Source organism: Phascolarctos cinereus, unplaced genomic scaffold (genome assembly GCF_003287225.1).
Source record: "Phascolarctos cinereus isolate Bilbo 61053 unplaced genomic scaffold, phaCin_HiC Scaffold_4;HRSCAF=312, whole genome shotgun sequence".
NCBI classification, from domain to species: domain Eukaryota; kingdom Metazoa; phylum Chordata; class Mammalia; order Diprotodontia; family Phascolarctidae; genus Phascolarctos; species Phascolarctos cinereus.
Window position 1 is genome coordinate 573,626,024 of NW_027555847.1, and position 576,716 is coordinate 574,202,739.

The window sequence follows — 576,716 nt, forward strand, 5'->3', positions numbered from 1 at the left end:
TCTAAATATATCAGCTCATCATTTCCTACACCACCACAATATTCTGACGCAATTACATTCTACCTGGGAGATTGTCCATGAGAGTTTTTCCCCCAATTTTTCTGCATTCCCTTTATTACTGGTTTTATTTATACAGGAAATTTTAAATTTAAAATAATCAATATTATTTATACTTCAACACTGCTCTACCTTATAATATGGTTTCAGGTCTGATACTATCGAATCAAGTTCTTTTACATCTCTTTCCCCTAGTTTTTTTGAAGTTCCTGACCCTCCACTCTTCTAAATGAACCCTGTTATTGTTTTCTAACTCAGTAAGATAATGTTTTTTTTAGTAATTTCATTAGGGTGGTATACATAAATAGATTAGTTAGGTAAAATTATCTTTTTGATTATATTAGCTTTAGCTACCCATGCACAATAAATATTACTTCAATTATTTATATTTAACATTGTATAAAAAGTGTTTTGTGTTTATAGTCATATAGTTCCTATGTCTGTTTGGCAGGTATACACTCATTTTTTTTTAATACTGTCTCATTATTTTATATGTTCTAAAATATTGATTAATATGGCTGACACATAGTGTAGTTTCCCTTTTTTTTCCTTTTGATTAAATCTGATTTTAGTTTTAACTTTGTCTGAGATCATGATTACTATCCCTGCTTTTTTGCATAATAAATTCTATTTCTGACCTTTATTTTATGTTTGTGTGTATCTCTCATTTTTATAGCATTTCCTAAAAGCAACTTATTGTTGAATTCAAATTTTTAATTTATTATTTTCCATTTTATGGGTAAATTTATCCCATTCACATTCTAAACTATAAGTATTTGTTGCATATTTTCCTCTTTCCTATTTTCCTCACTATCCTCGTGCTATTCCTATGCTTCCTAACTCCTCTACTTTGTTTCTACCCACTACCTTGTCCTCCTATTCTTTAATCTATCTCCCTCCAAGAATCCCTCTCTTATCCTCTCCCTCCACCCTATCCCCTTACCTTCTTATTTCTTTCTGAATTTAGAAGATTTGTATACCCTTCTAAATATATATGTTGTTCCCTTTTTATCCCATTCCCATTAATCTACACACTCTTCTATACCCTCGCTTATCCTATTCCCTATCCCTCTATTATCCTTTTCTCCCTCCCTATCCCCTGGCCCTCTTATTTCTTTCTGAATTTAGAAGAGGCAATACTATTATTAAGCCTAATGAGGAAGTGATGAAAGATTTAATCCATAAAAATCCTGTTCCCACCCCCTTTTGGAACTAGATAAAGTGGGAGATTCTAGTGCCAGGATCTCTGTGAATGGTGTAGAAAAACAGGATGAGCAATGAATTTTGCACTGGGACCATGAAGACGTAAAAAATGTCTCATTGCATAAGACCCAAGTAGTTCTGCTCAGCATTCCTTCTCTGAGGTGTTTCATGGGAGGTGAGGGTCATTAAATCATTCATGCAACAAAGATTTGTTAAGTAGGGGAGAAGCAAAGATAAATAAAATGGAGATTGTGCTTTTAAGGATGTTATTCTCATACAAAGTGTAACTACCTAGTTAAATTTTTGATGCTTATAGCTACATTTATGGTTTTGCAGTATATTTTCAACATCTTGCTTAATCTGCTCAGTTCTTAGTATTTTAGTTAACTGAAACAATTATCCAGCAAGGTTCCTAGTAGGACTTATTCAGCTGATTCCCTATTCTAGCTAATTGAATCTATGCAGCGTGGACTGGAGTGGTCATGATAGACATGTAAGGTCATTGTATAATTGTTTTTACTTAAAATTTTAGATCCCTAACAGTGATATTTGATTCTTTTTGCTATTGATCACTACAGCTATGTTCTTCAAACATTCTTAGTCCCCCTCAACAGCCCATTATGGAAGAATTCACTATTTGGTAAAAATTATTGAAAAAACTGGAAAGCAGTCTGACAGAAATTGGGTATAGACCAATATCTTACACCATTTACCAAGATACAATCAAAATAGATACAAAACCTATATATAGAGATATCATGAGTAAATTAGAAGAACATGAAACATATTGCCTATCAGACTTATGGATAAGAGAAGAATTTATGAACAAACAAGAGATAGAGAGCATTGTGAGACATAAAATAGATAATTTTGATTACATTAAGTTAAAAAATCTTTGTATAAATAAAACCAATGTAGACAAGATTAAAAGGAAAGCAGAAAATTGGGGAGGGGAATTTTATAGACAGTTTCTTGGATAAAGGTCTCATATCTTGAATATATAGAGAACTTTATCAAATTTATAAGAGTGAGTATTATCTTCCAAGTAATAAATGGTCAAAGGATATGAACAGGCAGTTTTTCAATGAATAAATCAAAGCTATCTGTGTCATGTGAAAAAATGCTCCGAATAATTATTGATTAGAGAATACAAATTAAAACAACTTTGTGATATCATCTCACACCTATCAGATGGCTAAAATGATAGAAGGGGGAAATGACAAATGTCAGAGGGGGATGTGGAAAAATTGGGACACTAATACACTGTTGGTGGGACTGCGAACTGATCCCACCATTTTGGGAGAGCAATCTGGAATCATGCTCAAAGAGTTATAAGAGTGTGTATACCTGTTGGCACATCAATACTACTATTAGGTCTGTTTCCCAAGGTGATCAGGGAAAAAGGAAAAGAACCTATATGTTCTAAAATATTTATAGCAGCTATCTTTGTGGAGGGGCAAAGAACTGGAAATATAGGGGATGCCCAACAGTTGGGGAATAGCTAAATAAATTGTGGTATATGATTGTGATGGAATCCTACTGTGTTGTAAGAAATGATGAACAGGTTGATTTTAGAAAAAACATGGATTCTTGCAAGAACTGATGCTGATTGAAGTGAGGAGAACCAAGAAAATGTTGTCTTCAGTAGCAGCAATATTGTTTGAAGAATAACTGTGAATAATTAAGTTATTCTGTGTATTATAAATACTCCAATCAACTACAGAAGAACCTATGAAGGAAGATGCTATCCATCTCCAGAGAAAGAATTCATAAATAGAAGTATGCATAGTATGGTTTTACACACACACACACACACACACACACACACACACACACATACACACATGTGTGTATCTATATCTATCTGTCTGTCTGTCTGTCTGTCTATCTATGTCTGTCTGTCTGTCTGTCTATCTATCTATCTATCTATCTATCTATCTATCTATCTATCTATCATTTCTCCCTCTCTCTTTGTTAAATGGTGGTCTTCTGTAGTGCCAGATAGGGAGAGAAGGAGAGACAGAGACAATTTAGAACTTAAAATTTATTTTAAAAAATCACATACACTATCAGACTTGACCGATAGGTTGATTAATTTTCCTGAACTGCATTTCTTCTTTCTTTTTATTCTTTCTTGTAAAGGATTGTTCACTGGCTAGAAGAGTGGGGAGAGATGCATTGGGAAATTTGTAAAAACAAGAGATATCAATAAAAAGTTTTAAAACGCAAAAAAAAAACCCTACCCTGAAACAACCCATTATGAATTTGTCACACAGAAACTCATCTAAAGCTTTTTGGAACCTACTCAAATATCCATCTTGTACAACAAATGAACACCATAAGGTTATCACACACCTTTTATGTGGGGGAAGACTTCTTCACCCTCCATTTTTCTCTTTAAAGTTAATGGGTGCACCAACCCGTTTTATAAACCCCAGCCATATCCTCTCTTACTCTTCTTCTTTGGAGACTGGAGCTTTGATGTTTCTAGTCTGTCTTTAATCATGTTCCTGTCCTCATTGTCCAGAGTTTTCAGTTTCCTTCTTTTTTACCTCTTCCATTTCCTTCATCTTTTTCTAAGCACAGTAGATAGAAATGCAGAGTGTTGCTGGTGAACTTTCTTTTGGCATTTTACACAAGGGTAATTTTTTACATTTGTGATTCCCATCTATGAGAAAGGCTCCAGGGGAGATCCTAGGAATAATACACTGGCTAGACTAACTTTCCTGCTAAGACAGCTACTGGAAATTTTTTTTTGCTTTTTTTTTAATATAAATTTATTTATTTTTAGTTTTCAACATTCACTCCCACAAGTTTTTGAATTCCAAATTTTCACCCCGTCTCACCCCTCCCCCCCACCCCAAGATGGCATGCATTCTGAATATCCCTTCCCCTAGTCTGTCCTCTCTTCTATCTCTCTCCCCTTCTCTTATCCCCTTCCCCTTCTATTTTCCTGTAGGGCAGGATAGACTTCTGTACCCCATTTCCTGTATTTCTTATTTCGCAGTAGTATGTGAAAACTTTTTTTTAACATGTTTTTAAAACTTTAGGTTTCAAATTTTCTGTCTTTCTCCCTCCCCCCCCACCCTCATTGAAAAGGTAAGCAACTCAATATAGGTTGTACCTGTGCAGTTATGCAAAACACGTCCATAGTACACATGTTGTGAAAACCTAACTCTATTTCCCTTAATCCTATCCTGCCCTCCCCTTTATTCTATTCTTTCTTTTGACCCTGTCCCTCCTCAGAAGTATTTGTTTCTGATTACCCCCTTTCCCAATCTGCCCTCCTCTCTATCATCCCCCTGCTCTCTTGTCCCCTTTACCCCCTATTTTCCTGTAGGGTAAGACAGATTGGAAATTCTTTTAAAATTTATTTATTACTGGGGCAGTGAGGTGGTGCAATGAATAGAGCTCTGGCCTTGGAGTCAGGAGAACCTGAGTTCAAATCCAGCCTCAGACACTTGACACTGGCTGTGTGACCCCAGGCAAGTCACTTAACCCCAGGCAAATTACTTAATCCCAATTGCCTCACTAAAAAGCAAAAATAATTTTTTTTATTTCTTTTTAATTTATGAAATAAAACAAGCATTTCCATAACATAGTAGAATAAAAAAGATGATTGTACATGAAACTGCAACTCCATTATGTACACCTTGCCATTCCTTTTAAATATATAATAAAATTATCACGTAAACTTCTTTTTTTCCCTTTTTTTTCTTGATGGCTACCATAAGACACAAATATGTATATATATGCAAAATCATTCTATACATATTTCTATTTATCAGTTCTTTCTCTGGATCCAGATTGTGTCTTCCTTCTTATGTCCTTTGTAGTTAATTTGGGTATTTATAATAGCTACCGGAAATTCTAATAAATTAGGTTGACTATACTTTAAAGATTCAGGTAAAGATTTTCACAGCAGCATTACGTATATATGTAAAAAACCAAAAAACTGGGTATAACCTAAATGCCCAACAACAAAAGAATGACTAAATAAATTGTGGTATATTAATGTAATGGAATATTATAATGTAATTAAGATCAATAAGTAGGAGGAATATGAAAAAGTCAAGAAACACCTTTGTGTAATAATATAAAAACAAAAATAAAGAATGGATTCTATACTACAATCATATGAGGGAAGAGTGAGAGAATGAATTGGCAAAGAATCATGATGGGACTTAGAGGAAAGGATGATATTTTATGTATTGACCTTGATTGACAGGAATGTAAATAAATACTATACAAGTTTGATTGATTTTTTTTTATTGGGAAGGAGAAAAGGAACAAGTATTTATATAGTGCCTACTATGTACTAAGCATATCATTTTGCGAAGCACTTTTTACAAATATTAGCTCATCTGATCCTCATAACAATCTTGTGAGGTAGGTATTAGTATCCCCATTTTGTGATTAAATAAACTGAGGTAAACAGAGGTTTAAGTAACTTGCCTAGGGTCACACAGCTAGTAAATGTCTGAGGCCAGATTTTAAATCAGTACTTTTAAAAATTGACGTTCAATATTAGGCTTTTTATAAAGCACTTAATTAAAAAATAATTTAATAAATTATGTAGTAAAACATTTGATAAAAAAGTTAGAAGCTATCTCCTTTATGTTTGTGAGCATACCTTTAGCACTATGGTCATCAAGGGGCCCCTGCTGACTTTCTAGTTGGCTTCCTTTCTTTGATCTTCTTACCTTTTTTTTTAAATTTAATTTTTTTTAAGGCAACGGGGTTAAGTGACTTGCCCAGGGTCACATAGCTAGTAAGTGTCATGTGTCTGAGGCCAGATTTGAACTCAGGTCTTCTTGACTCCAGGGCCAGTCCTCTATCCACTGTGCTACCTAGCTAACCCTTGATCTTCTTATCTTAAGAACATCCCTTACTTCTGGCTTCAGAGTCTCTTGAATAGACCAAGGACATGGTACTGAGAGCTCAAAGAGATACTAGCATCACCTCGTGCCACCCTTTCATTCACCAGGTGAATAAGCTGAATAAACCTCATAGAGATGAAATCGCTTGCTCAAATTAGTGACACAGAGTATAAAACAGTCCTTGATCTCAAGGAACTAAAAGTCTAGTTGGGGAACACAAGGAATAAAAGGAAAAAAGAAAGCTAACAACATAAGGCACTGCATGGGATCATAGCATCATAAATTCAGACCTGTAAGGGACCTCAGAGGTCACCTAGTTGAACCCCCTGATTTTATTGATGAGGAAACCAGTAAACAGAAAGGTTAAGAGACTTGTCCAAAATCATATATTAGTAAATGACAGAATCAGATTCCAAACTCATGTTACCTGACTCCAACGACCATAGTAAGGTACTGCTAGCAATGAGGATGCAGTGGATAGAACACCAGGCCCAGAGACAGGAAGACTTACGTTCAAATCTGACCTCAGACATTTACTAGTTGTGTGACCCTGGGTAAGTCACTTAACTCTGTTTGTCTCAGTTTCCTCACTGAGCTAGAGAAAGAAACGGCAAACCCCTCTAGCATCTTTGCCAAGAAAATTCAAAATGGGTTCACAAAGAGTCACAGATGACTAAGAAATGACTGACCAGCAGCAAAGCAAGGAAGGCTACTGATAGTAAATACCTCTTTGCTTCTTCCTCATCATTGTTTGCCAAGGTTCACCTTCCATATTTCCCTATTTCTACCTTCCATCTTCCCAGTTTCCCTAAAATATAGTACACAAGGAGGCATTTTGGAATCAGAAAAATATGCCTTCAAATCCCTTTTCTAACACTTTCTAGCTGTGTGACCTTGAGTAAGTCATTAAACCTCTGTGAATCTCAGCTTTCTCATCCATAAAATGCAATGGAATGGATTACAGGTCTTCTAAAGATCCCTTCCAGCTCTACACTTATGACTTTAGGTCTTACAATCTTAATGGAAAAAAGGAATGGAAATTAAAGAATAGGGGAATTTGGGGCAGAAGGATGAACTATATGCTTCAAAGACAGTAAAATGTAAGCTCCTTGAGGGCAGGGACTTTTTCACTTTTTCACAGTAGGGTCTTAATAAAGGCTTGTTGACTAATCAACTAACGGACAGAAAAACACTTGAATCCAAGACTCATCCCTTCAGTTCCTATAGGTTGGAAGGTCCCAGAGAGTATGCACCCTGTACATTGTCTCAGCTGCTGCCACTGAGGATGAGGATGAAGAGGAGAAAAAAGGAGACTTGAAACAAAACAAAAGATTTTCAGGGTTTAGAAATAGAATTTCTATTCCACTTCAGCACCAGATCACACGGTTGGCTGGCACAGACTGAGGGGATGGAATTTATAGACAGGAAATATTCCATTTCAAATCTGTGAAGCCAAAATGGGTGGAAACGAAGGGCTGCTGTGAGGATTAAGGAGAATCCAGTGTGGTGGAAAGAACCCTGCCTCTGGAGGCAGAGGAAGGGATTTGGAATCTGGCTCTGCTCTTTATTACCAGTATGACTTTGGGCAAGTCACCTTTCTTCTCTGGCTCAGGCTTGGGGCCCCCACTTTCCTCACCTACGAAGTGAGAGGTTCAAGCCAGATGATTTTTAAAATCCTTTGTATCTCTAAATGAGCCTCTGTCCTCAAGAAACTTCTAGCCTTGTCCTCAAGAAACTTGAGTTAAGAAGACTTGCACCCAAAGCAACTGGAAAATATGTTTGCTTTTGCAGTCACCTATCAGCAAGTACAGACACCTATGTTATGACTTCCTATTTTTATTAGAATTTGTGACTGAAAAAGGAAGTGGGGTCAGGAAACTGCAAACTACTGTACAAATAACAGTCACAGAAAACTACAAAAAGGAAAAAATGGATGTGATTTCAGGTAATGGAAAAACTGGGACTTGGAGAATGGAGAAAGAATGGAAAAACCAAAAGAGGGTAGTAAACTAAATTTGTTCTTTAAAAGGAAAATTGAATACACATATATAGCACACATATACACACATGCATGCATGAATATAAATACACACTAGAAGTACAGCTAAAGAATCAAAGACAATGGCAGTAGGGGAAAGGAAAGACAGGCAGGAGGAGGCTGAGCAGGGAGACCAGGACTTTAGTGGGCTCTGCCAAAACAAGCTTTCATGACAGAAGGTAAGGGTTGGAATGAATTTGAGAACTTATAAAGTCTAACTTTTGATCGTGTGCAGGAATCCCTTCTACAATATTTTTGATAAATAGTCAACCCATTTGTTTAGTTGGATAGTGTTTGGTCACACTATCAGTGATGGAGAACTCAGTACCTCTCAAGATAGCCTGTTTTGTTCTGTGAGATAGCTCTTCCTTATATTGAATCATATTCTGCCTCTTTATTACTCCCCTATAAACTCCCTAAGTTTTCCTCTCTGGGGCAACACAGGAAATTTCTAATCTAGATAACAGATCTTAACATATTTAAAAATAGTTATCAGGTCTCCCTTAAGTCTTCTTTTCTCTAGGATAAACATTCATCCATTCATCTACCCATCCATCTATATTCATCCATCCATCCATCCATCCATCCATCCATCTACCCATCCATCCATCCATCTACCCATCCATCCATCCATCCATCCCTCCATCTATTCACCCACCCATCCATCCACCCATCCATCCATCCATGCTTGCATTCTTAAGTGACATTCTCACTAGAGAGTATTTTTGAAGGTGGCAAAGGTCAGGGAAATAGTCTTTCAACTATTCAGTTGCTGCTAGAACCTCTGTATCCCAGCAAAGAGCCTGCAAGAAGGCTTAAGAAGTTGAAAGGCCAGACAGAAAGCTTTTGTTCTCAAGCTGCAGTTATTAACTTGGAGTCCATAGACCTCTGTCGATAGATTTTGGGGTAGGATAGGATGGGGAAAAGGGGTTGGTCTGTGAACTTGGATCAGAAAAAAACACTTAGATTTTTATTTCAACATGACTATTTTATTTCTTTTGTAATTCTTAACTCTTTTATTTTGTGTATTTAAAAACATTATTCTGAGAAGTAGTCTATAGGCTTCATTAGACTGCCACTTAAAAGATCCCTTAAGGGGTTCACATCTTAAGAAAAACATTAAGAACCCCTGCTCTAGAGCAACCAGGAACCAAGAACACCTGGGACTAAAAAGCAATACTTCAGCATTTTACTTAAAAATTCTAGCAAAAATCTGGGATTAAATACCTTTGTTTAAAGAAATAATCATGTAAAGAAAAAGCCTCTGGGCTGTTATGAGAGTTAATCTCAAGGCCTAGCTCCTGTGTTTTTTTCCCTCCTTCCTAGAGGCTTTTGTGACTACATCAGCACCAACTCCTCCTCCACCCCCGCTGAATTTTTTGCCTGTAGAAACCATGGTACTAATGATCTGAAACATCCATGTACCCTTCCTGTTTTCATAGGCTGGATTCATATTTCACCTTTTAAACGTGCATGTCTTTTCTCCCAGGGATGGTTTTTAGGCATCACTGGTTTCATCCCAGCCCCCAAGCCAAAGCTTAGTCCAGCTCTGTGCAGGTACTCGATAGATATTTGCTGAGTGAATGTTGAACATATTTGAAAGTAAAGCCCAGACCACAACATCTGTAAGGAGCAAAGAAGTGAATGGGCAGAGAAAACTTGTGGGTTGTTACAAAGGGAGAACAGAGAGCCAATCAGGAGTCAGGTTTCACCTGGAAAGGGGCCAGGATTCACGAGGTTAATTCTGGGTTGGGTTATTTATTTTCTCATTTTTTTCCTCCCTGTGCAGACTATAACTGTAATTGTGGTTTGTTATTTTAATTTTCTGGAGGGCAAAACTAGACGCCTTAGAGGCAATCAAAGTCATTACATATTAAGAAAATGGAAAAAAAAAAAAAGAATGGCATGGACTGACGTAATGTGTTTTGGCTGCTTTTAACTTTGATATTACAAATCAAGTTCTAATTGAATAAAACTTGTATGAGGATTAAAGAGCAAAACTTGGGTCTCACCAGTGTGTGAAAGGAAGTGGTAACTAGGCTATGGCAGCAGTGGATGGCTCAGCATACTCACCTGGGCAGATTATCACCCCTCCCTGTCTCCTTGTCTTATCCTCCACGTTTTCCCATAAATTCTCCCTTGGAGGTCCACCTGATCTCCATTCTAGTTCTTCTACTTTTTTGGGCAGAGTTACTAGACTGGTTTGCCATTTCCTTCTCCAACTCAATTTACAGCTGAGGAAACTGAGGCAGTCAGAGGTGAAGTGACTTGTCCAGGGTCACACAGCTAGTAAGTGTCTGAGGCCAGATTTGAACATAGGTCTTTGTAACTCCAGGCCATGCCACTAGCATGGTAATAATACTTACCCTATATTGCTTACTTTCTTTTTTTTTCTTTTTTAAATCTTTTTAAAAAAAAATTTTTTTAGGCAATTGGGGTTGAGTGACTTGCCCAAGGTCACACAGCTAGTAAGTGTCAAGTGTTTGGTCTGAGGCCAAATTTGAACTCAGGTCCTCCTGACTTCAGGGCCTGTGCTCTATCCACTGTGCCACCTAGCTGCCCCCCTATATTACTTTCAATGTTGTTGTGAAGGAAACATCTTAAAAACAGCAAAAAAAAATTAAAAACATTTTAAAAACTATAAAAATGTTTGTTGATATTTAACTTCTTTTCCTCAGATTGAGCCCTTTCCTGCCTGGGCCTGTAGTACTAGACAAAATAAAAATAATTACATTGAGAAGGAGTCTTAGAGGTGAACCTGCCATGCAGGGTTGCTGTAAGGATCAAATGAGATATTTGTTTAAAAAAAAAAAAGCACTTGCTACAATGGCATGGCACATAGTAGGAGCTACATAAATGTTTATTCTCTTCCTCTTTCCATCTCCATTTTACAGATGAGGAAACTGAGACTCAGAGATGTTAAGTGGGTACTTAATATTAGAATTAGGACTCAAATTCATGTTTTCTGATCCCAGGTCCAATGCTTCTACTCCCAACAGTGTTAACTAACTGAGCCTTGGTCCTTCTCACTTCAAATCCAAGGCTCTATATCTGATTCCAACTGGTCCTCTCTCCCATCATGCTGCCTAACTCCTTCTAGACATATATAGCACATCTTTTCCTTCTTTAAACGTTTACTCATATCCTCCTGCTAATACAGAAGTAGCTGATGCCTCAGTGGACAGAGAACTGGGCCTGGATCAGGAAGACCTGAGTTCAAATCCAGACTCAGATAGTTACTAACTGTATAAACCTGGATAAGTCACTTAATCTCTGTTTCCTCAATTGTAAAAGTGAGGGTCGTAACAGCACCTATCTCACCGGGATGTTGCGAGGATCAAATGAGATAATATTTGTAAAGTGCTTAGTCTAGTGCTTGGCACAAAGTAAGCACCTAATAAATGCTTATTTCCTTTCCACGGTAATTCTCTTATCCTTCAATCCCTGACCCACTATATGAATACTTATGGAAGGGGTGGGGAACATGTGGCCCTCTAGGTCCAAGGTTTGGATGCAGTCAAAGGGCTGCAGTTGAGGACTTCGAAGGCCACGTGTGGCCTCACTTGGCCTAGAGGCCACAGGATCTCCACCCCAGGTCTATGGCATTGTCTTACCTGTCTGCACACAGTAGTTTTTTATAAATGTTTAATGAACGAATGAAAGAGAACACACAGGTGGTAGCTGATATAGGACTTTGCAGGTAAAGGTCACACATTATCCAGAAGATGATCTGGAGTGAGACAGTAGAAGTGGTAGATTGGGGGATGGCTTTTAGCTATTACATACAAGATATTATAGAGAGGAGGGAGACTGGGAGCTAGCAAGAACAAAGATAGGGAAGTCCAGGCAAAGAATGAGCAGGGCTATCATAGAAAGGAACCATTTCTGAGATGTGTTTCTGAAGAAGAAGCATGGTGGACTTGGTACCTGTCTGATGCAGGGAGCAAAAGACAGAGAGGCAGCTAAGATTACCTTGAAGCTGTGGTCCTCACTATCGAAGAGGCCATGAATGAATGAATAAATGAAAAACATTTATTAAGCACTTACTTCATACCAGGCACTGTGCTAAGTGCTAGAAATACAAACACAAATGTTATAGAATCCCTGCCCTCAAGGAGCTTAATTTTAATGGGGAAAGGGAGAAAGGGAGGAAGAAGAGGAAGGGAAGGGGAGGAGAAGAAACAGGGAAAGGAAGAAGAGAGAGCAGGAGGAGAAAAGGGAGGAAGAGTCAGAGAGGTGGAGGTGGTAAGAAGGAATATGGGCAGCAAGGAAGTCTCAAAAGCAGTCCAAGGCAGGACTAATATTTGACCTTCTTACTCATGCCTTAACCTATTTGGTGAAACATGTATCCTAAAAAAATACAATTTGCTACACGCCTAATTCAAGTGAAAAATTTTTTCAATGGAAATAATGATATGGTATGGTTTAGTCACTATGGCTCATATTTATGATGGGTATTAAGTAGTTGCTTTGCTTAGGGTAGCTGAACAAAAGTCCTGGGCTGGCTAAACTGAATGAAGGAAGCTGAGCGTCAGTAGAAAGAGGCGCTGGGTAAAGTGGGAGGAAGTGGTGTGTTTCCATTGTGACGGGCAAGTGCAGCCGAGAAACTGAGTGAAAAACAAGGTGGTTTGAGGAACAGCTTGTGTGTCATTGGCATTTCCCTATTATGTTTATGAGACAAGGTGGGAATGCAAGAGTCCCAGGTTACCTGAATCTCTGCTTTTACAAGAATCAAGAAGCCCCCAATGGAACAAGAGAGCACTATGATAAACACCCGTCATGGAGCTACCAAAGGGGCTGGATAAACATGAGCCTGGCAGCCTGAGGAATGAAAGCACAGGAAAGGAGCTCAGGAGGGCAAAAGATGGAGAAAAGAGGTGTCTAAGAAATGCAGACAGTAGAGAGAGTGCCAGAGTCATAGACCTTTATAAAGAAGATGGGTTCAGATCCTGCTCCTGTCACTTGCTGCCTGTGTGATCTTGGGAAAATTCATTAAGCTCTTTGAGCCATGGTTCTCTCATCTGTGAAATGAGAGGGTTGGACTAAATGGTCTTCTAGTCTGGAAGGTTCTAAATCTAAGATCTTATGAAGGATCCTTAGAGATCACAGGATTATAATACCACGAATGCAGAGCTAGAAAGGACCTTGGAGACCATTTACTCCAATATATGGGGAAATTCAGTCCTTGAGAAAGGAAGTGATTTGCCCAAAGCCATATAGGTAGTTAGTGGCAGAGCTGGGACACTTATGGTTTTTGTTTTGTTTTTTTAGGCTAGGCAATGGGGTTAATTGACTTGCCCAGGGTCACACAGCTAGTTAGTGTTATGTGTCTGAGGTCAGATTTGAACTCAGGACCTCCTGAGCACCAGGGCCGGTGCTCTATCCACTGCACCACCTAGCTGGCCCACTTATGTCTTTAGACTGCTATTCTAGTGTGGTTTTTCCACTGTATAATTTTACTCATTCAACAGCTGTGAATAGGCTTCTACATGAGTGAGTACCATAAGCATTGCTATGAATGTTGGTTAACAGTAAACTTTCAGAAGATTCCTTAAAGTGCCATTGATACCTGTCAAATACCGTAGAACTTCATTATAACATGACTCTGTCTTACCTGATTTTGCATATACTTCAATATTTCCCAAAGCTTATAGTTTCATCAGCGTGGGCAATGCAAATTATGTCCCTTCCCCACCTTATCAGATGAGCCTCATGTCTTCAGAGAAGCCCCACAGTGCAGTAGATGAAGCATTGGATTTGGCTTTAGGGAGACTTGGGGTCAAATCCCACTATGGACTCTTACCAGCTATGTGACCCTTACAAGGGTGATCTGCTTACCCTCTTAGTTTCCTCTTTTTAAAGACAAGGATGTAGGATTTGATAACTTCTAAGGCGCCTTTCAGCTCTAAATCTATGATTCTATGACTTGATGATCTTGAAAATCTTTTTCTTTTTTTAAATTAATTTTTCTTTTTTCAAGTAACAAGAATTTATTTTCTCTTCTGCCTTTCTCCCCTCCCCACCACTTCTTCCCCCACTAAAAAAAAATACAACAAAAACAAAACCTTTTTTTTTTAAACAAATATGCATAGTTAAGCAAAACAAATTCCCAAATTGGCAATTTCCAAAAAAAATATATCTTTCATTCTTTACCTTGAGGCCATCACCTCTGCCTCCAAGAAGCAGCCACACCTGAGTAAACCATCTCAACAGATGAGTTAACCCAGGTTGAGGGTAACTGACAGGCCTCAAACCCATTGGTGTGAAGACTTCCCCCAATGGAGTGGCTGAATGAGAAAAATTTGTTCCAATGGCCTCAAGAGAGGCTGAAGTAGGCACTGTGAAGCACTTAGAGCTTGGTCAAACATTGAAGACTCTGAGGTAATCCACTGTATCCCAGGCCATCACCAGTCGTCCTGACTTTCGTCATACCACTGGACTTCAATTACTGTGGAAGAAAGAGTGAGGCTGACAACTTTGTGCAACTCTGCCTCACTTGAATCCAATTCAAGCAAGTCTCTGAACTTGACTGAATGAGGCATTAGAGCAAAGGATAAACATTGGCTTATTGATATCATGGAGCTGTGTACCCAGCAATGAAACGCCCTGATGCTACCCAGGGCTGTAGGCCAGAATTTTGTACTGATGACATCCAAGCCGGTATGAGCAAGTCAAGACATCACTTGTAATGTTATTGGTCTTTTTCAAAAATGAAGGATAAATAACAACAACAGCAGCGGGCTTCATCATTGGTTCTCTGGAATCATGGTGTGTCATTACATTGACTAGAAGCTTTAATAGTGTTTTTGTTATGGTTATCAATTGTCCTGATTTTGCTCACTGTAAGGTCTTTTCCAACTCTGTCTTTGGTCTAGAAAAGGGTGTTAGAGATCATAGGACTATAGGGAAAAGCTGGAAGAAGTCTCAGAGGCCATTCAGTCCTATCCTTTCACTTTACAAATGAGAAAACTGAGGCTTAGAGAGGTTAGCCCAAGGTTACTCAAGTAGTAAATGGGACATCTCCTCAGATGATGGATATGTAAGCCTGTACTGAAAATCTTTCTAGCTTGGTAGGCTCTCCCTGCCCAAGTTTGTATTCCACTGACCCAGCCTTTGAGACTCTGGGGTCACCTTCAGGCCATGATGAGGCATCATAGTAGGATTTTTGTGGAAGTATTTGCATGAATCATGTTTCCACCACATAGTATAGTAATGTGATAAACACCTTTACATGGCTAGCCCTTGATGCTAATATTGTAGGTGGGTTTTCTCACTGAATGTACAAGGGATCTCCAATAATAAAAACTACCCAGAATCCAATTCAGGTGAATGAATCCCACCACAAAAACAGTTTCTACTTCAGCAAGCAAAAGGAAGGTAAAGATGAGGTTGGTGTAAGAGTCATTCCCAAAATGAATAGTCCACTGAAACAGACAACCTACACCACTGAGGAGCTGGGGCTGGCTTCTTCCTTCCTGGGCTTCAAGCCTGCCTCCATGCTCCTATTCACAGTAGCTGGGGAAAAAAAGGAGAAAAAAAAAATCTGTTCTGAAATAATCCATTTTAGGTTTATTTTTACATTGAAAAGGGAATGGGCTTGCAGTCCAGGACCAAAGGAAAGCAAATTGGAGGAAAGACTAGAAAAATTATATTGATATTTTATTATATTTTTAATTATATTTTAATTATATTTTTAAATGGGGAAAATCAGACTAGAAAGACGTACTGTCAGGGCACCCGTCTAGCCTCAATGTTCCATCTACCCAGTTAGGTCTCAATCAAATAGCAAAACAATGGGAGAAACTCTCCTTCTACTCCCCCCCACCCCAGTTCAACAAAGCAGTTTACTGGAAATTTTTAAAATAAACTGTCGGAAGTAAAAACAAAGAGCGATTTTGAAACTGTCTTCTCACCATCTAATGTGGTTTTCCGAGAACTCTGTCCTGAAGACCTCTCTCTCCAGGTTCTGCTCAGAGGGAGCCCCAGACTAGTGGACATTAGCCTCTGGACAGGATCCCTTACTGCTCTTAGTCCTTTGAAGCAGGCACTGTAGTTTTAAGTTCAGGCTTAATTCAGTTCATAAAGTCATATGGTACCATTGAGTGGGAAGGAATCTCAGGAGATATCTAGTCCAACACTAGCGAACAACGTCATACTATGGCTGGAACCCTATGCTAGAGGTGGAATGGGGGGGGGAGTGCAAAGATGGAAAATACATGATTCTGTCCTGAGTGAGCTCCTATATAATAAATTGGGGGTGGCAGAGCAGGGAGAAATAAAACTCTTAGATACATATGACAGAAAGTACAAACATTTATAAGCTCACAGGGCTTGGAGAAGCTTCAGGAGGAAGGCATTGCTTCTGGCTGGAGAGATTAGTGAGGGCCACACAGAAGGGTAACGTTCAAGCTGGGCTTTAAAGGATGGGCAGACTTTCAGCTAGTGGAGACAGGGTTGGGGGGATTCCAGGCATAGGCGATTACATAAGCAAAGGCATCAAAGTGGGAAAGAGGAAGATGAGCTTGAGGAACAGGAAGCACAGTGATTTGGCTAGATGCCATCAGTACAAAATTCTGGCTTACAGCCCTGGGTAGCATCAGGGCGTTTCGTTGCTGGGTACACGGCTCCATGATATCAATGAGCCAATGTTTACCCTTTGTTCTAATGCCTCATATCTCTCATCTCTGTTCATTTAAGCTGTGTTGTTTCATCATAGGATTATAGATTTGGAGCTGGAAGGGACCTCAGAATTCATCAAGTCCAATCTCTTTATTTTATAGAACTAAGGCTCAGAGAGGCTGTAACACACCCAGGGTCACACAGCTAGTAGGATAGGATTTAAGCCCAAGTCTTCCTGGCTTTAATTAATCAATCTATTAATCAATAAGCAATTATTAATCATATACAATATTACAAGCAACGTGCTAAGTATTGGGGATATAAGTACAAAGAATGACTCAATCCCTATTCTCCAAGTCCAGTGCCCTATTTATTATCCCATACTTCCGATTATCCCTCAGGCCCTCCATGCCCACAGACGACAGTTTCACAGGTCACTGTGGCCAAAAAAATACTAATTACCTGTCAGGCAGCTCTCTGATGAGAGGTATCTCTGAGCATAGCTCACGACAGAAGAGATTGTTTTTGATAGTGGTGTTTGGTGTTTTTTTTTTTACTTAGTAAAGACAGTAATATTATTTTTGTTTTAGAGTCACAGAATTCCCCTGTCCTATGAACTGCTAATCAGGGGGGACGATAAAGTCATTGGCTCTAGGAAAGTCAGTGCAACATAGTGGAAAAGCAGTAGACTGAGAATTAAAAGATCTGCCTTCTAGAATGGATCTACTGCTTACTGGCTCTGTGATTTGCAAGTCACCTGCTCACTCTGGACCTTGTTTTCTCTATGTGTAAAACAAAAGGCTGGAGAAGATGATTTTCGATGTCCCTTCCAGGGCTAACATCTTGTAATTCACTCTTGTGATCTTCCTGAGAAGGGCTATGGTGAAGGGTGGACAGCCAAAGAAAAGATGGACACTGGCTCAGTACTTGCAGGGTTCCATCGATCGCTGCTACCATTAGAGGCAGCAGCTAGGTGGTACAATGGTTAGAGTGCTGGGTCTGGAGTCAGGAAGACCAGAGTTCAGATTTAGCCTCAGATACTTATTAATTGTGTGACCTGGAGCAAGTCACTTCATCTCTGTCTGCCTCAGTTTCCTCAATTGTAAAATGGCAATAATAATAGCACGACCTTGCAAGGATGCTTCAAGAATATGATATGATACACATTTATTAAATGCAAAGTACTGTATTGACAGCTGGGGATACAAAGAAAAAAAAGAAAAATAGTCCTTTCCCTCAAAGAGCTTATAATCAAATGGGGGAAGACAATACACAAAAGGAAGCTGAAAAGGGGGTAGGGAGGGGAGGTACCTGAGGGTATGATGATGATGGTGAAGATGAAAACGAGGAGAACAGCTGGTGGCAAATGATGACATGAGCCCTCTATAAAGGAAAGCTGGAGTCTGCCCCACTGATTTGGAGGGCTGGAGGGCTAGAGGCTAGAGGCAACTGAGGTAACTGATGAGATGGGAGTACCAAAGCTGAAGCAACTTCATGGGAGTGGGGGGGGAAGGAGAGGGAGAATGATGGTGATGACGATAATAATGGTGGTGGTGGTGGTGATGGTGGTAATGATGATGATGTAGTTGATGACGATGATGGTAGTGGTGGTGGGAGTGAGATGAGAGACAGAGATAGAGAGACCCAGATTTCTCACAAAATGAAAATGTCCCTAAAGTCTCTAGAGTGGCAAGTTGGAAATAGGGACAAGCTTGAGGTCCCAGTTCCTCTAAATGTTGGCTTCTTCCCCAAGTCTTTCTTTCCTTCCAGGGACCTCTCTCTGAAGAGGGCCTGAAACACTCAGGGTCTTCTTTCCAAACCAGAAGCCAGAAGAAGAACATCTCCTTCCCTAACGCATGGAACATTGAATAATCATTCTGTTAATTGGTCTCCTTGCTTCTTGTCACTCTCCTCTCCAATCCATCCTAATATAGCTGCCAAAATAATCATCCTACAGCACAAGCCTGTTGTACGCCCTATTCTGGTCCCTGGTAATTGATTGATTATCCATTATATACCCGAAAGACACCACAACGTATGAACTACTAAACAAAAAGTCCTGTTCACTTAACAGCGCACTCATAGGATTGCAGATCTAGAACTCAGAGGGATCTCAGAGGTCCTCTAGTTTTTCCACATCATTTTGAAGATGACAGTTGAGGTCCAAAGATGGTAAGCAGCCCACCCAAAGTCACTTAGGTACAAAGGATCAGAAGTGGGATTTGAGCTCAGGTCCTCTGGTACTAACAATTAAGTCAGAAATTCAGGCCCTGAATAAACTTCCAGCCACCTCTATGCTTTGGTTTGTTGTGAATTCTCTTCTGAGCTAATGGTACAAGGGAGTAAGCTACTGGGCTCTGGGGAATTTGCAGATTAAGGTTTTGCAGAATCCAACCAAGTCCATGAAATCCCTATCTCTACGAGAATAGGATCCATATATTTGCAAAGTTAGCCATGAGTTGAGTCAGATTCTTTCATCCCCTCTTTTTCTCCTTCCTCTGTTTTTTCAATCATTTATAATGTCCAAAGATCCCAAGTAGGAGATCTGGGATAATAAACATGTATGTGGCATCTGCTATGTTCCAGGCACTGTGCTAAGGGCTTCACAAATATTATCTCATCTGAGACTCACGACAACCCTGGGAGGTAGGGGCTATTATGATCTTCATTTCTCTTCAACTGAGCAGCAAATACATATATACATACTCAGGGTGAGAGATTTTTGCAGCGAGTCAGTATTTAGCCTAGAAAATGGAAAGCTCAGTAGAATGGCTATCTGGATAGGAGAGGCTGACCACTTCCTTTCATTCACCTTTATGGAGCTACAATTGTGCTGTTTCAGGGTCTATGTCATTTCCCTATTCAAGAGCCTTCAGTAGCTCCCTGTTTCCTCGAAGATAAAATACAAATACCTCAGAATGATACTGAAAACCCTTCCCAGAATGGCTCCAGCCTCCCTTTCCCAAGCTTCTCTCCCTCCCCCCCCTCCCCAGTACTCTCCTTCACTTTGTGTTACAGGTAAACAATCCATTCTGTTCTTTTTACTTTTGCCTCTTTAAAAAAATCTTTGAAAGTCTAACTCAGATGATGCCTCTTACAGGAAATTTTTTTTAATCCACCTAATTGTTAATATTCTCTCTCCTTTCAAATTCCTTTGCATTTATTTTCCTCTGTGAATTTTCAATGCCCCAGTAGAGTGTAAGCCCCTTGAAGGGACTTTCATTTTGCCTTTGTATCTCCAGCGCCTTGTACATTCTGAAGTAGACACCTCACATTAGAGGCAATTAGGTGGCTAGTGGGTAGAGTGCTGGGCATGGATTTGGGAAGATCTGAGTTCAAATCCTGTCCCAGACACTTACTTGCTGTGTAACCTTGTGGGCTCTGTTTTCTCAGTTGTGAAACAGAGATAGTAATAGCAGCTTCCTCTCAGGGTTGTAAATACTTAGCACAGAGCCTGGCCCATAATAGGCACTATACTATGAATGCTATCTGTTATTAATAATTATTTATAACAATTAATAACTATCATTAAAATAGTAGGAGAAAAAGATCAAGCAGATTTAAGTTCCACATAAACCCTTTCACCTTGCAGTGAATTTAAACAGTCGAGTACACTCAGAAGCCTGAACAAGACCAGGGAAAAATTGCAGGGCTATTAAGCTCAACTTGAATGAATCTTAGCTGAATTGCAAGTGGTTCACTTTAAGAAGCAATGGGAAACAAGATTGGTGGGCCCAGCACTTGAGCAAAGGAAGTCAGCTTTCTGGCACCGTTGGCCAAAAGATCCTATCTGAGCCTAGCACTATGCTCCAAGAGTCACCGTGCATATTTTAGCAGTTTGGGTTTGGGCTGCAACTCAGAAGGTCACAGAAGGGCCAGGCAGAAGGAGGAACCTGGGGTTAGCATAGGCAGTGAACCTGAAGAGGGCTAGCACACGCTAAAGATTCACTTCAGTGAGGAAGATGGAAAGGGAACTGACCTGCGGACCTAGAGGGAAATGCTTATTTGTGGGTGACGATGGGTGCATGACAAGTAAAAGCCCCTGCTCCTCGGCTTTTCTCCCTTCACACTCTGAAGGGCTAAAGAGAGCACCAGCTCCTTTCAGTGTCAGTGGTCAGGGAGGGCAGACAGTATAGGAAAATGCTAAAGGGTGGGTAGAGGTTGAACTTATTTAATTATAGCCCAATTACATAATGATGGAGCTGAAAGGAACCTTGTTGTCAATTAGTGGACTCTTCGTGACCCCATTTGGGGTTTCCTTGGCAGAGATACTGGAGCGGTTTGCCATTTCCTTTTCCATTTCACTTTACAGATGAGGAAATTGAGACAAATAGGGTTAAGGGACTTGCCCACAGTCACACAGCTAGTAAAAGTCTGAGGCTGGATTGGAACCCTGACGCCATGGCCAGCACCCTATCCACTTCGCAACTTAACTGCTCTGGGGAAGGAATCTCAGAAGATTACCTAGTCCACGGCCTTTAGCTTACAAGCAAAGAAACAGAGACACTAAAAGTCCTGGCTCAGTTTACATAGCTTGTAAGTGGCAGACCTGAAGTTAGAGCCTGGGGTTACTGGCTTTCTGGCCAGTGCTCCTTCAATTGAAGCCAAGGCAATTCAATTGGTCTACCTGGTTTGGGATACTAACAGGAATGAAAATATAACCAACCAGACTTTGCCTTGCGGAGGGACAAGTGCTTTTCACTGAATGTAGCATCTTTCCTTATAGAAGCTCCAAAGCCTTGTGTAAAGTAGTGGGAGCCTGTTGTCCCAAATGGCCAATGAAGATCATACTTGATGCAGAATTTTCAAAGTGTAAGGAAGAGTGGGGAAGAGAATGAGGAATGGACTTGGCCATCCAATGAAGGATTTCTAACCTTTACACAGAGCATCATTTTAATAAACTCAGTCATTTAGCAACTCTGCCATTGGGAGTTTTTTTTTTTCACAACCTTGAACTTTCATAGGAAGTTTTGAGGGTCTCGAATTTCTATTTTTTGTTCTTTAAATAAATACATTTAGTCTTTCGGAACCTTAAAAACAATTTGAGTTTCATTTGTGAGATGTTTTCAAATGGAGCATGACCTATCTTAAAAAAAGAAAAGTAAGAGAAAATCTTTTTTTTTTCTCAATGAAAAGTGTTTACAGAGCCTTTTTACAAATGAAACAATGAGGTTTCTTGAAATGAAAGCGAACACATCTTTTGTTCTGAGCTGGCTTCCATGAAGTGTGTATACAAAAATCTCATCTTTGAGAGGCAGATTCAGGGTTGGGGTTGGAAGCCACAAAGCTGGCTTTGCAAAGAAGTCATTGGACTCATGGAAGCCACCAGCAGCAACACTGGAAACGTTGGGTACTTCAGTAAGAACCTCAGAATTATTAATTATTGTATCAACTGCATAATAAACAAGTCTCTTATATGCCTTTCCCTCTCCCCCTCTTCCAATACACGAGGCATGTCATCTGAGCAGGGTTTACAACAGCGAAAAGAAAAATAGAAACAATAAAGGTCGTCTCTCTTACTCTGATTCTACTGTACTTCTCCATTGATATTTGTACTTTTCCCTGGGAAGACCACAAGAACAATAATAATCATAGCTAACGTTTATATAGAGCCTATTATCTGCCAGGCACTGTGCTAAGTATTTTATAATTACAATCTCATTTTATCCTCACAACAACCTGGGAGGGAGGTGCTGTTATTACCCCCATTTTGCAGATTAGGCAACTGAGGCAGAGGTTAAGTGACTTGTTCAGGAAGTGTTTGAGGTCACATTTGAACTCAGGTTTTCATGACTTCAGGCCCAGTGCTCAATCCATTGAGCCACCTAGATGCTTGTACAAAAAATAATTAAGTCTTCAACTTCTGGGTGCCTGATCTTCAGGTTACCTCCTAGAAATTAATAGGGTTTAGCAGAAGGAAGGATATTAGACAAATGAAGTGATTATCGGAACCACGGAAGTTTCTTATGACTGGTCATAATACCTATTTAAAATCAAACTCTACATGGACTCTCCCTCTATGACCAAATGTTAGCTGTCTGAAGACAAGGGCCTTGTTTTATTTAAAGTTTGTATGTCTTCCTGTTCCTCACCCAGTATTTTGCTCACAGTAGGTGCTTAATAAATGTTTATTAATTTAGTTGCCTATGATGACCATCAGAATCTCTGAAATGCATCCCAGGTATTTAACAAAAGTTTTCAAATACAAATTTTGAAGAAATAATGCCTCTAAAATGTCAGGATAAAACAGGCAACATGATTCATTAGGGAGTCAGCCTTGGAATCAGAAAGATTTTAGGATTTTAGATTTAAGGTGGGAAAGGGACCTTGGAGGTAAATCCCTTCATCTTACAGATGGAAGAAAGATGGAACCATGGACAAGTAGTTTAACTTAGCCTCTCAGTAACCCCAGGTAACTCTCCAAGACTAAGTTCACAGGATCACAGAGACAGAGTTAGAAGGGATTAGAATTAGAGTCATCTACTCTAACCCCTACTTTTTTGTTATTGTTTGTCCTTCATTTTTTTAAGAGGACTAATGATACCATGGGGTGATATCTTGACTCTTGTGTGAATTGCATTTCAGTGAGGCAGAGTTGTGCAAAGTCATTAGCCTTACTCTCAATTCCAGAACCATCAAAGTCCAGTGGCAAGACTAACTTCAAGATGATTGGCAATGGCCTGTGAGGCAGTGAATGACTTTGGTGTCGTTGATGTCTGGCCAAGATCTAAGTGCTCCATAGCACCTGCGTCAGTCACCTTCATGGTGGCTGAAACAAGATCTCATCCTCCCATTCCACTGGGGGAAGTCTTCACATGCTTGGGGTAGACATCCCCTTAACTCACCAACAGGTTTGAGGCCTGTCAGTTATCTCATCTGCCAAGTCCATCTGCCAAGATGGTTTACTGGGGTATGGCCATTGTGCATGCTACAGCTTCTTGGAGCCACAGGTGAGAGTTAGGTGACGGATACCAAAGGTAGATGAGCAGCCCTGAAAATGGCTTGGCAAACCCTCACACCAAAGGGGATAATCCTCCCAGTACACCTCATATACATTTTACAGATGAGGAAACCAAGGCCTAGCATGTTTAGGAGACTTGTCCTACCTAGATGATGCAAGGAGTAAGTAGCAGAGTTGAGAATCTAAGGAAAGGTTTGAAAAACATAGAAGTCCAGGTCCTCTGACTCCAGATCGAGTCCTCATTCCACAGTATCATAGAAGTTGCCAACCTCTACTGACGAAGGAAATTTTCATACCAGGAGTTTCATACACTAATGAAACTAGAGGTCTAATTTCAGCCTCATCCTCATCCCCATAAAAATTCAGGATAAACCTGAATTTTTGTAAAAAGCATCAATTGAAATGGTGTTGCCGTGTATTGTCTCCTAAAAAAACGGAAAATAGGCATGTTCAGGGCAGGAGAGGGGTTGGTGATTAACCCAGTAATGCTTCCTGTTACCCATGGCTAACAGTTGTTTTAACCACTAGGTAAAAATTATTTGGTGTTCCAATGATGCCATTTGCCATTTTAAAAAACCTTTCTACTCAAAACTTTTAAATACTCAGGCTCATACCTACTTTCTTTTTACTTGACATTTCTCTAATATCACAAACACTTTTCTCCTTTGAGGACAACTCAGGTTATAAGACATACCCCTGGCATACTGCCTTGGACAATTCTATTTCCTTTTATACCAGACCACCCTGTGTTGAACAGGATTGTGTTCTCAGTGACCAATTTCCCATTTCTCGTTTCATATACTTATCTGTAGGATGGTTTAGGGGTTAGAATCAGGGCTTAGAGTAAATCCCTATAGCCCTAGAATCAAAGGATCATGGCTTTAGAACTGGAAGAGATGTTAGAAGTCACTGAATCCAACCTCTTCATTTTACAGATGTGGAAACTGAGGCCCAGGCAGGTGAAATGAATTATTCCATGAAATAAGTGGCAGAGGTCAAATTTGAATCCAGATCCTTTGGCTCTAAGGACAGTACTCTAAAATCTAGGCTGTTCTGGAAGCCTAGGGTCAGTCACATAATCTTATCAAGGCTTTGAGCCTTGCGTTCTGTTTATTGAATTTGGTAAAGCAACTTATGAGGTTGTGTGAAAATAAGTTTTCCTCTCATGATGATTTTTTTTCTCCCAGAACTTCAAATTTTATTTTTGAGAGACAGCCTCCTTCACATAAGAACTAAAAATGGCATCAGATGAAAATAGGTTACAGGAACAGAGGGTATTTAGCTTCATGGAGAGAAGATTCAGAGGGAACATGGTCCTATCATGGGGAAGAAGGATAACACTCGTCAAGTGCACAAGGCAGAAATTGGAGCAATGGACCGAACTTGTGGAAAGTCAGATTTAGGCTCTATTTATGGAAAATGCTCTTACAGAATCACATCTAGGACTCCAATCCCAGAGGACATTGACTTAGGTGAAGGGGGCTGAGTGGATAGGAACAGGAGAGAGGGATAGGGTTGGAGTAGCTAGGTGATGCCATAGTGCACAGAGCACCTGGCCTGGAATCAGGAAGACTCATCTTCTTGAGTTCAAATCCAGCCTTAGACATTAACTAGCTGTGTGACCCTGGGCAAGTCACTTAACCTTGTTTGTTTCTCATCTGTAGAATGAGCTGGATTGGTCATAAAGAGTTGTACTCTTCCTCTTCTTAAGTTCTACTGTGAGGCTCTATTGTATGAGTAAACTAGCATTCCCAAAGGCTATGTGTTTTGTTTTATTTATTTACTTAATTTTATTTATTGCATAAACCCTGGCAGTTCCTACCGAATAAGTAGAGGCTCAATGATGCTGCTATCCTCTAAGAACCAGCCTCACTAGGTTTGGAGAAGTATATCACAGTTGGCTACAGTGTGATGACATTTTTAGCTGCAGCTACAGTCTTGAAGACTGTCTACCCAGTTATAAAAAGGTCACAATCTGAGTCAGTGAAGAAGTACTCACACACCAATGGAGTCACAACTTCTTGAAGTGTTGGCACTCAATATGTGATCCTTGCCTGGTGCTCAATCAATTGATGCATTCCTAGAGAAAATGACCCAAATGCATATTCTGCCACAAATTTAAGAAGGAGATGGGAAGTTATAGTTAAATAGGAGGGCAGCTTATGGGTTCTTCTTGGAGAGGTGACTACATTAGTTGGCAGGAAGTATTTCATTAAGTATACAAAGGCAATAAGAAATATCATTTCAATGGACAGTTATGCATCTTGCACTCACAGTGGGCATACCTGTAGACAGACCATGATTACAGTTTATGTTAATGATTACAGTTTATGTCCCAATATATGTTTGAATATGTTACCCACTTGAGTATATCTTTTGGGATGCTTTGCATGGACTCCCTCTCCCCCCCACTCTTCATTGTTCCTAGTATTTTAGTTGATCCAATTATTCCATAGTATTCTTTCATTGACCTGGCATTCTGTTCATTTTAATCTGGGTTACTGTTTTTAGCTATCTTTCTTCTATTTAGTGTTTCTATTTGTTGGCTTTTGTGAGGTAGGGGAAGAGACTGGCTTCCTTGGGTCCTCTCACTCTACCATCTTTGCACAGTCTCTGTGCTATCACCTATTCTAGAGGATGAAAGAGTAAAGAAGTTCTATGGGAAACTGGATAGGAGCTTCCAAATTAAATCAATATGTATGCTAATACCCAGTGACTTTAACGAAAAAGTGTGGGAAGGGTGAAAACTATGATGGAAAATATGGTTCTAGAGTGAGAGGCCAACAGCTTGTTCACACCCTACTCACCTTCACTTTTTGGAATTTCTAGTTCCCTCAAAAGTTCAGCTCAGGTGTCACTCTACATGAGACTTTTTCTGAAGCCCCAATTGTTAGTGCTGTCCCCTGACAAATTACCTAGTATTTATCTTATATATTTACCTGTGTACATATTGTCTTTCCCAATATAATTTATGCTCCTTGGAGGCAGGGACTATGTTTATTTTTGTCTCTATGTGCCCAGTGCCTTGTACATAATAGATAATAAGCATTAATAAATGCTTGTTGAATTGAATTGAATGTGGCATAAACCTAATGATGTCACAAAAAGTGAAACTGACTATATCCTAGACAAGAAACTACTTAAACTCTAACAGTCATTTCAGAATTAGCAGCGTGTGTGCATTCAGATCATTTTTACTGATTAAGCCAAAGATAAATGAGAAGAAAGGATCAAAATGAGAACAGGGCACTGTGCATTTGTAGCAACTCCAGCCTAGCCTGTTTAATGAGCTGACTCTGGAAAATAGGCAATGAATAAAATTAAAGACATCGACTGTGATTATAAATGTTTCTTTGAGGAGTTGAGCTAATGTAAAACAGTCACCACAATGGGGAGGTCAAAAGAGCACAGAAACAGCCTTAGAGAGTAAATTATGTCTTTGACAAGCAGAGTGATATAGTAGATACAAGTTTAGAGTTCTGTTCATTTGCAAATCTTCACAGAGGAGAAGGATGGAAGACAATCATCATTCCTCACATAAAAGTGAAAATCAGTTTAGAAAATAAGTTTGAATAGAGATCAATTCTAATCTACCTCAATTAATCTGTGTCATTTTAGGAGCATTTGTACACAAAACCAAAAGGCCAATAAACAGATACAAAATTAAAACAGACAATGTTATGCAGCTGATCCCATCTTTCCAATCATATGCAATTGACTGAGAGGTATAGATGTCTTGGTTTCTCTTGATTTGTTATTTTTGCAAATTATTTGGCTCAATGGAACAAAATGAAGGCTTGAAGGCTCTCCTTCAATAAGGTGTCTGTCACACCTCTATTATAATCATGCAAACCCCCATGATTGATAGGACTATGGAGATAACTTTGTCAAATGATTGACATCAAGAAAGCTGTTCAACAGCAAAATAAACATCTGCCTAAAATGTTCAACAATATATTGAGCATGCCCTGTCCAAAGAGCAAACAAAAGAAGTATTCTCTAACGATGGTAATGTTTTCTAAATGTTCCTATTCACAGATGAAATATTATTAATTGTATCAAATCCTTGAATGCTATAATTCATCCTCAGCAAGTCCCATAACAATGGGAAGGAGATTGGTTTAATCTCCTGTAATGGAAAAACAAAGCAAATGAAAAACACGTGCAACTCATAACCCAGAACCAAAGCTCTAAGTTTACATGATTGGGTTCAAGCTTAGTATTTCACTCTCAAATAATTTCTTTTTGGGTCATGTTCCTGCCCAAGATTTCTCCTAAAAACATCAAAATTAGGCTTCAAGATTTCCACAAAAAATGGGAGGACTCTCAGCTCCCACACAAACATTCAGGCTAGCTACATATCAAATATAAGATAGATCATGTATAATTCTGTTAAAAATTGTAAAAGACCCACACCTGAGACCATTAAAAAATCAAGATAATCCTTTCCTTTCTGGGGAGCCCTGCCTCTGCTAAGTACCTATATGGTGCACACACTTATACTAAAATTGTGGGCTTGAGACCCCTCACTTTACAACAAGGGGAAAACAGTATAGAGTTAAGCAACTCTTTTCTAGTAAGGCACACGATCTTAGACAGTTCTCTTGAATTATAGTTCTGTCAAGAGTTGAAGCCCTTTCCAAAGGGGAAAACACCCAGAGTTTATCCATAGCAGTGACTTCTGTTCCCAGATTTGCGTAGTCCTCATAATTCACGGTCCTAGTGCGGAGTCAGGTGTGGATTTGTTCCTCCGTGCCAGGGCTCCCTGTTCCTAATTTATTTCTGGCTCTAGCTCTGACTTGGTTCAGGAACTTTTCTGCTTGGTCTTGTAGATCCTTCTGCTTAGTACAGCAGACTACTCCACTGTGGCTGGCTTGTGTTACTGAAGCTGACAACTTGGCACAGGAGCTCCTTGTGACTCCATGGCTGCCATCTCTGTAGCCATTTCTGGGACTTCATAGTTACTCTAGGGGCCACAAAGATACACAGACTTTCCTTCTGGGAAATGAGATTGCTTTCTGAGTTAGTACCTCTACTGTTTGCATTTCTCTGTCTTCTTCAACTTCTGGTTTGCCTTTTAAAGGCCAAAACCAGGAGTGCAGTCTTAGTATATGAATTGGCTATGAATCACCAACCTTAATGTGGTGGTGTTAAAGGAACAAGGTGAGTGAGCGCCCAGGATCAGTTGAGTTCATATTATACCCCAAGAGCTGATCTTTTCTAGGAATTAACAGCTTCTGAAGAGACCCTAGTTTCTGTGTCTTCTGTAGTCTTCTTTTGTCCTATTGAAGGCCTTTTGGCAAGTTGTTTTTTTTAAAAATCCTTAGCAGTGGCATTTCTTTATTGACAGTGGGTATAATATAAGAAGCAGTCAGAAGTTACCTGAATCTAGGCCTGGAAGACAAAATAGATGATATGATTCAGAATCAGAAACAAAGTGTGGTCTTATAAATGAATAAAACTGGTTTTCTTGCGTGGCTTGTAAAAATAAAGGTTTTTAATTGGCTCAGGGATGTATAAGAAGAGCTCCAAAATTTTGCTGAGCATGACAGCATCATTGAAATAGAGAATCACTTGAAAGAGAATATGATTTGTCTATACGTAGAAATTCTGGGATGTTTGTTTAAAAATTATTCACATGCACAGATGAATAAATCTTTTTTTCTTTTTCTTTTTTTAACAAAGCAAGGAGTAAACTGAGAAGACACTGATGTGGTGGTAAATGGTGAAACTCCCTTTTATTTTCTGTGGTTATGAAACTGATGTTCATTTTTTTTTTCATCTGCAAGGTTAAGGGTGCAACTTCTTGGCCCATTTGGGCTAACATAAAATGTAGAAGGAAGAGAGCTAGCTTCAGGGTCAGAAAGTATGAGTTCTAATGAAGGAATCTGAGTTCCTGTCCCAATTTTTCTATTTAGAATTAGCAAGGTCACTGTAGTGTATGAGAGTAAGTCACATAATCCAGATACATGCTAAGAGTGGAAATCCAGTGGCACAACTCAGCCTCTAGGGTGTCACCACCTGCATTACCCCGTCATTCCCACTCCAAGCAGTAATCAGATGAAACAAGTGAAACAAATTGAAGCAAATGAAACAAATTAAAACAAATGAAACAAATAAACAAAATCAAATCAACAATTTAACTAAATTTTTCTACCTTCTTCTTACTTTCCAGTTTATGAAACCCATGACTCTCAAATTCTGGGCTCACATGGACTAGTTGCAGTCAATATTCTTTGGACTTCTATTGCCTCACCTAGAGCTTAACCTGGGAAATCTTAGAATATAGCTTGTGCTTTAGAGTTCCAGAGAGGAAGATAAAAGAAGTTCTGAGTTCCTGTACAAGCACCCAAGGTAATAAATACAGTTATCTGGTACGGTGTACCCTTTACTTCACTAAAGAAAATCCCTAAAATGCTAGAGATTCATAAAAGGTAGAAAACACATAATGGACTCAATAGCTTGAAAGTAATCAATTCTCCTACTTCTCTGGTGCTTTCCTCATTTTTTACAAGTTTTCTACCCCCTCCTCTCTTCTGCCCTGAAGATTCATAGTGTCACATTGTGGTTTAGAAATCTCCTGGAAGGGAAACACACTTTGGGGGCTGCTAGATAAATGATTCCATCGGACCTAACTATGTGAATAGAATAGTCCAAGACTTTCTGCTCCCCCATGTCATGGCTCTAGCTCCTTGAGGATTCTCCAGCTTGATGAGGCAACATAAGTGATCCTCTTCTCTCTCCAAGAGGAATGCTGCTCAGGAAGTTCCCATTCTCTGGAAAGAAGGCTGAATGCCTAAACTCTCATGCTTGTTTTTTTGTTTGTTGTTTGTTTTCCACAAGGCAATGACCTAGGCAGGCACTACCCAACAAATCTCCTTTCAGGCCATGTGAGCAACCACATGTAGCTTGTCATGTCTTTCTTCTGAGAGTCAGCTCCTGTTGGCAGAGTGGGGAGGCGGGGGGAGGTGGAGAATCTCACCTCTTCTGCTAAAGTCTTAGGATGTCACTAGCTGAAAGGAAAAAGTAAAAAAAAAAAAGGAGAAAGCAGACTGTCAACTTATTTTTATGGGTGCAGAGAGGGAAAATTCCTTTTAGAAGCACAGTTATCCTTCCAAGAGTACCAATCAATTAGTTCATCTTGGAGGGAAGGGGTATGTGAGGAGAGGGAGAGTCACCATCAGTGAAACTCACCCCAGGAGGTGCTTAGAGACCTCTCCAAAGCAACCAAGTCATTTGAAGATTTCTCCAGTCACTGAGACTTAATCAGATGTCTTCTGTGCTCTCCCCAATAAAGGCACCAAAGAGAATAGCCTGAAAAACTCATCAAGTTGATTAAGGAGATCCCCATTCAACTCTTCATTTTTACACCTAAAGTAACTTTTTTCAGCTTTTCTCTGCTCACCACACACACACACACACACACACACACACACACACACACAGAGTCTCTTTGTAGACATCTCTGGCTGGTAACACTTGCCAGTTGAAGCTCTTTTCCTTATTTTGAGCCAGAAAATGAGGGCATTAAACTGTTGGGAAGTTTTAATGACTTGTCATCTGGGAATGTCATGATTAGGAGTATCAGGGTTGTGTGTACAGCTAAAGATGACACTGTATTAGGAGAAATTGTCAATACTGACATTGTTTACCAGAAAGTTAAGAAAGAAGAGAAAATCTACAAAATCTTGGTTTGTTGTTTGAGAGCAATACTAATTATAGTGATTTATATGAACTGATTATAACTTATTCAAAATTATCATGTAATTATTATAAACATAATAAAATATGTGACAAATTAACTTAGCTTAATTCAATTTGATTCAATAAAGACTTATTAAATACCTACTACAAATAAGGCCCTGTGCTATATACTAGGGGGAAAAAATGACAGTTCTTACCCTCAAGCAACTTTTACTGCTATAAGTTAGAATATGTTTAAGTGTTTAGGAGAGGTCAAACAGAGATGCCTAAAATTCAAGGAAGAAAAGATTGAGCATTTTTACCTTGGGGAATCAGAAGAGGTTTCATGAGGTTTTGAGCTTCTGACCTGAGGCTCAAAATAAGGAAAAGAGCTTCAACTGGCAAGTGTTACCAGCCAATATTGCTGTGGTATAGGAAAATGATGAATTGGTGGACTTAAGAAATATGGAAAGACTTGACTTAGCAAGAAAAATGTCATCCACCCTCAGAGAAACAGAGGACAAACAAGTAGAGTATCATCTTACATAGACGCATATGAATGTATATGCCTGTATTATGAGTATGGATATCTAAGTATATGCATTTTTATGTAAGTGTATGTATGTAGGTGTGTATGTATGTATATATTCATCTTTGTGTACATGTGTATATATGTATGTATGTATGTATGTATATATGTGTGTGTATATGTGTATGTATACGTGTTTGTGTATGTATCTGTGCTTAATTGTAGCTTCCTTGGGAGAGGGGAGAGCAAGGGGGAGGGGGAACAAAGTAAAAAGTGCACGGCAGAGAACAAAAGAAAACTTACAAGGAAACAAAGATGGACAGCTCTGAACACAATGTGTAGTATTTATTATGTAAGGTTTTCTTGAAATGGAAATTTATTGCTGTATATTTTGAATCCTCTCTTGCGTCCTGCTGTGCACATGACAATGTTTTTTTTCTTGTTTTGTATTTAAGTTTAAAATAAATTTAAAAAGAGATTGATTTCAGATAAATCTTTGCTATGATGTGGGGGGAGGGAGGAGAGAAGGAGTGGGCAACAGGGAGACAGTGAGAGGCACCAGATGCCTGAAAGAGTGAAAGACGGGTGAAAATAATTAAAAATTTCCAACAGCATGTTTGTATTGCCACCTGAACCCCTTAAGTGATCACTGATTCCTAACTGACATGTCTTTCACTTGTGCCCTTTCTGATTTTTTGTTTGTTTGTTTGTTTTTAGGCAATTGGGGTTAAGTGACTTGCCCAGGGTCACACAGCTAGTAAGTGTCAAGTGTTTAGTCTGAGGTCGGATTCGAACTCAGGTTCTCCTGACTTCAGGGCCGGTGCTCTATCCACCGTGCCACCTAGCTGCCCCTTTCTTGTGCCCTTTCTATCTTACCACAGACAGTCTCTCCTCATTTCTTGAGGCTGAAGCTACAAAGCTAAACTAGCTACAGATGGGAGTAGAGAGCCAGGTATCTTCCAGATCTCCTGGATCTGGATCGGGATCTGACCCGGATCCATCGGCAGAAGAACTGCCTTTCACACATGCGCAGCTAAGATGTCAGGGTGCAAAGGCAGAATGGGGTAATACGAGATTGCTCCCTCATTTTGTTTTCTAGGTTAGGAGCCCTACTCCCCAGCTTTTCCTGCTAAGGCAAGGTCATCTTGGAAGCACCTGCCATTCTCCGGGACTTTATTCTCCAAAAGCTTGGGAAGTGAAGCTTCTGCGGCCTGAATCACTCTGTGCGCTGAATTGACCCTGACCCCATCCCCCAACCCCGGGCTAGAAGGAGGAAACCTTCTGCTTGAAAAAGTGCTGTAACAAAAAGAAGGTAACTTGCTCGTTCTAGATTCTGAGCCATCTGGCCAAGGCATTCTCTCAACTTTGTCATCTGTAAAATTGGGGGGACGATGAACTAAAAGACCTCTGACCTTTCTTCTAGCTCCGAAGCTCTAACAGAAGGAATCGGTAAAACAAGAGAAATAGGAAGATATTGCAAGGATCATCTTGAAACAAAGAATCTCGTGGCAAGCATTATTTTATTTGTCCAGCGTGTGCGTAGCACGTAGTAAGAGTTTAATAAAATATTGTTGACTGACTGATCACCCAGTGAATCTCTGCTTTATTGATGGTATTTTGTAAGCTTCATGAAGACAGGGAGCATATTACCTAAACTTTCTATTTCTCCCCTTGCTTAGCATCAGTATTTGTTGCATTGAATTGAATTCAAAGTAACTAAACTAACTTTTACATTTCCTAGAACGAGAACCAAGTTTAGAGGGAAGCTCCTGAGCTACATCTTGTCTTTAAAACAAAAGCCAATATACTTGATGTGCTGAGATCAGTCAGAGAAATATGGTAGAGTATACATACTCAATTGCTCTTCTAAGAAATCTTAGTAGGAATTAAGTTTTTGAAAAAAAATAGAAGAAATGCAGAAATGGATTCATTTCTGGGAGACCTGAGATAGTAGAAAGATCATTACACTTGGGAGTTGAGGACCTATGTTTGAGTTATGATCTGAGAGTTACAAGGCATGGGATCTTGGCCATTTCTCTTAGCCAGGTTGAGTATTCTTCTCCGCTTTCCAAGCCACTCTGAACTATGTATACGTGATAGTGAGGGTTTCATTTCTTACCTTCATAACTGCATCAAGGAACCATCTGGCTTAATTTGATTACAACTGGAAAACTGTCTTTGAGAGAGAGAAAGGAGGTTTCAAATCTCTGAGCTTCAGTTGAATCATTAGTAGAAGATATTAATACTTAAATCATCTCCTTCACAGGGTTGTTGTGGGGATCATATTAGATCATGTGTTTGCTGGATGAGTTTTTGTAACTGCAAAGCATTATATAAAAAAGTGTGTGTGTGTGTGTGTGTATTTGTATAATCAAATACTCCCTTATGTTCTGGAGGGGATCAAATTACTTCTTACATAAATGTGTGCTATTATTGTTGTTATTATTATTATTTTATTTTCCCTCTGGACCCACAACAACTCTAATAAATCAAGACACTTCTCCCATCTAAAAACTAAGAAGGAAAATCTTGGTGTTTTGCTTCCACAAAAGTTTTAGCAATGAGATGCTCTGGACCTGGATTTTCAGCTTCCTATTATGTGTTGTTTTCTCCAGTTAGATTGTAATCTCCTTGAGGGCAGGGTCTGTCTTTCTATTTGCTTGTATCCCTGGCACTTAGCACAATGCCTGGTATATAATAAACACTTAATCAATATTTTCTGTAAGCAGCTTTAGGATTTAGGGTTAGGGTTAGGGTTCTGTAAGCAGCTTGATGATTGGAATACATGGACTTCAGATTTGTGAAAGCACAAGATACCATTCGTTTATTCATTCAACAAGCATTTACTAAATGCCTACTATGTGTTAAGCATTGTGATAGGTGCTGGAGATACCGAGAAAAAAATAAAGCAGTCCTTGACCACAAGAAGCTTACATTCTATTGTACTTGGTCTGTTCCATGGCTTCACTATTTAATCCCACTGGTCACTACTTTTCTCCCTCTTAAAAAGCCATTTTTACCAATTATCAGCCTTTATTCACATTATCCTGTGTGTGCTCATTTCCCTGATGTGGTGAGAGATGAACTAGTTACTAAAATCAGCCTGATAGAATGGAACAAGCATTGGCCTTGGAGTTAGGATCCCTGAGTTGAAGTCTTGGTTCTGCTACTTACTAGCTGTGTGACCTTGGGCCCTCTTTGGCTTAAGTTCCCTCATTTAAAAAGTCATGTGGTTAGATAGTATGTCATGGACTACAATTCTAAAGGAAAGTCATCCCTGGAGAGATGGGAAGTTCCCAAGCATAAATTTCTGAAGACATGAAAAGAGACAATTCTGAATGGGGGAAAGAAGGCGGTTGTTTAAAGAGACTCATTAACCAACTTAGATGTGGGGAAAACGTATACTTCTTAATTAAACCTCATCTGGACAGTTGCATTAAACTCTGAATGCCACATTTTGGGAAGGCCATTGACAAGTTGGAGAGTGTCCAGAGTAAGGTGAGTAGGATGGTAAAGGACGTGAAGTCCATGCTGTTTGAGAGGCAAATGAAGGAAATGGGGATCTTTTAGCCTGAGGAAGACAAGACTTAGTGAGGAAATAATAATTATTTTCATTTATTTGAAGGGATGTCATGTGAAAAAAAAAAGGGGAGAAGTAGACTTATTCTTCTTGGCCCTAGACATCAAGCCTAGTGTCAAAGTAGCCAAGAGGCAAACTCAGGCTCAATACCAGAAATTCCCAATAGTCATAGCTGTTCAAAGATAGAAAGCACTGTCTTGGAAAGTAATGGAATTCTTGTCCCTGGGGGTCTTTAAGCAGAACTGGATGACTACTAGGGTATGTTGCAATGGGAATTCCTTTTTGGGTATTGGCTGGACTAGGTGACTTCTGAGGTACCTTCCAACTCTGAAAATCTGTGACATTGGGAGAAGCTGATCTTTATGGTTCCTCCTACTTCTAACAATCTACGGAAAGTATATCTGGAGGAGAGGAAAGGACATCTCGAAAACAGCAATCAATGAATATGCTGTTGCAGTGAGTCAAAAGCAGTACACGCAAAGAAGGGACACACACACACACAATATATATGTATATGTAAATATAAATGCATATACATATACACACATATAGAATAGTTACAATATTTACATATACATGTATGTATAATAGAATTACATTTGGTTTACTAGAATCACTTAAATTGCGTGATGCGAATGGAAGAAATCAGTGAAGGCCATGCATTGCAGCAGAAAGTGTAATGAATCAGAACTGGGCTCTAATCCTAGGTAGTCTCCCTTAACTCTTGTTATAGCTTTAGGTAAGTCACTCCCCTTCTAGTGGCCTCATTTTTTTCACCTGCACAACAAGGGGGATTATACTGAAGGGTCTTCCTGCTCTACATTTTGTCCATCACCAACATGTACTTCTGTTCCCCCCTTTCCTTTCTTGCCCTGGAAGCATTCATATTGTCCCATCTACCATCCCAAACCCACTCATCCATGCTTCATCCAAGTCATCTTCCTAACATGCTCCTTTACTGAAACCACCACACTAAAGCATTTCTGATTGGGGAATGTCCCACTTCATCCAGCTGCCACCAGACCTACCCTGCTTCAAATTGGCCATTTTTTTGCTATGGCGTCTCTACACATGCCACCCCTACCAGGACTGGGGTCAGGGACCATGTACTTTTTGGCTTTGCATTCTTCATAGTGACATGCATATACCATCCATTTAATAATTATTGCTTTAAAAGGGACTTAAACCCCCTTTAGAGATATCAGGAAGTCCAAACTACTCAGTCTAGAATTGCAGTTCCACAGAACCATACCTAGCATGGGGTGATTGGGGTTTTGGCCTAGGCTAAAGTATCTTGAAGAAGTTTCCTCACCTTTAGTAGGCCCTATTGGAATATCACTTCCCTTCAACCATACCAAGTTCCTAATCTGATGGCCTGTCATAGACCCTTCTTGGGGTTGATTTACCCAAAATCCACCTAGCAGGTGCTATGTAAGACACCCAGGAAAAATACAGGGTATGCAGGGGAGTCAGCCAGGGCAAGGCTGCTGCTCTTTTATCCTGCAATAGTGATTTGAGGGTAGAAACTTTGTCTCTTCCTGGTCTCCCCAGCTCTGAGCACGGGGCACAATACATAAAACCCTCAAATGTCTGTCAAAGATGATGACAATCATTGATATATTTCCAGTCAAACAAATAATCCACACCCTTGGACTTCTCTTTCTTAAAGGGGCACTTTGGGAGGAAAGGAAAATGTGAAATTCAATATGAAAACCCAGGCTGCTGGTGAGCAATAAAAGGAGAGATGAATTGTTACCTGTTTCTCCTCTAACTGTTTTAATCAGGAGAGGATGCTCTGGTAACAGGTATTTCATTTTGTAGAAAGTAAAGGTAAGGGATGAAGAGAGCTGTTGCGAACATCGTCATGTGGGTGTCAAACACTGAGGCAGCAAAGTTCCACTTCTTTTCTTAAATATGGAACTTTTATGAGGGTTATGATTGGGAATGTACAGCTTTTGGAAAACCTGTTTGTCACTCAAAATGTCTTTGTGGATAATATGTTACATGCCAGCTTTTATGTGACAGGATTTAATGTTGTGATTTGATGCTGTCAAACATAAGATAATAAAACTTTAAAAAATCCTATATGCCCCTTGGCTCTCTGAAAATAATCGATTTCTCTCTTCATGGTGCTAGCTTCAATCTTTATTGAAAGCAGGGCTTTAGAATACTGAGAAGGGGGAGGCACACTTCTCTCGAAGTGGCTATCCAGTTCCACGGACACCTAACCACCCCCTTGAGTGATGAGAGAGGCAGATTCATGGTGTCTTAGACTTGGAAGGGAGCTTTGAAACCAACACAAACAAGGACATGGAAACCAAGAGACACGAAGAGACTCACCTGACGCCTCCAGCTGCTAGGGCTTCCTTACCCCCACCCCCACCCAAATTACCTTCTATTTATTCTGGACATAGTTTGTATAGAGATACATGTATGTATGTATAGGATATAGTTTGTATGGCAGAGTGGATAAGTCTCAACAGCAAGGAGATCTGGGCCCAAGTCCTGCAACTAACATGTGGTACCTGTGAGACCTTGGGTAAGTCATTTCTCAGTGTCCTAGGTAACTCTCCAAGGGGCTCATCTGTATTGCTTTTTACATGGCACTCCCTAAATTATTGAAATCACAGTTCTGATAAAAAAACAACAATAATAACAACAAAAACTCCATTGTATATACTTCTATGTACACATGTTGTCTGCCCCTCTTGAGAACAGGGTCCATTTCATTTATGTCCTTGTATGTCTAGCACCTGGCACTATACTCTCGTCGTTATTGTTCATTTTTTGTTTGTTTGTTTGTTTGGGGTTTTTTTGGCTAGGCAATGGGGTTAAGTGACTTGCCCAAGGTCACACAGCTAGTAAGTATTAAGTGTCTGAGGCCAGATTTGAACTCAGGTCCTCCTGATTCCAGGGCCTGTGCTCTATCCACTGTGTCACCTACCTGCCCCCATCTTTGTTCTTGAAGAGCAGCGATGACATCAGGGATATCTTGACTTGCGGGTGCACAGGATTTAAATGAGGCAGAGCTGTGCAAGGTCGTCAGCCTCACTGTTTTCTCCAGAGTCATTGGAGTCTGGAGGCAAGACAACCCAAGTCACGGGCAGGGAATGCACCTTTCTTTGCTAATAAAAAGTGCAACATCTTGTAAAATGCCTGTGACAGTAAGTGATCATTCCTGTAATAAAGGTGTACTCACAAATAATGTGTTTAAAGAGTGCCTGGCACACAGCAGGCACTATCTAAATGTTCGCTGTGATTATGATTATTTATGTCTCCTCTTCTTTTACTTAGAAAAAATGTGAAGAACTTAAAAGACAATGTTGGATGGAGAAGCAAGAAGAGATTCTACCTGCAAGACAGATGCAGCTTATGAGGAAACATTTGGACCTTCACTTTTTTAAGTTCTAGTTTATAGGTGGGGTTGACTTGATTTGGAGAAGAGACCAATCGAAGATCAACGGATTAGTTCCCAGGCCTTTGTGACTAGGGGTTGAAGGCTCCACAGTTGCCTGGGGTCCTTAGTATTAAGGAAGGGTCCCCAAGGCTGTACCAATGGCTATGGGAAAGGGATAGGGGTGTTAGAGCCACAGAAAGAGCTCCAGGGAAGCAGACTTCCAATTATAGTTATTATATAGATCAGTTAACAAATGTTTATTAAGGCTTTTACTTTGTGCCAAGCAGGGGAAGTAGCATGGTCTAATGAAGATAAGGATAGGGCCTTGTGGTTGGGAAGAGCGGCCTCTGATGTACACTGGCTGTGTACCCTTGGGCTAGCTCAGTGTCTGGGGGGCTCCAAAGGAAAGCGTGGCAGAGAAGAGGTATTAGACTGACTACCAACCTGAAGGTCTACAGAGCCGTTGTGCTGACCTCATTGTTGTATGCCTGTGAAACCTGGACAGCATACCAGCATCATGCCAGGAAACTGAATGGCTTCCATTGGAATTGTCTTAGGAAGATTCTGAAGATCACCTGGCAGGATAAGATACCAGACACTGAGGTCCTTTCTTGAACTAAACTGCCAAGCATTCAAACTCTGCTTCAGAGAGCACAACTCCAATGGGCTGGCCACATTGTTTGAACACAAAATGAACACTTGCCAAAAAGACTATGTTATGAAGAACTCACACGAGGCAGGCGTTCACATGGTGGTCAGAAGAAGCGACAAGGACACTTTTGATGTCTCTCTTAAGAACTTTGGGATTGACTGTGTGACATGGGAGACACTGGCACAGGACTGCCCCACATGGTGTGCCCTCATCAGAGAAGATGCTGTGCTCTAATGAGCAAAGCAGAATTGAAATAGCTCAGAAGAAGCACAAGACGTGCAGATTTAAAGGATCTCCCCCAAGTGTTCACAGGTACTATTTGTGTTCTGTGGTAGAGCATTCTGAGCTCATAGTGGTCTGATCAGCCACAGCTGGACACACTGTAGCTTGACTCTAGCGCAGTGATGTCATTTTGGTCCTCTTTCAGAAGGAAGGACAACAGTCAACCACCCTTGGGCAAGTCACACAGAACCTCGAAGAGCCCTGTCAAAGCTCTAAGAGTATAAACTGTAGAATAGGAGATTACCTGCTTGGTAGACAGAATTTCCTCATCTGGGAAGTCTCTATATCAATGAAATCTCAGGACCACTCCCTATTGCCATATGTGCTGGGCACGATGCCAGGCACTAAAGATACAGGTCTAACAATGAGACAGTATCTCCCCTAAAGAAGTCTACATTACATTCTACTTGGGGAGACAACATGCCCACGCCCACATTTAGCTTTGTACAAAATAAATACTAGGCTATTTTAGAAGAATTAAGACACTGGTAACCTCTTCTCAGTCCTCAGCCTCCTTGATCTCTCTGTAACACCTGCTACTGATAAACATTCCCTTTTTCAGATATTCACTTCTTTGCTCAATCCTGACACTCTCCTGGTTTTCCTCCTTCCTCACTGACTGCTTCTCCTCGATTACCACCTGGCCTCTAAATGTGGGCATCCACAACGGTCCTTTTTGTCTCCCCCTTGATACACTTCCAGCTTTGGTGATCTTATCCACTCCTGTGGCTTTAATTATCTCCTATAAGAAGATGACTCACAAATCTCCATCTCCAGTCCCACCCTCCTCCTAGGGCTCCATTGTGCTCCCCATTGCCTCTTGGATCTCTCCATCTAGGTGTCAGGCTGACAGCTCAAACTTAATGTGGCCTGAACTCAGCATTTTCTCTTTAACCTTGCCCCTTCCCCTCTGTGTTTCTATTAATGCCACTATCATTATTCCCCTGGTCTCTCAGTCTTGAAATCGCTTTGTTATCCCTCTCACTTTCACCCTCAGAAGTGGTGAAGCTAACCCCAGTCAAATTGGGAAGTCCTACAGATCCCACCGATGTGATATCGCTTGCATAATCTTTTTTTCTCCTCTCACTACCACCACTCTAGCTCAGGTTCTCATTTCCTCTGGGCTAAGTTGTTCTAATAGCTTCCTACCTCTGTGTCCATTTCCTCCCCTCCGCCATCTGTCCTCCACATGGCTGCTAATATAATCTTTATAGCTCACACATTTTACTTAATCCATTCCCAGTTCAAAAATCCTCTGTGTTTCCCCATTACCTATAAGACAAATCAATCAACAAATCAACAAACAAATATTTATTAAGAGCTTATTATGGGCTAGTAATTAGGTTAAGTGTTAAGGATATGAAGAAAGGCAAAAATAGTTCTTGCCCTCAAGAGGTTTACATTCTAATAATGGGGGAAATAACATGCAGATAAATAGGTACACCCAAGAAGTATATAGAGTGGGTAAAAAGTAAAGTAAAATAAAATAAAATCCTTATTCTGGTATTCGAAATCCTCCAGAATTTGGCTCCACCTTATTTTTCTTTAAGGCCCAGGTGTCATCTTTCCCATAAAGCCTTCACTTATTACCTTTTAGTTGGTGTGGTTGTTCAGTCATTTTTCAACTGTGTCCAACTCTTTGTGACCCCATTTGGGGTTTTCTTGGCAGAGATGCTGGAGTGGTTTGCCATTTCCTTCTCCAGCTCATTTTACAGATGAGGAAACTGAGGAAAACAGGGTTAAGTGACTTTCCCAGGGTCACACAGCTAGTAAGTATCTGAGGCTGGATTTGGACTCATATCTTTTTGACTTCGGCCTGGCACTCTATCCACTGTGCCACCCAGTTATTATCCTAGCTATAGTGAATTAATGAATACATTATTTTAAAAACTCTTGTGCTAGCACTCCAATATAGGAATACAAATATAAAGTTAAGACAGGCCCTGCTCTCAAGAGGCCACATTCTAATTGAAAGGAGACATTATAGGAGGGTTCAGCTTAGGGGTAAATGGTAAAACCCAATGATTCTTAGGCAGCAAGGCTGATGGCAAAGTCTGAGGTTCTAGAATGTATGGAATCAGGGAAACTAGTAAAGTCCAGTGGTTTTTAGGGCTCAGGAGCAGAGTAGATGGTAAGGCCTTCCATCTTACCATCACAGTTGGTGACTCATCATCAAAATGCTGGGAGTGGCTGTATGATCTCTTAGTTTTTCATACTTCTCTCATCTCCCTTTACTTATCCTAACTTTTTTTTTTTTGGTGTATATACCTTATTTTCTTGATCAGATCTTTGGACTGGGGAGGGCAGACCAAAAATGGCTAGTGGATTGAAACTCCAGATAATCAAGCAGATTTTAAGAAAACATCTAGAGGTCCTCACCCACCTGGTTAGTCACCAGACTCAGACAAATTACACCTCTGTTACTAAAAGAACTGGTAGATGTGATTGCTAAACCACTGTCATTACTTGAGAGATTGTATAGAATAAAAGAGATGCTACAAGCCTGGGGAAGAGCATAATATGTCTTGATTTTCAAAGAAGGGAAGAGAGTAACATCTGCAGACTATGGGCCAGTTGGTTTGATCTCAATCCCTGGCAAAAATCTAGAATGTATTATTAAAAGGGTAGCTAGTGAACAACTGGAAAAGGAAATGGTGATCACAAAATGTCAGAAAGGCTTGATCAAGGCCAGGTCATGGCAGACTAATCACATTCCTTCTTTTGACACTTATTAGACTGGTAGATTAGGAGAAAAAAGTAATCATAGTTCATCTAGATTTTAGCAAGATATGTGACAAAGTCTCTCATCCTCTTCTTTTATGTAAGGTGGAGAGATATAGGCATGTATAGTTAGGTGAATTTGGAAAGAGTTGAATGGCTAGACCCAAGGAGTATTAATTAATGGTTCAATGTCATCCCTGAAGGACAGGTGTAGTGGAATGCCTCAGGGAATCTGTATTGTGGAACTTTTTTTTTTCAATTTTTTTCACTTACTGGGAGAAAAGGAATAAATAGCAAACTTGCCAAATTTACTGATAACATAAAGCAAGGAGAGATAGCTGATATATTGGATGATAGAGTTAGTAAACCAACCAGATCTTAAAAGGCTGGTAATTTGGGTTGAATTTAATAAGCTGAATTTTAATAGGGATAAATACAAATTCTTATACTTGGGTTAAAAAAAACCAAACAAACCCAAACCCAACCTTTTCAAGATAAGATGGGCGAATTCACGGCTATACAGCAATTTATCTGAAAAAGGTCTGGGTTTTTTAGTAGGATGCAATTTCAATATGCCAGCAGAGTGATATGGCATACTTAGGGCAGTTGTTTCAATCACGTCTGATTCTTCAGGACCCCATTTGGGATTTGCTTGGCAAAAATACTGGAGTGGTCTGCCACTTCCTTTTCCAGCTCCTTTAATAGATGAGGAAACCGAGGCATAGGTAAGTGATTTTCCTAGTGTTATGCAGCTAGCAAGTATCTGAAGCTAGATTTGAACTCAGGATGATGAATCTTTCAGACTGCAGGCCCAGTGCTCTGTCCACTGTACATACCCGCTTATTTGCTGTCCTTTTTTTTTTTTTAAACTAGGGATAGTGGACCCTCATGTTTAGACCTCTAAAGACCATTCCACCCCTCTAGTTTATCCATTCCACTTTGGGATTTACCCCGGGGCTAAGCAGTCATGACTGATTGATGGAGTGAAAATTCTCTACATCTAGCCAGCCTCCGACCATGCTTCATATCTCATCTATGCATCTTGCCATCTGTCCTGATACTTTATGGATACTAACCTCTCGCATTCTTAATTCCACCACTTTATACCTCTTACTCAAGCTTTGGGAACAATAATGAAGGTGATATTGCCATATTTTCTAGAAAGTATGTGACAATCTCCTGCTTTGTAGCTCCACTCACAATCCCTATGACTACCTGGACTAAAAGCATTCTTTTCCTAGGCCTCAACTCTCCCATATGTCCTTTATCTCCCTATTAGAATGTAAGCACCTTGAAAGTAGGGACTATCTCACTTTTGTATTTGTATTTCCAGTACCAGAGTATGAAGTCTGTTACTTAGCAGGTGCTAAATAAATGCCCGATGATTGATTGACATGGCAGGATAGAAAGTTAATGCAGCCTTACTTTACATTAACAGAAGTATAGTATACAGGTCTAGGGAGGTGATAGACCCAGTATACTCTGATACGGTCAGGCCATATCTCATGTGCTGCATTCAGTTCTGGGTACCATTTTTGGGAAGGATATTTATAAGCTTGAGAGTAACCAGAGGCGGGCAGCCAATATGATTAAGGGCACACAAGGATCAGCTGAAGCTAAGGATGTTCAGTAGGTGTGTGTGGTAGGGGAATGAGGGAAGTGATGGGAGAGGCTCGGACACACTGTCTTCATGACAATGAAAAGTTGTCATGAACAAGAGTTCTTAAATTTATTCTGCTTGGTTCCAAAGGGCAAAACTGGGAGCAAGGGATGGAAGCCACAGAGAGGTAGCTTTATGCTGGATATAAGGAAAAACTGAAGCAATTAAGTTAGCCAAAAGTGAATTGGACTGCCATGAAAGAGAGAGTTCTTCAAGCAAAGGCTAAGTGACTTCCTGCTGGGTATATTGTAGAGGGGACTCTTGGATAGGTATGGGTTGGTCCAGATGGCCTGAGGTCCCTTCCAACTCTGAGATTCAGCGATCAGAAGAAGGCCTCAACTGGTTCTGCTTGATCCTAGGGAGCAGAACAAGGAAGAGGTGAAAGTTACAGGCAAAATTCAGCTCATTATAAGGAAGAACTTTTGAGACATTAGAACTGTCCCCAAATAGAAAGGGTTTTTCCTTAAGAGGTAGCAGGAAGTCTTCAACCAGAAGCAAGGTGTTTGTTAGGAGGGGATTCCTGTTCAGGCACAGGCTAATCTAGAAGGCTTCTGGGGATTCCTTGTAATTCTGAGATTCTGTGACTTTTGGTAGCTCTTCACTTGTTTGAAGTGATTAATGGCTGAGTCTCCCAGGTTTTCAGTGCTAGCAAAAAGGCAAAATTATTCCATTTGTGTATGTGCTTCTGTGCATGTGTGTGCACGCATGCATTTGTTACTGATGTGCTTTTGATGGTCCTACACAAAATGGCTGGGTGTGGTGGCACGTGCCAATCATCCCTGCTACTGGGGAGGCTGAGGATAGTGGATCACTCGAATATGGGAGTTCTCAGCCACAGTGGGCTGAATAGGAAAGGAGACAATTTGGTATTTGCTCTAAGTCTGGCATCTATTTAGTGATCCCCTGCCCTCCCCCACACCCCGGGGCGGGGGAGCCATCAGGCTGGCTTGACAGGGATGAATCATCCCAGGTCAGAAAATGGAGCAGGTTAAAGCTTCCATGCTGATCAGTAATGAGCTTTTACCCATAAGTGGCCATTGCAATTCCCGCCTGGGCAAGATAGGGAAACCCAGCTTCAATAACTAACTAAACTAAACTGAAAGTAGCCTAACTGAAGAAAAACATAACTCTTACTGTAGAGTTGAGGGGTAAATTCAGAACACTACTTAGCAGCACCCCTAAAAGAGATTGTTTTGAAAGTAGAAAATACATTTAGCTTTGCTGAGTGTAAGAAAGTGTCTTACAAATGTATGAGGAGTTTACTCAAATGAAGAAGTGGAGGAACCAAGCAAAGAAAAACATTTCCCATGGTTACAAGTTCCAAGTCAAATAGAAATAGGAATTAGGACACCTAATACATTAGTCTTAGTTTCTAACCACTAGACCACTTATGTTTTTCAATTTTGCCATTCAGTTCTTTGCATAGAATGATGACATACATCTGTGAATTAGAGGCATGGTGCAGAATTGAACCTCTCTGGATATCAGTTTTCTCATTTGTGAACTTAGACTCGGTGTGGGAGAAAAAGCACCAGACTGGGACTTGGGAAACCAGGATTCCACTCTTAGCTCAGACATCAATTCAGTGTATGATATTGGGCATGATGCTTAACTTTTGGAGACCTCGATTCCTTCATCTGTAAAATGGAAGGTGCTTGGATAGGTGCGCTCTTTGACTGTCTTCCTACCCCCAAATTCTATTCTTCCTCAAATACTAATAATGAAGCTCAATCAATCAAATATCTTATACAAGTTGTAAAAATAATAATTTCTAAGAACAGATTTTCATTGCTATTTATTAAGAGCCAGCCTGCTTGGCAAGTTGGATCTTGGAAAACATTTCATCCAATGACTTCATTTTATAGATGGAGAGATGAGGTCCAGAGAAGCTGAAATTTGTTCAAGATCACATGAGAGAAATGAGACAAAAATTCAGGTTTCCTGACTCCAAATCCAATGTTCTTATCACCACACCAGAGTGAGTCCAGGTATTAGTTGTTTTTGTTGCATGTGTTAAATTGTCATCTTTTGATACTTTTAAAGATCATGAGTCTTAACTTAAAAGTGGAAGTGTATTCTTTGCTATGCAGAAATTCTGGTTCTTTTAAGAACAGTCTTTCCTTGGAAATTTTCCACTAATATATGGCAATTAGCATGTATACGCCATGAGGTTCATAAGGACCAATGGGCCTTATTTACTGCACCTTCCAGACCCCTGGTCATTTCCGCTTTTCCTGAAGCAGAACTCTAAGGACTTGTGGAACTTGAAGGCCACTCGGAGGCTTAGTTCTTCCATCTGTATTGTCTTCCCCAATTAGAAATGGGAACTCCTTGAGAACAGGGATTGTTTTACTTTTCTATTAGCGTTCTCCACCCTCGGCACACTGCTTGGCACACAGTAAGTGCTTAATAAATACTTTTCCATTTTAGGGACTGAAAGTGTCTTCTATTGGGCAGGATAAACTTTTTCTTGGAGTCTACATGTCACTCACTTCTACTTTACTCAAGACTGTCGCTCAGCTGTTTTCAGTTGTGTCCAACTCCTCATGATCCCATTTGGGTTTTTTTCCCCCCAGGTTTTTTTTTTTTTTGACAAAGACACTAGAGTGGTTTGTCATTTCCTTCTCCAGTTCATTTTACAGATAAGTACACTAAGGCAAACAAGGTGAAGTGACTTGCCCAGGGTCACACAGCCAGTAAGTATCTGAGCCTGAATTTGAACTCAGGTCTTCCTAACTCTAGGCCTGGTGGTCTATCCACTGTGCCACCTAGCTACCCTCAAAATAAGACTAGCTACTAGTTCTTTATATTCTCACTAAGCTGTGCTTTGTCCAAGTACCCTGATGATAACTGTGACATTGTCTTTCAAATGATTTCTCTATTCCCCCTTGCTAGTCTAGCAACTTTCTATTTTCTAATTCTTCCCTCCACGAAAACAGGAAAAATTCTACCATCAGTCATTTGTACTTGTTGATCATGCTTCATGTGAATATACTTCATTCAACATATTACACATGCCTTAAATACAACGATCTTCTAAGCCTTATCTCTAATTGTAGAGGGAAAGGCTAAAAGAATTGTAGCCATCAACAAAGAGGTCCTACTAAAAATAAGGCTGATTTCATCCTTTTATGCTTTTTGCAGACAGTAGTCAGAAGAAGCAGCCTATAGACTTATATAACCAATGTACTTTTAAATTAAAAAAAAAAGGTGGGAGTTATAACTATGCCAGGAGACCAATAAAGATTGAACATATATGAACAGAAAGTACTAGTAGGATGAAGTAACACAACAAAGTTAATTTAACACATCAAATGGTATGTATGATTGCTATTTTGGGGACCACATTTAGTAATCTGCCATCTTCCATAATGTTCTTTTATTTTTTTAATAATGTTCTGCAAATGGACTTGTATTCTTTACTGCTGTTGCCATTGGTTGCCTCATCTCTCCACTTGGCAAGATCAAATGTTTGCAGACTGAGGTTGTACAGTTGTGAAACATGGAAGATCATCTCAGAAGAATCAAAATGGCAGGTCACACAAAAGGATTTAATGGAAAGAGGTAGAACAGGTGTGAGTGGGCATATTACCAACAATGACTAGTCTATGACAAGTAGCATAAAATACTAATCGAGGACATGAAAGACTGAAAATCACTGGTGGCTATGTCATATAGCAAAAGTGAGGGATAGCTACTGGACAGCTTGAGTATTGTACTATTTCATATTACATGAAACATTAAAAGAACCAGAGAAGCCCTCCAATGTTCTGGGTAGATCTAGTACCCAAGAAGACTTGGAAGGTCACTGAGTAGAGCTACACTGGATAAGAAAGTGTGGCTAGATTATAAGCTGCACTGGTGAATCACAGACCCCTCAAAGTATTAAAGAACTGTTATTGTACTGTAGTAACTGGGCACAAATGGTAGACAATTCACATAGGAATAGAGACTGGGCCTGTGATTTAATTGGCTTATGGAGCTCCCAGGTGAGAAACTACTAACGTAGGGCAGCACCATCTCCACATCTTAGACAGTAGCCTAGAGCAGAGGTGTTAAAACACATTGAAGGTCTCTGCAGCCAGCCAAACAACAGAGTGCTGCCCCAACCAGAGTAAAATGTAATTGGGAATGCTTAACAAAATAAATAAAAATACAATAAAACATAGATAATGTTAATTTATAGTTTTCTAAGTCAATATGTGCCAGGCAGGGATCTATTTCTATTTGAGTTTGATAACCACAGGCCTTATAGCACTAAGAGGTTGAGGCTTTTGCCCAATATCACACACCAATATGTGTCAAAGGCAGGACTTGAACTCTTTTCAAGACCAGCTCTTTCTATTATGCTCTGTGGTTATATGTGAAATAGTTCACAAAAAACTACGTAAGGCAACTATTTTCATAGAGTTGAGATAAGCATTTCTAGGATAACCTGGGTTGGGGTGGGCGGGATATGGCACAGCAGGAACCTACCTGACACTCCTCCAAATCCATAAATTGAGACATATTTGAGAACCCAATCTGTGAGTGCAGGGGGTGCCCATAGGCCCAGGGGATTCTGGAAACCATTTGACAAATGGTCTTATCCAAGGTGTTGGTGGACAGGACAGAGTGGGATTAGTGAAGTGATTAGGACAGGGCAGCCCCTTTCCTTCTGAATTGGAAGTTGACCTTCATTGACTACATACTGGATAGAGAAACCTCTCTCCCAACTGGAAGCTGGGGGGAGAAGTAGGGATATGAAAACAATCGGCTTTCTCTACTCAGGTAAGAAACAATAAGGCAACCCTGAGGGCAGGAAGATAGGCTAGGTGGGATCACCAACTCTCTCTTTTACAAGTACTAGGGCTTACCTTACTTAAAGAAGTAAACAGAGTTTTGAGGAAATAACACTCTAGGAAGCCTTGAAATCAGTTGCTCACACATTAGTGTGAATTAATTTTCTCAGTTTGCTTTCCTAACATTTAGCTGAGATTCTTTGAATGGGAAGGTGGCATTTAAGCAAGGAGGAACAAGACATATTTTGGAGAATGGGGTACCACTACGAGAGAGTTTCAATGTGGGGCTTTGGACAGGATGATGACACTGGAAAAGGGTAGAGGCAGTGGAGAAGTTATATGGAGACATGGGCTAGGAGATGAACTTAGAAAGAGAAACAGAAGTGAAAAAGTTGGAAGAGAGTCAAAGAAAGAAGGTGCAGAGGGAGCCCAGAAAAGGAGGTACCAGACTGTATGCCAGAAACAGGTGTACTTGGAGGTACCGCATGGTGTATACAGCTTGGCCAAAAATGTCTACATTTAGACTTCTCCTTGAATATGTGATGTCTGATGGACTTTCTGGGGTCTTCTATGGGTAGAGTACATGCTGCATTTTCATCAGGTTTTTCCGGAAACTGAAGGCCATCCTACTCCAGAACAATTGTCAGTCAGGAAGTCAATAAACATTTAATGAGCACCTACTATGTGAAAAGCACTGTAGATACAAACAGAAATAAAATATAGTCCCTGCCCTCAAGGAGCTTAGAATCTAGTAGGGGAGACAACACACAAAAAGAAGCTGAAAAGGGAAGGGGTATGTATGCCAAGGAAGGAACCAGACATGGGGACATGGTGGAAAAGTCAGAAAAGTCCTCATAGCCCGGTGAGAAATGAGATATTTTGAGCTAAGCTCCTTCCTTAAATGGAGGCTTTTGAGTGCATGACTCCACCCTCATACATTCTGGTCATAATCTTTCTGCTGATACCCTTTGCAGTGCTTCTCTTGTGAAACCTTGTTTGATAATCTGGCCACTGCATGTAGGATGGATCAAAGGGCGGGAGAAGAGAAGAGACCAATTAGTTATTACAATCGCGCTGTTAATAAGTAAGAAAAGTCTGAACTCTCTGAGGATAAGTTGCAGAATGGGTGCTAATTTGTACTGGTAGAGGGAATTTCTCATTTAGGAGTTCTCTATACCAATGACATCACAGGTCCAGTCTCCCCCCATCTGTCACTTGTGAGTTAATGGAAACTTCTGGAAGGCAGGAAATGTGGCATTTTCTATAATGATCAGCACCATGTTCTTCATGTTTTCTTTTTTTTTTTAAACAATGCTGGCATATTCTTTTTGGTATATAAATCATTCAAAAACATTGAGTTAAACACAGTCAAAAGTCCTGGTGAGGTACGCCTCATGGTGAAAACTCTGATAGTACGAGAAAAAGTCTATTTTTAGCTCTGACTAGAGAGACTTCAGGCAACTACAATCTGGCCTCCCTCAGCTGAGAATTAAGATTTCTTTACATTCTATTTGATTATGTGGTACATGTTGCAAGTAGGCAGGAAAGGAAATCTGACATGCACACATACACACACAGAATAGCATAATACCATCTACAACTTACCTACCTACCAGTAAAACATTTGATAATCTCATGATGTTTTTGTGGACAAGATAGAGAAACATTGGCCGGAGGAGGACAACAGGTGGATTTGAAACTAATTGAATGATCAGCTCCAAAGAACAGTCATTACTAAGTTGATGTCAAATTGAAGGGAGACCTCTAATAGAGTGTCACAAAGATCTGTGGCTTTTAGCACTTTTATCAGTGACATGGAAGAGGGACATGGAAAGTTTATCAAATTTGCAAATGATGTGAAACTAGAAGGTACAACACACTGGATAACTGTCTAGCAGAGAAATGATGAGAGCCTGAATTATGGTAGTAGCGGTGTGAGTGAAGAGAGGGAGACTGATGAGAGAGACACTGCAGAGCTAGATTCATAGGGACTTAACAACTGATTAGATGTGGGGGATGAGGGAGAAGGAAGAGTCAGAGATATCTGTGGTTTTGAACCTAGATGACTGGGAAGATGGTGTAATCAACAGGAATAAGGGAAGTAGGGAAGAGGAATGGGTTGAGGGGAGAAGATAAGAAGTTCCGTTTTGGACACATTGATACTTGAAAGAACAGTCAGACAGAGGTTAGCAGTTAGAGATGCCTAAATGGAGTTTAGGATATATAGATTTGGGAGTCATCTGCACATTTGTGACAGCTGAACTCATGGGAATAGATGAGATCACCCAGGATGAGAGTTAGCAGAGAAAAGTGGATACAGCATAGAGCCTTCAGGATACCTAACAAAGAAGAGACAGGGAGACTCGCTCATGGTCACATGAGCGAGTAACAGAATCAGAATTTAAACCCAGGTCTTCTGATTTCAAGTCCAAGTCCAGTGCTCTTAGTTCAAGGTTATCTGATTGCCTCTAGACCACCGCCTCTTCAATATTTCCTGTATGACAGTTTGTCAGCCCCAGGAGGGCACAGAACATATATTGCTAAGTTACACAATATCGCATCTCAACCAATACAGCACCCGACGATGAAGAGACAGGTCTGTGTCCATACCTACCTAAAAAAACCTAAATATTTATAACATGTAGGCATATTCCATAGTTTATTACATGACTGCAGGAGTAGAGCCTTCCATTCCTGAAGAGATCATTTCTAAAATATCTATGGTCAAAAAAACTTCAGCAGTTGATGACCAGGCTACTAGTGATGATCCTCTTGGAACTTCCCTTAGGCTGGTCCTTGAACGACAAAAAGAGATCACATGTTTCAAGATGTACTGAAGCTTTTTTGGGGGGTTAGCAGGATTCACTAGAGCTCTTGCTCCAACAGCATAACCTTTAAGAACCCAGATTTACTTCTATGCCATGATGAGGTACTGAAGTAGGCTTCTAGCAAAGTATACATAGGAATACAGAGTTAAAGTTATCAAAAGTTATTTGATTTACTTTACACATGCAGAAAGAAATTCAGGAGGAAAAAATTAAATGCACTTTATATTGAAGATAGTTTCTTTATAGGTTCAATGAACTGTGCCAGTCTATTAAAATACCAGAAACATCTAGGATTGCATTTTTGTAATTTAATTCATAGCCACAGTAGGTACATACAGAGAAAAGTGAAAATGTTTCCTATAATTGCTTAATATACCTTATAAGCCACATTTCTAAAGGATCAAACTTTTACTTCTAGTTATTACAGCTGTTTTCCCACAAATACTAAATGAACAAATACAATGACATTTACCTGTTTCATATAATTACCAATGTACATATGGGCAACTGGGCTTTAAATCTCTTCGTACTAGTAAAGACATGGGTAATGTTTAGCACTTAAAAAAAATTTCTGCAGTTTCTACTGGGATTACTACAAGTAGAAGATTACTGAAATATTCTGAAGTGAGTTTTCACATGAAGTGAGGAAGGCTAAAGGCCAGAGCTTACTCAGAATTAGTTTGTCACTTCTCTGGGTCACTGTGACCTTTTTCCTGTAATCTCTTAAGTCAGCACAGAATGTGGGACAACTGGAACAAATGATTATCCACAACTCTTACCATTCTGAAACTGATGCATTTGCTTTGAATCCACAGAAACCCAGAGTGCCAGGCCAGCACTCATCTGGCCACTGAGGCTGAGACAGTGCAAGGGATCAATGGTGTGGCAAAAAATGAAATGAACTGCAGAGGAAAAAGGAACAGAGAACACGAGTAGAAGACAGCCAGTAGCAGTAGTTTTTGCCCTCTGCCATGTGGGCTCTTCTGTGTTCCTTGGGAAGATGGCAATTTTAAACAACACTGAAGAGAGAGAGTAAAGGTTACCAAGGAAGTCCCTACAGGTAATAAGGTGCCAAGTACTTGGCCACTGAGATTCAATTAGCTATTAATTAATTAAGGTTTTCAGGAACTAAGTACACACATATAATTCAATTTTGGAGTAAAGTCAGAATGAGAAAGTGACACTGATGAGATGTTAGTCTTTCGTACTGTGAAAAAGAAAAACCAGACAACAAAATGTTAATTATATTCATGGGTATTTTGGACTACAGACAATGATATGAAATATATTCAAAATGTGACAGTTTTTATGCAGCCTACAATCTCTGCTAACACATACTTGAATTATGTTGTAGGGCCATCTGTATGAAATAAAGCTTACAAGTGCAGCTGGGTAGCTTAGGACGATTGAATCTTTTTAAGTGTCTAAATGTAACCTGCCCAATTTCTTTTCTTCTTATGAAAGTTCTGCTACTTAAAGTTTTGTAAAGGAGACACTGAGAAATATATAGCAAACATACAGTTCATTTCATTTAAAGAGTACGCTCACTAAAAAGAGAATTCATCCAACATTCTCTATCCAACACATGGCTAGAAAAAGTCTATTTTGAAAAGGTATTTTTACCATTTTGATGGGACCCAAACCAATAGAGATGACTAAGCAAACACTACTTGGGCATTTCAAAAGATTCCTTTTGTTTCAAAGGCTAACACATGCCAGGTTGTCACTAAGCTGCAATCAGGAAAAAGCTCAACCATCCAAATGCTTGAACACTGAGTATCTGAACAACCTTTAAAGAGAAGGGTCTTGCCCCTTGGCCTTCACCTGACTGTTCTTTGATGTGTATCTATGTTTTCAACATAGGAGAGGGAGAAGCTTGGAAACAGGTGAGCTGCAAGTGCATCCTGCTTTTAAACTTGTTCAGGAGCTCTTCCAGTAACCTAAAAGGGAGGAGAGAGGCTTCAAAATCGGACAGGAGTGAGGCTGCTTAATAGCACAAGAAAACATTTCAGTAAACCCAGCTGCACTGCTTTCATTTGTGTTATTTTTCAGAAAGGTAAATGAAAAGTTCATTACAGACTGCTTAGTAATAATGCAGATGAAAACAATTCAATAGGGGCAAATCTATCGCTCCCAGATTGCTCCCTTCTAGAACTAGTGCTTTACCATTTTGTTCATTCTGCTTTCTGAAGACACATGTGTTGGAGCAAAATGAATTAGAACAGAAAAACTATGTGCCAGGAGAGAGAGGTTTCAGTCCTACTTCTGTCAATAACTGTATAACTTTAGGCAAACCCTTTATGGTGTGATAAGGAAGCAAACATTTGTGTTTCTGTGGCTTTAGCTGTGGAAGTAACCTGGACAATCAAGAGATTCGGCTGTTCTAGGTTCTCTCCTGGGTCAGGAGAGTTCAAGTTCAGCTTGAGAGAATTAATCTTATCTTAACAACATTTGTGAAGTTTTGTGGTGATTAAAACATCACCACAAAAAGAGCAAAAGCCTGCTCTTCTTCAATACCTTATTTTCTACTTATACTTTTCTTAAGTACATATTTTTGGAGGATAAATATGACAGCATTCTGCTTCTGAAAAGAAGCAGTTATTTTAGAGGGCACAAAATATGCTATGATTTGCCACCTGTCTTTAATACTGACACTTACCTACATTTGACTATGCTGTTGACATTTGAATGAATTAAAAATAACCAATGCTCTTTTCTTTTCAATGTAAAAGATAATTTAAATTAATGATCTGCCCATAGAGTGACAAAACTCACAGAGCTTTATATTTCATTGTGATGCTCCATTTCACATTTATCTAGATGTTATATTCTTAAAAACAGAATCAGATAATATAGTCTTATGGTGTAAGCTTATAGATTTCCCAGTACTGTCACTTAAAATAAGAAAATAGCTAATTTCAAAATCCTACCCCCAAGCATAAGAGAAAAGTTCTATTGTATATTCTGTCATCTGATACATGCTTCATGTAAATTTAAGATGAAACATAATTTTTAAAAATCTCATAATCAATAAGCATGTATTAAGTGCCTACTATCTGATAGGCACTGTGCTAGCAACTACTCTAGAAATTTTTCATTTATATTTAATGACAATTGACAACTTGACATACAACACAGCAATTATTTATAGTAATATTACTTTCAACAGAAAGAATGGGTCAGTAACGTTTGGCAATTATATAATGTTCCACCATAATTCAAACCACTAATGTGGGATTTGTCTGTAATAACAACCAGTATGAGACTCAAAAGTCTTGGCTCCTGAGGACAGCTTTATTAAAAACAAGACCAAAATAGAAAACTCACTTTTTATCTGCTCCACTTGAAAGTTGAGGCAGGGCTTCCAATGCTTGTTTAAAACTAGATCTGCAGCATAAAAATTAACAATATTTAATCCAAAGCATTTTTACATTGCTTTGAACAGACTAGAATAATGTATGTATATTTTCAGGGACATCTTGATAATAAAGAATTGCAAAGCTGTTGACATGCAAATGGAACTATTACCAAAGTAAAACTGAGGCTAGATCATCCAGAATTAAAACTAAGAACTGCTGATGCCTTGGAGAAGTAAGCTCAGAAAACCTGAATCAGGAAATGAAATCCAACTAGAAAAGATATAAGGTAAAAGAGAATTAAAGAATATATAACAGTAAGAAGAGAACAAAGGAAAAAGCTTTATTAGAGAGGAGGGAAAACTCAGGACAAATGGAAGCAACAAGACAGAAATACTGAGTGCCTATCAAAACCTAGAGCTTTACAAAAAATAGTTTACAATGAAGAGAAATTGGGCGGTGGGAAACTAAAAGCTGAATTAGGGGAAAACCTTACCAGTGACAATTCAAATAGGCTAGATAAGTACCATTCAAATTTACAGGGCCTTATTTGCATTTTAGAATCTGAAAAGCTTATGTACAGGGCCACCAGCTGCCAATTCACTGATAATTTGTGGAGGACTGGGGAGTCACGGGAACACTGGGCAAAAACCAAGACAATAAGCATGTTTGAAAAAGGTCCTTTATCAAAGTCCTTACTCCAGAGCCTCATCACTGTGTGGTGGTGACCTGGGGTTATCAAAGACTATTGAGCTGGCAGAGTCAAGATGGTAGATTAGAGGCAGCAACCCAATTAAATTCTCTCAACATTCCCCTCCAAACAACTTTAAAATAATGCTTCAAATAAAAATTTGGAGCAGCAGAGCCAACAAATGGTCAGAGTGAGACATTTTTCTAGCCTAACACAACTTAGGAGGTCTTCAGAAGAAGTCTGTGACACTAGAGTGGGAGCAACAGTAGCACCAGTGGTGGGCCTTGGAGGTGGCTGCAACAGGGGCAGTAGCAACAGCAGCTTCAAGAGGTCTCAGCCAAAGAGACAGTAAGGGGGTTAGACAATTGGTCAGAAAGAGATTACAGCGGACCCTTTGCTGGCACTGGGTGTAACTGACACTGACTGGCAACTCTATTGTCCATATGCAGTTCTGGGTTACAGTTCCAAGGTAGAGAAGAGCACTAGTGCTTGAGGCTGCAAGGGAGCAGGGGCCCTTCCTGGGTGAAGACCTGAGTGCACCCAGAGAGCCAAATGGAGAGGTGGTGAGTAGCTTGAGAGTAGGACATTGGTGGCATTGGATTGAGGCTGACAGAAATGAGAAAGTGGGCAATGGGGCAAGGAGAACATGGTTTGGATGATGATAGACAGGGGACAGGGGCAGCTAGGTGATGCAGTGGACAGAGCACCGGCCCCAAAGTCAGGAGGACCTGAGTTCAAATCCAGTCTTAGAACAAATACTCAACACTTACTAGCTGTGTGACCCTGGGCAAGTCACTTAACCCCAACTGCCTTAAAAACAAAACAAAACAAAAACACTGGGATGTAGTGGCAAAGAACTGGAAATGGAGGTGATATCCATCAGTCTGGGAATGGCTGAACAAGTTGTGGTATATGAATGTGATGGAATATTATTGTGCTATAAGAAATGATGAGCAAGTGGACTTCAGAAAAACCTGGAAAGACTTGTATGGACTAATGCTGAGTGAAGTAAGCAGAACCAGAACACTGTACACAGTGACAACAACATTGTGCAATGACCAGCTTTGACAGACTTAGCTCTTCTAAGCAATACAATGATCTAAGACAGCTCCAAAAGATTCATGATGGAAACTGCTTTCTACCTCTAGAAAAAGAACTAGGAAGTCTGAATGCAGATCAAAGAATGTTATTTGCTCTCTCTTTTTTCTGTTTCTTCTTTCTCGTGGTTTCTCCCATTGGTTCTAATTACAACATGACTAATGTGAAAATAGACTTAATATGAATATGTATGTTGAGCCTATATCAATTCACATGATCTCTTGGGGTGGGGGCATGGGAGAGACAGGGATAAAATTTGGAACTCAAGATCTTATGGAAGTGAATGCTGAAAACTAAAAATAAATAAATAAATTTATTTTAAAAAAATTTAAAAAAAAAGACCTAAGTGCAGACCAGGAGAGCAATGATCATACCTCTCCCCAGATTACATCACCTTGGAAGCACTGAAAACTTGCAGACCCCAAGACAGCAGTGCACAAAAAGACTGAAGCTTGGGACAGTGCTTACCCACCCCAGGTTAAGCAGAGCACAACTTTAACATAAAGTTCAAAGCCAAGAAATAGGCTAGAAAAATAAGAAAATAACAACAACAAAAAAGAGTCTGACCATAAAAAGCTACTATAGTGGCAGGAAAGACCAAGACATAAACTCAGAAGATGACAATAATGTAAAAACAGCTATAACCAAAGTCTCAAAGAAAAATGCTATCCAGACACAGGCCCAACAAGAATTCCTGGAAGAATTAAAGAAAAAATGAGTGGTGGAATAAAAATTGGGAGAGTAAATGAGAGTGATTAAAGAAAATTATGAAAAGAGAATTAACAGTTTGGTAAAAGAGGCACATAAAATACTAAAGAAAATAATAAAGACCAGAGTTGGCCAAATGCTCAAAGAGGTACAAAAATTTACCACAAAAAGAGAACTCTTTAAAATGCAGAGTAGGCTAAGTGGAAAAGGAAGTACAACAATTAACTGAAGAAAAGAACTCCTTAAATAGCAAAACTGGCCAAACAGAATAAATGGTACAAAAGCTCACTGAGGAAAATAATTCCTTAAAATTTAGATTTGGGCAAGTGGAAGCTAACGACTCCACGAGACATCAAGAAACAATAAAACAAAGTTAAAAGAATGAAAAAAATAGAAGAGAATGGGAAATATTTCATTAGAAAAACAAATGACCCGGAAAACAGATCAAAGAGAGATAATTTAAGAATTATTAGGAAAAAAAGGAATTATTGGACTACCTGAAAGCCATAATAATAATTAAAAAAACCCTTAACACCATATTTCAAGAAATTATAAAAGAAAACTACCCTGATATCTTAGATCCAGAAGGTAAAATAGAAATTGAAAGAATCTACAAATCATTTCCTGAAAGAGAACCCAAAATGAAAACTCCCAGGAATATTACAACCACATTCCAGAGCTCCCAGGCCAAGGAGAAAATACTATAAGCTGCCAGAAAGAAACAATTAAAATATTGTGAAGCCACAGTCACAATAACACAAGATTTAGCAGCTTCCGTGTTAAAGGAGTACAGTGCTTGGAATATCACAGTCTAGATGGCAAAGAAGCTAGGATTACAACAAAGAATCACCTCCCCAGCAAAACTGAGCATAATCCTTCAGAGCAAAAAATGGAAATTTAATGAAACAGAGGACTTTCAAGGATTCCTGATGAAAAGACCAGAACCGAACAGAAAAATCTGACATTCAAACACAGGCTGCAAGAGAGGCATAAAATGCTAAACATGAAATAGAAAACTTATGGGATGTGATAAGGTTAAATTGTTTGTACTCTCATATAGGAAGATGATAGATACGTGTAACTCCTACAAACTTCATCATGATTAGAGCAGTTAGAAAGAGTCTACATAGATAGAGGGCATGAATATGAGTTGATTATGTTGGGATGAGCTAAAAAAAAAAGGATGAGAAAGAGGGATCCATTGGGAGAAGGGCAATGAGAGAGACAGAAGGGGGAAAATTTTCTTGCACGAAGGAAGCACATAAGGAAGAGCTTTTAAAGTGGAGGAGAAAATAGGGGAGTGGTGGGCAATGCTTGAACTTCACACATTTTGGAATTGGTTCAAAGAGGGAAGAATATATACATACATACATACATATACACATACACACATATGTATACATACTCATTCAGCTGGGTAGAGAAATCTCCTACCCCAAAAGAAAATAGAAGGGGAAGAGAATAAGAGATGAGAAGCGGGGTGGGGTGGGATGTAGGATGACAAAAGGGAGGGTAGATTAAAGGAGGCAGTGGTCAGAAGCAAAACAGACTTTTGAGGAGGATAAAAAGAGAGAAGAATAAACAGAAGAAAATTGAATGGAGGGAAATACACAGTAATCATAACTATGAATGTGAATGGGATGAGCTCAGCGAGCAGAATGTATTAGAAACTAGAATCCAACAGTATGTTGTTTATAAGAGACACCTGAAGTGGAAAGGCATACACAGAGTTAAAATAAGGGGCTGGAACAGAATCTACTATGCTTCAGCTTAAGTAAAAAAGGCAGGGGGTAGCTATCATGATCTCAAACAAAGCAATAGCAGAAATAAACAATTAAAAGAGAAAATCAGGGAAACTACATTTTGCTAAAAGGTACAACAGACAATGAAATAACATAAAAATTTTTATATTTCTCAAATATATAGGGAATTAAGTTAAATGTATAAAAATAAGATGCAATTGATAAATGGTTGAAGGATATGAACAGGCAGTTTTCAGAAGAAGAAATCAAAGCTCTTTACAGTCATGTGAAAAAGTGCTCTAAATCACTACTGATTAGAGAAAGACAAATGAAAACAACTCTGAGGTACCACCTCACACCTATAGGATTGGCTAATATGACAGAAAAGAAAAATGACAAATGTTGGAGGGGATGTAGAAAAATTGGGACACTAAAACACTGTTGGTAGGAGTTGGTAGGAGTGAACTGGTCCAACCATTCTGGAAACTATACATACCATTTAGCCCATTAATACCCCTACTAGATCTGTATCCCAAAGAGATCGAAGGAAAAGGATCTATGTACAAAAATATGTATCAGTACCTCTTTTTGTGGTAGCAAAGAAATGGAAATTGAGGAGATGCTCATCAATTGGGAAATGGATAAATAAGTTATGGCATATGACTGTGATGGATTGCTATCGTACTGTAAGAAATGATGAAGGAAATGGTTTCAGAAAAACATGGGAAAACCTGAAAACCTGATGAAAACCAAAAAAACATGAACTGATACAAAGCAAAGTGAGCAGAACCAGGAGATTACTGTACACAGTAAAAGCAGTACTGTAATGTTGATCAACTATGAAACATTTAGCTGCTCTGATCAACACAACGATTCAAGACAATCCCAAAATACTCATGATTAAAAAATGTTATCCACCTACAGAGAGAGAACTAATGAACTCAGAATTCCAATTGTAGTATAATTTTCTCATTTTCTATATTTTCTTTCTTTCTTTCTTTCTCTCTTTCTTTCTTTCTTTCTTTCTTTCTTTCTTTCTTTCTTTCTTTCTTTCTTTCTCTCTTTCTTTCATATGGATAATATGGAAATATGTTTTGCATGATTTTGCATATATAATTGATATATTGCTTGCTCTCAGTGGGTGGGGGAGGGGTGGAAGAGAGGGAGAAAACCTGAAAATCCCCCCAGCTGAAAACAAATAAATAATAAGTTATCTAAAGAACAAAATAAAACAAAACACCAAAGTCCACTGAGCCAACTAAGCTCTGGCAGGACCCACTGAACTTCAGCTACAGCAACTTCTAAAAACTCCCTAGTCTGGGGTAGAGGAGTTCCAGGCTCAGGTAGTGATAGGAGCACCCACTGCAGCAAAATCACAGATTCTTGAAGTATTGAAGAAATACTGGAAAACATGAAAAAGAATGAGCCAAAAAATAAGACCCTTAAATTTAACTTCTATTAGCCTCTCTCAGTTTCAGTTTCCTCATCTCTAAAATGGAAACAATAAGACATGTAGCATTTACCTCCCAAAGTTATTATGAGGAAATTAGATAATAAATGTAAAATACTTTGCGAAACATATTTTATATATTACATATATTTTATGTATTTTATATTCATATATATAAATGATATATTTTATATATCATATATATGCATATATATACATATATATCATCATCATCAACATCATCATCATCTGTTCTTATCTTTTTCAATGGAATTCAGATAGACAGTCCTGAGACAGGTCTTTATACTGCTAATATTCAATGTTCTACAGACTTTTGCACAAGTAAGTAAGAAAAATGCTTAATGTAGCTGAAGCATTAATCCCCTATTGGCTCACTACAAACATCCTCAGTATGACTCCAGAAACAGAAAAGATAAAAAGGATGATATATGGCATTTCATACTGTTCCTACATAATTCTCCTCTCTTATTTTTGATCTCTATATTTTGAAATTATTGTTATAATTATTGTTACAAGTAGCAAAACACTAGGAAAAAGGAAAGCATTTTGAGAATAAGATTACTCTGTATAGTTTCCTAGAGAACAAGTTAGAACTCATCCCCTTTTGAATGAATAAAAAAGCAGTAGTGCTTACTAAGTGCCAGGCACTTAGTAAATGAGAAGAAGGGATAAATATAATTTATGTTAACCTACCTCAGAATGGCTTATTCAGGAGCCTTATCAATAAAGCCAGGGAAATGTATTTTATACTACTGTTTCTTAAATTGAGGATGAGGATAAAGAAAACAAATCTTTTTAGAGGAATAGAACATTTCAAGGAGTCACTGGAGCTGAAGCTAGAGAAATCACTTGGTAGCAGTGGTACCATCCTTATCAGCATAGCCACCTCACTAAGGAGTATTAATTACCACTGCTCCCTTTTTTCTCTACTCTACACACTCTCTTATCCCTTTGTTCCCCTTATCACCAAGATTCTTTCTGTTTCCTGAACTCCTCTTCCTATTGGTCTTTCTTTAAACGAAACAAAAGAAAAATTGGTGACACTCCTTAGTAACACAGAAATTCTGTCACACGAACTCTTTCGCTTAAAGAGTAAGGCAGGACATGGACTTACACAGAGATGGAAGGGAACTCAGAGGACATCTAGTCCACCCTGCTCATTTTACAGATGGGGAAACTGAGCCTGGGGACACTTGTTTAGGGTCATATGACTCCAGGGAAAATGAAGGTAAAGATGTTGAAGTCTTATCTTTTCTGCAGGCTCATGAGCGGATCATGGGTCAGTAAGTCCTCCACCTAGGCTACATAACAAGTAATCTGCAGGGCTATGACATGCCTAGGGTGTCAAATTTCCATGAGTAACCTGAATGGTGAAAGATAAGCCCTGAGCTCATGACACCAGGCAGAGGTGATCGGGAGGGAGGAATTGAGGTGGGGAAATGACTGGCTCTTTCAAATATAGAACGAGAACTCAAAGTAACCGGTGAAATGGAGAAGTGGTCAGGAAGACAAATGCAAAACACCCCAGGGAGTAAAAGCGAATAACACCAATACAGAGCAGGGTTGCCTGCTTAGGTGACAAGACAGCAGGACAGAACCCGGGGGCCTGCTGGAGAACAAGCTCAGGAAGGTCTGCTGAAGGAGGCAGTGATGGAAGAGAGGCTGCATGACAAATGAGCAAGCCAATCAGGAGCAAAGTCAGAGGTACAGTTTGGCTCAGTACAAGGAAGAACTTCCTAATCAATAGAGCCATGTAAGAATAGCTAACTTTCCTTAAATGTACACAGGGTTTTATAGATATAAAGTGCTTTAACTGACATATTGTTACATTCCATGAGGTAGGTGGCCCAATCATTAGAATTCCAATTTTAGAGATGAAGAAACTTGTTCTACATCCCAAAGCTGGAAAATGGCAGGGCTGGGATGTGTCTAGAGCTTCCCAGGACGTTCAGTGGAGAAAGGACACGTCTTATCATTGTAGGTATTCAAGGACAGTATTCAAGGGTAATCACTCGTCCACAGACCCACAGAGGAGAGTTACCTTGTGGGTAATGGGTTGGAGGATTACTAAGGTCCCTTCTGACTCCAAGATGATGATTCTAGGCTGGCCATGAGTCAGCAATAAGTACTCCAGTTAAAAATAGGAGCACCATGCAGGCTGGCCTCATGCTTTATACCATATGGACCAGTCAATAATCATCCCTCTAATACTGGTCAATTTTGGGCTACAGATGGAAGCTATAAAGATGTCTTTAAAAAGGCTAAGATTCATTTCAATAAAGGTGTTCGGGATAAAATAATTCTTGTAATAACAATAGGGGTTGGACTCTTTTTCTTTGTCTCTCTCTCATTTTCTCCCACTTTCCTTCCTCCCTCAAAGCTAGGATAAAAGGAAACGGTCTCAAAATTATATCAAGGGTCCATTGTAGAGGTAAGGTAGAAGAAATTCCTGAGAGTTTTTGGACATCGGGAGAGATTATTTAGTGAGTCAGAAGAGCCATGATGTGAAAAAAGCATGATCCAAGGAGTCAGTATATCTAGGTTCTAGTCCAGGCTCTGATATTAACTAGTTATAATCTTGGGCAAATCACTTAATTGATTCTTCTAGGCCTAAGTTTCCTCTCCTGTAAAAAAAGGTTTCATTAGATTATCTTTAAGGTTCCTTCCTGCTTCATAATTTTATGAATTTCTCTTTTTTTGGAAAACTTAAAAAAGCACTGATTTGCACATATTTGGGCCTGCATAAAGGCATATTTCTTTGTGTCTATTCTGGATCAAATATGAATCAGATCATAAATCACAGGATCACAGAATTTGAGTTGGAAGGGATGTCAGAGGTCATCTTGTTTAATCTCTTCATTTTACTGACCAAGGAAACAGAGAAGTTTGATGAAGTGTTCAGGTTAGATTTATCAGAGATCAGATTTGAGCTCAGGCTTTTCTTGTCTCTAAGTCTAGCACCTTACCCATCATTCCATACTGTCTCAACATTTTATACATGAAGAAGTTAAGTAATTTGCCCAGGGTCACAGGGAGTAAGCATCTGAGGCAGGATCTGAACTCAGGTCTTCCTGACTCCAGGTCCAGTATTCAATCCGACGATATCTATGACCACTGAAAATTCTTGATGTTGAAAAGATATTAAATGAAGCCTATGGGCTATGAAGTAAACAACATTTTTTCAGGGGGAAATTATAATCAAACAAAAATAAGAAAAAAATCAATAAAGGCCATAATCCTTTTGAGAATGCTACCCAGGGCACCTAATAGTTACAGGCACAAATGATATGGGCAAACAATTGTGAAAACTAGATAGTCAAATATATGTAGTCACACCAAGTATCCATATACACATCAAGTAAATATTGGGTTTCTTTAGGCAGTATGGTATAACGGAGAGTGGTCTGAACTTGCAACTAAAAACCCTAAGTTCAAATCCTTGGCACATTAGCTACATGACAATGATTAAATCACTGGGTATCAGGTTGGTCATCTGTAAAATGAGCATACTATTTATATTACTAATCAAACAGGATGGTTGTGAATATATAAAAATCAATTTGCAATGGTAAAGCCCTATATAAACATGAATTATTATAGGTTTTGGTTGCAATATTATTGCTTTCTCTGTCATATCTTTCTTTTTATTTCTATCCCCACTGCTTAGTACAATGCCTGACACATATTAAGTGCTTAACAAATGCTTGTTGATAATTTGACTCATTTACTCATTTGAGGAGAAATATTAAAAGTCAGAAATTTAGTTCAGGCAAGAAGATAAAATACATTGTAGAAAAATAATGTGGAAGATTAAAACATGTTTTTACATGTACAACAAAATATAACTATATAACAATTTATCATGGACTTATAATACTTCTTCATATAGTGGTTGTAAATGAATTAGCATATTACCTTTGAAAAACCTTAGAAGTTAAAAAAAATTATATTAAGAGTAGTTGGAGGAAAAGTAATTAACAAATAAAAAAATCATACAGAGCATAATTCTCTCAAGAGTGACAGTCTGGGAACTTGGTAGTCATCTATAAGAAGAAAAATAGATTCTTAAGAAATTTATAACCAGGTGTGGCAGTGCAAGCCTTTAATCCCTGCTCCTGGGAGGCTGAGGCTGGAAGGAAATCTCAAATTCAGGAGTTCTGAATTGTAGCAGGGATAAAATTGATCAGGTACCTGTACTAAATCTGGCATCCAAATGGTGAACCTTTGGGAGCAGGGGGGGAGGTACCTAAAGTGTGGTGAACCAGTCCATTAGTAGTGGGATTCAGTCCCTGAGACAATACAGGGAGACCTAGTCTCAAAATTAGAACAACAACAATATACGGATAAGCTCTTAGGTTTATCAGGTACATTAACAATCAAAAGGTAGTATTTCTGCTTCAGTTGCTCTATTTTAAAAAAAAGAAGTTTCATGCAGGGTTCTGCTAAAACCAGCTCACTGTGGCTCACAAGAGCTGATCGTTAAATTTTCAGTGTGAACATTTATACTTCAGAAATTCTTACGGGCTAAAAATCAGGGCATGGCTTATTGTTTTGTTAAATGTCTAGATTTAAGAAAGTGATGGAGAAAATAATAATTCAGATGAAACTTCAAAAAAAGGTAGTATTTCACATGCAACAATGAAAAATAGGAAAATTTTAATCTATACAAAGAGGAAAATTTTATGACTGCTTAGCCCTAGGGTTTAGTTTATTTACAGACAAATTCACAGTAGAAAAGGCTGACTTCTACTTTAATAGGCTAAATATGAACATAATTTTCCACTACAAAGATTTTACAGACAAACCACAAGGCTCCTCCTTTCAGATGACAATATGTGCAACCCATGAAGAGTCTTCTTTTCTAGGGTCTCTTATGAATAGAGCTTTAGATTCATTTTCTATTTTCTCTTTTCCATGAAAGCTCTATAAAACAAAGAATGCTCTGCTACTTCAGTGGTGATCCTAGTGATCAGGTAGAGGATATTAAAAGAAAAAAAAATTAAACTTTTCACCCTCAATTTTTGCATAAATTTTTTTTTTAACAGCTCCAGACCTGTAATTGAACAAAGCACCAGCTAAGAAGACATTCCATTGCACAGGAAGGTTTGCTTTGGATGCTCAGCTATCTTTGGTGAGGATTTCAACTGAGGCAAAACACATTTTATTATAATATAACATTTTGTGTTATTGATCTGGAATAAGAAAACAGGGGATCTTACTTGCTTTCAGGTGTTAGGTAAACGGCCACAGTATCTCTCAGAGCACAGATTTCAAGCCTTGCCTAAGGACAAGATATAGACAAAAATAACATAAATGTGCTTCTGTCAAACATAAAAGACATGATGAAAAAGCGCTCTTAATCTTACAAACTAAAAGAATCAAACATCCTTTCACATAACAGGTTCAATAGTGGATTTAAAGCTCCCTGTATTCTTTAATTTGTCACTCACCTAAGTGGCAAAAGAATGACTGCAGATTTACAAAGCACTGATTCTTCTTATATACCCACCAGTATGGTAACCTACAAAGGATGAGATCTTTTGCAGAAAACCAAAGAAATGTGCTTTGGTAACCTTTCCTTTGGTTGCAAAGAAGAACCATTTAGGTGTTCTCTTGTTACCAGTTGGAAGACTAGATGAACAATCCTCTTTAAGATGCCTCTTATCTCTCTGATGCTTTCAAAATATAACTGTGGAGTGATTTTTTAGCTATATGTATTCATTGTCTGCTGGTATTAAAAAAAAAAGCACAACTGAGCTGTGAGAAGCAGGAAACTGAACCATGGCTACTGATTTCTCCCCTCCTCTACAGAGAAGGAAGTGGTTTGACTTTACTTCCTCACACCTATAACCTGTCAGGCATATCGACTTTAATCTCCAAAGATAACTCAGTTTTAAATTCTAAGTGAGCACATGGCAGTGCAATAGCTTGGAAAGCCAGTCATAAGCCAGTCTGCAATGAAGCAGGCACCCTCACTGGTTCCGAACTCTCTGTAGGAATGCATTATGTGTGCAAAGTGCTGAAAAAGAGTATTTCAAAGAAATAGTCCCTGCCCTCAAGGAGCTTATTATATATACATAGAACAGCTTCTGGGACATGGACAACTCTTAAAGTTTGAATTAAGAAGAAAATAATACAATTCTTAGAATTTCTTGTTAACCAAAAATCAGGCTGCTAATGTTGTATGATATATTTTTAATGAAACTTTTTCTTTTTGGAAAGCAATCGTTTAGTTTCAGTTTTTAGTGCTTTAGAATTCTGAATAAAGTCAGGCAACTTGAACAAATGTATGTGCCAATCCCCATTTCTATTATTTAGGTTATAGTGTATGCACAAAAAGGATATAAGGAAAAAAACTTTAAAAATAAACAGAGAATAAGGTAAAACTTTCAGCTAGATATCTGTAAAACTAAAATTGATCACAAAAGCAGACTTATTTGTATACTCTAAAAATTCTTAACAATTTCAATTTGAATTCTAACTACATATTTTAATCAACCTATAAAATATGTCAATTATATAATAAGTTGTGCTTACTGTAAATTTTTTAAAAAATCACTCCCTAACAGCAATGTTAAAACTCAAATAATCTCAACAAGCTCCAAATACTCTGTTATCAGCCATACAGTTTTGCTGGGGAGGAAGTGAGGGAATTACCAATTCAGAGAATTGATCCGAGTATCACAGATTTAAAGCTGGATGAGATGTTAGAGAACATCTACTGCAATCTTATTTTAGAGATGAGGACACTGAGGTCCAGAGAGGTTGAGTAACCTGCTCTGAAGGCCAGTGTACACAGCAACAGCTGAGATTCAAATCCAGATTCTCGGACAATGAGGAAGCAGGGTCAGCTCAGAGGAATTCTGAATGTTTCATGTCCTCTACAATTTCTTCCATGTCACCCAACATGCTTTTCTTCCCCAACTAAAACCTTGTTCTCATGAAAGGCTCTCATAAACTCATGCACATGAGATGTTAATAACTGACAAGGCTAATGAGTGTCTCTCCTATCAGGGATATTTGAATTCTAAAATGTCATAAAACACTTTGGCTCAAACCACAGGAATAAAGCTTAATAGTAGAATTTGAGGCTTCTTAATCTAACAGATCAACAAAGGTTTAATAAATTAGGGCAGAATTTGGTTTTCCCAAGCTGATGTGACTTTTTCCTAGGCAATTTTCTAAGACAGGATCTCTCTTACTAGGATAGATAGTAATATCCCAGATTGGAGGATAAGGTATATTTGCTTTCAAACTTAAACTCTATCTAGGAAAAACTAAGAAATCTTCACATTTATCTATATCAAGACTCACTGGGCATCTTGAATAAGGCATGTAATGTAGGTAAACCTATGCACATGTGCATGCATGTACACCTATACACACACACAATAGAGGACACACACAATAGAGGAGTGAATTAATACTGGCAAAATACTTGAAATGAAATGTGGAATCAAAATGTAAGTACTATTCTTTGCTCTTTTTCTTGCTTCTGCTCTACCACAAATACATTTTTGTACATCTGAATGTGGATGGCTATGTACTAGAACAGTTAGGTACCTGCAAAGCTCCATTTTTGCTGAAAGATGAAACACACTGCATCAGTCGACTTAGCTCTTCAGAAACAGCTTCCACTATCTTAGACAACACACGAGGCACTAATTCCTTAGAAATGGTGAACACCTTGTAGAATGTTTCAAACAAGAACATAATATTTAATATGCTAATTATTTGGTGTTTCACAAAGAAAATCAGACAAAAAGAAAAAAAATTAATAAAACTCCTGCACCTCAAGGGTCTACTGGGTACTTGTATTTTAATCTAAATTTTATTGTTTATCTTCAATTCCAAATTTCCCCCCTCTCTATACCTCCTTCCCCACTCATTGAGAAGGCAAGAAATATGATACCTGTTATACACATGAAGTCATGCAAAACATATTTATTAGGCATGTTTAAAAAAAAAGAAAGGGAAAAAAATGTTCTTCCATCTGCACTGTGAGACCATTAATTCTCTATCTGGAGGCGGATAGCCTTCTACGTCTAGAGTTCTTTGGAGTTGTAGTGGATCACTGTACTGATCAGAGTTATTGTTTTTCCACAACTGTTTACCCTTACAATATTGTTACTGTATAGACTATTCTCTTGGTTCTGCTCACTTTTCATCAGTTCATATAGATCTTTCCAAGTTTTTCTGAAACCATCTCCTTTATCTCTTTTTTTAAAAATTAATTTATTTTAGTTTTCAACAATCACTTCCATAAGCTTTTGAGCTTTAAATTTTTCTCCCCGTCCCTCCCCAAGACAACACGCAGTCTGATATACACTATACATATACATTCTTATTAAACATGTTTTCACATTAGTCATTTTGTAAAGAAGAATTAGAACCAATAGGAGGAACCACAAGAAAGAAGAAACAAAACAAAACAAGAAAAAAAAAAGAGCAATTAGTATGCTCTGATCTGCATTTGAACTTCACAGTTCTTTCTCTGGATGTATGTGGACAGCATTTTCCATTAAGAGACTTTTGGAGATGTCTTAGATCCTTGCATTGCTGAGAAGGGCTAAGTCTATTAAAGTCAGTCATTGCACAACCTGGGTATTAACATTCTCCTGGTTCTGCTCACTTCACTCAGCATCAATCCATACATCCATCCAAATTTTTCTGAAGTCTGCCGGCTCATCATTTCTTATAGCACGATAGTATTCCATTACATTCATATACTACAACCTATTCAGCCATTCCCCAATTGATGGGCATCCCCTCCATTTCCAATTCTTTGCCACCACAGAAAGAGCTGCTATAAATACTTTTGTACATGTGGGTCCTTTTCCCATTTTTTTATGATCTCTTTGGGATATTGCTGAGTCAAAGGGTATGTTCATTTTTATAGCCCTTTGGGCATAGTTCCAAATTGCTCTCGAAAATGGTTGGATTAGTTCACAACTCCACCAACAATGCATTGATGTTCCAATTTTCCCATACCTTCTCCAACATTTGTCATTTTTCTGTTTTGTCATGTTAGCCAATCTGATAGGTGTGATGTGATACCTCAGAGTTGTTTTGATTTGCATTTCTCTAATCAATAGTGATTTAGCATTTTTCATATGACTATAGATGCTTTAATTTCCTCATCTGAAAATGACCATTTATCAATTGGAGAATGACTTGTATTTTTTAGTTCTCCACATATTTTAGAAATGAGGTCCTTATCAGAGACACTGGTTGTAAAAATAATTTTCTACTTTCCTTCTAATCTTGGTTGCATTGGTTTTGCTTACGCAGAAACTTTTCAATTTAATATAATCAAATTATTCATTTTGCATTTCATAATGTTCTCTATCTCTTGTTTGGTCATAAATTCTTCTGTTCTCCATAAATCTGATAAGGTAAACTATTCCTTGCTCTCCCAGCTTCCTTATGGTGTCAGCCTTTATATTTAAACCATGAACCAATTCTGACTTTATTTTGGTATATGGTGTAAGATTTTAGTCTATGCCTAGGTTTCTGCCATACCCTTTTCCAGTTTTCCCAGCAGTTTTTGTCAAATAGCGAGTTCTTGTCCCAGAAGCTGGATTCTTTGGGTTTATCAAACAGTAGATTACTATAGTCATTGACTACTGTGTCTTGCATACCTAAATTATTCCACTGATCCACCACTCTATGTCTTAGCCAGTACCAAGTAGTTTTGATGATTGCTGCTTTATAATACAATTTAACATCTGGAACAGTTAGGACACCTTCCCTAGCATTTCTTTTCATTAGTTCTCTTGATATTCTGGACCTTTTGTTATTCCAAATGAATCTTGTTATTATTTTTTCTAGCTCTATAAAATAATTTTTTGTTAGTTTGATTGGTATGGCACTGAGTAAGTAAATTAGCTTAGGTAGAATCATCATTTTTATTATATTAGCTCTGTCTACCCACGAGCAACTGATGTTTTTCCAATTATTTAGATCTGACTTTATTTGTGTGAAAAGTGTTTTGTAATTGTGTTTAATAGTTCCTGGGTTTGTTTTGGTAGGTAGATTCCTAAATATTTTATAATGTCTACAGTAACTTTAAATAGAATTTCTCTTTCTATCTCTTGCTGTTAGGCTTTGTTAGTAATATATAGCAATGCCAATGATTTATGTGGGATTATTTTATAACCTGCAACTTTGCTAAAGTTGTTTATTATTTCAAGGAGTTTTTTACTTGATTCTCTAGGATTCTCTAAGTATATCATCATATCATCTGCAAAGAGTGATAGCATTGTTTCCTCTTTGCCTGTTCTAATATCTTGAATTTCTTTTTCTTCTGTTATTGCTAAAGCTAACATTTTTAGTACTGTATTGAACTACAGTGTTGATAATGGACATCCTTGTTTCACCCTTGATCTTATTGTAAATGTTGCTAGCTCATTCCCATTACATATGATGCTTCCTGAAGGTTTTAGGTAGATGCTACTTATCATTTTAAGGAAGATTCCATTTATTCCTATGCTCGCTAGTGTTTTTAATGGGAATGGGTGCTGTATTTTGTCAAAAGCTTTTTCTGCATATATTGAGATGATTATGTAGTTTCTATTAGTTTTGTTGTTAATATGATCAGTTATGCTACATTCCTGGTATAAATCCTACCTGGTCATAGCATATTATTCTTGTGATAAGTTGCTATTTGCTAATATTTTATTTGAAAATTTTGCATCTATATGCATTAGGGAAACTGGTCTATAATTTCTTTTTCTGTTTTGACTCTTCCCGGTTTAGGCATCAGCACCATATTTGTATCATAAAAAGAATTTGGTAAGACTCCTTCTTTGCCTATTTTCCCAAATAGTCTATATAGTATTGAAATTAATTGTTCTTTAAATGTTTGATAGAATTCGCTTGTAAATCTACCTGGCTCTGGAGATTTTTTCCTAGGGAGTTCATGGATGGCTTGTTCAATTTCTTTTTCCATGATCAGGTTATTTAAGTATCTTACCCCCTCTTTTATTAATCTGGGAAATTTATATTTTGTAAATATTAACCCATTTTACTAAGATTGTCAAATATATTAACATATAGGTGGGTAAAATATTTCCTAATTATTGTTTTAATTTCCTCTTCATTGGTGGTGAATTCACCCTTTTCATTTTTGATACTGGTAATTTGGTTTTCTTTTCTTTTTTTAAATTAAATTAACCAAAGGTTTATCTATTTTTTTTTTCATAAAACCAGCTCTTAGTTTTATTTTTTAGTTCAATAGTTTTCTTAATTTCAATTTTCTTAATTTCTCCTTTGGTTTTCAGTATTTCTAATTTGGTATTTAAATGGTGGTTTTTAATTTGTTCTTTTTCTAGTTTTTTTAGTTACATGCCCAATTCATTGATCTCCTCTTTCTCTATTTTATTCGTGTAAGCATTTAGAGATACAAAACTTCCCCTAAGAAATGCTTTTGCTGCATCCCATAAGTTTTGGTATGCTGTTTCATTGAACTTGAATGAAGTCACTGATTTTTTTCTATGATTTGCTGTTTGATTCATTCATTATTTAGGATTAGATTAGTTTCCAATCAATTTTTAATTTATCTTTCCATGGCCCTTTATTACATAATTTTTATTGCATCACGATCTGAAAAGGATGCATTTAATATTTCTGCCTTTCTGCATTGAACTATGAAGTTTTTATGCCTTAGTACATGGTCAATTTTTGTGTACGTGCCATGTACCGCCAAGAAAGTATATTCCTTTCTATCCCCATTCAATTTTCTCCAGCGGTCTACCATATCTAACTTTTCTAGAATTCTTTTTACCTCCTTAACTTCTTTCTTATTTATTTTGTGGTTAGATTTATTTAATTCAGAGAGGGGGAGGTTGAGGTCCCCCACTAGTATAGTTTTGCTGTCTATTTCTTCCTGTATGTCCCTGAACTTGTCCTCCAAGAATTTGGATGCTACACCACTTGATGCATATATGTTTAGTAATGATATTATTTCATTGTCTGTGGCATCTTTTAGCAGGATGTAGTTTCCTTCCTTATCTTTTTAAATAATATTTATTTTTGCTTTTGCTTTGTCTAAGATCAGGATTGCTATCCCTGCTTTTTTCACTTGAGTTGAAGCATAATATATTCTACTCCAGCCTTTTACCTTTACCTTGTGTGTATCCCTCTGCTTCAAATGTGTTCCCTGTAAACAACATATTGTAGGATTATAGTCTTTAACCCCTTTTGCTCTCCACTTCATTCACAGTAATAATTACTATCTGTGTCTTTCTCTCCATCCTATCCCCGCACCTCCCTGTTTTATTCTTTTCTTTCTCCTTTTTCTCTTTACCTCCTCACTAGTGTTTTGCTTTTGACCACCACCTCTCTGTCTGCCCTCCCTTTACTTTCTCTTTACCCTTACTACTTCTCCCCTCCATTTTCTTTCCCCTTTTCCCTCCTACTGCCTATATGGCAAGTTAGAGTTCTATACCTAACTGATTGTGTTATTCCCTCCTTGAGCCAAATCAGATGAGAGTAAGGTTCAAACAGTGCTTATCTCCCTCCCTTCTTTCTCTCTACTGCAATAGGTTTTTGTGCCTTTTCCTATAATGTAATTTACTCTTGTCTGCTTCCTTCTTCCTTTTCCTCCCAGTATAATCCCTTAATTAGATCCACTTACTTAGATCCATTTAACCCACTTAATTAGATTTCTCTGTCTACCCACTCCCTCTGTCTATGTATACCCCTTTTAAATGGTGTAATAACAATACAGTTCTCAAGTTACAAGTGTCGTCTTCCTGTGTAGGGATATAAATAGTTTGCCCTTATTAATAACATGCTTTTTTTTTCTGTCCTGTTTACCTTTTTATGTCTCTCCTGAGTCTTGTATTTGAAGACCAAATTTTCTGTTGCGCTCTGGTCTTTTCATCAGGAAGTTTTGGAAGTCCCCTATTTTGTTAAATGTCCATCTCCTCCCCTCAAAGATTATGCTCATTTTTGCTGGGTAGTTGATCCTTGGTCATAATTCAAACTCCTTTGCCTTACAGAATTTCGTATTTCACACCCTCCAATCTTTAAATGTAGAAGCTGCAAGGTCCTGTGTAATCCTGACTGCGGTCCCATGATATTTAAATTGTTTCTTTCTGGCTGCTTGAAGTATTTTCTCTTTGACCTGGTAATTTTGGAATTTGGCTACTATATTCCTTGGTGTTTTCAACTTGAGATCTCTTTCAAGAAGTGATTGGTGGATTCTTTCAAAGACTATTTTACCCTCTGTTTCTAGGACCTCAGGGCAGTTTACTTGATAATTTCCTGAAAAATGCTGTCCAGACTCTTTTTTTCATCATGGTTTTCAGGTAGACCAACAATTTTTAAATTGTCTCTCCTGGATCTATTTTCCAGGTCAGTTGTTTTACCAATTAAGTATTTTACATTTTCATCCACTTTTTCATTCTTGTTTCTGTTTGACTGATTCTGGCTTTCTTAAAGAGTCATTAGCTTCCACTTGCCCAATTCTAATTTTTAATGAACTGTTTTCTTCTATTAAATTTTGTACCTCCTTTTCCATTTGGCCCATTTTACTTTTTAAGGATTTCTTCTCCTCAGGGAGTTTTTGTGCCTTCTTTTCCATTTGGCCAATTCTGCTTTTTAAGGATTTGTTTTCTTCAGTGTACTTTTTTTCCATTTGGCCCACTGTATTTTTTAAGTGCTTGCTTTCTACACTTTTGTCCTTCTTTTTCCAAGCTATTGACTCTCTCCTGCATATCTCTCATTTCCTTCCCCAATTTTTCTTCTACCTCTCTTATTTGACTTTTAAAATCCTTCTTGAGCTTTTCCAAGGAGGCATTTTGGGTTTGAGACCAGTTCATATTCCCTTGTGAGGTTTCAGATGTGGGTATATTGACAATGTTGTCCTCTTCTGAATTTCTATCTTGATCTCCCCCAACCCCATAATAAGAATCTATGGTTATACATTTCTTTTTGCTCATGGTGTTTGCTTATTTCCTGACTTAAAAAAAAAATTGAGCTTTCACGCTGGAGAGCAGGGGGCACTGACCTAAGCTTCTTGTGCTGGGGGCCTAGGGTTTGGTCACTGACTTTTTGTGTTGGGGGTTCTGGCAGCTTACCTGGCATTGGGCTGGAATAAGCAACACCGGGCTCTAGTGATAAAGGTGTGGAATCTTGCCCTGCAGCACATCTGCTCACCCAGGCCTTGCACAGGGATGTTTTGCTGCTGCAGGTTATCTCTCACCCTAGAGCTTTCCCTCTTGGAGTTGTGCTTCCCAGAGTTTTGCTGAGGCACCAGGGTTTCTGCTGGTTCCCTTGCCCCTACTGAGGCACTCAAGAGTCTTGATGCCTGCCTGCTCCACCATCCTGGGGTTCAGGATTTCCCCCTAATATGCTGAGGTGGGGCTTTCTGTTAGCTTGCTAGGACACCTCCTGTTTTGTACTGCTCTTCCTACCCCAGAGCGAGAGGGGCCTTTCCCTTTAATCCCCTAAGCTTCCTGGGCTACAAGATGATTGCACCCTGTATTTCTGCTGGTTCAGCTGTTCCAGCATTTTTCCTGGGGTGATATTTTTTGGGCTTTCAGAGGTTAATAAGGGAGGGTGAGAGTGACTTACTTCTTACTCCACCATCTTGGCTCCCTGAAATGGAACCTTTCATTGTTTCTTACGGCAAAATAGGATTCCATCACATTCATGTGCCATAACCCATTCAGTCACTCACTTTTTATAGGCATCTCCCCTCAGTCTCCAAATCTTTGCCACCACAAAAAGAGCTGAGACCTTTTATCAGAAAAACTTGATGCAAATTCCCCGCCCCTCCCCAACCCGCCCCCCAGTTTCCTGCTTTTCTTCTAATTTTGGCTGCCTTGGTCTTTGTGCAAAAACTTTTAAATTTTATGTAATCAAAATCATCCATTTTACCTCTTGTAAATCTTTATAACTCTTGTTTGGTCATTAACTCTTCCTCTATCCATAAATGTGACAGGTAATTTCTTCCATGTTCCCCTAATTTGTTTATATTACCCTTTACGTCCAAATCACATACCCATTTTAAGTTTATCTTGGAATACTATTTGAGATGTTGATCAATGCCTAATTTCTGCCAGACTACTTTCCAATTTTCCCAGCAGTTTTTGTCACATAGTGAGTTCTTGCCCCAAATAGCTAGATTTTTGGGTTTATTAAATATTAGGTTACTGTGCTCATTTGCTTCTGTTTATTGTGTACCTAACCTATTCCATTGATCAACCACTCTATTTCTTTTGTTGCTCAGTTGTTTTCAGTTGTATACAACTCTTTCTGACCCCATTTGAGGTTTTCTTGGCAGAGATTCCAGAAAAGTTTGCCATTTCCTTCTCCAGTTCACTTTACAGATGAGGAAACGGAGGCAAGAAGGGTTAAGTGACTTGCCCAAAGGCACACAGCTAGTAGGCGTCTGAGGCCAAATTTGAACTCAGGTCTTCCTGACTCCAGGCCTGGTGCTTTATCCACTGTGCCACCTAGGCATTCTATTTCTTATTCAGTACCAAATTGTTCTGATGATTACCACTTTGTCACATAGTTTGAGATGTACTGGGTACTTTTTTAAAAAGAACCAAACTATGAACAAAATAAAGATTTGAGCTTTAAATTCTATTCTCTGAAATAGAAAATTTTTAAGTTACTTTAAAAACATATGCTAAGTGAACATAAGTTAGAAACACAATTCATTTAGGATTTAAAATCCTCTTACTTCCAAAAATGATTTGAGTGGGCTTATAAAGTTAAAAACATTTTAAAAAAACCCTATGCAATTAAAAACAGAAAAATATTAAAAGCGGCAGGAAAATAGATGTTAGCAGACACACTGGACTGCAGCTGTGTACTGAATTTAGCTTTTAGCTTCTTGGTAGCTAAGGCAAAGAGGGAAACAAATGGTGTTGTATATGTCTTATTGTTTGATAAAAAGAGAACATACAAGTTTGGCAGTAGGGACTAACTTTTTCCTGGCACTGAATGAATTCAAGGAGTTTACTATGTGGCTTCTCATATAGAGTTTACTAGTTTAGCATGGTTTTTCAAAATACAAAACAAAAATTCTTTTTCTAATCCTCTAGAAATCCTTACAGAAATCTTGACGGCAAACTTTAAGCCATATCTTTGTGAAGACATTTCTTCAGGAAGCTAAGTTAAGATCTTGATCTTTGGTGAGCTACCAATATAAGGGAGATGTTATAGAAACTAGTTAACATTCCCCAATGTTATCTTTCTCAAATATCAGGTGCTTCAACGAAACCTTTGGCAAGCACTGGATTACAGTCAATTCAGTTTTCTGAGGGCAACCCAAGGTATTGATATACAGTGATAGAGTGACAGACTTCAATCATACCCTCTTCCTGGCTTTTATCTCTGGCTTTGTAAGGAGTTAATACATCCTCTGTCTTCAGCAAAACCATAAATGAAAATACTATTATTCAATGCTACTTATTTGTGAACTTCCATTAACAAATTTTTTGAGTTTAGTTTTAGGAAAATGTTTGACATTACACATGAACTTGTGTGTTTTCTTCAGTCAAAAAAATGAAAACTAGGTAACAGAAGATATTTTTAAATTAGGCTTCCAGAAAACTTAGAACAAAATTCAGTGTTGGACTGTAATAATCAGTTCAGGAAAGTAACAAGCTACTTTTTTTATTTCCTCTAAAATCTCAGAATTTTACAATTCTAGAGTTGGAAGAGACTCCAAGGTTTATTTATCAGAAAACTCATTTCCTAGGCCTAAGAGAAATTAGATGATCACAACTAAATCTTATCCTTATTCTGTTTTGCATTATGTTAAATTAAATGACTTACAAGTCATTTTAAATTTTTTTGAAAGTAGCTGGGGGTATAAATCCAAATATATACTCTTTGGAGAATTTATGGGAGGATTTCATCCAGGATGAGAAGACAAGGCTGTGTTGTGATCAGTACCAATGGAAGGAGGATGAAGAGTAGTGAGTTCATAGAGTTACTGAAATTATTAAGTATTTGGAGTGTTTGTACTATGGAAGGCACTTATATTACTACAGAGAATGCTTACAACATCTAACTTCTTTTCTCTTCCTCATTCATCTAGTGATGTTGCCTATAAAAGCTTGTGGTATCAGTATCTTCTAAGATGATGTGTTGGCAAAACTGTGGGTCTAGATTTTGAAATCATTGAATGAAAACAGGTAGTAGTAGGTGGTAGCGGTGGCTGTGGTCTTTGCATTGACAAGTTATACTCCAAGACTATTTCTGTTTCTCTTTTGAGGCTCCTAAGAAGAGAATGTGTCCTCCTGACATATATGTTAACTTATAATTTCTGAAGGTAATGCTTTAAGTGGAGGGCATTTTTAAAAAATGAACTAAAAGCAACAATTATTGTTTATGATTCTGGGTTACCTGGGCCTGCTATTGACAGAAGATATTAAGAATTTGTCCTCAGATTTCGTCTGTTTTCTTGAACCAAAAAATGTTATTTGTCTCTATGTCTGTAAAATGCCACTACCCTTTAGGGATTCCAACTGTTAGAGAAGGGTATGTGACCACATAAGTAACTCTTATTTGCATACTGGCTAAAAGGAGGTTAGTGAATTTTCCAAAGTAAGTTATGTGGGTTTTTTATACTTAAATTTTTAAAAAAGGAAAACTTTTTTCAATCCCTTACTTCCTTTACCTCTTCAAGTACAAATAACTTCATCATTTAGAAGGGGAAATTTTATACCAAGGTCTCAGAAAGCAAGATTGATTACTTAAAAGATAGAACAAATGGAAATGGAATTGTAATTTAAGAAAAAAATCTGCACTCTAACAAGAAGTCCAAAATTAAATGTAACATACATAATATGTGACATATCTATATTACACATATGTACCCACACATCTGTATTTGAAGGGAGTGGGAAGAACAGGGTGAAAGATTTAAATGTCCATACTAATTATAAACAAACACCTAAAGACACTTACCTCTGCATGCACAGCTATTATATTAACCAACGCTTCTTTTAAATAATTTCTGACACCTAAAACCAAAATAGAGAAGGAAAGAAGGCATTCATAGAAATCTAAGTTGCATGTTTTTTCTCTTACAGTACTAATGCACAAAAAAACCCTATTTTTTTTGTTAATTTAAAGTTACCTAGGGAGAAAGAGAAAGTCACACTACCGCAATGTATTTCCTTTTTAGAACCAAATGGTGAAAGGAACATTTCCTTACAGATAAAGGTTAAATAAGCCAGGAGTTCCCATCACAATATTTTCATCTTTCTGTATGCCTAAGGCTTCTGTGTAACTTTTCCAGTTGGTTTGCTTCAAAACTGACATTACAAATGTCCCTTTCATGCTATTTGTATATATGCATCTCTCTACTATATAAAATATGTCCTCTAACAATGCTATAGCTATGTTGCTAACTAAAAAGCCAATGATAAAATAATGCAGCTATTCAATTCCACTTGATTTAATCCTATAAGCATTTATTAAATAGGTACATACTATGATCCTACATGCTTATTATTTTACCAGAGGGAAAGAACATGCACACAAATAAGTAAATGCAAAATATATAGAAGGTAAACATGAAGTAATTTAGGGCAGAGAAAATACTGACATCTGGGGGTGGGTGGGGTTGACTTTTAGGAAAGGCCTCCTATGAGAAGTGATTATTGAAGAAACTAGGGATTCTACGAGGTGGAAGTGAGGAGAGAGAGTGTTCTAGTCATATAGGCAGAAGAGGTCTAGGGAGGGGCATAGCTGTGCAAAAGAACAGAGGCTGGAAACAAAAAATTGCAAATACTGAACAGGTGAACAAGTTTGAGTGGTATTCAGAATGAACGAAGGGGAATAATGTGAAATCAATCTGGAAAGATAGGTTGGAGTCAGATTATAAAAGGCTTTAAGTTCCAAATGGAGTTTGTATTATACCATGGAGGTTATAGGGAGTCCCTGAAGCTTCTTGAGGAGGGGAGTGACATGGTGAGACCTATAGGATTACTTTATATGTCAACCTATCTTACTGTTTTTGAGTGTTGAATTTTGTCTTTGCCAAAAGACAAATGGTAATTACAATAATTTTGATATTATGACACCAGCTTTAAGAAAAACTGCTGTACATGATTATAACACAACTGATATTTTTATAGAAGAAGTCTATGGGGAGAGAGTGGAAACAATTTCTCCCTGCCCCCTAAGAGTTGCAAAATTTTTATATGAGCATGTTTAAAAATATATATATCACAACATTTATAATATTGGATTGATATTTACTATTTCTCTTATGTTAAAGAGGAAAACTGTCCTAGCAATGTGCTGATATTCCAGATGTGTAGCATACCACAGCTTTCATAATAAATAAGGTTCAGCATACCTTCAGGGCTCACAAGGATAGTAACCCAAATAAACCCATCATGGAAAACTTCTAAAGGACCAGTTCATTTAAATTTCAAGGTAACACCAAAACAAATACAGTTATTCCTTCCACATTGTGACTTTCCTCATCATGGTTTTGCTATATTGTGAGTTAGCGTAAGAAATTAAATGGGAATTTTTTTGGAGTTTTGCAGAAGCTGCAGATGACATGTGAAGGCCAGCAAAGATGACAGAGAAAAAATTCAGAAACTCAGAAATGCATAAAACATATGTATAGATAGTATTGTATAATATCAACCCACATTTTACAATAAAGTACTATAAATACCCCATAAAAGAAAAAGAAAAAATTCAGACTTCTTTGGTATGAAGGGAGGGCCAAAAAATTTTACGTGGATTTTCCTGATCACAGGGCATGACCCCTATCCTCCATAATACAGAAGGATTAATTGTATCTCCATCTGAATCATAAGACTAATTCAGAATAATTTCCACTATTAATAGTACAAATAAAGCTAGCAATATACCCTAAGTTACAGAGATCTAAGTTTTAGGAAATCAGTATTGTTTCAAAGAGATTCCCCATAATCTCCATAATCTTTGACCCAAGTTAGAAACTAGGCATAGGGGAAAGAGTGAATGGTAGGTTTGGCATCAGATGACGTGGTTTCAAATTCCAGTTCTGACAACTTCACTAAGCTTCAGATTCTACATCTGTTAAATGAGAATTATAATATTTGTACTATCTCAAATACATAAATATATATACATATCTGTAATACTTATATATATACACACACATATGTGAACCATCATTATTATTATTATTATTGTTATCCTTATTCTTATTTTCATCATCACCTCAGGATTATTGTAATGAAAAAGACTGGGTAAACTTTAAAAAGTTGCAGAAATGTGGGCTACTATATTCATGGTCATCATGAGTATCATCAGGGGCTGTTAACGTGCTGCTGAAGATGCTATAAAAATGCTGAGTTGGCAACAGCCTTAGATTCTTCTAAGAAACATTTTAAACTAGCATACTGATTTTCTTCTGAGGTGCTGTTTCACATATTGTAGCAGGTTCTTCTGTCTCTATATCTCTCTAACTCTCTACATTTCTTATCCTGTGTTATTCCTATCCATGTCTTTCAATAAAATTTCCACTGAAGATTCACCTAAAGCCCTGAGACCTTATTCTCTCATTAAACATCATAATATTTTACAAGCCAGAGTACCCAGGGGTTATTATTTCCATTTTATTTAAAGTACCATGGAGACAAAGAGGATAGCATAGCAAGTAGGACCCAAAATTTCACTGTTTCTTCCCAGCAGACAATTCTGAAATATAAATAATGAAAAAGAGGAGGTCCCATAAGTGAAATAAAAATGATGGAAAATTACTAGAAGTGCTTTCATTTCACAAATTATTGATATATGCCCCTAGACAGTTCAATAGTAATCTTCATGAAAGTCAAGTCCAGATAGAAACATTAGTTTAATTCTCTAAAAATGAAATCCTAATTATTATTAAACTAAATTCAGCATAAAGAATTTAACAATATCTTCCCCCATTGAAAAGTCTCATTGTAATATTTACATATAATTTAAAGGCACAGGGATTTTTGGGCACTCCTCTGTCAGTCCTAGTATACACAGTAAAAGTAATACATGAATATTTACTTGGTTCTGTTAAAACACAATATTAGGTATGATATTAGAGGAGGCAGTTCCAGAGGAACGGTGTTATATAAATGGGTGATGGATGGCTAGTATGATCAATGATGCTATTACAAAACAACTTTGCTCAGTGTTCAGATAGCAACCATTTACATTTATGTAGCACTTTAAGGCTTAAAAGTTCTTTCTTCAAAATAACCAGGTTAAGTAGGTACTACAGATATGAAAAATGAGTCAAAGGAAGGTAAAGTAACCTGTCCATAGCCATAAAGGTAGTTAAGTAGCAGATTATCAATGAAAGTGATAACTAGAGAAATGTAGTAACAGGCTTGTTTTAAACACTGTGCAAGAATGACAGATGCATTAATGGGTTCCTAAGGGGCTGACTAAAAAACTGAAAATTAAAACTAAAATTAGTCAACAGAATGTCACATGCTTTCAAATTGTGTGAAGTATTCTTTACTGATACTAACACAACAAAGTAAACTCCTACTCTGACCCTGAAATGAAAAACATTTACTGGCAGGAACTCATCATCAGGCACTGGTTAAAAAAAAAAAGACTGCAAGATAAAATAAATTTATATTACTCAATGAATTACATTCCAGAAACAAATCTGTGAGTAGAAAGAACAGAAGGACAGGGTACTTTCAACTAAAACAACCATAGATCAGCTGATAGAAACTTGAAAAAAAAATAGTGAGCTTCCTAATTTTAGAAAAATCACAAATTTTGCATGGATTTTATATGTTATATATGTATGTATGTATATACATACATGAATAATTAGCTTTAATCTTGGACAAGCAATAATTCTATTTTATTACTCAAAGTTTTTTGCAAACGAAAAGATAAAGTGGGGATTAATGCTACTCATTTCCTTCTCAAAACAACTTAAAGTACTGTACCTTGGAGGTACATATATGTACATTCATTGGGAAAAGAGAAGGGAAATAATTTGTGGTCCTCAGGATAGAGCCCCTTGTCAAATCATAAAACAGATCAGGAAGAGTTCGATGAAAATTTTAAAGCATTAATTTGACTTTGGAAAAGAATGGATGGTTCAGTGAAATACTGTCATTTTCTATAAATAATATATTTTTATGGTTTGCAAATAAAAACTAAAAATACAGTGGTTTACCTGTCCAAGGAGATACATGGACAATAAATACAGAATTCAGTATTCTCTCTAATTCTCTCAGTAGAAATTGTCACTTGCCCTAAGCTAATGAATTGGTCAAAGATCACTCCCTTCCCTCCCTTAGTATGTGTGGTTATATTTCATACAAAATATCTGGATATAGGCTCATAAGATACAACCGTCTTCACAGTCACACAATCTTAAAGCACTTAGTTTTAGGAGAAAGTTTGTTTCAATTTGTTGAAAATCATATAGTAAATGGGCTTGTTGTCTAAAGCATTTCTGCATGTGCAAGTTGGTGAAGATCAAAATAAAGAGTCTACAGTATGATCTAATTGCTTGGTTAAAAGCAGTCAAATTGGGACAATGCTAGAGAGTTGTTAGTAATAATGTTAGTAACCAAATTTTTACTAAAAATTCAAATCTTTAAAAATTTTTTTTTGTCTATTTTGTGAACCTTTTTCAAATGAGAAATATGATGGAGAGAAAAGTCTGAGCAGTAGTGGAAAGGTTATAAACAAGGATTTAGGTAATAGGGACCATAGGCCTGTAGGAGCTAAGAGAAGCCTGCAACAGTCAAGATCTTTATCCTCCCTCAAGAATTTAATTTCCCCTATTATATTACAAATAGCTAGCTTGAAGGATGCAAAGGGAGTTAGCAATGTGTGGTAGAGATTATCGGTAGAAGACATGAGATTTGGTTTCAGCTGTCACTATATAGCATGTCAGTTGGGTTCTCCGGGTTTTCCTTTCAAATTAAGAGGGGAGGGGATTTACCATCAAAGGTCAGTTCTAGCTCAGAAATCCTATGTGGTAATTGCCTAATACTGTGATCTCTAGCTCTTCTCTATCTCTGTCCTTTCTGCTATCAACGTACGTAAAATGGGTAATGAAACAACATATCTACATATGTGTTGCTGATTGAGGTGGTCAGGAAATGCTGGAAATCAAGAAGGATAATGATGATGTCTTTGAAAGAAACAGGTAAGTTTGGAAGAGGAAGGGTTAAAGACAGGGGTTCTTCACTTGGAGTCCCATCAACTTTTTAAAAAAAAATAATTAGATAACAGTATCTCAACATAATTGGTTTCCTTTAGAGTCCTTTGTGTTTTATGCATTTACAAACATTATTCTGAGAAGGGGTCCTTTGGCATTCTAGAACTTACTGGAATACCAAAGGGGTCTATGACACACGCTCTGACTTAAGGGGAAAGATAATAAGTCTAGTTTTGGACATGCTAAGTTTAAGATCTCTCTGGGACACTCAGCTGGAAGGAAGAAATGGAGGAAATGAGCATTTATTAAGTACCAACTACGTGTCAGGCACCGTGCTAAGCACCTTACAAATAATAATATATCTGATTTATTTTCATAACAACCCTGGGATATAGGTGCTATTATTACTTCCATTTTACAGATCAGGAAACTAAGGCAGACAGAGGTTAAGTGGCTTGCCTAGGGTCACACAGTTAGTAAGTGTTTGAGGGTTAAAGTTAGAGCCAGTTCTTTCTGACTACAGACCCAGCTTTCTCTCTATTCACTGCACCACTCAGCTGCCTCAAGTTTGAAATGTCCAACAGGCAAGTGGTAACGAGGGACTGAAGCTCAGGGGAGAGGATGAGGCAGGATGTATGGATCTGTGAGTAATTTGAGTATCAACAGTTAAACCCATGAGAGCTGATGAACTTACCAAGGGAGAAACTGTAAAGATAGAAGAGAGAAGGGTGTATGACAGAACCTTGGGGAAAAACTACCTTTGCGGGGAGGGAAGGGTGATATGGATGATGAGCCAACAAAGTAGAATGAAAAAGGGTGGTAAGACAGGTAGAAAAAGAACCAGGAGAGAGTAGGAATATAAAAATTCGTAATATTCAGATGGAGAGGATGGTCAATAATGTAAAATGAAGCATATAAATCCACAAGAATTAGGACTGGGAAAAGACCATTAGATTTGGCAATTAAGATGTCACTGGTAAGTGACCAAAAGCAGTCACACTGACATAATAAAGTTGGAAACCGGAGTGCAAAGTGTTGAGAAGTGAGGGAGAGGAGAGGAAGTAGAGGCAATGAGTATATACAGATTTTTCAAGGAGTTTGGAGGGAAAAAAAGGGAGGAGATATAGAATGATAGCTTGAGAAGATGGATGGCAGGATCTAGTCCAGGAGCGGGGAACTTGCAGCTTCAAGGCCACATGTGACCTTCTAGGTCCTTGGGTGCAACCTTTTGACTGAGTCAGTTTTACAGAACAAATCCTTTTATTAAGGGGACCATGATCTAGTCATTCAACTTTTTTTTTAAAGGATGGGGATCATCTGGACATATTTGAAGAGAAGGAAACAGTTGATTGGGAGAATCCTGACAATCAATTGGGACAATCCTGACAATCCCAGGGAAAGGGGATTATTGAAGATGCAGATGCTGGAGAAGGCAGAAGGGAATGGGTGCACATGTAAAGTGGTTGGCCTTGGCAACAAGAAGGGCCACCTCTTTGTCAGAGACTGGAAGAAAGACAGGGTAGGAGATAATGTTAAGGTATTCTGAGATGAAGAGAATGGGAGAAAAGGGAACTCAACATCGAATGGTCTCAATTTGTCAGTAAGGCGGGAAGCAAGCCCTGAAACAGAAATGATGGAAGGGAAGGATGTTGGAGGCTTGAGGAGAGATAAGAATATATTGAAGGTCTAGAAGCCAGGTGGTGTAGTGGGTAGAATGCTAGGCCTGAAGTTACAAGTTGTCGTTTAGTTGTTTCAGTCACGTCTGATTCTTCATGACCCCATTTGGGGTTTTCTTGGCAAAGATACTGGAGCTGTTTGCCATTTCCTTCTCCACCTCATTTGACAGATAAGGAACTGTGGCAAACAGGATTAAGTCATTTGCCCAGGGTCACACAGCTAGTAAGTATCTGAGAGGGGCAGGAGTAAACCAAGAAGGCAACGATTCAAGAGTAGAGAGCAGTGTTGAATTGAAGTGGCTAACTAGTAGTCTGAGGATGGAGAAAACAGAAAGTGAAGTCAGGGCAGGGATAAGGCCTGGAAAAGTACTGAGGGGTGGTCTTGATGAGGAACAAACTAAGGAACAAAAAAAAGCATTTTCCCCCTAGTAATTCTATCATGGGTTTCCCCCCCCTCTTTGGTACAATGTTTGGAATTTGTTACAAAAAATACACATTTTTTCAAAGAGCAATCTGAAAAAGTTTCAAGTTTATAGGAATAACGTTACTTACTAAATGAAGGGCTACTGTCTTTAAATTTCAAGTAATAAACTAGTCCAGGGGTTCTTAATCTTCTTTATGCCATGGAGTCCTTTTTTGGCAGTATTCTACTCCTGAGAATAATGCTTTTTAAATTCATGAAATTAATTATTTTAGGATTACAAAGGATACCAATTTTGTTGAAATACAGTTATTAAATTTTTTTCCCCATGTTCAAGGACCCCAGCTAAGAACTCCTGACCTCACAGAATAGAACTAACAGGTAGAGATTACTGTCGGGAAGTTGATTCTTCCGTTTTGATGGGGAAGGACAATTATACAGTACTTACATTTGCGAGGTGCTGTGCTAAATGATTTACAAATATCTTTATTGATCAAGTCGAATAATAGACAAGAGAGAACTCATAACCAGGCCTTTTAATGCTGTTATTTATGCTATAGATGATGATGATAATAATAACTCATTTATGCAGCACTTTACAATTCTGCCAAGTTCTTTATACACATTGTCTCATTTGAGTCTTACAAAAATTCTGTAAAATAGATAGTGGAGGGCGCAGCTAGGTGGCGCAGTAGATAGAGCACCAGCCCTGAAGTCAGGAGGAACTGAGTTCAAATTCAGCCTCAGACCAAACACTTGACACTGTGTGACCCTGGGCAAGTCACTTAACCCCAACTGCCTAGCCAAAAAAGAATAAAAAAAAAAGGAGTTGTATAGACAGTGGAAATGCAAAACAAAAAAAATCAATTAAAAAAATAGATAGTAGAGGATGTTTCCATTTTATAGATGAGAAAATTGAAGTTTTGAGAAACTAAGTGGGTTGTCTATGGTTACACAGCTAGTTAACTACCGGAAATCAGAATTAAACCTAGGTCTTTTTTAGCTTTAATTCAGCACTCTATCAATGATGTCGTTAAGAAGGGCAAAATATATTTGCTCTGACTTGGAGTAATTGGGGAAGGCTAAGCAAAATAATCAACTTTTCTGAATGAGAGATAAGGACTAGTGTTATAATGTAGCAAGAAATCCTACATTTAATCTTGCTCTCCAGGTTTTGAGAAAAACCCAATAACTTATATGAAAGTGAGAAAAAGTTTCTAAACATTTGTAGGCATGTGTCTGCTCTAGTGTAAAAATAAGAATGTTGTGCTATTTGAAAAAAAAAGTACCCCTACCCACATAGTATCTATCTACCAACCACATCATCTAGCCAATAACCTAGTACTAAATTATGAAAGGCAGCTCTGCCTTGGAAATTCCCCATGGAGAGACAACATAGCTTGTCTTTGCTCTGGGCAACAATTGCAGATTTCTCCTTTCAGGGTGAGATTCCGGTAAACCAACATTGTACAAATGTCTTTACCACTGCTATTTTCTCACACTACACTTACTACTTCTGGGGAAGCAATCAATTTTACATTATTGTCATCATTTTTCTTGATCACATACTCTACTAATAAAAGAACCACGCAGGACACTTGACTCTGTGGGGCAAGAAATGAATCCCTATCTGACTAGCCTTACCTATTAACCCCTGATGAACCCTTTTTGAATCAAAGTGACTATCTTACATCTAGAAAGACTCCTGAAGCAGTGTGCAGGATTATCCAAGGCAAACCAGAAAAGCTAAACTAGGAAAGACAGAATGATGAGCTGTTGCACATGATGAGAACTGAATGTAACTTTTTCAAACTTGATATCTTTACCTCAAAAGAAAAGGTTATATTTATTACAGTTAAGATGTACTTTCTTTCTTTCTTTTTTTTTGTTTTTGTTTGGGCAATGGAGTTAAGTAACTTGCCCAGGGTCACACAGCTAGTAAGTATTATGTGTCTGAGGCCATATTTGAACTCAGGTCCTCCTGAATCCAGGGCCGGTGCTCTATCCACTGCGCCACCTAGCTGCCCCTAAGATGTACTTTAAAAAGATATTTTTATAGAAAAATAGATACATTTGTACAAAAGTACTCTACTCATATTGAGTAAAGTCATGGAAAAGAGGAAGACATGTATGCTCCTGTCATAGAGGACATACAGTTCAGAATCAAAATAGAAAGTTTTCTTATAGATCAGGAATTTTTTTTTTTAAGATCAGGAATTCTTAACATGGGGACTGTGAACTTTAAAAAAACATTTTTGACAATTATATTTCAATATAATAATTTTCCTTTGTAATCTTAGGTATTCCACTTTCTGCACTTAAACACATTATTTCTGGTAGGGATCACAGGAGCTTTGCCAGACTATCAAGGGTGTCCTTGAGCTTTCTGGGGTCTGGACCCCTATTAGGGATGGTCTGACTTTCTAGAGATGGTATGATCCTCCAGATGCTCCTCTTTGTGGATATTATTTACATTGTGTTAATGACATCTAACCTTGGAAAACTACTGAACCTCACAAATGGGACTCATAATTGTGCAAGAGTACAGCCTATATTTTCACTTAGAACAAACCAAGTGGATGAAATGAAATATACCCATAGCCTATTATTTATAGTTGGATGGACAGTCCATAGTGTTGTCTCATCAATAAACTGGGCACAGAATTAAATGGCAGGAAGACAACAGTTTGGATTTCACATGACTTTCCTGAGGGCAGCTACAGTTTTGTATTTGTATCGCCAGGTCCTACTGCACATAGCTGATGTTTAATGATTTGGATTATTAATGCTTATTGAATTGGATTTTCAATGACCATGAGATTCTCTCTGAAAAATAAACTCATATTTCAACACCAATGTACGTTTGGTGATGCTACATGGCTATACATATGTTGAAGAAAATTGGGATGTTTAGCTTGGAGAAAAAAAGGGAGAGGAGAGACATAATAGTTGTTGTGTGAAACATAAAAAGGTATTGAAAAGGGATTAGACTTATTAGGGCAGAAGTGGAAAGAATGGATGAAAATTGAAGAAAGGAAAAGTTATAGGCCTGATGCCAGGAAAACAAAACAAAACAAAAAAAGTCCTCATAATTAGTTGTCCAAAAGTAGAAAGGCCTGTTTTAGGAGGAGCTCCTGGAAGAGCTTTCTCATTGGAGGTCTTCAAGGAAAAGATAGATAACCATTTCTAATGTGTTATAGCAGAGATTCCTTTTATGTATTGGTTGGATTGAGGTCTCTTCTAATTATAAAATTGTGTGACTCTATGATCAGGAAATACCACAATCTCTACGAAATCAAAATTTCAGGTCACCCAAAAAGCAATGAAGAAACAAATGGTATACGTAGAAGGCTACAGCATATTATAAATACTAAACCCTCCTCAAAAAAAGGTGTAAGATCTATCTTCAGAGATGCATGACCAGGAAAGAAACTCGGGTTAAGTTATATATAGCAGAAGCAAGCGATAAACAGACAGCCAAGTGCTCTATGGTACCTACATAATGTCAAAAGATACAGAGGAATATCTTTTAGAACATTCCCTAGATCTTCCATGGAACATTTATGAGGAATAATGGACAAATGATGCACGAGCTGAGAATTCATGGAGAAGTTACAATCTATGCCACTGAAAGAAGTACCTACAACTATATCATAGCTTCGGTGAAGTATTAAAAGACTAAAACTAATGTACTTGCTTTCCTAGATTCATCATATAATACTATAACAAGAGAGTACTGTGATTAGTAACTTGAGGAAAGATACAGGGCAGGATCTTGTCCAGAATTGTCACTTTAAAAGAGACATTTTTTAAATACCTGTCCTCATTTATAGTTTATGATCTATTCCTAGTTTCCATTAAAGCTCCTTCACACTTTCTTCACAAAGCCCTTAGCTGCTAGTTCTCCCACTCCACTGCTATCATCGTGTAATTATTTTGTATATAACTTACCTATGTTCATCTGTTCCCTTACTGACTCCAAGTTCCCTGAGAGACCATTTCAGTTTTGTCTTTGTATTCCTAGTGCCTAGCACTGCTCCTGGCACCTAGTAGGTGTGGCTCAATAAAGGCCTGGTTGATTGATCTAAGGAAAATCTTTTTCTTTTCATTTATAAAAAGCCATATGATAAAAACCTTTCGTGAAAATTGTAACTTTTATTTTTAAGCAATGGAAAAAGTCAAAACCCAATTTATAGATAATTTGATTGCATTTAAAAAACAACATAGTTGGGGAAAAACATTTCTCTTTGATTATAGAAAACAAGTGCTAGAAAATTTCTGGTCAATATCATTTGAACTTATATGGAGAATGCAAACCTTTTCCATGAGCAATTTCCTGCCATTATTGGAAATATTCCTCCTTTAAGGTGAGGTTGATTTCAAGGTACTCTACCCAATGTTGTTTTGAAACACAGTATTCTTCAGACAACATTAGGTGAAATCATAAACTCTGGAAACTCTCTGGAGAGACTACCCACTTTAAAAACCACATTTCCTGTTTTTAACCCCTTTGCCCTAAATCAGTTACCAGTCCCAGTCTACTGATAAAAATAGATACAAAAAAGTACTATAAATATCTCACAATGTACTTTTCTTTGGTCAAAATGAAACATTAAAGAGCTACTGAATGGTTTTTATAAAAGTAAATCAAATACCTAGTTGTATGCTGATAATCCTCTACAGAAGTTAATTGACTTAAAACAACAACTTCAAAGCTTTGGTAACCAGAAGCTGGTGGACTATCGTAAATAACATAGAGGCACCAATAGACTGGAAAGCTGAAATACATTCCTCAAACAACTTTAGCCTCCAATGTTCTTCATCCTCAAGTATGTCCTAGCTTTCCATGTCTTCACGCCACAGCTTCTCCTCCTCATTCTCAGGTGCTACACATCTTTTGTGCAAAATCTTAAGCGTAAGTGGCATAGTGGCAAAAGCACTGAACTTGGAGTTCAGAAGTACTGAGTTTGAATCCTACTTAAGATACTCCTGACCTCTCAACTCCAGCCTCCTCACCTGTAAAATGAGGATAATTACAGCAACTACTTCATAGTACTGTTGTAAGGATCAAATGAGAACACACACACAAACACACATGCAATATACACATGCACACATAAATGTACACAGTGTTTTGTTAAGCAAAGTGCTACATAGGAGCTGGGTAAGAATATTAATAAAGGAAAAATTGACTCTAATCTTTCAACTCCCCAAACACATTACTATTATATGTTATTTATAAATTAGATAATAATTAGAAAATAGGGAATTGGCTAACCTATATTATTAATTAGGAACTGATACGGATGGGTATCTATGAACACTAAGGACTTGGAATGGATGACTTTGCCTCTGGGATATTCTTTCTCTTTCCCAATATCTCCCTTTGGTTTTAATAAAATTACCTCCTGCCTTATAAATGGAAATAAAGAAAATTCAACTTTGAAAGCTGAAAGCATATCCAGCAATGAAAACAAAAGTGAATTTATTTCATCATTTATTTTTCCCATCCATAACAAAGAATGTGTAGTGATCAGACTATAACAATCAGGAAACTTCTTAAATTGACAGTTCTTAAGACTGAAGTATAGGCAATGGCAATTGCTAAAGTGAAACTGTGATTTGAAACAGTAAACTATGGAAGCTGGTAAAAAGACAAATGCATACCAACACCATAAGAATTATAAAGCACTTCAAAGTATTTAGATCTGGAAGGGACCCTCAAGATTATCTAGTCCTAGCTCCTCATTTTATAGGTGAGACAAAGGAAGTTAAAGAGGATCAAGTGACCTCCCCAAGATCATATGCAGGCAGCAAAGAGGAGACTCAGGATTTGAACCTGAGCTTTTGGCTCCAACTCTAATGCTACTCCATCTACACCATGACGCGCTCATAGGACAGATTTTTTGTTTTCTCATTATACATAAATTTAGCATAAAGAATTCTGAGACTGTAGGAATGACTGCACAGGAAGGTCCTTCATCTCAAAGAAACTACTAAGGAAAACTTAGAAATCTTAGGGTTGGGATGCACTGTTTCACACAAAGCAATCCACTTCTATTAGAGCATTGTAAATGTCCAGACAAGAGTAGATGACAGAGTACACTATACATTTTAGAGACCTATGAGAGCAGAATCGTAAGATTTTCCAAGGATGTGAGAACAAGAGAGCGGTATTTTCATTTTAAGAAGATATGTTCTTGGCCAAAAGGGGTAAGTGTCAGTATTTGTGTAAAGATCAACAGAGGCAGAAAAAAAAATGTTATCATCAAGTATATTATAGACCCCCTGGAACAGAAAGGAGAAACATTTAAGACTGGTTTGGGAAACAGGTCACAAGCCTGACCACATATCTGCCATTCCCAAAAACATATGTTTCATTCTGTACCTTGGGTCTATCACCACTCTTTCAGGAGGTGAACATGCTTTATCAGTGTTCTTCCAGAAACATTGTTGGTCATTGCTCTGATGAGAGTTCTTAAATCTTTCCAAGTTCTACCTTTCATCCTCAATTTTTCCCCTCTACCCCTAAATCCCTGTACTTTAGACTACACTCTTAGTACTCCTCTCAATTTATCTCACCAGGTTCAGGCCTTCATACTACCTCCACAGTATGCGGTCGTGGCATTCATTCCACTTGCTTCATAGCTCATCTTTTCTGGATTTTCTTTTCCCATTCTAAAGTAAACTCCTTGAGTGTGGAGACTGTCTTGTTTGCTTGTATTTGTATTCCTCATTCTTAGTACAGTGCATGGCACATCGTCAGTGCTCTAACAGATGCTTTATCTTTATTTACAATGTTGTAGCTACTATATAAATTGTTCTCTTAGTTTTATTCACTTCAACAGTTCACACAAATCTTTCCAGGTTTACCTGAAAACTCCCCTTTTGCCATTTCTTACAGCACAACGACATTCTGTTAACATTCATATGCCATAATTAGTCATTTATTCTCCAACTAGGCACTTCCTTAGTTTCCAGTTTTTTGTCAGAACACAAAGAATTGCTATAAATATTTTTATACATGTAGTCTTTTATCTTTTTCTTTGCTCTCTTTGGTTGGCTGGTTCTTGTCCTTTGTGCTCAAAGAGGACCAACATAACATCACTATGCTGGAGTCAAGGTATAGTGTGTCCGATTGTGGTTGATCAGAGCTTTGACTTAAGGCTCTCAGAAGGCTCTACCACAAGGTCAGGCACAAATAGTCCACGTGAATATTTAGAGTATAGATGTCTCTAAATTTGCATATTTCACACTTCTTTTGGGCTACTACAATTCTGCTTTGCTCACAGAGTACAGTGTCTTCTTTGATGTTGGCCTGCCATGCTGGGCAGTCTTGTGTCAGTGTCTGCCATGTTTCACATTAGATTCCTAAATTCTTCAGACAGACCTTGAGAGTGTCCATATGAGTGCTTGCCTTTTGTGACTTCTCTATAAAATTGTCTTCTAGGAAAATGTCTGGCGTTCAAACAACATGGCCAGCCCATGACAGTTGCTTTCTCTGCAGCAGAGTTTGAATGCTTCACCATTCAGCTTGAGAAAGGATATCAGTGTTCAGTGCCTTATCCTGCCAGGTGATCTTCAGAATCTTCCTAAGACAATTCAAATGGAAGTGATTCAGTTTGTTGGCATGGCACTGGTATACTGTCTGGGTTTCACAGCCATACAACAATGAGGTCAGCACACAGCTCTGTAGACCTTCTGTCTGGTAGGCAGTCCACTACCTCCTATTTCCAGGACAAAGGGTATGCACAGTTTAGTGACTTTTGGGGCATAATGTCAAATTGCTTTTTTAGAATGGCTTAGTTTACAACTCTACCATCTGCCTTTCTTCCTGCAACCCTTCATAATTGTCTTTTTTTGGTCTTCTTTGGCAATCTAATAGGTATGAGATGAAATCTCAGAGTTGTTTTAATCTGTATTTCTATAATTATTAGTGATTTGGGTCATTTTTTTTTATGGGTGCTGATCACTTGGATTTCTTCCTTTGAGAAATGCCAAGTGATATCCTTTGACCACTGATCTATTGAAGGACAGCTGTTATTTTTATATATTTGAATGAATTCCTTCTATATGCTGAGTATCACATCTTTATCAAAGACACTCGCTATAAAGATTTCCCTCCTGTTAGTTGTTTCCTTTTTAATTTTAATTTGATTTTGTTTGTGCAAAAAGTTTTCAATTTCATGTAATCAAAATTGTCTGTTTTATGCTCTGCGATCCTCTCTATCCCTGCCTGGAGGATGAACTCATCCTCTATCTGTAGTTGTAAAAAGTGTTTTCTTCCTTTCACCTCTAATTTGTTAATAATGTGATCTTTTAGATCTAGGTCAGGTATCCATTTGGAATTTGTCATAGTATATGTATCTTGTATGATCTTGGTCTGAATACAATTTCTGTCAGACTTCTTTCTAGTTACCCCAAGTAGTTTTCATTGTGAGTCCTTAACCCCAGCAGATTAATCTTCAGGCTTATCAAATACTTCTGTGTTCATTTGCTTCTGTATATAATATATCTAACTGTTCCACTGACTGACCTTACAATTTCTTAGCCTGTAACAAATAGTTTGATGACTGTAGTATACTTTAAGATCTGGTACTCCTAGGCTCTCTTCAAGATAGAAGCTTTTAAGGATGGCATTATAAAGATGCAAAAGAGAACAATTTTAATCAGGATAAAAAAGGAGTTTCCTAAAGAGACTGACATGGACAAAGGATCATAGGGACCATACATTTAGAGCTGGTAAACACTTTAGAAGCCATCAAACTCAACCTCTTATTCTACAGAGGAGGCTACTGAGGTACAAATAAGTGACTTGCCCAGGGTCACAGAGTGGATAAGTGTTTGAGGCAGGATCTGAACCATGTTCTCCTGACTCCAAATCCAGTGCCCTATGTACATAAGGTGAAAACAAAGGCAAGTAGTAGAAATTGTTTTCAATTCAATTCAATACTGATTAAGTACCTATTATGTGCAAGTTATTATTATGTACTGTTCTAGGTATCTAATGAAAAATAACCAAAGTGTGACGGAGAGCTAAAATTCAGAATCAACCAGCAATTCTTTATTAAGGGTGTGCACAGTGTGTGTCAAGCACCGTACTAAGGAACTAAGGACACAAAGGCAGAAGTAAAGCAACCGTCCCTGTCCTGAAGAAGCTTACATTCCATCCGAGGAGAGAATGTGTACTTATATAGGTAAAAAGAAATGATCTACAAAGGTAATGCAAGGTAACAAGTTGAAAGGCTTCACTAAAGGTGGTACCTGAGACTAAGCTCTGAAGGAAGGCTAGGGGTTAAGTAGGAATGACAAAAGTTTTTTTTTAAAAAAAGTTTTTTGAAGGGCAAAATTGCTCAAAGAAGAAATAGGCTGAAAGAGATAATGAAATATGAAACTATGAAGCTGCCCTTGATGAGTTAGTTGGAGTCAGTGGGCACAGATGAACTAAATTCCTGGCTACTGAAAGAACTAGTTTTTGCACCTGCTAAGATGCTATTGGTGATTTCTGAAGGACTGTGGAGGACTGAAGTAGGGCAACTGGTGTCCTGAATTTCAAAGAAGAGAAGAGAGTAGAATTTTCAAATCATAGGCCAATGAACTTAATTGTGAATGCTCGAAAAATTACTGAACATCTAGAAAAGGATGTGATCACAGAGCTTCAGTAAGAACATGTCACGTGAGACTAACCTTACTTCCTTTTTACAGAGTGTCTCTAGATGGGTAAACAGGGAAATGCTATAGCCTTAGTTTACCTAGATTTTAGCAAAGCATTTGGAAAAGTAACTTCAGCCAGTTCTTTGATAAAATATAGGTATTCTTGCGGATGAGATGATGAGATATGGGCTAAATGACAATATAAGTAGGTGGATTTGGAACTGCTTAGTGAGGCACAAGAATAATAATTAATGGTTCAATGTTAACTAGTAATGAATTCCCTAGTGAAGTTCCCCAGAAATCACACAATCCTATGCTGTTTAACGTTTATATAAAAGATCAGAATATAAAGACATATGCTTTTAAGGAAGGACAGCTAACAAACAAACAAGCTGACAAAGTTTAAATCTGTGATAACTAGAATATTGGGTCAAATATAGTAATATGAAATTTAATAGGGAGAAATGTCAAATCTTACATTTGAGTTAAAAAAAATCAACCTTGCAAGTACAAGCTGAATAATGTTTTTCATGAGAAAGATCTAGGGGTTTCATTCGATTGGAAGCTCAGGATGTTTCTTCAGTGTGATACGGCATAGTACAGTTTTATAAAGTGGCTTGCCCTTAGACATATTTAGTTAAGAGCCTGAGTCAGGACTGAAACCTAGACTACCTCACTCTAAATCCAAAATGTTGTCTTCTATACTCTACTGACTACTTGGGGAAATTCAAGAGGAAATTATGTGTATTTTGTCACTGAAAAGTTGAAAGACATATGTATAATTCAGTATTTCACATTCTAGAGAGAAAATTATTACTGGCACCAAAAGTTTAGCACTGCTATTCTTGCTGTACAGAACATTAGGATTCAGTTAAACACAATATGGGAAATAATATTATAGACAATTTCTAATAAAGAGTTTTGGGCTATTTTACAAGTATTAAGCTCTTAAAAATCATCATATTATCAGTATCTACTTTAAAGAAGTATAAATTCAATTAAATCCAAGTCAAAAAGCATTTAATGAACCTGTGATATATCTAGGCCTATACTAGGCCTTGTGGTAGATAAAAAGAACCCCACTAAATAGTACCTGTCTGCATTACAGTTTTGGTCACACAATAAGAAGTAAAATTCAGTTATCTAATATTATACAATGAAACAAAACAAAATTCAAATAAAATGTCAACTAATGAAAGCTAAAGACAGAGACAGTATTGGAAAAAAAGCACCAACCCAAATCTGTGATGTAAAATACCATTTATGTAACAATAAGATGGGTATATTTATAAGATTTAGAGTTATTATATATTTTTCATACAGCGAATCAAAGATTCTGAGCTGTAAGTGATAGTAAAGGCTATCACGTTAGTTATGTTGAACTCCACCCCCCCATTCTTTCTTTTTTTCTTTTTTGTTTCAAGGGAGGGCTCTCTGGGAAGAGGAGTGGAAAGGGATAAATTTGGAAATGAAGGCAATGAAAAAGAAAGATAACAATATTTTTTTTTTAAAGAAAAGAGTCGTGTAGGAACATGAAATTTTCTAGTGCAGGAGGAAATTCCATAGATTATTCAGTAGAATTTAAAATTCCTAACTGCTTAATACTTAATGATTAGAGTAAAACAGATACTTCAATTCTAACTCTTTTTCCTATCTAATTACTAAACAAACATTGAGGAAGCACAGATTTGGAATCATAAGATCTGGGTTCAAATCTGCTCTTTACTGCCTTAGGCAAGTCACTTAACTTTTTGGATCCTTAGCGTGCTTATCTGTAAAGTTAGGGAGCTATGGGCAGTTAGGTGGAGCAGTGGATAGAGTGCTGGCTCTGGAATCAAGAGGACCTAAGCTCAACTCCAGCCTTACACATGTACTAGCTGTGGTGGTCCTAGCCAAGTCACTTAACCCTGTTTGCCTCAGTTCCTCATTTGTAAAATAAGCTGGAGAAAGAAATGGCAAATCTTTACCAAGAAAATGCCAAATGGGGTCACGAAGAGTTGAACACAACTGAAAAGACTGAACAACAACAACAAAAAGTTAGAGGGCTAGACTAGATTACTTTTAAGGTAGCAAATAGTTTTAAATTGATGATCCTGTGATTACATTAGTTAAAATATATTAGCTAAAATACATTCTTATTCTCAAAATCAATTCTACAGCCACTGTATCTATACTTTGTATGCACTAGACATTTTTATTGATGCTTTGAAAAAGTGTCCAACGCTGTCACTTCCCAATGACCTATCCCCAAAACAGCACTCCTTTATAACAAAGAAAGATAGTAAAGCGAACCAAACAAACTCATTGGTCATGGTGTTTCTCTGTGAGCACATTAAATGTCACATGTACAGTTAAGAAGGCACATGAGATATTTTGATTAGCCTTCAGAAATACTATTATGTTACAGTGGAAACTACTACGACTGAGGATGGTGATGAATCTAAAATACTTTTCTGCTTTTAATAAACTGCAAAGAACTCAAAATAAACTGCCCTAAGCCTAATTAGCTCAATGACTTGACTAGTTAAACCAAGAAACATTTCTTTTCTGGATAATACAGAGAGCAAAATCTATTGCCATAAGATTAAGGAAAAGTATAGTGAGAGAGTACTTGGATTTAGCTGGTATAAGTTTACAATGTTACTACCAGGCAAAGTGTGTGAAGATACAAGTTTTTAGGTTTTCATGGCCACTGTATAATATAGCCTTCAATAAACTTCCCTAGGGTATATAAACTTTGTGTACGGGCTTTCAATTTTCTCCTGTTACCACAATATCATCCATTTAGAAAGCTTTGTACCTAAATCATGAGAAGAGTGCATAGGAGACTGATCACCTCTCTTGTCATCAACAAGCCTTTATTAACCTTCAGATCTAAGTCTTCTCCATACTACTTCTCCATATATAGCTAGTCTGGACCTTGAAAAGCCAACATAGTTTGTTGCTGGCACCATACATGAAACTCTTCCAGCATGGGAGAATACGCCAAACATTCTTGTTCTCCACTGCTATAGCTTTTAAGAATCCACGGTCAATTCATGCCATGATGACGTACCAGAGTAGGATTCTGTGGAGACTTTTTAATATGGAGGAAATGATTCATTCCTGATATAGGAGTCATTCCTGAAGCAGCTGTCTTTGTCCAGTTAGACCACTGACTTGTTATATCAGGATCAAAATTAATATGGAAATAGGAGAATAAAAATGAGAAGACATTGTATAATTAAAAATAATTTCAACTGACTTAAGAGAGATATTGTTGTTAGGAAATAAATTCAGAAAGAATTTCAATACAGATTAAAACTATTTTCTAACAGTTTTACTGATATAATTCAATTATCATAACAAAGAGCAAAAGAACAAGAAACATCTCCAACTAGCAAACACTAAGTCTCCTTGCCAAGTAATGAAAATGAGACATGGCAGTGAAGGACCACACTGATTTAGAAGATAAACTCTGTTGTAAAGTCTAAAGGAGAAGGATTGTGGAGCATCATGAATTCACCTTCTAAAGCAGCGAAAAGTTAGAGGGAAAAATAACTTTAAAGAAGGTTGGCAAGAGACCCAGCTAAGCAAAGTCATCCTAAGGGCATTTACGAATGAGCTAAAAGGAGGACAACAAAGAATTAAAAAAAGGGAGGATATCTATAAAGATATTTATAACAAGCTAGTCGCACCAGCAGAGGCAATAGAAGCCTGCATTTGAACTAACACCACAATATTGTATATGCTGCATGAGGAAATAGAAATGGCAGCAAATAAAACAAAGACAGGGAAAAAAACAGCTAGAATACAAGGTCCAGTCTAGAGATGAAGCAATTTTAAGGGCACTGAGAGATCCGTTTTTGGGATAATTAAAAAACGGTTAAGAGATATCAAAGACATGTTAAAAAAAAACCAAAAAAACTTGGACCTTATTACCAAAAAAAAAGTGATTGAAAGAATACCAATAACTACCAACTCCTGTGCATACTTAGCAATTTCTACAAAATATTTATGAGAATAATGTATGCATCAAAAGCATCCTTAATTAATACTTGTGAAAGCAACAATTAGGTTTTCATACATGATTCTCTACAGCATATATATCACATCCTCATAACCACAAAATTAACTAAAAGGAATAGAATAGAAAAGATTTAATTGCTTACTATTTATTGAATGTAAAAACACACTTGATTTTTGGAGAGTAAAACACTACCTTAAAGGCTCTTCAGCAAGGTATTTCTAATGCCTATGTCAAAACTCATAAGAATCCTTGAAAGATGAAACAGCAGAGATAATTTTGTTTCATAACTCCCTGATTATTATCATTAAACATAGCCTAAAATAAGGTAATATATGCTAAAAGAGAAGTTTTGTCACTGTCGTGAGAATGTTTAGCAGAGTTCATATCAAAGACAGATTTCCTTATAGGTGGTGAAGTCTTCCAGATATTCATATTTGTAGACAACATTACGTGGATTTCATCAAACTGTGGACCATTTCAAAATCCCCTAAATGACAGCCACATTCACTCAAAAAGAATTCAGCCTAAATACGTACCCATGAGAAATGAAGTAGACGTTGAACGTCTCTTGTCCAGATTATGTTATGCAGCTCTGGATGACAATCCATACAGCAGGGCTTCTTAACCTAGGATCTATTCTTATAATTTATTTTCTAATATCCTGATAACTGTATTTCAACATAATTAGTTTAAGTTGCAATCCTATGTATTCTATTTTGTGCATTTAAAAACATTCTGAGAAGAGGTCCATAGCTTCAACTGACTATCAAAAGGGTTAAGAACTCTTGCTACTGAGTTTATAAGTATATAATCTGGGACGCCATAAATTGACAATAAACTGGAATTCAGCAGGAGGAGAATAGGCTGGATTATCTTTGGAAAGTCACACATTTCACTTAACGATTCCAAGATTTTCCCTGAAACAAAGGCTCATCAACTTCTACAGTGGTTAAAGAAGACTGAGGATCACCCAAAGAGTGATTCAGAAGAGCATGGTGGCTGTGAACAGGCTGTAACATGTTACAAATGAGGATAAATGGCATAAAGGATGCCATCAGAGAAATGTGTAACCAGAAAAAAACATGGTCTGGTTAAGTAGTTAGAATGAAAGATAACCATGCACATGTTTCATTAGTATCCCATATCAAGAAATAGAGAAAGGACTTCTGTGGTGAATTCATGGAAGGATATAGACAAGAGATGCATTCAGGATGGACAGGTATGAATGTACTGGGATCTGCATCATCTGAGGGAGTACCCAGAAGAATGAGATTACAAATCTACTAGAATAATTCCTAGGGAAAATAGCTGTGGTTCTTATAAACTATCATTTCTTTCTTTCCTACTCTTGACTTGTTCTCCCCTACTCTTCCTCCTTTTCTATCAGGACTTCTGTGCCCAATTGAAAGTGTCATAGAATCTAAGTTGCAAATGACCTTAGAAATAATCCTGTCCAAATCATGTTTTTAACAATGTTCCTTTCTATGATATCCTCAATAGTCATATTGTCTCCATAAGAAGATCGCTAGTGATGAATTCTTACCAGTGAGGTAGCCCCTCTCACTTCTGGATGGCTTTCATCAGTGAAATGTTTTCCTTTATATCAAGCCAAAATCTCTTAATTTCTACCCAATGGTTCTATTTCTGCAATCGGGCCAAATTAAAAAAAAAAATCAATCTCTCTTCCACATGATACTTTCTCAAGTATTTGAAGATAGCTAGCATGTTTTCCCAAGTCTTCTCTTATCCAGGATAAACATGATCAGTTTCTTCAATTGACATACACACACACGTTCACATTTCACGCACGTATGTGTGTGTGTGTATGTGTTTGAATTCCATTAACATCTTGGCTACCCTCCTCTGAATGACCTTCTAGCCTGTCAGTGTCACTTGCTGCCCCTGCAGATGCATTTCTAATACATGGATAGTTATACCTTAGCTTTAGGCCTCAGATATACCCCAAGTAGAGATAGCAAAGATACAGCTGCCAAGGTGTGGGAATGGACTAGGGCAAGTGGACTAATCCTAGGAATAGTACAGGCATATGCTAGCAGTCTCATTAGAGAGTATGCAGAGTTACAGAGTTTGAAAACTGGAAGATACCCTAGAGACCAACTAGTATATAATCTCTTCATTTTTGCAAATGAGAAAAATGAAGAAGAATAGTGATAACAATTGTTAGAATGGAGAGGCCCACAGAAATCAGTATTAAATTGTAAAAGTAAAGAGGCTTTACCATTCTCAGTGATGGGACAAAGCAGCAGCCCTGTTCCTGGTCCTATACTGAATCATCAACCTATGATAGCTGGAGAACTTTCCTGTAAGTTTCTATTAGCTGTAGGCCAATCAGAAGACCTTTTTCTTTTCTGCTTTGCTCAGGTTTTCTGACTGCTGAAGAATATGCTAATGAGGAATATCTAATGCTAAACTAGACTTATTGCATTTGTGCTGTTTTATTAAGGAAGGTCCTAAATTTTCTCCACCATAAAAGAAGTCTTTACAGGCAATATTAGTTGCTTCTGTTTGAGATGGAAGCCCACACCTTCTCTGACTCTGATCTTCAAAAGCAGTATTTGATTTATTTTAAAAAAAGGATTTACTTTACCTCTCCCCCTTTACCAGAAACTACAAAAGCAAGTTCAAAACACACATCCAAGAATTTATAACAATTTTCCCTTTCTTTCATTAATACAAACCAACCATAGACTATAAGAATGTTAATTTCTTTCATATCCATCATCTTTAAAGCACCTGAAAGTAGCTTTTCACAATTTCATAAAACCTATTATTAAAACTCTTCAATACACAAACTTGTTAAAAGTGATATGGAATCTACATATAATTCCTGAAGCTGTTATTGTAATAATAGGCTGTCACATCATTTGTAAGAAGAAATGACAGCAATTTCACAAATGAAGGATGGCTTTCCAGATATACTATATTTATGAATTTACTTTGGTTGTCATTCAAACATTATGATTATTACTATGGGAGATTATCAGAAAATTGAAGTCAATTGATCCCAAAATGAAACCACATTTCAGAAAATGTCTGGTATAATATGAAGATTTTACTTACAGTATTTGACTCTGGATTGCTCCTAGAGCCATAAAATACTTTCTGGACATCTCTGCCCCAAGCCACTTAAAGTTTAAGACTCAACTAAGTTTTTGTTCAATTTCATCATGGTCCTGGCCTATATACTTAGTTGTAAAGTTGGGAAGTATTAGCTTCTTAAGGTATTTTCTTTTTAGAAGATGATAAATGTATTTTGTTGTTGTCATCGTTAACTTTTTGCAATGCTTGATAGGTCTGCTCCTTTAAATACAAAATGTTTTGTTCACAATTTGAGGTTATAGTTACTGGAATAATAAAAACTAATATTTATATAAAGCTATAAGGTTTACAAAATGTTTTCCTTACAACAGTCCTGTAAATGTAGGAAATGTAGGAAATTCCCATTTCTCAAATGAGGAACTGGAAGCTCAGAGAGGTTAAATGTAGTAGAAGGTATACTCTTAAAAAATCAAAACTACTTTGCAAGCCACATTCAAGGTATTACAAGTTGATTTACTTGTTGCATGCTTGGTAGTTAGGAAAACAGATTCTTTTTTCTCTCCCTCTCTCTGTCTCTATCCCTCCTTTTCTCTCTCTCTCTCTCTCTCTCTCTCTCTCTCTCTCTCTCTCTCTCTCTCTCTCTCTCTCTCCCTCTCCCCTTCTGTCTCTCTGTCTCTCTCTGTGTCTCTTTTATTAACATATCAACCAATTATCAATCAACAGGGATTTATAAAGCGCAAACTATATGCTAGGCACTAGGGATAAAAATACAAACAATTTTTAAAAACTTTTGTGAAGGAGCTTACATTCCAATGGGGTGACAAGTACAAATAATTAAGAACCTATAATATGCAACATGCAGGTATTAGGAAAGATAAAAATATGTACATAGCAGTATCTTCCTTCGAAGAGCTTATCAACAGGTAAAAAAGAAAAGACACAACAACCGTAGGATGATAATGATGATAATAATGATCCCTCATATCTGCTTTTCCTATCTCATTCTATACTGTTCTGACTTCATTAAAGGAAAGTAGATTAGCTCAGTGGATAGAATGCTAGGCTTAAAGCCAGAAAGTCCTTAGTTCAAATCTCACTCTAGACACTTACATAGCTGTCTGACCCTATGGAAGTCACTTAAACAATCTCAGCCTCAGTGTTTTTATCTGTAAAATGGAGATAACAGCAGCATCTACTAGGTGTATCAGGAAAGGCAGCCACAGAATTGCCTGTGTAATAGCAAGGTGGTGTAGTGGATACACCACTGGAGTAAGAAAGATCTAAGTTCAAATGTGACCTCAGACACTTACTGGCTGTGTGACCTCGGCTTCAGTTCCCTCAAGTGTAAAATGGGGATAGTACCTAGTTCTCAAGAGTTGTTGTGAGGACTGAATGAGATTATATTTATAAAGCACTTAGCAGAGTATCTGGCATATAGTAGGTGGTATATAAACCCTTTCTTCCTTCCCTTCTCCCTACCTATTTCACGGGGATGTCGTGGGGAACAAATGAGAGAATTTATGTAAAGCACTTTGCATAGATGCTAGCTATTATCATTACTGTTATTATTAAATAGACTGAAGACAAAAGAATTACTAGCAAAAAGCTTTTTTTTTCTTTTTGGGACTCTTCTTTTGTATTTAATTCTAATTCTATAAATTATAATGCTGAGGAGGAGGCAGTAGGTAGTACAGAAATGGTGAACTTAGACATTTCCCTATGCCCATTTTGCTGCCTAGACTTTAAGTCTCATGCAAGCTCCTCCCCAATCCCCTCATTGACAGGCAAAAATAAGCTTATTGGAAAAGTGCAAACAAATATTTTTTTCCCCCTTGAAGAAAGGAGTTGTTTCTTGGCAGATACTAACACTGAAGGAATATCAGAACAGGTTGAAGAAATGCTTGCCAGTTTTTCCTTTCTTCATTTATTCATGTATTCATTCATCAAACATGCACTATGCTAGGAGCTGGAAGAGATACAAACACTCACATTTATACAGTGCTTTACTGCTTTTCAGAGCACTTTCTTCCCAAAGAGGTGTGTCATGCAAGAATTATTATCCCCATCTTATAGATGAGAAAACTGAAGTTCAGAAACATCAGGTGATTTGTCCAAGATCAGACTAATAAGGATTGGAGCTGGGACTTAAACCAGGGTCTTTGTACTTCAAGTCTGGTGTCCTATTCACTATCTCACAGTGTCTTCCCAAGATAAATAAAATACAGGAACACATGGTCTCTAGAGTTCAGAAGTCTACAGTTTGGTAAACTTCACACACCCAGTTGTCTGAAATATTAGGTAAAGATAATGAGGCAATTAAACTCTATCTAAACACATCAAGGCTTTGAGAAGTGAGAGAAGAATGAGTAAAGCTCTTCTAGTGAATTTGAGATCAGGAAAGGTGGCCATAGGATTGCATATGTAACATGAAGGAAAAGAAAGCTGAAAGGAAAGTTCTATAAGTTAGATTTTTAACATATAATCAATGGTTGAATGTATTATTTTATGTAAACACTTGTGCTCAGGTAAGAATAATAGTCATGCACTTCCCTAACCCTCCTAAACCTCAAGCCAGATCCAAAGTCTTGCTCTAAAGGCATAAGAAGCAACAGGACACATGAAATAGGGTTTTACTCATGATAGGTAAGGAAAAATAACTAATAACTGTGATTTGGTGAACACTTCCTCATTTGGGTGGAGAAGGAAAAAAGACAAAGTCATAAGTACCTACTATGTGATCACAGCGGGAAGACAGGACTAAGAAGAATAGCCAGATACACTGTCATAGGGCATTATCGAAGGAAGAATATAGCAGTCAATATACATTTACTAAGTGCTTCCTATATGGAAGGCACTGCTAAGATCTGGGGATACAAAGAAAGGCAAAAGACAGTCCCTGCCTTTGAGGAGTTCACAATCTAATGGGACAGAAAACATGCAAACAAATATGTATACAGGATAAATAGGAAAATATCCACAGAGGGGACATACTAATATTAAGGATTGGGAAAGGTTTCCTGTAGAAGATCAGATTTTAGCTGAGTCTTAAAGGAAATCAGGGAAGTCGGGGGAAGAAATGAGAGCATTCTAGACATGCAGGATAGCCAGAGAAAATACCCAGAACTGAGAGATGGAGTGTCTTGTTCAGGGAACATGCTGCCTTTCACATTACATTAATTTGCAGGGCAGACAGGACAATGATGGAAGGAGTATTGCTGGCAGGAGTTCCCTGGAGTAGTTCAGTTGCAATTACTTTCTCTTACTGCCACCTCTCTCCTGGATGGCAATTACTAGCCAAGCAATGAAGAATGAGCAAAATATGAACTTTTTGTTCTGGTAATTATGGAATCAAATGGGTTGTTCCTACAGGAATTCCGGGGGATTTATTTCATCATGACATTAATATGATCAACATACTTGGAATGGTTGATAAAAGGTGATTTCAAAAATCAAAACTTCTACTTTGTAGACCATGCTAAAGGCATTTTGTAAGTTGATTTGTACAGTAAGGATAGAAGTTAAGAAAATGGACATTCATCAATTCATTCACTCAGTCCTTGGAGCTTTGTTTCAGTAATTATTATCTATAAATGCATATGTTCATTTCTATGACAAGACAATGTGATTACTATTTAAGCAGTCTGAATAACACTTTGTTTAAAGAAAGACACTTTCAGATTATAAGGTATTTGGCAATAAAAAAAAATTAAAATGTGAAGTTAAATATTAATTTTAAAAACAGTCCACTGGAAAGTATCTAACAGTGAAAGTTCTCCTCTGAAGAAAAAACACAAATATTAATCTAAGTTGGTTGTACTACAGAAATCATATCTCAGGTGGCATTTTTCAAGTGACAGACATCTATATTATTTATATGTATCAATTTAGCTATATTTAACATCTAGTCAGGAGGAGATCGGAGAGAAAAGGATAGACAGAAGGAAAAGGGGGGAGATGAAGTAAGAACCACATAAATGATTACCATTTGGCATAACAACTATTCATATCTTCCAAACTGTGGTTTTTTTAATTGAATTTAGAGATAAATAATAGTTTAGGGACTCTAGATCAACGGTTCTCAAGGTTTTCTTTTTAAGGATTATTTTGGCAGGGCCAAGGACCAGGATGATCACCTTCTCTTCCTGCTATAAAAAACACCCATCTTTCCATTCTGGAATTCAATAAAACGTTAATGAGATGATTTATTTTTTAAAAAAAATCAAACAGTATGCACTGTTAATTCATGGCAGGGGAAAAAAAAAGTACCAAAGCTGGCATGTTATAAACAAGGGACAATTTGGGAGATTATCTGAAGGACATCTATATTGATTTTCAGTTACTCCTATCCTATCCTCAGTGCTTAGGAACTGCAAACACGAGGAAGGTAGGAGAAGGAAATAAGGATATATACAAAGAGTTCTAGAAAGAGAAAAATGAAACTCTTATTTTCTCTTTTTAATTCTTTATATATTCTCCACACCCAGTCTCCTCCCTATTTTGTGTCCCCCTCCCCCTTATGGTTACCTCTCCTACTCCCTTGATATCATCACTAATTTCGTGCCAGAGCTGGGTGTGGGGCTCTCCAGAGAGCAGTATTTACCACAACAAAGTAATGGATATAGTTTAAGGGCCATAATGTAGCCACCTAAGCTCTAGGGAATGTTGGGATGATGTGCAGAGTACTACACTTTGATAGATGAGAAATCTATAAACACAGAAAGTTGGGGTTTTTTTGCATGAAACAAATGATAAAGGCAAATATAGTTTCTGGCCAATTAGGAATTTGCAATGGATATGTAATGAAGTTATAGTAATTTCTTTCTTGAAGGTAGATTCCCAAGTTCCTATTTTATCATGTGTCTAGTTTGAGTTTTAGCTTCAAACAATTCTTGCTATAGCACTTGTACATTCAGTTAGTTTGTTGGTGAGTAACTAGTTGGGAGTTTGAGAGTACTTTTGCTGAACTTTTAAAAATGCTTGTAAGTCCAAATTTAACATTTGGAAATGATCTGTACCTCAGTTTTCTACAGTGATGAGTGATCTAAATAACTGGGAAAGCCTAACATTTGTCACAGTTTTCTAGTTCAAAGTGAATTGTTTTAACAATTCTGAGTTGCTCTGCATCACCATGCAAGTCCAGCACTCCAAACCTATCCAAATAATAATAAAAATTTGAAGTGTTTCATTAAATTTCATTTGAAACATACAGTGTAAAGGAATTTTAAATTAATAAAATACTTTTGTTATTATAGCAGGTTTGCTGTTGCTACCAATGCAAAAATAATAAAAATGTCCAAACATGCTCCAGTTTTTCTACTGTTGTTGGATTTTTTTTTTTTCCATCAGGGGAGGGAGGAATACATGTCAAGGCTGGACAGCAGTGATATATTTCAGGATTAACAAAACAAAACAAAAACTTCTTCCTACATCTAATTTTCTTTTTTACAGATATTTAAACCTACCCAAATATGAATGATACATATTGACATTACATAAATACTAGCTTAAAGAAAATAGCAATGAGTTTTTGGCTCATTTCACTCTACAGGCACCATTTACTATTTCCAATAGCTCTCTAGTATAGGCACAGAGACAAACAGCAGACAGACCTGTTACATCCTAAAGACACAAAGGCTCTCCAGAAAATGCTGACTTAAGAACAAGATGAATACCTCTTGACTTCAAGGCAATTGTTTGAAAAAAGAATCAAAAAGACAGATGTCTAAAAGGTTATGGCCTGAGAGGAGAGAAGTGAGAGTTATCTGGGAACCAGACAGAAAGTATGAAGGTATCAAGTTGCTGCCTCTGTATACTACTGTTGTCCTCCACTTCAATGCATTACTGAAGAGGGGATATAAGCAGTGTCATGAATTAGGTATCATAACATTTCTAACTAAGAGGAGCCATCAGAGATTATCTCATCCAACCTCTTCATTTCAAAGATATGCAAACCAAGGCCCATAGGGGTTATGACTTGCTCAACATCACACAGCTAGTTAGTGGTAAAAGTAGTGTTCCAGTTCTGGTTCTGCCAGTGATAGGATAGTGGGACCTATTATTAAAAAAACAAATTAAATTTTTTTTATTGTCAAATACAATTTAGTAACTTACTTCATTATTCTTAATAAATACAAAAAAATAGAATTATTGCTTAGAATACATGAATAGTTTTCCAATTAAACCTCTGGTTTATTCTTTTTAAAAAGCTTCCTTCCTTCCTTTCATAGTTATTTTCTGGAATGTTCCCCTATCCCAATGAGAAAAACAATTAAATAAAATTTACTTACACCAAGCTGCCAAGTGTGATGTATACTATCACATTAGCACGACCTACTTGTCAGAAATATGCTTAGTGCAGCAGAGGGCAGCTCATCAGTTAGGATAAAATTAATTCTTCCCCACCATACCTCAATGTAAAATGTACCATGGCACTGGAGGAGACACCAATATGAGTTCTGCGCTCTAGCTCTGCAGCCTATTACCACCTCGCACAACTCCTTTTCCCCAAATCCAAACCAAATTGTAAAATAGGTGAAACTTGAGGACTCATGTCCTTTTCCACTTCAGGCAGTCAATGGGCATTTATTAAGTACCTACTATGTCCGGCACTGGAGATACAAGGAAAGACAAAAAAGAAAAGAAAAAGAAAAGAAGGAAGACTAGGAAAGGCTTTCTTACATAGCTCAGTACTTTTTGGTCTTCTCTCCCCATACTTCATCAAAATCTATTTCTAAAAAACCTATGATATGGGTCACTTACACTTTTGTTTTAGTTAAACCAATATTCTCTTGGGTTAGTTGCACTACAGCTTTATCTTTAATTGTAAAACAGGAGGTAAAATATTTTTTATTAAATACCAAGAAAACACGACTTCTTTTTTTTTTCTTTTTGGATAAGCTCAGTATATATATTATCAAAGTACAGAAAAGATTACTTCTTTTTTTCTCTTGGAAAGACAGCTATTATTTTTAGGCAGTTGTATAGTTCAAGAATGAGAGATATGAAGTGACATTTCAGTTTGCTCTTTTTCACTCAGGCTAAGCCTGATGTTAGAAGTTCCTAATAGTACCATGAAATTCATTTATGATGATTGTTTTAAAGTTATTATCTAAAGCACACTTGGGAAAGGCAAGTATATCTAGGTGACAGTAACTTCAAAGGAGAGACTGTATCTGGGAGCAGCAATGGAGAAAAATAAGGGTGTGAGTCTTCCTTGAAACCAGGTAAAACAGGAGGGATGGGAAAAAGGAATGGTCTAATCATATTAGAGAAAGTTGCCAAGGATATGAAATTTTCATGGAATAGCCTGGTTTAGTTAACATGAGGAAGTTGTAAGAATATAGAAGAAAGATGCTGAGGATGAAAGGGAATTTGTTAAATGAAAGGGGAATCCAAAGGGCATAGCAGGAGAAACAGGTGAGCCAGGAATTGGGCCAGGAGGTTTAGAGCTGTGAGGAAGAGGGAAGAGATACAAGGAAGGAAGGTATTTGTAGTTAGGTGGTACAGTAGATAGTGTTAAGACCCAAAAGTCAGGAAGACTGGAGTTCAAATTTTGTCTCTTATTATATTTATTACCATGAGTCACAACCTGCTTCAGTTACCTCATAATAATAGCACCTATCTCCTACAGTTGTTTTGAAGATCAAATGACATAAATGTAGTGCTTTGCAAATCTTAAGAGTACTGTAAAAATGTTAGCAATTATTATCTTCCAGGAAGGTGTGGATGTTATCTAGGGTTTAGAAGACAGATACTGGGGTTATGAGTAAAAAGAAGGGATCTTAGCTTAGATGGGGCATTTTAGTTAGAGGGTCAGGGGAGTACTTAGGCAAAGTTTTTGTAGAAGTTTGTAGAATTGTGCAAGCCAAGGTTCAGATTAGAATGTTGGCATGGCAGCGACTCTTCAGCCTATCCCTTGAGAAAATGTGGGCTCGTCTGCCTATAGGTTTGCCATGTTAGAAAGAAAAGACAGACTTGGCCAAAACTTCCAGTCTAGTCCTCCACAGGTGAAGAGGTCTTAAAATTCTAAAATGGCTTTAAGATACTCTACGTTAAAAATATATATAAATAATTGCTATCAATTTAATAAATAATAAAGTGGATACTGTAATAGATAAGACATGCAATGATCAAAATATGTAGGCCACAGGTCATCTTAAAGTTAACAAATATCACATTTAAAAATACAAGTGCCAAAAGTTAGCTTTTCTGAAATAAAATATGCTTGGCAAACAAAGAAATTACAACCAAATGTCAAAAAAATCATATGAATGCAAACCATATTGATTCTAAGACATTAAAAAACTCAAAAAAATATGAATTACAATCATAATCTACTTAATAATCCAAACTAACTAGCTGCACATTAACAGAATTGCTGAGGATTAATGAGAATTATCTTCTTCTATAAATACATTGGTTTCTGTTTGAAGATGAATCAAATTAACAAGACTACTAAAACCTACTACATATTGGTTAAGTTAATACGTACCTCCTAAATTCAATATACAACCAAGGTCCATAGAAAGGAGGGTAAATAAAATCCAACTGGAAAATTCTAAAACTACAGCTTTAAAGTCCACATTTCACATTTTGTTTCCCAGAAAACAACACCTGTTCTGTTCTACACAACACTTGAGGAAGGCAAATTCAAATTAACAAGAGTAAACTAGATATACTAAAGATGAATCAAAGCATCTAGCTGATATGATAAGGGAATTTGGTCACAATTTGCAAACTGTGGCAAAAGAAAGTTAAAAAACCTGGTCTCCTGGGAGTCCAAGAGGAGTTAATGATAACGAACTTTATTTCTTTTCAAAGATTAAGTTCACCCAGTGAACATCTGCTTTGATTATATATAGTGCTAATACAGTGCCAAACAACTAATTGACTAGGCTAAATTCCAATCCTGCCCCATATCAAGAACTATTTTTATCTGGCATGGCAAAACCTAGACCCACATTTTATTCAGAATATATAGAAAAGAAATTTGAATTATTGCAAATGAATTTTGTTTGGCCGAAACAAAAAGTCAGGAAATGGGATGAAAAGAGTAGGAATATGTGTACAATTTCCTTTCTAAAATAAGTAGACTAAATCAGCCGTCTTGGGTGACAGCATATGATTTGAGACCATTTTGTTATGCACATTTTAGAATGTTTAAGGGTATATTCATTTTGTTTACTGAATTCCTTCTTCATTGTTCCAGCTGAAATATAGCAAAATGAGAAACTGATTACTCATTGACTTCAATTTTAGGATGGCTCTGTGTGAGTATTCTATCCAATGGATGAATGTCATTGAAAGCAGTGACATTTACCAAATACATTTCAGTCTTCTCTCCTCCTCCTATTCAATTCTGAACCTAGTTCATTATGTATCAGTAGTGTCTGAAGAACAAGATGTATGTAAAGATGGACCAATGTTGTCAGCCTCATTAAATATATGTATATCTGTATATGTATATTTAATGAGGTTGGAACAACAAGCATTTTTATCCTCTTGTATTTTCCTGTAGATAGCTGGGTTGAACTCATTTAAGAATCTGCAGTGTTCCAGGCCTTAATGGAAATTGTCATCTACAACCAGGAACATGTGGACCACTGAACCATATTTATAAACTGCTTCTTCCACTTAGACTCTGCACTAGACATCTTCCATGACGGCAGCAATTTGACAAGTATATGTTTCCCTATTTTATACTTCACTTTATATAAAAATCTTGTATAATACCAAAATACGAAGGGGCAAAACCTTGTTGGAAGAGAGCTTTCAGGGTAGCAATCTTAAAATACTTGCTAAACAATTGTAGTGAGATCTTATATTCTTTATATCTTTCAGACTAAGATGAGGTCTGCTGCAGAATATTTTTGGCGAAAGCCTATTTCCTTCTCACAACTCCCTCAATACACGTGTAGATTATGAGAAAATAGGTACATGTGTTAATAACTACTGGTATTTTATCTTGTTTGCATATATATCTCCACTGCCTAATATGGAGCCTGACATCACAGGCACTTAAAAAATATTTGTTGTTTGACAAGAATAATACTTTTATTCCTCTCCCCCGCCCCCACGTGTTTGGTATCCTTTCTTTCATAAATCTTGAAAATCAATTCCTCAGCAATTTCATAATCACGATGGATGCCTCTAGCTATGGGCTGAGATGGCTTTTACGCTCTTTCTGCCCTGAACTTTTTGACTACCAACGCCAGGAAAGCAGGGGTGAGAAGTCTTCCTCTCTCCTCCCATTCTCACCTTTGCAACAAGGCTCTGAGTAGTCCTCCAGGACACAGACACCTAGAGCTTTGTTTGCAGACAGACCCATAAAGAGGAATGTGTATGGAAATACTGATGTCCTCTTCTCACGTGCAAAACATAGCCAGCATGGCTTGCCTCTTTAGTATGTTCCTGAAAGAAATCTTTCAGATGACCCAGGTTTCATGGGAATACCCTAACATATATGAAGCTATGTTTCATGTTTGAGCTAAATTTTCTTATGACAATTCCCTACATAGTTCAAGGAGTTTCTTCAAAGAAAGTATTCTAAACCTACTTAATTTAATGTCATTTCCTTATCCCTTTTGCATGTAATTTTACATTACATTATCATGTAAAATATAAGCTGTCTGAGGACAGGGACTATTTTATTTTTGTTATACATCCAGAACCTTGCATAGAGTAGGTACTTAATAAACATTTAGTGAATTGAACTGGTTAACCCACACGTACTTGTAATCTGTTTTGTAACTGTATGTATATTTCTTTTCCCAAGGAGGGGAGAAATTATCTTGTACCCCTTTGGAACATTGGCAATTTTGTAGTACAAAACTATAAACAATGCATAGTCAAAAAAATGCTTGTCAAATGAAATACTGCCCACAACCAAATAAATGGCCTCTGCAATGCTGGCCAAGTTAAATGGACAATCCAATAATGCAAGAATAGCAGATCCTCTGACTTGTCCCAACAGTCATAGTCTAGGGAAGCAACTCCTACACAGACCAGACTGGCCAACTACTTCTGCAGATGTTGCAACATAAGCCTCTTCAGCTGTCATAGCTACTAAATATCTGAGCATGAAAACTTTCACCACTAAACTCCTTAGCCTTATTAAATGCTTCAACATCAGATACAAAAATGGTTTAATCAAGGAAAAATACTGAACGAGGCAAATTAGATCTGCCTTGCCTCTGTACCTGAAGGACCACTGGGTCTTCCTAATTGTCTTGCTTTAACCTCTGATATGTCGTCTCCCCCAAATAGATTGTGAGCTTCTTGAGAGCAGGGATTATCTTAATTTTCTATTTATATGTTGCGTGCTCAGCACCATGCTTGGCATATAGAAAGCATTTGATAAGTGCTTTCTCATTCATTCAATGAAAAAATTTCCAAGTTACTTATTCAGCTGATTCCTCTCTCCCCCCACCTCCCCGGTTAAATTATTTTATATACATTTAGCGAATTCTTTAAAAATATGTTAAATTAGCAGGTGAGAAAAAGCAATTTCATGTAAAAATTTGCAGATACAACATTCCTAGCATCATGTTCTATACTACTGGGATGCTTAATAAATACTGTTGACTGAGGATTAAGAGATTTACTCCAGATCATACATTCAGAAAAAGGGTAAAAACAAAACAAAATAAAAAACCGAAACAACTCGCACATAGAGCTCACATGTAGAAATGGAAATCTATGTTTGATATGTAAAGTCTGCAAAATTCTCTTGCCAAACCCCAAGAAATTATGAGTGCTTGAATAACTAAATTACAACTGACTACAGGTGGAGGGTTCTAGGAAGCTGACATGTAAGATGGGGGAAAACCCACCAACTGTGCTTCAATAATACACTGAAATCACTAAGTATACACTTTTTTTTTAAACATGAGTCACTGGACTAATAACATTTTAGGAAAACACCTCAAACATTCCACTGAGATATGATTTACTAAGAACTAGATTTGATAATCATAATACAAATGGCAACAAATTTATTATTGTTGACATTTATCATTTTTCCTGCTATTCCCTGCTAAGGTCCTTTTTTAAAAAAATTAGACATAGTAGTTTAAAAAAAAGAGAGAGAGAGAGAAGACCAGCTACAGACACAAATGAATGGGGTCAACACTCAAAGATTTTGTGTATTAAAAAAAAGTTAAAAAAGTATTTTGCAGATGGTCCTGGGAAGAAGGGTTATCTTATGTATATCTCAGGAAACAATGGGCATTGACAATGCTGCAATTTCAAGGTGATCATACTGACTTTGGATTCCCTTCAATTAGGAGCATACAGCACTGAAAAATAATGAGACTGGTCATTAATTTCTCATCTAAGAATCATAATTAGCTCATTCATCTTTTATTCTTAAAAGACTGCATATTCTTCCATTATACTGTGCCCTTCTTGGAAGTCAGGACATATGCTGTATAACTAACTGTATGTGCACTGGGAGAGCCCCTTATACACAGCAGGTGTTCAGTAAAGATTTTCTTGTGAAAAGGCAAATAAATACTTTCTCTTCATCTTCATGCAATATAAACATGTCCTCTTGTGAATATATGTATTAACTTAATTTTTTATTCTATTGCCTTATTTCCTATATTTGTATGCCTACATTAGTCTTGTCTATTTTAGACTGTAATCTTCTTGAAAGCAGTGACTATAATTCTTTTTGTATAGGTCTTTTCAGCACAATGTATCACGCAATAAAGTACTCTCTATAGTTTTTGAGGATAATGACGAGCCCTATATTTTAATTACACTTTTCAAAGCTGAGTTACAAAATGGTATATAGAATGGAAAAATACAATTTTGACTGTATTTACCACTCTTCTAATGCACTATTTTGAAGAAGGTATAAACGTACAGGATATAAAACAGGTTAGAAAGATTACAATGTTGATAAAAGTACGTCTCAATATATTAACCAGACCCAAAAGTCAATTTAAGAAACAAATATTTGGAATTTAAGTTTATCATTGTGGGCTATTACAGTACATGAACTTAATTTTTTGATTGGTAGGGAAGCAAAAGCAATACATGCTTGGCAGACAGTAACACTTCTCACAATATGCGTTCTCAAGCTTATCAGGAAGTTTAAAGCATTAAGGAAAAGCTGTCAAACTCAATAATGACTATAATTATGTAGGGGTGTCATCTTGTGTAATGTGCAATTTCAATCTCATATGCATGCAATTTCTTCATATTTCTACCAAAGACAAAAACTTAAATAAGAAAAATGAGGTGAGACTTTTAAAAAATGAAGTGAAAGAAAAGAAAAGCAAAAGAAGAGAAGAAAATAGGAAAGCAGAGTCAAAGGTGGCAGAATTTTGGAGGTCTACAAGGAGACGTGCTTAATTTGTTAATTTGTTGTTGTTCTTTTTTTTTTTTTGCCTTGTCAAAATTTAAGAGTTTTGGGTGAGATTTTTGTCCTTCATTTATATGATTGTTTCTGCTGATAGCTATCAAATTTATCTTAAAAATTAAATGAAGGAAATTTTCTTTGCTTTCTGAGTGTAAAGCCTAGGCAATTTCTCTGATATATATACAGATGTACACAATCAAACTCTCATCTATATAGGGAAGCAAATCAATTCCAATAATTGATGATTTTAATTTCTAAGCAGATATAAAAGATTCAATCCGTCTTGTGGAAAATAAAGTTTTTTACAAGTTTAAATTTTATTCAAGTAACCTCAATTATAGTTCTTGGCAAAATTATGGTTATGATAAAAAAAAAAAAGAAAAATTTTCTAAAGTAAGGTTGGCCGAAGTATGAAAATATGTATGTTTGACAGCTGTTCCAACTTCTTAAGTGAATTAATAGTGACAGCTCACAGAATAATATGGTAAAATCTCAACATGTACTTATTAAATATAAGTAACATGCTAATTCAGTTTAAAAGTACATACTCCATCTCTTCTTTCCCATACCCACAGCTACCAATTTACTTTAGCTTATTACTTCATACATGAACTACAATAGGAGGCTATAATAGCCTCTAATGCCACCAGATTCCCTCTAAGCAAAACCACTGGCTGACAAACTTACTTAAAACATCACTTCTTACTCTTTTTCAAAAACCTTCAATGGCTCCCTGTTGCCAACTTAAAAGTCTATACTCCTTAATTTAGCATGGATTACTGTAATTTGGGCCCAACCTATTATTTTGGCCTTATTTCCCATTGTTACTGTTGTTCAGTCACATCAGTCGTGCCTGATTATTTGTGACCCCATTTGGGGTTTTCTTGGCAGATACTGGAGTTGTCTGCTATTTCTTTCTCCAGCTTATTTTACAGATGAGGAAACTGAGGCAAACAAGATTGAGTGACTTGCCACTGGCCACAGAGTTAGTGTCTGAGGTCAGATTTGAACTCAGAAAGATGAGTCTTCTGGTCTCCAGGATTGGCACGCTATCCACCATGGCACCTACCTGCCCCACTACTCAACATATATTTGATTCTCTAGCTAATATGGACGACTAACTAATACTACAAACCCACAGGAGAATATATGTTCCTTGAGGGCATGGTCTGTTTTGATTTTGTATTAGTATCCCTAGAGGAGTATCTAGCACAAAGTAGGCACTAAACAAATTGTCTGATCACAATTTTCTATTCTACAACTTTCTGCCTAGAATGATCTTCCTTTCCCATGTTTACATATCAAAACTGTGAAACACCAATACCACCTCCTCTATGATGTCTTCCTTCTCTGGCTTATCTAGAGTGAAAATCACTGATTCACAGAATCCTAATGAGATAGTCTGCAATGTAAAAGTCAGTTACCCAGCCTGACCTCAATTCCTGGCAAATTCTAGAATGTATTTGAAAAGGGAACAATAGAAAATGAAACAGTGACCACAAATAGCCAACATGATTTCATCAAGAATAAGTCATGCCAGATTAACCTAATTTCCTTTTTTCGACAGGTTTACTAAACCGATAGACAAGGAGAATACTATAGACATAGGTTACCTAGATTTTAGCAAAGCACTTGATAGACAAAGACTTGACAGTTATTCTTATGGAAAAGATGGAGAGATATGGATTAAGCAGTACAGTTAGGTGCATTTTAGAACTGGCTGAATAGATATATTAGATGACAGGATTTGAAAAGATCTTGACAGCCTACAACACTGAACAGAATCTCAGTAAGATGAAATTTAACAGGGATAATGAAGAGTCTCATATTTATACTTAAACTATTAAGTTCATAACTACAAGATGGGGATTGGTGTGGGTAGACAACAAACTGTTTGAAAAAGACCTCGTTGTTTTAGTAGACTGCATGCTCAATGAGTCAACAATGTGAGATGGTGGCCAAAAACTATAATTTATTCTTAAGCTGCATCGATGATAGTCTTACTATATTCTAGGCAGACTGCATCTGGAATATTACATTCAATTCTCACAGAAGTCACCTACGCATTTTAGGAAGACCAATCATAACTCAAAATAAGTCAGAAGAATGGGAGCCAACACGTTGAAGGGTCTCAAGATTATTCCATATGAAGATCTTTTAAAACAATGGAAGTATTTGGCCTGGTGAGGAGAAAACTTGGGGGGACATAATGTCTACCTTCAAGTATTGGAAGGGTTGTCATGTGGAAGAGGTAATAGATTTCCTCTGTTTGGCCCCAGGGGGCAGGACTAGAAATAATGGGTCAATGTTGGAAAGTGACTAATTTAGTATTAATTTAAGAAAACACTTCTTAACCATTAGAGCTATCCAAAAGTGTAACAGGTTACCTCAGAAGGCAGTGAATCTCCACTCACTGGAAGACTTCAGGTTGGCTGTATACTTTTTTGTGCCTGTTGTAGAAAAGATTTTTGTTCACAGACAATTTAGACCAGCTGGTTTCTGAGATTCCTTTCAATTTGGAGAATCTAAGATTCTGAGTCCCCCTTCTTCCGCCAGAACTGAAGGCACTACTCCATATGTGGTCTGACCAGCACAAAGTATAGTAGCACTATCATTTCCTTTGTCAATTTTCTGGCAGGCAGACCACACTTTTGATCTTATCCTGCTTGTAATGGACAAATCCAAAAAAGGTTTTTTTGTTGTCTCATGGCATGCTGAGATCAAATCTCTGACTCTATTTTTACAGGTTACTCGTATTCCCTCTTCTTTATTCCTACAAAAGTACTCTATACTTTTAGACTACTGAATTTGGGGACTTTCTACTGTAGATATCTGTAAAGAACCATCTTATCTCCTATACTAGACTGCACAGCTTTGAATTCCACACTGTGTCTAGGTCAGTGCTTTCCACATAGGAAATGTTCAATAATTGTTGATTGAAGGGCTTCCTGAATAAAATCAATTTTTTAAAAACTCAGTTGCTGAATTCAGCTATTTCTATCAAATGGCCCAAAGGATGTAGCTACATGAAATTCCTAAAATGGTAATTTAAAAAAATTTCCTACAGGTCTAAATCATTGCCAGTCCCTAAAAGGTAGACTCTGAAAAGTAACTGTGAACATTAAAATATTTAGTGATGATTTTCTAACAAATCAGTAATTTAGAAATATTATTATTAAATTATGTTCCCCATATCATTAAAATTTCAGTTCCTGTAGTTGTTAAAATATGCTACCATTTTGACACCAAAATTGGGTACTATGTAACACATACCTAAGGTTAAAACTAAATTCTCAAAATCTGTGCCATGCAATGGAATTCATGTATTTTTAAAAAATACTTTCATTTTTAAAAATAAGTGAAATTATTTGAATAGATAAATCTCATTTCTAGCAGACTTGTAGGAAATAGAACTGACAAAATATCTGGACTGATACAACTATGGTTATTAAATTAAAATTATGATTATTAAAATAAAAATAGAAGTTTTTATATTGACATTGAAGAGGTACATACTTATGTATATCCTTTTGGAGACCAATAGAATTCTTAAATAAGCTGCAAAGTACTATGCAAGAGTATTAATACCTAGAGCTTTTAAATAAAATGAAATTTCAGCAACTATGGGTAAAATTAAAATCAAAAGTAAGAATAGTCAGTTATATGACTCAAATCTACCAGAATAATCTTTACTGATACAAACACAAATAAAGGGCTGACAGTAGCTTAACATCTGTCAGGTTTTAAAAATATATAGTTATGGCTTTAACGGATACTTTTTCATGAATCATGAAATTAATCAACTGGATTTTTTATGAATTGGTATAAACAAGTCAGTACACTAAGTTCACTGCCAGCCACTGTTCTCTTTAATCAGTTACCTAAATAATTTGCATTTAAAATACGTATATTTTAGAAACTAATCTCTAAAGACAAAATCAAAATTGGCTGAAAATATTTTCAAAATTTCTCCTCTTCTCCTATCTTCCCTATTACTGTAGAGTGCAACACTATCCTCCCCAGTCCCTCAGGCCTACAACATAGGAGTCATCCTGGAATTTTCACTTTCTCTAACTCTTCATAGCCAATCTGTTGCTAAAGTCTGTCAATTTCACCTCTGCAACATTTCCCCAATATGCCCCCTTTTCTCCTTTGACACTGCTACCACACTGGTAGGTGACCCCCATCACCTTACACTTGGATTACTGCAACTGGAGGCTGGAGGATCTGCCTGCCTCAAGTTTATCCCCTTGCTAATCCATCCTCCAGTTAGTCACTAATCCATCCTCCAGTCAGTCGCTAATCCATCCTCCAGTCAGTCACCAGGGGGATTTTCCTAAAGTGCAGGTATGATCATGTAAACCCCTATCTCCACCCCCTGCCCCAATAAACTCCAGTGGCTTCCTACTGCCCCCAGGATCAAATACAAAATGTTCAGGTTGGCATACAAAGCCCTTCATAACCTAGCTCCCCTCCTACCTTTCCAGTCTTCCTTTTCCTTACTCCCTGTTATATACTCTTAGATCCGGTGACGCTGGCCTCTTGCCTGTTACACAAACAAGACACCTCCATCTCTTGGCTCTGGGCATTTTCTCCAGCTGTCCCCCAAGCCTGCAACATCCTCCCTTTTCCACACCACCATCTGGATTCCTTCTAGTCTCAAATAAATTCCATTTTCATAGGAAGCCTATCCCAACCCCTCTTAATTCTAGTGCTTCCCTTCTGTTAATTATTTCCTATTTATCTTTCTATATATCTTGCCTTACTTTGTATATATTTGTTTGCATATTGTTTTCCCCATTAGACTGTAAGCTCCTTGCAGGGACTATCATTTCCCTCTTTTTGTATCCCTGGTGTTTAGCACAGTGCCTGGCACATAGCAGGTACCTGATAAATACTTATTAAATCTACCCTTATGTCTGAAATTAAGCCTTAATCTTAACCGTTAAAAAAATTATGCGACTACACAAGGTTACTCAAGGTTTAATATGGAATAGCAAAGGTACAGCCACAAAAAAACTGAATTAAGTCAGCTCATAAGGGTGGAAAAAACTTAGAAAGTCAGCAAATGTTCTTGCTATCACTGAAAAAAAATAATATAAAAGTTTCTAATGTACCAACATTAAGCACAATTTCAACCCAACCTTTAAGAGTAAGTTAATAATAAAAAAAAGAGTAAAGTAAATTTGAAGAGAATTAAAAAAAATTCTATTCAACTTAAGGGTCAACCTACCTAAACAGTAACCACAAGGAAAATAATACCTGCCCTGTCTACCTCTAAACTTTAGCAATACCCAGGATAATGCCTGGCATTTTTTTTTTTGCCAGAGGTAGCAAGAAAATTTATTGGAGGGATAGTGGAAGCATAGTAGCTCCAGGCCACTGATAATTTTCATCAGTGTGAAGAAAATTTCAGTGTGTAAACTCCTTTCATTAGTGCAGATCACCAATTCCTACATAATTTAGTCTCAGGGAGTTGTGGAGGGTGCCAAGAGGTTTGAGTTACCCTTTGTTAATCATCTCCAATTTATCTTGTATCTATCTTGTTCGTACATAGTCATGCTCATGTTGTCTCCCCCATTAGACTGTGAACTCCTTGAGATCAGGGTTTCTTTTTTGACTTCCTTTGAATTCCCAGAGCATAGTACAATGCCTGGTACATAAAGCTGCTTATTGATTTGGACGATCATCTATAGCCAGACCTGAACCCAAGTCTATCTGACCTAAAGGCTAGTACTCTATTTCACCATGTTACTTCTTGCTTGGCACACAGAAGAGGACTGTTTGTTAAAATAAATTTGGCACACATAGAATCATTCAAAGACAACAGTGGTATTTAGTTTGCTTGAAGTCTAATAATGAAAAGAACAGATTATTGGAATCTAGCTATACCTCATCTTTACCATTTGTACTAATTTATCTTTTATGAGGGAATTGCTGTTCTGTGGGTAGCTACATGGTATAGAAGCAGGTAGGAAGCCCAATGGATAGAGCACTGGTGGACTACATCATGAAGACTTGAGTTCAAATCTGGCCTCAGACACTTATTAGCCATGTAACTATGGGCAAGTCATGTGTATCTATTTGCCTCAGTTTCCTCAACAGTAAAAAGGTAAGGATCAAATGAGGTATCTGTAAAGCATTTAGCACAGTGTCGGTCACAAAGTACATACTTCTTAACAGGTGCTAATTTCCTTCCTTAAAATAGGAAGCTGTGAAATCTCATCTAGAGGTCTTTAAAGTTAAACAAACTCATTTGTTAGAAAATACTAGCATGGCCCTATCTAAATGGCAGAGAGATAGCCTGTCCAAAAATCTATTCATTCACTCACTCATGAATAAAGATGCATGAATATTCATCAAACATATGCAGAGCACTTCTTACATGTAAGGGGCAGTGGAGAAAAAGATGCAGTCTTTGCCCTCAGGAGCTAACAATCTATGAGAGGCAATGATATACATACACGCATATGTGTATGTGGACACACACACACACACACACACACACAGCCAGGAAGATGTTTTGGTGTGAATATTTTATTATTGATTAGAATTTTGTAGCCACTTGCCTTTTACATTAAAATAATTAACAGTACTTTGACATTTGATGAATCAAAAAGTTCACTTAAAGAAACAGATACTTCTACCATGCAAGAGAAATTCATTATTTTAAAACATGCTGAAGGATAATTGAAGTAACTATTTGATATTATGAAGAGAATCCTGTTAGTGTATAATTCATTCTTCTGTGGTTTAATTTTGTTAGATTACTGTAGTAATTTTACTCCCACACATTTTTCTAACTTTCACCTTTTCAACAATGAGGTCTTAGGTAGAAGTGACCCGATTTAAGAAATAATTGGTGGCTGTCATGTAATTTTCTTAGAAAGAGCCATAATTTGTAAAGTTCACTAAGAGCATGTTTACCTCAAGCAGCTTAAAGAATTATAAATACTTTAGTTTTAACTATGACTTACATTAAGAACATCTTACTAGTTGTATAGATAACAAAATGAAGCTGTCACTTACATCTATCGATTATACATAAACAATGAATGAGAATTACAAAAAGTATAATTCAGATAATAAATTATTTAATGATACACTAATCATTTTAGGGTACTTAAGGACGACTTATAAGCCATTAAAAATACCAAAAGAATTCACCAAATCCCACGATACCTTCTGTTTGTGCTTCTAAACATCTAAAACCAAATAGTAAACCTGAGAAAGGTTTGAAATGAAAAGGAGAGTGATTTAACCATACTGTGCTTTTTCAAACTTTGTCTAGTATCAAGTAATGCTATTTGAGTTCTATTTCCCTTAAACTATTTATAATTTAAAAGTGTTTACCTGTTGGAGTCAAGCAGTCTTTCCAATCAAAATAGCCTGCATAAATTCCAGGTTCTAAGGAGCCAACAATAGGATCTGCTTTCAACTCAATGTAATTTTCAAATAGCCTTTGGTCTAACTCTTTCAATGAAGCCATGCTAACCTATAAATACATAAATTGGGAGAAAATACTTAGGATTTGTCTTCTATTTGGGAAAACAGGAGAGAGCAATGATATTAAATTACATGCTTTAATGTACTTCACAATCAACTTATGTTATTAAAGTAGCATTTTTCTAAGAAAGAGCCATAATTTATAAAGTTCACTAAGAGCATGTTTACCTCAAGCAGCTTAAAGAATTATAATCACTTTAGTTTTAACTATGACTTACATTAAGAACATCCTACTAGTTGTATAGATAAGGAAAGGAAGTATAAATACTAAAGATGGAGGCTACAGTCAAAAAGTCCGGTATTTAGTCAACTTTATCAGTTTCAGTTACATATTTTGTTTTAAAATTAAGACACTTTTAAAAGCACAATAATATAAATATCCTTCTGATGCTTTTACAGTTGCCAATAATATTTCTTGAATATAACAAAGCCATATTAAAAGAAATGAAACTGAAGGAATGAAATTAGATCTCCTCTAGCAGACTGTCTTTTACCTTTCTTTGTAATACCAGCATTTAGTACCATGTCTATCATATGGTAGATGCTTAATAAATTTTTATTGATTAATATGTCAATTAAATATTCTCAATGATTGAATAATTCAACTAAGCTGAATAAGGTACCTTATAATACGATGGTCTCTCAAAAGTGAAATAATATGAGTTACTTTTTAAATAGTCTCAGGATACAATAAATTTCTATTTAGTCACAAAATCCAGGGAATCTCCTGATCTGGTTGAATATTCTATGGCTGACAATAAATATATCATATAATTGTTTTGTCAAGGCTAAATGAACTATAATATAGATAATATAGCACCACACACTAAATGCTAAAGCTATTCTGGAACACAGCTATTTTGTTTTTGAAAACTCAGAAGACATTTTGGGATCTTGCTCTGCCTCATGGTATTCGCTATAAATATTAATTAACAGTATGTAAGATGCAAAAAGTACAGAGGATAGTGTTGACTCTGTCCTGCCCTTCTCAGAAACTCTGCAATTAAAAAAATCTCTAATATCAATTTAAAAAATTTGGTCAAGTTAGTTTGTTCATAAAAACACTTAAAATTTATAATTGCTAAATGGCTACATAGGAAAGGTACACAAAACAATTTTGTTATTTGTGCAAAACGAAAACCTATGTACACAGTAGGGAAAAAGGATTGGCAAATTAATGAATCTGGATCCTGTCTACATTTTTATAATCATCTGATAGCTTAAGTGATATCATGATTATAAATACCATTATATATAATAAGTATTGATGGAGATGAAGTATCTACTTGAATAAAAATGTGGAACATCAGTGTAAAATGTGTAGTTGAATGAGTTAACATATGTACTTTGCAAACCTTGAAGGGCTACATAAATGCTACTTATTGTAATAATAATAATAGTTAATAGTAGTAATATTATAAATAATAGCATTTCACATTACAAGGTACTTTATAATCTGCAAAGTGCTTCCCTCAAAATAACCTGTAAGGTAGGTGGTATATACGAATTCCTATTTTAGAGAAGAAGAAATCAAAGGTTTGAGAAAATTCCAAGATCACAGAATTAAACCGTTAAATGCCTTGCTGAAGGTCCTGCCGATAATTAAAGATAGGATTTTAAATTTGGATATTCTGACTCCAACTCCAGCGTTCTTTCCACCGTATCAGGCAGGTTCACACAATATTAATGACTGGCAGAATCAAGAACATCTTATATGTTATTAGTGCTGATAAAACACTAGTTGTTAAATGCAGAAACAGAGGTGGTTCATTAAATTCTAGTACATCAAAATCAGGGAACACCCTTCTGAAGCTTGAGAAAGGGAAGTCCATACATTTTGAACTGGAAGGGAACTCATGGATTAATTAATCCAATTATCACCCCTTCCTCCATCTCATTTTTCAGATGAGGAGACTGACACCCAAAAAGGTTAAGTGATATGCCCAAAGTCATGGAGGTGGCTCAGCCAGAATCTGAATTCAGATCCTGTGACATTAAGTTCAGAGCTTTTGTGCCATGTTCTTTTTCCAGCAGGTGATGAAAGTTATGGAAAACCATTATCCCAAAAGAAAGCTCAAGAAAATATTAATAGTTTCAAAAAGTTTTAAGCATGTTAACAAACTAAGAGAACTTATTTAATGCTTTATTAGGCAGAGGTGGTGATATGTAGGGTACATTTTACATCATGGAGGATCACATCCTTGTATTATTCTACAACAACTATCAACTACCTGCCTTCCTTTACTCTTTTCACTCCCCTATCCTCCCTAAGTGAGGAATGATAGCTCATATCTATATAGTATTGTTTGGTTTACAAGGCGTTTTAATCACAGTTAAGCCTTGAGGTAGATTGGACAAGCATATCCATTTTATGAATGAAGAAACTACCATATCAAGCTAGTCAGTTTCAAGACCTACCATAAACTGGTCCCACAATATCTATTTAACATTATTTCCAGATAATGGTATTCCAATATACCCAGCATACCCAATATACATCATCTGTTTCCTTCCTGTCTGCTATCTATGTATACCATGGTCCCTCTTGCTGAGGCCTTTATGTATTTTTTACTTCCTAGAATGTTCTTTCTTTCTGGCACAATGCACAAACCAGGTACTGGGGAAGAGAAAAATATAACTAGAACATGCATCTTTGCGTTGGCTAAAAATTTAATAGGGATAAGGAAAAAAAAATATGTATACACACACACACATACACTGATAAACAGAATTTAATTCAATTCAATAAACCTTTATTAAGTGCCTATTATTTACGAGGCATATACAAAATGGAATGTGATAAGGGTACAAGAAGTCACATTAGCTGTGAGACCCTGGACAAGACACCTAATACCTCCAAAACCCATTTTTGCTGTAAATGATACTATATACTATGTGTGTGCACACACACACAATCTATAAATATACCGTGTATATATAGTAAGTATATATATATATATATGTGTGTGCACATACATGTGTATGCATATGTGTGTACACATATATATGCATATATAAATGGTACTATATACTATACTGCAGATTATACCATATACATCATGGGGTTGCTCTGATATAAGGGTTTTGTAAAACACAAAGTGTTCTATATAGAGTGAACTATTACTATGTATATATGTATGTTTTTTCTTTTTCTAAAAGAACCTATGATTTCAATGGTGTAGGTTACAGATCTGTACCTACTCTACAACTCATAGACTTAGAGAGTAGTTCTGAGCACAGGGAGATAAAAGGACATGCTTAAGTCTGAACCATTACCTGCCAAAAGCAGGTCTTAAAACCAGGATTTTCTGGCTCTGAGAACAGCTTTCTACCCACTACACTGAGTGCAGTATCAAACTCAATTCAAAATGGATTCCTGGGGATACATCCTCAGAAAAACACAAATTAATATTATTTATGTTTTATTATATTTTTATTTATTTTGTTAAACATTTCCCAATTACATTTTAATTTGGTTCTGGCTCCATTGGGGGTTCAGGCTTCCTGGTCACAAGTTTGACACCTCTGCACTGCCTCAGGTTGTTCTTTATTATTATGTAGGAATATGAACTGGACTTATGATTTAATCGGTAGGGGGACTCCCAGAAGAGGAAACTCATGAGAGGTGGGGCAGAGTTGCTCAGAGCAGGAGAGAGGAGAGCCCTTCAGTCTTCTTCTAGCACTCTTTGACACAGAAGACAGAAGATGCCAACCAGCGTGTGAAAGCTGGAAGCCAGAAGTGTCAGACTGAAGAGCACTTGAAGAACACTATAAGAGCTCTCCTCTTTCCAGGTTCTTGAAAACTCTGCTCTGCCCCTCACAGAAATCAACATTGATCTCTACCAATATTGAGAGAGTCCCATACCTTGGCTCTGGGATTGGGGTTACACTTATATTGCTGGGAAGGCAACAAGATGTAGTAAGAGCCATGGACAAAAAATCACCCATTTTCATGGCATGGTTGCAATGCATATCTATTCTGACTATGGGTAAGTCAACTGACCTCTTGGGGCCTCAGTTTCTTCATTTATAAAATGGATATGCTTGTCCAATCTACTTCAAGGTTTAGTGTGATTAAAATGCCTTGTAAACAAAACAATACTATGTAGATGTAAGCTATCACTCCTGACTTAAGAGGATGGGGAAGTGAAAAGAGTGAAGGAAACTGATAAAACAAGGAGCTACAAGAACAGAACAAGTAAGAGAAGAAAGGGAACAACAAAGGGTTGAGTCATGCATTTTATGTGCTAGGCAACAAAGTCAATTCCAAAGAAGAGGAATCCTAGTGACTAATAATGTGGGAGATACTAGAAAAATGTACACTTCCATTTTATTATTTTTGCCCACTTGATACAACTTGGCGTAACGGAGAGAGTTCTGGACTTGTAGTCAAGGAAGACTTGAGTTTGAATCCCACCTCAGATACTTGAGTAGTGCTGTAAGCCCGGGTAAATCATCTAACCTTCCAGTCACAGGCTCCTTATCTAAAAATGGGGATAATGACAGCACTAACATTGCAAAGTCATCATGAGAATCAAATGAGATGTGTCAACTGTTTTGCAAGCCTTAAACACCTGTAGCTAATAATACACACATACTGCTGTCTCATTTCACCAAAACAGGTTGCCAATCAATTCAACAGGTATGTAGTAAGAAGCTACAATGTGCAAGACATTATGCGAAGTGCAAGGAATATATAGAGAGAAATGAACAGTTCCTGCCTTCAAGGAAATTCCCTTATAATTTACTTTTCTGTGCCCCAAGACTCAGCTTAAGTCTCATCTCTTCCATGAAGGTATGTCTGACAGTTCCAACCCTCAAAATTCAGGATAACATGGATAGCTCTATTTTTAGGTTAGTTAGCAAAAGACTTCTAACTAGTTTCATTGAGCTTTAGGTTTTATTGATCAGCCTGGAGTTTAATACAGTGGAATGAGCAATGGATTTGGAATCAAAAGGCCTACACTTGAATACTGGTTCTGCTACTTAATTCCTAAGTGACTGGGAATACAACTTAAGTTCTTTTAGTCTTAATTTCTTCATTTGTAAAAAGAAAGGATTGGAATAAATGACCTTTAAGGCCTTTTCCAGTTCCAAATCTATGATCTACATTAAAAAAAAAAGCTTCTGTGTATTTAAGTATATTTCTACTACTGAGACAAAAACTGAAGTAGAATTTTTTGGGCAAAATGTATTTAAAATTTTTATAGTTTTGAGAAAATCTATTCATTTCATATTTAGCTCCAATATTATCTGCAATAACTAGTGATAATTTTTTAAAATAGCAATTTGAAGATAAAATACATGTTAAAAGATATTCTGATTTTATCTATCATGAACTGTTATTACTATGTTAGAGAAGAAAAAGAAAAGTAGAATTTGATGAACTCAATTATATCATCTCCATCATATTTCATCTTCAATCATAAATGGTGATAGTTAAAAAGTAAAAATGCTTTTGACATGTTAGTTTGTGATTTCAGAAAATTTTTAGTAAAAATTCCTCTTCATTTTGAAGAAACATATTAGTTTCTGAATGAAATAGACATGAAGATAGTACAAATATGTTTTTTATTTCAAAGATGGTAAAAAGAATAATTTCAACTTGACAATCTCTATAGAAATACTTTAATTAAGATATGTTAAAAATCTACACTGGAATTATTAAATACAAATTAGGTAATTGGGTTCAGGCATTTTAATATTTATTCTGAATGCTTTACGGATAAATTCCAAGACAGATGGAAGGATGACATTATAAAAATATTATTAAACAACAATCTGTCAAAAGAAAACAAAATCAATGCCAAGTAAACAATTAATTTTTAAACTCTGTATATCCTAGTAAAGATGGCACTGGTTTATCTTACTAAGGCTCTTAAGAAACAATACCAGAATGTAATTTGGAAACTTTGACACCCACCCACCCACACCCACACCATCTTTGTCTCTCACAAAAATTGTGCTTTAAGTGCTAATTTGAGTGTAATTTGAGTGTGCTCTTGTCACTGCATCACTATTCTATAAATTATAGTTAAGCATATGTTAGGTTACTCTTTCGTATGTAAGCTAAATTCTGATATTTATTTTAAAACATAACATTAGTGGATGGCAAGTTTTATTTCACTTAGCACACCTTTAGGGGTAATACATATTGAGGTTAATTACTGCTTCTTTTCTATTGTTCTCAATGCAGCCTTATTCTTGTCAGAACAGCAGGGAGAAGGAGGTTCTGTTGCTGGAAAAGTAGCAGGCCCAGAAAATACCATGACATTAGCACATGATTCCTTTGAGATGTTTTTAACTCACTAGGGGGTATAAAAAATAATGAAGTAATGGCATCTAAATGCATAAGCACTTTCCCCATGTCACTGAAGGGGGTTCTTCATTGTGTGAGCCCATATTATATGTTGAAGGTAAGGGGTTAGATATAAAGATGGAGACTTGAGGAGAGTAGAAGAGATTTAGAACAGCTGCTGTAGGGAATGTGATAAGAAGTCAATAATAAGTGGTGGTGGGAAAGCCCCCAGGTTTTCCCACAGGTTTACAATGATGCATATACTGTTGCCTCTTCCTCATATGCACTTGTTACAGCTGTGCTTCATAGTAAAGCAAACACACATATGACTTATGGCCTCCTTTGACATTATTAACAAGTAGTATGAAAGACTGATTTATGTTAATTCTGTCAGATGGGGTCCTGTCTTCCCTAGGGCACCCCAAGTTCTATCTCTTTCATGAATGTCTGCTTGGCAATTACAATCATCACTAAAATTCCATGAACTTCCATACAGCTTCAATCTTTATCACATATTTGTACCCTTGCAATTTTCTATTGTGGCCTATTCTTTCAGACTGCTTAGTCTTTTTTCCTAACTAAACTATTAATGAAGGCAGGGAGGAACCATGTTTTACACACACACACACACACACACACACACACACACACACACACACTCACACACACACAGCACAAAAAAGACCTAGCTGTCTCAGATGATCCTAGGAGTGGGAAGAGGCATCATTTAAAATATTTTAAGCTACATACCATTTATACTCATTCAAAGCGGGTCAGATTTATTATCTTTAAAATTACTCGGTATTCTAAGCTAGAAACCAATGTGATCAATACAATGACCATTCCAGAAGAGTGATGATGAAATATGCTATCCATTGCAGAGACAGATTTAGGGTGGAGAATGAGACATACATATTTTTGGACTCAACCACTGAGAGAATTTGTTTGTTGACTATACCTATTTGTTACAAGAAATTAGTTTTTCTTTCTTTTTTTTTTTCCCTAATGGAATGGGGGTGAGGAGAGAAAATAGATTTCTGTCACTTTTTAAAAAGAGAGGTGGGGAGGAGTGTTATAAATGTGGAATGCTACATGTATTTTCAGATGAGGTCACTGTATCATTTGTTTTACTTAGCTGTTTTACTTTGGTTACAAGAGTCCCCTCAAGAAGTACAAGTAATCTATAAATGTAATCTAAAAACAAAACATGTTAATAAAACTAAAAAAATTACCTGCAGTTAGACTAAAATAATACCCAATCACTACTGGATGTGAAATACATTTCACAACAGAGAGGTTTTTAGAATAAATTGTTCTGTAAAGGTATTTCCCGCTGACATATCAAAAAGAAATATCTAGTTCATATCTAGGTTAAAATGTAGAGGTAAAAGAGGCCATGGGGGGGCGCAAAATGATATTTCTAAGGAGGTTTGGAATGAAGATGACACATTCACAATCAGCAGGCTGTTGGCTATTCTTTGAAATCTCAGAAGGTTATCTTTACCACTTACAATGATGGAATATGGAATACTATTGTTAGAGAGATGAAACAATTCCCTGGAATCACACAATTACATTTATCAAAACAAAACTACACGCTAAGACTTACTGATGTTATCAGCAGTATAGCCACAGGTTCCTTCCTCTTCAACTCCCCTCCCTTAAGTGAGATTTTAAAGTGGGGAGTAGAGGTAGAGTGAAATCCTACTTGTAGTAAATTTTGCTAGCATATTAAAAATGAGTTAGAACAGCTTCCTATTTACTTTTATCAATGTTAAATGAAGACCTCCAGGGATTTTTAAAGACAATCCTTCCAGAAAAGAACAGACCAAGGAAGTGCCACTAAGAATGACTTTGAACTCAAATGGAAGGAAACTGATTTTTGGTATTTGTAAAAAAAAAAAAATTTACTCGTGACCAAAGTGAAACAAGTTTGGTTTAAGGTTTGTAATGGGAAATGTTTCAAATGAGCCCCCCTGAGGGATCAGCTGGTGTGGCCATCTGATTCTAGAAACAACAACTACTCACAAAGTCCAAAACACAGGTCTGTCAAGCTGGCAGTGTACCAATTTTTATTTTCTTGATGTGGTTTTATTTAAAAACACATTCTTTTATATTAAGAGATTATGACTGTTCTATAACTACCAAATAACTTTTTGTAATCTAAAGAGAATTTCAGCTCTAATTTTGAATGTACACAACTATCAGAACTGGGAAACATACTCAAAAGGATATGCATACGTGTATTTTATTTTAGTTTTTTATCCACAATTGCTTCCTTCACCTATACCAACTTGAATTCAATTCACACACTGAATGCAGAGAAAGGAAGAAATGAGATTCAAATAAAAACTCTCCCTCAAAAACTAATCATATTTTATAGTCTTGTCACATGTCATATAAAAGAGTGTTATCAGTAATAGAAGGAATACTAGCTGAAAAATAGCCCTGTCAATCAGTCTGATGATGACCAAGAACAAATGCGAGCAGATCTAAGAATGCAATGCTTGATTTTAGGAGCCCCATATTAAGTAACAATCTCTTAGGAAGCAACAGCTTCAACACAATTAGAAACAAGAATAATAATTAACTTCCAATAGCACTTCCGTTTGCAGAGACTACTGGTTTTTGAAAAGGAAGGAGATAGGATTTGGTTAGCAGTATCTTCCTGTCAACATAAAAAACCCTATACCTTTGTGGTGGTTTCCTGTCATCAATGAATTCACCTGAAATAAGGAATGACAACAAAGATTTTACGCACAAAGTCAGGGGACCTTAACCAAGGTCCATGAACTTTTTGAATATGTATTTTGATAACTGTATCTTAATATAAAACTATATTTTAACACATTTAGTTTCTTTGCAATCTTGTCTATTTATTTTATATGTTTAAAAACATATTCAGAGAAAGGATGGGTTTCATTAGACTGCCAAGGGGTCTCTAGCACCAAAAAAAAGTTAAGAATCCCTGCTTTAAGTATTGTTAATTTTGCTGCCAAATTCTGACATGGTTGATCAATTTAAAATTTAAGGTGTGAATTATTTTTCATGTTACCAACTTTTGAGGAGGAGAATGGGAAGAAAAGCACCCTTTAGCTTCAGTTGTTGACTATATTCTCTATGTAATCTTGGTCCCTAAGGGAGTATGGATGAAAAACAGGAAAGATATCAACAAGTTGATTTTGTTGTAACAATCTGGTGTCCTCCTAAGTACGTTCCTATTTATTACTCTGTAGTAGGTAGTTCCTTCTTGTTACTCTGTAAAACCATTGAGGATACAGGCTTATACCAGGAACTGGATAAAAACCAAAGTTTTTACTTCTGCTATAATCAGCTCCTAATCAACTCATACAATATTCAGATGGCATTCAAAATGATCTCCAGCAAATATGCTGGTACCATTATTAGATAGTTATAAAAATGAAGTATCATTCTGAGAGAAAAATATTCATGTGTATTGGAAAAGATAACCTTTTACTTGTAAACAACAAAAAATTTTTGGAAATAAACTAGACACTTGGCCCTAAATGCCCTAAGTCACAACATTTCTCATCAGGATGATTAATCTTTACAAAAAGGCAGGAAAACGAGACACACATAAAGCCGCCCACCTTGACATTTTCATTCTTTGAAAAAAAAAATTCCAATCTAGAGTTCATGAATAAGAGCCATCATCTTAAAAACGTTGCAATTCATCAAGAATGCACTTAGGGTATAAGATTAGCAAGATTATGATCTCTCATTCTTTGCATTGACAAAAATGTACTGACATTAAAAATTCTAGAATAGTTTTACTTAGAAATCTGATAAACCTTTGCCCAGGAAGAAACAAACCTTTAATAACAAGGCTGTTTCATTTTCACAACTCTCCATAATCAAGAAAACTAATATAAACAATAAAATATAACTTGTTTTTAAAACTTCAGTTACTTAAACAGGGGGCTTGATTTCAGCCCAAACCATGATTTTAATGGAGGAAAATAAATGGTTTTGTGTGGGGCAAAAAAAATCTTTGACATCTTTTATGTGACAGGCTAATTATTAGCACTACAGCTGAGGTAGAATGGGACCAATGAGCAAGAAAGGAGTAAACCCTTAGTTGGAAGAAACAGGCAGAAGGAAGATGTGCATTTCTTTTGATTAGCTGGGGGAGCTGCTTTGCATTCTGCCTTGCTGCTGACCGTAGGCTTGTTCATGCAGACTTCAAAACTTTTCTTTATGGGTCAAATCCAATGGCTCCTAAAGAACTGGGTTTGGTGGGTTTTTCCTTTCATGCTCTTTTCTTTCATTTTTGAGAGGTACTTTTAGATAGGAGGTAAATAATTCTCAGAGAGGACTAACTAGTAAGCTATATTGAGGGTAAAAAGCTCTCAAAAGAAATAAAAATAAAGAGTATCATGTTTGTATTATAAAGATGTTATATTTGTATTATAAAAATGTTTTTAAGGTGAATAGGGAGAGGGAAAGGAACCATTCAAGTAGCTGGAAGTGATAGAGAGATGACTGGAAAATAACCTGAAAAATAAGTTTCATTAAAATAATTATCTTGCCAATTTTACATGAACACTTATGCTTACCTGCGTTATTTTTTCTATTCCTTGAAAGTTGTGTTTTTCAAAATGTTCAGCTATATTTAAGAAAGTGTGACGTTCTAGGTAACAGCAATTACTTAGCACTATCAAAAGCCGCTGTTCCTAAAGCAAATAGATTTTGGGAGAATTAAATTTAAAACGGTAAACAAACAGCATAACAGTACAGAAAATATATATTCATTCTTAAATTTGCTTTGAACATGCTCTTTTGTAAATATCACTGGATAGTTTTTGTTTCTTAGTTGTTTCTTTTCTAATATTCACAGAGAACTATAGGAGAATCCTTTATAATGATTCATTATTACATGGATTCAAATAAACCAAAAATCAAATCATACTCCTCACAAAATTTAACAGCTACATGTAACAGAAGTCTGATATAACCCATAAACCATATATATGTGTACACACTGCCTCCCCCAAAGAGTTCTATCATATTAGTGATTTCTTTTTATGTTTGCCTAATCTAACGCTTAATCTTAAAAAAGCTTTTTAAACAGACATTTGTATAATTAGTCAGAAATGAAAATATGAAAACTGCCACCTATAATTTAAAAATATTGAGACTTTGGAAAATAATTATGCCCTAATACGTAATGGTTACCTACAAGGAATTTTAAAGATTTTTCTCAATGTCCGAATGAGGTGGCCTTTTCTCAATCCTTATTATTTGACCCCTCTGCAGCTTCTGACACTGTGATCACCGTCTCTTCCTTGATCCTTTCTTCTCTCTAGGTTTTCATGATACCATTCTCTTCTGGTTCTCCTTCTACCTATGACTGCTCTTTCTCCGTCTCCTTTGCTGGATACTCATCTGGTTCATGCCCTCTAATCATATGTGTCCTGGGCTTGCTTTTCTTCTCCCTCTATACTAGTGATCTCTTCAATCCCCATGGACTTAATTACCATGTCTATGCTGATGATTTTGAAATCTACTTATCCTACCCCAACCACTCTACTGACTTCCAATCTCAAATGTCCAACTACCGTTTAACTATCTCGACCTGGAGGTCTAGAAGACATCTTAAACTAAACATGTCCAAAATGGAACTCATTATCATTCCCCAAAGCCCTCCCTGTCTCCTACCTTCCCTATTAGGGAAGGGTGTAGGGTGCAACACTATTCTCCCCAGTCCCTCATGCCTAAGACATAAGAGTCATCCCGGAATCTTCACTTTCTCTAACCCCCCATAGCCAATCTGTTGCTAAGGTCTGTCAATTTCACCTCTGCAATATTTCTCCAATATGCTCCCTTCTCTTCTTTGACACTGAGACCACTCTGTTAGGGGGCTCCCATTCCCTCAAACCTGGATTACTGCAATTGCCTGCTGTCAGGTCTGCCTGCCTCAAGTTTATCCCCTCACCAATCCATCTTCCAGTCAGTCACCAAAGTGATTTTCCTAAAATGAAGGTCTGATCATGTCATACACAACCCCACCCCCCATGCAATAAACTCCAGTGGCTCCCTATTGCCTCTAGGAGCAAATACAAAATGATCTGCTTGGCATTCAAAGCCCTTCATAACCTACCCTCTTACCTTTCCAGTCTTTCTCTACTTTACTCCCTGCCATGTACTCTTAGATCCAGTGACACTGGCCTCCTGGCTGTTCCACAAACAGGACATCATCTCTGGGCTCTAGGCATTTTCTCTGGATGTTCCCTATGCCTGAAATGTTCTCCCTCTCCAATACTACCTCCCGACCTTCCTGGCTTCCTTCAAGTCCCAGATAAAATCCTATTTTTATAGGAAGCCTTCTTCAACCCCTCTTAATTTTAGAGTCTTCCTTCTGTTAATTATTTCCTATTTATCTTATATACAGCACAGTGCCTGGCACATAGTAGGCATGTGATGTAACTATTGATCATATAAATGACTACTGACTGATTCAATAACCTCATTTTGTCAGGGATAGAACAGAGGTCAAATGATTTTCCTCATTTTGGCAATTTATCCTTAGTGATTGAATACAGTTAGAATCCAGCTCTCCAAACTCCTAATCTAATCTTCTACCTATTGAAACACTTTCTCCTTTATCACAATTACTGGATCCAAATGCTGAAAAATAAAATATCACATTATACTTCAGAAGAATTATTTTTGTAAACAAAATTCTAAGAACTGAGTTCATATTGCTACCATGATTCACTCTAGAGTACTTTTTCCTATGGCCACTAATGTGTGAATGTATTCTCTGGAATAACTATGACTAATACAGTGCCTCGATTTAAGATCCTCTTACTAAAAACAAGGCAAAAAGCACTTTCCAGGAAAATGTTTCTACTCTGCACTGGTCAAAATTTTCTTCATTTAGCCAACGTAGAGAGCTTAAATTAATTCAAATTCAGTGCAACGGATGTGAAGATAAATATAGTTCTTTCCTCTAAGGTAAACAAAAAATATGTAACTACAGTCCTTGAAGTCATAACTGCTAAGCCATTCTTATAGTTTCTAATATTTCAATTTAGATCATGCCAAAAAAGCACCTTCAAAAAGTAAATTCCCCAAGCCTTCCATGGGTACTACTTTTCACTCCTCTTAAGCACTAAATTTTTTGGGTGGGAGCCGCCTATATGCTAACCAATTTTTCTCAGTTATAAACGTGACGATAAGGTAAGCAAATAGCCACTTATGAAGAAAGCCACAAAGAAGGCTTAGGTATGACTTAAAAATCTTCAAATAAATAAGAACTATGTAGAGCCACTAGAATTAATGCAGCAGTGTGGAACAAGGGGAAAAAAAGGAAGTGACTAAGGACAGTTATATTCATTTGTGAACCTCATATAGCTCCTTTTCACAGTTCTTTTCATACAGTAAGCATGTACTAATTGTTTGTCAAAATGAAATGAATGGTGGGAATAGTAACTGAGAACAAGAGACAAGTTAGCATTGACAAAAGACGCAGGGAAGCCTGGGAAAGACCATCATTACAGTTACTCCCCGATCTCTTGTCTGATCCTTAAGCCTAGGTGTTATTATGACCTTGTAGTGTTTGCAAAGCACCCAGAATAACAGGTGTAATATATCACTAGTCATTTAAAATATGCCATCCTTCACAAATCCTAAATTGTTTTTCTAAGATAATGTTAAAGTACCCATAATCAGTTTAATCAACTGGTTATTTTGAATACTATTTCACTGACTCCTGTTCCTTAGAAATTCTCTTTTTTCTTTACTTTATAATTTTATTTATATTTTTTATATCTTACACTTTCATTTCTTTTTTCAGCTCCAACCCCACAGTTCCTCCACAAAATGAGAACAGTCACTTTATTTCCTTCCATTACTGAATAAAATCTAAACTCCTTAGCCTGGCATTCAAGGGTCTATGTGATGAGGCCACAATTTACTTTTTCAGCCTAGTTTCATTTTAGTCCTCTAAACATATTCCGTGTCTCAGCCAAACTGTACTATTTGTGCCACAAACGTCCCTTCCAGGCTCTTGTTACCTAGCTTCTGATTTTGTTATTGACTCCTCTGCTTAACTCTATTTGCTGAAATCCTCACCATCTATCAAGGTCTAGCTAAAATATCACCTCCTCCATGAAGTCTTCTATGATCCTCACACCAGAAAATTACCTCTCTTTCTCTGAACTCCAAAGCACCTTGTGTACATTTCTGTCTACCTCACAAGGAAGTTAGTGTTGAGTCACATTAGTTATTATATAACTTGAACTGCAACTTTAGCTATAAGATCATTGCCAAATAAGTTTTATGCACGGCACAGATGAAAAAAATTAATCTTTTCATGAAAACTTAGAAGAAATTTTATTTAGTGGGTCCAAAGTGTCATATAGGCATGCCAGAAGAATTATGACAATACTCGATAATTTAATATAATTAACTACTATCATAGTTTAACATCTTAGTATTAGTAGTATATTATCAGTACAGAACCAGTGAATAAAAAATTGGCCAAGGCCTTAGATATTATCCAATCCAGCCTTCTCATTTTGAAGGTAACGATAATGAGCAGTAGTGAGGTAAAGTGACTTATCTGTGATCACAAGGTCAGACAGTGGAAGAATGGCCTGACTTATCTAGTGCTCTATGATATGACACTGTCTCTAGAAATGAGTATTTATTTAGGAAATTTTGCACAGTTAATTAAAAAAAAATTTTTTTTTAGGCAATTGGGGTTAAGTGACTTGCCTAGGGTCACACAGCTAGTAAGTGTCAAGTATTTGGTCGGAGGCTGGATTTGAACTCAGGTCCTCCTGACTTCAGGGCCAGTGCTCTATCCACTGCGCCACCTAGCTGCCCCACAGTTAATTTTTAAAGGCAATTATTGCCTCTACAAACACACACACACACACACACACACACACACACACACACACACACACACACACACCCCCCCTCTTTTATTTTCCACTTACTGAAGACAAACTGAAGTCTTCATGGATACTTCCAAATAAATCAGGAGAGGAAACATCAACTGAAAGGCTAAAAGTAAAAAGGAAGGAAGTAGTTGTAATAACACCTTTATATAACCTGAGATTATAATCCCAACCCTAAACCCTAATCCTAAATTATAGCTCTAGAGCCAGAAGGACCTTAGAGGTCATCTAGTCCAACGAGCTCATTTTAGAGATCAGGAAACTGACACTAAAGTTGGTATTTGAACTCTAATCTTACAACTCTTAAGTTGAGATTTCTTTTAACTAATTTATTAATTTAACTGTTTAGGAAAGATTATATAACATGCTGCAAATTTTCTTCCATCTAACTGCCAATTACTCAAAGGAAGCAACGTTTTCTGACTGTTATGGTAACAATATGGACCCTCTCAGTTTTTGTTTTAGGACTCTTCTGTAAGCTGCCTTAACAAAGTAAATTTTGAAAAATTCATTAGGAAATAAGTGTTATTTTATTTAAATTCAATTAGTTATACACATAAATGTGTAGTGACATGTTTCTGATTGCCATGGTAGAGTTCCAAGGATTCAGATACTAGAAACTCTTCAAAATCTTAGAACACAGGCCTTAGTCTTAATAATTTAGGACAAATTTCAAAATTATACCTATTATATTTTTAATTATCACTTAAGAGAGCATTAACACCTCTGGATCTCTAGTACAACTGAATAGTGTCTTCTAAAGTGTTAAATCATCATTTAGTCACCGATTCTTTATGTCTCCTGAATCATTTTCAGGGCTACATTGCTTTCCAATTCCTCATAAGCATTATCCATAGTCAACAAGCATAGTTTATAAGACTAGTACAAGCAAGCTTAAGAAAGATTTTTTTTCTGTGCTGTGTTTTAAAATTTTTAGGAATAATTTTTTTTTTAATATGAGCCAATTGTCATGTGACAAACTAAATTTTTTTAGGTTAGAAATGTATTAGAATAGCACTGGTAACATAGCCTTGCATATTGTGTACTTCCAAATAACTAACCATAATACAATTACATGGTCTCTGAGTTTCCTCAGAAATCCTAGATGAATTATAAAAAACAGTTAATCTGTAACATAAGTTCAAACCTCTAGAAACAGCATTAATGTTAAATGTAATGAGTTACGTATAAGAAAAAACTTTGAAGAATAAATCCAAAGAACTGGGTTTGAGTCCTAGCCCTGCTAGTAAATTATATTAACAGAGTAACCCTGGGGCAGGTTCCTTTGCCTCTTGGAGCCTCACTTTAATCATCTGTAGAATAAGGATTATACTGTTTCAAAAACCTACCACACAAGACTATTGCAGGGAATCATAGGATCACAGATTTAAAGTTGAAAGGGAACTTAAATGTCATTGAGGAGAATGTATATAAAGGTGCTTTGTAACCGTAAATGATATATAACTATATTGGTGAGGATTATTATAAACACTATTAATGACTTTATTAACAAAAACAGAATGACATTAATTCTTACTGGCAAAATCAATATTTACTATAATAATTACATAATAGATTAAATAAATAATATTAAGTATTTAATGGCATTGTGCTATTAATAAAGCATCATATTTACAGTAACAGCAATAACAGATACTTATATAGAAATTTATAATTATAAACTAATTTACATAATTAGCCCATTCAATGTCACATTTTTAAATGTTATTTTTTGCCACATTCTATAAAGAGTTTTGTTCACAATAGGGGTGGAAAAAGTGTGATCAACTTTATTTTTCAGGTCCATTAGCTTACACTTAAGTCAAAGTATAAATTTGATGAAGGCAGATGCTGTGTTCCAGTCAAAAATAATTTATGAAATTAACTTACAGATTTAATGCTATCTCAATTAAACTACCATGGAGGCATTTAGAGTGAAGCAAAATAACAATACTATTTGGAGGATGAATAATACTATTTGGAGGAACAAAACATTCTAGAATTTAAAGAGAATAATGAAAAGAAAAAGAAAGAGGAAATGGCACTTCTAGACTTCAAATTATAAGGCAATAATCATGAATATTATTTAGTATTGGTTAAAAAGTTGAAAATTAGATCAGTAGAATAGATGAGATAAGTAAGAATTAGAAATTTAAACTCAATAAGCTGGTGTTAAATAAATCAGAGATTGCATATTACTTCAAGAGAAACACCTTATTTGATAGGAACTACTGGGGAAAATGGAAGCATTTTGACAGAAATTAGGTTTATATCAATATAACTATTATAATTAAACTAACTCTAATAACAAAATAGAATCAAGTACCTTTCAATGCTATGGTTAACAGGATAATACTAAACAAAAAAAAGGATAGAAAACAACAGCAAAAGATAAAATAGAAAATTTTGACTTTGTGAAGTTGAAAAGCCTTTGCATGAACAAAAGCAAAGAAATTACAATAAGAAAGGAAGCTGCTGATTAGGAAGAATCTTTGCATTAGATCAGATAGTGGTCTGATATCCAATAAGAAACTAACACATATATTTGACCAAGAGCTATTCCCTAATGTAAGAGTAGTCAAGAGATATGAACAAAAAGTTCTCAAAAGAATATGAAAAAGTGTTATAAATCATTACCAATAAGAGGAATGGCAAATCAAAACAACTGTAAGATTTTACCTTATACTCAGGGAATTAGCAAAGAGGAGAAACAGTGCTGGCAGGGTTATGAAAAGACAGGCACACCAATATATTTTTTTAAATTAAATTTTTTCCCAAACAACACAAATCTGCCTTCCTTTCTACCCACCCCCACCTTCTCAGCTGAGAATGAAAATAACAAATGAACCCCCTGTGCACTTATGTGTAAGTCAAACAACGCAAATTTCTGCATTGGCTACCTTTGAAGAAATAAAGTAAAAAGTGTGAGTATGAGTGTGAGTGTGTGTGTGTGTGTGTGTGTGTGTGTGTGTGTGTGTGTCTGTCTGTCTGTCTAATTCTACACTCTGGGTCCTTCACCTCTCTATCAGGAAGTGGGTACCACATTTCATCATTAATCCTCTAGAATCATTATTCATTATACAAATGTGTTCCTAAGTATTTCAAAGTGGTTTGTCTTTACAATATTGTTGTATAAATTGTCCTGGTTCTATTCATTTCACTCTACATCAATTCATACAAGTCTTCTCAGGTTTCTTGGAAACCACCCTTCATCACTTTTTATAGAACAATAGTATTCTATCACATTTATACAGTATAACTTGTTTGGCTATTCCTTAATGGGTAAACCCCTCAGCTTCCTATTCTTTAATACCTTAAAAAAAAGCTATAAATATTTTTCTTTTTTTTTTTTTTTGGCTAGGCAGTGGGGTTAAGTGACTTGCCCAGGGTCACACAGCTAGTAAGTGTTATGTGTCTGAGGCCAAATTTGAACTCAGGTCCTCCTGAATCCAGGGCCGGTGCTCTATCCACTGCGCCACCTACCTGACTCCAAGCTATAAATATTGTTGAACATCATAAATTAGAGTCTGTTTTCCTTAGGACTAACCTCTCCCTTAATGTATCCTTCCTCTAATTTCTAATTTTCCTCCTCCCCTTTCCCTTCTATTTCACCGTTGAGTGAAGTATATCTGTGCAGTCAGCTCTTTGTTTTCATATTTTTCTTTTCTTTGACCAGTCTGAATGAAAGTGAGATTTTGGTTGCTCTCCTGACCCCCTCCTCCTTGTTTGTATAGATATCTGCATACCCTGATTATGTGAGATATTTTCTCCTAACTTTTCATTCCCTTCTCTCCTTCCCAGAGTATTCTTCCCCTCTCTTTCCACTCTTCTTTTAAGATCAAGATATAACAGAATCCCTCAGAGGTGTTCAGCCTAATTAGACTCCTCCTGTGACCCTTGAGGATGGTAGGGTTGAGAGAGGACACAAGTATCATCTTCCATATTAGAGTTTAAGTAGTTTATCCTTGTTTAGTCCCTTCCTGTGTTTACAATCAGTTTTACCTTTCAGTATTTATCTTTATCCCAGTGTTTGAACTTCAAAGTTTCTATGTAGTTCTGATCTTTTCATCAGGAATGCTTGTGGGAACTATTTATTTCATTAAAGGTCTATTCCCACCTCACCCCAACCCACTCCTGCAGCTATACTCAGTTTTGCTGGGTAAGTTACTCTCAGCTGTAAGTCTTTGCATTCTTGAATACTAAATTCCAAGCAATCTACTCCTTTAAAGGAGCAGCTGCTAAATTGTGTATGATCCTGACTGTGTTTCCTCAGTACCTGAGTTCTTTCTGGCTGTTTGTAGTATTTTTTTTCTTTTCCCTGAAATCTCTGGATTTTCACTATCATACTCCCGAGAGTTTTCATTCAAGGGTTTCTTTCAGGAGGTGACCAGTGGATCCTTTCTACTTCTACTTGCCCTCTAGCTCTTAGAGAATTGGGCAGCATTCCTTTAAAATTTCCTGAAATATGATGTCTAGGTTCTTTTTGTTCATTCTTCCAGCCTAGTTTCTGACTCTGGACTTGATGTTAGGACCATGCTCTGTATACTTCTGGAGGGAAGAGGTCAGTCCTGTTTTTGCTTTTTTGGGGGTACTGAATGTTATGTTATTATAAAATCTCAGGGACAGCTTAGGCTAAGGCTCTGCAAGATTTCCGTGCTCTCAAAAGTAGCATGATCCAAGGAAAAGTCTGACTGCTGCTCTCCTGGTCTGAGCTCTCAAAGCTCCTGACTGGGGTTTGGGTCTGAATAATAACAGACTGTTGGACTCAGCCACTATCACTATGGCTTTGGTGATTCAGTGACAGAACAAAAAGCTTCCTTTTGGTCTGAGATTCCTGCTGTGGTTATTCTTCTGCAGGCTTGAGACTGTGTCACAAGAGGGAACAGATACCCCATTCTACTCCTGAGGGTCCAACTACACTTGATTCTGAACTTGTTCCTGAGACCACTCCCTACCCCAGAATGTCACCCTTTGGTGCGGGTCCCTTCTTTTGTCTTCCTTGGATCTGTAAAACTGAACTGGGTGTTAAGCATCAGAGTTGCCAATCTATTCTCAAATCCTATAAAGGATCTCTGTGCTAAAGCTAAGACTACTTTCCTAGTACTCAGCCTCTCTCTGTGCTAGAATGCTCCTTGAGGCTTTGCGCTCCTGCCAGCCCTACTGTCCTCAGATCTCTCTGCCTCCCTATGTTGATCTGGGCTGGAAAAATGACTCACTGTGATTTTTTTCTAGATTCTACATCAAAATTTGTATGGGTGCATTTTCTAGACCTATTTGGAGGAGTTTGGGTTTTTGTTTTTTTTTTTTGGTGGGAAATGCTACTCTGCCATCTTGGCTCTACATATTCTAATACATTGTTGATGGAACTGTAAGTTGGTCTAACCATTTTAGGAACCAATTTAGAATTATACTTAAAAAATGATTAAAAATTCCATTGCTAGGTATATATCTCAAAGAGACCAAGAATGTAAAGTCCCATATATACCATAACAAATATATATATATATGTTCACATATATATGATAACAAATTTTTTTAGTGGAAGGAACTGATGGAATGAAAACAAAGCAGATATCTACAAACAGAGAATGGCTAAACAAACTGTGGTACATGAATGTAATGTAGTATTATAGCACCATTAGAAACAATAAATGTGAAGAATTAAGAGAAACATGAGAAGTCTTATATGAACTGATGCAGAGTGAGGTAAGCCTAACTAGTAAAGCAATATATACAGTAACTACAACAACCTAAATCTAAAAAAATAAAGAAAATCAAACATATATAACTATAATGATCAAACATGGCCCTAGACAAGAGTAGAGAAAATCTATTTCCCTTGATTCTTTGCAGAACTGGGGGACTAAAGCCAAAGGATATTACATATACTGTCTAACTTGGCTCATATGCTATAATTAATTTTGCTGAAATTTCCCCTCCTCTTTCTTATTTATTCTTTGTTACAAAGTACAGCTTGTTGAGTAAGAGAGGGAAGAAAGATATATTTGGAAAACAAAGGTGATACAAAAACAAAAGTTACCAATAATGTTTTTTAAATTATGAAACTACCTGCACAACACTGTACAATAAAACAATATAAAGATAAAGAAGATATGGTCCTGCCCTAAAGAAGTCTAAAATTTATCAATTTTTGTGCTCCCAAAGGTGTTTATAAAGTGCCTTCCACAGAATATGTACTTCCTAAGTATTTTCTGAATGACTTGAATGAATAAATTTGATGAAGACATTTTAAAAACACTATACCTGTTCATAACTGGGAAAACTCAGTAATTCAATTCAGCAGTTTAAGATTTCTATTTTATGTGCTCATAGTTTTGGAGTTGAAAGGGATCTTAGTGGTCTTATAGTTTAACTGGATCACTTTGCAAATAAGAAGCAGGAGTTTCAGAAGGGTATAGTGATTTATTTGAGGTAGTAAGTGGTGAAGCCAGGATTCCAACCCAGGAACCTCAACTCCTCATCCAGCATTCTTTCCACTGCACCAGGTCCACTTCCAGTTTTATCCTACCAGATTTCCCAACCTGACCCATTTTTGTGGCACTTACTGTGTAGTATCTATGTCTCCATCAGGCTTGGTACTCAATTGTTCCAGACAACATATAAAAACCTAAGGCAGGAATAGCAATATTTAGAGATCAACCTTTTTGTGATTTTTAAAAAGTTTTACATAAAACTGCAAACATTGTGTTTTTGTTCACATAGGTGCTTGAAATAAGTTACTATTTCTTTTAAATAAATGTTCTTTAACTGGCTCTGATGTAGTTAAAATCATTCCTTCCCCTTGTCCTACTCCCTATCCCCCAAGAAATATACAGAGACTTTTAGCTGTTCTACCTCCAAACCCTATGATATTTCATCAGGAAGTACAACATAAAAATAATACTAGTATATGTCTGAAATACCCAAACAAAATGACAAAAGATAACATATATAACATTATTTCATTAGACTATTAGGATTAGAAGGAACCTTAAAAGTATGTAATACAATCTTCTCATTTTTCAGATGAGGTGAGGTAGTCTCTTCTTTGAACCAGACTATAAATGATCAGGGTAGGGATCCTGCCTTAACTAGGAAAACTTTGTACCTTCCCTATCACAGTAGATGTTGAATAGACATTGGATGCATTTGAAGTGACTTATTCAACATCATACAGTTTCCTCTTTTCTTTCTTCTTTCCTTTTTCCTCTCCTCTCCTTCCCCTTTCCTTCAATGTTTGAGAGGTGTACTGCCCATTCTTTGTTTTGTACCTTCTGAATCATTATGAACAGGAAAAGAAATTGAGAGAGATTACATCACTCTTGAGCTTACTATACATTACTGCTTTTTGAATGTTACCTGCATGATACTGATGCTTAGCTGGCATACCTCTTCCTGTGTTTTGGGCTGCTGAAAAACCTAGAAGAACATTTATAATTAACACTTTGGGTCTTTACTAAGGAAAAGGACAGATTTATTAGTATATCTAAATCTATTAACTCACTGTGAGGCACATGAAAAAAGTAAATAAAAATACAGGAATAATTGGTATAGGTGACTAACAATGTCATATTTTTAGTGTATGAAAAATATAACTAGTTAAAAAGTATATAAAGAGTTAATATTATAATTTATCTAAAACATTATAGTACCATTCTACTACTTATGATGCCATCTCAGAACTAGAAGTAAGCAACAGTGCAATTAATTACATAAAACACGTGCATATTGGGAGGAAAAACTAATAGGATTAGATTTGTACTATACTGTCTTAAAGATCTGTTGCTATGGTTTCTAGGTGCTTTAGATTATGTATGCATTTAAAAAATGGGAAGAGTGAAATTAAAAGAAACTTACACTGGCTTCCCCAGGTTTACATTCCAGAACCCCTCTGAGTGATTGCAAGGAATGTACAATGCATTGTTCAAATTGAGATGGCTAAAGGAAAAAAAAAATAATTCCTAAATTAACATTTCAAAGAATCACAGAATTTCACTTGGAAGGGACTCAATAAGCCCGCCAGTTCAACTCCTGGTTGAAAAAGAATACCTATTATAATATAGTAGACAATGGTCATCTAGCCTCTAAGCCCACTATTTTTTCAGACAAACTGCTTTGATCCTGACTCCCCCATCTCATACTTGTAAGTCAATTTTTGACCCAAGGATATTTAATACTTCACAATTATCCCAGCTCAATTTCATATCATTAAATTCAGTCCAATGTCAAGATCTTTTTGTGCCTCAACTGTCATCTGAGATGTTAATTGGCCTCCCTCCACCTCCTCCCCCAATTTTTATCACTGACAAATTTGATAACCATGTCATCTATATCTTTATCTAAATCACTACAAAAATGTTAAAAAGCACAGGGCTAAGCACAGATCCTTGGGGCACTCTACTGGAACCTTCTTTCAAGCTGATGCTGAAACAATAATGACTATACTTTGGGCCCAACTAATGACCACATAAATATCATCTTGGCCCATACTGCTATCTTTTCCACAGGAACAACATGAGATACTTTATCAAATGCATTGTTAACACATAGGCAAATCATATCCATCTATAAACATCATTTCACATGTATAATAACATACTTTAATAATGAAAATTAATATTCATAATGATAACTAAAGAAATACAAAATCTCACCTTATAAAAAAGTTTTTAACCTACTATATTCAAATTAAGGCAGAAGTATTTTTAGACAGATTAGGAAAAGGGCAGATTAAAATTGTATTTAACAAAAATATCAATTAATCAGAACACACCAATACCTGTTTAACTGGTCTAACAGTGCCACAATGTGAACACTTTACTTAGGTTATCCATACTTGCCCTGGATCAATCTATCCCTGCATCCAAGAATGTAATGATCAACATGATTTATCAGATGAATCAAAATATCAGTTAAATAGATAGCCTCTTTTCTAAATCATCAATGATCATTTAACAAATGCCTACTATGTTCCAGAAACTGTATTAAGCACTATGGACACAAAGAAAAAATAACAACAAAAAAATAGTCCCTGCTCTTAAGGAGCTCACAGTCCAATGGTGGAGACGATATCCAAACAACTATGTGCAAACAAGATATACACAGGATAAACTGGGGAATAATCTCAGAGGGAAGGCATTAGGATTAAGGAGGACTGGGAAAGGCTTTCTGCAGAAGGTGGTATTCTCTCTGAGACTTGAAGGAAGCCAGGGAAACAAGAAAGCAGAAATGAGGAAGACAGTTCCAAGCATGGGAGTCACTCAGTGAAAATGCCCAGAATTAGAATATAGTGTCTTGTGTGAGGAACAGCAAGGGGGCTAATGTCTCTAGACTTCAGGGTAAGTAGAAAAGAGTAAAAGGTAAGAAGACTGGAAAAGTAGAAAGGATCAGGTTATAAAGGGCTTTGAAAACTAAACAGAGGATTTTATATTTAAGCCTGAGGGTAGCAGGGAGCCTTGCAGTTGATTGAATTGGAAAATGACATAGTCATACTTGAGCTTTAGGAAGTTCAATCTGACAGCTGAGTGGAGGCCAAATTGAAATAGGGAGAGATCTGAGTCAGGGAGACCAGAGGGGGGTCGTGCCAGAGGGGAAAATGGGGCACACACAAGAGGTGTTACAAAAGTAGAAAAGGCAGAATTTGGCGACTGCCTGCACATGGGGTTTATGTAAAGGAGAGTGAGAAATTGAGGATGACGGGGTGACGAGGAAGATGGTGGTTCCCTCAACAATTTATGGCAGAGTTCAGTTTCAGACATGTTGAGTTAAAGATGTCTATGAGGCATCCAGTTTGAAATATCCAGTTCTAACTTTTTTGGCTTATGCTTTCCCTAGGGGAGAGAAGGGAATTAAATGTTTTGTTTACAGAAGCACCTACTGGACTAAATGAAGAACAAAAGTTAACAATGATGTTTGTATCAAAGAAGGAGGGTTGAGAGTAACTGAAAGAAGGATTTACTATGGATGTCACAGAGTTAAACCCTCTTTGGATAATTTAAAATTGTCTGTGTATAAAGAGTCATAATTAGCCTATATGTAAAAAAAGCTTTTGCTCTACGATGTAGAAAAAAATTTCTATAAAAAAACTAGCCAAAAGTTTGAATTTTATCTATTTCATTAACTTGACATTAAAATAAAGTTTGCTGCTATACTTTATGATACACAACTGAGAGCTAGAAGGACTTCAGAGATCATCCAGTGAAGAGATTCTTTTTTTTCTTTTTTCTTTTAGGCAATTGGGGTTAAGTGACTTTGCCCAGGGTCACACAGCTAGTAAGTGTCAAGAGATTGGGCTAAGGCCAGATTTGAACTCAGCTCCTCCTGACTTCAGGGCCAGTGCTCTATCCACTGTGCCACCTAGCTGCCCCTTAGTGCAGAGATTCTTAACATAGGTGCTTATATGTAGATTTTTGAGGATATGGGAACTTGGATGGGAAAAGATAACATTTTTCTTTTCACAACCATCCAACTAAAATTCATCATTTCCTTTAAATATGGATTTTTTAAAAATACACTATTTTGAGGAGGGGTCCCTAATTTCACTAGACTGCCAAAGCAGTCCATGACACCTAAAATCCCATGTGTAACTCTCAAATTTTACAGATAAACAAACTGAGGCTCTAAGAGAGAAGATGACCTGCTCAAGCTTACCCAGTTAGTAGTAAGGTTAGTGTATAGACTAGAACTTGAGTTCTCTGACTCCAAATCCAGGAGTCATTCTACTATAGCATGCTGCCTTTTCTGTGAATAACTATCTAGTAAAGAATTTGAATTTAAAGCTTAACAAGCTTGAGGGATGGATTGTTGGCCTAAAGAAGAAATAAAATCAAAGGTACTGGAGTGTAGAACTATTCTCTCTTAACTCTGGTTATTTTGCCACACTATTTTAAAACCACCAGATGGCACTCTAAAGAATAATATCAAAGTAAGAGTATAGAATTAAAGATAGTAGTAACTATAAAGTATTACAGATTGGCTTATCATTTTTTTTTGAAAAAATTACATGAAGGATCAGAATTTCCTTTAATTAGGAGATGATGATTACCGGTTTTCCAGTTAATTTTTTAATAGACTTTGAATTCGAATTCTATGATTGTACTCAATTAGTGCTTCCTACTTTTGCTTCTTTATTTGGACTGATTTCCTTTATATAAATAATTTTAAGTGAAACCTGGAATCAATTTTTCTTTTCCTCTTGCTTCTTTATATCTGTTTTTATCCATAATAAAAGAATGCAGAAAATTGGAAAGACAGAATTAGAAGGTTATTTCAAAACCAAGAAGTATGAACACACAATTTTCAGCAGACAGAAGGAAAATTTTAAATGAACTATAAAATGGATAGTTGCATGATTTTTTAAAAGTCAGGTCAGGCTAAAATTAAACAGGAAACATAAAAGCGAAATATAAATAAAATTGTAAATCAATAAAAATCTGATTTTTTTTTCTTCCCCAAAGAAAAAGACTTAGCTGTAATAAGCATCATGAATCATCGGATTTTGCTGATTAAGGAATCATTGTAGACTATTCCAGTTCTGATGAAAAATAAAATTCTCAGAACTGATCCAAACTGAGTAAAGGTAGATAAAGGCCACTTTTCAAAATGAGAAGAAAACAGGATGCTCTCAAATGAACTGTTTCAGAATGTTGCAAGGCAACACTTTAGTTGGTTGCCTCAGCCTGAAAGAACAGTTATTCTGGGGTTGCATTTACTGTTCACTTCTAAACCTGACCTGATGAAGATTAGAAATTATTCCCATCTACCCAGCAAGGAAAGACAGTAAAATTAATATCATTTTAAATACATGGTGATAGTTCTACTGGAATGGTATCAAGAAAAATAAAATGTTTTTATAATAGGATCTGAGACAGAAATAAAAAGGTAGTTATGTTAAAGAAAAGTATAATTAACATGATATCTGAGGTATGATTCTGTACAGAGATAAAATGGGCCATGTTTCACTCAAGAATGTCTTAGATCTTTACAGGTCTGAGATACCTTGTTAAGTCATATGAGCAAAGATTTAGAGCTAGAAAGAAACCTAGAAGTTCTCTAGTCTATAGGTGTCAAATACACAGCCCACAACACTCCTGAGTGCAGCCGGAACCAGACTAAGTAATTGGAACATATTTAATGAAATGAATGAATATACAATAAAATATAAATATTACATTTTTAAAATGGGTCAATATGCAGCTCACAGAGATCTTTATGTGCTCATTAGTAGCCTCTGTTTCTATTTGATTTTGATACTATGAATCTAGTACATTTACATCCACTACCCCAAGTACATTTTACAGAGGAGAAAACTACATCAGAGAAATTAAGTGATTTTCCCAATATTGCTGGGATAGTAAATGGCATAGCTGAAAAATGAACATAAGTTCTGACTCCAAATCCAGAGCTTGTTCTACTGTTGTCTACTGCAGACTATGCAAAGTTTGTGACTTGTCCAAGGTACAATGGCAAGTTTTATTCAAATCATTTTCATAACAGATCACTGGATCTAGAGCTGGAAGAGATGCCAGAGATGATCTAGTCTACTCCTCTAATTTTACAGATTCAGTACTTCTTATACATAGTGTACTATGGATGACGTGAAAAATAAAATGCTTAGGTTATATATGGCCTATGGCCTCATGGAACTTCCATCTAGTGAGAAGATACATGCTAACTATAATACTTAGTATTATAGACACATATTAACTATAATATTAAGTATTATAGATATATACTATGATATTAAATATTAGAGGAGAGACATTAGAGAAGTAAAAACAAAATGCTGTGTGAGGTCCAAAGAGGGAAGTTATCATTGCTGGAGGAGGGAGGAAAGGAGAAGTAAAATTTCATGAAGAAGTTGGCATTTAATTTGAGCTTTAAAGGGTTTATAAGAATTTAACGAAGCAAGGAAATTTTCAGGCAAGGAGAAGCACATGAGCAAAAGCATGGAGGCAGGAAGGCCCAGGACACATTTGGAAGGACAAAAAGAATCTAGTTTGTCTTTAGTAGAGTATGGGGAGGGACGTGATATACATTTAAGGATGAAAAAAAAAAGTGGCCCAAAGAGTGAGGAACCTTAAATGATGAAGGAGGTAAATCTGAGGAAGATAACTCTGGGTAGATTCTGACATGATTGCAGGCTTAGAAGTGATAAAGAAATCAAATTCCAATTCATCACCTTGAAAACTATGTCAGATAAGCCCAATAAAATAAACAGGTGATTACAAGAGTTCAGTTGAATAGGGCCTCCATAAGCATAATATAAGTGAAACTAGACAGAAGAGAAAAGATGTGAAGGTACTGTAGAGGAAGAATTGGCAGCTTTTGGCAGTTTACAGAGTATGAAAGGTAAGAGACAGGAAAAAAAACCATCAAGGGACCATGGTTGACTAGGTGCCATTGATAGAAAGAGGGAAAAGAGAACAAGGAGTGGATTTAGAGAGTTAGAGAGCAAAGACTGGAATGTCCTCCAACATTCCCACTAAGTAAGGTCTATGCTGTCTGGCTAACGAACTTTCACACAAACATAGTTAGTGACTATAGTCAGCTATCTTACTTTCTAGGATCAGTCATTCACACAATGAACTAGTGCTTTGGTCATTAGTCATTTGTTTCTTTTCCCCAAACACTTACTTTCTCTAAACCCAGTTTTAGGTTATTTATTATTAATGTGAATCTACATGACTAGTAAATCAATTGCTTTATGGTTAAGATTTCACACTTATAATGGATAAGAAATTTATTTAATTAACTACAAATAAGTTTCTGTGGTAATCATTTCACTAAGCTACAAAACATTTTCACATGGACTTTTCTACACTAAACAGTTAAAAAATTGTCCTAACTGTGTTCATATGGCCAGATTCAATGGATAACATTGTACAGACTGATACAAACACAAACTATTTAAAAAATAGTTCAGGTCCTTCTTATATGTGTAAGTATGTACACATAACATTTTTTTTTCAAGATCTGCTTTTAATATCAAAACCTTGTCTTTGAGTGGCAGTTTTGCTTTTTCAAATAATCATAATGACTTCAAAGTTCTTTCAATTCTTTTGTGCTATTTTAACTTCACCAGGACTAAGTAGGGATGGAAGACAGACACAAGACCTGTGACTTAACTGGTATAGAAAACTCCCAGAGAAGAAAATTCTCTCTATTAATGCAGGTTTGTGCCTTCTTTTCAACTTACAGTTTTAGAGAGTTACTGAGAGGTTAGATGACTTGCCCAGTGTCATATAGCCCTTGTGTGTTAGAGGGGTGACACTAGGTATTCCTGGTTTCAAGGCCAGCTCCCTATTCACTAGGCAACATTGCATCAAGGACTACATCAGGTAAAGCAAATGTATCCATCTGACAGATGAGGAAACGCAAATCAAGAGAAGTTAAAAAGTTTAAAGATAATGTGTAGCTGTATATATATTCTATGATCCTATCCTGGCTCTGCCACTTACTACCTCTATGTGATATGGGGCAAGTCTCTTTACCTTTCTTAGTTTCAGCTGAGTTGGACTGGATGGTGTGATTAAGAAGGCCTGGGCTCTAGTTGTGCTACTCACTGATAATGTGACATTGAGAAAGTCACTTATCTTCTGCGCGCCTCAACTTCTATAACACAGACACACACCCATACAACAAAGCTAGAAGTGTTCCTCAAGGTTGGTCTCCTCCAGGCTTACATCATAATGACATTTAACTTTTCTGAAAAATCCAGGATACTAAATAATCTAGTCAATTATAATTTTACAAAACAAAACAAATACAGTACGTTCTTTTAAAAATTATCATACACTAAAAAAAAAGTATAATAGGAAATGCAGGAGAAGGATCTTTTTTTTTTTGAGAGAAGGATCATTTTAAAGGAAGGTTCATTCACAGAACAATTAATAACCATTCATTAGGCACCATGCCATGGACGATGCTAAGCAATGGGGATACAGAAACAAAACTGAAACAGTCCTTGCCCTCAAGAAGTTTACATTCTAATGGGGACATAATATGAACATATAGGTATTTACAAGATACATACACAGTAAATACAAGACAATCTTAGTGAGAAAAGTACCAGCAGCTGGTGGCACGGTAGATATAGCACTGGGCCTAGGGTCAGGAAGACTTGAGTTAAAAATATAGCCTCAGCTACTAACTAGCTGTCTGACCTTGAGCAAGTCATTTAACCTGTCTGCATCAGCTTCCTCAACTGTAAAATGTGGCTAATAATGGCACTTACCTTGCAGGGTTGTTGTGAGGATCAAGTGAGACAATATTTGTAAAACATTTAGCACAGCGCCTGAAATACAGTGAGTGCTACATAAATACTGGCTACCATTATTAGCAATTGAGGAGATCGAGAAAGGTGTCTTAAGAAAATGGTGTCTGAACTCAATCTAGAAAGGAATAGTGATTCTAGGAGGCAAAGATAAAGAGGGACAGCATTCCAGGCACGGGGGATATCAAGCACAAAAGCATAGGGATAGAAGATAGAGCATGATGTATAAAGAACAAGTTGGCCAATATGGCTGGACCAAGAAAGGTACAGAGGAGACTAGAAAGGTGAGAAAGGGTCAGGCTGTCAAACATATTGAATATAAAACAGAACAGTTTATATTGGATGCTACCAGTAAAAGAGAACTACTGGAGTTTACTGAAAAGAGATGGGCCACGGCCAGACTTGAAATTTAGGAAAATCACTTTGGTAGTTGTGTGGAGAATGGATAGGGAAAGACTTGAAAGAAAGAGACCAATTAGGAGGCTATTGAATTAGTCCAGATGAGAGATGATGACAATCTGTACTAATGGGTTGGCTGGGTGAGTGGAGAGAAAGAGGTTTATCCAAGAGATATTGTGGAAATAGAAATGAAAAGATTTGGAATCGAGAGATACCCAGAGTGAATAATAAAGAGGAGCTGAGTATGACACTGAGGCAGAGAGGTGTGGAAGAGGGATACATTTGGAGAAAAATATGAGTCCTGTTTCAGTCATACACAGGATCGTAGATCCTAAGCTAGAAGAAACCTCGGAAACCATCTAAATAACTATTATTATTATTATTATACAAAACTACTCTTATTTTACACATCAGAAAACTGATGCCCAGGGAGAAACTTGACCAAGGTAGGTCAATTAAGGTAGTGATGGGCAGAAGTGGGATTTAAATTCAAGTCCTCTGAATCTAGAGTCAGTGATCTTTCTATTCTTCCATGTGCCTCCCTAAATGCAGTAAGTGTGAGATGCCTAAAGGAAATCAAGGTTGAAATGGCCAATAGGCAGTTGGTGATGAGGGCCTGGAATTCAGACGAGTGATAGGGCTGGATAGATAGACGGGAAGTCATATGCACAGTGATGATAACTGAACTGAGGGGAGATGGAGATTATCAAGTGGGAGAATGAAGAAAGGAAAATAAAGAGGGCTCAGGTTCCCAGAGTTAGTGGGCATGACATAGATGAGGTTCCATCAAAGGAGACTGAGAAGGAATTAGACAGGAAAACTAACAGAGTGTAGTATCTCAACAATCCAGGGAAGAAAGAATAGCCAAAGTTGCTTCAGGGAAGTCAAGAAAGAAAGATGCAGAATAAGAAAAGGACGTTGGCCTTGTTAAGCCGTCAGTAGTAACTTTATAGAGAGGAATTTCAGTTGAATGATTAGGTTATGAGCCAAATTACAGAGAGTTTTAGAAGAGAATAAAAGGAAAGAAAGTGAAGACACTGAATGTAGTTGGCTTTTTCAAAGATTTTAGCTGAGAAGGGGAAGAAAGATACATGATGATAGAATCTAATGAGGGTTTTTTTTTTAAAGAATGGGGGAGGTTGGGGCAGCTGGGTGGCACAGTGGATAGAGCACCGGCCCTGGATTCAGGAGGACCTTAGTTCAAATCCAGCCTCAGACAGGTAACACTTACTAGCTGTGTGACCCTGGGCAAGTCACTTAATTCCACTGCCTAGCCAAAAAAACAAACAAACAAACAAGAATGCGGGAGGTTTGGGCATATCTATAGGCAGCAGAAAAGGGGCCAAGTGATAGGGACAGATTGATGATGAGAAAGAGATGAGGGATGACAGTGTAAGCAATTTCCTGGAGAACACAGGAGGAGATAGAATCAAAAGTACAGGTAGAGGGATTGGCCTCAGGTAAGGAAAAGGGTCATCTCTTCAATTGTAATAAGGTAAGAGGTAGTGGGAGATGATGTCAGGGTGACTAGAGAAGAAGACAGAAAAGAAGAGAGAGCCTGCAGTGAATGGTCATATTTTGGGGGGGTAAAGTATGAAGTGAGGTTGTTGGCTCTGTGTGTGTGTGTGTGTGTGTGTGTGTGTGTGTATGGGCAGGGAGACAGAAGAATTGCTCTGGGTGGCTTGAGGAGAGAAGAGAAGGCTTACAATAGCAGCTATAGTCAATGGGATAGGAAATCACTTATAGAAGACTGTCTCACTAAAGTGAAGGCACAGTAGAAATCAGATAAACAAAATTTGCAGGGGACCTAGTTAATAAAGTTGAACAACCTCTTTTCACTTTTTTTTTTTAACAGCATGTGAATAAGATAAAGGAGGAACATGGTGAGAGTAACATAGGGGTTTTGCAAGGAGTAAATGGAAATAAGGCTAAGGAACCAGGGACTATAGCACGGGAGTTAGTCTAGAGTTCACTTAGTTCACTAGGATCATAAGTTTGGAGCTAGAAGAGACTGGAGGCCATTTAATCCAATCTCTTCATTTTACAGATGAGAACTGAAGCCAAGGTAGATTAAACTCAAGGGAACACAGTTAAGTGTCAGCGATGGGATTTGAAAGCCAAGTCTTTTGATTCCAGAACTGGTGCTCTTTGCATGGTTAACACAGACTGTCTTTATTGGTTTGCTTTACAGCTGAGGTAATATTATAATATCTGAGGAACAATAGCTTTTGGGAAGAGAAACTTCCTTAAGGATATAGTCTTCCATTACTAGATAATGTTCAATGCTGCAAATACAATGAGTAACTTTTTTTCCCACTAAAAACCAAACAAAAATTCAACGTATTGCTCTGAATGGGGAAAAATACGTATAACAAAATAGCAATGTTAAGTAGTAACTGTACTAAAAAGTAGCTAAAGAATTCATTAAACTTACTAAAGATGTTAGGCCTTCATTATCAACAATCCAGTCTTCCTTTTCAGCCAGTCTTTTTACATCTGCATTAAGAACCACAACATAATTAATTTTTATTTCAAATAACCCATGGAACTTCCAGAAACACAGATGACATGTCAGTTTTTGATTTTGTTTGGTTTAACTAAATGTGTCAGTAACAAGTGGCATCACTCATCACCGAAGTCTTCTGCCTCTTTTGGTAGATTCAGACAATAGAATGTACTTTGTTCACTAAATTTCCCCAATGAAGTAGAAAGCTAGTGTGAAGACATATTTCTTTATTTTTTCAGGTTTAAAATATTTTTGTTCAGAACTTGACAAACATCAACAAACATGAATGTTTCCATGTACAAAGAAGAGCCAAAAGTATATGAAATCTTGAGTCTGTTTTGTACATATATGTAAATATAACAAATTTGACATTTGTTCCAAAGCTGTCTTAATTGTCTGTCTCTGAATTTCCTTTTGTTTTCTCTGGGCACGTTTTACATTATTTACTTTCTTTTCTACATTTTTGGGGGTATCACTATTACTAGTGCTCTCTCTCTCACCTCTCCCACACCAAACAAAAAGGTCTTCCCTTTTAACAAATGAACACAATCAGTGTTTGAATGGTCAAGCTCTAACCATGTCTGTAAATTTATCTCTCCTCTTGAACTTCTAGCTCCTCACTTTTCTGTCAAGTGTTGGGAAGCAGGTTTCATTACTGGTGTTCTAGAGTAGTAACTGATTATTGCACCCATCCCCATCATCCAGTCTCCCAACCTTAGTATCATCCTTGACTCCTCACTCATGATCTGGTATTAAATCTTGTTGTTTCTACCTTCACAGTCTCTCTGCTATATGGGCTCTTCTCCATACTCACTTAGCCCCCACCACCATGGGCCCATATCATCTCACACCTGAACTGCTGCAACAGCTTCCTAACTGGCTTTCTCGCATCTTTCTCCCCATTCTAATTGTTACTCTACTCAACTGCCAAAGTGACTTTGCTAGAGTGCAGGTCTGACCATGTTACTCCTCACAACTCAATATGTTGTGCCCCCTAAAGCAAATATAAAATCTTATTTTGCATTTAAAGCCCTTTTTAACTTGGCCCCTTCCTATAATTCCAGTTTTTTTATGCTTTACTCCCCCCTGCAATCATGATCCAGAGTACTTGGTTTTTCTCACACATGACACTCCCTCACCTGATTACATGCATTTGGACTGGTTATCCCCCATGCCTGGAATGCCCTTCCTCCTCACCTTTCCCTTTTACATTCTCTAGCTTCCTCTTGAGACTCAATTCAAACCCCACCTTCTGCAGGAAGCCTTTCTCTCTTTCCCCCATTGCAAGGGCCATCCTTTTGAAATTACCTTACATTTACAGTTGAAGTCTCTTGTATATATGCAGTTACTTTCACCATGCCCACACCATTAGCTCTTTGAGCTCTATGAGGGCAGGGGCTTTTTGTTGCCTTCCTTTCTATTCAAGCATTTAGCACAGTTTCTGGTATGTGGTAAACAATGAATGCCTGTTGATAGACTGACCAAACTGATATTTTCCCATTTGTTTTTCTTTACAATGTTGTAGTCACTGCGTAAATCATCCTCCTAGTTCTGCTCATTTCAGTCTGCATCAGTTATAAAAGAGTTCTCTGGCTTCTCTTAATCTGCCCCTTTGGTCATTTCTTATGGCATAATAATTTTCTATCGCATTCAAATACCATCATATTTTAGCTATTCCTCAATTAATATTATTATCCATTTTTCTTGCATTACCTTCAGCAGTGTGTTGCAAGGTGATCATTATACAACGTACTCGTAGATCCAGAATAAGATCCTGGATGTTTTGTAACAAATCGTTAGGTATTTCAAGGGCAGTCAAGGATTCATAAGTAAGCCTGTCAAACATATAACATGAAAACATGTTTAAGATCATTATTAAGACAATGTTTTTGCCAAAATCATAAACAAATACTGAGTATACATGCATGACAGCAACTGTAAGGCACTTAGAAAACTAAGAGATGCACTAATGCAGGCACAGAAAATGCAAAGTAGTAACAGAGGTTAGAATGACACAAAATGAACAATAAGACATATCATAAGATGATGTTTCCATTAGACAGAAAAAGCAGATCTTGCCTAAAATGCCTATTAAAATGTTCACGTTATTTAAATGACTAGAAAGCCTTTTTCCTGAGTAGTACTTTTGAGGGTTAGATGAGGTAAGAAAAGACTGATAAAGATTTTAAGGGTTCGTTAAATGATAGCTCAAATGGAGAGCAGGCAATAATGAAAGATAAAAGAGAGGATGCCACAGAAAAAATTTCTTCCTTGATTAAAATGTAATAAAAAATCACATGAGAATTGCATGTGTTTTCAGCTACCTAAAAATTAATATTTCATTCTTCTTAGGCAGATATATGCTAACATTTTGAGTTACCTTACAGTCTGGATGACATGAGTCAGCCACTGACCAGATAGTTCAGACTTCATCTCCCAGCCACCATACTGTCTTAGCTCTCCTTCCTTGAGGCTGAATGGAAGTAATGATCCACGGATCAGTTTAACTAATGAGTACATCACTTCCTGAATCATTTTCTTTAAAAAAAAAAAAAAGAAAAGAAATAAACAATCTTCTTATAATCAATATGGCTAAAGTTATACATAAATCATACATACATACATAAAATACTACATACATGAATCCTAACTCAAAAAATGAGTAAATTAATATTAAAAATATAATCTTCTATTCAAGACTTAATAAGCAACACTCTTACAAAAAATGTCATGCTTAACTTACCTTGAAGTCATGCTGCCTTTGCCTTGCATTTTTTGATCTTTCCATTTGTCCTGATTTCTCAGCAGTCTTAAAGTTTTGAAAGAGAGTATCAGTATATCTTTATATAAGTAATTCATAAAGTGCAATATTGGTTTTTGCTTTAAATTTGAAGAAAACAAGCCATACTAAAACATCATTAAATTGGAAGGCTTAGAAATGGGGTATATATTCTGGAGGGATTTATTTTTTTTTTAACACTGTTAAACACTATACATATTAAGTTATCATTAAGAAGAATGACAACTGAGAAAGGTCACTAGATTTCTCTATTGGATCACTAGTAACTTGAGAATAAAATTGTAGTAGTGATAAGAGTAGAGCCAGATTGTAGTAGGAATAAAAGACTTTATGGTAAAGAAATGAAGAAAGTACAAATAAAACACATATTAAGGAAATATAGCAGTGAAAAGAAAGACGTAGGATAGCAGTTGAAGGGCAGATGACAGAAAGTTTTACAGGAAAGAAGGGTCAATCAGAGTCAGAACAAGACATCTTATATACCCCCCAAAAAGTCTGAGACTGTTTCCTCCCTAATGTTTTTGAGTATCATTCCATAGAAAAGAAAATTCTCCATAAAGCTAATTTTCATTCCTGGCATAGTATACTTGCAAAAATGCACTTTTGTAATGGCAATGGAAAGAATAAAAAACCTCAAAGCGAATGCTGTATATCATTATACCGACCAAGCCTGGTCCCAAAGAAAGATGAGAAAAGGTACCTCCTCCCTTTCTTCATTGCATAAGTGAGGAACTAGAGGTGTGGAACATTGCATATACTGTCAAGATTTGGTTGATAAACTGGTTATTTGACTGGATTTTTTTCCCCTTTCTTTTTTCCTCTTTTGTTACAAGGTATGGCTCATTGAGCAAGTCAGGAGAAAGGAACATATAAAATTGAAAGTAAAAGCAAAACAAAAGACATCAACAAAATTAATTTAAAATTTTTAAAGTGCATCGTCCAATTAAAGGAGTTCCAGTGTAACAGATATTATATGACTTTATTATAAAATAAGAACTTGCATTCTGTGAAGAAAGCATTTTCATAACATTAAAAATATGTGCACTTACAAAAATCTATTAAAGTGTTCCTCAGGATACCTCCCTCCTTCCCCTACTCCCAACATAGACACAACATTCTATTCCACCCCACCATGTGTTCTATCTTAAATGGCTTCCTCCCTTGTTTACCACTAATCCTGGTTTAAGAGTCAAGGGATAATTTTTTCCAGGGCAGATAAAGTGTACACATTAATAGGCAGATGGAGAAGAAGCCAACAGATGGAGAAATTGAAGATGCTAGAAAGAGAGGAAATAACTGAGGGAGCCAAGTTGTAGAGGAGATGGGAAGCAATGAGACTGGAAGCACAGGTAAAAAGACTGATGTTCAAAACTGAAAGGGATGTTTCCTAGAGGGTGCGAGAAAGGCTCAGAGAAGGAGGAAAGAAAAATGTTTTGAGTTGGAGAAGAGGGTAAGAATAAGAGATAGTGATGTGGGAATAGGGGTTTGAGAAGCCTGAAGTTCAGCAACACTGTGAAAGTGGAAAGGGTACTGGTTCCGGAGTTAACATGCTTACTGCCTGTGTGACCCTGGGCAATACATTAACCTCTCTGTGTATCAATTTCCTTATTTCTGAAAGGAAAGGGTTGACCTATGGGATCCCTTCCAATTTTAGATCTATGAGTTACTAAGGGACTATGTCAGGGAATCAAGAAGATGAACAGTGTTAAACAGGACATAGATGAAGTTAGAGAACTTAAATTTGTGGTACACTCATTTGTGGTCAAATCAACAGGCATTTATTAAGCACTTACTACGTGTAAGATGGAAAATTCCTCCAGGCTTTTCATTTGAGATTTAAATTTGGCTTCAATACAAAGTAGTCCTAATGAGGTAACCTATATATTTAAGGTTAGTTTTCAAATCAACACATTTCTGGAATGGTTTATTTAATTTATAAATTTAAGTGAATAAACTCAAATGCCTTATTTATAAAAATGAGAGTAATTTCTAAAAGAAGGGAGCTGGAGCAGACCATAGCTTAAGGTCCCTTCCAGTTCTAAGATTTTGGATTCCACAGAAACACTTATTCTGGCAGGGATAATGATTTTTTACTAGGTTCATCAATACTAAATAATAGAAGCGATGGATATGGAAAAGGGGATATCACATGAGTACTTTTGCTTATAACTTTCAAATAAGACAAACACAAAAATCAATTGGCATAGGAACATGCAATGAAAGCTGTCGAGGCCACATCAAATAAGCATGCACTCTGGCAACTAAACAGTATTAACATGCGTATGGTGACATCTACTGGCCAATATAATTTTGCAACTAAATTTCTAGATTTATGAAATTATTTGGATTGCACAATTTTAAAAAAATGTTAATGGCAAGAAAGATCATAAAAAATAGTTCCTCGAGTCTCTAAAATTGTACATTTTCCTGCACTTACTGGAGTCAAACATTTCCAACGTATTGAGTCATAAAATCTAATCGTGTTCTATTTTTAAGACATAATCTGATTTTGGAACAGAAAAGTACATCGTGCTAATTTAAATCTTATGACTCATTGCCTTTAAGAATGCTGGTTCTTAATGTTTGAAAATTATTTTGACATTTTCAGTCTTCTCACACCTGAAATAAGCTATATCTAAACTATATCTCAAGGTAAGATCTTAACCTACTATTAACCATTTCGTTAATTTAAAAAAATTAATTCTTTCCTGTATATACAGACCAAAACTACTTTGTGGTAAGACCAACGGCTAGATTTCACTGTTTTGATTCATGTATGTTACCTCACATAGGTCTGGCTTGTTCAAAGAGCTATAACTCTTTAAACTGCTGGAAAAACCATCTAGGACCTCAACTGTCATAATATCTAAAGAACACGTTAGTTTCTAGAACAAGAAAAGCAATATGCAACTACAACATTAACACTACTGACTAAAATATTTAGGTTTCTTGGTGTGTGATTTTGATTTTTAAAATATCTTAACTGTTATTAATTACTTTTAAATTCTGAATTTTCTTCATAAATGATTCTTCATTGTTTGGGAACATTTTTAAAAAAAATAATCTTTGTATTTCTTTTTACTTCTGTTAGGCATATTTTCAGATTTTTTACTAAAGAGAAAAAACATTCTTCAACTAGAACTAAACACAAATATTTGGAATTAAACACGAGCTATATATATCTAAGAAAAATTTTAAAAAGCAGTAAGTTGCATTTTTCAAAAGTTTATTTTTTAAATAATTGAAAACTAGAGATGTTAACTCAGCGAAAATGACTACTGTGATTTTTACAACTGCAAATGTGGTTCTTCACTTCTGAAATAGCTCATTTATGTCTTATGTAGAATATGCACGATATTATTTAAATGCCATTTTGACCACAGATGGGTACCTACCCGTTAAAAAAGAAAACACTGTTTGACTACATTACACTAACCACTATGAGATCACAACTGTCAGAGATTCTACCTCTTCTTGATGAGTTCAAAATGTACCTTTGAATTGCAATATGTTAGTGGTCATGGTAAGAAAATAAAAAGGCCTTCCCCAAAACCATGAACTTCTCTAGTTGGTCCAAAGACAGATCTCAATATTGTCCAAACATTAACCGGCATGTAAAGCATGTCAGATGAACTATATTAATAAGGTGGAACTAAGCTGAAAAAAGCTGAGGTAAAAACGTATACGTTAGGAGTTATTTTTTCCCCTAAGAAGACAATTCTTCAAATGAATTAGCAGATCTCAAGATTACTCAATGCCACGTTGAAACCCCCCACTCTTAAGATCAGTTGTTACATGGTATCTCCAGGGCTTCAATCATTCTTGATAGCTAAAAGGTCATCAGAATTTTAGAATGATTTTAGAGAAAGATCCCTTAAAACCAGCTATTCTGTAATACTACCAATGTTCTTCTAGGAAGTTGTGATCATTTATCCCTGAAAATTGCTAGGAAGGCTTCTAAATGTTCCCATCCTGAAAAACAACCTTAGTTTACATATTAAGGAGATAAGGAAAGGAAACTATAATACCAATGTTATAATGATCATCTCCTGTGGTGAAGGACAAGAAACCTAAAAGTCTGTGTGTAGTACTGAACCACAAAACTTTTTAAGAGACTGAGATTTTTCTTTTGCTCTAAAAAAATCTAATCATTAAATATTAAGTTTAAAAGAAACTAATAGTAGAATTCTTTAACAAAGGATTATCATTAAATTATTCCATTTTCTGAGTGTGGACATGTTGTCAGTTCAGTAATTTTCTGTTTATATATATTATATATACATATATATATATTAAATTAAATTAAAAAATTTTGGGGTAACATTTTAAATTCCACACTGTCTCCCTCCCTCCCTCCCCACCCTACACTAGAGAAGGCCGTCATTGGAAAGACATGTAGAAATATCTGTAAAACCATACTATGCATACTTCTATTTATCAGTTTTTTTTTCTCTGGAGGTCAACAGCATCTTCCTTCATAGGCTCTTTATAGTTGATTTGAGTATTTATAGTAGTCAGAATAACTTGGCTGCTCACAATTATTCTTTGAATAGTACTGCTGTAACAACATTCTCTTGGTTCTGCTCACTTCATTTTTCATTACTTCACGCAGGTCTTCCCATGTTTTTCTAAAATTAAGCAGCTCATCATTTCTCACAGCTAGTAGTATTCCATAACAATTATATACCACAACTTGTTCAGCCATTCCCCAACTTATGGGCATCACCTCAATTTCTAGTTTTTTGTAACCAGAAAGACAGCTGCTATAAATATTTTAGAATATAAAGGTTCTTTTCCTTTTTGCCTGATCACCTTAGGAAATGGACTTAATAGTGGTACTGCTGGGTCAAAGGGTATATACACAGCTTTATAACTTCTTGGAATTTTCTGTTTATAGAGATTAGTTGCATCTGAAGCCTGTCTTTGTGGAAGAAAAACTTGCTGAAATGCAATGTTTTTATTACTCTAGTGAATGTCAAGGAAAATGAATGAGTTTAGATATGTATGTAGTTATTCTCTTATTTAATATTAATTAGAAGTACATCAATCACTGTGCTTTCCCAATGATATTGACCCAGAAGAACTATTATGCTTTTTCTATGGGGGAGAGTAAAAGCTCTCTAGTATCTATGATGCATTATGACTTTAGGATCCAGGGACTCTTTTACCCTTATCTATGGAGGACTAGACATAAGTATTAACAGAAATTATTATTACATTATTAAAATTAATAACCAATTATTAAATTGGGATCCAGGCTTTTTTGCTTCTATTTCCTCTTTAAGGCCCAGCTCTTGTTAAAGTCAGTCCCTGAAGGACATGACTAATTGATGAGATTACTCCTAACCTTCAAGGAACATGTTCTTCAATCTTGGGTGGGATCCCATCCAACAAGGAGAGTTAACTTCAGTTTAGAGCATAAACAGAATCCAGTCCTTTCCCTGGGAAAGGAGCCCCTGTTCCTGTGCCCCTCCATTAAAGTTTAGGGTAACCTAGCTTATGAAGGAGAAAAACCACCCAGAGAGGTCTGGATGGATGTGGATTCCCCTAAACAGAATGCTGGAGGCTGCTGAGTTTCATGATCAAGCTAGGTTCTCAGCAGGAATGTCCACTAATCAGGATTGATTTTTACTTGTCTTGGGCATTACATTTCAGAAAGGTATTTAAAGATCTCAGGGTCTTCACTGAGAGTTTTTGGTTACTGAGAGAAACCACTGACCATCAATTTACTGACTGCTGGCTAGCCTAATTAACAAATTGATTATTAATTACCCAGAATCTTTGAGGTCTTTCATTTGTCTCAGTATTGAGCTATATTTAATTTCTCAGAGTAAACTCTGGGTGTTAATAAAATGGTTTGAGAGGATTTTGGGGGGTTGGGGGGAACACCCTCAAAGACTGAATCTGGTTTGTGTAAGCCTAGAGATTGTGGATCTGTGTTATAAGTTATATTTATGTGCATATGTGTAACAATATTCCCCTAGTAGAATATAAGTTGGGGACTGTTTCAATTTTGTCTTTTCATTTCCAGTGCTTTGCACAGAGTAGGTATTTAATAAATGTTTTATTAAATGAACTGAAATGAATCATGTCATTCACAACCTTGCCAGCTTGGAATTATACAAAGATTTGAAGGCTATGAAAATATTTCTACCAATTTTGTTTTTAAGTAATTATTATTATTTAACTGATTATTATTATTAAGTGATTATATGAGCCTATGCTATAAAAATCTTTATAATGTAACATATAAAAAAAGTCAAAATTTGAAAAGAATCATAGTGGTCATTACTTCTACTCCATTAGCCTTTTATGGCTTTAATTAATTTTAACCACTTTCAAACACTAAATAAAACTCTATATAAATTCACAGTATCAAAATTATATTTACATATATGAACCTATTCATACCTCACTGAAAAGGCTTCCATTGACATAGGAAATCCAGAGCTTCCAGAAATTAGGGAGTTGACTTAAAACAAGTTTGGTCAACTTTTCAACAAAGGCCACCCGGTGGGGAGCTTTATAACGCCATGCTAAGGAAAGAAGATAGAAGTAGCATAAAATAAAAAGAATGTAGCTTTGAATCAGCCAAAAAATGATTTTAATGTTAATGGGTTTTTTTAACTGGTAAACTACACGAAGTATGCTAAAATTAGCAAGGAATGAAGTGATCTACATAGATTTCAATTCACATTGATATAAATTTTATTTTGTTTTAGCATAATATTACAGAAGGCAAGAGGAACTACCTACCAACTTTTTTTTTAATACATGCCCCTGCATTAAAAATGTTGAGCATGTACCCCAACATAGGAAATAAATAATATTTCAAATGTAAGATAAAACAATATTTTAAAATATTTTTATTTGTTTACTAGCAGTATAAAACATTTTGGCCACTATTAATAATGATATTTTTAGTGAGAGCAATGTTATTGAATGTTTTATTATTTTTTGACAAAACTCTGTTTATGTCCTAGGGATAGGATGCAAATAAAAGCGTTAATTTATATTTGTGATGCTATATAGGGAATCTTGATCAGATACAGGTTGATAGCCTCTCTGTTCCCTTTCAACCCTGAAATTCCATGAAATGGAGGCAAGGAATGTTCACTTTCAAGACACTTGATTATATTCTTGCCGTGAAGAATCTCTCAGATCCCTTCTCTACATTTTCACCTTCAATTATCCACTCATATGCAAATTTTAGTAACTCCTAAGTTGTTTCATAAAAACCAGAGGTGGGATACAGATAACAAAATTATTGGCATTCAAAACTAGAAGTTATATAGTATCACAGCATGAAAACATAAGTAGTTTAAAGACTAATAAATTTTTAAAAAAAAAGAGGAAAAATACTTACTATCATCTCGACCAGACTGAAAACTGCTGGCCCTTTTTAGTGAAGCTGTCTGACTAAGATGCGCCAATGCAGAAGGGCGCATATCATTATCCAGCTCCAACATTGGACTATGTAATGCCGTATTGCCTGAGGGAAAAAAGTGATTAAGTGATTCATTAACCACCATCTTGGAAGTTTTTTTTTGTTCTAATGGAACCTTTCCTATTGAGTACAAGTCCCTAATTCAAATACCTGAGGACAGCTTGATTTGTTATTATTTTTCCATATCCATATGAAAGAAAAGAGAATAGTAACACCAAATTAGAAGAAAGGTTAAAGATGAGACTTGACTGTGCGTAATTTTATTTTATTTTTTTTCTTTTTTGGTGAGGCAATTGGGGTTAAGTGACTTGTCCAGAGTCACACAGCTAGTAAGTGTTACATTTCTGAGGCCAAATTTGAGCTCAGGTCCTCCTGACTCCAGGGCTGGTACTCTATCCACTGTGCCACCCAGCTTTCCCGTGTGTGTAATTTTAACAATTCCAACCTAACCTATTCAAATTAGCTATTGACTCTGAAAAATGGGAAATACACAAGTAAGGATACTGATTATTACCATTTCTTAGAGAAGTATAATCACCATAAAATAGCTCACAAGGCAGCCAAAAATGCTCAGAAACCACCAAAGCCAACTAATACTTTATATCTCCTGTGGTATATAAGGGAAAAACTGGTTTAGAAGACAAGCTTATTTGCAAAATATTAAGAAGGAAGACATTCTCATTCCTTATTCCTGGATTATACTTTCCAACACACATTTCACTTCCTCACCTATATCCCCTTTTGCATTAAAGTTATCAAGTATCAAAATTTAAATTAAATTAAATTTTAAAAGGATATTGTAAGATTCTTTATAGACAATCTCTATTTCTTCATCTTCTATGCCAAATGTTGGTGCAACCTGTGGACCGTCTTTCTACTGAGATGTATCTTTCTTTTGTCTCTTGGTTTCATTTACAGTAGGATTGTCAAGAATGATATGATCCAGTTCATCAAGCTGTATGCCCAGTCACTGGTCATCAGACAAAGATGCTGGACTCATTTACCCACTTTCTCATTTTTATCAGAATGTTCTATTTATGTATTAAGGATATCCTTGATGAAAACATAAGAAAACAGCAGTAATAAGAGAAGGCAGGCTTTTGCATACGATTTTCTGCTCTGGAGAAATAGTACTTCTGTATTGGGTGGAGGCAAAAAGAACCAGCAAAAATTGTTCCTGGAATAGATGCATAATTAATCAAGGCAGGAATGTCAGCAAAGGGGTTGGGTAGAAGGTGGTAGCTTTGACTTCTTCAACCAGTTCTTTTTCCCTAACTTCATTTGCATGCCTCTGTGCCCCGATATGCACAGGCAACTAGAAGATTTTTTTGAAGAGTTCCAGAAATAGGTTCTGAGGCCCAGAGGCTAACAATCAGAGATGCAAAAGCAGTTAAAATGAATTTACAAACATAAACTTGAAATAGTTGTCGGGGACCATAGACCTGGAATAAACACCAAAAAGAATAATCTTTTGACTTTTGTTAGCTGTCTGCTGGGTGTGGAGACTCCCAGACCTGGCTATGTATTTTTTATTTTTATTTTTATATTTAGTTCCAAATTCTTTCCCTCCTTCCTGCTCCTCCCCCACCCATTGAGAAGGCAAGAAATATGATACCCATCTACATATGAAGTCATGCAAAATGTATTTCTACATTTGGCTATGTATTAAAAGAACAGTAACTCTCCTTGTCAGGGAGACTTCTTACTGCAACTATACTAACTATACTATCAAATGAGATAACTGTAAAACACAGCACAGTGCTTGGCACATAATAAACACATATTAGCTGCTATAGTAATAATAATAATAATTGTTATTATTATTATTATTGTAATTCTCAAGCATATAGCAGTTAGAATAGTAGCTGGCCCTGAAGAAGCTAGATATTTGAAGCCCTACAGATGGCAGCAGAGAATAGGCTTGCAATTACACAATCCCCAAAGAGACTACCCAGCAGAGATGGAGCAACCAAAGATAAGTTGATATGCAACACCCAAGAGAAATTAGTAGAAAATAATATAATGAAATTGGAAGAAAATAATAGCTTCTAGCCAGCATCAGAAGTATGAGCTGCTATGGCTTTGCATGTACCCTACATCCATGCTTCTTGGTTACACGTGTTCTCTGTGGGTATACTGGGGAAAATGTTCCTCTTATATGCACGGCTGGGGGGGCAGAGAATTTTCTTGTACTATACTTTATTTGCTACACTGTTTGATTACATATCTTTCATTCTGAACTAAGTGTCTTTTGGCTAATAAAAGTAAATATATAGTTGGGACTCATGAGCTTTTGTTTTGAGTGGGTATCTCAGTCTGTGGGTAGCATTGCTGGGGGCCCAGATGTAAGGAGACAGATGCTCCAGATCCTACCCTACAGTAAATCACATCATTATAGTCATACAATTGAAAAAAACAGATTATGATCTCTTATTGTTTGCTGTTTGCACCCTCCCCCCACATAAAAATGACTTGATCAATAAAAAGCTATGAAGTACTTTTCCAAAGGTATCCATATGTTATAAAGCTGCTTGATGCATACAATCTAAGATATAACTTTAATGATCTAATTGTAAGGTCAACAATTCAGAGCTCTTTAGAGAGCACCAATCTCATGCTTTATGCTTCCAACAAGGTCAAATGGAAGCATAAAGCTTGAGATTGGTGCTCTCTAAAGGCATTTAGCAGTGCCATGGAGAATGTCCTGTGCAAAGTCCAAAGAAAGGACAGATTCACTCTAGGTGAGAGTCTCTGTATCTAAAAAGCTTAACACAGTGGCCTGACATGTAGAAGGTATTTCACAAATGCTCACTGATTGATCAATATTGCATTGATTATATGATGTTCCAGATGCATGGCTACTCCTAAGAAATACGACACTAAAGGTGATTTAAAGGGCAAAATAAACATGTAAGGAGGGTTGAAATATCTCATAAGTGGCTTGCACCTAGATAATAACATCAAAGACATGCAAGAGGAGGTAGGTCAGTCATGTGGCAACAATGGCAGCTGACATTTACATAAAACCTAGAGGTTGGTGATGTGCCTTACATACACTGATCCTACAACAACCCTATGAGGTATTATTACTGCTATTTCATAAATCAGCACCCTGATGCTAAAAGCAGTAAAGTGGCTTTCTTATAGTCACTTAACTATTAAATGTCAAGCTGGAATTTGAATCCATGTCTTTCCTCAATCTAAATCAGGTGTTCTCTTCATTATACAATGCTGTGGATAATAATATCCAAATGGCCTGACTACTGCATTGGCATACCTGCAACACTTATTTATTCATTCATTTATTTATTTATTTATTTATTCATTCATTCATTAATTCATTCATTCATAGGCAATTGGGTTAATTGACTTGCCCAGGGTCACAAAGCTAGTAAGTGTCAAGTGTTTGGTCTGAGGCTGGATTTGAACTCAGGTCCTTCTGACTTCAGGGTTGGCACTCTATCCACTGCGCCATCTAGCTGCCCCTACCTGAAATATTTAAAAAAGAAACAAAGGAAGGTTTTCATTGAAAACCCAGGAAAGGGAACAAGCAGTTATTAAGCCCCTACTGTGCCAAGTACTGAACTAAGCCCTCTGAAAATATGATTTCATTCAATACTCGTAACAACCCATGAGGTAGGTGCTTTACTGAACAGATTCTTTATGATGGATTTAAGGAAGGAGGTGGAAAAGAATCACAAAGGGTTGAGAAGGCAAAGTTACAATGTGCTTTGATAGCATACTAGGGATAGCACTTATGAGGTAGTACATTGGTAGAGGAAGTTTTCTCATCTGGAAGTTCCCTATACCAATGAAATAATAGGACCAATCTCTTCCATCCTTATCAGGTAGAAGAAGTCTTTTTTGTTTGGTCCCAGAGGTCATAAATATAACTAGGGGATAGAAATCACACTAAAATAGTCTGTCTTCACATATGGAACATCTTAACAATTATAGTCGTTCAACACTAGAATAGCCTGGTTTGGGCACTGTGAGCTTCCCATCACAGGAGATATCCAACCCGCGGCAGAATGGTCGATTCAAAAGTCAACAAGCATTAAGCATCCCCAGGGAATACAGTGAGTGAGAAGGGATGGGGATATGGAAGAACATATACACATACACAAAATAAATAAAAGGCAGTTTTTGTGGGGAGTCCCTAAGGGGGAAAGCAGGAAAGGCTCCAGGTAGAGGGTGTACACTTGAGATGAGCCCTGAAGGAAACTAGGGATTCTAAGAGGCAGATAAAAAAATTGCAATTCAGGCATGGTGGGAAGCCTGTACAAAGACACGGCAGGATCATTTTGGCAGAAGCCCAGAGTATGTGAAGGGGAGCACTAAGACTGGAAAGGTAGGTTAAGGTCAGGTTGTAGAGGACTTTAGATGTCAAAAAGAGAAAACTGTATTGAATCAGAGGCAACAATGAGTGACCGGAGTTTACTGAGCAAGAAAGTAACATAGTCATGCCTGTGCTTTAGGAATATTGCTTTAATAACTATGTGGAAGATGGTTTGGAGAGGAGAGAGACTTAAGGTGAGAAGCCCAAATGGACAATTATAATAATCCAGGTGAAAGATGATAAGGGCCTGAATTTGAGTAACTGCATGAGTGAACAGAAAAGGCCTCTTAGGAATATTGCACACAAGATTCAAGTTCACAACAAGGATGGAGAGTAAAGGGGACTGGATGGTCTCTGAACTCCCTTGTAATGATGAAATTCCCAAATTAGACTTAAAAGTTGTACCTCATGATACTAGATAACTACAGGTAATAAAGAGGGTTCCTCCCAAAAATAATAAGATATGATATGCAAAATGTACTTTCTTCATTATTTATCTATTTGGTCTGCTGAAATTGTCTTAGAGAACCAAATCATTCATTCCCTAGTTCACCATCTTTTACGACTTTAGGGAATCCTACTGCTGATCAGAGGTAATCCTCTTCACTTCAGCTGTCACCAGTTCCATTTGCAGCTTCCTTAATGAGCGCTTCATCTTAAAATGTGTGCTGAAAACAATTCTGATGATAACTCAGAGATCTGAAGGGACATGATCTTGATAATTATTATTCTACTTTGCCAATAGAGCTTCTAATTTATGTCTCCTAAAATTTGGATTACAAACCAGCTATATTTAAAATAAATGCATTTTGTGAGAAAAAAAAAAGGACTACTTTTTACCTGAACTGGGAAAACAAAAGAAAACAAGGACTGAAATCAACATTTACACTGATAAATTATATAAACTGTACAAATATGACTGCTGACCGATCAGATCTCTTATCATAATTAGCTTGTAGAAATCACTGCTACAAAGGAACAGAGATTTAAATGTGGCATAGTATAATTTCAAAACTTATAATTAAACAACTTCAGGGATAAACTATAGAGAACCATAAGACTTTACATAATTATCTACTAGGCCAGCAAGGGATATTTTCCATACTGTAGCATTTTGCAATTTGTCAAGTTCATAAATGTGTATTAACCATTAGTTTTATACATTCCACTAAGAATAAGTGTTCATTTCACTGCTCCTTTTTGCTTCTGGAAATATGCCACTAATTCCCCCTACCTCCCTTGCCAAAAAAATACTTCATTTTTGTCTTTGTATCTCCAGCCTTCAGCAAGGTTTTATGTACATAGCAGCCATTTGGGAAATTCTTATAGAACTGAACACAAAATGTCCCTTGTACATAGCTCCTTTCTAAAAATAAGATTAATGAAATAATATTGAGATTTATCATGTACATTATTAGGACTTAACTAAATGACCTGACATTAAGCTGAAACGGTATTCTTGAAAATTTGATATTGTTAAAAGAACAAAATTTCCCCTCCTAATAACAAAGATTGTGTGAAGAATACTCTCTTGTTCCATTAGAAAACACATCATCAATTTTCTGATCAGGAAAAGAAAGTTTAACATGAACTAATTTCTTAATTGGTTGTCTAGCATTACAAGCAAGTATAACACAGCAGCAGGGAACTAGAACAGCACATATACCCTCAGGACTAATAAACATCTGGAATACATTAGCAAGACATATTTTGTTCTGACTGACCAGAAGATAGCGCTTCAACACTACACATAAATTCATAAACCCTAAAAACTAAATAGTGAGAATCAACTTAGAAATATGTTTTCCTCCTTGATATTTCTTCTCTCTTACTGGGACAAAGTCTAGCAATTAATGATTTTAAAGAAGAACAACAGGTTGAATTTTCCAACAGTAAGTGAATGAAATCATTAGAATAGTTTCTGTCACTAACACTTACTGTTAAGCTCACAAAGTGTCCTTTAAAAAAAAAATCTAATGGTTCCAACACTGCTTTAATACTTGAATTCCTTGATGTAATAAAACTAAGATGTGTAAATTTATCCTATTTTTAACTCTTTTGAATATACTATCTTTCTCACCTCCCGGGCCAAACATTCATTCAAAATACAGTATGATAGAAGGCATACCAAATGTCAATTTTTTTAAAAGACAGAAAAACCCATCAATAGTACTTCATCAACAATAAAATGCAACTGGCAAAAATCAGAAAATGATTAAAAATTTCACATTATAGATTCTTCCCTCTTGATTTCAATATACAATAATTCAAGAAATAAAATAACTTGATATTAAGGATGCTTCTATCATAAAACCTAGTGTTCTGAATTTAATAATATGATTTTTAAAGAAAACCTTGAAATAAAAAGGTTATCTATATTATGGAATAATGTACACAGCATCTCATGTACTGTTGTATACAACAACGTACAGGGTATCTTTCTTGGGAAACCTGCACACTTTTCTACTTACATTTTAACACAGCATAATAGCAGCATTCAATTAGATCTTCAAAACTTACATTTCTCAAAGGAATATTAACTTAGCCATCTGAGACATACTATGCAGCAGGGCATTTTATGGGTAACATGGGTCAATTTAAAATTGCTATGAGAAACTTATGTTTAGTTTTTAACGTCTCAGTACCAATACTGGGAGTATTTGAGGGGTTTTGTAATCAAATTTACAGATAAATTTGTTGCTTTGAGAGTTATTACTAAAATGGATAAAGGGACCCATTTTAACATAGAAAGTGGTTATATATTGTAATCCTAATAAAATACTTTAATTTTTCATTCTTGCTACTAAAAGTACCTGTGTTAACTGCCTCAACTCTATGCTTGAAATCTGTTCTTGGGGAAGGTGAGAAAGGAAAATTACTTAATTTTATTATATAGAAGGATTTTCATAGAGCAAAGTTTAAACTTTAAAACTTAAGCCTTTGAAGGTTAAACATGTTTAGAAACATTTAAGTATAAAAAGGAAAAACTACTTATTTTGCCTCAATTCTTTAACTAAAAATATTGTTAGTAGGTATTACCTGAGAATATTAAAAACTCTACCCTGAAGCAAAAATTGAGGTGAAAAATATTTCAGAAGTAAGGACTAAATGAGAAGAGATCACAGATGCCATTAGTGATAATATTAGATCATAATTCTTTAATTTTATGATTAACTTTATAGACTGACTACTATAAAAGATATTAAGTATGATAAGCAACTAAATAGAATTAGGTAGCAAGTGCTACTAGGACAAAATCTGAAAGCTTTATTATCTGAAAAGATGCAGGATTAAGATTGGGACGAATATCTAACTTTAAATATAACTTTTAATAAGAAATCTAACTTTCAAAACTGAGATATTTGGACTAAAGAGTTTCCTAATTATTTGCAGCTCTAAAATTCTACTGTCCTTGTAGAAAAATAATGCAAATTAAATTGTAAGAAATATTAATTTTTGCCTATCAAATATATATACACGAAACCAACATTTGTGTTACAATTTTATCAATGTCTCAAACTAAAGATAATCTTACCCATGAGTCTATTTCATTAAGAAGGGATAAAAAATTTTCAAAGTAATTTTTTAAATAAGTAAGATAGGTTTTCTTATGAACAGCGGTCAATGGTTTATTTTTTTCACTTTGGTAAAATGCATTTTTTGATACTATATGGTGATATCTTAAACATAAGCACACATCTCTGCGTTTCTGTACACATACACCCCACAAGAAGGTTTAGAAAGTCATATACACAGAACCAAAAAAATAATCCTTTTTAGGAAACAGCAAACAATCAGCTAATAAAAATTGTTCTTTAGTAAGAGGAGATAACTGCATTTTACTCAGAACATTAATGAAATTATCTTTAGCAATTACTTCATTAAAGAAAAAAGTAGGGAAATTCTAAAAACAACTCATTTATTTAGATTTCGTGTTATTTCTTTTGAAAGAAAATAAATTTCATTAGTACTTCTACATGTTAATTATGTAACCTGGACCCATTTGCACGCAAAACATATTCGTGGTTCTTTCTTACAATGATGAATTTCTAGTTAAATAGATTAATGGCCCTTTAACACTTAAGATTAAATGTAAAGTGTCAAGTCTTATATTCCATGGAAGTTAACAGGGACTTTAGTGAGGGCTTAGAAAGAAAGACAGTTAGTTGAACCTAGAATTGCAAAAGGACACATTATTGACTAGTCAGGATTCAACTAAAATTGCAAGAGTCTTATCCACTCAAAAACTCAAACACTAGACAATATTTGTATAACAATTTATATACAACGTAAAGGGTAAAATAGATATTTGCTAAGAGAAGTCTGCAGATGTGAAACCAGGTGAATAAGTTTACTGTATTTTCTCATCCTTCATGTCTCTTACAGCAAGTTTTCTCACAGTCTACAATAGTGAGAGGGAACACTGATCCATAGCCTCCGGACTCTCTGAAAGGCAGCAGACTTCCTTACCACCCTTAAACACCTTTGAACATTTTTTCCTGTGCACAGCGGGCCCTTGTCCTGTGCTAGAGTCCGACCACCCACTGTTGCTTGTTGACCAAACACACTGTGCCTGGAGCCTACACTGACACAGGCAGGATAAGATTCCTTTCAAGAGCACCACATATAAGAATCTGAATGCCAAAGACGGAAAAAAAAAATCAGGACAGTTTTACAAATTCCCCTCCAAATTAAACCTGTGTCAACAGATAAAAATGTTGCTGTTTGATCTTATGACTCTCTATATATTTAAAAACTGTGACAGGGTGTAGCAGCTGGGACATTTCCTTAATTTAAAGGAAATCATTCTATCTAAATGGAACGAAGTGAGACATATTTGATGTACTGGTGTTAATGAACCTTCACCTTTGGGAGAATGAAAAGGGCCGTCCCTTACTAGGCTCCAGGCATATACACACACACACACACACACACACACACACACACACACACACACAAATATATATATAAATACATATACACACACACATATATATATGTATGTGTATATGTATATTATATATATGTTATAATAATATAATAAAAGATATCTTAAATAATTTTATTTTTTACAAAATGCAACTGTTTTTCCTGAGACTATACTGAGTCCCTAATCCTGAAAATGTCACCTATCATCCTAAATAATTTGTTATCAGAATCAGAATCAATGTTTTTTAACATTAACTTATTGTCACAGTATTTACAAATTTAAATTCAGAATAATTTTATAAAGATCAGTACAAATAGGGGAAAATAACTATGGCAAAGTATGAAATTCAGAATTATGTGTAGTGGTTAACACTTTAAATTTACCAATTAATAACTACAATTAAGTGTATGCTTGACATGTCAAAAAATACTTCTACTAAGAATAGGGGATATGGTTTAGACATGATATGGCTCCCAGCTGCAAGAAGTCTTCTTCCAGATGTACAGTAAGTCAAAGCAGTAGAAAAGAACCAGCTGCTAGCATAACAAATTGGAAAGGCCCTTTATTTGGACACAAGTCCTCCTTGTCTGTCTGATCTAGCAGAGATAGATCTTTCATTTCAAGGTGAATAGAATCTGAGCATGCTATAAACGAGGTAAGTAAAGAGATCTCGATCCAATTCCCTGTAACACACAGCAGCTGTCAGCAGGAAAAAAAACCCCCACTAGCCTGAAGGTAGAAGCCTAGAGTTCTGGTCCTCGTGCTGCTGCTGACCGAGCTGTGTGGATTTGGGCAAGTCATTTAACTTCTGAGTTGCAGTTTGTTCATCTGTCAGTGCAGTATTTGCACCACCAGCTTCCAAAGATTTTTGTAGGTGTCAAATGAGCTAACAGGTGAAGGCTTTATAACCTATCAACTGCTATATCAATTAGCCTTATATTATAGAGCATCTAAAAATGGATGTCACAGTCAAATGGACAACATTTAGGTTATTGGTCTTTTACCAATACAACTGATAAAAGCATGCTGGTGGAGATGAATGACCTTTTTTATTAAAAAAAAAAAGTTAAATGAGAGGTTTTTTTGTCATTTTCTGCATCTGAAAATTGTCAGTTAGCGACACGGTAATTAAAACTGTTAAAACTCACTTTAAATACTTGGCCTAGATAAGTGACTAGTGGTGGTGAAGTAGTTACAATTTTATTTCTCTATTAAGGCAAACATTTATTTTTATAGTACAGATTTAAAATTAAAATTTTGCAATATGAATGTCACCTGTTGCTTATAACCTTTTACAAAAAAGGAAAAGGCAAAAAATGAAAATCTGGGCAGTACTATACTTGGAAGGGAGACTTCTGTAAATTACCAAAAACTAGAACAAAGTACCTAATTTCCTCAGTAAAAAAAAAGGAAGAGACCATTTGGGACACACTGCAAGTGGATAGGAAACACTCTTCTAGAAATCCAAGTGGCCACATTGACACAGGAGTAGAGAGGAGCACCATCTCAGGGTCCCCACTTCCTAAGGCCTACTAAATCTGAAATTATTGGAAGAATATCTAAGTGAAATGTGATGAAATCCCTGGATGAAACCAGGATGAAATCCCTGGTTAAAAAAAAAAAAAGCTGACATTTATATAGCACTTTTAGGTTTACAAAGTACCTTACAAACATTATTAAATTTGATCCTTACAAGAGCCCTATGAGGTAGGTACTGTATTATTATCCCCATTTTACATAAAAGGAAACTGAGATTCATACAGCTAGTGTCAGATGAGAAATGAATCCAGGGTTCTTGACTAGTTTTTCCCAGTACACCAGGATGCTTTTGCTGCTTTCTGTTTCATCTTCCAAACGGGATCACTCACTATCAGTAACACTGCTCCAGTACACATGGCTCATTTAATGACACAGTCAGTGCATCACAGTATAAAAAAAAAAATCGACAACCCTACCCTATCAAATAGAATATATAAAACCTCAAACACTAGGCAATGGAATGGAGTCAATAAACTGCCAGAGTGGGAAGGCTTTCTACAGCCAGTATACCTTTTGAGTATTGCAAAGTGATAAGAATGACACAGGATAACTGTGAATAAAGAGTCTTAAATACAAAAGTCAATGGTACACAAAAATGCAACAGGAAGTATTATATGAAAAAAAATTAAAATTCCCCTTGTAACTACCATATCCCTATCTTACTCTCCTCTTAAAATTTAACAGAATTTTCTAAGTTTTTACACATCAGCACAAACAATTCTGAAGCATTGATTTCCCATCTTTCATATAATTTTAAAGTAGGCCAACGGAATCTTTTGAAATGTTCCCATTCCAGCTACTACAGATAATTTAAAAATACTTTGTAGGAACATAACACTATGTCACAAACCAAGAAAGGAAAAGGTACAAAGTAATGTTGCTTAAACAGGACTTATTTGGACTACAACCAAAGGAATTAGCTCCCTGGCCACAGCATTCTGCTGAAGCTGTACTGCATTGAAAAATGCTTTAAAAATTAAATGAACACTATTTATATTTCTATATAGCTGTGTTATCATTATTATTATTATTTTAACCAATCATTATACTGGCTTACATATGGCAATGATAAAAATTCATTTGGGAATGAAAAAAAAAAACTAAAAAGAAAAATCTTCAAAAAGTAAGCTTCCTATAAGTATTTTAGTGGCTTATAGCCACATTGTAGCAGCTTATTAGGAAATTATAGATACATATGTATGTATATAAATGTCAAAAGGGAAGCAATTTTAAAAATGTGGGTATTTCTTTACTGTCCTTCTGACTATAGCAATATTTTCCATGCTGCTATTGAAAACTGCACGAATCTGCTAGTACTTATTCTATTACAGCAGTCAAATCTAAGTCATTTCTCTAATACTGCTTTATAGTGACATCAGAATTCTAAAGCATTTTCTCTATTATCCCTACCTACCAAAAAAAAAAAAGGGACCCAAAAGGGACCCAAAAGGAAAAATCTCTAATTCATGCACATGCGCACATGAAAACCTGTTAACAGTTTCTCTAAACAGCAAGAAGCAGATAAGGTTAAACAAATTACACGATGGGGAATTAACATTATCTTAAGATCCTGATACAAGAGAAATCTACTTTTAATCTCATCTTAAAATACAGACTATTTCTATTTTCAGGTCCTTTTCACAGCTGTCAGAGTTATTTGCTTTTCAGTAATCAATTATCCTTTAAGCTTTATAATTTTAAATAAAATTATGTTGTAAGACTTTACTGTCAATGTGCTTATTTCTTTAAAATTTATTCTTGGTTTCTCTTCACTGCGATGCTTAAAAGAAATTATCCAGATGTGACGTAGCTACAAATAATTTTTTCTATGAACTTCAGTCACTTTTTTTTTAACTCTTAAAAAAACCTGCTTGACAATTTCAAAGAACTGATTGCTTTTTTAAAAGATACTATTCCTAGCTTAAAAACAGATTTTTTTTTCTGGCTGGAAATGGCAATTAAATACATAATTAATTACAAGTAGACTTGGGAGATTAAGAGGAAAAATGTTACACAATTCTTTTATAATACTCATATCCTTTCCTTTAGGTTATTAGGTATATCCAGCATACATTCTAAGTGTTAAACTCATTTTCAGAACAAAGTAAAAAACACCTTTGAAGGTCACCCTTAAAAATCCTGTTTGGGAATGTCAGTAGGGGGTTAACCAAAGGCTTTTCCTGGCAGGAAAAGCTGAGGCTTTAGTCTAATTTTGGACTTGTTTCACAGGAATTTTAAGAGACAAATCACTTCTTATAAGGTGGTAAAACTTTTCTGTGAGCAACAATACAGGACAGGTCTGCTCTGAAAGTAGTATAACTTAAACAGAAGAACAGTTAACAGTTCAAGAGAGGAAAAAGTATAAAAGCCAAAATTTGATTCCCTTTATATTCTGTAATTTTTCTTTTTAAAGTTACCCTGCATGCAATGCTGCCTCCCCTTCTCAAAATCAGAGTATCAAATTTGGGCTACATACGGTGATTCATCTGAAGAGTGGGTAAGGAATATTCAGTGATTAATGTCAATGTGTGTTTAAGGTGCAATACTAATCGTCAGTGCTTTGCCCCACTGTTTACAATATGAAGAGCACCATCTGCTAGGATCAGTGTATATTATTACTGTAAAAATTGAAACCTAGGCACAGATCTAATGCAGTGTTCATGAGAATATCAACCTTATGACCCAACCCTCTACTGCCAGACCCTCATATACAAAAGAATCTTTCTTGGAGAAAGGCAGTTTTTAATGGAGTACTGCTGTCTGTGAAAATCTATCACTTTCTCTGCTTAAAAAATTCTCTCTGGACACCAGAAAACTAAATAAAATTAACATTTCCCTCTAGAAAAAAAACAAACAAACAAAAACAAAATAACTCACCACCTAAAGACATTTTTGGTTTCCGTAGGTTAATTAGATTTCATAATGACCAACTTCCTTAGACACCAAAAAACACTTTCCTGCTTCAAGTATTTCATCCATGCAAATATTTAATCCATGAGGATGTCTTATTTCTTAAACATTGTTCTGTCTGGCAGTTTACTTAAAATAATTTTGTCCATGTCTCTTCTTCAGGTTAAAGCATTCACAATTCAACTTTTCATTTCTAAAATTTGACCACTGTTCAGTTGGGAAACAGATTTTAGGAAGTCCTGAGTTAAAAACCAATGAAGCCCACTTTCTAACAGAGTACAATAAGGTAAAACGCTGGCCATTATCATTTCGGGGAAGCCCTTGTGTGAGCTGAGTGAACAAGTAGTTGCCTTTTTACACATTTATTATCACTCTTAAACACTTGTGGGTAGAACATAACAAAAAGGAAGTTCTAAGTCAATTTAAAGAAATATAGTTAAGTACGCATCAAAGTGTATCATGCCATCCCTGTATGTGGACAGGACCAATTAAAAACCAGACAGCATACCTGCATTATATAAAACAGTAGTAAAGCCTATTAGAGAATTGCTTAAATAGTTTTGTTCCCCAAACATTTCAATCCTAGTGAGTGGAGGAGGAGAGGTTCCACAGTATGTCCTTTACTATCCTGCATACCTTCTAAATTCCTCTCATTTGATGAATACAACATTTTTATTTTACTCTTCCAAAATTGCCATGAAACTACTTTTTATCCATCTTTCTAGGTAAGTGTAAAGTGCCTTATCCTTCAAAGCCTTAACACCTTCACTGTTATATCTTAACACACGGTAGTGTGGTATAGTGGAAAAAGCATTACACTTGGAATCAAAAGACCTGAGTTTGAGTCTTGCTATGTAGATATGGCTGTAGCCATATAAAATGAGGATAGGGACTCACATTTGGCCTCAGCTTCCTCATCCGTAAAATGAGGCACATTTACACATCTGTAAATGAGAGCAGATCTCTAGGATCCTTCCAGCAATAATATTTTATGATTCCGAAATAAGCATTTTATAAATCCCAAAAGTCTATATAAATGTACACTGTTGCTATCTTCTACAGAAATTAAATCTACAGGGAGTTTCTCCAATATCATTCATCACACTGTATTAAAGTACCTAGTATCTATAAGTGAAAATAGAAGCAGATGTCTCTAGTTTGGATAATTTCAGGGGCTTCCATTTAGGAAATCATTAGCCCCTGTGTATTCATATATATGTTTTATTAATCTATTTAAATGTTATTTTTCATTGATTTTATGAGCAGAAGTTCTAATTGTTACTTTTCCCTTGACTGATACTCCTGACACAGGTCACAGGGATGAGTTGATAAAATGCCCTGAAGGACCAGGAGTCTCAATTCTAAGTCTATACAACAACTAAAAGACACTGTGTAGAAGAAGCAGTACAGTGCAACAGAAGAAAATTAGACCAGGTTCAAGCCCTTATTATTCTACTTATAAACTATTCAACCTTAGGCAAGTTACTTAATGACTGGATGCGCTTATTCAAAAATTAAGGGGTTAGAACTTTACGATGCTTTAGGCATGTTCTAGCATTCTACCAGTGTCTAGCACCAATGCTCAAAAGGTATATTCTTTGAGAGCTAGTTAGCTCAAATGCCACTTCCTGCACTGAAGCCTTATCGGTTACTGTCTTTCCTCCCTCTAATCAATGCAGAAGTGATTTCTATCTTGAAACTCTCATGCCATTCTTTTTAAAAATTTTTCTTTTATGCATATATCTATCATAATTATTTGTGTGCATATCTTCTGGGTATACATCCCTCACTGATTAGATAACATTTTGTTTTACATAGTTATTCATTATAGCCTGTATTATGTTTATCTATGCATACAATATATTTCTACCTACTAAATTATAAGCCCCTTGAGGGAAAGGACCGTGTTTTATTTATCTCTGCATTTTCTCTAGAGCCTAGCACATTTAACTCTGTGTTTAACACTTGTTTGTTGAATAAAGGAATGATTAAATCAATGAACAAATATCTTACCATCCTATTATTCTTTTGGCTGCTTGAAGACAAAGACCATATTTTATTTATCTTGCTTTCATCTTAAATCTTTTCCTTTCCCACTTCTTCCTTCTTCTGGTTATCACTGAGACCTGGCTCCCTCCTGATGACACAGCCTCCCTCTGGATGATGCAGAATCCCTGGCCACCCTTTCCAGCACTGGCCGCACTTTCATTCTCCTCCACAGCACTGGTAGAGGCCTGGAAATTGGAATACTCTTTGCTCCCCATTGCCACCTCCAGATTTGCACACTACTACCATCATTCAATAACCTTTCCTCCTTTAAGGTCTACATAATTCACATCTACCATCCAATCAAAATCCAGATAGCTGTTGTCTACAGACCTCCAGGGCACTCCCCTTCCTTCCTCAATGAATTCAGTACCTGGCTCACAATCGTATTCTCCTCTCCAATTCCTGCCCTCATACAAGGGGACTTCAACATACATATTGATACCCCCTCAAACACCCTAATCTCCACCTACTAGCTTCTCTACCTACTCATTTCTTGTGACCTACTCCTCCATTTCATCTTAGTCACACACAAAGATGGTCATACCCTTGATCCTGCCATCACCCACAAATGCACCACCTCCGTGTTCATGAATTCTGAAATCCCTCTCTCTGATCACAATCTATTGGATTTCTACCTCTGTCTGTAATACTACACCTGACTCTTCATCCATACCATGACCTCGAATCCCTTGACCCCTCAGTTTTCTCCAAAACCATCAATCAACTTTGTATTACCCATATTCTCCTCCTTTCCCCATCTTGAACCGTTGGTGAGCCAGTTCAACTCTACACTGTCCTCTTCTCTCCCTCCATTCCAATCCATCCTCCATTTAGTCTCCAAAGTGATTTTCCTAAAGCATACTTCCAAATATGTCATCTGCCCTACTCAATAAATTCCAGTAGATCACTATCACCTCCAAGATCAAAACCAAAATCCTCTATTTGTTGTTCAAAGCTTTTCATAATCAGCCTCTCTTTCTAGTCTTCTTACACTTTACATCCCAAAATGTCCTCCTCAATCCAATGATACTGGCTTCCTTTCTGTCCCTCAAACAAACAATCCATCTCCTGCTATGGGCATCTTCACTGGCTCTCCCAGATGCCTGGAATGTTCTCCCTCCTCCTCTCTGTCTCCTGCTTTGCTTAGCTTCCTTTAAATACCATCTCAAATCTTACCTTCTACAGGAGCCTTTCCCAATGCCTCTTTGTTCTAGTGCCTTCCCTCTGTTTATTATTTCCTAGTTACCCTGTATATAACTTGTTTGCACATAGTTGTTCGCATGTTGTCTCCCTCATTAGATTTTGAGCTCCTCAAAATGCAAATTGAAACAACTCTGAGGTACCACCTTACACCCATCAAATTGGACAATATGACAGAAAAGGAAAATGATAAATGTTGAAGAAGATGTGGGAAAATTGGAACATTAATACACTTTTGATGGAGTTGTGAACTGATCCAACCATTCTGGAGAGTAATTTGGAACTATGCCCAAAGGGCTATAAAACTGTGCATACTCTTTGGTCCAGAAATACCACTACTAGGTCTATATTCCAAAGAGATCATACAAATAGAAAAAGGACCCACATGTACAAAAATATTTATGGCAGCTCTTTTTGGAATTGGAAACTGAGGGGATGCCCATCAGTTTGGGAATGGATGAACAAGCTGTGATACATGAATGTAACAGAACACTACTGTTTATAAAAAATGATGAGCAGGTGCATTTCAGAAAAACCTGGAAAGACTTGTATGGTCTGATGCTGAGTGAAGTGAGCAGAAACAGGAGAATATTATACATAGTAACAGCAACATTGTGCAGTGATCCTCTATGACAGACTTAGCTCTTCTCAGCAATACAATGATCCAAGAAAACTCCAAAAGACTCGTGATGTAAAATGCTATCTACATCCAGAGAAAGAACCATGGAGTCTGAATGCAGATCGAAGCATACTATTTTCACTTTTTTTGGTTTTTTTCTTTCTCATGATTTTTCCCTTTTGTTCTGATTCTTCTTTCACAACATGACTAATGTGGAAATATGTTTAACATCATTGTACATGTATAACCTGTATCAGCTTGCTTGCTGCCTTGGGGAAGAGGGGAGGGAGGGAGAAAAATTTGGAACTCAAAATCTTACAAAAATGAATATTAAAAACTATCTTTACATGTAATTAGGAAAAAAGTAAATACTAGTAAATGCAAAAAAAAAATTGAGCTCTTCAAGGGTAATGACTATCTTTTGCTTCTCTCTGCCTTAGTATAGTGCCTGGCACAAAGTAGGCACTTAATAAATGATGACTGCCTGACTTAGCTTTGAAGCTCCCTAAACAATGAACACAGTGCCTATACCATATTTGAATACTTCAAGGGTATGTGATTTCATTATTGCAGGTTCTCCGTTCCACCAATATAGATCACAATTTTACTTAGTATTAGTAGATAATTTCCCATGAGTTGTTGTGGACAAAATAATTTCCTTCCCTGGTGGCCACCCTTCACATAATAACATGGAACACAGCCAAGCTGGTCTTTAAATGTCAGATTTATGGCCTGTCTTCAGGCTTCTCCTTGAAGCCCTTCTAGCCTGGTAAGACATGCTATATAACTTGTACTATGCTAGAATACCCTTCAAGAATCCAGGGTAACTTCGATGCAATCATGAGGCATAAGACTTTGGTGGGGAGCTTTGAACATAGACATGTTTCCTTTTATTTCCTATTACAAAATACTAATTTATAAATACGTAAAATTTATAAACCAATTTATAAGGACGCAAAAATTATGATTATGTTAGAAAGATATCTGTAGGCCCAATAAACCAGAAGTTTCTTTCTGCTGGCATCAGAAGTGCTAGTGTTTGGCCCTGGAGTCAGGAGGAAGTGGGTTCAAATTTGGTCTCAGACACATAACACTCACCAGCTGTGTGATTCTGGGCAAGTCACTTAATCCCAATTGCCTCACAAAAAAAAAAAGTGCTAGTGTTGAAGGGATAATAAGAGAATGTAAATAAATGTCATATATCCATATTAACTAATATCTAACCTTTTGGGATAAATATATGAGATTAGTATTAAAGTTGAAGGAAAAAATTTGTCTTATAAAGAATTAGTCTCCACTAATTAGCATGAAAGTTTTTATCCTGTCAACTTTAACTGGCCTATAGAAATAATTAAAGTAGAATAATTTTCAAGTAATTGTGGTCTATGGATCACTGTGGTTGGGCCTGCCTTTCTCTCCTTCTCCACCCCTCCCAACCCCAACTGGTAAAAAAGGCCTGCAAAAACATTAATGGAAGGAATAAGGATGGCAGGGATTTTGATGAGTTAACAAGTAAAATAATGTTTGAGTCTTAACTATCAAAAGTAAATTCATAACAGTTTTACATTATGATTAAATGCCACAGTACCACTCATGTGCAACTTTATCACAAATTTCCTGAATTGTCTTCTTATGCTATCAATTTTCACATTTGTCTATCTCATCTCCTCAAATAGTCTAAAAACTTTTTGAAAAAAGATGCCATATATTGTATGTTTATTTACAACGCTCACAATGATCATGATGGCATTAGGCTCCATAGTAGATGCTGAAGAATGTTTGCTAAGTCTAATATGCTAAAGCATAATGCAATAAATCAATAAACATAAAATCAAAAAACAACAAACAAACATAAATTATGATTCTGTTTTTCTAAGAGGTAATGTCTACATCAATAACAGTGTAAACTGCATACATATCCCTAGGATCTAACAACTAGATTAAAAACTTGACATGTTTTAAAGATGTTCAGCAGTAAGAGACTTGCAATTATTATGAGAAATGTCAACAGTAATACATATTTCGTTATTAAGCAAGTTGTAATACGTATTTTGTTAATAAGTAAATTTATTTTTTTATCCTTTTGAGTATAAATTCTATAAGATATTGTCATTCTTAATCAGAGATTTATCTTACTTCAAAGAAACAAAATGAAGTAGAGACAAAAATGAATGCTTCCTCTTTCAATAACACATGACTTAAGTCTTACTGGGAAGAGTATTACACTGAGGATCATGTGACTTGTAATCTAGTCACTAGCTGATTACCTTGGGCCAGCCACTTAATTTCACTAAGCTTCAGTTTCCTCACCTATAAAACAGGGGATTTGTCATGAACATTAAATTTTCCATTACAACAAGCACATGTGATTTGTCTCTGGTGTGGGAAATTCTTTAACAAACACAGACTGCAATTTATCTATGACTTCAGAGTTGCCTAAAGCACAATGAGGTTAAGTTACTAGTAGGTGTCTTAGAGGTTTCAATCCCGTCACTCTATTCTACCACAAAACATGGCCTCTAACTTTCCATTATCTATAATAAAAGGCAATGATATCAGCTTCGTGAACTTATTTTAAATTTTGAACCCTAAGTTTCAGTTTTCTATCATACCTTTATCAGTTATTAATAAGTCATAATATTTAACAGATTAAGATTTCACTTTTTTATCTTCCATTTGCTTGTTTATCCTGTAGTATAAGGGCTAATCAGGATAAAATAGCTTGGGCAGGAGAAGAAAACTGGATAACAACCCCCTGAATAATTAAGCACTCTAAAGACTCAATGGACACCACTGAATTAGCTTACTCATTAAAGAAACAATATACTTGCCTTTTAAGTCTTTTACATAGTTCTCTTTGCAACTATGCATAAGCTGAAGGATCCACTTATGTTGTGCTCCAATACACTGCCAAGAAGGATCTCCATCAGCATGGAGGTCAGAAAGGTATCTGAAAAAAAAAAACCCAACAACAAAAAAACAAGATACACATAGGTTAGAATGCTGATATCAATAAAAACCAGGATAGATGGGACAATAAAACAAAATTATTTTTTCAGGTTTATAAAGAAAAATGAAGTCTGGATAAAATAATGAATCGTGGATACAAAGATATTTCATAATTTTTAAAACTTTAATGAAATAATTTAAATACTTTTTAATATCTCTCACAGAATTATAAAGAAGAACTCTAGCCAAAAAGGGCTCATGATATTTTAGAAAGGAGACTCCAGGGGCAATTTAGTTCAGTACTTTTTTCCATTATAGGAATGAAAACATCTTCATATTTAATTTCAGATAAAACAGTATTTCTTCATTATTAAAAGTCATTAAACTTTAAGTTGTCTTCCAGAAAAGTGGGAATCATTGGAGAAGACAAGGGGAATCATTTTAAACTGAAGCCTTTTGTTTGGCCTATCTTGGAAAGGCATAAATATAGCTGCCATTAGATGGCACTGTCTCATTGGTTTTTTTTATGACTAAACTCTCAAGAGCTAGGGGCAACTCAGAATTTATAAGTGTCCTTTGAACATGGAGTGATTCTGAGGCCACAGTTCTCTACCTTTAAAATTCTGAATGCCAAGAAACTGCCTCTGAGTTGTGGCTGGAAGAAGAAGAATCATAGGTCACAATGAATAACAGGTCTAGATTAGAACTGGAAGGAACCTTGGAGGACTTTGATTTTACAAGTCAGAAAACAGACTAAGACAGTGAAGTAACTTGTCCCAAGGAGTGTTTGAAGCTGGATTTAAACTCAGGTCTTCTTGATTCCTAGTCCGCTGCTCTCCATTTAATCTTCTAGCTGCCTCCTCTTGCCAGCAGTACCACATCTAGAGCTATGGAAAAGAATGTACCTGGAGATTTTTAAAAACTAAACTGTTAACTCAGAAAATAATAAAATATTAAGAATCCTCTTTGGAGTGAAAATCAAGCAGTACAATAAAAATATTTTAGACTAATCTGAAATTTTTAGAGACAAATGTTGTGAAAGCTAAAGCCTCAGGCAACAAAGAAAAATCTAATACGGAGACCAAATCTTGTCATAAATAATATGTTTCAGAATTTTTTTTATTAAATATTATTTTATATAACTAGATTATCACCTGTAACATACAAGCTCATTGCAATAATAATCTTATAGTGAATGGTAACAGAATTTAATCTGTTTATCAGTCCCTAAATCAAGTTGAGGAAACAAAAAACTGGTGTATGGGGAAAATGGGTTCCCTAAGATTCTCAAGGGCTGTCATTTCATTACTCAGTCATAGCTCTCCATATCCACACAGGTAGAATGAAAGAAGTCCATTTTGCTATTAGAAGCTATAATATAGAACTTATGGAGAAACAGGTTATAGCTAGTCAAAAAAGTTGGGAATGACCTCTATAACTTTCAATCTGTATATAACACCCATAATAGATTTTATTTTTAAGATCTCTATAATTGGTTACGTAAGGTAAGTGTCAGGGTGGGTATGGTCATCTTCCACAGTGGATTTGTGAAATATTTTTTACATAGTATATGTCTGCTTTCATAAGCTGCAATAAATTCTAGGCTCTAGAATTGGCCTGCCCTTCTTTCTCTTTTCTCTAACTACCTACATGCAGATTATTCTCATGTTGGCAGACATATAGGTTGAGCTAAAAGGTTGTGTGTGTTTTTACCCAAACAATCAAAAAAAGACATTTCCCACTACTTCACACATGAAAAAAAAATCAGCCTGTAATGCATCTAAAAAAAAAGAAAGAAAATTCAGCTTAGAGAATGTGCCCTTGACTTTCAAAATCCAATCCAATTTCTGTCTCTCAGCCAGGTTTTACCATCCCTCCCCCAATATTAAAAGGCTTGAATAGAGTTATGGCATTAACTTTTTGGTTTTCCCTGCCTCCCCTCAAGGTTGTTTTATTTCCCATTTGGAAATAATATTGTAACTTCATAATTCTCCTCAAGAATGCTGTGTTTTGCCCCCTAAGACTTTTTATCAAATCTAGACCTAGGAAAGGACAGCTAGGTGGTGCAGTAGAGGAAAACTCATCTTTCTGACAATGTGGCCTCAGACACTTACTAGCTGTGTGACCCTGGATAATATTTACTTAACCCTATTTGCCTCAGTTCCTCATCTGTAAAATGAGCTGGAAAAGGAAATGGCAAACTGTTCCAGTATCTTTGCCAAGAAAACCCCAAATGGGGTAATGAAGAGTCAGACACCACTGAACAACAACAGACTTAGGAAAACAACATTATTTTTGCAGTCTAGTAACAGTTCTTTATTTTTCCTGTTCTCTTTGAATAAGTTGTAACAGCTCCACCCCCCAACTTAATTGTTTGAGTTTTGTAATTAAAAAAAAAAAAAGAGGGGCAGTTAGATGGCGCAGTAGATAGAGCACCCTCCCTGAAGTCTGGAGGCCCTGAGTTCAAATCCAACCTCAGACCAAACACTTGATATGTACTAGCTTTGTGACCCTGGGCAAGGCACTTAACCCCAACCGCCTTAAAAAAAAAAGGCAATTTACATATAAAACAATTGACTTTTATTTTTAAAACTAAAGAAATGGAAAAAAAGGAACTACTGTAGAAATCTATATGATTTCTTTTCTCTGGTAGTTAATAAAATATAATGTTGTTTCATGTTGAATACCTTCATTTTTCATTCTAAAAAAGTAATAACTATATATTAGTATTAATGATAATAATATTCAACTGAGAAGCAGCTATTTTATAACCTCTTGTGAGATTAAGTTTATAGAACATTCAATATACAATAATAATAACAGGATATTGATTTGTGCCTGACATTTCTATCTATGCCCCCACTGAAATCTAGAAACCAATGACTTTTTATATCCAGAAACCATAAAATGCTCTTTAAAAAATCTAAAATAAATTTGTACATGAAGAGAACTTAGATTTACTATTTAGGACCTCATCAGTGTTTGGGGGGTGGGGGAGGTTGACTATCTTTTGTCTGAACCTCCCAATAAAATTTCCTTTTATTGTATGTTTTTAAATAAGTTTGATTTCTAAGATATTTATGTGTGTATATGTCTGTGTGTGTATGTGTATATATATATATATATATATGATTTACTTTAAAATTATAAATCCAAATAAAATATTGCTTTAAAAAGACATTTTTAAAGAATAAATGGGAGAGGGGCAGCTAGGTGGCACAGTGGATAGAGCACTGGCCCTGGATTCAGGAGCACCTGAGTTCAAATCCGGCCTCAGACACAAAACACTTACTAGCTGTGTGACCCTGGGCAAGCCACTTAACCCCACTGCCTAGCCAAAAAAGAAAAAAAAAAAGATAAATGGGAGAAAAAATGGGTAGCCTTTCCAATACTCTTTCCTTTACCTGCTTTTGTTTTAAACAGATTTAACTTTATTTCCAGATACAATTTTTAATAACTGCTTTGGGGTAGGTCTGTATTGGCATGGAAAACACAGGAAACTTGGCTTCTTATACAAAACTTTCTAGTAAGCTAATTACTAGTGTACATTTACCTATGTACAACGTGGGCAATTTAAATAAGGAGTAAGTTTATTATTAGATATTCTGGTGAACAAGTGTAAGAAAACTCTAGCTGTTCAATCTAAGTTTGAATCATGCCAAACACTGCTCAGTTGCACAAAGAAAAAGAAAACAAAAGCATTTTAAACATTAATCCCATGAATCACTCTTAATGCTATGACTGCTAGTGAAACCACCTGGTACTAATCCAATAACTATTCCCAAGGATCTCAAGGTTCAACACATAACAATAATTGGTTTTTGAACTATATTTTAAGATTTATAAAGCACTTCATATCCATTATTTCATTTGATCTTCATACCAATCCTATGAGCTAGGTACCACATCCATTTACAGGGGAGGAAACTGAGGTTCAGAGGTGAAGCAATTCGCCCCTGGTTCCACAGCCAAGTAAGTGTTAGAAGTAGGATTTGAACCTATGTCTTCCAGACTCCTACTCTAGCACTCTTTCTACTACATCTTCCCAGGTTTGAAATCCTTCATTTTTTCCTCTCTTTCATCCTCTACATGCTATCATTTACCAAAGCTAGCCAAATCTACCTCCACAATTTCACTCACACCCATCCACAGACCTCTACCTACCTGCTACCAGCACAGTTTGCTCCCTCTTTATCTCTTACTTTGAATTTTTAGCAACCTACTAACCTGTTGCCCTGCCTCAGGTCTTTCTTGTCTACAACCTATCCTTAATATAACTGCCCAAGTAAACTTCCTAATACACAGATACCTAGACACAGAAGATTCTTTTTGATTGACTGCTCCAACCATGTCACTTCCTTACTGAAAAACCTTTGATGGCTCCATATTGCTCAAAGGAGAAAATACAAACTTCTCAGTCTTCCATAATCTGGTCTAGGCTACCTTATTAGCATTATTTTACATCATTCCCCTTAATGTACTCTTTGTTGTTATTCAAACATTTCAGTTGTGTTTGACTTTGTGACTCCATTTGGGGTATTCTTGACAAAGATACTGGTTTGCCATTTCCTATTCCAGCTCATTTTACATATGAGGAAACTGAGGCAAACAGGATTAAATGATTTCCTGTCCCACCCCCTTCCTCCAGGGTGACACAGCTAGAAAATGTCTGAGGCCAGATTTGAACTCAGGAATATAAGTCTGCCTAATTCCAGATCTCTATCTGCTGCACCCTCTAGCTATTCTACCTTCCAATCAAATGGGAACTCCTAGGTATTCCCTGAACTTCTGTTGTCTGATCTAGCCAGGACATTCATTGGAGTTTCATCCTCATGAGAAATTCTTGCTGTGGAAGATCCCTCCACTGTTCCACAGATGACATGGAACAGCCAAACTGGCTTTCTTGTTACTCCTTACAAGTAACACTTCAACATCGATCTCTGTTCCTTTACACAGAGCATCTCCCCTTTCTGAAAGTATTCTCTCTTCACTTATGCTTAGAATCCCTAGAGTTTTGTTTTTTAAAGATGAACTCAGATGGCGTCTAATACATGAGACATTTCCTGCTCTACCATGAGCTACTAGTGCCTTCAGCTCAAATGACCTTAGATTCATTTGGTATATATTTTGTATAGATTTGTATGTATATAAGCTGGTGACCTTTTCCTGCCCAGTCACAGACTAGCATCACCTACTATCACTTGAGGGAACCACAGACTGCTCCAACGCAACTTCCATTGTCCTACTGCTCAGTTCCCAACAAACACAGGTCTCTTCTTCCCTCAGTGGAAGGATCCCTCACCCCATGCTACTCCAACCCTTGGGCCTACTCTCCTCTAAGTAGAGGACCATCTGCCCCTGCCATCTTTCCTCGAGGTCCTAAGGACCCTATCTCTTGCCCTGTCACTTTCCTTTCAGAACCTAGGTATTACCTGGCCTTTCCATCCAACATGAACTGAAAATTAACATAAGCCTCTTTTGATTAGAATGTGAGCTGCCTGGGAGCAAGGACTATCTTGATAACATCTGTAAAGCACTCAGCATAGGGTCTGGGTCTGGCACACAGTAAGTACTTGATAAATGCTTTCCATCCTATATAGGGTATAACCCCTGAAATAGCTAACATTTATATAGTGCTTACTATGTTCCAGGCCCTGTGCTAAACACTTCACAGTTGTTATCTCATTTGATTCTCACAACAACCCTGAGAGGTAGGTGCTGTTATTATTATCTCTATTTTACAGTCTGAGGCAAACAGAGGTTAAGTAACTTGCCCAAGGTTATACAGCTATTAAGTGTCTGAGGCTGGATTTGATCTAGGGTCTCCAGGCCCAGTGGTCTATCCAGCGTACCATCTAGCTGCCTTAACTTCTTAACTTAATCTCACTGGGCCTCAGTCCTCCTCATCCATAACTTGAGGAGAACAGATTAGGTGACCATTATGGTCTCTTCTAGTCCTGAGCCTAGAATTCTATGATTAATCATTTTTTATTAAAACTACTTGAATAGATGAAAAAAAAGGAAAATAAACTGTACAAGTCAAATGTGCTATAATCTAAGACTTGTCACTGCTACCTACAGTTTTTATATAACTTATGCATACTTTGTAGAATATATTATGTCAATCTAAATAGGGAGGCTTTTGCATTGCAAAAGTCATTAGAAAAGGTAAATATATTGATAAACTGCTTCTAGCATCTCTACTATTTAAAGATGCTGGGGAGGCATGCAGCTGTGCCAGCCAGATATTTGATTTGAGATTTTCATAGCAGAATCAAATTAAAAAGGACAGAATTATATGTCAGAGTTGTAAGGAGACCTTGGAAATCATCTAGCTCAATCTCTTTGTTAATATATGAAGCCCAGAAAGGGAAAATGACTGTGCGAGTCAGAGGGATAGTATCACAGCTAGAGAGTCAGTCAAGTGCATTTATTAAATGCCTGCTGTGTGCCAGGCCATGTACTTAACACTGGGGACAAGAAAGGCAAGAGACACTCCCTGCTTGCAAGGAGCTCCTGGCCTAATGACTACATATGAACAAGATCTATCAAGGAATAAGGCAGAGGTGAGGTCGTCTCAAAGGGAGGGCACTAAGACCAAGGAACACTGAGAAAAGCTACAGCCTGAAGGAAGGCAGGGAAGTCATGGGATAAGATGGGAAAGAGAATGTTCCAGGTCTGGGGGATCATCAGCATGTAGTAAGAAACTGGAGTACTTAAATCTGGGTCTTCTGCAAACAATTTCAGTATTCCTTCCACTTCTTTATTTCAGTTGATCTGTGATCTCTTCAATGTGGGGGCTCTTTTCACCTGAGCAGATCACAGCCCAGCCACAAGAAGAGAAGGCACCAATGAGCTGTGATCTTTGTTATACCATACCTTAATACATTATATATACTGGTTCAAGCCTAACTTAAGATAAAACTATATCAAAAGGCCCAAAAAAGGTAAGCTTCTCCCTCACTTGTAAAGGCTTCTAGAGAAAAACAAAACTACAACCTTGTTCGGTAATTTTTTTCTACTTAATGATAACTGTAAAAAAAATTGTTCCCTATATCCTTTATTCTTCAGTTTAAGCAAGGCATTTCACTAGATTATTCATATCTAGGTTATACTTTATTTTTCTCTTGTAAAGAGATAATATTTATTTTTCCATCTTTTTGTAAAGCGTGTAAGACATGAAGCTACACCCTTATGACTATGAATTCTGTTGCCACCAGGATTAGCCTGAGTAGATAATGAAATCTATGTTATGACACGAGGAGTTTTAGCATTTAAAACATTTATCACTTACTCAGATTCCACAGCATACAGAAATCTATCATTAGATAGGTATTTCCATTATAGCCTCAGCTTTATACCTTTAAAATAATTTTGTGAAAGGTAACTTCATAATTTAATGGGAAAATATTAGTGAAGAGCCACAATGACAACAACAAGAATAAAGTCATATTTCACCAACTTTTCAATTTGGCCTAAGGCTGATCTTCCTTTACTATAAATTCTCAACCAAAATACCGATATACTTTTCTTAGAGCTTTTGTTCTGCAATATACGAAAGTTATAACAGTCCTCCTATACTCGTAAATTTTAGAGCAAATTATCCCCAAAACTATAGATGTTTATTCACATATCTATATGAAAAGTGAGGGAGCTATGATGTCTATGGTTCTTGCTAGATCAAAAATTCTATAAATTCTATGAATTTAAACTGAGCAACAACTCGATTCTGTAAGGGAGTCACAATTCTAAGTAACCTTTAATTCTGGAAGTTGGAGGAGGGGTAGGGAAAGAAGGATGAGATTTATTTTATATTTTTATTGTTTCACTAAATGTTAAACACAGGATGACAACCCTTACACATAAAGAGACAAGATGATAAGTTTATACACATTACTTTCATAATGTCCCACAAGAAAATACGTACAAAAAAGCTTATGACAAATAAAACAAATATATTTTGTGCCTTTCTAATAGTTTCTATATGTGGTCACAAATTACAATCACACAAGTGGTTGCCTTTGAAGTCCTTTACTTCTCTTAATCTTACTCATGTTAGAGATCCTGTGGCCCATGTCCTTGTTTTATATTGTTCACCTCCCCATGCAGAAGCCCCTTATTTCTCTTTGAGCTGACTACCCACATATGTTTTCTTTTCTGAGGTTAGCCTTTTGCTAGCATTAAATTGTCTGTTCTGTGTTGAGAAAAGCTTTTCAACCAATGATCAATGGCATACCACTATGGCATGAAGAACTGCCTGGCATGCTGAGTTATATGCCAGAAGCCTTTATGGTGCCCATAAAGTAGAACACTGCCATCAATCTTCCGGACTGAGCGACATGAAGGAATCGTAGTGGGGTAGAAACCCAAGTGGCCTATATATGGGGTATATATAGGCCATCTTTCCTTTCTTTCCATGCCAGCAGATATCTACCACCTTCAAAAGTGAGGGACATGTTCATGACCTCCTAAAATGTAGAAATATGCTAAAGATGCAAAATCTGGAAAAAGCATACTAACAATATAAAATAAAAGCGGAGAACTATGGTAGCATCCCACAATCTTTCTACTTTTATTAGCTAGGCACCGCTTCCCTGCCAATATTTCCTATTTCAAGAATACATGTGTCTCCTAATTCTTCCAAACTTAGCTTCAGGATAAAGACACTATGCTTACTACTACAGATGTATTTATGTTAATCACTATTTACGAACACACAGAGTTAGGTAGGTACGTTAGAAAAAGTCACCTTATATAACGTTTCTGATCATGTAGGGTAGATGGAGTTTCAAGCAATTTGTCCAGCAGCAGTTCTCTTAAGTCTTCAATCCGTGTTTCTACTTCAGCATAATCTATTAAAAAAGGAAAAGGTAAATGTTAATGTCAGGAAAAATGCATTTGGAAACACATTTTCCTATGTCTTTATAGACATACTAATCAACTTAATAAAGAAACTTTAATATAGACAGCATATGAACTATATTGAACTTTCTTGATTAAATTTTTGAAAAGTTTAATTTGCTTTTAAGGTTAGAATCCTTAGAAGCACATGGTTTTCTGAAGAGGGGAATAAGAAATGTGGTTTTACTTTTGTCATAAAGTATCTAAGATTGAGGCCAGCCAGTAAAAGGGTTTTCTTTGAGAGTAATCATAATTGAAAATCTTTCTCATTTTTCCCAGAAAAATGGGAAAAATAATATAACACTTTCCCTGCACACTTCACAGGGCTATGGTAAAGATCAGATGACATATGTGGTAGCATTTTGTAAATTGTAAAGTATTATAAATATATAGGTTATTATTATTATTATTATCATTATTATTTAGTGACAAAGCTCTGTGAAAGTTTAACCAATTATTTTGATTTTGCATTCTTACCTCTAAGTACGGGTGGATTTAAATGATTACAACTTAAATTCATTCTGACAATCAAGTGCAACTACTAAATGATCAAGATTAAATTACTTATTATTAAATTATTTCCATAGTGGCAGAACCAATTATAGAACTTCACTTCCCTATACTATAGATATTACACCCTCTGGTCCTCAAATTCAAAAAAACAATTTATTTCTTTAAGATGATGCATCTGACACTTTTCACACTTAAAGCTAGTTCACAGAGAATTGTAGCCTAAGGCACACATGACATATTTCTTTAATGCTTATTTAATGAAAAAGATTATTAATTAATTAAAGATCATCATTTAAACAATGTCTATCCAGACATATGAAGGAATATGTTCATGATTTCTATATTTATTGCTATTTAAGTAATTTTGAAATCACTAGAAAAATACAGCTGATCTTGGAATTAAAGAATCATGGCATAGAAGATACCAGGTTAGCTATAAGTAAGAATAATTATAAACCTACACCCCTTCCCCCCGCAAAAAAAAACCCTGCCTGAAGATTCCCATAATGCTGCAGCTTAGTAAAATGCCCTAGTTAGAAACTCTGCTCAAGTTATTGTTTAAAATAGTTGTTCCAAATTCTAAAGAGAGCACCAAATAAACACATATAACATTCTTTGCACAAGCTAAAACACATGTAACATTCTTCGCAGAATTATAAGTTCCCCATTCTTCCTATAAAAGGAAAGCTGAAAACCTAAAAGTAATAAACAAATTCTTACATTTCTTGAAAACTTGCACCTCCGTTTTCCCGAAGAGCGACTTGGCTTTTTCATAGTCATTAATGACTACATCATAATCACCCTTTAAAATAATGTTTTAGAGACTGTCAGTATAGCTCAATAAAAATAGATCTAATTAAACTTTTGAAAAATGATAAATAGCATGCTTTTAAAATATATAAATAGGTCTGTATATGATGTGTATACACACTACCTTTTGAATATTCCTTTCAATATTTAGAGGAAGGTTGAAGAGAAACTTAAAACGCTGAAGAACATTTAGCGCATTTCTGGTGGAATCTGCTTTGTCCTTTCGGCCTAAGACTTCTTGAAACAATGTATCAGCAGTGTTACTGGCTCCTATTTCAAAATAACAATAAAAAAAACTCTAAGAGAAAAATCTTTTAATCAACAGAAAATTTATTCAGTCTTTGGAATCAAAATGTTGTACATTACCACTGTTTTGCATTTTTAAAAGAGATTTTTTCAAAATCAGGTACAATGAGAATATGTTACAGTATACTGAAAAACAATTTCAATCTTGACTGCTTAAGCCTTAATGTGGTGAGAGCTGTATACCATTAAAAACCACATTTTCTAAAACTAAGTGTTTAATTTCACTGTGGTGAACTTATAGTTTATTTTAGCCAGTACCCTAAATTTCATAGAAAATCTCAGGTAATTAGGTTAGTTGATTAACATAGAATGTATCCTTTTTAACACACAGCAAAACCATAACAATTAAATTCCATGAGTTTGATATTTAGATGTGTGGTGATAAGTGCAACAGAAAAAAAAGAAATTTTTGAGGAAAGGATTAAATACACACATTGCTTAAAATATTTCATGCCAGGAAAAAGGTACAAATTACAAAAATTACTTAGCTTAATACAATTTAATATATAACTTTAAAGAAAAAGTACTATTTAAAAAAATTGATAGCCCTGCATTTTTTTTTCATTTCAATAAATAGCTGGTCATTACACAATTCTCATGCTGAATAAATCTCATAAGTATGTGAATCACAATAATGAAAGGACTGCTTCTTCAGAAATCTAAGTAAAATTTATTTTATGCAGAAATAGTTCAAATTTTTCACCTTATGAATTATTTTTAATTAGTCACAAGAAAAAAGGGGGAAAAGGTTAAACTGTTTTTGCTTGTTTGATCACTGCCTATCAAAACTTTGTACATTATCTGGTCTAGTGGCGATACTTTAAGCAAAGATGGAAAAAATTACATCAGTCTCACTGGGTGGCTTGCATGCCATATTCTCTAGTCAACACTGTGGGTGGCCTGATCATGTTAAAAGTCGTCTTTGTAAAATAATTATTTTATCTAAATAATGTTGAAACTCTGTTGAAAATTTAAAGGCCTGATGTAAAAACTTTGTTTTGTCAAGATAGCTACTTTCACCACACACTACTTCACGTAAAATATTCTGATTTTAATATACATGCATATGTGTGTATGTATACATGCCATTCTGTCCCACTCTCCAAATCTTATAAAAATGGCTAGACGAATATTTGAAATATGCCTCGGGCTAAAGTTTTTTCCCTTAAAAGAAAATTATGAAGTGCTTGTTTATTGATATTTTTTCCAATATAAAAACTTCTTGAATAGTAGACATATAAATGAGCAGATGTGAAGAATGGGTTTTCATTTTTTTTTAAGTACTTTCTTTTGAGGATAAAACTAAACATCACTAAAGATTTTTTTTTTGGCATAATGCAGGAATTCTGTTCAAACAGTACAAGAGATCAAAAATACTTTTCCGTCATTATATAAAGTTACTTTTTAAGAGATTAAGCAATCAGTTAGTTCATTAGCTACATTTTAATGCAGTAAAAGTAAAAATAAGAAAAATATAAATTCTAAATTAAATTCCCAATTAACTTGGAAGTAAGTTAAAAGATTAAAATGTACTGACATAGAAATCAGTTTGTGACTACAAGGAAACTAAAAAAAAGTTAGGGGATAATTTCTGGCCAGAAAACTTAAAACCTACATGAAATTTTTTTTGAAATGTCCAATTGGCAGTTCAATGAATGTGTATAATGAAAAATGAGGATAACTTATTAAAAGGGCAAAAAGAAATTTGTAACACTAAAATTTTGAAAAATTAATGCCACCAATTATAATTGGGTTCTAATCTTTTAAAAACTGGTAGCAACCACTGCCTGAGAAAATGAACATGACTTAGGTTTTGTACACTTTTGTTTTTCTATATCTCAATACATATGATACACCACCTGACATGTGTGAGAATTTTAAGGATGCTGCTAGAAGATTAAATATTATCTTCAAAAGAATTTTCAATTTTAACTTTAAAGTATCAAAAAGTAAATAGGTTAGTAGTGTTTTTTAAAATACAATACACTATATAAAGGCAAAGATGTGTTAGGTATCAAAAATGTGCATGTAAAATGAAAATATGTGTATGTCACCTTATTATCCTATTAAATTCCAGGGAGTTCAGAAATACATTCTTTTGTGATAAAATTTTTGGCACCAACCTAAGCATTCACAAATTTAATTTTAGAGTCATTTCATCTATGTGAGCATACATGAAGTGTGTGTTTAATTCTCTCAAACAAGCACTGTAAGAGCTTAGTCAAGTGGACATTTTCTATTAAAAGCGATCACAGGCTAAAACAAAATTATAACTTATATTTGCATGTCTTTTGTAACTTTCAATAACATTTTCCACACATTATTATTTTATGTGACACATGATTACTCCTATTTCAATGTAAAGAAGACAAATATTTAAGCAGTACACCACTGCTTCAAAAATTCTGTACAATTAACTTCCTTGCTGGAAGACTCTTACGGAGTATGACCATATGCAGTTGGGGTTCTCAGGGTAAGGAGTACAGTTAGTATGAAGGGAGCAATGAACCTTTCTTTTTTCACTCAGAATTTCAAACAAATGGGTGTATCAGTGTTATATATGATGTACAAAAATTAGATATATACTTACTTATACAAATTTCAGTATAGAACATAAACAGTTTATTATCTTTATTAAAAAGAGCTGCAGGTACAGAGCCCTAAAAGCAGTTCTCACTGAGCAACAGATAAATACAAGTACCAACTGCAGTAGTCTTTGGATGTGTTTTTTTTTCTTTCCAGACTTTAGAAGTTGCCAACAGGAAAAGATTCTGTAACAGCAATGTATAAGATATTATGAGGGCTGATAGAGATTCAAAGGTTAGTTATAAAGTTATAACTAACTGACCTTCCTTTCAAGGAGTTTAAATTGTATGGGGAGGGGGGAGAGAAAGGGAGAGAGAGAAAGATGGAGGGAGAGAGGAAGGGAAGAGAAACAGGGAGAGGGAGAGAGGAAGAAAAAGGGAGAGGGAGAAGGAGAAAGAGAGGGAGAACGAGAGAGAAAGAAAAAAGGTAGAGGGAAAGAGAGAGAAGAAGAGAGTGGGGGAGCAGGAAGTAGATTACATGTCTATAATTATGACACAATGCATATGCAATATATGTTTGAAATGTGTACAAAGAAGAGGTCCAAGCAAAGTATCATGAAACATCTGAGGATGAAGAAATCTTTCAGAGATGTGATATTTGGGTTAGGCCTTAAAGGGATGAACATCAACAGACAGAGAAGGAGAAGGAGATAAAAGCAGGGGAACCCAACTCTAACTGTGGAGACTGGCATGGAAAAAAAGAAAAAAAATATATATATATACACACATATACATACATACACACATATATATGAGAGATTTGAAATGCATAGCATGAAAATGGGAAGCAAAGAACAGGTTATTTTGTTTAGAATATAGGTTACATGACAAAGAACAATATTAGATAAGACATGAAAGACATTTAGATGTCAACTGAACCACATTCTTAATTGTGAAAAAATAAAACTGTATTTAAATGAACATGCGCCAAACGAGTGTTGGCTTTAATCAGAAGTAATATCTAAATGATTTGTTTTTTAAAAAATCTCCTAAAAGGAGATTTCCTAAAGGATTTTTTTTTTTAGATTTCCTAAAGGAATTTTAAAACCTCTGCCTTTTAAAAAAAATTAAATTCTAATGGTAATTCATACTTTGGTGTGAAATTCACATCTAGCTTAATAAAAAGCATGTTCTTTTAGTCAAATGATATTAGTTATGATAGTACAAATGGGTATTATGTGTATAAGGTAACATGCAATTGATAAATTTGTATATATAGAGCACAATCATTTTGACAACTGAAAATTTCTGCAAATCCATGAATTCTAAGTAACCCACAGCTTTCCATAACAGTGTACCTCTCACCTATGAAAATGATGCTACTGATATATTATCTGTAGGGCACACAGGTTTTTTTTCCTATTAGGGATAATAGGTTTACACTTGTCTAATGTGCACTCTCACTTGGTCTTCACTGTACGAACAGCATTGTGAAGCTGTAGTCAAGAGTAGAGTCTAGAGCTGTGGAATAGTAAACAGCTGTGAATGGGTTATATGATACTCATAATCATGCCCTCACTTTCCAAAGTTAAACAACACAACTAACAAAATTACAATGCTAATTGGAAGTGTATTGATAATAAAGCAGGCACAGTCTCAGAAACACTCAGTTTAGATAGAAAACTCTTTCAATTTGGGAAGAAGAGAGCTGGAATTAATGGAAGAGATGATCAATATAGTGGAAGGCTTAGAAAGATTTTAGGATGAAGATGCAGGAGTATTTTCACTTGCAGATTTTCAGGGTGAGAAAGGCAAGGCTGGGATATAGGGATCACCGATAGAACTGGAAAAGGTGTTGACTGAGTGAGGAAAATAAGGCTGCCTGTACAAAGCTAGGAAGTATTTCTCAAGGCCTTTTAATATCTACTTATGATATGAGTGTACCAGGCAACTGTTCCATACTCACTGCTCTGGTGAGTGTCTGAGACTAAACTAGCCTTGCAACTTGATCCTAAATCCCAAAAGTCCTCTGTTAGTCAACAAGATCCTTTATCTTCACCCTGTAATTCTCACAACTCCTGTTAACTCTGACAGTAACTATGAGACTACCAGGTGCAAAATGATCTCAAGTACTGTTAACTGCAATAGAGTAATTCCAGCACTGCAGCTGTCATAATCCATGGTAGGAGTGACAGCCTCCTAGATGGTTTAATCTGGAAGACAGACCTTAATAGCACTGGTGCATTAAGGATCTGAAGTGGTCAGCTACATTTGCTGAAAAACATTAAGGTAAAAGGTGCAGATAAAACACTCTCATGTCCAGAAATCCTAACTTTCAGGAAAATCTAGTCATGTGACATTAATGCTTTTTTAGGGGGGAGTTAAACTATAGTAGGTTCATTGAAAGCAAGAACTGTGCTATTCTGAAATCATATTTTTATATCTCCTACACTGTGCTCCAACTGTAACCATTTAGCATATGCAGAGTATTTTACCTAAAAGAAAATGAATTCGAAAGCAAGTCAAACTAAACTTCATTTCTTAAACTACATTTTAGTAGATAGTTTTCAAGAGGTTCTATGGTTAAGAAAAAATCATTACCTGCTGGCTTACCTTCTGGTAAGGAGTCTTTTCATACTTAACTAAGCTTGACGCGAGGCCACAGATATACAGTCAGTTGCCAGGGCCATACCTGAAGCCTATTAAGCTGAGGGTCACATCTATGCCATGAATCATGGGAGCAGCTAAAGCTAATAAGGTAACTGAAGCAATCTACTTATATTCTAGGTCCCTTACCCCAGAGAGAGCTGAGGATTGGGCGGCTAATACGATCAATGTCATTGCTCAATGCAACCCCTGATGTCAATGGAAATTTTTGTAATCCAAAGTGTCTACTGTCTGCTTATTTTAAATGGCTACCCTTTTAAAGTGTTCTGGCTCCTTTTGTTCTCACCACAAAACTATAAGCCAGCATTCAAGAATCATGCAGATCAATATACAGTGGTGGCAAAGACAGATAGGTGTTTCAGGGGGTAGACAGAGCATTGGACTTGGAGTCAGGAAATTCTGAGTTCACATCAGGTCTCAAGATACTTAGCAGTTGTGTGACCCTGGGCAAGTCACTTAACTTTGCTTGGCCTCAGTTTTCTTACCTGTAAATGGATATAATAATAGCACCTAACTCCCAGGGTTATTGTGCGTATAAAATGAGATATTTATAAAGTGATTTGCAAACTTTAAGTACTATATAAATGTTATTACTATAATAATAATTATTATTATCTGACCAGCTCCTTACTGAGCTTCAAGTGCCTTATGGCATTTCCTAGGACAGGACAAAAGGAACTGTGGCTACATCACAGGCTGGCACATTACCTGTCTATTAGCAGCCAGATGGCACAGCGGATAGAGTGTTGGGCCTGGAGTAAGAAAGATATGAGTTCATATCCAGCCTCAGACACTTAGTAGATGTGTGACCCTGGGCAAATTACTTAACCTATGTCTACCTCAATTTTCTCATCTGTAAAATGAGGATAATAACGGTACCTATCACCCAGGATTGTTGTGAGAATCAAATGAAATAATAATTGTAAAGCACTTAGCATAGTAATTGGCACAGAGTGTTATAAAATTTTAGCTATCATTTATTATTTTATTCTAACATCAATAAATTACTTTAAGGTTGCTAATAAACATAAGCATTGTATCTCTTCCTCAGATCTAAACTGCCCATTATATGCCAATTATAAACTTTAAATGCTGACTATAAACTTAAAAAACTGAAACAGCTATTTTAAAAAAGATTTTATCTAAGAGGAGAAGAAACTCTAGAGTTTCATCTTACTATGGAATAACAAAGACATAAGAAAGAGGAAATTACTAATATGCTTCTCTGATTTAGACAAAGTAGCTGATAAAGGTGGTAAAGACAATAAAAACAATAATGACACAGACAACAAAAATACAGTAATATTAATTATCCAGACCAAATAGTTGCCTAAAAGTTATCTATTTACTTCAGTTTCTTTTAACAACCTTTATAAAAATCAGTATATACTCAGCCAAGGTGAGAGCATAAAGGGAAAAAACCTCCAATTTAAAAAAAAAATAAATAAATGTTTCATCCTTGGCATAAAAGCAAGATATAATGATTTAGCCTTTAAATGGAGTTGAAAAATGTACATGTCAGTAAAAATTTTCTAGAAGAATTTTATTGTAATATATACAAAACCCTGAATACTTAATTGATAAATTATGGATGCACGGGACAGCTAGGTGGCACAGTGGATAGAGCTCCAGCCTTGGAATCAGGAGGACCTGAGTTCAAATTTGGGCTCAGACACTTGACACTTAACTAGCTGTGTGACCCTGGGCAAGTCATTTAACCCCGACTGCCTCACCAAAAAAGAAAAAAAGAAAAAAAAAGAAAAAAATCATGGATCCAATAGACTGGGGTTTCCCCATCATTATTTTAGTAAATAAAAACATAAAGAAAAGTTACTCATGTTAAAAGAAATTTTTTTTAGTAATTTAGACAGAACTTGTATCACAATTCACATGGTCACAAAATAAAGACATTTGTCTGAGCAAGCTGAACTACATTCTTAAGATTGTTGTTGTTTTTTATCAGCTATCATATAATGACTAACAGAAAGAATGAAGCATTTTTGTAAATGCTGATTTCCTCTGAGTTCTGTATGCTTGGTCTCCATTTCTCTACTTTAAAAAAAAATCATGATCTACCTAATCCTGCCCAAAAGTAAAATAAAGTCGATTCTTAACCAAAGTAAATATCAACATAAATTGTCCATAGGTATTTCCAAAGAAATTTCTTTTATTATAACAGAATATAAGTCAAAAAGGTCTGACTTCAGATTTCAAAATGAAAAATGCTGAGCAACAGAAATATTTTAATACTTAATGATTCTATACTTTCTTCAATGGAGATCATTCCTCCACTAGGAAGAACCCAATACTCTTTATGACTTTTGTACTCTGCAACCAAGCTGATGATAAGCTTTTCTGAACTTTAATAATAAGTTAGACCTTGGATAATCGACAGCTAACTACTGGCACACACAAAAGCCTTTATGGTTTGGTAATTCCTAACAAAGTTTTCATGCTACTACTGGTGGAGTCTTCACAAACTCAGGGATACTGTTTTATTGATTGAAATAAGCCTTATTTATACATTATAGTATCTTTTAGATATTACCTCTACTAATCAAGCCACATTTAGCATTTCCTGTACTGATCATGGGCAAGTGTGACAGGTGGATCCTGAAGAGGGGAAATATTTTATTTTGGGTTTTTTGATGTTGCTTTTAAAAACAAGTTTCCTATTGCCTTGCCTCAATTCTTAAGAAACCATGCTGGTTCTATAATGGCAAGTTTTTCTCTTGTTATTGCTGCTCTTTTAAATCCATTTTTTTAAAACAAATAACATGAACCAGTGGCAAACATTTCAGAGAAAATAATGTAGCTATAGGGACAAATACTATATCTTTCAGAGACTTTACCTGAGCAAATTTGCAAAGATGACAAAAAAAATAGAACACTCATGTTGGAGAGACTGTGAGAAGACAGATACTCTAATACATTGGTGGAGGTATTATGAAGCAATTCAACCACTCTAGAGTTTGAAATTAAGCAAGAGAAGTGACTAAACTATCTATATCTATTCACTCAGTGACTCTACTGTTGGTTATATACTCCAAGAAAGCAAAAACTCTAAAATAAAAAAAAAACACTAAAGTCACACATGCATACACACATATAGAGAGATGAGGAATAGTTGAAAAAACGGATATATGTATATGAATGTATCAGAATATTACTATACAGTAAGAATGATATATACAAGGAATTGTGAAAAATTTGGAAAGATGTAGAGCAAAATAAGAAAGACCAAGAGAACAAGGTATAGAGTGAACACAATGAAAAGATCATTAAAAGTTAAACTTTGAGTAACTAAAAAACAAATGCAAGTACCATTCTAGAAAACAGATAACAAAACACGCCTTCCTAATCCCCATCTATATACCCACAGCAGAAAGGTAAAGGACCACTTAGACAGAATATTGTACACGATGAATTTCTTTACTTAATTGTGTTTGTGTATCATAAACAGGGGCTGAATCTGGAGAGAGAGGTTAAGTAAAATTACTGTAATGTAAATGAAAAATGATGTCAATAAAACATATTTTCAAAAAAACCCAAATGCTACTGTAGAAATAGCTTTGATAAATTTTCATGGAGAACCTTTTTATTTAACCACATAATATATAAGATAAGTGAATTCTTACAGCTGAAATCATTGAAAAAAACAGAAAAATAAGTTTATAAATATTAGTTAAGTCCAAAAATTAAAAATTTAAACTCAAAGTGTTCTAATTAATAAGTATCTCCTGGGGTCTGTCAACAAGCATCCAATATGCCCTTACTACATGACATTTACTGTCCTAGGCACAAAGGAAGACAGACAAAAACACTGTCCCTGCCCTCAAGAAGCTCATATTCTAATTTGTATATAACTATGTACATAGAAAATATATATAGAAAAGATGGAAGGTATTCTTAGAAGGAAGGCAGTAGAGCAGGCAGATTTTGAAATATTCAGTAATATAATCAATTATATTAATGTAGCATCCACTCTAGAATCACTCCTCCCATCCATGTATATCTGAAACAAAAAATGTCCTATGGTTGTCAGGAACGGATAATGAAAGAACTGAAGATCCAGGGCTCAAACAAAAGGGAAAAAAAAGGGAAATAATTCCCAAGGTATATACCTCAATAAGCATGAAGTCAAGTCTTCAAATTCAAGAGCCAAGAACCTGGGGGCAGAGCCAAGATGGCGGAGTGAAAGCAGTGACTTGCTTGAGCTCTCCCCCAAACCTCTCCAAACACCTATAAAAAATGGCTCTAAACAAATTCTAAAGCAGCAGAACCCCACAAAAAGACAGAGTAAAGCAAATTTCCAGGCTAAGACAACCTGGATGGTTGATCAGAAAGGTATATTGTGCAGGGCTAGTAGAAGAGCGCAGTGCAGCGTGGGTGCGCAGGCCTCAAAGAACCTGGAGCAGGCCTCGGAGGATTGAATTGTGGGCAGCTATGGCGGTTTCCAGACTTCTCACCCACAAATGCCAAAGGCGTGAAGGTCAGTGGGAAAAGTCTGTTTCTGTGGTACTGAGAAAGAACGACGTTGTCTCAGCTCCATTCCCCAGGCACAGCCCAGGGCAGTGGATGCCTCCTGAGCTTCTGGCCCACAGACTGAGGAGGAATCCAGAGGCTGATCAGAGGGAGATTGCAAGGATCTCTTTGCAGTGCTGAGGCAGGAAACTCTTGCTTTGCCCACGCCTGGATCTGGGTCACAGTTCTGGGCAGAGTTCCTGGGGAGAGGAGGAGTGCTGGCGTGGTAGACCTTGTAGTGGCAGTGAAGAGAAAACCCTCCTCACAGTTCCAGGACAGAAAGGAGTGCTTGTGGTCACTAATAGACCAGAGCACAGGCCAGGAAAGGAGTAAACACCTCACCCCTTATCATACCACCTTGCAAGAACTGAAAATGTACAGGTCCCTACAAGCATCTCTGAAAACAGCTGAATAAACCCCCGAAGCTTGGGACGGTACCTTCTCCACACTGGAAGCTGACTCTTACCTTAACAAAGAGTTTAAAACTCAAGTAACTGGCTGGGATCATGAGCAAGCAGCGCAAAAAGAGTCATATTATATTTTCTTACTTTGGTGACAAAGAAGATCAAATATATACCAAGAAGAAGACAACAAAGTCAAAGCTCCTACATCCAAAGCCTCTAAGAAAAATATGAATCAGTGCCAGGCCTTGGAAGAGCTCAAAAGGGATTTTGAGAAGCAAGTAAGAGAAGCAGAGGAAAAACTGGGAAGAGAAATGAAAGTGATGCAAGAAAACCATGAAAAACAAGTCAACAGCTTACTAAAGGAGACCCAAAAAAATACTGAAGAAAATAACACCTTAAAAAATAGCCTAACCCAAATGGCAAAAGAGGTCCAAAAAGCCAATGAGAAGAATGCCCTAAAAAGAAAAATTGGCCAAATGGAAAAGGAAGTCCAAAAGATTACTGAAGAAAATACTTCCTTAAAAATTAGAATAGAGCAATTGGAAGCTAGTGACTTTATGAGAAATCAAGACACTGTAAAACAAATCCAAAAGAATGAAAAATAGAAGACAATGTGAAATATCTCATTGGAAAAACAACTGACCTGGAAAATAGATCCAGGAGAGAGAATTTAAAAATTATTGGACTATCTGAAAGCCATGATCAAAAAAAGAGCCTAGACATCATCTTTCAAGAAATTATCAAGGAAAACTGCCCTGATTTTAGAACCAGAGGGCAAAATAGAAATTGAAAGAATCCCAGATCTCCTCCTGAAAGAGATCCCCAAAGGAAAACTCCTAGGAATATTGTAGCCAAATTCCAGAGTTCCCAGGTCAAGGAGAAAATATTACAAGCAGCCAGAAAGAAACAATTCAAGTGTGGAAACACAATCAGGATAACACAAGATTTAGCAGCTTCTACATTAAAGGACAGGGCATGGAATATAATATTCCGGAAGGCAAAGGAGATAGGATTACAACCAAGAACCAGCAAAACTGAGTGAAATAGAGGACTTTCAAGCATTCTTGATGAAAAGAACAGAGATGAATAGAAAATCTGAGTTTCAAATACAAGACTCAGGTGGAACATGAAGAGGTAAACAGGAAAGAGAAATCATAAGAGACTTATTAAGTTGAACTGTTTACATTCCTGCATGGAAAGATGATATTTATAACTCATGAGACCTTTGTCAGTATTAGGGTAGTTGGAGGAAAAAATTATATGTATGTATATAGATAGATAGATAGATAGATAGATAGAGATAGATAGACAGATAGACAGAGGGCACAGGGTGAGTTGAAGATTAAGGGGTCATATCTGGAGAATAAAATTAAGGGATGAGAGAGGATTATGCTAGGAGAAGAAGAAAGGGAGAGGTAGAATGGGGTAAATTATCTCACAAAAAAACAGAAAAGAAAAGGCTCTTACAGTGGAGGGGAAACAGGGGAAGGTGAGAGGGAATGAGTGAATCTTATTCTCATAGGATTTGGCTTAAGGAGGGAATAACATACACATTCAATTGGGTACGGAAATCTGTCTTACCCTACAGGAAAATAGGGGGAGAAGGGACAAGAGAGCAGGGGGATGAAGAGAGAGGGCAGATTGGGAAAGGGGGTAATCAGAAGCAAATACTTCTGAGGAGGGACAGGGTCAAAAGAAAGAATAGAATAAATGGGAGGGCAGGATAGGATTAAGGGAAATAGAGTTAGTTTTTCACAACATGTCTACTATGGAAGTGTTTTGCATAACTGCACATGTATAACCTATATTGAGTTGCTTGCCTTTTCAATGAGGGTGGGTGGGAGGGAGAAGGGAGAAAATCTGGAACCCAAAGTTTTAAAAACACATGTTTAAAAAAAAATGCTTTCATATGCAACTGGGAAATAAGAAATACAGGAAATGGGGTACAGAAGTCTATCCTGCCCTACAGGAAAATAGAAGGGAGGGGATAAGAGAAGGGGGGAAGAGGTAGAAGAGAGGGCAGACTAGGGGAAGGGGTATTCAGAATGCATGCCATCTTGGGGTTGGGGGAGGGGCAAGATGGGGTGAAAATTTGGAACTCAAAATCTTGTGGGAGTAAATGTTGAAAACTAAAAATAAATAAATTTATATTAAAAAAATTAAAAAAAAAAGAGAGACAAGAACCTGTAAGTCAATACAGAAATTTCATTTTGGGAAATTTTAAAACATTGTGAAAAAAAAAGATATCTAAAACCCTAAATGAATAGGTGAAATAAATGCCAATTAGTAAAAAAAAAAATAGTATTAGGTAGCTAATACCTGAAATTCATTCATTCACTGGTCTATCCATATCTAGATACCTGACACTGAATGAAAGTGGGGAGACGGAAGGACTAAAAATTTCACCTAACTTATAAAGATACCTAAGGGTTGTCTCTGTATTTACCTAGGTTGTTCAGAAGTCTAGTCAAAGTCCAGTCTTAGAGCAGGAGAGAATAAAAAACTGGGTGGAAAGTATCAAGACCCAGAATGAAAATTTGGAGTATCTTATTTCAGCCAGGAACTGAACTTGGGATTGTTTATCTAAATCTTTCAGCTACTTGATATACGTAGAAACTACTGTATTGAATGCAGTGATATAAAAGATGAAACTTTTAAGAAAAACAGAAACATGAATATCTTTTCATTAGATCAAAAACAAGAAGGCTATTTATATCAACTTCTTTCATGACATCACTTTTACTTTTTTGAACTTTTTTTTAAAATTATGCTTTCACCAATGAAATCATAGGTCCAGACCTATCACAAAATGATGTCAGAATGTAAATACCCACTTTAAAAGTATTTTAATTCCTTTTTCTTCATTACATCAATACTATGCTGAAATAAACCCTAAAATGCAACTTAGTGCTTACTACTATGAAGCAAAGTCAAAGAAATATATTAAAGTTTTTTACAAAGTCCATAGATAGCTTCTGGTAGGAGAATAACACTTACTGTTCAGAACATTCTCCAGTTTTTGCGTCATAGATCCTTCTACTTTTTCTGTTCCATCCGCTTCCAGTTTTTGATGGATAGCTAGAATAAATGTCAAGTTAAAATGCAAGCCATTTTAATGGTTGAGAACACATTACATCAAAATGACATCTTTAAACAGTTTTTTTAAAAACGATCCTATTATTTTTACTGCTAGACAGGAATAACACAAACATGCAACAGTTTTCAAAGTAACCAGCCAGATACAGACAAAGTTATTCACAGTTTAGCTCTATTAAAATAACATATGATATACACATTTTAATCATCTACTCTCTAAGGTTGAGCAATAAAAACAATTGACTTTAAAAAAGGAAAGATGTAGAAATTATAACAGACAGTTTGGTATCCTGGACTCTGTTACTATAACTGCATGTTGGCAAGTGACTATTTGAAAGTCACCTTGTAACTCTTCAGTTTGCCCATGTGCAAAACAGAAATATTAACAACCTCAATGAAACTGAGAAATTCACCTTCGGGATAGGATAGGGATAAGAACTAGACTTATGATTTTCTAGCTTTAGGGAATTCTCAGATGAGGAAACTTCCTTTACTAAGGCAGGTGGGTACCTTCCCTAAAACTTGGAGTCTTAGAAATAGCACAAAGGGGTTAAGTGACTTATGTAGGGTCACACAGGCCATTCTAGTTCCAAGGCCCGCCCTATACCCACTAAGGATAGGATCAAATATGACACAACATACACTCTGCCATAATACAAAGGAGAAAGAACAGGCCTGGGAGTCAGGCAGATCTGGATCTAAATACTCACCTCCGATGGATAATGGTTATGTGAATCTGGGTAAGTCATTTAACCTCAAGGCCCAAGTTAACTTTCTAAGACTATTAGTTATAGACAAGGGTTCTATTTTGGCACAAAGTGTAGCCTTATTAGAAGCTGCTTTCACCAATGAAATCATAGGTCCAGATCCATCTCCTGCCCCCAAATACTATTAGCTTTACTTTGAAAAATCTTCTCAGTAAGTGTAGGAATGGTTTCTACTCAATCAATAAACATTTATTAAGTGTCTGTGTTTAAGCAAATATTGTCAGAATCCTCAGGAAACATATAATGTATATATGCATACACACATAGATACACATATACATACATCAACATGCTCCAATACAGATCTGTGAAGGCAATACAAAGTATTTTAAGAAGATTTAAAAAAAAATAATAATTTATACATGCCCTAGAGCCCTTAAAATATTTATTAAATACTACTCATGTAATCTAAAAATGTTCAGTATCTCCCAACACTGTCTAACTTATCAAGTCTAACTTATCAATTTTAGAACAACGTATCCAAAATCAGACACAACTTGAAATTCAAGATAAAGTAACAAAGATAAGGGAAGTATTCCCTTTCTCTTTTTATTTTTTTAATCCCTTTTTCTTACTTAAATTAATCCCTATTCTCATCATCAATCATAATACAGTTTGATTTCATGACTGGATTGTGCAATTTATGACTATATCACATCATGCAGGATACACGGCCCAGTAATAAAACGTTCTGGACTAGGAGGCAGACGAAAAAGTAGGCTCAAATTCTTACTCTGATACTACCAAAGTCATGGGGGGCAAGTCACTGACCTTTCTGAAAGTGGCTTTAGGTTACATAGACAGAGATAAGGACAATATAGAATCTAAGTGTTTTTACTCCCAAATTCCAGTGTTCTTAGATATTTATTTCTTTAAAAAAAAAGCACAGAAAGGGATTTGCAGAAGCTCAATAATCTCAAAGATGAAAGAAGTAAATATTAGCAATAACATTTCCACATCAAGATTGAAAGGAAATTTTTTTTTAATTTTGAAAATGGAATTAATTTTGCTTTTTTAAATAAAAAATTTAAAGCTGTATGGAAGAAAAGTTTGAACCCATATTCTTTATCTGTGAGAATAACAAATTATATTAACAGACTAGCAAAGTATTGTTCACTTGCTCCATGTGTCCAAAATTACTCCCTATGGTTGCTGCTCTTTTAAATCCTAGGGCTGATTAAATAAAAAGTCTTTCACTACTTAAGTTCCTATTTAAGCCAACAAATAGTTAAAAAAAATATGAAATGATTTTAGCAGGCTTTAGCAGCATATAGTTTTAATCTCCTATTCAGAATGTTAAACCAGGTTTCTTGTCCAAGGACTAGCTTCACTAATTTTGGACAGGCTCAACAACACCAGGTTAGCCAAGAAGGTAATGGATTCTTTTGATCTCAGCACTCCAAGCCACAGACTACTAAGTATTAAAATAGATGTGATCTGCATCTGTGTAGTAAATACCTAGGTAAAGAATTCATAAATCATTTAAATTACTGTGCAATTACAGCTTTGTCTAGAGAGTGCTGGATTTAGAGTCAGAAAACCTATGTAGAAATCCCAATGACTAAATCTATGACCACAGGCAAGTCACTTAATCTCTCAGATCTCATAAGAAAAATGGATTAGCTAAATTTCCCAGAAGCTGTAAGGTATCTGCAAAGAAGTAAAAGTACTTTCAAGGGTAGTTTTCAATCTTTTTAAGGAGTCCTTTGGGATAAAATTAATAGCAAACAAAGGGTGTAGGAAGAGCGTTTTCTCTGGGTCCACTATAATTTGTTCTCTCATTTCAGTATTTAAACAGTAGTTATATTCAGTGATGATCTCTAATATCTTGACTAGGTTCAAAGGGTAACAAATCATCCATTCTGGGCAGGTAGGTGGCATGGATAGAATGCCGGGCCTGCAGTCAGGAAGACTCCTCTTCTTGAGTTCAAATCTGGCCTCAGACACTTACTAGCTGTGTGACCCTGGGCAAGTCACAACCCTGTTTGCCTCAGTTACCTCATCTGTAAAATGAATTGGAGAAGTAAATGGCAAACCACTCCAGTATCTTTATCAAGAAAACTCCAAATGGAGTCAAAGAGTCAGACGCAACTCAACAACAACAACAACAATAATCATCCCTTTAATATTCCAAGGTAACTCTGGGGAGCTACTTGAAGAATTTAAAGGGAACAATTGTCTTTATATGATCTAGATGGAAAGATAATAGATAATATATGTATACATATATATTGTATAGATTATATAATCTATATATTTGTATAGATTATATAATCTACAAATAGATTTTAGATTTATATGTATTCACTCTTCAGTGATCAAAGCTATAACTGTAGCAATAGAATATAGATTACTTGGGAGCAAGGACTGTTTTACGTCTTTGTATCTCAAATGCCTGGCACAGTATCTGACACACAGCTGATATTTGTTGAATGAATAATATGCCTATTGGTACAAAATCATATCATGTTGAATGTTACAAAAATGTTAGTGTATTCATGGAGATTTTTAAAAATTTTAATTTTTATTAATTTAATTTAATTAATTTTAATATGGTCCTAGTAAAGCTAACAATGTACTCCATTAAATTACCTTAATAAGAAAATATATTGTAGGCAAAGATGGATTAAACTTGTAATGAGTATACTTTGAACAAGACAACCTGCACTGTGCCAAAGGAAGATTATTATTATACAAGTTGTAGCTGTAGTGGCTAGAACCACATTAAATGAAGACTATAAGGACAAAAGGTTTTCAAGCATGTCTTGCCTTTTCCCCTCATCACCCAATCATAACGTAGCCCAGAACTCCGGACTATTATCAGATTTCTCTCTAAGATCATTTCGCACCTTCAGGGAAAGAATTACTCTGAACTTATACAAAAGCAATCTAAATGCATGCTATGAATTTAAAATGGAATCTTGATAGGATGATACCAATATGAAGACAGAGAAAAGAAAATAACACAGAACAAGCAAATATTCAATAGCTGATTAAAGACTGAAAGTGGCTTTTAGAAAATTGGATAATACAATAATAGTAACATCACAGAAAATATGTCTATTAATTTCTGATTACTTCAATAATATATCTTGTTTATTAATGAAAACATCAAACACAGGATGTGAATAGCTATAAAAGAGCATGCTATTTATCCTTCTTATCATTTGTATAAATGCCATAAAAGTGCCATTTTTAATTTCTGATTCTTACTTAGAAAAACAGCACTCGGTTTCTGCAAAAATCTTCTTTTGAGGATGCTGTATGGATGCTGTAATTATCAACAGTAATAATACATAATATCTCTAATACAAGCAGTAGTCCTGCTTGGGATGCTATTTTCTAAGCAGACTTCGGTAGCATGAGAAGTAACATAGCCAAATTTACTGACACTGACAAGACCCATCGCTGATCAGGAGGTCATGCTGAGGTGAACCTAGGTCCCTCTCAGCTCAGTTTACAGTCTACTCCTGCTGACAAAGCAAACTTCCCCTCAACCATCTCTACATTAACTGTGACACTCAAATTGTCAGTCAAGCATAAGAGGAGAAGAGACACTGGGATCTGATAAAGCAATCCTATTTTCCAATAAATTAAACCAAATAACTAAACATCTGCTCAGCTGGCCTTCTATTGTATGGGTAAACACATTCTAAATTGCATAATGCAAAAAACCAAATCAATAAACAAACAGTTCGATAAGCATGATTCTTCTCTTTTTTTTAACTATGTGAAAAAATATTTTTTAAAAATGCAAAGTTTGGACAATATCTTCATTTGGTAGTATAATTAATTAAGAAGGAAATTCATAAAAATGCTTTTTAAAAGGTGAGGCTATTGAAAGTTGCAACCCAGGGCAGCTAGCGCAGTGGATAAAGTACCGGCCCTGGATTCAGGAGGACCTGAGTTCAAATCCAGCCTCAGATATATAACACTTACTAGCTATGTGACCCTGGGCAAGTCACTTAACCCCATTGCCTAGTCAAAAATAAAAAGAAAGAAAGGAATTGGAACCCCCATCTGGCAAATATAGTTGACAGCCAATGTATTTTAAGCTTTGAAATGGAGAGTTAATAACAAGTCAGTCCATTAACAAGCATTTATTAAGCACTAATTACATGCCAAGCACTTTGTAATTTACAGGGGCAAATAAAGGCTTGATAAAAACCTATGGAAATGTTTCTAGTAGATTGATACACAGATATATACTCTGGGCTCTGTTCTGTTTAAGAAATTTACCAACAGACACACCAGTACAAAAGCACAGATGAAATACATATATCAAATGTATGATTACAAAGCAGGAAGGACAAATAAGCCAATCAAAAACTTATTAAGTTTTTACTATACGCAAGGCACTGTGCCAAACAAAGGCGAGACAAAGATGAAAAGCAAAACAGCTCCTGCTTAAGGAGTGCAGAGTATGTTGACGGAAATGTGGCACATTCACACTGGGAAACAAAAGAGGGATCTAAAACACCTGATTGGATAAAATAAAATAATCTATTAAGATAGGGATGAATGTAAAAGTCGTATGTGTGGATTCAAAAATAATCACTGGCAGATGTACAGCATTTAATGTACGTGGTTAGACAAACAGTTCAGTGAAAAAGACCACGTGGTATTAGCACTACACAGTGGGCCATGATGAGGCATTTATAATTTCATTGCAGTTATCTGTGTATCTGACTTATAACCACTACTAGACTTTGAGTCCCTTGAGGGCAAGGACTGTTTTGTTTCATCTTTGGATCTTTAACAGTTCATTGAATATAACAGACACTTAATATTTGTTGAATTGAATATATAAGCAAGTAATTCTTCTCTACTGACTGCCCTTAACTAGCTCTGTGGTTTTGGTCAGTCATTTTATTTTTCTGGGCCTCACTTTCCTCCTAAGATCCTATGATTCTATAATTTTTCCTTTATTTAGAATTGGTAGTTCTGCCCTGAAAATAGGAGATAAGGCCAAAGAAACCTGTGAATTCTTAAAGCATCAATAAAAGTTATTTTCTTTTTCTTTTTTTTTTTTTAGGCAACTGGGGTTAAGTGACTTGCCCAGGGTCACACAGCTAGTAAGTGTCAAGTGTTTGGTCTGAGGCCGAATTTGAACTCAGGTCCTCCTGACTTCAGGGCCGATGCTCTATCCACTGCACGACCTAGCTGCCCCCTAAAAGTTATTTTTCTGGGGCAGCAAGGGGGCGCAGTGGATAGAGCACCGGCCCTGGATTCAGGAGGCCCTGAGTTCAAATCCGACCTCAGACACATAACACTTACTAGCTGTGTGACCCTGGGCAAGTCACTTAACCCCACTGCCTAGCAAAAATAAAATAAAATAAAATAAAAGTTATTTTCTGATAAAAAGAATTCAATACAAAGTTAGAAAATAATTCAGTGGAAGCACTCTGGGAATTGAGGTCTTTATTTCTAGTCATAAATGCATGTAACCTCCACCATTAATGAAATGAAAGGTTTATCCTAGCTCTATGTGCTTTCCCCCCCAGTCATTTGATGTTGGCTAAAAGAAACTAAAAAACTTTTGTTCTGGCCCAAAGAGATTAAATTCTGTTCACCTTACTGTAGATGAATAAGGCATATCCTTGAAAAGATTCAAAAAAGTATTAGGCTACATCTCAATGCTCTTGGGATTCATTGTGCTTCTCTAACATAATAATTTTAAACTGAGCTTTAAAACTAACTTTTTTTCTGTTAAAAGAAAAATGTGTCAATTCTTATAAAGGGCAAAGAAATATACCATTGCTTTTTTTCCTCCATGCCAGCCACAAAACAAGATATATTTTGGATGTTATGGATGCGACAATAAAATGTAATTTTTACTTTTGTCAGGTGGTATTAATTGAGTCATTCCTTTCATTACTGTTTGAAAAATTACAAAGAAAAGATAAGAGCAAATTGAAAAGGCATTAAATGTTCTGTATGGCAAGGATTCATGGTATAAAAACACCTTTGCCCACAGTGTGGTTCTTTTTTTGCTTATAGTTAAAAGGCAAATGTAACCACCTACACAAAATTTCTGAAGTAGGTGAAGTTTGCATTTGTATCCTTTACTTTCTCTATTTGTGATATTTAACACTCCACCTGCCAAATCCATTATGAATGTTTCCCAGCATAAGTGACAGTAAACTTGTATGGGCAGTACAACGTAACAATTTTTTGAAAAGGTCCTGAAGACACAGTCACATATCTTTGTCACCAAGAAACAGTTTATCCCAGGGAGAGATAAGAATGCTTTGTTATTGTAGCTGTTTCCCATTTACCTACTTGCCCTCAAATTTTTAATATCTCCTCTTTTTTGCTTATTTTAGGTTTATTTGTTCATTTTCTAATTTAAAAAAGCATATTCAGTTCATGAATCCTCTCTTTTTCTAATTTGTTAACATATGATCGTAAGGATATGATTTTCCCCGAGGACTAAGTTAGCTGCATCCCAGAAATACTGGCATATGTTTCATCATTAAAATTTTCTTTTACACAGTTATTGTTTCTATGATTTATTCTTTGACTCATTATTTAAGATTTCATTGTTAAGTCTCCATTTGGATCTCTATTTTTTGTTTGTGAGTCCTGAAGCAATTTCTATTTTTATTGCATTATGTTTTATAAAAAATGCACTAAATATTTCTGCCTTTTTATATTTGTTTGCAATACCAATGGATCCTAGTAAATGGTCGCTTTTTATAAAAATTCCATGTGAAATAAAGAAATAGGTATAATCTTTTCCCCTCCCATTTAGAGGACACAGTCTTTTAACTCTACTTTCTTTGAAACTGTGTTCAGTTCCATATTTTCCCTTTTATCTTTTTGTTAGACTTATCCAAAACTGAGAAAGGTGTATTGAAGTCTCCTGTCTCTACTTCTTGAATTAAATATTTCCTTTATGTATTTGGATGCTGAGGCATTTGGAGTGTGTAAGTTCATTACTGATATTGGTTTGTTGTTTGTTGTTCCTTTCAGTACATTTAGTTTCCTTGTGTGTTCCTTTATATATATATTTTTTAATGTTTTTGCTTCATCACATGATGGCAATTCCTGCTAGGGATTTACCTAATATATAGTAAAAAAAAAAGTTTTCCATCTTCCTAGTTTTATTTTGTGTATGTCTTTGTTTTTTAAATATTTTTCTTGTAAGCAAGAGATTGTAAAATTGTTTTTTTATCCAATCTGTCACTGTTTTATTGGATTATTTAATCCATTCCCATTTAAAGTTATAAGAGTTAGGTTTATATTGTCTTCATCTAACGCTAAAATTTTTTTTCAATTTATGATGTCCCCCCTTCTTCTGCTGTTTCCTCCATTTACTTTATCTTTTCTTAAGGTGGCCCTGTTCCCACTGACTCTCTTCCTTTCACCCCTGATTCCCTCTCTCTTGTTACCCCATTCCCTTTAGGGTTTTATTAGCTCCTTCTCTCCTGCTTTTTATCTATTTATATATTTCTTCCCCCTCTTTTTTCCTCTCAGTTAGGTAAGTAGATTTCTTCTTCCCCTTCTCTTCTTTTTAGTCCTATTCATTCTTTTTAAATTTCACTCTCCTTTCCAAAAAAGGATTTCTCTTACTCTCTTCATTATTCATCTCCTCTTTCTGTTTATCCAGACCCTCATTCTCTGATTCATGACTCTTAAAATTATCTTGTATCTCATTTTTCTCTATTCTTCATGCAATTGAAGCTTCCAAGGTATCCATTCTAGGCTCCCTTTTAAGTAATTTCTGCCAACTTTTTAGAGTTTGCTCTGTGGATACCCCTTTTCCATCATGTTTCACTCTCAGAACAATACCAATTACGGCAGGTGTCAGAGTGGACAATGCCCTAAGGTGGAACCCCTCCCTTGCCACATTTCTAATTATACAACCCACCAATAATCTATGCCCTTGATAATCTTTTTCTTTCCTACATATGCCTGGTGTCCATACACTCCCATCCCTCTAAGCATCAGGCTCCCCACCTCCCTGAAGAAGTAGACTTTTCAAACAACATATTCCCCTGGCCTCTTCCAGTGTAAGGCTATTTTCTCTATTGATTGATCAATCTCTCTTCAACTACAGGGGCATTGATTAGTGTAGCCCCCTTAGTGGAGGAAAGTAAGGCCTCCTTCCTTTCCCTCTTCCCTTTTCAATCTTTCTTTCTTCCTCCCTTACCTACCTCCCTGTAGGCTCTTCTCTTTCTGAGACCAGAGAGGTCACATTTCCCTTGTTGCTAGCCCTTGATTTGACCCCAGCACATCATATCCTCCTCTCTATTCCTCTGCTTTCTTCTACGTCCTTTTATGTACCTTCCCCATGTTGTAATGTAGTCCCATAAAAAACTGATTGACGTCTAGGCAGGAGGTTGCCAGATTCTATCTATAACACCTGCTATCTGCCTCTTCACTCCCACCAGATTTCTACTTTCACCCTGTCTCCTTGTGTATATTTAGAAAGAAGTCTTTTTTTGGTTTTCCTGTTGTCACTCTGTCACTGCTGCTGACTTTGCCTGCTGCATTTAATCACTCCTGTATTTCTGTTGTTTAGGAGTCAAATAATCTCTTCAATTTTTTTTTCTAAAAAAATTTCAAACTCTTCTTTAGTATTGTATGTCCATCTTTTGTCCTGTATAGATTTGCTGAATAGGTCACCCTGGGCTGCATCCTGTGCTCCACTGTTCTTCAGAAAACATTGTTCCATTCTCTCCTTTTTTCTAACGGGTATGGAATAGTCTTGTGTTATTTGAATGTCCTTTCCTTTGTATTTGTATTTCTTCTGAGGGCTTGCAAAAACTTGTTGTTTCTTAACTGAATTGTTAAATTAAACCACTACGTGTCTTGGAGTTTGCAGTCTTGGTTTTGTTTTTTTTTCTGGAGGCAATATGAATTCTTTCAGTTGGAATTTTATTTTCTATGTTCAGAAGTTCTGGGTAATTCTCTATATTTTTTCCTGCATTATGGTGGTGAGGTTTTTTGTTCTGTCATATTCTTTCGGGAGACTTATGACCCTTAGGTTGTCTCTACACATCCTATACTTGAAATCACCATGTTTTGTTTGCATAGGTAGCCTATTTTCTTTTAATGCTTTTGTGTTTTGCTTTTCCTCTCAGCTGTCCACTTCTGTGTATTTGCATTCCCAATCTATTCTCTTTTGTTTCTTAGGTGGGGTTAACCATAGTAGATTAGTTTTTCTATTCTGCTTGTTATTTTTGCTGTCTGGGATATAAATTATGCTCTTATAATTCACATTTCTCTTTTAAACAACTAAAACACCATGTCATGGTTCCATGTTCTAAATTGTACAGGGTCCTGTGTCTCATCAAATTTTGGATCACTTTCCTTCATTCTACAGTATTTATTACTAGATCTGGAGACCATGTTTCCTTGTGTTGTTACTCTATTTATGATCAACGTCTTTGAGTTTTCTTCTTCCTGAAATCTTTGGGAATTTGTCCCCCTCACCCTCCTCATTTTCCTTATCACTCACTTTCTGACCTCCCTTCCCTCTGATTATGTCTCCCTTGGGGGCTGGACCTCAAAGCATTTCAGCCTACTTCCACACTACACAACTCATGGTTCACCAGCCTAGGTCTCTGCCTCAACTGACTTATGGGTACTCTGAACTGGTCTCAGCTAGGTGCTGTGCTCTTTCCCTCAGACTTGGTGGAGTGCTGCAAAGTCTCCCATAGACAGTTTCCTGTCCTAATGACCTGTCCCATCACCTCTGCTCCTCATTTCTCTAGCCCAGCATAGGCAGTTCAGAGCCTATTTTGCCTGGCACCAGTACTTCAGAGCTTTGTAGTGCTGGTGCTTTTGGACTGCAACCCCTGGTAGGCTTTTGCTCCTGAAGTGCTATGGCTAAGCTGGTTGTTTAGGTGAAGCAAAATTCTAGAGCCTTGTGCCAGGGTCTCCATGGCTCTGGAAAAAGAGAGGGGAGACCAAAGTGCAGGAATGGGTTTTGTGGTAAACCTCTGGTCTGGCAGTGCAGTCTCAATGTCACTAGTATAGGAAGTGGGGGAGTAATGGTACATAAGCTCAGGGTCAGTAAGCATCAATTCACAGGTTTCTGTTTCTTTACCTTCTTTTGGATTCGGGTTTGGTAGACCACGGAGACATGTGAAGTAACTTTAACTTTGGTGTGTAATTTCTGTTTTAGAGAGGGTTGAGAGGTCACAGGGATCAGAGAAAATGTCTAGTATTCCATCTTGTTGCTCATATGACCCAGAAGTTTCTCACCAGATGAGAATCATGGAAGAAAATCAAGAATATAAAAACTTTGGAGGCCCAGAATAAAAGCAACTCTGGTGACAAAGAGAGAGAGAGAGAGAGAGAGAGAGAAAGAGAGAGAGAGAGAGAGAGAGAGAGAGAGAGAGAGAGAGAGTGTGTGTGTGTGTGTGTGTGTGTGTGTGTGTGTGTGTGTATGTGTGTGTGTGTGTGTGTGTAAAACTGTATACAGTGAAGAAACTAAGAAGGAAAAGATCTTCCCATCCTAAAACACAACATAACAAAATAAACAAACACACAAACAAAAGCAACCTTTCACTACTCCTCCAAAGTCCTAACCTGGGAGTTCCCTATATCAATAAAATTACAGGTCCAGTCCCTATTCCTAACATGTAGTCAGTAACCATCATGAATATTATTCTGGCATATTTAATTTTGGTGACAACAGATATTCTTATATCTCCTTTCCTTCTGTCCTATGATTTCACTATTTTCTGAGGACCACAGACAAATCTGGCAACTGACCTAGGGCAGAGGAAATGCTGACTCTGGACTTTGAAAAATACTCAAAGTTAAAAAAAAAAACAGGAACATGAGTTTTAAAAGCAATTAAGTTAGTGGTAAAATAACTTTTGTTAACTTCAGGCAGTGTTTTAAAAAATAAAACAATGAAACAAAAATAATCTGAATTAAAATAATTTAACTATTTTATTGGTTTAATTCAGTACTTGGTCTATTTGTCCCTTTTTGCATTTGAAGACCACATTACAGATTTTGCAACATGTGGGAAGGAATTAGGAAAGGGAAGTGTGAAAAACAATATTGAAGCAACATTCCTTCTCATATTCTACGCACACTGGGTTATACTTTTAAAGCTATCCATCTGTATACTATACTATATACTACTATAACTCCAAAAGAATACAATGATAAAAAATATTCTGGGGTTTTACCTACTAGAATTCAGTTTTCTTATGAGCCCAAAAGATTTGAGAATCACCAATCGACAAAATAATCTCTTGTCTCACACATGTTGGAAGGGTCAAAACAAAAGCCTCAGAGGCAAAGAATTAAAGTACCAAACCTTCAAAGAGGTTTTAGCTTAATCTGCACCAAATATTTATGGTACTTATTAGATCTCCACTTTTATAAATACAGAATGAATGTAGCACACTGTAAATATTCTGCAAGCACAGTGTCATGTTTCTATTACTGAAGCTCCTAGCAGATGATTCTGAGTATCAATTTACCTGAGAGGGCATCTTGTGCCTCAAAAAAAGTGCTAAGCCCTCCTTTCACATATGCTAGACTCCCTTCATTTTTCTTGTTCGCTTGTTTCTTCAGGTTGCTGACTGCCATTTTGAGCTGCTCAAAGCTGAAATTACACAAATGGAAACAAATGTTCAGTAATCATACCATGAACAAACATGCATTCAGATAATTAAGCACAAGATTCACATTATTTTATAATCTGTTTTAAGAAGCATCCAGAATACAATACCTATCAGATTAAAAACAAAAAGCTTTCAAATTCTCATGAATGTTCAAATTTTTCAGTTTATAAGACCTTAGATTCCAACAGTTATAAAAGGTCAGCTATGTAAAACTCAAGTGGCATTTTCAAATATATTTGGCCACTTGGTAATAAATATAAAAATGTATCTGCATGCAAATGCTGTTTACCATTTTTTATCAAGGATCTGTATAAGGCCAGAGGTGGCATTCTTATTAAATGTGCAGATAGCACACAAAGCTGGATTGGATGATGCTGGATGACAGAGTCAGGATTCAAAAAGACTCTGAAAGACTAGAGTACTGGGCTAAATCTAGTAATGAAATTCAATACAGATAAAAGTTTAAGTCTTATACTTGGGTTCAAAAATATCAATTTCATCAAAATAAGATGGGGAGGGCTGCATAGACATGAATTTGTCTGAAAAAGATTTAGGGTCAATTTCAGTAAGTTGGCTTGTGTGATATAGCAGCCAAAAAAGATAATGTACTCCAAGGCTGCACCGAACATAGTTTCTAGGTAATGGTCTCTCTGTACAAAGTCTTCATTATATCTCCTCTGGAGTTTAAGATGAACATTGTTAAGCTAGAGAATTTTCATAGAAGCGCAACTCTGATAGAGCAAAGGACTTTTATTCACTGACATATCATGATCAGCTGAAGGAACTGAGGATGGAGATGAAACAACAACTCCTTAGGCCTTCTCCACCATTGGTAAGTTTCAACTGGGGCCTCCATTTTGTGGAGGGGACCAACCCAGCCTTTATTCTTCTGCCAGCTCCTGTTCCTGACTTCTAGATTTCAAAACCATGCCCCCTCCTGACTTCTAGACTTCAAAACCATTCCCCCACACAATGGTTATCTTTTTCTCCTCACCCTTCCCTTTTGTGTCATGTCATCCCTCATTAGAATGTAAGCCTCAGGGGCAAGGACTTTCTTTTTTTCCTTCTTTCTATTTGTAGAACAGTTCTAGGCACAAAACAAGTACTCAATAAATGTTTCCTTTATTCTCTTCCTTTCCTCCTATGTTCAAGTACATGGAAAAAGGATTAGACTTGTTCTGCTTAACCCCAGCAATGGGTAGAAGTAACAAATTTAGGCTTGATGTCAGGAAAACCATAGGAACTATTAGATTGTCCATAAGTGGAATGGCCTATCTCAAGAGGTATGGTGTTCTCCTTCCTTAGAGGTCTTTAAGCAGAGGCTGTATAACTATTTGTTTGGTGAGTGTGGATGAGTACACATATACCTGTACCCACCCATATGTTAACCCAACTAACAAGCATGGTCTGTTATATAAAGTATCCCGGAAAACAGTCAAACTGATAGTTTCTTCAAAAGGAGAGAAAGTAATGTTATGTTCATGTACAACAACTTAAAAGGATGAATTCCACTGTGCATTTAATTGCCTACTTTGTATTATGGTCTAAACACAATATCATCTACACCAGCTCTCTATTTACCACTCTCTCAAAGCCAGTTCCCTAAAATGGACCTATAATGAACAAAACCAAAGATCATAATAGTGATACCTTGTGGATCTGTCATTTGACTGGTAGAGTAACTCACCAGTTAAATAACCAAGGATGAGGTATCCAAACTTTAATTTACAAAGAAAACAATGGGAATCCCAAGGTTCCCTTTTCAATTAGGCTAGAAAAATAAGACTTTTAAGTAGAAACCAAAACACCCAGCACAGAATATATTCTCATGTACAATGAAACACATGAGTGTAAAACTGAGATCATTTCAAATGATTTTTAGCAAAAACAGCCCATAAATATAATGTGGTAATAATTTTCTTCCCACATATAAGGCAGCATTTTGTTATAAAAGCTAATTAAAGCTTAGTTTTATCACAAGTGCAAAAAAAGTTTTTTCTACCTAATGTACATTTGTTTTCATATATTAAATATATAGTACAAAATATTATAAAATGATCTTTAAAAATAATTTCAATAAATTTGAGAGTGAAAAATATTTTAGCTGTTTAAAATTACAATCCTATCTTGCAAGTAAGTGTTTGCTGATGTGAGTATCTTAACATTACGAATGGATAGGTTAAATTTAAGCGGCAAGCAAATAATCTGAACATCTGAAATTAAAGAGTCAAGTGTATTTTCCTGCTATTTCAAGGTAGATCTTAAGGAATGAGAAACTAACTTTCTTTTTCTTCTCTGGTCAGAGAAAAAAATACCTCAGATCACTCTTGTGACTCGGTCATGCTAAGCACATTAGTCTCTGTTAAATTATTTTCAGAGAAATGCTGGAAAGTGAACTAAATTTTAATGGCTTACAACATTTTAGGCATTTACTTCCTGGGATGTCATATCAGGACGTATGTCTATGGCACACAAAAGTCTTATTCCAATGTGTCATACAGGTGTGGCTACAGTCATGAGTTCTCAATTGTTATGATTGTAAATTGAAAGTTTAAGCAAAGCTAGAAAAGTTTTAAATACAGGACAAATGGCAAACTGTATGTCTGCTGTCAAATGACCAATTAAGGTCCATTACTAAGTGATAGTTTTTTTCAGCCAAAGAAGAACATAAAAGCTATCTGCTATGGTATAAAGAGGTCACAATCTGGATAGGCAGGAGATAGTACTCAGGACAATGAAATCAGAGATGCATGCAATATTACATTATACTCTCATCTCATATTACCTCATACATGAAGGAACAAAAGAAATGCTGATTTTTGAAAACCTTAAGGATTGCTACCAACTTTGATGTAAATCTTAGCTGTCACATGACACAAAATAACAGGCTTACTTTGAATACATACAAACCTGGTAGTTGAGTGGTTCTCTATCAAATACCAGGCAGCTGAGAAGTTCTCACTAGTAAAGTCAGCACTCATTCCATGGAACAGTGTTTCCAAGTCTTTCTGGGGAAATTTGCTTCTAAAAGAGAAATGTTAAGAATGTTATATCTGAAAAATGAATTAAAAAAGAATGTTATATCTATATAACAATGAATGTTAAAATACATCATATAATATTACATGATAGTATGCAATAAAATCACACAGCATTTGAAACATAAACCTATATATACAAACACTATACCTAAGTTTCATTTTCTTGCATATATATATGTTACTTGAATATTTCTAGAAATTAGTAAGTACTCCTCCATCTACTGACAGAAGCTATAATGCACCTTGAACTTAGTGGATGGTCTTCAAGAATTATAGCTAAAAAAAAAACCTGTACTGACACCAGCCTGATGCTAAGATTCTCCAAGTATAGATGAGTTAATTCTGCCATTAGACTTGTAATTGATCAACACCTCTTCAGCTTGGGAGAACCTGCCACAACTTGTGCTAATGGAGCCTTGGAGAATCCACTGACACTACAAAACCACAATGAAGGACTAGAGTGCAATTTTAACAGAAACAGAACAATGCATTAAATGAAAATACTCAGGAGTCTTGAAATGTTCAAACACTCCCTATTTTCTCAAGGCTGGTACAAATTTATCAGGAGATACAAGGTATGAGGCACAAAAATCATTAATTCAAATAATCAAACTGGACGAGTATGAAAAGCAGCATAGCATAGTGGATAGAGAGCTAATTCAGACGAAGAAATGGTTTCAGTTCCTGCCTTGAGACATCCTAGCTGTGTGACCTTAGGTAAGTCTCTTCACCTCTTAGTGCTTTAGGCAACAAGACTTTAAGTTACAAAGAAGGTGACAACATACACTGGTTGAAAGTTTTACTATTTAAGAGAAATCACTAAAATGATATGCATGCTAAAGAGTCCTGATGAGAGAGACTAGTAAGGGAGAAGAGTAAATTCCCAGTTCAGACATACTCTTACTTATATACTTTTGGGATAAAGAAAATAAAGAAATTCAATCTGACTGAATTTAGCTTTGACTTTTAACTATCAAAAGCAGAAATAATTTTCCATTAGTACAGATAAATTTATTTGACAATTATCTTAAAGAAAGGAATGGACCTGTCACTTCACAGGTAAATAGAAATCCCAGATGAAGAAACTCCCTCTAACAATGCAGGTTAGTATTTTCTCTGAAACTGATCATCTCAGTGAGCTCAATGGATTTACTGACTTTCCCAAAGTCACAAAGCCAGTATGCGTCAGGGCTTGAATTCAGGCTTTCTCAGCTCCAAGGCCAGCTCTAGCCACTACACTACTCTGTCTCTCAGAAGATCAAAGGGGATTATAAGGATCTCTATTTAAAGTATCTAATTATAGAATAATTGAAAAAATATATATTTATGTAAAATAATTTTAAGAAAGCTATCAAAGTCATAACAGGCCATGCATGCACCATCTTTTACCAATATTCTCAGAATCTAGTAACATGATCAATTCTTAACTGCTAAAGTGGAAAACTGTTGTACATGCTAGAGATACAAAGACAAAAAAGGAACAGTACTTGCTATCAAGAAGCTTATCTTCTATCAGGATTAGAAAACACAGTGAAAAATAAATATTTATACAGTTAAGTAGATACAAAGTTTGTTATTTTGGGGTTTTGTGCAGACCTACATAATTTCATTGGCATAAGGAACTCCAATAAAGGAAACTCCTTCTACCAATGTAGATTAACTGTTCTACAGTTTGTGGTCTTAAGAGAGGTGCCTTGGGGCAATAAGAGGAAGATCACTTGTCCAGGTTCACATAACCACTGGGACTTGAATCCAGGTCTTTCTGGCTCTGAGGTAAGTGCTCTACCCACTATGCAACGCTACAAAATAACACAAAGGAATTTCACAAAGGACAGAATAGTAACAAATGAGAAGATTTTGAAAAGTCCTCAAATAAGAGGCAATTAGGAAGTCATTGAAGATTTCTGAGTAAGAAGGTATCAGAGTCAGATGAATATTTCAAGAACATCAACTTGGCAACCGTAAGAGAGATGGGAGACCAATTGAGGGCTACTACAATAGTCCTGGCAAGAGGAGATAAGAGCTTAAATGCTGAGAGAAGGGAAAGAAACATGAGAGATACTAAGGTAGAACTGAAGACCCTTGACAAATGACCAGATACAGGGCTGAGGAAGAAAAGAGTTATGGATGACCAAGTTTGTAAATAGAAAGGATGACAGAGTCAAGAGAAATGGGGTTGTTTGGAAGAAGGATGAATTTTTGGTGGAAATATGATGAGTTTTAGTTTGGATATGATAAATTTGAGGTGCCTTTGAGACAACCAGGTGGAGATGTCTAAGAAGCAGTTGGTAACATGAGCCTGGTGTTCAAGAGATAAATATTAGGGCTCAGCATACAGATCTGAGAGATCAAAGAGAGAAGAGTATCTAGGGTGGATGGCTACTTGTCACACATACTGTAGAGGGGATTCTTATTCTGATACGGTTTTGATAATAGATGACTTTTGAAGTCACTCCTCTAAGATTTTGTGATTCTATGATTTTTAAGAGCACAGAACAATAAAATGAGAGTGTCAAGGATGGAAACCTGAGGGATACTCACATTTAGGAGTTGAGAGGAAAATGAACCACTTGAGACAGAATGAATGAATGAAAAAGTATTTACTAAGCTCTATATGCCAAGAATTGTGCTAAGCAATGGGGATACAAATAGAAAAGCAATAAAGTCCCCACCCTTGAGGAGTTTACAAAGAGAAAACAGTCAAAGTTAGTCCTTCATTTTACAGATGAGGGCAGGACCTGAGTGTTCTGTGTGCTAGGGTCCCAGAACCACTAATGCCCTAAACCTCAACATTTTGGTGGCCCATACAGGGAAAACTGACTAACCCCAAGTTCTTCTCCAGCCAAGACTGGAAGGTATACAAGACCCCCCTCTTCTTTCTTGCCCTGCACTTGGGGCTGCTCTCCAAGCACCTAGGAAGGCTTGGAGGTGCTTTTCGGGCAGACAGTTACGACGCTGTCTCGCACTTAGCCTGATGCACTCAGGCTCTCAGTCCACTGGTTTGGTTTGAGGCCACAGATCTGGGGACACCTTCCACAGCATAAGAGGACAAGGATGGATGCCCTATCTGGAAGCATGCCGTATCCAGAAGAGTATGCCCAATTCTGTCGATTCTCTCGGAGCTAGAGAATTGGGAAAACTGTAAGTGCTTTTTGGTTTCCTGAGGCTTACTTACTCCCTTCCCACTAAACTCCTAGATCCTCCTTCATGGAGGCTACAGGGAAAAGTCAGAACAGCGAAAAGCATTTTAGTAGATTCCGGAGGTTTTATTACCAATCATAAATCCTGGTCACTCCTTTCTCCCACTCCCTTCCCTTGAGTTAAGAGAGTATCTACTAACCCTTCTCATAGGAGAAGAGAGTTTCACCCTCACCCCCCCTCACCTTTGAATTTGCCCACCCCCACCTGATGAAAGGAGGGAGGGGGAAGTGGCAGAAGCTAGAGCATGGGCCCCACTGGCAATGGCCGTGGGTCCTGAGGCAACCTTTGCCTGTAAGCATCACCCAGGTTCAGCATGTCCTGCTCAAGGTAAAGAAGCTAGCCTCCGAACTTGGGTAAGCACATGCTTTTAAAGCTGTAGTTTTAACTTTTAATGATGAGACATTGATTCTCTGTGTAAAGTAATTGGGAAATGCATGTAACAAAACTGAAGTTACATGATTGGTAACGAGTTTGTTTTTAGTTTCAAATTGGTGAACTTTTTCTATCAGTTATGTCAAGCAACTTTTCATAATTTGGTTACTGCTAAAATAATTTGGCTATTGTTTTAATGTGTAAACATGCCAAAAAGCTTGTTTGGGTTTTGATTTGCTAAGAATTTGAAAGTATAAGAAATAATCTCTAATGATTAGCTTTTTACACCAGGACAAATTTAAATTTGGGATATAAATCCTGGAAAAGTTTTTCCTAAGCTGTGATTAGTGAAACTTATTGTTTGAAGCAAAGGCTCACAGGATTTTATTTTGAGTTGTCTAATGGATCATAATAATCCATTGATAATCAATAATCCACCATCTGAGAGAAATGCCACAAGCTACTCAGAGAATGTGATACTGGTGGGAAGTCAGCACCAGGAAAAGCCAAGAGGACAATTTTAGCCTCAGTCTAAGATGGGATCCTCCTGGCTCAGTTTCCCCCTTATGTTCCTTTGAAAAGGAATGTTACCCACCTGGCTATTTCTGAGGCTGGCTATGAGGTGAATTTGATACTGCATGGTTGTAAAACTGAATTATCTGAATTCAAACAGAGCTAAGGATGTTTTATCCTGCCATTTCAGCCCTACAGTCTTTTTTCTGTCAGATTTGTGTCTTCCAGACTATAGGCCATTCACCTACAGTTGGTAGCAAACAGTGGGTACCAGCCAATGTCCCCCTCACTGTTCCCTGGATGAAACCTGTGCTCAGTTCTAGTCAACCTCCTCTTTGGGACCCCCCTGAGGCAGGGACAGCTCTATGTCCCTTGCCAACAGGAAGCAGTTTCAGAAGCCAAGACCTTCACCCCTTACCCCAAAAGTATTTGGGTACCATTTGTTTGAAGGGGGAATGATGAGGATGGGATCTAGACCTCAAAAAGGAAAAACCCTGGACTTTCCCACAAGCCAAATCTCTGGCTTTTGCCAGAGGCTATAATCCCATCAACAGACCTTTCATTGTGGCTACACCCAATCTCCCAATTCTCTATTACCCTTAACCTAGCCTAGCCCTCCACTATCTTACATCCCTAAAGCCACTTTCCACCCTTAATCCTATCTAGGCTCCATTCTCCCTTGGCTCTGTGGTCCAGGTCCCTGGTTCTGATACATATTATGAAAACCTGAGCCAAACCTCACAGTCCCCACAGACAACTTGAACACTCCTAGATCCCTCCCACAGTCTTTATGTATATAAGGTCCATCTTGTGTCCATTAAGGTGCTCAGATTCTTATAATCCAGGTAAAAGCTCACTAACATTCAGACTCCTTAGGAGTCCGCCCAATATGATGAATGTTCTAATAAATCTTGTCTTTGGCTGAAAAAAAAATATCCTGGACCTAACTCCTTTATGACTGTCACCAGATGTTACCAATCCACCTATTATAACACCTCATCAAAACAGAATTTTGTTATCAAACAATTTCACTTAAATGGAACACAAATCTAAAGCCACGAAATAAACAAATATACACAAAGGTCACTGAACAGTCAAAATGTATTTTTTACAAAGTCCATGCTCATATAATTCACTTATAGGAGAGAACCTCAGATGTCCACTCAGAATCTATTTTCTCTTATCTTCCTCACAATTCTAACAAAGTTGTCTGGTTTCCAGGATCACAATAGATTAGAAACAGCAAACGAAAGAAAATGGGCTACTAAAGGCAGGCACACTAATAGCAGTGAGAAGTAACAGCTAGCAGCAAGGCAGAAGACAGACACATACAAACACACATGCACACACATACACTGACACACAACACTATAACAAGAGAGTTCAAAAAGCATCACGACAGCAAACCATTTAGTATAAAGGTGATAGCACCATTAGACTTCAATAGACACTGGAAGCATCATGGTATCATAGTTTATTACAACAACTGATACATACTATGAAAACCTGAGCCAAACCAAAATTAAATTACGCTACATATGCTTTTTTAAGAAGTCAAGGAACTATACAATAAAAGTTTAGAATGATTTTATGCGAACATGGCTATTTTTATAAGTCTTGGTTATTAAAGAGGAGACAAACACTATTTGGAAAAATTAATTATCTAGAATGACAAATTCTCTTTTAAGATTACGGAAAGCCAAAAGTTTAGTGTACTATATAACTATAATTCACTTTGTAATATATTCCACTTAAAAAAACCATATATGCTTCTTAAAAATAAATATGTAAACATTTATTAAACATCTACTATATCCCAGAAACTCTGCTAGATACTAGTGATGAAAAGACAAAAAAACCCCAAAAGGAGTCCTTGCCCTTAAGGAGCTTACATTCTGTTAGGAGAGACAACATGTACATATAGAAACATATACAAAATAAATACAAGGTAAATTTTAAAATAGGAGGCACTAGTAGTCAAGAGGTAGCATTTGTGTTCAATCTGAAGGAAACCGGGAATTCTAAGAGGCTGAGGTAAGGAAAGAATGCATTCTAAGCATGGGAGAACTGTTTGTTAGATATTCAGTTGGGGTAGAAATAATTTATATAAAACAAATTATTTAATCAAACAAAAATATACTTAAGTCCTTATCTTCTAAAATTGAATCCTAAGTTGATTCCACAGTATTTTTCTACCAAAAATTCTAATTTTCTTTTCTATAAATGTTGCCTTAGCCTCACAATGTTCCTTTCAGGCAGGAAAAGGCAGACACTATCAACATTATTTTAAAAGACAATGAAATAAAAGTGTCCTAAGTGAGTTACCCATAATCACACAATAAATCAAAAGGCAACCTTAAACAGAAATCAGATGTGCTTCCAGAAAAAAATGTAACAATGTATACTTAGTAGTAATGGTCCCTCCCCTCCTTTTCTGTTTCCATTGTCTCATTAGTTCAGGTTTCCATAACTTGTTGCCTTGGGTAACAGCCCTCAAACAAGCTTCCTTGGTATTTAGTGTTTCCCTTCACCAATTCGTCCTTTACATGGCCACTGATCTAATCTATGTAATATACAATTCTGTTGTACTTCCCAGCTTAGTAAACATTCACTGGCTCCCACTTGAAGAAAAAAATAGATACTGCTTTCTCTGGCATTCATGGCTAGAGAAAATCATACTACTTTTCTTCACAGAATATACATTTTAACTAAAACAGACTACTAACTTTTGCAACATCTTGCCTGTCTTCTTCCTGTCCCCCTGATCCAGAGGACAGGAAAGAAATACGATGATGCTAGTTTGATAAAGTATAAAAGACAAAGAAGTTAGATGGGCCTTTTCTCTCTCTCTCTCTCTCTCTCTCTCTCTCTCTCTCTCTCTCTCTCTCTCTCTCTCTCTCTCTCTCTCTCTCTCTGTCTTTCTCTCCCCCCCTCTCCTTTTCTCCTTCCCTCCTTCCTTTTCTTCCTTTTTCTTTCTTGTCTTATTGATAAGAAACACCTGAGCATATCTTTGGGCAAAGGTGAAGGAACAAATAGAGACAGATAAATGGGATGAGATGATTGATAAAATAATGAAGTTGAAGGGACAGGATCAAGGGTACAAGAAAAGGGATTAACATTGGCAATGACAGCTACTTTATTTAAAAAAAAAAGTGAAGACCTAAGAAGGCTATAGAACTAAATAAAATGAATTAAAAATCACTTAATAATGCTTAAAATGTACCAAGTACTATGCTCGCGATACAAATAAAATATCAAAGATACTCTCTATCCTCAAGAAGTTTACATCCTAACAGAAGAGGCAACAGGCATGGAGGAGTGGTGACCACAGAGACCTACTTTGGTCCAGGATTAACCTTCAGGGATGATGGATATGGTGACAGGAAAGCAGAATAACACACTTCATCCAGGAATAATGGTGAAGTGATCTGAATACCTAAGATAATAAAATAGAATGACTACAAGACGTCTTCACTAGTGGGCAGAAAAAGATGTGCTTTGACAATGTTCCTAATTTGATTCGGTATATGATAAATCAATGAATCCTGTACTGGAGACTGCAGACTACTGGAAAGCCGTGGAGTTACTATAAAGAATTTGTCAAGCACTGTCATTATATATATTTTTTAAACAACTGTTACTTGGAGTACAAGTGCTATTTTGTGGGATCCACGGAACTTCCTGATGCTAATAAGGAGTCCTCATCTCCAAAAATAATGGAAACCATGGGGACAAATCTCAAAATAACTTGAGTCAGAATATCTAGATTTCTGAATTTGAACCCTCTGAATAAGGGTTTTAAAGTTTGGTAAAAATAGATGCATAGATTTCACAAGCAATGTTACAGTATTTGATAATTTACTGTGATTTAGCTTGTCTATTTTTCCAGAACTGCTGCTATAATTCTGAGTCAGTGTCAAATTTAGACAAATATATCTATTAAATTTCCACAAAAATATCTTTGTTAATGATAAAAAAATAATAATTTCTTGCCTTCAACTTGTTCTTCCCTCCTTTCCTGTCTATCACCTTCACATCCTTCTACCTGTCCTCCCCCCGCCCCCGCCCCTGCCCCCAATATAATATTTATTCCATCAGGTGGCAGTATAACCTCAGTCTTAAGTCTTAAATGCTTTTAGAATCTGGTCATGAGAAGATCCAAGCGTTTGTGCTAAGTAGAGGGATATAGAACTATTTGGAATGTATTTAGTATGTCAGCATTTACTTCTAGTCGGAGACTGACCTATAGTAATTGCCTATGTAGTGTGCAAAACAACAAACAGCACTATGAGCACAGTTCTAACCCCAAAGCATAAAGTAAGGTCTGGCTGCAGTTGCTTTGCTTTGGGTTTGAGCTGTGAAGACCGTTTTCATAATTTGGCAGATGCTGAAATAAAACACACAGCAAACACTCACTTATGCTGACTCTGTTTTGCATGTGTGTATATGTGCGTGTACATATGCATCTGAGTGTATATTTTAAAACATTAAGTCATTCTCAAGCTTTGACAAAAAATTTTTCACTGTTTTATGAATTCAAAATTTTTAATCTCATTCCTTACATAGACCGGTTTAAAGATCTGGGCATTATAGCGCAACTAGTCATATGAATCACAATTCCTGTAAAAATTCTAAAAAGTGTCTTTAGCCATGGCATTTGACTTCTCCACATCACATTAATAATGTTTATATGGCTACCTTTCCTCCTCTAAATTCCAGTTTGCCTCCTGTTTGAAGGACAAGAAGCCTGACTGAATTTCTACGACACAACAAATATACCATTTTTCTAGAGGAAAAAAACAAAAACAACTCTGGCTCAGCAAGCACTTGAAAAAATGCAATAGTAGAGATTAGCACTCCCAGATGATAAATTCACAAAGGTTATCAGAAATCATAAGAAAAATAATAGGAAATAGTACTGTTTTGATTCTCTAATGATCAATGTTACTAAAACTTAATTTAGCTAAGAAACACTAGACGAATTTCACTACATAATTGATATAAGGCAATTCTACAGTATCTCCCAAGACTGAAGCCAATTATAAAATTTAATGTAATTTGAACCTTTTATCTTCTTCAGCTTAAGACATCTGTCACCATCACAATGTAAGCAAATACACACACACAATCAACACACAACGCATGCACATGTGCACATGCACACACACATACAGACACACATATATCTTTGTGACAATCAGCATAATAAATCAGAAATATAGACTTTTTACAAGCAAAATTGTAGTCTCTGTTCAAAGTTAAGGGTTTTTTTTTTAACAATTAGTAACATTTTTATAAGTATCAAGGCACCATGTGTGCAAAAACAGCAGTTAAAGCTTTAGGAATATGAAGGACTTAACAGTGAAAGGAGGCCAATAAATACCAGTTGTTAAACTTGTGGGTTGAAAGACGACAGCATGCATGCTGGGTACACCAATAAAATATTTATTAAACTCTGACTCATACTAAAAGGCAACAAGGAAACTGTAGTCTGCAACTCTCACTTTCTTTTTCATTTTCAGATGGGTTGGCCACAAAACTGTGTGACACCTCATTGTTCCACATTGTACTTCTGACTGTCCTCTGTAGAAAATTTCCACAAACATTCACATTGCAGTTATTGGAGTCTGATTCATATACTTTCCAGAGGCGGTCCCAACACTTTAATCTTGTAATTTATCATAAGCCTATTAAGCACTTTATTATAAGTACCCACTTTGCTTAAACCATAATTCTCCAAACCTTTTCAATTAATATGTTTCACCAAGAAAATATGATTAAAACCCAGCAATTCCTCCACTGATGATTTATGGAAAAATAAAGATAGATTATCTCCATGCTTTCAACTAGTTAAAAGCAATTACAAATGACATTTTACTAAGAAAACTTCAAGGTCTCTGAAAGAATAAAACAAAAGTGGTCTCTGGGAATAAAATCTGAATATATCCATCAATTCTCTAACAAGCCTAAAACTTTCACTTTATTAAGTAACCTCAGTGAAATAAAACCATAGGTCATTATTTTAACACTGCCTTAACCATTTTCTATTTCTTCAAAATAAAATTCTCCTCTTTTAGACCAAAGCTTAGACAATCAAAATTCTGAGTAGATTTCTTAGATGTAGCATTTTTAATATAGGAAATTGAAAAGAAATTGCTTTTGGCAAGACAGTTTTAGACCTCTTCAGTTTCTGTACTCACTTCCTGTCCTCATTTTTACTTTCTGACCTCTTTTTCATCATTCCCTCACCCAGTTTTCTCCCTTAAATAGCTCCTGAGAAGAGATCCTTGGCCTTCTTCCAATGATGACTACTACCCACATTTGTGACAACTTTAAAGAGATACCATTTGTTAATTCTCTCCCCATTAAATCTCGCTTTCAATAAATTTACATTTCCCTAGATTTTAATATGTTATGTACTAATATATGATTTTAATATTTATTTAGATAATCAAATTTTCCTAGAAGGAAGAGCAAGGAATGGTACATACTTAAGAGTGGCAAAAAGGAGAGTAAGAGGATAAAGAAAAAAGTAGAAGACTTTATTTGCCACCAATCACTGACTGTCCCCAACCAAGAGGTGATTACCCCAGAGTGACAGTAGGAACAAATGGAGTCCCCTGGAAACAACAATACAAACTGAAGGAGCAAGAAGCTGTAAGTGAAGCAGACATGAGTCTAGTCAGGAGTAAGATAGAGGGAAAGCCATAAATCTAAAGAGACCTGTACTCCAGGTTTATGAAGAATGGCAATCCTGAAAAATTCATTCAATGTGCCTAAAAGAGTCATTGTTCCTTAACCTAAACTTACTCCTTTACTACAAGAGTTACCATCAGAAGATATCTAATGGGGCTTTATTGGTCTGTAAGCTATACTCCCTAGGAAAGCTTGGAAAGAATCATGTCATTTTACATAGCATATGTAACAGTCAACTGATGCAGGATGAGTAATCCAAGTCCCTATCAATCAGCATTTGCTGAGCATCCAGATGGTACGGGGCACTATGATCACACTTTTACTTGGGGCCTTCTTTTTCTAAATTTCTAATTATGATTATTGCTTTCTTCAAGACTCTTTCTAGCTTTAAGCTCTCAAATTCACTCCTAAAAGGTTATTCTTCAAAGAGATCACTTAGGACAATGGTATAGAGTAAAGAAGAGTAAGCTGGGAGTTAGGAGACCTGAGTTCTGGCTGTTGTTCCACCACTTACTATGTGACTTTAGGGAAGTTACAAGTTTCTTGCTTTTGGAATATGGAAGTTAGATTAGAGGAGATAAGATTCCTTCCAGCTCTAAGATTCAATTTCTTTATCTGTAACTAAAATAACTCTCTTAAAACTTCTCTGAAGAATAGTGAAACCCAGGTCAATCCATGATGAAATGGCTGACACGTTAAAATAAGAATAACTATAATGAAGCACAGAGCACGATGGATAGATACCCTATGGAGGATTTACTGGATGACATGAACAAGTAGGCATGACTGGATTGTAATTTGTATGCTAGAGGGGGTCATCACATTGAAGAGCACACTGAAGATCTAACAAAGTACTGATGAGTCAAGTATGTATTAAGCACTCACCTAGTATGTAACACTTTATTAGAATGGGGGAAAGGATGTTGGGTTCTAGAGTAAAAATCAGATTCAGTCTCTACATTGGAGGAACTGCTTTTAAGTTAGAAAGATGACTATAGTGACAATATGAGCCGTTACACTCTGAAATGGAAGCTATAAGTAGGAGAAATTGTCTTCCAAAAATGGAATTGTCTAGAATAGAAGTTAAAGGTTAGGAGGGGTTCTTAGAGTTCAGGTTCTCTTTGCTTAGAGACAGAAATCAGTGATAAGATTACCTTTAAAGACTCATTCTGACCATATGGTTTTATAATATTTCTGTTAGAAAATCAAATGAGCAAGAAGCAAATTGATTTTGTATTACAAATCTTTCACCAAATATTTAAGCTTGACCTAAGTAGTGAATAAAATTAAACCAGTTTTACATCTAAAATGGTAGGGCTTAAACTTTCAGGTCACTTATTGGTTCTCAAAAATAGGTAATTAGTCTTTGCCTGAAATTTTACCTCATCAGGATGTTTACGTGAAAAAAAAATTATTAGGTTTTATGAACAGTGCTTAGCTTTTACTAGAAAGAAATGAAATATAACAAACTGTTTTGGGGGGCATTTTTTGTTTGTTTCTCCTTCTTCACATTAAGTACATCCACTTTAAAAGTAACAAATAAACAAGTGAATGCATTTGGTACTCACTTTTCAATCTCAATGCCAAGGGGATTAGCAGGACGTAAGGACAAGGGAGGAATTCCTTTATTCCTGTCAGTGCGCATATCATAATAATTCATTTCATCAACCCAGACAGCAGACTGATCCAAGATACCTAGAGAAAACAAAGCATATATATCCTTAATAAAATAAAGACTATCAAAAGACTTTTTAGTTCTTGCTATTCTAATTTTTTTTAAAACCCACATGTAAAATGTATAGTGAAGTAATATTGAGGAAGTTAAAAAACAAAATACAATTATGATTAATTATCTAATCAAGGCAGCCTAAAAGCTATCAATAGCAAACTTAACACCTGACAATTCATTTCTTCACTTAACACTTTTCAACAGACAAATTAAAATTCCCGTGGAAAAGTTATCTTAAAAGCAATATACTTAATGAAAAAAATACTCTTACTCACTAGGTTTTAAACTAAAAAAACTCCTGTGCCAAAATGTAAATAGTTGTGCAGTACCAATTATCATAGCTCTGATAGGTAACATGAAATACAGTGACGTGAGACAGTCCTATTGTGCTAATTAAATATTCTAGATTTTTTCTAGCTTTGGAAAAAATTGCTGAGAAATATTTAGGTATGTGCAGTTGACTCCAATAAGAAGTTTTGAGTTTATGGTGCTAGTTAGTGATCCATAATATAAACAGTTTTTAAGTTTTAATTTTCTGAATTTGCAAACCATGTTACAAACAGACAAGTATGTTTTTCCCAAGAATGAAAAATAAAGTTGCATAAACATATTTTTTGAGAAAGTGAACTACATTTCTTTTACTCTTTTTTCATGTAAACTTATGTTTTCCCATGAATAGTGTGGCAAATTGACATAGAACTAAGGGTAAATCAATTTACTTCTACCTCTAATTTATAAATGAGAAAACTAAGATTCATAGATGTTAAACGACTTGCCAAATATCACACAAGTAGTAAGGAGTAGAATCGGGCTTTAATGTGCTTTATAAAGCCTAAAGTTAGCAATGTCAGCTACTATTATTTTTATTATTATTATTAAAAGCTTACAACATAAAAATGGTAAACAAGACACCAAAACAACATGACTTGCTGTTTATTTGTAGATTATTGTCATCAGTGCTGCCAACACAGCTGTAGTAGTAAAGTATTCTACTTTTTTAAAGGACAGATTTAGATGACGCCAGAAAAATCTTTCTCTTCTTTGATGAGGTGCAATGTCCCTTTAGATCACATGAAGGAAGAGAAAGTAAAGGGCCTCAAAGTTCAGTTTGTTACCAGAGTCAGTTTTGAGACTCCTCTGAAACTGAATGAGAAAAGAATCTAATATAGAGCACTGTAACTATTTCAGTGGCACTCAAGATGGGTTTTATTTTTATTCTGGGGGGGGGAGATGAAAAGTAGAGATGAAAGTAACATTCATAATATTGAATTCAATAAAGAAGCAAAGGAATTTAATTTGAAAGAGGTTTAAAAATGAGTAAGCCAGTTTGAGGGCACATGTGAGTTGTTCCCTTAAAAAATGTCAAAATTAAACCCCTAATCACTTTGGTTAACTTGGCTAACCAAGTGAGTTTAAATTTTGAGCCAGTAAATTCTTTGATTAAGTCATAAATCCACTGCAAAATGTCTTCCTCTATATATTTGGGTTACTTTGTTGATTCATTCAAGGCGCTTTGAAATGAAAGATGATAATACTGTTACTTACAAATATATGAACATAAAATAAGATGGCTCTGGATTATGTCATATTTCTTTAAATTACTTCATGTACTACCAAAACTCATCTCTAAGAGTAAAGAGAATGAATCTAGGGATCTGAAATGTCTCTGGAGACACCACAATAAGTTTCTGCTTTTCTTTTGTAATTTTTTAGTTAAAAAAGAAAGAAATGAAGGAAGGAAAGAAGGAAGGAAGAAAGAGAAGAGAAAATAGAAAGTCACATATAATTTGCATATATTTGTATTACATGTGAAATTTTCCTTTATATTTTTTGGGAGGGAGGGATAAAAACAAATTTATGTAATTCATTTTACCAAGTTAGAAGCTAGACATGTTGGGGGAGAGCATCTAAATGAACCATTTTGCAAAATGGATATGGATTCTAAAAACATCACAAGTATAAAACCAACTCTTAAACTGCCTGCCAGTTAGGACTGAGGTTCAAATCTCAGCCCTGCCACCGGTCTGACCCTGGGTCAGTCACTTTATACCCTTGGGCCTTAATTTCCTCCTCTGTAAAATGAGAGGTTGAACTAGATGAGGTCTAAGTCCTCAGCTCTAAATCCATTACCCTATGATCCTTTTCTTGAGAGAGGAACAAAGAACTGTTATCCAGGTTTGTTAATATAGGTGTGTCTTTTTTACAACACTATCTTACTTTGTTCAAACACTTTTCTTATAGAAAACTTAGATTTGAACCCCAGTGTTGTACAAATAAACATAAAATATTAATTACAAGAATCTGAATTAAATTTGAAAGAAAATGAAATTCAAACTAATGAGTATTTTAAAAAACTTTTTAAAATTTTACTTGTTTCCCCTATTAGATGGAAGGATAAAAATCATACCAATCTTTTCTGGCTTGAGAAGCTTGAAAGATACCGTAGAGGTTCCTTTACCTCCCGATTTTGTTGTGACAATGATGTCACCCTTGTCATTTTTGGCTTGTCCCACTCGACATACTATTTTACTGGCAGACATCCATTCTGCAGTCAGGAGGCAATTATGTCCACAAATTGTCAAACCTGAAAAATCAAAGGAACCAATGAAGTGAAAACAAATAACAAGTTCTGCATTATGTCAGCTGTTTTCTGCTGTCAATACCCAGCCATCAATCAATCAATCAACAAGACACTGTTATGTGCCAAGTACTAGGAATGTAAAGACAGAAGTGAAACATTCTTGCCCATACAAGGAAAAAAAACATGCACATATAGAGATATACACAAATAGAAATTATCTATTGGAGGGGAGACATAAGCATTGCATGACAGAAAGTCTTCATGTGGCATCTGAGCTGAGCTTTGAAGGAAACTGAGGAATCTAAGAGGCAGAGGTGAGGATAGAACACATTCCAGGCAAGGGACATGGCCAACAGTAAGGCACAGAAATGAGGTTGAAGAATCCTGTATGAGTTTCAATAAGGACAGTTTGCCTGGACTCTTAAGTGCACATGAAAGAGAGTAATGACTAACCATGATCGCAAGGGACTAATGATGAAACATGAGCAATCTCTCTCTCTGTATGTGTGCACACACACACACACACACACACACACACACACACACAGAGTTGTCTGTCCTTCATTTTCAAAGAAGACTAATGACATCATGGAGTGATGACTTGACTCGTGTGTGAATTGGATTTAAGTGAGGAAGAGTTGCACAAAGCTGTCAGCCTCATTCTCTCTTCCAGAGTCATCAAAGTCCAGTGCCAAGACAATGGTCAAATGACTGGCGATGGCCCGGGATGCAGTGGAAGACCTTAGAGTCTTCACTATCTGACCAAGTTCTAAGTGCTTACTGCAGCTGCCTTCATGGTTGCTGGAGCAAATTGTTGTCATCTACCCATTCCACTGGGGGAAATCTTTATGTGCTTGGGGTAGACATTCTCCTAACTTACCAATAGGTTTGTGGTCAATCTGTTACCCTCTGGTTTAGCCCATCTGCCAACATGGTTTACCCGAGTGTGGCCACTGTGCATGCTACAGCTTCATGGAGCCACAGGAGAAAGCCAAAGATGGATGAATAGCCCTGAAAAGGGATTGGCAAGCTCTCACATCAGAAGTGCTAGTCCTCCTTCACCCCCCCCCAATATATATATGATATGTAAAGAAATACATATATATATATATATATATATATATACTTACTTATCTGTGTACACACTTTCCCCTGCTTCCTTCTGGAATAATTCCTCCAAGAGTGAATTCCTTGAACACAAGCTCTGGTTTGGGTATTGTTTTTTGTCTTTCTATGCCTAATGTAGTGCCTGTCATATACAACTTAATGAATACTAATTAGATTAAATGTTTCTTTCTGTATGTCACACACACACACACACACACACACACACACACACACACACACACACACGTCTCATTCTGTACCCCAGAGTATTTCATTTCTCTATCAGGAAGTGGGTAACATGTTTTACCATTAGTGCTCTGAAACTGTGGTTAGTTACTATGCTTCTCAGAATTCATAATTCTTTCAAGTTGTTTGCTTTATAATATTGTTGTCACTATATAAATTGTTCTCCTGGTTCTGTTTATTTCATTCAGTATCAGTTCATACAAGTCTTCCCAGGTTTCTCTGAAACTAAATCCTTCATCATTTATTTTTCTTTTCCTTTAAATTTTTAGGCAGTTGGGGTTAAGTGACTTGCCCAGAGTCACACAGCTAGTAAGTGTTAAGTGTTTGGTTTGAGGCCGGATTTGAACTCAGGGCTGGCGCTCTGTCCACTGCGCCACCTAGCTGCCCCCATAGTTTCTTATAACACAATAGTATTCTATCACATTTATATGCCATAACTGCTTCAGTCATTCCTCAATCGAGAAGCATCTCCTCAGATTACCCTTCTTTGTCACCTCAAAAAAAGCTACAAATATTTTTGTATATCCTTAGTTTGTTTTACTCAAGATTAAGTCTTCCCTTAATCTACCTTCCTTCTAATTCCACTTTCTACATTCTTTCCCTTCCCACCTATTTCCTTATGGAGTGAAATGTATTTCTCTACCCAACTGTGTGTATGTCAAAGAGTGAGATTCTAGTATCAGTTATACTTAACCTTTCCTTCTTGTTTACAGACTTCTACTTGTACATACTGATTATGTAAGATAATTTCCCTTTATCTTTCTTTCCCTTCTCCTCTCCTAGTATGTTTGTCTTCTCTCTTTCTACTGTTATTTTAAAGTCATCAAGTCATAAGAAATCAACCCCTAGCCATCTACCTAATTAGATTTCCTCTATAACCCCTGAGGTTAATAGGAGACAGAGGGGACATATGCATCCTCTACCCATATTAGAATGTAAGCAGTTTATCCTTGTTTAGACTCTTATGCTTGCTCATTCATGTTTACCTTTTTATCCTAACTCCTATGTCTGAACTTCAAAAATCCTATATAGCTTTGGTCTTTTTTTTATCAGGAACGCTTTCTCATCTACAGCATTATACTCAGTTCCGCAAGATATTCTTGGCTTCTAAGCCTATATATTTTTTGCCTCCTGGAATATCATATTCCAAGTTCTTCGCTCCTTTACAGTGGTGGCTACTAAATTATGTGTGATCCTGACTGTGAATTCCTTAGTACAAGAATTCTTTCTTTCTGGCTGCTTGAAGTATTTTTTCTTTGACATGGAAGCTCATTTTGGTTATCATGTACCTTAATTTAGAGTTTCTTTCAGGAGGTGATCAGTAGATCCTTTCTATTTTCACCTTGCCTTCTGGTTCTAAGGTATCTGGGCAGTTTTCTTTTATATCTTCTTGAAATATGATGTCTATGAAATGTCTTTCATTCATAATATTCAAGTAGTATACGGATTACTAAATTTTTCCTCCTTGATCTTTTTCCAGACCAGTTCTTTTTATTATGAGATGCCTTAAACTTTTATACTCCCTTTTATTTTTTCAGTCTTTTGACTTTGTTTTATTATTTCTTATTATCTCATGAGGTCACTGGTTTCTATTCAGTCCATTTAAATTTTCAGGGAGTTTTTTGCTTGGGGAAGGTTTCATACCATGTGTGCTAAGCTATTAATTCTCTTTCCAATTCTTTCTTCCATCTCTCATTTCTTTTCCTTTTTTTCCTCTTATTTCATTGATTAAAAAACATTTTTTAAGTCTTTTAACTTTTGCTTCATCTCTCCCAGAAATTCTAATTGAATTTGTACTAAGCTGTGTTTCACTTTGAGGCTATGTTGTAGATGTTTTAGTGTCATTCTCTTCTGGGTTTATGTCTTGAACCTGCCTGTTATCATAATAGTTTTTTAGTGTGATTTTTTTATTTTGTTTGCTCATTCTTCCAGCCTACTTCTTGAGTGAAGAAAGATCAAGAAGGATGTGGACAGAAAAAAGGCCCTTTGATTTCACAATTAATAGAAAGCAGTTTCTAGTAAGTGGTGGGATAGGAACCAGACTACAAAGAGTTGAGAAGTGAATAAAATTAAAGTGATAAATTAAAGCAAGTAGTATTGACAATTTTTTTCTAAGAATTTAGCTTTAAAATAAATGGATGATAAAGTATAATACTTAAAGCAGGTGTTCTTAACCTTTTTTGTCATAGTCCTCTTTGGTAATGTGAAGCCTATGGATCTCCTTATCAGAATAATGTTTTTAAATGATTTAAGGAAATGAAGTTAAATTTTAGTTAAAGGTTACTGAAAATAAGCATGTAATTTTTTTCCTATTCAAGTTCCCATACTCCCTGAAATCTAAGTACAGATTGTGAAACTCTTGTTAAGAACTCTTGACTTAAAGTGATACCAGGGGCCGGAAATCTGAACATGTTTATAAGCAATAAAGAAGAAGTCAGTACAATGATGACCAGACAGAGAGAAAGAGAAGCATGGAACCAAAGGTACAGGTAGGAGGGCAGGACTTAGCAAGGGCTATCTGTTCCAAAACAAAGGAGGAGAGAATTAGAAATTATGTTGAGGAGATTTAAGGTGGAGAATTGTAAAGAAGATGGTAATCACAAAAGGACCTTACTTTTCTCAGTAAAGTATGAGTTAAGGTCCTTTCTTGAGAGCAAGGGGGAAAAGACAGTGGTAATATAAAGAAGACAAAAGCCTGGTAGTTTTTACAATAAGTATTTCTTCATAGCTATTATAACATATAAAAATCACAGAATCTAAGAGTTGGAAGAGACCTCAGAGGTCATCTAGCATAATTGTGACCTGAACAAAAATCCTCCCAACATACCTGACAAGTGGCTGTCTAACATCTACCTAAAAACATCCAGTAAGGAGAAAGCACTACCTCCTAAGGCGGCCCTCTTTATTCACTTTTAGAAACCTCTAACTGTTTGGAAAATTTTCCCTTATATCAAACAGAAATCTGGCTCTCAGCAATTCTACCCATTACTCTAAGTGCTAGAACCCACAGCCCAAGCAAAACACATCCATAACTTTCATATAGTATCAAAGTAAACACTTAAATATGGCTAGCATGACTCTTGCTCCCTTAAAAGTCTTCTCTTCCCTAATCTATATACTGATCCTCATATGGTGTTATCTCGAAGCCCATTATAATTATTCTGGTTTCCAGCTTATCGATATCCAGCCTTATCATAACACCTAGAACAGCACACAATATCCTAGATGTAGAATACAAGGCTTCTGTATAGAAGAGTTTTCATTTCTAATGCTAAAGATGATGACTCTCATAATGAAGTTTATGAGTGAATTAGTTATTTTCGGTTACTAATTCTATTGAGGAACTGTTTTCTATGTCTAGCTAAGATGAAATACTTAGTTTCTTATAATCAAGAGAGAGCTCTCAGCTCTTCTTCCAAGCTTGGTGCCAGAATCAGCTGCTGTAGTCGCATCCCTGAGACAAGACAGTGAAGGTTGGAGTCAATGGATTTGGCAATACTGGGTACCTGGTAACCAGGGATGCGTTCAACTCAGGCACAGTAGACATTACTAATCCCTTAATTGACTTCAACTACATGGTTTATGTATTTCAATATGATTCCACCCACGGCAAGCTCAAGGGCACTGTCAAAGCTGAAAATGGAAAGCTAGTGACCAATGGAAATGTCATCACCATCTTCCAGGAGTGGGATCACACCAACATTAAGTGGAGAAATGCTGGAGCTGAGCATGTTGTAGTGTCCACTAGTGTCTTTAATACCTTGGCAAAGGCCAGGGCTCATCTGAAGGATGGAACCAAACAGGTCATTATCTCAGCCCATTCTGTTGATACCCCAATGTTCATGACGGGAGTGAACCATGAGAAGTATGATAATTCCCTTAAGACTGTCAGTAGTCAGGGGCAGCTGGGTAGCACAGTAGATAGAGCGCCAACCCTGGAGTCAGGAGGACCTTAGTTCAAATCCAGTCTCAGACCAGACACTTGATGCTTACTAGCTGTGTGACCCTGTGCAAGTCACTAAAAAGTCACTTAACCCCAACTGCCTCGACAAAAAAAAAAAATATCGTCAGTAATGCCTCCTATACTACCAATTGCTTGGTCCCTCTGGCAAGCTGTAATGTGATGGGTGTGGTGCTGCCTAGAACATCATCCCTGCTTCCACTGGTACTGCTAAGGCTGTGGGCAAGGTCACATTTGAGCTGAATGGGAAGCTCATAGACATGGCCTTCTCTGTTCCTACTCCCAATGGATCTGACCTGCCATCTAGAGAAACCAACCAAATATGATGATGTTTAGAAAGTGGTGAAGCAAGCACCAGAGGGATCTTTGAAGGACATCTAGGGCCACACAAAGGACCAGGTTGTATTCTATGGCTTTAACAGTGACACCCACTCTTCTACTTTTGATGCTGGTGCTGGTATTGCCTTCAAAGGCCATTCTGTCAAACTCATTTCCTGGTATGACGATGAGTAGGGTTATAGCAACAGTGTAGTAGACCTCACAGTCCACATGTACTCAAAGGAGTAAGCCCAAGCCAGAAAAGGAGTTCCACCATTGAGGAGCCCACATCCCTAACCCATGTCCCTATGCTGGCAATCCCATACCCCATTCATATTCTTGACCTAATGCACGCCTATAGTAGGGGGGAGAAATACAGAACCTATATCGTGTACTATCAATAAAGTCACCATATTCAATGCAAAGAAATAACAAATAAAGGAAGAAATCCTCCTAAGGGTTCCTTAGAATATGTTAACTGGAATTCTTATATTTTTAAACTTGCATATTGATTTCTAAAGATAAAGAAGCTTTCTAAAGATATTCTACCAGACAGAAGCAGCAGAGTATAGTAAAGAGTGAGTTTGTAATCAGAAAGCTCATAGTTCAAATCCCACCTCTGACTAGCCATGTAACCCTAAGCAAGTCATGTGAACTGTACCTGTGGAAATTCCCTACACCAAGTAAATCAGAGACTCTCCCTATATTTGCAGTCTGAAATGATATTGAGTTCTGATGTGCATCAAAGTAGAGCTACATATAGTACTATTAAGTTTACTTATAAAAACAATTTACTCAAAAACCACAGAAATTGACATTTTTGAAATAATCTAATACAGCAGAGTGGCAATGAAGGATACTAATGAGTAACATATTCCAGCAGGTTCAGAAGTAGCATATGATCTGCAAATTCAGTGTCAGCTATTTTTCTAACTTTGCATTTTCCATTTGTATTTTCCATTTCTTAAGAGTAGTGACCAATTTAATAAATATTTATGAGGGAAAACAGGCCAGAATGTGTGTAGCTAGAAACCAAACACTTCACACTTTTTCTCTTATTATTTAACTTTCTTGTGTTGCTCAAAAGTCAAGCTTAGGGATGCCAATAATTTTGTCAGATATCAAGAACCCATCAAGTAATGCCATATTTGGTTTAAAATACTGAAGAGAGGAACTCAAGTCATCTTTTGTTACAACTAAAAGCACTAAGCACTGGTTAGAAAGAACATGATATTAAATACAAAGGGATATAACTAGGTTTCTTTAGGCCTAGCCAATAAGCTTTGTACTATATTGCTGGAATCATGACATTTAGGGAATTCTCTAAAACCAAACTTTATTCACACATGAAGGGAATTTTATTATTTTAAAAGAACTTCTAAGTATTTCTTTGGTAATGAGTATCCTTTTTTTTTTAATTTAGTACTCAAATGAGTTTTTTATGGTAAAAAAAAGAATCCAGTAGATTTAAAAATCTGCTTGGAGCAAAAATAAAAAAAATAAATAAATCTGTTTCAATAATAGATGTCATGGCAGATTCTCAAAATAAAAGGGCTTCTTACTTGGGTCCCATATTAGTAAAGTGTTTTGCTAGTAGGCTTTAGACTGAACATAAATAGTTTCTAAGATATATAAGAGATAATTCTAAAAATTATCTTAAATTTTTTAGGATATTATCCTAAAAAAAATTATTCCTAAAAAAAAATCCTAAAAAATCTTAACCCTAAAAGTCTGATCACCTTAGAAACATCACAAATATTACCATTCATGAAGATGGAAGTAGAAAAGAAACTACTTTAAAATAATATTTTATTCATATAGCAGTGGTTATTGTCAAGTTTTGATTTACAATCTCATCTAAGAATTATGCATGATAAAGTCATAGCCTTAAATTCCCTAGCCACTGGTGAACTGATAGGTCAGCACTATTTAAGTCACACCACTACAGTGAACAAATACCCCTATAGCAGAAAGGATATCTGCATTTTCATTCAGGAGTGAGCTTAAATTAGAGAACTGTTAATTTAACGAAAAGCCATGCACATATAAAGCAGAACGTCAAATAATCAAGTACGTATCTGTAGTTCTATTTCTTGATTTCTTAAGTCTAGCATTCTTATTATGGCTTAGAAAGTAGAAAAACCCATGCTACAAATAAAATGATTTTTAAGGATCTTGTGGACAGTCAAATAAAGTACTTTTTTTGTACAGTTTTATTTGGGCATTGCCGTTACTGTGTAAAAAATACTACAGTCAGTCAGACAACAGGTATTTATTTGGGGCCTACTATGTGATAAGCACTGCACTAAGTGTCATAGATAAAAAGAAAGGCAAAAGACAGTCCCTGTCCTTAAGAAGTTCACAAACTAAGGAGGGTCTTACCTTGCTCTGCCTAATAATAAGCATATCAAAAAATGTATTTCAGCAAGGCTAAAAAAAGTATTACATATGAAAAGCATATCTACAGTTATGGATAAAAAATTACACAGGATATCACTGTTCATGTTTCAGGGCACAAGTTAACATGGTAATTAGCAACCAGTTTTAAACTAAACCTCCATCCTAAAGAATCTCAGGATTTTTTCTACTTACAGCAACAACAGTTAGAATAGCTGTCCACAGCTTAAAAAAACATAAGATTAGGCAAGTCTACCTCAATAAAAACAGTAATGCATTTTTAAGTATTTTTTGAAATTTTTCCTAAAGAATTCAGAATGAATGAATGGAAAAAATTATTAGGCATAGTACCACAGGATAAAACAATAGTAAATGGAATATAATGTATTCAAAATACATATGGTAACAGACTGAGAACTGGAAGCAATCTCAGGGGTCATCTAGTACAAACCTCTCATTTTATAGATGATGAAACTGAAGCTCAGGAAAGTTTAATGATTCATTCAATGTCACTGAACAGTAAGCATTAGAGGCAGAACTGGAAACAAGGTCTTCTAGCTCCATAGCTTCAGATCTTTCCAAAGTACTATGCTGCCTCTATCATGAATTATAACTTAGCATCACTTTTCAATATTCTTTCTTCTTAGTTTACTTGATGGCCTTGACCAAATCATTTAATTTTTCCTCTCAATTGTAATGGAAGGTAAATAAATTATAATCTATATGATAATGTCCAGTATGTTATCTGTTGGGAAATTTCTTAAGCAGGAAGAAGTTGGCCCTCCTGGAGCTATTTTGCCTTCTAGAGGGTCTTCAAAACTAGAAGTCAAAGAAGGCAAGTAGCCAAACTCAACTGAAAAAGATTTATTAGTAGCACAGCAAGGAAGACAGTTAGTAGCAGCTTCCACATACAAGACTTCAGCCTTGGTTTAAATAACTTTTCAGAACTGCTAAGAGTACACAGGCAATCAGCAATTGAGGATAGCGGAAATTTAGGATAGATAAAAAATACTTTTCAAAAAAGAAAAAGAAGTACTGGAAGCGGGGGGATTGGGAAAAACAAGAAAAAACAGTCCCTATTCAAGAGCAGTAAAGAAGAGGTGACCAATACTTTTACAATAGCTAAAAAGAAGTCTGTTTGATCAAAGGCATGAGGGTTAAGGTAATTTTTATAGTGAAAGCTACAGGTATCCTCCTATCCAAGAATGATAAATTGCTTTTGTAATAAATGAAACCATTGTGCAATACTACGTCCCTGTATAGTTTATTTCTTCTTCTAACTCATAGGTCCAGTGCAAGCTTTGAAATAATCCTTTAGACTATTTGTATCTGGGGTGAGAGATGTACAAGTATACCTTAAATGCCACAAATTGGAACCTCTGTCTTATATTTAGCCTCTATATTTGTAGTCAATCTGAATGCCATGTATATACTCTTTCTGTACAGAGAACACGAGCAAATAAATAGTAATAGTTCCTATTTATGTAACACTATATAATTTACTGTCAAAAGACCATTGAGCCTATTTAGTAATTCTCCTACTTTTTGTCTTTCCTGTCTAACCATAATAACCATTCTTCTTTTTTTTAATTTTTTTATTAATTTATTTTATCAACAATCACTTCCATAAGCTTTTGAGTTTTAAATTTTTTCCCCTTCTTTCCCCCCTCCCTTCCCAAGATGGCTCACAATCTGATATAGGCTATACCTATATATTTCTATTAAACATATTTTCACATTAGTGATGTTGTAAGGAAGAATTAGAACCAATAAGAGAAAACAAAGCAAAACAGAAGAAAAAAAATAGCACATAGTATGCTTCAATCTGCATTCAAACTCCATAGTTCTTTCTTTGGATGTGGATGGTATTTTCTATCATGAGACCTTTGGAGGTGTCTTAGATCCTTGCATTGCTGAGAAGGGTTAAGTCTATCAAAGTTAGTCACTGCACAACGTGGCTGTTAGTGTGTACAACTTTCTCCTGGTTCTGCTCACTTCACTCAGCATCAGACCATACAAGTCTTTCCAGGTTTTTCTGAAGTCTGCCTGCTCATCATTTCTTATAGCACAATAATATTCCATTACATTCATATACCAAACTTGTTTAGCCATTCCCCAATTGATGGGCATCCCCTCAAAAATGACAGAGGATGGATGTGAATTCAGGTATTCCTGATCTGAATATGCACACAAACATACACATACCTACCTACTTGCCATGTCTATTGCAAGGGTCAACTGAGATAAAGTTTTCAAAAAACTGCTTACACTGCCTGGCACGTAGGTGACACCAAATCAGTGTTTATTCTCTTCCCTATTATTATCCCTATTTTAGGAAACTGAGGTCTTGCCAACTCCAGGCCCAGTGATTTACCCACTCATTGTACCACCAAGCTGTCTAGGTTGATTACAGGACTGGCATTCTGGCAGATCAGACTCCAGGAATTTTCACTGGCTTGTCCCCCATGCATGGAATGCTCTCCTTCCTCATTTCCACTTCCCACCTTTCCTGCCTTCCATCAAATCCCAGTTAAAATCTCATCTTTTATAAGAAGCCCTTCCTGATCCCCCATAATTGTAGGACCTTTTTTATTATCTCCAGTGTGTCCTACACCCATGATTACATTGTGAACTCCTTGAGAGCAGAGATTGTTTTTTGCCCTTCCTTGTATTCCCAATGCTTAGCACAGAGCTTGGCACATAACAGGCACTTAATAATTGTTTGTTGACTTTGTCGAGAAAACCCCAAATGGAGTCACAAAGAGTTGACAGGACTGAAACGACTGAACACAATAACGTGCCAGGCACTCTTCTAAACACTATATCTCAATTGATCCTTACAACAATCCTGTGATATATGTGCTGTTATTATCCCCATCTGAAAGCTAAGGAAATTGAGGCAGATAGAGGTTAAGTGATTTACCTGGAGTCATACAACTAGTAAGTAATCTGAGGCTGGGGTTTTGGGGGAGGGGAGACAGAGAGACAGAATCGAGAATATTAGGAAGCGAATGTACAGAAATGATAACTGAATCCTTGGGAATGTATGAGAATAACAAAGGAGAAAGTGTAGAAATGGGAGAGAAGTAAGCTGATGAGAGAGCTTGGGAATAATTGCACTTAGTAAATACATGACAATAAAATGGCAAAGGATACAAAGAAGAATGGTAATTAAGTCAAATTTATGTCATTTCCAGTAGATAAATGGTCAAAGGATATAAACAGGCAATTCTCAGATGAAGAAATTAAAGCCATCCATAGTCATATGAAAAAATGCTCTAAATCACTATTGATTAGAGAAATGCAAATCAAAACAGCTCTTAGATACCACATCATACCTATCAGATTGGCCAACATGACAAAACAGGAAAATGATAAGATGTTGGAGAAAATATGGGAAAATTGGAACACTAATGCATTGTTGGTGGAGTGTCGAAATGATCCAACCATTGTGGACAGCAATTTGGAACTATGCCCAAAGGGCTATAAAAATGTGCTTACCCTTTGATCCAGCAATAGCAGTTCTAGGGCTATATCCCAAAGAGATGATACAAATGGGAAAAGGACTCACATATACAAAAATATTTATAGCAGCTCTTTTTGTGGTGGCAAAGAATTGAAAATTGAGGGAACGTTCATCAATTGGGGGAATGGCTGAACAAGTTGTGGCATATAAGAAATGATGAGCAGGCAGACTTCAGAAAAACCTGAAAAGACTTGCATAGTCTGATGCTGAGTGAAGTGAGTAGAACCAGGAGAAAATTGTACACAATAACAGCCATGTTGTGCAATGACTAACTTTGATAGACTTAACCCTTCTCAGCAATGCAAGGATCTAAGACACCTCCAAAGGTCTCATGATAGAAAATACCATCCACATCCAAAGAAAGAACTATGGAGTTTGAATGCAGATTGAAGCATACTATGTGCTATTTTTTTTCTTCTGTTTTGCTTTGTTTTCTCTTATTGGTTCTAATTCTTCCTTACAACATCACTAATGTGAAAATATGTTTAATAGAAATATATAGGTATAGCCTATATCAGATTGTGAGCCATCTTGGGGAGGGAGGGGGGAAAGAAGGGGAAGAAAAATTAAAAACTCAAAAGCCTATGGAAGTGATTGTTGATAAATCAAAATAAATTAATAAAAAAAATTTTAAAAAAAGAAAAATAGTTATTATGGTTAGACAGAAAAGACAAAAACCAGGAGAATTACCGAATAGGCTTAATGGTCTTTTGATTGAATCCAATGTTCTTTCCACCACAGAAATGACTATTCAGGGATAATATCCATGCTAAACAATATTATAGTAGATAGAGAGTTAGATTTATAATCAGGAAACCCTGGGTTTAAATTTAGACTCTTGTCATTTACTAGCTACATGACATGTTGTGCCAAGTCATTTAATCTCTTAGATCCTCAGTTTCCTTATGTGTAAAACAGGGATTAATAAAACCTGTATCTGAATAGGGTTGTTGAAGTCCAAATGAGATATGGGTATGCAATACTACTTTGTAATAATAACAATGATATAATAGATAGCTAATTTTCATATAATACCTACTACATGCCAGGCACTGTGCTAAGCACTTTATAAATATATCTCATTATTGCTGTTGTTGTTCAGTCATTTTTCAGTCATGTCCAACTCTTCAGGATCCCATTTGGGGCTTTTGTGGCAAAGATACTGAAGTGGTTTGCCATTTCTTTCTCCAGTTCATTTTACAGAAAAGGAAATCGAGGCAAACAGGGTTGAGTGACTTGCCCAAGGTCACACAGCTAGTATCTGAGGCCAGATTTGAACTCAGGAAGATGAGTCATACTTACTTGAGGCCCAGCACTCTATCCACTATACCACCTAAGCTAAGATCATTAGATTTCATTAGATCCTTACAACAACCAAGGGAGGTTGGTGATATTATTATCCTCATCTTTACAAGCTGAGGATAACTGAGGCAAACAGAGGTTAAGTGGCTTGCCCAGGATCATACAGCTAATAAATGTCTGAGGCAAATGAATTCAGGGAAATCAAAGATTTTGCTTTGATGATAAAGTAATGATAGCATGAATTAGGACATGGACTCTGGAAATAGAGAGGCAATACTAAATTTTGGAGACACTAAGAAGGAAGAATAAACAGAAATGGATGACTGATGGCATGTAAGGTTTAAGATTTGATAAACTTATGACTATAATAATGAATTAGGTAACCAATAATTCTACATTTTCACTCCAGATCATCCTCTATATGTAACTCTGATGTGATTTCAAATAAAATCTCTCTCTTCATCTATTCAACATAACACAAACAAGTTTACTCCCCACAAAGTTAAAAGAACATTTTGGTAAAAGCTCTTTTCAGCCTACCTATGAGATCAGTTGGCCCAGTTCCTAAGTTTTCTCCTCTGATTGTAACCTTTGTCCATGAGATACCTTCATTTGGAGAGATGCCTGTTACAAGTGGGGGTTGTCGTGATCGAGACATGCTATAAGGGAACTTGTAATGAAGTTGTAGGTAGTAACCTGTTAAACAGAAACAAAATTAAGAGCAATTCAATGTACCGCGAAAGGGAAAAAATATTCAAAATATGTACATTCAACATGCAGAAGATAATTAAAGAAAGTGTTCTTGGTTGTCTAATGATCAAACAGTTAAGATTTGTTGCATAGCAATCTTATTCAAAGCACTTCATTAGACACTGACTATTACACATTGAATTTAAAACAAGTGCCCTATACTCAAGGAGTTTTCATTCCAATGGTACATGGGATATAAACAACATATATCACTACAGCAAAAACTGTCACAGATAATTTATGAATTGTGCTGTTTTTCTCAACCACTTTCAATTCGGCTTCCAACTGCATCATTCAACTGAAACCTCTTTCTCCAAAGTTTCCAGTGATCTCATAATTGTCAAATATTTGTCTTATTTCTCATCCTTCTTAATCTTTCTGCAGCATATGACACTTTTCACAACAATCCTGGGTATTTTCTCCTGTGTGGGTTTTTGTGACACTGTTCTAGAATAGTTGGTTCTCTTATTTACTTGTCTGAGGGTTTCATTTCAGGTTCCTTTGATAAATCAATCAATCAATCAATCAACAAGTATTTATTAAGCACTTAAGATGTGCCAGTCCCTGTACTAAAAGCTGGGGTTACAGAATCAAGGGCAGAGCCAAGATGGTGGAGTAAAAGCAGTGACTTGCTTGAGCTCTCCCCGAAACCCCTCCAAATACCTATAAAAAACAGCTCCAAATAAATTCTAAAACAGCAAAACCCGCAAAAAGACAGAGTGAAGCAAATTTCCAGCCCAACACAATCTGGATGATTGATCAAAAAGGTATATCGCACAAGTCAGGTAGTAGATCGCAGTTCGGCGTGGGCACACAAGCCACAGGGAATCTGGAGCAGGCCTCAGAGGACTGAATCTCGGGCAGCTGTGTGGTGGCTTCCAGACCTCTCAACTCACAAAAACTAAACTCAGAAGGTCAGTGAAAAGTCTGTTTCTGTGGTGAGAAAGCAGCTAGATCTCAGAGCCAGTTCCAGAGCGCAGAGCACTGAGCCCAGGCGCTGGGGTGGTGGCTGCATCCTGAGCTTCCAGGAAACGAGGGGCTGATCAGAGGGGGATTGCAGGGATCTCTTTGCCAGTGCTGAGGCAGGAATCTCTTGCTTTACCCACGCCTGGATCTGGGTCACAGTTCTGGGCAGAGTTCCTGGGGAGAGGAGGAGTGCTGGCGTGGTAGACCTTGTAGTGGCAGTGAAGAGAAAACCCTCCTCACAGTTCCAGGACAGAAAGGAGTGCTTGTGGTCACTAATAGACCAGAGCACAGGCCAGGAAAGGAGTAAACACCTCACCCCTTATCATACCACTTTGCAAGAACTGAAAATGTACAGGTTCCCACAAGTATCTCTGAAAACAGCTGAATAAACCCCCGAAGCTTGGGACGGTACCTTCTCCACACTGGAAGCTGACTCTTACCTTAACAAAGAGTTTAAAACTCAAGTAACTGGCTGGGATCATGAGCAAGCAGCGCAAAAAGAGTCATATTATATTTTCTTACTTTGGTGACAAAGAAGATCGAAATATATGACCAGAAGAAGACAACAAAGTCAAAGCTCCTACATCCAAAGCCTCTAAGAAAAATACGAATCAGTGCCAGGCCTTGGAAGAGCTCAAAAGGGATTTTGAGAAGCAAGTAAGAGAAGCAGAGGAAAAACTGGGAAGAGAAATGAGAGTGATGCAAGAAAATCATGAAAAACAAGTCAACAGCTTACTAAAGGAGACCCAAAAAAATACTGAAGAAAATAACACCTTAAAAAATAGCCTAACCCAAATGGCAAAAGAGGTCCAAAAAGCCAATGAGAAGAAAACCCTAAAAAGAAAAACTGGCCAAATGGAAAAGGAAGTCCAAAAGATTACTGAAGAAAATACTTCCTTAAAAATTACAATAGAGCAATTGGAAGACAGTGACTTTATGAGAAATCAAGACACTGTAAAACTAATCCAAAAGAATGAAAAAATAGAAGACAATGTGAAATATCTCACTGGAAAAACAACTGACCTGGAAAACAGATCCAGGAGAGAGAATTTAAAAATTATTGGACTATCTGAAAGTCATGATCAAAAAAAGAGCCTAGACATCATCTTTCAAGAAATTATCAAGGAAAACTGCCCTGACATTTTAGAACCAGAGGGCAAAATAGAAATTGAAAGAATCCACAGATATCCTCCTGAAAGAGATCCCCAAAGGAAAACTCCTAGGAATATTGTAGCCAAATTCCAGAGTTCCCAGGTCAAGGAGAAAATATTACAAGCAGCCAGAAAGAAACAATTCAAATAGTGTGCAAACACAGTCAGGATAACACAAGATTTAGCAGCTTCTACATTAAAGGACAGAAAGGCATGGAATACAATATTCCGGAAGGCAAAGGAGATAGGATTACAACCAAGAACCAGCAAAACTGAGTGAAATAGAGGACTTTCAAGCATTCTTGATGAAAAGACCAGAGCTGAATAGAAAATCTGACTTTCAAATACAGGACTCCAGTGGAACACGAAGAGGTAAACAGGAAAGAGAAATCATAAGAGACTTATTAAGGTTGAACTGTTTACATTCCTGCATGGAAAGATATTTGTAACTCATGAGAACTTTGTCAGTATTAGGGTAGTTGGAGGAAAAAAATTATACGTATGTATATATAGATAGATAGATAGATAGAGGGCACAGGGTGAATTGAAGATTAAGGGTCATATCTGGAGAATAAAATTAAGGGATGAGAGAGGATGATACTCTCAGAAGAAAGGGAGAGGTAGAAGGGGGTAAATTATCTCACAAAAAAAAACCAGATAAGAAAAGGCTCTTACAGTGGAGGGGAAATGGGGGAAGGTGAGAGGGAATGAGTGAATCTTATTCTCATAGGATTTGGCTTAAGGAGAGAATAACATACACATTCAATTGGGTATGGAAATCTGTCTTATCCTACAGGAAAATAGGGGGGGAAGGCGACAAGAGAGCAGGGGATGATAGAGGGGAGGGCAGATTGGGAAAGGGGGAAATCAGAAGCAAATACTTCTGAGCAGGGACAAGGTCAAAAGAAAGAATAGATTAAATGGGGGAGGCAGGACAGGATTAAGGGAAATAAGAGTTAGTTTTTCACAACATGTCTACTATGAAAGCGTTTTGCATAACTGCACATGTATAACCTTGTATGAGACTAGTGAAAGTTTCTCATGTAAGATGTGCTATGCTCCACAAATGTAGTAAGGCTTCAGAATGAGCTGAGCCTAAGTTTCACTTTCGTTTCTGGGGAAGGAGGTTATGCACCAGCTGCCCACCCCCCTCCCTTGTTTTGTAACCGCCCCTCTGTTGTTTTGTGCCTTAACTTTACCAAATAAGGCAATCCTCTAGCTCCCAAGCTAGTTTTGAGTAAAATGTATCTCTTGGGTTCTGAATATAGACTGTGAGGTCTCTTGCCTTAGCCAATGAGGATAAAGATATTGAGACAAACAGGTGGGGAGGGGGGCTTTTTGGAGTGGTTTGTCTAAGAGTATATATACTGCTTGCTGCTGTTTGTGCGCCGACTCTCTACACCAGTCTGCCCTGGGAATGAGACACCCAACTCTCCAACGAGACTTGCTAGAATAAAACCTTCTGTTTTCTACCTGGAGATACCTCTGAGTTTGTATATGCGTATGTGGTCACTATTCCACTCGGCCTATACTGAGTTGCTTGCCTTTTCAGTGAGGGTGTGTGGGGAGGGAGGAAGGGAGAAAATTTGGAACCCAAAGCTTTAAAAACACATGTTTAAAAAAAATGTTTTCACATGCAACTGGGAAATAAGAAATACAGGAAATGGGCTACAGCAGTCTATCCTGCCCTACAGGAAAATGGAAGGGGGTAAGAGAAGGTAGGGGAGAGACAGAAGAGAGGGCAGACTAGGGGAAGGGGTATTCAGAATGCATGCCATCCTGGGATGTGAGGAGGGGCAAGATGGGGTGAAAATTTGGAACTCAAAATCTTGTGGAAGTAAATGTTGAAAACTAAAAATAAATAAATTTATATTAAAAAAATAAGAATAAAGTTGGGGGTACAAAGAAAAAAAACAGTCCTGGGACTGAAGGAGTTTACCTTTTAATAAAGATACTATGCAAATAAATAGTACATATTCAAATCAATTCAATAAACATATATTAAGTACTATGTGCAAGGCATGGTGTTAAACACTGGGAATACAAGTAAGAAAGTCTGAAAGTTCCTGCCCCTCAAGGAGCTTACAATCTAAAGGAGGGAGGGGGAGACAACACACAAAAGGCAGGGGTTGGAAGGATGGAGCGCAGAAAGGGTTCCACGTTATATGGAGGGAAAACCAAGCAGAGGAGCTGATGGAAAATGGAGTTACCTAGAAAGTTTTGAAAATTCTGAGCCTCTACAGAGGAAGGCTTTGGGGGGAGTTTATTGCTCTGCTCTCCAGCCCTCCAATTAGATAAGTAACATATACATGGAAGATAAGCTAAGGGGGGAGGTTGTACCTGCTAGAGGGACCTGGAAAGGACAGCCACAGTTAATAAGCAAAACATGGATAAAGAATGATCAATGGAGGTTAAGGAGTAGTAGGGAGAGAGGTAGAAAGAGAGCTAAGAAAGAGCAATGTCACAGAAATACAAAGACAGTCGAGTAGGAGGAAGCAGTACAGACCAGATTGTGTATTCAATTATTCCAAGTAAGCTCAAGAAAGAACAATAGACCAAGTAGAAATGTAGAAATTCAAGGAGAAAACACAGCTGATCATTTCTGAAAAACTTAAGAATTCTGATCAATTCTATGATCATTCTCAATTCTAGAGAACAATGATGAAGGATGCCATCAACCTCCTAACAAACAGTTAATAAATTCAAAGTACAGAATGAGATGCATATATTTTCGAAAATATCCAAAGTAGAAATGTTTTTCTTGACTAGCATATTTGCTAGGAATGTTTTGGTTTTGTTTTTGTTTTTCCAACTGGGGTTGAGGAGAGAAGAGAGGGAGGGGTAGGTAATGGGTTGCCAAAACAAAAAAAAAGAAAAGAGGGTCACTGAAGCATTTAAAAAAAAATAACAGAGAAGAAAACAGAAGAAAAGTCAACAGGAAACAAACATACAGGACAGCTTTGAAAGTTATATGTTGAATTTAGCATATGCTTAAAAAGAAATATAAGGCATAGAAAACAGATTATTTGCAGTTTCAGGAACAATGCTTTTTATGTTCTATTTTACATACTGAAATGCTCATTTTACTTGTTAAGTTCAGAATTTTTTAAAAAGATAAAAATACATTTTAAAGATAAGAATGAAACGATTTGGTTGTATTTAAAGATATGATAGAAATCTGTCAATTTAAACACTAACTATGCTATGAAAGTTTACATGAGAAGAGAGTTTGAGTCAAAGTCAAAAGACAGACTTGACTTTAATGTTTTAAATGAAGTATACAAGGAATGGAACAAAGAGAAAAGTTCATGGAAAGGAAGGAATGAATAATGAAGATGATATATTAGTTATGAATACAGAATCTTACATTTTGAGTTAGAATAGACTTGGGACAAATCAAATAATTTTTAAAATGGGACTTTTTGTTAACTGTCTCTTCAGATATGTTTTATAGGTTGTCAGATGAGTGAATCCGTTATAAGTATTTCCTAGAAAGAATGTTATTAATTTATAAACAAGAAATAATTCAGTAAAGCTAAAATAGATAAATATAAAAAGCTTGTGAACATGGCCAAGATGTACTAAAGACAGAATTTCTACCATAACTTTAGCAGATATTAGAAATTTATGTTGCATTAAAGATGTAGTAACACTGCAGGAAAGATAACTATTAATGGGAGATTAGAAAATTAACCCGCCACTTTGATTAATGCATACAGACCAATTCTTGACAAAGGAAAATACAAAATTCAACTGAGATGGAGAATTCCGTCCTATTTGTATATATGATCACACTGAGTGGTGATTTAATTATCTTTCTGACACTATTAAGCAATGTCCTATGCTGTACATCATAAATCAGTTAATCATCTATCTTTTACAGAATTATTTTCAGAACTTCAACTAGCTAAAACAAATAACACCTAAATAAAAAGCCTGTTTTTTAAAAAAATAGGATATTAAAAAAAACCCACCTTCAAGTACAAGACATTACCACTGAATTCTTTTAAATATCCACATTATTTATTGAATAGTCTACAAAAGCATAACGATGCACATACATGGTCCCAAGTAATTTTAATATATACTAGGGGTCACCAAAAAAGACTCACCAAAACATTTCATGGTGAAATTGGAGCCATCTACAACAGATGCCTCCAATTTCTCTCCTCTCACTCTCTTCTTAACCTCTTACTATCTGGCTTCTGACCTTATCATTTAACTGAGACAGCTCTCTCCAAATGACCAGTGATCTCCTAATTGCTGCCCTTTGTGAGAGCTATTAACAAGAACTATTAACCCTCTGAGGAGGCTTCACTTCTGAGAGATCATTTCTCACAAGCCCAATGTTTTACCATGTCAAGACTTTTTTCTCGGTCCTTTAGTTTGTTAATTAGTTCTCCCAGCTTTATGTCAGCTGCAAATTTGATGAGCACAATAACTTTGGCCTTATCCAAGCCACTGATAAAACTATTAAATAGCATAAGATCAAACACAGATCCTTGCAGGGGTCTACTGAAGCCCTCCGGACAAGCTGACATAAAACTATTAATGACTACTCTTTGAGTCCAGCACTTAACCAGTTTTAAACCCAACTACCTGTATCATCGTATAGTCCACATCTCTTCATCTTCTCTACAAGAACAGGAAGAGAGGATGGTGAAATATAGCCACATTATTGCGTTAGTCTACTATTTTAGAAAACCCCAAACTTGCTTCCCTTCACTCCTTACTTTACAACCAACTACCTTGCTGCTCTGGGGCCCTGAAGTCCTGACTGATGACTGCCTCTGCATGATTACTATTGCAGGAAAATTTGGCCACCATGCTTCACTCCCCACTCTCTCAACATCTCTTCCACAGCCTCTTTGTCACCCTGAAGGACCTTCTAACCTATGGTTCTACTGTCCTGAATGGTGAATGTCATTCCAGAATCACTATTTTGGGAAAACTCAACCTCCCACCTGCCTCACTCTTCACTTTGTAGACATTGCTTTCATAATCTTCCCTACCCTTTTGTAACCACTCACGTACACTTCTAGAAACATGAAATAGATGAATACTACTCTGCTATAGTTCCTGGATAGTGTATGGTCCTACTCACTACTCCCATAATTTTCTCATCCAACATGTTCCAACCAGGTGGTGGTTAATATTCTTCTAGCATAGTGCCGTCAGCTCCTAGAGCACAGGGGACTGTCTTAGTTTTTGTATTTCTAACCCCAGAGCTTAGCATATAGTAAGCAGTTTTAAAAAATGCATTCATTCATTAATTCATTCATTCTAAAGTTAGTAATCCTATCAACAAAAACAAATAACATCTTTAGAATCAATCCCCTTCTTTCCATTCACATGGGCACACCCTAGTTCAGGCCCTCATTTCCTCTAGTCTGAACTACTGCCACAGCCTTCTAATCATACTGCCTGCCTCAAGTCTCTTTCTGCTCCAACTCTGCTCTCCACACATCTGAGAAAGTTATATTTCTAAAGCATTGGTCTAACCATATCATTCCCCTACTTTAAAAGTTGCATGGCTCTCCTACTGCCTCTAAGATAAAACATAAACTCCCCTGTTCATAAATTCTTTCATAATAGGCTCCAGCCTAGCTGTCCGGGTTTCTAATTTATTATTCCCCTTCTTGTACTTTCATTTCAGCCAAGCCAGCCTATGAATTTTTCTCATATACAACATTCCATCTCCCATCTCCAATCCTTTACCCAAGTTTCCCCTGTCTTACCCTCCTCCCCACTTGGAATGCCCTTAGTCCTTATGGCTGCCTCTTTGATTCCCTAGGCTCCCTTCAAAGCCCAACTCAAGTGCCACATCCTATAGAGGGCTTATTCTGGTTCCACCAGCCCCCTATACTAAAATTATTTTAATTTATCTTTTATATGCTTTCTAATTACTTAGGAATGTGCATGTTATTTCAATTGAGCTTCTTGAAGGCAGGGACTCTCATTTTTGTCTTCTTATCCTGAGGCCTTAGTATAGTTTCTGGAACGTAGCAGGTGCTTAATGATTGATTGCTATGTGATTGATTTTTATCCTTGTATCTCCCAACATCTAGCATAATACCTAGCACACAGTAGACTTTTAAAAAATGCTTGTTGATTTGAATTGAAAGAGTGATGGATTTAGAGTTGGAATATCTGAATTTGAATCACAGCTCTGCCACTTGCTACCTACCTGTGTGGCCTTGGCTAGTTTCTCAAGTGCCCTGTCTCAGTTTTCTCATGTCTCAAAGGAGGATGCTGAAGTTCGATGACCTCTAAAATCCTGTCCAGCTCCAAATCTGGGATCCTATGAACTAAAATGACTTGCCTATGGTCTCAAATACATAAGGGAGCTCATGCAAATCATACCACTTTCATGGCCAGAGTTTCTTCGAATATAAAATAAAGAGACTGAACTTACATGGTCTTTTCCAGTTTTATGATTCTACGAGATTCTTACATGGAGTCAAAGGGTGACTCATTTTTTAATTCAACTTTAACTCAAAAAGTAATAAGTGTTGTAGGATTTCGGGAACTGGCACTCTCTAGCTCTTTCCACGATAAGATGAATGAAAATAATAAAAACTATGAGCCTCCCAACATGCTTGTATTCTTTTAACAGATTTCTATACTTATTACAAAATATTTTTAATACCTCACTAGAGAAGGATCTAAAAGCTTTAAGGCATTGTATTTATATTTAAAATTTTAGGTGGTCTGTTACTCATTTTTCATTAACAACTGGCTTCTGAGTCCAACTGAATGACTTATGCAGACTACTAAATTATCCCTACAATTCTAGAAATCAAGCAATATTCCAAATAATTCTATTTTAAAATCGGTATGTTTGGAAAATGTACAACATAAGTTTAATGCTATTCAAGAACAAAGGTTTCAAACAAAAGTATAACACCATATGACAGGGTTGAAGAATTCCACAATGGCCTACTTAGCTTCGTGAAGTATAACAAAATATAAGAAAGAAATCTATCAAGATACACTGGGAGAAGTACTTTCTGATGATGCATTGTAATCATAAAAAACACTCAATTATCATAGCATCATAGTTTAAACTGCTAGTTATTAATTTTTCCAGTAAAACCAAGAAACTTTTCATTTCCTCTGGCTATAACTCTCTCTCCTCTCTCTTTCTCTCTTTCTTTCTCTCTCTCTCACTCTCTCTCTCTCTCGGCTTAAAATCTTCACTAGTCTATTTGCAATCTTCACTAGTCTATTTGCAGACCAAAGGAAAAATTGGAAGAGATGGTTAAAACAGACATATGATGTTATTTCTGTGTTTGAACATTGAGAAAATTTAGGAAATTTTGGATTTCTATAAATTTCTGTTGATCGTTCAAAAGATATGTTAGTGCAGTTGACATTTAATGTTTGCAAAACATAATAAATGCATAGAATTTAAAAATTAATTTGTCTTCAGAGTAGTTTTAAACGGGCATATTTTTCAAAAATCTATACGTTATTTAGAACATAGAAAAATTCTTCCTTGAAGCCACAAATCCCATCCTTAATTTTATGAAAATGTAGGGTAGTCCCAATTATCTTGATGGTATCTTAAAATGAAGAATTTAAATTCAATTCATGTTTGTACCAGAGACAGAACCATTCATCACTTTTAGAAGAGATGGAAGATATCAAAGTAATAAAGACAGGGATAGGAATTTTAAAAGACTCAAAAACAACATTTTATAGCTAATTGATCTAATGAATATTCAGCAAAGTATAATTTACCAGTCAGATAGTAATTTTTTTCTGTCCAGACTTTCAGTTTTATTTGTATAGAGAATTTCAGGTGAGGTAATTCCTTCAATCAAAGGAGATCATCAACTGTTCTACAACTTAAAGCCTTTGAAAGATAACTGGGGCACCAAGAGGTTAAGTGACTTGCCCAGGCTCACAAACAGTTTATATCAGAAGAACTTCAACCTGAGTCTTCCTGACTCCCAAACTATCTCTTTATCCATTATGTCATGCTACCTTCCAAATAAATATAATATTACTACAAGTATGTTTGTATCAATGAATACAGTACTACGAACTTCAACTCACTAATGTAGTCCAACTCTCATTTTATACACGAGGAAATTGAGATCCAGAATGGCCAAATGATTTATCAAAGGTCACATGGCAAGTTCAACTCAATTCAACAAACATTTATTAAGAGGCTGCCATGTGCCAGGTACCTTGCTTGAGAACATAAAGACAAAAATGACAACAGTTTCTACCCTTAAGGAGCCTACAATTCATTGGTAATTTCGTGAAAAATTTTGTCAAAGTTTATAAGTTTTCATGACAAATGATAATTTATCCATGATAGCATGATAGAAGATAAACTACTAGTACCAGAACTTCCACTATATCAAAATGTAATATACAATGAAATATGAAAAATACTGAAATTGAACTTACTAATATCATTAAATCAAATTGGAATTTATTACTGATAAAAATACTATTATGAAAATTCACTACAGAGTAAATTTGCAAAGTTAAGAACTTCAACATGAAAATTATAAAAGAATATAAATATTTGATTTTCTTTACAGGATGGTAGAAATTAGGAAAGCCTATAATTAGAGTAATCTGATTTTTATTAATGATTATTTGCAGGACTTTTTATAATATGATAATAGAAAACTATGGAGAAAATGACTGGTTTATAAAAGCACTATAAACAATATCAATGAATATAAACTTGAATATTTCCCTTGTATGTTTAAAAGAATGAACATATTCAACTGAATCTCAAATATAGCCATGGACTATTTTGAACTTTGATGGTGCACAGGTTCCCTAAGATGCTAAGATACCAACACATGTTTCAAACACATATATACATATGTACACATATATGTGTGAAAATATATACATATACATGTGTATACATACACATACATAAATTTCTTTCAACAACAATTTATAATTTTTTCTTCATTTAGAATAAGTTAGTGCAAGCAAAAACCTACAATGCATAGAAATTTATGGAGGTAAGAGAATAGGGGTGTCTTTGATTAATTAGAGATCCCATCAGAAAGTGTGTAGGTGCATATGTGCACACGCACACATATAAGCTTTCATAGGAATTTCTACAGAACTGAAGAATGGAAACACATACTTTTTGTGTGTGTGTGAGGCAATTAGGGTTACGTGACTTGCCCAGACTCACACAGCTAGTAAGTGTTATGTGTCTGAGGCCATTTTTGAACTCGGGTCCTCCTGACTCCAGGGCCAGTGCTCTATCCACTGCACCACCTAGCTGCCCCAGGAAACATATACTTTTAAAGGTAAACTTATATGTTCTATTGGAAACATTGTTATATATTCACATTTTCTGCTATTATAATATTTGTAATAAAGCATTAATACTTTTAAAGGTAAACTTATATGTTCTATTGGAAACATTGTTATATATTCACATTTTCTGCTATTATAATATTTGTAATAAAGCATTAATGCTGCATAATAGAACATATGATATTTCATAAGACTACTGCCCTTTACAGAGTAGATACTTAAAAATGTTTTAATTGAATATCACATGCACCTGCTATACTAATTTTAACAATGACTATAGCTCACTTAAGAACATCAAAGACTTACCTCAGCTTTAATATCACAAAGGAAATGACAGTTCTAAATATTCATTTCTATTATTAAAGCACTTTACTGTAAAATTAAAAAGAACACTCACAACCAACTAAAAAGGGCTAATTCTATGCTATACAATACGGGGTGGTAGTTGTCTGGACTAAAAGATAAAATAATTTAGTGACCTAATGTAAAAGATTTGTTCCTATTAATTGTGGTAATCAATTAAAGGCTAACAAATATATATATTATGAATGCCCATCATTCAACAGTTTGCTAAATACTGTTATAAGGGCTGGGTTTTCACAAGCCCTGCCCAAGCAGTGATGCTTTACTAAATAGAATATTAACTCAGTGCTGAAATTAAATCACTTTACCAGAAAAGTAAATTTTAATTTTTAAAGTAATCACTAATGAAAATGAAAGGCTCATATTTCTTAGATACATATAGCTCTATGTTGTTGTTGCTGAATTGTTCAAATTGTGTCCAACTCTCTATTTGGGATTTTCTTGGCAAAGGTACTGGGGTGGTTTGCCATTTCCTTCTCCAGCTCATTTTACAGATGAGGAAACTGAGGGAAACAGAGTTAAATGACTTGCTTAGGGTCACACAACTAGTAAGTGTCTGAGGTCCTCCCGACTCCAGGGTTTGCACTTTATCCACCACACCACCTAGCTGCCCCATACAGTACTATACTAGTAGAGAAAATAGCAACATTCCTAACAGTCTAGTTTTTATAGGTTTCATTTTAGAAGAGAGGCTACAATATCTTATTTACCCAGCACATTTTAGGAATGTGGCATAGATGAATTTTCCAGACAAACTAACCCCTTTGAATTTCACTTTTATTTTTTGTCAAATATTATTTTTTTAAGGAAATCCTTCTAATGTATCCCCTTTCCATCATCATGAACATAATTATTCTATAGTACTGCCCTCTACCTATCTGGACTCCTAGACTGGACCCCTTGCCACCGAAATTACTCAAAACAAGAATCTTTCTCTTCATCTCTAAATCTTTGTAATATAAATTTAAAGGATGCATAGGAGAAAACCTCCTTTCCCTGCTACAACTTCCTATTCCCTTATCCTCATCCACCTTAGAGTTATCCCCCCACCACATTCCTTTCCTACTCTGAGCTTTTTTTCCATTGTGCCTTCTGAACCCCACATTTTATTATCAATAAATGATCTTCCAGACCTCTTCCTCTCTCACACATTTTCTATCTCCTTGAAACCACAGAAACCTGGTTCCCACAAGAAAATCACAACAGCAATAACAAAAACCACATATACATACACAGACACATACCACCACCACCTGTACTACCAAGCAACAAAAACTTTACATCCCGGGCCACACAACACTGTCTACAACGCACTGGACTTAGGAGTCAGAAAGACATTGATTCAAATCCCAACTTAGACACTAGTTGTGTGAACCTGTGCCTCACATTCCTGATCAGTAAAATGGGGGTAGGAGAGACTGGACTCAGTCGTCTCTAAGGTCTCTTCCATCTCTAAATCTACGACACAATGATGATTTTCTCCAGCACTAAAAGAACTTTCTCTCAATGTCTCCCTACTCCTCAGTGATCTACAAAGTATATGCACGGAGCCAGGGTGAGTTGGTATTGACTCCCTGTTCTTCACCACCACTTCCAGAGCCTCCTCATACCATTGTCACTTAGAAACTTCTTAAGTGAACTTTTCTCCATTTAGATATATCACACTATCCAGATCCTGGTGGAAGTTATCTGCTAGCCCTCAGGACATTCCTCCTCTTTTCTCAAGGAATTCAGTTCCTAACTCATTGCCTTCTTCAACTCCACCTCCGATACTTATTATACTTGGGAACCTCAATATATATGTTGGTATCTATCCCCTCAAACAACCTGGCAATCCAGTTTAGTTTCAGCTTCAGCTTCCATAACCTGACAACAATCCAGTGAAGTGACCATCATATTAGCTCAGCCCCCACTCACGGATGGTTATACCCTAATCTCATCATCAACCATAACTGTTCCACCTCCACAACATAGAACTCAAAAATTCTTCTATGTGATCCTAACCTTCTTGCTTTCCCAGGTCATCTCCCCTGCTCTGGCCTCACTATGCTCCCTTGTTAACTTGTGCTTTCTCCTGGTTTTGTTTTTCTCCTCAGTTCTATTCTCACATCATTACCTGTCTTTTGAAATCAGGAAGACCTGATGTTAAATCCTGCTTTGTGATCCTAAACAAGTAACTTAACCTCTCTAGGTCAGTTTCCTAATCTGTAAAATAGAGATAACAGCCTCTACCTCAAAGGGTTGTTGTGAGAATCAAAGGAGATACCAAATGTAAAACACTTTGCAAACCTTAGGGTGATATATAAATGCTACTTACTATTACTATTCTGCAAGTTGATGCCCAAGGAAGTATTTTAAACTTATTATCTTTCTTCTAAGACCCACCAATCTGATTTCCCTATTTCTATTGGGGGCACTACCATACTTCTAATCACCCAGATTCATACCCTTGGAGTTATCCTCAACTCTTCCGTCTCCTTCAATCCACATATCCAATCAAGTGCCAAATCTTTTCAGTTTTACCTCCACAATATATCTTAAATCTTTCTCCTTTTTTGTACTCATGGAGCCACTATCCTAATTCAGGCTTTAACTGCCACTCACTTGGGCGATTTCAATAATTGATTAGATCTCTCTACTTTTGCCAAAATACAACAGAGGAATAAATGGAGCTTTTCTAAAAATGATTAAGAGTATCTACCTAAAATCAGGAGCAAGCATTATTTGTAATGGAGATAAACTAGAAATGCTAATAACAGCAGTAAGACAAGAAAAAGAAATTGAAGGAGCACGCATGAGCAAAGAAGAAACACAACTATCATTTTTTGCAGATGATATGATGGTTTACTTAGAGAATCCTTGAGAATCCACTAAAAACTAGTCTAAATAACAACTTTCACAAAGTTGAAGGATATAAAATAAACCCACACAAATCACCAGCATTTCTATATGTTAGCAGCAGGAAGAGACAGAAAGTGGAATTCATTTAAAATAACTGCAGACAATATAAAATACTTGGGAATCTACCTGCTAAGAGACACATAGGAACCATATGAACACAATTACTAAACATTCCATACAAATAAAGATAGCTCTAAATAACTGGAGAAATATTAATTGCTCATGGGTAGGACAAGTCACTATAATAAAAATGACAATACTACCTAAATTAATTTACTTATCTAGTGCTATACCAATCAAACTATCAAAGAATTACTTAATATTGCTAGAAGAAATAATAAAATTCATCTGGAGAAACAAAAGGTCAAGAATATCAAGGTAATCAATGAAAAAAATGTGAAAGAAGTGGGCCTAGCAGTACCAGATATTTGATTACATTAGAAAGTGATAATCATCAAAACAATTTGGTACTGGATGAGAAATAAGAGTGGTTGATCAATGGAATTGATTAGGTACATAATATATAGAAGCAAATGAGCACAGTAACCTAGTACTTGATTAAACTAAAGATTCCAACTGCTACAGCAAATATTCACTATTTGACAAAACTGCTAGGAAAACTGGAAATATGGCAGAAACTAGGCACAGATTAAAGATAAGCTCAAACTGGGTACATGACTTAACATATAAAGGGCGCTAACATAAGCACATTAGACGTGTATGGAAGGAATTACCAGTGAGATCCACGGATTGGTGAAAAGTTCAAAACCAAACAAGAGATACATTGGTTCACAGGAGAAAAAATGTAATAATTTTGATTACATAAAATTAAAAAGTTTTTCTACAAACAAAACCAATGCAGGCAATAGTAGAAGAAAAACAGGAAACTGGGAGGAAAATTTACAATGAGTTTTTCTGATAAAAGTCTCATTTTCCAAATATTCAGAGAACTGAGCCACATTTACAAAAATAAGAGCAATTTCTCAACTGACAAATGGTCAAAAAAAATCAAAGCGATCAATAGTTACATTAAAAAAAAACTGCTCTAAATCACTAATAAAGAGAAATGCAAATTAAAACAACTCTGAGGTATTCCTTCACACCCATCAGATTGGCTATCATAAGAGAAAAGAAAAATTACAAATGCTGGAGGGGATATGGGAAAATAGGTATACCAAGGCACTAATGGTAGAGCTGTGAACTGGTCCAACCATTCTGGAGAACAATTTGGCATTACATCTAGAGGGCTATAAAACTGTGCATACCCTTTGATCCAGCAATACCAGTATTAGGTCTATACCCTAAGAAGATCAAAAAGGAAAAGGACTCCTATGTACAAACATATATACAGTATCTCTTTTTTATGGTGGCTAAAAAAAAATGATATATGAATATGATGGAATTGTATCACAAGAAATGATGCCAGATGTCACTGGCCAGCATATACTTCATTTATGTCTCTGACCATGACAGTACTCACTTCTTGTAATTTTGCCATATGGCAATATTTTATCTAGTCATTCTCAATTCTGTGACCTCTGCCCTGCCAACATGTATGTAATCTTAGCAAAATAATAAATCTTGGTGTCAATGTTCACTGTTCTGAACTACTATAAAATGTGGCTAATACTCCTAATTTCCATAAATTCATTCAATCAATTTTTGATGTCTATCCAAAAATGGTGCTAACAATAATGACAGTTTATTTGTTCACATCCTTAATTAGCCACAAAGGCTTGACCTAAACCAACTCCATTTGTAGGGGGTCACCTGGATGGCAATAGGTCAAAGTTCAAATATGGCTTTTCTCTGCAATGACAAAGAGATGAAAGGCATGAAATTATGTTACCATTACCATAGTTACCTATAAATCTCTAAAGTTCTAATTTTTTAACATTGTGCATTACACTTCTGAAAGCTACTATAGGGATAATTCTTAAGAAACCTCACAAAATTCACAGGTGATTTTCATTTCCTTAAAAACAAAACAAAAATTTTAAATCCTATATATAAAAGCCAGGTGGCTGTAAATAGTGTATTCTGGCTATAATAAGTTCCCTAGCTACTGTCTGAAATGCAAAGACAAACTTGTTTTCTTGTATTCATTAGAAATGCTTTGGATGATACTCAAAAGCCAAGTTCACCAAGACGCCATTGCTGCATTTCAAAACGTTATGATGGATCTCTGCAATAGAACAGAGTACCATTAGAAGCACTCAACTCCTTTGCATAAAAGGATTAGTAAACCAATGCCCTAGAAAACAAAACATTCCTTTTCCCCAGTTCAACCCAAATTCCTGTGGTATTTAGGTTAATAAAAGCCCTTTTTAATGGAAATTACATTTAATTTAGCAAATATTTATCAATTTTAAAAATCATTCAATTTAGACAAATCTTAAGAGCTGTCACCTTCAAGCAACAACTCCAAACAGATACTCTATGACTAATCACCACAAAAAAATTTGAGGGTAATAATAAAATACCTAATTAAATATCAATTCAAGGTGGCATAAAAGCAGAATCCTTGCGTTACAATAATGAGATCCAAGTTCAAATCCAACTCTGACACTTATTAGCAAGTCCCTAAGAGTCTCTGAACCTGTTTCCTTTCAGAAATGGGGGACTTCACTCTTTTCCTTGTCACTATGTCCCAAAAGTCTTTCTGTATTTTAAGCTATTAAAGCTTAAGTAAGTATAAAGCTTTAGTAAGCATTTTAAATCACTTTAAAATGCATTAGAATTTTGGGGACATCCTATATATCCTAGAGTATCTTTGTCTGCACCTTTTTATTTCTCCTTATCATATTCTATCTTATAGTTATTTTTACATTTCTTATTCCCTAAATCTTGCCTCTGTCTCTTACCAGCTGTGGGGCCTAGGACAAGTTATTAAACATCTATCAGTCTCAGTTTCTTCATATATAAAATAGGGTTAATAGTATCTTTCCTACTTTGCCTCTCAGGGATGTTATAGGCATCAAGGGATATGACACACATATAGAGCATTCTGTAAACCTGAGGTGTCAAACACTGCCTGCAAAAAGTGAAAATCAGATTAAAATGTTTAACAAAATAAATAAAAACACAATACAAGAAAGATAATGTTAATTTGTGGTTTTCTGCTGTAGTCTACTACTATTTGAGATTGACACTACTGCTGTAAACCAAGGAGTATTACATAATTATGAGCTCTTATTTTATCTTCTCATTATATTACAAGCTCATATATAGCAAAGGGGAAAGAGTATTGGACTTGGATTCAGAAAACCAGAATTCAAATCTGTGCTCTGCCCTTTGCCATCTCCAGAACCCTAGGTGGGTCACTTGGCATCTCTCCAGACATGTTTCTTGATCTGTTGGAATGAAATGGGGGGGAGGGGGAGGGAATGGCAGGATGGTGAACTAGACCGGATAATGTCTGTGGTTCCTTATAAGTCTAAAACTACAATTCTCTGAAAATGGAGACAATATTTGCATTACATATAGTTTGCTTTCAAATTAGCCAGCATTTCAGTAGTATTGAACAGATATTTGTCTATTGTTATTTTCTCAAATACCATCTCTAATATAGCAGTGTGATCAAGGACATCCCTTAACATGAACCTCAGTTTCCTCAACTGTGAAAAGGCAATAAAAATATCTCTAGTTCAATACTTTCCCAGGAATTATTATGAAGAGCAAATGACATAAAGTATGAGAAGTACTTTGCAAACCTTAAAGTACTATGTGTTGGTTCCTTTGTGATGGATTCAGTTGCCAAGGCCGAAGAATTCCTCACCTGGTGACTAACTTGCTGATAATGAACCTCTCTTTACTTAGCAAGATAGTTCCTCAAGCAGCAAGCACAATCTTTGCAACAGATGGTGCTCTGAATCTTTCTAGTTTGACAGATCTCTCCAGAATATGTGCTTTCCTGGCATGGCCTTTAAAAATCTATGGCCATTTCCACACTACAACGAGGCACAAGAGGAGGATTCTGACAAATTTAAAAAGAAAAGTCATGGGATAAAGACTAACAAATATATCCTACAGTATGGCTTACATCCAGGCGCTGAAATGAGGCACATCAAATTTGGCTCCACTGCCTTGCTGTTGTTATTTTGTTGCTTTTTATCCTCAACAAATAAGTATCCGAAGAAGTATCTGAGCAAGAATAATTATCAACTACCCATACCTCAGGAAAATGGGATCCTAACAAGCTGCCCTTATGAGATGGAAAGGTTTATAAAAGTAGCCTATGAGACAAATAAACAGAAAACACATCTTAAATCACATAAAAGTGTGAATCTACCTTCAAGGAGAAAAGAGTTAAAAGACAAAAGTTGGATAACAAGAAAATGTGAACAATAATATAAAAATAAAAGTGAGTACGTGTATTTAAATAAATTATTTTGAAGTTGAACAAGGAACCATTCCGTTCCCCACTGCACCCCACTTAAAATTCACTACTTGCTGACTCTAAACAAAGATAAAAATAACCTATAGTTAAAAATCAGTTTCAAAAATCTTTTTAGACATCACTGCAACAAAGCCATCACCAAACATCAAATATGAAGCCTTCTGTAATTACAGACTCTAATTAATACTTGACATTAATTGGTTCCTGAATTTTTTAGATGCAAAGCCAAATGAAAATCACTATTAAATTTATTTGGAGAGAACTTAAAATACACAAACCAAAATTTAAAAGTAGCCAAGGAACAGAATAAGAAAAATAGCCTATATTTATTAACTCCTCTGGAGATTCTTGGTAGCCTAGAATTTCCAAATAATATATCAATTCCATTCTTGTCTGCCTGCCAGAAGACAAGAAATAAATCAAGCTAAACAATACTGAAATTCCAAATGATATTAAGAATACTTAGATGTTTATTTAAATGATAAAAGATTTGATCAATTTCAACAGAAATGTTATATTTTATGGGGAGAAAAATCAAGAAAACATTAGTAAGCTACTTATAATGAAGAATTGGAAAAATATAATATCTGAGTATCCATACTGTTACATGAAAATAAAATTTCATTTATCTTATCATATTGGCATGTTAAATCAAGCCAGTATCAACAATGACAACTGAAATCACTTTTATCATAAATGACTACACCAAAATCAATGTAGTTCTCTGGGAGAACAGAGGTCAACAAAACAATAGTTAACTTTAAAATGGTTAACTTTATTAAAATTTCTAAAATATATCCTACATAACACCTAGATTATTTTCTGAGGGCAAGGATGTTTTGGCATTTCTTTTTATCTCCCATGCTTACTTAGCACTGGGGTCAGGAACATGTAAGTGTTTAATATATGCCTTTTGACTGTCTGAATGGACTTATTTCATCCAAGTTTTTACTTGTTTTGTCTGATCAATAAGGAACAGCAGCCTGTTAATATTCTAAAATGCTTGTTTTATTTTCTTTTTTCCCATCTCAAAAGATACTTCACCAAGGCCATATATCTTAACATGAAAAAAGCAAAAAATTGTAGCACTCAGCAACACCATTAACATTTCTGAGTCACAAAGGATTAACAGGCTGGACCCGAAGCAGATGCTGAGAAAAGCATCAGTAGAGGAGGAGACTACATATTTCAGACTATACTGCAGCTGTGAGGGATTGAAGCTGCTAACTGTAGAATCAAGCTCAGGAGAAACTCTGGGCACAGTTCCGGCATCCGAAATAAATTAAAGTAAACAGTGTTGCTCTCTCATCCACCCTGTTAGCAGCCTCTCAGCTAAGTCAGAGACCACACACTCAGACCACACAGGACCAGCTGAACTCTCTTGCACGCAACATCTAGAAGCTGTCACTCTGTGGAGGCACAACAGGGGTAGGGGGCATGGAAGTATGTGTGCACCTCATCCTATCTACAGCTGGCTAGGATATTGTGTGGTTTAGAGAAAAGGAAAGGGGGAAAAATCCATAAACCTTGCTGAGAAAACATACTGGTCGTGGCCTTTGGTAGTAATGACTTGTACTTCCCTTATACCAATTTAGTAGCTGATGAAGGATTAGCAAAGCATCTATTTAACATCAATTAACCTTCTATCTATCATATGTCAAAAGAAAGGTTTACTATTATAAAGAATTCTATTAAAAGAAATAATGAATGGCTACATTTTAAATATGTACGTTGTTATAAAATTAACAATCATTGCCATTATTGGTGAATTTTCTTAACTAACCTTTGCATCTTTTCAAGGATCAAAGCAAACTGTAGTCAATTGTAAAATTCAGTTTACTTAAACAACAAATTAAAATGTAAAATTTTTTAAAATAAGTATTGCAACCTTAGTTTTCCAAAATGTTTACTGGTAAGACAAAAAAAGGTAATTATTTCATCCAGACTTCATCCAGACTTTTTACAACTATTCATTTTAAAAGGCAGACTTTAAGTACGAAAAAACTTATCAATAAAAATAAGAACTTGAAAATAGGGTTTAAGTCAATAAAACAAATTTCTTACCACCACACACCATTCCTTGGGCTGGTTTCATTCTATCCAAAATAACTCCTGTACCAAAGGACTCTAGGGTGAGGCCAAGGATGGCACCCCTAAGGGGATTTATGAAGTGAAAAAGCTTGGAAAAGAACTGAGAAAGTGAATAAGGACATTATATATTGTCCTTGAGTCCTCAAAAACTCAGCTATAAGGACCAAAGTCCACTCTCTTGACTCCAAACATCTATTTATCCTCAGGGTACCTGGGTGGTGCAATAGATTCCTGGGCCTGAAGTCAGGAAAACTCATCTTTCTGAGTTCAAATCTGGCCTCAGATGCCTACCAGCTGTGTCACACTGCGCAAGTCTCTTAACCCTATTTACCTTAATTCCTCATCTGTAAAATGAGCTGGAGAAGGAAATGGCAAACCACTCCAGTATCTTTGCCAAGAAAACCCCAAATGGGATCATGAAGAGTTGGACACAACTGAAAAATGACAAAAAAACACCACCACCATCCCTAACCAGTCCAGGGTTACAACCTCCTATAGGTCACTTTTATTTCCATTAATTAGTTTCTGAGATGGTAGGTCAACAAGTCCTCCTACCCTAAATCCCAAGAAAAAATCCAAAGGGTAAAGGATGCCCAGAATAGTCCTTGGACAGGAGCACCCCAGGAAGTTTTCAGGGGGTGAAATTTGATGGAAACAGACTACTAGGTCCATCTCATCAAATAACCAAATCTGCAGGATAAAGAAAGAGTACAGACCTAACCTACTCAAAGTCAGGTTCAACTTCTCCAGAAACACTATGGACTAAAATAAGTGTTCTGAGGTACTCCTTAAAACAGTGATATACACTGGGGGCGACCTATAATCAAACTGAGCTCCTACGGATGGGATAAAGAACATCTGGTTTGTGAGAAGAGTCAATTCTCATAAAGTAATTTTTAAACAGGCTTCAATTTAATTGAAGTCTGGTGCCAAGGAGTTACCCCTCCCTTAGTTGATACCATCAATACTTTAAGGGAGGGAGTGGAAAATATCCATACCAACAGGACATCAGATCTTAGACAGAAATAATTTCCTGGAAAGTGGCTTTGCTATAACATAATAGGGAATAGGGGTGGGGGAAAGGACTCATGGCATTACCAGCACAGAATAAATAGGGCCAAGAGAGTCAAACACTGGTACAAGTTAAAAGCTGAAGAACTTAGTAAGGATTCTTGACATTCCACACTTAAAATCAAATAATGCAGTAGAAACTAGATGGGATATTAGAGATCATTTTAAGGAAACCCCCTCATTTTATAAATGAGGAAACTGAGGCCAAGAAATGTTAAGTGACTTCCTCAAAGTCACATAGTCTGCCAGGAAATGTTAAGCAAAAGAGAGAAAGGAAAAAGAACAAGAAGATTAATTTGAGAAATAAGAGAGGGAGGTGGGGCAGGGAGAGGAGGACAAGATTCTGATCTCTGTAGTCTATGGGGACCAGAGATTCTGGTTCATCTTATCTCAGGCCCTCTTCCTCTACCTACCTCCCTCTGTCCTTTCTTATTTTGCCTACCTCAGTTATTTACTTGGCTTTCCTTCTTCTTCCACTCTCTTTCATTTTCTATTGTCTTCTCCCTCCTCTCTTATGTTTCTAATTATTAAATTTTCAAAAGTAACTAAACTGACCACTTCACATTTCTCTCAAAAAAAAAATCAACTTCAAGTTGTTCTTTTTTTAATTTGTTATAAATCCTCAATAGATTTTTATGATATTCAGCAATTCTCAATAAGAAACAGACCTGTGATAGGGGATAGGTGTAGTAAGTTAAGAGGGAACAAAAGAATAATCACAAAAACATGACCCAGAAGCACAATGATATGGAAGGAGAAACACTAGAGCTATAATTAGAAATTTTTGTAACTGGAACAAGAGACAAGAAGGGTATCATTTAGTAGATGGTGGAAGACAGATAGCCAAGCTTCATTCTGGCTTTGAATTCCCAGCATCCAGCACAGTACCTTACACAACGAAGGAGCTTAATAAATGCTTGTTGTATTGGCTTGAGCATTGGCTTGGGGATGTGGGGAGTTAAAGGCAGGTAGGAAAAACAACTCACTCCAGTGGATCCTATAGTAGCTTCTAATCCAATCCAAAAAGCAAAACTGTTGGTGGGTTGTAGCAGGAAGAGACATGGAGAGTATTAGACAAAAATCTGAAGTAGAAAATAGGTAAAGTTTGAGGAACAACAACTAGTCTAGTCTGGCTATAAGACAAACTACATATGTGGGGATGGTGGGAAGAAGGGTGGGAGGCAGCAGTCACTGAAGGTTTCTGGGATGGGAAAAGTACCTGTGTTGGGGTGCTTGGGTGCTTATGCTTGGGTGCTTGTACTTGGGCCCCAATTTCTCCCTAGCCTCAGAAACACTGTCCCTTGATAATCATTTAAGATCAATTGAGCCCCAATAAGGGCCAAAAACCTAAATTAATCTTTTTCTCTCTGAGTGAACTAAAGACACCCCTTCCTGTGTCAGCAAATTCCAGGACCAGATAGAGCTGATCAGTATTCTTCCTGTTTGTTATCACTGGGCCCAGGATGTCTGGGACCAGATACTCTCTGGAATAATGGGACTTTTCTTATCTTGAGTTTCAATTGAGAACTGACCACTCCCTAACCACTCCCTAATCCCACCCTGAATCCCCTAGTTAGCATATTTGACATATGTTTTATTGTACTCTATCCTATATAAACTTTAACTGTACCTCTCTAAGGTTGCAGGATCCTTAAGAATCCTTGCCTGCTGAAAAGCGTTAACAATAAATCTTTGCCACCTTGGGTCAAAGAATGCTTGAGTCTGTGAATTCATTCCAGACGGCCCGTCCTGTGCTCTGGTCTTTGAGGGGTCACAACCTCTCAACCTCTCAGCCCGCAACATTTATGGCACCCAACATGGGGCTAGTCTGAAGTCTCAAGCCTTCTTCGACTCCCCGCGCTCCTCTCACCCTGTAGTTGGGTCATCCCTCAAGCACCTACTAAGGCTTGCTGGGGCTGGGTCGAGCCTGCAACAGGCTCTAGCGGATTTCCCTGTTGACAACGGACGCCTTGGTGGGAACTTCTGCGGGGTTTTTCTCCCTCACCAGGACACTGGTCCAGGTGAGTCCTTCTCTTTTTGTTTCTGTTTTTTAAGGCTTATAGGCAAAGAGGATGGGCCCAATCTCCCTCTACACCTTGAGATTTGCCCCTAGGTTGTCTTTTACACAATTGGAGAAAGCTCATTCTCCAAAACCTTAAGAAAAATTTTTTGCCTGGTCTCCATAAGATCTGGAGAATCACGAAAAATTGTTTTGTATAGGGGAAGTCTCTCTGAGTTTCTGGAGTATCCCTGTCATTATCATGTTATCTGTTCTGTGTTTGTGTTTGTCTGTGTGGTGTGTGTCCGTGTGTAATCTGAAACCCTTTGCAGCCAGGGCTGTAGCTGGACTCTGGAATGCTGGCGTTTTTTTCTTCTTTCTCTCCCTCCCTGATAACAGCAGCTTCAGAGGAGTGGGTGGATGAGAAAGAGAGGAAAAATACTTTATTATTTAGGTTACATGATTGGTAAAAAGTAAGTTAAGAAGGATCCTCGAAGTGTCAGGTCAGAAATAGAAAGAAATTAGATATGTGCAGTTTTAAAGGGACTTTAATCAGAGTCCATCAGAGGGATAATTAGATAGAAGGCAAGAAGGTTTAAGCATGTAGGAGAGAGGAGTATGTGTAGAAAGCTTAAGGAAGGTATAATTTATTTACACAGTGTGAATAGAGGTTTGAGAGTAAAAAGGTTTTGAAACTTTTGGAGAATTGTTAAAAAAAATTCTTTCTCCCTTCTCTCTTCACATTCCAACCTTGGCCAAGTTGTTAAATGTGGAAGAGAGAAAGGTGAGGAAAGAAGAGGTGAATCTTTTCCCAATTTTTTCTGCCTCTCATAAAAAAGTTTTTGTGTACCAGAACACAACCAAAAGGTAATTTAATTCATTCTGGTAATATTTCAAATGAAATGTGATGCTCTTAATTTAATGCTTAAGACAGAATTTATTATACTGTTTGGAAGTAAAGTAAATTGGGAAAATGTATGGATCTGAAATTTGCTAACTGGGTGATATTAAGCAAGTTACCTCAGTTTATCTCACATGATTGGAAGGTACCTAAGACAATGCCTGGTAGAGGGCAGACACTATAAATGTTAACTACTGTTATTAGTTCCTTAATTAGATGTGACCAGTATGCAATGTCAATGGTGAAGAGATGCCTGATTTTCTTTGTAAGGAAATTTGGAAATGCATTCAACAGAATTGGAGTCATCAGATTGGTAAACTTTTGTATTGTTTTGTCAAGCAGTTTTTCACAACTTGGATGTTATTAAAGTGTGAACTTAGAGAAACTACAGTGGGAAAACTGCAAAACCAGTTATATTATTTTGTCAGCCCTGCTAACCCTGTCCTGTAATGTTTTATAACTGTCATTTAGTAAACTAGGTACTTCCACCTTTACCTGTAATTAAAGAAGGGCTTATAGCTAAAACAATCTACCACTTATGAAAGTTACAAGATTGTTAACTAAGTTATTTGAAGTTACTGTTTTAATGTTAAAACCTAGAATTGTTAATTGATTACTGTGTGAAAAGGTGGGGATTTGGTAAAAGCCTTATCCAGATCAGTTCTGCCTATTCAAAACAGTCCTCTTTGGGATAAAGAAGTCGGCAGGCAGGGGCACCAGGATTAGCCCCTCCCTGGGGTATATGGCAATTCCCCTTATTTTGTAAACCTGCCAAGGTCCCTGGAAAAAATCTGTGTGGGCAAGATCATCTGCTCTGAGAAGAGAACTTGTTTGGAGTTCCTAAGCAATGAACTTGACTTGCTGAGAAGTTGCAAGTTTATGTACAGTAGATAGAAATGATTTCTAGTGATTGGCTTTAACACCAGGACAAGTTTAAGTTTGAGAAAGAAAGATGTTAAGTGAAATCTCTTATGTATGTGAGTCCTGGTAAATCTTTATTGCTTATTGCAACTCCATGGGAGAAAAATTAACTGTTATCTGGCTTTAAGCTGTGATTAGTGAAACTTGCTGTTTGAGTTAAAAGGCTCTTGGGACTATAACTAATTTTGTTTTCAGTTTGAATTTGGGGTATAATTGTCTGCGTTAAATCAGTATCAGAAATGCCACAAGCTACTCAGAACAGGTGGATGTCTGCATCTGGGAAAAAGCTGTGAGGACAATCTTAGCCTCAATCTAGGATGGGATCCTCCTGGCTCAGTTTCCCCATTGTGTTCCTTTGAGAAGGAATGTTTCCCACCTGACTATTCCTGAGTCTGGCTATGATGTGGAATTGATACTGCATGACTGGAGAACTGTAACTGTTATCTGAATTCAAACAGAGCTAAGGATTTTCTATCCTGTCATATTTGGATGTCACATGTCCCTCTGCCTTTTCCTTTTATGGTAGATTTCTCTGATCAGAGCAAGTGGTCAGTAAAAGACATCAGCACAATATAAGTATGTGAGATCTTGCTGTTTTGATCTGAATTTGTAAGTCATCCCATGGCCTAAGTATAAAATTAGTGTTTGAATTTATCATATGTAGAAGATTCAATTTCTGGTGTGTAATTGGAGAAGGATAAACAAGCTTGCGGAACAAGATTGTGTATCTATTCAGTTGTGAGGTTAAAGTTAGGAACCTCTTTTGTTTAAGGCAGTTTTTGCAAGAGCCCCCCTCCCCAATGTAACCACCTCAGAGGTCTTTGCCACCCCTTTTGTACTGGCCACTCCTTTTTAGGAAAATTTTTCTATCTCAACATCCTGTTTCTCAACAGGGAATTATTCCCTTGCTTGGGAGACAAGTTCTATGGCCACCATACAGGTAAAGGCCCTTGCCAGGGGAGGGACTGTAAATGTCTCTTGCTGGTCTCTTGACTTGCACCACCTGTAATGATGCCTCCAGTGATGTGTCCCCAGAACTTTACCTCTGCCAGCCGTACCACCTGTTCTGAGGGAACACTCCCTACTTGCACCTATGACCAAATTCTCCAGCCACTCTCCTAGCAGGTATTTCTTATTTAACCTTCCTAGTTGACACACAATGTTACTGCCCCTTCTAGCTGTAACACTCTTATTGATCTTTTGAAAGTTTCTCTCTTACCTGTAATATTGGCATGTAATCATAGTGATCCATAGGGGCATCCATGCTGAGTATCTTTTATAAACAGGTCCCATCTGTACCCCTAAGGGATACTTCTTCCTTTGTGGGATGGGTGGTGAGGAATAAGTAAAGCAAAATGCCACTACTTGGCAGGACCCCAGGACTGTTGTTCTGGCCACCCAGTGTTTAATACCTTGTAAGGATTTTGGTGTGTGCTCCCTTGGATTTTTGGCACCACCTCTGACCATTTTCAATATTACTAACCCAGCACCTCCACCCTAAAAAGAGGGAAGCATGGGTTCTAGGACAATGTTCTCTGGTACCTTAAAAAGGGAACAGAGTATCTCATGCCTTGGTATGGACATTTACAACATGAGTTCATTCTTTCAAATGTGACAGGGACCATTCACCAACTGGCAAATGACACAGCTTATGGTCTCTGGGACATTCAGCAGCATCTGGATTCCCTGGCAAATGTGGTCCTGGATAATCAGATAGGTTTGGATTATCTACTTGCCCTGTGCCCTGGCCAACACCTCCTGCTGTATGTATATTAACAACTCTCAATAGGTGGAGCTCAATAGGACTAGAGAAAGTCACCTGGATGTGAGACATCCATAACAACCCTTAGTATACCAGTACATCCTCTTCTTGGGGATCCTGGCTTCTTTCTATGTTAACTACTATTCTTGTCCCACTCCTGATTATATTCCTTTTACTTCTTTTTGGCCATTGTCTGCTTAATCTCCTTGCCAGATTTGTCCCGTCTAGGCTCAGTGCCCTCCACTTCCAGATGACTGCTCAGACTGGGTACCAATATCTGTCAGAGACCTCAACCCATCACCCCTTGGACCTGGCATCGGCAAAGTTCCACACACTGGCTAGAGAACCGACTCCTTGACCAGAGGGACCCCAGGAGGCAGGAACAGCTCTACGCCCAAACCCAGCAGGAAGCAGTTTCAGAAGCTGAGACCATTGTCCCTAACCCCAAAAGATTCTGGGTCTCATCTGTTTAAGGGGGAATGTTGGGGTGCTTGAGTGCTTATGCTTGGGTGCTTATGTTTGGGTGCTAGTACTTGGGCCCCAATTTCTCCCTAGCCTCAGAAACACTGTCCCTTGATAATCATTTAAGATCAATTGAGCCCCAATAAGGGCCAAAAACCTAAATTAATCTTTTTCTCTCTGAGTGAACTAAAGACACCCCTTCCTGTGTCAGCAAATTCCAGGACCAGATAGAGCTGATCAGTATTCTTCCTGTTTGTTATCACTGGGCCCAGGATGTCTGGGACCAGATACTCTCTGGAATAATGGGACTTTTCTTATCTTGAGTTTCAATTGAGAACTGACCACTCCCTAACCACTCCCTAATCCCACCCTGAATCCCCTAGTTAGCATATTTGACATATGTTTTATTGTACTCTATCCTATATAAACTTTAACTGTACCTCTCTAAGGTTGCAGGATCCTTAAGAATCCTTGCCCGCTGAAAAGCGTAACAATAAATCTTTGCCACCTTGGGTTAAAGAATGCTTGAGTCTGTGAATTCATTCCAGACGACCCATCTTTGTACTCTGGTGTTTGAGGGGTCACAACCTCTCAACCTCTCATCCCGCAACACCTGTGCATCAAAGAAGACTTAGGCAGCACTGTGAAAGATGGACTAGAAAGGGGTAAGACTGTTGTCAGGGAAGCTATTACACTTCCTTGGGTAAGAAATAATGAAGTCCTGAACTAGGACAGGTAACTGTGGGAGAGGAAAGGAGGGGACCAATAGGATAAATTTATAGGACCTGATCAATTGATGGGGGAGGCCTCAGGGTTAAAGGTAAATTAAAAAATGATAACATAGGTATCCCTCATTTTAAGTAAATGAGAAGTACAAAATTTAAAATATGGATTAAATGAAATTGATAACTAAATTATTTTATGGAACAGAAGATCTGAACCTTAGGCATTTTCAGCCTAGAAAACACGTCTTCAATATTAACAAAATGTAAGAGTTGGGTTCTTCTGGCATTGCAAGGTTTGGGTTGAGGGAAGAATTCAGAGAATTCCTCATTTAAAATGAGGAGATCTCTAAGAATGGGCAAAATTCCCATGAAATAGAAGAGGTGGCCAATATGAGAAACAGAAGTCACTGAGTCAGGAAGATGTTGCAAAGTTCTCGAAATACTTCTGGAAGAAAGAACATTACTGCTACAACAGTAACATTATAAGAAAAATAGCAGGAGAAGGCTAGTAATTCATATGAAATTATATCCAAGAAGGAAGCCAGCAATAAAACCCATCGCCTCATATGTCTATAGGAAAAATGCACATATAAAAACTCTTTAACAATTATCGCTATTCAAAAATGGAACTGGCTATCTCTGAAGATAGCATGCTATGGATATTTTCACATGGAAGTTGAATGACTGCTTGTTAAGAATATTATGAAGGTAATTCCTGTTTAGGTATGTTCTAGATTAAATTATCATCATGGTCCCTTCCAGTTCTGAAGCGCTGACATTTGTTCTGTGTTTTTCAGGTCAAAATCTAAAAGATAAGAATATCAATAACCATCAAGTGAAAGATGATCACTGATTCTTTTATACATAGGGAAGTGATCAATAAGTTTCAGCATTTCAAGCAATGTTGTTGTCTCTGAGGTTTTAAGTCTAGATGACTGGAAGAACAATGGTACCATCAATAAAAATAATTACAAAGAAGGAAGATTTTGAAGATTTCTAGAAAAAGACTCATTTGGATATGTTTAGTTTAAGATGGTGGCACAATATCTTTATCTATCTGGCATTAAGATGTGATACATACAGAGGTGATAACAGTTCACCGGAGTAAATATGATCACCGTATTTCATCAAATATAATCACAGAGTGAGGCTTAGGACAGAGAATTGGAAATATAATTACAATCAGCAGACTAGAGAAAGAGGGCTCAAAAAGATAAAGAGAATGAGAATACATTATCAAAAAAATCCAAGAAAAGATATAGTGAAGGGTAGTCAACAGTATCAAATGTTGCTAAGGAATCAAGGAGAATGTAAGATAAAAAAAAGTCAATGGATTTGGCCATAAGCAAATCAATAACGACCTGGGGGTGGAAGGTAGGGGGTAAGGAAAAGAGTTGGAAGGGGAGGAGGGGAACAGTGTCTTAGTACAGCAATGGTGTCAACAAAAATTGATCCCTGCTGGCCACATACCAACTTAGAAAACCACAAATTAATATTTTCTATGTTATACTCTATTTTTATTTGCTTTGTTAAACATGTTTCAATTACATTTTGATACCTCTGCAGTACAGCCTAAGGACAGAAGTCAGACAGCAATGGGTTCAAGGATACCTAGGTGGTGAGACAAAGTATAGACTATTCTTTCTGGAAGTTTATCCACATACATAGCAAAATGCCTTCTTTTAATTATAAAGGATAGAAATCTTTGTAAAACCGATGCATTACTCTCTGATTCAGTGATATCTCTAGACCCCAAGGAAGTCAAAGATAAAAAGGAAAGCCTCCCATATGCCAAAATACTCAGAGTAATATTTTTCTAGTAACAAAACAAAACAAAAAAAAAAACCTGAACAAAGTAGGTGCCCACCAAATGGGGGAAATTAATGAACAAACAGTGGCATATGAATGCAATAGATTACTACTGAATTTCAAGAAACTATGAACATAAGGAATTCAGAGAAACTTGAGAATTTTTTAAGGACCCTGGCAGTCAAATTCAAATTAACTGTAATGACCAATCGTTTTCCTGGAGAATGGATAATGAAATATGTTTCCGTTTTCTCAAGAAAAAGGTGGAAGCCCACAGAAAGGGTGCATACAATCTGTCTAACTGTTTTTGTTATAAGGGAGAGTTACACTAAGGGGAAAGTGGTGCCTAACAGCAAACTACTGGTTTAAAAAACAAAAGGCATCACTAACATTTTAAAAATAAAATGTATAATGTTTCTCTTTCTTAAGTAAAGTATATTAAACCTCTTCTCTGCTAATGATTATGTTTACAAAAATCAAGTATTATACCACGTTGCAAGATGGTGTGATTCTTTCAGAAACTACTGAGGCATTTGAAAGCATAAAGTGTTGTCCCTATACTAAATTGTCCCTGTGAGTTTTTGTCTGTTTTCATTTTCTGTCTTCTTTAAATTGTCACTTCTCCATGCAACTGTCATTTTTGTCTGTCCTCTGTGCCCATTTCTAATTTGTTAGTTCTAAACGGATAACTAGGCACATTAAAACTTCATGTAAAGTAAGAATTAAGAAATAACAAGGACTACCAGTAGCTCTCTAGGAATACATTTTAGTAAAGGGAATTTTAGTGCAGACTATGTAGCATTAATTTTGAGGTTTAGAGGCCTTTTCTCCCCCTTCTTGATTCTCAGCTGTGTTCTGTATCAGTGAAATACTATTGTAGCAAAATATTACCTCGGCCACATAGAGCTATCATTGCATATCTGATTTAAAACCAGGACAAAGTAATCCAGGGTCCTTAGTTTTCAAGAAAAACAGAATTCCTAGAAAGTTATTTAACACACTGTTAATGTTATGAAATTCAGCTACCTAACAGTATAAAGAAATATCACACAATAGAAGACAGTCAATCATAGAGCTCAAAAACAAAATACATTTAAAAAAACAATCTGAACTATAGAAATCCATAATCTGTAACCTCTTTTAATCTTGAGAAGTAAACAACAGGCATTGCTGGAAGGCTTAACACATCCAGAACACTTCCAATCTACAAGAATTCTTTACTGTCTATCAAATTAAGTTCTAACTCCTTTGACTGACTTTTGCCATATTTTCTGACCCTATTCTACCTAATCAACCTTAAAAGGTACATCATACTATCTCCCAATGAGTTTATGCTTATTCCTCTTTCCAGGCCTTTGCTCATGTTATCTGTCCCTGCAAAGTCCTCACTTTCTACCCATCCAATTATCCAAATACTACCCATTCTTTAAGATACAGATCAAGTCTCTGTCATAGAGATCTCTGATTTTTTTAATTCACTGCATTTGTAGGCAGCACCACCACTGAGGAATTTTTAATTATTATCTAACCAATAAACAGGAACCTTCCTTCAAAGTTATTTCAAATACACCACCATTGCCACTATTTCACCTGGCAGCTATAAGTAAAATACTTGGTAAATTTTAAAGTGCTATAAAATCAGTCTTAAAGCAATTATTAAGCACATACTGTGTGCCTTTTACTATGCTAAGCTATGGAGATACAAAGAAAGGCAAAGACCTGAGCCACTTTAATAAGGGAGACAATATACATATATGTAAACGCATACAAAATATATACACAGCAGAAAGATAATCTAGGAGGAAGGTACTGACAACTGCAGGGATCAGGAAAAGCCTCCTGCAAAAATGTGAGATATATTTTATATATATATATATATATATATATGTATATATATAAAACCTGTATTAAAACAATATTTTTGATTGACTCAAAGAGAGAAAGAGGGAAAAGATAGGAGAGGAAGAATAAATAGGTGAGGAAAAGAGCAGGGAATAGAAGAATAAAGGAAGGATAAATGGAAGAGAAAGGGATATGGTGTTAAGTAGTTGAGTATTCCCAACAATTCCTCTAGTGTTAATTAATGGCAATAGAACATTCATTCCATGTAGTTATATCCTACTCCCTCCTCTCTCAAACCCTCCCTGGATCCCAACATATAAATTAATGATGTTTTCATTTAGAAAATCAATTCTGGATACTCTGGTTGGATCTGGTTACCTTTATCTTCTCTCTCTGACTCTGAAGTAAAAGGAACAGCATTTCTCTCAAGGGCAACACACTTCTACTGAATGAAATTATTTAATTTAATACCTATACTGAAACCTCCTTCAGTGATTACCTTCACTTGACAACTATATGCCTTTCCAACTCAATTTACTGAATATCAATTACATTCCCCATTGCCTCCTGCATCCTAAACTTGTTTCATGTACTCAAATGCAATTCAAAAAGTATTATGAAATCAACTTCTAAGACAATAGTTCTAAATGCATTTCATTTAGGAAAGAAAATCCTTAATATTAAAATTCTATTGCAGAAATGTTTAGGAGTTAACGGGAGTGGCAGAGCATCTTCTGCTTCCTTTCAGTCATTTGATTAAAATTCTACTTATTCAAATTTGAAACTTCTCACCCAAGAAGGTACACAGAGAGTTTTGGATTCACCTATTACTATCTCTGAGAGCTAGAAGGCTTCTAGTTCTTTTGCCATAAAAAGTCACTTATCACAAATCTATCCCCATAATTTCCGGTGCAGTGGAAAAAACACTGCACTAAAGAACCCAAGTTCCTACCAGATCCACCATTTACTAACTATATGATTGTGAACAAGTCTCTGAGTCTCAATTTACTCTGCTGTAAAACTGGGATTAATAATACTTGTACTACCTATCTCACAGGATTATTATGAGAAAAGTTCTGTGTAAACTAACAATACACATAACCAATACACATCTTTGCAGAGGTTGATCTTTAATCACTGAATGGATGTTGCCTCAGTCAAAGTGAGAATTCAGAAAGGCCTTAGCTTGAAAAGGCCAAGGTCCCTCACTACATCCTGGGCCATCTCCAGCTGTCCTGATCTGTATCTGGCCACTGGACCCAGGTGGCTCTGGAAGAGAAAGTGAGGCTTGGTGACTTTGCACAGCCCTCCCTCACTCAAATCCAACTCACTTACAAGTCATGGATGGCATCATCTTCCTTAAGTCATGGCCCTTTTTGAGAAGGACAAACCACACGCAACTATCAGTACTGAACTTTCAGTGTGGTGCAACATATAGTGTTAAGGTGCTCATCATCATCACTGCGAAAAAAAAATTAAATTCTTTGTAAGTTTACTCATGTACTAAAAGGTCTTTCACATAATGTAAAATTTCCAAAATATCAGGTTGATTTCTGCAAAAATATGTAAATTACTTGTTGGCCATTTAAAGAGTAAGTCTTCAAGAATAAACTCTAGATATCAGGAAAGCACATCTCACAGAGAACACTGTAAGAGCTGAGGTAGAACAGGTTAAGAATTTTCTGTCTTTGAGGGGTTAGATCAAGAAACTAAGTGATTTGCTTTTATATTAGATGCCAATCAAAGCAAACAAAGGTTTTGTTTTTTGTTTTTTTTCAGATGTTATTTCTCAAAGGGCTTGAGCCTACGAAGGCGCCAGTCACTACTCAGGTTCAGCTTCTTGCACAGTTAGAGAAATCAAAGTCAGCCCTTCAAGGAAACAGCCACCGTGATGACAATCTCACACTAGGGGCGAGGGCAGGGGGAGGAACTGCCAGCAGAAGGGGGTGTGTTTGTGGTCACAAACCAACCACAACCAAGCTCCGGAGCGGCCAGGACACCCACCCCAGCTCAGGTAAGAAGGAGGCGTGTCTAGAGGGTGCAGGAAGAGACAGCTGCGGATACCTCCAATCCCCCGCCCCCCAAGTGAATGGGGGGGGGAGATCACAGACTTAGCTCAAGAAGGGACCTCAAAGGGAGACCTCCACCCCCGCCATTTTATAGAAGAGGAAACTGGGGCCCCTACAGGCGAAGTGACAAGTCTAAAATCACACAAGGAAAGACATGCCAGTCAAAATTTGAACCCAGGACTTTGCGGTCCATATCCAGCGATCCCTCCGCCGCTTCCTGAGAGGGCTCAGACGCCGGCCAGTCTCCTCACAGTCTAGCAGGGCAGGGAAGACCAAGCCTCGGACGCCTTTTCCTTTCCCTTCGTCGCCTCCAGCGCTCCTTCGGGCCTAGGACCAGACCGGCCACCCGCTGCGGCCTCCCTCCATCCCGCAGCTGCCCTACGGTGCCCCCCGCCCAGACCGAGGCGCAGGTCCCATCCCAGGTCCCGATCTGACCCCGTTCTGGTTGATACCTGCGCCGCCGCCGCCGCCGCCACAGCCACAGCAGCCGCCTCCCCTTCTGTGGCTTCCGCGAAGCTCTTCACTTCCGCCCACAGCGAAGCCAGAGGACATCGATCAGCCCTGTAGTCGAGCGTCGAATGTTCGATCGGTCTGCCTTCAGTCTCTCTTTTCTGTTAAAGGCTCCCAACTGCGCATCCTCCGTCCTCCGTCAGCAGTTTCACTCAGTCGCGGTGCTCCGCGGCGGTCTGTTCCGGACCTTGGAGCTAGGAGCGTCGTCTCCAAGCTAGCTCGACCCCACTGCTGATCAGCCGAGCCCCGGATGGCGAACCTGCCCCGTAGTGGGAATGGGTTTGCACGGTCGCGGTGTTGAAAGGAGTGAAACAGGGAGGAAGAGAGAACTGACAGCTTTCCAGGAAGACTGCCTGGAGCTGCAAAAATTCCGATTTTACAGACAAGGGAAACAGCCTGGAACCTATGGTCAAGACTTAAAGCTGAAAGCAGGAGCATATTGATAAATGTTCAACACCCGGCTGGGGGGGGGGCGTAGATGTACACCGGACGCACTCTTAAGTTTAATTTTATTTAAGTTTAATATTATTGACATTTTCTCCTTCATTTTAAGTCTAGACAATCAAGAAAGCAAGATCTGTGTTTTCAGATTTACAAGGTGTAAATGTTTACACTGAAAATGTAGCAATGGGCTGAGAGGATCCCTGGCTGGAAAGCACTTTAGTGATCATTCATCTAGTTCAAGGATTCTTAACCTGGAATCTAGGGTCCCCTTGGGATGGATTCAGGAGGTCTTTGAACTTGAATAGGGAAAAAAATACATCATTATTTTCACTAACTTCTGATATTTAGCATTTCCTTCAATTATTTAAAAACAATATTCTGAGTATGGGGTGTATAGGTTTCAACAGACTGTCAGAGGGGTTCATAACATACAAAAAAAGGTTAAGAACCCCTATCTAGTCCAACTGTTCAAGTTCCAAATGAGGTATGGGGGAAGGGGCGGTGTAGTATGGTACAATGGAAAGAACTCTGGCTTTGGAGTCAGAGGACTTGGACTGAGATCTTTCCTCTGATGCTTACTACGTATATGACCTTGGGCAAGTCGCTTAAATTTCCTGGTCCCCAGTTTCCTTATCTGAAAAATGGCCACTGAGTTCCCTTCTAGCCCTACACTTACAGTCCTAGGAAACTGAGGAGAGCTGTACTTTAGAAGCAGAAATAACACCTGGTTTGGAGTCAGAGGGCTAAGGTTCCTGTTTCTGTCTCTGTGAAGTAGTTTCTCTGGGCATCAGTTTCTGCCTTTGTAAAATGGATTGAAGGGGAGAATGAAATGACCTACAAGCCTTCTTCCAGGTATTTACTATGAGTGAGACACTATGCTAAGGTCTTGGAGAATACAGATAAAGGTAAAAATTGTCTCTGGCATCAAGGAGTTTCATTTCTAATGAGGGAAACAACATTCCAAGATAGAAGATAATTGCAGAATAGATGGACAGTAACCTTAGGAGGGAATCTCTAACAGCTGGGAAGGGAATGAGCATTTATTAAGCACTCCCTATATGTTAGGCACTTTACAGATACTATCCTCATTTGATCCTCCTAACAACCGTGTGGGGTAGGTGCCATTATGGTCATTTTACAGTTGAGAAAACTGAGACAGGCTGAGGTGAAGTGACTTGCTCAAGGTCACCCAGTTAGTATTTGAGGTCAAATTTGAACTCAGGTCTTCCTGACTCCAGGCCCAGTTCTCTATCCATGCTGCCACTAGTCTGCCTGGGGATACCAGGGGTGTCTTCCTGCGGAGTATGGTGTTTAAATTATGCCTTGGGGGAAGCCAGGGATTCTGAGTTGCTGAGTTGAGGAGGGTAAACATTCCAGGGATGGAAACAGCCAGTGCAAAGGTAAAAAAAATGGGAGAAGAGGTATTGAGTGTAAAAGTAACAGCAAGTAGAACCATGCAGTTTTATGGACAGGAATAAAATGTAAAAAGACTGGGAAGGTGAGAAAGGGCTGGTTGTAAAGAGCTTTAGGTGCCAAGCAAAGGACTTCATGAGGTGATAGGAAGCCACTGGATTTAATTAAGTATGGAGGTAGCATGAACAGACCCACCCTTTAGGAAGATCACTTTGACAGCTGGGTGGAAGCTAGACTGATTTATCCAAGCATATTTCTTATCCAAGCACTGTTGGAATTTGAACACATGTCTTATGGCTACGATTCTTTCCACTATTTTAAGTGATGTGACTTGCCTAAAGTCAGTTAAGTGGCAAAACCAGGATTTGAACTTAAAATATTCTGGCTCTGAGCCCAGAACTGTTATTAATCTTCTTAGTACATGCCATAGATCATAAACCTATAGAGAAAACCTGCCCATCAGAAGGTAAAGGTGAAGACCTGTTGATTTCCCCAGTGTTTCCCTAGTTATTTCTGCTTTGTCTCTTTTCACATTACCTCATAATTTATTTATTTATGTCCATGACAGAGTTTATTTCACAGGGGAGAGCAGTATGGTGAATAGCCTCAAGATGATGCCATTTAAGGATTGATTGTAAGAACCTGAAGAATAGGAGTCTTAGTGGGGACTCTATGACTGTTAAATTATCTGTCATGAGGAAGAGGGATTTACTTTTTTCTGCTTGGCCTCAAAGGGAAAAATTTAGAACTGAGAATAAATTCTGCCCATCAACAAAGCTAACAACCAGAGCTATTCAAAAGTGGAATAGGCTGTCCCAGAAGGAATTGGGGTCCCTATGGCTGGAGGTTTTCTAACACAGGCGTAGGCTGCAGTAGATTGTAGAAGGTGATCCTTGTTTCAATATGAGTTAAGACAGATGGCATCTGAGATCCATTCCAACACTGAGATTCTGTGCTTTCATTCACAATTAGATGGTCTCTAATTTCCTTTTCAGCTTTCAATCCTATGATCTTAAATCAGCCTTTAGATAGTGCACCCATTCTCCAAACCCATTTTCTATTTTGGGAGGCTTGATGCATTAATAATTGATCCTATTAATACAATAATAGTTGAGATTCCAATAGTACTACATTTGGAAGCATGTTAGGGTAGCACCTAAATTGATTTTGGTTATCTATACAGATCAAATAGTAATGAGTCAATGAACTACAATTAGCATGTGCTTAAGAAATGATGAAAGGAGTGGGTTTAGAGAAATATGGGAAGACTTGTATGAAACAATGAAGAGTGAAATGAGAATAATTTCTACAATACCAATATTGTAGAGAAAAATAATTTTGAAAGACTTGAGAACTCTGATCAATGCAATGACCAGTGATGTTTCCAGAGTGATAAATGATGAATTATGCCACTCGTCTCCTGAGAAAAAGGTGATGAATTCATGATACAGAATGAGACATATTTTTGGATGTGGTCAATGTTAGAATTTGTTTTGTTGTAACAAATTTATTCATATTATATAGGCTTTGTTTTTCTTGTTTGTTTTAAATGGGGTGGGGTAGAAGGGAGAAAAAATGCTTGTTAATTGAAATACAAAATAAAATGGGGGGGGGGAGGTAGGACAATTACTGTTAGTGCTATTGTAACAAACATTTCCAGGCCCTAGGCAATGAATTGTCCACTGATAGAAGCAATACCCAGGTCAGCAAATGATATGGGACTCTGGGCAGTATTTAATACGGACCTCTTTTTCTCTCCCTTGTCCTAAGACCATTCAGAAGATTTACTCCAATACTAAAATAACTAAATTCCCCAAGAGCCACTCATTTAATCAAGCAAAGGAAACACCAGGAAATAAGGGTCATAGACCTGCCAAAAGTAGGGCAGAGGAAGCAGAGATTCATATACATACACATTCTCCCTTCAGTTACCTAGCAGTGGTGCAATCTCACTGAAATTGAGTTTTCCTTCAGTCTTAGTGACAGGGTACTTTTTCTGCTCCAGGTTAGGTCACCCTGCCATGGAAGGACTTCCAGACCTTACGGATGTTTTTCCTGGCTCCAATTTAGAAAACTAATATTATGTCGTGTTAATGTAGATGAAGGAAAAGCAATAACACAAAAAAGAACTACCTTTTTATATAACTAATATAAAAAATATTGACAATTTTCTTCTCTTGTTTCCTCTACTCCCTCTAAATCACTAATCTGTTTGCAGCTTATTTATAAAGCTACCTACCTCTGTGCTGGTGTAATCTGAAAGAGGGCAGTGGCAAATTAATACCTTGAAACAAAATTGCAGAAACTCTTCATATTCTTGCTTTCCTTTCTAGCATGCCAATTTCATTATCTGGTATTGTCCTTTTCCATTCTCCACTCTCCGTGTAGATAAAAACAGCTCATCAGCCTTACTAATAAAAGTCCTCATAGTCAGAGTTTACATTTTTATTCTTATTAGAAGGCTGTGAAATCTTGGGACAATTTCGCTTAGTAAAACTTCAATAAACACTTCAGTATACACTCTGCAGCACTAACTAGTGAGCCAATTACAAACCATTTATAGCTTGGATGGTTTTAATACTGGACTGGCATGGGGTCATGGAAAAAATACTGAATTTGCAGTCTGAGAAGAGAGTTTCAAATCCTGATTCTGCTGATTACTACCTATCTGACCTTGGAAGTCACTTCACATTCTGGGCTTTAGTCTTTTTCATCCTGTAAAATGAGGGAATGGGACTTGACCTCTAAAATCCCTCTTGGCTCTAAAGCCTGTGATCCTAATTTGCCAGAATCAGTTTGACAGAAGTAGGGGAGAAAATACCTTTGGACTAATGATAATTGCCCCTACCCAAATCCTTATTTCTAAGTCCTAAACTAACATAAATTACAGATATTTGATTTTCAATTTTCTATCACTTTCAGCATGCAAATGATAAATTACCACATGCAAAAAATTTTTACATTTTCTAAATTTAAAAGTGTAAAAACATTCTTCAAATGGAAACAAAACTTTGGAAAATTCTCATTATAGGCTAGAAATAAAAAGGACGAGAAAAGAAATAAAAAATGGAATAGAACCTTACAAAAATATTTATTTAGTAAAGTGCCACAAACAAAAGGAGCGCAAGCAAAGATTGGACATGCTAAAAGCAAATTATTATTCACTTAAAAAGAGAAAATTACAAACTTGCTCAGCACTCTTTAATCTGAAAAAAAAAATTCCTTGATCCTTTTACTTCATTTAGTTACCAATGAAAATTCTCTTTCCTGTACTACTAAACTTAGGGAGAAATTTGTCTATACCTTATGCTCTCACCTCCTTCCTATCCCAGCCCTTACTCTCTCCTTAACTCCTTTCAATCTGACTTCTAGCCGGATTAAAGTCCTTCAAAATCTAACCCTTTCCTGCCCTTCCAGTCTCCATATGCTTTTACATTCCTCTGTACACTGTACCATTCAGCAACACTGGATTCTCACACAGAATCCTTCACCTCCCTCTTACCTTTTCACTGTTATCCTCTATGCACTGGGGGCTCTTCAACCTCACCTCCAAGCTTCCTTGCTTCTTTCCAGATTTAGGTCAAATTCCATCTTCTGCAGGAGGCCTTCACCTCCCTTTTCTTCCTCAGTCCCCTAAACAACCCCCAGGCCTTCCTCGTGAGATGACCTTCCATTTGTACTCAATATTTCTTGTATGTACAGTTATTTCCATGTTAGTTCCCCTATTAGAATGTAAGCTTCATGAAGGCAGGAACCATGTTGAATGCTTTCCATGTATCCCCAGAGATTAGCACATTGCCTATCAATGTTTATTTAATAAATGCTTATTCAGACTCACTGACCATTCCTTGTAACTCTACTGAAATGATCCCCTGAAAGTTCAAGAATAACCACCTAATAACCAGTTGGCTTTTTTCAGTCCTCACTTGTCTCTGCAGCACTTGTCACTGATGAAAACTCCCACCTACTGCCTTTCTCTAATCCTTTGACTTCATAGGTAACATAATTCCTAGCTCTTTCTCCTTTGCTAACTCCTTTTCTATATCCTTAATTGGCTCCTTGTCATTCCATTCTTTATGCTGCTACCAGACTAATTTTGTTTTTTTGCTTGGGTCTATTAATGTTACTCTTTCACTCAAAAATCTTTAGCGGCTCCTTATTGCCTACTTGAGACAGTCCCAACATACTCTATCAATAAAAAAAAAGTATTAATTACCTACTACGTGCCAAGCATTTTGCTAGGCCCTTTATAAATATTATCTCATTTTATTCTCAGAACAACCCTAGGAGGTAAGTACTCTGATTATCCCCATTTTACAGATAAGGAAACTGAGGCAGACAGTTTAAGTGACTTGCTCAGGGTCAAGCATCTGAGGTCACATTTGAACTCAGGTCATCCTAATTCTAGAACTAGCCATCTATTCACTGCATCACCTGTCTGCCTCTGCTTGGGGAGTCAGGACCTAATAACTCCTTTTTTAGAGCCTGTTGAAGTCATCTGTTCCAGCCAGAAAGGGATTCCAGGCTCTCCCCAACACTCCTAGCTGGAAAAACTTCTAGCAAACTTAATTGTATCTTACCCCACTGTATAGCATGCTCCCCTCATCCAAATTTTTAGATACATCTTATAGTGAAAAGAGATCTGGACTTGGAGTTAGGAATAGCTTCAGTTGAATTCCACCTGTTACTTAATGATGTGACCATGGGAAAATTGTTTAACCTCTCTGACTCTCAGTTTCCACATCTGTAAAATAGGGACAAAAAGGGTAATTAGAAAGATTAAATGCAATGGTATATGTAAAATATCTACATAAATGTCAAATATTACTCCTTTCTACTTGGGATCCCACTAAAGTGGTAGATCTCAAATTTTCCAGTAATAAAAACTCTATATACTATTTTTCTTCTTGTTACTAAAAAAATGCAAAAGACACTTGTCCTAAGTAAGAATTGTACTACTTTCAATTGGGAAATAATAATAATAAATAACAGATAGTATTTGTGTAGTGCTTTAAGATTTGCAAAGTGTCTTACAATATTACATCACTTGATCCTCACAACAACCTTATAAGATGGGAACTACTATTATCCTCAATTTGTAAGTGAGTAAACAGAGCTTAAGAAAGATGTGAGTTGGGGTAGAGGGAATATGGGGAAGGGATGTCACACAGCTAGTAAGTATTTGAATCAGGATTTGAATTTAGTACTTCCTGACTCCAGGTCTAACATTCTATCTATGCACTTCAAAACTTTGCTGCTGAATTAGGAATCTCCAATGTCAGCATTAATTCATTTCAGAAACAACAATATAGCCCTTGTTGAGTGCTAACCACTCATGCGACTGCTCGACATCTTCATCCCCTTAGGTCTTTTAATTGAAAAATTGTCCAGCAGCGTCACATACTCCTCCCAATCATAGCAGAAGCAAAAGGGTAAGACAAAGTTCTTTTACTACCTGCCAAATCTATGCATAGATACTTATATTCTTATCCACTTGATTTTTCACATTTAGCTGGCTTCCACATTTTCATTTGAGTCTTGGTAGGACTTCAGACAGAGACCACATACCAATGATATCCCTTCCCAAGGTTTCAGAATCATGCTGTTAACCAGCGTTGGCAAATTGATGTCAGCTTTCCACTGACCCCAGTCATCACCTCAACCCAAATTAGTGCAAATTTTAGCCCAGTTTTTAAAAATTCTTCATTTTAGCACTTTGTTTTTGTATGAAACCAGTAAAGGACTAGAAGTTCCCAGAGGGCAGGCCCCTCACCACCTCTGTCTTCTGTGTTCCACTGAATTCCTCTAAGGAGAAAACGCAGAGACATGCATCTAATAAGTATCTGATACGATGACAGATAAGATGATTGAGGGAACTCCACCCCCATGTCAGATGGAAGCCTGGCAGCTTGTCCTCTGGGCTCCAGTTGCATCCCAGCTGTTCACAGTGTTATGACATCGCTTCAGGCTATGCTTTCTTGAAGTACTTCATCTGCCCACTCTATTCACAAGAGCTTTCCTTCAGTTCACTTCCAACCAGATGTTCAGGTTTTCTGCTGCCTCCATTCTCGTGTGATCCGGCCAGGACGGCTTACAGCAGACCTCAGATTAGTCATGGCAACTGGGGAATGAGGAATGCATGAATAATTAAAATCCACAGATCATTTCCAAAACCTCATTTTAGCCAAAGCAGCAAACATGGCACAACAGATTGCCTTGGAGAGCAGCCTTTTTGCCTCCTGCCTACCCTTAGGTGAAGTTTGAGCTAAGGAATAGCCAAACAGCCACAGAAAGGGGAATAAGGAGTACAAAGCCTGGAGATCCAGTCCATCAGTACAAAAATAACTGTGCTGTAAATGGAAATAGCACTGAGCAGAAATTCAGGAGACCTGACCAAGAGCTAGGTGGTTTTAAGTAAGCCACTTTATCTTCTCTGGGCTTTAGCATTCTTATCTGCAAAGTGTGGAGAGTGAACTTTAGATTCTGAGATCCTATTAATGTATATTTTAGCAAGCTGCTCTTCTTTACCAAGTTTTGACTGAGTGGATAATTTTATCCAGTCATCTGATATGGCCCATAATATATGGGTAGCATTGATCCCACCCATAGCTCCTTTTACCTCTTAATACTCAGTGGTGGCAGGTCACACAAATTTTCCAGCCCCAAGTTAAAAGGCTTTTATTATTGAAGAATTTTATTTCTAGAAGTCAACTTAGAAGTCATCTAATCCAACCCATTATGTTTTAGAGCTAGATAAACTGAGGTCCAGAGAGGTTAAAAGATTTGTCCAAGGTCACACATGTAGCAAGCATCTTGGTGTGTAGGAGATTTTAATGCTTGATTTCACAAGAGTATTTAATACAGAGCAATCCATTAGAAAATTCTTTAATATCTATCCCAATCCAAAAGTCGGATTTTGGCTGCCTGTGTCTCCATGGTTTCTCACTTTTTCTCCTCAAGTATATCTCCATCAATCCTTTCTCTGCACTCCCACTGTGCCTGCTCCTAGTCATACCACTATTCTCTGATTTGAAATCACAGGAATGAGGAAGGGGCAGGGAAAAAGCATTTATATAGCATCTGCTGTGTGCCAGAATTTAACAGGTACTGTGTTAAATCCTTTTTGCAATTATTTCATCTGATCCTTATAACAACAACCCTGCAAGATAGGTGCTGTTATTGTGTCATTATTAATATAAAAGACGCTCGTCCTAAGAACTGTACTACTTTCAGTTGGAAAACAGTAATAATAAATAATAGATAGTATTTGAATAGTGCTGTTATCCACATTTTACAATGGAGGAAACTGAGGCAAACTGTTATTTTGCTGGCTTACCCAGGGTCACACAGTTAATATGTTTCTGAGGCCAGATTTGAACCCAGATCTTCCTGATTCCAAGCCTATGCCCAGACTCAATCCACTGTGCCATGTCATCCCCACCTTCACTCTCTCTCCCCAGCCTCATGCCAGAAAACATGAAAGAGAGAAAAACGAAAATCACATGGTAGTCTTATTGTGAAGTGAAATAACTATACTGGGGGAAAGGTGCCCTGCTAAGTATGTGGGCTGGATTTTCAATTTTTCGTTGCATTCCTACTTGTCCACAGGGTAATTTCATTTGTGCTAGGACTGATTTCTTTCAGATCCTGAATGTGTGGGGCCATGCTAATTTGCATAGTTGTTGCATTTTAAATATATTTAATGTGATGCATATTCAATCTGCAAACAAACCCAAATGAATATGCTGACAAGAACAATATATTTAAGAGCCAATGTATTACTAAATTGACTTTCTTTCCTGAAAACATTTTTAAAAGTTCTTCTTTCTAAGCAATACTTTTCCAATAATCTCTAGCACTGTGAGGATTTCTCCTAGAGTTTCAGTTTAGAACAAATTGAAAATTCCTTTCTAATTGTGTCATTATGATCCCATCCTAGAAATTTGTAACTTTTAATTCATGCTTCCATTGCTTAATAAAGGGTCCTCAAATTGCTTTCATATTTATATTTTGTGTATCTTAAAATACCTCTTGCAGTGTCTTCAGCAGTGATACTAGGTTTGGGGTTGGTTGTTTTTATTTTTCTAGAAAAACAAATTTAGAGGACTTTTTTTAATTTAGAAGATTTTTATTTGAATTAGAATTTGTAGTCTTTTTTTCCTGTTATTTTGCTGGCTTATTTGTAAGGATAAGCCCTATGCCACTGATTAATGAAAAATGACCAGTGATGGTGTAACATAACATAAAACTGACTAATAGCCAGCGAAAAAAGTTAAAAGACTTTCCAGCTTTTTAAACTTTTGCTTTAAACAAACATGGACCAGTAACTATTGACTGAATTTGGCAGCAATTTGCTCAGTAAATATAACCATGGGACGGAAACGGCATATTGTAAAGTAAAATACATTTATCATTGAAAGCAAAAAAAAGAGAGTGAAACGCATTGCTGTACTGGTGCCTGCCCCCAAATGATTTTTGGCATGCTTTAAGAGAAATAAGACATAAATTAATGCACAAAGCATTTTGAATGTTCTTCCTGAACAAGTCCAGTCAACTTCTCCACATCAAACAGAATGGAGAGCCTTTTGCATTTTTAAACAATCTTCAATAGCATACAGAATTCTCACATTGCTTTCCTTTCTTGGCTTACAGCAAAATACTTCTTTCCTTTAAAGACCTGTCCAAGGAATCTGTGTACAGCTGACCCAGAGGCAGTATTTTTCTGAACACACACACACACACACAAAAGTTAATTTACTTTATACAACTGAAAATATTTAACTACATTTTCATGAGCTCAGTCAAAAATATGACCCATACATGTACTGATTGCGGCAGCTTAAATGCAACATTTTCAAACAAAATAAAAATATTTAATATTTAGTAAGCTCCTACTGTGTGCAAGTCCTACTGGGTGCACCTACTACTGTTATTATGTGCAAGTAAGACACTCATTCTGCCTTCATATATAATCTTTCAGTCAAAATCAAATTAATCTGTTTGAAGTAATGATAGGATACCAGACTTATACTTACCCTTCATCTGGTATTCTTTTTCAACTAAGAAACTAACTCCAAAAAGTACATTTAATTTGCTTTGTAAATAAACAACCCCTTTTTTACCCCTAAAATAAATATTTGTAATTAGGACTCTCATGTACTAGTATCATAAGGGGGAAAAAATGAAATAATTCAGAAGCGAGAGAACCGCGTTGGAATCACTGAAGACTGTTTATCATGCCTGTTTTCAAACATACTGTGGCATCTTTAAAATAGTACATGTTTGAGCTAAACCAAAAACAGTACAATGCGCTAGGTTATTTTTATGGTTAAACGCAATTACGTAAGTATTATTTACATGAGGAAAAAACATGCTAAGCCAGAAAGGGTGGTTGCTGTGGCTCAAGTGTTTTCTAATATAGGTCACTTCCATGGAAGTGTGCATTTTAGTCACCTTTTAAATATTAATCAGTTTTGATGTTTTTAGTGTGGACAAATTAATGTTGGAAGAAATATATGTGCATACATCCAGAATATCTAATATTTATACTTTTGATATGCATTGTTGTCATTTCTTCAGGAAACCTAAAAACATGGTCCTTTATAAGACTTAAGTGAGGTTTGTACTATTCAAAATCTTTCCTTGATACTTAAAGAATGGCAGCAGATATTCTATCAAGTAATTCAATTGTTTTGTTAAATCTACCATCCATATTCTGAAGAACAATTTGATAAACTATGAATTGAAACAGTTGCAGTTCATCAGAACATTATTTCTTCAAGATATTTTATGAGCAGAAATAAGAATAAAAAAACTATGTAGTTTTTATATGATATCAAAACCTTATGCCTTTCTCTTGTGAGACTTATACACTTTCGTAATAATTAGTAACAGGACATTGTGGTTTCTTACTGTTTTGTGATCCTTGAGCACTAATTTTTCTCAATGGAAATTCTAATGTTTCTCAATCAGAAATGTTCTATAGGAAAATACTTATTCTTTCTCAATAACATGCATTTGCCTTATTTACCTACAAAACGATGATTTTAAAAATGAAGTGCTCTTCATTAATCTTACTCAAAAATACATGTAAATATTAATTAATTACATTTCTAACTTCTCTCTAAAGTCAATAAGCTTAGCTCAGCAAAGATGGCTTTTAAAAAAAATGTAAAACTGTGTTAGTCTGGGTTGTGATGGTCTTCTACTGTTTTTTATTGCTGCCACTATTTAAAAAAAAATTAAATTAGTCTTCAGGTCATTTGAAAATTTTTCTAAAAGTAATAGTCACATATGTTCTAGGGGCAAGTATGATCACTTCCATCATATTGCTATAGAATAACAGAATTCCCCAATCTTAGTTGAAAGAAACATTAGAGTTTGGGAAGCAGCACAGTATGAATGCTAGGTCTGGTATCAGAGAAGGAGGGTTCAAATCTCAGTCCTGCCATTAAACCTGTTTGATGTTGGGCAAGTCCCTTTATCCCTCTGGACCTTAGTTTCTTCCTCTGAAAAATGAGAAGGATGAACTAGATGATTTTAAGGTCCCTTCTAGCTTTGAGTCTATGTTCTTATGAATTTAACCTCATTATGACTGAAATACTAAGAGAAAGATCATGTGGTTTAACTGGTCCCTGAGTAAGAATCCCCATTCCACCATCCAGATGAATGGTCACCTCTTCACCATTGGAAGAACTCCGGTAAAGAAGAACTCATTCATTTCTCAAAGAATCTATTCCTGAGGCACAGAGAAGGTAAATTACATACTTCAATTTATGGAGAAATGTTTGCAATGCTCCTTATTCTTTTATATTAAATGTCATCTTAGATTCTTAAATAGTAAACCATCCTGTTCCTTTTTCCATCCTGGAATTTACATTCTTTGACATTAATTTTAACTTTTGACTACTAGTGAGGTAAATGGGGTCATAGTACAAGGACTGGCTGACAGCAGGTAACTCAGGATCATATTTAACAGCTAGCTAACTACCGAGAAACAGTCTGAGAAATCATGGAAAGGAGGAGAAGAGGAAATGAAGACAGCATGAAGAATATAACTGTATTGTTTCTGAACAGAACATGGGAAAACCCTACTGTTATTTCTTTTAAATCTCAACTTCAATAATTTAATATTTTGAATGTCTGTGTTGCTCATCTGCCTTAGAGTTAGTGACAGATTAAGGTATACCCCCAGCTAAATGTCCCTTCTCTTTAAAAGTTCCTCTCATGGTGCTTATTTTGAATTTTGACACATAGCCAGTGGATATTTTCCCCCCAAGTATCAAGCGGAGACTAAAAATTGGAGCTGAATTTGCATGTTAAGATTTCAAAGAAGAGTCTGAATGGAAGTAAAGCTCACAGGGAGGTTACAATAGGAATTAGAATTCACTGATAGTGGATAGAGAAGATGAAGATGAAAGATACATTTGAAATTTTGGGTTCCTTTTTATGTTTTATCACCTTCCCAACCTCCATAACCCATCTTACAGCATTCCATCTCATCAGTCATATTTCAAAGATTTATTTTTCTACTTATTCTCTTATTTCTTCCATATATTGATGTCTATAGTCAATTGTATATAAAGAAAAATGCTGACTAGGGCATGCTAATTTTTTAAAAACTCTTAACACATTTTTCTTTTGTGGGCCAACCACTTCATTGTAAAAGATTGTTAACTGATTTTGCTTTTGACAACTCTTCAGATCATTACTGGAGTCTGTAACTGGAGAACCATGTTTGAAAGTGCTTGGGCTCACCAACCACAGGGATTGAAATGTTTCTCTCCTGAGTTTGAAGGGAGCAGACAGTTTGCTATAGATACTTCTCCTGCATAGGCAGATAATCAGGTCTGATGCTCTAAGAGAGCTTTTTAATTTCTTAGTTACAGTGTCCATGAGACATGTGTTTTCACACTTTATTTCAAGATGTATTTTTATTGAGGACAAAATTTTTCTTCATGGGGGGTGGGGCAGGAAATTTGAAGAATCTCATTTATCTTGCATTATTTGTTTTATATATTTTAAATAACCAGTTCACATAAGATGAGTTGTCAGATGTTTATACCTTGTTGATAGCTGTACAAAACTGATACATGAACTGATGTTTCTACTCTTTGGTATTTAACATCCAGTTCAATTTTGTGTTTTAAGTCAGGATGTCTCAGAGAGACACATTTGGAAAGATTTCATATTTGTGTTTTGCTTCGTGCCATTGCCCATTTTCCATTTCACTTTTATAGATAACAACAGTCCATAATCCTTAGTAATACAACTTTTGTTGTCAACATTTAAATTTTTAGTTTTATTGAAAGGCTATGAAATTTTAGGACAATTTTTTTGCTATAACTTAAAATTTTAAAATTAGGTATAAATTAATTCCTTGTACACATTTAAAATTGTGTTCTGATTCTCTATTAAAGCAGAGAAGGCAAAGGACAATCTTTTTTTTGTTTTTTCGGTTTTTTACTAAGGATGGGGTGGGGGTGGGGGTGAGGGTGGGGGAGGAGTAACTCCACAAGGATCAATTTTATCCACATCTATTTGCAAGCAAGTTATATTTTTCTTATTTTTTAATACTGCATTTAACCATTAGGAACCTAGTGGAGGAAATAACAATCTTGCTAAAAGTAGTTTAAACTATGAAACTAGCAAAATATAGTTTTATGGAAAAGATTAAAAATCGAAATAATGCTGTTTTGCAATGTGAATTAGACCCACAATTTCATTAATATAGGGAACATCCAGGTATGGAAATTCTTTAAAATAATTCAAGTCTGTACTGTCTTTGCACTTTATAGTTTTTAAAGAGTTGCCCAGAGTCTTAGAAGATGTTAAGTAAGAACGGGAAGGAAACAAGAATGTATTAAGTGCCTACTATGTGCCAGGTATTGTGCCTTACAAATATTATCTCATTTGATCCTCACCCAAACTTGGGAGGTAGATTTTTGTTATTATTCTCATTTTACAGTTGAGGAAACTGAGGCAGAGAGTGATGAAGTAACTTGTCCAAAGTCACAAAACTAGTATGTGTCTAAGGTTTAATTTGAACCCAGATCGTCCTGTCTTTAGACCCTGTGCTTTATCCATTGTGCGATCTAGCTGCCTTACATTAAATGATCTGCCCAAAGTCACACAGCCATTATGAATTAAAAGTGAAATTTGAAACCAAGTCTAACTGTCTTTAAGGCTAGCTATAACATGTTCTATAGCCCCATAATGCTTCTCTTCCAGCTTGAGACATCACAAACATCAAGCCTTCCCATACGTCTATGTATGTCCCAACTAATATAATACATTTCCTGTAATCAAAGAGACCCATGTGTTCAATCTCAAATGGCATGTCTTTTCTGAAGACTTAGTTTGATGTAACCTCAAGACCGACATAGGAGGTCTGTCAAGCTATTATTCTATGCCTAGTGCAATGAATATAATCTTCCCTATCCATCACTTAATGAGGAAATACCCATTGGAGATGAAATACCATTAAATGTTTTCACTGCCAAGGCAAAGTATAATTCTTGTTTATTTTTAAATCCCTGAGATATGAGAATAGATATTGTAATCTTTAAGCACAAGAGAAAATAATTCCAGAAGAAAACCAATTTCTGATGTAATTAATAATTTAAACTAACTTCCAAAGTCATAGGATTGTGTGATTTAGAGTGGGAAGGGATCTTGGAGGTCATCTAAATTCACTCCCCTTGTTTCACAGCTACAGGAAAATTAAATAACTTAACCAAGGTCATATAGGAAGTAAACAAGAGAAATGGTATTGGAGCCAATGTCAGGAGCTAACAAAGAAGATAGAGTACTAGACTGGCATAGCAGCCAGGCATATCAGAGTTCAAATCCTGCCTTGGACCATCACTGTGTGACCCAGTGTAAGTCACCTCCTATGCTTCTTAGCCTCAGTTTCTTCACCTGTAAGGTGAGGAAATTGGAGTAGATGACCCCTAAAGGTTCTAATTCTGTTCTAATTCCAGTTCTAATTCTGTGATACAATTATTTCTTTTAATTGATAATATTTTAATAATTAGCTGCAAATACTGCATTTTAATGTAGTTTTAAAATAATCAGTGACATGAATAAAAAACCGTATATACACACACATACATGTATGTATATCATGTACATATATCTTACACAACATATATGTATAGATGTAATTTTTATGTCACAAATATGAGAGTCAGTGTAATATGAATACATAGTGAGCCAACTTTGGAGTCAGAAAGACCTAGGTTCAAGTATTTCCTCTGACACAAACTGACTGTGTAACCCTGGATCAATCACATAATCTCTCAGTGCCCTAGAAAACTCTCTAAAATTAAGTTGCAGAGAAGGTGCCAATCTGCACTGATAAAGGGAATCCTCTCACTTGGAAGTTCCCCATACCATTGAAATCACAGATCCTATCCCGATCATAATTTACATAGATATTATTGGAGTAATTCAAGTTTGCCTTTGTTGGCAGAGATGAAACTGATTCTCTTTCTTATTAATACCTTTGAAGCCTTTTATATGCATAGGGAAGAAACCGAATATGAAAAGAAACAATTTGCATACCAGAGTGAGGCAATGAAGTCTTTGATTATCTAACTTTTTTTTAATTGATTATCTAACTTTTAAGAAAGTTGGCAGTACCAGTACCCACGTTTAAAGTACTTTGTCTGACAAAGGAAGCCGAAAGAGTAAACCCCTCGAACACGTTGATTGCAATACGTCTATTAAGTGTCACTGATTCCCAACACTTCTCTTTTCACAAGTTAATGCCGTTTCCAAATTAAACAAAATACTCTGGTACCATCGAGAAATTTTATGAGAATTAAGCGACACTTTGATTGAGCAGATAATTTTCTCTGACTGAAAAACAAATCCATGAACTATGATGCCAGAATTTGTTTTTTTTTCTCTCTTCAATGAGTCCCTGGAATAAGAGAAGGATTTTCTTATTTCTCAGCTCCAGGCAAATGTTTGTACAATTACCGTGCATATTCAGCTGCCCTGAGCACAATGGCACTCATGCTTGTAATCTCAAGAAGATTCAGAGAGCCTTGTTATTGAGAAAAAAAACTATGAAAGTCGGGCAAAATGATGGTTCTACTTATAGACAGCTGTAAATTAATCAGCATTTGTGTTGCTACCTTTTGCGTGTGTGTGTGTGTGTGTGTGTGTGTGTGTGTGTGTGTGTGTGTGTGTGTGAATGTGAGAGAGAGAGAGAGAGAGAGGGAGGGAGGGATTTGGATCTTTGGCATTCTTATAAACACTAGGACTTTCAATAGTATATTCAGAAAGCTGAATTAAAGAAGGCTTGACCTCTTGTGTGGAATGAAAGGCTGGCTTTTGTGGACACCTACTCCAAACTTTTATTAGGTGCTGTGTGCAAAATGAACAAATTAAAATGTAACCAAAATCAATAAGTAAGTAAACATATAATCTATAAGTAAAAATGTATTATCTCTCACAGGAAAAAAAGAAACTCACCATGCCCAAGAATAGCTGGAAGCCCATTTTACATTCTGTAAGTAGTTTTTACTGAAATCATGTTTTTACCGGAACCCTTAGTACTTAGAATGTTCGTCTCACTTTGACAGCAATCCTACTTGAAAGCCATGGTACAGGGCCACTTCTTTTGGTAAAATACTTCCTTGCTAGTCTTTTTTATTTCCAAAGAAAAATCTCTGTCACAACTGAGTTTTTGTCCATAACGTCTATTAAAATTGTGCTGCAACATGATGAAACGGTTCAGTGGTTTCCTTAGCATACAGGTAGGTATTAGTACATACAGATTGGAGATACTAAAGGCCTAGGATTTCCCTAGGTATTTCCAATTATTTAATCTATTTAGATAATTTTTTAATGGTACTTCTAAATCTTTTATTTTTCATGACACCTGTGCCCAGGAAGCACATGCTGCTTTCCAAATATGATGTTAATTGTCTTATTTCTTCACCGTGATTGAAAGACAGACCTAGAAAAATTGTTAAAAGAAAGTTAAAAAGGTATGCCGTCTTTGTGTGTGTGTGTGTGTGTGTGTGTGTGTGTGTGTGTGTGTGTGTGTGAGCATCCTTGCTTTCCCTCACATCGCCCTGGTTTAGAAATTGAAACATTGCACTGCTGAGAAAGTGCCATGAAAATATAACCCACTGCATTCCATGAAAATAAATAAGCAAGGCCACCCAAATTTTCAATTAGTGCTAGTGCCGAACTCAGGAAATGGCTAGGGATTCGTCAAAGGCAGCCTTAGGCTGGGTCGTGGATACGGAACGGTGACAGGAAGGTTTGAAGCGGGAATGCAAGCCCAGTGTGAAGATGGCTTGTCTCCAAGGAAAACTGCACACTAATATGTTAATACTGACTTCCTGAAACATACAGGCTGAGTATTACAAGTTGGAATTTACATTCTGACAAAGGCAATTGCTAAGCTGCGAGACTTTGCTTTTTGGTGATGAAATAACACCAGGGAGTTCAAATGGCTTTAGATATTTTGCGCTTTAAGCTTATTAAACATTCAGAGTACAAACCATGCACATATTTTTAGCCACCTGAAATAGCAACGTTCTTTCTGGGTAACTGTTGAAAAAATAGGGAATGCCCTTGAATTTAAAGTGTCAGGCCTAAGAATAGATCTCCCTTCCCACCCCTATTGGTATTGATGTGCCCTTGTCACTTAAAATCCTGCCAAGAATTGCCTTTGAGAAACTGCTCTTTTTTTTTTTCCTTGAGGCAGTCAGATAAGTTATTTTTCATCTTACCCTAATTCTCCTGAGTCAGCAGGGGACCTTTGAATATTTTTGCATCATGATTAAAAATTTTGTTTTGATTCGTTTTTGTGGTACTAAAATTGTCAAATGATTAGTTGCAAAGGAATATTTGAAGGAACAGAAAGAAATGAACAAAGCACTAGCTAGGGGCTGGGAGGTCCTGCCCTTTTGTGCTGACTCTTCACATTAAGACTTCGAGTTTCTTGAGAACAGGGTTTGTCTTTTACCTTTCTTTGTGGTTAGCTCGTGGTAGGCACTTAAATGATTAGTGACTGACTGACTGACTGACTTGGTCAGTACTATACTATACACCAATTGTGAACCTTCTTAGACCTCCCCAGCGTATTTGGAATATCTTGGTTCTGAATGCTGAAGTCAGTTAAGGGAAGAAAAGATGGACTCTAATACAACCACAGGTCTGCATAAACATTCTGTTGTGAAAGTTAAAGCTTTTATTACAGAATATAAAATAGAAAGAGCCCAGTTTAAAAAAAATCTTTTTCTGGTAATCTGCTTTAATTTTATAAAACAATTAAAAACCCCTGAAATTGCATTAAATGAGGTCTTAGACCACCTTTTAAAATGAGTATAGCCATTTTTATACAGAATTAATACTCTGAAGTCAAAGACTATTTAAGTCTGTCATCTATCCAAATTCCAAATTCTCCCAACAAGATAATGGTATAAAACCTATTAGAGAAAAAAATTGTGAAAATAAAGATGCTACAAATAATAACAATACAGTACAAATAATAATAATAAACAGGCTGTAGTTATGGAGGAGAACATCTTTTAAGGGCAATGAAAGAATATATTATCAATATTGTGTTTAACTAGAGATTTCTGATTATGGCTAAGATTTACAAAAACAATTCTTTTGTAGATAGTAGTGGCAATTCATATCAGAGTTTTGAGAAGAAAAAAAAAAGTTCATGGATTTCCTTAAAACAAACTGGATGGTTAAGAACAAAAGCCTGACTGTGTATTAGAACTTAGCTGGCTCCTATGAGTGACATAAATTTGCTTGGCAAATCAACTAAATAGAACAGTTGTAGTGAAAGGCCTGCTTTTCCTACTTTCATAAAGTAGGAAGGCCACCATTTCCTATTTGCAGGAAAATCAAGCATTTCATTTTTACATGATAGCACAGAATTTCCTAAAGCTGAATCCTAACTGATTTGGAATGGTGTTAGAGCCCTAGTATTTATGTTAAAAATAAAGTAGAAAGAAGATAAAAATCTTTCTTCCTATTCTCCATACTATTCCAAACTATGTCACCTTAAATGGCCTCCAACCAGAGCCACCTCATATCTGATTTTAGCTTTGCTAGGGTAAGCAAATTGAAGCAAAAGGAAAATAAGAAATGTCTATCAGCGAAATCAAGTTTATCCATAAACAAATGGTTACTCTATTCATAGGGGAAATGGCAAAGCAGACAGCCTTCTGAATACCCAATATTCCCTTTATGTGTCCTTTTCCAATTTTGGCAGTACCCTCTTTATCCTGTTTCCTCTCCGCCCCTCTCCCCCATCTCCAGCAGTAATTCAATGCCTATACATTCTTTCTACTTTTATTTTACCCAAATCTACTCTCAGGAAAGGGTCTGATGAACTCATTTAGGTGTAGAGTAAAGGTTAATAAATTACTTTCCTCAGGGGTGAAGTCTTAAGCCAAAGAGATTTATCTATAATTATGAACTTGAAGGTATAAGGTGGTGGGGGGGTATTGGATATTTTGATGGTAGAGGGCCCTTTCTGAAAACACAATTTGCTAGGCTACCTACTTCACCTGAACATAAGAAAATAGATCTGTGTTATGACCTGGTACGGCTACGCACCTGTTTTTCCTACAATGGGTAAAATTCTTTCTTATTCCTAGTGTTACACAGCTCTTTGTAATTATCCTTCCCTGAATAACGTCACATACATCATCAGGATATCAAATAGCTCCTCTTGTGGGTCCCAATTAATAGTTGTTCTACACACGTTCCAATTTCCAAAATAACCACATGTGCTTCATAAAAAGGGGCATTTACAATTAGAACAAAAAGCTGGAGAAAGCAATGTAATGGCAATATAATTGTCCTTCTTTGAAAAATGATTTATGATGTATTACATTATTTCAACTCATTGTTTTAAACAATTTACACAATAGTCTGAAGCCCTCATCCTGTCCCAATCCACCCCGGAGCCTCACACGTATTGCTTAGTCACATATAACTTAAGTGGGAGCATTAGCGGTTAGTGAAAGAGATCTGTTGGAAAGAGGTTTGTTCTTAGGCCGTTACATTGTTGATCGAGATAGTTTGGGCCACAGCAGAGAAGCAGATAGTAGTGGGGCTTCACTGAGGCACTGTCAATATGCAGAAATAATTCAGGTGAACTTGACTCTAACCCTTCGAAAATGATTAGTATAAAAATAGCCAAAGCGGTTTGCATGCTGTCACTCGCTATCTTCAAAAAACTTTTGAGAACCTACTCTATGACACTTTCGTACATATTTGTTTGCTTGTTGTCTTCCATATTAGATTGTAAACTTCTTGGGGGCAGGTGCTATCTTTTGCCTCATTTTGTATCCTCAGAGTTTTTTTAAATTTATTTTTTTAAATTTATTTTGATTTATCAACAATCACTTCCATCTACTTTTGAGTTAAAAATTTTTCTCCCCCTTCCTCCCCACCACCCTCCCCAAGATGGCACACAATCTGATATAAGCTATACATATACATTCCTAATAAACATGTTTTCACATCAGTGATGTTGTAAGTAAAAATTAGAACCAATAGGAGAAACTACCAGTATCCTCAGAGTTTAGCACACAGTTCCAGGAACACAGTAGAAGCTTAATAAATACTTATTGCCTGCCTGCCTGACTCTTGGACGTTGAATGCTCCCTATCCTCAGAGGCTGCTTTTCTTCCTTTCCCTAGCTTCCTGTTCTTCCCTTATCCCTGCCTCACCTCTCCTGCTGAAACAGAAATCAAAATGATAAAATACCAGAAACAAAAATGGCAGAATATTATAGCGGTCATCACACATGGCCACCCTGAATATAGCTGTCTGCTCAGAACTTCAATTTATCATCATTTCCTATAGAGAGAATAAAATAGAAAATGAATTTAATTTAGCATAGAAAATAAACATTTCTGGGCAGTGGAAATGTCTGTGGTGTTTTAGGAGCTGTTATCATTAATCAGTCAAGCTTGTTTACCCCTACCCATGATTGCTAGTGAAACTTAACCTCACATTCGGAGACATTCAATGAGAAATGGCCATCAGCGTCCATAGCAGGGGATATGTGTTCACAGTCACCGTTATATGCCTTGATTGGCTCTTGAATGAGCTCTCTTTCATATGTCTAAAAAAAGGTGACATAAAACAGTGGTTCAGAGAACACTGCAAAGCATTACTTCTAGTATGGCTTGTTTTCTCCAGCAATGCTATGTTTTGGGCCAAAGGTTTTAGTTTAGTTGTCAGTGATTATTTATTCATTTGTTTTTGCATTTGGAGTTTCGACATTTCATTCTATTAAAGAAATATCTTCTAGGTGATTGATATTTAGACTAGTCATTCTTATTCTCCCCACCTTAGGGGAGAAGACAAAAATCCCATGAGTTCTGGGCTCTCATTGGCCCTTTATACCAAGCATACTCTATCCACAGAGTTTCCAAAGGAATTATTTTTGAAGAGGAGTAGTCAAGTTAAGTCAGCAAGCACTTAGACTTACTATGTGCTAGACAATGAGCTAAGCACTGGGGAAAAAATACAAGCAGAAAGTAACGCAGTCCCTGCCCTCAAGGACCTGACATTCTAGAGGGAGAAGACAACACTTAAAAGGTAGCTGAAAATGGGGATCAGGGGAAGTGTAGAAAGTCCAGAGAGTCAGCAGTGCAGCTTAGAGAAAAATGAAGACATAGTTATTCTGGGCATTCTCCTTAAAAGAGAGGTTCCAGGAGGAGCCAGCCAATCAGAGGGAGAGGTCACGGGATGTAGGGTATTTCCAATTGAGAAGTAGTCCAAGGGTGGAGTGAGCTTCCAGGGTGAAGAGGTTTCTATGTCATGGTGGAGAGATAGCCTTGTGGAAGGTCAGGAACACTTCCTGGAGTGGAATATAGGGAGATAAAAATTGGTGAGCGTGCCTTTCTGGTGCTCTTGGCTACTTTTTCTTTTAGTATTCCTAAAACTAGCACCCTGCCTGTCTCCTCTTCCATGCTTCACAGAATAGCAGCATTTCCAGGTTGAAAGCAAGATCAGAGGCTATCTAGAACTCCACATCCCTGCGTTAGAATGTCTTCTTGAACCTGCCCAACAAAGGGTTATCCTGCCTTAACTACAAGGCTTCCAGTGAAGGGAAATTTACTTCTGAGGCAGATTCCACTTTTGGATAGTTCTAATTGTTAGGAAGTTTTTTGTTGCATAGAAATGAAATCTGTTTCTTTGAAACTTTCAGCCATGGCTTCTGATTTGGCCCCCTGAAAACCAAGTGGAGCAAATTGCATTCTTTCTTCAGATATTGGAAGAAAGTATTGTCTCCTTACCATTCCTCCCTTCTCCTAAGTCTTCTCTTCCCCAGAGTAAACATTCCTGGTTCTTTTAAATGGATCCTCATATCTAGAGGTCTTTGCCATCCTGGTGTTTCCCTTCTAAAACTCCAGGAAGTCAATGCACTTCCTAAAATGTGGCAGCCAGAAATGAACGCAATACTCCAGATATATTCTGACTAGGTCAGAATACAGTGGGACGGTACTTGACATGGTCCTGGATATTAGTTCCATCTTATTTCAGCCTTAGGTTATATTATCTATTTTTTTTGTGCCATATCACCCTTTTGACTTAATTATATTCGGTTTGTTGTTGTTGAGTTGTTTTCAGTCGTATTCAACTCTTCATGACCCCATTTGGGGTTTTCTTGGCAAAGATACTGGAGTGGTTTGCCATTTCCTTCTCCAGCTCATTTTACAGATGAGAAACTAAGGCAGATGGGGTTAAGTGATTTGCCTAGGGTCACACAGCTAGTAAGTATCTGAGGCCATATTTGAAATCAGGAAGATGAGTATTCCTGACTTCAGGCCTGGCACTCTATTCACTGCGCCACCTGGCTGCCAGATTTATATGCCATATTCAGTTTGCAATTCACTAAAACCTTAACATCTTTTTCAGCCAAATTGTTTAACCATATTTTCCCCATCTTGTACTTGAGAAAGTGATTTTTTTTTTACCCCAGGTATAAATTTTTATATTTAATCCTTTCGTTTTATTAGATTCAACCTAGTATCGAAATCATTCCCTTGCGGATGAATTCACAATGCCTGTTTTGATTTAGTTCAGTGTTAACTTTCTTCTAATGACTACATAATTCAATTTGACAAACATTTATTAAGCATGTACTGTGAACAAGAGGTGAAAGGGACAGCAAAGGATGAGATATAGTGTCATAGAAGCAACAAACATGAGCTTGTACAGACTTCGGGAGATAGTGGAGGACAGAAGGACCTGGCGTGCTGTGGTGCATGGAGTCACAAAGAGTCAGACGACTGAATGAATGAACAAATGAGCAAAGCACACCGACCTGGGGAGGAGGGTCAGCAAAGTACAGTGACAAAGAAGACATGTTCCTTACCTTCAAGGAACTAATACAAGGTAGAATTTGATAAATGCATAGGAAGGATACAAAGCACTATGAAATCTCAGAAGATGAAGCAATTCCTTCCATGTAGTAGTAGTTAGGAATAGCTGGTGAACCATTTCCCATTTCAATAAGAGGTTTCAAGACAGACTTTACAATCAGCAGAGAAAAAAGGTGTGTTTTACAAAATTCTTTTTAACTACTGAGGAAAACTATGTTATAAGAAAGCTCAGCATGATCCCAAAGCAAATTTTTAGAAAATCCAAAAATTGAACCCAGGTGTTTAAATATATACTAATTATATTCTGCATGTATATAATATATTTTAAATTAAATTAAATCATATAATATATTTAAAATTAGTATTATATTATATATTTAAAATACATACTATAATATTATAAGTAACATGATATTATAATATAATACTTATATATTTTAAATATATGATATAATACTATTAACATCATCAATATTTCTATTTTTAGAAGGTTTGTTCATGAGGTTTATACTTGCTAATGACTCCCTTGATCAACAGTGTCTCCCCCCACTTTGCCCGGTTATAGTTGCTATTGACAGAAAATTCCTAACATTAGTTACTTTCTAAAGAGCTTCTTACTCTATGATAACTGGGGTAGTGTTTCTCTAATTTGGGAAAGGTAATAAATAATTGGGTAACCAACACAAAGATAAGGACTGATTTATCCTTTTATGTCTTTCACATTATCTAGCAGAGAATTCCACTTACTTAGCCAATGAAAAACTCAGCTGCTAGAGAATTGGACCTTAATGGGTGGGAAAGGGAAGAAGAGGTTAAGATGAAATCCTGTATGGGTCAAACTGGGGTGTAGTGATAGGGAACTCTGGATTGTAGGGGGACACAATAATAGGATAGGTGTTTGGGGACAAATAAAGAGGTGGGCTAGAGTAATACAATCACTTCCTCACACAATTTTGCTTAGAGCTATCCTTATTTATAAAATGATGTTAACAAGCCCTACTGTAACACTCTCCCCAAACATATGTAACACACACACACACACACACACGCCAAGAATCTCTTCTGTAGAAGGAAAAAGGAACATCTAAAGAATAGACCTCTCATTCTATATTACCATCCATAACTCCAAAACTACTTAATGTGCCACATACTTGTGCCACATACTGATGATACAAAGATGAAGAGTGAAACAATTTATATTTTCAATTTGAAACTATGCCCCCAAAGTTATTAAACTATGAATACCCATTTAAGTCAGCAAAACCACTAGTAGGTCTATACTCCAATGAGATCAAAGAAAAAATAAAAGGACCTGCATCCACTCTTTTTGTGGTGGCAAAAAACTGCAAACTGAGGAGGTATAGCTAAAAAAGTTATATCTACATATACATATATGCATATGTATTATACCTATATGCATATACATACATACGTATACATGCATATATGCATATAGGTGTATATATATGTATGTGTGTGTCTGCCCATATGTATGTGTGTGTGTGTATATATATATATATATATATACACATATATAACTGAATACTATTGTGCTGTGAAAAATGAAGAGCTAGACGGTTTCTTAAATTGAGCAGAACCAGAAGAACGATTTATTCAATAAAAACAATATTGTAAGGACAAACGGCAGCTAGGTGTTGCAGTGGATAGAGTACTGGGCCTGGATTCAGGAAGACTCATCTTCATCTTCCTGAGTTCAGACAGATGTGTGACCCTGGGCAAGTCACCTAACTGTGTTTCCCTCAGTTCCTTATCCGTAAAATGAGCTGGAGAAGGAAATGGCAAACCACTCCAGTATCTTTTCCAAGAAAAGCCCAAATAAGGGGCAGCTAGGTGGCACAATGGATAGAGCACCAGCCCTTGAGTCAGGAGGACCTGAGTTCAAATTGGCCTCAGACACCTAACACTAGCTGTGTGACCCTGGGCAAGTCACTTAGCCCCAGTTGCCAAAAAACAAAGCCCAAATGGGGTCACAAAGAGTTGGATACAACTGTATAACAACAACAAAAAAGACAAACAACTGGAAGACTTAAGAACTCTGATTAATGCAATAACCAGCCATAATTCCAGAAGACTCATGATGAAGCATGCTACCCACACCCTTATAAGACATTATGGACTCAGAGAGCTGATTGAGACCCAGTTTTTTTGGACATGGCCAATGTCGGAATTTATTTTGCTGGATTATACATCTTTTTACAAAAGTTTTATTTTTCTTAATTTTTTAATAAAATGGGAAAAAACGTAGACTTTCATTCATTTAAAAATTATAAAAAACCAATAAGCTCCTTCTACGTCCTCCATCCCTATTCTCAATTCTAACATTCAAAGCTGTTCATAACCTACCACTCACCTATTTTTCCTGTCTTTTTAGACATTACTCCACACCATGTACTCCCTGCCATATACTTTTCCATCCAGCGACCCTGGTCTCCTTGCTGTCTCATGAACAAGATGTTCCATCTCTCAGCTCTGGGCATTTTGTCTGGCTGTCTGTCCCCCATGCTTGGAATGCTCTTCCTCCTCATCTCTTCCTACTGGCTTCTCTGGCTTCCTTTAAGTCTCATTTAAAATCTCATGTTCTATAGAAAGCCTTTCCCAACCCCTTTCAATTTGGTGCCTTCTCTCTCTTCACTTTCGTGTATGTGTGTGTGTGTGTGTGTGTGTGTGTGTGTGTGTGTGTGCACATGCATGCGCACATGTGTTTAGCTTGTTTGTATAAATTTGTTTGCTTGTTATCTCCCCCATTAGCACATTGAGGTATTAAGGTCAGGGACTTTCTTTGAACTCTATCTCCCCAGTGCCTAACACACTACCTTGGCTAATTTGGTATTCTTTGGGTAATTTTTCTATGTTTAGTTGTGATGTGTATAAATTCAGTTGTGTTGTACTATGGATTTACCAATTTTGAAAATCAGTAAATAGTAGATATCACCAGAAATACATTACATAGAGGAATAAATAGAATGTAAGTCTTTTGTACTATTTCTAAGAGATTAAAAAAAAAGAATATTTTGTAGTGGAAAAATTAATGAGGACAATATGCCATGTGACTTTTTTCAAAAATCCCATTTTCATTTTGGCAGAGCAATATTAATCAAGTTCAAAGTTTATTTTACTCACAGGTCAAAATTAGCTATTTAGGGGTAGCTAGGTAGTACAGTGAATAGAGCACTGGCCCCGGAGTCAGGAGGACCTGAGTTCAAATGCGGCCTCAGATACATGATTCTTACTAGCTGTGTGACCCTGTGCAAGTCACTTAACCCTGATTGCCTCGCTCCCCCCCCAAAAAAAAATTAGCCGTCTAGTCTTACACACTACCAAATGCCACTCTCCAGTATTAAAACAACCACTCCTGGAAGGATTTCATGAAATCCTATAAATGTGTAATAACAGACTTATTGAAGTTAACAAAAAATAAAATTAAACACTCAGTCTGAAGGCTTTGGGTATACAACAAAGTGCATTTCATATGTAAATATATATATATATACATACATGTATATGTATATATAGATTTGGCTTCAAGTTTTTAGGTAGTAGGTGTTAACAACAAACACCAAAAAAATGGAGAGTTTGAAGTTTCCCCTCAATTAAAAATTTGTCATGAAGACTATTAAAAATTTCCCTTGATTGTGTTTTCTTTGTGCTCAAACGTAAAAGTGCTTAAGCTTATGGAGAAACATCAAGCAATAAAAAGTAAAAATAATATAAAATGAAATTGAAGGAAACTGAAATAAAATAACCCCGACACACATTGCTCACCTCCAAACTTAATAGGAAATCAAAGTATAGTCTGTATTGTAAATTATGTTTGGGATTAAAGCCAGAGAAATTTCCCCCTTCCAAATAGTCTGTTCCCTGATTCTAAACATTCAATAATTTTCCAGCCAAAGAATGCAATTTTCCTCCTCTCAATACTTTGCTGCAGCTCACGTGATCATTTGGTGAATACCTGATGAACTCTGTTTACCTCTGGCCTTCGCCACAGGACCTCTGTGGTTAACCCCCACAGCTCCAGACATTTCACAGGTGAAACCACAAATCAGTCCTGAACCATAGAGGCTGACCCAAGATTTGGAAATGTGGCCATGCACTCAGGGGACTGTCAGAATTTTAATTGGCTCAGTACTTTAAATTCAGGCCCTTAAATTAACACCACCTGATGCCTGAAATATACATGATGTTAACAGAGACCCTGATCTTTCCCAACTAAATTGAAAGTTGGTTATGTCATATGTCCTTCTGTATGCATTTCGATTCCTCTCCTTGCCCCCAGGGGCTCCCTCCCAGCCCCCAAATATCTCTTATTATCTAAGGCAGCTAGATTGATGCAGTGGATAAATTGCTGGGACTGGAGTCAAAAAGATGAGAGTTCAAATTCAGTCTCATAGACTAACTGGATGACCCTGGGCAAGTCATTTAACTACTGTCTGCCTCAGTTTCCTCATCTGTAAAGAACAGATAATAAAAACTCCTGCTTCCCAGGATTTTTGCGAAGCTAAGAACAGATAATAAAAACTCCTGCTTCCCAGGATTTTTGCGAAGATCAAACAAGATATTATTTGTCAAGTTCTTGAAGAAAGAAGGAACAAACATTTATGTATTGTGTAGGATGTACCAGGCACCATGCTAAGTCCTTTACAAATATTACCTCATTTGATCCTTCCAACAACCCTAGGAAATGGGTATTATTATTATTTTTATATTATTGATTTTATTATTATATATTATCATACACTTGAGGAAACTATGATGGAGTGAGATTAAATGACTTGCTAATTAGTGTCTGAGATCAGATTTTTAACTCAGACCTTCCTGACTCTAGGCTCAGTGCTCTATCCAATGTACCATTTAGCTATCTGGCATATAGTAGGTGCTTAATAAATGCTTGTTTCTTCCTTCCTTATTGTTGTGCTTGGTTTAGTTTTTTTAAAATATTAAGTCCAATGAATTTAGTGTTTTAAGTTAAAATTTAAAATTTTTTTGTGTTAAATTTTAATGTTGAATTTAAAATATTTGTTTAAGTTAAACTCAGCCTGGTGACTTTTTAAAAAAAATTTAGTTATATAGAAGCAAAAAGATTATCTCTTGGCATCTTATTGCTTTTCTCTCCTGTGAAGTAGTTGTAGCATACTCAAGTATGATACCTAATTCAGGTTCCCTGAACTCTTTCTTTTTGGCTATTGGAAGTATTTTTCTTTGACTTGGAAGCACTGGATTTTCTTCTACAACATTACAGGATATTTTTAGTTGGAGGTTTCTTTCAGGAAGTGATTAGTGGATTTCTTCTATTTTTACTTTGTCCTCTGGTTCTAATACATCTGAGCAGTTTTCTTTTTTTATTTCTTAAAATACAATATCCAGTACTATTGGCTTTTTGTCTTGATTTTCAGAGAATCTAATGATTCTTATATGATCTCTCCACTGTTTTCTAGGTTAGTTCTCTTTTGATATTTTATATATTTTATTCTATTTTTTGACTTTTTTCTGATATTTCTTCTTGTCTCCTGGCATCATTGAGTTCTATTTCTTCCATTCTGTTTTTAAGAGAGGCCACTACTCAGCTAAGATTTCCTATAATATCTTCTCTAAGCTATTTACTTTCCTTTCTTTTTTTTTCTCCTAAACTCTCATTTCATTTTTTTAATCTCTTGCTTCATTTTTTTCCCCAGTTACCCTAATATTTTTTTATGGTCAAGATCTTTTTTTTTCTTTAATGCTCTGCTTGTAGTTGTCATGGGGTTACTCTCTTCTAGGTTACCTTCTTGAGTTTCTCTTAATCTGTAGTATTTATTCATTGTGTTTAGTGTTTTCTTCTGTTTACTCATATTTGTTAGCCTCAATTCTTGGGGTCCTGTCCCCTTGCACTTTTGATAGTTAACTTTGGTAGTTGCTATGCCAATCTGGCTGGGGTAGCTGTTATGAGGCCTCATCCTTTGTTTCAATCCATGGTATTAGTTTCCTGGTGCTCCCCTACAATTTCTGCTCTTAACCTATCTCTGTTTTCTTTTCCTTTCATGATCTCCATTTCATATCCTTCAACATGGCCCTGATAGACCCCAGTGGGATACTGGAGATCAAATTGGCCTTAGCACCCTGTGTAGTGCTCACACACAGAGCTGAGTTGGTCTAACCTTTAACTATGGCTCGTTATTTTTCTTCTGCTTCTCTTACTTGCTTCTCAAAATCCTTTTTGAGCTCTTCAATGGCCTGGGACCAAGTCATATTTTTCTTTGAGGCTCTGGATGTAGGAGCTTTGACTTTGTTGTCTTCTTCTGGTTGTATGTTTTGATTTTCTTTGTCACCAAAGTAAGATTCTATGGTCTGACTTTTTTGCACGGTTTGCTCATGATCCCAGTCAATTAGTTGAGTTATAAACTCTTTGTTAAGGTAGGGGTCTGCTTCCAGTGTGGAGAATGTACTGTCCCAAGCTTTGGGGATTTTGTGTAGCTGTTTTCAGAGATACTTCTAGGGACCTATAAATTTTCAGTTCTTCCAAGGTGGTATGATAAGGGGTGAGGTGTTTACTCCTTTCCTGGCCTGTGCTGTGGTCTATGAGTGACCACAAGCACTCTTTTCTGTCCTGTAACTGTGAGGAGGATTCTCTCTTCTTCACCACTAGAAACTTCACCATGCCAGTGCTCCTCCTTGCCCCAGGACCACTACCCAGAACTACAACCTAGATCCAAGCATGGGCAAAGCAAGAGAATCCTGCCTCAGCACCAGCAAAGAGATTCCTGCAACCCACCTCTGATCAGCCACTAGATTCCTCCTCAATCTGTGGGCTGAGCTCCAGAAGCAGCCACCCTGGGCACCCCACAATGGGGCTGCAATGGGACAGGGGCTGGGACTAAGCTTCTCTCTCACATTGGTGACAGACTTTTCCTACTGACCTTCTGAGTTGTCTTTGGCATTGGCGGGTTGAGAAGTCTGGAAACTGCCACAGCTGCCTGTGATTCAGTCCTCTGGGGCCTGCTCTAGCTTTGCTAAGGCCTGGTTTGCCTATACACTCATGCTAAACTGTGTTCCTTTCCCAGTCTGGCATGATACACCTTTCTAATCAACCATCCAGGTTGTCTTGGGCTGGAAATTTGTTTCACCCTGTCTTTTTGTGGGTTCTGCTGCTTTAGAATTTGTTTAGAGCCAGTTTTACAGGTATTTGGAGGTGTTTGGGGGAGAGCTCAAGCAAGTCACTGCTTTTACTCCATCATCTTGGCTCCACCCCTGGCTCCCCATTTTTCAAAGAGTGCATAACTAGATCCTATTTCCCTGCTCATTAACTTCTGGTGAGCTGATTCTGCCCCTTACTACTTTTTATAGGCCAGGAATGGGCTCTAGCTTCAAGTCTCTGATTGCAAGAGCTTATACTAGCTTTCAAATCTCCTATTCAGAGCACTAACTGGCATTAGGTCTATATATGAGATCTCACTCTGCCTTCTATAGCTGTTTCAGCTAACTTCTGTCTCTACCTGTATTTGGGTACTTCCCTGATGCAACCCTTCTATGAGCTTCCTCAGGCTTGTGGCTGTATTTTGTGCAGTTTTGGACTAAAGCAAACTGTGTGACTAAAGGCAAGTCACTTAACCTTGTGGGGCTTCCATTTCCTCATTTATAAAATCATGAGTTTAGACTGGATGACCTCTGTGGTATTTTTTACTTCTAGATTTATGATGTTATGGGTCAATGCGCAATACTTTAATGACCTCACAACTGTATATATCAGTGATTTGGTTATTTATACTCCTTCATTTGTGAATATCCTTTGACTTTTTGTCAACTAGAAATAAGAAGACCCATTTAAAATAAATTAACTTATTGCTTTTTTTTTGTAGGAGAAGATACTCATTTTTTAAAAGACTCCGAAGATGTAGCAAATCCATACTGGACCAAAGAGTGATGGAGCAAATGCTCTTTAAGGAATGATTAATGTGACTGCTTAATGGAGTTTGTTAATTTTGAATCATGTATAATCAATGATCAGTTTGACATCTAGTGGAACACAAGGAAGATAATTATTTGCTTCATGTACCTCCTCCCCTATGTGAGAATATTTTAATGAAGTACACTTAATTATGGGAATACTGATGGAGAAACATCCAAAGAACAAGATTTAGATGCCGTATCAAAATTATAATATAAGCCCTTTGAAATTTGTCAAATATTGTAGGCTAATACATATTAAAAATGTTATTTCATATGAGAAGTTTGAAAAACATATCTTGACTACATAAGCACCCCTGTGGCACCCAGCCATTCTTACATTGGAACTGCATGGGATACACCAGGAAATTTTTAAAAAATCAAGTGAAAGGAGGGAAATATTTACCAAAAGTGCTTGTTATATATTAGGAGATTATTATAACAGTGCTTATTACATATTAGGAGGTTAATAGATATTCATTTCATTGAAGTTTCTTATTTGGATGTTGGTATCATTAACAAAAATATCAAAATCAGGGAGATTAAAAAAAACAAGTTTGGGGGGAAAGATGAAGAATTTGGTTTCAGTCATGTTAATTTCAGATGCCATAGGGACAAGCAGGTCAATATATTTAGTAGATGGTTAAAGCTGGTGTCTTGAGTTAGACTAGGGATCAGGTCAGGAGAAAGCAAGCTCAATATGAACTACTAATGTGATTTGGCAGTTATAAAAACTAATATAACTTTAGGCTCTGTTAAAATAGAGTACATAAGAATGGAGAGGTTAATAGTCTTGTTGTACTGTTTAACCAATATCTGATATATTGTGTTCAGGATTAGGCATTGTATTTTGGGAAGGACACTGGTAATCTGGAGAAATATCAAAAGAGGGAAACCATGATGGTAAAGAACTTTGAGGTTTTGCCAAATTGTTTGAAAGAATTGGATATATTTAGCCTGGAAAAGAAGACTTACAGAGGATATGATAGTTATCAGATATTTGAGGATTTGTTATGTGTTATGTTGCAAAAGATTAGACTTGTTCTACTTGTCCCATAAGTGCAGAATTAGGAGTGATAAATGACGGCAACATGGTGCCACAGAAAAGCATTGGATTTAGAGTCAAAATATCTAGGTACAAATCAACATACTATCTGTTTAACCTTGGGCAAGTAACTTTACCTCTATATCTCAGTTTCTTCATCTATAAAATGAGAGATTTGGACTACATGACCTCTAAGGCACTTTTCAGGTCCAAATCAATGATTTTGTGAAGTTGCAGAAGGCAATTTAAGGCTTGATATAAGTAAAAACAAACAACTTCCTAACAATTTAGAGCTATCAAAAAGTGAAATTGTAATATAGAGAGACCCAAGAGACATAAAGCTGCTATATATTCCTAAAGGAAAGAGGGATAAAGGTAAATAACTTTTTGTCTTTCTGTAGATAGCACAGCTATTTGCATAAGAAAAGAAGACCATAATGGGAAGAAGCTAGAACAATTTCATTGCCAAAGTATCATTTAACAACTTTTCTGTTTGAGGAGGTAGTCATGAGAATGTTTACCTCAGACAAGAAAGAAAAAACAACAAAAAAAGAAAAAATAGTATGCTTTGATTTGCATTCGGCTTCATAGTTCTTTCTCTGGATGTGGATGGCATTTTCCATCATGAGTCTTTTGGAATTGTCTGAGATCACTATATTGCTGAGACGAGCTAAGTCTCTTAAAATTGGTCATTGCACAATGCTGCTGTTACTGTGTACGATGTTGTCCTGGTTCTGCTCATTTCACTCAGCCTCAGTTCATGTAAGTCTCTCCAGGTTTTTCTGAAATCTGCCTGCTTGTCATTTCTTATAGAACAATAGTATTCATTACATTCATATACCATAACTTGTTCAGCCATTCCACAATTGATGGGCATCCCCTCAATTTCCAATTCTTGGCCACCCCAAAAAGAAGGGAGAGTTGTTTAAAAATTCTTTTTAAAAAAATGCAAACTGGCTAAGAAAAATGTTGCAATTTTTTCTGGTCAGGGATAAGAGATCTGGAAGTGGGTTATTAAAAAAAAAGTGGTAGAGCTATTAAAAAAAATTATACTAAATCAAACTAAAGATTTTCAATTTTTTTTTCTATCTAAAATTACACCTATATTAGGCAAGGCCTCCTTCTCTTTGGTGAATCAGGTAATCAATATACTCATTCTCCAGGTGCATGGTTGTACTAAATATAACACAATTTAGAGTCAGATGGTTTGTATTCAAATTCTGGCTGGGTCCTTATTGTTTGTTACAATGTGCAAGTCATTTCATTTCTCCAGGTCTCAGCTTCCCTATATTTAAAAGGTGTTGAATACAGTGTTGAATTAGATATACTTAATATATTTTCCAACTAATTACTAAGATTAGCCTGTTCACTTCCTATATCACCTCTTGGATTACCTTGGTCTCTCAACATCATCATGATCATCATGATTATATTATTTTCTTTTTTCCTGAAGCAAAGTTCATTACAGAATGTCAAAACTTTGGAGATAATTTAGTCTAACCTTATTTTATAGTTGATGAAACAGGTCCAAATCTATGAAGTCAGCAAAATGTACATGATGAATTAAAAGCAAAGCCAAGATTAGAACTCAAGACTCTTGCCTTCCTGTCCAATACTTTTTTTACTACACCATAAGGTATGACCTCTGACCTATCCTTGTATGAATATTGGTTCTCTCTTTACCACATGAATGACTCTTTTGGCAAGATGCTTTATGTAAGCGTAGGGAATATAGCTGTCACATAAAAACAAAATGAACTTTAAAAACAGGCACCTTGCGTCTCCCCTAAGAGGAACATATCTCCTATATACCTACATGAAAGCTAAGAGCATATTCATATTTTATAATACTGTCGCCAAGCTATCGAGTCAAATATAACTTTATGGCCTTCTTAAAAATGAATTGCATTTGAGGAAAGTTTTACTTCTCAAGTTGTTTTAAAATTATTTTTTTAAAATACTAGATCTATAATGCCAATCCATTTCTATTCATTTTTCCAGGGTCCTGGATTCTAAAATTTATACCACAGACCTTATGTGAAACTTTGGTATGATGAAATGAATATTCTATTCCTCTTTTCATAAAGTTCAGTTTTCACATTGGATGCTACTGTCATCTTTCTTTTCAAAGATGGCATTGTTAGAGAAAAGGGATATGAACTTTCCTTCGTGCTGAGAAGGCCACGTGGGGAAACTCTCATTTTATTTTTTTTTATAAGAGTGAAATTGCAATCTTTCAACAGAGCATGCTGATCATACCATCTGGCACATTATTTCTGGGCTTAAATTAGGCACAGAAATCAATTCAGTGTTGAAAGATATTATCCGTTTAACATTTTTTCACTTTTAAATAATACAAGACAGTGGAGTAGAAAATAAGGTGTTTTCCATTTCCAACTATGTGAGTTATAAGGATATTGAATATTTCTTTAAAAAAAAAAAAGAGAACAATGTAATTTTTGAAAGGTCAGCCTATGGCTTATCCTGGGCTAGCTTCACAGGGTTGTTGAGAGAAAAGTGCTTTGTGAATGATAAAGTACTATATACATACAAACTATTCTTCTTCTATTTCTAATGCTGCAAATTTACAGTGCTGTACCAGAGAGCTCATCTTAGTACATTAAGCCACCTAACAGAGATACAGTGTTATCTAAAAAATAGAATAACAGAAATATTTGAAAGCTTTGCTCGAAAAAAGCCTAATTTAAATCTTATTCAAAATATTCCATGCAAGGGATACAGAGCCTCCTAGAAAAATGTTTCTGAGAAATTGAGGCAAAAGGGAGATCAAGCTATTGCAGTAGCAGCAGGCTTTATAGAGATAAATAGTATCTGGAAATCAAATTATATCAGCTAAAGAAGCAAGTAAATAGCTGGTTAGAGAGACACAGACAGACAGAGAGACACAGAGAGAGAGAGAGAGAGAGAGAGAGAGAGAGAGAGAGAGAGAGAGAGAGAGAGAGAGAGAGAGACAGCGAGTGAGAGAGAGCACATTGCTTTTTGATTGGTAGGAGAAAAATAAACTATTTTTTACATGGTTTTATACTCCTGGAAGCAAGAACCCTATGAGATTTTTTTCTCTCTCTCTCTTCTACCATTTGTAAATAAAGGAAGCAGTAAATAAAGGAAGAGAGATATGAAAAGGAAGCCCACACTCCCCTAGGATTGTCTTGAATAGATTGGGCAGGATGTGGAGACTATTTGTGCCTTAGATGAGAATCTGAAGTGCAGAAAAGAGAAACAGAAAGATGGAAGACACACTGGTGGGAGAAGAACTGTCCTCCAGAATTCCTGGCTGACCCACTTTGAAGGGATTGGCAATAGTAATAATTGCTGTACTAGCAGCAGTCATGGTAGTAATAATAATCATTATCACAATAGCTCAGATGTCTATAGAACTTTAAGGTTTGAAAAGCACTTTACAAATAAAATCTCAACAACCTTGGGAAGTAGGTTCTATTATTACCTCTATACAGATGAAGAAATCAAGGCAGACAGAGTTTAAGTGAGTTACCATGGGACGCACAGCTAGTAAAGATCTGAAGCTGTGCTCCCATGCAGGTCTTCACAACTCCAGGTTCAACACTCTATCTACTTCCCCAACTAGCTGTCTTTAATATGTAAGTAGACCTCAGAAACAACTCCTTCAGTTGATGCTTTATGATTATGCTAAGGATAAATCAACAACAATAACAAAAAATATATTTGCGTGTGCGGAAAAAAAGAATGATTCATGAGATTACAACCCTGAAGAAAATCAACCTCATTATTTCTTTGACCCACCATTCCTTGTGCTACCTAATCCTTTGTCTTCAGTTGTCAGTTTTACTGTGACCACCAGAGGGCTTTCCAATTTTTCCATTCACTTAACAGAAACATATGGAGAATTATAAGGGAAAGAAATTAATGAAAAAATGAATTAAAAGTCTGTTAAATTCAAACAGAACTCATTCCCTCATCTGCACAGAGTTCTATATGCACACAAAACCAAAGCAAAGCAAAACAAAAAACAGGCATGGAAATAAGGTTTGACTTATCGGGCTGGTTGGTTTCCTATGCACAAATAGCCTACCTGTCTTTGTCAAACAAATCAATAGTTAACCACCCAAATATCAGGCTGGACAGATCATCCTCCATGTTATTTTTAAAGCCAGGAAAACCCGAATTTTTCATAAAGTCCTGGCTCCCACACCATTTGAACTTCCTACCTTTGCAGCGTAAAGCATACGTTTTATACACTATTTCCATGGCAAATTGCAGGTGTTAAATTAAGAACAGGACTAGAGCACACATGGGGGAGGGGCAGGATCCAATATAAGAGCTACAGAGTTCAAACAGAGTATTTTCCCTTGTTCATGTCATGATCTGTGTCTGCAAACTTTTGTGCAAATCAATCTTAATTTATTGTGTGTTTATGGCGTTTTTACATAAAAAAGGAGGACCAGGATTTTTTTTTCTACGTTCTAGCTGTAAAATTCTTCATGAGCAAAGCACTTATTAAATTCTTTTCTTTGTGAAGTTAAAGTGATTTCATTAGCACAAAAATCCAAAGGGAGAAGTGTTTCTCTTTATGCTTACAAGTTCCATGGTTTCAACTTGAAATGAATGGCATTTAAGAGATGAATGTTATTGTGATCCCCTTGTTGCCCAAACAGTGGAAAGATTAGTCATCTGTTAGGAAAGACACAGTCACTGCTGTGTTCCTGATGGAACTGCTGTCCCCACCCCCAGCCACCTGCCAATTTTCCTAAGGTTTCTTGGAAAATGTGCGTTCCTGACAGATTTTAGTTGATGAAGGCAGCTCTCCACAGCTCACACACCTCTCTTGGAATCTCCAAATTCCATCAAGACAATTCAGGTGAAGCTACTTCTTACGTGAGGCCTTTCGAGATTCACCCTTTTGCCCTTTCACCTGCCACATACTGTCTTTAATGCTCTCCCTTTCTTACCATTACATTGTAGTATTTTGTGAATAATTTTCATTTGTTTCTCTTTGTAGGCATTGTGTTATCCAGTCTTTCATTGTGTCTATCCATAAATGGCTTGAAGGCAAGGATTGTTTTGTTTTGGCCTAGCACCTAACATAGAACTTTGCACATAAGCTTGATAACTTTTTTTTAGTTCAAAATGGAGAGTTGGTAAATATTATCCAGTGGATTTGGATAATACATCCAAATAATCTGATAAATTAATGATAATAATAATAATGATAATAAGAGCTGGTATTTACATAGTATCTTATGATTTGCAAAATGCTTTAGAAATATTAACTAATTTGAGCCTCACAACAACTCTGAGAGGTAGGTGCTATTATTATCCCCTTTTACAGATGAGAAAACTGAGGCAGATAGTGGTTAAGTGATTTATCCAGGGTTATACAGCTGGTAAGTATCTAAGATTTGATTGGAACCCAGGTCTTTCTGACTCTAGGTCCAGCATACAAATGAGCAAATATGCTTTTCCGTTTGTACCTTCTGCCCTCATTTTTAAGACTAAATTTTTGGATTGGCAAGCTCAGCACAGTGAAAATCACTACAACACTTTGCTTTGGTACTGCCTGAAACAATTCAGTTTAATCCCTGTTCTCTCTGAGAGTGCACTTGAAGGATCATATGATTTAGAGTTGAAAGGGGCTCCTTAGATCACGTTGTTTAAGCTCCTTATTTTTCAGATAAATAAACTGAGGCTTGAAGAATTATCTAACTTGGGGGGCAGCTGGATGGTGTAGTCAGGAGGACCTGAGTTCAAATCTGGCCTCAGACCAAATGCTTGACACTTATTAGCCGTGTGACCCTGGGCAAGTCACTTAACCCCAATTGCCAAAAAAAAAGAGTTATCTAACTTTCATGAAGTCATAAGACTATTAAGTAGTGGAGTGAAGATTGCAATCTAGGTCCTTTGGATTCAAACCCAATGTTCCTTCCTCTATACCCTGTTGACTATTCCAAGATTGTAAGAAATAGTCAATCAGTGTTTTGTATTACTTCTCCCTGCCATCCCATTCCCCAGCACTCCTCCCAACCCCCCACAAAAAATTCATTGTGCAGAAAGAAAGTATAAATTGGGAATAGGCTTTCTTAGAGATCTAATCTGTAAAGATAATTTTTAAGAAGCAAAAACAGGATGTCATAGTTTGGGGAAATCTAGTAATAATGCATGGACAAACAGTACGGGAAGTCAGGGCAAATTTCACTTACTAATTCAACAAGCATTCATTTCATACTATGTCCTGAATAGTATGCTAGCTGCTGAAGGAGATAGAGAGATAAATAATACCTTTTTCCCCTTCAGCTTTGAACACAGGAAGGATTAGGTAAGGCATATACAGAAGTAATTGACATAAGATAGGCATAGTTAGTCAATAAAAACTTATTAAGCACCTACTATGTACCAGGTGGGTAGCTAAGTGGTGCAGTGGATAAAATGCTGGGCCTGGAGTCAGGAAGGCTCATCTACATGAGTTCAAATCCAGCCTTAAATACTATTAGCTTTGTGACCCTGGGCAAATCACTTAACTGTGTTTGCCTCAGTTCATCTGTAAAATGAGTTGGAGAAGGAAATGGCAAACTACTTCAGTATCTTTGCCAAGAAAATCCCCAAATGGGGTCATGAAGAGTTGGACATGACAGAAATTCCCGAACAACAACAACAAATTTGCCAGGCATTGTGCTAAGCGCTGGGGATACAAAGGAAAAGGACGATTCCTGCTCTTAAGAAGCTTACAACGTAATGGGGGCAGAGTAGATAGAGTTAGGTCTAGAGTCAGGAAGAAGAGTTCAAATCTGGCCTTAGAAACTTACTAGCTATGTGAGGAGTCATGTAACCTGTTTCCCTCAGTTTCTTCAACTGTAAAATGAGGATAATAATAGCACCTACCTCCCAGAGTCATCGTGAGGGTAGAATTCTTAGCCCAGTGACTAGCACATAGTAGACATTTAATAAATTATTGCTTCCTTGCTTCCTTGCTTCCTTGCTTCCTTCCTTCCTTCCTTCTTTCCTTCCTTCTTTCCTTCCTTCCTTCCTTCCTTCCTTCCTTCCTTCCTTCCTTCCTTCCTTCCTTCCTTCCTTCCTCACAAAAGGAAGCTGAAAAACAGGAGGTATGGGGGAGCATAATGGAGAATTCCAAAGGAATGCATCCACTTGTGAAATGAAGAGATGGATAGTTTAGTAGCCTCTGGCAGGGGTGGGGTTTCAGGTCAGAGGGTATTGATGAGGTGTAAATTTCAAGGCTGAAGTGTTTGATGAGGGTAGTAGAACTCTGATTTCATTCGTGGGGAACTCTCAGATGAGGAAACTCTGTTTACCAATGCAGGTCCTTCCCTTCTCTGCAACTTATAGTCTAAGAGGGTTGTCTAGAGCACTGAGATCAAATGACTTGCTTAGAGTCATGTAGCCAATATGCATCTGAAGTGGGTCTTGAACTGAGGACTTCCTGAGGACTCTGAGGCCAGACCTCTAATACACTAGGTCATTCTAAATGCACAAAAGAAGTTTAAGCAAGTTATGTGATTTTCAAGGATGTAGAGAGAATTTCTAATTTGGGTGGCAGCGAGGGAAGTAGAATTCGATAATACCATTAATTTACATTACACAATGTTTCAGGGTTTTTGAAGCCTTTCCCTCATAACATCCCAGTGGAATAGGGATTATAAGTAGTAGTATCCCCATTTTATAGATGTAACATCACAGAAGTGGCTCATTGTTCTTTTGTGAACCAGAAGACCACTACCGAAAAACCATTATTCATGTGTGTATACATACATACACACATATATGTATGTATGTATGTATGTACGTATCTGTGCCTTTTATTAAAGAATAAGATCCCTTAGACCACTCTTTCTCTCCTTCATCCAGGAGATGTGTTGAGTTCTTGGCTTTCTCACCAATTTGACAATATTATGGTATTGTACTGTCAGGATCAGTAATTGTGTTAGCATTTCAATATTTGGTTTTGCACACTCATTTCCTTCCCCAGTCACCTGCCCATTGTGAAGACACCTTACCCCAAGAGTAATGATGAGAAATCAAATATAATATACACATGTATGTATATAAGGTATATTATGTATAGGGTAAAGGTCATTTAATAACTCCTTGGGCATAATTCCAGACTGCTTTCCAAAACGGCCCCTCTAGTTTACAATTTAACCAATAATAAATTAGTGCCTCAATTTTTCCACATCCCCTTCAACATTTGTCATTTTCCTATCCTATCATTTTAGCCTATCTGGTAGGTGTAAAATGATATTTCAAAGTTGTTTTAATTTGCGTTTCTCTAATCAATAATGATTTAGAGCATTTTTTTCATGTGACTATAAATTGCTTTTCTTCATTGGAAAACTGCCTGTCTATTTCCTTTGATCATCCATAAATTGGGGTGTGATTCGTACCCTCACACACTTGATAAAGCTCTTCACACACTTTAGACATGAGACCTCCATCTGACAAACCAACCACAAAAATTTCCTCCCAATTATCTGCCTCACCTCTGATCCCAGCTGCATTTTCTCTATCTGTATAAAAACTTTTTAATTTAATGTAACCAAAATTATCCATTTTATACCTAACTTTGCTCTCTATCTCTTGTTTATACGTAGGTATCTATTTGTAAACATATAGTGTATCTATGTACATATATATGTATATATGTGTGTGTAGGTGTGTGTATACATACACACATATAAAAAAAAACTAAATATGTATGTTGAATGTAATTCCTAACAACCTCCCTAACTGCCACCCCTGGGGATAGTAGCACTTTTTGAAAGGAAAATATCAGTCTGGATGTCATATATCACAGAATCCGAGGGCAGGAAAGGCCTTCAAAAAGCCATCTAGTCTGTTGGCAGGACCACACTCAAATCACAGATTGCTATCTACCCTTTCCTTTAAAACCTCAAATGTGTTCTTGAAACAGTGAATAATAAAGACAAATAAACTAGATAAAGAAATCCGGGTGGCATTACTGGGGCGGGGTATGGTGTTGCCCCATGTGAGGTGTCAGCTCATTTGCAGAACAAAGTTGGCCAAACTTTATAAGCCATTTTTCAAGAGAGGTATTAAATACATTTTAGAACATGTGCTTCTGTTTATTCTTGGTTGGAGATCTAGGACACCTGTGTTAACTTTTAAGTCACTCCATGCACATTACGTGACTAATAGAGTTCTGGTAAGTACCAGCTATCATTTCAGCTGTATGAACTAAGACAAAATTAAATGAAAATGCTTACTAGGATGAAACTGATTTACAGGGGTAAATGCACAACAAATGCATACTGTTCCTTAAGGGAATTAATTACAGTACACTAAAGTAAGGGTATGGGTTGATAGAGTTGATCAATCATTCAATCCCACTTAAAGTAACTGACAACATATTTTAGAAGTGATACCTTCTCAGGAGAGAATATATCTATTGAATCACTTGATCTGAGGCATTAAACTAAATTATGCTTAGTTGTATTCTCTGAGTGTTTTATAAACTAGCAAGCTAACTTAGAACCTGGACATTTGAGGGTCAGGCAGCTGAGAAGAGAGAACAGTTCCACTAAGCCCCTGAAATGGAATCTCTTGGAGGGAGAGGGGGAAGAGGTGAGCCTCTATTCCCTCTCCCCACCACTCAAGCAAACAACAGCCTTGTGGACTTTGGAGGAATTTGACTTCTCCTTGGCATCCTATCAGTGTCCCAGAAACAGCAATGACTGGCAGCAGTATCTGTACTGGGAAGAGATCACTAATTAAACACATCAAGGAAAGGGAACTTCAGGATTCTGTAAGGAACCCAGCAGAATGCTACACAATGCCTAAGGGGTCATATGAAGGATCCAGGAAGGGAAGAAAATGATTTTTGGGAGTTGTCTTACCCTTTACAACACTCTAAATTTGCAAATAAAATTTCAGCTCACTGTAATTTTCAGCCCACTTTCTCTAAGGCTCTGTATATACTTCTCAGAGAGTATGTCCCTAATTTAGGAGTATGTCTTATACCTTCTTTAGTCTAAAAACTAATTAATTTTAGCTGGCTCATTGATGTTAACTGATAATCAATGTGGGAAGCACAGAGATAGGGGCTTGTGAGCTCTGCCATTAGAAACTTTTCCTAAACTCTTAAGGTGACCTTGAGAATACTGAGGGAAGACTCAGCAGCTGCTGGGAACGTGAATTGGGATTACACTACGCTAGAAATGCAAGTTGTACATAGTAGACTTGCAGTTTTATGTGTCATCTTTTTTTTTATTATACCACATTATGGAAATGCTTGTTTTATTCCATAAATTAAAAAAAATAAAAAAAATTTACAGTAAAAAAAAAAAAGAAATGATACTAGAAAAAATATTTACCCTCACTTCCCTCCCCAGTCATCTCTGGACAGCAGCCTAATCCCTTAGACCAAAGGCCTTATCCTGAAATACTTAATTCTTTCACCTTTCTGATCTCTTGCCCTCTCTACTATCTTGATTGGTGATTGTTTCAAGTTGTCCACTGTATCCAGGCCCAACCTCTCATGTACATGTTACCCACCACATATGATTAATGATATACATCAGTAAAGAGTTTCCTCACTAGGAACCCCCCTACATTTATGAAAGCACAGTTTCAGGTCAAACCCCACTAACAGGGCTCTATAAGAATAATAGTCAAATGAGTTGAAAGGGAGGTGGGGCCTTGAAAAGTTTGGTGGTTTAGTTGCTTTTCTTTTAAGCTATATGATAAATTGTATAAACCCAAAAGAATGGAAGAAAAAAAATCTGTTAAAAAAAGTTGAAAATTCTGTCTGTCATATATAGAGAGATTAATAGGTTTGAATAAAAGCTGAGGAATCAAGGTAATGGGGCAACTAGGTGGTGAAGTGGATAGAATGCTGGCCTGAAGGGAGACTCATCTTATTGAGTTCAAATCTGGCCTCAGACACTTACTAGCTGTCTGACTTTGGGCAAGTCACTTAACCCTGTTTGCCTTAGTTCCTCATCTGTAAAATGAGCTGGAGAAGGAAATGGCAAACCTCTTCAATATTTTTGCTAAGAAAACCCCAAATGGCGTCAATGAAGAGTCAGACATGACAACATCAAGGTAAAATAAAAGATTTATAAGTCAAAGAAAATTAATACAATTTATAATAGAGCTCATGAAAAATAAGTGACCTTACCCCAAAGAGCTCTATGTGCATAGTTGCTTACGGTGTCTCCGCTAGGTAAGGTTCCTAGATGATTGTGCTTCTCACAGTTCTCTAATACAGTGGTCTCCAAACGTTTTATTACTCTATTAGCAAAAGAATGTTGAACATTCACTCCCAATATGTGTATGTTATTTATAAATCATATACATGTACCTGGATGAATTATTCCAACTCCTGGAGTGTGGAGTCTACCCTTCATAGCCACAAGTTGATCCGGTAGGGGCAGGCTTACTGATTTTCTTCATGGTACCTGTAGGTGCCTGTAGCAGTTACATTATAATTGCTGTGAAAGGCTGCAGCAGTGGAAGGAGGCAGGATAGAGAAACATTGAGGGGGTAATGGTGTTGAGTAGGTGTGGTTGTGTTGGAGACAAACCCAACATTTGGCTCAGGGGTGGGAAACCTGTGGCCTCGAGGCCACATGTGGCTTTCTATGTCTTCAAGTGTGGCCTTTTGAATCCAAACTTCACAGAACAAATCCCTTTATTAAGAAAGGGTTCTGTAAAACTTGGACTCAGTCAAAAGGCCATACTCAAGGACCTAGAAGGCCACATGTGGCCTCGAGGCTGCAGGTTCCCCATCCCTGATTTGGGTTTTCAGGGAGGGAAGGAAATTGGTTGATTGAGGCCTCCTGGGGTCATGCCATGGCTGGAGGAGGCCCTAGCCAGAACTTTGGAGGCTGCTGCATTAGGGCATGGCACATAGTATAGCACTCTGCAATTCCCAGAAGGTATTGGCAAGTATACCCTGCAACCTTGCCTTGCCACCCTTCCTACACCTTACAGAAGGTGGAACCACTAGTCTTTTTTTCACATGCAAGTCCCCTCTTCTGTGGCTTGGCCCATTCCCACATGCAGAAAATAGAGGCCAGTATCTCAAATGTTTTCCAATTGTATCAGGAGACAGCTTCCCCCTATGCAGAGCTCAAAGACTGGTAGACCTAACACTATGGCTAAATCTACCAAGTACCTTTAAACCAAAGTCAGGGAAACAATTTTCAATTTCAAAACTTCACACATCTTTTATTCTTGGGATGTGGTATGTGAAGAAAAAAAAACATGTGATATAACAGCTTAGACTTCAAAACTGTTTGCACAAGAGATCTTTAGAAGGAGAGAAAATGTAATATAGAGAACTGAAAATACGTAGAACTAAATCATGTGGCATGTCCAGAGCCTTCTTAGTTGATGGGAAAATTCTCAGAGTATCAATACAAGGTTTGTCCTAAACTACCATTAGGGATGTTGAATTGAGCCATTCTGTCTTTGTAATTACAGACGTTTCAAACCTAATAAGGCTTTGTTTACATCAGTCAGTAATCATTCACTGCCCACTTTCATCATCACCCTAACTTGCTTCAGCCCCACTCAATTGTAATTCTAGTCGCCTTTCATCATTCCTGTGGTGAACATGTACTACCATAAATACCAATAATTAAATCTCTCATCAGAAGACATCAACAGAACTTGAAGCTTTAAGATTTTTTTAATGGGGAGAAAGGAGGGAGTATAGCCTGTATAAGAGTGGCAGCTGCTAACTAATTACTTGAATCATTTCCAGCATTGGGTTTCTTTTTTGGGGAATTGATGATGAAACATTGTTTGAGTAGACTCAGTAATATCCATTTTAAATCCTGGGATGTTTCCATGAGATTCATTTGGTTCACAAAATGGGAAAAGCCAGGAAGCCTTTGAATTAATGAGCTCAGCTTTGCAATACTGATTCAGCGAGTCTTAAACTACTAGGAACACTAATGAATGACTAAATGGATTGCTATTTAGTGACTGTGCTGGACAGTGAGAAAATACATAGAAGACAATGAGGTGAAGAGGAAAGAGTATGGGATTTGGAGTAAGGGACTTAGGTTCTAATCCTTTTTTTTTTGCCATGCATTCTTTGTATAACCTAGGACAAGTCATTTACCTCTCTGGGCTTCAGTTTCCTTATCTGCAAATAAAGGGCTAGGAGACTTCTCATGTCTATTCAAAATGTAATATTCTCTGAGTCTACGGTTATTCGTGAGTGTGTGTATGTGTGTGCATGTGTGTGTGTAACTTGTCCATGGCAGAGAAAACAGTATTCGATGGGCCAAAGAATAATTATTCCCTATACTTTTGGATAATACTTGAATAAAGCAGGTAAGAGATTGGTCTTTGATTAATCTGGTGACATGTTTGATCTTCAGTTAATTGTACAAATCAGGTATCAATAAGACTTCTCTTTTTTTTTAAGGTCACTGTTGAGATATATACATATATGTATGTGTGTGTGTATATGTGTGTGTGTGTGTGTGTATGTATGTGACACTGATCAGTAAGGAAATAGGACCTTTTGTGGTTGACTTGGGGCTCTTTAAAATATTAGTTGTGTTAAAATATTAGTTGCCTCTTCCCCTGGCAATGACAGTCATTTACCAGATAAGCCTTGCTTTGGAAAATTCTACAAGGGCTTTGGCCTAGGTGAGTAGACTTAAATCAAATCTGCACACCATTTAAGGATAATAACTAATTCTGAGAAGAGAAGCTTATAACATTTTTGGCTCCCTCCACTTACCATGTAATTTTTTGGGATATTGTGACTGTATAATTTTGTGTTAAAAAGAACTTCAAGGCCTTAACTAAGTATCTCTGTTTAGTAAAAATAAGAAAGTAATTATGAAAAGTTGTTAAAATTTAGTGAGGGAAATGAGAGCAAGGATTACTTAAATTCCATTAAAATCCAATATTTCTGACTTAAATAGCATGCATTCAGGAGACTGCGCTCTCTCTTTAATCCCAACTGAATAACAGCTTTAAAGAAAAAAATGTTAAAATTATGTGGTCTCACCAATGCAACAAATTGACAGCGTCTAAAAAATTTGAAGGTGGAAACAATAGCTACACCTTTCACCTAAGTTTAAAAATGTGGCAATAGCATTTTAGAAACAGTCATTTCTATTAAGAAACATAAAAATATATCAAGGAAGACCTCACAACTTGTTAGATTCTCTGAGGAGGATCTGTGGGACAGCCTAGACAATGATTGTACAGTATGAGAAGGCATGGATTGGATGAGAATTACACTTATGGAAGAAGTATCTATATCCATGGGATCACAGGTCCATCGAATATTATCCAATATGCTGAAGTAAGAAGTCTACAACAAATTAGACTTGATGAAGATATTCTTCTCTTCATTTTACATTTAAATAAACTGATTCCCTGATGGGTGAACTGATTTGTACAGTTCTTTTAATATATTTGAAACTTGGGCAGAGACGTAGTTGCTATATTTAGTGGCCATTCGTTTTATAATCCATCTTACAATCCACAAACTCTGGGGTAAAACCGCTAAGCATTTGACAGGGGTCACTTTATTAGTAGCCAGTGAATCATTAACTATATGTGTCAGCTCCTTTCAACCAGTTCCAAACTCACTTAACTTTACTATTGTTTATCCCTCACCTCTGTATTTTCCACAGGAATATTATGAGATGTCATCAAATGCTGTGTTGAAATTTATGTAAAATATATCTACATTATGCCTGTGATCTTATAGTCTAGTGAGCCTGAAAAATAGAAATGAAGTTAATTCTATTAGTCTTTCACTTATTTTAAAGATAGCTGTCATGTCTTTTCTGTATATTCCTCTCCAGGCAAAACATCTCAAATTACTTCAGCTGATCTGTACATGGCAAGGTTTTCATCCTGATCACCTTTTTCCTCCATGTATTTCGGCTTATACTTCAAATGTCCTTTATAAAATGTGATATCCAGAACTGGTCCGACAAGGGCAGTTATCACCACTCTAATGCATAGATTTAGATCTGGAAGAGACTTTAGAGGGCATCTAGTCACCCTCTTCATTTTACAGATTAGTAAACTGAGGTTCAGAATCGTTCAATGATACCATCTACATAGTAAATGGTAGGTCTGGGATTAGAACCAAAGTCCATCCGGCTATAAATCCAGTCCTCTTTCTAATGTCTCCTGACTGTTAACATTATTGAATTTGTAGTCCAATCATACCTTTAGATATTTTTCACAAGAATATGTGTCTAGCCAAATCTATTTCAGGCTGTATTTTCTCAGTTGCTTTTCTTTAACCCAAGAGGAACTTTACTTTCTTTGTTATTAAAATTAATCTTAAAATTGGCTTACTGTTCTACCCTGTCAATATATTTTTGGATATTGATTCTCTCACCTAATATACGAGCTATCTTTCTGAACTTCATAAACTCCACAATTTGGTAAGTAAACAATCTATCCTTTGTCTTCAAGCTCACTGGTTTGAACACTACAGGTTCAAGGATAGAATCTTGTGGCACTCCATAAGAAACTTCCATCCAATGTTGGCATGGAATTATTTATGACCATTCTTTGGATTTTGTAATTTAAAATATCATTAGATATTTTGCCACAAGTCCTGTTAAAAGAGACTTCTGAAAGTTCGTAAGACCAACAAGATGGCAAACTAGGCCCTTTCCTCATTCTCTACTAAGCCTCTAAAAGATCTCAAAGAGGGATTAGAATCAGACATAGAGTACTTATGCGCAAAGAAGGGAGAATTCCAACAAGCTAAAAATACTTATGAATTTACACCAGAGAATGCAAATCCTTAATGATTTCTCTCAGCATCCTTTCCTCCACCAGCCTCTATGGTTCCTGAAGGGATCCATAAGCCTACACATGAATTTGCATTTGGGGATCCCTATTTGGATGCCTTACTGTAGCAAAGAATGACAGTACATTTCACAGTATACCTTTACCATACTCTACAATAAACATCAGATATGAGTTCTGGGTAGCCATATAAGAAAGGATGCACATATGGAGGGAAGGCTGTGCTGCCTTCTTTTCAGGGTAGTCCCTGGGGTAATTCTCCAAGTCTTCAAATCTAGAGATTTTTTTTCTAGAACACCCTCCTACAGCTCTGCAAAAAGTGGCAGATTCTAATTCAACCTAGCCAGGGTAGGAAAGAAGGATTGATTGGTGTGAAGGGCTGGTCTGAGCCTGAAGAAGCTGAAACACAACTGGGTCTATTTCCGTTTCTGCAGAAGTTAAACAGAATAAAGGCCATTGAAATCATAATCCCCCAACATGGGAGGAACTAGTCCTGAGGGGATATCCACCGTCAAAGAGGGAGAAGTCAGAATATGGGTGATGAGAGAATAAGGGGGAAAAAAGTTGATAAAACCAAGATTTCAAAAGGAAGAGAACTCAGTGGAAACCTAGAGAACAAGCACATAAAAATGGAGCATCTTAAAACTAGAAGGAAAAATGAGTACCAAACCCTCTAAACCATTACAAAGCTCACGACAAAGACAAAGAAAAACAAACCGATGTTTGACAAACATGTAATTCCATGGATTCCTAAGAGAGCATGGAACAAGATGAAGAAATTCCAGAATGAGTCAAAAGAGAAATGAAATCATAGGAAAAGAAATCAGGAATGAATATATGTTAGAATTATAGTTCTCAAAGCAGAAATTAAAAACTCAATTAGTAGATCAGAAAAAATTGAATCCATGATGCAGTTTCTCCAATGAAATGAAAAAGAGACAAAAGTATTTGGTATACAAAAATACTGATGACCTTATGGAAGGCAGATAGGTTATCTCTTGCCATCTCTGAATTAGTTATCTCACCTAATTTTGTATCAACTACATATTTAATAAGAATATTGCTATAATTTTATATAGAAAATTAATAAAAAATGTTAAAATCACAGGATCAAGAAAATTCTATTAGGGAAGTTCTGCCAAACTGACATCAAACCATTAACAGCTATTTTCTGAGCCAAACCATTCAACTAGTTCCAAATCCATCTAATTGTTTTATTATCTATGTATTGATATATCTGTCACACACACACACACACACACACACACATACACACGCACACAGATCTATCTATCACATTTCTCCATTTTTCCCATGTGAATTTTATGAAAGACCTTATGAAATGCTTACATACCCTCTGACATTAACTGGCAGCATGTCCTTGGACAAGTCATTTAAACTCCTTGTGCCTCACTTTCCATACCTGTAAAATGAGGGGGATGGACTTGATGACTTCCAAGGAGGCCTCTAATTTAATAAATGTCTATCTAAAATTAAAAGCAAAAACATTCATTATAAATCTATGATCTTTGGATCTCTGAGACACTCAGTTTAGCTATCTGTAAAGTGAAATTAATGTCTATCTGGCCTACTAGGGTGGTTGTAAGGAAATAATGTGATAATGTGCATCAAGGAAAGGGAGAGGGACTGTGATTTCCTTGACATAGAGAGCTTCTGGATGAGAAAACTCCCTCTACCAATGAAGGTGGGCAATTTTTCTGCAGCTTATATTGTTAAAGAGTTGCCTAAAGTACTGAGATGTTGTGAAGTGGGAGGATTACACAGCAACTATATGTTAGAGGGAGGACTTGAGCCCAGGTCTTCCTAACTTTGAGGTAAGTTGTCTACACATTATACTATGCTGCCCTGGTGTATGGAGTGTTCAGGGAGACCTCGCATCTCTAGAGTGAAAACTTGCTGAGCCCTTTTCAGGGCTACTCATCCACCTTTGATGTCCCCATGATTCACCCAACTCTCACCTGTAGTTACATGAAGCTGTAGCATGCACAGCAGCCACACCCCAGTAAAACTGTCTTGGCAGATTGGCTAAACCAGGTTGATGGTGATTGATGAGCCTCAAACCCATTGGTGAATTATGTGAATTAGGTGCCTACAACAAGTATATGAAGACTTTCCTCAGCACAATGGGCAGATGAGAACAATTTGTTCCAACATCCATGAAGATGACTGAAGCAGGTACTGTGGAGTACTCAGAGCTTGGTCAGACTTCAAAGATGTTACTGCATCCCTGACCCCCCACTAGTTGTCCTGACTTTTGTCTTGCAACTGGACTTTGATGACTCTGGAAGAGAGAGTGAGGCTGATGACTTTGTGTAACCCTGCCTCATTTAAATCCAATTCACATACAAGTCAAGACATCATTCTGTGATATCACTGGTCCTCCTCAAAAACAAAAGATAGACACCAACAATACTATGAAGCATCTCATGTATATAAAAGGACTATTTAAAAAAATATTTTATTTTTTACCCAAGTACATGTAAAAATAATTTGTAACATTCAGTTTCTTTTTAAGTTTTGAGTTCCAAATTCTATCCCTCCCTTCCTCCCCTCCCTGAGACAGTAAGCAATCTAAGTTACACACATGCAATCATGTAAAACATTTGTGAAAGGACTTTAAAAATTGTAAAGGATTATACAAACATAAATATTATTATTATTATCATAACAAAAACATTCATTACAGTAAACTCTGTTGTTTAGCATGTAATTGCATATCATTTTCTATTAAGAAATGTTTCTAACAAGATTTGTGTGATGCAGCTAAAGCAGTTGTAAGGGAGTGGTGGTGGAAATGTGTCCCTAAAAACATATATTAACAAATATAAAAGATGACTAATGAACTGAATATTTACTTAAAAATTAGAAAGCTAACTAACAAAAAACCCAAAGTAAGCATAAATGAGATGTTGAAATTAAAGAAGAAACAGATAAATTAGAAACCAAAAAGACTATAAAAATGAACAAAACCCCTAAAAGATGGATCTTTGAAATGGCTAACAGAGTTGATAAACCTTTAGTCAACCTGATTAAAAAGAAAAGGGCAGAAAAAACAAAATAGCAAATGGACAAGTTGAAACCACAATAAAACCAGAAGAAATATAAAGAACTGTCGGAACCTACAATGAACAGTTATATGATAAGAAAATTGAGTACACAACAGAAATGGAATACTTAAAAAATATAAAATAGTCAAACTAACAGAAAACAAAATGGAGATCTCAAATTATCCAATCTCAGAACAGAAAATAGAATTAACTATTAAAGAACCACCAAAGGAGGGGGGAAATAAAACTTATTTGTGCTGATAGAGTCATAAGAAACTTGTATCAGTTCTTTAAAGAACTGCTAGCACCTATACTATATAAATTATTCTCAAAAATTGAGAAAGAAAGCATTCTACCAGACTTCTTCTTGTGAGACAAATATACTAAAACCTAAACCAGATAAGAAGGAGAGAGAAAGAAGAATGGAAACTATAAATCAGTGTCATTAATGAATATTGATTCAAATATTTTTTAAAAATCCTGTTACAGCAATTTATCTAAGAAATCTTTCATTATGAACAAGCTAAATTTATGCCAAAGAATCAAAGATGGTTTAACATTAGGAAAACATAATCACATTAAAAACAAGAAATCCAAAGCCTCAATGATATCTCACGTAGAAAAAGCCTGTGACAAAGCACAATACTAATTTATTATAAAACCCTATAAGTTATAAAGAAACCTTTTTAATATCATAAAAATATCTGAGACTAAAAGCAAGCATCATGAAATAATGCTCTAGATTACTGATAATAAGAGAAATGTAAATTTAAACAACACAATATTTTATCTCATACCAGAAAATTGAAAAAGATGACAAAAGATACAAAATAAATGTTGGGGAGATTATAGGAAGATAGGCAAACTAGTGCATTATTGGTGGAGCTGTGAATCAATGCAACTGTTTTGGAAGAAGTTTGGAATTATGTAAATAAAGCAATGAAGATGTCCATACCCTTTGATCCAAAGATTCAATTAGTAGGCAATACCTCCATCATTGATAAGAAGAAAACTCTCATACACACCAAGATTCTTATAGCAACAATTTTTGTAATAGCAATGAAGTAGAAACAAACAAATGTCCATCATTTGGGGAATGAATAAAAAAATGGTAATACATGAATATAATGAAATATTATTATGTTGTAAGAAACAAGGAGTATGATGAATACAAACATAGAAAGACTTAGATGAATGGATTCAAAATTAAGTAAGCAGAGCCAAGAAAACAATATGCATAGTGACTACAAGAAAGTAAATTGGGAGAACAACCACAAAACAGCCAAAGATGAATGCTGCAAAATTGCATAGAACAAGTATGGCCACAAAGAAAAGATATGAGAAGATATTCCCATCACACACCTTTGCAGAGGTGGTAGGTATATGGATATGAGATACTGCATATATTTTCACACTTTTTGATGTATTGTTTAGTTTTGTTAATTTTTTCCTGTTCCTCTATCTTTTAAAAATATTATTTGTGATATGGGATGACTCTGTGAGGGGGCTGGAAAGGAATATTGGCAGAAATTTTGCTAATATAAAAACAAAAGATACCAATAAAATTATTTAAAATAGTTTTGTATAAGAACTAGTATACTATGTAAGTGAAAGATTCTTAGGGAATATAAAAAAGAATTATTACATTATGTTCAATATACTTATTGAGTGAGGGTTAGTGGGGCATGGTGGACAGAGAGCTGACCTCAGGGTCCAGAAGTCCAGGTTCAAGTTCCACTTCTGGCTGTGTGACTGCCTGCAGATCATTTAACCTCTTACTGTCCCAGGAAACTATGTAAAACTAGAAGTTGCTGAGAAGGTACTGCATTTTTAGAGGAAATTTTTCACCAGGAGTTCCCTATACTAATAAAATTATAGGTGTCATTTTGGGTGCAAACACACATATGTACATGTGTATTCACATATGCATATGTGTACATGCATACATATACATATATACAGTTAGGATCCAATGAGGGTTAATATACACAAAGTGGTCACATTATTTGAATTTGCACTGCATATTTCCATTAGGCTGAACAACTATTATATTTTATATAATTATAACTTTGATTAGTGAGAATATGCATATGTATACACACATACATAATTATACACATGCTGTTGTTGTTTTTTGTACTTCATTCTCAGACAGGACCATGACACCAGGGAGGTGATGCCATGACATGCAAGTAAGTTGGATTTAAGTGAGGGAGGGCTTTGTAAAAGTCACCAGCCTCACTTTCTCCTTCGAGCCATCTGGGTCCAGTGGCAAGATGTAGATCAGGATGACTGAGATGGCCCTGGATGCAGTGGAAGACCTTAGCCTATTTAAGCTACGATCTTTAACAGGTCTCAGTTTGACTGAGGCAACACCCTTTCAGTGATTAAGGCTAGGTAAGAAATGAGGCGGAGAATGTCCTTTTTTACCTAGTTAAAAAAAAGAAAATAAGAGAAAAAATCTGTCTGGGAAGGGAAGACTCCCAGGGTTTCTGGCCAAAACAGAAATAATGGTTATTTACATTCATTCTGAGCAATCGGGGCCCAAACAATGATCAAGTAGGGCTTGATGTGGGACCTATTGTTGGCCAATCAATGAAAGCCAGGGTGATTTTGGTTTAAGGTATGGTCCTTAAGAAAGAAATCTAGCAGGTAAACCTCAAGATATATTATAAGGTTTCGATGATCAAAATTTATATTCCTTTGGGCAGAGCACCTGCAGGTAAGGATATGATACCCTAAGTGGACAGAGGAAATGGAGAAGGGAAAGAAAGAAAGAAAGAAAGAAAGAAAGAAAGAAAGAAAGAAAGAAAGAAAGAAAGAAAGAAAGAAAGAAAGAACAAAAGAAAGAAAGAAAGGAAGAGAGGAAGAAAGGAAGAAAGGAAGAAAGAACAAAGAAAGGAAGGAAGGAAGAGAACTGTACCACCCAGCTGGCCAGTTCTAGTTGGGTCCCCAGCTCTTTATATACATATGTGTGCAATGCATGTATATATCATGTTTGTATATATAAACATATAATATATGCATATATATATATATTCATTATATTTGATGGTATTCCAGTGCTTTGTGAACTGATAATACATACTACATATGTTGCCTATTAGAGTAAAATATTTCATCCTAAAAATATATAATTTTAGTAAAATCTGAGACTTCCACATACTGAGAATAGGGATGAGAGATGGACAACTTGAGTGTTGCAATGGTATCCACATAATGACAAAATACTGGAGGAAGGATCCCAGCATGTCAAGTGTGTTTCCTCCTGAAGAATTTATGGAAGGGAATGGATAAGAACCCCATAGGATGTGCAGGTATGAATGTGTTGTAAACTGTATCACTGGAGGGAATACCTCCACCGATGAAATTGAAGAGCTAGCAAATTATCGAAGTATCTGATTATCAAGAACACTCCATTTTCTGATCAGGCCAGAAAAAACCCCAACAACTGGAGTTTCTGGCACCATTCAAAATGCCAGTTGGCTAAAAACTTTTAAAAAATTAGTTATCATCTTATAAATTGAAAATACTATATTATAATCTTTTTTGTACTTACTGCTGGTTAATGATAGGCCATTCTTTAATGCCTTTTGTCATTTAGCAAGTGGGAATGTGTCTTCATTTCTGTTTTGTATAGCCATTATTCTCATTGTGAATAAAGCAAGAATAGGTGTAAACTGTTGAAGGATATTAGATGACAGATGAAGAAGGATACCTTGTGAGTGCCTTTTTCAATTTGTATCATAATTCACTTCCAAGGTACTCCAAATTATATTTTCTCCTCATATTGTATTTCAATGCTTCTTCTAGGTCTAGGCAATCTTTGACATAGGTATAGTAGAGAATGGGAAAGAGCTTACTAAAGGTCACCAATGATGCAGTTGTTGCAGCCCCTCTAATCCAGTTATCCCTGTCCCACTCTTTTCTGTACTATTTATCTCAGACCACAAGAAAATTTACAGTACAAGTCAACCCAGAGGTTGTTCCTCAGGGGCCTGTAAAACACAAGGGAACAAACATAGACTTACAACTCCCAAGTTCTGGTGCAGTTTTAAGTTACTACACTAACAATTTTTGGATACTCTGTAGAAGAAAAAGCCGCATTTGTACTTCTCTGCCACAAACAGGCTTTACCTGGCTTTCTTACTTTACTTGTCAATACACTCATCTCCACAGTACCAGTAGAAGGATCATTTTAATAAATAACAGCTGAGATGCCTGATCTAGATCTGTTTTAATAAGCTGCCCACGGTCAGTGTCAGAAAGGGAAAGTAGCTAATGCCTTCAGTAGATCTACTGGCAGCAACTGATACCTTACTGCTCCCAAAACACAATTTTGCCCTATTTTTCTGATTGTGGTAACAATTTCAAAAACTCCATGCTTTTATTGGTGCAGGAATCCCTTCTATTGCTATAGATTGCCACCCCTCCATGCACTTATAGAGAGTCTTTTTGAATTACAAAAAGTTTATCACCTGGTAGTCAACCTTCTGGTGATAATACTAATGATATGCTCTGTATTAAGCTAGGCTCGTCCATGGTGTCAGCACCATGGCCAGTGGTAACACAGAAGCCTGAAGCTTGAGTTGAGTCAGCACCACAGCTATGGAGAGTGCAGACCCTGCAGGCTCAACTAACTTGTTTTGGTTCTGTCATCATGGGCATATTGGACGTGGAGTGTAATGAGAAATTTAAAGATAAGAAACAGCAAAATTTATTGCTGATGTTACCAAAGTGATTTTCCCAAAGTTCAGGTCCATATTTTGTCTACTCGATAAATTCTGATGGCTCCTTATTGCCTCTAGGACAAAATCTTCTGTTAACTTTTAAAGCCCTTCACAATATAGCCCCAACCTATTTTCTAAAGTTGTTATAAATTATCTCTTCTCCTGCAATATATAATCAAGCTAAATGCCTTGCTGTTCCTCAAAAATGATATTCTTATTTACCATCTCTACATCTTTGCAGTGGCTGTCCCTAGGCCTATGCTTGGAATGAAGTTGGAATGCTCCCACTTCACAATTACTCAAGTCACACCTTCTACATGAAGCCTTTTCTGATGTCCTTCCCTAAGTAATAGTGCCCTGCCCCCAAAATTTATCTAAGATCCATTTTGTATATCTTTTGTATGTATTTACATGAGCATCTGTTGTCTCCTGAAATAGAATGTTGTCTCATTTAAGGATAGGTACCATTTCATTCTTGTCTTCATATCCCCAGCAACTAGCTTTATGTCTAGGACCTTATAGGAGTTTAATAAATGCTTGTCAATTGAAAGCCTTACTCTTCATCCACAGAGTCACCTCCAATCCCTTGATCTCTCATTTCTTTCCCAGGCCATCTCCCCTAAAGTAGCCCCTTTCTCCTATTCTCCCCATCTTGACTCCCTGGTGAACCAATCCAACTCTGCACTGTTCTCTTCTCTTGAGTCCCTCACTCCCTTATCATATCATCAATTAAGTCCAGCCAAACTTTAGCCTTGGATCACTCCTACCTTTCACTGCCTTCTCTCCTATAATGTGCTGCTGAACAAAGTGGGGAAAATCACACAATTCTCACTACAGATTTGTGTTATACAACCTCAACTGGGCCCTCACAGCTGCTAGGCAATCCTACTGTACCTCCTTTATTAACTCACTATCCCACTCGCCATAGCAGCTCTTACAAACCTTTTCATCTCTCCTCAAAACTTCCATGGCTCTCCCCTCCCACTTTCTCAGCCAAAAACCTTGCCTCATATTTTACAGAAAATATTAAGGCCATTTACCATGAACTCCTTCTCCCTTCTTTCTCATTTCCTATCACTCCGGCACTTTCAGCCCTTTCTCCTCCTTCACACCTGTTTAACATGATAAAGTGCCATCACTCCTTACCAAAGCTATCCTCTCTGCTTGTTCAAGTGATCCCATCCCATCTCATCTCCTTCAAAAGGCTGCCATTTCTGTCATCCTTGCCTTTTCCACTTATTTTTAATTTCTCCCTCTTTACTGGCCCATTTCCTACCACCTACAAACATGCCCACATTTTCCCCTTCCTGAAAAAAATCCTCATTTGATTCTTCCATCCTTACTAATTGTTGTCCTATATCTCTTCTGTCTTTTGTAGCTAAACTACCTGGAAAGGGTGTCTGCAGTAAGTATCTGTACTTTCTCTCCTCTCACTCTCTTCTTAATCTCTTATAATCCAGCTTCTGACCTTCTAATTCCACTGAAACTGCTCTCCAAAGTTACTAATGTTATCTTCACTACCAAATTCATTGGCCTTTTTTCAATCCTCATTCTTGACTTCCAAGATATCACCCTTCTGATGTCATTGGTCCTCTTTGAGAATGAAGGACAAACAACAATCTGTGAGTTGTAGTAACTGCCCTAACTGGCAACCTAATTGGCCATTTCCAGTTGAGCAGTGCTGCCATCTCCTCCTTGTCTCTCTTCTATAGGTTTTCAGGACACCACTCTTTCCTGGTTCTTTTCTTACCTGACTACTTCTTTTTTGTCTTCTTTGATGGATTCTATGCCAGATCATGCCCTCTAACTGTAGTGCTCCCTGAGGATTCTGACCGGGGGCCTCTTCTCTTTTCCCTCTAAATTACTTTACTTGGTGATCTCACCAGCTCCCATGGATTTAATTACTCTCTGTATGCTGATAATTCTCAAATCTACCTATCCTGCCCCAAACTCTCTGCTGACTTCCAATCTCACATCTCCAACTACCTTTCAAACATCTTGAATTAGTTGTTCAGTAGACATCTTAAACTCAATAAATCCACAATGGAACTCATTATCTTTCCACCTAAACTCTCCACTTGGGGCAAATAGGTGACACAGTGGATAGAGTGTGGGGCCTGGAGTCAGGAAGAGTCATCTTCCCGAGTTGAAATCTGACCTCAGACACTTTCTATCTGTGTGACTCTGGGCAAGTCACTTATCCTTGTTTGCCTCAGTTTCCTCATCTGTAAAATGAGCTGGAGAAAGAAATGGCAAACCACGCCAGTATCTTAGCCAAGAAACCTCAAATAGTCATGAAGAGTTTGACATAACTGAAAAGACTGAACAACTACAAAAAGCTCCCTACTTGCCCCTACTTTCCTTATTTCTGTAGAGGGAAACACCATCCTCCCAGTTTTGCAGGCTTGCAATGTAAGTCATTCTGGATTCCTCACTATCTTTTGTCCCTGATATCCAATCTGTTGTCAAGGCCTGTCAATTTCACATTTGCAAAATCTCTCAAATACATCTTTATCCTCTCCTCTGACCTACCACCACTGTATCAGAGGACCTCATCACCTCATGCCTGGATTATTACAAGAGCCTGTTGGTGGGTTTGCTTGCCTCATGTCTTTCCCCACTCTACCATTTTCCATTCAGTCATTAAAGTGATTTTCCTAAAGCACTGATTAGATCAACTCAATAAAGGCCAGTGGTTTCCCATTGCCTCCAGGATCAAATACAAAATGCTCTGTTGGGCATTGCAAACCCTTCATAATCTAGGCCCCTCTTACTTTTCCAGTATTTTTATACTTTTTTCCCCAACATGTACTCTTTTGTCCAGTGACACTGGCCTCCTGGATGTTCCACAAAGAAGACACTCCATCTTTCAGTTTCAGGCATTTTCTTTGGCTGTCCTCCATTCCTGAAATGCTCTTCCTCCTCTACTTTGCCTACTGATCCTCTAAGCTTCCTTTAAGTACAACTTAAAATCCCACCTTCTACAGGAAGTCTTTCCCAACCGTCTTAACTCGAGTACCTTCTAGTTCTTTCCTATTTATCCTGTACATGTAGCTTCTTTGAATATATTTCTTTGCATGTTGTCTCCCCAACTAGATTGTAAGTTGCTTGAGGGCAGGGACTTAATTTTCCTCTTTTTGTATCCTCATTGCTTACACAGAGATTGGCACATAGAAGGTGCTTAATAAATGTTTATTGATTGATTGAGATCAGAGATTGGTTGCATTTAAGAGAAAGGGTAGACTCAGATTCAGGATCACAAGGAAGAAATAGTTGGCTTCAAAAAAAGACTGAATGGGTGCAATTGTGGACAGGTAGGGAGTCCATGGGCTCCAAAGCATTACTGGGGCAGGATTGGTCTTTGTGGTTTTCCTGGTAATTGGTTTTGACAGAGTAAACTGTCAAACAAGAACTTTCTAACTGATTGCTTTTAATTTATGTCTTGAGAAATGAACCTGATTAGAATAAGGAGAATTTCTGGTCCAGAGAAGACCATCAACATGGCCTGGGATGAGATGGAATTACTCTTGAGGTTGAGATGGCTTGGAAGTGCATTGAAGGTTGAAAGTGGGAGAACTGTTGTTCTGGGGACTCAGGTAGTTGTCCTTCCTGGATATAGGTCAGGAAATATATCTTACCCCTTCAATATAAAAGTGTACTTTAGGGGTAAGTCTAGTGAAAAAAATCTAGCCCCCAAAAGGGGGGCTAATGAAAAGAAACCTTTTTCCTGACATAGCAGAGACAGACTCACAATGGTTCTCAAAGTAGTAGATACGACTATACTCAAAGTGATTTTTGGCCCCAGCATCTCACATAATACAATCCTAGTATTGAATGGAGCTCAAGTTACCATGGGTCCCCAAAACAAGATCTGTCTCAACCCAGTAGGTATCTAAAATTTCCTTCTTAGCTATAGTCATCTACCTTAATAGGAAGATAAAAGAGATACCCTTGGAGTACCTCCAACAGAACTTGCTGGAGATCAGGCTGAATAGGCCCTCCACATTGTAATTATGATTGCTTCTTCAACTTCTTGTCTGGCATTTACACTTCGAATTGTTTGATTTAAGTGAATAAGAGACACATTCTTTATGAGCATACATTTTAGTGAATGTTAAAAAGGGATTAATTTTGGTCCTCTTTGAGAACAGACAACAACCAACCAACCAATATTTATCTATATATATGTATACATACATACATACATACATACATATAGATAGATTTTTTTCTTACCCCAAAAGGAGGTAAATTGCACCTAGCCTTTCCCTGACTACTGAGGCCTGGATGAGATAAGAATGTAATCACTAGTACATTAATTGATTTCAGATATTTTGACTAGGGATCAGAGATTATAGATGGATTTTGAACTGAACTTCTTTGAGTCCTGAAATGTCCTTAGGTTTAGGGCAAGGGGTGAACAGAAGGCAGCCTTCAGGGCATGGTTCAGACATTAGGCATACTAGATTATGCCCTTTTGGTTGGTAATGCACTGATGACTTCCCAAGATTTGATTACTGAAATGTTGATGGATTTTAGGATTGTTGTTCAGAGTTGTAAGGAATCCTCAGAGATCATTTGGTCCAATGCTTTCATTTTGCAAATGAGGAAATTCAAAAGCAAGAAGCTGAAGTGATTTGCTCGAGTAACACATGTAATTGAGCTGGGATTCAAAGAAAATAGCTTTGAAGAACTTAAGAACTATGCTTAATGTAAAGACAAATCATGACTTATGAAGACTTATGACAAAACATGTATCCCCACTTTAGACAGTGAGATGACGAGTTAGGGGAGCAGAACAAGACACACATTTCCAGACATGGCCAATGACCTGATTGACTCCAAATGGACAGTCTTGTCACTATGCTAGACTCTCTCTTCTCCAAATGAATAATTTGAATCCTTTCTCTCCTTAACCAATGCCTGATCCTCTACTTGGATTACATTCAATTTTTTTTCCTGGCATCAACAAGAACACATCATGCAGATTTGTGAAGTTTTCACTATTCACCAAGGTTTGTATTGTAAGTCCAAGAAGTGTGTCTTTACTAGAGCCACCAGACCTTGGAATTTATGCTGGAAAATACATGCCCCTAGTCTTTTTATATGACAGGGCTCCATTGGCATGATTTAAGACTCTGTAACACTTTCTGAAGAAGGTGAACTGTTTTTTAAAAAAATCATATATTTTATTGATGTCTTTTGTCTTCTCACCCCAGTTATTAACTTCATTTTAATAATTTTTTAATTTACATTATATAGCAGAAATTGGGTATGCTATTCTGTTGGTTCTGCTTATTTTGTTTTCTATCAGTTAATCCAGATCTCTTGTTTCTCTCAATTTATCACTCTCATCATTAGGGTGGTAATCTTATACCAGCTAATCATCCCAGAATAACTAAAGTTGATGGGACTACTTGCATGCTTGTTGTGAATTGTGATATTGTAAAACTGGCATGTTGATCAAGAAGGGGCCTTCTTCTCATTGGAAAAAAGCCTTCATGTGGATGCCATTGCTATAACATTCAAACCCGGGTTATCCAGTGTGTGTGAATGACTCTGTGTGACTATTGAGGTGGTTTTAACCAGTCAGTCAATAAGAATTTATTAATTATTATTATGTGTCAGGCACTGTGCTAAGAACTAGGGATACAAAGAGAAGCAAAAGAAAGTTCCTGCCCTCATGGAATACACAGTCTAATGCAGGGAGACAACAAGCAAACAAATAGTACAACAAGCTATATACATGATAGACAGGAAATAGTTAATGGAGGAAAAGTACTAAAGTTATGGATTATGAAAGACTTCATGTAGAAAGTGGGACTTTAGTTGGGACTTAAAGAAAGTCAAGGAAGCTAAGAAGCAGAGATGAGGAAGGAGAGCATTCTAGGCATGGGGGACCGCCAGACAAAATGCCCAGAATGGAGTGATGGAATGTCTTGTTTGTGGCAAGGAAACAGGTGTCACTGGATAGAAAAGTATGTGGAGAGGTGTAAGGAGCTAAATTATAGCTCTTAAGTCACCTGAGAGTCAATTATAGTAACTCAGGTCTGCCAAGAATTTCTATTATATATGTGATATAAATCCAAGAAGCTCCAGCAAAAACAAAAGTAAGAGTTATTGAGTATTTTTGGTACTTTTTTTCTTGCTTATTATATTCCTGAATTTAATAAATGTTCTCACTAGACAATACAAAGATACTTTGTACCCTCAAAACTCTCTTTCTGTCTCTCTGTTTCTGTCTCTGTCTCTCCTTTCTGTCTCTCTGTCTCTGTCTCTGTGTGTGTGAGAGAGAGAGAATGACCCTTGTGAAGTCAGGAAGGCTTACATCCTTGGATCTGAACTTCATGAAAGGCCCATTCTCCAAAGTATCCAAAAGAGATGTAGTATCCAAAGGGATAAAACTGCTGTATCCAAAACGATGAAGACAAACTCTCAAAGAAAGAAGCTTCTCGAGTTTGAAGTCTCAGAGACTAAACCAGTCTTGGTGTTGCCACTTTTCCTGTGGAGAGGGTGCCTTTCATTAATGACTACAAAGACCTATAAGACAGGTCCTGGGGATTAGTGAATTGAAACATACTACCAGGGGACCAAAAGCAGCGCCGTCTCACCCTTACTAGGACTGATTGACTGTGGATATGTACCCTCATGTGAAGTCATGAATAAACAATAAAGATATACATTCCCTCACTGAGGGGACTATGGGAGATAGAAGCCATTGATTTCCCACCTCCTTCCTTCACTTTGGTGCAAGCTGAACAGAATGCTTACTCACAGCCAGGAAGAAGGCTTTCACCATCCTCAAACAGATGCCTGTGGGAAACCCTAAAAGGAAAATTCTTCCTAGAAGCTTCCATGTGAAAAAGACAGAAGTATATGTGATTTTCTTCTTTCATTTAAATCAGAATTCTTGCTCTGAATAAATGAATGCTCAAGACCCAAGCAGCCAAGTTTCTGTCATCCTCCATAACATAATGGGAGGTGGGGAATGGAAGAAAGAAATGTGCCTGGGATGGAGTGAGTCAATATTCTCCACTGTCCCCCTTCCTATGGCCATTTATATGTAGAAACTTAGCAGAAGGCTATGGGAAAAATACAGAAAAATCAAAGTATGTAACAGAAATGATGTGACAGTTCTTTGATGATGAAACATTTTATAGTCCTTTGCAAAAAAAAGGAAGGAACAAGAAAGAAAAAGAGGAAGGAAGGAAAGGAAAGAGGAAGGGAGAAAAGAATGGCAGGAAAGAAAAAGGGAAAGAAAAAAGGAAGAAAGGAAACAATGAAGGAAAGAATGAAAGAAGAGGGAAAGAAAGAAAAAAGAAAATGTGAAAGAGGAAAAGAGGAAGAAAGAAAATGAGGAGTCATTTTAGTACATTGACAACCTCACTTATCCCTAAGTTCCTTGAAGACAACACCTTTTAAATGGTAGGTCACTCAATAGGTATTTGTTGCATTGAATTAATCTTGACACTTAAAAAAATTAGATTCCTGACCATTATATTTTTTGTTCTGTTTGAATATTCTAAAATGATTTTCCTTTTTTTTAATATCATGATTAATAATTTGAACAGGCTGCCACCAAGCCGAGCAGCTGGAGTCGTTGCTTCAGGAACAGCTGTTTCGTAGCTAAATTTATCCTAACTTCAACAGCCACCCCCAGCTTGCTTAGGATTTGCTAGTGACTTATCTTTAAACATTTCAGTGGTAAGTGAGAAGGTCCTTGTGCTAAATCATACTCTGATAGAAAGCCTGTGTGCCTGGGAAGAAAAGAGGATAGAAAACACTGGCCAAATTTTTGTTTGTTTGTTTCATTGCCACACATAAGGTTACAGCCAGATGTTCCCATTTCATCCTGACTGAATAAAAACCTCTCTTATTCAAAAATGTCAATATCATTTAACAGCAAAAAGCAATATAATTATAGTATTCAATAAACATTTAACAAGGCACAGACATTTTCTGCTAAAAGAAAACTTACCAGCATGTACCTTTTGGCCATTTAGTAGTTAAATTAGTAACTTTTTTTTTAACATCTGGTGAACAGTCTCTAATTTCTAAAGTTTTGGAATGAAAAGCCATTGGGCAAATTCAGAGTTATGAATGATTTGCCAGTTGTTTACCTTTATGCCAATCTTCCCCCTGTCCCACATGGCTGCAGACAAATTCATTTCAAATGTGTTTTTCATAAAAAATCTCAAGTTATCTGGGTAAAAAGTTAATACTATTCAAGTACTCAGTGATCATCTGTGCTTTAAGATGTCATTATTCTTTCTGCATAGTAGTTGTCCTGGTTAAGACCTATTAGGAAAAGCTTCAAGTTTGTGCCTACATATAAAAAATTAAGTAGAATATGAGCAGTTATCCATCCAGATGATTCAATAGAAAAGAATCTCATTTTAACCTCTGTGATTTTGGCAATTGAAACAATGGAATAGGGTTGGTTTTAGGCAGAGGACAGAAGGTTTAATTTTTCTAGTTGGTTGCACTAAATTTCACTTCTATATACAAATATAGATAAAGTTTGAGAGACCATCATGGATTATCTTGAAAATAGGTTAAAAAGTGCTCAAACCACTAGTTCTTTTCATAGTTATCCATAGCTTGACAAGGATGTAGATGATGGCAGTGAGCAGTAGCAGGCTGAAGTACTTATGGTGTGTTGTATTTCATCTCTTACTTGAAAAAGCCAAGTTTCTGGTTTTTGTTTTTTTAGGTTTTGCGGATCAGTTAGTTTACATGCCTGGCTTATCCACTCAACATTGGGCTACATTCTGCTTTGAAATGTATGACTTCAGTCATTGACACATATCAGAGGGTTGGACCTAGCTCTCTAGTAGTAAAATAACTTGTATTTATTTGTTTTATGTCTTTCTCCGTAGAAGTTTAAAGCACTTCACAAACATTCACAGTTTCATTTATCCTAATACTACACCTGATGCTGACAAAGGTATAAGGTGCATCTCCAGTTCTGGATCCCACAATTCGGGGGGGGGGGAATGACAATTTTCTACTATATCCAGAGAAGGATGACCAGGTTTCTGAGAGGGTGTACATGCCATGTCAAAGATCATTTGAGGGAACCTGGGATGTCTAACTTGGAAAAGAAAAGACTTAGAAAAAGGACCTGGGATTATTTCCCAGTATATGAAAGGTAGTCAGGTGGAAGAAATGGAGCCCCAAATGGGAAAACTGAGGCTCAAGAAGTATAAGTGCCTGATTGAGAACTAGGGCAGAGCAGACTGAGGTTTTGCTCCAATACTAATACCTCCAAAACTAATACAAAACTAATATACTTATGTTCCTCGAGGTCTTCCACTGGCCAGTGTCTCCATGGTGGACATAAAGGGTATGAGTGAGAGAAAGTGAAGGAACAGGGCCATAGGCCAGCAGGGGATAGAGTTGAGAAAAAGTGAACAGACTTCTTGCTTAGACCAGTTGCCCTTGGAACATAAGTGGCTGCTAAGGAATGTGGTCCCCTTTAACCTCAGTCTGCCTGGGCAGCACCTGGTTAATTGAAACCCCACCCCCATATTTGAACCAGTATGTCCTTCATTCCCAGAAGTCCCATAGGACTGAAGTGCCTTATCTTCTCTGGCAAAACTTCTGTTTATCTATTTTCTTCCCTGCAGAAGAATGGTACCAGTACCAGGGAATAACTTCCCTGGAAGGTCTGGAACCCTGAATACCTAACCCCCAACTTTGTCTTCTGCTTTGGCTCTTCCTCTTCATACACAAACTTTTCTTCCTACTTCATGTTGCAGGGATGGTGGGACTCAACCGTTTCTCCCCAGGTGAAAAAATTCATGGCTATACAGTGAGTCTTTACATACATTAGTTCTTTGGGAATTGCAGCTGTCCAAGGTAGGGTCCTTTGTAGAAGACTGCTGAGCTTGGAATCATTAGGACCCTAAGCTCTAAGAGTTTCAAGGAACATTAGAAGTCATCTAGTTCAACCTATGGCTAATCAGGAATTCCTCTCCAACTTCCTAAACAAACATCACATGCTTTGAAGATGTCCACTGCTGAATAGGCTCCCCATTGATGGCAGATTGAGCTCATTTATGAAAGATCAGGGGGCAGCTAGGTGGCACAGTGGATAAAGCACCGGTCCTGAAGTCAGGAGGACCTGAGTTCAAATCCGGCCTCAGACCAAACACTTGACACTAACTGTGTGACTCTGGGCAAGTCACTTAACCCCAATTGCCTAAACCCCCCCCCAAAAAAAAAGGAAGAAAGAAAGATCAGAAGCCAACTCTAGGGCCTGTCATTGCTCAGATCTCTTCTTATATGAATTCTGTGTCCTGGCCCTCAAGCAGTAGGAAACCCAAACATGGACTAAATCCAAGGAACCACAGATACTCCTGTGAGCTCCTGACTGACTGCCTTTCCTGAAAAGATAGCAGCAAAGACTGCACATAACACCAGAGAAAACCACAGAGCACTAGAGCTGGATGCAAGTCTCTAAGAGTCTCCTTCATCAGCCACTTCCCAGATCTCATACACTACATCACAGTTTGCATAAGAGTTATGTTAATCTGATTAAGCTACATCAGCAATACAGGCATTAGAAAGCTAACTTACATACCTACTTCTTCATTCCCTAAGTGGCTTCACCCTTATGCTTATTGATAACAACAACAGCAGTCATTTAACTTCAGCTTGCAGACATCCAGAGATGAGGAACTCACTAATTTATAAGGCATTCCATTGAGCTTGCAGACAGCTTTATTGAGATTTTTTTCCCCTTCATAACAAGCTGAAACCTTCCTCTTTGCAGCTGTAACACATAGGTCCTAGTTTTGCCTTTGGGGGCCAAACAAAGAGGTCTAATTTTTCTTCCTCCTGACCACCTTTCCAATAATGGGAGACAATCATCAGGTCCTTTTCTAAGTCTTTTCTTTTCCAAGTTAGACACCCCAAGTTCCCTCAGATGATCTTTGTACATAGCATGGTTACCAATCCTCTCAGAATACTGAGTGAGGCGGTGCAGTGGATAGAGTGCCGGCCCTGAAGTCAGGAGGACCTGAATTCAAATCTGACCTCAGACCAAACACTTGTCACTTACTAGCTGCGTGACCCTGGGCAACTCACTTAACCCCAATTGCCTAAAAATTTTTTTTTAAAAATTAAATAAAATGTAGCATCCAGAACCAATGTTGGGACTCCAGGTAGAGTGAGACTGTTACCTTGTTTGTCCCGGGTGTTTGTTCTTGTTAGTCTCTTTGGCTGCCATGTTGAGCTGTGGACTCAAAATAAGCTTGTGGAACCCCCAAATCCTTTTTATGTGTCTAGCCACCTTTCTTTTATCATACACTTGGCTGATTTTTTTAAACCCAAGAGTAGAACTTAACAGGTACTCCTATTATATTTGTTCTTATGCTATTTTGTTCCATTGTTTTAGCCTCTGGAAATCTCTTGAATCCCAATTCTGTCGTTTAGCAGATTAGTTATTTTTCCAACGTTGTGTCATCTATAAATTTGCAAAATGTGCCATCTACATTTAGTATATGAGTCTTGTGGTATTTTATTAAACACTACCTTCAAGTTAACATTGATGCATTAATCATTCCACTTTGAACTTGATTATTCCACCACTTTTAGATCTGCCTGACTATTCTACTGATCAATCTATACCATCGTTTCAAGCTGCATTGTTAATTCTGACTCACAAGCTAGAAAAGGCAATTCTTGAGAAGTCTAAATTATTAGTATATTCATTACATATATTATATCAAAAAAAGAAATAGTTATTTTGATTTGGCTTTTCCTTGATTAGCTCTTGTTGGTTGATGGTGGTCACCATTTCCCTCTTCACAAACCATTCATTTAATAATATTTTCTAGTTTCATGAGAAATAAAATTTGTGTGTCTTTGAAGACTATGCCTTTCACTTTTTGAAAATTAGAATATTTGCTAGCTTTAGTCCCTCAGAATCTTTGGAATTCTCCACATTTATTCAAAGATGACTAGCTGTGCTTCCCCCATTACATCTGCAAATTCTTTCAATAGCCTGGGGCATAGTTCATCTATGCTGGCTAACTTGAACTCATTGACAGCAGCTAGATCTGTTGACATCTCACTTTTTTGATATTTCAGTTTCCTGTTAACCACTTTTGATCTATTTTCCCCAGTATGATGATCCTCTGTGTTGGTGTTTTGATAGAGATGGGCCCATCACAAGAAGACAGAGTTGTTTAGTTGGAATGGAGTCAAGGAGAAGAAGACAGACAGACAGACAGACAGACAGAGAGATAGAGAGAGTCACATAGAGACAAAGGCATAGGGATAATAAGACAGACCAGACAGAAAACATGGTAATTTCATACCCTAGGTGAGACCTCACCACCAAGGAGCAGTGTGGCTCTGGAAGGATGGTTTTCCTGGATGGTTTCTCTTGTGTTGTGTGTGTCACTGAAGAAGTTAGTGTTCTTTATGCTCAAGATTTTGGACAGTTTATAGTATTATGTTGTTCATTTGTTTCAGTCTGACTCTTCAAGACACAAAGCTAGTAAGTATCTGAGGGCAGATTTGAACTCAGGAAGATGAGTCTCCCTGACTTCAGGCCCCACATTCTACAGACTGTGCCACCTAGTTGCCTTCATTTACGGCATAGGCCAGTACATGAAACTTCTATGGTTCTATGGTTAACTGGATAGAAATCTTATAGCACTACCTCATTCTTCAACAATGAAAGACTTTTCCTTCTATGGTTTTTCACAAAGAACTTTTTATCTTTCATAAACACCTATTTTATGCTCCTTTACAATTACTACATACTTAATGGGTAAGAAGGGTAGGACCCTGGGTGTATCTATAGAAATGCAGGGCAAAGATCATCAACTCCAGTGTTGCTAAATCATTCATTAGAGCACGTTGAAATTCCAGGGTGATTTGCATTGCTCTGGTTACCAGGGAATAATGGGAGTGGAAAAGAATTTATTCACCACAATCTAAACAGTTTTTTTTGTTGTTGTTTTTTAAAACTCAGGTCCACAACTGCATCCAGCCAGCATAGCAACCCCTCAGATCAAGAACTTTCTTTTCTAATATCATCATTTCCCTTGAGCAACTATTCCCCCAGGCTGCTTATATATTTAGGATAGTGTGATTAAATTCTTCTTAACTCTTATGTGCTCCTGTAAGCTAGGGAAAGGGTCAGGTGAACTACTTTAAAACTTTACTCTATATTCTTACCTTCCCCTAGGTACTAGTATTCTCACCTACATGTGAATTTTACTAGATAAGGAGGAGCTCCTTGACAGTTGTTATCTTGTGTTAATGACCTTTGTTACCATCACCTAGGATTATGCCTTATACTTGTTGTCGTTGTTCTTCCTTCCTGGAAGGGGACCATGGCATCAGGGAGGTGATGCTATGACATGCAAGTGAATTGGATTTAAGTGAGGGCGGGCTGTGCAAAACCATCAGCCTCCCTCTCTCCTCTGGAGCCATCTGGGTCCAGTGGCAGGATATAAATCAGGACGACTAGAGACGGTCCAGGCCGCAGCAGAAGACCTTGGCCTTTTTAAACTAAGGTCTTTAACAGGTCTCAGTTTGAATGAGACAATGCTGTTTTAGTGATTAACACTTAATAGATGATACAGAGTAAATGGTAATGCTTGGCCTGAGTTTATGATAATCATACAGAAAGAGTTTGGTCTAGTTGCTGAAGTTACCAGAACACTTTGCAACAATTTGAAAGTTTGGGAATGATTCTGTTATGGACATAAAAAACTTAAATCTCAGATTGAGGTTTGAGATTCCCCTACCGGCCAAAGTTCTTTTGGGGCTACTTTGAACCTGTCACTTGCTGCATGCAGAATATAACAAATGTATTGCATTTCTATTTCACCTGATTCACCTAAATCATTATTCATTAGGGAGGTAAATCTTTTGTATGACAAATTTAAACTAAGTCTGTAGATAATAGAAAGTTAACATTCAATACTATGGAAAATTCTTAAATAAGTTCTGTAAATAATACTAATCATTGATAGTTACTGTGTCCTTTTAAAAAATCATTCTTTACAAAGAAAAATGGAAAACTATGGAATAAGTCAATTTAATCAAGGCTGAAACTAGACATTTAGAGCATCTCAATAGAATTGCCAATGACTCTCCATCCCACTTCTCTTTCTTCCTTACATGGGGACTGTAATGCAGACAACCTTAGGGAAGAAAAAAAAATGAATCCATGAATGAGCAGAAAAGCGTTTGTTAAACATTTATTATGATGTGCCAAATGCTGTGAAGTGCTGTGGTTATAAATATGAAAGTAGACACAGTTCCTGCTTTCAAGCAGCCCACACTCTGAGGGAGACAATACAATAGAGTGGTTCGCTGCAAGTCAAATGGAAAGGTCCCATGTCCTGAAGGTTCTGTTATGGGATTTAAAAAATTTCCTTTTATTATTTGGGACTCAAGGCCATTCTTCCTGAAAATTTTGATTAATATTAACCTTGCTTGATTGAATCCTGCACCATAGAGAAAGTTTACTTAGAGCCTTAAATATTTCTTAGATAAGAAGCCAATATCAGCTGTCCCTGATTCCTTGATGATATTGAAATCCTCCTACCTAATCAGCATATTTGTGAATCCTCTAAGTGTTGTTTAATCTGTAACCTGACTTAGTTGACCTGTAGAATTTGTTTGATGAAGTTTATTTCCATTGGGGATATGTGAGATTTGACTCTGTATAAGTTTGTTCAACTTTTATGACATTGAAGGAAGCATGAGATTATGATTCTATCTTTTCTTTAACTTTTGTGGACTAAGAGGAATGTACAAAATTGGAACATGGGATGAATTATTTCTTTGTCACTCTGACATAAATTTGCCTATAAGAAACCTTGTTAGAATCCGAATGACAGTTCAAGTTTTCTCTGAGGCCTGAACCTGTACTTGGACATAATAATAAATTAGGTTTTTAACTCCATAATTTCTGCATTATGTTAGATCTATATCTGGCAACAGTTACCTAACACATGAACTCAGAGAAGAGATATTTCTTCCATAATAGTTCAATAATAAAACATGTTTAATTCCATTTTCACTAATGAAACTTTATCTATTTATGATATTGAACTATCTGATATTGGTAAGGCCTTTGATGGTAATCATTTTCTTTTTGAGGGGTTCAGGCAGCTAAGGAGTTAGGGGCTGCAGTACCTATAAGAGGCAGTTTCCAGGTTGCACAGGAGACAGCTGCCTCCCTAAATGATAGCTATGGGAGTTGGGCTGGAAGAAGGGCCAGTGGGGATAGTGGTGCTGCCATTTCTGGGGCTCTTGGGCTTACCTGACCATCAATGGCAGTTGGTCCATGGTTCATGATAGAGGTGGATGCAATGATGAGCCTCTTTTCCATATGGGTTGCTTTCCTTAAGGATGGTTGTGGAGGCTAAGCTGGAAACATGACTGGCAGATGGGAGGGTACTGCTATTCTTAGGGCTCTTGTACTCAAGTTCCAGGACTGTTTTCACTGGGGTATGAACAGTTGGTGGTGGTTGAGGCAATGGTAGTAATTTGACCTTCCAGGTTCATCCTGCCACATGTCTCTACCTCAGAGTACCTTAGCTGCTTTAGCTAGATTCGCTTGCCTGTCCTGTAGGTAAGTGTGAATGACCAGCTCCTCCACAGTAGTTGCTTCACCAGATAATGGTTGCAGGGGATTGGCCCAGAAAATACATAGCAGAACACAGAGGTGTCAAACATGAACTAGATTAAAATGTAACTGGGAAATTTTAACAAAATAAATGAAGATACAATAGATAGATATGTGGTTTTCTAAGTCAATATGCAGTCTGCAGGGTTAGCGGCCTCTGTTTTTATTTGAGTTTGACACCAGTGGAATGATGGATAATTAAAGAGTATCTTAAGATAAACACATCATCATCGTAAACACTTTCCAAATATCTTATGATGCATTTTGTTTTTCTGTACAAGTCACTTCCCAATACTGCTCCCCAATTCCTTCCTTGGGAGTGGGAAACAGTTAAGCAAAACTATGCAATATAGGCACCCCCAGCAATAACAGTATATAACATTCTACATCCACGGTTAATCACTTCTTAACAGAGAGGAGAAAAGTGTGTTACTACATCTGTCATCTGGAACCAACATTGGTTGGTCAAGCAATTTAAAATTGCTGTTAAGGCAAGCAAGATACTAGGATGTGTATCAATTATATACATCTGATCATCTTGCTATGGTTTATTCCAACTCACCCAGGTAAGTTGTTTTCTACTGTTTGGGGCTTTTTGACTAAATAGGAATGGAAATAACTTTTATAGGTGGAGAGGAAAACAACAAAAGTAATCAAAACTAGAAAGTAACTTCTGTGAGGAAAAGTGGTTGTTTTAATAATTGTACAGTTTACCTCAGTTTCCTCATCTGTAAAATGAGTTGGAGAAAGAAATGGCAAACCACTCCAGCATCTTTGCCGAGAAAATCCCCCCAAACAACAACTCAGCTTCCTTCCTTAGCCTCTGAAGTAGGGAAAATTCCAGCTCTGGAACTGTCATATATGAAAATCCTATTCGATCCAGGCAATTCTAGAGAACAAAGTCACAAAACATGATTTGCTTGTGTCCTCTGTTTGTAAAATGTTTCCCCTCTTTCGGTGTTTGGTGCTTGGGATTCACTGGAAAATCTCCCAGCAGTACATGTGTGATCTTCAAAATACTATAATTAAAGGGGTGGGTTTTTTTGAGTGTTGAAGCTTTTCCCATTTTAGGATTCATGTAATTCTTTCCCTTTTAGTTCATTCTTTTTCTCTTTATCTTGTCAAAGTTTTGATTAGATTACTTATCTGGACAAGAAACTGAGTTTGAACCTATGTGGGCTATTCTTCCCCTGACAAAAACTGAAAATGTCCATTTCTTTATGGCCAACTATTTTGAAATTCCTGACAAAATCATGTGGTTTGAAATGTCCCCTGAAAAGACACAACTACTTTGGTTCTATGGTTAACTGTATAGAAATCTTATAACACTACCTCCACTGTTTAGATTTCATCTTTGGGCAACAGCCTCTGGCAAAGGCTTGGCTGGCCACAAACCCCCTGGGATTTGTAACTCTTTCTATTTTGGAAAGAGAGCAAACTATCAGTGCTTAGGCAGGAGAGTAGAGGTTTTTAACGTACAGTTTTGGAGGAAAGCAGAGGAGAGATCCAGTGAGGAGAGGAATAGAGGCAAAAGGAGAGAAAGACCAGATAGACGATAGACAGACAAAGAGATTGAAGTTGCAATTTGCTTAAGAAGATGGGAGGTTATGGGATCAATCACAAGTATACTGGGTTGACAAAGGCAAGGGAAACCTCTTTGTTGGAAACTGGGAAAGAGTGAGAGGTAAATGCAAAGGGTTTTGAAATGAACAGAAAGGGAGAAGTCATTGGTGTTTGTCTTTCATTCTTAAAGAGGATTGATGACATCAAGAGAATAATGTCTTGACTTGCAAATGAATTGGATTTAAGTGAGGCAAAGCTTTGCCAAGTCATTAGCCTTACTCTCTTCTCTAGAGTCATTCAGAGTTCAGTGGCAAGACATAGGTTAGGATAATTATCAATGGCCCTGGATACAGTGGGAGACCCTGGCCTTTCTAAGCTAAGGTCTTTCCCAAGTCTCGGTTTGTCTGAGGCAACACCCATTCAGTAATTTAAGGCTAGGTAAGAATTGAAGCAAAAGATGGCCTAGAGTGCCTTCACAAAAGAATCTGTCTGGAAGGGAAGGGGAAAGGGAGAAGAGAGAGCTCATGAATGGCCTCAGCGTTAAGTTCATCCGGTCTTTCCTGAGAGCAACTTTTGATTGAAGGGAGGCTAGAGGGAATAGGAAGGAAGACATTATATTCTTGAGATATGAGGGACAGGAGGGACACCAAAAACAAAGAAAAGTTTGATCTACTTTATAATTTTTCTGAGAGCTATTCAGGAGGATAGGTCTGAATTTACCTGTTGTGAGGATCTTGTGCTGTGGAGTGAGGTCAGAGTAAGCTTTGGTTCTAGTCCATTCTCGTTCAGTGCTTATTATCCCTCACTTACATAAACACTATGTTGTAGGTCAACCAAGAGATCAATGACATCTCTAGGACCTGACACAGTTGGATACCAGGATGGACATTAGAAACTGGGTAAGAAGTGAAACTCTCAAAGAGAAAGGAGTGTCTTTGGTTGAAATTACCATAAGCCCTAAGGCCAGCTGGGAGGTAATTAGGTAGTGAAGCTGGAAGTTAACATAAATACTGCGCTCAGCATGGAACCTTGAAAAAGAAGAAATATAGAAAAGGAACTTTGTTAGTGTGTCTAACACTGTTCAAGGGACACCACCACCTCTTCTTGGAGTTATAAGTATCATTGTTGCCAGGATGGGATAGTATTTTTAGTGGAGGATGATGATTCATTAGGTTTCAGAGAAATAGCTCAATTTCTTTTTTTTTTTTAATAATTTCATATATTTTCCCCCCCTCCAAGCAATGCTCTAATCCTTATTGTTACTTCCCAAGTATATTGGTATTGAGATAGGGGTGTGTTGGGATATAGTGGTGGTACTGGACAAACATATTCAATAAATAAATAGGATCTCTTGTCATCTTTGAGTAGAGTTAATGGGAACTAGCATCCCATGGCCTTAGAATAATAAGAAATTTTTAAAAGATCATTTACTCTAAGCTCTTAATTTTACAGATGAAGAAAATGAGGCTCTTAGAGAAGTGAAATTACTTCCTCAAGGTCACACAACTTAATCACTTTGAGTGAGTCACAATTAATTTTCCAAATGACTCATTTATGTGACCAGATACTGCCCTCCTTTCTTTTCCTTCCTCTATCCCTGTCTTCTTCTGGCCTGTTATGTATGTGGACACTAATCTGATTTAGTCCTTATTTATAAGTGTTTCCAAATCTGGCAGTTTTCTCTAACTAGCTCATACTATACACAGTATATCAGTTAAAAATATTTTTACTCTGAAGTGAACAGAACCAGGAGAACATTGTACACAGTAACAGCAACATTGTGTGATGATCAACTTTAACAGCAATCAGCAATGCAATGATCTAAGACAATTCCAAAAGACTCATGATGGAAAATGCTCTCCACATCCAGAGAAAGAACTATGGAGTCTAAATGCAGATTTTAGCATTCTATTTGCTTCTTTTCCCCCCTTTCTTGTGTTTTTTTTTCCCATTTGTTCCGATTCTTCTTTTACAACATGACTAGTATGGAAAAATGTTTAATATAATTGTACATGTATAGCCTATATCAGATTGCATGCTGTCTTGGGGAGGGAGAAAAACTTAGAACTCAAAATCTTATAAAAGTGAAAGCTGAAAGCTAAAAATAAATTAATTAATTAAAAAGAAAACGTAATGGGGGAAAATAAAATATTATTAACAATATAAAATATATTTTTCCTCTTTTAGGTAAAAGAACTCCATGAAACATTATTTCTATTTTAGCATTTCCATTTTTTCCCCCTGGATTCCTCTCTCTGTTTCTAATTGCTTCCCTCTGCCCTTTCCAAAAACTCCATTTTCCTGAAGTCCATACCAATGATTTTTTTCTTTTTTCCCCTCTCTGTATGTAGAAGCAGGTTGCTTGGCTTTTCAGAAATAGACTTTCCCCTGCCAATGGTAATTTAAATTCATAATGAATTTTGGTACGTCCTTTAAAGAGTTCTGTGTTGTTGATTAAAAGAAAAATATCCCTACCAGTCTTGAGATCTACTTCCCAGTTAAATCCTTGATAACTTTTTATACCATTAAATTTCTCTCTATTTTAGTTATGCCATATGTAAAAATAACATCTGTAAGTGCAAAGAGACATATAAAATAGATTTGAAGAGCCAAAGAACATAATAACACGTGTCCAGATAAGGGCAAACACAAATGTAGGAGGAATAACCTCCTAATCTAGTTGATATGTATAATTGGAGAGGTGGCAAATGGCCCAACTGCTCTTAAACATCTTCCTTCCTGAGCTGCTCTATTGCTGACATTATCACTATTCGAGTTAATCCTTTAGGCTAAGATATTATTTCCAGAAAGTCCATGCTAAAAAACAAATGTCTATTATGCCCTTAGTATTAATTAACACGTGAGCACAAATTAATTTATCAGATTAATTCACCACTAAAGACAAAGGAAAGGGAAATGGGTAAACTTTAATGGTGCTTTGTATGAAGGAATGAATGAATGAAAGGCATTTCTTAAAAATTTATTATATGCCAGGTATTGTGCAAAAGCCTGGGGATAGATATTTAAAGCAAGACAATTTGTGTATCAATGAGAACAGATTCTAAAAAAGGGAAGGTATTTTTATACATACATATACACATACATATGTGTATATGTATATGTGTATTGACACATGCATACATCTATACATATGTATGTATATGTGTACACACACACACACACACACACACACACACACACACACACCCCACAAGCTCTGCTTCAGTCTCCTGGCCTTACCTGGAGCTAAGACCATGGCAGCCACCACCTTCTCCTTTATCCCCAGCTAGAAAAATCTGTGACTGAGTCCCAGAGGAGCACAGATCAGCCCTGCTCTCTCCCATTTGGTTGCGCCAGTGGGCTATAGTAATGATGGATCCCTGGGTAACAGCAGGTATTCTACCTGCCTCCCCAGCTATTCCTGGACTGAGATCCTCTGCCTATAGTCAACTCCTGTCCCCTAATTAAATCTTGCATTTGTGGGGTCCAAGGAAAGATTCTTTCATTTCTCCTCATTCCCAGTGTTCTGGGTTCCTCATCTCATACCTTCAGGCCTCAAGTGTGCCTGGGTGCTGAAGCTATGGGAGTTAAAAAAGCATGCCATAATAAAGAGAGCATCAGGGGCTGGAGGCAAATATGTATATATGTGTATATATGTATGTATGTATGTATGTATGTATGTATGTATGTATGTATGTATATATATATATACACACACAAAGTAAGTGCGTGCGTGTGTGTGTGTGTGTGTGTGTGTGTATGTATGTTAGCCAAAGACAGAAAGTATAAGAGGTTATGTGTGGTGATAGGTCAAGAAGATGTCTAGGGTTGACCATTGGATAGGATGTGAAGTATGATTTCGGGTTAGTTAGATGTATTGGATGAGCTACATCAGTCTGCTGCTCATATATTCAATAATTGGGGTAGTTTGGCCCAGGGAGAAAGTTCCAAAGTGAGTAGATTAAAATCTCCTAAAGCATGTTCTCTGGAGGTTCAGTGCTATCTGAGCACAGTGTTGCAGTGAGATCTTGATACTCCAAGGAGAAGCATCTTAAGAGTAATATTCAATCTTGAATTTCATGTATCAATTTCATCTGTTGATTTTCTATGTAGGCTAAATACTATTCAGTATTAACGGCTTAAAAATGGTGAAAATGTAGCATCTGATTGAAGAATAAAATGAATAATAATTATTGGATCACTGAAGAGGGCTGGTCATGTAAGAAATGAGAGAAAAAGAAGGTGACAGTGGCAGCCACAGAAGACAAATCACCTATCTTTGTTAGGGGCAGCCCAGGGTTTGGGTTTTCCCCTTTGTCTCACACATTGAGTTTTTGACCTGGAAAATTCTGTTTTTATTTTAGAAATTCCAAAGAGGAAAAGTTGTCAGAACTATATTTCAGGGTTATTAAAAAGATTTTCAGAAAACAAACCAAAAACCATTTAAAGCTCTAATTTTGGGACTTAACTGATTTAAGAATTGTCCTGAAATTATAACCCCAAAATTCTTTGTCTAATTTTTCTAATGAATGTATGAAATCTTAATGTTTAGCTGTACTGAGGAATTGGTCACTAAGCCCAGTCTTTATTAACTAACATGTACAGAATGCTATTGGTGCCATTCTCCATATGGAAGAGGCTATAGAGCCTGCTTCCTGGAGAGTTGTGATAACATGTGATAGAAGGTAGGGATTATGTGCAAATGCTCAGTAACTAGTTCTGATCTGCTAGTTATGTGGTGGATAGGATTTGAGAGCTTTCAAAGGATTTTCTTGTATATATTATTACAATCTAAGAACCGAAAGAACACAGCACATGGGCTTGAATCCTGGCTCTTCCAATTTACCTCTATGACCTTCAGCAAGACCCTTCACTTCTCTGGTCCTCAGTTTCTTCATTTATAAAATCATGGGATTGGATTACATGGTCTATGTTATTAATGTTCTTTATCTTTTTTGGAAAAAAACCCCAGAGCATACCACACATTTCCACCTCCTGGATTTTAAATCCAGGCATTTAATCTCTCCATCTTAGATGCAAAATACATGCCCATATATCTCCTGCCAAATCTTCATTTCTATTCCTTCCTTCTTCCATTGTCAACAAGCTTCCCTATATTGAAGAATTTTTTTTTTGGTGGGGCAATTGGGGTTAAATGACTTGCCCAGAGTCACAGAGATAGTAAGTGTTATGTGTCTAAGGTCACATTTGAACTCAGGTCTTCCTGACTCCAGGGCCAGTACTCTATCCACTGAGCCTCCTAGCTGCCCCTGAAGAATTCTTATAATGACATTCCTTCTACCTCCTTACTTTAAGGGAAATCTTGCTTTTCCTTGAGCACAACACATTCTTCACAAAAAAACTTTTAGAGGTCACTCCTTTTTCCATTTCCCTACCTCTCCTCAGTTCACAGGGCCAGGAGTAACACCTTGTTCTCACTGTTATTTCAGAAAATTCCTTCTACAAAAATATTTCATTGTTCTTTCTTATTTTGAGTCTATTTTGCAATAGACTATTCTCCTTGTTACTGTTATCTGTAGACATACAAATCATTCTCCCATCTTTAGAGGATTCTAGCATCTCTGGCTGCATGTCCTTCTTTCTACTTAATTCCCTGTCATCACCCTTGGGAGCTTTACTATTCATATTGACAATCTCTATGGCAACCTGGTCTTTCAGTTCTTTGAACTTTTGAATTTTAACTTCTTTCTTCTTTACCCAGCTTGTGTCACACATTGGCATGGCCATACCTTATACTTCACCATCTTGGAATTGTTCCACCCCTAGAATCCAGAACAGTGAAATTATACTTTGGGACCAGTACTTTGAGACTTAGACACCTCTTATTCTTCCATCCCTATCATTCTCTAACTCATATTAAATCTACTCTTTACCTTAATCATAAACTTGGGTCCTTGTAATTCTCCTTATTCTTCCATTACATCTCCCTTGCTTGGACATCATTTTGCTCCATATGCAGTCTTGATTCCATGTTTGGCCACTTCCCATTCTCCTAGCTTATGAATCATCATTCTTAGCTAGCTTGTACCCTTCCCCCCCTTCTTTTAATAAATTTTTAAAATTTCAAACTTAAATACAAAATGAGAAAAAAAAAACATTGGCATATACACAGCAGATCCTAAGAAAGGATTCAATGTAAAAACAATGTTTGCTTTTCATGATAACCCTAACCTGCTTCATTGTTGGTTTTCTTTTGTTCTCTGCTGTGTACTCCTTTATTTTTTACCTTCCTTTCCTACTCCACCCCAAAGAAGGCTACAATTAAGCATGGATACACACACACACACACACACACACACACACACACACACACACACACACACACACACACACAGATATCTATTAAACATAGATATATGCATACACATTCATACGCACACACACATATTGTTGTTGTGTTTGTCCTTTGTTCTTGAAGTAGACCATGACATCAGGGAAATGATGATGTGACTTGCGATTGACTTTGTTTTGAGTGACAGAGGGCTGTTCAAGGTCACTAGTCTTACTTTCTCCTCTAGAGCCATCTGGGTCCAGTGGCCAAATATTCATCAGGATGACTGGAGATAGCTCTGGATGCAATGGGAGATCCTGGCCCTTTTAAGCTAAGGCCTTTTCAGGTTCTCATTTTGAGTGAGTCAATGCCCATTCAGTAAATAGGCCTTTTTAAGAAACCATTCAAGGGATGGTCCTTTTAATAAAAATAAAAAAATCAAGCTTGGAGGGCAAGACCCTCAGGGTTGCTGGCCAAAAGAGAAATAGCTACTATTTACATTCACTCTGAGCTAGGAAGGTCCAAAAACTAACCATCAAGTGGTGCTTGGGCAGGGACCTATTGTCTAATCCATGAGCTCCAGAGTGAATTGGGTTTAAGGTTTTCTCTGAATGTGGATAGCATCTTCCTTCATAAGTCCAAGTCTTTCCATGATTTTCCAAATCAACCATCTCATCATTTCCTATACCACAGCAGTATTCCAACCCAATCACATCCTATCTAGGACTCTTTGATTTTTGTATTTCTGCTCCAGTGCCAGCTGAGTATTTCTGGGGAAATCATGAAATTGAACTTTCCTGACATACCCCTCCCACCACCCTCCATCCATCCACCCTCAGTACATTTATGTTTTATAACCTCAGTGGGGTCCTTGTTCTACTCTTCTCTGTATTTCATTTTCCAAGGTATCTATCTTAAACCTTCTCTTCTTTTTTCTCTTATTCAGTCCTCCTCCCACCATGCCCCTCTACCCTTCACGTGCCCAGAATAACAGTGATAACATCAAGCAATGGAATCAGGTGACTGTCTTGAGCTTCACTGAGAAAACTATGGTCATTTGGTGTGGGAACTCAGCATCATAATTCACTTTTCGTTTCCATCTTTTATTCGTTAACATTAATCACCTCTCTCTGTTCCCTTGATGTCTTCCATCCCCCCCCTCTTTCAGGGCTTCCTTTTTTCATACATCTTTAATCTGTCCCTTTCCATTTTCTTACACACATGCTCAAACATTTCTCAGTCCTAAAAAAAAGCCTTCCCTTGACCTTTCTACCTTTCTATCCAGAAACTGCCCCATCATTTGGTTTCCTTTTAATATCAAATCTTTTGAAAAACTCACTATACCCACTTTCCGCTTCTTCACCTTCACACTCTCTCATCAATACTTTGCAGTTTGTTTTTTATTCCCCTCATTCTATTGAAACTTTTCTCTCAGAGGTCATTAGTGACTTCCTAATAATAAGATCCTATGATGTTCTTTTTATAGCCCTCAAACTCCTTGATTTCTCAATAGGCTTTTGACATTGATAACTACTACCTTTTACCACCTCTTCCCTTAAATTCAAAGATAGCCTTTTGTCTTGGTTCTCCTCCTATATCTATAACTGTTTTTTCTTTGTCTACTGTACAATCTTTTCAACCTCTACCTGACTCCTCAGTCTATGTTTCTCAAACATAAATTAACACTCTTCTTTTCTCTCTCTACTCTCTAAGCAATCTCAGCCATTCAATTACCATCTCTATGGATGTCAAAGGAGTTTCCAGGTCTTGTCAACCTGCAAAATATCTCTTGCATCTGTTCCCTTCTTTCCACTCACTACACTCCTACCCCATGACATGCCATCACGACCTCTTGCATGAACTATTGCAGCAGACCATCTAATTGGTCTCTCTGGCCCTGGCTTCTCCTTCACCAATCCATATTTCTCATAGTCATCAAAGTAATTGTCCTAAAACACAGGTCTGACCATATCAGTCACCCGAGCAAAAACCTCTATTGGGTCCCTATTGCCATTAGAATAAAAATCCTTCCACCCTTCAAAATCTGGCTCCAATGTATATGTCAAGACAAATTTTATATTACCTTTCCTCACGTACTCTATGTTTCATCTAAACAGACCCACCTGACATTCCCCACACAAGTGAGATTTAATCTATCTCCTGTTATCCAGCCCCTGGAAAGCTATCCTTCCACACCTCTACCTCGTAGAATCCCCAACTACATTCAAGGCTCAATTAAAGCACCATTTCCCACATGCGACCCTTTGTTAACCTCCTGGCTATTAGTGCTTTCCTCCTCTCCCAGATTAATTGGGTTTTAATTTGTATGCATTTTCTGTTATTTGTGTACATGTAGGAATGTAGGTTCTTTGAGGACGTGGGTTAATTTACTTTTGTCTTTTTATCTCCAGTGCTTAGGAAAGCACCTAGCACTTTGTTCAGTTGTTTCAGTCGTGTCCAACTCTTTGTGACTCCATTTGGGGTTTTCTTGGCAAAGATACAGGAGTGGTTTGTCATTTCCTTCTCCAGCTCATTTTATAGATGAGGAAACTGAGGCAAAAAGGATTAAATGACTTTCTGGGGTCTCATAGCTAGCAAGAGTCTGAGGCCAGATTTGAATTCAAGTCTTTCTGACTCCAGGCCTGACCCTGTATATACTGTGCCACCTAGCTGCCCCATCTTAGCACATGGTAGGTGTTTAATAAATGCCCTATTGAAGTTGAAGATGATTTGTATCTATCTGTAGTTGACCTCTCATGAAAACTAGATCTCATTTCCAGCTGCCTACAGAACATCTCCACCTAGAAGTTCTAACAGCACCTCAAATTCAACATGTCCAAAGCTAATTTTATTATTATTCCCCCTAAACCTGTTCTTGCTTCTGATTTTACTATTAACACCACCATTCACAACTCCTGTGTTTGTACTCCTGAGTTTGTCTCTGATTCTTCCTTCTCCTCTCATTTTTAGTCATTTTCCAAATCTCTCATTTCCACTACCAGAACATTACAGTCTCCTACAATTATTCCCTCTGGAAGAGTCTTATTACCACCTGAAAAAGAATCTCATTGACATCGTCCTGAACTCTTATAATAGCCTCTTTAGAGATCATCATACCTCTCCTCTTTCCCTTCCAATCTGTCCTTCACATCAATGCCAGAATAATATTTTGTGTACAAAGATCTGGCCATGTTTCTGCTCACATCTGTTCTATAGCTCCCTAATGCTTGCCAGCTAAGGTTTGAACTCTTTGATTGTCATTCAAGGCCTTCCACAACCCTGCATCAGGCTAACTTTTCAGCCCTATCACTCCCTTCCACATATTCTATGAGCCAGTAAAACTAGACTATTTGCTTTCTGTTTCCCTCCTACTCCCACCTAAAAAAAATGTATTTAGCTCTTGACAGTCTGTACCTTTGCTCCCATTTCCTATTCTTGGAAACATCTTTATCTGTTGAATCTCTCCCTTTAAAGCTCATTTCAAATGCTATCTCCTTCATGAAGCCTCTTCTTACTCCTAGTCAATAACGACCATCCACTGTTTGCCCCATATGGTATTTTCTTCCCTTTTCTTGCAATTCTCTTATGGACTAATAATGTATTACAGTTATTTAATATATATAGTAATTTCTTATCTCCTTCTGAGACCATAAGCTTTATCAGGATGGGAACTATATCTGTTCTAAATTCTATATCTTTTTCCAGTGTCTAGGTCAATTCTCTCTATGAAGGGGGTACTTCTTTTAAAAATGTAAATTTTATGTTTCACATGATTGCACATGTACAACCTATATCAGATTGCTTACCGCCTGTGGTAGTGGGACGGATAGAATTTGGAAATCAAAACTTTAAAAAACATGAACAAATGTTAAAAATTGTCTTTAACGTGTAGTTGGGGAAATATTTTTTTTAACTTAGTTTTATTGATATGTTTTTTGCTGTTGTTCAATTGTGTCCAACTTTTTGTGACCTCATTTTGAGGTTTACTTAACAAAGATATTGGAATGGTTTGCCATTTCCTTCTCCAGCTCATTTTACAGATGAGGAAACTGAGACAAATGGTTAAGTGACTTGTCCAGGGTCACACAGCTGGTAAGTGTCTGAGGCCTGGTTTGAACTCAGGAAGATGAATTTTCCTGACTGCAGACTCAGCACTCTATCCACTGTGCCATCTAGCTGCTCTGTTTTGCTTTTATATTACACATATTTGCAGATTATTACTACTTCAAGAGAGGTCTCTTGTAACAAAGTAAAACAGGTAAGCAACACTAATAATACAGTGACCTAATCTGAAAGTGCATGTGACATTTTATAGCAACCCCCAACTTCTCTATTTAAAAAAAAAATTAATAAAAATCCATTTCTTCTCCCTCCTGTTTCCTATTCCATTGAGGAGAAAAAAGAAAAACAAATTTCTTATGAAAGTATGCATAATTAAAAAAAACAAATGCCTTCAATGAATGTCTATATACATACACATACATCCATATCCATATTCATATCTATACATATGGGTGGAAAGATAGATAAAGAGATAAATAGATAGATAGATAGGTAGGTAGATAATGTCTCAATCTACTCCTTAGATTCATCGCCTCTCTCTCAGGAGGTGGATAATATGTTTCTTTGCTGGTCCTCTGGAATCATGAATGATTATTGTATTGAGCACAGTTTTTATGGCTCTCAGAATTGTTTGTTTTTACAGTGCTGTTGCTGTATAAATTGTTCTCCTGATCCTGCTCATTTCATTCTTCATCAGTTCATAAAACGCCTTAATGTTATTCATTTTTGTAATATTGATCTTATGGTAGAAATTATTCTCTTGGTTCCACGGAGGTCAGCCTGCATCAATAGAGAACTGGACCTAGATTCAGGAAGACCTGAATTCATATCTAGTGTCAGACGCTTATTAGCTTTGTGACCCTGCATAAGTCTTTTAACTGCCTCAGTTTCCTCATCTGTGAAATTGGATAACAATAGTACCTACCTCTTAGGTATTATTGTGAAGATAAAATGAGATAATGGTTTTAAAGCACTTTGCAAATCTTAAAGACTCATGTAAATACTACTATCATTATTTTTATTATTATTAAAATAAGTTATTTTCTCATGTCTTACAGCATAACAGTATTCCATCACATTCATCTACTACAATTTATTCAGTCATTCTTCAATTGATGGAGCATTGTTGTTTTTCTAGAATTTTGCAACCAAAAAAGAGCTACTACAAATCTTTTTGTAAATAAAGGACCTTTTCCTTTTAATTGATCTCATTTGGGTATAGGCCTAGCAGTAATATATTTGGGACAAAGGGCATATACTGTTTGGTAACTTTCTGTGTAATTCCCAATTGCTTTCCAGAATGGTTGTACCTATTCACAGGTCCGCCAAAATTATTAAGTATTAATTATTAATGGGCCTGTTTTCCCAAAGACCTTCTAATATTCATTGTTTAACTTTATTTTTCTCTTTTGCTCATCTTTGCCATTCTGATGGGTATGGGGAGTAATTTTGGAATTGTTTTTAATTTGCATTTCTCTTATTAGTAGTGATTTAGTACATTTTCCCCATATGACTATTGAAGGCTTGGTTTCTTCCCTTGAGCACTGCCTGTTTCTATCCTTAGACTACTTATCATTTGGGGAATGGCTCTTTTTCTTATGAATTTGATTCAGTTCCTTATATACTGGAAATGGGATCTTTATCAGAGAAACTGACTACAAATATTTTCCCCAGTTAGTTATTTCCCTTTTAATCTTAGATTTAGGTTAGATTTAATTTTATGTCATCAAACATCCATTTCATCTTTTAGGACCTTCTTGATTCCTTTTTTTGGAGGTAAATAATAAAAGTTTTTAAGTGACTGAGTAAATAAGTGACCCTAAGTTTGAATTATTATCCCTGTTTCCCAGGTGAGTGGAAACTGATGCTTCAATGACTTGATCAAAGTCATGCAATGGGTAAGTAGCACAATCAGGGGCAGAAATCCGTTTTTTTGACTCCTGGTTCAAGTTACTTTCCAGTACATCTTGATATCTCTGATGACGAATGTATTTTTGCTTTTATGTGTTTTTAAATCAATCAATCAATCAGAACTTATCAAACATCTACTATGTGCCAGGCAGTATGCAACACAACCAAAGCCAAAGACCCCCAAAAGCTTCAATTCTATTGGGGAGATGATATTGACATAAATAAGTAAAAACAAAATGTATAATAAATAAATGTAAAATGAGTCCAGATTGTATGGGGGGCACTAGCACCTGAAGGATCAGGAAAGATCTCATATAAGAGGCAGAGTTCGAGGTGAGCTTTACAGCAAAATATACTTTCTTTTTTTTTTCCCTTTGGCTAGGCAATTAGGGTTAAGTGACTTGCCCAGGTTCACACAGCCAGTGAGTGTCAAGTGTTTTGTCTGAGACCGTATTTGAACTCAGGTCCTCCTGACTTGAGAGCTAGTACTCTATCCATTGCGCCACCTAGCTGCTCCCAAAATATGCTTTCTAAGAAGGGAAGGGAAGGAAGAGATGTATATCAAACATGGCAGGGGATGGCGGGGGGCGCCTGTGTGAAGACAAAGAGATGGAGATGCAGTGTTGTATGTAAGAAATAGAAATTAAGCCAGTCTGGCTAGAATGTGGGATGTGTAGAGTAATATGTAATGAGCATGGAAAAGCAGACTACAGCCCCATTTTGAAGGGCTTTACAATGCCAAATCAGAGGGGTTTGTATTTTATCCTAAAGGCAATAAGGGAACCAAGTGAACTTTTTGAGTGCATTGGCACATCTGTGTTTTAGAAATATGACTTTGGCAGCTGTATAGAAGGCAGACGGGAGAGAGGAGAGATTTAGGGAGCCCACCTGCAATACTCTAGGTGAGAGGTGATAAGGGCTTCAATTTAGGGAAGTAGCCGTGCCAGTAGAAAGCAGGGAACAGAGGTTAGAGATGTTACTGAGATAGAGACACATAATATACAAATATTTTATATATTTTAATATAATATATGGATATTTTATATATAATATATGGTTGTTTTATATATTCTAATATATAATAGCAAATTTTTATGTATTTTAATATAATGTGCAGATATTTTATTTCTTATATGTAGTGTATGAATATTTTATATTTAAAATATATAATATACAAATATTGTACATATTTTAATATATAATCCCCTCCTCCAATAAACCATAAACTCTTTATGGGCAGGGACCATTTCATTTAATCTTTGTATCACTGATGCATAGTGCAGTGCCTGTCAAAAAGAAGAACTTAATAAATACTTGTTTGTTGATTTCCTGGGTTGGAGCTCAGGAGAAAGACTGAGACTATACACACATATGTATATGTACTATTATTTTATATATATATATATATATATATATATATACACACATATTATATATATATAATCCATATATTTATATCTTATATTTAATGGGAACATTTCTCGCATTAATATTTATATTTCTCCATCATATAACACATCTAAATCTATAACAATATCGATCAACATAGACATTTATATCTATCTATAATCTGTCTGTTCACAGAGATAATTTAACCCTTGGAAGCTGTTGAGATCACCAAGAAAGAGAGAAGATGTAGAAAAAGAAAAGGACTCAGGACAGAGCCTTGGGTACACATACAGTAGGAGGTGAAAAGAGGAAGAGAGGGAAGAAGGGAGAAAGAATGATGAGGAGTAGTGATGTATTTAAAAGGAGAACCAAGAGAAAACAGTGTCATGAAAATCTGGAGAGGAGAGAGTATCCAGGAGGGGTGGCCAATAGTGTCAAACACTTCAGAGAGATCAATTATGATTAGGACTTAGAAAAGGTTATCTGATTTTGTAATTAAGAGATCATTGATAATTTTGGAGAGAGTAATTTTAGTTGAATGATCAGGTTGCTGGCCAGATTTCAAGAGTGAATGAGTGGAGAGAAAGTAGAGGTGAAGAGTACAGATAATTTCACCTAGGAGTTTGGCTGTGAAAGGAAAGAGAGATTTTGACAATAGTTCAAGGAAATGTTAGGATCCAGTGAAGGACTTTTTGGGGTGAGGAAGACCTGAATATATTTTTGGGGAGCAATAAATAAGGAGAGATTGAATGTGAGAGGGGGCCAATATGATTATGGAAGCAGAAGGAAGAAGAAAGGAAGGCAACAAGCATTTATGAGCATCTGTTATGTGCTAGGCACCGTACTGAGCACCTTTACAAATATTATCTTATATGATCCTTGCAACAACCTGGGAGGTAAGTGCAATTATTACCCCCATTTTACAGCTGAGAAAACTGAAGCAGATAATACTTCAGTGAGTTGCCCAAGATCACACAGCTAGAAAGTATCTGAGGTTGAATTTGAACTGAGATTTTCTTGATTCCAGGAAGAAAGGAAGGAAGGAAGAAAACAAGCATTTATTAAGCACCATGTGCTAGGTACTGTGCTAAATGCGTTACAAATATTATCTTATTTAACTCAGGCCCAATACTTTATCCACTGAGCCATCTAGCTTTCTAGTGAGACAGGAGGGAATCTGATCTAGGATGGAGGTAGATCAGGAATTCTTAACCTGAGATCCTTGGACCTCCAAGGAGTCAGTGGATGGATTTTAGGGGATCCATAAACTTGGTTGGGAAAACAATTACATCTTTCTTTCAGCCTAATTGGTTTCCTTGGTAATCTTAGGCATTTTATTTTATTGCATTTAAAAACATTATCCTGAGAAGGGGTTCATAGGCTTCAACAGGCTGCTAAAGGAAGGAGTCCAGGACACACAAAAAGGCTAAGAATTCCTGAAACAGAGCTGTTGGTCTTGCTGGGGAGAAGAGTCAATTGATCATCAGAGACTGGAGTAAGAAGATGAATAGATGAGGCAGTCGGGGTTAAGTGACTTGCCCAGGGTCACACAGTTAGTAAGTGTCAAGTGTCTGAAGTCAGATTTGAACTTAGGTCCTCCTGACTCCAAGGCTGGAGCTTTACCCACTGCACCATCTAGCTGCCCCCAAGAATAGGGAGATTTTATAATGGAGAGCTCTTCTGTAGTTTTTCCATTCTAATAGTCCACACCAAAAATATAATTTGTGTGTGTGTGTGTGTGTGTGTGTGTGTGTGTGTGAAAAAGTCTAATTTCTACAAAAATGAAGAGGGAAGATAAATATTGGTTGAGTGGGTGGGTAATTTGAAGGCCAGCAGAAAAAAATTCAGCAAAGCTTCTAGTTACTTCATAATCTTAAAAAATTAACCAAAAAACAAAACAAAACACACACACACAAAAGAAAAAGAGACTTGGAAAAGACAAGCAAATAATTTTAATATCTGATGTCTCATTACATTGGCCATTCCCCCCACTTCTATTTCATTTCACACCTAAGCAAACAGACAGGCAGGCCCAGCAAAAAGAAAAGGAAGGGAACAGCAAACAGCTTTTCCCTAGCTCAGACTGCATATTTTTTCCACATGTGAAGCCTTTATATGTTGGATAATTCCTTCTACAGTTTTCAAACTCCAGTGCCAATTAAAAGTGAAGATGAAATATGAAGAGTGAGGAAGTCCAGATGGGATTGGTGGTTATAGGCTGCATGAATCATTTTCCTACTTTGTCAAGTTCAAGAAACTTGGAAAGGTATGATTCTACGCCCTGAATCTGAGATCACTTGGGCCTTTGAGTGAGGAGATGCCTCTGGGCCCAGGATCCAGAAGGAAATCGAGTTCCATGCCAGTGCTAAAAACTTCTAATCTTTAATTCATTGCTTTCTAGTGCTATTTTTTTTTAATCAAGTTTTCATCCTCATGTGGTTCTTAGATATGAGGAATGAGAGGACATGGTTTGCCAGGTTTAGAACCCACTCATACCTCATTCCAGTCAGTGTGTTTACTTTTGGCAAAATGCAACTTCCTGTTTCAAAGAAAGCGGATTGTAAAATAGGGTCCCAAGGCTTCTTGAATAGCAAATAGCTTTTAAAAGACAAGACTTTAATGAACCATGGGTAACTGAGTCAGAAACATTAGGATCGAATGTCCCTTTAAATATATATGAGTTTAAAAAGCAAGAAGGGAAAAGGGTTAGCAAAATACTCTCTGGATTTTCACAGAAACTTCCTTCCCCACCCCTCTACCCCCCAATCCTCTAAGCTTGAAAATTGAAATGTCAAGAGGCAACCTCACTTACCATCTTTATACATCCAGGGCACATTCTTCGGTCCTAAGTACGACCTGGATATTTTATTTTTGTACATAGAGAGAAAAACATATTCTTCACAAGCCAGATTCAAAAAGTATGGTTTATCTCTTCCTCCAAACACTAGAGCAGGGGTGGGGAACCTGCACCCTCGAGGCCACGTGTGACCTTCTAGGTCCTTGAGTGTGGCCTTTTGACTCAGTCCAAGTTTTATAGAACAAATCCTTTTATTAAGGGGATTTGTTTTATGAAGTTTGGATTCAGTCAAAGGGCCACATTTGAGGCCCTAGAGGGCCACATGTGGACTTGAGGTCACAGGTTCTCTACCGCTGGAGAGATACTGACCTTTCTCAGAGGACTGCTCTCTAAGAATAGTAAATAGGGAAGCACAAGAGGGATGAAACATGAGAAAAGGGGGTTTTCTTCTAAAAATCATTGTTTGGTGCCCATACGGACACAAAAGAAGGAAAGAGAGGTTTTGATTTCAAACACCTTTTTCTGGCATAAGGATTTTCTCCATTGCCAGAAAGTGAAGTCTGTTGGACTGGGATAGCCCATCTAAACCCTCACCACTGAAACTCTATAAACACAGCCATTTGCTCTCCAGGCCCAAGCTAACATTTGGGAGAATAATGGGAGATAGGGCTTCAAGTAAACCTTGGGTTTTATTATAGAGACTTCACATGTTCATTTAGGCAAAGTAAACAGAACTCAGTGCAAAATTGATTCAGTGTACAACCTAGCTCTTCTACTGCTTAATGAGGTGATGCTGATGAAATCAAAACAAATAGCCTTATGCTTTATAAATGAAAGAGGGAAAGAGTTCTGGGTTTAATCATGGGGTGCTGAGTCACTGACAAGGCTGGCACCCCCAGGACAGCAGCTTTCACAGCTCATAGCCATCACTTCTGAGTAGTTTTGGTGTTGAACCTATAGATCTCTAGGCTTCCCTGGAGAAGGGTGGGGAGAGCCTTAGCAAAGAAAGAAACTGGTCTGTCAGCTGTGCACATTTTGCTCTATCTGCTGGTTGTGTTGCTGTCCCTCCCTTAAATGGAGAAGGAATTCAACTGGTCCCTCTTAGTCCCCAAACTCCAGGCTTATGGGGTGGTACAGGAAAGAAGGGACTTATATAGGTATGAAGTTAGGTGTCCGAAATTCAAGAATCCAATTTAATTCAACAAGTATTTATTGAGTGCCTACCAATCAATCAATAGCCATTTATTAAATACCTACTGTATGCTGAACACTGTATTGGGTGTTAAAAATATGAATGAAACCCTCAAGGAACTTTTATTTTTATTGGCATTGAGTTCTGTAGCTGACTAAGCACTGGTGGGAATACAAAAGGAGAGTAAAATGTGATCTCTGTCACAGACGGACTTTTGTGGAGAATTAACAAAATAGTAGCTCACATTTACAAAGCTCTTTACAATTTTTAATCCACTTTGTTCACAACGCCATTGAATAGAGAGTGCTGGCATTATCAGCATCATTTTTATAGGTGAGGAAACAAACTCAGAGAAAGTATCAGATGTCACACAGCAAGTATCAGAGTCAGTACCTGTTCCCAGGTCTTCTGATTCTCTCAAGTATTGCGTGTTCTTTCTGCCAAACTAAGGAGGTTTATAGTCTCACTGAAAGATTATCAGTCAGACCACATTTGAAGTATTGTGGGTAGTTCTGGGTGCCGTGTTTTAGGAAAGGCATTGATAAGATGGAAAGGGTCCAGAAGTGATGACCAAGATGGTAAACCACCTCCAGAAATACCAACCAGAGGACTGGTTGAAAGAACTAAGGAAATGGACTGGAGAAGAGAAGACATAGTGGGGATATAACAGGCATCTTCAAATATTTGAAATACACTCAAGAGGAACTTGTTCTGTTTGGCTCCAGAGAGCAAAAGTAGTAGTAGCACTTAGGTAAAAGATGCAAATAGGTAAATTTAGGCTTGATGGAAGGTAAAAATTCCTAAGAATTTGTGCTACAGCAAGTATAATGCATGACAGGTGGGTCTATGGCCAACCCTCCCTCCCACACCTTAAGCAAAGACTACATGATCCCAAATGCCTAATCTATCTATTACAGGATTGTTGTTTAGATATGGATTGAACTAGATGGCCTTTGAGGTCCCTTCCAAGCCAGAGTTTCTGAGAAATATACATAAAAAGAAATCAGAGTACAATATAAAACAGGACCTGATTGAGAGCTAAATGGCATATACAGAGCTAAACAGCTTATACAGGCAATTAGAGCTATAAGAATGTAGACAAGAAAGAGGTAGAGATGGGCTAGATAGCTCAGGCTGGCAGATCACCCCTTCCCCACCCTCTTAAATAATAAACTCCAGGATCAAATATGAGTTTCTCTGTTTATCATTTAAAGTTCTTTACAACTTAACCCTTCCCTACCTTTCCAGATTTATTATACCTTATTCCCCTTCGTATACTCTGTAGTCCAGTCAAACTGACCTTCCCGTGTTTCACATATGATGTACATCTCTCATCTTTGAGGCTTCAAACTGGCTGTCCCCCATGCCTTGGAATGCACTCCCTTCTCATCTCTGCCTGTTGGAATTCATGCTTTCTTTCAAAACTCAGCTCACCTAACATTTTGTGTGACACCTTTCTTGCTGCACTTAGCTCAGAAGTTCCCAAAATATTTCCATTCCTATACCCATACCCATGTCCCCCAGCCTTCAGTAAACTACTTCCTGTACCCTCTATTCAATACGAAATGAAATGAATTCTAACATTTAGTGTTCATGTGGATATAGGAAATAAAAGATTAATTTTTTATGAAGAAAAGTTTATTATGTGCATAACTTTCTTTTAGTTTCATAAAATTGTTCAATGTCTGTCTGAACACATTCAGATAAATTAGTGAGACCCTTTATTCTGTTTCTCATCAACCAACAATTTTATTATTGGTATAGTTTGTGAAAGAGAACCCTGCATAATGTGGGCAGCCTCCAGTTTGTTTCTTGCTTTGGATTTGATTGAGAACAGGACTAAGAATCCTGATTCACAAAGATAAGTTGTTACAAGCGCAATTAAAGCCTTATGAGGATTTTGCTAAGTTCAGAGTAGGCTTCTCCAATGGTTCACTAAAAAAATTGGTAACTTCCTTGATTGGAAATCAATTTAAAATTTCTGGTTATTGCAGAAAACTTTCAATATAATTAATTTCCTTTATAATCCTATTTTATTTAATGCATTTAAATATATATTTTTTCTGGTAAGGGGTCTATAGGCTTCTCTCAACTGCCAAAGCAGTCTGTGACATACACACACAAAAAAATGATTAAAAATCCTTGAATTAGTTTGTCTTTTACAGGTCATTGTCATTACTTTTTTTTTTATCCAGACTTCATTCACTTAGTTTGGATTAGTTAAGAATTATTCCTTCAACTATTCCTTTCAAAACTTTCAGATTCATATAATATTCCCTTCTTTCACCATTTCATTCTATCCCTCCTCTGACCAAAAATTTTTTTTTTTCTACTAAAACTACTTTTGGAAAATTTCAACAGAAGAACATAGTTTTTAGCAAATAGTCTTCATGCCTCCTTGGCAAGCTTTTTGTACTCACTAGGGTTATGTGGGGTGAGAGGATCACTGCTCTAGATAATAATGCTTTCCTCTGTAAGGGTACCTTGTATCTATTTTGTATATACATATACACATGTGTGCGTGTGTGTGTCCATGTTATCTCCCCATGCCAAGAGGTATGGGAATGGAAAGACTTTGGGAACCCCTGAGTTAGGGGCAGCAAGAAAAGATGTTACACAGAATGTGATGTAAGCTGAATCTTGAAAGAAAGCATGAATTCCAAGAGGCAGAGGGTAGAAGAGAATGCATTCCAGGCATGAGTGACAACCAATGCAAAGACTCAAAGAGGGGAAATGTACATTATATGTGAAGAACAGCAAGGAAGGCCAATTTGACTGGATCATAAAGTGGGGGTGTCTCCTCCACCCTCACCCCACTTCTTAGAATATAAATTCCCTAACAGCAGGGATGATTTGGTTTTGAGCCCTCAGCATTTAGCACCTGAAATCTAATAGGTCCTTAATAAATGCTAGATGGTACAGTGGACATCAGGGAGACTTGAGTTCAAATTCTGCCTTAGATGCTTGGTGATGTGATCCTGGGCAAATCATTTCACCTCTCAGCCCCAGTCTCCTCATTTATAAAATAAGGATAATAATATTTATCCCAAATGGTGGTTGTGAAGATCACATGTGTGAAGTGCTTAGCAAATGTTAAAGTTGTTGTTGATCTTGGAGATTGGATTTGAGCTAAGTCCTGAAGGAAAGGTAAGAGCAATATTACAGGACTACAAGATGCATATAGTGAGTGTGTGTGTGTATGTGTGTGTGTGTGTGTGTGTGTAGGTGTGTGTGTGTGTGTGTGGGTGTGTAATGAAATGAACTCAGCTGCAACAGAAAATGAATGTGAGGGACTAAGGAGATGTGGAGATGTTAGGGACATTTGGACCAGATCGTGGAATATCTTGAATATCAATTTGAGGGATTTTGGACTTGCTACTATTGTCATCAAGAGCCACTAAAGACTTTAAAGGAGGGCACTGGCACCTTAAAAGAGATATTTGAGGAAGATTAATCAAGAACATGGGGTACAAGATGGATTGAAGGGGTTATAAAATAGTCGTGTGCATTTATAAAATTGCTGCAGAATATGGATTCATGCATAATCTGTGGACAAAAGGGTGACTGGCGAAAGGATCAGAAGAAATTCAGAAGAAATAGGATTAAATTTAACTTGAGGGACTACTCAAAACTCATCATAGAATCAAAGGCCTGGAACTGGAAGGGGCCTTATAGTGATTTAATCCAATTCCCTTATTTAATAGGTGAGAGAATGGAGATCCAGAGAGCTTGTGCCTCTACAAGGTCTCATAGGTAGTAAGTGGCAGAACTAGCATTCAAACTCAGGTTTCATAACTTAGAATTCTACTGTCTTTCTACTATAGCCACTCTAAAAATTTATGAACGTATGAACTTGGCAATCTTATGCATGTCTGTATTTTATGGAAAAGTATGTTTTATGTTCAAAGGATACAAACATTTCTGATGAAGAAACGGAAACAATTTATAGTCATATGAAAAAATGCTCTAAGTCAATTATTCATTAGAGAAATGCAAATTAAAACAACCTTGAGATATCATTTTATACCTATCAGATTGGCTAAAGTGGTTGAAAGAGAAAGTGACAAATGTTGGAGAGAATGTGGAAAAATTGGGACCTTAATTCTTTGTTGGTGGAACTGTGAACTGATCCAACTATTTTGTAGAGAGATTTGGAATTAAGCCCAAAGAGTTATTAAACTGCCTATACCTTTTGACGCAGCAATACCACTATTATGTCTGTTTCCCAAGATAATTAGGGGAAATGGAAAAGAACTTACATGTTCTAAAATATTTATAGCAGCTCTCTTTCTGGTAGCAAAGAACTGGAAATTATGGGATTGTCTATCAGCTGGGGAACAGCTAAACAAATTGTGTTATATGTTCATGATGGAATATTACTCTGCTATAAAAAATGATGAGCTCAATGATTTTAGAAAAGCATGGAGAGACCTCCATGAAATAATGAAGAGTGAAATGAGCAGAATCAAGAGAATACTGTATATAGTAACAGCAGTATTGTTTTAAGAACAACTTTGAGCAACCAAATCATTCTATTATAAATACCCAAATTAACCACAAAGATCCTATGAAGGAAAATTCTGTTTGAATCCAGACAAGAATATTGTTGTGGTATAGGAAATGATGAGCTGATTGGTTTAGAAAAACATGGAAAGGGGGCAGCTAAGTGGCACAGTAAATAGAGCTTCAGCCTTGGAGTCAGGAGGACCTGAGTTCAAATCCGGCCTCAGACACATAACGCTCACTAGCTGTGTGACCCTGGACAAGTCACTTAACCTTATTGCCTCATCAAAAACAAGCAAACAAACAAACAAACAAACATGTGGAAAGACTTAGACTTATGAAGGAAGATGCTATCCACCTTCAGAGAAACAGATGATAGGAGGAAATAAGCATAGTCCGTCTTACATACATGTGTATGATGATACATATACATATGTGTGTGTGTGTGTATTTTTATAGATATCTATGTATATTTATATATATCCATGCTTAATTGTAGCTTTCTTTAGGTTGGGGGGAAAAGAGGGGAAAAAGTGCACAGAAGAGAACAAAAGAAAACCAGCAAGGAAGCAAAGCTGAGTAGCTTTGAAAATAATTTGTAGTATATATTATATAGGTGTTTTTTTTATTGGTAGATTCTTTCAATTTCTATCTTACCCTCTGGTTTGAGAATATCAGGGCAGTTTTCCTTGATAATTTCTTGAAAGATGATTTCTAGGCTCTTTTTTTGATCATGGCTTGCATATAGTACAATTCTCTCTCCTGGATCTATTTTCCAGGTCAGTTGTTTTTCCAATGAGATATTTCACATTGTTTTCTATTTTTTTATTCTTTTGATTTTGTTTTACAGTGTCTCGATTTCTCATAAAGTCACTAGCTTTCAGTTGCTCTATCCTAATTTTTAAGGAAGTATTTTCTTCAATAAGATTTTGGACTTCCTTTTCCATTTGGCCAATTTTTCTTTTTAGGGCACTCTCCTCCTCATTGGCTTTTTGGACCTCTTTTGCCATTTGGGTTAGGCTATTTTTTAAGGTGTTGTTTTCCTCAGTATTTTTTTGGGTCTCCTTTAGCAAGCTATTGGCTTGTTTTTCACAATTTTCTTGCATCACTCTTATTTCTCTTCCCAGTTTTTCTCTACTTCTCTTACTTGCTTCTCAAAATCCCTCTTGAGCTTTTCCAAGGCCTGGGGCTGATTCACATTTTTCTGGGAGGCTTTGGATGTAGGAGCTTTGATTTTGTTGTCTTCTTCTGGTTGTATATTTTGATCTTCTTTGTCACCAAAGAAAGATTCTATGGTGTGACTTTTTTTGCGCAGTTTGCTCATGATCTCAACCAATTACTTGATTTTTTTATTTTATTTTTTTAATATAAATTTATTTATTTTTAGTTTTTAATATTCACTTCCACAAGTTTTTGAGTTCCAAATTTCTCCCCCCTCCCCCCACCCCAAGATGGCATGCATTCTGAATACCTCTTCCCCTGGTCTGCCTTCTCTTCTATCTCTCCCCCCTCCCTTCTCTTATCCCCTTCCCCTTCTATTTTCCTGTGGAGCAGGATAGACTTCTGTATTTCTTGTATTTCTTATTTCCCAGTTGCATGTGAAAACATTTTTTTTAAAACATGTGTTTTTAAAACTTTGAGTTCCAAATTTTCCCTTTCCCTCCCCACCCACCCTCATTGAAAAGGCAAGCAACTCAATATAGGTTGTACATGTGCAGTTATGCAAAACACTTCCTTAGTAGACATGTTGTGAAAAACTAACTCTATTTCCCTTAATCCTATCCTGCCCTCCCATTTATTCTATTCTTTCTTTTGACCCTGTCCCTCCTCAGAAGTATTTGCTTCTGATTACCCTCTTTCCCAATCTGCCCTCCTCTCTATCACCCCCTGCTCTCTTGTCCCCTTCTCCCCCTATTTTCCTGTAGGGTAAGACAGATTTCCATACCCAATTGAATGTGTATGTTATTCTCTCCTTAAGCCAAATCCTATGAGAATAAGATTCCTCATTCCCTCTCACCTTCCCCTGTTTCCCCTCTACTGTGAGAGACTTTTCTGTTTTCTTTTTTTGTGAGATAATTTACCCCATTTTACCTCTCCCTTTCTTCTAGAGTATCATCCTCTCTCATCCCTTAATTTTATTCTCCAGATATGACCCCTTAATCTTCAATTTACTCTGTGCCCTCTATCTATCTATCTATATATACATATGTATAATTTTTTTCCTCCAACTACCCTAATACTGACAAAGTTCTCATGAGTTACAAATATCATCTTTCCATGCAGGAATGTAAACAGTTCAATCTTAACAAGTCTCTTATGATTTCTCTTTCCTGTTTACCTCTTCATGTTCCACTGAGTCCTGTATTTGAAAGTCAAATTTTCTGTTTAGCTCTGGTCTTTTCATCAGGAATGCTTGAAAGTCCTCTATTTCACTGAATGACCATTTTTCCCCCAGAAGGATTATACTCATTTTTGCTGGGTAGGTGATTCTTGGTTGTAATCCTATCTCCTTTGCCCTCCGGAATATTATATTCCATGCCCTGTGGTCCTTTAATGTAGAAGCTGCTAAATCTTGTGTTATCCTGATTGTGTTTCCACAGTACTTGAACTGTTTCCTTCTGGCAGCTTGTAATATTTTCTCCTTGACCTGGGAACTCTGGAATTTGGCTACAATATTCCTAGGAGTTTTCCTTTGGGGATCTCTTTCAGGAGGAGATCTGTGGATTCTTTCAATTTCTATTTTGCCCTCTGGTTCTATATATCAGGGCAGTTTTCCTTGATAATTTCTTGAAAGATGATGTCTAGGCTTTTTTTTGATCATGGCTTTCAGATAGTCCAATAATTTTTAAATTCTCTCTCCTGGATCTATTTTCCAGGTCAGTTGTTTTTCCAATGAGATATTTCACATTGTTTTCTAATTTTTCATTCTTTTGGATTTGTTTTACAGTGTCTTGATTTCTCATAAAGTCACTGTCTTCCAATTGCTCTATTCTAATTTTTAAGGAAGTATTTTCTTCAGTAATCTTTTGGACTTCCTTTTCCATTTGGCCAATTTTCTTTTTAGGGCATTTTTCTCCTCATTGGCTTTTTGGACCTCTTTTGCCATTTGGGTTAGGCTTTTTTAAGGTGTTATTTTCTTCAGTATTTTTTTGGGTCTCCTTTAGCAAGCTGTTGACTTTTTTTCATGATTTTCTTGCATCACTCTCATTTCTCTTCCCAGTTTTTCCTCTACTTCCCTTACTTGCTTCTCAAAATCCCTTTTGAGCTCTTCCAAGGCCTGGGACTGATTCATATTTTTCTTGGAGGCTTTGGATGTAGGAGCTTTGATGCTGTTGTCTTCTTCTGGTTGTATATTTTGATCTTCTTTTCACCAAAGTAAGATAATATAGTCTGACTCTTTTTGCGCTGCTTGCTCATGATCCCAGCCAATTACTTGAGTTTTAAACTCTTTGTTAAGGTAAGAGTCTGCTTCCAATGTGGAGAGTGTACTGTCCCAAGCTTCAGGGGTTTGTGTAGCTGTTTTCAGAGATACTTGTAGGGACCTGTAAATTTTCAGCTCTTCCAAGGTGGTATGATAAGGGGGAGGTGTTTACTCCTTTCCTGGCCTGTGACCACAAGTATTCCTTTCTGTCCTGTAACTGTGAGGAGGGGTTCCTCTTCGTAGCCACTACAAGGTCCACCACGCCAGTGTTCCTCCTCACCCCAGCACCGCCTCCAGAACTGTGACCCAGATCCACACACGGGCAAAGCAAGAGATTCCTGCCTCAGCACTGGCAAAGAGATCCCTGCAGTCCCTCTCTGATCAGCCACTGGATTCCCCCTCAGTCTGTGGGCCAGAAGCTCGGGAAGCAGCTGCCCCCCCAGGGCCACGCTCTTGGGAATGGAGCTGAACCCGCCTTCCTCTCTGACCACCGACAGAAACAGACTTTTCCCATTGACCTTCTAAGTTGTCTTTGGCATTGTGGATTGAGGAGTCTGGAAACCTCCACAGCTGCCGGATTCAGTACTCTGAGGCCTACTCCAGGTTTGCTGCATCCTGCATGCCCACGCTGCGCTCCCAGCCCAGTGTGATATACCTTTCTGATCAATCATCCAGGTTGTCTTGGGCTGGAAATTTGTTTCACTCTGTCTTTTTGTGGGTTCTGCTGCTTCAGAATTTGTTTAGAGCCATTTTTTATGAGTACTTAGAGGGGTTTGGGGGAGAGCTCAAGCAAGTCACTGCTTTCACTCCGCCATCTTGGCTCCACCCCCCAATTACTTGATTTTTAAACTCTTTGTTAAGGTGTAGGGGTCTGCTTCCAGTGTGGAGAATGTACTGTCCCAAGCTTTGGAGGTTTTGTGCAGCTGTTTTCAGAGATACTTGTAGGGACCTGTAAATTTTCAGTTCTTCCAATGTGGTACAATCAAGGGCAAAGTGTTTGCTCCTTTCCTGGACTGTGCTCTGGTCTACGAGTGACCACAAGCACTCTTTTCTGTCTTGGAACTGTGGAGAGGATTTTCTCTTCACAGCCACTACAAGCTCCACCACTAGTGCTCCTCCTCCCTCCAGGATTGCCACCCAGAACTGTGACCCAGATCCAAGCACAGACAAAGCAAGAGAATCCTGCCTCAGCACCAGCGAAGAGATCCCTGCAGTTCCCCTCTGATCAGCCACTCAATTCCCCCTCAGTCTGTGGGCTGAGAGCTCAGCAAACCACCGTGCCTGCCCCCCCACCCCACCCCGGGGCTGTGCAGGGACTGGGGCTGGGACCAAACTTCTTTCTCACCTTGGTCACAGACTTTTCCTATTGACCTTCTAAGTTGTCTTTAGCATTCACGGGTTGAGAAGTCTGGAACCTGCCACAGCTGCCTGTGATTCAGTCCTCTGAGGCCTGTTCCAGGTTTGCTGAGGCCTGGTCTTTGTCCACACACCCACATTGAACTGCGTTCTTCTCCCAGCCTGGCCCTATAGACCTTTCCAATTAACCATCCAGGTCGTCTTAGGCTGGAAATTTGTTTCACTCTGTCTTTTTGTGGGTTCTGCTGCTTTAGAATTTGTTTAGAGTCATTTTTTACAGGTATTTGGAGGGGTTTGGGGGAGAACTCAAGCAAATCACTCATTTCACTCCACCCTATGGGTTTTCTTGAAATGGAAATTTATTGTTTTATATTGAATCCTCTCTTATGGTCTGCTGTGTACATGGCAATTTTTTTTTTCTCATTTTGTATTTAAGTGTAAAAAATAAAAAAAAATTACCAAAATAAAGATACCTGTGTAACATTGGCCAAATCATTTCATTGCTGAGTCACATTTTCCTCATCTATAAAATGAAGAAATTGGACTAGATGATCTTTATATTCTTTTTGATCTCTGGGTCTATGGTTCTATCAACTATTTATCACATGCCTCCTAATTGTCTTCCTTTCTTTGAACTAAAAATCAGGAGTTAGTAAGACACACTGGAAAAGATGCTACATTTGTAGTCAGAAGACCTTGGTTCAATTCCTAGACCTATCCCTTGTCATCCATATGACCTTGGTCAACTCGGTTAACCTTTATGGACCTCAGTTTCCTCATCTGTAAAATAAGGAGGTTTCACTAGGAGACCTCTAAAGTCCCTTATAGCTCAAAATCTATGGGCTCGAGTTCCTTCAACTATCTGATCCCTATTATCTAGAAGATTATTGTTTAGATATGACTTGGATTAGATGACTTCTGAGAGCCCTTTCAACTTCTAAAATTCTCTGATTCTATGTGTGTTCCAACAAAATTGGCTGCAATGTGAGTTTGTGTAAAATGAGTATTTTCCATTAACTACCTTCCCCACTCTAAAATTAGTGTCATATTTCTATAGAAAATAAAAACCTTCCCATGGAATACATTAAAAATCTTTAGGGAGAAAGGAATTACATGCTAGTCACCCATCTGGGGTGTGGCATTACCTCCTGGGTGTCTATTGGAAGTTTCAGTCCTTCCCTCCCACCTCCCTTTGCCATTCTTTCAGTACTTTCCCAATTCTGTCTCTTCACAACCGTTAGCCACTCCTTTATCTCACTAGACCCTGGACCACAAGATTATCTCATCTCTACATCTCTCTGAATTCTGCATAGATAACTACCAGAACTTTAGTCCTCTTTTCCTATCAGAGATGAGTACTGTAATAGGACGTTTCTCAATAGGTACCAATATCTAACACATACTGTTGTTTCCCCTAACAGCTACTTGAAGGCAAGGATTGTTCCATTTTTTGCCTCTGTATTCCCAGCGTCTGCTCCAGGGCCTGGAACACAGTAGACACTTAATAAGTGCTTGCTAAATGAATGAAAGCACTTCAGCTAGAAAATTCCTCTCACTTTGAAGCTTCAGGTTATGTAGGAAGAACTAACTTCTATGTCTGACCAGTTGGTTGCCTGGCTACATAGGCTCGGTAAGGAGGCAGCCCAGACAGGCATAGGGTAGCAAGGTTCTAATTAAATACTTCCTGTTACCTGTGTGAGTTCTGTTACACACTCCATCCTCCGGAATTATGGATACTTGTTCATGCTCTTTGCACCTCTTTATTGTCAACCATTCACTACCAATGTACAAACCTGGATGGTTATCGACCCGACCTCAAGCTTTTGTGTTTGCTCCAGAAAACTAACCATGACATTTTCCTACTTTGTTAAATTTGTAATTTCCAACTGATTGAATGACTGAACATAAAGTTCACTAGTCACTAAGAGGATGATGCTTATTGAGAGGGAGGTCTCTCTCCTGGAATGCCTCAGAGATGTATCCTTAGCCTTGTGTAGCTAGGTGATTCAGTGGGTAGAGTGATAGGTCTGAGTTCAAATCTGGCCTTAGATACTAGCTGTGTGACCCTGGGCAAGTCATTTGACCACTGCCTGCCTCAATTTCCTCAACTGTAGAAAGGGGATAATAATAATAGCACCTACTTCTCAGGGGCTATTGTAAGGATCAAAGGAGATATGTACAGTATGTAATATAGTGCCTGGCACATAATAGATGCTTAATAAATGCTTTTTCCTTCCCTTTCTTTCCCTCATCTTGTGCTGTTCAATGTTTTTATCGGTGATTTGAACGAAGGCCAGATTGGCATGCTGTTCGGTGTTGAAGATGGTAGGAAGCTGGGAAGATGCTGGGTGGCAGAATCAGGATGCTAAAAGAGTGTACTAAGTTAGAATGATGAGCTGAATCAAATAAGTTAGAATCCCATAGAACTAAATACAAAATTCTACAAATTTCACAAATATTGCATTGGAGAAGCATAGTTACCTAGTAATTCCTAAGAAAAAAGACTTGGAGGGGCAGCTATGTGGCGCGTTGGATAGAGCACTGGCCCTGAAGTCAGGAGGACCTGAGTTCAAATCTGACCTCAGACCAAACACTTGATACTTACTAGCTGTGTGACCCTGGGCAAGTCCCTTAACCCTAATTGCCTAAAAAAAAAAAGACTTGGAGTTTTCAGAAACTGTATTGTCATCAGTTATGCAGTGATTGGTTAGGTAATTGTGGGCTACCTGAAGAGAGACAGTATTCTGAGTGAGGGACCTCATAGTTGTACTGTAACCTGCCTTGCTCAGGTCACATCTGAAGTACTGTGTTCAGTTCTGGGCACCACATTTTAGGAAAAGCATTGACAACTCAGGTGGGACCAGAACAAGGCAACCAGAATGGTGAGAAGACTAGAGAAATAAATGCCATATGAAGCTTAGGTAAAGGGATGGGCAATGTTTAGTTGGGAAAAGAGAAGATTTAAAGTAAACATGATGGTGTCTTCAAGTACTTGAAAATATGTGAAAGAAAGATTATACTTATTTTACTTGAGTCCAGAACGCACAAAATAGGAGCAATGAATAGAAGAAATTTTAGGTTTTATGAATAAGTGGCACAGCAGATAGAACGCTGGGCTGGAAACCCAGGAAGACTCATCTTCGTGAGTTCAAATCTGGCCTCAGACAAGCCACTTAACCCTGTTTGCCTCAGTTTCCTCATCTATAAAATGAACTGGAGAAGGAGACAGCAAACCACTGCAGTATCTTTGCCAAGAAAACCCCAAATGGGGTCATGGAGAGTTAGATACTACTGAACAATAAAAAAGAAAATCTTCCTAACAATGAAAGCTATCTAAAAATGGAATGGATTGCCTTGGACAGGAGAGGAAGATTCATCATGGGAGCTTTTGGAGGAGAGGATGAATGACGGCTTGCTGGACGTGTTGCAAAAGGGCTTCTTGGCCAAATATAGGTTGGACTAGGTGGCCTATGGGGTCCCCTCCCAACTTGTAATTTTTGTGCTCATATGACAATTCTCTACATTGCATTCATAGAGTATCTCGGTGACATAGGGTATAGAGTACAGGCCTAGAGACTGGAAGATCAGAGTTCAGGGCCTAAGACCTTTACTAGCTGTGCCTGGGCAAGTCACTTAACTTCTGTCTGCCTCAGTTTCCTCAGCTGTAAAATAATAATAGCATAATAGGATAATAATAGCACCTACATCCCAGGGCTTTCGTGAGGATCAAAAGACATAATAATTGTAAAGCACTTACCACAGTACCTGGTACATAGAAGGCATAAAAAATGTGCTTTTTTTTTTTTAAAGCTTAGACTATATGTGCATACAAAACAGATAATTGAGTAACAGATGGATACTGTGATTAAAGAGTCTTGAGTTCCTTTGTGGTTCTGCCCATTAAGTCTTAGTATTTGGTATAATTTTTTTTTATGCCCGAATTTTTTCCATCTCTAAGAAATAATGACATAGTCTTCAGTTTTGAATCATAGAATGTTAGAGTTGGACAAACTTTTAGAGACCATCGAGTCTACCCCACTCATTTTTTACAGATGTGGAAACTGAGAACCAGGAAGATGGTTGTATAGTTATTTCATCAATGCATAATTCATTAGTACTTAAAACGCTTTGCTATCTGTGAGATTAATCAAGCATTCATCTATTTGACATGTTTTTGACATTTTATTATGGTTGAGTTAAAAACAACAAGCTCTGCAAAATTTACCTCCAGGTCTCTACTAAAAATGAATTCTGAAAGAAAATATGTAGATGGGCTTTAGGTAAATCTAAGTCTTAGTGTCTGCCAAAAAAAGAAAGAAAAAAGAAAGAGAAAGAGAAAAAAGAAATAGAATGGTTTGAAAAGAGAAAATTAAGGTCTGAAGTGGGAAATAAGGCAAAACGGACCACATCCTGCAATGACTAATGTCTCTGTACTACACTAGGAAGACAGCATGTTCACATATGCACTATAAATTCATCTTAACAGGAAACTTAATGGGCTGGATTTGTAACAAGTTAAATGAGCCTTTTTTTTTAATTTGATCCCGTTTTCCTTGGCTGACGCCCTTTTATGTTTGAGCTAAACCATCTTGGTTTTGAATGCTCCGACATATTTCACCCTCAGCCACATTTCACCATCAGCCTAGTGCCGAATGATTTGGAGTTTTGAAAGGAAAGCTCCCTTCAGATCTTAGGTTTGGGGTGGTGTCATAAACAAATGTGAGCTTCGTTCTCATGGTTCACTATGATCTCTTCCAATCCTTTGATGTATTTATATCTATGTTCATAGATTATATGAGTAAGCCACGCACAATTATTTATCCTCTTAGGAATTGGGGACTAAAGTTCTCTGTTCATTGCTACCATACTGGATGCTCAAGGGCAGATAGAACTGAAAAGCAAGGGGGCTGTCTGTGACTTTGATGGATTTTTCTCTGAAAAGTAAAGATTCTCACAATTAAATACACTGGCCTTCTTGGCAGAAGAATTCTCTGTCCACACCCTTGCCACCTATCTGCATGTACCTGATTATTTACATATTCTTTACTCCACTAGGATGCATGTATCTTAAAGGGAAGTATTATTTTTGTCTTTTGTCTTTCTTTATAGCACAGTGCCCAGCAAACAATAAGAACCTAATAAATGCTCTTGATATTGATTGCTTGATTCCTCATTTGCCTAAGTCCATATATATGCAAATCTATACACTAGTAGTTTTTTTTTGTTTTTTTGTTTTTTGCTTTTTTGGTGGGGCAATCAGGGTTAAGTCACTTGCCCAGGGTCACACAGCTAGCAAGTGTCATGTGTCTGAGACTAGATTTGAACTGGTGTCCTCCTGAATCCAAGGTCAGAATTCTATCTACTGCATCCCCTAGCTGCCCTTGCACTAGTAGTTCTAAAGGATAGCAGTTCATCACTATAAATTGTAGGCTTTAGAAGCATGAACCCCTTTGGCTCCCAATACTAGATAAAAGGGAGTGGTCTTTAAGTCCCTGGTGCCACCAGAAGGCTGAAGAGATAGGTAGAATTAAGAATACTAGAGCTAGAAGGGACTTTAGCAGTCATCTAGCTCATCCTCCTCACATTACAAATAAAGAAACTGAGGCTCAGAGAGGGTAAGCGATTTGTCCAAAGCCATAGACCTAGCTGGGGTAGCTAGGTGGCACAGCAGATAGAGCTCCTGGGCTGGAATCAGGAAGACCTAAGTTCAAATACCACCTGAGACACTTACTGACTATGAGACCCTGCATAAGTCACTTCACCCTGTTTGCCTCAACTTCCTCATCTGTAAAATGAGCTGGAGAAGGAAATGGCAGACCAGTCTAGTATCTTTGACAAGAAAAGCCCAGATGGAGTCATGAACAGTTGGACATGGAATGACTGAACAACAACAACAAAGAGCATTGACCTGGTTAGTGATAGGGGAGAAGAAAATCAAGAGAAGGAGATATATATGGATAACTGAAGAGTAGAGTAATTAGGCACATTATCTTATTGCTGATAAGAGGAGAAGACAGAGAGGATTTGGTGTCATAATTTGCACTTAATCTGGAGGGAGGGATTATTTGATACTATTTACTGTATGTTTAATTTTCTTCTGTGAAATCTGGAATCTAGAAACCCATTCCCCAGAGAAATGATGAGAGGATCCAGGGGCAAATTATTGAAGATATTGTGGGTAGAGGAGGCAGCTAGGCCAGAAAAAGGTATATATTGGACCATAAGCTCAAGGGTACATCTATTCATTTAATTCTGTTAATGAATGGAGAGTAAAAAGGCTCAGAGACAAGAATTTGATGGGAGGCAGATCTGAATAAGGAAAAAAAGCTTATTCTAGAGAAGGATCTGTGTTGGTAGGCAATGTAGGGTTTTGGTTTTCAGGACAGGTGATTATGATGTCTTAGATTAAAAAATGGGGCTACATGGTTTTCAGAGAAGATAGGGCCCAAATGTCAATCTAGAGCTCTGGAGCAGAGAATATAATTGCACCAAAAAGAGCTGAGTTAGCCGTTCCATTTATTTAGCGAATTTTCTCCAAACAAACCAATTAGGACAGAGTGGTTTGGACAAAGGCAAGAAATAACATCCAAAGGCTAGAGCCATAAACTTCCCCAGGACTGCACAATAGGCAAATACCATGGTTAATTCAGGAAAGCAAAAACCCGGAAGGCAGAGTCTTTCAGAGGTCAGATAGAGAAGGATCAACTTCATCCAGTAAGCCGTGGACAAGTACAGAACTTCTGTTGGTCCATGGCCAGTGAATCTCTAGGGAGCGGGAGGTAACCGTGAAGAAAATAGGTGAAAGTTCAGGAGAAGAACTTGCCTGAGTGAGAGGAGGATACAGGAAGTGTGTCCTCATAGGCCCAAAGTTTAGAGGAAGCTGATTCTGGAAGTTCTTACCTAATCGATTTCTTAATATCTTAGAGCTTGACCTAATGTCTAGTACAAATAGGATTAGGCTATCTGATCTGCAGGACAAGATTGAGAAGAAGAGGCTCAGTCAGGCAAGAGAAAGGGGGACCTACAGGAAATTAAGGTCTAATTCCTGGTATGATTATGCCATGCTACTAGCCCCAACCAGAGCATTTGAAAAGAGTGACCAGTAGGGGTACAGGCACATAGGACTTCAATGGAGAGAACATACATGTATTGTAGCTTCCCACAACCTTGGCAAGAAAGCAGGTGAAAAATCCCCAACCTGGAATGGTCCCATGGTTTCATGGAATTGGAACTCTTCCCATGTTCTTGTCTTATATGGCACTTAGGTGGTGCAGTATACAGAGCTTGCAGTCGAGAAGTTGTCTTTATTCATTCATTCAGTCATGTTGACTCTTTGTGACCCCATGGACTACAGCATAGCAGGCTCTTCTATCCTCCATTATCTCTCAAAGTCTGTCCATGTTCATATTTGTTGTTTCCATGACACTATCCATCCACTTCATCCTCTGCCATCCCCTTCTTCTTTTGCCTTCAGTCTTTCCCATCATCAAGGTCTTTTTTCCAATGAGTCCTGTTTTCTCTTATATGGCCAAAGTATTTAAGCTTCAGCTTCAGTATTTGACCTTCAAGTGAATAGCCTGAATTAATTTAAGAATTGACTGTTTTGAGCTCCTTGCTATCCAACGGACTCTCAAAAGACTTCTCCAGCACCACAGTTTGAAAGTATCGATCCTGTGGCGCTCAGCTTTCCTTATGGTCCAACTCTCACAGTCATACATTGCTACTGGAAAAACCATAGCTTTGACTATCCAGACCTTTGTTAGCAAGACAATATCCCTGCTTTTAGATATGTTGTCCAAATTTGCTATAGCTTTCCTTCCAAGCAGCAAGTGTCTTTTAGTTTCATGCAGACCTGAGTTCAAATCCAGCCTCAGATACTTAATAGCACTTCATGATACTGGACAGGTCAATAAACTTCTGTTTGCCTCAGTTTCCTCAACTGTAAAATGGGGATAATAATAGGACCTACCTCACAGGGTTGTTTTGAGGATCAAATGACCTAGTATTTGTTAAGTGCTTAGCACCCAGTGCCTGGCATATAGTAGATGTCATATAAATGCTCATCCCCTTCTCTCCCCCTTCATTTCCAAGCAGTTGCTCATATTGTGATAGGCAGCTGAATTATGGAACTAGTCTTGTGTGTCTATATTCACGCTGGCCAAAGAAGTTCGGAGTCTGGGATGTGGGCAGCACTTGAAGAGAATCAATTACGATAAATTTGAGCTTCAAGGTCTTTGTGCAGATTTGATAGGACTCCTGAGTCACCTACCCCAAAGCACCCCACTCTTTTCAAATGCTCTTGTAGGGTTTTGGCAATAGAAGGAAAAAAAATTAAGTCATGGGCAGGGGAAGGGCAGATGGAGAAGGAAGTGTCTGGCATCATAGAGGGACAAAGAGAAAAGGAAGAGGTACATTGTGTACCACCAGCAATTGCCTGACAATTATTGTCACTGGTTGCCTGTATCTCAAATTAATAATTAGTTATAGCCTTGGATTTTCTATCTATCTATCTATCTATCTATCTATCTATCTATCTATCTATCTGTCTGTCTGTCTGTCTGTCTGTCTGTCTGTCTGTCTGTCTGTCTATCCACTTATCTTTCTATCCATCTAGATATCTTTATAGATACCCATATATAGACACATAGAAAAAATACTACATGTATGGCTTCCCTTTTTTTGTTTTTGGCTTTTTTGGGGTACATGCCTTGAGTAAAATTTTGAGGCAGTTGATAGTTGAAATCAGAAAAGTGAAATCAGAAAGACCTAGGTTCAGATGCTACCTCTGACACCTTCATATATACTCTGATACCTCTGATACCTCTGTGACCATGGGCAGCTCACTCTCATTTCTGTAGACAACAACTCTTTAAGACTATAAGTCATTTATTTGGATTGGTAAGAGCAAGTTTATTCACTGGGAATTTCTTACACCAAGGAAATAATAGGTTTAGCACAAATAACCACCACATTTTGAAGGGGATAACATTTTCCTTTGGAGTCCTTAGATTCATTTTTTCTCTTTCAATCCTCCCATGGGCCTTCATTTTCTCCTTTCCCCTGTCACTTTCTGGGACTCAATGCTTTTATAATCTTCCCGTACATCCTTCATTTCCCATTTTCAGGAAGGAAAATGATATGTGATGCGTTATTAATTTAAGACATTGTATTCCTCCCATTCATTCTAATTCTTTACAATATGACTAATGTGAAAATATGTTTAATAAGAATGTATATGGAGAGCCTATATCAGATCGCATGCCGTCTTGGGGAGGGAAAGGAGGGGTAGAAAATTTAAAATTCAAAAGCTTATGGAAGTGAATGTTGAAAACTAAAAATAAATAAATTAATTTTTTAAAAAAAAGATGTGTTTGGGGTCAGTTAGGTGGAACAGTAGATACGGCTCTGGAGCAGTAGATAGAGCTCTTCCTAATGAAGACCTTAGCTCGAATCTGGCCTAAGCTACTCACTACCTGTGTGACCCTGGGCAAGTCACTTAATCTCTATTTGCTTGTTTCCTCAACTGTAAAATGGGGGTGATAACAGCACCTACCTCACAAATTAGCACATGCTAGATGCCATATAAATGCTTATTCCCTTCCTCTTACCCAATGGCCATTATTTTCACTTTCCAAGTGAAAATTTCCACTTTCACAAACCATCTGTTTAAATTATTTTTTCTATAATTTTGTCAGTTTTTAACATCAAGCTTCCCATGCTATCATTGTTAGAATCTTATATCTTTACCCCTCCCTTTTTTTTTCCATTTTTTGGCAATTGGGGTTAAGTGACTTGCCCAGGGTCACACAGCTAGTAAGTGTCAAGTGTTTGGTCTGAGGCCAGATCTGAACTCAGGTCCTCCTGACTTCAGGGCCGGTGCTCTATCCACTGCTCCACCTAGCTGCCCCCCTTTTTCCTTTAAGCATTTATTGAACACTGGCTATGTTTGGGGCAGCTAGGTGGAGCAGTGCCATCCCTGGAGTCAGGAGGACCTGAGTTCAAATCCAACCTCAAATACTTACTAGCTGGGTGACCATGGGCAAGTCACTGAACCCTGTTTGCCTCAGTTCCTCATCTGTGAAATGGCAAACCACTCCAATATCGTTGCCAAAAAAAACCCCAAACGGGGTCACAAAGAGTCTGATGGGACTGAAACGACTCAACGACAAATGAAATGTTTAAAATGCTATTGCTGGGCCCTGGTGGGTGCAAGGACAAAAATGAATGAGTTGCCACCCGTGGAAGGAGCAAGTCTGCCTAGATGAAGTAGTCAGATACCCTGAGGGAGAGACAGGTTAAAGGAAGTCTGTTCTAAGTAAGTCAAACAACCACCACCACCACCACCACCACCGCAACCACCACTTCCCCTTAGAACCTAATAGAGACAGTCCAGGACCTTGAACCCAAGAGTCCTCAGAATTACAAAGCCAGCCTTACTTCTAGCCTGGCCCCTGCAGCCATCGGCCAGGGAACAACAGCCACGGAGATAAGGCCTAGTCACTCTTCTGCAGGGGCTAGAGCTCTAATCTCTTCAGGAGCTGTGACTGCTGAAGACCCATAGAAGAAGGTTCTCGTCACCAAAGTCCTTAGCACTGTTGAAAGGTTCAACATCAAAAGCAACATTAGAGAAAATATGTTGCCATCTGCTTAGGCAGTGCACCCTAAGGACCTTGACACTTTTCCCTCAGACTTTCGGTTGTAACCTTTTACCTATGTTGTATTCCCATTAGAATATGAGCTCCTTGAGGGCAGGGACTGTCTCTGCTTTTCTTTTTGTATCAGCAGCACTTAGGATAGTATTTTAAATACTCTTTCCTTCCTTCCTTCCTTCCTTCCTTCCTTCCTTCCTTCCTTCCTTCCTTCCTTCCTTCCTTCCTTCCTTCCTTCCTTCCTTCCTTCCTTCCTTCCTTCCTTCCTCCCTTCCATTCTATTGGGGGTATACCATATAAACTGATAAATAAATGCAAGATGATTTGAGGAGAGAGAGAATGATAAAAATTGGGAGGTTCAACAATGATTGCTTATTGGAGATGGTGTCCAAAATGTCCTTTAAAGGAAGCTAAGAATCGCAAGAGGTAAAAGGGAAAATGGAGTGTATAAAAGGATGGGGTGGCACATTATCTGTGTAATGACAAATGTCAGGAGATAGAGTGCTGAGTTCAGAGAACAGCAGTAGTCCAGATTGGCTGGAATGTTACAGTGTGTGAAGGGAAATAATGTGAAAAAAGTCTGGAAAAGTGGGCTGAAGCCAGCTTACAAAGGGCTTAAAATGCCAGGGTGAGCAGTTAAGCCAGAAAAATGTCTTAATGTGTGCCTTCAGCCCTACCTGAAAGTGTTTTTCCTTTCCTAAAATTTTCCTAGAGCAAACTCTCCTCTGTCCCTATCATAATTTAGCTCATATTATAATTATGCTGACCACTGTGCTCACTATATCTGTTTTCCCCAGTAGAAAACAAGTGTCTTGAAGACAGGGAATATTATTTTTTAAACTTTGTAATGCTGCCACTTAACAGAGTTCTTTCCACATAGTAGGTTGAATGTTGGGCAGCTAGGTGGTGCAGTGCTGGGATTGGAGTCAAGAGGAGTTCAAATCCGACCTCAGACACTTACTAGCTGTGTGACCTTGGGAAAGGTTTGCCTGTTTGCCTCAGTATCCTCATCTATAAAAATGAGCTGGAGAAGGAAATGGCAAACTGCACCAGTATCTCTGCCAAGAAAACCCCAAATGGAGCCAGAGTCAGAAACTACTGAAAAATGATTGAACAGGTTGAATAATGAATATTTTGTTGAATGAATATTTTCTTGCCTCCAATCTTTAATCATCTCTCCTATTTGATATGGTTTTTCAAAAATTACATGCAATGATAATTTTTTATGTGCATTATACAGTGCATTTGGAATGATTACTAATAACTTTATTTCCTATTTTCTGTATTCTGTGCAACATGTCTGCAAATATCCTGTTGTTTCTAACAGAATTTGTTGGGGCTACAAATTCTTCACTGGGGAGAGTATAGGGTAGATCAAAGCTTAGGGGTTTATTTCCAACCATACATATAGATGATAATGTCAGGAGTAAAAAGAATATTCACCTTTCTCTCTTAGCCTAGATTTTAGCTCTAGCTTTTAGAAGCATCTTGGGAAAAAAGTACATTTCCACACAGCTCCTTTGGGTTTTCTTAGTCCACTAAAATGGACTTTAGGGGCATGTGATTGCCAAAAGGGATTAAACTATGGGAGTGTCAAGGAAATTCTCACCCTAGATGAGATAGTTGTTAGGGGCTAGGCTATCTCCAGTCGTTTTGATGAATATCTGGTCACTGGACCCAGATGGCTCTGGAAGAGAAAGTGAGGATGGTGACCTTGCACAGCCCTCCTTCACTCAAATCAAAGTCAATTGCAAGTCATGTCATTATCTCCCTGATGTCATGGTCCTCTTCAAGAACAAAGGACAAACACAAGTTATTTGGGACAATATAATTTGATTCAGAAGCAGACAAGGAAGTATCTCAGGACAAATTTGGCAAAAATATATGTGGTATTTATCTGGCTGCCCATTAGCCATACATGACTGCCTTTATTAGGGAGAAGCCTTCTTTTCAATGCATCATGATTGACAGGAGCTGCAATAACCATCAGGTGACCAGCAGGAAAAAAAGGTAATACCTCAGGGGAAGATTAGATCTGCAGCAAAGTAGAGTAACGAGAACAGGCAGCAAAGAGAAGAACCCAGACGTGGGCAGTGGAGACATGATGCCCATCATGGAGCAAGCTCAGTAGAGAACAATGCTCAGTTACTTCAGCAGAAGACATCAACAGCACTGCAGCATCAGATGCTGGTTTGTTCCTCCCTACAGATGCCAAATGTGCCCTCATATGTGTTCATAGGAGCCCCTACACATGTTCAGTCTTTCACTAATGTTGCATATACTTGCAGGAAAATGTATTCCCATTTTAGGGGAATATTCTATTGCTGTTTTTGTAACTATGCTATGTATGTCTTTGCTTTCAACCATCGGCATCCTTTAGACCAGAAGTTCCCAAACTTATTTGGCTTACTGCCTCCTTGGAAATCTACTTTCTTTAACCCTTTAACAGGGTTTTTTTTTTGAAATTTGGGTCATTTCAAAAAAATATAAAATATTTTTTAAAAAATGATGCGTCTTAAATTTAATAATTTGTTGTATGTTTGTGTTTTTTTCCTGCATTAAATTTTGATGATGTAATCTTGTATCATGTAATGGTATAGTATTATATTGGAAACAAGTCATTATACACGCATATTCCTGAAGATGCATGCTGTATTTCCCAACAATGCATAACATGCTTGCCTGCCAACACTTGCTTGTTAAGACCTGTTAGCTGATTTGACCACTGACTGGTTATAACTTGCATTTTGTGTGTTTATTTGGAAAATAAAATTACTACGACTTTAACTCTGTTACACAACAGATGAAACACACATATGAACAGTTTTTCAAAATTTTCTTATTTTCTCTTCTTTCCTCATGCTTCCACCTCCTGCTTATTTTTATTCACCCCCAGAGGGTGATATCACCCATTTTGGGAATATATGCTTTAGATAAATAATGAAGTAAACACAATGATCAGGGTTTGGGAGGTATAATTCAGAGGGGATATAGACTCATATGGTACTTGAACCTGGGATAACATTACTGGAGAGGGGTTCCATAGATGATATGTTACGTTACCAGGAATTTTTATACTTCAAGACTTATCTCTTTTTTGGATTAAATTTTAAATTTGGATTAAATATTAAAATTATCTCAAATTTTAATTCTCTTATTTGGAATTAAAAATGTCATTCCTAATATATAGGATTTCAAGGATTTTTTAAGGTGGAAAAAGTATCTTTTTGGGTAGTGATCCTTTTATAAGGGGGCAGATAGGTAGCATGGTGCATAGAGTGCTGGTCCTTAAGTCAGGAAGACTCATCTTCTGGAATTCAAATCTGGCCTCAGACATTTGCTGGTTGTGTAACCCTAGGCAAGTCACTTAGCTCTGTTTGCCTCAATTTCCTCACCTGTAAAATGAGCTGGAGACAGAAATGGCAAATCACTCCAGTATCTTTGCCAAGAAACCTCCAAATGGGTTCATAAAGAGTCCAACATTACTCAAATGACTGAACAACAACAACTCTTTATAAAGCTCCTGAAGTCATACTACTAAAGAATTGTCCCCTTCTCCCTCAGTCCTAAAATTTGAGAGGGAGTATGATGTAGTAGAAAGAGTAAAGACCTTAGGTTAGGGTCAAAGGTTTTGGGTGCCAATGTTAGCTCTACTGTTTGCTCAACCTCAGTTTCCTCAGCTATAAAAACAAGTGTGTTTGATTAGAATATTTCTCAGGTTCTTTCCAGCTCTAAAAAAATCAATGAATAAATTATATCATCTACCGACCTGGAAAGGTTTCAGGCACATGGTAGTTGTGTTTCATTAACACTTTTACTCAAGTTCCAGTTGAAACTTTTGATTGCTTTTTCATATGGGAGTTTGAACCCCTCAAAATTATCCTTTCTCTGGTAGAGGTCCAAGGAATGCAAGCAAGCACACATACACTTGACCGCCCTCCTCTATCTGGGCAGTGTGATCATTTCATTTTTATTGATTAAACCCGTTCTTGTTTGCCTGCCTTCATAGCCAACTCTTCTGCCCTCATTAACGCAGGCTTCTTTGTGTCCTCTTTTGTTTAACCACCAGGAAATTGAAGAGCTTCAGGCCTCGTTACATTCTTGCATAAAACTTTGGCTGCTTTTTCTTTCCAATATTAGTGGAAAAGCCAAGGTATCCTATTAGTTGCCAAGCAGCAGTGGATGGAGGGGCTGGGGGTGGGGGGGAAACGACTGGAAAACTGCCAAGACCAAATCACTTCTACCCATTTTTTTTTTCCATCTTAAGGCAAGCTTACTTTTTTGCTCCCATCACCTAAGATTTTGCCAGGGGCCTTTTAAGAGAATTTACATTTGTCCCCATCCAGCTTTCAGAGAGGCTAAATTCATAATCACCTACTGATATCTGGATCCAGATGAACAACAAATGTAAAAACTGAAAGCTAGGGTGATTTGTGAATAAGACTCGGTTTCTCTGCCAGGGGCATTGGACACAGGGGATGCTGCCCAGGTTGCAGCATTATTCTGATTGGCTATTAGATGAATGGCTGCGCCTCAGTTCCCCCTTCTGATTTAGTGGGAACAGGTCAAGGGTTCTCCTGAAAAATACACAACACTTCCAGTTTAAAATAGATCTTGGAATACCCTGAAAGGGGGAGGAAGAATGTGAGAATGCAATAGGACAGGGTTCTTTGATCCTGAACCCAGTTAGAATGTTAATTATCTGTGCATGTCAGACCAAACAGTGGGACCTCCCTTAGAGCAGGCCTCCCCAAGCGAATTAGAGGACCACAGAAATGATTGTGTTGCACCATTCCCAAATGATTCAACCATGACTTTCAGGCAGATTCTGGATGAGGAAGTTGCCTTCTCTGTATATACACTACATAGTTTGGCAATAAGCAATGTGATCTAAAATTCAGAAAAATAAAAAAAAGATACTACAATGAAACTTGTAACCATCAGTGTGCAGTATTTGTGAACAGCTACTTACTACATGCTCGGTTCTGTGTCAGGTTCCCCTTCTGCCTTAGTGGTTAATAGGTAAAAGTCCACTCTGAGAAATATGTACCCCTTTAGTTAAAATAGACCTCAGAGTACAAAACACAGTTTGTCTTCTTCTCCACTATTACTCTGGGAACAGTTATCAAAACAATACCACCATTGCTTCTCAAAAGCCTTGTTAATTGTCTTCGCTATGACTCTACTAAAGGCAGCTGAGTGGTACAGTGGATAGAGCACTAGGCCTAGAGTCAGGAAGACCTGAGTTCAAATCTGGCCTCAGATACTTACTAGCTGTGTGACCCTGGCCAAGTCATGCAACCCTGTTTGCTTCAGTTTCCTCATCTGTAAAATGAGCTGGAGAAGGAAATGACAAACCACTCCAGTATCTTTGTTCCAAATGGGGTCATGAAGAGTTGGACATAAATGAACAACAGAAATGACTGCTCACTCTCCCTGTGACTTCTGAGACTGACACACTCATCTCTAGCCACTAATACTTTTATATGTTGTCTCTTGTAAAAGAATATAAGCCCCTTCAGGGCAGGAACTATCTCACTCTTGAGTTTTTATCTCCAGCATTTAGAACAATGCTTGGGACACACAGTGAGTGCTTAATAAATGCATTCATTCATTCACTCACTCATTCATTCATTCATTCATTCATTCACAGAGAGCATGAGAAGTATTAGACATGATCCCTGTCCTCAAAGAGCTTGCAATTTAGCTAGCAAGAAGGAGACAACTAAAAAAAAAAAGAAGAGACAACCACAGAACAATAGATAGCAGCATCAACATGTGGTACAAATCACAAACTCTATAGGAGCTCAGAGGATAAAGGAATTCCCTGGGTGCCGAAGCAATCAGGGAACATTTCCTAGAGCTGAGTGGAAGGATGAGGAGGATTTGAACAGGTGGAGAGGGGAGGACTGCACGAACAGCCTCTTCATAGACTCCTTGTGTTGAATCAGGCCTTTGCTGATTATAGTTCCTATGCTCCAAATAGTGGGGTTTGAGTAATGCTATAGCTAAATACATATGTCTTGATTTGTATCATCATGTAATTCCACCAGAGAATATTACTAACATTTGATGGTTAAGAAACAAGTTTTTTTTTAATTTAAAAAAAATTTGTCTTGATGAACTTTAAGATTTCTAAATTCCTGGTAAGATCTAGCATTTACTAATATAAAAGAAATAAAGAAGAAATAAAAATAGAACATCCCTGAGAAATGTAATATACCTGTCAAGAGGGTCATTTTGTTACCTTGGCAGTATGTTGTTGCATTAATATAGCTTTGTCTTCCCTTTAATCCACAGGTGCTAAGCCCTGCCAGGAACTTGGAATCAATAGATGGGCCAATAGAAGGAAGGACTTTCAAGAAGTATCCTGACAGAAGATGGAAAAACAGGGTTGGAGGTAGGGTGAGACATTAGCATGACTTCCCATTTTATGTCTTGCCAGGGGTTTGTGAGACTTTGAAGATTGTCCTTCCTTCCTGCTGGTGTCAGACATTGGATACTGTTGTAGACATATTACTGTAGCCAGTAGGTCCCATCTTTCCTGCTGATGCCTGTCCTGCAGGCTTGAGGTAGTCCGTGTTCTCCTACATCTGGAGTCAGCCTCACTTCTATATCAAACCAAGACCCTGGTTTAGCAGCCATGGTTTCTGAACACTGTTCCTGAGTTGATGTTACTATTGTCCCAGTATACTCAGTTTCTCTAGGTTGACTTCAGGGCCAGAGCTGGGTTGGTATGAAAGGAATAGACCTTTCTTTACCTGGTGAACTGGGATGAGGTGAGATTGCTTGCTTACAGCAAGAATGTTGGGAGTATTTGCTGCTATTGTTTTCTCTTGCTGTTATTACTATTAACTATTCCTAATATTACTACTACTATTAACATTAAAAAAAAACTAATTTAACTGTTTTGTTTTTACTACTCTCAGAGGACAAGGTAATTTGTAGACAATACTGGCTTTAAAAGGATAAAGATTTGCTAGGAGTAGGAAACAGTCATGTTTCCACATCACTTACCAATCATTTCCAAACCATACAGCTGTCTTGTGTATATCTCCTCTGTCCTTTCTAAGTCCTCTTTTTGTATTGTCTTTTCTTATTAGAATACAAGGTTCTTAAGGGCAGGGACTATCTTGCTTTCTTATATTTACATTCCCATTGCTTAGCACAGTGCCTGGTGCACACTAGGCACTTAATCAATGCTTCATCATTCATTCATCTGTTCAATTATTCATTCATTTTGTAGAGCATCTTGCATTGGGGCACGGAAAGGGGGGGAGGAGGGAGGAGTTGCCACATTGGGTGTTCCCTATGCTGACTGAATCACAGTTTCTTCATTCATATTCTACACTGGCAACATTAAGAGATCTAGATGTCCTCTCCCTTCCCTAACTTCCTTCACCTCTACTCCTACCCCTGAACACAAGACTATTCATATGCCATTGCATTTTTCTTTTTCAAGATTTATAGTAGCTTATGGTGGTGGGATTCATATAAGTAGATAATGCCTACAACAACAACAACAATGACAATAAAAACCTTAGGTCCTGAGCATTAGAGAATTATAAGAAATGTTCCCCGACTTCAAAAATCTCACATTCTCATTTGGGGGACAAGACGAATACCTAGGAATTAAATGCTAGAATGTGTCGCAAAGATTATTAGTTTATATGTCTGGGGAGAGACAGAGAGAAAGAGAGAGAGACAGAGAGACAGAGGCAGAGAGAGAGACAGAGAGAGACAGAGACCCAGAGACAGAGGCACACACATACACACAGATTAATGTGGGTTGAAGATGAAGGGACAGGCTTCATGGAGAACATTAGGCTTTAGTTAGGCACTGTAGTAAGGGATGGTCAGGAACAACAACCACAACCACAACCGCAACAACCAGGAGGGTGTTTTAGGCATGGAGAACATCATAAATGGAGTTAGGAGTGAACACAGTGTGTAGGGAGGGATGTGAGGAGACCAGCCTGACTGGAGCAGACAGCTCATGTCGATAAGCCTAAAATGGTGGAAGGAGCTGAAGAGAATAACTCACTTGATTGAATGGCCTCTTTGAATTGAATTTCATATAAATGATTCGCTAATGAAGACACTTGCAATTGAGAGCTAAAGGAAATTATGGCAATTCTTGTTCTTAATTTTTTTAAGGCAATTGGGGTTAAGTGACTTGCCCAGGGTCACACAGCTAGTAAGTGTCAAGTGTTTGGTCTGAGGCCAGATTTGAACTCAAGTCCTCCTGACTTCAGGGTAGGTATGCTAACCACTGTGCCACCTAGCTGCCCCAACAATTCTTGTTCAATGTAGGAAACCATAGTAGGATTTCTGTAACAAATATAATTGTGAGATTTTTGTGACTACTTCATTTTGTTGGTGCAGGAACATGTAGGGTTAACATTTATAAATAAAATCAGGAGAGGGGAAAAAAAGGACACCATCAATTCTGTTCTCTAGGATTATTATTTCACCCATTTCATGAAATCTTCAATTTCCAGGCTTAATATTTCATATTTTATTTCTCTTGTTGTCTGTCTTTGGAAAGGAAAAGAAATAAAAGAACTTTGGCTCTCCAGGGCAGACATTGTCATACAAAACAGAAATTTGCTCAGTTTAGAATCCATCTCTCATTACTCAGCTCTACTTATGCATTGTTGAAAATAGGGGTGGTGTCAACGGAGGCCATGGAGGGTGTTTCCAATGTGAGAAGTTGTCCAGGGGTGGAGTGAGCTTCCAGGGTGAAGAGTTTGCATTGGCATGGTAAAATCCTGTGGAGATGTGTCATCAGTGCAAACTGCATAGGAAATTATTATATTATATTCTTAATACTACTGCTACTACTACTAGTATTACTAGTTGGCACAGTTGATAGAGTGCTGGGATCTGGCCTTAGACACTTACTAGATGTGTGACCTTGAGCAAGTCACTTAACCCTGTTTGCCTCAGTTTCTTCATCTCTAAAATGAGCTAGAGAAGGAAATGGCAAACTGTTCCAGTATCTTTGCAAAGAAAACTCCAAATAGGGTCACAAAGAATTGGACACAACTAAAATGACCGAATAACAACTGCTACTGTTGCTGTTGCTGCTGCTATTGCTGCTACTATTATTATTACTAATCATCCTATGTCTGAGTCCACTGCTATATCTACTATTACCAGTACTACTAGCTCACATTATTTAGTGCTTTACAAAGGGCCTTCATAAAATTTATCTCATTACCTCATTTGACCCTTATAAAAACCCTGTAGGTTTCTGTAATAGTACAAGAGCAAGGTCCTATCTCTGCCCTGGCAGAACTTCCCTCAGTCCTTAACTAATAATCTTGCAGCTGTGGGTGTCACAAGCTCCTGTTCAATATGTAGAACATTGGAATGAGAAATGGAATTGGGCAAAATATATTTTTTCCACCCAGAGTCTAACATGGTTTCTCTTTTAAGATAAAGATATCTTATAAAATGACAGTAAAGAAAACTTACATTTGAAACATCTTTTTCCAAACAATTAACAAAAGCAAACCCTGTGGCTCATACTTCCTTTAAAATGCTGTGGGGGACAAAAAAAAGTTTTGTTGTTTGGGATTTAGTTGAATATTTAATGATAGAAAAACAACTGAAGACTTTTGCTGATTTTAGAACATCTCCGTTCCTATGGAGGAGTTATTTCAAGTTACCATCCTTAAAAAGGAGCCTCTGTTTCTCTTTATGCATCTTCATGGCACCTTTCACTATCCTTTCTTGGCATCCCTTAGGCATATATACCAAGCTACTACAGATAGAAAAAGGAAGACTCTCTTTGTCCGTGACAAAGGACTTTTACTGAACGATCCATTAGCAAATAGAGCATGCTGCCCCTAATGTATATTTTATGGTCTGTAAAATTTTGATCTTTTTATAAAGAGCTATGTAATTGATGGTGCACTGGCCACCCCTCCCATGCTCCACCATAAAATGGGTTGGAATAAACTCCGTTTTCTGATTAGAAAAAAGAGGTAGAGAGAAATTATATGTTGGGTGCATGTGGTGTCAAAACCTGGATTTAACTATGTCTTCCCAGAGTCATAAAGTTCTTGCTTAGCTCACTGAGTGGTAATGCTTGTTCTAATTCCCAGTCCCTCCTTTTCTGTTCAAGATTCCAATTGAGTTGGGCCTGTTGAAAGTATCTGTTTTCCTTCAGGTCTGGCTCTAGTTTTCTTTCTTGAAAATTACAGAAAAAAGAAAAAAAGAAAAAAAAGATCATAGTACTATTTTTGACCTGTGCTCTTAACTGGTTTGTTTTTTTCTTTTTAATCACTCTCCAAGGATGGATTGATCTGGTTCAAACTGAAGGCTGACATGGAAAGTTTTAGTCTATTGAGATTTCTCTAAGTAAATTATCTGAGACCAAAGAGTGAAGTATGATGAAAATCCCATAGCCTTCCTTGGAACTGCCATTAATGTGGTAGCATTTGCAATAGTACTGAAGTTTCATATGCTGTTATTTCTCTGGCAGCACAGTATAAGATCAGATCATCTCCATAGTGGCATGGTGAAACTCCTAATGAGATTCTTAACTGAATCTTAGTCAGCCTTGACATTTGTGGGCAATATAGCCTGCAAATAACATTTTCTTTTCTTGGACTTGAAAAATTATTAAAGGAAATTTCTCAATTTTTATTAATTACCGAAAAGTCACTTTTTCATCACTAGCTAAAGGAGGAAAAACATATGTATAATCAAAAATAGAGAACAGACTTTGTATATGTGAATAGATGCATGATGTGGAAGTTCACGTCCAATACAGCAAAGAAGTGAATGAGAGGCAGCATCCATAGTGGAGTGGATAGAGTACTGGGCTTGGAAACAGAAGACCTGGGGTGAAATCCCACTGCATACCAGCTGTCTGATCATGAGCCGAACTATTTCACCCGTTAGTGTCCCAGGCAAATGTCAAAGACTATAAGTTACTGGTAAAATGTTAATCTGAAGCAGTAGAGGAAGTTTCCATTCTATAAGTAATCTATGCTGATGAAATCACAGGCCTCAAACCAAAAAAAAAATGTTATATTATTATTAGCATCTTACACGTAAGAACTTTAGGTTGTTGCTAGTATAAGTATATAAGTATTTGTTGTTGTTTAGTTGTTTTTCAGGCATGTCTGACTGGTTTTCTTGTCGAAGACACTGGAGTGGTTTGCCATGTCCTTCTCCAGTTCATTTTACAGAAAAGGAAACTGAGGCAAACAGGGTTAAGTGACTTGCCTAGGGTCACACAGCTAGTACATGACCTGGGCTAGATTGTAACTCAGGAAGATAAGTCTTCCTTACTCTGGATGAAGACACTGAGTCTCTGAGGAGGTTATGGTTTGCCCATGATTACACAGCAAATGTTTAAAGTGGGATCCAAACTGAGGTTTCTTGTTCCAAGCTCTGTATTCTAGCCATGACACAACACTGCCTTTTATGGCTTTTTTTTTTTTGGCTTTTTGGTGAGTCAATCAGGGTTAAGTGACTTACCCAGGGTCACACAGCTAGTGTCAAGTATCTGAGGCTGGATTTGAACTCAGATCCCCCAGCTACAAGGCTGGAGGTCTATCCACTGCGACACCTAGGTGCCTCTCAAGCCATTGGTAATAAAGAGGCTGTGTCATGAAGCTCTAACTCTGTTAGAAAGAAGTCAATTTCCTCCATCTTGATCCCCATCCAAATTCTTTTGCACCCCTCATCCCATGATAAAATAGATAGAATCACCTTTCAGACTCATACTGTGACACCTGATTGGCCTGATCTCTTTTATTTCAAGTCTTTCCACTTCTGCTGGAGAGAAGGTAGAATAGAATAGAATACACAGAATAGAAATAGAATAGAATGGAAAGTGTGAGGTGCAAATAAGAAACTTAAAATTGAGAATGTTCTTTCAGTAATTTAAAAGCATGATTTCCCCCCCTTGAAGATAATTCATTATATATAGCCAATATTATAATAGATCATGGAGCATCATTAATAATTACATTATCACTGATATGTTCTATTTGTACAAACTATTCATTCAATCCTCTTAAATTTGGCATCTTTTCATAAGTCTGAGGATTAAAGCTCATGATACTGCTAAGATGCTAACTGTCCACGGTCAGTTAGGTAGAACATGGTATAAATAAGGCCACAAACAGTCAGTTAACTTTCATTCTGTTTCTCCTTACCAACGTCCTTCTTCCTCAAGTGTACATCATTTGTTGAGAGTAAACAATAATGTACAGAACGCAGGAGACGTCACTCCCACTATACTCTGTCTCAGTCAGAACACATTTGCCATATTGTGTTCAATTTTATGTACCACATTTTAAGAAGATTATTGCTAAGCAGGACAGGATCTAGAGGAAGGATGCCAGGATGGTCAAGAGACTGGAGACCATCTATAGGAATACTAATTGAAGGATATATACTCTAGATAAAAGATGATTTAGTGGAGACATGATGGGACACAATAGCTGTCTGAAAGTATTTGAAGAGCCATTATGTGGAATAAAGATTAGATTTCTTCTGCTTGGTTCGAGAGGGCAGACAGGGGCAATAGGTAGATGTCACAGATACTCACAAGTGTAACTTAGTAAGAGAATGTGTGGGAAAAAGTATACAAGGCACATTTCCTTTGGGTGATATGAAATCAGAAAAGCAGCACAGAAAATTACCCAAGATGTCTCTACCACTTATGTGCAGAGATTGTCATTCTCTCATAAGCAACTTCAACACACACACACACACACACACACACACACACACACACACACACAGAGTGTGGGCAGTGGATGTTAACAGGGAAAGGATATCTCATGCTGACGCAGTAGACATTTGGCAGATATTAAAAAAGTACACATATATTGGACCAAAGTCACACCCACCATGAAAGCATTAGCAATAGAACTGATTATCAAAGCTGCTGTAATAAAGAAAGTACAAAGGACCAAGTCCTTGGCAGAAATGTAGGAGTTGAGGCAATATGGCTGGCATTGGTTCTCATCAGCTAATTATTTCCCTGCTATTCCAACTTGGAGCAGTTAACCTAGCCTATGAAAGATACTATGAAAAGAAGAGCAGCTAAATGGCGCAGTGGATAGAAGGCAGGGCCAGGAGTCAGGAAGACTCATCTTTCAATTCAATTCTGGCCTCAGACATTTACTGACTATGTGACCCTAAACAAGTCACTGAACCCTGTTTGCCTCAGTTTCCTTGTCTATAAAATGAGCTGGAAAAGGAGATGGCAAGCTACTTCAGTATATTCACCAGTAAAACCCCAGATGGGGTCACAAAGAGCCAGAAACAACTGAAACAACTGAACAACAACAACGAAAGATACTATGATATCAAGAGGTCTCTGATGCTGATGATCTGATTTCTAGACACTTGATTAAATGAGTGACTGAGAAATCAGTTTTGCAGTTGTGGAAGTATGAGCAGGATCCTGTGATCTTGGGGTTTCTTCCATGGAGGTACCAAGAGATACTGCCCTAATATTGACTTTGTAAATGAATTTATGTACTTCCACTAACACTTTTCGGCCTTTGTCCGTTGACAAAGTGTTTCTAGGAAAGAAGGAGTCTGCTATACTATGTTTGTCTTTGAGTAGCAGAAAGGAATTGAACAGTAGGACTGAACAGGCTAGAGTGTTAGGCGTGATGGTGTCTAATAAGAACTGGGCCTAGAGAAGGTGATTTTGCTTGTGTCTCAGAGCCAGGCTTTGAGACTCCTTCCATCTTTACTCACAATGAGTGATGGACTCTCAAGGAAGAAGGAAGTACCCTTGCTCTTTCCCCATTAGTTACTTTATTTTGTTTTTGTTTTCTTTCAGTTACTCTGTACCTTTTCTTCACTTCCTTGCTACAGTCTTAAAACACATGTAATATAAGGTGGTAAGAATTAGAGAAAGATAAAGCTTATAAATGTGCTGATTTGTACATTTGCAAGGGAAAGAAGAAAGGAGTCTGTTAATAAACATATTAACAACAGCATATGGTGGCTCTTACCCGGAAGCTTTCTGGTGAAATGGTATGTCTACGCATTTCATGACTGATCATGCTTGTTAAATTGCAAATATTTCCTTTACATACAATAAGAATTTTAATCACTAGGCCTATGTTATAGAGCATCCTACTCCTTCCATGGGAACAATGGTTTACAAATTAGAAGTATTTCTCCTCATTTTTGTCTCCAAAATTATCCTTTTTTCGGAATCTTATGAGTGAGAGATCCATTCATGTCTGGGAGATATATGCAGGTAACAAATCCAGGTTGATACTAAGTGGAAGCTATAACCATAAAACCCCAGCACAGAAATAAGAGACTATCCCTCAGTCTAGTCATCCCTCATTACCTTGTCAGTGTCAGGATGTGGCTCCAGATTTCCTACTGCAATGAAATTATATTGGGGCTATCACTGGAGCTCATGACTTACACAGCCCCAAAGAGGTAGAGGCTCACATCGGAGGAGCACACATTCCAGCCAGATGTCTCAGGGACACGTCTGCTTCCTTTAAAACAGATTTAGCAAAAGAACTCAGTCTTCTAGATTTTAACATCTTCATGGCTTAAAAAAAAATCCTCAGAGACTGTTCCTAATTTGGGAGTTTTTGTCTCTAACAGTCTTTTGTCTTGTCTACCTAATCTCTGCATCATGGGAGTTGATGAGAGGAAGGATCTCGTTACCCTGGAACATGTGTTAAACTGTACTAAAATGTGCGCCGTTTAATAGAGTAAACACCAATATATCTGAGGGGTCTGTGACTGAATTAGCCGACTAGTATCAAAGAGACTCAGAGCAGTAAACAGTAATTGGCTATTTTCTGAGAAAAGTCTAAAAGGTTGAACTTCTTAAAGACTAGCCTCTCTATTCTCATTAGCCTCTTCTGACTGGGAAAGATGTTCCTACATTTGATAAAGAGGAGAACTAATTCAGCTTTTTTTTTTAACGGACTTATCTCTCTTAATTTAATCATTAAATATATTTATTTGTCAATCTGTATTTCTGTTACATCTAAATAATAAATATCTTCAGAGGATTCTTGGTCATTATCTTGAGTTTCCCTTGGTTTGTAGGGAAACATAAAAAATAAGGGCACTTGACTTAGAGACTTACTTCACCTGCAAATCAATCTGCAAGTATTCATTCAGGATCAACAACTTGTGAGGCATTGCAGATGTGTCAAGAGAACAGCCACAAACCAGGAACTGAGAAAGGGCTAATGCCCTTGGTAAATTGGAAATGCACAAGAAATGAAAGATGGTCGGTCTGGATGAATAAGAAACCTTCAGGCAAAAATGTACATTTAAAAAGGAAAAAAAAAAGAATCTACCACACGTGTTTATTTACATGAAAAAAGTAAAAAGCTCTGGAATTCTGGGGGTGAGGGGTAGGGACTCGACTACAGCCCAAGTTAGTCAAAATGTAGACAGGCTCTCACGAGCCTTGTCTTTTACTGCTTCGACCCTTGCTGACTACCCCGATATTAATGTTCTAGATTGCCATCCCTGTGCTACCTGAGGACAAACATCCCTACCTGTCAGTTCCTTCCTTACACCCAATTAAAAAATCCCAATTCTAACAGGGCAAATCCTTTTCTATTCAATACTGTATTCAAAGGCTCATTCCTTCACCCTGTTATGCTTTGTTAGCCTCTTCAAAATGTTGTTTGTTGTTGGTTTATTAGGATATTTTCATCCAATTATGGAATGAATATGATTTTTACTTTCATCACTGAAATATCCTAACTAATATAGTTACCATAGGATACATTGTCTACTTTCTTGTCTGACTATTTCCCCACCAGCATCCCACTGATTACTTCCTTTGTTTTGTTTTAATATTTTTATTTATTTCATTAAGCATTTCCCAATTAAATGAAATTTTTCTGGACAATCATTTTTTAAAATTTCAGTTTCCAAATTCTCTCTCTTCCCTCTCTCCCTACCTGCTGCCCATCCTCCTTCCTTGAGAAAGGCAAGCAATTAGATATCAATTATGCATGTGAAGTCATGCAAAATATATTTTCTTATTAGCCATATTGCAAAAGAAAATACTGACAAAATAAGAAAAATTAAGAAGTATACTTCGATCTGCATTCAGAGTTCATCAATTCTCTCTCTGATAGTGGATAGCATTTTTCTTCATTGGAATTGTCTTGGATCATTGTCTTGATCAGAGTAGCTAAGTCTTTTGCAGTTGATCATTCTTACAATCATTAATTACTTTCTTAAAAAAAAAAAAGAAACCAAAACACTTTGTATTTGGGGATTGGAATTTTTCACCTTTGTTCTGAACACAATTGGTTAGTACAAACCAAATTTGTCATTTTCATTGATGTAGGAGTTGCATAAGTATTTTATTATCATTGTAAAAAATTAATAATGGCTATAATAGAGTGTGTTCCCTGTTCTAAATACATGCACATACAATCTAAAGCTGTAATTAATTTAAAAATTTTTTGAAGATATGATTACAAAAATGTCATTTTCTAATTAGAAATATAAGTTTCTGATTTTTGAAAACCTTTTCCTAGGGGAGAAACTGAGAAATGGTGGAACTCAACACTAAAATACCTGAAAAGGACCTGAATCATACAGGAAAATCCACATTAGAAATGCTAGAGTACTGAGAATGGGAAAATTACTTCTGTGGAGGAGGATTTTTAGCAGATATTTTTGAAGACTCATTCCTGAAGCCATGGAGTTTTTGTAAACACATCAGTCTTGTTGTTGAATGTTTATGTAGCTGGGGTTGTGAGCTGTTATGTCATCGAAGAGGTGGAAAACTGTGTACAGGTTTATTTTTCTTTTTTCTTCTCCTTATTTTTTTAAAAAACCCAATAAGGAAATTGAAGCTTAGGAAAAAGATTTAGTAAAGGCAATATTAAACTTTGAAATGTAAACACGTAGAAGCTGAGAAATGCTCGAGAACCTACAGCAACACTGAATCAAGGTCTGAAAACCACGGTTTTTACAAGGTTTGACCACAGTGCATAGATGTAGAAAGAACGAGGATTTTAACTCCTCTAAAATTTGCCACATCACTAGGAAGGGAAACTCTCTTCTAATACTAGATTGTATGTCGTATTTTGATTGGAATGCTTCATGTTGTTTTCCCAAAGTCTTTACCTTCTCAGTATTTTGTATTCTTTAAAAAGTTTTAATGGGATTTCACATTTAATCATTCGCAAAAACTTAGAGTATGAAAAAAATGCCCAGAAGTTAAACATACTGCTAGTTTAGGAAGAGGAAAAAAAAAAGAAATTAAGAGCAGTTTATTCAAAAATGTTTCTGTGGACAGACCATTGTAGCTTGAAATTTTAGAAAACCTACAGAGAAAGGCTATCTGGATTTAGGAAGACAAATCTGAAAGCACAAAACATGATCATGTGTGTTGTCTGTAACTATCTAGATGAATAAATACAGGCAAAGAACCAGCATCTAAGTCCCTGCTGTTGGGGACACACTTTTAAATTCCACCAGCAGGGGTCACAAAAGAATATACAATGATAGGAGAACAAGTTCTTTTCTTGGCAGGGAGCTCTCCACTGTGCCAAAAAAATGTGATTGGGTTGCTTTGATGAAACAGTAAACTGTATTTTAAAAATTCAAAGAATAAAGTTAGAAATAGTTTAGCAAAGCCACTTGGGAGACAGACGAAAGAACTAGAAGAAATGGATATAAAGAAATCCATTTCAACATAGGTACTTGGTTTTTAGGCCTTTGTTTAAGCAGAGATAACTTTCAAAACTATCCCTGGGTATCTCTGTTAGGACCTAAGTCTTTAAATGTATTATTGACAGATAGATGATGGTATTCCTCAATTGCTGAACTTGTAAGTCAGCGATATCTATTCAATGTTGAATTATTTAATTTTGGAGACTGGAATTTTTCACCTTTGTTCTGAACCCAATTGATTGTGAAATTGATTTGGGGGATTGGAAATTAAATGTATAAATTGGAAATTAAAATTACAAGTTGTCAGATAAGAAGCAGAGGGGGATAGTGGAAAGAGTGATGGGTTTGGAGTCAGCGAGCTGGGTTAGAATCCTGACTTCTAGAGTATGACCCTGGGAAAGTCACTGTGAACCTTTCTGGGCCTGTTTCCTCATCTGTAAAATGAGGAGCTTGAATGAGGTGATCTATGATCCTATGAGGCAAGATATCTCCTTTTGTGAAGTAGATAGCGAGAATTTCCTTATTGCAATACTTTCATGAAGCTGGGATTATGATGCTGTGAGTGTTTGTTTCAGTGGTACTGGTCTCAACCCAAATATACCTTCCCATGCTGCTCATGTCCTTCCATAAATTCTTCACAAGGGATCCACCTAATGTGTTTGAGATGGCCTTCCTCTGGATTTTTTGACTCTGCATGGATACCAGTGCTACACATAAGCTGTCCACAAGCTGTTTATCCCCACCTTCTTTTCTGGCTACATATCTTTTTTTTAAAAAATCTAATTTTTTCCAAATTAAGACAATTTTTAACATTCCTTTTAAAACATTTTTGAGTTCCAAATGTTCTCTCTCCTTCCCTCAATCTCTCCCCTCCCTATGATGGTGAGCCATTTGATATAGATTATATATATGCAATCTTGTAAAATATGTTTCCATATTAGTCATGCTGTGAAAGAAGAAAAAGACCAAAAAAAAACCCCACAAAAAAAATAAGGAAAGTGTAAAATAGTATGCTTCAATCTCCATTCAGACTCTATTCGTTCTTTCTCTGGATGTGGACAGCATTTTTCATCATGAGTCTTTTGGACTCGCCTTGGATCATAGTATTGCTGAAAAAAACTAAGTCATTCGGAGTTGATCATCATACAATTGCTGTTGCTGTGTACAATAGTCTCCTGGTTCTGCTCACTCCACTTTGCATCAGTTCTTGTAAATCTTTCCAGGTTTTTCTGAAATCAGCCTGTTTGTTATATCTTATAACACAATAGTATTCCACTACAATCACATACCACAACTTGTTCAGCCATTCCCCAGTTGATGGGCCTCCTCTCAATTTCCAATTCTTTGCCATCACAAAAAGAGATGCTATAAGTATTTTTGTACACATAGGTCTTCCTTCCACCTTTTTAATCTCTTTGGGATATAGACCTAGTAGTGGTGTCACTGGATCAAAAGGTATGGACTGTTTTATAGTCCTTTGGGCATAGTTCCAAATTGCTCTCTAGAATGGTGGTTGTATATCCTTTTAATGATGTTCTTTGTGCTGCTTCTTTGGCATAATTTTTCATAGGCCATATGCTATGGGCTTGATGATGACAACAACTCTCTCCTCTGTTCAAATTATCCTAAATGAACGTTCACAAGGTGATTTACCCTTGTATGGTGTCCAAAATGAGATTCAGTACCCTGAAAGGTAATTTAAGATTTTTCTTAGTCAACTAGCACTTATTAAGTACTATGTACCAGGCACTGAGCTAAGTGCTGTGGATACAAATGAGGTAAAAGACAGTCCCTGCCCTCAGGGAGCTCAGAGTCATATGGATGAGATAACATGCAAACAACTATGTACAAACAAATTATATACAGGATAAATTGGAGATAACAGAAGAAAAATACTAGAATTAAGAGGGATTAGGAACAGTTCCTATAGAAAGTGGGGTTTTAGCTGGAACTTGAAGGAAGCCAGGAAGTGGAAATGAAGAGGGAAGAGAATTCCGGGTATCAGAGGCAAAAGCCAGTGAAAATGCCCAGAATCAAGAGATGGAGCCTTTTGTTAACCCTTTCACAGAGTTTCTCGGATTTTGAGAGAGCTTCACGACCCACCATTATGTGATTTTGCTTTGAGTCCATCATTATGTGAGTTTTACCTGATGCTTCAATTTACTTGGGCCAGGAAATCAGAATTATTATCTCATTTTAAAGTACAAGGTCAGGTTGATGGTTTGCTTTGGATTTAGGTATCTACCCTTTAAGAAAATTCTTTTGGGTGTTGCCTTCATGTTATGGTACGTCATTAGATAAACACTTTAATGGTTTCCAAACCAAAAGTCATCTGCCTTTCACTCCCAAGTACCTATCATGCCAAGTAATAATAATAGCTGACATCTGTAATGAATTTTAAACTTTGCAAGGATTTTGCATAAGTCATTACACTGGGCCTTATAGCAACCCTGGGAGATTGAGTCCTAGACAAAATGGTGAAGTGGGCGAAGATGATTTTCATAGGGCTATAGATTTAGAGTAGGAAGAGATCTTAGAGATTATCGCATCTGATCCCTCATTTTACAGTGAGGAAACCCCTCTGACAAAGATAAGTTAAGTGATTTGTCCAGAGTCACACAGCTAGTCGATGTTTAAGATAGGATTTAAATTCAGGTCCTTCTGACTCCATATCTATTATACCACATAGCTGCCTATCACTGACTTTTTAAAAAATTATATTAAACTCAATTATGTAGCCACCCTAAATTCAATGCAGCTAGAGTACTGGCACCAGGAGATTTGGGTATGAGTATTGGCTTTGCCTCTTACTTATCTGTGTGACTTTTAGCATGTCATGTCACTGCTGAGGCTCTCTGTTTCTTCACCTGTTAAATGAAGGTGTTAGACTAGAAGACCTCAGACACCCCTTTTAGGTGAAAAATATTTTCTCCTAACTTGTAGCCAGCCTCCTAGAAATATAAAAGGTAGGAAAGTTGAGAAAAGAGGGTATTGAAGGAGGGGTATTTATTCCCAAACATTGCTGTTTTTTTAAAATAAAATTTACAAAAACAAATAGGACAGTGGCTGTGTTTTGATTTTATACATATTTGATGCCAATTTCATTTGACATGAATTTGTTTTACTTACAAAATTTCATTGTGACTATACTTCAAAGCTATCATTCAATTATATCTCATATATGGGGGAAATGGAATTCTCTTGTTTTTGAGTAGAAACACAAAATCCTGGTACCAAAAGGGATTTTTTTAGAGACAATCTAGTCCAATTTTATGTCCAGCTAGATAAATGTTTGCATCCAGATGCTTCTAGAGAGGTGCATTTTATACATCTGCCTCATCTTTCCTTTTGCCAGGCTAGTTACTGCCATGTTCCTAGGATGATGCCATTCCCCATTCCACAGCTTGGCACTTTTTACAATGCTGCCCTCCCTGTCTACCCTCCCTGACCTGACATTTTTACAGTCGCCCAGTGTTTCTTGCTATGATATGCCCTTTATGGAACCAGGAAACCAAGTCAAAATGGCCTGGGGCCAACAAAAAACATCAATAGCCACATGACTTGAGTTTTAATTTTTGGAGCCAATTAAGCTTCCTGGACTTTTAGGGAAAGAAGTAGCCAAAGCTATATGGCAGGCCGAGAGGGGAAACTGGATAGTTATTGATCTCATCACAAGGGTGTTCCTTCAGCACCCTTAACAGTGCATGAATACCAGTGGAGCATACGTAAGTAAAATTCTATAAATTCTGTTTCACTAGCAGGTCTGGAGATTACTTCTCATTTCCCTAATAGCCACTGCTTGGGTCCATCTCCTCACATCCTCAGGTAGTGAGGGTGATGATACCATATCCTGTTCTCAATCCAGAGGTTGTTGTGGGGTCCCGCTCAAATCCACACAATGGTGACAAATGACAAATAATTGGTTTAAGGATTCAAGTATTTCAGTTTGGTTTAAATAATTATCCTCCCTCCCTCTTTTTTCTATGTCACAAGATTGAATCGCTTTATAAGGGCCATATCAGTAATCATGCTTACAGTGCCTATTCCTGCCTTCATCCACGTATAGACTCAGAGCTAATGAGCCTGTGCCTTGGCATGAAGGAGAGTCTCTTTATTGACCACAGGGCCAGAAGAGGTGATCATTTCATGGATGCATAAAAAGGAGCAATGGGCCTCTCAGTCTCTCTCTTCCTTTCTGACAGTGACAGAGGGTCAGGACAGAATTCAGGAAGGTCTGAGAGCAAATCCTGTTTTAGACACCAGCTGTGTGAACCTAGGCAAGTCACTTAATCACTATTTGCCTCAGTTTCCTCATCTATCAAATGAGGATGATAATTAGCACCTACTTTCTAGGGTTGTTATGAAAATCAAATGAGAAAAATAATTATGAAGTATTTAGCAGTGCCTGAAACATAGTAAGCACTATATAAAATAATAATAATAATAATAATAATAATTATTATTATTATTATTAAAATTGTGTCAGGATTATTTTGAGTTGCTGAGAATAGAGTTGGGGGAAAGACAACTGGCCTTATCTTCTACCTCTAGCTTCTATGTAGCTATGAGTATATGTCTAATATAGGCAAGCCTAGACTTGCATTTGGGCTGCCATTTTATGTTTATTCTTTCTTGATCTTAAATAATCACCTCTCCCAAGATGGATGCTTTTAGGCTTGGAGGAGCATTATGACTTCCATAGGTTTGGAGATTCCATTGAGTTGAAGCTGAATGGCAGCAAAAAGATCCCTGACAATTACTCTGATACTGTTGGCCAACAAGAAGACTAGTTCAAGTCGGCCTGTCTTAGCGGCTGACATGTGCCAGGAGTTGTTTAGACAGTGAGGAGCCAAGGTGAAATGTAAAATTTCTTATTAGCAGAACTTAAAATGCCTTATGTTCTCCTGTATCCTTTATGCTGTATCCTTGCTGAGAATCCTTTCTATACTAGTGTTGTTAAACTCAAATAGAAATGGGGCCACTAAACCATACATAAGAATCTCTGCAGGCTACAGCTTGACTTAGAAAAGCACATATTTACATCATATATCTTCTACTGTATTTTTATTTATTTTAAAAAGTATTTTCCAATTACATTTTAATCTGATTGAGGCCATAACTGGGAGTGTTATAGACCATAATTTGATAGCTCCGTTCTGTACTATAGCTAAGTGAACACCCTTTAAGAATTGTTTAATGAACTATGTGTTTCATTTCATTCCAATATCAGGTTTAAGTATCAATCTCCCAGCAGATAATAATAGTAGTTATAAGTTAAGTTACTGAATTCTCTTTTAAGTTTATATCAAAGTCACACTAGTGAATGTACTTCGTTCAGCGTTTTCTCTGTGTGTAGGAATTGTCACTTCTATTCCTAATTCAGATTACATATTGAGTAACTTTCTACTCCCCCTTTTGGGGAAAACCTGGATGTGAGCCATAGGCAGAAGTGGTTCTGGAACTTATCTTGGGATCCATGTTCAGAGACTGCTCTATATGTAGATGCAAATAAAGCCATCTGATTTTACTTATTTCCAAAGAAAATATAAAGAGAAAAAATATGTATTTGGCAAATATTTATTAAGCACCTTCTATGTGCAAAGCACAGGGACTCTGGAGACAGAGTGATATATAGATCTTACTCTCACAGAGTTTACAATCTGGCTTATAATACGTAGACAAATAACTGATACAGAGGAGGATGTGACAAATGCAAGGGAGAGGGCCAGGAAGTAGGAAATTCGATGTAAGAGTGGCAATGTGAAGAAGTCATGTGGGCACTGGTATCATTATTAGGCCTGAAGCAGAATGTGAGAAAAATCAAGAGAGAAGACAATGAAAAGGAAGAGAGTGTCCAGGTGAGAGGAAAGAACCTCAAGCAGCCCAAGAAGAGCATGAATGCCCTACTGGAGCATGAAATAATTCGAAGAAATGGAACAGCCATCGGCACAGCTGTCTGAGAAGCCTTGCCAAAGAGCCAGATGTCATTGATGGAAATGCATATCTACTACGTTTTGACATCCAGGATCTTTGACTTTTTTCAAGTGGAAGAACTTATACCAAAATGTGGGAACAAATGATTCCTTTAACCACAACACACACTTTGCTTTGTAATGAATATTCAATACTCTTGGGAAATTCAGTGATGAGTCTTTTAAAATGACATAAAATCCTGTAACTTTTGAAATGGCATATGTATCTAGCTATAATTTTATACATATACATACATATACACATTACACATATACATACAGCCTTGTGTGGTCTTAGAAAGAATGCTTTTTTTGGTATCAGAGGAACTGGATTTGAACTCTAGGTTTATTACTTGGTCACCGGCTCTATGTTTCCTCATCTTGTTAAAGTGATGCAATGGACTAGATGATCTCTATGTGTTTTCCAGCTCTTAATCATATTACTATTATATGTAAATTCTATGACAGTGACATATATATGCATATGTATATATACAGATTTATAACTTTAAAGTGGTGAGAATATATCAAATTGATTATATTTGCATAATACATTTTGTGGATTCTCTGAGAACTATGGAATGTTAGAAGGGATTATAGAGATTATAGTGACCAAATGTTTAATTTACACTTGAAGAAAATAAGAGTCAGAAAGGTTATATGCCCTGGCTAGTGTCACATAGCTTGGTAGAAGTAGAGCTGGGATTAGAACCCGACTCTTCTGTTTACTACACACTTTAAAATCTTGAAAATAATCCATATATTGACATTTTCTCCCCTTAATTACACAAGCAAACTACTTAGTTCTGCTGATTAGAAAACATTCATTCATTTTCTTAAGGAGTGCTGACATTTTTTACCCCCCACAATAATTTTTCAGATATGTTCTTAAGGTGCCAGGCAAATATGCCTAGGTGGAGAACGAGGTAGGTTCAAGAACTATCTACTTCTGTGGTCTAAAGAGCCCTCTCTTATTTTCTTGGAAAGATTTTGAAGGGGTTTATGAAGGTGTGTGGCAGGAGGCAGTAAGAAAGGGTTGAAAGAGAGGAGCATTAGATCCCTAAATAGTGGAGAGAATGGCAAGGTAAAGGGAAAAAAAGATTCACAAAGAGGAGGTTGGGGGCAAGTAAAGCAAATTTTGCTTACTTCACAATTTTTGTCAAGTTTTAGCCCTGTGCATATAAATTTACAAACACCTAGAGCCCCTTGACAAAAATGTACTTATAGAGAAGGTAAAAGTGACAACAAAAAGAACACAGTGAAAGGCAGTTGGATTAGACTAAGTACCCGTAAAGGAAGTCCATGACGTATGTGACATATTCACAAAGGCATCAAGGGATTGAGTCACAAAGTATCTGAAGGCTGGGAAGGTATCAACGGCATGGGCAAAGGTTGACCTTATTAATCTCTCCTCCAAAGGTAATCAAAAAAACATCAACAACAACTGTCTTGCATGTCTACTTTTCCATCTATATAAGTTTTTGTAAGAATAACCTACGTACACATTGTGTTGATAGGATTCATAGGGAATGGGTAGGCTGTCACAAGCCTGGACAGCTCTTTGCTATCATACAATTGACTGAAAAATATAGAGAACTCAAGATCCCATTGTGTTTTTTGTTTGTTTGTGAAAATATGTTTTATTTGGTAGAGCTAAATATTGCTTCAAAGATTCTCTTTGTATTAGATGCTACTAATAAATAAATTAAAATTATTTAAGATTCCTTGAAAGATATCACAACAGAAATAACCTTATTTCATGACATTTAGATCATTAATATCATATGTTGGATAAAACAAGAAGATATATATTTGCCAAAAGTTTTCACCACTATCATGACAAGATCCAGAAGAATACAAGTTAAATTCTCTGTGGAGAGTTATGTCTTCTAGATGCTCTTGTATCTAGTGGTCTCACCAAGCCCCAAAACATTACAGAGCCTCCCAAATAAGCTCTATAGGCACTTAAAAGAGTTTGGCTTGACCATTTATAGATGCAAAAAAAGGTAAAAGACAGGTAGGTATTCCTCTCAAAGAGCTCATTGTTGTTGTTCAGTCATGTCCAACTTTTCTTGATCCCATTTGGGGTTTTCTTGGCAAAGATATTGGAGTAGTCTGCCATTTCCTTCTCCAGCTCACTTTACAGATGAGGAAACTGAGGCAAACAGGATTAAGTGACTTGCCTAGGATAATACAGCTAGTAAGTATCTGAGGCTAGATTTGAACTCATAAAGATGATTCTTCCTGACTCTAGGCCCTGTACTCTATCTGCTGTGCCACCTAGCTGCCCCAAAGGAGTTCTATGGCACTCTAATGGAGGAAATAACATGCAAACAACTATGTAAAAAGAAACTACATATAGGATAAATTGGAAATACTCAACAAGGAAGACACTAGAATTGGGCAAGGCTTTCTATAGAAGATTGGGTTTTAACTGGGACTTGAAGGAAGTCAGGGGAGCTAGGAAGTGGCAATGAGGAGGGACAGAGTTCTGCACATGGGGGACAGCTAGTGGAAATTCTCAGAGTTGGGAGATAAAGTGTTTTGCTTGAGGAACAGCAAGGAGGCCAATGTCAGTTGAACAAAGATTATGTTGTTGAGTATAAGGCAATTCAAAAGATGGAGGGAAGCAGATTATGATGGGCTTTGGATGCCAAGATTTTATATTTGATCCTGTAGGTGATCGGAACCACTGGAATTTATTGAGTAGGGAGGTGACATTATAAGATCTACACTTTAGAAAGATAACTTTAGACAGCTAAATGGAGGATGGATTGCAGTGGGGAGAAACTTGTGGGGAGAGAGACCCACCAGTAGATTATTGCAATAGTCTAGGAGTGAGGTGATGAGGGCACACATTAGGGTGGTGCCAGTGTCAGAGGAAAGAAGGGGGCTTATATGAGAGATGTTAAGAAGGTAAAATTGATAGGACTTGGCAACAGATTGGATATGGTGAGAGAGAGTGAGGAGACAAGGGTGACACCTAGGTTGTGAGCTCGGTGACTGGGAGGATAACGGTACCCTTCACAGTAATAGGGAAATTTTAAAGAAAGAAGGGATTGGAGAGAAAGAGAATGAGTTCAGTTTTGGACACTTTGAGTTTAAGATGTCTATGGGACATCCAGTTCAAGAGGTCCAATAGGTATTTGGAGATGCGAGCCTCTCACTTCCCTTTTATGGATTGTCTTCCACCATTAGAATACAAGCATTGAGGGCAAGGGACAGTCTTTTTTTTTGTTTGTGTTTGTATCCTCAGGGCTTAGCACAATGCCTAACACAAAGTAAAGTAGGCTACCCTCTTTTTTTTCTTTAAGAAATTATTAATAACTTTCACTTTTGTTGTCATTTAGTCATTTTTCAGTCATGTCTGACTCTTTGTGACCCCTTTTGGGTTTCTCTTGGAAAGATGCTGGAGTAGTTTGCATTTCCTTCTCCAGCTTATTTTAGAAATGAGGAAACTGAGGCAAGCAGGGTTAAGTGAATTGCTCACGGTCACACAACTAGTGTCTGGGGCCAAATTTGACCTCAAGTCCTCCTGTTTTCAGGCCCAGCGCTCTATCTATTGTACCACCTACCTATCCCCAACTTTTGTTTTTTATACCATTTTTTATTTCTGTATACATCTGTTTTATTTATACTAAATGATTGTTGACTTAATGAGTGATTGATGTAATAAATAGCAAGCATATAGAGTGCCAGGTCTGGAATCTGAAAGATTCGTCTTCCTGAGTTCAAATCTGACCTCAGACACTTACTAGCTATGTGACTCTGGACGAGTCACTTAACCTTATTTGCCTTGGTTTCCTCATCTATAAAATGAGCTGGAGAAGGAAATGGCAAACCGCTCTAGTATTTTTGCCAAGAAAACCCGAAATAGGGGTCACAAAGAGTTGGACATGATTGAAAAATGACTGAGCAACAATAACAAAAGTCTTCTCATCTGCAAAGTGGGGAAAAGTTATACTACCTATTCTACAAGGTTATAATGAGGGAAATCCTTCATAAAACTTCATATTAGTTTGCATTATTGTCATTGTCTATGACTCTCTCCATAGGCAAAAATAGCACCCAAGTAGACCCTGCGGTGCTAGTGAGTTGGAGCTCTGTCTGTCTTGCAGTTAAAGGGTAAATCAGCTCTGGTTGAAATGTCAATTTTTGCCACTGTACAAAGGCATCACTGATCTCTACTGAGAGGTCCTAGGATAGACCTTAGAAGGAATAACTATAATAAAATTTAGTTCTTAAAAAATATAGTTTCATTTTTAACACTGTAGTTCAATATTGATGTAATTTAAACCTGTATCCATTTTTAGCTTTTCTTCTTGAGCTTATTGCAAAGAAACCACTGTGGATATTTGTATAAAATGTTGCTCTGCCTGGTGGGGTTTAATTTTTTTTTTCAGAAAGTAAAGTAGGCTACCTTTTTCTTTCTTTAAAAATTATTAATAACTTATTTTTACATCATTTTTCATTTCCATATACATCTGTTTTAGGCCAGGTGCAGGCTGGCCCAAATGCAAGTTTAGGATCTGGAGAGATTGAATCCATAACCCAGGCAATTTTTAAAGAAAAAAAAATCTTTTTACTAAATATATACAAGTACTCAACTTGGATATGCTTTGACGAGCGCCCCCCAGGTCCCTGCTCATGAGGAACACCCAGGTAGATAACAACAGCCTGCAGAGGATGGGAATAAACAGTCCATCAGGTCCAAAGAGCTATGCAATTATCCCTTCCACATTGCAACTTTCTCCATCGCTCTTTCAATATATCACGGATTGGCATAAGAAATGAAATGGTGGGGGGGGGGGCGGCGGCAACTAGGTGGCTCAGTAGATAAAGCTTCGGCCTTGGTGTCAGGAGGACCTAAGTTCAAATGTAGCCTCAGACACATAACACTCACTAGCTGTGTGACCCTGGGCAAGTCACTTAACTCCATTGCCTTAAAAAAAAAATGAAATAGGAATTTGGGGGGAGTTTTATGGAAGCTCTATACGACATGCAAAAGACAGCAAGATGACACAGAAAAAATTTAGAAACTCAAAAATGAATGAAATATATGTATAGTATTGTATAATATCACCATATTTTATTTTAATATCATGACAATTCAGACTTTTTCTCTAGTACAAAGAAGGGCCAAAAAATTTTACACAGATTTTCCGGATGGGGGTATGGTGAAGAAACGTGCTGCGCCCCTAACCCCCATGATGTAGACGGGATAACTGTACTCTCTTGTCACATTGGTTTGTGCAGGATTCCCCAAAGGGTCATGGCGCATTCATCACTGTTCTGGGTCTCCATGACTAAGGGCCAGGCATGAGCTATAAATCAGTAACAGGATGCAGCATAAATGGCCCCAAATGAATATTGTCTAGACTTCTCTTGCCCTCCCCTAGTCAGAGAACCACTCCCTGAAGAATATGAAAGAAAGAAAGAGAGAGGAAACTAGCCAACAGAGGCAGTATGGGGAAAGGAGGTTGTACATTCAAATCCTGCGTGCTGGTATGTATGTCACGGAGCCATGTAGGACTTCAGTTTCATTATCTGTAAAAGGATGGGGCTGGACTAGATGACCTTTGAGACCCCTCCCGCTCTCTTTCTGTAATCCTGTGACATTAATGGAATCCAGCAGAACACACAGTGTCCTACGGCCACAGTCTCTTACCTCCAAGATGGAGGGAAGGAGGAACGTTTTCTCATCTGTTGTGTGGAAACAAAGGCTGGTCATCATAATTGCACAGAACTTAGTTCTGTCAGGTTATTTTTGTTATTGTTGCGGCTGTTACCTCCATTTCCATTCTTGTGGTCACCGTTTTATGTTATGTAGACTATTCTGTTTACTTCCTTTTGCACCAGTTCTCTTGACCCCTTTTTTGCTTAAAGAAAAAATCACGATATCGGCAGGTTTTTAAAATATAGGTTATATTTTATTATAAATATATTTAATTATAATAAATAATATATAAGTATAATAATTTTATATAATAAATAATATATTATAGATAATATATAACAGCATATAATCTATAATGTATTTATTTATATTAATATATACTATAATACATACAAATATAATTTTATCATATAGGTTATAAATGGTATATAAACCATTAATGAGGAATCATACCATCATACACAATCAGAGTTGGAAGCCTCTGAGAACAGCTAATACAAAAGTTACCTGACACAGGAGGATATTGACTGACTTTGCAGCCCTAAGGCGGACCCAAAGCCATTGCTCCCTCTCTTCAGATAGCTTTGTTTTCTAGCTAAAGGCTAAGATAGTGTTCCTGAGTGCTTTGGCATTTGCTTGGCTCTGACAGATAAACAGGGAGATAAGTTAGTGTTATGGAGGGTTGGGGTAGCTGCCCTAAAGAGGCAATTAACATTTTCCCATCATAAATAGCTGGAGATAGGTTAGAATAGAGAGTGAGAGACCAAAATCTTGGGATAACCCATAAGTACAGAAAAGACAGTATTTGATCATTGAATATAAGAACTAAAAGACATAGCTTGTACCAAAGTATTTTGCTTTAGACTTTGTGCTAAATTATATGACCTGGAGATTGGAGATTTTCTGTTAATCTCCTTATACCTGCTTGTCTTAGTTAGCTATGCCTTAGTATAGTCATTGGGCCTATATTCAAGAGACTACCTGAAGTATGGGGCAGCTAGATGGCGCGGTGGATAGAGTGCCAGAAGTCAGGAAGACTTATCTTCAAAAATTCAAATCTGACCGCAGACACTTACTAGCTATGTGACCCTGGGCAAGTCACTTAGCCCTGTTTGCCTCAGGTCTTCATCTGTAAAATAAGATGGAGGAGGAAATGGCAAACCAGTCCAGTATCAACGCCAAGAAAACCCCAAATCAGGTCATGAAGAGTCAGACATGACAACAATAACACCACCTAAAATACAGGCTTGGTATTTAGGAGGCTTTAATAGGTGTTAACCTAGGTTCAAGTCCTGCTATTGACACATAATGGATGTATGACCAGAGGTTAATGACTTGTAATCATTTAACCTTTTAGTGCCTGAGGCAACTCTCTTGGAACCAATTGACAAATAGATACAAGTCAACATTGATAGAAAGTGTTTCTTAACTGGGAGTTTCCTAGTTTTAAATTTTAACAAGAAAATCTTTATTTGGCTTGTCTTGCAAACCTAATAAACGATTTTGAATACCATGTTTACACATTAGATGTTTCCCAGGTTGCAAGCCTATTGGTATTTGACCAGAAAACAATATCATTCTGACTTTATTTGAAAAGCAAGACTTTATCATGTAGTTTCTGTATACAAATAATAATAAGACATAAGAAAAAAACCCCATAATGGAAACCACAAATGAATCAGATTTATGGAGAGATTTGAAAGAATACAACATTAGTGGCAATTGATTTCAAGAATGAAAACGACCACTTTAGCGGATTTGACAAAACTCATTATTAGTCTTTTAGCAATCAAGAACAAAACTGAGGAAACCAATCTTGCAAGCAATCTCTAGGTTGGATACATAGGTATCTCTTGATGGTCTGAGCCAATTGTAGGGTGCATTGGTGCCAAGAATTCATTAAAAATTAACAGGCACTTATCAAGTACCCACTATGTGACAGGCTCTGTGTTAGACTGTTTTGCAAAAGATTAAATTAAGGCAGTTTTTTTTAATCAATAAAAAGTCATATTTTGAGTTATAAGAATACAGTATATTTTAAAGGGTTTGGAAAAGGCCAAACCCCTGCTTGAGAAAACGTCCATTCCTCAGCTCAAAAACTGAGGAAACTGACTCTAAAGTAAGGATTATTTCATAATCAGTTATATGGATCAACTCATTCTGTTTGGTTAATGGTTTAGTTTCCCAAAAAGTTGTGAATGAGGGAGTTGTGAAAATTATTTGATTTATGCTTGTTTCACAAAGATTTTCTCCTAACATTTGCTTTTTCAACATTTCCAACTAAGTGATTTAGCATCTTAGATTACTGCAATCTTGCTGTTGCTGTTTGTCCATCCTTCTCAAAGAGGACCATGACATCAGGAAGATGTCATGATTTGCATGACTTGCAAACAAATTGGATTTAAGTGAGGGAGGACTGTGCAAAGTCACCAGCCTCACTTTCTTCTCCGGAGCCATCTGGGCCCAGTGGCAAGATATAAATAAGGACGACTGGAGATGGCCCCCATTGAGATGTTATTCCTCTTTCAAAAGAATCCGTTCACATGTAACTTCTTCCATGAAAGTCTCTCTGCTTCAAGTTTCCACCCTCTCCAATTATTCTTCCCCTCTACTGTCAAAAATGATTCTCCTACGCTGTAGACCTGCCCATATCATCCCCACATTTCTCAATAAACCATAGTGCCTCCCTATTACTTCCAGGATCAAAACAAAGTCCTCTGTTTGGCTTTCTAAGCTCTTCATAAATTGGCCCTTTCCTACCTTTCCAGTCTTCTTACATTTCCCTTCCTGGACTCCTAGATTCAACTCTACTGGCTTCCTCGGGGTTCCTTTCACGTGACTCTCCATGTCTCATCTCTTTGCCTTTGCAGGGGCTGCCTCCCATGCCCGAAAGGTTCTCCCTCCTCAGCTCCATCTCCTGACATCTGTATCTTCCTTCATGACTCAGCTCAAATCCCACCTTCCTCAGAGATAACCTTTCATTTACTCTGTATATGTCTTGTACACACCTAGGCATTTACCTATTGTCTCCCCTGTTAGAATGTGAGCTCCTTCATCACAGGGGCCATTTTTGCCTTTATTTGTATCCTCAGAGTTTGGCACAGTCCCTGACATATTGTTGTGGTTTTTCATTTGTTTTACTCATGTCAGCTTTTCATTTGGGGTTTTCTTGGCAAAGATACTGGAGGGGTTTGCTGTTTCCTTCTCCAGCTCATTTTACAGATGAGGAAACTGAGGTGAACAGGGTCAAGTGACTCACCCAGGGTCACACAGCTAGTAAGTGTCTGAGGCCGGATTTGAACTCAGGAAGATGAGTCTTCCTGACTCCAGGTCCAGCACTCTATCCACTGTGCCACTGAGCTGCCCTGGCAAAATAATATGTGCTTAATAAATGCTTATTAATTGATTAACTAAATGAAGTAAGATAGCAGGCACATACCATTCAGGGGCAGAGGTGAAAAGAGCATTTACTGGCTCATTGGATATAACTTAGAATAAGGGAAACTGATGAAACATTTTATATTAGAAACAAGTTCTTATATCTTTTTTTTTTAGGCTATTGGGGTTAAGTGACTTGCCCATGGTCACACAGCTAGTAAGTGTCAATTGTTTGGTCTGAGGCCGGATTTGAACGCAGGTCCTCCTGACTTCAGGGCTGGTGCTCTCTCCACTGTGCCACCTTGCCTCCCCTACAAGTTCTTCTATCTTCAAGAAAATAAATGCTCTGATTTTAGAGTACTCCAAGGTTTCTATAATGCTTTACATACACTACCTCATTTGAACCTCACCCTAACCCTGAGATGTAAATATTACAAATATTAGTTCCGTTTTACAAATGGAAAAACTAAGGCTGAGAGAAATTAAAAGACTTGTTTATGGTCACCCAAGTAGTAAAAATCTAAAGTGGGATTAAAACCTAGGTCTTCCTGATGCCGTGTCTGTCTCTGGATGCACTATTTCATGCTACCACTGTATAGCATCTTGCATAGCAAGCCATCTTGTCTAGCAAACACCTGGTAGTATACAGCTTAAGATGGTTAGTTTGGGAAATACTAGGACATGGTCCTCCCTAAGTATTCTAAATCATAGAAACCTATCTACATGATGAACATGGTGGAGCTTTCCTACTGTTTCTATGGAGATTACTAGGAGGTTCAGCCACACTCCTCCTGGCTTATTTTCTGAAGCTACCTGGGCGAAAACTGGAAGCTCAAATGTAGAGGAGCAATGTTTTCTCCAGCTGTGTCACTGCTGGGATTTGGAATCTTTCTTTGCTTTTCATGGATGTTATTAATTTCACTAGGGAAGATATGCAATACTACTTCTCAGCATATGAATCCCAACTGTTATGTTTCTCTACATCATTCAATGCCAAGAATTATAAGCAAAGTGTATCCTTTAAAAAAAAAAAGATAGGTGTAAAGTACTTCCCAGTGGGAAGATTTGAAATCTGTGAACAAAACCAGGTGCTCAATTTTATAGCTATGGTGATGAAGAAATCGGGTATTTGAAACCACACATAATGACAATTAAAATCCCTCATTTTAGCAATTAGTTTAAGCTATTTGCCTTTAAAATATTTTATTAGAATTGTTAAAACATAGCAAAACTGATTTTTGAGCAGATTCATATCTTTGTGCCTATACACCCTAATGGAGGCATCTCTCTCTCTCTCTCTCTCTCTCTCTCTCTGTGTATCTATGTATATATCTATGTATATATATAGATATATATCTATCTATACATATACATACATACATGTACATACATACACACACACACACACATATATATATATATATATATATATATGTATATGGAGGGAGTTTGGAGTAATGGAAAGGTCTCTCAATGTGTAGTCAAAAGATCAAGATTTTGAATCCTGAGTTTACTACTTGCTACCTTTGTCATCTTGAGCAAATCTAACATCTCAGCCTAAATCCCTTCCAATTAAATCTCATTAGTGTATGGGATAGTCAAGGAGAACTAGCACCTTTGGTGTGAGGGCCTGTTGAACCCTTTTCAGGGCTGCTCATTCACCTTTGATGTTCACCTGTCACTCAACTCTCACCTGTGGCTTCAAGCAGCTGTAGCATGCTTAGCGGCCATACCCCCATAAAACCATCTTGGCAGATGGACTAATCCAGGTTGAGAGTAATCAACAGGCCTCAAACACTTTGGTGAATTAGGGGGATGTCTACCTCAAGCATGTGAAGACCTGGAAGAATGAGCGGATGAGAACAATTTGTCCCAATGGCCATGAAAGTGGCTGAAGCAGGTACTGTGGAGCACTTGGAGCCTGGTCAGACATCAAAGATGCCCAAGTCATCCACTGCCTCCTGGGCCATCGCCAGTCCTGAATTTTGTCCCACCACTGGACTGTGATGACTCTGGAAGAGATGGTGAGGCTGATAACTTCATAAAACTCTGCCTGACTTAAATCTAATTCATGCACAAGTCAAGGCATCACTCTCATGATGTCATTGGTCCTCTTTGAAACGAAGAATGAACAATAAAAACTAAATTTCAAGAGAAAGAAAGTTGACAAATAGTCCAGTGATTCAACGTTTTGCAACATATACAACCATGCAAATATATGCAGAACATATATGCTGTTAATTCATATATGATTAATAATAATAGCTAACATTAAATATCTCTTTAAAGTTTGTAGTTGTTGTTGTTCAGTGACGTCTGACTCTTCATGACCCCATTTGGGGTTTTCTTGGCAAGATACTGAAGTGGTTTGCTATTTCCTTCTCCAGCTCATTTTACAGATGAGTAACTGAGGCAAACAGGGTAAAGTGACTTGCCCAGGGTCTCACAGCTATTAAGTGTCTGAAGGCAGATTTCAATTCAGAAAGATAAATCTTCCTGACTCCAGGCCCTGTACTCTATCCACTCCACCACCTAGGTAGCCAAAATTTGTGAAGTGCTTAACAAATATTATCTCATTTTATCCTCACAACAAGCGAGGATGTGAAATTTTTTTTTACTCCCATTTTACAGGTGAAGAAACTGAGGCAGAAAAGTGACTTGCCCAGGTTCACACAGTAGGAAGTATCCGTACTCATTGCTAACTCTGTATGTTTGCTCACTCCATACTTGAATTCAGATCTGGTCTCAGATACTTACTAGCTGTGTGACCTTGAGTTAGTCACTTAACCTTTGTCTCAGTTTCTTCATCTGTAAAATGGGTATAATGATAACTACCTTGCAGGGCTGTTATGAGGATTAAATGAGATAGTATTTATAAAGTACTTAGTACAGTGCCTGCCACACAGTAGGTGCTATATAAATGCTAATTATTATTATTATTTTCACAAAAAGATTTAAGAGGACTGAATTCACTGAAGTGGATAAGGTAAAGATGGCATAATATTTGGTCTTAGATTCAGTAGGGAGCCACTGGAATTTATTGAGCAGAACAGTGACATGGTTAGACCTGTGCTTTAGGAAAATCATTTTGGCAGCTATGTGGAAAATAGATCAGGGTAGGAAAAGACTGGCAGTAGGGAGATCATTTGCAAAATCATGGTTGAGAGCTGATGAGAGCCTGAACTAGGAGAGGGGTTGGGCATAGGAATGGAGAGAAAGGGATATATGTGAAAGACATTATGGAGGTTGAACTAACAAGATTTGACAACTGATTAGTTTTGTGATGTGAGGGAAAGAAAGGAGTGGAAGATCATAATCAGGTTGTCTATCTAGTTACTGCAAGGATGATAGTATCTTCAATAGAAATAGGGAAGTTTGGAAAAGGAGTGGGATTGGAGGGAAAGACTGGAACACACCAATGCCTGTTTTTCCTATGGGACTCACTGAGTCCTACCCAAAAGGAAAAGGGGAAATATGGAGCTTTATCTCACTACTTAGTGCCCAAGTGCTGCCATGTGGTGATTGGGGAACAGGGGTAAATATGTTGGGCATGGTGGTGGATTTTCCAGTACCACCTGAAGAGGTGCCCAAATAGAGTTAAGTTACAACTGGGGTTCTAACTATTTTGAGGAGCTGGTGCCTGGTGCAGAATCGAGGAGGGTGGGAACTTGCTCAGCTGTTGGGAGAAGACAAAGTGGGACAGTGTTAGGGGAAACGGGTAGGTAGGTATGCTTGAATTAGAAATGAGTGCTGTGATGGGGCATATAAGAAAGATGGTTTGTAGCCCATCTTCCTCACCCTATGATTGGTTGATCACATACTCTTTGGGGTTATGACTGGACCTCAGAGGACCCTCAGCAATACTTTGAAGATCACTGGTCTAGGCAACAGGCATACTTCATCCATTTTGAATGGAATTCTTTGTGAAGTACCATACATTTCCTTTCTCCTTAGAGTATAATGAATGTAATTTAATCCCTTTTATGTAAGGTGGGGATCAGAGTGCTGGAGGCTATAAGGCTCTATGAGTTTACAGTAAACAGTCCCAAATGGTTATATTTTTAAAACAATAAATAGATCTTCCATCTCTTTTTTATTGCCAGCTATCTCTTCTATGATCACAGTTGCTTCTAGTATAATATATGACTTTATGTACTAAAATAGTGCTTTTTATATTCTGCAAAGTTGCCTGGATGAAGGCCAAATAGTGGCTTCTTCTTTTCTACAGAGAGAAGTACATGGACTTTATGACCACTCCCTAGTCAGAGGCCTTTTTTTCCCCCTTTCATTTACTTCCAAGTTAATGGTTGAGAGAAGCTGGGTTGCACAGTGGATAGAGCATTGGACCTAGAGTCAGGAAGACTCATGTTCCTGAGTTCAAATCTGGTCTCAGATACTAACTAGCTATATGATCCTGGGCAAGTCACTTAACCTTGTTTCCCTGAGTTTCCTCATCTGCAAAATGAGCTGGAGAAGGAAATGATAAACCACTCTGGTATCTTTGCCAAGAAAACCCCAAACAGGGTCACAAAGGGTTAGACACAACAGAACAAAAATAGTTATGATGGTTGAAATTGCTGGATAAAGAGAGGGTGTTAATGTATTTTGTATTCATAAAGCCTATGTGCAGGGTTATCCTGGAGCCAGCTCAAACTGGCTCTTGAGAGCTGATTATTAAATTTTCAATGTGAGAATTTACAGCTCTGAAACTGTTCAGTGCTGCAAATCAGAGTTTGATTTTTTTTGTGTTGTTGATTGAATAGATCCATGATGTCAAGCTCAAATAGAAATGATAGGCACTAAATTGTACACAAAGATTTCTGAGGGCTACATATTGACTTAATTTTCAAATGTAATATTATCTATATTTTATTTTATTTTATTTTATTTTTATTTACTCTATTAAATATTTCCCAGTTACATTTTAATCTGGTTCAGGCTATACTTCAGAGTGTCATGGGCTGCATGTGACCTGTGGGCCATGCATTTGACACTTTTGGTCTAGACTGAAGAAAGTGATATTGAAAATATTAATAATGCGGATTAGACTTAAAAGGTCCAAGTATACTTTTTTTCTGGTTATTATATATTTACCAGCACACCCCTGCTTTGGGCAGCAAGCATTATTACTACTACACTCAATATATTAGCTGACTTTAACCAGAGGAAACTGAAACACAGATGAGTTACCCAGCAAGTCTGAGGGAGAGGCAGAAAAACATCACTATCTTTTGTTACTGGCGAGTTATTGTGCTAATAATGAGTAGGTTGCTTTCTGCATCCTTGGTCTACTCAGGGATGGAGTTAGCAACCATGCCACTATGCCCTGACTATGCATGTTGGTTAATGTACACAAGCCCAGCTTTCAATGGAGACTTTTTCATAGTAATAACTTAATTTCTTTCACTTACTATTTAAAAGAACCAGTAAATTTTATGTAATAATAATAATAATAATAATAATAAGAAAAACATGGAAAACTGGAGCAAGGGCTTTCATCTTAACTTCTCTGCTCCAGGTGTGTTTAATTCAAATGGCAAGGGACTGGCAATTTTAAAAATTATTTTCCTTTATTGAAGTCAGACTGGTCTAGTCTTGCTATTATTTCAGTGGCTTACAGAGTAGTAAGAAAAAGGCAAAGTTGAGGAAAATGCTAAGAGGAAAATACAATCTTATCACGCTTATTCTAGCCATTGGTTTTAGTGTAGACTACTGGAAAAACTATAGGCTTATTTGGGGAATGATTTTCTAATTTTTTTCTTAATTACTGAGTAATTACTCTTTAGAGAGAATGCAAATTGACATAAATCTTAGTTTGGGCCTTGCTGTGAATCTTTGCTGGGCTGCTACTTAGAATCACCTAATAGTTCTCTTCCCACAATTTTCTGCTCTTTATACAAGCTATTTTGCACATGCAGTATTAAAAAAGATAATTCCTTCCAGCACTAAAAAAAAGGGGGTATTTTCCCTCCAAAAAAAAGTTTGTCACATTGATCTTTCTAGATGGCATCAACTTCATTACTCTTCTTTAATTGCTTGTCTAATTCTCTTTCCTTATTTTCATAGAATGTTAGAACCAGAAAGAACCTTATTTTTATTTTCCTTCATTTTGACACTTAGAAAAGCAAATAATAACGTTAACTCCCATTTATATTATGCTTCTTATCTTGCAAAGCGCTTTCCTTACAACACCCCTGTATGTGGGTATATTATCCCCATTTTACAGATAAGGAGACTGAGGCTCATTCATTCAACAAGCACTTATTAGTGACTTGATGACTCGCTACCTGTCACACAGCTGGCATTAAAGGCAGAATCTGAACACATATATTCCTCACTCCAAGTCCAGCCCTCTTTTCACTATGCCCTGCAGGCATGAATCTTCTACACTGCCAACTAGTGGGAGAGCCAGGAAGAACTCAGATGCTCTGACTCCCAGTGTGCTGGTTCTTTCCTCCACATTAGCCTGCTTCCCCCATTGTTTCATGAATTGTCACATTCCTGGAATGTATTACTTGTCAGAATTCCGTGGGCATTGCCTGTGTTTTTTGGTTTTGTTTTGTTTTGTTCAGTCTTTTCAGTCATGTCTGATTTTTCAAGACTCCATTTGGGGTTTTCTTGGTAAAGATATTGGAGTGGTTTGCCATTTCTTTCTCCAGATCATTTTACAGATGAGGAAACTGAGGCAAACAGGGTTAAGTGACTTGCCCAGGGTCCCATAGCTAGTAAGTATCTGAGGCCAGATTTGAACTCAGGAAGATGAATTTTCCTGACTTCAAGCTCTTTGATATTGTCAACCAGACCGAACCAGCCTCTAACCTGTAGATGGCTAGAACTGAACAGAGCAGGCTAGAGACAGGAGAGTCAGGAATTAAACAGAAGCTTAATTCCAGAGTGAGAGAAATGGCTTGCCAGCAAGAACACTATGCCAGAGTCCTGTCCCTAGTGAGGGGACCCACTTTAGTGTGGCTGAACCTTGAATTATATACTTATGGCTAAACAAAAAGTCAAACAATGTAGTGTGTAGCAACAGTAGTGAAACACAATAGCAACAGTGAAGCAAGTTGTCTAGTGACAAAAAGTCCATTCCTAGCAGGGCTTCGTGTCTGGGCCTATTGGTGCTTGCCCAAGCTCAGGGACCATCAGTTCCAGAGAGTGAGTGCAAAGGATTGTTGTCATGCCAAGTTCAGGGCACAGTTTGCTTGCTGGGCCTTAGCTCTGGAAAACAGGGTGACTCCTAATATTTCAGCAATATTCTTAACTTTTAGTTCTGATGCCATCAACTCTTTCGCTATTAACCTACCTGCACCTGATAATATGACAATAGACACCACGACAAATTTCAAATATAGAAAGATTCCCACCCCAGTCCATAATTCCCTTCAATTCTACTCAGTTCAGTTTAATGTAACAAACATATTAACTGCCTACCACATGCAGGGTACTATATAAAGAGCCAGGGATACAAAGGTGAAAAATAACATGATCTCCAACAGCTTACAGTTTGATAAGGGGATAAAAATACACAGGTAAGTAGAATAGAAATTAGAATGTGATCAGTGCATTGGAGAGGTCAAATAGAGAAGCATGAGAGATTGGGGGAGAAGGGAAAAGAACTTCTAGCTGGGGGATGGAAGAGGATGAGAAGAACAAGCATTTATATACGTACCAGGCACTGTGCTAAGCATTTTACAAATAGTATCTCATTTGTTGTTGCTTTTTCAGTTTTGTCTGACTCTTCATGATCCCATTTGGGGTTTTCTTGGCAAAGATACTGGAGTGATTTGCCATTTCCTTCTCTAGCTCATTCTACAAATGAGGAAACTGAGGAAAACAAGGCTAAGTGACTTGCCTAGAGTTACACAGCTAATGAGTATCTGAGGCTGGATTTGAACTCAGGAAGATGAGTCTCCCTGACTTTGAGACCAATGCTCTATTCACTGATTCTTGTAACACCCCTGCAAAGTAGATGCTTTTATTACCTCCATTTTTACTTACAATTGATGAATTTGAAGAAAACCTGAGTGACTTACCCAGAGTCCTGCAGCCAGTAAATGTGTGAAGATGGATTTGAACTCAGGTCTTCTGGACTCCATGGCTGCCCTCATGAAAGAAGTGGGACCTGAGGTGGGTCTTAAAAAAGGGAAGGGTTTCAACAGGTAGGTATGTGGTGAGGTGGCAAGGGCACTGGATGTGAGCTGCTTGAGGGAATATTAGGGTCAAACGAAAGGGATTTTCAAAGGATGGGAAGAAGCCACATAGGTTTGTTGGTTAGAAGGGAAGGAACCAGTGGAGGGGGCAGAGAATGAAAATGAAAGAGAAAGTGACAATAATTGATTTAAGGAGATTTTGGAGGGGACAAAAGGAGGCATGGGGATTAAGATCGTGGGTGGAAAGTTATCTTGGCTAAGGCAGAAAGCCATTTCTTCTGAGCCCAGTGGGAAAAATACATCTACAGGAGAAAGGCTGAGAGGTGAGTTGGAGGGGAAAGGGGCCAGAGTGGAGCAAATTCATTTCAAATGGCTTCAGTCTTTTCAGTCAAGTATCCAGAAGACCTGGTCTTTGCTTTAAAGTCTGGCAACAGCTCATTCTCTTTCAATGAGCACAGATGCAGGGCTTTCAGGGACCATGATGTCAGATCTCCTCATTTTACAGATGGGGAAATTGAGGCCCAGGGAACTTCAGTGACCTGCCCAAGGTCACGCAAGTAGTAAGCATCCTTTCTGCAAAACAAGACTAGTTGATACTTCTATTCCAAGGGCATGTTTTAAGGAGTAATGTGACCAAAGTTGAGTAAAGAAAGTTTCTATTAACTCAAAAGAAAGGCTTCTATGTATGACAGCCATATAAATTGAGGATTCTTAACCTGGGGCATATGGACTCAGGGGGTCTGTGAACTTGGAAGGGGAAAAACTATGTATTTCTACTTTCAGGAACCTTTCACTGAAATTTAACATTTTATTCAATTATGAATGTAGGCAACAAACATTCTGAGAGGGAGTCCAAAGCCTTAATCAGATTGACAGTGGGATCTGTAACACAAAAAAGAAGGTTAAGAATTTCTGACATGAATTATTTGCCTATATATGTGTATGTGTATACATATATATATATTTGTCTATGTATATATGTCTATATATGTGTATGTCTATATATATTTGCCTGTATGTGTGTATGTCTATATGTATATATTTGCTTATACATGTGTATGTCTCTCTATATATTTGCCTATATATGTGTCTATACATATATATTTGCCTATATATGTGTATGTCTATACATATATATCTGCCTATATATGTGTATGTCTCTCTATATATTTGCCTATATATGTGTACGTCTATACATATATATTTGCCTATATGTGTGTATGTCTTTCTCTCTCTATTTGCCTATATATGTGTATGTCTATACATACATATTTGCCTATATATATGTGTATGTCTATGTATATATATTTGCCTATATATGTGTATGTCTATGTATATATATTTGCATGTATAGGCATACACATACATATGTATGCATGTATGTATATATGTGTTCGTGTATATATGTTGCAAATTTATTCCTCTGGCTATAAATGAAGCTATTGTTAATTTAAAACACATGCACACAAACACAGACTTAGGTGTTCTTTTGTGGCCTTCTTCAGGCTAAGAATATTGCAGATCTTGATTCCAAGGATCTCTTTCAGTGTCTTAACACTTGTTGCTGTTTGTCCTTCCTTCTTGAAGAAGACCATGACATCGGGAAGATGATGTCATGACTTGCAAGTGAATTGGATTTAAGTGAGGCAGGGCTGTGCAAAGTCTCCAGCCTCACTTTCTCCTCTGGAGCCATCTGGGTCCAATGGCCAGATATAAATCAGGATGACTGGAGCTGGCCCCATGTCTAAACACTTAAGACTTTGCTCAGGTGTAAACCTGAGGTTAAAAGTGATGTACACAGTAGAAGATTCAATTAGGGCAGTTTAAATGCAGGTATTAAAGAAGTTTCCTCATCTGTAAAATGAACTGGAGAAGGCAATGGCAAACCACTCCAGTATTTCTGCCAAGAAAATCCCAGATGGGGTCATGAAGTGTTGGACATGACTGGAACCATGACTGGAAAAACAACAAGGAGGTGTTCAAGAGATCCTCCTGAGGTTGAAGTGCCACTTATAATTCAGTTAAGAAAAACTGAACAAGAAAAGAAGTTGGGTCAAGTTCAGAAATGAACTTTCCATGTGATTTGTTTTCAGGTGGCATTTGACTTTCCAAATGTTCCTTCCTAACATTTCTTTTCTGGGTTCATAGGTTAATAGTGCCTCATAGTTACTGGGTACTTTGGAGGGCATTAACTGTTATTAGGGGGCTGGTCAAAGAATTACAACCCCCTACTTCTCAGTAGGATAACTCATTCAAATGCCAAATACTGGACTGCTCTATAGGGCATATATGTGTTGTATTCCTCCATTAGAATGTAAATTCCTTGAGAATAAAGATGTTGAGGCTGCTACTTGGGCACAGTGGATAGAGTACAGGACTTGAGTTTGAATCCAGCCTCAGATACTTACTAGCTATGTGACCTTGGACAAGTCACTTAACCTCTGCCTGCCTCAGTTTCCTCATCTAAAAAGTGGCGATGATGATAATAATAGCACATACCTCACAGGGCTGTTGTGATGATTAAATGAGACAATATTTGTAAAATGTTTGGTGACTGGACTTAGTAAGTGCTTAATAAATGCTCTATACACCTAGTTAGGCCTGTGACAGTTTCCAATTCCCCTTTTTTTAGTTAAGTGGTTTCACTGTCATCATCGTGGAGGGAAATGAGGCACTCATGCTTCTGGGGCTCAATACAAATGTATCCCTGAGAAGGACTGTGAGGGAGGAGAATTAGAGTGTCAAAGTTGGAGCCATCTTTTGGTGATAATGGATCAAAAGTAGGCCTCAGGCTGAGTAGGGATTCAACTGGGAGTAAGGACTTGAGATTCAGGTATATTTAACGAGCTCACCTAGTGACCCAAAGAAAGTTGTGGTCCTTTCATCTTCAATACTAACACACCCCTTGAAGGCTCTCGATTATCTTTTTTGGTGGTTTTCTGTGTGTCATGGACCTTGTGGCATTTTGGTGAAGCCTACTGATCCCTTCTCAGAATAGTTTTTACATGTATAAAGTAAAATACAAAACATTACAAAAGAGACCAATGTTATCACAGTAGCAATCAAGTTTAAAAGAGAAAAAATCATGGTCCCCAGATTAAGAACCACTTCTAGAGACCATCTTTTAACTAAATTTCATCTTTTTGAAATGGTTTGGGAGGAAGGATGAGGTATTTTTACCTGGCAGCATCACTTTGGGCATGATCCTGCGATGTGGAAAAGTTTATTTCTACTTTTTCTCCCTAGAAGAACTTCAGAAGAATGTAGCAGGAAATCCTTCATTTCTCCCCAGGTTGCACCTTTCTGGACTTCATCATGCCCCAGAAATCTCTCTATCCTGAAAGATCGCTTCCATCCCCGAACTCACCACACCTTAGAAATAGAGGCCCCTCCCTCCATCTGATTGGAAGAGTGGGAATTATCATTTTTCAACCTTGAATAAAAACTGTGAGAACAAAAAGTCAAGAATATCAAAGGAACTAATGGGGAAAAAATGTAAAGGAAGGAGCTTTAGCAGTACCAGATCTTAAACTATATTATAAGGCAGTAATTATCAAAACTATTTGGTACTGTCTAAGAAATAGAAAGGGTAGATCAGTGGAACAGAGTAGACACATAATTTACAGCTGCAAATAAATGTAGTAACCTTATGTCTGACAAGTGTAAAGACTTAAGTTTGGGGGATAAGAATTCATTATTTGATAAAAACCGTTGGGAAAATTGGAAAGTGCTCTGGCACAAACTGGACATTGGGTATTTCATCTTCTCAGTGGTTCCTTTTGTGCAACCATGGTCCCACCCCAGACTTCAAGGCCCGGGGGCATTGGCTGTGGGGATGAGGGGGGATAAAAAGGAATTGTTAAGATAAGGACTGGTTTCCTTTCATTATTTTTACATGTTTCTGCATGAGCAAGTTTCCTGATTTGGGACTTCTGGTGTTCTGCATTCCTCCAGGTTGATTCTGGCGGTGAGGTTCATAAACTTTAGGTGGAAAGAAAAAAAAGATACTATAAAACTATTCAGGATATTAACCCCCAAACTATGAGCTTTTTATTTTTTAAGGCACTGGTAATAATTCAGTGGGGATTCATATTTTTATTCAAATTCTTATTGAATTCTGATCATGACAATCTTGGAACCGTATACATTTGAATTTTTTCTACAATAACTCATAGCTACACACAGAGAGAATGGAGTTATCATTCCTCTATCAGTAATCCTTAATCTTAAAATCTTAAAATATTTTAAAAATATTTTTATTTTTAATTTTAATTAATTTAAATCAAATTTATTAAAATAAAATAAAATATTAAAAATCTTAATCCTTAATCTTTAAACATTAAAAAGGAAAAAATAATCATGAATTTACCAACAAAGCACAGATATAGCCCTCTAAACTTATTAATAAAAGCAATCTAAATATATACTAGAAAGACAGAAGAACTAATCAAGGAATAGAGAATCCAGAATGTGATATGCTTTGATGAACAAAAGTAATTTCACACAGTATATGTAACATCAATAACAATAACTGTGGCGTGGAAGGAAGGGTGAGACTTTGTGCCAGATGCCAACATCAAGGGTAGAGTGAGCTTCCCTCCACCTTCAGAGCGCTGGTCATCTGAGAAGCCCTGGTTATTATTCATTAGGGTCCCATGGCTGTCACATCCTTCTGGGGCCTACCTTCCTACAGGTAGAGGAAGATTACTCCAGCCTGGGAACTCATGTCATGGCAGATGCCCACGATCAGTGCAGGATCAGTGTGGAGATCAGCAGTGAATGGTGTATATGTCAGTAACTTCCCCTAGTGGAAGCAAAGAGGGAGGGACCTTCTCCTATAAGGAGTGACTCCATCTTTAAATTAGACTCCATTTAAGTGTAAAATGGGGCAGCTAGGCGGTGTAGTGGATAAAGCCAGCCCTGGAGTCAGGAAAACATGAATTTAAAGCCAGCCTCAGACACTTACTTGCTGTGTGACCCTGGGAAAGTCACTTACTCCTGTTTGCCTCAGTTTCCTCATCTGTAAAATGAGATGGAGAAGAAAATGGCAAGTCACTCTAGTATCTTTGCCAAAAAAAGCCCAAAACCCAAATGGGGTCATGAAGAGTCAGACATGACTGAAACAACTCAGCAGCAACAAAGTGTAAAATGGGCAGGTCCCATTGCATCTCTTACCCACTGTGTTTATGTTTTTGCTATTACAGAAGTCCCCTGTTATGCTAGCTATAGAGCAAAACAAACTTGCTTTTCTTTATTCCCCTATGCCAACAACAAATTAGTAAATGTCTGCTCTGTGTCTAAGGTCAGCAGCAGACTCAGACCACTACCCTACATTTTTTCTATTCCTATACTATCATTGGTAGGAAATTTTTTTTAAAATCTTTATGTTAAAAGATTTACTTTTATGACAGAGGAATGCTGTCAATCAATCAATTGTCCCTACCATGTCTTGTAATAACAATAATGCTTCTCTACCCAACCTTTATCCAGATCACACATGAAGTATGATTCTTCTCCCCCAACATCCTCTGCTGTAAACTGAGTCCTAGCTTTCTCTAGTCCTTACCCTCCTTTGTCCTTCCTTTCCTCTGTGCCCTCTGGAACGCGCCTTATTATTACTCATCCTAGAGCTCTTCCTCTCAAATTCTTTCTATCTTCTGGTGCTCACTGAAACCTAACTTTCTTGTAAAAGCACTGCATCTCTTGGCACCCTCTCCAAGACTTCTTTTCTCATACCCCATGACACACGGAAAGGAACTGACATGCATCTTTCTACCCTGTGCCATTCCCTGACCCTCTTCATGTTTATCCTAACACATAATACATATACCACAATCTGTTCATCCATCACTTAGCAACAACCTCTCCTCCCACAAAGTTCAATTCATCCTGTCCAGATCCTATTAATGTCATGTATGGACCTTCACAACACTTTCTGTCCTACCCAATAACTTCAGTATCTGGCCCAGTCTTCTTTTTCATCACCCCAACCCCTTCTCACTGGCCCCCAAGTTGTTCCATCTTCCCAACTCCCAAGACTTTTGTCTCCCATCTGGCTCAAACATGCACAGGAATGGTCACATCTTAGAATCTACCTCCTTTCCAGCCTACCTAAATGAATATGCCTCAGGTTTGAGAACTCCTATTTGTGGAGTTATGGCATCAAACATAAAATAATATCCTCTGCTTTGGAAACCATTAAAAGTTCAAATAGATGTCCAATTTGGGAGAGGACAGCTAGATATAGATAGAGTGCCCAGATTGTAGTCAGGAAGACCTGAGTTCAAATCCAGCCTCAGACATTTATTAGCTTTGTGACCCTGGGAAAGTCACTTAAACCTCTTTGCCTCAGTTTCTTCATCTGTAAAAATAAGATGGAGAAGGAAATAAAAACTACTTCAGTATGTTTGCCAAGAAAACCCCAAATAGGTTGCAAAGAGTGAGACGCAACTGAAGAACAAAAGTTTGGGAGGGGTGACGTGATGGACATGATTAAAAACCTAGTGAGGTCAGCTGACACTAGAAACAACTTCTATTGCAAGTTCTCACATTTTTAAATGGTATTACTAAACATACAAAATTGCTAAAAATTTCAAATAGAGGTCTTCCTCTACCCAGCCAATTTTCAGGGGAAAATTTACAATGTGGGGAAATACTGGAATAAATGACATACTTAGTTATTAATAAATGTTTTATTATTGCCTTTTAAAAAAATCATTATTTTTCAATGCTATCTCCTCTTCACCCACCAATGGAATTCTCTCTTGTAACAAAGAAGAGCGGTTATGAACTGATAAATTGAACACATGTTGTATTCATGCCTCACTGGTAATCCAGCCCCTTTCTCCTGAGAGGAGATTTCTTCAAGGAAAGAGTTGGTAGGATCTGGATCACACACACACACACACAAATTGATTTTATGTCGGTAGATAAGAAATGATGGTGCTGATGTGCACATAATTCCTGAATCAGCTGCTAGAGTAATCAGACCATCAACTTGTTAAAGCAAAGGTCTAAATAAAATGGCAGCTAAGTGTATGGTTAATTAACAAATACCTATTGGATTGAATTGCAAACTTCCAGTAACAGATAAGATTTTTTTAGTTGGGACTCAAAGGAAGCAAGAGAAGCCAACAGGTGGAGCTGACACACAATTAATAAGTGTCAGGTGAGAGCACTGGACTTGGAGTTGAGAAGACCTGAGTTCAAATCTTTGATCAGATGCCTCCTTAGCTATGTGACCCTGGGCAAGTCACTCAACCTAATTCAACCTCTTGTTTCATCTGTAAAATGGGGGTAGTAATAGTACCCACCTCCCAGAGCTCTCAGGAGGATCAAATGTGATAACACATGTTCAGCACTTTGCAGATCTTAAAGTGTTACATAAAAGCTAGCTGTTATTATTAAATGTCACATTCAGGCATTTATAGTTGATGCTAGGGGGGAGGGTGAGCCACTGAAGTGTTTTGAGAAGGGAGAATGAACACACTTTAGGAAAATAACTTAAGTATCCGGGTGGAGGACAGATTGAAGGGAAGAGACGTGGCAAAATAAACTTAGCAACAGTTGCTTTGGTCTAGTCCAGCCTAAAGTCATCGCATCACAGAAAAAGGACTAAATGAGCAGCTCTCTTCATTCCCCTACTTTCTTTCTAACCTTCATGAGGAAGAGAATGTTGTGTCTTCTGAAGAATTTTCTTATTGTTGTGAATTCAACAAAATCTTTTTCTGAGTCTCTATTGCCCAGCCCTCTCTGCGTTTCAATGTGATCCTTTGTAGCCTGCTAATTTCATCCCTACGATGAGAGGACATTGAGATTTTTTTGAAAAAGTAAATCCCACAAATTGTCCATGAATGAATAGCCTGTGAATCTTATCTAGTCTTAGAAAATTTAAACATTAAATCAAGCTATCTCTTTGTAGGCCACACAGGGAAAATGGAATGGGAGTCCTTAAGTGAGGTGATAATAAATATGACCCATCTGTTAGGGATTACTGTACTCCATATGGTCAAAAGATACTGAATATATTTTTGGGTCTCTATTCTCGTGTGTTTCAAGAAGAATTTACCTCCATATTTCTGATTATTTTAAGTTGAATTATGCTCAGAATTGTTTCTCTCACTAACAGGACTATAGACCAATTGGGATTTACAGTTAATTAATTCCCAGTTTTTCTGCCTTTGCACTTCTCCGAAGTTATTATTGAAAAACATTTGCATGTTATTATAGCTTTGGGTGTCTGAATAAAACTCTTATCAAAGGAGCAATGTTTTATTAGTTACTGCCCTATAAAGCAGAAATAACCTCCATTTATTACTTGCCCTGTGATTTTACATATAAGGTTTCATCGGAAGGATTTTATAAGAGTCCTATGCACAAGCAAAATGTTCTAGTGGCCAGTCTCGCTTAATTTGAGGGTTTTAGTGTTGCTTATGGTTATGTATGTTACTAAATTTACAAAAATCTTTCATCTATCGCAAATTCCCTGGATGATTCTCACACAGAGGAAACCTTTAGCTGGGTAAACATCTGAAGGGGAGCACTTCTAAGACAAGGCTTCAAAAGAAAATCATTTGTTATAGTTGGCTTTTGTTGTCCAAATCAAACTGAAGAAGCCTTCCCACTATTGGAAGTCAGTCAGTAGCGTTTTTCTGTCTGTGCACTGCCCAAGTGATGGAAGGCCATTAGTGACCACAGGCACCAAAGTCAAGACTGTCTCTAAGTCAGCCCGCAGACACAAATAGGGGAGACACGAAGGTGCTAGGAGATGGGGATTGAATGACTGGAAGGGGCTTAAACACTGGAGCTGCTGTCTAGTGTTTGCACAGAACATGAGCGCTTCAAGCATTTCTATTCCAGCATGTAGTAGGCATTTGATAACTATTTGTCAAATGAATAAGTGACAAAGGGGGAAATAAGGTACTTATTTCATATGAAGCTCCAGAAAATAAGGTGAAAATAAAATATATTTTAAAATGTACTTGATGTATATCTTTTAAAAAGAAAAAAAACTGAAAAGGAGATAGTCATGCAGGTTCTAAAAAAATTGTTTCAAAGATTTCACACCGTTCAGTAAATGTGGAAAACTTGCTTAAAATCAGCAGAAACAATTCAAGAGGATCTATTTCAGATAATTTGCTTTGGGTTCGGGGCTTTGATTTACATTATTTTAGAAGAACATCTTTATTTTTAGTCTGCTCTTTAAGTGTCAAATTTAACTATTGAAGCTTTATTTAAATTCCCTCTGCTGTGGACTGAGGGGAAGCTAGTGGGTTCAATAGATACAGTGCAGCCTTCTAGTCAGGAAGACTTATCTTGAGTTCAAATCCAGCCTCAGACACTCAACCTTGGGCAAGTCACTTAACCCTGTTTTCCTCAGTTTCCTCATCTGTAAAATGAGCTGGAGAAGAAAATGGCAAACCACTCCATTATCTTTGCCAAGAAAATCCCAGATGGGGTTACAAAGAGTCAGACACAACTGAAAAATGACCAAACAACAACAACAATTATGGGCTGAAAAAGCAAAACAATGGGATTTCTCCGTTGCCTGCTACCTGATTGATTGTGTTAGTATTATTTCCAACTTCAATGAAGAGAGGCACTTTGGAAGGAGCCTGTCTTAGTCCCAACACAGGCCAACCTGATCAATCCTGTGTGACTAACACACTTGTCTCTGCTTTCTAGATGTTAAACTCACGTGCAAATATTACCTGAAGCACTTCTAAATGAATATTGTCTGTAAGAAAAGAAGCCCTGACATAGTGGATAGAATGCTTTGCTTGGTCTCAGGATCATGGGTTCAAATGCCACCTCTGACAATTATTAGTTGTATGTCAACTCCACCTATTGACTTCCCTAGCTTCCTTTAAGTCCCAACCAAAATCCCATCTGTTGCTGGAAGCTTTCAATCCAATCCAATAAACATTTATTAAGCTCCTACTATGTGCTAGGAACAGCACCAAGCACTAGGGATACAGTTAGTAAAAAGAAAGTCCCTGATCTCAAGGTGCTCACAATCTAACGTGGAGAAACAATGCAAAAGGAACCAGGAAAGAAGTGGGGGAAAGCTTGGGGAGGGGGGGAGGTATATCTTGTTTCATGGAATTGAAACCGGCAGAACAATAGATGCTAATTCTAGCACCTTCCTTCTGTTCGTTATTTCCTGTTTATCCGGTACATAGCTTGCTTGTATGTATTTATTTTCTTATTGTCTCTCCCACTAGATTGTGAGCTCTTTGAGGGCAAGGACTGTCTTTTGTTTCTTTTTGTATCTCCAGCTCAGCACAGTGAGAGGGCACATAGTAGGCTCTTAATAAACATTGAGATAATTAAGGTACTTAATAAACATTAAGGTAATAGCTAATGTACCTTAGGCATCTTCCTCCCTTCCCAAATGGCTCCGGAAGAGAAAGTGAGTCTGGAGACCTTGCATTGCCTGCTTCACTTAAATCCAATTTATTTGCAAGTCATGACATCACCTTCCTGACGTCGTGGTCCTCTTCCAGAGCAAGTCGAACAACAACAGCAATGGTAAGGAATCAGCTACTAAAATTATGGACCAGTGGAGATCTGCTTTGTTGGTAGAGGGAGTTCCCACATAGCTAAAATTACAGATAATGGGATTGAGAGCAGTAAGGAGCTGGAGAGGCCATCTAATCCAACCTTAGCATTTTACAGATAAGTAAGATGAAGCCCAGGAAAATTAAATTACTTACCCAAAGTGGCAGAGCTGGGTTTTAAAGCCAGGTCCTCTGATTCTGGTAAGTGTTCCCTCCACTGTACCATAAGTCTTCTCCTTGTCCCATATAACACATTCTTCTTTGGTGTAGTAGGCCTCCTCTGTGTGTTGCTGGACAGATGCTAAAACAAAAGTGAGTGTATGAGAGGAAAGGGTTTTGCTACATGGGCAAAATGGAATCAAAGTTATTGTCTCTGAAATTTAGGACAAAACATAGAATTGTTTAAGCCTTCACTTCATTTTGCCCAAGTAAGCACAGCCTTGGGAGTCCAAGGGCCACAGTTCATGTATCTCTTAACTTAGAAGAGCAGTCAGTTGCAAGTAATAATTCATCTAGTGTTACACAAATCCCAGCTGTAGTGGCTTCTAGCTATAATATAAAAATCTACCTATACTAGCAGTGACTTAAGTGTTTCAACCCTTTTTTTCTGGGTTTCATAATTGAAAGAAACGAATATTAATAACCAATGATTTGGGGAGATCCAGAGTTTCCCCTTTTTCTACAGTCTTCATTTCAAAGTTAAATCTCTTAAATAACATTACTGATAATGAGGTTAAATTAACTCTCCTCAATCTTGGTCAGATCCCACCTAACCTTCTGCTCTGGTTTGGGTGGAGATAAAGTCTTTGAATAGATTGCCCAAGGCTGGGTAATTTAGAAGTAAATGATTTAATCAAAGTTAATTCAAATAGGTCTAGCCCCTCATTATAATATTCATTCTCTCCTTAATTGTTAATCAATCAGAGTTGATTGCCACCCTCTAGAACACCCACTTTTCCAAGGGCATATAAATAAGCCTTGAGCCCACCACCATGAGGATCTTTGGCATTTGAAAGTACCACTGGACTCTTCATTTTCACGAAAGTGATTAAAAACAGCTCAACCAGTCATGAAAGTTCATAACCTTGAAATAATCCTTGACAATTCTATTCCTCAATCCCAGTATCTAATTATTTGAAGTCTTGTCAATCTACAAAAACTTTCACATTCTCCCCTATTTATCTATATCAGGCACTTCTAATTGTCCTTATTTCCAGTCTTTCTCCTTTCCTCTTCAAATCCATGCTGCGCACACAACTGCCTTGCTGATATTTTTTAAAAATGCAGATCTGGCCATGTCACCGTAGGCCCCATCAAAAATCTTCAACGGTTTTCTGTGACTTCAAGGATAAAATGCAAACTCAGCAGCCTGCCCTCTAAATCCTTCTACAATCTGGCTCCCACTTACCTTTCCAGTCTTAATTTATATTATTCCCTTTCCCACATTCTATTCCAGACAAACTGTTCTGCTAGCTTTTCCCACACACATTTTATTTCCTAACTGCAGTTTTGCACAGGCAGTTAAATTAATCCCCTAAATCTCAAATGCATTCTCACCTCCTTTCTGCCTTTGTAGACTCCCTTGCTTATTCCAAGGCACAGCTTAGGTACCACCTCTTACCTAAAGCCTTTCCTCACTCTCTTGAAATTACTTGGTATGTGCTTTGCATTTTACTTGTTGGTATGTATGTTGTAATCCCTCCGTCGATTGTAAACTCCTTGCAGGAAGGGGCTGTTTCATTTCTGTGTTTGAATCTCCTGAGCCTAGCACACTGTCCTATTCGCAGTAGAAACACATCATTATTTGTTATTGAATCATATTGCACTAATTTTCCACAGTTACAATATTATTAATCCAGACCATTCTGATTTGGAATATGTGATGATATAAAGATAGCCATGATGAAGCTTATCTCTGAATTATAAATTAAGAAAAAGTTTGCCAAATGAATTAATAGCATACACATAGTGACAGGGGAAGTGTTTAAAATTCTCAGAATACCCAAAAGATTTCATTTGAATAAGAATGCTGAATATATTAATTAGCAACAACTTCTCTTTATTAAAGTAGACCCTGAAGTAACTTGATTTGACAGTCTTTTAACAGTTAAATATACATAACTAAAATTAAGAAAATGATATTTCTTTTAAAATATTTTTGTTTATGTTTAATATTACATCCATCATATTTATATGCTTGGCTTTCCCTCTAATTATTTCAAATTTGGAAGAATCTATTGCTGCTGTCATTTCTAAATAAACAGGGGAGATTTCTCCTCAAAATTTACAATGTTCCCAACCATCTTTTCTATTTGGGAAATGCCACCTATAAATGCCTTGGCTTCCTGGAAGAGAAGGTAGTTTGCTTCATCTGTGCATAAAGGAAGAATAAGTGAGATATTTGAAAGAAGTGAATCATGGATTTTCTCTAAGAGATTAGAGAAATGGAGATTATTCATGGAGACATCACCTAGAGATTAGATAACCCTCAATTCAATGAGCCAATCCTGCCTCAGACAATTAGTAGCTAGCTATTGGATCCTGAACACATCACTGACCTCTCTAAGCCTCAGATATCTCATCTGTAAAACTGGGTTAATAACAGCACCTGCCTTACCAGGTTGTTTTGAGAGTGAGATGAGCTAATGCATATAAAGCACATATAAAATGGAGCAGCTAGGTGGTTTAGTGGATAGAGTACTAGGCCTGAAGTCAGGAAGACTCATCTTCCTGAGTTCAAATCTGGCCTCAGACATTTACTAGCTGTGTGAACTTGGCCAAGTCACTTAACGCTGTTTGCCTCAGTTTCCTCATCTGTAAAATGAGCTGGAGAAGGAAATGGCAAACCACTCTAGTATCTGCCAAGAACCTTCAAATGGGGTCATAAAAAGGCAAACACAACTGAAATGACTGAACACAAAAATAAAATATTGATTTTTGTTGTTGTCCCAGGCCCTTTGAAATTCAGAAATTGATAGTGAAAATAATTATGGATTTAGAGTCAGAAGTTCAAATCACAAGTCTGTTTTTTATTACCTCTGTGACCCTGGACAAATCACCTCCCTTGCCTAAGCTTCATTTTCCTTATCTGAATAACGAAGGGGTTGGGCTAAATGGTTTCCTAGGCTCTTTCCGGAGTTACATCTTTTGTTTTAAACATAAAGCGTCTTTGATTGTCTTGGAATATTTCCTTTCAGCAATTCTTCAATGCTATTTGAAATGATGCTTCATTATGGACTACTGACGGTTTTCTAGAATGAAATAATATTTGATTAGGACTTAGGAAACTTGGATTTAAATATGGCTCTGCCATATTTAATGACTTTGGGCAGGTCACATATCCTCTCTCCAGATCTCAGTTCCTTCACCTCTAATCAATGAATTCATAAGCACTTACTGAGTGCCAAGCACTGGGGACAAAAAAATAAAAAAATGTGGGTCCCTGCCCTCAAGGAGCTCAAATTCTAGTGGGTGAAGTAACAAACACTATGTTCCTGCCAGATACATACATAAATGCATGGATATAATATAGTATATCTTACCCATCAAATGATAAAATCTTTGTGAAACATTTAGCTTGAAATATCAATGACTTTTTGTTTCTTTCACGAATATTGTCATATACATCTTCCATACACAAGTATATACGTATATGTAAGGTTTATATTATATTTGTATGTATATATTTGTATGTATGTACATGTGTCTATACATTTGTATGTGTAGATTTATAGGTATGGATTTGCATGTATATATATATATATATATTTGTATGTATATATAGGTATTGATGGATATGTTTATATATATTTATATGTATAGATTTGTATATGTTATATGTGTCTATTTTTCCATGTGTGTATGTGTGTGAATATATTTATATATGCTTATATGTATATAGTTATATGTATGCATTTATATACATGCATTTTATGTACATATATAGTCTGTATATATATGTGTATAAGATATATATGAAAAATTATATTCATGCAAGAAACAATAACAGTTGTTAATGTCAGACTAGGTGCTTCACAAATACCTTGTTTGACGGGTAAGATGTTGCTGTTGTTTAGTCATTTCTGTTGTGTCCAATTGTCTGTGACTCCATTTGGGTTTTTCTTGGCAAAGACGCTGGAGTAGATTGCTATTTCTTTCTCCAGCTCATTTTATAGATGAAGAAACAAAGGCAAATAGGGTCACAGAGTCAGTAACCATCTGAAGCCAGATTTGAACTCACAAAGATGAGTCTTACTGATTTCAGGGCTTTGGGTAAGATATACCTACACACACATGCACATAGATATACACACACATATATACACCCATATACAAATATATATTAGATATATAGGTAATATATTAGATATATAGGTCATATATATGTATATATTAGATATATATTCTCTCGCATGAATATAGTTGTTAATGTCAGACTAAGTGCTTACAAACATCTCATTTAATGGATAATTCTTTGAGAGTTGCCTCAGTCTCTGAGAGGTTAAATGATTTTTCCATGGCCACAAAGCCAACACATGGTCAGGGAAATCACATATATGCACACACACACAAACACACACATACATATACACACAATGTAAATGATGGAAGGTAGTCTAGGAGGGAATGAGGGAAGCCAGAAAGGTCTCATAGAAAGTGGGATTTGAGTTAGGGCAGCTTTTAACTGCCAGGGCAACCTGGAGGCTGAGGTGAGAAGGGAAGAGCATTCTAGGTATGGGGGACAGTCTGTAAAAGGAGGAAGGGTCCAGGACATGAAGGGCTTTAAAAGCCAACAGAAGTTTATATTTGACCCTGTAGGTAATAGGGCGCTGGGCTAGATTATCTCTCATGTTCCTTCCAGCTCCAAACTTTGATGTTTCTTTTAGAACATAGCTCAGATGCCACCCACATAGATCTTCCCAGCTGTCCAGTTATCAGTTTTCCTCCCACCCTTAGACAAATTATTTTGTATTTACTCAGTATATATTTTGCATATATTTATCTTGGTTCATATTGTCTTCCACTGCTATAAAGGTTTTCTTCCTTTCTTCCTTCCTTTCTTTTTTCTTCCTTTCTCTTTCTTTTTCCTTCCTTCCTTCCTTCCTTCCTTCCTTCCTTCCTTCCTTCCTTCCTTCCTTCCTTCCTTCCTTCCTTCCTTCCTTCCTTCCTTCCTTCCTTCCTTCCTTCCTTCCTTCCTCTTTCTCCCTCTCTCTCTTCCTTTCTTTTTTCTTCCTTCCTTCCTTCCCTCCTTTCTTTTCCCCAGCACAGAATCTTTCTTGTATGAAGTAGTCACTTAATAAATGCATGTTCAGCTGAATAGAGTTCAATTGGTTCTGCAACTGATTTTCTTCCCAGTCAGTAAGAATTTATTAAGATCCTCCTATGTGTACTAGGCATTGTAAGCACTGGATATACGAAGAAAGGGAAAAAAAAATCAAGAGGACTAGACCTGAGCCCTCATGAAAGCTTTTTTCTATTTGACATGAGGCTTTGTTTTAGAGGGCCCAAAGGAAAGGGTCTGGTTACTAAAGGCTTCCTCCTTCATCAGGTGAATAAGTTTGAAGCCCCTCTCTCTGACTGTCCTGACTAGAGAAACCTGCTTAAAATCTCCAGTTGATGTGGTGGGTTATCACATCCACCTATAACACCTCAAACCTCTGGATAAGCCAAGCTGCCTTATTTCCACTGGTGCTGACCTCCAAACCCCACAGGAAATCCCTTTGTAAGCAAATTCCCATCCCTATTCCCTTTGCTGTTTAGTCTGCATTGGGTTAAACCCTGCCTTACTTATTCCTTTGATTGGCAACCCTACTACTATAAAAACAAATGTACAGAGCGAGGCTCCCCAGAAAGCCCGCTGCCCTTCATCCCTCCCAATCTGCAAACTCTTTTAGCTTTATTTGGACTGAAACTTGATGATAGCTTCACCAGACAGGAAACACTCACCCCCCCTCCTGAATGTGCCACCAACAGGAGGACACATTTTCTCACAGACTGTTCAACTGAACTGGAGGGACCCAAGCTATTCAATATCTCGGGAATTCTGACTCTTGTCAAAGAAGGAAATGGACTAAAAATGTTTATTTTTCCTGAAGTTGAAGTTAATCGTTTGATTAAAAACTGTAGTTGAAATGGCACATGAAATCAGTAAGACAGGCAGAAACATCAAACTATCCATGACATTGAACCTAAGATTATGGCATGTGCAAGGGGAAAAAAATAAGACATGAAGAAAAGAGTCTTGATTTAGGAATTTGTTTTGGTTCAGGATAAAATCAGAATTTTGCCTCAGGAACGTGTTGTCTCAGGCCATGACAGTCAATAATCTTCTGAAGACACTGATTAAATCAGATCTAGGAAACAGTAATCAGTTTCCTTGAGGAAAACAAAGTCGCAGTAAGTTATGGCCTGACTTATAAAAAAAAACTTTCATGAGATATTTTAGAAAAACTCTGAGGAAATTTCAAAAGACAGCATAGTATGGCATATAGAGGCCTGCTTTGGAGTGGGGGAGATCTGAGTTCAAGTCCTGCCTTGGTACCACAAGCCAATCTCTTGTCCTTTCAGAGCCCAAGGCAATTCTCAAAGAATTTCCTGTAAAATGAGGTAATATTTGTAAGATACTTAGCACTGTACCTGGTACATAGTAGGTGCTAGATAAATGTTATTCCCTTCCCTATCTGCCTTGGTGAAGGGAATTTCTATATAAGAAGAAAAAAAAGTTTCATACTGATGAAATCATATATTTAGACCCAAAAACCCCACCTCTAAAACCCAGGGAAAAACTTGCCATCCACCCTAGGGCCATAGATTAGCTCTTAGAGGACATTTAGTCCAAACCCCTAGTTATAGAGAGAGGTTGTAACTTGTACACAGTTATTAAGCAGTAGAGCTGGGATTCAAATTCTGATTCCCTGACCTCCAAATATAGTACTTGTTCTACCCTATTTTTCACTGGAGTTGTTTGGGAACTGAGAGTTCCCAAATTGTTAGTTCTGATTTAAAACATTTGAACTGACAGTGTTGATCTGATATTGAGATGGCCATTAAGTAATATAGCACTATCTGTCCTATGAAGCTTTCCTGACTAATCCCTGTCTGTAGCAAATTTTCACTGCTTTTAATCATAGCGGCACTTTGTTGTTCGGTCATTTCAGTTGTGTCCACCCCTTCATGACCTCATTTGGGCTTTTCTTGGTAAAGATGCTGGAGTGGTTTGCTTTTTCCTTCTCCAACTCATTTTACAGATGAGGAAACTGAGGCAAACAGGGTTAAGTGACTTGCCTAGGGTCACACAGCTTCTGAGGCCTGATTTGAACTTAAGAAGATCAGTTTTCCTGATTCCAGGTCTGGAGCTCTATCCACTGTGCCACTGAGCTGCTTTCATAATAGCAGTATGTGGTGTGATTTCAAGGGTATCTTGACTGATGAAATTCCATCATTCTCTGAGAGATGAAATTACTTTTCGGGGGCTTAAGATCTATACTTGTATGAGGAGTGGAACAAGTCATATCTATCATTTACAACCTAAGGTGAATTAATTTAGAAGATCCTTTCCTGAGAACAGATTTCAAAGGAGGAACAGATAAGAAAAGTATGACAGCAATGACTATAAATGTGTGTATGTATGTATATGCATGTGTTTATGTATACACACAAATATTTATACATATGCATACACAGAAATACACACATATGTGTATGTGTGTAGTGAAAGATAAAAGTGGAGAAAAAGGCTTCAGAAGGAGGAAGCTATGGATATTGATTAAATTCAAGTTAACAAGATAGAGTGCTGGGCCTGGAGTTAGGAAGACCTGAGTTCAAATATGGCCTTAGACACTTACTAGCTATGTGACCCCTGGCAAGTCATTTAACCCCATTTGCCTCAGTTTCCTCATCTGTAAAATGAACTGGAGAAGATAATGGCAAACCACTCCAGGATCTTTGCCAAGAAAACTCCAAATGGGTTCACAGAAGTTGGACAGAACAACAATAATTACTTTACAAACAAGCAAGCCAGCCACAAGCCTTTATTAAATGCCAGGTCCTGTGCTAGATGCTGGGGGCACAAAGACAAATATGAAATATTCCCTGAACTCAGGGAGCTGATGTTCCATTAGATGAAATTACATATACAAATATTCACAAAATATATACAAAGAATATAGTCGTTTCAAGAAGGCATAATCAGTGAGGGGAGAAGACCTTATCTAAGACGTAATATTTGATATGAGCTTACACAATACCTTAACACATCCAAAATCTGTGACTTTGTTAGGCTCACAACCTAGGTGTCATCCTTGACTTCTCACTGTCTCTTAGCTCCTAGAACCAAACTGTTGCCAAGGCTTGTCAATTTCATCTTTGTAACACCTCTTGAATAGCCCACCTTCTCTTTTCTGACACTGACATCACCATTCTGCTGCAGGTCCTCATCCCCTCACACTTGCACTACTCCCTGCTCAGATCTGTTTCTTCATTCAGCCACTAAAGGGGTTTTTCCTAAAGCACAGATCCAATCATGTCACTCCCCATAGACCCTTGTGGCTCCCTACTGTCCCCAAAATCACATACAAAATGTTCTGTTTGGCATTCAAAGCCCTTCATAAACTAGCCGCCTCCTATCTTTCCAGTCTTCTTGCACCTTATTTCCAGCCATGTACTCTTCAATCCAGTGACCCTGGCCTCCGGGCTGTTCTAGGAGCAAGACACTTATCTCTGCTCCAGGCACTCTCTCTGGCTTTCCCTCAGGCCTGGAACACTATCCTTCCTCTTCTCTGACTACTGACCTCTCTGGCTTCCTTTGCTGTGTTGTTAAGTTGTTTCAAGCTTGTCCAACTCTCTGTGACCCCATTTAGGGTTTTCTTGGCAAAGATATTGTAGTGGTTTGTCATTTCCTTCTCCAACTCATTTTACAGCTGAGGAAAGTGAGGCAAACAGGCTGAAGTGACTTGCCCCACCTAGCTGCCCTCTTAACTTCCTTTAAGTCCCAACTAAAATCCCACTTTCTACAGGAAATATTCCCTAAGCCCCTTTAATTCCAGTGCCTTCCTTTTTTCAATTATTTTTTATTTTTCTTGTATACAGATTATTTATGCATATTTATTTGTTTGTTGAATTCCCCATTAGATTATGAACTCCTTGAGGGCAAGGACTGTTCTTTGCCTCTTCTTGTATCTTCAGTGCATAGCACAGTGTCTGGCACAAAATAGGTGTTTTATTGACTGACTCACTGACATTGCTAGTTTGAGAACTCCCTGATGCAGATTACAATCTTAGTAGATAAATCTAGTTCAGTGAATTTAATTTGTCTATGGTTACATAGCTAATTAAGTATCAGAGTGTCAGAGGTAGAATTTAGACTATCTTCCTGAATCTAAGTCTCACATGATTTATTATGACTCATTGCCTTTCTTTTGACATATTGATAATAAACTACATTATTATAAATGTCTAAAGATATCAGAATTTAATGAAGATTATAGTGAAAAGGGGCCCCTGAAAAATTTTTTAAAATAATTGGAAATTGAATAATATAATCCTAAAGAGTGAAAAGAGTCAAAGAACAAATTACAGAAGCAATAGGTAATTATATTCAAAACAATGATGACAATGAGACAACATGCCAAAATTTTGGGCATGAAGCCAAAGCAGTTCAGAGGACTAATGGTGAAACATGATACTCTTCTTCTAACAAAGAGGTGATGGACTCAGAGTGCATATATATGTGTGTGTGCACACGCATTTACACATACATGTATGTGCATGTGTACATGTATATATCAATATATAGATACATATATGTGTAAATATGTGTACATGTATATACCTATATGTATGCATATTTTATATACATATATATCCATCCATATGTACATATATACATTTATATCTATATCTATATAGAACATGTCCAAAGAGGGAATTTACTTTACTTAACTATGTATATTTGTTACAAAGGTTTTATTTTCCTTCTTTTTTCATTGGGAGGAGAGAAGGAAAGAAAGTAGACTTTTGTTAATTGAAAATAATTTAATTTTTAAAAATTTATTTTATGGAAACTGGAAATCTGTTGATGTGAGTGCTCTCTGTCAGTGTACATTGCAACTCCTTCATACCTTCTTATCCTCTGAATGTTTTTTACATTCATGACTCTCTGTTTATTCTTCATCCTGGCTTCACTCAATGGACTGGAGGCCTTCCTCTGGTTCTTTTTATACTTTGAGTTCTTTTTCATATCATTTTGTCTATGTGACCAGTACAATTTCTCTGATCATATATGTCATTCAGGTGTAAAATATAAGAATATGGAATAATATTCAATATAATATTGATATATAATTGATATCAATACCATTGATATTTTATATACAATAACTTCATTTATAGGTTCCTCTCTTCCCATTTTGAAACCTGTGTATATACAAATATATAATTCCTTTAATACTATATAATTCCTAAAAGCAAATTGAAGCTTTACACTTAACTGAAAAACCTGAGAGTGCAGAAACCTAATTATAAACTGCCTAACCCCCAAAGCTTAGATAGAAGGCCCTAAGAACCTTGGGGTGGGAAGGATGATTCTCCTTTATAGCTTAAATGTGGCCACACAGATCATAGGAATGATTACGGAATATATTAATTTGCTTTTCAACTATCCACTAAGAGTGAACAGAATATTCTTTCTGTAACTGAAACGTTTTAGCATTCAAAGTCAGGAGGAGTTTTATATAGTCAATTTTCTTTGGTGATTAGAAACAGATTTCTCTTCTTTACCATCTAGTTTCAATGGTCTATGCCACATTGATTCCCTGGAAGCAAAAAAAAAAAATCCTTTTCTAGGTGTTATCACATCTCTGGACATATACTAAGATGAGTCATACATTGAAATGTAAACAGCTTTGCTCAGGGGGGAAAACCCATTTATTTTGTTCCATGATTTATTATTATATGACATATGGGTTATTTTTTTCCTTTGCTATTGGCACTTGTGTTCATAATAACAAGGCACTTGACTTGAAGGTATTTGGCCAGCCTTCTCCAAGTGCTCATAAGCTGCATCCAAGAAGAGCTAGGTACACGAGTCACAAACTGCTCTCCCACGAAGATCAAACAGGTTTGGCATCTCTGTGAAGAATGTAAAAGCAGATTTTGGACACACATTCCGGGGTCTTTCTTTTCGTGTGCAAGATTATTGAGTTTTCCTTTGGCAACATGCAGCCTCAGATCTTAGAGAAGCAGATGTTTTGTTTAAGATCTGGAGGGAAAGAAAATAAGAGCAGCAGACACTAGTCAAAAGCACACGCCTAAAGAAAGGTCAGCGCAGATGGAAAGCAACGGATCGATGGGTTGTTATTGGTCTGTGACTGGGTTTCTTAGGAAGAGTGGGGTTGTTTTCCCACTCCGGTTGGTACTAATTTCACTTGGAGTTCTGAGTCTAATGGCCTTGGTGTGGTGGTGGGCATATTCATTGCATCCTTAGAGTCCCTTCTCCAGGGAAAAATTGGGTCCCTTTGAATAGTACTCTATGGGCTTGGGTCATTTGCTGGCAGGCTCGAAGGAGTCATGTCTTAGGAAGTATTCTGCTCTCAAAGTCAGGAGAGACTTTCATTTGTATTCTCTCTTTGAATCTTACTAGGTATATGACCACTGGCCAGTCACTAACATCTTTAAGCCTCAGATGCTTCATGAGAGGCAGCCAGGTGTAATAAAAATAATAGGTAATATTTATATAACACTATGTACCAAGCACTGTGCTAAGAGCTTTATAATTGTCTCATTTGATTCTCACAGCAGTCCTGGGAGGTAGGTATTATTATGACTGACCCCCATTTTACAGACGAGGAAACTGAGCAGAGTGTTAAGTGACATGCCCAGAGTCGCACAGCTAGTAAATGATTGAGGTTGGGTTTGAACTCAGGTTCTCCTAGGTTTAGGCCTGGCACCCTAGTCCCTGTGTCATATAGCTTCCCTCCTGGGCTGGACTTGAAATCAGGAATACTTGGGTATGAATCCCACCTCAGATACTTACTAGCTGTGTGACCCTGGGCAAGTCACTTAATCTCTTAGGGCCTTAGTATCCTTATTCGTAAAATTAAGGGGGTTGAACTTGATGGCCTCTAAGGAAGGGTCCAACATATGAAGGAGAAATAATAGCTCCTATAGTTCCTACCTCAGAGAGTTGTGAGGTTAAACCAAAAATGTATGTGAAGGACTGCACAAATCTTAAGGACAAATGTTATTGACTATTGGAAGTCTGAGCTAATCTGGGATCCCTTGGTATCTATTAATTAAATTAAAATTAAAATATATTATTGTATATTGTAAAATAATATATATTATATAATACATAACTATTAGATATAAATTATATAATATTATAAAATAAGGGCTGCTTGGGGGTACCACACTGCACAGAGTGCCAGGCCTGAAGTCAGGAAGACTCATCTTCCTGAGTTCCAATCTGGTCTTAGACACTTACTGGCTGTATGACTCTGGGGCAAGTCACTTAACCCTGTTTGCCTCAGTTTCCTCATAAAAGGAGCTGGAGAAGGCAATGGAAAACCATTCCAGTATCTTTAGCAAGAAAACCTCAAATGGGGTTACAAATGATTGAAATGACTGAAGAACAACAAAATACATAAAGTATATTATATAATATGTAAAATATAACATATATATATATATTATATAATATTATGAAATATAATTAAATTAAAATATAAAATAGGACCACCGGATAGTGATCTGGACTGAAAATGACCCTAGGCTGCTTCTACCTATCTCAATCCATTGCTGTTGGTGTTAATGCCCCTAAAGGGGTTCATGGGTAATATCCATGCTGACCTAAGCCATTAGTCACAACTAACTGTATTTTTAGTCTTTAGCCACAACATACCGTGTTCAGAAACATGCTAACTGAACATGCATTTAACTTATTACTTTTGTCTCAACGACCATGTGTGTCCACATCTCATCTCTCTCATCTACATTCTAACCTTTTTAAGGACTGGGATCCCATTTTGTGCTTCTTTGTCTTTATCATAGCAGTTGGACATTTAGATACTCAGTAATATTTGTTGATAAACCTTGACCCCTTAAAGTAGTGCCAGGTCTGAGGCCTTGTGAAATTCTCTCTCGTCTTGTGATTTAATGTATAATTTAGTGATTTATATTTTAAATCAGATTTTTTAAAAACTTCAAATGGAAGAAGGGGTACATGGGGTCAGAGATTTATATTTGGAAAGGGTCTTTGAGGTCGGCAAGTCTTTCACTTTTGAAAAGTAAACTAGAAAGGAAAATAAATTCTGTCAGCTTAATTATCAAGTTTTGTTTCCCTTTAAGCAACAAATGGAAAAAAAGACACCTTTTCAAACCACGAATCAACTGATTAAAAAATCAACCCATTTTGTATCAGAGCTGTGTTTCTCTCTGTGTTGTTGCCTCTTTATAATGATGTCAATGGCCCCCTAATTTGGATATCCATTATTTTTCTCCTAAGCTAGCCTCATACACAGTCGTCTCTATCCCTGGGCCTCCAGAATAGTGCCCATTTGGAATCTACCCAATGAGAGGGGAAAAAGTTCCATTTTAAGCTTGAAATAAATTGTTTATTTTTCAGGACTGACACACCTAGAAACCTCCATTTGGTTCGCACCAACTGGCAGGAGCGTCTCTTTCCATGTGTTGAAGCCACTTTGCATCCCAGATCTGGGATGGATCAGCCTAAAACAGGGCAGAGAGACACAGCAATATTATCCAGTTCCCTTCCAACAAAGGTCAACTCAGTTTAAATTAACTGGTACCCATCCTTGTACACATCCAAGGGCTGCTGCGTTTTACTCTTTATCTAATATTCTATGGAGGAATTTTTCGAAATCTATTCATCAGAGGATGGGTTGGAAATGGTGAAGCATTTTTAGGTATTTCCAGGAAATTGGTCCATGGTGTTTTGTGAAAACTCACTGGTTTTCAGTGCTGGAATTGTATCTAGTGCTGGAATTGTATTAAGGCATCTAGTGCAGTGTTGAGATGAGAGAAATCTAGACTATAAATCATTAAAGAACCTAGGAGGTCTAAATGAAGAAATGAAGAGGGCAGTGATGGAGAACAATGCTAGACTTGCTTGATGTGGTCATTCCAATTTGGAATCCCTTTAGAACCTGTATTGTTACTTACTAACATGACTTTTTCACGTTAATCAGTTAGCTTCTGATATCTAGAAAATCAAACCAAACCAAAAAAACAAAAACAAAAACAAAATAAACTCACCCTCCCAATAAGAAAATCTCAAATGTTTGGGATCAGATGTCTCTTGTAGGCAGTTGTGGTCACTAACTTTCAGGTCAAAGTTTGGTGTAATGGGAGGAACAGCTCTATGGCTCTATTTGTTGTAATGAGTCAAACTAGTTAGGCAGTGTCTGAGGCCAATCTTCATACTATGGGAGAGAAACAACCTCCACCATACCGTGAAAGAGAACTTTAATGTTTTGAATTATGTTTTCTTGGTACTTTTCTTTTAGCAGAGACCCCACTGAAATTTCAGAATGTCAATTAATCATGAGCCTTATTACTTTATTTTAAAACATGCTTCATTTTCATCTTGTCCAAGGAGCAAACAGGAATGCTACTCCCCTTGTTAGGGGAATTTCCTTTACGTATGAGGGGAAAGGTATCCTCCATTTCAACTGCTTTGTGTATCTCATTACAAAGGGGTAAAAATATATGTCTGTGATATTATTGTCACATTACTTGCTCATTTGCTTGGATGGTATTATGAAAAGGCAAAGACTCTACATACTAAATAGAAATAGATACTCTCCTTGCGAATTTGGCAGGGGTTCTTAACCTGAGGTCCATCAACATTTTTTTAAAAAAAATTTTTGGTAATTGGGATTAAGTAACTTGCCCAGGGTCACACAGCTAATAAATGTCAAGTGTTTGGTCTGAGGCCAGATTTGAACTCAGATCCTTCTGACTTCAGGGCCGGTACTCTATCCACTGCCCCACCTAGCTGCCCCATCAACATTTTTAAAAAAATATTTTAATGACTATATTTTAACATTATTGATGTCCTTTGTAAACACACACACACACACACACAGTCTATAGAAATAATCTCTCTATATACACAGATATATATGCATGTTTGTATACATGTATGTATATGTAAAATTAAAAATGTTATTCTGAAGACTTCACCAGATTTTGTCAATAACATAAAAATGGTTATGAAATCATGCCTATAAACAAAAAGTAAGAGTCCTGTTTTCCTTCAGTGTGAAGTTAAGATTCACCAACTCACTACTTTCAAAATCCAGCCATGTGGAACTTACAAGAGAGAGATTCCTAAATTCAAGTGCCCATAACATATTTTTCCCTTTATCACTCTATTCCAGTTTTATACAACAGTAATACAGAAAGATGAGAGACAGTGTAATATAGCGGATAGAGGGTCAGCCATAGAGTCAGAAAGACCTGGGTTCAAGTCCACCTCTGATGCATATTGACTTCGATGATGACGTGGGCAAATTGCAATCTCTCAGTACCCCAGGCAACTTTCTAAGTTGCAAAGCAGATGATGAGCTATGTTGGTAGAGGGAGTTTCATAACTAGAAACTTTCTACAAAAATAATGTTACAGGTGTGGGCCAAAAAAAAAATCTATATAGGTGTCTCTGGAAAGGTTGTCAATAGATATTCTCAAATGGGTGCTCAGAGACTGACTCCGGAATCTAGGCATTTTGTGGGTTAGAATCCCTTTAAATCATAGCTCATTTGTCCTCTCTAATCTACTTACTTTTACTAGTTATCCAGAGGACACTAGCTCAAAAGAAAGTATAAAGCAAAAGGATTTTAAGTTTTTAAAAAGTAGCAATAAAAATAACTATTGAACATTCTCCCCACTCCCATAAATCTTTAGTTCACTCTCCTACAATGACATAACCATCAGTGAGAAGAGTGGTTATTTATAAAGATCAAATGGAAGTTACACAAATGTGGGGATTATGAATGGCCAGATCGCCCTTATACAGAAGAAACTTGTACCTTCAACATTATAGAGCTCCTGACATTTTTCTGGTGTTAGTATCATGCTCTCTCTGATGGTTCAGGCATTACTTCCTCATTGGTTCATGCCAGATGTCATATCTCTGCTCAAGCTGGTCTTCAGCTTTCCATCTAACTTCAGAATCATCTAATATCCTGTTCAACATCTATCAGTGATGCTGTGGTTTGTAAGCCTCTCTTTTGCAAAGGAAGGGTAAAACACTTTGAGCCATTTCCACTATCCACTGGGGTTTTGGGAAGATGGATGGTACATGTTGTGGGTTGTCTCTCCCTTTTAAAGGAAAGCTATATCTTTCTCAGTTAGCTCTTTTTTAATGATAAATTTTATTGATATCTTTTGTTTTTACATAACCTAGATTTCCATCTGTATCTCTACTCCCATCCCAGTGAACCATTCTTTATAACAACGATTTTTTTTTAAATAGGAAAAGGGGGGAAAGTTCAGCAAAACTGATCAAAAATATGAAAAAATCTGACATTTCAAGCAATGTTCTACATCCATGTTACACAGTAACAGAAGAGGTGTTTTCTAATATTTATTTTGGGGGGATAACCTTATTCTTTATACTTTTGCAACATTTGGTTTTAATTGCACTGTGGTTTACGTTGTTGTAGTCAAGGGGTGTATGGGGTGTTCAGGAAGGACTAGCACATGTGGTGTGAAGACTTGCTGAATCTTTTTCAGGGCTAATCATCCACCTTTGGTGTCCACCTTTACCCAATTCTCACCAGTGGCTCTAAGAAGCCATGCATGCACAGCAGCTACACCCTGGTAAACTGTCTCAGTAGACGGGCTAACTCAGGTTGAGGATAATGACAGGACTCAAACCTGTTGGTGAGGTAGAGCACTGTCTACCCCAAGCATGTGAAGAAAACTTTCCCTAGTGGAATTAGCAAATAAGAACAATTTGTTCCAATGTTCATGAAAATGGCTGAAACAGGTGCCCTGGAGCACTTAAAGCTTGGTCAGGTATAGACGATTCTAAGGTCATCCACCGCAACTTGGAACATTGCCAATCATCTTGACTTTTGTCCTGCCACTGGACTTTAATGACTCTGGAAGAGAGAGGGAGGCTGTTGACTTTGCACAATTCTGCCTCATTTAAGTCCAATTCATGTGCAAGTCAAGACATCACCCTGTGATATCACTGGTCCTCTTCAAAAACGGAATGGTTATAGTCTTCATATATTTTGTTTGATTGGCATTATTTACTTCATTTTGCACTAATTCATATATACCTTCCTGTGCTTCCCTGTATTCATCATTTCCTACAGCACACTAATGATATTACCTTATATTCATGTACCATTTTTTTTTAGCTAATCCCAAATCAATTAGTATCTACTTGATTTCTAGTTCTTTGCTACCATGAAGAGCTCACCTAGCTCCTTCAGTCAGTCAGCTTTTACAGCCTGCTTACAGTCTTCAGCAGAAGTGTTATCTTCGGGACCACCTACTAGCTTGCACACTATCTGGTAGATAGCTATTGCTGAGACTTGCAAGTCTCTCACCTACATGTGAGCTCTCATCATTCAGGTATCTTAGAGACTATGAAGCCTTTCCCCATAGACATGGCTGCTTATAGAAGGTAACACATAGCCAGACTAAGACTTCATCCACTCTTTGATTGCTCTGGATCATAGACTCTGGAGCTAGAAAGGATCTTGGAGATCATCTAGCCCTAGTCTCTCATTTAACAGACAAGGAAAGGGAGACAGAGAAATTAATTGATTGCTCAAGGCAACCTGGGTGGTAAATGGCAGAGCTAAGCCAAGAAGTCGAATCCAAGGATTTTAAGTTTGGCATTCTTGCTTCCGCACTACACTGCCTCCTGCTCCTCTACAGTGACCTCTGAGTCCCTCAGTCTGACTGACATTTAACCTATATTTGGCAACTGATTTTATTTCTTAGTTCTTTTACCCTATCCTTACGACTAAGGTAAATATCACCACGTTTCTCCTTCCTCAAATGGGAAGAGAACTGTGTGAAATTGGGGTGAAAATTACTTTTTGCTTCCCCATCATGCTCTTCTGTTCTATGAAGATTAAAAAACTTTGGATGATTGAAGAAAACAAAAAAAAAATGGCAATTTGTATTTCCAGTCAACAAGTCATTCTTATATCTTTACCTCTCTCCAAAACAAAATGTAATTATTAACTCTAGGTAGAGCCTAAATTTCTGACCAACTGAGACTTTCAAGAGTCAGTAGCAGATATGGTCATTTACATGGACCATTTACATGGTGAAGAAGCATAAAAATGATTTTTACAAATCAAATCTTTGCTCCTTTGACCCATGTCCATTTTGCTGAAATGATTGTAAAGTATCTTCTACTAAAGCCTTTTTAGGAGGATGAATGGAGGTTAAAGAGGCAAAGATTTATATTTTATTTACATTTTTATCTTCCCATAAAGCAAAATGCATCTAAAAAAAACAACGAGTGACACATTGCTTTGCTAGAGGAGTGTGATTAGTGTGAACTTATGATCTATCATGCTTTGTGATCTTTTTACTTGTTGGTATGTAATTGTTCAGTAATTTCAGTTGTGTCTGACTCTGCATGACTCCATTTGGGGTTTTTCTTGGCAAAGATACTGGAGTGGATTTCCATTTCCTTCTCTATGTCAATTTACTGATGAGGAAACTGAGGCAAACAGGATTAAGTGACTTGCCCAGGGTCACACAACTAGTAAGTGTCTGAGGCCAGATTTGAACTTAGCAAGTCTTCCTGAGCCTTTCTGACTTCAAGCTCAACACTCTATCCATTGTGCCACCCAGCTGCCTACTTGTTAGTATAGTCAGAAAAAATCTCCTGTTGTCCATTGTCTGATATAAGAGGCCAAGTGTTCAGCCTTCTTCCAGTTTTGCTTGGATTACTTTATTCTGAATTTTAAGCCTGGAGAGCAGAAGATACTGAATGAGCACAGTTAGCCAGAGAGCAACCTCTCTTATGACTCTCTCATTTCTGACATTTCCATAGTTGCAACAATTTCCCATTCTTAAATTTGAGCCCTTTCAGAGCAAAGTGCATTATCAAACTGATGTTGGTAAAATACAGTCACTTTTATGGTAAACGAAGGAGAAAGTCAAAATTGCACATGATGAGCAGACATAGGGGCAAAGACTTCGGTAGGGGAGGGCTATGTGAAGGTCAGTAGTCTATTCATTTGCTTGTCTTGGTCTTTCAAAGTAATGGTTCTCATTATTCAGTTTTTGCCTAGAACACTTCAAACAGTAGAAGGAATGAACATTAAGGGCCACAGAACCAGTGTTGACACCTTTGATAAAGTCACTGGTCCCCATCATGGGTCAAGTTCATCTGTTGCAGGGTAACTAGAAGTCATAAGCTATTTACCTGCAAGCTATCCCAAGTCTGAGTTGATACTGAGACTTTGTCCTATAACACCACCCACTCACTTGTTGCTGGACTACCATCCCAAAGGTAGAAGGAATGGTTATGTTGTTGTTCATCCTTTGTTTTCAAAGAGGACCAGTGATGTCATGGGGTAATGTCCTGACTTTCTGCAAATCGGATTTAAGTGAGTCAGAGTTGCTCAAAGACATCATCGTCAATCTCTCTTCCAAACTCTGGATGTTATAACTTGAGGAAAGCTCAGGTACAGCTGTCCCATGAGAATTTGACTCTAAATATTCACAGAAGCAAGTGGAATTCAGAAAAACCTGGAAGGACTTACATGAACTGATGCTGCATGAAGTGAGCAGAACCAGGACAACATTGTACATAGTAACAGCAACATGGTGTGATGACCAACTTTGATAGACTTAGCTCTTCTCAGCAATACAATGATCTAAGACAATATAATGGAAAATGCTATCCACATCCAGAGAAAGAACTATGGAGTCTAAATGCAGATCGAAACATACTATTTTCTTTTTTTTGTTTTTTCTTTCTTATGGTTTTTCCCTTTTGTTCTGAATCTTCTTTCACAACATGAGTAATGCAGAAATACGTTTAATATGACTGTACATATGTAACCTATACCAGATTGCTTGCCATCTTGGGGAAGGTGGAAGGGAGGGAGCGAGGGGGAAAATATTTGGAACTCAAAATTTTATAAAAGTGAAAACCATCTTCATATGTAATTGGAAAAAATAAAATATTAAGTTGAAAAATATTCATAGAGGTCAGAGGCTTATAGAGTTAAAGCTAGATGTTAAACTTAGACCACACCCTCCACCCCATTTTACAGATGAGGAAACTGATACCCAGAGAAGGGAAGTGACTAACCTAAGGTCCTATGGGTAGTAAATAGAAAAGATTTGAATTCACATCATTGTAACTCTAAGCACAATACTTAGACCCATAGTGAGTGTGTAATAAAATCTCTCTCTGTCTTTCTGTCTATTTTTATGGTACCATGCTGTATTTGGGTATTGTGAGCCTACACTTACAAACCGTGCTGAATAAAGATGAAACCTTCCTTTACATCTGGTTTCTCCTGCCACCAGTTTTCTTTGGCAGCTATGAGCATCAACACATGAACTGAAGGAAAGTCATGAAAGAACTTTATAGACAAAAATCTGGGAAAAAAAGGGTAGCAACAGTTCCAGGCATTTAGTAATTTTTTTTTCAAAAGAAATTCTTTCCTTAAGAAATAAAAGTGACATTAAGTGTTTCATGAGATGTGATTGAGTGTTGTGAGACATTGTTTTTATATTTAATTTACAGTTTCTAAGGGCTTATCTCCTCAGGTGGGATTTTATATATTGACTAGGGGTATATAGCACACCCCATTTTATAATCCCCTTATCTTACTTCAACAACATCCTAGATAGGGACTCCTTCCCAAACTTGCACCTTGCTAATAGAAAAGGAGTGATAATGTTGAATGAGTTCTTACTATTTGCTCCTGTTCCCATACTGGTGTTCTTTATGATAAACTATGATATAAACAGTGATTTCAGATAAGGGTTGAGCTGCTAGGGATTAAATTGGAGGTCTGAAACAAGGGTAACCAAACCCATTATTACGTAAGTTTACAAATGAAAAAAAAAAAACCCCAGAAAAACCAACAGCTGGCAATGTATAACCAAGCAAGACCAGAAATCAAAGAATAAAGAAAGGTGTGTATGTGTGGTTGGGGGTGGTGGTGGTATACAGTTCCATTTTTATCTTCCCTTTCAGCCAAATGTAGAACCTCGTCTTCACTGGTTTACTCAGCTGACAATGTAAACCCATGCTAATCTCAATTTTACTCTTGTCATAACACACCACCCAAATCTTTTATAAGAATGGGTGTGCAGGTGGAACTGTGGGCTGGGTCCAGGAGTTTTTCTGTTGAATCTCATCAGACCACAGCTATTTACTTCCTGAAGTAACCTTTCAAAAGAAACTCTGATTTTGAAAATGATGCATTTTAATTGTCCTGAAAATAAAATAAAAAGAATCACAAAATCTAAGAGAGGCAGCTGTGGTGTTATAGCAAGAGCTCTGGATTAGATGGCTAGAGAAACTGGCTTTGGATAACAGCTATGTAACTCACTACCGATGTGACCATGGTCAAGATTCTTAAGCTTGCTGGACCTTACTTTTCTCAAGAACATTGCACTAGTTAATCCCTAAATTCCAGTTCTAAATGCTGTGATCCTAAAAGAGTGAAGGACTTTTAAAAGATGTTAAAGCTAATCTCTTCATTTTATAGATCACATAGATGAGGCCTGAGTAGCTTAAGTGACCTGCCCCACATCACATGGTCTGTTAGTCACAGAATTGGTAATTAATATCCAGGTCTCCTGTAATAGAATCCAGTCCTTATTGTACTATTACAATGTATTTCCTAATTTTCCTTGTGTGTTTTTTTTCCACACTGGAGGTAGATGAAAGATTTTGGAAGTAAAAATGAGAGAACATGTGAAAATTATGAATGTCTTAATAGAGCATGATTTTAGGAGATGCTCAGCATAATGGTATATTTTTACTTGTTTATTTTTCCCTGCCAAACAAAACAAACAAAAAAAGATGGAAATCTGATATAGTTAGATGGAGGGAGGGCCTTGAAGTCATGAAGAGCTGGATTCAAGTCCTGCAAAGATACGTACTGGCTGTGTGACCAGGGCAACAAATCTTTAAGTCTTTTAGAATCCTAAGCAGCTCTCTAAGACCCCAAGTTACAGAAGAGGATGCCCATTTGCATCATTGGATCGTTGCTGTACCCTACCTCCAATGATGAAATCATAGATTTAGATCTCTCCTTCCAAAAGAAAGGAAAAGAAAGAAAGAAATTGTGATTTGTTATTTTTCAATATATTTAAGAAAAATTATTTAAAACACATTGAAATGCTGACTTACTATGAGTTCAAATCTGGCCTCAGACATATAACATTCACTAGTTGTGTGATTCTGGGCAAGTCACTTAACCCCAATTGCCTCACCAAAACAAAACAAAACAAAACAAAACAAAAAGAAATGCTGACTTATTAGAAACTTTTGTAATTATTCGTTTCATTAGAAAGCCGGTTAAATCACAAGATATTCAAATGAAAAGGATTAAATGTTATCTAGTCCAACTCACTATTACCAGTTTAGGTATTTGGAAACCTATCTGCCTGATGCTGATATACCATACATATAGCTTCTCTCACCCAAGTGTTTTTTCCTTCAATATAAACTCACAAAAAAGAAGTGTTACAGATCTGCAAATAATAGATTAAAAAATGCATTTGGGGTCATTAATTTGTCTCCTAAAGTTACCATAAAATGATCATTGTCAGTAACATCACTTACACCACCAGGTAGGTGGTGTAGTAGATAGAGTGTTAGCAAGATTCAAGTTCAAATCTTGCCTTCGATGCTTATTAGCTGTTTGATTGTGGCAAGTCACTTAATCTCTGTCTTCTTCAGTTCCCTCATCAGCAAAATGGGGGAAATAATAGCATCTACCTCCCAGGGTTGTTGTCATGAGTATAAAATGAGATGATGTTTGTCAAGTGCAAAACCATTGCTAGCTATTATCATTATTAATAAACATGGTAAATGACAGTTGACCTTCAAATAGCATTTTAAAATTTGCCAAACACTTTACATGTGTCATCTCATTTGATTTTTGCCACAACCCAGTGAGATTGATGCTGTTGTTATCCTCTTTTTTACAGATGAGGAAACTTTGGTTGAAAAAGGTTAAAAGTTGCTTGCATGGGGGGGTTGGGGGTGGTAGTCACAAAACTAGGAAATGCGTGAGGCAGGGATTGAATCTCTCTTATTCCAAGTCTAAGTCTCTATCTCTCTTATCCCGAAGAGTAGCCCTGGAGAGTCACAGGCATAGAATTGTAGAATGCTTAAGTCAGAAGAGGGATTAGAGATCAGGAAATCTAACCCCTTCATTTTACAAATAGGGAGAACCAAGGTATATCATGATGAAGCGGTTTGCCAAGATTAAACAGCCCTAAATGATTGGTAGTAATAATAACAAATAGTATCATATGTTATAATATAACATTAATAAATATGATTATGTAATATAAATAAATGCCACAACAGAATATATCATAGTAATATATCAAACACATACATATATAACAATTATATAATAAACAAGTTATATATGACAAATGAAAATATTTTGTGTGTAAACATAATACAATGAATAATTATGTAATTATTATATGTTATAACAATTATACATAATATATAATTGTGTATGATGTATAATTATATAAAATTATGTCTGATGTTATTGCTATATCTAATATTTATATACCATTTACATTCCAGGCACTGTGTTAATCTCTTTTTGCTCTATAACAACCGACTAGAGAAATTGAGAAGACTTTACTCCTCAGTGAGTTCTCCCTTATGAAACAAGGCAGTTGTAAGCCCTTCTGGGCAACATGTGAGTGGAAGATAATGCTAGCAGTGACCTGAAGTGAAGGCAGAGCAGTAAAGATCTGCATTATACTTTTTATCTCTCATTATCCTCTTCCCCCCAATTTCCTCAATGTCATCTACTAAGCCACTTAGCGGAGGGGCCTTAGAAGCTATGGGTTTGGGAAGCAGATTTTGCATGAGACAGCATGATGTATTGGAAAAAAAGCTGTGATGGAATGCTACTATGCTATGAGAAATGATAAACTGGTTGATTTTAGAAAAAAACATGGAAAGACTTGCATGAAATAATGAAAAGTGAAATGAGCAGAACCAAGAAAATGTTGTACACAATAACAGCAATATTGTTCTAAGAACAACTTTGAATGATTAAGTCATTTTTAGTATTATAAATACTCAAATTAACTACAAAGGACACATGAAGGAAGATGCCATCCACATCTAGAGAAAGACCTGATAAATAAAAGTATGTCTAGTATGGTGTGTATGTGTGTGTGTGTGTGTGTGTGTGTGTGTATACACACATATACATACATATATATACATATATACACATATATACATATACATATATAATGTATGTATATATGTATATGTATATATATGTATACACACACAAGTTTCTGTGTATTTAAGTTCAAAATGAATAAAAATTTTAAAAAGTTAAGAGCAGAATTTGGATTTGGGAGATTCTAGTTCTAATGTTAGGGCAGCTAGGTGGCACAGTGGATAGAGTGCCAGGTCTGGAGTCAGGAAGACTCCTATTCAAGAGTTCATATCTGGCCTCAAACACTTAGCTGTGGGATCCTGGGCAAGTCATTTAACCCTGTTTGCCTCAGTTCTTCATCTGTAAGATGAGCTAGAGAAGAAAATGGCAAACCACTCCAGTATCTTTGCCAAGAAAACCCTAAATGGGGTCACAAAGAGTCATGTACTACTAGAATGACTGAACAAAAACAGTTTTTTTCCAATCTTAAAACATTTTTATTTAAAGTTTTGAGTTCCAAATTCTATTCTCCCCTTCCTCTCTCTCTCTCCCTCCCACTTCCCTTTCCTGAGATGGTAAGCAATCAGATATAAGTTATATATGTGCAATTATGTAAAACATTTCCACATTAGTCATTTTGTACAAGAAGACTCAAATAAAAGAAAAAAAAAAGAAAGAAAGCAAAAAACAGCATGCTTCAGTCTGTATTCAAGCAATATCAGTTCTTTCTCTGGAGGTGGATGGCATTTTTCATCACGAGTCCTTTGGGATTATCTTGGATCATTGTATTGCCGAGAAGAGCTAGTCATTCACAGTCATCTAACAATATTACTTGTACATTGTGTGTACAATGTTCTCCTGGTTCTGTTCAACAACAATCCTAATGTTTGTTTCAAGGCTTACTAGCTGTGTGACTTTTATAAGGTTACTTAATTTCTCTGAGTATCAGTTTCCTCTTCTGTATGGTGGGGACAACACTTTGGGTACAAGTGTTCTGTGAACTTGCTCACAGTTTGGTTATGAGAAACCACTCTGTACATCTCAAATATATGTTATTCTAATCTCGGAATAGATTACTAAAGACTTTCCTTCAGGTGATTTAATTGGTATCTGGATAAATCTGTTCTGTATCTCAAGCAAAGGTCTCTGATGGCTTCACAGCAGTGTGTTCAGGAACTAACTATTCCTAGGGAGTCCTCTGTCCAGGTAGTTGTTCTCAGACAAATCCCAACTGACTGATTGCTTAATTTCCTGATTATCTAATAACAGTAAATAGTAGCATTTTTCCTCCCTTTAAAGTAATGTTGGTCATATTGGATGGATAATTTGGAGCATCTGTGTGGGGAGTCTGAGGCCATCTGTCTAGTAATAATGAATAGGGAAAGAGGTTTATATTTTGTTTTGTTTTTTAAAGGAAAGTCACTGTCCTCTGTCCACAGCTGGAAGGAATGACGGCTGCCTGTATTTTTAGAAGGCTGATGGGTATGTGGGTGTACATGTGTGTTTTGGCAAAGGCTAGGATCCATAGACAGTGAGCGGCCATTTGGACTACACATGTAGCTTCTCTAATGGTGTACTGTGATCTACTTCTTTGTAGTGAGCAATTTTCCATGGAGGCCAGAGCTTTCTTTTACTCCTCTCCAGTGCAGCAAACTTCTCTGATATCCACTTAGAGCTTTTCCTGGTAAATAGGGGCTGTTATTTTTGAGGCTCCTAGGTTCCATGATAGTGAGAGTGGGAGCTGAGAACCTGAGGAGAGAAGGGATGCAAATTCCTTGGCGAAACAAAGTCTGTCCAAATGTCTTGCTTGGAACATTTTCTAAGCAGTGGTCTTTCCAGTCCCCTCAAGGCATCTTTTGCCTGTGTCCTAATGGAGAACCTCCACCTAAATGGAACAAAGATCTAGGCAACTAGAAACAGAGTATTTAACAAGTTCAAATTTCTCTACCTCTTCTTCTTCCCTGAGGGTGAAGGACCGAAAAATGCTACTGTTAAGCTATTTGGTCAGGCTTCTTGAATCTATTTCCCAGGTTTCCCTGTCTTTTGCCCCCTACCCTTTCACTTGCAGTATCCTTTTTCACAGTGGGAAAAATATAGGGAGTCAGAGAGGAAGTCAGAGCCACAAAGAGTAGCTTCCAACCCCCACACTTTCAGTGGGAAAAATACTCTTTGGCTAGCTGTGAAAATACAACTCTGTTGACCTTTTGACAGGTCCTTGGGCCAGAGACAAGTGGCCCTGTTGTATCCTTTTCTCTGCTACCCTGAAGGGAAAAAATGACTAGGGGGAGGAGGACCCAGAAAAAATGAGAGAATGGGAGAAGACCTTATGAGGTCATCCAGTTCAACCCCTGCTCCTCTGTAGTAACATCAAACCATCCCAGATGATGAGAAGCTATCTTCTTTAAGGGGGGGAAAAGACTCCCAGGGAGGGAGATTTCAGCATGTATTAACTGCTAGCCTTTATAAGCAGGGAATGGAAATTGTTATTTTTTTTTTTAAAGTGGCTGTCAAAATGGGCTGTGTACATCTATGACATAGATGTATTATAGATATAGTCATAATCAGACCAGCCCATTAATATTCTTGTTACTTTGGTAGAATACAGGCAAAAAGTATTTACTAACTTTAAGAATTTTTTCTTTTAAATCAACAAAAGGCTGGCATTTGGGGTTTCTGTTGTTGTGTTGTTGTTTTGGTTTTCTAAATCCTGAATCTACATTTCTGTATACTCTGTTTTCCTTCATTTTATCCACATTTAATTGCCTGGTACCATCATCTACATCATAGACGGTAAAAGGTCCCTAGCCCAGGCTTGGATTCTCATGAGAAAAAGGGGAGGTGGAACCAGGAAATGGCCCACCAGGAGTCTGTTCTCATGACATAAATTTTGTGAAAACAGAATGGGATGGACCTATTCTTATTCCAATTTTCAGCTGATTTTCTTCTTTGATGCTTTTTCTTCTTCCTGACCCTTCCGCCCACCCTGACTCCTGGCCCAAGGATGGGAAGCAGGATATTTGGACAGGCTTTGTTCTCGTGAGGAGTTCCAGTCACTTCTCTTCCCCAGCTCTTAGCTCCCATGCTAATTATCCAGGTGCTCTGAGCTCCAGGAAGAATAGACCCAGGTAGCTAAAAAAGGGGGCTTCACTCTCAACATTTTAACAGAAAGGAATAAACCCACAGCTAAATATTTAATTATTTGCCAACAAAATGTTGTTAAGTGTTCCAAAAAACTGAACAACAAATAGAATATCATCATTATTATTATTTGATTCGACAAATATTCATTGAGCACTTACAGCATATACACAGCTCTATGGTAATTTTTTTTTAAAGGAGGCACAATACTGTTCAAATTAATGGGGCAGAGTAAAATAATTAAATTTATTTGTAGAACACAGTTTATAAGTCTTTACATAGTTAAAAAACTTTTAGTAGGCAACATGTCCTTTAGCTACAATAATTTTTTTTACATAATTTGGCACTGAGTGCACAAGATTTTGACGTGAACCCATTAATTCTTTATCATGAAACCATACTTTTTAATCACATGGGCTATTAAGCATGTCTTTGACAAATGGTCCATTTTTTTTTCTAAGTTTGGCTTGATTATATTCCACAGTAGGCCAAAGTAGGAAAACAGAGGTTTTCAATGGAATTTTAATCATATGTGTTCACAGGCCATTGAAACGTGTTTATCTACATCTCTTAGATAAATTTCTTAACCTTTCATGATATGTTGCATTGTATATGGTTGTATTGTAGTACTCCATCTCTGTTTGGGAATTTAATTCTATTTCTCAGGGTATCATATATTTATTAAAATTCATCAGTCTTTCAATGGGAATAAAACTTTCAGGACCACTGGAAAAAAACCCAAATATTTTATTTGGGTGGATATTTTACAGTCTGAAGATGTTCAGATCTTAGAGCTTACCTGGACTTCGAAATGGATCTGGTCTAGGCTTGAATAAAAAAAAAGTGAGTTTCATCAAGAACATTACCTTTGCCCAGTCTTCAGTACTCTAGTCTTTGTGCTGTCATGCCTAATACAAGGAAGTGTTTTTTTTTCCCCCTTCATAGTAAGAGTTTACAACTTAAAAAAATTACTAGCCTTCTTATACTGTAGAGAAAATATTGACAACCCCTCCAGCTGCCAGCCCCCTTTGAACGGCTTTGTTTGTTCCCTGAGGATTAGTTGAGCTATTTTGTGATGATTTGGCAGTTCTCTTGGCACTGTTTTTTCTTTTCTTTTCTAACCCACATTTTACTTTGCACTTTGATATGACTGATCCTTTTTCATTGTTAGCTTGAATGATCCTTGAAATTCTAGAGGCAGCGGGTTTCACAGTGGATGGAGTACCAGACCCAGAGTTACCATGTCATAATCGTCACCAACAACATCACTGCCATCAATGGATAATGCCATTATCCGTTGGTGTGTAGTAAATAGAGTTGTAGACATGGAGTCAGAAAGTTGCAAGTTCAGATTTTGCCTTAGATACTTACTGTTTGACTGTGGGTAAGTCTCAATCTCTGCCTTAGTTTCCCCATCAACAAAATAAGAATATTAATAGCACCTACCTTCTAGGGTTGTTACCAGGATAAAATTAGATAATCTTTTTAAAATGCTTTGCAAATCTTAAAGCACTGCATAAATGCTAGCTATTATTATTATTGTTAATAAATGCTTGACTTCATCATACCAAGAGCTTTGCAATATCTCTAAGAGTCATTGAAGTGTACTCTTTAAAAAGCTGTTATTTTTTTTTTTTTGCCTTTCTTTGGAGAAGTATCTAGTCCCAAAACCACAGAATTTAAAAGATAACAAAAGAGAGCAAAGAAACACATATGTATAGCTTAACATATTTTGCTCATCTGACTGAGAATTAACTAAAGGTAAGGAAAGCAACTTAATCTTATTTCCTGTTGTTAAGGTCAGATGTTCTCAGTAAGTATAGTTTAATAGAAGCGCACAAGAATGATCATTGCTGCCACAAAATGAAACCATATCAAAATTATTCTTGTCCCAAGTAATTTGCATACCACTCTGTAAGATGTCTTATTTGACCTCAAAAGAATTTACAGTCTAATCAGGAAGATAAGACATACAACTAAACAACTAAATAACAACGTAAGATGATATTTAAGTGCCAAAATGAATTTTTCATAAAATAATGCTGTAAGATTCAAGGGAAGGAATGAGATCAGTGGAGCTCTGTGTTGGCCCAGAAAGAACACTAGATGGAGTGTCAGGAGAACTGGAATTCTAGTCCTGGCTGAGACATTAACAAGCTATAGGACCTTGAGTAAATTTCTCTTCTTTAGGCCTTAACTCCCTCATCTGTAAAATGATGGGAAGGGTACATTAGAAGGGAGTGTCTAAGGTCCTTTCCAAATTCACTGGGAGCTGGGTAATTGGAAGGGATTAGACTAATTAGCCCAAAAAGTCTTTTGCCACTTTATAATTTGTTGGGGGTATTAAAGAAAAAATTCTTATTGAAGTATGGGTTATTGGACAATGTTACTGGTCTCTCCTAATTCAGAAATTCTGGGATGTATTAGATCTTGAAAGATGGGTAAAGTTTGGAGAGGTGGAAAAGGGGTAGGGAAGCACATTCAGGCAGGGGACACAGCATAAATGTGGAGATGGGGATGATTAAGTCCAATTCTGGAAACATAGCTTGATGCCATAACCAGTTGAGTAGTGGGTTAGGTTAGAGAAAACTAAGAATTAGAATTCTGGAAGATTGAAAGAGTCAGATAGAGTCTGGAAACTTAAACTTGGGGAGGAAAGGGATTGTTATCCTAGGAATAGGAACGTGCTGACATGAGTCCAGAAGGTAGGACAGAAACCAAGAAATCTGACCATAAGGAAAATGGATCCAAGCAATGTTAACCAAAGTTTAAATTAAGCCCCAAACCTGGAATGCTAGTACAGTAGGATGGGGCAGGCGTCTGGGATAGGTGGAAATGACAGGCAGTGAATGACAGTGAAGGCCTATTCAGGCAGGTGACATCAAAAAAATAGGGTAAAATGGTGTCAGGCACTCAGCCACTATAAAACTGGGGTTCAAAGGCAGGAAGCTCAGGGTCACCAGACAGAAAACTCATCTATTTGGTGCTATGATTAGCCTGGTTTCTTGCCTGTATATCTTTCCAGCCCCCTCTACCCGCTGCCAACTTTAGCTCTGCCCCATGCCTCATTACCAATTTAGCCCTCAGGCTGGGGACATCTGAAGACCAGTAGATCTATAACTTATAGAATCGCAGAATCCAGAATCTCAGAGTTGAAAGGGGCCTCAGAGATTACATAGTCTAATCCACATCTTAACCCCCTCCTCCATTATGGGGGGGCATGAAAAGCAATCATCTAGACCACAATAAGACCCCCAGTGGTGGGGAAGCCCCTCTTCCCAAAGCAACTCAATCTATAGCTGGACAGTTCAACTAAGAGGAAGTTTCCATTTAAATCGAGCCTAAACCTGCAGCTTCTATCACTTGTATTAATGCTGCCTAATGGGGTCAAGAAGATTAAATCTAATCCCTCCTTCATGTGGCAGTCATATGACCAGCTACTTGAAGGTAACTGCCATGTTTCCATATGTCAGATAGCTGGGTATCATCATCATTGCAGCTGGTGTGGCTTGTCTATATGATTTTAGAACTGGAGTTCTTCTTGCCTTGTCCATGTGGAACAATTCTCTCACTTTGTCCTTTAGTCTCAGTCTTGGGGCTCTGTCTTTTTCTTCCCTGTCTAGACCACCTCTTTGATTCCTATCTCATCCCCCTACTGTACTGGGACTGAATCCCTGTCTTGTTTTCTCTAGACAGATGTTGTTTCAGGCTGATAGTTGTTCCCAGTCATCTAAAGATAAATTCTAGGGTGCCAAGAAAATTTTCATAAAAGACCCCGGTACATTTCATTACATAATCAATGACCCTTAAGTACAAAAAGATCAGCACTCCCTTTATGGACCTCTATAGCACAGGGGCTGCTGGGTGCTGGGATGGTATTTATACCAAGCTCAAAAGAATCATCCTTAAGAAAGTGAAGGGCTAAGATCTCATCTTCTAAGAGAGACTGATGAGCAGGCATGACACCCATTTTCTAGAATAAAAAACCAAGCTACATCAGCTGGGTAAAGTATTATTCTGGGTTTTGCCAGGTAGCAGTACCCATTCGGGGTCCCTGTCATTCCTCTAGACTGAGTGATAAGCTATTCACTGCCAAAGACAGTGATCAGCTATGCTGAGCCATGGCTAACTCAATGTGATGAAATCCATCTTCTTTATGACTTGGCTTGGAAATAATTGCCTTTTGTCATGGTAGAGAGGACCTCATATCTTGCCTAGTTATTTTAACATAGCTAGACTAGAGTACTGGACTTGGAATCAGAAGAAACCTGGAATAAAATCCTGCCTCTGATCCTTATGTACAATGTGGACATTCTCTATACCCCAAATTTTACATCTTCTCAAGAGAATAAATAACCCATATAGTATCTACCACACAGAATTATGAGGATCTTGGAAGTATTATGTGTGTAATGGTAGCTAGGTGGTGCAGTGGATAGAGTGCCAGGCCTGGAGTCAGGAAGATCTGGGCCTTAGACACTTACTAGCTGTGTGACCCTGGGCAAGTCACTTGACTTCTATTTGCCTTAGTCTACTGGAGAAGGAAATGGTAAACCACTCCAGTACCTGCCAAGAAAACCCCATGACCAGAATTGATACACTGTGGTCCACACAGTCACAGAGAGTCAGACACAATTGAACAACATCTACTACCTAGAGCAGTCCACTAGAGACTCCTGCCAAGATGACATTGAAGACTCTTCTTCTTTCTCATTGGGCAGAGAGTGCAACTGAGTCACATGCAGAAACTCAACATTCCAGAATAAGATACCTCCCTTCCCCTGGAAACTCACATTCCAGATCAAGATATCTCCCTTTCCCTGGTTCCATGCCCCTTTACACATTTAAAGCTGACTATGAAAAAAAAATAACAAAAGGTACTATTTGCTCCCCTCTCCCATCCTAACATAAGTGTAATCATAACATAAGAATGTGCTGGCTCGTATTCCTTCTTGAACTGTATGGATAAGGCAGAGTTTGCCCAACTAGATCAACTGGAATGCCACAGAAAGGGACAAGCTATTGTTAATTTGCTTTAGCTTTATAATAGCCCAAGATTTCCTCCAATCACAGATGCTTACTGCAGGAATATAACTATTGGCTCTGAGTGGCTTTATCATCTTGTAAAATGTTATCAACCAAGGTACAGGTGCAGAGTAAGGAAATGGTACATGCCCTTACTTTAGGCAAGATAAGCTTTGCAGAAAAGCTTCTTGGAAGAATGTTCCCCGAAGAAAGTTCTTTCAGTCCTTTTTTTCTCTTTTACCTCTATAAACTTAAAGAAGAATGGAGAGAGAAAAATACCCTGTCTCTGAATTCTCTAAGAATCTCTTGACTTTCTTCCTTCTACATTTTCTTCCCTAACCACAATCTGTAAGTCCATCATATAAACCTAAGCCAACTGTGGCATGGATTTTTTTGGGGGTAACCTGGAAATAAAAGAAAAAAAGGAACTTGAGGATAATTGTCATAATAAAAAATCTCCAAGAAAAATTTCATATAGGTATTGATTTAATTTTTTCCCCAAATAAGGAGGGCTTTCGCCGAAATGATTCCTCATGTCTCCCAATAAAAATATATCCACTGATCAAAGCCAGATGCCATTGCTTCCCCCAAACCAATTCCGATAAAACGCGTAGATGTTGTTAATAGTGGTATGAATCATGGAATGATTTCAGGAATTTACAATGGGAGAAAGAGAGTCATGAGTCTCGGGGCTAGAGAGGCTATGAAACATACCTCAGGCACTCATTTGAAAGGCCCAGACATTTTCAGAGGTAATGATAGAAGCAGGGACTGTTTGATCTGGGAGGCGGTATAAAAGTCTGTGCAGAGGGAATAGGGAAAGGTCACTGGGCTGAAATTCGTCAGATCCACGTTCTACTTCTGGAGTTGCCTCTAACTACCTGTGCGTCCTAAGGCAAGTCACTTAACCACTCTAGTCCTTAGCTTTGTGATCTGTAACAAGAGGGGGCTAGACTAGAGGACCCCTGAGGCTCTTTCCAGATCTGAGATTCTATCATGAAATTATCATAGAAGTAGAAGCTATTCAAAACGAATGGAACCTCGGGGAGTCATCTTGTCCAACGCAGATCTGAGGTGTGAATCCCTCCTTACGACAGCCCAGACAAGTGACCGTTCTGCCTTCTGCCAGAAGATTTCCAGTATCAGGAACTCACTGTCTCTGGTGGTGTGGCCAACTCCATTTTGGGATAGCTATAATTGTTAGAAAGTTCTTCCATACATTGGCTTGGCATAATTTCCATCAGTTGGTCCATCTTCAAAGGCCAAGCAGAATTCTTTGGCTTCTTCATTCTATTATCCATGATAGTGGTGTGTGTTCTTTGCTATATTCAGCTAATACTGAATAAGCATTTATTATGCAGTGCCAGCAGGAGTGGGGAACCTGTTCTCCAGCACAGCCTTCTGACTGAATCCAAAATTCACAGAACATACCTTTTTATTAAGGGGATTTGTTCTGTGAAGTTTGGATTCAGTCAAAAGGATGCACTTGAGCACATAGAAGGCTACATGTGGCCTCGAGGTTGCAGGTTCCCCACACTGTGCTAGACAATGTGCTAAGTTCTGAGGATAAAAACACAAAGAATGAAATGAGCCCTAGACTCAAGGAGTTTGCATTCTAGCTGGGGAAACAAGTACACAAATAAATATGTACAGAACAAATAAAAAACGAATGCAAATTCAAAGTGGTTAAATAAAAGTTGGTTAAGGAAGAAAGGGCACTCTCAGTTCTGGGGAGGGAGAGATAAGAAAAAGCTTCATGTCAAAAGTGGTGCTTTGAGGGGCAGCTATGTGGTGAAGTGGGTAGAGCACCAGTCCTGGAGTCAGGAAGACCTGAGTTCAAATCTGGCCTCAGACACATAATAGTCACTAGTTGTGTGACACTGGCAAGTCACTTAAACCCAATTGCCTTACCCACAAACAAACAAATATAAAAGTGGTACTTTGAGGTCCTTTCCAACTCAGTGATTCTGCAGTTCTGCAAACTCTGTACCCTTTACATTCTGTCCTCTTCACTGACATTTACCATTTGGTGCCATGTTTTTGTTTTTCCAGCTTTTCATGGGTGTTACCTCCATCTATATTGTAAATTCCTAGAAAGCAGAATTTTGTGCTTTATGGAGTGCTTAGCAGTGGCTGGGACATAGTAGGTTGTCAGTTCTTGATTCTTAGTTATTGATTATAGTCTTCAAGTTCACAACTAGATGTTTTCATCCTGGACCATTGACTCCCATATGTACTTAGTGTTCGTGCCCTTCCCCTCTTGTCACTCTCTTTGGTGTAGACTATTGGGACCATGGCTGGCAGTCCAATGCTCTCTCCACCTGGCACATCTGCCTCTATTCTGGCTTTTACTTCTGTGCTATCCCTTAACCAAAAACACTTTTGGCAGGTGGCCAGAGAAACAAAGGATTAGACTTGTAGGAGCAGGTCAAACCTGGGGTGCATTGGGAGAGAGCTAAGAGAGGGAGCTTGCTCATCAGCATCTGGGCCACAGCAGGCACCCCTTCCCCTCTCCTAGAGTCTGCAGCTCTCATTAAGATTAATGGAAGTGGCGGGTGTTTTGATGTGCGGCTACATCCCTAGTTCTGGTGGCTTCTTTAGTGCCATTAATCTGTTTTCATGAATGTTCATGAATGTAATTTGCAAATAAAGAATTGTATTAATAGTTAAGTCATCATATTTTATTTATAACCCAAACAGCCTCCACCCCAAATTCCTCCTACCTACCCTAGAGAGTAACTTAGTTATGAGAGAGGTGAGATATTGCTAAAACCATCTGATAAGAAAAAAAAAATAAGAAGTCTCTGAAATAGAATCATCTGTGCAATCAAACTCTCATGACCCAGGTCAATAGATAAAACAACCAATACCACTGTTGTTGTTCACGTGTGTCTGACTCTTCGTGACCCCATGGACCATAGCGCACCAGTATTGTCCATGGGGTTTTCTTGGCAAAGATACTGGAGTGGTTTGCCATTTCCTTCTCCAGTGGATTAAGGGAAACGGACCGCCTTAATAGAAGGATTTATTCTGTAAAGCTTGGACTCAGTCAAAAGGCTGAACCCAAAGACCTAGAAAGCCACATGTGGCCTTGAGGCCACAGGTTCGCTACCCCTGTATTAGACCCATTTTTTTGGATAAGAAGCATAAATCACAAGACAAACCAGCAGCAGAGCAAGAAGGAACAGTCCCAAATTATTCTGCCATTCAGTTCAACCACATCATGACTTCTTATGGTGAGTCAATGTGGTGTAGGAGGAAAAGCCCTTAGATTGGTATTCAGAAAGCCTTTGTGCTGGTTCCTATACTTTTAATTGTGTGATCTTGGGAAAAGCACTTCCTCTTTCTGGACCTCAGTTTACTTATCTGTAAAATAAAAAGGTTGGACTGGATGTCCTCCAAGGTCCTATATAGTTCTTATAGTTTTCTCTCTGAAAAAAGCTGTCACTGAGCCTTAAAGTACTATCCACAGAATTATAGATTTCAAGCGGAAAGGACCCTAGAAGTTTTTTTGTTTGTTTGTTTTAACTTCAAATCCCTCATTTTAAACGTGAGGAAACCAAGGCACTGCATGGGGAAGTAATTGGCTCTAATTTACACAGAGAGTATACGATGGAAGGAGGAATTGAACCCAGTTCTTCTTGACTCCACAGTCAGTATTTTCTCCACTGTACTAAACAGTTGTTAATGAGACCCATACCTTTCATCAGGGATTTGATTTTGACCAGCTGCTTCAGATGAATTCAGGGAAATATTCACCTCTTTTCTCCAGATCCCCAAAGTGACAGCCCTGAAAAGTTTAAAATTATCAAGGAATTTTCCAATCCTAATACAGTGGAGAGAATAATCGACTTTTCAGCCAAACCTGGAGTCATGAGACCTGAGTTCAAATTTAGGATTTGCCACTTAATATCTTTGTGACTTTGGGCAAGTGACCTGACTTCTCTAGGCCTCAGTTTCCTCCTCTGTAAAATGGGTACTGGACTAGATGGCCTTTGAGTCTCTTTCCTACTCTATATGTGTGCTCCTATGCATGAGATGGGGGAATGATTGCTGGAACAAAGTTATGGAAGAGATCAGATCAAGGACACACGAGTAGAAGGCTAGCCTTGGCAAGGAGGAAAGTCACCTTAACTGTTGAGATTGGAGGGAAGATGGATGAGTGACAACATAGAGAAGATTAGAAGTATTAAAGAAGGGAGTTGAAGGTTCAAATGAGAAAGCAGAGGCTCTGATTTATACATTATGTAATCACTTATAAACCTATATACATAGCTGTTATCTTGTTAAGGACAAACAGGAATTAGGGGAGCTTGACAATTTGAACTGGAAAGCAGATCTACAACTGTGAGAAGCCAGAACTCTGAATGGAGTTCCAGTTTTTACTAATGAATTAGAACAGAGTGATGAGGACTAAGCTTGTAATCATACCACAGAAGTCAGATGAGAAGGACTGATTTACTTCCGGGATTTCGATCATCTGAAGAGCTCCTCTGCCCGAAGTAGAGGATTGCTTGGAGCCCAAAGACCAGATTCACATCCCAGCCCTCTCATTTTCTGGATATATAATGTTGGACAACTCACCGAACCACTCTGAACCTGTTTTCTCATCTCCAAAATAAGGATAATGCTCTCCACTCATTCTATCTCCTTGGTTGGTAAGCGCATGTGTATCCCCTTCCTTCATTGCCCCCTCCATAACCACCCTCTTTCCTGTTCTGGAACCAGGACCAGACAGCCATTCTTCCTGGAAGGCCTGTATCAGTCTACTTCCATGTGACCTCACTTGTAAGCTTGTAACTCTCCAGAACAAAGTACCCCACCCTGACCTCTACTTCCTATGGGCGTTATCTTCCCCACTAGGAAAGTGGGAAGTTACTTTCCTGGAGGGCAATGAATGTCATGGCTTCTGTAGTTGTATAGCCAGCATTTAGCACGGTGTTTAGCATATGGCAAGTGTTCAGTAAATTATTTCTTCATATTTCTACATTATAGGCTTAATGAAAGAGTCAGAATAACATTTTGAAAGCACCCATTATACGATTACTGTCTGGGAATAGAGGTGGTATTTATTCACAAATTAAAGGCTTTTAAAATTACTTTCCTATCATCAAATTTTATATAACTTTGTTGTTGTTGTTATTGTTCAGGATCAGTTTCTGTTCAGGGAAACCGGGTGTGGAAATTCCCCTCACACTTGTGCAAAGTAGCACCTCTTTTCTAACTTACAGACCAAGAGAGGTGATTGGATGTATTGAGTAGCTAAGTGACTTGCTTTTGGCCACAGAGTATGTGTCAGAGACCTTATCTGGACCTATCTATTGCTGACTCTAAGCTTAGCCCACTATGCCTCAATGTCTATTTAGCTCTATCTAGTAGGTGCTCAAGAAATAGTTTTGATCCACTGTTGAATAAATTAATTATTGAATTTCTATGTTAAGTGAAGCAGAGCTCTAGTTCAATGAGAATTATGCACCATAGGCCTTGCTCCCTTCCTCTACCCCAACTTTGATTAAGAAGGGGTTGGCTATCAATTGTGACAAAGTACATATCATTACTCTGTGAGTCCTAAATGTCTGAATTTTACATTTAACCCATCCACATTTTCCCCCATAAAGCTCCTAGAATGACTTCTCCAAAAAGCTGGAAAGCACCCAGATGCCTAATCCTCCTTCAAAGCTGAGCTTGGTTTTAAAAACAGGAATCTGTGAGGCAAATTTGACTGCCCCTCCCTTTTCAAGATCAAACAAGGTAATTCGACTTTCAGTATTTTTGAACTCCAGGCCTTAATCACCCTGAAAATAGAGGCAGCTGATGTTAGTCATGTCTAATTAAAATTGTTCTGTGCCATTTAGTTTCTAATGACTGCCATAGTGCAGTTTCCTACATAGTGGTTGGTCAATTTGCCTCAATCTATCATCAGGGTTTCTCAATTAGTAGTCATAATTATAACTCCAAAGTCAATAACAGTATCAAAGCAAGGTTAAGTAAACACCATAAAGTTATTAGGGATGAAAAAAACAACAACACTACAGTCTTATTCACAGGCAGGGTAGAAGAGAATCAGGCTGTAACAGGAATTTAAGGGGAGAGGAATGAAAAGGTTTGAGCCAGTTTAAGGGGGTTAGGGAGAGGAGGGGCTGCTAAAAGGTCCTAAGGCTGTTTGCTTCAAGGTCATAGGTTCAAACCTAGCCCTTGTGGGTGGTGATGAAATATTCCTGAAGGATTCCAAATGATGTACTAATGAGCTGCTCTCAACACCATCCACATTGGGCCCCCTTGAAAACAAGTTCTGTTCGAGGTTGGGAATTGAACCAGACTCTGGCTGTGGGTGGCACAAAATGCTTTCCCAGTGATGACCTTGTGTTAGAAACAAGGGCTAAGGATAGAATAGGCCCTGTTAACCCAACCTCGCTTTGCCAATAGATTTTTCTTTGGGCAACCAGACTAAGGGCCACTCCCTGGAAGAGTGAGGAAAAGACAAGATTATTGTGTTATTCCCTGTATAAATGCCTTTCTGGGGGGATTGGCTGAGGATGTCCTCTTTGCTCCCTCAAATATCATTAGTCTAAAATTACAGAAATAAAATCAAAGTTTATTCAAATTGCTTGACCATGAGCTAAATTTCTTTCTCTATTCAATAGTTAGGATTGTTTCAATATCTGCTGGCTATATATATATGTATATATATATATATATATATATATATATATATATATATATATATATATATATATATATATATATATTTCCCCTTCCCATTATAGACAAATATGATCTGGTTATTAGAATCTATGCTATCTCTGCAGAGCCTAGTTCCAAGTAAAGTGTAAAAATGATTTTTAAATATTTCATGATCAATCCCTAGCAGCCCACTTTCTCCCCCATCCCATTGTTCTCATTTTCTAGCTCCTTACAGGGCCTGCCCTTACACCTTGCTTGTTCATAATGGAACACTGAAGTCAGACTTACTAGGAGGCACAATGGTCAGCCACCCATTGGTGAGATTCAAAGGGTTTCAGGTAGCAGAATTATAACTAGGAATTATTTCATCACTTGGCAAAACTACATGCTTTATCACTGGTTGTCCTCCACACCTAGAATGCTTTCCCAACTCACCTCTGACTTTGGCTGCCCTAGCTTATTTCAACTTTCAGCTCAAATCCCACTTTCCCTTAATTCCTTCCCTCCAACCCCACTCTACACTAATCTTTTCCTTCTGAGTTTACCTCTGCACATATCTTATATGTTCATGATTGTCTCCCTGATTAGACTGTAAGCCTCTTGAAGGCTTTGCCTTTATTTGTGTCCCCAACACTCAATGTAGTGCTCAGTACATACTAAACACTTAAATACTTATTGAGGATGATGGTGGGGGGTTGCTGATGATAACAGCTGAGCTTCAGAGGATGGTGTAGATGGCAGCAGCAACAGCTGTATCACTGGTGCAAAAATTCTGGTCACAGAACAATTGTGGGAGAATGCGCAGCTCCTCCTCAAAAAATCCATTTAGAAGAGCCTAGGGAAGAAAATGAGTCCCAAGAGAGGGCTGTCACAGTGAAGGGACTCTATCACCCTGAGTCATAGACTCAGAAGTCATATAGTGCAATCCCCTCATTTATCAGGAGCTAAGGCATTGAAAGAGACTTTGATGCGGGTAATATATGGCAGAACTGGGATTCAAACCCAGGTCCTCTGACTTCAAACTCAACACTCTTTCTAATACCCACTCTCCCACATCCCTAGAATTGGGATTGTTTTGTATAACATAGGCCAATAGAGTCCCATAAGGCATGGAGATGACACAATGGACCACAATATGGAGAAAGCATACCATTTCTCCTTAACCCACATGTCAGTTCTCAGGGAGTGGCCTGCTTGTCCTACCCTAGCCACCTCTCCACCACTCTGCCTATGCGGCCCCAAAATATCTGTCCCATCAGTTTCTGACATTGGTTAAAATGCTATAGTTCTAGAGGTTTTGCAGTCTTCAAGACTCCTTTATTAAAATGAGTATGCCCACAAGAAAGGTAACATTCTAAGTCCTTAGCTAACCCCGAAAAATAGATGAATTTTTTAAAAAAGTCTTTACCTTCTAGTATGACATAATAGATGGAGAGCTGGTATTGGGGCCGAGAAGACCTTAATTCAAATCCTACCTCCAACATGGACTGACTACATGGTCATGGGCAAATCATTTAGCCTCTCAATGCTCTAGACAATTCTCTTAGTCTATAACAACAACAACCGCAAACAACAACAACAAATTGCAGAGAAGGTCACAACTTGCATTGGTAGATTAAGTTCCCTAATCTGGATTTTCCTGTACCATCTTAAGTCTGGTCCCCTATCTCCCACACTTAAGAGCAAAGCCCTTGGGATGGATGACATGGAATGGTAGTGACCCAGGCATGGAGGTGAGGGAGAAAGTGGAGGGGGACTTCAGGAGAAGGGAAGACATGTTGAAAGAAGAGGTGGAAGGGCTCCAAAGAAAAACTTCTTCACCATTTTGCACCGGCTTGGCCCCGCCCTCTTGGCCTTTGCTTTGAGAGTATAAGAGTCTCGTGTGTGGCCTGCTGTCTGCAGCATGCTGGTAACATGATCCCAGCAGAATCTGAGCAGGAAGGGATTTTCCTTCACCCCCCCCAGCAATCTCACGGCAGAATGCCACATGTGCATTAACTGCAGGCTTGTCACTGAAATTTCTTGGACCCCAATTCATAGCTGCGGACAGCTTTAAGGAGGATGGCTGATTAAAACCACTTGCTCTCTCTTTGCCCAATATTCTCTTAACTGACAGTGGGTACATGTGCTTTATGCTGTTGGGATTAACCATAGACTCAAATCAAATTTTTTGAGCTAGAAAGAACCCTAGAGATCAATTTGTCCAAACTTGTCATTTTACAGAAGAAGAAATGAATGCCCAGAGGGGTGAGGTGATTTGTCCCAGGTCATATAGCCAGGTAGTGGCAGAACTGGGATTAAGAGCCACATGTCGTGACTTTCAGGAATTTATACAGGCTATTTTTCTGTACGTACTGTAAAATGCTAGGGAAATTTTGCATATCCGACTTTTGCACGCTGCTATTTGCTCTCGGTTCTCCTTAGTTATCAACGTGGGGAGACAAAGAGGAACCTCAGATAGTTCATGGGGCAATAGTTCCAGAACCCAGGTGTGCCCAGCCCCTGTGGAATGAAAACCTGCTAGATGGGAACCCATTGCTAAGGTGCTTCCACACAAAGAATTCCAAAAGAGGTGTCCTAGTTTGAGTTCATAAGATTATAAATGTAGGGTTGAAGTGAACTTTAATATTCTCCACTTGAGAAGTTTCTTAACCTTTTTTGTGTCCTGGACCCCATGGGTGGTCTGGTGAGGCCTATAGGCCCCTTCTCAGAGTAATGTTTTTAAATGCATAAAATAAGATACAGAGGATTACAAAGGAAACAATTGTATCAAAATACACTTATCAAAATATTGGAAATGAACAAGTTTATGGATCCAGGTTAAGAACCTTTGCTGCAGTACAACCCTTTCATTTTATAGAATCAGACACTGAAGCTCAGAAACAGAAACTCACTAGCTCAGACAGTCTATGACAGAGATGGGATTTGTTCCCCTGATTTCTCTACATGATTTAAGAGAAGAGGTTTCTATCGCAAGAGAATAGAACCTTGGAAGCATAAGGTCTCTCTGTGCAGAAAGAAGGTTCTGGTCAAATACCTTGTTCTTGGGCACACTAACTTTTACTTGGCTGGAAAGAGGTTGGAGCAGAATACTAAATTCTTGCATAAACTCCAAAGTGATGTTAGTATTTTTGTTTGTTTACACACCTATTTGATAAGATAGAAGCCCACTGGTTTCCTTAAACCGCCTGGTTGGGTCCTGGCTGTCCATTGGTAGGATCTTTCTAAGAAGCCTCAGTTTTTTCATCTTCAATTTTTATGATTCACACACAAATCTAAACTGGAGCTGAGGCCTCTTTGTGTTAAAGAAGAAATGATTTATAATTTCATTAGCATTAGGTTCCAATCATCAGATGGAGAAGATTCTTTTCCTCCCCTCACCTCCTAACCTTCCTTATGATTACTGAGATCTAACAAGGGAAAAGAGGCCTAGATCTATCTGCCTTTTCTTGGGGTTGGCCAAAGGCATCCACCCCAAGCACAGCTGGGGTCTGGAATCCAAAGGTCATTAATTTCAATTCTGTATTTATGTTTAAAATACTGCCATCATTGCAGATTTTGCTTGTGAACCAACCCATTAAAATGTTATTGATATTTTTATTTTTTATCACTGATATTTCCCACCTCAACCCTAACCCTAACTCAAGCATTGCTGACCCTTCCAGAGATCCATCCCTTATAATAAAGTATTAAAAGAGGAAATAAAAAGTTCCACAAAACAAAGGAAAATCAATCAATTAATAAACATTTATTAAGTACTTACTACAAAAAAATTAAAAATTAATTATATGCGCTATTCCATACTGATGGTCTCCTGCTTTTTACAAAAGAATATAGGGAGGATTCTTCTTATGGTTCTTTTGTTCTAAGGTTAGTTACTATAATTTTGAAACAGTCAATGAACCAAGTGTCTCATCACTCCCAGCAGTACTTTGCCATGCAAGAGATTAGAAACACATGAGCCTGTGCAGTGCCTAGCCTTTACATTGTGTTTCCTATTATTTGTAGAGCAGATAACTTTTTATGAATGTCATAAGAAGCAATTATAATGTGATGGAAAGAGGACTGGGCTTAGTCAGAAGGCCTGGGTGAGAATAGTGTCAGTGACATTTACTGTGTGACCTTGGACAAGTCACTTACTCTTTCTCAGACTCAGTTCCCTCATCTATAAAATGGGGATAATAATGTGTGCAACATTTATTCCAGAAGGTTGTTGTATAAAACAAAATTATAATGACTGTTGCCAAATTCTGTTGATTGTACCTTTGTAAAAATCTCTCTAAAATGTACTCTTCTGTCCTCTGATGCTGCCACCAGCATGGTGTAAGACCTCATCACCTCTCACCTATATTAGTGCAATAGCCTCTTGGTTGGTCTCCCAGCCAAAAGTCTCTCTCCTTTCTCCAATCCTCCCGTCAGTTAACAAAGGGATCATCAGGACTGACCATGTCACCTCCCTACTCAATAAATTCCGGTGCCCCCTAAGATCAAATATGAAATTCTCAGTTTGGCTTTTAAAGTCCTTTATGACCTAGCACCCTCCTAGTTTTCCAGTCTCCACACTCCATATCCAAAGTAGGTACAATTTCAGTGGCTGTCCCTCATGCCTAGAATGTTCTCCTTCCTCATTTCTCATTCCTGGTTTCCCTGGCTTGCTTCATATCTCTGCTAAAATCTCTCCTTGTGCAAGAAGCCTTTCTAAGTCTCCCTTAACGCTTATGACTTCCCTTTGAAATTACATCAGATTTATACTATATGCATCTTGTGTGTACCTAGTTGTTTACATGTCTCCTCCATTATAATGTAAGCTCATAGAAGGCAGGGAATATTTTTGCCTTTCTTTGCATCCTGAACACTCAGCACAGTGCCTTGCACATAGTAAGTGTCTGATAAATTCTTGTTGATTGGCTGATAAGCAGCAAGATGGAAGGAAGTTTCTATGATGGGTGGGAGAAGATAGAAGTAGAGTGACTAGTAGCTGCACTTTAACTGAGATCTCTTGCAGACAACTGATGGGGCAGCTTATTTCACTGGGGCTTCAGATGGTAGGAAACTGTTAATTGCCAATCAAAGATGAGATAAGCAAACCACAATTATCAAGAGACAAAAGTTACCTTGAGCATGAACCCCTGTGACAAATTCTTTAGCTTAGCAACTAAGTAAGTTGTCATGAAATTTAGCCACAAGAGCCACAAGGAGGAAAGTATACCCTGTCACTGAAAGTCCTTCACAATCTAGCTGTGGCCTGCCTTCACAGGTTTATTACACATTACTGCACACACACTGTTCTAATCAAATTAACCTTCTTATTCCTTGTACGTGACGTGTCATCTCCTACCTCCATACTTTCAGTTTTTAATTTTTTTTTGTTATTCCTTGACAAATGCCAAAAAACACGAACAAAGAAAAGGAAATTTCATATGAAATTGTAAATACTCCCAAAGTACACACACACACACACACACACACACACACACACACACATGCACACTCTCTCTATATATAACATGTACAATAATTGTAACACATAAGTTTCAAAGCTGTCCTGTTTGTCTGTCTCTCTGACCCTCCTTCTATTCTCTTCTGTGCATTCTTTTATTATTTTTCTTTGATGATCAATGATTTATTTCCCCTTCCACTTCCCTCTATATAATGAAAAGGAATGAAGGAAGAAAGAAAGAAAGAAAGAAAAAAATAAAGAAAGGAGAGAGGAAAAAAAGAAGAAAGGAAGGAAGGAAAAGGAAATGCAGAATCTTTGTGTCATGTAAGCAAAATAAATTCCCCAACTGTTTTACCATGTCCAAAAATATGTTTCTTACTCTGCATATTATGTCATCTCTCTGTCAAAAGGTGGAAAGCATTCTTTTTTTATCAGCTCCCTAGAATCATGATCAATTATTTAGTTGATCAGAGTACTTAATTCTTTTAGAATTATTTGTTTTTACATTACTGACATTATAATATAAATTATTCTTCTGGTCCTGCTTACTTCATTCATCATACAAATCTTTTGAGTTTTCCCTGAAACCATCTCTTGCCTTTCTACAGGCTGTCTCTTATGTTTGGAATTCCTTCTCTTCTTACCTACACTCCTTAGAATCCCTATCTGCCTTCAAAGCTCAGCTCAAGTGTTATTATTATTCTTATTTTGGCTAGGCAATGAAGGTTAAGTGACCTGTCCAAGGTCACACAGCTAATATGTACCTGAGGTGAGATTTGATCTCACGTCCTCCTGACTCCAGGGCCGGTGCTCTATCCAGGGCCACCTAGCTGCTTTTAAAGTATTATTTCTTATAAGAGACTTTTCCTATTAGTACCCACTGCCTCATATTAATTTGCATTTACTTTTTCCTTACTTTTCTATGTATATATTGGCTTCTCTTCTCTTGGTAGAATTCAAGCTTCTTAAAGGCAGGGACTAGTTCCTTTTTGTCTTTGTATTCCTAGCACCTAGCAAAGTGCCTAGTACACTGTAGGCAAATTGTGCTCATTGCTTGCTTGCTTGCTTTATTCTCAGAGGATTGAGATCTCCTTTCTAGCAACCATGACTGCAAGGGGAATTTTCAAACGAACTGCAGCTGGAAAGAATCACACAGCAGACAAAAAGAAGAAAGTAGAAGGTGAAAGTGAAAAGAATAAGGAGCTATGGCATAGAAAGGAAAAATTAAGGTGAGCAATTAGGCATTGAAAACATTTTGGAATAGAAGAATCAGAATAAAGTTATTGATTGTACTCTCTTCCTCAAGGATTAAGGGATATTCTACCAAAATATCCACTCTTTCTTCTCCCTATGCTTGGCTCTGTCTACTTATAGACACTGTAATATACTGTATTTACTTCTTTAAAAATATATTCTCTGCATTTTGCTCTTATCTAAATATTAAAAGGTCATAGGTTTGCTACAAATAGACAAAAACTTTAAATTAAAATAGGGAGCCAAATTGAATGTTAGGAATTTTCCTAACTGGGGGCTCTGAGCTATTGTGATTGTTTTGGTAACTTTTCATCTGGCATAAACCCTGTAAAACAGTAAAGAAAGGAGCTTTATAGACACAAGGTCCATTACATTGCCACTGGACTAAATAGATAGAAAATTTATTTAGTATGTGCAAGGCATTATGCTAAGCATTAGGGAACAAAACAGTCTTTCCTCTCAAGAAGGTTACATAAAAGAAAGCTAACAGAACCTAATTAAACCTCCAACCTTTGATGTGAGGAAGGAAAGAGGGCAGGTGGGAACATCCTAGACTGAGATAAAAGAGGCCTAGGGAGGATTCAGCTTGGTCTTTTCCAGGAGGGATGAAAAAAATCCACTGGTGTTATATAGAGAAAAAAATGAAGAGACTCTCCACTCTCCAGATTATCAGGAAGAATGATTCCATGAAAAAAAACTGCAGAAACATGTCAAAGAAAAAAAAAAGAATAAAAAGGATCAGAAAATGCAGAAGGGACTCATAATCTATGTCAAGAGGGTAGAAACAGTACTGAATAATTCAGAGGACAAAGAGAAAAAGGGGTCACTAAACACATGGATTTAATAATAGTCATCTACTCTTTCAATAAAAGGTAAAATTTGCCCTTACTTATTATTGATATTGTGCCATCAGGAGAAAGGCTATGCAGTGATGGTATATGGAAGAAGATATGGTGATTGGTGACTCATCATTGAGGGATACCAAGGTGACAACTTGTTAATATGACTTAAACAGTAGAAGTTTAAGTCTTCCCAGGGCATTCAACCATGCTGTAATGAAGACCCTCAAGGTTTATCGAATCTGACAGTCATTCCTGGTGATTTATCAGCCAGTTAACATTTATTAAGCACCTACTATGTGCCAGGCATGGTGCTAAATGCTGGAGATAAAAAGAAAAGTATAAGATAGTACCTGTCCTCAAGGAGCCCACAATCTAAATGAAGAAAACAATATATAAAAAATCAGGGGATAAGGCAGGATGAAGTCCTGCAGCTAGGTGGGAAATGACAAGTTGTCTATGGTGGCTTCCCTGCTTAAATAGAAGATATGGGAGGAACTCTTTGATGTCTACCCTCCATCCTTTCCAATCAGAGGGAAGGAAGGGCCCAAGGGGCAGAGGATACTGAGCAGGTGTGAATTTCAGAATTGATTTTGTTATGCAAAGTGATAAGTTTCCAGAGGCAAGGGAGAAATCCAGGTAAGCAGCCAGGTGGGAAATGTGTGAACAAATAATAGAGCTAGTAGGAATCTAGAAAATGTTGCTAGGGATAATGAAGTCCTGGACAAGAGACTGATTACCTTAGTGACATAGATGGAATTTTTATTACAGCTTCTGAACCAAGGCAGAGAGAGAGTCCCAGGAGAGAAAGTCAGGTTTGGAAAATAAACTTTGTTCATCCTTCATTTAGAAGAGGACCAGTGACACCATGGGGTGATGTCTTGTGGAAAATAAATGTAGATAAATGATGTACCATCTGAGAAAGGATTCAGATCTCTGGATCATGACTTAATGACTATATAGGAGTGGACTCCTGGCCAGGGATGGAATATACCTTATGAGGGAGAGTGAAAATATGTTTGCCTAGAATCTTCTGATTCAGATCATAAGGGGATGGAGTAAGTATTTACATATTAGATATCTTCTAAGTTCCCTTCTAACTCTAAATCTGTGACCTGACAAGCCAGATACCAAAGAGTACTATGAATACAATATAGCAAGAAGAATAGTGGGAGAAAGGATCATTAATTCACTGGAGACAATTTCCTAGAACCAAACTAGTCAATCAGCCAGACAATAAACATTTATTAAGCACCTACTATGTGCCAAACAGCAATAAAAGCCATGTTCTCAGAAGACTATACACAAATAAATAATAAAAAAAGAAACTTGACACCAGGAGGCAAATTCCACTTCATAGGTTCACTGGGGTATGCCTACGAGGTATTCCTCATAGGTATGGTAGAATGATGGGAATACAATTTTTAGAAGGATACATTTTTTAAAGGAACAGATTAGATAAAAGGGATGGCAAAACACCAATGTATATTAAGAAAGTCTAGTCATGTGAGGACGTTCAAGAATGAGAGAATGCGTAAGGGTCAATGAAGGGAGAAACAGAAATCATATTTCTACAGGGAACATTGGACAGAAGGAACAAATAGCTAAGGAATTTTGGAAACTCATTGCAGACCTGGAATAAAGGCATGATATAGTAATGCTGGGAACATCAATAATCATTCTAGACATCTAGGGAATGTTCTGCAAGGAGCAGATTAACTGAGAAGGTCTTGACATGCCTTGATGATTACTTCATTCGTCACAAAGTAGAAGAGACAAGGGGAATTGTTATTCTGGATCCAGTTCTTCACTACAAGGAGGAAATCATTGGTGAAGAAGAAGTGATGGGAATTTTGTGTAATGCTATCACTCCTCTTAGAATTTATGGTAAAAAAGGAAAAAAAGCAGCACTTATTAAGTGCCCATTATGTTCCAGGCACCCTGTTAAGTGCTTTACAAATATCTCATTTGATCTCCACAACAACCCTGAGAAGTGGGAGCATGCTTACACACAGTCATGATCCTATATAGTAGAACAATAGGCTGAATTTTAATAAGATAAAAATTTAACAGAGATTATAGGATCCTGGATTTATATCTGGAAAAAGATCTTTTAAAGTCGTCTGGTCTCTGCTAAATCCTTTATCTAAATTGGAGTTAAGAGTCTTTGTAACTTCTGCTTAGTTACCCTGTGGGGATCTTATGTTCCCAAATCTTTTTTGGAGTTAGGGGATGGGTCTGTAAAAGAAGCTCCACATGAATTATGTAGTTTTGAAGCACTGCAAATTTCCCTCAAGCAAGGGGAATTCACTACCTGCTGAAGCAACCCATTCCACTTTTGGACAGCTTTCATTGTTAAGAAATTATTGAATCCATCAAATTTAAATGACCCTCTTTGTAACTTCCACCTAGTCCTCCTACTTTTGCCCTTAAGTCTCAAGAAGATCAAGTCTAAACCCTCTTCCATATAGCACAGACACATGAGGAAAGTTACCATGTTCCTCCTAATTCTCCTCTTCTCAAGGGTGACTATCCTCAGTTCACTCAACTGATTCTTATGTGGTATGAAATCAAGGAACACGGCTATGGGGTTGGACATTCTTCACCTTCTCAACAATTTTCCTAAAATGGGCCATGCAGAGCCACACACCATAATCCTTATGTGGTCTGATAAGACATTGATTCTACTCCCACTTCTTAGACAAATTTAATCAAAGCAACACAGTCACTATGAGGAAGCTGAAGATGTCTTGAAACCGCTTTAGTTAAAGGTGTTTTTTTTGCCTTGCCAGGTGGAAAAAGATGGAATCCTGAAGTTACCCTGGTTTAGTGCACAAGTTCATTTGTGAAATACTGTGGAATAACAACAACAACAACAATAGCTAGTATTTATATTGTGCTTTAAAGTCTGCAAAACTTTACAAATATTATCTCATTTGAACTTCACAAAAACCCTGGAAGGTAGGTTCTATTATTATCATCCCCATTTTACAGGTGAAGAAACTGAAACACAGAGAGGTTAGGTGTCTTGTCCGGGGTTGTACATCAATTAAGGGGGAGGTCAGATTTGAATTCAGATCTTTCTGACTCCAAGTCCAGGGTCCGGACTGACTCCAAAGACGATGAACGATAGTCTTTTCAAACAGTGTAAAGTTAGTTAAGAAAATGAACCTGCAGAAATCTAGGTAAACTAGTTACGTAAGCTCTCGTCTGAAAACACTTGTACATAAAACTAAGAGGACAACAAATAGCTGCAAAATGGAAAAGACCTGCTGAAAGCTTTATAATGATGTGTGTTCATCAGCTGCAATAAAAGAATCACCACAATTGGACTCATACTTCAGGGGGGCCATCTCCAGTTGTCCTGATCTATATCCGGCCACTGGATCCATATGGCTCTGGAGAAGACAGTGAGGTTAATCACTGCATGATCCTCCCTCACTTAAATCCAATTCACTTGTAAGTCACAGCATCATTTTCCTGATGTCATGGTCCTCTTTGAGAATGAAGGACAAACAATAATGACAATAACAACATACCTCAGTGTTAGATGAACTACAGGTTGAAGTAGCAAATACACTTAAGAAATTGAAGTGGTGAAAAAACAGTGGGATTTGACCAAATACAAACAGAAGAAATCCATACCAGAGCTGACACAAGTTTAAAGGGGCTCGGAATTCTCAAAGTTATCTTTAAGATGGAAATATTTAAAAATAAAAGGTCATAGTACTTCTACCAAATATGGCAACCGTAAAAACTTTGGCAACTTCTGACCCATATGTCAACCACTTGACCAATCAACAAACCCTCATTAAGCACTTAGCATATGTGAGTTCCTGGACTAAGCACTAATGATGCAAAGACAAAAATGAATCACTCCCTGTCCTTAAAGAGCACGAGTTCTAATGTGGCTCCTTTCTTATCTGTATAAATTTTTTATAATATCTTTGATGAAAATGTTTTAAGGTAAGAGGCAAGTTTTAACATTTCCTAGAGTAAACTGTATCTTCACAGTCACACATTTGAATGAAATGTATTCAGACAATAAAATCCTTACTGTATTTATTGCTTAAAAAAACAACAGTATTTGCTGGATAGATAAAAATTTACTCTCAATCTTTCTCCTTGACTAAGATATCTCCCATGAATGTCAAAATCATGTATGAGCCAGTGACAGACACAACTACAAAGATAATTTTGCTCAATAATCTACTGAATACTGATATCAAAGTACAAAATAGGGAAACTTAGAGTCACTTAAACTATTACTAGTGTCATGAGAGATGTTCTATGCTGAGCTTGAGCAAAAGGTGGTTTCATTATTAATGATGAGATTCTCTGACTGCACTTACTTTGCAGATGATATTATACTAATTGGACAGAACTCTAGAATTCTAGAAAACTCCTTCCATGAATCTCATAGCAATACAAAAGTTATTCATCATAAAATGATAAATTTAGAGCTATAACACACCTTAAAAAGGCCATTGTATTGAACTCTGTGATTGTACAGATAAGAAAACTAAGGTATAAAACATTAAGTGAGTTGCCTGGGGTCACACAGTTAGTGTCTGAGGCAGGATTTGAACTCAGGACTTCCTAACTCTAAGCCTCGTTTTGTCTCTCTGGTCTAATTATCAGCGCTGGCAAACAAAGTAGATAAAAAACACTTATCGCTCAGACCATGGAATGTAACTGGACAAACAACCCATTAAAATTAGTCCATCTTCAGATACATTCATATGGGTGTCTATGTAAATATACATATACTGACACACATTCACATATATCATACATGCATACACCTAAATATGTGTATTTTTACAGATGGACAATGAGATGAGTTCAGAATTTGTAGTAGGAAAAAATTGAGCTGCGTTTCATTTAGGAAATGATCCCAAACTGCCAGTTACTGAAAAAGCCTATTTCTTTAATACCGATATCCTTGGGATGATAGATATAGGGCCATTAATTATGGAATACTAAGATGTTGGAAGAATCATAATTACAAAGAGTGCAAATGATAATGGAAGGAAGCATGGTGGCTGTAAGAAGGCTGCAGCACATAACCAAAAATGACCTACATAGGAGATGTGGCATAAACAGCAACACAGAAGAAGTGGGTAACTGGAAAAAGAAGCAGATAGATCATGTAGAAAAAATGAGAGACAACAAATGGTCAACCAATATGGTAGACTTGCAGGGATAGGGACTTCACCCATTATTGTAGTTTCTCTAGGGAATTCCCTGATTGAGGAAATTTTTTCCTCCAATATAGCTTGGCATCTTCTCTGCAACTTTTAGTCTTAGGGAGAGAGTTGCCTGGGCAATAAGAGGTTAATTGACTTGCCCAAGCTCACAAATTTGAATCCAGATCTTCTTGGCTCTTTAGCCAGCTCTCTACTCATTATCTTATGCTGCCTCTCCTCAAATAAGAAAACAACCCTAAAAACGTCATCAAGATGTGCCTTCTAGAAAAACTGTGACAAAATATAGATAAAAGTCATATAAGATAACTTGTATTGGAGTGAAAAGCACTTGGGAGAGAATTACTCAAGAGACTATCAGTCAATAACAGTGTCATAATGAAGTTCAATGAATAGCCCTCTCATGCTGCAAAATCTCTCTGGACAAGAGCCCATCTTTGAAATCCCTGAAGTATAACCATCTCAAGGCTAAGCTCTAGGACTACAATGACAGTTTTCTTTAATTTTCCACCAGTTATTTTCAACACATGGACTACCAGACACCATAGTGTATTACACTGGGTTGTGCTGCTCATTCGGTGTTGAAGCTCAGTTTTTTTTTTCTTGAAATTATTGATCTGAGTGGAATTTTTGGAGTAGCAGCAGTGTGAATTTTTAGAGTTCGACATTCAACATTCACTTTCATAAGCTTTTGAGTTTTAAATTTTCTCCCCCTCCCGGTCCTCCTCCCTCCCCAAGATGGCATGCAATCTGATATAGGCTCTACATATACATTCCTATTAAACATATTTTCACATTAGTCATGTTGTAAAGAAGAATTAGAAACAATGGGAGGAACCACAAGAAAGAGAAAATAAAACAAAACAGAAGCAAAAAAAAAAAGAACAAATAGTATCTTTGATCTGCATTCAAACTCCATGGTTCTTTCTCTGGATATAGACAACATTTTCCATCATGAGACTTTTGGAGATGTCTTAGATCCTTGTATTGCTGAGAAGGGCTAAGTCTTTCAAAGTTATCAGTGCACCACTTGGCTATTATTGCATACAATGTTCTCCTAGTTCTGCTCATTTCGCTCAGCATGGCCACACAAGTCTTTCCAGGTTTTTCTGAAGTCCACTTGCTCATCATTTCTTAGAGCACAACAGTATTCCATTACATTCATATACCACAACTTGTTCAGCCATTCTGCAATTGATGTGTATCCCCTCAATTTCCAATTCTTTGCCACCACGGAAAGAGCTGCTATAAACATTTTTGTTCATGTGGGTCCTCTCCCCATTCTTATGATCTCTTTGGGATACAGCCCTAGAAGTGGTATTCTGGATGAAAGGGTATGCACAATTTTATAGCCTTTTTGGGCATAGTTCCAAATTGCTCTCCAGAATGGTTGAATCAGTTCACAACTCCACCAAAAATGTATTAATGTTCCAATTTTCCCACATCTTCTCCAACATTTATCATTTTCCTGTTTTGTCATGTCAGCCAACTTGATAGTTGTGATGTGGTACCTCAGAGTTGTTTTGATTTGCATTTCTCTAATCAATAGTGATTTAGAGCATTTTTTCATATGACTATAGATAGCTTTAATTTCTTTATCTGAAAACTGCCTGTTCATATGCTTTGACCATTTATCAATTTATTCTTATAAATTTGACTTAGTTATCTATATATTTTAGAAATGAAGACTTTATCAGAGACACTGGCTGTAAAAATTCTTTCCCAGTTTTCTGCTTCCCTCCTAATCTTTCTTCTTCTTCTTCTTCTTCTTCTTCTTCTTCTTCTTCTTCTTCTTCTTCTTCTTCTTCTTCTTCTTCTTCTTTTCTTCTTCTTCTTCTTCTTCTTCCTCTTCTTTTCTTTTTAGGCAATTGGGGTTAAGTGACTTGCCCAGGGTCACACAGCTAGTAAGCATGAAGTGTTTGATCTGAGGCCATATTTGAACTCAGGTCCTCCTGACTTCAGGGCCGGTCCTTGTAATGTCATATAAGAAGATTTTGTATCAGCCCCTTACAATGACAAATGGAATATTCTCCATGCAGGAGCTGTATAGTACATTCATGAAAGAGTTCCTAGAAATACCAGGTAGGTGATCATTGTGCCATCTAGCTGCCCCTTCCCTCCTAATCTTGATTGATTTTTCTGAATTCTTTTGGAGAGTCCAGTTTCCATTGATGAAGTCCCATGACAAGGACTTCATTAACACATGTTATGATGCCTGGAATCCTAGAAACCAAGGTCTCTAGGGAGAAACAAGTTCCTGGGGTGACAGAATTGCTATAGCTCTTACTTTACCATTAGGCTTTAGGACTATCACAACTGGTGTAGCCTGATGGATTGGCATACCTGAATTGGGTAAAACTTGATTTGGTTTAAGAATTTTATTCTTCCTCCAAGAACAAAAGATACAGTCAGCTTTCAAGTGAATCGGTATGGTTGGCTAAATTCAGACATGATACTGTCTCCCCCTGTAAGTTCCTAGTTTGTTGGAGAACTAGAAATCTGTTAACAACTTCCTATAAGTTCTGTTCTGTTGGAATGAATACCTTGGAAACTGATTCCTTGTAATGTCATATAAGAAGATTTTGTATCACCCCCTTACAATGACAAATGGAATATTCTCCATGCAGGAGCTGTATAGTACATTCATGAAAGAGTTCCTAGAAATACCAACTAGGTGATCATTGTAATCTTGAAGGATGCATACTGGCCTCACCAACTTTGGCAATGGGTCTTGCGAGAAATATATTGCAGAAGACACCTTTCCTGATTATTGATACACCACACCTGGAACTGATGTCTGTGTTGCACTCATTTATTGGTCATTTATTTGTAGAGTTGTAAAAATAGCAGTATCTTGAGCCTAAGTGCCCCAAAACCTAGGAATATAATACAATTACGTGGTTTCAGTATTGTCAGACAGATCAAGATCACCTGAAACCAGGTAATGTGAACTGCTACAGTGGTGTCTGTGCTGCTTCTGACTGGTTGTACCTAAAAGAGGGTTTGAATGTTTGTACAAACTCTAAAGGTGACTCTTCCTCTTGGAGAGTCTAAACTAGTTGACCTCCTTGAATTCATAAGCCTATCATTAGTGATATCTTCTGAAGCACGGACAGGAATTAGATTGTTAGAACTTCTCTGCAGAGACTGTAGATAGGGGCTCTTAACCTTTTCTGTGTCATGGACCCTTTTGGTAGATTTGCAAAGCCTGTGGACCTCTTCTTAGAATAACATTTTTAAATGCATAAAATAAAATATATAGAATTGCAAAGGAAATAAATTATATTAAAATATATCAAAACATATTTTAAAACTCACACACCCCATGAAATATATACATGGACCCCTAATGGTTTTGTGGATCTTAGGTTAAGAACCCTATCAGCAGAACATACATTTCCAGTGTTGCGCTGATCCTTTTAGCAAGAGCTTTCTGCCCCTATTATGGAGAGTATTTATATCAGATCCTGCTCTTTTGATTTGTAATGACCCACTCTCACTAGCTGATACTTTGAGTGATGGAAATGTCAAATTTCAGCCATTTAAGAAGCACTTTTCAAGGGCTTCACTGTGAACTCAAAGGTAAGGTAATATTGCAACACAACATCTACAAAATCACCCCAATTGCAATATTGAGGCAGTATGCCCGATTCTTTAATATTAGCAATCAAACTCTTTCCAGTCTGTTGGTTCCATTAGTGCAACAAACCTCTGAACAATTACTGAAAATATTGGTGAATCAAGGCTGGCAAGCAAAGCTAGAGACAATCAAAAGTGATTTTTAAAAGCTATACTTGGGGGAAGGAGAGGGGTTATAAAGGAAGTGTTAGGAGTATCCTTTGGGGGAGAGATGGACACAGAGCAATAAGAGCAGATGGAGAAAAGACAAAGCTGTTAAATTCCATTTTGCTTCTATTTATTTCTGCCAACAGGATCTTTGACTTATATAGGACAGAGCAAAAACTGTCTAATTGATAACTGATATGCAAGGTAAGTAGGAATAAAAAAGAAAGATAGGAAGAAGTCATCTGGCTGCCCCTGAGTTCAAATCATCAGAGTCAGATAAACTACATATGTGCTCATGTACTGAAATAAATAAAGGATGTGATTGCTGAACCAGCATGAGTGGAGAATGAGCTACTGAAATGTTGGAGAGTGGTAAATACTATCTCAATTTTTTTTTAATGGAAAGAGAATGGAATATTCAAACTGGTCAATGAGGTTGACTACAATTCCTGCAAAATTCTAGAATATTGTTAAAGGAATGGCCAATAAACATCTAGAAAAGCTTAACTAAATTTTAGCAAAGGAACTAAGAAAGTCTTTTTGGTAGATTTGTACTTGGTTGTATGACTAAATCCCAAAGCAATTATCATTAATGGATCTATGACAACTTAGAGAGGTGTCTTTATTATAGGGACCAGGTCCTGCACTATTTCACATTTTTATCAGTGACTGTAGAAAGACATAGGTGGCATGTTTATCCAATTTACAGATGACTGAGAGCTGAGAGGAATACAAAACACATTTGATAAAGTTATGCTCCAAAAACAGGCTGAAAAGATGAACTGAGCCTAATAAGCTTAAATAAAATAGGGATAAATATAAAATTTTAAGAAGTTGACTTCACAAGTACAAGATGGGGAAAGCATGGTTAGGCAATTGTTCATCTGAAGAAAAGATTTGAAGCTTTTAGTGGACTCTAAGCCAATATAAGTCAATAATGTGATATGTGGGCTATAAAAACTGATGTGATCTTAGTCTTCATTACAAGAAAAATAGTATCCAGAATGTAAGAGAAGATAATCCTACTTACCCTGCTCAGACCACATCACATCTAGAATATTTTGTTCAGTTCTGGGTGCCAAATTTTGAGAAATACATTGATACTCTTGCAAATGTCTACAGGATGATGATTAAGATTGTGAAGGCTCTCAATTTCATTGCATAAGAAGATTTGTTGGAAGAACTATGCATATGTAACCTGGAGAATAGTATCCTTAGTGCCTACATAATAGTCAGTTTACAGACATTTATTAAATACTTGTTATGCGCCAGGCACTATCCTAAGTAAAAGGGATACAAATATAATCAAAAAGAAAAATAGTGTCTACCTTCAAGGAGTTTACATTCCAATGGGGGAAGACAGCACATAAAAAGAGAACTGAAAATGCTGAGTACCTACTCAAGGACATGGTGGTTAAGTCCAGAGAATCAAGGATGGCTGTATATGAGTTTTTCCAAAAATGGAGGTTCCATTAAGAACTCACCAATGTGAGAAAGGAGTGAAATTGGGAGGCAGTGAAAGTATGATGCCTAAGTTTGGGGAATCAAGGCTGGCTGGCCTCCAAGTATTTGGAGAGCTGTTACATGGAAGTGACATTAAATTTATTATGTTTGGTCAGAAAGTGCAGAAATAATATCAATGTTGGGAAGTTTCAGAGAGGCAGATTTAGGGTCAGTGTAAGAAAAACTTCCTAATAATCATAACAGTCTAAAAGTCAGATGGATTGTCTCAAAAGGTTTCAGTTACCCCCTTACTAGTCTTTACACAAAAGTATGACAACTTTTCATGGATGTCATAGAGAACATTGTTTTTCAGAACCAGGCTGGACTTGAGGTCTTTTATAATTCTGAGATTCTGTGATTCTGTAATTACCTCTATGCATCAATTTGCTTTTTAATTAATAGTGATAGGTTTGTTGGAGCCATCCTCACTCTCTTGCTTCAACTCTTTCTGATTAATTAGATACATTTGTAAAGTGGGTTAGAGGTTTGGAAGTGGCTATAGAAGTGAAATTTACTCTGTATGAAGTAATAGTTGAACTTACAAGGATGGAGTTTGGCAACTCCTTTATCATACCAATACTTAATCAGTTCAAATAACCAGGGTAATAGTGCCAAGGTATTTAGTTCTTATGCCTCCACTTCTAATAACTGGTAAAATGTCTAGGGCTTCATGACATATCTTATCATTTGGGTTGCACAGAACAATTATACAGGAGTATGCCCTGAAGCAAATAATATTGGAGAAAGTAAATGTAAAGAAAAAGTTACAAGGACTTTTCTGACCCATTCTCTTTTCACTTCTGCAAATACCATTATCAGTCTTCCATTCCATTTAGGTACAACAACAACTATAATGATTGTTAAACTATTTTAAGAACTTGGGACTTTTTAGTTGTACAAATGTTACATTCCTACCATGTTTACCTCTTTCCTGATTGTTTCTTTAGGATTAGTTCTTTTTTGCTCTGCATTTCCCCACTTTTTGCACATTAGCTTCCTTACCCTCACAAATCCTTTCTTTTTCTGCTGATAATTTGAAAAGAATTGAACCTAAAACCAGATTAAAGAAGCCATCCAAGAAAATTACAGACTTCTGAAACTTTTACATTAATGAGAACTCACGTTTGAAGGAATGCTCATTTCAATTTAACTAACATTTACTCATTGCCTACTGTGGGCAAAGGAAATTGTATAAAGATTATTAAGACATGGTCTTTGCATTTAAGGTGCTTGCAAAACATGTAACAAACAAGCAAGCAAAGAAAAATCCTACAATACAATCTACAATATAAGTCACTTTCCAGTTTCCCAAAGCAAATAGATTTGTGATTCAGATAGAATGTTAGCCCAACAAAAACAGACAAGAAGTTTTTTTTGCCCTTAATTCATCTGCTGCTTGCAGAAAGCTTCAAATGACCAAGAGACTAGTTCAATCTCTGATTTCCACTTATTAATAATATTTATTATCCACACTATTGCTTTTCTATTTTCTCTGTCACTCTTTCAAAAAAATTTTTAAAACTTTTAAACAATTTTCCACTTAATAGTATTTTATTTTTTCCAAATATATGTGAAGGTATTTTTCAATATTCACTTTTATAAGATTTTGAGTCCCATTTTTTTCTCCCTCCCTCCCACCCCATCTCCCCAAGACAACAAGCAATCCCATATAGGCTATACATGTACAATCATATTAAATATATTTCACATTAGTCATATTGTGAAAGAAGAATCAGAACAAAAGGGAAAAACCATGAGAAAGAAAAAACAAAAACAAAAAAGAGAAAATAGTGTCCTTCAATCTGCATTCAGACTTCAGAGTACTTTCTTGGGATGTGGATAGCATTTTCCATTATAAGTCTTTTGATATTGTCTTGGATTACTGTATTGCTTAGAAGAACTAAGTCTATCAAAGCTGATCATTGCATAACATTGCTGTGTATAATGTTCTCCTAGTTCTGCTCACTTCACTCAGCATCAGTTCATATGAGTCTTTCCAGGTGTTTTTGAAATCTGCCTGCTTGTCATCTCTTAAAGCAAAATAGCATCCCATTACATTCATATAACATAACTTGTTCAGCTATTCCACAATTGATGGGCATCCCCTCAAATTCCAATTTTTTGCCACCACAAAAAGAGCTGCTATAAATATTTTTGTTCATGTGGTTCCTTTCCTTTTTTATGATCTATTTGGGATACAAATCTAGTAGAGGTATTTCTGGATCAAAGGGTATGCATAGTTTTATAGCCTTTTGGTCATAGTTCTAAATTGCTTTCCAGAATGGTTGGATTAGTTCATAGCTCCACCAACAACGCATTAATGTTCCAATTTTCCCACATCTTCTCCAACATTTATCATTTTCCTTTTTTTCACATTAGCCAATCTGCTAGGTATGAGATAGTACCTCAGAGTTGTTTTGATTTGCATTTTTCTAATCAATAGTGATTTGCAGCATTTTTTTATATGACTATAGATAGCTTCAATTTCTTTTATCTGAAAATTGCCTGTTCATATGCTTTGACCTTTTATCAATTGGGGAAGGACTTGTATTATAAATTTGACTCAGTTTTCTACATATTTTAGAAATGAGGTGTTTATCAGTAAAAATTGTTTCCCAGCTTTCTGCTTTCCTTCTAATCTTGATTTCATTGCCTTTGCACAAAAACCTTTTTAATTAATATAATTATCCATTTTACATTTCATAATGTTCTCCAGCTCTTGTTTGGTCACAAACTCTTCCCTTCTCCATAGATCTGACAGGTAAACTATTCCTTGCTTTCCTAATTTGCTTATGGTATCACTCTTTATGTCTAAATCACGTACCCATCTTGAACTTATTTTGGTGTATGGTGTAAGATGTTGATCTATGCCTAGTTTCTGCTATACTATTTTCCAGTTTTCCCAGCATTTTTTTTGTCAAATAGTGAGTTTTTATCCCAAAAGTCGAAGTCTTTGGGTTTATCAAACAGTAGATTACTATTGTCATTAACTACTGTGTCTTGTGTACCTAACCTATTCCACTGATCCACCACTCTATTTCTTAGCCATGACCAAATAGTCTTGATGATTGCTGCTTATGTCTGTCACTCTTAAACTTGGGTAAAGTTCTTGTTGAAGATCATCAGAACCTTAAAACAAACCAAGTCATACTAGAGAAACAACTCTCCTCAGGATGTCTATTAATAGTCTCCTTAGAATGTCTGTCAAAGTCTATCAGATGAATAAAGCGACCAAAAAAAGGAAAATGACAATGGCCCAAGGGACTATAGGAGGAGAGGTATACTAATGTATTGGTGGTAAAGTTAGGTGTTGGTTCAACCATTATGGAAAGCATTTCAGACTAACTCTATAAGACTAGCTTAAAGACTTCTGGCTAAAATGATTACACGAATGGAGGAAGACCATCCAGCTCCCACAATCCTATTCTAGCCAAAACCTAAATTTACACAAAAACAAATAATGATTGAGAAATCCAATAAGAAATCACAGTAAGTCACCTCTTCCATTTTAGAACTTCACAAAAAGTAAATCAGAAGCACACAGGTAACAGGAAAAGGGGACACCATCAAAGCCAGTATCAGCCTAGGCAGACAAGCTGGCAGGCTCCCACTGTTACCAAAGAAAGGCCAGATCAGATGTAGCCTGGAAAATTTTAGGTCTGGAAGTAGAAAAAGTGGTGGGCTTCCCCCAAAAGCCCTAAAAAAATAAATAAAATAAAGGAGACTCATTGAATATTTTTGAAGAATGTACAGAAGAGAATAGAGAGAAGTTCAGAGGGAAGCATGGAAAAACAAGACAGCTTTGAAAGTAACACATTGAATTTATTATATATTTTTAAAAATAACAAATGGGATGCATTTGAATAGCATTTAGGGACATTTAAATAGCAAAGAAAAATAGAAATAGAATTTCATAGTTTCATAACAGTTCTCTTTTTGTGTTCCGCTATGTATGTGGAAACACTCTTTCTTTGGTGTTTATGTTCAAAATAAAAATAATTTTAAAAAGCAATTTGGAACTATATTCCCAAAATGATTAAACTGTTCATACTATTTGAGCCAGCAATACCACCATTGGGTGAGACCTAAGGAAATCAAAGAAAGTGGGAAAGGATCCATATGCACAAAAATATTTATAGCAACACTTTTTTATTATAGGAAAAAACTAGAAACAAAGAGAGTGACAATTAATTATGAAATGACTGAGCAAATTATGGTACATGAATATAGTGAGATATTCCTGCCCTATAAGATACAACAAAAGTGATGTATTGCAATAAATTTAATAAGACTTGCAGGAACTGATGCAGAGTAAAGTAAGTAGAACCAGGAAAAATATGCTCATAAAATACTACAACATTGTAAAGGAAAGTAATTTTGAAAGACAATTTTGTTTAATTCAATGAACAATCACAACTCTAGAGAATGAATCATTCTTCTGACTTCTTGACAGATGATGGGCTAGAGGTATAGAGTAAGATGTGCATTTTCTAAAATGGCCAATGTGGAGTTCTGTTTTGGTTGACTATACTTATTTGTTATAAGAGAGGGTATTATTTGGTGGGGGAAGGTGCAGCAAGGTGGTAAATAGAGTGTGGAGTCAGGAAGACCTGAGTTCAGATCTAGCCTCAGACACTTATGCAGTATAATCCTAGATGAGTTACTTAACCCTGTTTGCCTCAGTTTCCTCATTTGTGAAGTGAGCTGGAGAAGGAAATGGCAAACCACCCCAGTATCTTTGCCATGAAAAATCTAAATGGGGTCATGAAGAACTGAATAAGAAGGTTAGGGTTGGGGAAAGGTAGTAGTAATAGTGATTTTTAAAAAAGAGTATTAATGAAACATGAATAAAACATGCAGAAGAGACAAAGATACAGACGAGCAGGATAATATTGGAATTAAAAGTAAGTATACTTTTTAAACTAGCTATACACGTGTGAGAGAGATAGAGTGAGAAGAGGTAGAGATAGGTTTTTCTTTGAGATGCTTATAGGTGCTTGTATGCAGTCATTCTTTTCTTCTGGATTTGTGTCTTGAGCATCTCTGTCACTCTAAAAATGTGATATATGTGGGTGTTGTAACTCCTAAAACATTGCTAAATAGTTTCATACTTCAGTCAATCACTCTACTCACATCCACTCCAGTGGCTTCCCATCACCTCCAGGATCACAAATAAAATCCTTTGTTTGGCTTTTAAATCCCTTCATAACCTAGCTCCCCTCCCTTCTTTCTTACACCTTGAAATGCTCCGTGTACTCTCCTGTCCTGGAACAAGACACTCCATCTCCCCACTATGGGAATTTTCACTTGGTGTCAGAGACAGAGATAGAGACAGAGACAGACAGAGAGATAGAGAGACAGAAAAAGACAAAGAGAGATGGAAACAGAGAGACAAAGGGAGAGAGACAGGCAGACAGACAGACAGAGACAGAGTCAATGAGAGGGAGAGACAGAGAGGAAGGAGGGAGAAGGACAGGAGAGAGACAGAGAGAGAGACAGAAAGAGACAGAGAGAACAGCTGTATCGGTATCTGTATGTTCTTTGTATATAGAAATGATTGTGTTTGTTAAAATAATAATGATATTAATAATAATAATACAAAGATATTAACTGTCCTACTAAAGAATTCTTTTCTGAATGTTATCAACAATCTTTGTTATCCTCTTACAGGTTATCTTATAGGTATCAACATCCCCAGTTTTTCTGATCCTTTTAAAGCACAATATCTATATCCAGAGTCTGTGATCCTGATCTCAGTAACCTGAGGCTATACACATACTGACAAAGTGATCAGAGCTCCAAGGAACAAGTCATAGAGATTTCACTGGTGAATTATAATTTGTTTAATGATAGCTCAGAATGCAGGTGCACATCCCTTTATGTGTTACAGGTGTTCTTGAACAGCTGTTTGTAAAGGGAATTTCTACATGTTAACTCCCATTCTGTTGCTGATTTTCATTTCAAAATTGTACTTGTATTCCTCCAGGAAAATATTGGGCCCCGTAGGAAATAAAATCATATTAATTTGGATTATATTTTAAAAGTCATATATTTAAAGAGAAAGGGGGGAGTATTTTGATAAAATGATATAATAGAAATACAAAGTAACTAGAATTTTTCAGAAGTATGAAAGGAAAACTTCAATTGAGGAGAATACATTGGACTGAACACAGATTTTTAAAAAAATGTTCATCACACTGTTCCATGGATCTTAATATACCCAATTTCCCCTAAGATGCAAGAATAGAAATCTGCTTCAAGATACAGTATTAGTTGGAGTGACCTTTACAGTTTTGTCTGGAAAAATACTAAGCTCCTCTTGGTAGAAGCAGGGGGTCCATGGATCCTAAATTGTGAAGAAATTCTGTCAGCCATAGTAGCCATGTCAAATTGGTTTTGACTAACATTTTGTTTCCTTTGTGACAAGAGATAGTCCTATGGAGACAGTGTTGGGGGAGGGGAATATCAGGAAATATTTGCGTTAAAAAAAGTTACCAATGAAACATCAAAAAAAAAGAAAATAATATGAGTTTCTGTAATAAAATAAAAATTAATCATAGACTGTTAGAGCCAGAAGGAAGCTTAGAGATAATATAGTCCAATTGTCTGATTTTACATATGAAAAATCAGAGTCCCATAGAAATTAAGTGCTTTCTGCAGAGCCATATTCAAGTTAATTAAATGAATGGAATTAGAACACCAGCCTTGACTCTGAGTCGCCCTCCTCCCCCAGTGGCATCAGTTCCTGTGGAATCAATTATGATCTGATCTCTTCGTTGATGATTATAAAATGTACTTATCTATCCCTAACCTCTCTGCTGACCTCCAGTCTCCCATCTCCAATTGCTCCTTGGACATCTCATTAGATATCCTATAGACATCTTAAGTTTGACATGCCCCAAGCTGAACTCATTATCTTTCCTTTCATACAGTCTCCTCTTTCTAACTTATCTATTGCTAACAAAGATAACACCACCCTCCCAATCACTCAAGCTCACATCCTAGGTATCATCTTTGACTCCTGACTCTCTCTTACCAACTCCTCACCTAAATCCAATTAGTTACCAAGGCCTGACATTTTTACCTTTGTAATCTCTTGAGTTCACCCCTCTTCTCTCCTCTGACTCTACTACCACCCAGGTACAAGCCCTTATCACCTTGTGTCTAGAGTCCAGGGGTGGGGAACCTGCAGCCTCAAGGCTGCATGTGGCCCTCTAGGTCCTCAAGTGTGGCACAGAATTCTGTGAAGTTTGGATTCAGTCAAAGGGCCTCAGTTGAGGACCTACAGGGCCACATGTGGCCTCGAGGCTGCAGATCCTCCCCCCCCCCACTCCCAGTCTAGACTATTATATTAGCCTGATGGTTTAACCCAGTGATGCTAGACAACTTGTTATGTCTTGAACAAGACACTCTGTCTCTGGCTCCAGGTATTTTCTCTGGATGGCCCCAGAATGCTTTCCTCCCTCAACTCTACCTACTAGGTTTCTTGACTTCCTTCAAGTCCCAGTTAAAAAACCCTCCTTCTATAGGAAGCCTTTCCCAATTCCTCTTCTCATGCTTTCCCTTTTTAAGTTATTTCCTGTTTTTCTTGTATATGGCTTGTTTTTACATATTGAATGGAATATTGTTTCCCCTCATTATATTGTGAGCTCCTTGAGGGCAGAGACTGTCTTTTGTCTCTTTTTGTATCCCCTGCATTTAGCACAATGCCTGGCATATAGTAGGTGCATGATAAATATTTATTGACTGACTGGTTGGTCTGCTTGCAACAAGTCTCTTTCGACTCAACTGTTACAGTAACCTTCCTACCTTCTGACCATATCACTCCCTACTTTATAAACTATGGGAAGAGAGAACAAAAATTAATTCCTCCATTAATCTACCTTCCTTCTTATTCTCTCTTTTCTTTATCTCCTTTCTCTCCTGTTTCCATGTTGAGCAAAATATATTTCTCAACCTAACTGTGTGTATGCACATATATTCTTCCCTCCTGTGACAAGTTCAAATGAAAGTGAGCTTCAGGTGTCACTGATTTTCCCCATCCCTTCCTCCTTATTTGCATAATCTTCTAATTCCCCCATCCAAATTATGTGAGATAATCTTCTTCATCTTTTTTCTCCCTTCCCTGCCCCCTTCCAGCTTATTCCTTTCCCTCTTTCTTTCCTTTCTTTCAGGATCATCATTCTGAGAAACCCTGAGGGTCTTCCCTTCGCAGATCGATGGCAATTATCTGTCCCTATATATAGTCTCCTGTATATAATGGGTTCCTTTCATCTCCAGGATCAAAAATTAAATCTTTTGTTTGGCTTTTAAAGACCTTCATAACCTAGCTCCCCTCCCACCTTTCCAGTCTTCTTATACCATTAAACCCTCCACATACTCTCCCATCCTCAAACAAGACACCCCATCTCCCTTTCTGTGAATTTTCCCTTGCTGTCCCCCATGCCTGGAATGTTCTCTCCCCTCATCTCCACCTCCAGAATTCCCTGACTTCCTTCAAATCCCAAATAAAATATCACCTTCTCCAGGAACCCTTTCTTGATCCTTATGGATTCCACTGTCTTTCCTGTGTTGATTATGTCCAATTTATCTTGCATGTAGCTTGTATGCACATAGTTAATTGCATGTTGTCTTCTCCCCTTAGATTGTGACCTCCTTGATAATAGAGACTGTCTTTCACCTTTCCCTGTATCCCCAGAGATTAGCATAGTGCCTGGCACATAGGGATTGATTAACTGAAATATACTGTTTGACAATGTTTCAGGAGTTACAACATGCATATGTATCACATTTTTAGAGTGACAAGGATGCTCAAGATGCAAGTCCTGAAGGAAAAAATGACTCCATATCATCTACAAGCAAAACCTCAAAGAAAAAGACAGCTTGAGCACAAGTAAAACTAGAATTCCTGGAAGAGATTAAAAGGAAGAATTTTTAAAAGCTAAAAATGATTTTATGAATGAAATGAGAGTGCTAGAAGAAAAATGGAAATGAAATGATAGTGCTAGGGGAAACATTGGGAAAAAGTGAGAGTATGGAATAAAAAATTAGAAAAAAGAATTGATACCTGGCACAAGAGGTACAAAACTTACCTAAGCAACAAACTCCCTAAAAATTAGAATGGACTAACAGAAATTAAAGATTTCATGAAACAACAAAATATATTTAAATTGTCAAAAGACTGAAAAAACAGAAGACAATTTAAGATATTTCATATTGAAAACAACTGACCTTAAAAACAGATCAGGGAGAGATCATTTAAGAATCACTGGACTATCTTAAAACATGACTATAGGAAAGAAACTACATACCATGTATTTTTTTATATCATAAAATAAAGCTGCCAAGATCTCTTAGGATCAAAGAGCAAAGTCAAAGCAGAAAGAATTCTCTGATCATTTCCTGAAAGAAATCTGAAAATAACAACCCCAGGAACATTATATCAAAAATCTAGTTTACAAGTGAAAGAAAAAATGCTTTGAACAACCAGAAAGAAAGAAATCCTGCAATAAGAAGGCATAGAGAATATTATACAAGATTTATTAGTCACCACTATGAAGAAAGGAGAGCTAGGAAGGCAATTCTTCAATTATAGCCAAGAATAAGAACCCATAAAAGAATACAATTCCATAAGGAAAAAAGAAATCTTTAATGTAATAGAAGATTTCCAAACATTTCTGATGAAAAGACTAGAGTTACATAGATACTTTGAAATTCAAATACGGGAAACATAAGAAGGAACATAAGAACAAAAGAAACATAAAAAGATAAATATGAAAGAGTAATCATAACAGACTAAACAAGGATGAACTGATTACAGTGTGACAACTATTTACAGTCTGATACATGTGTCTCCTCAGAACCACAATATGATCAGTAGATATAGAGAGAGTCTAATAAGAGAAGGCATGGGAGTGATTTTCATATGTTTTGATGATCCTGATTGCTATTCGTCCTTCATTCTTGAAGAAGACCATGACATGAGAGAGGTGATGCCAAGACATGCAAGTGAATTGGATTTAAATGAGGAATGCTGTGCAAAGTCATCAGCCTTACTTTTTCCTCTGGAGCCATCTGGGTCCAACAGCCAGATATAGATCAGGACAACTGAAGATGACCCAGGATGCAGTGGGGACCTTATCCAAGCTAATGTCTTTAACAGATCTCAGTTTGACTGAGGCAACACCCATTCAGTGATTGAGGTTTAATAAGAATTGAGGCAGAGAATGGCCTCTTTATCTAGTCAAAAATTAAATAAATGAATGAAAGAAAGAAAGAATGAATAAACAAATAAATGAGCAAATAATTGATCTGGGAGGGAAAGATCCTCAGGGTTTCTCAGAATGATGATCCTGAAACAAGAAAGGAAAGAAAGAGAGAAAGAAATAAACTGGAGGGGGGGCAGGGAAGGGAGAAAATAGATGAAGATTATCTCACATAATTTGGGTGGGGGAATTAGAAGAATAAGCAAATAAGAAGGAAGAGATGGGGAGAGTCAGTGACACTTGAAATTCACTTTCATTTGAACTTGTCACAGGAGGGAAGAATATATGTACATACACACAATTAGGTTGAGAAACATATTTTACTCAACATGGAAACAGGAGAAAAAGGAGATAAAGAAGAGAGAGAATAATAAGGAAAGTAGATTAATGGAAGGATTAATCCTAAGTAAAAACAAAGAAGTAAATAAAAACCATAACCACAGAAGGAGGATTACCAAGAAAGGTTTAGAAGGAAATAATGAAAGGATAAGAATTTATGATTTGGGCATGGGGTGAGGGAAAGAGAAAGGCAACAAAGCAGAAAAGATTGCATCAAACTGTAAGCAGTGGTGCTGAAAACCTTTCTCTCACCACTCTCTTCTTTATAAAGAGTAGGCAGGAAACTGATTAACAAGGCCAGCCATGATTCCAGAGGATTCATGATACACATGCTATCCATCTCCTGACAGAGAGGTGGTAGAATACAAATTGTGACACATTTTTTTGGATGTGACTAATGGGTGAATTTGTTTCACTTGACTGTGAATGTTTGTTATAAGGTTTTTTTTTTTAATGTTATGGAGGGGATGGAGGAGGAGATGGGAGGGGGGAAAAGTAGATTTTAATAAATTGAAAAAATAAAATTAAGTTTTAAAAAGAGGTTGTAGCTTGAATGAACTAAGATTAGTTAATTTGGGGAAAATCATTACAGCATGTTTTTCTTATAATGGTCTGATTTTCAATATATATGTGTGTATATATATATATATGGAGTTGATACAAATTTATAAAAATAAAAACCATTTCTGAGTTGATAAATGGTCAAGGGACATGCACAGGAAGTTTCCAAATGAAATCTTGCCTATCAATAGCCATATGAAAAACATGCTCCAAATCACTAACTAGAAATGAAAATTAAAGCAACTCTGAAATTTCATTTCACATCCTTGAGATTGACAAAATGAGAAACTGACAATGTTAGAAAAGCAGTGAGGCAATAGACACATAAATGCACTGTTGTTGGAGCTATAGATTGGTTAAGCTATTCTGGAAAGCAATTTGGAAATATGCCCTAAAAGTTACTAAACTACATGTCCTGTGAAATATATGAGGACTATTGCTCCCCTCCACCATAAAGTCAAAGAAAGAGGAAAAGAACTTACATGTACAAAAATATTTATAGCAGCTCTTTTTATAGTGGCAAAGAATGAGAAACAGAGGTAGTGTCCATCTATTGGGAAATGGATAGAAAAGTGCTATACAAATGCCCTGAATGAACATCATTTTACCATAAGACATGATGAAAAAGACTATAATCAATTATATCTTAATCTTTCTAATTATACTGTTGCCTAGCACTCATCTTTCCATCTTCCCTACAAGAGTAGCATGAGAGACCTTATCAAATGCTTTGCTAAAATCTAAGTAAACTAGATCTATGACATTTCCCATATTGACCAGGTTAATAACCCAATCCTGGGTTATTTATCTACCTCCTGTATTTATCCACCTGTATTTATTTATATTTGTCAAAGAAAAGAAATGAAGTTCATGTGAAATGGCCTGTTCATGGTGAAATCAAGTTGGCTGTTTTTGATCTCCACCGTCTTCCCTAGATATTTGCTAATCATCTCTTTACAATCTCAAATTTTTCTAGGAATCAAAGTCAAGCTCATGAGTGTGTAGTTTGCAGATTACATTTCTTTTATCTCTGTCAAACTTGTTTTTCTTCTGTCCTGCAGAACCTCTTTTCTCTGGCATCTTTAGCAGTCATTTGGTGGTGGCTCAGAAATCTACTTCTTTCAGAGACTCAGTCATGAAGGGCAGCTAGGTGTTTTCTTTTATTATCTCCCTACTATTTGGGTGTATCAACTCATTAATTATCAATTTTTGCTCCACCCTTTCCAAGCCAGATGTTATTCTCCTTGGCAGAGACAACAGAAGAAAAATACAAATTGAGGAGGCAGTCAGAAGAATTTTAGTCCATGGGATTCTACATATTCTTTCTCAGAACTCTTTGAAATTTATTCTCTCAAAATCTAGTGTATATCAAACTGTGTCTAGCCTTCCACTCTCTCTCTCTATTGCAAATCCTTGGAATGATCACTTTTCTACAAGGTTCTAGTAATTTCCCTCCCTGTTCCTCCCTGTTATTTAGAATTAGATGTTGTCATTGTTGTTTAGTAATGTCAGACTCTTTGTGACCTCATTTGGGGTTTTCTTGGTAAAGATACTAGAGTGGTTTGCCATTTTCTTCTCCAGCTCATTTTACGGGTGATAAATGTGAGGCAAACAAGATTAAGTGACTTGCCCAGGGTCACACACCTAATATCTGGAGCCAGATGTGAACTCATGAAAATGAGTCTTTCTGACTCCAGGCCTGGCATTCTATCCACTGCATCACCTAGCTGCCCCTATGATACAAAATATAATTTTTCCTTGTTGGTTCACCTTACCTTTTAGAGGATGGAACTATCATTCAGAAAAGTTTATTAATAATTAACTGCTCCTTTTTTGAAAGAGAGAGAATTATTCAGCAGCTGTAGGGATAAATAAGATCTACAAAGACAGCTCAATAATACCTTGAAAATTAAGTCAACATGATGGGACACAGTCCTGATGCTAGTGAGACTTGAGCTCAGGTGGTCTGAGCTACAGTATAACTAAGTCAAGTATGTATTCACATTAAGTTCAGGATCAATATGCTGAATACCCAGGAGCAGTGGAGCCACCAGGCTTCCTAAAGAAGGGTGAACTGGTCCCGATCAGAAATTGAGTAGATTCATGTTTTCATGATAATTAGCAGTAGGATTGACACTTCTATTCTGGGCAAGATAGGGAGACTCAGCTTAAAAAAAATTAAATTAACATGTACTCAATACCTGGTGACAATACAGAAATAATAAAGAAAGATGGCCAAAAAATGTGGAAAAAATGGTTCAGGAATAACAAGTACGAAAATTTCAGACCTATAAATTTTTAAGATTATACTCCATTATATTCCATTGCCCTTAAAAGGCACCCATCCTAGTTGGGGCAGTTGATGAAGTTAACTAAGCTTTGAGGACTTGACTCCTTAGTGGGAATAGGAGTTTGGATGAAGATATTATTGGGCTATTATACATCACTACCCTTCACGACCTCCAACTTCCAACCAATCTTGTTTACTACTTGCTCCTTGAACTCAACATGCCATCTCCTACTTTAATGCGTTTGCTAAGAAATTTCCCTCTATGCCTGTATTACACTTCTTCTCATCTTACCTTCCAGAACTTTTCTCTTTCTTCGAGGCGCAGCTCACATATCATCTCTTCCATGAAGCCTTTCCTGGTCTCTTCACTTGAAGGTGTCCATTCCCTTTTCAATTTTTCCCCAATCGTTTCTCTGGATCCCTCCTTTGCCCTTACCACATTCTACTTGGCATTGTGCTTATCTGGGTAGATGTCATAGGATCATCGATTCAGAGCTGGGAGGAATCTTAGAAATCCTGTAGCTCATCCCTGTCATTTTACAGATGGGAAAACTGAGGCTCAGAGATTTAAGTGACTTACTTGGCCAAAGACACATTTTTGTAGTTTAAGCATTTTTCAGTCCCATCCAACTCTTTAGTTCTTTACCTCCCAGTTGGAGCTTTCTTGGCAAAGATATTGGAGTCGTTTGCCATTTCTTTTTCCAGTTTATTTTACAAATGAGGAAACTGAGACAAACAGGGTTCAGTGACTTCCTCAAGATCACACAGTAAGTGTATGAGGCCAGATTTGAACTCACAAAGGTGACTCTTCCTAACTGTGGGCCCAGCACTCTATCCACTGTGCCACCTAGATGCCCTTGTTGACACATTAAGAAGAATCGGATCCAGGATTTGGACACAGGTCCTCTCACTTAAAATCCAGTTTTCTTTTCCCTCTATCACAATGCTTCTCACTTATTCCCCAGAAGACTACTCTTGAAGACAAGGATTAATTTTATTTTTATAGCACCCAGCATCTGTCTTAGGTACAATGCTTGTTGAATTTAATTTAATTTACAAGTCATGAGGCCTAGCTCAGAAGATCCCACCAATTTTTAGTCTTTTGTTATAAAAAGGCAATGTGGTGTAGTGGAATAAATATTCACCTGAACATCAAATGTTTGGGGTTATAATTCAAACTCAACTACCACAGTAGTTGTATGATGTATGGTTTAGTTTCTTTGGCTTTCAGTTTTCTCATCATAAAATTAAGGATAGATATAAACTAGAAGATCTCTATGGTTCCTTCCAACTCTAAAATTCTTTCATTCTATTTTTGGCACACTCAGGCAAAGTTCCATGCAAATTATCCTGAATGCTCTTACGAAAAAGTAAAAAAAGTACTAAATTTAGTTGATCATTATTCCTTAAGTTTTTGAGGTTCATCAGACTTTAAGTAGTTTTTAGTCTTTAATCATGTTGCACTTAAGGTTAGGATTCCACAATTAACTTTCTGCTCATCCTCAAATCTGAAAACTAATTGTTAATTTAAGCAAACTATTTTGATTAGAGGTGTCGCCAAACTCAATTGTTGGCTAAACTTGGTTTCCTGGTGTGGAACAAAAAGTATACTTGGTATTGTCCCAAAAGAGAAGAACAATTAGAAAATTGAACAGCTATGTTCTATTTATGCTTCCAAGATAACAACAGTTTCTTGTTTAAATAAATAAATATATTTTGTTTGACTTAGAAGTGTAAACAAATACATTATTTTTCTTCTGGGATTGGGTGCCTCCCTATGAAATGAAGAGCTTCAGGAATTCAAACATTCTCATAACCCCCCCCCCAATTTTACATATTAATGGCTGTAATTATGCTATAAATCTTTATTTAAACAAATAATTATAATTTACTCTAGAACCATAAACAGAAGTACAATCTGCAAATTTCAGTATTCTTCTCTTCAGGGACATTCTCAACATTTGGTCTCTTGGAGGTGACCCATCTTCCTTTCCTATTCTCAGTTTTTCAACATATAAGTATGTATTGTACACATGTGGCCTTTGGATGTTGAATAAGGTTAATTCAGCTGATCAATATTAATGAGGTCAAGTCATGTGGTTGATCCCTGAGAGGGCCAATTAGCTTTGCATTGTTCTATTCCTCCAGAACACAGCCTTAACACAAAACAGACATCTTTTAAGAGAATATTGACAGATTGAAAGGACAGCACATCACAATATAAATGTCTATACACACATATACACTCTCACTTTATACTTGCATTTAAAATCTTTCACTGCTTCTCTGTTGAGACTTGATTTTGAATACATGCAGAAGGGAAGAGGTGTATGTACAATTTTTTAAATATTGTCTCCTCCCTTAAAATGTAAGCTTCTTGAGGGCAGGACCATGTTTTTGCCTTTTACTCTCTCCCCACATCTTAGCATAGTCACTAGTGTATAGTAAGTTTAATAATTCTGACTGACCAACTAAAGAAAGCTATTCCCTTTTAATGGAACCAAAGAGTCAGCTAAAGTTGGATCTTTATTGACATACCTGGACAAACTGCATCTGACATGTAATCCCATGAGTCTGATTTGTCCTGGCCAGGCTTCAGGGCTCCACAAATGACAAGGACCCAAGGAACAGGAGGTCTTGTACCTTACAGAGCCATCTTCCTGTGCTAGAGCACAGTATGGCATTTCTCAGTAAGGTTTGCAACCCTAAACTGACAAAGAATGCCTTTTAAAAGTAGAATCATGGAAAACCCAATGAAACTGCTGCCCAGAGACATAATCAAGACTAGGGCTTTTTTTTTTTTAAATAAGAAGCCTGATCATTTTGCCCAGGTTCCCTAATACCTATTCTCCCCTCCATTTATTACTTGCCATTTCATATTAGGAATGGAGGCTATTCTGCAAGCAGCTGCTTGGAGGGACACACATATTGTTTTAAGTTTGGTTAGGATTTAGACTGGTATGACTGATATTTTCACTAATGTTAGTATTTAATTGAAAATAGTTTATTGGTGAGAGGTAATCCAAGTTATTTTTTCCTAGTTAAGAGACATGCCAAAAGCTATAATTTAGTCATTTTTTTTACATGAACCAAAATAGATTTTGGCTTTAAGATTGGGGGAAGGGCAAAGACTTTATTCCCTTTCAGAACTGGCTTGACAGTTTAATAAGCCAAGCTAACAGAAAAGAGGAGAGAGACATTTAATAGGTGGAAAAAAATCCTCTATTAAAGTTCTGTGATGCTTTCATAAACCTGACTGGGGACAGCTGTCTGAAATGACCTGAATTTCTTTGGTTAAGATTCTCTTTGGAAAGCACTATTCACACTCATCTGACTTTCAAACTGTTGATAAGTTGGTGCTCAGTGGTAACCAGAAAGTTATGAAGAGGGAATGGCTTGTGGACCAGAAGAGGATTCTGTAGAAATCAGTGAAGCCATTAAGTGAAGATTGGTGTGGACAGAGTTGCTGCTCCATTTCCAAGATAAGACCCAAATGGACAGAGAGAAAATGGCAACACTTGCTGGGCTGTTACATTCTTTGCTGCCTCCTATATACTGACTATAAACATCCATGGTTCTCTTCAACTATTCCAGGCAGTTGTCCAGAATGGGCAGGGAACAAATTTTCTATTAGCTGTTATATAAGTGCTGCTTTTCATGTCCATTATTTGTTCATTTATCAAGTAAATACTGAGGACCTACTATGTGCCTTGCTCTGTGCTTAAGTGTTAGGGGATATATAGATAAATAAAACACTTTTCCTGGCTTCAAGGGCATTTTGTTCTAGTTAAGAAAATGGCATAAGCACATTAAAAGTTAAATAATTCAATACTATGATGTATCTAGGTTCAATTAAGCACAAAATGGGTGCAACAGATGACACACACACATATATGCCCATATACATACATATATTAGATTGGATAGGAAAGAGACTGGAGAAAGGGAAACCAATTAGGAGATTACTGAAATAAGTCACTGGGCTTCTACATTTCCAACCAACACCTATCTTAGGAAAGATGGCTCTAGACAAAACTATCTGCTTTTCTGGAAATGGTAGGAGATGCTCAGGAAGGCACTTTTGCCCTGGAATGGAATCAATGGTAATATATAAGGCTAGGAAGATTTACTGTCACCATCACCATCATCATCTCCATCACCAAAAAACACAAGCCAAACAAAACCCCACATTTATCAAGGACCTAGTTGGATAGACTTTGTATTGAGCCCAGCACAAAGATTTGCGTGTTATTTCATGTGGCTTGGTGTCATTGGTATCCATCCAGGCTTTCAGCGTCACTTGGCTAAGCCATTGTTTGAGGGTCAGACTTTAGGATCCATGAGATTGTTTTCTGGGTTCAAATTCTGCCTTTTTCACTAACTCACTACACATTCTTATATAAGACATTTTCTCAGTTTTCACTCTGGTGAAATAGAACAATTGTAATACTTTCTCCTTTTCTACAACAATCAAATAAAAGAACATTGCAGGCAATAATGAGATGATGCCTGTGAAGTGTTTGGAGTTTCTTAGTATAAAGGCACTCTATAAACACAAAACATTATTATTCTCAGTAATCCTAGGGTTTTATAATTTTTTCAGAAACTTGCCATAAAGTACAGAGAGTACTTTTATCAAAAGAGCTTTTTATTCTAATTAAATGAATCAAAAATGTTCAATTAAAGAACCCAGCCAATAAAGTGCTACACTTTCCAATGAAAATGCTTTATGTTTCTACATGAGTAAGAGGGTATGGTGACTGAGTGGGTGGCCTACAACTTGGGGCTCCTCACTTTCTGTACTAAAGTATTGGAGTCAGCATTTTATCTAAGCTGTTCTTACATAGGAAGGTTTTTTGATGGAGGAAGAGGGAAGGAATCAAGGTTAACTACCGTATGCCTGCAAAAGAGCCAAGATTTTCCTAATCTTTGCAAATGTCCTGGAAAACATTAGAGACTCTTATGCATTTAGGTAGCTTAGCAAGCAGCACCTTGCCTACTACCAATTATAATGTCTAGTGGGACATCTGTTACTTAACTCTATTAATGGATCTGTGGTTTTATTAATATGAGCCCTTCCTCCGTTAGTATAGATTATACCCTCTCCATATCTTACCATCCTATGTTTGTCCACTCATTTCCACAATTTTTCCATAGTTGACCCATCCAATGTGTTGGAGACTTTCTTTTGGCTACTTTACCATCTTGGAAGTATGTCCCAATATAGTATCTAGGCTGGCTTATTGGGGTGTGACTAGCCTGCCTCATTTACTGGTCCAGAATTTCTTGGATGATGCCTCATGCCATTTCTCACCTGCATGCTGCCACCCAGGATGAGTCTTCTCACTACCCTCTGGGTTGCTTGCCATTTTTTATTATTCTTAGATAATATTCACAGTCGTATACCATTACTGGAAGGACAATGCAATAGATGGACTTTTGCTTCAGTGAATGACTTGGGATCACTGAAGGCTAGCTGACTTCCTCAAGGCCACATGGCCAATATGCCTCAGATAAAGGATTTGAACTTAAGTCTTCCTGACTCAAAGGCAAGCTCTCTATCCACTACTTCATGCTGCCTCTTGAGGATTATGGTATATTATATATATGTATATTAAGTAGAATGGGTAATGTAGGTTTGAAAGTTGTGTCTTTTATTTATTAACTGTGTGGCAGTCAAATTATATATGTATATATATGTATGTGTATATATATATATATATGTATATAATATGTTTGTATATAGAGAGAGACAGAGATAAAGACAGAGACAGAGACAGAGAGAAAATAAGATAATAGGAATCCTGCTGTCAGGAGGGATAAAGTCCCAAATGATCTGAGGATGGCAATGGATGCTAAAGACAAACTGAAAGATTTTTCTAAATGCTACTTAAAGGACAAAAGAAAGATTTTTTTAAAGTACATGCACATTGCTTAGAGTGAAATGGGATGAGTATAATGAATAATCAACAGCATCTATTTTCATTACCAAATTCATTCATTCATTACCAAATTTAATTACCAAATTTAAAAGTTGTTATAGGAGAAGACAACAATATTAAAATGTTCCAGATAAATATGCTCTTGGGATAAATAATGAGAGAGGCCAAAGACTTATAAACTATATAGAGGTCCTACATCTTTATATCATAAATATTTCTTCAAAAAAAAATTGAAGGGCCATATAGGTGGCACAGTGGATAGAGCTCTTGCCCTGGAGTCAGGAGTAACTGAGCTCAAATCCAGCCTCAGACACTTGACACTACCTATCTGTGTGACCCTGGCCAAGTCACTTAACCCTGATTACCTCACCCTGCCCTCCCTCCCCCCCAAAAAAGAGAGACATAAAAAAATTGAGACCCAATGGGCATGACCAGCACAAATAATAGCACAAACAATAAAATCAGTTATATTTTAAAATATAGGAAGTAACCCATTACTGTTGTGGAGTCATTTCTGAATTAGCTGTCTATATACCATTGAACAATCGACTTGTTAGAGCAAAGATCAAAATTTGTCCAAAACTAGAAGAAAAAAATAAAAATAGAAAAAGTGATATTTAAACCAACTCCAACCTGACCTATTTAAATGGTCTGTTGATACTGAAAATGGAAAATGGATAAAAGAGCAGACATTTTATGGACCACTAAGGGAGATAGAAACTGGACTATTATTTCATTGAATAGGGAAATTCTCTCTAACAACGCAGATCAATACCTACTCTTAAACTTACAGTCTTAGTGAATTGCCTAAAACATCGTGAACGTATGTGACTTATTCAGAGAGGTAGGACTTGAACACAGGTCTTTCCAGCTCCAAGGCAAGCTATCTGCTATGGAACATTGTCTTGCAGAGGACTTGGTTCTAATCTCACCTCTGATGCATATTATCTGTGTGATCTTGGGCATGTCACTTAAGCATCCTGATTTTCAGTTTCTTTATTTATAAAATGCACTAGATTGCCTTTGAGATCTCTTTCAGCTCTAGCTCTATGACATGAACCAGTGAAAATCAATTGCCTTAGTGAAGAGACTAGAAGAACCTCCAAACTAGTAAAAAAAAAAAAGCTTTTGATCTCCTCACAAAGCAGAGAGATGTGTAAGCCAAAGGGAATAGTGCTTTGGATATAAATTAATTAGTAAAATTTTACAAACAAGGATGGTGGAAAATGATGAGCAACATAATCTCATTTAAAAAAAGAGAGAGAAAGAGCAAAGTGAAAATAACTTGAAAGAAAGTTTGACAAGAAACCCAACTCAGAAAAGTCATCCCAAGGAAATATAAAGATAAAACTGGAAAAAGGATAAGAGAATGAAAATAGAAAAGATCTGTCAAGGTTTTTATAACAAACTCTTTTTATTGTCAAGGACAGTGGAGTCAACACATTTGGGTGATATTCACATTACATTCCTGGATGTACTGATGAAGGAAGTGGAAAGGATCTGAAGAAAACAAAAATGGGAAAAGCAGTTGGACTAGACTAAGTAGACATAAAGGAATTTCAGGCTTAAGAAGACACAATTTTGAAGGCATAGAGGGATCGATTTCTCAAGATTTGTGAAATAAAGAAAAAATATGGAAGCCATGAAGAAAAATCTTTGATTTTGTTACTATCATCTCCACCCCCACTCTCACCACACACACACACACACACACACACACACACACACACACACACACACCCCCAAGTGATTGAGAGAATATCAGGGAGCCCATATGCTTATTTTCTAATCTATGTAAAATTTGCATGAGAATAATCTTATATCAATCATGGCATTCTTTTTAAAAAAATTATTTATTTTTAGTTTTTAACATTCACTTCCATAAGATTTTGAGTTTTAAATTTTCTCTCCCTCCCTCTCCTCTCCCTTCCCCTTCCCAAGATGACATGTAATCTGATATAGGTTCTACTTATACATTCTTATTAAGCATATTTTCATATTAGTCACGATATACAGAAGAATCAGAACTAATGGGAGGAACCATAAGAAAGAAGAAATAAAACAAAACAACAAAAGAAAAGAAAAGCAAATAGTATGGTTCCATCTGCATTCAGACTGCATGGTTCTTTTCTGGATGTGGATAGCATTTTCCATCATTGGTCTTTTGGAGTTGTCTTAGATCCTTGCATTGCTGAGAAGAAGTAAGTCTATCAAAGTCAGTCATCTCACAATGTGGCTGTTACTGTGTACGGTGTTCTCCTGGTTCTGCTTATTTCACTCAGCATCAGTCCATACAAGTCTTTCCAGGTTTTTCTGAAGTCTGCCTGATCATCATTTCTTATGCCACAATAGTATTCTATTACATCCATATTCTACAACTTGCTCAGCCATTCCCCAATTGATGGGCATCCTCTCAGTTTCCAAATCTTTGCCACCACGAAAAGAGCTGCTATAAATATTTTTGCACATGTCGGTCCTTTTCACCTTTTTGTGACATCTTTGGGATACAGACCTAGTAGTGGTATTGCTGGACATGCACATTTTTATAGCCCTTTGGGCATAGTTGCAAATTGCTCTCCAGAACAACTGGATCAGTTCACAACTCCACCAACAATGTATTAATGTTCCAATTTTCCCACATCTTCTCCAACATTTATCATTTTCCTGTTTTGTCATGTTAGCCAACCTGATAGGTGTGATGTGGTACCTCAGAGTTGTTTTGATTTGCATTTCTCTAATCGATAGTGATTTAGAGCATTTTTTCATATGACTATAGATAGCTTTAATTTCTTCCTCTGAAAACTGCCTATTCATATTCTTTGACCATTTGTCAATTGGGGAATGACTTGTATTCTATAAATTTGACTCAGTTCTCTTTATTTTTTAGAAATGAGGCCTTTATCAAAGACACTGGCTATAAAAATTATTTCCTAGATTTCTGCTTCCCTTCTAACTTTGGTTGCATTGGCTTTGTTTGTGCAAAACCTTTTTAATTTATCAAGGCATTCTTGATGAGGATATTAGAAAGGAATAGGTGGGTTTGTTAAGCAATATTACTTAGTCAATCATATCTTTACAATCATGGAATTGATTTAAAAGTGAAGAGAATATAAAGTCCTACTGTGTTTACTGTCTGTTGATCATATATATATATATATATATATCTACATACGTACATATATGTATACATTATATATGTATATATGTATAAACAATTGATTCAGTATAGTAAAATGCTACCTTAAAGATTTTATTCCAACAAGGTCTTCCATGCCTATGTCAGAATTATGCAAAATACCTTGAAAAATTGAACATCAGGGGTAACTTCATTTGACAGCTTTTGAAGATGAATACCAAACAAGCACAAAATAGGGTATCACCTGATCACCAAAAGTATTCACTAACGTCGTAGATGAGTACAATGTAGATTTGAGTTGAAGAAACAGTCTCTATCAATAGCTACTTTTTTGTGATATGTTTTCCTAAGCATATTAAGCCCTGTAACATCAGGCAGCTTGCTAAATAAGATCTATAATCACTTAGATGTGCTTGACCTAACTATCCACCTAAGAAAAAATAAATGGATGAAAAATTACTATTGTCTCGACCAGGTGTGCCAAATAGCTCCTGAACTAGATTAAAGTGCAATTGGAAAAAATTTAACAAAATAAATAAAGATACAATAGAACATAGATAATGTTAATATGTGTTTTTCTAAGTCAATTTGCAGCTCTCAGGATCTTGATGTATGGTTTAGTGGCTTCTGTGTTTATCTGAGTTTTACACCACTAGTCTAGATAATGATACTCAGTTGGATGGACAAGTAATAGATTGTCCATCAGTGCATATATCTGGGATAGTCACTGCAAAAGAACAATGATCTTGGCCCAAGATCGAATGGAAGGGAGTGTGGGCTGTATTACCTTTGAAGAGTGTATAGTTCATTAATGACCTTTGAACTTCTCTCTGAAAGTCTCAACTTTGTAGCACCAATATATTTTTCTTTTTTTCATACATACATAATCTTTTCATTTAAAAAAATAAAAGATGTATGGTAAATGTTTACAAATCCCTCAGTAATTTTAAATAAAATTACAAATAAAATCAGCAATTGTATGTGTGTTCACTCATCATCCCTGAATACTATATGAGCTATTATTACCTAGCAATTAGAGCTTGCTAAGGTATTGAAATTTGCCTAGGTTAGTTCTTTACTCTAAAAATACACAACAATTATGGCTTAGAACACTGGGGCTTTTATAATTTCAGACAATTTGAAAAAAGCAAATGCTTGTTTCCTACTTAGGAACCAAGAATACTTTTTCTATAGTCATTATCCAGTATCAAAAATATTTCAGTTTGATTTACTTTTATCTATGGGTAAATTTAGGCAGCTAGATGGTGCAATGGGTAGAGCACCCAATCTGGAGTCAGAAAGACTCATCTTTGTGAGTTCAAATTTGGCCTTAGACATTTACTAGTTTCGTGACCCTTATCTTGTTTGGCTTAGTTTTCTCATCTGTAAAATGAGCTGGAGAAGGAAGTGGCAAACCATTCCAGTATCTTTGCCAAGAAAACCCCAAATGGGGTCATAAAGAATCATAAATGACTGAACAACAGTCTTCAAAAGGCTAATGTTGAAGCTCACTCTGAGCTATGGAGAAGTCATGAATATACTGCAACACATTACAAATATAGAATTATGGTGAAGAAATAGTATAAAAGATGTCATCAGAGTATTTCTGATTAGAAAAAAGATAAGGCAGTCATTTCATGAATGCAAGAGATTACCAATGGAGAATTCAGATATTCCATTCCTATCTACCTAACATCAAGAAAACTTAAAACTGATGAGATCATGAATCTATTGAAGTATTAGAGTATTTTTCTAACATAGAGACTAATACTAGGACTAAGAAATACAGAACAAATCTGTTTTCATGGAATTGAAACCCATAAGAAGTTGTCCCTCATACTTCATTTTTGAAAAGGACCACTGATATCACAGGGTGATGTCTTGACTTGTATGTGAATCAATTTAAGTGAGGCAGTTGTCAGTCTCACCTCTGTCTTCTGGATTCATCAAAATCCAGTGGTAAGACAAAAATCAAGATGACTGGCGATGGCCTGGGATGCAGTGGATGACCTTGGTGTCTTCAGTGTCTGACTGAGCTCTAAGCCCTTCATAGCACCTGCTTCAGTCACCTAAAGTTCATGGCCTTTGGAACAAATTGTTCTCCTCTGCTCATTCTTCTGAGGAAGCCTTCTTGTGCCTGGGGCAGACATCTCCTTAACTCACCAACAGGTTTAAGGCCTATTGATTACCTTCAATCTGGTTTAGCCCATCTGCCAAAACAATTTTACTGGGGTGTGACTGCTATTATGTTAATAGAACACCTAGCTGCCCTCAAAGAGCTCAAGTCAACCAGTCCAGAAGAACTATATCTCTGAGTGTTGAAAAACATGGCAGATGTGGTTACTGAGCTATTTTCAGTGCTTTAAAAAAAAAGCAAGAAGAATGGGAGGGAGTGGTACAGTTTTGGAACTGGGGAAATATCCCAGTTTTCAAAAAGGCATCATAACATCTGGTATAAGGGACTTTAGAAATCCTCCAGTCTAACCCCTCCACTTTGAAGACGAGGAAACAAAGGCTCCAGGGTCACAAGTAGTAAATAGCGGGGCTACAGTTTGAAGCCCCAAATTGTTCTTTAGACCCCAAATGCACAACCTAGTTGCCTTTAGCAGAGGGTAGATTCTTCAAATTACAATCTAGAGTATGATGGGTTTGAATCTAGAATAAAACATCTAGAATGTCTTTTAAAAGGTTGATTTGTGAGTATTTAGGAAGGGGAGTAGTTATCATGAAGAGTCACCAATGGGCTCTTGGTGTTTAGGAAGGGCCTCCACAAAAAAAAAATAGTCCATAGGTGTTGGCAAATTCTAATCTATGTCAGTGGTTCTTGGCATGTGGCTTAGGGATCCCAGAAACTCTTCCAAGGGGTCCCTGAGGTCAAAACTATTTTCATAATAATAATATCTTTGTTGTTATTTAGTTGTATTCCACTCTTCATGACTCCTATTTGGTGTTTGTTTATTTGTTTGTTTTTTTACAAAGATACTGTAATAGTTTGCCATTTCCTTCTCCAGCTCATTTTAAAGATGAGAAAACTGAGGCAAATAGGGTAAAGTGACTTGTCCAGAGTCACACAGCTAGGCAGTGTCTGAGGTCAGATTTGAAGTCAGGTCTTTCTGACTATAGGCTTGGTGGTATATCCTTTGTGCCATTTAACTGCCATAATAATACTAAGGTGTTTTAATTTCTAATATGGCAAATATTGATAAATATAACCCACATAAACAAAAACTCTATGGGATCCTCAACAATTTTTAAAAATGTAAAGAGATCCTACAACCAAAAAATTTGAGACCCTCTCTTCTAGGCAAAGACCCTTTTCAAGTCTGATATTCTTGGGCAATGGAAGGGTGGGACCACCCACTATTCTCCTTTCCCTAAGTATCAATTTGGAATTGATAGATTAATGTCTGGGGAGTTTTTGTGGTGGATGGGAGAGCCTAAACTATTAAATTGCAGTGAAACAAATGGAAGAAGGCTATGAATTATGATATCAATAAAACCCTAGTTGTTTTTTGATGTCATTTAACTGATAAACAGATTGGGCTGCTGAATGAACCACATCTGTGTATACCCAATACATTATCCAGTCTTAGAATAAAAATTTCCTGTGTCTTTTTCCACGGTTTTCACTAAAAGTAAGAGAGAACTTTTTCTCCTCCTTTATAAATTAAATATTGCACCTGGAGGAATGCCTAATAAATCCTAATATCCAGACAAAGAGGATTTGAAGTATTAAAATTCTCCATGGGACAGGTCTCTTCATCCAGATGTTAGTATATTTATTATAAACACCAGTGTGGCTGAGAGAAACTTTCTGCATGTGGGGATAGAGACTTGAATGCCCAGGTACCTCTGAAGTATAAAGCACAGGGACCAAATGATTGTGCTGGTGTACTGGGTCACATCTAGGGATTGGAGGAAGGGGGAAGCTGATACCAGCTGATTGAATCTTGCTAAAGGTTTAAGAGCACTGAAGAAGGGCAAAAGACAAGATGATAAATAAGTAACCCATGTTTAGATTGTTATGGCTTAAAAATAAAAGTATAGGCAGACCTATACATACATACATGCATACATACATACATAATTGTTGCCTGCATCCAATTTTGACATATTTTATAGTGTTAAATAGGGCATCCTTCTTATTGAAATTTTGAGACGGCAGCTTTGCCTTTTTGCAGGGACACCTGTCTATATGAAAGTCCATAAATGCTTTTAAACAGGTCCCTAGGTGAATAAGGGAGCACAGCTGCCGAAGAGAATGGGTGGACGAGACAGCTGTTTGGCTGCCAGAATTGGAACCAGTGGTGGGACATGTGCTAGGACTGTAAACAGGAATGAATTTTCCTAAACCTTTACGAGTAAAATATTTATTTTTGGAATATTAACAAAATCAAAAGAATTATGGTGCTCTTTTAATTTTAAATCAAAACATAATGACGTGCAGCTTTTAAAGAAATTTTATTTTATGGGGCAATCTTAAATTGAAACAGAAACAAATTTAGAAATACCGGGAATTTCTTATACATATATACAATACTGTAGCATTTCTTTTAGCCTTTAATGTGCTATAAAAGAAGTAATGAAATCCCTCTTTCCATAAACTGTACATCAGATATTGATGGTCACCTTGAGGACTTCCAAGCCTGCTATGGACAGAAGGCTCTTAGTGTGTGGTGAATGTGCTTGTTTGCCTAGGTGCCAGCACTTTGAGGTAGTGTTCCAACAGGAGGTGAAGTTTGAGATGGTGATTGGGAATAGATACTTGATAAAGAGGATTTTACCTCCTGGGAGGTCCATCATTGGCATAGAATAATAGCCTTCCTCCAATAATGTATACCTAATACATTATTAACCTGGTCCTGGAATAAAAATTGGCCCTTTCCTTTACTATGATTTTCACTAAAAGCTAAAGAGCATCTTTTCTGCTCCTTTATAAACTAAATATAGCCCCCAGCACATGCCCCCACCCCACACAATGTGGAGCACATTAAACTACATTTACAACAGACATAGTGCCCCATTTTGGCCTATAATCCATTTGCCTTTTTATTTCATTTGTTTTGGAAAAACTGAGTCTCATGGAGGAGTTTTTGGAAGGCTTATCTTTGCCACTCCAGAAATATGTGTCACCAAGGTTGTCATCTATGCAAATACTTAACACTGGAAGTTTTTATTGCTATTAATATTAATAACAATAAGACCAGCAGCATGATTCATGGAAAGGACATTGGGTTAAGAGCTAGAGGTTGTTGTTCAGCTGTTTCAGTCATGTCTGACACTTTCTGATCTCATTTGGAGTTTTCTTGGCAAAGATACTGGAATGGTTTGCCATTTCCTTCTCTAGCTCATTTTTACATATGAGGAAACTGAGGCAAACAAGGTTAAGTGACTTGCCTAGGGTCACACAGCTAGTAAGTGTCTGAGGCTGGAATTGAACTCAGGAAAATGAGTCTTCCTAACTCCAGGGTGGGTACCCCATCCATTGCTCCACCAAGCTGCCCAAAGAACCAGAGTCCAATCGCGTTTCAGTCACTTAGTGCTAGTATGACCTGGGGAAATCACTCAACTTCTCTGGGACTCAGTTTCTTCATTTGTAAAATAAATTAATTGGAGCAGATGATCACTAATGTCCTCTCTCAGTGCTCCATGATCCAGAGACACTGGCCTTCATGGTCTTCCTCGAACACAACTCTCCTTCTCCCAGATCTCTGCCTTTGCGTTGGCTATCTACCATGCTTGGAGTGCTCTACGTCCTTATCTCCATATCCTAGGTTACCTGCCTTCCTTCAAGACAGCTCAAATCTCCCTTTATACATAAGGCCCTTGCCATCTTCTATCCCTCCCTCCCTTCATTTCCTTCCCTGAGTGTAAAATTCCCAATTTACCCTGTATATATCTTGTTTGCATATAAGTGTTTGCTCTATGTCTCCCTCATTAAAACTTGAGTTCCCTAAGGATAGGAAATGTTTTTGCCTTTCTTTATTTCACCAGCACATAGCTCATCCATAGTAAGTACTTAATAAATGCTTGTTGACTGACCGGTATTATTATCTTAATGTTTATAATTTTATATAATAAATCTCCATTTATACAAAATTCAAACCATGAGAAAGGTCAGATAGCCAGCAAAGTCTTGAAGTAAAATCTGAATTATCAAAGATTATATTAAAACATACTTTTAATGTGTTTCATTGTATTTGAATTTTTAAGAAACACAACTGGTGGGTACAACGAGTCTCAGTTAACCAAATATTAAATCAATCTTACATCTCCCACTTACCTATTTTAGCTAAATATAGCTGATTGGAATCACTAGTGCTGATCTTTGCATTAATATACTACTGAACAAAGAGGAAGTTAACTTTTTGTGTCAATTGTTGAAATAAACAAAGTCCTCTTTCTCTCCTATTTGAAAGGATAAAAGAAAATATCCAAAGAGAAAAACCTACTTTTTTTCTGAAGTCATTAGTACCCAGAATGGTTTCTGGGATCAGAAAACACAAGAGTGCTCTTTAATCTTTGCCACAAAACATGGCCAACCAAAGAAGCCGATTTAGAAAGTAAACAAAGATCTAACAGTACCCCCTGCAGCTTAAAATGAATGCCTTAAGACAGGAGAAGGAGAATGCCCCGTCATACTGACATCACCATCATTGTAGCCTGCCCTATGGGCAGACAAAATAGTCTATGGGACCCAAGGATCCTGTCTGGATGTGTCCTATTGAGCCAAAGCAATGAGTCACTCATTCCTGTAAGGAGGATTGCTTCCTGAAACACATGCTACAATAGATGACTTTGAATAGCATCTTTCATAAATGTAGTATAAAATTTTGAGTGGAATAGAGGATGTAAACCAGTACATGAAGTAAACATGAGAAAACAAAAGGATGCAAAGAAGAATGTCAGTCTTCATACAATGGAAGTCTCAACTTTGACTAGCCTTGGGGTCTATACTTCTGGGCACAGAGTTTGAAAGTGATATATCCTAGGCAATCATCATGTTACTTGACTGATCCTCAATTGTCCAAGACAAGGCCATCAGCAGGGATGAAACATAATTATGAACACATGGATGGCCTTCCTAATTTTTGCAACGTGAACAGACTTTTTTAAAAATCAATTGTTTGATAGAATAATAGAATTTAGAGTGTGAAAAATCTTAGAGATGATCTAGTCCAAATTTCTCATTTCCTAGAAAAGTGAGGCTCAGGAGTGATGCCTAAGATCAGATAAGTAGTAAACCATGGAGCCAAGTACTATGAATCCACAAGCAATGTTATTTTCCTTATTTCATATGTCCTCTAGTCCTTTTTCTCTGTACCTTTTCTAATGTTGCTCCTTGGTACTTTCTTTGAGAAAAACAATTATCCTGAAAACCGGTAAGAAAAAACCCACACATGGTAGCTTGAGATTAAGTTTTTCTTGCAGTGATGAAGCCAGGAGCAAGCAAAGTCAACCAGAAACATCTTCCCTAAAGATGCTGATTTATCAGAGATAATGAAATCTTGTCATTGTCAACCATTAGAAGCTGAAACTAAGGGAAGGGAAGGGAAGTGATTTTCTCAAAGTCATACAACCAGTTGAGGATAGAGCTGGGACTCAAATCCTAGTCCTCTGTATTTTCCAGCCTTTTCTATTCTAACCTATTCTATACCAGTTCTTAAACTGTGTTTTTTGAACCCCCAAAAGTCCTTGAAGCCCTTTCAGGGGGTTAGCAAGATCAAAACTATTTTCACAATAATTGTAAGAATGATTTGCCCATTAAAAATACTCCTCCTTTTTCCAACTACATATTCACATGGGCCAAATTTTCTTCATATTCTCTAGCTGAAATAATATATTGAAACACTGAATGGGACAGCTAGGTGGCACAGTAGATAGACTGCCAAACCTGGGGCCAGGAAGACTCATCTTCATGAGTTCAAATCCAGTCTCAGATACTTGCTAGCTGACAACCCTGGGCAGGTCACTTCACCCTATTTGCCTCAGTTTCTTCATCTATAAAATGAGAATAAGGAAACAGTAAACCATTCCAGTATCTTTCTCAAAAAAACCCCAACTGGGGTCAAAAAGAGTTGGACATGACTGAAGTTACTGAACAACAAACAAAACAGATTGAATGCAGTAGTAAATATGAAAATCCAGTTGTTTTCTATTAAATCAGATGTTGAAGATTTGCAAAAGTACTTAATGCCACCCTTCTCATTAATTTTATTTCAGAAAATATTATTTTCATACAATATGTTATAGCAACATGTAATGGATTTATTATTGTTAAATGAATTAGTAAATATTTTTAAATTATCGGTTTTAATTTTGAATATGGTAGTTATTGATAGATATAACTCTCAAAAACAAAAACTCTTTGGAGTCTGCAATAATTTTTAAGGAGTATAAAGGTGTCCTGAAACCAGAAAATTTGAGAACCACTGTTTTATGCTCTTTGTAGCAATCCAAAGGACCTGATTATCACAACACAGGCTACTCCTTAACAGCTTGGAATAGCTTGTGTGCCTTGTCTCATCTTGTATCTTTCTATGTTTTTAAATGCAGGGGTTATAGTATTTAATTTTCCTGCTACAACTGGCCAAACCTTAATGTTTTATCTATAATTGCTCATGGTGCAATTCTTAATTCTTATTGGACCATTCCTTGGCGTTATGCACTGATTGACATATATTTTCCATAGACTCATGCTGCTACCTGAAAATTCCACACACATATTCATCAGGGTTACTGTCAGTCCTGGCCTGACCATCTCCTTTTTGGTGAATATTCTAATGACATTTGTGCCACTACATATGACAGAGTTCAAAATCTAGGATCCAGGACACACTTCTAGCTCAGGAATTTGAGGACCCATATGATCACATGTCATATAGGCCTACTTTTGCATTCTTTGCCCAACAAAAAGCTTTATTTGACCTGTTAGCAATGAGTGTGGCTCTCCTGTGATACCTGAGAGCCATATAGGATAGGTTCAAGCAAAATATTCTTCACCTATATCCATACAATTACTATTATTCAATTCTAAATTGGTTATTATCTTTTTACAAGTCCATATACAAAGTTATATCACTGATGGCCCAGCCTGGCCAAGCCCTAGAGTGACTCATTAAGATAATCCCATAAGAAGGTACTAGAATGACCTTGAATTTGAGATTTGGAAGGCACCCTGTTAAGAGGGGTAATACGATACGAAGTCTTATACAAGATAACCAATTGAAGTACTTTTCTTTTTTCTAAACTTAGCTCACTGAGAGGAAGTCACTTGATCTAAAGATGAATAAATCTGTTTTTTTCCTTTTGTATCCCAGGACTTCAAAGTGCTTATCAGAAGACATATAATCTATGACCCAGTTGAGCTTTTCAAACAATACTTGTTCTCATATGTTTTTGCTCTCTAGAATATTAATGGGATCATTAATTTAGAGCTGGAAGGGACTTAAATGTTACTCAGTCCAAAGTCCTTTATTTTCTAGATTTGGAAAACCTGAGAGGTCAGGTGACTTGCCTAAATTCTCATAGGTGGTAGATAACAGAGCTGGGATTTAAGTGCAATTGTTGGTTTCAAATCTTGATTGTACTACTTACTACTTATGTGACCCTGGCAAGTCACTTAATTTCTTTGGCCTTCAGTGCCTCATGAATGAAAAGAGATTAGATTACAAGGTCTCTAAGGTTCATTCCAGTTCTGAATTTATGAACATATAAAAAATATTCCTTTTCAATGAATTACTCTGTTTCTCAATTAATTATGTGGCATGGTGGTTTGGAGACAATCAGAACCAAAATAAAAAGAAAATGTTATCATTATCACAGATCTAGAACTAAAGGAAAACCATTTTCCTACAAGGCTATATGTAAGAATTCTATAATAATAAAACTTCAAACATATTCCAAATGAGAAATTATGATGGAGAATGTTGGATAAGGAAAGTCATCTGAAAAATAAATGACTGGAGTAGGTGCAAATCCAGGACTGACTGTGATATGAAAACAAATATATCATCAAACCTTTTTTTTCCAATTTTTTAACACTTTTATTTAAAATTTTGAGCTTCAAATTCTATAATTTCTTTCCTCCCCCCCTTCCCTCTTCCCTGAAATGGTAAGCCATCAGATATAGGTTATACATGCACAATTATGTAAAACATTTCCTTAGTCATTTTGTGCAAGAAGACTTGAATAAAAGAAAAAAAAGAAAGTGAAAAATAGCATGCCTCAGTCTGTATTCAAACAAGTTAGTTCTTTCTCTGGAGATAGATAGTATGCTTCATCATTAGTCCTTCGGAATTGTCTTGGATCATTGTATTGCTGAGAATAGCTAAATCATTCACAATTCTTCATCCTACAATATTGCTATTACTGTGTATAACATTCTATTGGTTCTGTTCACTTCACTAGACATCAATTCATGTAAGTCTTTCCAGGTTTTTCTGAAATCATCCTGCTTGTCATTTCTTATAGCACAATAATATTCCATTAAAATCATATACCACAGCTTGTTTAGCCATTCCTCAATTAATGGGCATCCAATTCTTGATTTCCAATTCTCAGCCACAACAAAAAGAGGTGCTATAAATATTTTTGTACAAATAGGTCCTTCCCACCTTTTTTTTCGATGCCTTTGGGATACAGACCTAACAGTGGTATTCCTGGATCAGAGGTTATGCACAGTTTTATAGCCCTTTGGGCATAGTTCCAAATTGCTCTCTAGAACGGCTGGATCAGTTCACAACTCCACCAACAATGGATTAGTGTCCCAATTTTCCCACATCTTCTCCAACATTTATCATTTTCCTGTTTTGTCACATTAGCCAATCCAAGAGGTACCTCAGAATTGTTTTGATTTGCATTTCTCTAATTGATAGTGATTTAGAACAATTTTCATATGGCTATAGATAGCTTTAATTTCTTTATCTGAAAACTGCCTATTCATATGCTTTGACCATTTATCAATTGGGGAATGACTTGTATTCTTATAAATTTGACTCAGTTCTCTATATATTTTAGAAATGAGACCTTTATCAGTCAAAACTGTTTCCCAGCTTTCTGCTTTCCTTCTAATCTTGGTTCTTTAATGAAATTGTTTTTTGTTTCTATGATTCATTCTTTGACCCACTTTTTTTTTAGAATTAGATTATTTAATTTCTAATTAATTTTTAATCCCTTTCCATTGTCCATTATTGAACATAATTTTTATCGCATTGTGATCTGAAAAACTATTTCTGCTTCTCTACATTTGGTTGTGAGGTTTTTATATCCAAATACATAGTCAGTTTTTGTGTAGGTGCCATATTCTGCTGAGAAAAAGGTTGTTCCTTTCTATTCCTCTTTGATTGTCTCCAGAAATCTATCATATCTAAGTTTTCCAGAATTTTATTCACCTCCTTAACTTCTTTCTTTAGATTTATCTACTTCTGAGAGAAAAAAGTTGAGGTCCCCTACAAGTATAGATTTATTATCTATTTTCTCCTATAACTCATTCAATTTCTTCTTCAGAAATTTAGATGCTATATCATTTGGTGCATATATGTTTAGTATTGATATGACTTCATTGTCTATGTTACCTTTCAGCAAGATATAGTTTCCTTCTTTATCTCTTTTAATTAGATCTAGTTTTGCTTTTGCCTTGCCTAAAATCACAATTGCGACCTCTGCTTTATTTGCTTCAGCTGAAGCATAATAGATTATGCTCCTGCCTCTTACCTTTACCCTGTGTGTAACTCTCTGCTTCAAATGTGTTTCTTGCTATCTGTTTCTGTTTTATGGGCAAGTTCATCCTGTTCACATTTATGGTTATGATAACTAACTGTGCATTTCCTCCAAGCTATTTTCCTCTTATTTATCTCCCTCTCTTTGTTGCCCCCATCTTTTCCCTCTTCAGAAGTGTTTTACTTCTGATCACTGCCTTCCCCAATCTACCCTCCCTTTTATCAGTGCCCCCTACCCTTTCTATTATCTCTGTTCCTTTTTACTTCCATATAGGGTAAGATAGATTTTTGTATCTAAATGAGTGTGTATGCCTTTCCCAGGCTTACCAAGCTGACAAGTTGCTTCCCTGTTCCTAGATCAATTCTGAGGCAGATTCTAGTTGTTTGGAGGGGAATTTGGGAGGCTTCAGAGGGTTGGTTTATCATTCTACTATCTCAGCAATCTTCAAAACTTTTTTTTTAAAAAGCATTATATCACCAGAAAATGTATGAGTTGGTCTTGTAGCAAGAATGAACACTAGCCATTGGACAGCCCACTTTCCTGTGCTCCATTGGTATCCACACAATATTAAAATAATGTGATGAAGTCTTACCTCCCACGCCCTCATGCTGACCATCCCATTGGCTGCTACTCTTATGATAAATTTATGAGAAGACATGGACAAGAGCTGGACAGAATTAGTAGACATGGATGGGTTGAGATCTGTGCCATTGGAAGTAATATCTACATTAGTGAGATCACAGATGCTTTGAAGGATTAGAGAGGTCCAAGACTAGCTAAGAGAAATACCTAAACAATAACTGGAAAAGGGGGCCAAAAATGGAGCAATGCCCCCAAATGAGGCAGGGAGCAAATTGTAGCTGGTTATAGAGCTCATATATGGGTGTCAGTAGTAGTGAATTATGGAGAGAAGGGTAATTTTACAAATGACTTTAAAAACATTTTATTAGTTACAAGCAGTTCTACTGCTATTATGCAGGAACAACTAAGTGATATCTGGCCAACATCATTCATATTTTTAATGCTTCTCATGTCATGTAAATCTGTTTCATTGTCACCTCATCCCAGTGTGACTCCATATAAAAAAGGAATAAATCTCAATTTCCCTTTTAAGATCCATAATACAGTTGTATTGAAGAGTTCTTCAAACACTGCTTTTTTCTTTCATCCTACAAACATATATTTTTTTTACATGGGGACAAATACATCTTCTTCCCTTATTTATCCACGTTTGATGTTTGAACATGTGGGCTTGATATTTACAGAGAGATATCTAATAATTGGTTGTCCCATTTTTCTGAGTCTTTATCCTTAAATACCCTTTGGCAGGGTTAGGAAAAGACTCTTCTTCCTTTCCCTCTCTCCCCCAAGTAGTTTTGTGCTCCCTAAGGCCTAGAACCCACAGTGATTTACCTGTATTCTTGAAATCATTCTGTTCCTTTCCTATACTTACAAAGTCTGTCCAGGAATCTAATTATCTGATTGTTAACATAAATGTCACAGAAGAGAATCCAAATCTCCTTAATAAAAATAATAATGATAATAATGATAATAGGATTCAAATAACACTTTAAGGTTTGCCAAGCCCTTTAAAATATTATCTTATTTTATCCTCACAACAGCCCTGGGTGGCAGGTGCTATTATCATTTCCATTTTACAGATGAGGAAATAGAAGCAGACAGAAGTTAAAGTAACTTGTCCAGGATCACATTGCTAGCAAGTGTTTGAGACAAGAATCAAACTCAGGTCTTTCTTACTCCAAGAACCCTTTTGTCACCAGGCATGGTGCAGAGATACATAGCAATCTCTCCAATGATCAATACTGCTGCAAAAGGAAGGAATGACCATAGGTGCACCTACAGTAATTCTATTTTCAAGTTGGCTGGCTCCTTTGGATCTTCCTGGGAGACATAGCTGTATTGTCTTGCCAAGTCAGCTACTAGGACCTTCCCCTATGACCTTGGACAAAGCACAGGCTAGGCAGATCCTTCCCTCTACAGTCAGGGTAGAGAACAATGTGAAAACAAAATGACCTTGTAGTAAAGACATCAGGGAGGTGCTAGTGTAGACTCTATATTGGAGACCAAACTGTATCCTTTATGCGTCAACTAGGTCAGAGTAGTGAGGTCCATGGATGACTTCACTCCAACACACCTGTGCATCAGATTAAATGGCCTTTACATGAAAGAAATCTAATCTCTCTTCCCTTCAATCTGTTTTCCTGTTTTTTTTTTTGGATGGCCCTGACAAAATGACTTCACAGGTAGTGTTCAAGTTTCTCATCTTTAACATGAAGGCATGATTAATACTTGTTAAGTGCTCTGGGAAGGGAGAGATAAAAGGTGAGAAGTGGAAATCATTAGTAAAGCTGATTACTGAGATAACAGACACAAAGATCATGATAAACTTCAAAACACTTTGGTGTGCGCTTCCTGCCAATGGGGATCTTATAACTAAGTTTATCACTTAGTAGATTAGTCTCTGTAGTTAGTTTGCCTGAGGCCAAGGGATTAAGTGATTTGCTGATAAAGTGTTAGAAGTGGGATTTGACCCCAAGATTCTATCCACTATATTATGCTGCCTCTCTAAATCAAAGTTTCAAACTAAGGAATCAAAAAAGAAAAAAAAATCAAAGGGTGAAGTTGTGGTATGAGCCTTGTAGTGATACTAATAATTGTCTCTAAAATAATAGTTGATCATGCTTCCATTCATTATCTGACTCCTTACAAACCTCCTGGGAGGTTGGCTGGGCAAGTATTAATAATTCCATTTTATGGATGGAAAAACTGAAGTACAGGAAAGCTAAATGCTTTGTTCAAAGTTGTGTAGCAGATTGGATTAGTGCCTACACTACAGCTCACATTTTCTGAATCCCCCTGGCCTAATTCAGTATTTGTTAGCTCACAATTGTTGTTCATCTTTCCTTTTTAAAGAGCAACAATGATATCGTGGAGTTGATGTATTGACTTATGGGTGATTTGGATTTAAGTGAGGCAGAAACCATCAAACTCTTTCTCTCTTCTAAAGTTATGAAGTCCAGCAGCAAGACAAAATGCAAGATGATTGGCCATTGCTTGGGTTGCAGTGGATGACCTTGGTGTCTTTGATGCCTGACCAAGCTTTAAACACTCCAACAGCACCTGCTTCAGCAGACTTCATGGCTATTGGAACAGATTGTTCTTATCTACCCATTCCACCAGGGAAAGTCTTTACATGCTTGAGTACACATCCCCCTAACTCACAGGCAGGTTTGAGGCATATCAGTTACCTTCAACCTGTGTTAGCCTGTCTGCTGAGACAGTTTACTAGGGTGTAGCTGCTACATGCACTACAGCTTCTTGGAGCCACAAGTGAGAGTTGAATGGTAGGTAGATACCAAAGGTGGATGAGCAGAGCCTCACACAGAGGTGCTAGTCTCCTTGAATACTCCATCACCCCAGTAGAGGTAAAGTTATAAATTTACTTTCAATTTCAGAATATTGGCAAAGAAATCATGTACTATAGTGATTGTGGCTTGAATAACACCTCATAAATCATTGCACAAATTGGTTTTTCCATATCTCTCCTTTAACTTTTCCTAGCATGAAATGATACCTGTTCAGAAAAGGTAGCATTCATTCTTGGTTGACAACATTATGAAATTCTCTGTCTTGATAGATGAGTCATGGAGAGACATTTATCAATAGAATGTTCATCCTTCTGTCTTTCTGTGTTTCCTGCCTCTTCTGTAGTTTTTTGGGAGGAAAAAAAAGGAGAGGCCTTGTGATATAGTAGACAAAGAGCTGTACTTATAATCAAGAAGACCTCAGTTCAAATCCTATCTCATGCTTACTGGCCATGTGGTCCTGGGTAAATTGCATATCTTCTCTGGATATCAATATCCTCATCTTTAAATGAGAGGACCTTTATGGTCTCTTCTAGCCCTAAATCTAGGAATGAGTGGAAGAAAGGTGAATGAGTTTGGAAGTTTGGGATATTACCCCTAAAATATCTTCAAACTAAAAGCCCATCATCTGCCAGGCCACAAGAGGACAGCAGTAGCATTGATATCTAGGAGTGTTGTCACAGAATCTATTTTATTTAGTTTTCCTCTAAGAGCAAAATTGGCCTACTGTTTGTATGATTAAATGACCTGTTTTTGGTGTTTTATCCTGGAACCTAAGTCTGAGTGAGGCCCCATTTATGATGTTTATGACTCAAGAAATGTTACAAGGCTCCAAAGTAAAGTCATCCATTTATCCTTGTATTATTGCTAACTTAGGAGAATCTCACTCAAATAAAGTATGGAAGTAAATTATGTAAATATTAGCTTAACCAATGGTGGTAGCATATGATAATATAGTAAAGGATTCTAATATGCCACATGGCTTTCCATTTGCAAATCTAAAATATCTTGAAATGAAAGTATACAAGACTGAATAAATGATATATTTAATTACAACTTTCATTAAGGCATCCTAAATATTTTGAATATTTTGACTTCAAGTTTAATATAGATAGCAAATGATCACTAATTAGTAAGTGGATGAAATGAGGTATAAATTTGTGGAATAATCATTTCCTGGGTTAGGAGGGAGGGATGGAGAGAGAGAGAGAGAGAGAGAGAGAGAGAGAGAGAGAGAGAGTAATCCAAGACAAAAAATATTGTCATAGGTGTGACAGATGAACTCTCAGAGGTGAAGCCTCCTCAAAAGGTCAATAATTTTTGATTATTGTTTTCAAAATCCTCCCCCGCTCAGACCCTGTTTTTAAGCATGCAACAGAAAGAGTAAGCCCCGCCCCACTCCCAACCTGAGCTGTTTGCCCTTGGCTTCCTGCCTCTTTCCTTGTCTTTGAATTTGGGGCCTGGAATGTAAGCGCCACCTCCCAGTTAGAATGTAAGCCCACCCCCAGTTAAGGGGGTTAGGGATAGTGGTGGGTGAAAGCTTGTTTGCATGGTGGGTGGAATTTGCTTTTATAAGGCAGCCCCTGTTATGTGGTCTCTCTCTCTTTCTACGTGTATCGAAGGAGCAGACAGCCGTCTCTCGAGATTGTAAGAAAGGTGACCTTTGCTTTCCACCTTGAGAAGTCTCTGAGTTTAATTTGGGTTAGGGTCGTTGTCCCACACAGCTTTGGAGATCCCACCGAGATTTCGCCCATCTGTGAGGCAGACTACCGTCTGGACCCTGGGGGTCAGGGCGCCCTCAGAGATTTCTCTGGCAACCCTCAGACCAGACTTAGGGAGCCTCTCTCCATTTGGATAAGGTCTTAATAAGAGATGCTTGAGGGGGAAAACAAAGGCAAGGCAGCTATGAGATTGTGTGAAGCCAGCTGGCCGAGGTGAATAGAGTGAAATAGAGTGAAATAGAGTAAAGAATAGGATCAATCATGTGAATTGTTTGCATTCAGCCTGCCAAACTTGGCTCTCAAATGTCCCCTTTATTTATAAGGTCCCTGACCTGGAGGGAAGGCTATGACCCTCAGCTAAATTAACTAATTGCTAAGTCTCTGACTTCTGGCTGGGGGTGACCCCGCCCGACTAAATTCTGGGGACACTGAGAGAGCATTCAGGTGACTGTAAGGGGGGAGGGCGACCTCTTCTGTTAATCGTTGAGTCACTGACTCGGAGAGAAGAGCAGTCTCTCTCAGCCAAATTCATTTGTGTAATTGCGTATAGGTAAGAAAATTATGGGCAAACTGCAGTCTAAAGTAGTAAACCAGAAGTTGCCATTTGATATTCCGGAAAATAGTCTTCTAGGGAGTAGACTCCAAGACTGGAACGAACTACCAAAATAAAAAGGGAAAGATTAAAAAAAAATTTGATTAAATATGATGTGAAGACTCTGCAGCAATTTGTTGTATGTCTGTTTTGTGTTCCTGTTTGTGTCCGTGGTGTGAATGAGAGTGAATAGAGGGTTTGAGAGTAAAAGGTTTGGAAACTTTTGGGAAAATTTTTTTTTTTGGGTAAGACCAGCGAATTGTTCAGAATGCATAGTAAAGTTGTAAAAGCAGTCCAGGAAGAGAGAGGGAGGGCCCTATTCAATTATCTATAGAGAGTTATGTGTTTTTCAAATTGCTGAAGCCTGAGATTTTCAGGAGGGAGGTTCCATCTGATAAGCCTCTAAGAAGGAGAGGGGATTTTTTTTTCTTAGTTCCCTTAAGGAAGTAGGAAAGAAAAGGAGGATTTAGAGCAGGAATTGTCACCAGGTGTGTCTTCAAAGGAATATATAAATTTGTGGAGGATATTTCCTTTTAAAGGGCCAAGAGTATTGGATTTAAAACAAAAATGTTTTTAATTGTTTATTATTAATGATTATAAATTTGGATCTAAGTTTACTGTTAAAAAAAGGTTGTTATGAGATGTGGCATTATTAGTTAATGTAATTGTTAAAAGTACTAAGAACAATAAGATTGACAATTTCTACTTGTGATAATCTGGAAATGCAACTGATGTTATCTGAAGTTTATTGTTTAAGTTATTACTATGCTTCTAAATTGTATTGTATTTCTAAAACTCTTAGATTGTAAAATTTGAGGAACCACCGTGAAGTAGAAATGGTGTTTAGGTAACTCTTGAATGGGTCTTTTAGTGATAAAGATGAGATAATTTGAAACTGTTAAATACCTAGTGAGGTATATTTGATTATAAGACTATGGTAAGAGATTTTCATTTAAAATCTTGACTATTATAAAAAATATATGGTGGTTTAAAGTTATGGTTTCAACATATTAATGATGAGATGAATTATTCTCTGGTCAAAGTGATTGGGAGTGCACTCATCTAAATTGATAATGAGTTATTTCAAAGTTTATTACAATTTTGGGAATAATTTTATAATGTGTGCCCTGTGATACAAACATATTTTATTGTAAAAAAAACTTATTGATATGTATTTGGAATTAATGAGGTATTCTCTCATTAGAAATTGGAAAATAAAAAAAATATATGTATATATGTGTATATATATATATATATATACACACATACATATATATATACACATACATATCTATATCTATATCTATATCTATATCTATATCTATATCTATATCTATATCTATATCTATATCTATATCTATATCTATATCTATATCTATATCTATATCTATATCTATATCCATATCTATCTATCTATCTATCTATCTATCTATCTATCTATCTATCTATCTATAGATACATATATGTTTTTCAACCTAGGCCTTCTTCAGGCTAACTATTGGGTTTGTTGGGGATGGGCCATGAGGGCCAGACTCTTAAGGCAGGGACTAATAGGCCTGGGGGAAATCCAGGCTGCCAGCCTCCAAATTCCTGATTGGGAGTGTCATTGAGGTTGAATCAGGATGCGGCCCGAGGATATTGGACCAGTAAAAAGACAATGATGGGCTAGCGTAGATAATAAAGAAAAGCCAGTCTAGTGGGGTAGGAGTGGCCCCAAGAGACTGGGCCTGGTGAAAGAATTCAGAAAGAAAGAAAGATCTTTATTGGGTCTGTTTTAAGTTTTTAATATACTGCTTACATATTTCTGAATGTGATGTAATCTAGTAAGCAATTATATTAGTTACATTGTTGGAAGGGCAATTTATTTTATAACCCAGAATGTTAAATTAAGAATTATGCATTCAGACAAGAGAGAAAAAGGAATGAATCAGGGCTGTTGGGACATTCTATATGGTCCTTTTTTTAACATTTCCTTTTAAGTATTGTAATTTAAGAAATGAGAACTTCCAAGTTTTGTTTCTGTTTAAAGGGAAGTTTTAGCTGGGATTATCTGGCTTTCACTTATGAAGCTTAAAATTGTTAACAAAGCTATTTGGAGTTATTGTTTAAGAGGAGCACTGGTAAAAGTATTTTGTGTGTGTGAAGAGAAACTTGATAATTATGCAAAAAAAAAGGAAAAAAACCCAATTCTGTAAAATCTCATAATTCTCATACAGACACCTTTTGACTAGAGAATTTAGGTAACTAGGAATTTTATGGTAATTAGAAAATTGTAAGCAGTTTTTGAGAAAGGGAGGTACTATTACAAAAAAAAGTTTTGAGATCTTTGATACTCTTTTTAGAGAGCCTATTAAATTTCTATTTGCAAGAAAATTATGTCCAAACTTACTATGAACTTAAAGTTTCTTTCCTGGGTTTGTTGTATTCTTGGACTCGACTTAATTGGGTGCTTTTAGAGAAACAGTCTCAATGGGAGCAGTGTCAGAGATCTAAAGCTAGTGATTAATACTAAAGCATCTAAATTTTTGTAATAAACTGTAAGTAGGAAAGATCTTACTGTTTTGATGATCTGAATTCATTCCATGGCCTAGAAAGAGCTAAAATTACTATTTGAACTTATATGTATAAGATTAGAGTCCTGAAAGTGTCTCATTCTTTCAGATTAAGGATGGTTAGAGAGGGATAGATAAGCTTGAGAAACAGAAAGGCAAATCTATTTAGAGTAGCAACTTATGATCTTAATGGAAATTTGATTTTACTTCGGATGTTATTAGGAACCATAACATGTGTAGGAAGTTATGCAAGCTACTTAGAGCTCACTTTGGAGATGTTCCCTAATTAATGTGAGACTATAGTCACACCTGAAACTCTGATGAGGGGAATTTGCTATCTAAGACCTTGGAATCTGTTAATGAACTATTATTTTGAGTCTAACTCCAGGTATGGTTAACAAAGAACTGATTGAGCTACTGACCCATGATGTCAGCAACCTGCAAAGAGGTTTGTGAGCTGCACCTATGAGCTGCAAGAAGGTGTTCTTATGGGAAGATTGGGAGAATGACTTTTCTGCATGGCTGAGGTAGGATTCTCCTGACTCAAATTCCCCACTTTGACACCTGGCAGACTTTAAACCTGGCTCAATGCAGTTGGTTATTATATAACTTCTGCCTGGAGTTGACATGAATCTAGGGAAGCATTGTTCCCTTTAGTTATGTTCTTTCATGGCAAATTCCTATATTCATAAGTTTGTAAGCATAAATATCGAATCTATTAAGCAATAGATTGATGCAGGAACATCTGAGGTTATTATAGTAAGATACAAAAGATTGAGTTATTTGGCCTAGAATTTCAGAATTAAGCATATTCCTGTATAAGTCAGGATCCTTTAATTTCTCATAATGGTTATGATGAGGTCTGGAGGTTTGGGGGTGCTGGGACTCCAAGGTCACAGCACAAGGGTCCCTCCTGAAGAAATTCAGCCCAGGTCTTTTCAGCCAGGGGGAAGTTTGTTAGAAATAAACATATAGGCCAGGTGATGCCCATAAGGAAGAGCAGGCATGAGAAAGTCTCTGGATCTTACATACACTAAAGTAACTTTGACCAGAGGAGGGGCTGAGAAAGGGGTCTAGGAGAGAATTCTGATTGGAATGTCTGAGAGATTGAATAGACAATGGGAATATATAATGAAGGGAGAAGTTTGAAAGGCATCTGAATAAGATCAAAAAGTGGGGCCAGGGCTTTCAAAGGAAGATGGAGAGCTGGGGCCCTTAGACAAATGAGAACCACATTCTTTCTGGGGCAAGGGGCAGGGGTCTACTTGGACCTTACCCCATCATTAGGGGATAATTAGGCCAGGAGATTGTGGAATGAGGATATTATTCTGTTACTTAGTTAATACTTAGTTAATGTTAAAGTTATCTCAGTTCATTACAATTAATGTTAAAAGAGGAATAGCTTATGGCTTATCTTGTAAATGCCTTGAAAGAAGCATCTATTTTAATTAAGGATTATTTATTTGTACATGACTAGAAGTTGATTGTTTTGTTATTTGATATGTACTGGTTTTAAATTAACTACTATGTATTGGAGTGTGTTATTAATTCCTTAGTGGAATCTCATCCTCCTGATGGGGAATATGAATAGGAATGAATAAAGGTATAAAACTAGAAGTAATGCACAGTGTAGGACTAGGTTCTGATTTTTTTTTAATTTGAGCATCCTGAAACATGACAATTGGACAAAGTTCCAATTTTGATCTGGTAATGGTAAGGACATAGGGGTTGAGTTAATTTTCATTATTTGCCCTGGTTATTAGCAAGGTAATTTAAAATTGTGTTGAGATCAATCTTGTAGGAGAGTGGATACAAGAAGGAGAATCTCTGCAGGAGGGAAGTGAGAGTCTGCTGGACACTGCTTGAACAGCACTTAGACAAGAAGACTTCACCAGATGATGCCCAGAGTGTCAGACAGCGGTATGAGAAGAGACTTCTGAAGCTTTAAATGGACAGTTTATCATTATTTTGGGGCCTCCGTATCTGTAAGGTGTAATATTTGTGAGGACGCTTCAAACTGTAAGAAATGAGAAGGGCAAATTGTGAGAGATGAACTCTCAGAGGTGAAGCCTCCTCTAAAGGTCAATAATTTTTGATTATTATTTTCAAAATCCTCCCCCACTCAGACCCTGTTTTTAAGCACGCAACAGAAAGAGTAAGCCCTGCCCCACTCCCAACCTAAGAGTTTGCCGTTGGCTTCCCGCCTCTTTCCTTGTCTTTGAATTTTGGACCTGGAATGTAAGCCCCACCTCCCAGTTAAGGGGATAGGAAGAAACTTTCAAGCTTAGAATGTAAGCCCCACCTCCCAGTTAGAATGTAAGCCCACCCCCAGCTAAGGGGGTAAGGGATAGTGGTGGTTGGAGACTTTTCACGGTGAGAGGAGATTTGCTTTTATAAGGCAGCCCCTGTTATGTGGTTTCTCTCTCTCTCTCTCTCTCTCTCTCTCCTCTCTCTCTCTCTCTCTCTCTCCCCCCACGTGTATCGAAGGAGCAGACAGCCATTTCTCAAGATCGTAATAAAGGTAACCTTTACTTTCCACCTTGAGAAGTCTCTGAGTTTAATTTGGGTTAGGGTAGCTGTCCCACACATAGGTGAAGCTTTTTCCTTTCTTTTAAGCCACTTACTTCTGGAGTTTTCCTGGTCTTGCTTAGAAATTGATGGAGCAAGGATGGAGGGAAGTCAATGGCAGAAATGCCTTGGCTTTTGAGTAGCAAGAAGCAAGAGATGCAAGATTCAGAACAGGAAAAATATTGCAAGAATGACAAGCATGAAACACAAGGCAAGTGGGTCCTGGTATAAGAGACGTTGTATTAAGACTAGAATGGTAGGCCAGAAAGAAGGTGGCAATGAGATCTGTGCACGACCCAGAGGAGGTTAGAGCTCAAAGAAATTAGTGTTCAATGAGGACTGAGTTTGAATAGACAGCTCAGCATGGTAATGAATGTGAAGTTACCCGAGTGTTTAATTGAAAACCTCTACGCCCTCTGGTTCCCCTAAAAAGCTTCAGCAGTGGACAGCTCCTGGACATTGTTGGTATTTCCTACATGGGAAATAGATGTTAGTGTTGGTGGAAATTAAATGCAGGATGAAGCTTTGGGACTACCTGTCAGCTTCAGACCTTAGTGGTAGCTTTGTACTGCCAAAAGCTGAGCTAAACACTATGTTGAAAGTAGGACTTCTGGCTTCCACGGTAGTAGTGTCCTTTGTACCTTTAAATTTTCTCAATGTAGCCAACTTATAAAACCACATTTTCCTACTTGCCAGTTCAGCGTATGACATGCCCAGCATGGAAGCAGTCTAGTATAGGGTCTAATGCTTGGTCTGGAATCATAGAAGCCCAGCTCTGGCATTTACTACTTAGGTGATTTTGAGCAGAGTATTTAAACTCAATGGGCTTCAGTTGCCTCAGCTGAAAAACAAGTGGTCTAGACTGGGTAGTCTCTCAGATTCCCTCCAGCACTAAATCTATGATCCTACGATCTATAATCCTGCTTTGTGAGTGTGTGCCTCACTTACTGGCCTGGATTATTTGTATTTTTTAGATAATTTATGTACAGTTTGAGAGAAATTGTCCTTTATACTTGCACTGTTGCTATAAGGTGGTTCTTTTGTCCACCTGAGCATGTTTTTGATCTAGCAAAACTAAATAATCAGGGTGATGATGTCCTGGTGTATTTATTTTTTAAATCTCATTTGTCTGCTAGTGGTAGCTTGTGGGAAACCTTCCTACAGGAAATCATTCTTCCTTTCTTTTGTTGATGTTTGAAATGACAAAAACACTCTATGTTAAATGTAAATAAAGTAACAGTCCCATTGGAGACATAGAAGTAGACAAGTATATCTAGACACCTCAAATAAGTGTCAGATCCTGTAGCTCCAATGCAATAAAGATGACTATTATTCGATGGATATTATGAGAAAATCTAATCCAATGATATATGGCCTCCCTTGTTAATGTTTGTTTAAACATCAATCACTTGCTAATTTTTTCCTTTGCTTTGTCATCCTTTCTTTTTGTGAAATTCTATAGCTGAAAAGTTGCCATTGGCAAAGACAGAATGAAAGGATTTTCCTATTCATGACTTTGGTTGGAGTTTAGGAGAGGCTATTGTGGATACTAATTAACCACGGGAGTTGGTCTGAAACCAACAACTGGTTCAACAAAGGACATTTAAAGGACAAATTCTGCTCCAGAAAAATTCTATCAGAATGAAATGTTTTATATAAAAAGGACATTTCAAAACCCAGGGTAATTCCTCACTCATTTTGAGCATCATTCCATATTCCAATATGGCCAAAGAGTATGTATACCCTAAAAAGATTTTCTCTATAGGCTTTCTCGAGGTTGTTGAGAAGTTAAAATTGTTGATATGAGTTCATAATTCCTGTAAATATCCTCTTGTCCACTTGATTGGGATAAGCAATTCTGGCCAGATGAATGGTAATAGAAAATAATTTTAGCCACTAAGTTAAATGTCAATATTATAGGGTAGAGACAGGGCAGTCCTAGTAATTTACACATCAATAAAAATTTTGCACATAATTTCATCATTCCTACAAGGTATACCTATGTACTTAAAGGCTTAGGATAATATAATGTAGTCATTTATATGACATTCATATTATCCCTATATCTAAATATTCTCACTTGAAATGTTACTAAGTAATCATTATGTACTGATAGATAAATATTTATAAGCTCCTGTCATGTCTCCTTTGTTTACTCCAGGAGCAAAAAGAAAAAACAAACCTCTCCTTCTGTCAACATTATGGTCAACTCCAAATGAAAAAGGAATTCCCTATAGATGGAGAGGTCATCTTGTTGCTCCTGTTTGCAGATAATATTTTGCTTATTGCATTAAACTTTGGAACACTGAAGAGCTTTCTAAATGAGATCCTTAATTACTTAAGAGTTTGGCCTATCTATATAGAAAAAAATGAGGATGAATAATACCAATTTTTCAGTCTGTAATATGCCCTTGTAAATACAATACTGCACATAGACAATGAGCTGGCTGCAAAATTGAATAGGAGGATATGATGTAGCTGAATGCTTTTGAGAACCTGCACAGTGCCTTTAATGACCCCAAGTTTCTCAATTAAACAGAGGCCCTTCTTTTTAGAAATATTCTTCAGGTCATCACTTTTATGGGCTGAAAGTCATAGAACAGTTTATGAAGAAATAAATTGAGGGCCACTCAAAAGGCTTATGTAGATATTAGTGTGCTGCGTGATGTTATCAAGCAAGCAATGATATAAAAATTGACTGTGAAAGAAGGCAGGCCAGTCATGTGATGGGAGAATGGGATAGCCAATGGACAACTTGGGTGATCCATAGGTATCTATACAAGGCAAAAGAATTCAGAGGAAATCCTCAGCATATTGGGTATAACTTTATAGAGAATTTCCTTGAGGACACAGCTCTTCTGTCTCATCAGCATCTTTCCTTGTATTCTTCTCTAATCCTTTTCCCTGATTTTTCAAATAATGTGTTCTAATTTACTCAGGATTTTTTCCCCATTCTCTTCAGAGTTTAATTGTTTACTCTTCTAAAAAAACTACTTACCTGTCTTGGTCCATTAAAGCCATCATATTTCCAATTATTCACTCTTTTTGTAGGAATTCTTCAAGTCTCGATTATTAACTTTGCCTTAGTAAAGTTGGGCCTTACACATAGACAGAAAAGATGATTGCCTATGTGATATGATTTAAGGGACATGAGGAAAGCCTGCTTACTGGATAACTACTTGAAATGCTCTAAATTATAGATTAATTTGGGCTAACAAATCTCTTTTAAAATGAAAATGCTTCAGGGATTGTTAAAAGGGTCTGTCATTCATGCATTATTATGGATTGGTTTAATCAGATTGCTTTGCACTTAGCACTTAGCTGAGATAATAAAGACTGGGTTCATAGTAGGGGGCAGAGGAAGGCAATTTTGGAATATGTGGTACAGTGGGAGTGCACAGGACTGAGTGTAGGGCCTGAGATGCTGGTAGGGAATGGGTTAAGTAGGAGATAGAAGAGGCAGAGAAAAGGAGGTAGGAAGAGATATACAATTATTTTTATTGATTTCCCAATGCTCCCTAGGGTTGTGTGAGTCTGAGAATGCATGAGAAATAAAGCAGAGGTCTAGTTAGCGGTAAGAAATAAATTTTAAATAATGCTTTTCAAGGTGCCTTGAATGTGCCATGCAAAACATGATATGCCTACCTGTTGCCTTCTAGTGTAGAAGCTATTACATTAAACCTACAGAAAAATTTAACAAAAAGTCCAGGTTTTAATATTGGGTTAATTTTGTGATCTGTTCATGCTGTGCAGAGTGATATCATCTGGGAAATTGCCAAGAAACTAATCAGGGGTCATTTTTGCAATAAATGGTTTTATAGGATGCTTAGTTCGTAAAAACTCGCACTGGAAGGTTGTAGGGAACATCTTGAAAATGTCACCATTTTCTCTTCTTTGGAATTATCCATCCAAATCAACCAATCAAAAGCAAACATTTATCAGGAAGCTATTATATGCTAGGTACTTTGCATATAAACAAAAATGAAGTAATCCCTGTCCTCAAAGAGCTTATATTATAGCTGGCAAAACAACATGCTTACATGTAAATGAATACAGATGTAATTTTGGAGAGATAGGTACTTGGGGAGGGTGACCAGGAAAGACCCAAGGGTACACAACAGTGTTGGAGCTGTTCTTTAAAGAAAAGTAGGGAGTCTAAGAGTTAGAGGTAAGGAGATGAGGAGGAGAGTGCATTCTAGGCATTAGGGAGAAACAGAGATCTGATGGAGAGAGACAGAGACAGAGACACAGAGAATGTCCTTTGTGAGGAGCAACAAGAAGATCCATTTTTCTGGACCTTAGGGTGAATGGAAGAAAGAAATATGTAATAGGCCAAAGAAATCAACTGAACACTAATGGCTCTGAGTTCTAACTCTAACTCAACAATGCATTGAATTCAAGTCATTTCCATTTCACAGAATAATAATAACATTGACTCATCCTGCATAAACGTGGAAGAAAAACCACTGACCACAGTGCTGAATTACTTTCGTAAATAAAAAAATAAAGCTAATAGAAAATCATTGAAGTAGTGGTATCAACAATAAAAAATGATTAAATGTAGTCACCATGTAATGTTATTTTAATATTTTGGTGGTGAAACAAGTAAAGCAATAAACACAGAGACTGTGATATTCTTTGTTGACAAATTTTGGAACTTTATGAGAAGGGAAACAATAATGGCTATGGGCATTACAGCCAGGGCCTTTGGCTAAGATTTTTTTTAAATGCAAAATCATGAACCAAAATTCATAGTAATGAATGTATTTAAATGTTATCAGCTGCTCTCAGGGCACAAATCCCAGTGGAAAATTTCTAGGTACTTACTAATTGTTTCCAGCCCTAATTTTAATAATAGGAAGGTCAATCCCGGTGAGATCACTATTGTAAGCTATTTCTAGATTGTAGAAAAGGGAGTGATTGGCAAGGTAACAATAAAAGGAACATTTTCAAAGCTGGGAATTACCAGAAACTCAGCTATTTGCAGGGGATTTCCTAGCAAAGCCACATAGAAACAGAAAAGCCCAGTTAAAGAATTCTCATAGCTTTCTTTGTAAGCTCCCCTTTGGCTTCTGCCTAAATTTTAGAAATTTTTTTCTTTAGCCACCTTTCTTAATGTCCCACAAGTATCTGGAGTTAAGAAGTGGTAAAACTTAGAAGTCCACAGAAGGTTCCTAGGGAATTTTTTCAAAATTGTTAACTCTTATTTATATAGCACTCTGTATTCACAAAGGGCTTCATGGTTATAAAGCTTACCACAAGTTATCTCATATAATACTCCCAACAGCCCTGTGAGTAGGCAGTTATTGTTCAGATTTTATGGAAGAGTATTCTGAGATTCAGAGATTGTACTTGACTTACTTAAGGTCACATAATTAGGAGAAGGCCAACACAGGCATCCTCATTTCAAGGTCAAAGTTATTCCTACTATACAACACTGTGTCAAAGAAAGCCTCTCACAAAATTTTTAAAATTCTACAACCTTCCATCCCAATGGGGATTTTAAAAAATCATTATTAGAGATCTCATATCCAAGAAATATAAGGAATTAATTTAAGTTTATAAGAATAAGAGCCATTTCCCAATTAATAAATGTTCAAAATACAGAAACAAACAGGTTTTTGTTTGTTTTTAAAGATTATTTTGCTCAGGCTGGAAAGGCAGGAACCATGGAGTGATTTCACTCTAATCAGTACTGTAGCTATGACCTCTTCCATTTCTGATTTGGTCTAGTTTGTCCCTCATTAGGCAATTTGGTATACTCCCTGTGCCCGATCTCTTCTAGATGGCTCATTATATTAATGCCAGACTTAGTGTAGAAAACCAAATGGATTGATCCTTGGCATCCCAGGACATCTGAGCTCAAGTAATCCATCTGCCTCTCTTTACCTAGGGTAAACATGTTACTATGGTGACATATGTCACCATAAATCATTAAGCAGGGAAGTTTCCAAAAGAAGAAATCTGAGTTATCCACAGCCATATTAAAAAATGCTCCAAATCACTAATTGTTAAAGAAATGCAAGCTAAAACAATTCTGAGGCTTCGCCTCATGCCCATGAGACTAGAAAAGTAAACCAAAAAAAGGAAAATAATAAATATTGCAAGTGCTTTGGGCAAATAGGCACATTGATGGATTATTGGTAGAGTTGATAATGGTGGAATTGATAGTTTTTCTGGAAATAAATTTGGAAGTATCATGAAAGAGAACACTAAACTGTGCATGCCCTTTGACTCCATGATGCCACTACCAGGCCAATTCCCCAAAGAGATCAAAGGAAGAAGAAAAGGACCATTTAATAAAAATATTAATAGCAGCTCTTTTTGTAGTGTCAATGAACTGGAAACTGTGTGCCCATCCGCTAGGGGATAGTTAATGAAATTATGACATATGAACCTAATATATTGCCATTATACTATAAGAAATGAGAAAAGGGACAATTTCAGAGAAACTTGGAAAGATTTGGTATGACCTGATGCAAAATAGAGAAAAACCAGGAGAACAATTTATATAATAACAGTAACAGTATAAAGAAAAACAACACTGAGAGACTCAAGACTGCCAATTAGTTGAATGATCATCCATGATTCCAGAACATTGATGATGAATCATCTTACCCACTTTTTTTTTTAACCAGAGGGTTATTAATTTATTTATTTTTAATTTTCATCATTCACTTCCACAAGATTTTGAGTTCCAAATTTTCTCCCCATCTCGTCCCTCCCCCCACCCCAAGATAGAATGCTTTCTGAAATACCCCTTCTCCTAATCTGCCCTCCCTTCTATTTCTCCTCCCCTTCTCTTATCCCCTCCCCCTTCAATTTTCCTGTAGGGCAGGATAGATTTCTATACCTCATTTCCTATATGTCTTATTTTCGAGTTGCATGTGAAAATATTTTTTTAACATGTGTTTTTAAAACTTTGGGTTCCAAATTTTCTCCCTTCCTCCCTCCCCACCCAACCTCATTCAGGAGGCAAGCAACTGATACAGGTTATACATGTGTAGTGATGCAAAACACTTCCATAGCAGTCATTTTGTGAAAAACTAAGTATATTTCCCTTAATCCTATCCCGTTCTCCATTTCTCCTATTCTCTCTTTTGACCCTGTCCCTCCTTAGAAGTGCTTGCTTCTGATTACCCCCTCCCCCAATCTGCCCTCCCCTCTATCATCACTCTGCTCTCTTGTCCCCTTCTCCTCCCCCATTTTCCTGTAGGGTAAGATAGATTTCCATACCCAACTGAGTGTGTATGTTATTCTCTCCCTAAGCGAAATCTGATGAGAATAAGATTCACTCATTTCCTCTCACCTTCCCCTATTTCCCCTTCTCTATAAGAGCCTTTTCTTTTTTTTTTTTTTTTCTGAGATAATTTACCTCATTCTACTCTACCTTTCTCCTTCTCCCAGTATAATCCTCTCTCACAACTTAATTTTATTCTTGAGATATCACCCCTTCATCTTCAACTCACCCTGCACCATCTATCTATCTATCTATCTATCTATCTATCTATCTATCTATCTATCTATCTATCTATCTATCTGTCTGTCTGTCTGTCTGTCTGTCTGTCTATCTATCTATCTATCTATCTATCTATCAATCAACATATATATATATATACATACCCTCCAACTACCCTAATACTGACAAAGGTCTCATGAGTTACAAATATCATCTTTCCATGCAGGAATGTAAACAGTTCAACCTTAATAAGTCTCTTATGATTTCTCTTTCCTGTTTACCTCTTCATGTTCCACTTGAGTCCTGTATTTGAAAGTCAAATTTTCTGTTCAGCTCTGGTCTTTTCATCAAGAATGCTTGAGAGTCCTCTATTTCACTGAATGTCCATTTTTCCCCCTGAAGGATTATGCTCAGTCTTGCTGGGTAGGTGATTCTTGGTTGTAATCCTATCTCCTTTGCCCTCCAGAATATTATATTCTAAGCCCTGTTCTCCCTTAATGTAGAAGCTGCTAAATCTTGTGTTATCCTGATTGTGTTTCCACACAATTGTTTCTTTCTGGCTGCTTGCAATATTTTCTCCTTGACCTGGGAATTCTGGAATTTGCCTATAATATTCCTAGGAGTTTTCCTTTGGGGATCTCTTTAGGAGGTGATCAGTGGATTCTTTCAATTTCTATTTTGCCCTCTGGTTCTAAAATATCAGGGCAGTTTTCCTTGATAATTTCTTGAAAGATGATGTCTAGGCTCTTTTTTTTTTATCATGGCTTTCAGATAGTCCAATAACTTTTAAATTCTCTCTCCTGGATCTATTTTCCAGGTCAGTTGTTTTTCCAATGAGGTATTTCATATTGTTTTCTATTTTTTCGTTCTTTTGAATTTGTTTTACAGTGTCTTGATTTCTTATAAAGTTACTAGCTTCCAATTGCTCCATTCTAATTTTTAAGGAAGCATTTTCTTCAGTAAGCTTCTGTACTTCCTTTTCCATTTGGCCAGTTTTTTTTTTTAAAGGGCATTCTTCTCCTTATTGGCTTTTTGGACTTCTCTTGCCATTTGGGTTAGGCTATTTTTTTAAGGTGATATTTTCTTTGGTATTTTTTGGGGTCTCCTTTAGCAAGCTGTTGAGTTGTTTTTCATGATTTTCTTGCATCACTCTCAGTTTTTCCTCTACTTCTCTTACTTGCTTCTCAAAATTCTTTTGGGGCTCTTCCATGGCCTGGGACTGATTCATATTTTTCCTGGAGGCTTTGTATGTAGGAGCTTTGACTTTATTGTCTTCTTCTGGTTGTATGTTTTGATCTTCCTTGTTACAAAAGTAAGATTCTGTGGTCTGAGTCTTTTTTGCTCCGCTTGCTCATGATCCCGGCCCATTACTTGAGTTATAAACTTTTTGTTATGGTAGGAGTCTGCTTCCAGTGTGGAGAATGCACTGTCCCAAGCTTTGAGGGTTTTGTGCAGCTGTTTTCAGAGATGTTTCTAGGGATATAAATTTTCAGTTTTTCCAAGGTTCTATATATGATCAAGGGAAAGGTATTTACTCCTTTCCTGGCCTGTGCTCTGGTCTATGAGTGACCACAAGCACTCTTTTCTGTCTTGGAACTGTGAGGAGGATTTGCTCTGTACGGCCACTATAAGCTCCACCACACCAGGGCTCCTCCTCACCCCAGGACTGCCCCTTAGAACTGTGACCCAGATCCAAGCAAGGGCAAAGCAAGAGAATCCTGCACCAGCAAAGAGATCCCTACAATCCCCCTCTGATCAGCCACTCAATTCCCCCTCAGTTTGTGGGCCAGAAGCTCTGGAGGCAGCCACCACCCTGGGGCCATGCTGGGGGAGTAGGGCTGGGAACCCCACTGTGCCTCTCTCTCCACCGCAGAAATAGACTTTTCCTACTGACCCTCTAAGTTGTCTTTGGCATTCATAGGTTGAGAAGTCTGGAAACTGCCAGAACTGCCTGTGATTTAGTCCTCTGAGGCCTGCTCTAGGTTCACTGAGGCCTATGCACCCACGCTGAACTGCGCTCTTCTCCCAGCCCAGCATGATATACCTTTCTGATCAACCCATCCAGGGTGTCTTGGGCTGGAAATTTGTTTTGCTCTGTCTTTTTGTGGGTTCTGCTGCTTTAGAATTTGTTTAGAGTCATTTTTTACAGGTATTTGGAGGGGTTTGGGGGAGAGCTCAAGCAAGTCACTGCTTTTACTCCAGCATCTTGACTCCGCCCCACCCCACCATCTTGGCTCTGTGCCCCCATCTTACCCACTTCTTGACAGAGAAGTGATGGACACAAGATGAAAAATGAGATACATATTTTTATACATCAATGTGGGAATTTTTTTGCTTGACTATGTGTATTTGATACAAGTTTTGTTTTTCATTTTTCTTTTCAGTAAGAGGTACAAGCAATACCAGGACACTCTCAAGGTCTCTCTTAAGAACTTGGAATTGATTGTGTGACATGGGAAACAGTAGCAAAGGCCCACTCAGCGTGTCATGCACTCATCAGAGAAGGCGCTGTGTTCTATGAGCAAAGCAGAATTGAAGAAGCTCAAAAGAAATTCGAGATGTTCAAATGGACTATTTGTGCCTGACCTATGGTAGAACATTCTGAGCTCATACTGGCCTAATCAGCCACAGTCAGATTTATTGTAACTTGTCTCTAACATAGCGGTGTCATTTTGATCCTCTTTGAGAATGAAGGACAACAGCCACTAAGGGGTAGAAGAGGGAGAAAATAAATGTTTGTTAATTGAAAAAGATTTTGTTGTTATTGTTGTTCATTTGTGTTTGACTCTTCATGAACCCACATGGAAACAAAGAACATGAAACTGGACAGATTTCAAGAAATCGTGGAGGATAGAAGGGTCTGGCATGCTATGGTCTATGGCAGAGGTTCCAAAACGTATTTGGCCTATTGCCCCCTTTTCAAAAAAAGAGTTACTCCAGCCCCTTTTGGAAATCTATTTTCTTTAACCCTTTAATGTTTCTTCTAAAATTTTCATCATTTCAAAAAATATAAAATATTTTTTAAAAAAAATGATGCATCTAAAATTTAATAATTTATCATAAATGTGTGAGTATTTGCATGCATTTAAATTTTGATGGCACAATATCGTGTCATGTAACCATATAGTATCATATTGTAAGCACATGTTCCTGCTGATGCATTCTGAACTTCCTCACAATGCCAATACTTGTTTGTTAAGACCTGTCAGCAGACTTGACCAATAATCAGTTATAACATGCATTTTGTATATTTATTTGGAAAATAATGTAATCACTATAACTTTAACTCTGTTACACAACAGATGAAACATGTACAAATAGTTTTTCAAAATTTTCTTCTCTTCTTTCCTTATGCTTCCACTAGCCCCTTATCCATCCAATCATACCTAAGGCTACTACCACCCCCCTAGATCATTCCAGCACCCCCATGGGGATGGTATTGCCCCCTTTGGGGACCTCTGGATGGAGTCATTAAGGGTTGGACATGAATGAACAACAGTTTTAAAAGATGAAGAAAATTAAAAGTTTCATTAAAATAAAATAAATGTTACATTAAAAATCATCATTATCATCATCAATCCCACATTGCCGATAAGAAATGTCAAAGTAAATGTCTCATAGTCATCTCACATTCAGCACATTCAAAACAGAACTCATTATTTTCTCTCCAAACCTATTCCTCTTTCAAGGGTCAGAATACAATGAGATATTTGTGAACCATTAAACAATAAAAATAGAGAACTGATAAAAAGGACATAATTCTTAAGATTAAAAAGATATTAATTCATATAAAAGTTACTCCTCTCCACCTTCATTATTACCATGGCAATGGTCCATACTAGATAGGAATAGAATTCTTTCAGGGCAGTAGAAATTCCACTAAAACACTAACTGCCCATGGGCTGGGTCTTTGATGCCTCAGGGGGTAAGGAAAGGAAAGGGCTTCTCCACCTCCTTAAAGGAGCAGATCAGGCTACATAAAATAATAACCTAAGGCCTGGCCATGTTGGTTAATCTAGTTTTTTCCTTAAAAGGTAGTAAACTGTCCTCACTATTTAATTAGCTCAGGGAACTAAGGCTCAGGCTATTTAAATACTTTCAGGATTGCTTGAATATAAAAATAGCCAGGGCTTAAAGGGCTGGAACTCTCAGGCTTCTGACTATTAACTGAGGATGTCCAACACCAGCAAAAAAAGGTTATCCTTAGCTGAATAAAGGTTGTGTTTTTCACAGAATATCCTTTCACTGTTCTAAATATGGGCACCTAGGTGATTAAGTGGATAAAGTGACGGGCTTGAAGTCAGGAAGATTCATCTTCTTGAGTTCAAATCTGGCCCCAGATGCTTACTAGTTGTGTGACCCTGGGCAAATCACTTAACACTGTTTACTTCAATTTCCCCATCTGTAAAATGAGCTGGAGAAGGAAATGGTAAATCACTCTAGTATATTTGCTAAGAAAACCCCAAATGGGGTCAAGAAGAGTTGGACATGACTGAACAACAATCTAAATATTCTTTCCCTGATATGACTAAGTAAATTTCTTTTTAACTATTAAATGTTCCACAAATGTCTTATTTCTTTTTAATCTCAGACCTAAACCACCAAGCAAGTGTCCTGAGTCAGCCCTTTCTTACAAGAGGATTAAGATGTAGTAATGCTGAGCAGGAATGAAGGGACTAGGTTGTGAAGAGAATTAAACACCAAGCAGATGAGTTAATATCTGATTCTTAAGGTACTAAGGAGTCACTCGATTTTCTGGAACATGGTAGGGAAGAGGGTAAGAATGGAGGGTGGCATTGTCAGGGCTTTAGGAAAATCACTTTGGTTGTATTGATACTAGATTGGAATGAAGAGATACTTGAGGCAGGGAGACCATTAGGATTTTTTCCTCAATAGACCCAAAGAGAGGTGATAGTAGCCTGAACCATGGTAAATGGAGAAAAGAAAACTCATGGGAAGGATGTTCTGGGAGTCAGAACAAGCTTTGGCAATTGATTCAATATATGTGGTAAATGAGGCTGAGGTTATAAACCTGGGTGATTAGATGGTGACTTCCCCTCACAGAAATAAGCAAGTTTGGAAGAAGGGTAGGTTTAAAGGGAAAGATAATATACTCTGCTTTGGGCATTTTGGTATGACTCTGGGACATCCAGTTAGAAATGCCTGGTAAGGAAGTGAGTGATGCAGGGCTGGATCTTGAGTGGGAGATTTGAAAGTTGTCTGTATAAAGATGGTAATTAAATCCATGGTAAGTGATGAGGTCACAATGAAAAAGTGGAAAATGAAAGGAGAAAGGGCCTAGAACAGGACTTTGAGGAACATCCATAGTTAGGGTAGTAGAATATGGATGATGATGATCTAGAAAGAAGTGTGGGAAAGTTAAATAAGATAATAGGGAAATCAAGAGAGAGAGAGAGAATAAGGCACTTAAAATCAAAAGAGTAAAATTTTCCTGCAGTTCTAGTCAGAGGTAGACATAGAATGAGAGTTTGAAATGATAAAAACAGGAGACAGAGAAAGAACAATTATTTAATATAATTCCTTAATAGGGAATGTAGAATTGTGTTCAGTTTGCCCAAGCAGTTCCTGGAAATCTCAGTAGCCTCCATCCCACAGGGAACTCTAGAAGCCAACCTTAAAGTCACAGCTTGAAGGTGGCCCAGTGGATAGAACTTGGGACTTGGAGTCAGGAAGACCCAAGTTCAAATCTGGCCTCAAAACCCTTTGTTAGTTGTGAGACCCTGGGCAACCTCTGGATGCCTCAGTTTCATTGTCTGTCAAATAGGGATGATAATAATAGCTACCTCTCAGGGTCGTTGTGGTAAAGTGCTTTGCAAACCTTGAAGTACTGTACAAATGACAAGTTTTATTACTACTCATAGGTTCTACTAATTCAGCAAAGCTTATTTAGAGAATGTCACAGGGAATTCTGTAGTTCTGAATTATGTTATATTGGGAATTCTATACTAACTACTGTTGAACCTTAGGAACTCGTAGCAGTTACTGAGTCATTATTATGAACTGCTTAACTTGTTCTGGGTTAATGATTCATGTGGTTCTAGTCTTAATGGGGGGAAAGTGCAAGTGGTCATGGAGCACAAGGGAGATAGGCCCTACCTGTTGCCTCCGCTTCTTTTTTGTAAGAATCTATTAGGTGCTTGTGCTTTAGTGGGAGGGAAAAAAAAAAAGCCCAGTGGATTCAGAGTCCAGACAGCAGGGTGTGAATCATAACTCCGTTATTTCCTATCTGGGTGACCTTGGGCAGTTCTGGGTCCAATTTCCTCCTGTGTAACAAAGGAAGATTGTACTAGATAATGTTTAGGTTCTCTGGCAATGCTGTAATTCCATGCAACACTCAGGTAACACCTTTATTTCAAGAGGACTAGAAATCAATTTATTTACTGATTAACAGGAGTTAAGTGGGCTCTTTCTATACATTTTCCCTAGAATGTCTATCTGACACTAATTATGGAATTTATGGACAGCCGAGAAAAAATTGTATTTATTTTTAGAGCTACTTTCCTCCCAACTTGATGCCCAGAATCAGTATGCTTAGAAGATGGTAAGAGTCTTCCAAGAAGCTCAGGAGTCTTTGTAGTTAATACAGATGCAAACACATAACTTTGAAATATTACAGAGATTTAATCCCAGACATAGCCTTAGGGGAAGAAAAAAAGTGTGATGTTTGGCTTTAGAGAGCTCCCGTTCCCATTTTGAGCATGCTTTCCCCACCCCCGACATAAATGCCAGGTGCTGTCACACAGACCTTGGCTCCTCTGTGCATGACTCAGGCTTGTATTGCCTAGATGAGATCCTGTCTCCCTCCTTTCTCCTTCTATTTGCTTCTCTTATCTCTCATTGCTTCAGTGCCTGGCTCTTCCACTGTTGCCAGTAGAAAAGTAGCTAATGAACATTTTCACACTAAGGAATTAATAGCTGATAACAGCAAATTGCAGAGCAATTTGCATTTTAAGTTAGGATTCCAGGTACCAACAGCTTTATACAAAGGAATAAATCTCTAATGATAGAATTCCAGACAATGTTGCAGGTGCCTAGAGGAGGAGAAGGATGGTATAGTGGTCTGGGAGCCAGGAGATCTGCTTTTCCACCAACTCTGTGTCAACTTGGCCAAGCCAGTGAACTTCTCTTGACCTGAGGTCAAACTGATTCACACATGTTATTTGTTTGAGAGAACACTTACAAGATATTGTCCTTATGTTTTAAATGTTTACAATCTAATAGACCTCCATAATTTTTTTGATAGTTTCAAGGCCCTTAGATAGGAAAGCCAACACTCCTATCTTTCCCCTTCCTTTTAATGGAGGCCATTTGGGTGGAAGTTATAAAAAGGCAAATTCAGACTTAATATAAGGAAAAACTTCCTAATAGTTAGAGCTTCCTAAAAGTGGAATGGGTTGCTTAGGAAAAGAAATGGGTTCTCATTGGAGGTCTCAAAATAAAAGGGGGATGGATGACCACTTGTTGGGTGTGTTGGAGTGGGGATTCCTTTTTGAGTAGTGATTAGGCTGCATGGCCAGTAGAATATCTTCCAACTCTGAAATCCTAAGATTTACTGCTTGGGTTGAAAGAGAATGAGAAAGTAAGATTTGAAACATTCCATACCGGAGAAGCCTCCAGCAGGAGGAAGTATTTTTCCACTGACTTCCCCATGGAGTTGGGGACAGGTATTTTAGAAGCCAGGGTCCTCTCTTTGTGAGGACCAGCTCAAACTCTGTACCCTCCACTGGGGCTTGTCATACCAAAGCTCTTTTTTCTTTTCCTACCTCTGGCCTGTGCTCAGATCCTATCAAATTAATAAGTTACCAAGAAAATTTTTGCCAATATGAGTTGAAGTGTAAAACATAATAATGAGCCTATGGTAAACAGAGATAACATTAAAGGAACATTGCTCCAAATTGGGAAACTTTGAACCTCTGATTTGAAGAAATGAATCTTTTTATAACTGAATTATGATGTCAGACTTTGATTACAGATTGCCTTGCAAAAATCCCACACTAGTGGGTATTAAAAGCAGTATATGTGAAAGTTGGTCCAATGAGAGGTAGACCTACATTATACTTTGTCAATATCTTGTGAATAGGTATACACATCTTCTCAAAATTTTCTAAAACTAGAAAGTAGAATCATGTAATCAATGTTAACGTTAGAAAACGACTTTGATATCATTTGGTCTAGCCCCCTGTAATAAAATAAAGCCTAAAGAAATTACTGTTGATCCAATTAAAGTCATTCCCAGGAATTGAAAAACCCTAATCACTGTGTAACGTAGGCAGTGCTTAGCTTATTGACCTCAAACTCACTCTCCTTACTGTCACCGACAGAGTAAATGTAAGAGTAAAAATATAATAATATGATTTATTTAGTTACTGTCTTTGTAATGGCCCAGATTATATAGAATAATGTGGAAAGGACCTGGGCCTGGAAATCAGGAGACTTGGGCTATAGTCCCAGTTATACCATGACCTTTAGCTTTGGGCAAGTTCTTTCCCCCCTCTAAGGCTTAGCTTCCTCATCTTTCAAACGAAGGTGTTTCTAGAAGGCCTCTTAGACACATTCTAGGTCTGCCATTTTGATTCTGTGACAAACATGAGAACAGCAACATCTTTATTAGGAAACAGATTCCTTAAGTAGGAGCTGAAGAAAAAATCTTTTTGAGAAGATTCTTCATGTATTAAGATTAATTTAATGAGGACAAAAAGCCTTCTGGGGACTATCTGTTGGGACAAGGAAAAAATACCTCAGCACTTTTTGTGGAGACCTAGTTATCCAAAGGATATTCATTAAAATGAAACACCTGTATGTTGCCAATCAAAAAAAAAATTCCATGTTGCCTTCTTTTTAAAGAGAATTCACTGGTATCACTAAAGAATTGCTTTCCATCAGAAATCTAGTGTAATTATTGTTTGCTAGATAGATGATTTTAAAAACATAAATTTATGTTAAAAGAGAAAATATTCTAAATATAACTAATTTCTAATTCAATCATTCAACCAATAATCATTTATTAAGGACTAGTTATGTGCTAAGCACAGTGTTAGGTGCTGAAGATGCAAAGACAAAAATAAAATAGCCTCTGCCCTCAAGGAGTTTGCATTCTACAGGAGAAAATAACATGTGCAAATAGCATATCCAAGATTTGCATATATGTATGTATTTATATAACATGAAAAATACAAGGAATTTTTTTTTTGCTAGAGTCACTGGAAGGAGGGGGAATCAGAAAAGTCCTTATGTGGAAAGTGGTGTTTGACAGAATTCAGAAAATAACAGTAAGGAAGACCTGAGGCCCAGGGCAAATTACTCACAACTCAGGATTAAAACCTAATTACAATAATAAGCTGCTAAAAATAAAATAAAACGAAAACAAAATAAAAATGGGTAGGCAAAGGAAAAAGAACATGAGCATAGTAGCTACTTTCATGTATAAAACATGATCTGGATTCATATTCAAAGGAAGATAATAAGGTTAAAAAAAGCCACTCCTACCCAAAGAATAACATCAAATAGTCACAAGTCCAAAAAGAGTTCTTAGAAGAACTTAAAAAGGAATTCAAAAATCAAATAAATGAGATAGAGGAAAAATAGGGAAAAAATAAAAGCAATCCAAGAAAATTATGAAAAGAAAGTTAACCAATTGGAAAAAGAGGTCTAAAATCTTAATGAAGAAAATAACTTCTTGGAAACTAAAATTGGGCAAGAGGAATCAAATGACTATATTATAAGATGCAAGAAATAATAAAACCAGAAAAAAATAGAAGAGAATCTGAAACATCTCTTTAGAAAAACGACTGATTTGGAGAACAGATCAAGGAGATAAAATATAAGAATTGTCAGACTGCCTGACAGTTACGATGAAAAAAAGAATCTGAGTACAATATTACAAGAAATAATTAAAGAAAATTACTCTGAAGTTCTAGAACAAGAGGGCAATGTAGAAATAGAAAAAAAAATCCACTGTTCACCACCTGAAAAAGATCCCAGGAGGAAAACTTCCAGGAATGTCACAGCCAAGTTTCAAAACTCCCAGGTTTAGGAGAAAATAGTGCTTGAGCTAAGTCTTGAAGAAAACTGGAGGTTCTAAGAGGTAGTTAATAAATGTCTTCCAAGGTCACTGATTCTCAGAGCCAGTTCCTCAGAGGAGGAATAATGTTGAGGTTAATAATCCTCGTACAACTTTCCAGGATTGTTATAAAGTTCTTTGTAAACTACTAAACACCACCCCCACCCTCTGTGCTCCCTGCCAAGGCCAGAAAGCAAAAGGGACCACCGAGCATCCAAGCAAAATCCAAAGGGGTGACCCTCTATGTCTAAAGCTAGAGGGACTGGGGGAGGTAAGGAGACCTGTGATGAACCAAAGACAGCTGCTCAGAATATAGGCAACTTGAATGTGGGCATCCAGCTTTTTACCTCCCAATCTAAGGTGTCTAGGGAGTCAGACACAGTCAAGAATCAACCCAAATGCAAAGTAAAGAAATGTGAAGCCTCTAAAGTATGTAAGAAAACTAGGTAAAGCCCCCAAAGTTCTTCATCCAGGCCAGCCAGCAAGAAGGCTAAATAAAGTGTAAAAGGTTAATTGGCCTAGGACCAGGTTCTAATAGAAGACTTGGTTTTGAAATAGATGGGTTTTCTTTTTCTTTTAAAGAATGAGACAGAGGTACTAGGACCTACTTGTTAATAAAGTTTTATTACATTAAAAAAAAAGAATGGAAGAGTGAGCTCATTTTCTCCACTCTGGCCATACTTCTACTCTTTTGTACATCTATCAGATTCTATAAAAGGGGTAAGGAAAGAATAAGCCATTCAAATGTATGGTGCTGGGCAAAAGTTCTGGTAAAGGGGGAAATCCTGTCCAAGTAGGTAGTGCTTCTCCTCCTGTCTGAAATTATCTTGAGGAAGGAGATTAACCTTTCAAAACTCACAAAGCCCCCAGTCTCTTAATCTAAAATGAAAGAACACATGCTGAGGTAAATAAGGATCTAAGGCTCATGTTCACAGACCCACCTATTGGCTTCAGGTTGTGGGGAGAAGGGCCTGGAATTTTCTTTGACAGCAATGTCTCTCACCAAATGTCATCAGCTAAGAAGAATCAGTTGAAGAAAATAAAACGCCAAACCAAGAGAGAGGGCCAACTAAGAGGAAGGACAGAAGTCAGCTTGGGCCTTTTTGAATGCCTGTGGTTCAGCTTGGCTAACTGTGTGGTAAAAAGGATGCTGTTTGATTGGCTGCAGTTACAGAGTCTACACATGGTCCAAAATCTCTCCTAGGGACTTCTATTACCCAATATCACAGCTCTCTGGAAAACAGGCTACCTAGTCTCTTCCACATGAAGAACTGCATCCACTAAGTGTGCTAACATACTCTGTACATGTTCACAGGACTAGGCTCATTGGCCAACCATGCTGTTCCAACAGCCATAAAGGCAGCTGAAGCAGGTGTTGTGGAGTACTTAGAGCTTGGCCAGACATCGAAGATGCCAAGGTCATCCACTGCATCCCAGGTCATCACAAGTTGTCCTTACTTTTGCCTTGCTACCTGAGCTCGATGACTGTGGAAGAGAGAGTGAAGCTGACAATTTTTTGCAACTCTGCTTCACTTAAATCCAACTGAAGGGCAAGTCAAGACATCATCCCCATGAAGTCACTGGTCCTCTTCAAAACCAAAGGATCAACAACATCAACAACGGCAACAAAATGTGTGTGTATGTGTGTGTGTGTGTGTGTGTGTGTGTGTGATCTGTAATTGGCCTTCCAATTCTAATATTCTGTGTAAGTTATATCCTGGGTATAAATCAGTATAAAAAAAACTTTTGAACACATTGAGTCCTTCGGTATGCTAAACTGACATGCCTCTGAAAATTCATACCCACAGGATAGTGACTAATCTGTTAGCAGTAAATTCCATGCCTTGTGTGCCTGTGGTAGTCCCTTTAAAGGTGTTAGCAAGATTCAGCTCTCACATAGTACTCTATTGGCCACAACCAAGTAATTTTCACACCAGGGAGGTGTGGCTATGAGAAATTCCATTTTATAGATAACACGAAAACAACCACAGCCCTGTAGCTAGTCAATGGACTCAATCTTTTGGGTTTTTCTTTCTTTTTCTTTTTCCTTTAAAGGATCATCCTGATATAGTAGAAAGAGCCATGAAGTCGATATAAGAAAGTCTTGCTTTTAAGCCTATCTCAGCTAAGTGGCACAGTGGATAAAGTGCTGGACCTGGAACCAGGAAGACTCATCTTTCTGAATTCAAATCTGGCCTCAGACACTTATTGGCTGTGTAACCCTGGGCAAGTCACTTCACCCTGTTTGCTTCAGTTCCTCATCTGTAAAATGAGCTAGAGAAAGAAATGGCAAACCAGTCCAGTATCTTTGCCAAGAAAACCCCAAAATAGGTCCATGACTGAACATAATTTCTCGGTTCCTCAGTTTCCTCAAATATAAAATGAGAATAATAATATTTATGCTACCCACCTGATAAGGCTGTCATAAGGGGAGTACTTTGTAAACTTTAAGGTGCTACAGAAATGAAAAAGAAACCCACTATTATTTTTGAGCACTCTCAAGCCAGTTTCTGCCAACTGTCTTTTGTACATTTCCTAGCTGAGAAGACCTATAGCCTGCAAGTGCTGATTGCATACCTGGGGTGATACTTCCTTGAAGGAGGGAGTTATTTGGACATTGGTAAGTGCTGGTGTATGAAAGAAGGAAAAGTACATTAGAAAATCTATCTCAAAGGATTTTTCCAACTCAAATCCAAGGGACTCTAATCTCACATTCTTTCCCTTAAGTGAAAGCTGGGTGTGTACTAAAGT

At 37.2% G+C, this 576,716-nt stretch overlaps 1 protein-coding gene, 1 long non-coding RNA gene and 1 pseudogene across 8 annotated transcripts; 1 reads left to right on the top strand and 2 right to left on the bottom strand.

Annotated features, from left to right (window-relative positions):
* Window positions 1-27,014: 27,014 nt before the first annotated feature.
* LOC144457009 (uncharacterized) lies at window positions 27,015-51,649 on the bottom strand. The gene is made up of 2 exons (XR_013486278.1): window positions 39,392-51,649; window positions 27,015-34,146 (listed from the first exon to the last, which is right to left on the bottom strand). It is a non-coding gene; the product is annotated as an uncharacterized LOC144457009 (long non-coding RNA).
* A 515-nt stretch (window positions 51,650-52,164) lies between these two features.
* EXOC2 (exocyst complex component 2) lies at window positions 52,165-291,118 on the bottom strand. 7 transcript variants are annotated; one of them, XM_020976650.2, is made up of 29 exons: window positions 291,011-291,101; window positions 289,825-289,950; window positions 255,611-255,766; window positions 242,040-242,216; window positions 239,472-239,598; window positions 226,991-227,104; window positions 223,937-224,061; window positions 211,618-211,698; window positions 198,319-198,464; window positions 198,105-198,186; window positions 196,720-196,822; window positions 187,853-187,971; window positions 167,355-167,480; window positions 166,400-166,524; window positions 159,932-159,997; window positions 159,569-159,726; window positions 158,902-159,023; window positions 157,117-157,178; window positions 146,867-146,947; window positions 146,369-146,428; window positions 145,576-145,637; window positions 139,049-139,115; window positions 134,657-134,773; window positions 123,629-123,770; window positions 78,872-78,927; window positions 68,501-68,623; window positions 66,157-66,218; window positions 55,199-55,258; window positions 52,165-53,811 (listed from the first exon to the last, which is right to left on the bottom strand). In XM_020976650.2, the coding sequence occupies exons 2-29, from the start codon at window positions 289,841-289,843 to the stop codon at window positions 53,718-53,720; spliced, it is 2,832 nt and encodes a 943-aa protein (XP_020832309.1). In that variant the 5' UTR covers window positions 289,844-289,950; window positions 291,011-291,101; the 3' UTR covers window positions 52,165-53,717. The 7 variants fall into 7 exon arrangements, with proteins under 7 accessions (XP_020832309.1, XP_020832308.2, XP_020832310.2 ...); XM_020976649.2 differs by lacking the exon at window positions 289,825-289,950 and having other exon boundaries at window positions 291,011-291,118; XM_020976651.2 differs by lacking the exons at window positions 146,867-146,947; window positions 289,825-289,950 and having other exon boundaries at window positions 291,011-291,118.
* On the top strand, window positions 245,976-247,522 carry LOC144457199 (glyceraldehyde-3-phosphate dehydrogenase pseudogene; annotated as a pseudogene).
* Window positions 291,119-576,716: the final 285,598 nt, after the last annotated feature.

Excerpts from the sequence above, each read along its gene's own strand:
- EXOC2 (XM_020976649.2), bottom strand. The coding sequence starts at position 291,110 with ATGTCCTCTGGCTTCGCTGTGGGCGGAAGTGAAGAGCTTCGCGGAAGC. Across the intron at positions 255,767-291,010 it reads CGGCGGCGGCGGCGGCGCAG|GTTACTACCTACAACTTCAT; the intron begins GTATCAACCAGA and ends TCTGTTTAACAG. Across the intron at positions 145,638-146,368 it reads TAAGCATCAGTATCATGCAG|GTTTTTATATGTTGTCTGGA; the intron begins GTAACATTCAAA and ends TTCCTGCCTTAG.